Source organism: Panthera pardus, unplaced genomic scaffold (assembly GCF_024362965.1).
Source record: "Panthera pardus isolate Hobbes unplaced genomic scaffold, ASM2436296v1 HiC_scaffold_27, whole genome shotgun sequence".
Taxonomy (NCBI): domain Eukaryota; kingdom Metazoa; phylum Chordata; class Mammalia; order Carnivora; family Felidae; genus Panthera; species Panthera pardus.
This window is the reverse complement of record NW_026526843.1, coordinates 38,509,113-38,996,699: the sequence shown is the minus strand read 5'-3', so window position 1 is coordinate 38,996,699 and position 487,587 is coordinate 38,509,113. Positions and strand designations below refer to the sequence as shown.

At 36.8% G+C, this 487,587-nt stretch overlaps 2 protein-coding genes, 1 non-coding gene and 2 pseudogenes across 4 annotated transcripts; 2 read left to right on the top strand and 3 right to left on the bottom strand.

Annotated features, from left to right (window-relative positions):
• The first annotated feature begins 6,726 nt into the window (after positions 1–6,726).
• On the top strand, positions 6,727–242,604 carry COL4A5 (collagen type IV alpha 5 chain). 2 transcript variants are annotated; one of them, XM_019426823.2, is made up of 51 exons: positions 6,728–7,148; positions 101,405–101,464; positions 121,198–121,287; positions 128,540–128,584; positions 133,242–133,286; positions 133,375–133,437; positions 135,762–135,815; positions 136,153–136,179; positions 138,317–138,397; positions 140,759–140,821; positions 142,474–142,509; positions 142,599–142,640; positions 142,800–142,892; positions 144,071–144,124; positions 144,221–144,277; positions 144,541–144,585; positions 146,152–146,205; positions 148,258–148,299; positions 151,058–151,190; positions 156,135–156,308; positions 156,605–156,688; positions 162,538–162,630; positions 164,247–164,317; positions 164,617–164,808; positions 165,509–165,677; positions 168,448–168,540; positions 168,633–168,737; positions 169,747–169,844; positions 171,069–171,219; positions 182,923–183,036; positions 188,096–188,263; positions 189,205–189,294; positions 190,027–190,176; positions 191,945–192,043; positions 193,421–193,510; positions 193,932–194,071; positions 211,138–211,264; positions 214,264–214,344; positions 214,984–215,082; positions 215,905–215,955; positions 217,398–217,583; positions 227,066–227,199; positions 229,595–229,667; positions 229,803–229,874; positions 230,660–230,788; positions 231,844–231,942; positions 234,342–234,554; positions 237,770–237,947; positions 239,864–239,978; positions 240,363–240,535; positions 241,342–242,604. In XM_019426823.2, the coding sequence occupies exons 1-51, from the start codon at positions 7,068–7,070 to the stop codon at positions 241,421–241,423; spliced, it is 5,058 nt and encodes a 1,685-aa protein (XP_019282368.2). In that variant the 5' UTR covers positions 6,728–7,067; the 3' UTR covers positions 241,424–242,604. The 2 variants fall into 2 exon arrangements, with proteins under 2 accessions (XP_053747250.1, XP_019282368.2); XM_053891275.1 differs by lacking the exon at positions 234,342–234,554 and having other exon boundaries at positions 6,727–7,148.
• On the top strand, positions 49,072–49,836 carry LOC109253659 (protein BEX4-like; annotated as a pseudogene).
• An 18,817-nt stretch (positions 242,605–261,421) lies between the features above and the next one.
• On the bottom strand, positions 261,422–261,528 carry LOC128773950 (U6 spliceosomal RNA). Its single transcript, XR_008418442.1, has one exon. It is a non-coding gene; the product is annotated as a U6 spliceosomal RNA (small nuclear RNA).
• A 9,925-nt stretch (positions 261,529–271,453) lies between these two features.
• Positions 271,454–286,899, bottom strand: IRS4 (insulin receptor substrate 4). The gene is made up of 2 exons (XM_019426825.2): positions 283,122–286,899; positions 271,454–271,537 (listed from the first exon to the last, which is right to left on the bottom strand). Exon 1 carries the CDS (start codon positions 286,876–286,878, stop codon positions 283,123–283,125), a length of 3,756 nt encoding a protein of 1,251 aa, XP_019282370.2. The 5' UTR covers positions 286,879–286,899; the 3' UTR covers positions 271,454–271,537; position 283,122.
• Positions 286,900–333,881: 46,982 nt separating this feature from the next.
• On the bottom strand, positions 333,882–334,450 carry LOC128773911 (glyceraldehyde-3-phosphate dehydrogenase-like; annotated as a pseudogene).
• Between the last annotated feature and the right edge of the window lie 153,137 nt (positions 334,451–487,587).

Genomic DNA, 487,587 nt, shown 5'->3' with positions numbered 1-487,587 from the left:
TTTGCTCCTGTGATCTGGCTGGATTATAAGATTCTAGTATATAAGGGCATATTTACTGGGGACTCCATGGTATGCCTAAAATCTAACAGATTATTTGTATTCATAGTCAATACAAATGCCCTCATGCCTGAACAAGCCTTAGAAAGTGACAATTTGTTTATTCTAAAATCCAATTGCATAACCAGGATTTCTTTTTTTAATGTCATAGATTATTTTGGCAGTCTAGTGAAGCCTATGGACTCCTTTTCAGAATAATATTTTTAAATGTATTTGGGGTGCCTGGGTGGCTCAGTCGGTTAAGCATCCGACTTCAGCTCAGGTCATGATCTCACTCACGGTTTGTGGGTTCAAGTCCTGCGTGGGGCTCTGTGCTGGCAGCTCAGTGCCTGGAGCTTGCTTCAGATTCTGTGTCTCCCTCTCTCCCTGTCCTTCTTCAACTCATGCTCTGTCTCTCTCGCTCTCAAAAATGAATAAGCATTAAAAAAATTTAAATATATTCAATAAAGCACATTGGATTACAGTGGAAACCAATTATATTGAAATACAATCATCAATAAATATAATAAAACAAATTTGTGATATGTAATTATATGTTTCTTTAGTAACAAATTAAATACTAGTATCTAATTCCCCTCCTCTCTTGTCTTGAAATGTTTGTTTTTGATCTGTCAATAATATAGCCACATTATCAATTATGTGTTATCCATTCATGTAGTCATTTGAAGATTCTCTTTTTTTTTTTTTTTTAATTTTTTTTTTCAACGTTTTTTATTTATTTTTGGGACAGAGAGAGACAGAGCATGAACGGGGGAGGGGCAGAGAGAGAGGGAGACACAGAATCGGAAACAGGCTCCAGGCTCCGAGCCATCAGCCCAGAGCCCGACGCGGGGCTCGAACTCACAGACCGCGAGATCGTGACCTGGCTGAAGTCGGACGCTTAACCGACTGCGCCACCCAGGCGCCCCGAAGATTCTCTTGATGATGTACTCATACATATGTATCAGTATCCCCAGTCATCCCAAGAGATATATTCTAGGTGTACACACACAAATACATGTTATATATTGTGATTATTCATAACGATCTGATATAGGTTATTTGCTAGCAAGTATAGCAAAAGACTACTTTAAATTTTCATGCTGAGAAAATTAAAAGACCAACCATCATCCACAGATTGGGAGAAAATATTTGCAAATTATATGTATGGCAAAGGACATGTATCCAGAATATACAAAGGACCCTTACAACTTAATAATAAGAAGACAACCTAATTTGAAAATGGACAAATATTTAAATAAACATAAATATAAATTTTTCATATGACCCAGCAAATCTATTCCTACATACCTATTCAAGAAAAGTAAATTGTATGTCCACACAAAGATTTGCATGTTAATATTCATAACAGCATTATTCATAATAGCCCAAAACTGGAAAGACCCCAATGTCTATTAACTGGTGAATGCATAAGCAAAATGGGGTATATCCATAATGGAATAGCAATATTAAATGCCAATACCAATAGAGTAAAATACTGATACATGCTACAACATGAATGAGCTTCAAAAACACTATGCTAAGTGAAAGATGCCAAACAAAAGATTACATAGTATATGATTCTGTTTATATGAAAATACCCAGAAAAGAAAAATATATAGAGTTAAAAAAGTAGATTCATGCTTGCTTGGGGTTAGGGGTGGGAATGGGGATATGACTGGATATGAAGAATCTTACCAAGGTGATGAAAATGTTCTAAAACTGGATATGGTGATAGTTGCACAACTTGGCAAATTTACTAAAAATCATTGAATTGTATACATAAAATGGGTGAATTTATGGTCACAACTTTAAGGAACGAAGTTTGTATTTCAATCAGACCTTGATTTGAATGTGGCTAAAGGCATTTGCCTATGCTCTTTGCAGAAGGGAACAGCCAGACGTATATTTCCCCCCCTTTGCATCTTCACCCAAATGAGTCTCATCAGGCTTTGACTTCAAATATACTTGCTTGTATTAGAGCTACCCATGAAAGCAGATGTGGGGTAAGTGGGACGAAAAAATAAGGACCCTGACTACTTTGGGCGCATATTTTAACTGCTGGTCATGTTGGCCTATTATGGCGAGACATGAATCTTTCTAGTCTTTTCTTTAACACAATGCAGGCACATGCAGATAATAATTTATCATTAGGTATCTTATCTTTTAAGGAATGTAATGACCACCATTGTCTGAGAAAGTAAAATCCTAGAAAGTTAGAGACTATGTTTAAATAAATCTTTGTGTGCTGTGCCTCAGGCACTTAATAACCAAAACTGATTATGGATATTCTGAAACCCTAGGCTCTATCTCATTCAGATAAATTGTGCAAATATTTCACCTCAATGAAGATCATCATTCTTTTAAAAGAAGTTTACAGAAACTCATTCTTTAATCCCAGGTTTTAACATTTAGCTTTCCATCCCTTTAAATAGCACTGCTTTATAAACAAAGAGAACTCAAAAGCACCTAAAAGACCCTATCTCAAATGCTCACCAATATTCTGTTATTGGCAACTTAACTCTCACAGTGAACAAATTTTCTTATAGAGAACCACAACTTAGTTCCTTGTCAGTCTATTTGTAAGTTATTTTTCATTAATGTTAGTCAAACAAGGTACAGAGAATGCAAAGATCTAAGACCACTTGAAAGGTGAAACATCGCAAACCCAGAGGATAAACTGGACTTGAGATGAGGAGATGAGAACCATCCAATATAGATGAGAATCCGGTACAAAGAGTAAAAACAAATAAGAAATTTGCCTTCAGAAAAGTCACCTTTTGAGAACTTATCTTGAGACTCTCCTCTTCTTCTTTGCCATTTTCCACAAAATGAAAACAAAATAGCTTTACACTTCGAAAGATATTATGCAGGAGTAAACAGCAGTGAAGGAAGCAGCTCTGGACATAAGTAAGGTTAAAAAAAAATATTGTCAGTGTATCTCAAGGTTTATTTTAGTCTTACCAGGGTCACTCACACTGACATAGCAGGTGACACTGTAAAACAATGAGACAGAATCTAAAATCCACAGACCAAAGCAGTGCTTGATTTTGGAGACATGCTTAAATACTTCTAAGAATTAAGGCATAATCCTTCAGTGACTTTTAAGGAGATCAAGTGATAAGATGCAGTGTTTGGGAAGTCTCCAGCTATCTAGAATGATTTGTTAATGCCTTTTCTCCCAAAGTACACTGAATACAATCAGCTAGAGTCTGAAAATAAAGGTTTTGCTGGAGGGTATGCTGCCCAAGCATAACATTTTTACAAGTGGCAAGATTCCCAGACAAATTGTTAACTAATCAAAACGTGGCATTTTCAATAAATGTAGTATTGAGCCTCAAGGTAACACATAACTAAACTTGTGTACTGGAGGAATCAGATGGAGAAGTAGGCAGAACCCTAGATCAATACTTCTGTTTACAAAGTTTAGAATTTACTTACATAGGAGCTGATGTTCTGAGTTGGGGGTGGGGGGGGGTCACAAGATGTTAAAAGTCAAGTATTCTGGCATCATTCTCTTTTCATAAGAGAAATCATTTCACTTCATTTTAATATTTTCTTAAAGATATATGCCGGGACAAAGTAATCCTTTTTCCTCCCATAAACTATTAGCCAATTTTATTGGGTTGCATTAAGTATGGCTCTATAAATAGTATTTAAAAACATTTTAAGTATTAAAAATACAGCCAATCATTTTAAATTGTCAAAACCCACAAAGTAAATATTTGGAATATATATTAATCTGTCATCTATATAGTGCGTAACTTTGGCTATTAACAGTTTATTAAGTAGAGCAGTGATATAGTAGTCAATAGTTGAACAACTTCATATTTGAACTTAACAGCTAACTTTATTTCTGCCAGCATAAACAGCTAGTGAGGCTGGAAAACAGCAGCATCTCTGATTATTTGGGTCATTCTACCTTTGGTAAATTATCCTAGTAATTACATTTGAGGTCTCTCCACTTTCTGGGATCCATTAAACTTTTCTTGACCAGATGTCTACAGAAATTCCTCTGCCTGCAGTTCCTAGCTGATTTGATGGATGATATCTAAACAGCCTATAAAATGTTAACTTTTAGATTTTTTTTTCTATTCTAAACACTAACTTTTAACTTTCTGATGACACAGAAAACCAGTGGAAGGAAACATCAGACAGAAATTGAACATCATTAGTGGTATTAGTTAAGTTCAGGTAGTTAAAGATCCAGATGTTGTCATCTGGTACTGTCAAAGGACTCACAAGCAAATACTTAAGCTTAACTTCCATAATTTTCAGGACGCTTTCAATTCCCACTCCTTGTGCTCTCCTCCCACTCTCAAACCTGTGTGCCAATTCATGTTCTTGTAGAGCAGGGAAAATTACATTTCTTCCGCCTTGGAGATAGATGCAGAGAAAGGCATCAGATGTCAGTCCTCTTAAGCCGTCTGGGAACACGCTGGGAAATGTGTGCCTCTTGTGTCTTCTACTTTTATTTTCTCAACCCGCTACGAAGATTTTGGGACAGAAAGACGCCTGAGTCCCAAAGGCATACGTGTGACACTGCGCTATTCCTCTCTAAGAACCCCATTAACTCCCACTAGAAACGAGAGTGATGTAAACTCTGCTTCGCAGTGCAACCTTCTGTAACCCCCTAACACAAACACAAGTGGAATGGAGAGGGGGTCAAGGGAGGAGGAGGGAAAGGGGTCAGGAGAAGAGACTCACCGCTCCTGCCAGTTCTTCGGTCAGGCACAACGTAACCAGGAGCAGCCACAACCTGAAACAGGAGGGACGGTGAGTAACATGGGCTCTCTAGGCTCCGGGGTCCTACGTCTGTCCATGGGCTCTCTAGGCTCCGGGGTCCTACGTCTGTCCATAGCCCCCGACCCTTTCTTGCTGCCTGCCCCCACTTTCTCTGCAATGACATAAGTACAACTACAGTCCTGGCCCGGCAAAGTAGCTCAAAGTGGGAAAGAGGGAGGGGAGCTCGGGCAGCAACAGCTCACCCAGGGTGCATGCTTGCGGCTCCTCCGGAGCTGGGTCCTGGGAGACTGCTAAGCGGCTCCACAGCCCAGGCTCATCAGGGCTCCGCTGATGCTCGGCGGCTGCTTCCTTATTCGGGAGGACGGGCTTGGGGGGCGAACTGGCTCACTTCGGAAGAAACTAAATTCAGCTTCTAGATAAGACGTGCCCCAAAGGGAAACAGTCAGCGGTGCCCGCTACAACTTGCCGCACTCAAAAGATAGTTCCATACACCAGGAGAGGAAGGAATGGAGGGGAAAGGGGCGGGGCTGTCTGTTGTCAATCATCCCCCCTACCTTGGGCAGCCGGGCGTCTTTCTCACTTTCAGGCACCTCTGCACATAACATTCGCACGCATCTCCATAGTTTTCATGCACAGACCCATAGAGACCTATAAGACTAAGATCTAAGCAACTATGCAGCATACACTTCCATAAACCACTGTTAACTATTACACATAAATAGATTTAGGGCACAGGACTGACTTCTACAAATGGGCCCCAAACTACACTTGCACACTTGGCCCAAATGGATACAACACTCATTCTAATTGATTGTATACTAAGCTCTTGGGAGTGGCGGTGGTGGTTGTTTCTGGAATTGGAAATCTAGCCAAAGTGGAGTAGAACCTAAGGATGAGTAGGCCCCCATGAATAGGTCCAAAGCCTTGAAAGACTCCCTAGTGACAGATTCTAGGGTCTGAGATAACAGAAATGTTCTGAAGAATTCTTGGGCAAATCTCTGAAAGATCTTCCCAGGAGTCCACACAAAATATTTTCTGGGCCTGTTGGTACTTTAACCAATCTGTAGATCAGGATTACCAAAGTAATGTTCAAGTCTACTTTATTTGGGAAACATCAATGCAAATGTCATTAACTCTATATAAACGTTTCCAATTGGTGTTTGTGTTACTTTTAAAGGCAACTGCAAGAAAGTTATTTAATTCCCTGTACTAAATCCTTCTGAAACACAATCGCAATGAGAATCAATACCTTTTACGTTGGTTCAATATAAAAGGTAAAAATTATGGCATTTAGCGATGCAGTTAAATAAAAATATATGACTATATTACAATAACATCCAACCATATGATAATTACTAATATCTACTGAATGCGCCTCAATCTTAGATGTATATAACACGCATAAAGTCTTCACATACATGCGTGTTCATTTTCTTAATTCTTCGGTTATAAGAATATATTTAATTATATAGATATACTTATATAGTTCTAATATTTTCACATATTCTGTTGTATGTAGAAACTGTCTTGCGAGCAGGTGTAAGGTAAAGAGCACCAGCAGCCCTGGGAGCGGCGACCAAAATTTCTTTCTAACCATTAACAATAAAAAGCACACTTCCTCCAAGATTCATCCGCGAAAAAAAAATAGTCCCAGCTAAGGTCTACTTGTAATTGGCTTTGGGGATCTCACCAATGAGAGTGGGACTGGGCAGGGAAGAGTAATGCCAAAGGAAGGTGCAAGTGAACAAATAGAAAAGCTTCCCGGTTGGACTTTCGGTGCTCGGCCAACTGGCCTGGAAGTTTCCCTCCCCCAAATAACTGAGCGTCACTCCCTCGCAGGTTGCTGGTGCAGGCTAAAACTGGGGCGGAGTGATCCTCAAATTCCCCAGGGCTGGTGGGGTGGGGGCGGTGCGGGAGGAGAGAGGGAGGAAAGTAGAGCTGTGGGACCTGCGTGAAGAAAAAGTTTGCAAGTCCGGACAGAAGGGAAAAGTGCTCCCGAGAGATCGGCTTTGGGGAGGGGAGGGGGGAGGGAAGAAGAGCTTCTCCTTTTCCCCCCCCAATTTAAAAAAATATTTATTATTATTTATTATTATTTTTTTTTTTACCCCCGCTCAACTCTTAAAAAGCTTTCGTCTCACCTAAGCCCACGGGCACAATTGGGACACCCTTGCTGTCCCTCTCCGACTCCAGCTCTCTCCCCATAAACCCTCAAGATTATGTCAGTCGGTCCGAGCTAGCCAGGGATCTCGTGCGGGTGCTGAAGGAGCTGCGGGAGCCGGAGAAGAATGCAACTGCGTGGAATCAGCCTGGCTGCCGGCTTGTTCTTACTGGCCCTCAGTCTTTGGGGGCAGCCTGCAGAGGCTGCGGTAAGTCCTTCGATCTACCTCCCCCCCTCCATGCACTCCCCCCTCCCCCGTCACCTCACTCTCCCGCAGAAATTACTTTTTTGTCCCTTTACCTTCCTTTCTCCTCGGCCTTGGCTAGGGAATTCCAGTCTGCCCTCACTTGTTTAGGAAAACAAAAAACAAACATTATTTACAACGCTGGTAACTCCAGCCTTCTTCAGCCCAGGGGGAGAGGTTTACGTTTAAAAATGGGGCTGCTTGCTTTCCTGCAGCTAGCCGCTCGGGGGTCGGAGCGGGGCCGGGGTTGGGGGACGCCGGTGAACAGATCGCCAGGCTCTGGAGGGTATTTGAAACTTCCTCCCCACCCTACGCCCTCGGGGGTTTCCCTGTCTGCCGGCTAACCTTTACACTAGTTGTGCCCAACCCACGCACTCTTTAAACTTGGGCTGTAGTATTAATATTTAGGCTTTTCCGAATCCAGCTGCCATCAAAGTGCTGAGCGCGCCCAGGAAGTGCTTCCCTTTTGCCCCTTCCTTAAGCAGCACGAATCTGCCTTCTCTGGCCGGGAAAGCCTCTGTAGAGACCTCGTTCCCCTTTTGACATTCTTACTGTAAAAGCTCAGGTAACACACCAGAGAAGGAGATCCAGACGGATGGCCTTAGGCTTCAGGTCTTTTTTGCGTCTTTTTTTTTTTTTTTTTTTTTAATTTTAAGTTTTGGGTTTCTGTTTGTTGTTTACTTAAAAAAACAAAACAACAACAACAAAAAAAACTAAGGCACCTAAACAAATGGAGAATTTGCCCATCACCTGTTTAAAGGAAAGGAATTCTCTTTTTCCCCCCGAGAATAAGTGTTCTGGTTTAAAGGACAGTGAAGGAGGATGCTCATGTGAAATGACAGAGAGAAAAGTTCCACTTAGTTTTTAGGAATGGAGAATTAAAACCCCAATATATCTCCTAGAAGGATCTCTGGGTAGTCCCACCCACTCTCTTTCTGGGGAAGAGGCAGATGTGTAGGAATGAATGGCCTTGTTAAAGAAGTGTTCTCCAGCCTGAAGCCATCATCCTTCATTTCACTTAACCTCTAAAGAATTAAGTACGTGAAAGATTATTTAAAAGTTATATTTGAGTGATCATTAATGTGAGAGAATGGCTTAGGCCTTCACGTGGTTGAGTGACTTGGCACTTTTTTATATATGCAGCTGCTATGTTAGGGCTTATCTGGGTCCACTTTTAAGTTAGCTGTCTGGTTTCTCTATACACTCAGCATACCTTACATTACATTGTCCTTCTTTTATCCTCCAGAAAATGTGTACTCAAGGTATGAAAACTAACTTTCATATTACTCTAAGCACAGCATAATTATGATAGCAAATCTGCTGAAAAACCATGAATATCAAGTATTTGTAACTACATTTGTAATTTTGCCTCCAAAACAATTATATGATTTAAAATTGCTTTTTGGATGCAGAGCATCTCAATGGGGTAAGGTTTTGCCACTCGATAGTGCTTATAGACGTTTAGATAAAACAATTGTGTTGAAAATAGTTACCTTTAAAAACATGGTGCTTACTGCTTATGGCATTTGGCCAGGGGCAAAGATTTTGTGGATGTTTGATTAAATATTTCGAATTTTTTATGTGACATTGCTATTAGTAAATGTGTACCAGATACCAGTTGTACAGGTATGTATATCAATACTATACATCAATTTGTATTAGATCAATTTATATTAAAAGTGAGATCTCTTTTTATGGTTGACAAAACTTGGGAGCAAGCTTGTTTTCTTGGACTCTTTAATGGTTGAGTGTTCATAAAGTAGTTACAGAAGATACCGTGCAGTTTTTTCCTTTTTCTTTCTATGTAATTTTAAAAGAGCATTTTTGTATCCCATGTCTCTGTCATTAGGACACCGTGCCTGTAATAAAGCCAGGGGTTTGGTTTTTCTGCTTCACACATCAATATCCTAGTTAGATGAAATGTTTTAATCATCTCAAAGATCTGAATGGTATCTTCTCTCCATATTAGTGCAGGGATATTGGTGACCTTCTCCAGAGTAAACTGGATGGTACTGGGGCTGACTGATTATTGGCTTCAGTAGTCTAGTATTGGGACTTTTATATCAGGAAGACCATTGATAACCTAAATTGCTTTCATTTTTCATAGTTAAGTGATTTATCTCTGAAGTCATGCCAAATTGGGATATCACAAGTATGTGGAAGATTTTTTTTAAGTAGAGTGTTTATTAGGTGGAATAGAGTAACTTTTATGTTACTTACCTAGCAGTAAGAGAAAAAGGCAGGTTTAGATTGCAATGGTCATTTGTAGTGGTGAAAATAACATATTTTTATGCAAAGGTAATTATACCTGTATTTATTCACTGTCAGTAGGATACGCACTTAGATTTATGGATAGTGAGTTTTTTGTGCAGTAGAGTGGATAGGTTTCTCTAATTTAAACGGACCATCTCTCTTGTGACCAGTGGCAACAACTCATTAAGGGTGGTATTGTGGTTTGTGACCAGGAACAGTTTTTCCTGTGAAGTATGCAATGAATTAACTGCTCCATAGGAAGAATTTATTGACACTGTTTCCGTAGCGTACATTTTTGAGTGTTTACTATGTGCCAAGCACTGTGCTAATATGGTAATGTACATTATCATATTTAATCTTCACAACAGACCTATGAGGTGTATATCATTGTTATCCCCACTTTACAGATCAAGAATCTATGGATCATAGAGGTTAAGTATCTTGCAAAAAGTCACAGAGTTATTAAGTTGGGGAGCTGGAAATGTGAATTGAGACACCTTGACTCCAAATCCTTTACCCTCAATCACTGTACTATATTGCCTCTTTTGTATGTGGTGTGTAGAGATTTATTTGCTCTTCAGAGTGTTTGGATCTCTGCTACTTTTTTTCTTTTTTTTTGGTGGTGGAGACACAAGAGTTGAAATGGAAATGATAATGGGGATTACATCTCTTCCTGCTGATGTTGGGAGAAGTAGCATGGCATAATGGAAAGAGCTTTGGAGGTAGAATAAAAGATCATAATAGAGATCAGTTTGATCTCCATATGTATGTCTACATATAGAGAGATAATTTAAAAGCAATATAGAAGCAATTGCTTGATGCAGGTTGTATGATTTTATACAATCACATTTTTATATTAACTAACTTAAGTTAGATTTCTAAAACAACTATAATTTGTGGTGGATGATTATTTTGAGGAAAGATTTGCTTTATCCTTCTTTTAATTAGTTTTCCATAATTTTAAATATACTGAACTTTTCAGGAGCATGTCTATTGTGATAAAACAGGGTATGTGTATATGGTGGCACTCTGCTTAATATGCCCAATTCACATATGTTGTTTTTACCAATTTACTTACCCATCATATCCAATTGTATTTACTCAACTATCTATACAACTTTAGTCTTGTGTATATATTTATATATGTACCTGTCCTTTGTGTAAGAGTGTGTACATTTTTTTTCTGTTTTTATTTGGCTTTTGATGTTTGTATATACAACACATAAGACTCTTTACTTGAGTTAACCTTTTTTTTAACTTTTTGATGTTGTTGATACAGTATTTATTTATTTAATATAATTTATTGTCAAATTGGCTTCCATACAAAACCCAGTGCTCATCTCAACAAGTGCCCTCCTCAGTGCCCATCACCCACTTTCCCCTCTCCCTCACCCCCCATCAACCCCTCAGTTTGTTCTCTGTATTTAAGAGTCTCTTATGGTTTGCCTCCCTTCCTCTCTGTAACTTTTTTTCCCCTTCCCCTCCCCCCATGGTCTTCTGTTAAGTTTCTCAAGATCCAACCTTGATAACTTGATTCATGTTATGTCTGCCAGGTTTATATGCCATAAAGTCACTATTTTGTCCTTTTCGTAATTACAGAGTAAGCAGATCTTGTGAGACTGTTTGGGGTGATACTATGAAACAATGTAAATATCCTGTTTCTCATCATACTTTTGCCTGCTAATTTTAGCATCTATTGAGGATTCTAGCCTGAATAATTATTACTCTGACATTTGCCAAATGGTGATTTTCAGGTTTTAACATTTTCTGCATTTAATAATTGAATTCTAATGTAACAGAACTTTATGTTCTCTGCTATTTATTTATTATCTATTTATTCAGTTATTTAAGGTAGTATGGAATTATGGATATTTGTTTATTCTATGAGTTATAATGAATTTTGCTAATTTTTTTGGCTGAAATTACCCCATTTTTGGCTAACAGGAGCCTCTTCTAGTTGGCTCCTGTGTCCTTTCAGTGTGTCCCTATCGTTTTTTGAGCATTGCCTTACATTCTGGTACCATAAGATGTTCCAGCCTCATTTTTCTACTTTCTCTGCCCCAGCCTTGGAATCAGCTGTTTCTCCAAGGAGCTTTGATTCTTTTATTGGATAATGGTATTTAGAGATCAATGTCTGGGTGCTTGGTGTGCTCATTGCTATTGAGGTGTCATTGCATCTATGTCTTCTCAGCAGACAAAACATAGATACATACCCACGTCTATATCTTATTTTTTTACAACCTATCTTTGTATATATATGATTAAACAACATGAATTTGTACTTACATCACTGATTCCAGTCCAAGACCACAGAATAAAAACACATCTTTGATGTTTTGGAACCTCACTGCTTTCTGGTATCTTTCCTCAGACATGTTTGATGGGCTTTGGAGAGGTCTTGTACAGTCTTTAAAAGCTTGGCCTCTGGAGTCAAATTCCTTTATTGGCAAAAGGGTGTGAGTGGTACCTATGTCACAGATTGTTTTGAGGATAGAATGAGAAGAGGTATGTAAAGTATTTAGAATAATACTTGGCAAATAATGAATAAATTAAAGATTTCATTATTGTCATTACAAACTATTGACTTGCCATTTCTTATTGCATTAACTCTCAAATTTTCTGCCTGATTTTCAGGATCTAACATTATCTTTCTCCCCATCCAACCTTATTTTTCATTACATTTTATAATATATGTTCTCCATTGTAGCCTAGGTCAGCTTTTCTATAATCCCTTGATTACTACATACATATTTTGCCTCTCCATTTTGATTAGAGTCCTATCGATCTAAATCTTTACTCAGTTTCAGTGTGATGTTTATATTCATCCAGCAGATATTTATTCAGCAACTTACAAGTATTTAACAATTGTATTTATGTTGTTTTATTTCCACACTCTTGGATATGTACTGTTCACAAAATCAGTTTGTGCTAGACACTGTGGATAAAACTAAAGAAGATAGACAAGTTTCTGGCCTTCATGGAGTTTACATGCTAGTGAGAATAAATAGTCTTTCTCTTAAACTTTCCCTTACTATTATATACCAATGACTGATTTTACACTTCTTTGAACACTTGCAGTATTTATGCTCTTCCTGTCTAGTATCCAAATGTATTTGGTCTTACAAGTATTTTGGTTCATGGGATTTTATCTGTTCTCCCTATTAAATCATAAGCAAGAACTGTATATCTGTTCATTTGTTCAACCAGTTTCCATGTTGGTTCTGTCTTATAGCAAAAGTAATACATGTTCAGTATGGGAAACTTGAAAAATACAGAAAATTATAAACAAAATAAAAACATGTCCACAATTCTACCAATAGCATAGAAATAACCTCTATTGTTGTTTTGATGATTTTCCTTATGTATCTAATCTTTTCTTAAAAGAGTATATTGGTTAAAATTTTTAAAAGCTGGAATTACTTTATATATAGTTTTATAACTTAATGCTTTTTTCACTTATCAAGCATTTCCCCATGTTATTAAAATTCTTCCTTTAAAGATATTAGTTTTAAATGGCTGTATACAATTTATATGTATACACACCACAATTAATTTACCTATTCACTTTTATAGAATATATATGTATATTTTTAAGTTTATTTATTTATTTTGAGAGAGAGAGAGTGCAAGCAGGGGAGGGGCAGAAGGAAAGGGAGAGAGAGAATCCCAAGCAGGCTCCCTGCCCTCCGGCACAGAGCCCAACATACGGCTTTATCCCATGAACTGTGCGGTCATGACCTGAGCCAAAATCAAGAGTCTCATGCTTAACTGACTGAGCCACCCGTGTACCCCTATATAATACTTTCTAAATACTTATGTATTTATTTTGAGACAGAGGGGGAGAGTGGCTGTGTATGCACGCATGTGGGAGAGGGGCTGAGATAAAGAGTCCCAAGCAGCCTAGTGCTATCAGCACAGAGCCGGACTCTTTGGGGTATGATCTCAACAACCATGAGATCATGATCTGAGCCAAAATCAAGAGTTGGAAGCTTAACCGACTGAGCCACCCAGGCACCCCAGAATATTTTTTAAAGATTTTTTAAAAGTAATCTTGCCATTTGGAACTATGTGGATGGAACTAGAGGGTATTATGCTAAGCAAAATTAGTCAGACAAAGACAAATATCATATGACTTCACTCATATGAGGAATTTAAGATACAAAACAGATGAACATAAGGGAAGGGAAGCAAAAATAATATAAAAACAGGGAGGGGGACAAAACATAAGAGACTCTTAAATACAGAGAACAAACAGGGTTGCTGGAAGGATTGTGGGAGGGGGGATAGGCTAAATGGGTAAGGGGCATTAAGGAATCTACTCCTGAAATCATTGTTGCACTATATGCTAACTAACCTGTAAATTAAAAGGAAAAAAAAATCTCTACACCCAATGTGGGGCTCAAACTCACAACCCTGAAGATCAAGAATCGCATGTTCTACTGACTGAGCCAGACAGGTACCCGTATAGAATATATCTTTAAATATCAAGTTTTTAAAGCCATTGTAAGAAAAACTGCAGTGAACAATTCTTATTCCATATTTTGTATTATTTTTTTAGTATTTCCTCCTTTATGGGGAGTTAGTGGGTTAGAGGCCATAAGTATTTTCAGAGTCTTTGGTATATATAGTAGACTCTGACATTTAGAAAGATGACATTAACAGATAAATTATGATAGCTAACTTTTTTTTAGTAGTTCCTGTGTTATACCCTATTAGATAGGTAATACTCTTTCCATTTTTATGTACAAGGAATCTGAGGCCCACAAGGTAGTTAAATAACTTGTCTAAGGTCATGCAGTTGGTAAGTGATTGGGCCAAGATTTGAACTGGAATGGTCTGGCTCTAGAACCTGCTCATGAGATTTTCCTCAGTTCCTATTTAATACATTATAGATAATACAGAAAAGTAAAGTCATGTTGAAAAGTTGAATAATTCCCACTGCCTTGCCCATAGTCCTGTCCTGCGGTTGGTCACTTAACTTGATTTTAAAGATACACTCACCACTGACCCATCCTTTGATAACTCTTTACTATAATTGCCTAGGCCATCCATCTTCAAGGGCCTAAATTTTAATTTTGTGAACCATACATTCCTCTACATCTCTCCCCTGGACAGAAGGTGGAGCCTGCCCTCCATGAATAAATCCCCTACTGACTTCTTCCTAGCCATAGCAAGGGTATAACATACCTCAAACCCATTGATATCCCTCCTTCCCTAAGAGAATTTTGGAATGAGACTGAAATGGAAGCCCCTTCTGCTCTCCCTCCCCACCCTCTTCACCAGCCCTGACCCGTAGCTGCCAATGATGTGTGCACTTAAATGGCCGTGTCTTTGTCTAGTTCTGTCCCTTGCTTTCATCTTTCCCTTAGTGTTACTCCAGGACCTTTTCCCCCATTAATTGCTAATCTATTTTTCCCACTTTGGGTTGATGCTATTCCAGCCCCCATCTCCTCTTTTAGAAACAAACTTGTAAGTATATATGAGATCAGAGGTCCCCCATCCATTTTGTACCACTCCCACTTTACCTTCTTGTGTTTCCTCACTAGCTAAGAGACTTTATTGCCTTTATGCCAGCCTTGTAGCTTGTGCAATTCAAATGTATTCCTCTGTAAAATCACAAACTGTTATGCATTATGGCTTTTCCAGGTGGCATTTGAATAGCTAAACTTTAAGCTTCCGAATGATAGAGATCTGCTCTTGCCAAATTACTTTCCAGAATGGTTTTACCAATTATACTCCTATCAGTAGTGTGTAAGAGTGCCTATGAGACAACCTTAATCATTTTTTTTCTATCTAGTAGAGTGACTATGGAATTGATGCTCAATTGATTGCCAGTTGGTTGGTTGATTTTGTCCTATCCTCTAATGATTTTCTTTTTAAAGTGTAATGATTCCATTATCTCATCCCCTTCTGACAATAGCAACTATGGAACAGAAGTAATTTTTGAAAATATATTCTCTCTAATTAACATTATAAATGAACCACCCAGCCACTTAACTAAATCTTGATTACAAAGATTTGTTTTTAATAGCAGTATTTCTTGAGGATTTTGGAGCGGTATCTTTAGTGTGATCTCTGATACATAGGCTCCTTTAATTGTAACAAACCAGATTCTCATTTTATGCATCAGTGCTTGAGTTTATTTACCTTCATAATCTATCCAGGTCCAACTGCCCTTTGTTCCTTTAGCAGCTTCTGCTGGCCTTTAACCAAAAGTGTAGTCTGCAATGGTACTTGCTGCCCTGTTGAAACGAGAATCTTAAATCCCTTGCTATTTGCTAACCAAAGCCAACCAAAGGCAAATGTTATAAAGGAAACAAGCTTTCGCTAAATTTAATTTTTAACTTACTTTTTAATTTTACTGAATCCGATGTAAACATTACATTTACTTATTAACTTGGTGACTTAAGCACCATTTATGAGCAAGTGCTAGTCAGGTTAATGGAATTGGTTTTATGACAGTGAGTACTAAAATAGGACTGTAAGAAATTCTGTTGGCATTTATATCATCTTATAATTCAGTCAAATAACACTCTTCCTATATGTTATGAGAAATGGCTGATTTGCATCCAGAATTTCTTATAGTATATATGACATTAATGGGATAGGGAAGGAGATTTTGGAACTTTGGGAGGGAAATGGTACTAAGAATCGGACACTAGTGAGATTGTTTAGTGTATTCTGCATTTTGAGCTCTCTAGGACTTTGCTAAAGGAAGAGAGGTCCTTCTTGGTCCATAATCTCATCTTTTAATTGATGTTGTAAAACATTTCTGTATATGAAGGATAGACATAATAGTGTCTGTTTATATCAGATAAGGGTTTTTCTGTTCCAAGTGGTAGAAAACACCAGTTCAATGGTCTCAACAATAAAGACAAATTTTAGCTCACTTAACAAGAAGTTTTGAAGTAGAATATCTCCGAGGTTAATTAATTCAGCCAAATAATGACCTAGGTTCTTTCCATTTTCTGTTTTGCCATACTCTGCCTATCAGCTTACTCAATTCAGATTAGTGCCCTTCATACTAGCAGGATGGCTGCTGCAGTTCCAGAGATCACATGCAGACACCACAATGGCCAGTAAAGAAGAGTATGAACTGTTTGTTCATTTGTGTCCTTTTTTTCAGTACTGAAAACTTTCTCAAGAGTCCCATACCTCCACTCTGAAAACACCTCTTATATCTCATTGGTTAGAATTGTTTTATATGTATATATTTATACCAGTACATTGGCAAATGAAGGACCATAAAAGTAGAGTTAGACCAGTGACTTAACCACCCCCCTCCCCAAAAGCACATTGGTGCCTGGAAAAGTTGGAGAGTGGGGAAATCTGAATGAAATCAAGGTTAGTTTAGGAAGGAAGAAATAGGTCGTGTTCCATGACCTCATGAGCATGTCCTCATGAGCATGACCTCATGAGCATGTCCTTACAAATAGCAGATTTGTAAGAAATTGATTTATTTGTTAAATGTAAGATGTATCACTTAATAGAGAAACTAATGTTTTGTAGAGTTGTACAAATGGAAGATGGTGACTATTTACATAATTATAGACATTTTAGAGCTAGAGGTACATTTAAAGATCTTTCAGGTCAGTGGTTTCAAAGTGTGCCTTTTTCACTGTGTTGGCATTTGCGCTGATGGTGGGTAAAACTGCTAGTGCAGTGTACCAAATTGTCCTAGTAGTTGTATTCTTCATATTATCAGGGGATAAAAAGACAATTTTACTTAAGAATCGTCTCAGTGTAGCATTAATTTTATTAAGTCTTGACCCTTAGGTGCACATGTTTTTAACATACTGTATGACAAAATGGGAAGTACACACAACACTTCTGTATGTTGAAGTAAGGTCGTTGTTTTTAGGGAAAGCACGTGTGCAGTTGATTCAGTTGTGGCTCAAACTAGCTGATCTTTGCATGGAACACATTTTTATTGAAAGAACAACTGAGACTAACTGTTGTTATTCAGACTTGGGTATTTGGCAGGCATTTTCTCGAAAATGAGCAAAGTGACTCTATCACTTAAAGGAAAATTACTGTCAGTATTTGCTGCCAATAAACAAATTTGAACTTTTCAAGTAAGAATTGGAATTTTGGAAAACTTGAATCTGCCACTATGAGCTTGACAGCTTTCAAAATCTTAGCCTTTTCTAATGAGATTAGTAACTATATTAATGTATATGATTTTTTTTGATATTGTATAATGAAATGTGTTAACATTCGTAAGTTGTGTAAATCTCAGTGGACCAGTATTTTCCAAATGACTAATGCATGATGTTACCATATCATGCATGGATAAAAGATCCATTCAGAGGCAAGATAGATCAATGAGTTTTAGTGTAACTGAGTACAAATAGTTAATTGATAAGGATTCAGATTCTGTGTTGCAACTAACCTTAGACTCTACCACTTACAGAGCTTTGGCATTGTATCAAAGAATATCCACGATTATCTTAAAAGGCTATTAAAATACTCAAATGTATAACTTTATGAAGCCAGATTTTCTTCATATATTTCAACCAAAACAACATATTGCAATGGAATGAATGTAGAAGCAGATATGGAGATCCCAACTATTTCAACCAAAACAACATATTGAGTGAGACAGAGTGAATGCAGAAGCAGATATGAGGAAGCTGGCTTCTATCAAGGCAGACATTAAAGAGATTTGCCAAAAATATGTAAAACAATCTAAACAATCCTTCTTCATACTTTTTTTTTGTACTTTTGGAAAATGTAATTCATTTTCATAAAAATGTATAACATGTTAACATGTAATCGGTTCATTATTGTTCATTTTAAATGAATGAATAAATAATTATTTTAAATATTTCTCAGTTTTATTTAATTTTTAGTTTTTACTCAGTTTTTTTATATGGTACATATTGTTAGATATAACCCACCTAAACAAAAGCTCTTGGGGTTCTCAATGATTTTTAAGGGAGTAAGAGGGTCTTCAGACCAAAAAGTTTGAAAACCACTACAGAGACCAACTCCATCATTTTTACAGGAAAGCGAAATATTGATGAGGGATGTGGCTAGTTGCAGAAGCAGAGCAGGGATCTTATTCTCATCCTCTTTCCAGGATACCACTTTGGTTTAGGGATTGGTGAGCTGATAATATGACTTTGTAATTTTATTTATCCTAGTAGACACAATAAATCTAGCAAATACAAAATGATGATACTAGATTGGACTTGTGTCTTTCCTACCATCTTCAGTCCAATTGTCAAGTCAGAAATTTTCTCACTATATGAACCGAAGCAGAGGAGACTGATGAAGAAAGATAATCAGAGTTATTTTTAGATACTAAATTGGAAAATCCATGAAACCAGGGTCTTTGTCTTATATATCTTTGTATTCACCACAGTATATAGACTGTATTCACACAGTATATAGACAGTATATAGACTGGTTCTTTGTATATAGTTGGTTCTCAGTAGTTAGTTGTTGAATGAATTTTGAATTTGAGGGGGGTAGATTTAGATAGCACCAGAGACCAGACAAGACTGAGAATCAATGGATTAAATTACAGGAACTCTTGATACCAATAATTTTCTAACAATTAAGCTATTTAATAATGGAAATGTCCTATTACTAAAATTGCTCAAATAGGGAATGTATGCTACCTTGTCAGCAATACCTATGAAGTTTCTTTTAATTCTAAAAATCTATTTTTCTGGTTGTAAGAAGGAAAAGCTCTTTTATTGAGCTCAAATCTGCCTCTCTGTAGTTTTGAAGCAACTTTGAGGTATAACTGACATACAGTAAAGTGCACATATTTAAAGTATACAATTTCAGGAGTTGTGACCTATGTAATGCCTGTGAAATTGGCACATTAAAAATAAGGAACATATATATCACCCCAAAAGATTTCCATGCCTTCCTGTGGTCCCTTCCTCCCTTCCCAAATCCATCTTCCACCACCAAGTAACCACTGATCTGCTTTCTTACATTTGTTTCATTTTCTAGAGTTTATTTAAATGGAGTCATATGGTATGTATACTTTGTTCTATCTTCTTTCTCTCAGCATTTGAGAGTCATCCATGTTGTGATGTGTCTCCATAGCTCATTATTTTCTTGCTATGTAGTTAGTATTCCATCGTATGGAGATGCCATATTTTGTTTTTCCATTTACCTGTTAATGGACATTTGGTTTGTTTCCAGTTTGTGGCTATTACAGGTAAAGCTGCTGTGAACATTTTAATATTTGCACTTCAACTGTTACTTTATTGAAGTGTAATTTACAAAAAGTGATATTCACCCATCTTAGGTGAACAGCTCCATTGTTTTTTAACAGTTGTATACACAGTAACCACAATCAGGTCAAGATGTAGAACTGTTCCATTACCCCAAGCTCACTCATGCCCCTTTCCTTTCAGTACCTTTTGTGTCTTCTCTAAGAAATCTTAAAACTCCAAGGTTGCAATAATATTATATGTTTTCTTCTAGAATCTTTATAGTTTCAGATTTTTAGATTGATATTTTTATCCTAAGATACTACTAATTTTTTCCTTTTTTCTAGGGTTTGAGGTACATATTATAAAATTCACCTATTTTATGAGTGTATTCTGTGCGTTTTGATAGATCCATACAACAGTGTAAGTGTAATCTACGATATAGAACAGCATCGTTAAATTTATTCTTTAGTTCTAGTAGTTACTTTGTATTTTCCATGTACATGATTATACTATCTGCAAAGAAAGAGAGTTCCACTTTTTCCTTTTCAATTCCTATGCCTTTTTGTGCTGGCTGCTTTATTTGAACTGGCTAGAACCTCCAGTACAAGTTTAATAGAAGTGGTAACAGAAGACATCCATTTTGGTACTGTGTCTTTTGGGGAAGATATTCAGTATTTCGCCCTTATGTTAGCTTTAAGTTTTTCATAGTTACAGATTGAGGAGGCCCTTTTCCATTCCTATTTCCTTAGACTAAAAATATAGTGTTAAATTTCATCAAGAAATAACTGGCACCTATTTAAATGATCATATTGTCAGGAGCTCGGCTGAGCTCCTAAATCTGAGTAGCCAACTAAAACAAGCCAAAATGAAAGTAACAGTCAAGTCTTTAATTGCTTACTATGATTGTATAAGCAAGAGACTAAACCAAGGAAAGGGCTGACTCCCCGTCCCTCCTATTTACATTTTTCTCAACACAGTGATTCCAGGTCCTTTGGATAAGCACAGACTTGGGGTAGGTCATCTCACTGATGAAGAAGCCCCAAACAAAAAGCTCCCAGGGTTTTATGGACCTAGGGGCCCAGAGGCAGAAGAAGAGAAAGACTAGGAGTGGAAAAGTACCAAGTACTGAGTCAGAATGGAGAAAAGTGTCTTCAGTTTCCCCCCTCTTCCTCTGCTATGAACGTTGCAACAAATCTTTGTGTGGACATGTGCTTTTGTTTTCTTGGACAAATATCAAGTAATGGAATTGCTGGGTTATCATAACTGTATTTTTAACTTTACAAGAAACTTATAAATTGTTTTCCAAAGTGGTTGTACCATTGTACATTCCACCAGTATATGAAAGTTCTAGTTATTCCTCATCCTTGCCTGTATTTGCTATTATTATAGTAACCCTTTTTTTAATGTTTATTTTTGAGAGAGAGACAATGTGTGAACAAGGTAGGGGCAGAGAGAGAAAGGGAGACAGAGGATCTGAAGTGGGCTCCATGCTGAGAATGGAGAGCAGAGAGCCCCATGTAAGGCTGGAGCTCAAACTCATGGAACTGTGAGATCATGACCTGAGCCACCTAGGTGCCCCAGTTACTCTTTAATTGTAACCATTTTGATATCTGAGTTTTGTAATCACGTAGTAGTTTTCTTATAGTTGTCTTTTTATTTATATTTAGTAAAATTTACTATCTTTGGTGTACTATTCTATGAGTTTTGATAGAAGCATATGATCTTGTAACCACTGCCGTAATCAAGATTCAGAACAGTTTCATCATTTCAAAATATGAAATGCTTCCCTTTTATAATTAGCCCCCTCCCCCCAGCCTACCCACAGTTCCTGGCAATTACTCATCTATTTTGTCTTTGTATAATTTTACCTTTTCATAATGTCATAGATTGAATCATTCAGTATGTAACCTTTTGAGTCTAGCTTTTTTTTTCTCTTTAACATAATACATTTGTGATTCATCCATGTAATGTGCTTCAGTAGGCCATTTCTTTTTTGTTTTCTCATAGCTGAGTATTAAGAGCTTTATATATTCTGGATTCAACATTTTGTCTAATCTAATACATACATGTTTTGTAGATATGTTCTCCCTTTTGGTTGCTTGCCTTTTCAATTTTGTAACTGGTTGGGCGCCTGGGTGGCTCAGTCGGTTAAGCGTCTGACTTCGGCTCAGATGACTATCTCGTGGTCCGTGACTCCAAGCCCCGCGTCGGGCTCTGTGCTGACTGCTCAGAGCCTGGAGCCTGTTTCAGATTCTGTGTCTCCCTCTCTCTCTGACCCTCCCCCGTTCATGCTCTGTCTCTCTCTGTCTCAAAAATAAATAAACGTTAAAAAAAATTAAAAAAAAATTTTGTAACTGGTATTTTCAGAGAGGAAATGTTAAATTTTGATACAGTCCAGTTTATCACCTTTTTATGGTTATGACTTTCTGTGTCCTTTATAAAAAATCTTTGACTACCCTAAGGGCATAAAGATTTTCTTCCATGTTTGCTTCTAAAAGTTTCTTTTATAGTTTTACCTTCTTACTCATTTAGTTATTTTGTGTATGGTATTTGGTAAGAATACTGGTGCAGTTTTTTCCCCCATTATGTTTAGTTCTAGCACCATTTATTGAAAAGATGATCTCTTCCTCCATTGAATTAACTAGGTGCCTTTGTTGAAAATCAATTAACCTTATATGTGTGGGTCTATTTTTGGACTCTAATCTGTTCGGTCAACCTATATGTATGTTTTTAAGCTAATACCACATTGTCTTCATTACTGTAGTTTTATAATAAGGATTTAAATCAGGTGGTGCAAATCTCCACATTTGTTCTTTTTCGGATTTTTGGTTTTTCTCCTCATCTTCCTCTCCCTTCTCCTCTCATCCTTTTCCTCCTTATCTTTTGCATTTCTATATAACTTTTATAATTAGCTTTTCAACTCATACAAATAAAACTCATGGAATTTTGAATGAGACTGTTTAATCTGAAGATCATTTGGGAGAAAATTGATATATTAATAGCATTCAATATTCTGATAAATGAACATGATATATATTTCTGTTTATTAAGGTCTTCTTTAATTTCTGTCAGTAATGTTTCCTACTGTTTAGTGTGTAGGTGTTATACATACTTTCTAAATGTATCCCTAAGTATTCATTTGTTTGAATAGTATTATTAATGGTATTGTATTTTATTTTCTGTTTTCAGTTATTGTCATATATAGAAACACAATTGATTTTTTATTGACCTATATTCTGTGATTTTGCTAAACTGTTTTTACTATTTCTGGAAGTCTTTTGTGGATTACTTAGAATTATCTGCAAATGTCATGTCTTTTGTGAATTGAGATAGGTTTACCTCTTTTATTCTACTATGCACACTCTTTTTTTTTCCTCTTTATCTTATTGTTAGGTCATTCAAGAGAACATTTAATATAAGTGTTGAGACTACTGTCTTTTCTAACTTTTCCCAATGTCTAAAAATATTGGTTTCACATATTTTGCAGTTTTCTGAGAGTTTATGGAAGACAGCAAGTCCAATAACAATTGATCCAACATAGCCTGCTTTCATTTTTTTGATAACACTGCAGTCAACATTTTTGAATAAAATTATTTGTATTTCAGATTATTTCCTTTGAGAAGACTTTTAAAACTACATATTTTCATCTATATACCTATATCTCTACCTGTGTATCTGTCTACCTTATCTATCCATCCATCTATCCATCTGTCTAAACCAACAGTATAGAAGTTACCTCAAGAGCAGTGATCATTTTCTACTTCTATACTTCACGTCATCTAGCAGAAAGCCTTTCACATAATTAACAGAAACTAAAGTTTTTATGATTAATTAATTTTCTCATACTCGGAATCTTTCTTTAATCTTAAGATAAAGATATTTCTGATCTTGCCTGTGAAGTTTGAGGGAAGAGAAGCTAGGATTGTATGATAGTTTTTATTTTCTATTTATTTAGGGGTTTTATTTCTCTTTGATAATGTTTAGGAAACAGAATTTAACTATAATAGGTCAGATTTGGTCATAGATAAAAATATTTTAGAAAATATTTTAGAAAAAAATGTACTTCAGTTTATTTTGAAATAAGGAAGACTCTTTTTCTATCCTCCTTCATTTTGACTTTGTAGGAAAAATGCTTCAACAATGACCCTGTAGGAAATGGCCTTACCCATTTTGAGTTAATTTAGTTTCAGGAAGCCTTTTGAAATGTGAAGCATTTATTAAGCTTCAGTATCCCTTCCCTAGTAGTTTTCCTAGCTGGCTTTTAATGAGCCAATTTGCCCTACCTTTAAGGTCATGTTAATTTTCATTGTTTTGTTTCAAAATGAAGGAGTCAGTTCTTATTACATTGTGATTTGTAAAATAAACTATACATTTTCTTCAGATGTGAGTATGTTGAAAGTTTCCACTGTCTGGCAGAATTTATCTCCATAGGTTTTGGATTTCCTCATCTCCCATTCCCCTTACTCCCTGGAAATACTGGATACATTTTGGAAGAAAGAAAATAATAGTTTTTTTTCTAGTTCTTATGGTCAGTTGAGTTTCTGGGTTTTTAATTTTTAAAGATGATTTTCCTTCAGAATGAGTATACTCAGTTCATAGTAATTTGGTTAATAGTGGGTAAATTCATTTTTTGCCATCACCTCTCTTGATTCTGTTTGCTCGCTTATCTTTTACAGCCTATTTGGGCATTTCATTTTTCTCCACAGTCGCAGTAAAGACTTCTTTTTGTTATGTCACAAGCTTATTAGACCTTATCACTGCCTTCATGCCTTCATTTGTGTATACTGTATAATGGAAAAAAACCACAGAATAATGTTGTAAAATAACAAATGAGACTAAACTGAAAAAGGTCACCTTTTTTAGAGGCTGAAAAAGGGGTTCATCTCCAGGGGCTTGAATTTGTTTTCCTGACTAATTTGACTGACACATTTGAGTTTGCAGATTGACAACCCTTATATTAAAAACATGGGCTTATAAACGTATCTGTTTCCTAATAGATTTTCACACCTATAGTCTCATTTTTTTTTTTTTTTTAACGTTTATTTATTTTTGAGACAGAGAGAGACAGAGCATGAATGGGGGAGGGTCAGAGAGAGGGAGACACAGAATCTGAAACAGGCTCCAGGCTCTGAGCTGTCGGCACAGAGCCCGACGCGGGGCTCGAACTCACGGACCGCGAGATCGTGACCTGAGCCGAAGTCGGCCGCTTAACCGACTGAGCCACCCAGGTGCCCCTAGTCTCATTTTTTTTAATCCACACCATGATACACATATAGGGAAAGGGAAATATTTTTTTTTTGTTCAGATGGTTAAAATCATTATAATTTGAATTTGTCAATATGGTAAAAAACAAGGATGAGTTCAAAATCAAGTCTTTCTGATTTTCAAGAGGCATTGTGAACATTATTTACCCAGGCTTTGTTTTTATTTGAGTATAGTTGACACATGATGTTATGCTAGTTTCAGGTATACAACATAGTGGTTCAACAACTCTTATGGTTATGTTTTGCTCACCAGGAGTGTAGCCACCATCAGTTACCATGCAACGACACCACCACACTATTTACTATATTCCCTATGCTGTACCTTTTATTCCTGTGACCCATTAATTCCATAACTGGAAGCCTGTACCTCTCCAGTCCCTTTCACCCATTTTGCCCACCTCCCCTTCTCCGTTAGTAACCATCAGTTTCATCTGTATTTATAGTCTGGCTCTGCTTTTTGTTTATTAATTTGTTTTGTTTTATAGATAATACTTATAAGTGAAATTATATGGTATTTGTCTTTGACTTACTTCACTTAGCATGCCCAGGCTTCCTTTTAAAATCAAGTCTTGATTTAATCTGAAAAAACGAAAAATATTCAAGAGGCCAAAGGGATTAAATTATTTCAGATTATAATCTTTTTCTTAGTTTTGTTTACATGTTTACTTTTTCATCTGTATTTTTACCTCATGGTATTTAAAAATTCTGTAAAGATTTTTTTATTGGGTTTAAACATTAATAGAATTGTAAATTGATATAGAAAGCAAGCATATAGACATAGATAGTCTTTAAATCATAGTTAATGGAAATATGTATTTATAGGAACATTAACTTGGTTCATTTGGGTAGAATACTCTAGGGCCTAAAGTTTCATCTCCTTGATAAATGTTTATTCAAAATTAATTGGAAAAAAAAGACTTAGAGGATGATAGTGAAATTATAGGGTTTTTTTCTTATCTGTATTTCCTCAGTTATTTATAGTAAATGCTTATTACTTTTGCAATAAAAATATTAAGTAATATTGAGTATTAGTTTATGGCTGTAGATTTCAACATTTTTTGGATTTAAACAGTTTAACAACATATTTTACAGTTAACTATTTTATGCCATCATTATTTAAGGACAAGAATGCTAGATGAACTAATGAAATAACTAAAACAGGATTTTATTTTTTTAATAAACAGGTCAACTTTTGAGTTTTCTCCTATCTGCTTTTCTAAAATAGAACTTCATTGCTTTTCAGCCTTTTGGCTAAGATCAAGTGTAGTAAAATAGAACTTCAATGTTTGTTGTTGTTGTTTGTTTTGTTTTGTTTTGTTTTGTTTTAAGTAAAAAATTCCAGGGGGTGCCTGGATGGCTTAGTTGGTTAAGTGTCCAACTTCACTCAGGTCATGATCTCAGAGTTCATGAGTTTGAGCCCCGCCTCGGGCTCTGTGCTGACAGCCCAGAGCCTGGAGCCTGCTTGGGATTCTGTGTTTCCCTCTCTCTCTGCCCCTCTCCCTATGTACACACACTCTCTCTCTCTCTCTCAAAAATAAACATTTAAAAAAATTTAAAAAATTCCAGAGGCGGGGCGCCTGGGTGGCTCAGTTGGTTGAACATCCGACTTCAGCTCAGGTCATGATCTTACAGTTCATGGGTTCGAGCTCCGCATTGGGCTCTGTGCTGACAGCTCAGAGCCTGGAGCCTACTTCGGATTCTGTGTCTCCCTCTCTCTCTGCTCCTTTCCCATTCATGGTCTGTCTCTCTCTGTCTCTCAAAAATAAATAAAGGTTAAAAAGTCTTGAAAAAAATTCCAGAGGCTGCCAGAATAACCTAATGCCAGTAATAATTTTGTCATTGAACACAATGAAGAGGAGTCATTTTTAATTTGTACTCTTTCATGTAAAACATAACACATATTCTCCTTATGTTCCCCCCTGCCCCCCACTGAGTAACACACACCTTTCCACTTTTACTTTGCCAACACTTAAAAAGTGATTTTGAATGCTGGATCCAACTTTTTCACTTATATTTGGAGCAAAATATGTAATGTATGTATGAAATCTATTTTATTTTAGGTTCTTGTGAATGTATCTATAATCTTTAGATAAATTGACATAAAAGTTGCTACAAAATACAAATTCCTTCCTGGTTAAAAAAGTAATTTCAAACCTTTATGTTTTATTTGAGTGTTTTCTGGGGCACCTGGGTGGCTCAGTCCATTGAGCGTCCAACTTCAGCTCAGGTCATGATCTCGCAGTTCAAGAGTTTAAGCCCCACATTGGGCTTGCTGCTGTCAGCACAGAGCCTGCTTTGGATCCTCTGTCCCCTTCTCTCTGCCCCTGCCCTGGTTGTGCTCTCTCTGTCTCTCAAAAATAAATTAACGTGTGTTTTCTAGTTGAATTAGAAATATTCAGGATTTGTAAGATATGTCATCACTCTTTAATACTTCGAAAAGGTATCTTAGTTTTTAATTACTTGTAATTTCTATAATTTATTCCAAAGCCTTAATTAAATAACTTTTAATTAGTTTATGCTTTTTTCCCAATATTGATTGGAAATTTTGAATCATATTTCCTGTTTCTTCCCCAATACCCAACCCCAAGTTATAATTTTCCTGACGAAGAAAATTGTGTCAAACTCAGTGATTGAGATTTGGCCCTGTCTCCCAGCTGGAGCAAAGGGTGTTGTGGAAGGGAGATAACACTTTTAGGGTTTGTATTCCTGAAAGGATGTAGACTTTCTGATTTTGTCTAGAGGATGGTATAGGTGAATGCAGCTAGGTAAAGTGAGAGTGGCATGCTATTAGGCTGTTATATCCATCCTCTTGGAAGATTCTGCACATTTCTTAGCCATTCCTTTGTCAGGAATGACAAATTATTGGAATTTGGCAAACTTTTGGAAGAGTAGGATTTGGAAGTTAGGTTACACTTCAGAACTGAGGTAGAGAGAATGCTGAAATACTGTATCCTGGACACCAAAGGGCCTAGGATTAGAATGATGGACTGTTTTAGAATTTTGGTGTTTGCACTAGGTAGGACAAATTCTTCTCTTTTTATGGCAGTATGAAGTCCCTGCAATAGAAAGACAAATATCATGTGATTTCACTCATATGTGGAATTTAAGATACAAAACAGATGGACATAAGGGACGGGAAGTAAAAATAATATAGAAACAGAGAGGGAGACAAACCATAAGAGGCTCTTAAATACAGAAAATAAACTGAGGGTTGCTGGTGGAGTGTTGGGTGGGGGAAAGAGCTAAAAGGGGTGATGGGCATTAAGGGAGGCACTTGTTGGGATGAGCACTGGGTGTTGTATGTAACTGATGAATCACTAAATTCTATTCCTGAAATTATTATTACACTATATGTTAAGTAACTTGGGTTTACATTAAAAATAAACAGATTTTTTTAAAAAATAAAAATAAATAAATAGTTGGTTTTAAAGTTTCTATAGTAGAATTGAGTAATGGTTGGTTTTAGAGCATGGATGTTGACGTCAGGCTTAATTTAAGTCATGACTCTTCCACGTACTCATTAGGTCAATAATATTAGCCTGAAGTATCTTAATATGCATTACATAGTATGTGTTAAATAAATAATAACTGTGATTTTCCATGGGATCTGTAGTATCGTTTAGTATAATTCAGTGAAATCTAGTTGCCTTTCCTTAGGCATACTAATTTGTTTTTTCCTTTTTTGAGTATCTTTCTTCAGCTTTAGTCTTTACCATCAAGTGGAAAGATGACTTAAAAGAACTTTTTTGGTTTATTTCTAAAGGTATTGGTATTTCTAAAGGTATTAATACCATATTCACTGGTATATGCCAGTTAAATATGAATATACCAATATTTGATACATTAAAAAAAACAGATACAATTCCTTAAATAGTGTTATCTGATTAGAAATTAAATGGACCAAAAGAGAGACAGGAAAATGGGGGGGAGGGATGGAAGTCGTTGTAAAGAGAAAATTAAAACTAATTTGTAAACAGGAAAACAGGTTTATCTGTAGCCATAGGAAGAAACTGTTACGACTACTTTGAGCACTTTGATTTCCTAGGAAAATCCTAAGGATTTTGATTCCTAAGGTTTTTGATTATTAATTATTTATTGAGTTGAAATTAAATATTTAGATACAGTATAGGTACATATATTGTTATGCATATATGTCACATATATGCAAGTTTATTATTCCTAAACTAATTTAGGGGGTTCTTTTCCACTCAAAGGAAATTTAAATAAATACTTTGAATATTTCAGGAAATACAGCATACCGTTTAGTAAATTTAAGGGAACAAGTGAATAACTTAGCTATTCCAACAATGTTTTGCCTCCGCATTCCTTGGCTCAAACAGGGACCTCAATGAAGCGTCCCTCTTGGGAGTTGCCTGTGGAAATCTTACTGAAGATATCCAAGTCCCAATTTAGGCTTCCCTCTCTTCTATTTTTTTAAATCAACTTTCTTTGAAGTATAGTTTACATATAATAAACTACATCCATTTTAAGTGTACAGTTACTAAATTTGACAAATGTATACACCCTCAATAATTAAGATATTGAATAGTTTCATTACCCCCCAAAATTCACATATATCCCTTTCCAGTGAAATCCTGCCCTGTCTCTGTTCCCTGGGAGCCACTGATCTATCTTTCACGATGAACGTTTGTGTACAAGTCATTTTGTACACGTAATTTTCATTTCTTTTGGGTAGATACAAAGAAATGGAGTGTATAAAGTATTTAACAAGAAACTGCCGAAATATTTGTCAAACGGATGATACTATTTTACATTTCTACCAGCAGTGTATAGGATCTTTGTAATTATAGACATCCTAGTGGATATGAGAGGGTATCTTGTTTTATTTGGATTTTCCTAATGCTGAACATGGGTTCATGTAGTTATTGACTATTCAGATATCTTTTTTTACTAATTGTATTTAAATCCAAGTTAGTTAGGAGGGCACTTGTTGGCATGAGCACTGGATGTTTTATGGAAACCAATTTGACAATAAATTATATTTAATAAGAAAAAGAAAAAAAATCCAAGTTACTTAACATATAGTGTAATAATGGTTTCAGGAACAGAACCCAGTGATTAATCACTTACATATAACACCCAGTGCTCATCCCAACTGCCCTCCTTAATGCCCATCACCCATCCAGCCTGTCTCTCCACCTCCCCTCTAGCAACCCTCAATTTGTTCTCTGTATTTAAGAGTCTCTTATAGTTTGCCTCCCTCTCTGTTTTTATATTATTTTTCCTTCCCTTTGCCTATGTTCATCTGTTTTGTTTCTTAAATTCCACATGAGTTAAATCATATGATATTTATCTTTATCTGACTTATTTATTTCAAATATTTTTTGTGATCTGTATTCTATAATCTTTGCCCATTTTTTAAAAGTTTTATTGCTTATCTTCTTAAATTGAAAATTTTTGTATTCTGAGTACAAATTCTTTGTCATATGTACACTCTCACACACAGTATTTTTTCCATTCTGTGGGTTGTATTTTCTTTCCCTTAACAAATAAGTTTAGTTTATCAATTATTTTCTTTTATCATTATTGCTTTTTGTGTCATGTGCAAGAAGCCTTTACATTAAAGTTTTTAATTTTTCTTCTATTTATTTGATACTTAGAGCTTTTGAACCATTTAGAGTTATTTTGTGTACAGTATGTAAGGATCCTAGTTCAATTCTTTAAAAAATGTATTGATTTGGGGCGCCTGGGTGGCTTGGTTGGTTAAGCGTCCAACTTCGGCTCAGGTCATGATCTCACGGTCCGTGGGTTCGAGCCCCGCGTCGGGCTCTGTGCTGACAGCTCAGAGCCTGGAGCCTGTTTCAGATTCTGTGTCTCTCTCTCTCTCTCTCTCTGCCCCTCCCCTGTTCATGCTCTGTCTCTCTCTGTCTCAAAAGTAAATAAACGTTAAAAAAAATTAAAAAAAATGTATTGATTTAAATGTATTAATATAAAATTAATCATTTGACATGAATAATTCAGTGACATTTAGTGCATTCACCATGTTGTGCAGCCACCACCTCTGTTTAGTTCCAAACATTTTTATTGCTCCAAAATAAAACCTCATACTTAAGCAGTTTCTCTCTATTTCCATCCTCCCCTCAGCCCTTAGAAACCACCAATCTGCAGTTTGTCTCTGTGGATTTAACCTCTTTTGGATATTTCATACATTATGTGACCATTTGTGTCTGGCCTCTTTCACTTGGAATATTTTTGAGGTTGATCCTCATCATATCATCTAACAGTACTTCATTCATTCTTATGGTTGGGTAATATTGCATTATATGAATATATTACATTTTGTTTATCTATACATCCATTGATGGACATTTGGATTGCTTACCTTTAAGCAATTGTGAATAACACTGCTATGAACACATATGTGTGTGTGTGTGTGTATGTGTGTGTGTGTGTGTACACACACACACACACATACACACACACATTTGTTTGAGCACCTGATTTCAGTACTTTGGGGTATATAACTAAGAATAAAATTACTGGGCCATATGGTAATTCTGTCTTTTTGAGGGGCCACCAAACTGTTTTCCTCAGGGTTGAACCATTTTATATTCCTACTAGCAATGCACGAGCACAATTTCTCCACCTCTTTCAAATAGTTTTTATTTTGTTTTCTTGTTATTACTATTATTATTATGGCCATCTTAGTTTGTTAATGAAATAATTCTTCATCGTGGTTTTGATTTGCATTTTTTTAATGACTAATGATTTTGAGCATCTTTTCATGTGTATGTTCACTATTTGTGTATCCATTCTTTGGAAAAATGTCTATTCAAGGCTTTTGCCTATTTTTTAATTGGACTGTTTGTCCTTTTGTTGTTGAGTTATAAGACTTCTGTATATATTCTGGGTACTAAACTGATACACGATTTGCAAATATTTTCTCCCATTCGGTAGGTCATTTTTCATATTCTTAGTAATATCCTTTTATGCACAAAAGTTTTTAGTTTTCATGGTGTCCAATTTATTTTTTTGTTGTTGCTCATACTCTTGGTGTCATATCTAATATTCCATTGCCAAATCCAGCGTCATGAAGATTTACTCTTATGGCTTCTTTTAAGATTTTTATGGTTTTAGATTTTTTTTTTAATTTTTTTTAACCTTTATTTATCTTTTTGGCACAGACAATGGACGGGAGAGAGTCAGACAGAGCGGCAGGCACAGAATCCGAAACAGGCTCCGAGCAATGGGCACGGAGCCTGACGTGGGGCTCGAACTCGCAGACCGCGAGACTTCGACCTGAGATGCAGTCAGACGCCTAACCAACTGAGCCACCCAGGCGCCCCTGGTTTTAGATTTTATATTTAGTTCTTTGATACATTTTGAATTAGTTTTTGTAAATGACATGAGGTAGAAATCTTTTGCATGTGGATATACAGTTATCCCAGCACTATTGTTGAAGAAACTATTCTTTCCACATTGGATGGTCTAGGCACCCTTGTCAAAAATCAATTCACCATAGATGTATGGGTTTATTTCTGGACTTTTAATTCTATTCCACTGGCTATTTGTTCATCCTTATGCCAGTACCAACATTAGCTTTATAGTAAGTTTTGAAATTGGGATGTGTGGGTCCTCTAACTTTCTTTTCCTTTTTTACATTATTTTGGGTATTTGGGGACCCTTGTAATTCCACATGAATTTGAGGATCAGCTTTTCCATTTTTGCTCAAAAGGCTGGTGGAATTTTGATAAAGATTTCACTGAATCTGTTGATTGTTTTGGGTGGTATTGCCATCTTGATATTGTTGAGTCTTCCAATTCAGGAACACAAGATGTCTTTCTACTTATTTACATCTTCACTCCCCACTTTTTTAAAAAAAAAATAAGCTTTGCCCCCAAAGTGGGACTTGAACTCATGACCCTGAGATCAAGAGTTGTATGCTCTACCAACTGAGCCAGCTAGGCACCCCTATTCAGGTCTTTTTAAATTTCTTTCATCAATGTTTTCTAGTTTTCTATGTACATGTCTTTCATTTACTTGGTTAAATTTATTCCTAGATATTTTATTCTTTTGGATGGTATTGTAAATTGAATTATTTAGTTAATTTCCTTTATAGATTGCTCATTAGGATTGTATAGAGACAAAATTGATTTTTGTATTCATCTTGTACCCTAAGACTTTGTTGAACTCATTTATTGGCTTTAATATTTTATTTGTAGATTCTTTAGGACTTTCTATGTATAGAGGATAATCTCTTCTAAATAGATACAGTTTTACTTCTTCCTTTCAAATTTAGATGTCTTTTATTTCTTTTCCTTACATAATTACTTTGGCAAAGTCTTCTAGTACCATGTTGAGTAGAATTGATAAAAGCAAGCGTTCTTGTCTTACTCCTGATCTTGGAGGAAAAGCTTTCAATCTTTTGCAGTTGAGTATTGAGTTAGCTGTGAGTTTTCCATAAATAATTTTTGTCATGTTAAGAAGGTTCCCATCTACGGGCACCTGGTTGAGTGTCTGACTCTTTATTTTAGCTCAGGTCATGATCTCATGGTTCTTGGGTTTGAGCCCCGTGTTGGACTCCATGCTGATGACACAGAAAGCCTGCTTGGGATTCTCTCTCTCTCTCTCTCTCTCTCTCTCTCTCAAAAATAAATAATTAAAATTTTTAAAAAGGAAAGTTTCTATCTATTCCTAATTTCTGAGTACATTTATCATAAAAGGGTGTTGGATTTTGTCATATGTGTTTTCTGTATCAATTAAGATGATCACATGATTTTTTTTCTCCTTGTTCTATTAATGTGTCCTATTATATCAATAATTTTCTTATATTGAACCACCCTTGCAATCATGGGATAAATTTCACTAGGTCATGGTATATAATCCTTTTCGTATATTATTGGAGTTAGTTTGCTAGTATTTTGTTGAGATTTTTTAAATTTGTTTTTTATAGAGGGTGTTGGTCTCTAATTTTCTTTAGTATCTTTGTCTGGTTTTGGTATCAGGATAATATTGGCTTCACAGAATGAGTTAGGTTGTATTACCTCCTCTTCTATTTTTGGAAGAGTTTGAGAAGAACTGATGTTAAATTTTTTTTTAAATATTTGGTAGAATTCATGAGTGAAGTTATCTGTGGACTATACTTTGTTGTGAGGTTTTTCATTACTGATTCAATGACTTTACTTGTTATAAGCTTTCTTAGATTCTATGTTTCTTTTTTCTCAGATTCTCTATTTCATTTTTCTTATTTTAATTATTGAAATATAATTCACACATGATGTTATCTTTGTTTCAGGTGTACAACATAGTGATTTGACAATTCTATACATCACTCAACGCTTACTGCTATAAGTGTAGTCACTGTCACCATATATTATTACAATATTATTGACTATATTCTTTATGCTTATTTTCATTTCTGAGACTTATGTATGTTATAACTGTGAGTTTTGTACGTCTATATCCCCTTTATCTATTTTGCCTGTCCCCACACCCACATCCCTTTGGCAACTGCCAGTTGTTCTCTGTATTTAAGTGTCTTTTTCTGCTTTATTTGATCACTTGTTTTTTTTCTTAGATTCCACATGTATGTGATATCGTATGGTATTTGTCTGTCTCTGACTTAGCATAACATCCTCTAGGTCCATACATGTTGGCACAAATGGCAAGATCTCATTCTTTTTTTTATGACTGAGTAATATTTACTTCTCTCTATATGCCACTTCTTTTTTATCCATTCATCTGCTTTTTTAAGTTTTTATTTACATTCCAGTTAGTTAACACAAAGTTTCATATTAGTTTTGGCTGTACAATAGAGCGGTTCAACACTTCCATACAATACCCAATACTCAACACAACAAGTGTACTCCTTAATCCCCATCACCTATTTCACCCATCCTTCCCCCCGCCTCCCCTCTGATAACCAGAAGTTTATTCTCTATAGTTAAGAGTCTGTTTCTTGGTTTGCCTCTCTTTTTCCCTATGCTTTTTTGTTTTGTTTCTTAAATTCCACATATAAGTGAAATCATGATATTTGTATTTCTTTGACTAATTTATTTTACGTAGCATAATACATTCTAGCTCCATCTCTATTTTCTTCTTGATTTAGTTTTGATAATTTGCATGTTTGGGAGAATTTGTTCATATCATCTAAGTTGTCTAATTTTTTTGGTGTGTAAGTATTTATAGTATTCTGTTATAATCCTTTTTATTTCTGTAAAATTAGTAGTAATGTTCCATAATCTTTCATTATTTGTTTCAGTTATTTACATCTTCTCTGTTTTTCAGTCTAGGTAAAGGTTGGTTGATTTTGCTGATCTTTTCCAAAGAACCAATTTTTGGTTTAATTGACTTTTCTCTATTGTTTTTCTATTCTCTATATAACTTATCTCCACTCTAATTTTTATAATTTACTTCCTTATGCTTGCTTTGCATTTAGTTGGCTTTTATATTTCTAGTTTTTCTGAGGTACAAAAGTAGGTTACTGATTTGAAATCTTTCCTCTTTTTTAATGTAGGCATTTACTGCTATAAATTTCCCTGGCACTACTCCCTTTACCGCATCCCATAAGTTGTGGTATGTTGTGTTTTCATTTTCATTCTTCTCAAAGTGTTTTCTAATTTTCTTTGTGATTTTTTTCTTTGACCTTTGGTTCTTTAAGAGTGTATTAATTTTCACATTTTTGTGATTTTCCCGGTTTTTCCCCTTTTATTGATTTCTAAATTCATTTCTTAGTGGTTGGAGAATATACTTTATAGGACTTCAGTGTTTTTATATTTATTGAGGCTGGTTTTGCGGCCTGTATAGGTTCTGTCTTGAAGAATATTCCATGCACATTTGAGAAGACTGTATATTCTGCTGTAGAGTGAAGTGTCCTATATTTGTGTTTTAGGACTGGGTTTAAGGTGTTGTGCAAGACATCTATTTTCTTATTATTCTTCTGTCTAGATGTTTTTATCCATTTTTGAAACTTGATTATTGAAGTCTCCAACTTCAATTATTATAAAACTGTCTAATTCTGTCTTCAAGTTTATCAATATTTGCTTCATATACTGGGGCTCTACTGTTTGGTGTGTATTCTTATAATTATTATAAATTACGGATGCATTTACTTTTTAAAAATATATGTAACTTCCTTCTTTGTTTCTTGTAACAGGTTTTGGCTTAAAATATAGTTTGATATTATAGCCAGCTACTCTAGCTCTCTTTTGGTCATTATTTGCATGGAATATCTTTTTTCTTTCTTTAACTTTCAATCCATTCTGCCAGTCTCTGTCTTTTGATAGGAAAGTTTAATGCATTTACATATTAAATGATTACTTATAAAAAGGATTTACCATTGCTATTTTGCTATATTCTGTATGTCTTATAACTTTTTTGCCTTCATTTTCTCTATTCGTTTCTTCTTTTGTGTATAATTTATTATTTGTATGGTACCATTTTCATTCTCTTTTCATTTCCTTTTATGTATTTCTTTTACATAGTAGTACTACATTTTTCTTAGTAGTTACCCTAGGGATTAAAATTAATATCCTAAATTTATAACAGTCTGATTTGAATTCATATCATATTGTTGTTCTCATAAGTTACAGCTTTATATATTGTGTGCCTTGTAAAATATAACTATCTCTTTGTGTGTTTGGTTTTTAAATTATATAGGAAATAAAAAGACTTACAAATTGAAACTATAATATACTGGCTTTTATATTTACCTATATAGTTACCTTTACTAGAGATCTTTATTTCTTCATAAGGCTGTGAGTTATTATCTTGTGTCTTTTCATTTCAGCCTGAAAAAATTCCTTTAGCATTTCTTGTAAGGCAGGTCTACTGGCAATGAACGCTCTTGGGTTTTATTTATCTAAACGTGTCTTAATTTTACCTCCCATTTTTGGAGGATGGTTTTTGCTAGATAGGGAATTCTTGATTTTCAGCATTCTTTTACTGTCAGTACTTTAAATATGTCATTCCACTGCCTTTTGGCTTCCATGGTTTCTGATGAGAAATCAGCTGCTAATTTATTGAAAATCTCTTTGTGTTGAGTTGCTTCTCTCTTGCAGCTTTACAGATTCTCTCTTTGTCTTTGTCTTTGGCAGTGTTTTTTTAATGTTTTATTTATTTTTGAGAGAGAGAGAGAGAGCATGAGCGGAGGAGGGGCAGAGAAAGGGGGACACAGGATCCAAAGTGGGGTCTGCCCTGACAATAGAGAGCCTGATGTGGGGCTCAGACTCACAAACTGTGAGATCATGAGGTCAGACTCCCAATTGACTCAGTCACCCAAGTGCCCCTGTCTTTGACGGTTTGATTAGAATATTTCTTGGATATCTTTGAGGTTATCGTACCTGGAGTTCATTGAACTTCTTGAATATGTAGATTCATGTATAATTAAACTTGGGAAGGTTTCATCTGCTATTTCTTAAAATACTCTTAAAAGAATATTTAAATATTATTTTCTATTTTCTTTTGGTGCTTCTAAAATGCATACGTTGTTCAGCTTGGTGTCCCATGGGTTTCCTGGCTCTACTCATTTGTCTTCATTCTTCCACTCAGAATGGATAATTTCAATAGTTGTATCTTCAAGTTTATTGATTTTTTCCCTTCTGCCTGTGATAGCTGATGTTAAACACCTCTGTTGAAGTTCTCATTTCAAATACTGTGCTTTTTAGCTCTAGAATTTCTGTTTGGTTCCTTTTTGTACTTTCTATGTCTTTGTTGGTATTTTCCTTTTGTTCACATATTGTTTTTCTGGTTTCCGTTAGTTCTTGGTCCGTGGTTTTCTCTAGCTCTTTGAGTATGTTTAAGACAGTTGTTTTAACGTCTTTGTCTAGCTTTTTTGCAATGGGTTTTTTGCCAAAACACAGGTGTCATGAAAACCACCACTAAACCTAAACCAAAATGGGAAAGGAAAAGACTTATATCCACATCGTTGTCATTGGACACAGATTTGGGCAAATGTAATACTACTGGTCATCTGATCTATAAATGTAGTGGGATCAACAAAAGAACTATCAAAAAATGTGAGAAGGAGGCTGCTGAGATGGGAAAAGACTTCTTTAAGTATGCCTGGGTCATGGATAAACTGAAAGCTGAAAATAAATGTGATATCACCAGTGATATCTCTCTGTGTAAATTTGAGACCAGCAAGTATTATGTGACCATCATTGATGCCCCAGGACACAGAGACTTTATCAAAAACATGATTACAGGCATATCTCAGGCCGACTGTGCTGTCCTGATTGTTAGTGCTGGTGTTGGTGAATTTGAAGCAGGTATCTCCAAGAATGGGCAGACCCATGAGCTGCCCTTCTGGTTTACACACTGGGTGTAAAACAACTAATTGTTGGTGTTAACAAAATGGATTCCACTGGGTCACTCTACAGCCAGAAGAGATATGAAGAAATCATTAAGGAAGTCAGCACTTACATTAAGAAAATTGGCTACAACCCTGACACAGGTGGCATTTGTGCCAGTTTCTGATTGGAATGGTGACAACATCCTGTAGCCAAGTGCTAACATGCCTTGGTTCAAGAGATAGAAAATCACCCATAAAGTTGGCAATGCCAGTGGAATCACACTGCTTGAAGCTCTGGATTGCATTATGCCATCTCATTCAACTGACAAGCCCTTGATTCTGCACCTCCAGGATATCTACAAATTTGGTGGTATTGGTACTTTCCCTGTGGGCCAAGTAGAGACTGGTGTTCTTAAACCTGGTATAATGCTCACCTTTGCTCCAGTCAAGTCTGTTGAAGTGCACCATGAAGCTTTGAGTGAGGCTCTTCCTGGGGACACTGCGGGTCTCAATGTCAAGAACATATCTGTAAAAAATGTTCATTGTGGTGATGTGACTGGTGACAGCAAAAATGATCCTCCAATGGAAGCAGTTGGCTTCATGGCTCAGGTGATTATCCTGAACCATCCAGGCCAAATCAGTGCTGGATATGCACCTGTGCTACATTGTCCCAATCTCACATTGCACGTTTTCTGAGCCAAAGGAGAAGATTGATCATCATTCTGGAAAGAAGCTGGAAGATGGTTCCAAGTTCTTGAAATCTGGTGATGCTGCCATTGTTAATAAATGGTTCTTGGCAAGCCTATGTGTGTTGAGAGGTTCTGTGACTATCCTCCTCTGGGGTGTTTTACTGTTCATGACATGTGACAGCTGGTTGTGACAGGTGGTTGCTGTGGGTGTCATTAAAGTGGTGGACAAGAAGACAGCTGGTGCTGGCAAGGTCACCAAGTCTGCCCAGAAAACTCAGAAGGCAAAATTAATATTAACCCTGACACCTGCCACCCCAGTCTTTAAACAGTGGTGGAAGAATGGTTTCAGAACTGGTTCTGTCAATTGGCCATGTAAGTTTAATAGTAAAAGACAAGTTAATGATAATAATGCATTGTAAAACCTTCAGAAGGAAAGAAGAATGTTCTGTAGACCATTTGTTGTGTGTGTGTGTGTGTGTGTGTGTGTGTGAGAGAGAGAGAGAGAGAGAGAGAGAGACAGTTTTGTTATTAGTTTTTAAAATTAGTAATTTTTAATGGAAATAACTTGACCAAAAATCTGTCACAGAATTTTGAGACCCATTAAAACTAAAGTTTAATGAGAAAATAAATTAAAAAGGTAAAGTCCTTGTCTAATAAGGCCAGCATTTGGACTTCCTCAGTGATAATTTCTGTCAATTATGTTTTCTTAAACATGCTACACTTTCCTTTTACTTTGTAATATTTGGTTGAAAACAGAATTTGATTATTTTAAATGTGGTAACTGGAAATCAGATTTTTCCCTTTACTAGAGTTTCCTCTTTTTTATTGTTGAGGGAAGTAGCTATCTATTTGTTTAGTGACATTTGCAACTTATTTACGTAGAGACCATATACCTTGTCACGTGTGGTACTGAAAACTGTGTTGCTTTAACTATTGCTCAGATAGCTTTTTAAAAAAAAATTAATGTTTTTTTTGAGAGAGAGAGACAGACTGCAAGTGGGGCAGGGGCAGAGAGAGAGGGAGACACAGAATCCACAGCAAGCTCCAGGCTCTGAGCTGTCAGCACAGAGCCTGACACAAGGCTCGAACTCACGAACTGCAAGATTATGACCTGAGCTGAAGTCAGATGCTTAACTGGCTGAGCCACGCAGGCACCCATGAGATAACGTTTTGATGGATATTTCTTTGAATGCCAGGAACCAATAAAAGAGAGAGAGAGAAAAGGAGAACAAAAGAGAAAAAAAAAAGAGGAGGAAGAAGAAAAATCTCCCGTCTTTGTGCATTTGCTCTTTGTTGTAGCACTCCTTCAACACTTGGCCAGGACATTTGCAACTCTGCCTTAGCTTTCACTTCCTGCTTATACTGTGCTTGGAGATCAGCCATTGTGAAAGCATAAGTTTTTCTCAGGTCTTTGCTGAGCATGGGTCCTCCCCGGACATATACCTGGCTTTTTAAATTCCTCAGTAAACATGGACATTTTTCAATGCCCTTTTTTTTTTTTCCCCCAAAACTTCACTGCTTTCCTCACAGGCTTTTGGGAGTTTATCCATATGACTTACCTTCAGTCTTTTGCCCCAGGCAACTGTGAATTATCCATTCACCTTACAGTGTTTTTCACAATGACTACTGCTCTGCTGTCCTGAGTCTTTTCTAAGTTAGGTGAAACAAAGACAAATACCCTGCATCAGGTGGCCCCCAGACAGGTTAGTGCAGACAAACAATACTTTGTGAACAAAATCTTCTCTGCTGCCTCTGGTACCAAGGACAAGGGTCCCACAGTGTGAAGGTGGCTGCTCTCTTGGAAGGTGCCACCGAGCCAGGGAGGCAGCTGGGTAAGGACAAACAAAAGCACCACAGACATTTTCTACCACTTTTCATTTGTATTTTTCTTGATTCAACATTTGCTTGGTTGTTGTAAAGTTTGGATCATTTTCCAGAGTTCTGAAAAATTTAATTTTGACAGTTCCTCCTTGATTTTTTGATGTTTCTGTGGAGGGACAGGTGCTCAGAGTTTCCTACTCAACCATTTCACTGATGTCCAAAATTTTTCTAATATGAAAATCCAGTTGTTCTTTCACTATTTTTTGAAAGACAATCCTTTCCCTATTGAGTTACTTTTCACTTTTGTTGGAAGTCAGTTGCCCATATTATGTATGAATCTATTTCTGGACCATATACTCTGTTTTGTTGATCTGCTTGCCTATCTTTATACTAATATCACACTGTCTTGGTTATTCTAGCTTTATGATAAGGCTTGAAATCAGGCAGTTCAAGTTTATTTGGATTGTGTTTTTATTTATAGCCTAATTGACATTAATGATATTAAATCTCCCTTTGTATGTCTATGTTATATTTATTCTTTAGGTATTCTTTAATTTTTCTTGGCAGTGCCTTATACATTCCAGTGTACCAGTTTTATTATTTTTAGTAGTACCTTTTTGTAGATCCTTGAGGATTTTCTATATGTACAATTATGTCATTTTTGAAAAGTTTTACTTTTCCCCTTCCATTCTGTCTGCCTATTAGTTGTGTATCTTGCCTTGCTGTCTTGGGATAGGACCACCACTAAAATATTCAGTAGAGGCTGTGAGAGCAAAGTGGTGAGATTAGTCATTTCTGCCTTGTTCCAATTACTAGGGGGGTATCATTCAGTCTGTTACCATTAAATGTGATGTTAGTTCAATGGTTCTCAATGGGTTCATAAACTTTGCCCTCAGAGAACCATTGGAAATGTCTAGAGTCATTCTTGGTCGTCATGAGTGGGAGCTGTTGTTGGTGTCTAGTGGGTACAGGCCAGAGATGCTGCTCACTATCCTCCAAAACACAGTACCTATACCCATCTAGTCTGCATGACAAGGAATCATCCAGGCCAAAATGTCAATAGTTCTACTGTTGAGAAACTCTGTGTTAGCTGTGTGCCTTATGGGCTGCCTTTTATCAGATTATAGAAGTTACCTTTTATTCCTAGTTTGGTGAGAGTTTTAATCAGAAATGGCTACTATAATTCTGCATGTACAGAGATGATTATATAGTATTTTTTCCTTTATTGTACTTACAGAATGCATTACTGTCTTAGTCCATTCAGGTTGCTATAACGAAGTATCATAGTTGGGGTGAGAAATTTATTTCTTAGTTTTGGAGGCAGAAAAATCCAAGATCAGAGTGCTGGCAGAGTCAGTGTCCGGTGAAGGCACCCCTCTTGGTTCATAGACAACTGGAACAAAATCTGGATCTAGGAATGCACTTGATTTATTTGGGATTTGTGTGATTAAACTGACTCCCAGAGCCTCACATTGGGAGATGTGGAAGACAATTTTTACCCCTTTGTTGATTATCTCATTACAATCAAGCTGGAAAATACTAGGATGTTTTTAGAACCAAGATAATCCTGTTAACATTAGTTAACTATTTCATTTTACTTGGCAATGAACATATAATATTCCATGGATACCAAGGGCTGCCCTAACAAAGTACCACAAAATGGGTGGTTTAAGATAACAAAAAAATATTGCCTCACACAATTCTGAAAGCTAGAAGTCTGAAACCAAGTGTCAGAAGGGCCATTCTCATTCGGAGGGCTCTAGGAGAGGATCATTCCTTTCCTCTTCTTAGCTTTTGGTGGTTCATTTCAGTCCTTGGCTTATACATACATCATTCCAATCTCTACCTTCATCATCACATGATGTTTTCCCTCTGTGTGTGTCTCTGTATCCAAATCTCCCCTGTCTTGTAAAGACACCAAGTCATTGGATTAGGACCCACCCTAATCCAATTTGACTGCATTTTAACTTGATTACATCTGCAAAGACCCTATTTCCAAATAAGGTCACATTCTGAGGGGCTGGGTGGGCATGAATTTTGGGAGGACTATTCAAACTAGTACACTATGCATAAGAAAATTTTTTATTTATGCTTTCAAATGATACCTTGAAAAATATTTTTATTTAAAAAAAAATTTTAACGTTTATTCATTGCTGAGAGACAGAGAGAGACAGAGCTTGAGCGGGGAAGGGGCAGAGAGAGGGAGACACAGAATCTGAAGCGGGCTCCAGGCTCCGAGCTGTCAGCACAGAGCCCCACGCGGGGCTCTAACCCACGAACCGCGAGATCATGACCTGAGCTGAAGTCGGACGTTCAACTGACTGAGCCACCCAGGCGCCTCGAAAAATATTTTTATTTTAATGTCCTTTGGTTTAAATGCCAAATATAAATAGTCCTATATGCAAATGTTCAGATAGACTGTCTAAAATTAATATAGAATTTCTCAAAGTTTACAAAACAAGAAACATGTGGAAGGATATGATATTGTTATTTTTTTCTGATTTAAATTTATCAGAATAGTGTCAAATGGGTGGCTTAGTTGGCTGAGTGTTGGACTCTTGATTTCGACTCAGGTCATGATCCCAGGGTTGTGTGATCAAGCTCCGCATCTGGCTGGCTCCACACTGAATGTGGAGTTCACTGCAGATTCTCTCTGTCTCTGTCTCTCTCTCTCTTTCTCTCTCTTCCTCTGCCCATCCGCCCTCACTCACGCATGCCCCCACTCTCTCTCTCTAAAAAAAAATTATCATGATTTCAGCTTAGGTCATGATCTTGCAGTTCTCGGTTAGTGAGTTCAAACCCTGGGTCAGGCTCTGTGCTAACAGTGCAGAGCCTGCTTGAGAGACTCTCTCTCTCCCTCTCTCTCTGCCCCTCCCCTGCTCTCTCTTTCTCTCAAAAATAAACTTAAAAAATAAAAATAAAAAATAAATTATTGGAATAAAGTAAATGATCATTACATTAGAAAGTGTTTGGAGGAGGAGGTTTGTGAGACAGTCATCAAACTTTTGCATTCCGGTACATGTGCCAGGTTGACTAATACATAATCTCCTCACGCTCAAAAAACCTACAGTTCTGTTGAGAGGCAGATTACAATATAGCATGATGAGTGCAATAGTAGAATTGTACATAGGGCTGAGGACGAAATGATCTATATTGAGTTCTAAAACTGTGTGTGTGTGTGTGTGTGTGTGTGTGTGTAAGACAGAGGCAGAGAATAAGGGATGGAGGGATGGTGAAAGTGAGAGAGAGAAAAAAGAGAGTTAACTAATAGTTTTCAAAGGAAAAATAAGTAAATAAAAGTTGTTTATTCCATATACACTAATTTGAAAGTAATGATGCTCACAATGTTGTAACATAGTTCCACTCTATGTGCAAAATATTGATTTATTCCAAAATGTAGATTCTCTGACCAAGTATTTTCTTTTGGATCTCGAGGATCTACTAAAGGTAAAGCTCTCCTGTAGCTAATTGGGAAAATTCAGTGGGGTTGTCCCTACAATACTTATAATACTTAGCAATACTTATAATACATATAATAACTTGAAAAATTACAATGCCATGAAACAAACATCAGCCTGTTTAACTGCTGACTCTGTGACTGAAATAAATTGGTTCCCTTGGTTCTTCCCCTGCCCCAAGGTGTTTTTTTAAACCGAAATTAGCTGTAATTATTTGCTCTGGAAGATGTGCTGTGCTGCTTTGCATTGTTTTTCTTTTTCTCCCCACCATCCCACAGTTTACACTTATTTTTGATTAGGTGATACACTCAGGTGGTTCAAATTTTGATAGTTATTAGAATCTATACAACTAAAAGTCTTTCATTTTTTGTGCCCAGCCACATAATTCTTCCTAGAGGCATCCTGTGTTAACTAACTTCTCTTGTTTTTACTTTTAGAACTATTTCATGCATATATAACCATGGGCACTTGCAAACATGCACACACTTACTTATGTTTCCCATTTTTATACATTTTCTGTACTTTGCTTAAGATCATTCCATGTTAGTACATAAAGAGCTCTGGCTACGTAGTATTATTCAATTGTATGGATGTGCCATAATTTATTTAACCAATCCTCTGCTGAGAAATATGTAGCTTGTTTCCTGACTTTTGCTATTACCTTTCTGCAACAAATAACCTTGTAATAGGTCATTTCAGATGTGTACTATCTGTAGGATAATTTTCTAGAAATGGAATTGCTGGGTTGGATGGTATGTGCCTTTGTCATTTTGATGGATATTGCCAAATTATCCTTCATAGAGGTTGTACCAATTTATACTTATACTAGTAATAGATAAAAGTGCTTGTTTCCCCAACCCTCACCAACACATTGTGCTATCAAACACTATATCTTTGCTAATATGATACGTGAAAAATGATATCTCATTGTGGTTTTAATTTGCATTTATGTTCTGAGTAAGGTTGAGCATCTTTTCATATATTTAAGACCCTGTGATATTTATAAAAATAATTCCCTTTTTATGATGGTTGGGATGCTACTGGACTGATGGCATAATATCTTTTCTCCTTAACTTATACCAATGAACATTTTTTTTTTTTACACAAGAGAACAAGGGTAATTCCAAAGAGCACATTAAACTCTAAGTCAGAACATTTTATGTGTTTTAAAAATTCACTAGCTTTTTACAGTTAACTCATTATACAGCTAACATATCATAGTTGATAAACAACTGAACCAGTATCCCCTAGTAATTTTAAATGATTTAAATTACTTATAAGAAATTTAAATCAATATTTTGTTAGTTTTTAGTATATATCATACTTAAAATGTTTCTATCTTAAGAAAAAAGAATTATTCTTTACTAAGAAACTTATCCATGTTTTAGAATTTACACAGAATTATTTAAAATTATATGTTCTCATTTAAAATATGCATTTGCAATTTTCTTTCTCAATGCCTAAGACACATTATAGGAAGGTTAGAAGTTCAGTGTATATTTAAATGTGCTGGCTGATTCATAAATGGCTCTGGACTCCTTTGCATCATACAACAAATTGTTCTCAGAGCTTTGTCTATGGCATTGTATATCACTTCTATTATAGCACTTATTAATGTCTGCCATGTATCATCATTAGTTATTTATGTGTCTGCCTTTCTCACTAGATTGTGAACTTCTAGAGGATATAATTTGCATTCCCCTTTAGCACTAGCATAGACTCCATATTCATAAAATGTTTGTTGAATTGAATTGAAGCACATTTACATTGGGGTTCTGAGGTTGCATTTTTAAAAACACTTTTCCACCTAGTTTTTATTTCATTTTTGCATAATGTCTTATTCTAATGCTGCTCGACTTTGCTTTCTGCTGATATTATTGACTTCGTATTGAAAATAAATACTCAAAATTCTCCTCTAATAATAGCATTGAAGAGGTAGATTTTTTTTAATTGTACATATATTTCCTTACTGTTCTTCATTTTCTTCCATCAAAGTCCTACTTTACTTTTAACCAGAGGCAGTTCCAAACATTTACTGGGCAATGGTGGGTAGATTGGGCGCTGTGGTAAGGTATATTAATTGTTTCATGTCATTATGTTCCCAATTTATGTAGGCAATTTGAAATGTGCAATTAAAGTTCTGGTCATTGCTAATATTAAGTAATTTAGAAGGTTCTATAACAGAGTGAACAGCTTTTCAAATGACCTTTTTTAATTTAAAATTTTATTGAAATAATTGTGGATTCACATGCAGTTCTAAGAAATAATACAGAGAGTTCTTTTGTATACTTTACCTGTTTCCTCCAAATGGTGACACCTTGCAAAACTATTGCATAATATCACAACCAGGATATTAATGTTAACACAATCTATCAGTCTATTCAAATTTCACCATATTTACTTGTGTTCATTTGTGTGTGTGGGTTTTAGTTCTGTACAATTTTATCACATATGTAGATTTATGTATCCATCACCACAGCTAAAATACTGAACAGTTTCAACACCACAGGATATTTTATTGTGCTTTTTTTTAAAAAAACAATTTTTTTAACGTTTGTTTATTTTTGAGACAGAGAGAGACAGAGCATGAACGGGGGAGGGTCAGAGAGAGGGAGACACAGAATCTGAAACAGGCTCCAGGCTCTGAGCTGTCAGCACAGAGCCCGACGCGGGGCTCGAACTCACGGACCACGAGATCATGACCTGAGCTAAAGTCGGCCGCTTAACCGACTGAGCCACCCAGGCGCCCCTATTGTGCTTTTATAACCATACACACCTCCCGTTTTCTCCCCTCCCCCCCATCATCCTAATTCATGGCAACCCATAATCTGTTATTTATTTCCAAAATTTTGTCCTTCAAAAATGTTGCATAAATAGAATAATACAGTATGAAATTTTATGTAATTAGCATTTTTAATTTTTAATTAAATAATTTTTTGATGTTTATTTATTTTTGAGAGAAAGAGAGCATGAGCAGGAGAGGGGCACAGAGAGACAGAGACACAGAATCTGAAGCAGGCTCCAGGCTCTGAGCTATCAGCATAGAGCCAAACATGGGGCTCGAACTCATGAGCCATGGATCATGACCTGAGCTGAAGTCGGACACTCAACTGACTGAGCCACCCAGGCGCCCCTTATGTGATTAGCATTTTGATCAGTGTAATTCCCTGGAGATACATCCAAGTTTTTCTGATTATCAATAGTTTATTCCTTTTTATTACTGAGTAATATTCTATGTTATGTATGTACCACAGTTTGCTAAATCAGTCACATATTGAAGGAAATCTGGAATGATTCCACTTTTGGGCTATTACAAATAAACCTGCTATGAATATTACTGCACAGGTTTTTGTGTAAGCACAAATTTTCATTTCTTGGGCTAAATGACCAGGGTAAAATTGCTGGGTCATATGGTAGTTACATGTTTACTTTTATAAGATACTGTCAACTGTTTTACAGAGTAGCATTCTTACCCTAAATGAGTGATCCAGTGTTTTCCTCACCCTCACCAGTATATACCGTTGACACTATTTTTCATTTTAGCTATTCTTATAGGTTTGTCGTAATAGCGCAGTGTGGTTTCAGTTTGTGGTTCTCTAATAGCTAATGATGTTGAACATCTTTTGGTGTGTTTGTTTGCCATCTTTGTATCCTCTTCAGTGAAATGGCTCTTCATTGTCTTTTGCCCATTTTCTAATTGGACTGTTTGTTTTGTGTTTTTACTATTGAGCTTTTGAGTTCTTTATATATTCTAGATTTAGTTCTTTTTTGGATATGTAGTTTGTAAGTATTTTTTCCCAATCTGTAGCTTGTCTTTTCATCCTTTTAATAGGATCTTTTGCAGAGCAAATGATTTAACATTTAATGAAGTCCAATGATTCAATAATCTCTTCTTATGAGTTGTGCTTTTGGTGTCATCTAACAATACTTCACCTATCCCTGGATACTGAAGATTTTCTAAAAGTTTTATACTTTCATTTTAATCATTTAAGTCTGTGATCCATTTTTAATTTCTGGCTGTCTTTTCTTCTTTTCTCTATTGAAGTGCTCTTATAGTTTTGAAAACAAAAATCACCTGGGTTTGTTTGTGTGTATCTATTCCTGGGCTCTTTACTCTGTTCCACTGATATGGGTGTCTCTTTTTTCATTAATAACATACTGTCTTGATTACTGTAGCTATATGGTAAGCCTTAATATTAAGTAGACAGATTCGTCTTTCCACTTTATTCTTTTTTCTCAAGGTAGTTTTAGGTATTCTAGTGCCCATTTTATATACATTTTATAATTAGTTTGTGTCAACAAGTCCTTGATGGAATTTTGATTGGAATTAATCAAACCTACAGATCAATTTGGGAGAATTGACATATTTTCTATGTAGAGTCTTCCAATGCATGAGCATGGTATGGCACTCCATTATTTAGGTTTTTCTACCCAAAACAGTCTCTTTTGTGTTTTCCTTGTTTTGGTGTCAGATGAGACTACATACAATAATCTGAATTTCAAAGTTTAGGCTTGCTGAGAATGATTAAATTCATTACTGTTCATTCACTATTTATTTACTTATTCATTCATTCATTCATTCATTCATTCATTCACAATGCAGATATATTTATCTTGCTCCATTGCAATTGATAGATACTATTTTATTTGCAGCATTAATATTGATTTTAAAGGTTATAACCCTATAAACAAATGAGAAACTGTACTAAGGAAAGGACATTAATGTTGTACACTAAGGAATTTTTGTAATGATATTTACTGTAAAGATTTCTGTCTTTGGTACTAAATAAATATGATGGGATGAGGGAGGGATTCCTGACTAAAGGAATAGGATTTAGCAGAGGGAGGGTATAATCTTTGAAAATTTTCTTATTTGGCAATTTTAACCCCAGTATCAAGAGAAAGAGAGGGTATTAAGAGAGTCAACTTAGGAGGTAGGACTAAGTAATTACATATTTAGGAAAGAGTAGAAATATAAGGGCTGTACTGGAGAGATCCCATTAATGGAGTAATGCAAACCTTTAGGTAAGTTTGTAACTCTTCCTTGAAATAGGAATATCAATTTTTCTTGAGTTTTTTTGAGTCATTTATTCATTTAACAAGTATTTATGGAGCCCCTACAGTTTTCCCTGTATTTTGCTGGGGTCTGGCAACATATAGCTGTTAAAAGTCAGGATCCCAAGACCCAGCAGTTGCTCGCTCCCTTGCTCCCTTTGTGTGGTACCTGCTTCCAGTGGCCCTGAAGGTTTGTGGGCCAGGGGTGGCCCCAAATATTAGGAAGTGAAGGGGGAGCAGGTGTTCAGGTCTAACTGCTTGGCGGCACACTTGCAGTGAGCCTTGGAATGAGGAGGAAACTGCAAGGATAGACCCAGGAGCAATGGCATCCAAAGAGAAACAAGCGGTGAAAAATCTCAACATGGAAAATGCCCAGCAGGAAAATGAAAGAGAACAGGGCCCTGTGCAGAATGGAGAGGAATCACTCAATTTGAGAGGGAGTGAAAGCCAGAAGCCTGGAGGAAATGTCAGGCTGGGGCCAATGAGATGACTTGTCCCTAATTTTCAGTGGAACATACCTAACAGGCATATTGATCACAATCAAGAGGGAGATGATGTAGAAAAGTTCATAGAGCAGATGATGGAAATCTAGAGAAAGACTAAGGAGCAGCAAATGAGGCATCACAAGTGCTTCCAAACTCCTGAACCTGATAATCATTATGACTTTTGCCTTATACCTTGAATCCTAAGTTTTTCACTGAGGTTAATAATGTGGCCTCTGCTCTACAAGCTTGTAGTCTTGTGATTTCATTTTTTTGTAAACCTTTTGATGTTTCTACTTACCAATTTATAATTAAATATTGTTTTGTCTCAGTATAAAACTTTCTGTCCAGTAGGGCAATTTCACTTAATTTTAGGAAAAACTATCCTTTTCACAATATTAAATTAATAAAGCGGTTTAAAAGCAAAAAAAAAAAGTATCCTTGAGTTCATGGAATTTAAAATGTGATATGACAAGTAATATAGCAATAATAGCATCTATATAGATTTATTTCAGCAAGTAAATGGCATGATAAATTTATTATTTGAATAGGCCTATTTATGGTATTAGTAGTAAGTACAAAATGGAATACCAACCTTGTATATCAGTTTTTAAGTTACAAGGATATTTCTGGTTTTACTATTTTTTTAAGGTTTTGGATTTCTGCATATTTGAATTTATTGATTTGATTGTCAAATGAATTAATTATGACTTATATAGGTGTTTTCTGAGCCATCAATACATAGCATTTTAAGTATATTTAGTGAATTGGTAATATATGTCAAAAGGAAAGACATATACAACCTTTGATATGAGAAATCGACATTAATAAATGGCTGATAATGTTAAAAATATGAGTTGCATTGTATTTTCCTCTTTATTCAAAAAAGATCAGGGAGTCTGTAGAAACCTTTGAAATGTTCATATTTAAATAGATATCCTGGAAAGCAAAACAAGTACGCTTCCTGACATGTTACAGTTGAAACCCACTTTATCTTTTTAAAAAATTTTTAAAATGTTTATTTATTTTTGAGAGACAGGTGGGGAGGGGGAGACACAGAATCTGAAGCAGGCTCCAGGTTCTGAGCTGTTGGTTGGCACAGAGCCCTATGCAGGGCTTGAACTAGTGAACTGTGAGATCATGACCTGAGTTGAAGTCAGACGATCAACCGAGCTACCCAGGTGTTCCGAAGCCCACTTTAAAATATGTTTTAGGGGTACCTGGGTGGCTCAGTTGGTTAGGCATCTGACTTCAGCTCAGGTCATGATCTCATGGTTCATGGGTTCAAACCCCACATTGTCTCTCTGCTGAGAGCTCGGAGCCTGGAGCCTGCTTCAGATTCTGCCCCTTCTTTGTTTGCACTCTCTTTCTCAAAAATAAACAGTTTTAAAAAATTTAAAAAAAGAAAAAATATGTTTTAAATTGACATGTTTATAGGAATATTGGGAATGAGTATATATTTCAAACTGCTGATTCCTTTGTATATTTCATTTGTTAGAGCACAACCATTTATTTTTACTTTTAAAAATTCCTTTTGAATATTTTGAATTGTTGAACTTCCTCTTCCTTTTAAAACCGTTTTTTAATGTTTATTTACTTTTGAAGGAAAGAGAGACAGCATGAACGGGGGAGGGGCAGAGAGAGAAGGAGACACAGAATCCGAAGTGGGCTCCAGGCTCTCAGCTGTTAGTACAGAGCTTGACACGGAGCTTGAACTCACCATGAGATCATGACCTAAGCTGAAGTCAGAGGCTTAACCGACTGAACCACCCAGGCGCCCCTGAATTTCCTATTCTTAATGAATTCCTTATTTATGTATTTCTTTTTGAGATATTAGTGATTTTCACTATTTGCTTTCTCTACTATTCTCAGTAAACACATTTCTGGAAAATTTCCCATAAATTACTAAGGAAGATTAAAGGGATATCTAGTTTTGTAAGGAATGATATTCCCAGGGTTTTCTGTGAAGATCTGAATTTTCATGAAATAGAATTGCATAAAACACGGTATCTCATGTAGCTGCCTTTTATAAAAAGCCATATCTATTAAAATATTTATAATTTCAATCAAATTAATCAATACAATGTGATTTGTTTGAATTTTGATTAGAGAAACAGTCTTTTATTTTGGGAACTGGTAGGTATAATCTGGGTTATGAGAACTAGATATCCAGTCTAGCCCAAGATATGGGTGGAGTGGTTATTGTAGAATGGAACTGTAGAGCATTCCAAAAGTGAGGCAGCGAAAAGAAGATAAATTGTTTTTGAGCTTCAAGATTCCATATTGTCTATATGTATTTATTTTGTTCTTTTTTTCTCTACCTCATAGTTTTTATTCACTCTTATTACAGGCTTGTACCTGGCCAACATAGCCTTTGAGGCCATTCTGTATCATGACCTCTTGGCTTTGTTCCCATTGCTACCTACATTAATCTCTTGTTTCCTAGTTCAAATTCATGGGAGGAAATCTGCTCAATCTGTTTTTTTATTTTTCATGCTGGCCACCTCCTCCTAGTCTACTGGCCAGTCAATGGATTGGTTATTTTTGAGTTACATTGCTCCTTCCTGGTCTATAATTACCCATAGTCATGCATGGGAATTCTGGGTCATGTAGTATAAAACATGACTGTCTGTGGCTGACTTTGTTTAGGAACAGTGGGCAGGACCATCTCACTTAGCAAGGACTTTAGTTGTCACTGTGATTAATAATAGTAAAGGGTAATTTATGAAAATATGCTACCTTCAAGTAGGCTTATTTAGGCCTAAAAGCCAGTTTTTAGAAAGAATACCTACGCTGTGTTATACTTATCTGGGGTGTCATGTTGATTCAGAGTTGTCTTAGTTCTTGGTTTTAGAAAGTTTGGGGTGCCTGGGTGGCTCAGTCTGTTAGGTGTCTGACTTCGGCTCAGGTCATGATCTCACAGTTTGTGGGTTCGAGCCTTGCGACGGACTCTGTGCTGACAGCTCAGAGCCTGAAGCCTGCTAAGATTCTGTGTCTCCCTCTCTCTCTGCCCTTTGCCTGCTCACACTCTGTCCCTCTCTCTCTCAAAAATAAATAAACATTAAAAAAAATTTAAAAAGAAGAAGGTTGCTGGTACCCTAAAGTGTGCATTGCACATATTACTCTTGGGAAAATGGACAAATTTCAGGTCTTCATTTTACAATATTTATATGTATTGCATTAATATAATAAAGTGTAAATCGTTTGGATACTATCTACTGGTAGTTCATTATCCAGTTTGAACCTCTTTGACTTTACAGAGATAACATTGGTTTGGTTTATCTATTCAGGCCTGTGTCAGTCTTTCTGTAGACTGAGCCAAGAATACAAATGCAACTGTGCATACCATACATGTAAAACTTAAAAACATTTTAAACCAAGTTTACAAACTATTAACTAGAATAATGTATTCTCATGTTTTGACATATGCCTTTATAATGAACTGGAAGGTTAGGTTCAAGTTTAGAATTCTCAGACTCCTCACAGGTTAACACTAGAATATGATTGCACTGGGAAATCTGACTTCTAATGCTTGGCTGGCCTTCTCTTTAGATACCTGACTTTGTCTTGCATGAGGGGCCTTACTCTAATGTAGGTTTCACTCCAGCCTATCTATATAAGCTCTGTCCATGGTTCCGACTTGCTTTTACACCCCCTTGGAGCCAATAGTAGGCATATAGATAGCAAGATCCCCCCTCCGGAACAGCACTTCAAAATGGGTTCCAAGAGAGAATTAAGCCATAATACCCTAAGGCATTCATTAGATAAAAATAATAAAATTGCACCATATTTGGGAGAATGGGTAAAATGGTTACACGAATAATTTTCTTTAGGGCTTAAGAAAAGCTAGTGAGCTGAGAAAAGCTGGTGGAGAGAAGACCTGAAGAAGAGGTCCGTGTGGGCTCATGCTCATGAAAGTGGCTTAGGGATATTTGGCCAACATACAGTGTATACAGTGTGCTCCTGGTGGGGGATATTTTGGCAGGAAATTTGGGGATCTTTGGTACTCAAATTATGATCTAGAAGGGGGAGGCACAGGCTTCTGATGGTTCTTTCCCTTCGGCCCCATAGATTCCTCTCCTAGAACTAGGAGCAGCTTAGGAATGGCTAGAGTGAGGTCTGCTAAATTATGGGGCCCCTCTTGCCCATAGCAAAGTGTGGCACTTCATCTATTAATTGTTTTTCACTTTTTAACTTTTTGATGCTATGCTGATTTTTTGTGTGTTTTTTTAAAAATATAATTTATTGGGGGCACCTGGGTGGCTCAGTCGGTTAAGCCTCCGACTTCGGCTCAGGTCATGATCTCGCGGTCCGTGTGTCCGATTTTGGCTCAGGTCATGATCTCACGGTTCGTGGGTTCGAGCCCCGCGTCGGGCTCTGTGCTGACAGCTCAGAGCCTGGAGCCTGTTTCGGATTCTGTGTCTCCCTCTCTCTCAGACCCTCCCCCGTTCAGGCTCTGTCTCTCTCTGTCTCAAAAATAAAATAAACGTTAAAAAAATTAAAAAAAATAAAAATATAATTTATTGTCAAATTGGCTTCCATACAACACCCAGTGCTCATCCCAACAAGTGCCCTTCTCAATGCCCATCACCCATTTTCACTCTCCCCTAACCCCATCAACCCTCAGTTTGTTCTCCGTATTGAAGAATCTCTTATGGTTTGCCTCCGTCCCTTTCTGTTAGTAACTTTTCTTTTCACCTTCCCTTCCTCCATGGTCTTCTGTTAAGTTTCTCAAGGTCCACATATGAGTGAAAACATATGATATCTTTCTTTCTCTGACTGTCTTATTTCACTTAGCATAATACCCTCCAGTTCCATCCACGTTGCTGCAAATGGCATGATTTCATTCTTTCTCATTGCCGAGTAGTATTCCATTGTATATATAAACCACATCTTCTTTATCCATTGATCAGTTGATGGACATTTAGGCTCTTTCCATAATTTGGCTATTTTGAATGTGCTGCTATAAACATTGGGGTACATGTGCCCCTATGCATCAGCACTCTTGTATTCCTTGGGTAAATTCCTATTGCTGGGTCATAGGGTAGTTCTATTTTTAGTTTTTTAAGGAACCTATGCGTCAGCACTCCTGTATCCCTTGGGTAAATTCCTAGCAGTGCTATTGCTGGGTCATAGGGTAGTTCTATTTTTAGTTTTTTGAGGAACCTCCACACTATTTTCCAGAGCGGCTGCACCAGTTTGCATTTCCACCAACAGTGCAAGAGGGTTCCTGTTTCTCCACCTCCTCGCCAGCATCTGTAGTTTCCTGATTTGTTCATTTTAGCCCCTCTGACCAGTGTGAGGTGGTTTCTCAGTGTGGCTTTGATTTGTATTTCCCTGGGGGAAAACTGAGAACTTTCCCCCTGAGATTAGGAACATGACAGGGATGTCCACTCTCACCACTGTTGTTTAACATAGTGTTGGAAGTCCTAGCATCAGCAATCAGACAACAAAATGAAATAAAATGCATCAAAATTGACAAAGAAGAATTCAGACTTGCACTTTCCTCGGATGATGTGATACTCTACATGGAAAACCCGAAAGACTCCACCAAAAGCCTGCTAGAACTGATACATGAATTCAGCGAAGTCGCAGGGTAATTTTTTGGCTTGAAAGAATGTTTAGATGTAATCAGACTTGATTCTGATGCCATTGAACATGGCAGAGTAGGGAACCCCCAGAATTTATCTTTCTACACAAATAGAAAATTAGCAAATATTCTCAGAATCAACTTTATTGGCAATCTGGAAACTAACAAAAAAAAATATAGCAACTAGGCAAATGCTTAATCAAGGAAGAAGCAGTTGAATTCCAGTTAAAGAGCTTGGTGGTGTTTTAACTTACCTAGTCTCCATTCCCTGCTCTCTAGTTTGGCAGAAGCTTTGAAGACAACAGTCCACGTTCCTTGTACACGTTTCTAGAATTGGAGGGAGTAAAGGTGGCCTCATTCTTAAGGAACTGTGGTGGTTTATTTTGACCAGTTTGGTGGCTCCCTGAAGGACTAGCTCAAAAGACTTGCCCTTATTTTGCCTAACTCAGAACTCTCCCAAGGCTGAGGCAGCTACTTGGGAGGCACTTGTGGAAAACACTTAAAGGCAAATATATTAACCACCACCTCCCATGGCAAGGAATAACAGACAAACAAGATCAACTGAAAATAATATCTGGGTGTACAAATATCTCTTTGAGACCCTGCTTTTAATTCTTTTGTGTACTCAGAAGTGAAATTGCCGGATCATATGGCAATTCTATTTTTAATTTTTTGAGGAACTGCCATACCGTTTTCTGTAGCAGCTATACCATTTTGCATTTCCACTAACAGTGTTCAAGGACTCCGATTTCTCCACATTCCTACCAACCCAAATTATTTTTTTTATAAAAGTCATCCTAATTTTTGGAGGTGCTATCTCATTGTGGTTTTTGATTTGCATTTGCCTAATGATGTTGAGAATCTTTTCATGTACTTGGCCACTTCTATATCCTCTTTGGAGAAATACCTATTCAAATCTTTTGTCTTTTTTTTTTTTTTTTACCACGTTGTTTGTTTTTGAGTTGTAAAAGTTCTTTATATATTCTGGATATTAATCTCTTTTCAGATATGAATTGAACATGTTTCCCATCCCATAGGTTGCCTTTTCACTTTGTTGATTGTGTCCTTTAATGCACAGAAACTTTTGCATTTGATATAGTCCAGTTTATTTTTTTTACTTTTTTTGCCTGTGCTTTTGGTGTCATGTCCAAGAAATCATTGCTAAATCCAGTATGATTCATGAAGCTTTTCTTATATGTTTTTTTTCTAAGAGTTTTAGGGTTTTAACTCCTTATGTGTAGGTTTCAGCCCATTTTGAGGTTGTTTTTATTTTTTATTTTATTTTTAAATGTTTATTTATTTTATTTTTTTTTAGAGAGAAAGAGAGAGAGAGCCATGAAGGGGCAGAGAGAGAGGGAGAGGGAAATCCCAAGCAGGCTCCACACTGTCAGCACAGAGCCCAATGTGGGGCTCCAGCTCACAAACTGTGAGATCGTGACCTGAGCCAAAACCAAAAGTCAGATGTTTAACCAACTGTGAGCCAACCAGGCACCCCTATTTTTATTTTTTTATTATTTTATTTTGTTTATGTTTATTTTTGAGAGAGAGAGAGATACAGAGTGTGCGCAGGGGAGGGGCAGAGAGAGAGGGAGACACAGAATCTGAAGCAGGCTCCAGGCTCTGAGCTGTCAGCACAGAGCCTGATTTGGGGCTTGAACTCACAAACCATGAGATCATGACCTTAGCTAAAGTCGGATGCTTAACCAACTGAACCACCCAGGTGCCCTCCCTGTTTTTATTTTTCAAATGTAACATTCATCATTAAAGATGAAAAGAAAGGATGGAAATGGTAGAGTGAGAGAGATTTAACTTGCTGTATATAGCTAATTGGACAAGTAAAATGGACAAGTAAAATATTTAACACAACTGTAGGGATTCCTGCTTATTAGTAAAATTTTATTCTATAGAGATTGAAAGCTATTCCAAAAATGTCTGGCCATTTCTATTGCACTATAACCTATAATTTAAATTTTGACTATTGTTCTTTTATTATGATATGTAGAAGCTAACCCATCTCTTGTGAGCAGATGGGTTGATGAGTTTTGCACAGGTATGGAAAATCATTGAGTCTTTTATAGGATTTGTAATTCTTTGACTCTAGATAAGATAGTATATATAAACTCCTAAATAGTACCTGGTTCTGCTATATTTCTCTTTCTTCCAAGCCCAGCTCTTAAATCCTTACTGTGTCACTTGCACCTTCTGATGGGCATTTTTATTATGTTAAGTATGGGTGGTTATCATTTTCATCTTTATAGAGAAAGCATTGTAAAATGGATTTTAAATGGGTTATTTTGTAGCTATTGAGTTATTGAGTAGCTATTGAGACTTTGCAAAGAGATGGAGAATTTTTTAAAAGATATGTTTTTTTAAATTTTTTTATGTTTCATTTATTTTTGAAAGCCAGAGAGACAGAGCACGAGTGGGGGGAGAGGCAGAGAGAGAGAGGGAGACAGAATCTGAAACAGGCTCCAGGTTCCGAGCTGTCAGCACAGAATCTGATGCGGGGCTTGAGCTCACAGACTGCAAGATCATGACCTGAGCCGAAGTCGCACGCTTAACTGACTGAACCACCCAGGTGCCCCTAAAAAGATAGCAATGGTAGATGGGGCTCAGTAAGTGAGTCTCGAATTGTCCATTTATTTTAGGGATCTTATTCGTTAAAAAATAGAGAACACTAGGGGAAAAGACTCTCGATTTTATTAACTAAATGCACTTCATGCATATAAAGCAATTTGAGCAGAATGAATTCAGAGGGAAAATGAAAGAGGAAAGTAACAATTTCACTTCATAAGTTACTAACTAAAGTAGTGAGTATTTAAGAAGTGTACTGGGACAGCCTGTAGACAAGTTAAAGTTTTTTCTTAATTAAGACTTCTTTGAAGAGTTGAATTTAGTGACTGGGCTGTTTTTATGTAGTGTTTTTTTTATGTTGGTTTTTATTTACATACTTCATGTTAGTGAGTCACATCATCAGTAGAAATCATATGGCAACAGATATGCTGTTGTTTAACTCCAGTTCTGATTTTCTTAAAAAAGAAATGTATGTACAGTGTAGTTTCTCTGTTATCCAGGGATTACGGGTCTATATAGCCATCAAATAAAGTACCATATATCACTAGAATAAGCTCTCCAATTGCATGGGGGATTAACCAGCATTTATAAGGTATGTCTTGTATCTCCAACATAAAAGAACTGATGTAAAGAATGGTATCATATAAATGTTCTTTGAAATTTTAACCAATTTTCAGTTTTAATTGTATTGTAAATTAGCGTTTTGCCAGCAATAGGGTAAAGATGTAACTGAAGTACCTTATAATACAGTGTTGAGTTGTGACTATGCTTTGTTTACATTGTGGTTTATTTTGATAATTGCCTGATGCTGAGAAAATAATTTTAAAAATCTCAATAAGAAAACAGATCACAACTATTTAAGGCTACATTACTTCTTTCTTGTTTTTATAAACTAATTTTGGGGGCACCTGAGTGGCTCACTTGGTTAAACATCCGATTCTTGATTTCAGCTCAGGTCATGACCCCAGGGTCCTGGGATCCAGCCCCACATTGGGCTCCATGCTGAGAGTGGAGCCTGCTTAAGATTCTCGTTCTCTCTCTCTCTCTCTCTCCCTCACCCTTCCTCCGTTCTGCCCCTCTCCCCCAGTCATGCTCTCTCTCTCTAAAAAAAATTATAAACTAATTTTTAAGCACAAGGCTACATTTAAGGCTGTTTTTGACTAAAACAATTTTAATACTGAGCTCTGTGTGTAGTTTTGCAGAATTTCTCTGCAAATCCAAACAGATGTAGCATTATGGAGACTACATAAAAGAAGCTGCTTCAAGGTATAACAAGACCCATCATTGAATTGCTTGAAATGATTATTCTAGAAAAATGATTCACTCTAACACATGCATTTTCTCATGGGTCAGCATTTTATATAAGGGATTCTTATGGCAAATGGGTGATAGGAAGGGCAAAAAAGGAGGAAAGACCCATAAATAAAGATATAATCAGCTGCAGTTAGTACAAGGGGCAGGAGGTAAGAGAACATCTAGTTCTTCTATTTTGACATGCTAAATCTTTTATAGACAAGAACATATTTCTAGTTTCAATACGTTTATGCTATTTTCTTAATTTGTATTTCAGCATTCAATAAGCATGTACTTCCAGAAGGACTTTGGTCTGTCATTATAAATTAAACATGTTTTTTTGCAGATGTGTTGTTCAGTGCATTTATAGGATAGATAAAGTAGAGAGAGATTTATGTGGAAATAATTGTTTTTATACATACTCATCTGAGTCACCCACATGTTCTCAAAATGACTTATATGTATTAAGATATATGAGTGGCAGATTATATGCTGCAGAAATAACACTGATTTTGTAACAATTAACATAAAATTAAGCTTTTCCACTCTCTCATTTTATCAATTCCCATGACTGAAGTACTTAGATGATGAGTACTTAGACACTGAATACTTATTTAGATGTACAGTTGATGTGTTCAGACTCTGGGTTAGAGCAGGATGCTTAAAAACTCAGTTGTGAATATTTAAAAAGAAGGACAAAGGTGGAGGAATCACACTACCTGATATTAAGGCCTGCTACCTAGCTACAGTTAGTCAACATAGCTGTGGTAAAGGTAGAGGGGTGGACACATGGATTAATAAAGCAGAATAGAGAATCAGGAAATAGATCTACATAAATATTTCCATCTAATTCATGACAAAGAAATAAAAGCAGTTCAATTGAGGAAGGTAGCTTTTTCAATAAATGATGCTGAAGCAGTTGGACATCCATAGACATAAAGATGAACCTTGACCTAAACTTCACATTTTTAAAACAATTAACTCAAATGGATCATGGACGTAAATGTAGAAATAAAAGTTTAAAACTTTTAGAAAAAAAAATAAGAAAATTCTCAGTACTTAGTGCTAAGTGAAGAGTTCTTACACTTGATGCCAAAATCCCAATTCATGTGAGGAAATAGTAATACATTATACTTCATCCAATTTAAAAACATTTGTTCTGTGAAAGTCTTTGTTAAGAGTGAAAATACAAGCTATAGACTGGGAATAACTATTTGTAAAACACATATGCAACAAAGGATTAGTATCTAAAATATATAAAAAGCTCAAAGCTCATCATTAGAAGAATCTTGTTAGAAAAGGGGTAAAATATATGAATATACATTTCATATAAAAGGATACACAGATGACACTTTAGCACATGAAATTATGTTTAACATCATGAGCCATTAGGGAAATGGAAATTAAAATCACAATGAGATACTACATACCTATAAGAATGTTTAAAATGAAAAATACTAACAGCACCAAATGCTGACAAGCATGTAGAGAAACTGAATTATTCATATATTTCCTTTGTAGTGATATTTCATCATGGTTTTAGATCTCCTTTTCTTATCGTTCATGACATTGAACATGTTTTCATATGCTTATATATATACCTTATTTTGTTGTTTTGTGAAGTATCTGTTTAAGTCCTTTGCCCATTTTTAAATTGGGATGTTTATTTACTAACTTCAGATTTCTTTATATGCTTGGGATACAAGTCTGTTGTTTACTATGTGATTTAAAATGTTTTATCCCAGTCTATAGTTTTTCTTTTCATTCACTTAACAGTGTTTTTGAAAACTTAAAAGTTAAACATTTTAAATTTTGATGAAGTCCAATTAATCATTTTTTTCTTCTATTGAATGTGCCTTCTTTGTCATGTCTCTAAGAATTTGTGTGTGTGTGTGTGTTGGACAAATTTTATTGTCTAAGAATTTTTTGCCTAAGGAAGATTTTCTCCTATATTTTCTTACAAAAGCTTTATAGTTTTAAAGTTTAAATTTAGATGTGTCTTCCATTTTGTGTTAAATTTGTATAAATTTGGAATTCCATTTAAGAACCATGCTTCTGTGATTTTCCAGTTTGAATACCATTTGTTTATGACCATTCTTTCTCCATTGAATTGTTTTTGTACCTTCATTAAAAATCACTTGACCGTATTTGCATGATTTTATTCCCTGATTGTTCTTTTACACTGATCTATGTGTACATCCCTTCATCACTACAACTCTGTGTTGATTATGTAGCTTTGTCATCAAGTCTTGAAATCCTTTAATGGGTTTCTTCTTCTTACTTTGTTTTTCTTTTTTTTTAAACTTTTTTCACCTTTATTTATTTTGAGAGAGACGGGGGGGGGGGGGAGGGACAGAGAGAGAGAATCCCAAGCAGGCTTCACACTGTCAATGCAGAGCCCAATGCAGGGCTCGAACTTACCCAACTGCGAGATCACGACCTGAGCCAAAACCAAGAGGCAGACACTTAACCGACTGAGCCACCCAGGCACCCCTCTACCTTACTTTGTTTTTCTAGATAAATTTTTATACTAGCCTTTCTATGTCTACAAAAACTCCTGCTATGATTGTGATTGGAATTATACCAAATGTATATATCATTTTGGGTAGAATTGATATCTTTACTATATTGCACGTTTCAACCAACAAACACAATATGCATCTCCGTTTATATTGTCCATCAACTGATGAATGGATAAAGAAATTGTGGTTTATATACACAATGGAGTACTACGTGACAATGAGAAAGAATGAAATATGGCCCTTTGTAGCAACGTGGATGGACTGGAGAGTGTGATGCTAAGTGAAATAAGCCATACAGAGAAAGACAGATACCATATGTTTTCACTCTTATGTGGATCCTGAGAAACTTAACAGAAACCCATGGGGGAGGGGAAGGAAAAAAAAAGAGGTTAGAGGGGGAGAGAGCCAAAGCATAAGAGACTCTTAAAAACTGAGAACAAACTGAGGGTTGATGGGGGGTGGGAGGGAGGGGAGGGTAGGTGATGGGCATTGAAGAGGGCATCTTTTGGGATGAGCACTAGGTGTTGTATGGAAACCAATTTGACAATAAACTTCATATATTGAAAAAAAATTAAATGCTTATAAGAGAAATTAAAGACAATATATATATATATTTTTTTTAATATATGAAATTTATTGTCAAATTGGTTTCCATACAACACCCAGTGCTCATCCCAAAAGGTGCCCTCCTCAAATACCCATCACCTGCCCTCTTAATTTTTTTTCAAAGATGAATGATATTTTAATGTATTTAACAAAATAAATATTAGGGGCACCTGGGTGGCTCAGTCAGTTAAGTGTCTGAATCTTGATTTCGGCTCAGGTCATGATCCCAGGGTCGTGGGTTCGAGCCCCACATCAGGCTCTGTACTGAGTGTGGAGCCTGCTCGAGCTTCTCTCTCTCTCCCTTTGCCCTTCTCCTTCGCTAGTGCTGTCTCTCTCTCTCTCTCTCTCTCTCTCTCTCTCTCTATGTTTTTTTTCAATTTAATTTTTTAATTTAAATCCAAGTTAGTTAACTTATAGTGTAATAATGATTTCAGGGGTAGAATTTAGTGATCTATCACTACATACAACGCCCAGTGGTCATCCTAAGTGCCCTCCTTAATGCCCATCACCCATTTAGCCCATCCCCTGCCCTTATGAGCATTTTATTTTAAAAATGCTAAAAAATTATATAAAACTGCTTATATTTTGTTAGGATTATACTAAAATATTTTATTTGTTGGCATTGGTAATGATGTTTCCATTTTAGTTTCAGTTTTCAATTGCACATTGCTAGCATATAGAAATACAATTGATTTAAATTGATTTTTGCATGTTATTTTTATGTGTTACAACTTGATAAATTCACTTATTATCATTTTAGGAGGTGTTTTTAAGAGTCATGGGATTTTTACATAGAAAGTCATGTAATCTGTGAATTGAGACATTTTTATTTCTTCTTTTCCAATATATATGGTTTATATTTCTCTTTCTTGTCTCACTACTCTGGCCAGGACTTTCAGCCTAATTTGGGGTGAGAGAGATGCTTCTTTCCAAAACCATTCAGTCTTTCACCACTACATATGTATTTTTTATAGGTGCTTTTAATATAGGTTGAATAATTTCCCTTATATTTTTTGCTCAATGTTTTATTATGAATGAGTATTGAATTTTGTTATATGCTTTTACTGCATGATGTTTTTATTCTTCTGACTGTTAATTTGTAGGACTACATTGACTTTCAAATATTGACCTAGCCATGAATTCCTGAGACATACCCCATTTAGTTCTGATATATTATTCTTTATGTATATTGTTGATTTCAGTATGTGGATATTTTATTAAGGATTTTTGCATTTATGTTCATGAAGGATATGTTTATGTTGTTTTCCTTTTTTGGAATGTCTTAGTGTGGTTTTGGATTTAGCATAATATTGCCCTCATAAAATGAGTTGGGAAATGTTCCATCTCCTTCCATTTCCCAGAAGAGATTATATGGAATTTGTATTATTACTTCTTCAAATGTTTATGGAATTTACTAATGAAATTATTTGGGCTTAGCAATTGTTTTCAGGAGGCTTAAATAATGAATTCAGTTTCTTTAATAACTACAGGACAATTCAAGTTTTTTGTTTCATTTGGGGTGACTTTTAGGAATTGGTTCCATTTCATCTACATTGTCAAATTTATGAGCAGAGAGTTGTTGATTGTATTCCCTTATTATGTTAAGGTCTCTTGGATTAGTAATCATGTCTCCTCTTTCATTTCTGATACTGATAATTTAGGTGTGTTTCTTCTTTTAGTCACCCTGGCTAGAGGTTTATCAATTATATTGATGTTTTCAAAGAACGAGCTTTTGTTTTCACTGAGTTTCTCTATTGTTTTTCTGTTTTCAGTTTCACTGATTTCTACTCTAGTCTTTTCTTTCTGCTTCTTTTTTTTAATTTTAATTTATTTTGAGAGAGAGAAACAGCACAAGTGGGGGAGGGGCAGAGAGCGAGGGAGAGAGAGAATCCCAAACAGGCTCCATGCTTTCAGCCCAAGCTACAGGGGGGGCTTGATCTCATGAACTGTGAGATCATGACCTGAGCTGAAATCATGAGTCAAATGCTTAACCAACTGAGCCACTCAGGTGCCCCTCTCCCTGCTTTCTTTGGTTTTATTTTATATTTTCCTTTTAATTTCTTAAGTGATAGATAACCTTACATTTTTTTATTGATTTGAGACCTTTTTTTTTTTCTTTTCTTTTTAAATTTTATTTATTTAAGTAACCACTATAACCAACATGGGGCTCGAACTCACCACCCCAAGGTTAGGAGTTGGCTTGCTCTTCCGACTGAACTAGTCAGGTGACCTGAGATCTTTTTTCTAATACATGCATTTAAATGCTACAGATTTCCCTCTAAGAAGTATTTTAGCTGTATGCCACCCATTTTTGACAAGTTGTGATTTTATTTTCATTTATTCAGAATATTTGTTTTTTTTTCAAGAATTCTACTTTGACCTATTTATAAGTGTTTTGTTTTATTCCAAACATTTGGAGAGTTTAACAATATCTTTCTGTTTCTGATTTCTGTTTAATTGTGTCATGGTCAGATAACTTTTTATGATTGTTATTCTTTTAAATTTATAATTTTTAATGGTTCAGAATTGGTTTTATTTTGGTGAGTGTACTGTGTACACTGGAGAAGAATGTGTATCCTGCTGCTGTTGGATGAAATATTTTACAAATATCAAGTTTATAAATATCCTTACTGATTTCTTCATGTTTGTTTTGTCAATTACTGAGAGAGGACTAATGAAGTCTCAAAACAAAATTGTGGATTTGCCCATTTATCCTTTCAGTTCTATCAAGTTTTGCCTCATGTGTTTTGAACATCTGTTGCTAGTTGTATACACACTCAGATATTGTTATGTTCTCTTGAATAATTAATCCCCTTATTATTATACAATTCTCTTTTTTATTTATGATAATATCTCTTATTCTGGAGACTATGATGTCAAAACTTAATATTTTGGGGTGCCTGGCTGGCTCAGCCAGTTAAGTGTCTGACTCTTGATTTTGGCTCAGGTCATGATCTTACAGTGTGAGATTGAGCCCCGTGTCAGGATCTGTGGTGACAGTGTAGAGCCTGCTTGAGACTCTCTCTCTGCCTTTCTCTCTCTGTATCAGAGTAAATAAACATTAAAAATTAAAAAAAATTAATATTGCTATTGCAACTTTATTTTTTTGATATAGTCACATTTTTATTTTTTAATTTTTTTTTTTATTTTTAAAGAGAGAGAGAGAGAGTGCATGCACAAGTGGGGGAGAGGGGCAGAAGGAGATAGAGAATCCCAATGAGGCTTCATGCTCAGCACAGAGCCCAGTACAGGGCTCGATCCCAAGACCCTGGGATCATGACGTGAGCTGAAATCAGGAGTCCAACACTCAACCAACTGAGCCACCCAGACAGCCCCAGTTATTCTTTTTTTAAAATAAAAAACTTTATTGAGGTGTAATTCACTTATTTAAAACAATGCAAATCAATGTTTTTTAGTGTATTCACATATTGTTGTACAGTTATGTCTGCAGTCTAATTTTGGAACATTTTCATTGCCTCATAAAGAAACCCCGTATCAGTTAGCACTAAATCCTGTATCAGTTAGCAGTAACTCTATTCTCCCCTCATCCTCCACATGTAGGCAACCATTAAGCTACTTCTGTGTCAATACATTTGCCCATTCTGGATATTTCATATAAATGGAATCATACAATATGTGGTCTTTTGTGGCTGGATTTGTTCACTTAGCAGAATGTTTACATGGTTCCGCCATGTTGTAACATAAATCACTATTTCATTCCTTTTCATCACTGAATCATATTACATTATAAGGCTACACCCCATTTTGCTTATCAGTTCATCAGTTGATGGACATTTTGGTTATTTTCTCATTTTGGCTATTATAGATAATGCTGACATGACCATTTGTATAAAACTTTTTATGTAGTTGTATGTTTTCATTTATTTTTGACATATACCTAGAAGTAGAATTTGAGTGATATGGTAACTCTATGTTTAACTATTTAGAGGACTATCATTCTGTTTTCTAAAGTGACTACATCATTTTACATTCCCACTCATGTCTGGTGGGGTTTCTGGAGAAGGCTGTTACAGAGTGTGAGCTCCTCTAATTTGCTACCTCCCAGAGTTTTCATACTCTGTCTAGTCTATGCTTGGCCTTTAGCATTTAGTTAAAATTTCTAATTTAATCCTCCTATCTGCTTATATGGCATTCAGTATTGTCTTCCCCAGGTTAGCAAATGCTTTAAAATTGTTTCTTTCTAGAGGTTTGGGCATGTTGTTTGTCCTGTGGTCTCTGTTCTTGGTGATAGTTCCAAGAAAAGCTGTTAATCTACAAGTTGCTTAGCTTTTCTTTTCTTGCAAGTTGAGGAGTAAATGTCTTTCTAGTTTTCTATATCTCCAAGCTAAAAATGCCATTTAATGTTGAATTTCAGCTGTTCTTTATATATTGTGGATACCAGTCCTTTATTATGTATATGTTTTGCAAAAGTTTTCTTTTACTCTGCTGCTTGCCTACTCATTTTCTTAATGGTGTTTTTTGATTAACACAAGTTTTCAGTTTTGATGAAATCTAACTTATTATTTGTTCTTTTATTGTTTGTACTTTCTGTATCTTGTCTAACAAATATTTTCCTATGCTGAAGTCACAAAGATATTTATAATATTTTTCTAGAAGCTCTAAGTAACATATATTTAAGGGCATTATTGATCTTGAACTTTTCTGGTACTATTTTTGGAAATCATTTTATTTTATTTGTGTGTGTATCTAATTTTGGATACTCTATTTTGTTCCATTGATCTATCCTCTTACTAACACCACACTGTCTTGGCTACTCTAGCATTATAGTGAGTGAGTCTAAAAATTAGGTAAGGTAAGTTTTACATTTTTCTTCCTCTTTTCAATATTATTTTGGATCATTTATGTCCTTTGCATTTCCATATAAGTTTTAGAATTAGTTTGTCTATTTCTACAACAATGACTCATAGGATTTTGAGGGGGGTTAAGTTGAATCTATGGATTAATTTTGGGAAAATTGATAACAATATTTAGATTCCAATACATGAACCTAGCATATATTTCCCTTTATTTAAGGACCCTTAATTTTTCTCAGCAATATTTTATTATTTTCATTGTATGGGTCTTGTACATGTTTCATTAACTTTATCTCTAAGTAATTATGACTTTGGATTCCATTGTAAATGATATTATCTGAAAATTTTTCATTTTATAATGATTAATTGATTTAGTGTTAATTTGATGTTTGTATAAATACTTCTTATACTGTGATGTTACAAAATTCATTTGTTTAGATTTCATTGTTTTAGAATTTTCTACATTGAAAAAAATCATAGTATCTTCAAATAAACACCATTTTGTTTTTTCCTTTTGTATGACTTTGCTTTTTTATTGCTTTTTATTTTTTATTACAAAGGCTAAGCTCAATAGCACAATGTTGAATAGAAGTGATGAGAGGGGACATTTGTATCTGTCCCCAGTCATAGGAAGAAAAATCTCCTATATTTCCTTATTAACTATACTGTTAGATATGTATTTTTTACATGCATATCATCAGGTTGAGGACGTTCCCATTTATTTTTAGTTTGGAACCATTTTTATTATGAATGGTGTTGAATTTTGTCCCATAACCATATGATTTTACTCCTTTAGTCTGTTAATGAATAGGATTGTATTTATTGATTTTTGATTGCTAAGTCAATCTTGCATTTTGGGAATCAAACCCTATTTGAAAAAGATGTAATATCTTTTTATATACTACTGTATTTGATTTGGTACTATTTTATTAAATAGTTTTGCATCTGTGTTCTTGAGGAATATTTGTCTTTAATTATATTTTTTTGTAATTCATTTGTCTAGTTTTTGTATGAAGGTAATAGAGTCTTCTAAATGAGTATTTTCTCTTACTGTATTTTCTGGAATTGTTTGTAGCATCAGTATTTCTTTTTCTTAAATGTTTGATCAGATTTACTAATGAAGCTATCTGGGCCTAGATTTTTCTTTGTGTTATAACACAGTTTTATATTGTGGTTATTTAAGTAACGTTATATCATGAGAACTTTCCTTTTTCAGTAAATATTTTTCAAAAGCAAGATATTTTTTTAGCATTTATTTGAATAAATATACTGTAATGTATGTAACTAGTCCCCTACATTTGGGTATTGTTGTTAAATATATTCCCCTCATTGATCTCTTATTACCAAACAATAAAACAATCAAATTATGATGCTTTTTTCTCTAAAACATACATGTATGTGTATGAATATTTATATATAACATATATATTACATTATATGTTATATAAAGGTATATAGTAGAGTATATTATATACATTGTGTATGTATATAATAAATAAATGTGTATTATGAAAATACATATACACACACATGCATGTACATACATATGTTGAGTGACAGGCAGATTGATAGACTCTGGTATTAGATACATCAGTGCATTAATACAGTCCAATTTTAATTTTTTAATGTTTATTTATTTTTGAGAGAGAGAGAGAGACAGAGTACAAGCGGTGGAGGGCAGAGAGAGGGAGACACAGAATCTGAAATAGGTTCCAGGCTCTGAGCTGTCCGCATAGAGCCTCATGTGGGACTTGAACCCATGAACCATGAGCTCATGACCTCAGCTGAAGTCGGGCACTCAACCTACTGAGTCATCCAGGCACTCCAGTACAGTCCAACTTTAGATGTTGGGAGTTCAGGAATTTTTTTGTGCTCTTTTCATAATTTTCAGTATTTCTATATTTTTTTTTTCCAGACTGAGAATGTCACTTTATAATTAGACAGGAAAGAAAAGACCTAGACGGTTTTTATTCTTGGGAATTAAAAAATAAGAGATTTTTAAAGCTATTACAGGCAGGTTGAGAAGTTACTAAAATACTATATGGTAATTAAAATTCTGGAAATATTCACATTTGAGATTTTCCCCCCAAAAGCAAAACATTAAATGATGTCTGAGTCGGTGTAGTATTTTAGGCTACCGTGGGAATTGCCAAATGATTAAGAGGGCACTTATGCTCTTTGGGAATAGGTCCAGCTTTTAGTTTTTCTTCTTCAAAGTCTTAAAGAAATGAAAATCTTCATAGCAAAAAGCCTTTTTTGTTGTTGTTACTCTGTTTGCTTTACAACATGGAAGGCCAGCCAATATCAGGAGACACCAGAAGAATTTGGCTCGAAACTTTAAAGTTGTTTGAGAAGGGGAAGGGAGATGATAGGAATTACTTTGAAGAATTACCCAACCAAATGGGGCTAATGTGACCAATGATAGGATAAAATAAAAGTTTTAAAATATGTAATCCATTCTGATTGCTATAGTTTTTCAGGACAATTAAGAAATAAACTTTAGGGACCCCTGGGTGGCTCAGTCAGTTGGGCGTCCAACTTCGGCTCAGGTCATGATCTCACAGTCCGTGAGTTCGAGCCCTGCATCGGGCTCTTTGCTGACAGCTCAGAGCCTGGAGACTGTTTCAGATTCTGTCTCTTGCTTTCTCTCTGACCCTCCCCTGTTCATGCTCTGTCTCTCTCGGTCTCAAAAATAAATAAACGTTAAAAAATTTAAAAAAAGAAATAAACTTTATTGCTCAGTCTTAAGAAATATTGGAAAAATACATGGTTACTTCATCAAGTGACTGTAGAATGATTAAGTGGGTGAAGCTTAGAGCTGATATCTAAATGCTTTAACTTCTTATTTGGCCTTGTACAAAGGTATGTGACAGCTTACTAGTTTTAGAAGAAACGTTGAGAGAAGGGCTTTTTAAAAGGTACATGTATATAGGCAGAGATCAAGTATTAACTTTCCCTTTCAACAAAATTGGGGAAAAGAAGGTAAAATCATTAGAACTCTAAGATTACTTAGACTGTTTCAGAGCAACATTGAGGGATAGGGATAAGTATAGTAGGAGGAATGGAACCAGAGGGCCAAGGAAGGATGAGAGTTAGTCGAGGGTTTGAGAGAAAAACTGCAAACAAAATAATTGGAAAAAAATCCAAAATGTATTGGGCATATGGTGAGGAAGTTTTTTTCTTTTTTTAATTACCAAATTTGGATGACTTCTAGATGCTCTGATCAATATCTATACCTAACATCTGTTATTTTTACATCAGTCTAGGTTTAAATGATGCTAGAAACAATTAGACCTTCAAGAAGATGAAGAAAGAATGAAGGATAGGAGTAAAATCTTATTTGCCCTAATTCTCTATTTCAGTATTTCATAATGTATAGTCAGCAAACTACTCACAGCTGCATCCCCTGGGATGCTTGCTAAATAGAATCTGATTGTGTCTTGAGCCCAACTTCAAGCATAAGGAGTTTCTGAGGGCTTGAACCTGGGATCAGCATTTTTAACAAGCTTCACAGATGACTCATAGCAGAGGAAAGTTTGAGAAGCACTGTTGTCTAGTGTATAAGGCTGACTTGTTCCCATTGTGTCCTAATCTGTAACTCTCCTCTTTTTCAACCCCATTGCCCCTCCCCCTTAAACACACATGTGAATTGTTTCCTTCATCTGGAATAGGGGTCACTTCAAAATTGTTTGGTCTTATCACTCCTTTTTTCAGTACTGACTAAAATACATTGCTTATAGCTGTTTGCTGTTTTGCCGAGGTACCAAATTGAGTAATGCACCTTCAACCAGTACAGGGCATGTCACTTGAGTTGTGAGTGAGTCTAGGCAACTGCCTGCTGGACAGCTATCTCTCTTTGTGGCCTATTTCTTCTGCTCATTATTAGGTGCGCTTTAATTGTTGTGAAGTTATAAATAGTACATATGTATGTACGTATGTATATAGGTATCATTTATTTATTTTTAGTCACAATGAGCCTAACCAGAAAGCTACCTGCTAATGATTGTGGTAGAAGTGAAGTAGTGTGAGAAAGTTACCTTTAGCCCTGAAATAGTTGTGTAAATGACCCTCCAGTTACCTACTACTATAATTTGTTTGGAACATTACATACCTTAGTGCTCTTTGTAATTTGAGGGTTTTGTAGTTTGAAAATTTATGGACAGCATTTGAAAACTTATGGGAAGCATTCTACCTGTCTTCTTTTTTTTCCCACTAGGCCGTTATCAAAGTCCTGTTGGGTTATTTGTATTTCCATATTTCCCTTTGATTATTCGAAAGGGAGGAAACCATAGGAGAAGGACTTGGAGATCCTGTGGTGGGAAAAATTGAAGTATCACCTTTGATTTTTTTGCAGCCAGATGTATGTTGAACATGGACGGGGCACAGAGAGTATAGACCAGAACCAGTATATGTGGCAGGTTTCAGCAGTAGGCAGTTAGTCCAGTTATCTGTATAGACAGCCTGGATGAATGTGGTAGGTAATGTTTACAGCGGAGTTGAATACAAGAGCCAGGGGAGCTTGTAGGAGGCGATGTGCAAAGATCCAAATCAACATGATAGGTATGGCAGTAGGATTGGAGTAAAGTTGAAAGAGTTTTACAGTGACCACTCATGTAGCCACTATCTAGATTTTACCATTGAATTTTGGTACAGTTGTTCTGTCTCTGTGTCAATTTATATTCATTTTATTATCTATCCATTAATCCATATGAATTACTTGACTCATTTAACAGTAAATTGTGGAAATACATCCTATGATTATGCATCTGAAAAATTAATATCGTTAAGATGGCAATACTCCCCCAAATTGATGTAAAGATTCAGTGCAGTCTCCATAAAAATTGCTGCTGGCTTCTTTACAGAATCAAGAAGCTGACCTAAAATTCATAAGCAGGGGTGCCTGGGTGGCTCCATCAGTTAAGCGACTGACTTCGGCTCAGGTCATGATCTCACAGTTTGTGGGTTTGAGCCCTGCTTCGGGCTCTGTGCTGACAGCTCATAGCCTGGAGCCTGCTTCAGACTCTGCGTCTCCCTCTCTCTCTGTACCTCCCCCACTTATGCTCTGTCTCTCAAAAAAATGTAAAAAAAAATTCAAAATTCATAGGAAATACAAGAGACCCAGAATAACCAGAACAATCTTGAAAAAGAACACATTTGGAGGACTCACACTTCCCAATGTCAAAACTTACTGATTTACAGTAATCAAGACTATATTATATTGGCATAAGGAAAGACATACAGATCAATGGAATAGAATTGAGAGTCCAGAAATAAACCCTAAGTTTTTCAATTGATTTTTGACAGGGGTAGGAAAAGATAGGCTTTTCAATAAATCATGTTGGGTCTGCATGCAAGATAGTGAAGTTGGACCCCTACCTCCACCATACACAAAATTTAATTCAAAATGGGTCTTTTATATGAATATACAGAATAGACAAATTTTCACAGGCATAAAGTAGATTAGTGGTTGCCTAGGGCTGGGAGGGTGTTGGAGAAAATCGGGAATGACTAATGGGTACATGATTTCTTTTTGGGATGATGAAAATATTCTAAAATCAATTATGCTGATGTTTGCAAAACTCTATGAATATACTAAAAAACATTGAATTGTACAGAAACTATGGCTTAATAAGCTATTAGAGAAAAAACAAGTAAATTGCAGAAATAAGTACATTTCCTTCTAAATATTTCAACATATATTGTTAATATATATTCAATATTTGTTTATAGATTTTTGTATATAATTATATAAAGTAAATGCATAAATCTCGAGTGTGCATTCACTGAATTTTGACAGATGCATACACCTGTGTAACCGAGTCCCCTATCATGTTACAGAATATTAACATCACCTCCAGAAAGTTCTCTCTTGTCATCTTCCCAGTCAGTTTTCTCTTATGCCCTACAAGAGGCATTCTTTGTTCTTTGTTCTGATTTTTTTCTACCACAGAATCATTTTGCCTGTTTCACTATTTTATATATATATGGCATAATATAGGTACCACTTTTTGTAAGACTTTCACTCAGTGTGCTATTTTTGTGATTGATCCATGTTGCATTCCTTTAATGGCTGAGTCGTATTACATTGTATGAATTAATCAAAGATTGTTTATTCATTATCATAATGACACATACCTAACCTCTTTCCAGTGTCTGGATATTATGAATAAAGTTGCAAGAAACATTTTATTACAAGTTTTTTTTGTGGACCTATGTTTTTATTATTTCTCTTGGATAAATACCTAGGAGAGGAGTTGTTGGGTCATAGGGAAGATATATGCTTACCTTCATAAAATGCTGCCAATTTTTCCAAAATGCTTATGCCATTTTAAATTACCATCAATTATGTATGAGAGTTCTACTTATTTCACAACTCCTCTAGTATTTGATGTTGTCAATCTTTTTATTTTTAGCCATTGTGCTGATTGTATAGTGGTATCTCATTGTGCTCTAATTTCCATTTCAGTGATAACTTGATGCTGATCACTTTTTCATATCCTTATTGGCCGTTTGTATATCTTCTTTTTTAAAATTTCTGGTCAGATCTTGTGCCTGTGTTTCCATTAGGTTGTTGTGTATTTTTATTGTTTCAATGTAGGAGTTCCTTTTATATTCTAGATATCAGTTTTGTTAAATATATGTAATATCTTCTTCCATTCTCTGGCTTGTTTATTCATACTGATAATGTTGTCTTTTGATGAGTAGACATTTTCACTTTTGATGAAATCTTATTTATCAGTTTTTTCTTTTGTGGTTATTCTTTTCTTTTCCTGTCTAAAAAAAAAATGTTTGCCTAATCTAACATAATGATATGTTCCTCTAACAACAGTAGGTTTTTAGCTTTTATGTTTTTGTCTGTGATCCATTTCAAATAATTTTTGTATTTGTTATGAGGTAGGGATTGAGGCTTATTTTTTCCCATAGAGATTCTCAATTATCCCACCACCATTGTTTGAATGTTTTCCCAAATCAGATTGTTTTGACACTGTTATTGAAAATCAAATATACGGGAGCCTGGGTGGCTCAGTCAGTCGAGCATCTGACTCTTGATTTTGGCTCAGGTCATGATCTCGTGGTTTGCAGGATCAAGCCCCACATTGGGCTCTGCGCTGACAGAGTGGAGCCTACTTGGGATTCTCTTTCTCCCTCTCTTTGTCCCTTCCCAGTTTGTGTGTGTGCTCTCTTGCTTTCAAAATAAATAAATAAACTTAAAAAAAGAAAATCAAATATACTGTATTCTGTTTAATTGATTTATTTTCCAATTATTATGATGATACCACACTGTCTTAATTACTGTACAGATATAGTAGGTCTTGAAGTCAAGTTTGTGAACACCCCTATCAAGTTTAAGCAAAAGATCTAATAAAGAAAAGCAAGATTTTAACTAAGTTATGATAAATGCCTTCATCTTTCTAATACAAATAATGATTCACTTTGAGTATTTTCAACTAGGTTAAATAAGCCATTATAATTTTCAGAAAATCACTACTTTTTACTAGGGAAACTAATTATATGTATAATTTGGGGCATAATCTTTGGGAAAATTTGAACCTAGCATTAGTACCCTTTCCTGAAACTCCTGGTGGGATTCAGACATCCAGGACCACTGCTCTAGTTTTACATTGTTCACCTCCAGGGGGTGCCATTCACACTGACAATGTTGGTAGAAAAGTAAATAAAAGCAAGAAAGATTAGAAGAACAGAGAGGAAAGATGAGGAAAAAAGGTAAGAGAAATATATATGGTGTACATGGTAGGTCATAAGGTGTTTATCCTTTAGACAGACTAGAAGTTTCAGTTTCAATCATTTATTTTAAAAGTCTCAAAGAAATAAAGCAGATCAAAGTGTAGCTTCTCTAGCTAAAGGATATGTGTATAAGATCACCAGAGCTCATTCCATTCGCACCCCTTCTACCCGCCACCCCCCGAACAGTCCCTAAAGTCAAAATCAGCATATAAAGATGTTATGTTGCTTTTTGCAGTTAGGACTTTGAGAATTTATCGTGGTAAAAAAGTATTGTGCTATGTACCAAAGTGGAAACTATATGTTTATAAATCTTTGAGCTGTTTTTGATAATTAAAAAATGCTAAAAAAGTTTACATCCATGCGATCACCTCAGTCAGAAACTATGACTTTCTCCTAACAGGTTAGAAGTTTAAAAGTGTCATTTGTTCCTATTATGTAAGTGGGAGAAAGTAGAGCAATTTGCTTATTTTCATTACTGTTGTTACCTATTTTTCTCTTCATGGGTGTTCTGGCAGGTCAACTGTACCCACGGATGTTTACTGCAAATGTGTTATTCAGTGATAGCATTGCTGATGATAACATCATGCTGGTTTTCAGTACAACAGTAATGGTTTGGTTGCTTACATTGAATACCAATGAAAACGAAGAGTTCACACTCTTTGATAGTAATTATCTTGATGATACATTAAATAATGGATCTGGTATTAGAGTAAATATAAACATAATTTAAAGGAACCAGCCATCTTACTAACTTTGTTTTCAAGAAACTAGACTGAATTAAGTGGATCAATAGCACATTAGTGAAAAAGTATTTAACTCACATATACTTAGGTTTATTTATTTTCTCTAAATCATGAAAGTCTCTTTGAAATGGTAATTCACATTTTTTATGGTTTTCATTACAGTTTTTATCTGGCAGTCTTTTATAATTTTGTTTTAAAAGTCGTCATTTTTTTCTGAGCATGTTAGAACCTTCAGTAGGCAAGTCGGTTTTAGTAACTTGGCTAGTTCAAAGAGGTATCATAAACTACAAAGAAGCAATAATAGGCAGGGAGCAACTTCAGATTGCATTGAAGGTCTGACATCTGTGAAAGGACAGGGGGAAGAAAGGACTGAGTACGAAGCATGACGGACTGTATAGTACAGTTATAACAAATTTTAGCTCGGCAATGGAGAGTCCTTGAGCCAAAGTCACCTGTCAGTGGAGTCCCTTGTCCTACAGGAAAGGATTTGTGCTAGTATTCCGGCTATGCTCATTGTCTGAGAATAGCCTGGGTGAAGCATGGCCTTGTTCTTCGATGTTCTTGGGCTGTATAAAAACCATGACCTCCACATTTCCATGTGATGCACACATCCACTTCATGCAGATTTGTGGAGCAGTTTGTCAGTGCATGGTGCCTGTGGTCCTGTATTCCCAATGGGAAACTTAGAAGACAGAGGTTAGTTGGATAAACCATGGTCTCCCCCCACCACGCACACACACACGTACATACATGGACCACATAATAATAAGTATTATGAAGAAAAATAAGAAATAGAGAATTATGGTTTTGCTTTTTTAGATAGAATTATCAGAGCAGAACTCTCTGAGGAGATAATATTTGAGCTGAAACCTGAATGAGTGAGTGAGTGAGTGAGTGAGCCAGGCATGTGAATATATGGAATTTAGGACATTCCAGCCAGAGGCAGCAGCAAGAGCAAAAGCCCCAAAGCATGAACATGAACACTTTTTGAGATGTTTGAGGCAGAACGTGAGGTTAAACAATAGGACAGTGGAAGAAGTAAGGTCGGAAAGGTAGGAGGGGAATTAAGTATTGTGGCCTATGGAAAGGGCTTTAGGGAATCCATGTGACAAAATTCAGATTTCATTGTATCACATTTTGCCATTTTGTCTGTTAAGTATATTATGTTAAATGCCTTGCTGAAATTAAAATCACTATTCTATTCCATTTCCTTTATCTAAAAACTATTCTCTTACCCGTTTATGTCATATTAACTTTTCCATAGTTCCTGTAACTCTTCTCTTTTTAACAATACTGAGTCATCTAAACATCTTTACTACTTTCCATACATTTAATATTTTTCCTAACAGTGGTAATGAGAAAGCTTTCAATAGCTTAATGTATACTTTATTTGAACCTGAAAGATGAATATATGCAGCAGTTATGATGTTGCCTGCCCTTAAATAGGGTCTCAACTCCTGTTCTTTTTAGTTTGAAGACTACCTTTCTTGTTGGAGATGAAGAAAACCAAACGTTTCCCCAAAACTAGCCTAACCACTTGTCTGCTACTTTTGTTTTTCTAAGCCATTTTTCCCCATTAGCTTTGGTTTCTTCTAGGTTTTTAGTTTTCTTGTGATTGGTCTTACATGTTTACATTATTCAGTCGTGCCTGTCTTTATTTTGTTTCCCCCCTTTTTCATGTATCACATGTTTTAAAAGTCTGATTTACTTGTTCCCTTGTGTCCTACCTCTGGTTTATTCACACGTCTTTTTTCTTTCTCATTGAATTCTCATGCTTGTTTGATACAATTTTACTTTTCAAAATTGCCCATAATCACTATCCTATTAGAATCTTTGGTCATGAAATCACAGTTATAATTTTGAACTTCAAAATTGACTTTTTTAGTTTACAGGGTATGTGGTCGACTGTACTCAGCTTTCTCTTCCCTTAGTATTAACAACCCTAATTTGACATCACAGTTTTTCATCCTTAGGTTCCTTTTACTGCCAAATGTCAATCAATTCAACTCTGCTCCTCAGGCTTAAAGTACAGAGTGCTTTTGTAGGAAATAATCTGATTTCAACCATCTTCTCTCAAGGCTATCAGTCTTCCCAATTTTTTAAACACATTGGTTCTGAGCCCTAGGTGCACATTAGACTTAATTGGTCTGGATTGGGGACAAGGCAGTCAGATTTAGGACTACTGTTGTAATGGAAAAGGAAGATTACAGACCTTTTTCTATTACCCAAGTGATGAGAAGATTTATTTTTGTTTATTCATTACCATCTTCTTAATATTTCCTCCCATCATAAGATAGTTTTTTCCACCCATTCTTCATTCTTTTTTTTCCTTGGCTCTCTATCTTGTCTAAGAATGTCTTATTCTATAGAATGATAACTCTTTGCCCTTATATCTTGCAAGTAACCATTACAATTGTCATTATTTTTCCTTTCAAGATCAGCTTTATTCAATGGAAATGTCACAGTATGTCATGTATATTATTTTATATTTTCTGGAAGTAACATTAAGAAAGGAGTAAAAACAGGTGAGATGGGGGCGCCCGGGTGGCTCAGTCGGTTGAGCGTCCAACTTCGGCCCAGGTCATGATCTCACAGTTTGTGAGTTTGAGGCCCACATCGGGCTCTGTGCTGACAGGTAAGAGCCTGGAGCCTGCTTCAGATTCTGTGTCTCCCTCTCTCTGCCCCATCCCCACTCATGCCTTATCTCTCTCTGTATTAAAAATAAATAAAACATTAAAAAATTATTTTTAAAAACAGGTGAAATGAACTTTAGTTATGTGTTATTTAATACACTGTATCTAAAATGTTATCACTTCAACATGCTGTGTATAATAAATACATAATTTATTAATGGAATATTTATATTCTTTGAAAGCCGGTATTTTACATTTGTAGAAAATCTCAATTTGGACTAGCCACGTTTCAATTGTTCAATAGGCACATGTGGCTAGTGGCTAGTGTATTGGGCAGAGCAGGTCCAAATGCAAAATTGTTCATATTATTTTCCTTTAACATCTGCCTTTTGGTTGTTCTTTTGTCACAATTTCTTCTTAATTTGAATTAATCCTTTATTTTTATAGCACTTTATTTATACTTCTCTCATAGTATTTTTATTTCCTATTGTTTTTATTATATTATAATAATTGTCTTGCTTTGTGTGTTTCTCCAACTAAATTGCCGGGTCTCTGAAGGCAGATTCTCTGTACCATATACATCTTTGTGCCATCTTTTCCCATCCCCAGCAGTTCTCATTGCTTTTTGAGACACTAAAGCATGCAACAAATGTTTATGGAATTGAGTTTCATACAGCCCATCTCTTGATGTGCCAACACACTGAAGAGGGTTAGTAACTAGGAATGTGGTCAGTATTCCCTCAAAAATAAAAAGGCATTCGATTTTTCGAAAGTCTAGCCACAAATCAAAATGGCATACATTCTGTTTTGATTTTGTTTAATCACATATCTGTAGCTCTTGTTCTACCAGATGTGCCTTTGGAAGGTACTTTATGCAATATTTATTTCATTCTTTTTGTTTCAAATTCACTGTTGCCTTGAATTATGTTTGCAGATGACTAGCCTCATAGACTTTGATTTTTAAAATTGTTTTTGTGGGGTACGTGGGTGGCTCAGTTGGTTAAGTGTACAACTCTTGATTTCAGCTCAGGTCATGGTCTCATGGTTTGTGGGATTGAGCCCTGCGTCAGGCTCTGCACTGAAGGCATGGAGCCTGTTTAGGATTCTCTCTCTCCCTGTCTCTCTGCCTCTGTCTCACTTGCACTCTCTCTAAATTAATAAATAAACATTTAAAAAATAAATTGTTTTTGCTAGTTTATGTATGGTTCTTAAAGCTTTTCACCCAGCAATCTAGTATTCATTCACTGGAAATGAGCTGGTGATAGAAATCAGGTGCAAATCCATGTTAACAAATTTTATTAAATAGCACATTGCCAGGTTGTTGCTATTTTTTAAGATAAAAGCTCACTGATTGATTCTGTGTTTGTAAGGTATATTGTGGACACTTTCTGCCTGTAGAGGATTTTCTGTTTTCATCTCTTGTTAAATCATGTCTTTGTCAACTATGGTCTCCCTAAGATGAGGCTAATAAGTAAAGGACAGATTTTTGTTATGACAAGGGCATAAAGTAACAATAGATTTTGAGTAGTATATAAGTTGAAGCTGCTTTGGATATAATTGCTCTATTTGAGTGAAAAAGTGCTGCCAGCTTTAATATTAGAGGAAGTTGTTAGTTTTCTAAATATTGATGAGACTATTGCATGGAGCTGGAGCTCTTGTGATTTGGGAGGGGCCGTGGTGGTGATAGTTTACTATTTCCCACTTTTGATAAGGGATTTTATGTAATCAGTGTTCCATAATCAAGAACACTTTTAATAAGACATTGTTTTTTTTCCTAGTGATTATAAGCGAAACCACCAGAACTGAAGCATTCCTGCTTTTTGTGATTGAACTAAACTAGGGTTTTCCAGATTTCTGCCCATGTTGGAAAATACCATGGAGGCGTTCATGCAGAACACTTGCTTTACTGAAAGTGGTAGCAGGGTTTCCTGCTTTGCTGCCTGTGAAATGAAGATCATATTAGCTGATCTGCCATGAATACCAGCAGCTGAGATGATTAGCCGGTAATTCTGTTAGAAATGCACAGGAAATGTTGGTCTACTCAGTGTATGGGCAAAACACAATTTCTTCTTCTTCCCTTCCTGCCAGCAGGCAACAGGCAGGCCTGGGGCATGTTAGTACAGTTTTACACTGGCATAGAGCCCTGGAGTTGGACTCACTGAGTCTTAAATGCACTTAGAACACAGGTTTTGACTGCTTTATAGGAGACATTCCAGACATATTTATGCTCAGCACAACTCTGAAGTTTTTATTCTTATTGTCATGGTACTGTGGTCTTTTTGTTTCTTTTATCTGTGATGTTAGTACTTTTCCAAGGCCAAGTTAAAACAAATAACTACAGATAAGTTCGACTTGTGCTAATCTCTTTATATTTATGGAACTCCTTTACTGCTGAAAACTCAGGATACGTCTGTACAGGCCTGGTAGAATGGAGAGCTGCAGTGCTGTCAGTAGACAGTCCATAAAGACCTTCTTGCCACAAAATGAAGGTTTATCTTACTCTTCAGTTTTCTCTGTGAAGCCATAGCTGTGGTTAACTCATTTATCTGAAAATAAACCATTTTAAATGGTGTTGGAAGTTTTCATTATATCCAAAATTAAATTATAACTTAAAATCCAGTGACTTTATTGTGTTACTTGTGTTTATCATCCCATCATTCTGGACCACTAATTCTTAGTTGGAAGTTTGGATACTTTTCTTCTGGAGTTAGTAGAAGAAATGGCACTTAGAGACAATAGACAAAAATCTGAGCTCAAGGGTTAGCTTACTATGTGGTCCTAGATAAGCTTGTTTAAGCTCTCTAAACCTCAATTTCTGCATTTAAAACCATAAACATACCTGCATACATCACAGCATTATTACTGAGAGGACCAAATATGATATATGTGATATAATTTGTGAATTGTAAAGAGCTACATTTTTATTGTTTTGTAGCCCTTTCACCCCCGAATCATTAACACATTTATGCCATGCATGTAATCCCTTAGTTGCAGGTTAGATAAGAAATATATATCACCAGATTTTCTTGCCAAAAGTTCATATTAAAAATTAATAATCATTATGGCAGAAAACATTTATGTATAAGTCCTGCCCACCTCCCTATTCTCCCAAAGTAAAATAACTGCTTTCAGTTTAAATACAGAAATTAAATGTTTCTTCTGCTGGTTATATCATATCTTTTAAGAAGCAATATTAAGTGATTTGTTGGGTTGACCTCATTTTAAGATGATTTTAATCTATTACTCGCTTAAGTTCCCATTGTTGAATTTTCTTTGTAAAGGACTTAAGCAGGTTAAATCATACTGCAAAAGTGTCTTAAGCCTCAGCACTGTGGGCTGCCTTTTGAGTTCATCATCATTAGAGGTGTAAACTAGATGAGACTGGACGGTTAGAAATGTTTTAAGTGGATATCATAGATCATGTAGAGCTGAGGACTGGAAAGCTAATTCTGCCATGTTGTGATCCTCACTTGTGTTTATTTTCAAATTTAGATAATTAACATGTGCATATATACTTATTTTCTTCACATAGTGTTCTGCTTAAAAACTTTGGGAATTCTTGCTAGGGAAAAACCTACTAGAGTAGCATGTGAAAAAGTACATTTTATGTTTGTTACCAGTTTTCTAAACATTTTTTCTCTTTTGAATACTTAATGTTCATCTTATGTCACTTATCTCATTCTGTTTACTAAGTACTATTTGCTTATTTCTCTAATACTCCTTTTTAGGTTATAAAATTTTCTGGGGAGATAATATATTTAAGAATCTCCATATATCCCATATTAATTTGTACAGAGCCAGACTCAATAAAAACTCCTTAAATTTAATTTTTGGTTATTGGCACCTAAAATTGGGGGAAAAATTGCTTTTGATTAGAGTAGCTTATAATTGGTTTCTTTCTTATCTGCTAATCATAGAATCTACTCTTAACAAATGCCATTCTGATTTAGGATAACTTTCTAATGTAAAAATCACATTTACACAAATGCCATTAAAAGCATCTAGTAACCTAATTATTTAAAAAGCTCTCCATTTGACATATTTTCAAATGGTATCCAAAAGTACATGGAAATAAATTATTTACCCAAAATAGGTATTGCTTCCTTATCCTAAGTGTAAAATCCCTAGGGCTATGGACTTTTAAGGTTAAAGTACTTCTGATAATGACATGTTTGCTAGTTTTTCCAGATAAGATACCACTGTCTGTTAACTGATGCCTTTAAATCTTCCTGCTAACTTTGATCAATGTTAGTTTATGAGTATAAACTTATAGTCTAGAACACATCTGCTTGGTAACCTTTTATTTAGGCCTCTCACCCCCTTTCCCCAACCTTCTTCCGTTCCCATTGGAAAAAAAATAGTTTCTTGAAAACTAAATGAGTGTATCTTTATTCTTTGTTTTCTTCAAAACATTTTGCAAAATGTTTTTATTTATTTTTGAGAGAGAGAGAGAGAGAGAGAGAGCGCGCGTGCAAGTGGGGGAGGGGAAGAGAGAGGAGACACAGAATCTGAAGCAGGCTCCAGTCTCTGACATGTTAGCACAGAGCCGGATGCGGGAGGCTCAAACCCACAAACCCCAGGATCATGACCTAAGCCACCCAGGTGCCCCTATTCTTTAGTTTTCTTTAAAACTATTATGTTAAATTTTTTTTTTAATGTGTATTTGTTTTTGAGAGAGACAGAGAGACAGAGTGCAAGCAGGGAGGGGGCAGAGAGACTGAAGCAGGATCCAGGCTCTGAGCTGTCAGCTCTGAACTGTTAGCACACAGCCTGACATGGAGCTCGAACTCGTGAACTGAGAGATCATGACCTGAGCTGAAGTCAGATGCTTAACCGACTACACCACCCAGATGCCCCCAAATTATTATGTTTTTGATCAGAGAAAATCATTAACTGTTAGTGTTGGTGAATAACATGTTGTAGTCATCATATTTTAATGAGTCTCCTCTTATTTTCAGTTCTGGGTTTGTAGAAAGTGGCAGCTTTGGTTATAGGACTTTCAAATTGATTAATATGTTTGTCTACAATTTGATTTTTTAAGAAATACTTTTATGGCAGTGAGAAGAAAATGTTTCCTCTTCATACAAAATCTGGCAAAATATCTTGACTTTTGCTCAGATTTGGGAATTGAATGGGAATCAGTGTAAAGTATTGGAAAAGTCAAGAAACTCATTCTAGCTCTGGCTCTGTCATTGACTGACCCTTCATTTCTTGTATAAAACCAGGGGAATAGATTAGATAGTCTCTAAGACCTCTTTCAACTCTGCTACCATTCTTTTATTGATAGCATTTATAAGGAAGAAACAGCAAGATCTGTTTATGGACTGTGATGAGATACCAAATAAAGGATGTAAAGAAAGATATGTAAAATTTTTAGCCTTGGACTATACATACTCTCTAAAACAGAGGTTCTGTGTTAAGAGTCGCCAGGTTAAAGATGACTTCTGTTTTGAAATGTTAAATTTAAATTAATATCTTCTAAGAGTTTATGAGACTCATGAGAGTAACCATTGTATAGTAATATGACACAATATTATATTGCATGGATATGGCTTAGAAAGTACAAATTATACTGAAAAAACATGTTCCTTTCCTCATCCATTTTGACTTCCTGGATCAGTTCCTTAAGAACAAAAACTTGCAAATAATTTTTTTCTTTATTAACACATTATCTACTTGCTTTGTGTTAGGACAGATGAAGTGCTCTTTCTGCTACCACCCTTATCTCTTCTAACTCCTCCCAATAAAAGATGCTGTTTTCAGCTAAATCAGTAAGCGATGTTTATAGTATTTTGAAGATGTGAATATTATGAATATGTTGTTTATTGTAGAGCCAGATAAAAGCTCTATGATTACATTTACATTTCACCTATTCTTAACAGGCGTTTCTCATACACTTTTTGTCAAATGCTCATCATATTTGGTTCCTTTACTTTTTTTTTTCCTGGGAGACTGCACTAGGGACACCATTGTAAGTTGTGTCTTTTTTTATTGTATTTTATTTTATTTTATTTTATTTTTGTTTTCTGATAGTATATAAAAATATAGTTCACTTTAATATATTAGGGTTATACCCAGAAACTTTGCTAAACTTTATTATTTCTAATTTCTATCTATATTCTTTTAAATTTTTTTCCTATGCAATCATATTATCTGTGAATGACATTTTTGTTTCTTTTTCAAACTTTTTCTTTCCTTTCAATAATAGCTAGGGCCTAGGTTAAATCCACCTCTGTCACATTTTATTTAGAATTTTTACACCTATATTCATTGGTAAGATTGACCTCTGATTTTCTATTTACACTCAGTCTTATTTAGGTTTGGTATCATGGTTATGTTAGCTTTATTCCTCCCTTTCTGTTCTCTGGAAGAGTTTGGTTAGATTTAAACTATTTGTTCTAACTTAATTGCATTATGGTCAGAGATCATGTTCCGCATAAACTCTATCCTTTAAGATTGGCTTAGATTAACCTTGAAGACTAGTGTATGTATGGTCAATTTTTATAAATATCCAGGGTGTGCCTGATCTAAATGTGTGTGCTTCATTTGATGAGTACACTATTTTATGTATGTTCACTAGAACAAGTTTGTAATCATGTTTAAATCTTTCCACATCTTCATAGATTATTTTGTCTCCATGTGCTATCAGTAATCAGAGATCTGTTTAAAATTTGCAACTATGATTGTGGACTTGTCTGTTTCTCCTTGTAGATCTGGTACTTTCAACTGTGTATATTTTAGGATGTTACTAGTGCATACAACTTTTCTGTATTTTTAAAGTATTTCTTGTGAACAGAATCTTTTATCATTTTGAAGTGACCCTATTTTATCTTTTGTAATGAAGTCTTTTTTATGTAATGAATATCTTTTTGCCTTGAAATCTATTTTATCTGAAATTAGTATAGTGATATCAGGTTTCTTTATTATTTGTACGATACAACTTTTTTCATCTTTTATTTGAACCTTTCCATGGAAACTTATGTTTTGATGTCTCTGGGAAATAACATACGTGTCGCAATTTGTCCTTTTGTTTTTGTTTTTTTTCTTTTGCAGTTTGAGGATGCTTGCCTCTTAACACTTTTATTAGTTACTTACCTACCTAACTTTTTAGTAACAATATTTTCAAAAATTGAAAGAACATGCCATGAAAAGCACTGTATTGTCCCTGTAGATTCAATACTTGTTAGCATTTTGCCATATTTATATTTTTGTCTCTTGTTCTCCAATATCTGTGTCTGTGCAAGTTTAATGATTATATAAGTAATTTGTGTGTATATAAAGTGTGTATAAAGTGTGTAAAAAACTTTATACACAAGTATACACAAGAAGTAAAAAAACACTTATTTTTGGTAAGCCATTTAAAAGTAATTTGCACACATCATGTACATTATATACCTAAATACCCCAGCAAGCATCATGTCTCACCAAAGGAAAAAGACATTATACTACATAAACATTATCATTATCACACTTGAAAAAATTAACACTGATTTTAAAGTATAATTTAATATTCATATGTCCCTAGTGGTCCTAAAAAGTCTTTTATAGCTGTTCATGTCCTACATTTGTTTTACTTTCTTAAATTTTTTAAAAGCTGGAATATGTTGGAAGAAAATTTACTATAGCTCTCTCATGTCTCTGTATATCTTGAGAGGAGTGGAGCAGGCTCTTTGTTCCGGATTATCTTTTCAAAGGTATTTGTGTAGTGAGCAACTTGGAAAATAGAAATAGTATTTCTATTTGGAGGAAAAACCAGGTTTGTTTACTGTCTAGTATAATAAAGATAACATCTCAGAGCAAAAGTCAAACAAGCTTACTGTCCTTTATAAAATATGTGGGTTTTCTAAACATTCAGTTTCTCTACTAAACAATAATATGTATGTGAAGGCATTACCTTGTCCTTTTCATATCACCCTGTGGGAACTGTGGTTCAGGGAAGCTAGGGCCACTGCTGTGAATAATAAATTATTGTCCCTGGTTAAAGTGTCTTGTATTTTCTGCCAGTACCCATGAAACTATGGCAGGCTAACAGGTTAGCTTCCAACTAGGGAAAAATCTCAGAACCTTGATTATTCTTGATAGAATGGACTTCTCACATGACACTGATTTTTTTAACAGCTTCATTGAGATATAATTTACATATAATTCACCCACTTAATGTTCACAGTTCAATACTTTTTAGAATTTTACCAATATCCATTTTTGAACAGTTTAATCAACCCCAAAAGAAACCCTTAGCTGTCACTCGCTATGGTCCCCCAACTACTGAGCCCTAGGCAACCACAAATCTAGTTGCTGTCTTTGTAATTTTGACTTTTCCTGAAAATTTCATGTACATGGAATCATTCAACACATGGTACTTTGTCTGGTTTTTTTATACTTAGCATAATGTTTTTAAAGTTCATCCATGTTATAGAGTGAACCAGTACTTCATTTCTTTTTATTGGTGAATAATATTTAGTTGCATGCAAATACTACATTTTGGTTGTCAGTCCACCAATTGATGGACAGGTGGGTTGTTTTATACTTTTTAGGCCATTCTGGATAATGATACTATGAATATGCATGTATATATTTTTGTGTGGATATATGTTTCTATTTTGCTTATGTATATACCTAGGTGTGGAATTGTAGAATTGCTGTGGGTCATATGTTTGTTTGAGAAACTACCAGATTGTTTTCTAAAGCAATTGCATCATTTTACATCCCACCTGCAATATATGACGGTTCTAATTGTTTTGGAATCATTGTTAACACTTGATATTATATATTTTTTATTATAACAATCCTACTGTGTGTGAAGTTCTATCTCATTGTAATTTTGATCTACATTTCCCTGATTCCTAATGATCTTGATCATCTTTTTATGTATTTAATGAACATTTATATTATCTTTTTTGGAGAAATGTCTATTCGTATTCCTTTTCCCATTTTTATTTTATTTTATTTTTTTATGGAAAAAAGGCTTCCTATATTACTCTCCTGCATCCTTCTCCTGCCAGTTTCTCCCAGTTGTGTCATTATTTTGCTATCAGAGTTTATAACTTGTACATGCTGTTCTATCATAATAATTAATTCTCCTAGGATTTGCCTTCAGAGTTAATGTAAAATTTGATAAAAAATGGACAGCAATATAATTATGTAAATATCAGTTATACTTAGAACTTCATATTCTGATTGGATTATGCAGCTCAAGCTAGAGTCTTGAATTATAGTCAAATGTAGTCTTACAAATTCACTTGGTTTCTGTCCTATTTGGACCATGACTTTCTTTTATAGATCTTTTTTCTGAAGACTTTGCCTTTATTTTTCTTTTTATCATTAAAAAATACCTCCTTCCTCTCATCACTATTTTATTTTATTATGATTTTTTTAATGTTTATTTATTTTTGAGAGAGAGAGAGAAAGAGAGAGAGTGAGAGCAGGGGACAGGCAGAGAGAGAGGGAGACACAGAATCTGAAGCAGGCTCCAGGCTCTGAGGCGACAACACAGAGCCCAACGTGGGGCTCGAACCCATGAACCACGAGATCATGACCTGAGACGAAGTTGGATGCTTAAGTGACTGAACCACCCAGGTGGCCTTCATCACTAATTTTTAACCCAGTGTCTTAACTAACTTCCTCATTGAATGTAAGTATTAAAATATTTCCAAATTTACACATAGAGATATACAAAGTCATTTTCCTAAGACTAGCATGTGACATTGCTTTTTCTTTCCTACCTTACCACTAGGTATTTTTCTATCTTTGCCATTCTTCATATATATATATATATATATATATATATATATATATATATATAAAATACTTCAAAATTGAGTTGATTTAATTACCAATAATTATAAATATTTATTTTTTCACTTTTTCTGTTCTGTCTTGCTTATGTATTTATTTATTTAGAAGTATAACATATTTCTAACATACAGTGTTGTGTTGAGATGTACAACATAATGATAATTCTGTACATTATGCAGTGCTCACTGCATTAAGTATAATTATACCAAACAATATTTTTAAAATATTATTGACTATATTCCCTATGCTTTACTTTTCATTGCTGTGACATATTTATTTTGTAACTTTATCTGTTTTACCCAGCCCCCAACTCACCTCCCCTCTGGGCAGCCACCTGTTTGTTTTCTGTATTTAAGAGTCTGGGATTTTTTGGTCTGTTTTTTTCTTTGTTCATTTGTTTTGTTTCTTGAATTCCACATATAGTGAAATCATATAGTATTTGTCTTTCTCTGACTTATTTCACTTAGCATTATACCTATCCATCCATGTCATTGCAAATGACAAGATCTCATTCTTTTTCATGGCTGAGTAATACTCTATTGTGTATCTATCACATCTTCTTTTTCTATTCATCTGTTGATGGACATTTTGCTTCCTTTGCCCATTTTTAAATTTGGTTATTTGCCAGTAAGTTAATAAGAGTTATTTATATATTCTGGATACACACTCCTTATCATGTACATCATTTACAAATGTTTTCCCACTTTACGGGTTGTCTTTTCACTATCTTGATAGTGTTCTTTGAAGCACAAATTTTTTGTAACTTGATGGAAATAAAAAAAATAAATTTTTATGAAATTTAAAAATTAACTTTTTTCTTTTGTCATTTGTGCTTTTGATAATATATCTAAGAAGGCTTTGACTAACCAAAGGTCAGGAAGATTTACTCTTACATTTTCTTTTAAGAGTTTTATAGTTTTAGGGGCATCTGGGTGTCAGTTGGTTAAGGGTCCAACTCTTGATCTTGGCTCAGGTTATGATCTCACAGTTCATGAGATTCGGCCACATTTTGGGCTCTGTGCTGACAGCGTGGAGCCTGCTTGGGATTATCTCTCTCCCTCTCTCTCTGCCCCTCTCTAACTTGTGCTTGCACTCTCTCTTACAAAATAAATAAATTTTAAAAAATAAGAAAAATATTTTTATAGTTTTAGCTCTTGCATTTAATCTATGATCCGTTTTGTTTTAATTTTTATGTATGGTATGAGGAAGAGGTCCAAGTTCATTCATTTGCATACGGATATCCAGTTGTCTCAGCACTATTTGCTGAAAAAAAACTATTCTTTAGTAAATGTTCTTGACTCCCTTATAAAAAACAAATTCATCATATTTTCATGAGTTTATTTTTGGACTCTCATGTCTATTCTGTTGATTTATGTCTGTCCTGATGCTGGCACCGCACTGGTTCGATTACTGTAGATTTGTAGTAAGTTTAGAAAATGGGAGATGTGAATTCTACATTGTTCTTTTTCAAAATTGTTTTGACTTTTGAGGTACCTTGCAATTTCATATAAATTCCATATCAATTTTAGAGTCAGCTTGTCCATTTCTGCAAAAAAAAGGTAGTTGAACTTTGATAAAGATTGCTTTGAGTCTGAAAAAAGTCAGAAGCATTATTATTTTTGCAATATTATATCTTCTGATCCGTGAACATAGGTTATTTTCCATTTGTTTAGATCTTATTTAAATTCTTTCAATAATGATTTAGTTTTCATAGTAAAAGTTTTATATATCTTTAGTTAAGTTTCCCTAGTATTTTATTCTTCTTCACACTGTTGTAAATGGTTTTTACTTAATTTCGTGCTAGTGTATAGAAATACAATTGATTCTTTTGTATACTGATTTTATACCTTGTAATCTTGTGAACTTATTTATTAGCTTTAATGGAATTTTATATGTACAAGACTATGTTATATGTGAATAGAAATAGCTTTACTTCTTCCTTTTTAATATGGATGGCTCATTTTCTTATCTAATTACCCTGGTTAGAACCTCTAGAATGGTGTTTGAAAGAAGTAACAGAGTAGACATCCTTGTCTTGTTCTTGATCTTGTAGGGAAAGGATTCAATCTTTCACCAGTAAGTATAATGTTAGCCTGAGAAAGTTCCCTGTTCTTACTACTCATGTTGGTAACAATGTTCCCTCTTTCATTCATGATTTTAATAATTTGAGTCTTTCTTTCTTTCTTTCTTTCTTTCTTTCTTTCTTTCTTTCTTCTTTTTATTTTTTAATAATTTGAGTCTTTCAATTAAAAAATCCATTAACTTGAGTCTCCCTCTTTCTTTGTGCCTTGTCAATTTTGTCAATCTTTTCTAAGAACCAACTTTTGGTTTCTTTGCTTTTCTCTATTTCTCTATTTTTCTATTCTCCATTTAATTAATTTCACATATTTATTATTTTCTTCCTTGCACTTGCTTCAGGTAGTTTCCCTCTTTTCTTTAAAAAAATTTTTTTTAATATTTATTCACCTTTGAGAGACAGAGAGAGCACAAGCAGGGGCGGGTTAGAGAGAGAGGGAGACACAGGATCCAAAGCAGTCTCTGGGCTCTGAGCTGTCAGCACAGAGCCCAACTTGGGGCTTGAACCCACGAACCATGAGATCATGACCTGAGCCAAAATCAGCCACTTAACCGGATGAGCCACCCAGGCGCCCCTTTCCTCTTTTTTCTAATATCTAAAGGTAAAAGATTAGTTTATTGACCTGACATCTTTTTTAAACCTAGGCATTTACTAATATAAATTTCCTCTAAGCAATGTTTTAAATGCATCCCATATGTTTTGGTATTTTGTGGGTTTAGTTTCATTTTTTTCAAAGAATTTCTAATAATACCTTGTGATTTCTCCTTTGACCCAAAGGTTAATTAGGAATAAATTGCTTATTTTCTGCATGCTTATGAATATTCTAGGTTTCTTCCTGCTAGTGATTTTTTTTAAATTTTTTTAATGTTTATTTATTTTTGAAAGAAAGAGAGAGTGCATGTGGGAGAGAGGCAGAGACAGAGGGAGACACAGAATCTGAAGCAGGCTCCAGGCTCTGAGCTGTCAGCACAGAGCCCAATGTGGGGCTTGAACCCATGAACTGTGAGATCATGTCCTGAATCAAAGTCAGACGCTTAACCAACTAAGCCATCCAGGCTTCCCATCTTCCTGTTAGTGATTTCTAATTTCATTCCATTATCATAGGAAAACATACTTTGTATGATTTTAATCCTTCTTAAGTTTATTAAGATTTATTTTATGGCCCAACATATGATCTATCCTGCATAATGTCCTATACAATTTTGGGAAGAATGTATATTATACTGCTTTTGGGTAGAGTGTTGAATAGATGTCTTTTAGGTCTAGTTAGTTTATACTGTTGTTCAAGTCCTCTATTTCCTTATTGATCTTCTGCCTTGTTGTTCTGCTCATTATTGAAATTTGGGTATTAAAGTCACCAACTATTGTTGTTGAACTATTTCTCAATTCAATTCAGTCATTTTTTGTTTCATGTGTTTTGGGGCTCTCTTGTTAGGTGCATTCATGTTTATACTTGTTATGTCTTCTTGGTGATTTGACTCTGTTATCATTATAAAATGTCCTTCTTTATGTCCAGTAATAATTTTATATCTATTTTTTCTGTTATGAGTATATCCACTCCAACTTTCTTATGGTTGCTATCTTCATGCTGCTATCACAAAATACCACATATTTGGTACTTTATATACAATAGAAATGTATTTCTCACAATTCTGGAGGCTGAAATTCTAATATCAGGCTGCCAGCATGGTCAGTTCTGGTGGGAGCCCTCTTTTGGCTTGCAGGCTGCTGATTTCTTAGATCTTCACATGCCAGAAAGAGGGCTAGGTAACTCTTTGGCCTTTTCTCATAAGTGCACTAATCCTACTCCGAGGACAGTGCCATCGTGATCTCATTACCTCCCAAAGTCTTCTCCTTCAAATACCATAACATTGGGATTAAGATTTCAACATATGAATTTGGCAGTATTGGAGAAGTATTGGGGATAAACAGATATTTTGTCTATTGCTGATGCTCTTTGCCTGATTGTATTTCTATTTTATTTTCAGGCTTTTTGTATATTTTAATCTAATGTATTCTCCTATAGCCATCATTTGATCCTGCTTTTATTTTTTTTTTTATTTTTTTTTTATTTATTTTTTACTTTTTTTTTTTTTATTTTTTAATATATGAAATTTACTGTCAAATTGGTTTCCATACAACACCCAGTGCTCATCCCAAAAGGTGCCCTCCTCAATACCCATCACCCACCCGGCCCTCCCTCCCACCCCCCATCAACCCTCAGTTTGTTCTCAGTTTTTAACAGTCTCTTATGCTTTGGCTCTCTCCCACTCTAACCTCTTTTTTTTTTTCTTCTTTTTTTCCTTCCCCTCCCCCATGGGTTTCTGTTATGTTTCTCAGGATCCACATAAGAGTGAAACCATATGGTATCTGTCTTTCTCTGTATGGCTTATTTCACTTAGCATCACACTCTCCAGTTCCATCCATGTTGCTACAAAAGGCCATATTTCATTTTTTCTCATTGCCACGTAGTATTCCATTGTGTATATAAACCACAATTTCTTTATCCATTCATCAGTTGATGGACATTTAGGCTCTTTCCATAATTTGGCTATTGTTGAGAGTGCCGCTATAAACATTGGGGTACAGGTGCCCCTATGCATCAGTACTCCTGTATCCCTTGGATAAATTCCTAGCAGTGCTATTGCTGGGTCATAGGGTAGGTCTATTTTTAATTTTCTGAGGAACCTCCACACTGCTTTCCAGAGCGGCTGCACCAATTTGCATTCCCACCAACAGTGCAAGAGGGTTCCCGTTTCTCCACATCCTCTCCAGCATCTATAGTCTCCTGATTTCTTCATTTTGGCCACTCTGACTGGCGTGAGGTGGTATCTGAGTGTGGTTTTGATTTGTATTTCCCTGATAAGGAGCGACGTTGAACATCTTTTCATGTGCCTGTTGGCCATCCGGATGTCTTCTTTAGAGAAGTGTCTATTCATGTTTTCTGCCCATTTCTTCACTGGGTTATTTGTTTTTCGGGTGTGGAGTTTGATGAGCTCTTTATAGATTTTGGATACAAGCCCTTTGTCCGATGTGTCATTTGCAAATATCTTTTCCCATTCCGTTGGTTGCCTTTTAGTTTTGTTGGTTGTTTCCTTTGCTGTGCAGAAGCTTTTTATCTTCATAAGGTCCCAGTAATTCACTTTTGCTTTTAATTCCCTTGCCTTTGGGGATGTGCCGAGTAAGAGATTGGTACGGCTGAGGTCAGAGAGGTCTTTTCCTGCTTTCTCCTCTAGGGTTTTGATGGTTTCCTGTCTCACATTCAGGTCCTTTATCCATTTTGAGTTTATTTTTGTGAATGGTGTGAGAAAGTGGTCTAGTTTCAACCTTCTGCATGTTGCTGTCCAGTTCTCCCAGCACCATTTGTTAAAGAGACTGTCTTTTTTCCATTGGATGTTCTTTCCTGCTTTGTCAAAGATGAGTTGGCCATACGTTTGTGGGTCTAGTTCTGGGGTTTCTATTCTATTCCATTGGTCTATGTGTCTGTTTTTATGCCAATACCATGCTGTCTTGATGATGACAGCTTTGTAGTAGAGGCTAAAGTCTGGGATTGTGATGCCTCCTGCTTTGGTCTTCTTCTTCAAAATTACTTTGGCTGATCCTGCTTTTAAATATGGTCTGACAATCTCTGAATTTTGATTGGCTTGTTTAATACAGTTACATTCAGTGTTATTATTGATATAATTAGATTTTTCTCTGCCTTTTTTGTTTTTGATATTTTTCATGCTTTTTTTTTGTTCTTCTGTACCTCCTTTATAGCCTTCTTTTTTAGGAAGTGAATATCTTCTAGTTAAATATTATAATTCCTTTAATGATTTTATTCACTATATTTTTGAGTTATTTTCTTACTGGTTGCTGTAGTGCTTACCATGGGCATCATAGCCTGTCAGAATCTACTTAAGATTTACATTAACTTAATTTCAGTAAGATATAGAAATATTACTCCTCTGAAACTCTATTCCCTTTTTCTCCTTTTTATGCTATTATTATTATACATATTATGTCTATATAAGTTACAAACTCAAAAATACATTGTTATAATTAGAATGTCCCAAGTAAACTCAAGTTTCTTAGAGAGAGCTTCAGAGGTCTCTGGTTTTATGGTTCCCCCACCCCAGCCCCACCACCACCCAGGTAAAACCTCCATGATAGTGTTCCAGAGTGGGGTGCAGGAACAGTGACCTGCTTCTCTCGAAGTGACACTCTGCTTTATGAGCAGGGGCACAGGGAAGGACAGTAGCATCTGGTCTTCTCAACTTGCTTCTGCTAGTATCCACCCTGTGCTCTGTGAGTGAACTGTGGTTAGGGCAGTTGAGTACAGTACTCTCAGTTGGCCATACCTGGGGTAGAATTTTTGTCTTGTGAGTTGAGGCTATGTGGAACACAAAAGCCTTAGAATTCTCAGCTATTTCAAGTTGGAATAGAGCTTTTACAACTTCAAACTGGTCAAGGGGGAGAATGAGAAATGCTGATGGCCTGTTCTAGTGAGACACTGTAGTACTCAACTCAGAGCTGGAGGGAGGGAGAAGGAGCTCCACGTTCATGTCTGCTTCCACCTTGTGTGGAGCTTTTGTCAAGATGAATAGAGAAAGGGGAGAGGAAGGGGGTGGGTCATGGCTAAAATGCCATAGATTCTTATTCTTCATAACTAAGATGTAGTAAATTTTGTTGAATGGTGTTTCTTCATTTGCTGTAGGTTCTTAGGGTAATATCCAGAGACATAAATTTTGTTTTTCCTAAATGTCACCAGCTCTTTTCGTTTGCTAATGAGACGATCCACAGAGCTCTTCAAGCTGTCATTCACAAAGCCAAGGCATGGCATTGACTTTTTGAAGAGTCCATGGTAGTTGTCCTTCATATGTACCACATTCCAAATTTGTCTGATTATTTCCTTGTATCATGTCATTTTACAATTAATTATACTTGATGTAATTACTGATACATTTCTTTTATTTTTCCTGTTTTTTCTAAGATAGCACTTTCTCTCTTTTGCTTTTTTTTGGATTTATTAAATATTGTCCCCTCCACTCCTTTAGAATTAACACCTCACTTACCTTCTTTTAAGGTTTACCCTAGGAATTAGAATACCTAAATTGTATGCTTACCTTATCAAAGTCTAAAGTAGTCAATACCTATGCCTGTTTTCTACACAATTACAATAACCTTAGAATATTTTAAATTCAGTCATCCTCTCCTGATTTATAATGTGTTATCACTGTGTTTTTCTTTTAGGTCTGTATTTTTGAACCCTGTGGCTCTCTTTATAATTGTGTTTTATAGTTACTACTTATTTGCATTTACCCATGAATATAACACTTTTTTTCTCCATTACTTTTGGTATTTTAGACCTCCCATTTCAATTGCATTTCCTGTCATATGAAGGGAGAAGATATTAAAAGGTTTTGAATTTCATTTTGTGTAGTCCTGCTAAGTACCTACTTTCTCAGTTTTTATTTGTCTAAAAATGTCTGTATTTTCACCTTCTTCTTGAAAGATATCTTTACTGGGTAAAAAATATAAGTTGACAGTTTTCTCTCAGCATATAAAGATGACATTCTAGTCTTCTGGCTTCCATTGTACTTCTGAGAATTAATCTATAAATAATTGTCACTCCTTTGAAGGCAGTCTCCCTTGTCTTTCTTGATATTTTTAAAGCCTTGTCTTTGGTTTTATGTTCTGAAGTTACACTAATTTGTATCTAGTGTACAAATTTTTGATTTTTCTTCCATTGGATCTTTTGGACTTATTGAATTACAGATATTTTTAATTATTTCTTGAAAACCCTGCCATTATCTCTAATTCTTGTCCCTGCTCCATTCCTTCTTTCACCTCTTCTTCTGTAAACCTGATTACCTATATGCTCTCCTTCCTCACTTTGCTTCCATGCTTAACTATCATTTCACATTTTCCCTGTTTTATCTCTATAAATACATTATATCTATACATTATAGATACTTTAGATAATTATAGATATATCTATAATGTATAGAAATACATTATATATATAATACATTATAGATAATTTCTTAACTTTGTCATGTTTTAAACTGTCTCTCAGCTATATGCAGTCTGCTGTGAAGCCCATCCACTGAGTTTTAAATTACATGGTTTTTAAATTCTAAAATTTATATTTTATTTCAATTCAGCTATGTTACCTTTCTTTTTTTACAATTTCTTGGTTCATTTATTATTTTCAAGTTTTAAAATATCTATAATAATTATAAAAATAGTTATATATTTTGTGTTTAATAATTCTAATACCCGAAATTTTGCTGAGCAGCTTCTGCTGTCAGATGTTTCTCTAGGTTTTTGCTTATGGTATTTTGTTTCCTTGTGTGCTTAGTGATTTTTGAATAGGATATCTTATTTTCCTTTCAAGAAAATTTTTTGGGGGGGGGGCACCTTCAACTCAGGTCATGATCTCACAGCTCTGGGTTCGAGCCCCATATTGGGCTCTATGCTGACAACTCAAAGTCTGGAGCCTGCTTCAGATTCTGTGTCTCCCTCTCTCTCTCTCTCTGCCCCTCCCCTTCTCACACTCTGTCTCTTGCTCTCTCTCTCTCTCTCTCTCTGTCTCTCTCTCACACAAATAAATAAACATTAAAAATATAAAAAAAATTTTTGAATTCTTTGAAATTTACTATGAAGATATATTCTTCTACATAAGATTTGTATGTATTTCTGCCCAGCCTCTGGGAGATCAAAGCAATAGGAGTCTACTCTAAGCAAATTTGTAATTCGAGATTACTGGGTCACCCAGCCAAATGCTAATTTGGATTGCAGATATTTATGAGGGCCAGTTTGTGGTTATACTTTCTCAAAGATGTTTTCCCCCTGTACTTCTCTGCTGAGTGCTAAGGTATCTTTCTTAAAATTCCCTGGGGATGAAATCCATCGGGTACTTATATAATACCTTTACACTGAAGAAGTTGTGAAACAAGAATCTCAAATTCTCCAGTTTTGCTAAATGCCCTCAGGGCAAAAGTAGTTTCATTGGTCAGTTTACTGTTGTTTTTTTCTGTCTAGATTTTGGCCTGATACCTCCTTTTGTGCTTCTTTTTGATGCTTTAAGACCTATTTACATTTTAAAAGCATTTTTAGTTTCTTTCTTAAGCAGGCGTATCAGTCAGGATACTTAACTAGCCACATTATTGGACTATTTCTTATTTTTCTATGCCATTATTTTGTAGTGTATATAGCTTGAATCACTGAATCAGAATTACCTGGAGATGTTTATTAAAAGTTTGGATTCTGGTAGCCCATTTCAAGCTTATTGAAATAGCATTTGTAAGATGGGATCCTAATACCTGAATTTTTGTGAGTTTCTTTAAGAGATCTTAATACATACAGAAGTTTGCTTTCATTTACACTTTTAATTCTCATATCTGTTTCTTTTTCTTTTTTTTTTTTTTTAACCGTGGGGGCCTGAGATCTCAATTCATTGTTTTCTATACTTGTCCTAGCACCCTCTGTTGAACAATCCATTATTTTCACATTTATTGGACAAAAGCCAATTTTTATCATATTATGTGTGTGTGTTTCTGGTCTTTTTGTTACAGTTCATTGAGTTGCCTGTTCTTTGAACAACACCATACTGTTTTAATTATTGTAGCTTCATGATGTGTTTTACTATGTGATAATAAGAAATCTTCCATACTTTTTATTATTTTCTCCCCAAAAGTTTTAAAACATTACTATAGTTGCATCATTTTCTTGCTTTAACAGTGTTCAGTGACTTTGCAGAATTAGTTTTTCCAGTTTTTGAAAAGATTTTCTTTCTTTGGCCTTATTTCCTACTATACTTTTTCATATGGATTTAAGAAGTCCTTAGACTGAGGTACTTAATACTTAATCTGGCTCTTTGCCCACAAAAATTTTGTGTTTTGATTTTAGTACTTAGCATGGACATTTTCCCTCTAGATATCTTTCTGTCCATTCTTCAAAATTGAAGTTGATTTATTTACCTTCTCTACAGAGCTGTTAGTGAACACTCCACACTCAAGGGAGTCCTCTTTGTTAACTTTGATAGCAATTATTGACTATACCATTCATTTTTACTTGGTAAATCCTACTGAATCACATACTGTAAGATCTGGAAGCTTCCTAAAGAGGTTATATCATCCATCTGTCATTTTACCAAAGAGAAAATTGAGGTCTAGGATATGGGAATGACTTGTTTATAGATTCCTTTTTTTAAATATTCTTTTTTTAGAGTTTCCTAATGATTCAATTGCTGAAGTAAACTCAGAATGTATTTCTTGTATTTTAGAGCTCATTCTGTTACCATTGTCTCCTATGTCATTATTTCATTGTATTTAAATTTTATTTTTATTTATTTAGGCATAGGGTTTTTTGGTTTTTTTTTTAACTAGATTGGAAGTTTCTTAAAGACAGCACTCGTGTCTACACATTTTATGGTACAACTCATAGCCCTAAAACTGTGCTTTGTGCTTATTGGGCACCTAATTAGTATTAATGGCTGTTTGTAAAAAATATGTTGCTGCATTAACCGAATGTCAAATTGGGGCTATTTCCATGTGGGCTTCACTGTTATAACTGTATGAAAAGTGGCATCTAGTGGTCGGTGTGTGTATTACAATTGGCTTTAAAAACAAAAAAAGCCAGAGTACCAGTGTCATTGTAACGTAGGTGGAATAAATAGAATATAAATTAAATTTTAAAACTGAATTCAAACAAATATCAAATGTTTTAAGTAGCGACCTCTCTAAAGTATAGCTACATTTGAAGTAATAAGTACAAAAAGGTGAAATTACTAATTTTTAAGAAAAATTATATATAAAATTACCTTTGAATTGACATGCACACTTATTCAAAGTTATATTGTTTGTTTACAAATTATATTAGAAGTTGGAGGATATTGTTCGATACTTAGAAGTCAAAAATATTATAAGTAAAATTCATGTAGTATCTTCTCCGTATTAACAAACCCTTTCTGTCTATTGTTTTGCATTATTCTCAGGAGCTTAATTTATGTTTTAAAAAGAAGGATTTCTTAATGAAAGATGAAAATGGAAAGTTATACTATCTTTTAGTTGTAACACCAGAAGACTATGCACCAATATTTACATTTAAAGTGTAGACAGGAGCTCCTGGGTGGCTCAGTCGGTTAAGGATCCGACTTCAGCTCTGGTCATGATCTCTTGGTCCATGGGTTCGAGCCCCGCATCGGGCTGCGTGCTGACAGCTCAGAACCTGGAGCCTGCTTCGGATTCTGTGTCTCCCTCTCTCTATGCTCCTACCCCACTCATTCTCTGTCTCTCTCCATCTCTAAAAAATGAAGAAACGTTAAAAAAATTTAAAAAATAAAGTATAGACATACATTTCAAAGTCAAATGTTAATTATTTTTAAATGTATAGCCATTTTGTACACTATCCTTTATCCTCCATTAATGCTTGTAACTGATTATTGATAATATGCACAATCTAATTCAGTGAATATGACCATTGACAGTTCTCGTCTTGTGAATTGGTATCTTCTAAAATTTGTAAGTTTATATTTTGGAATCTGCAATTCATGTTTGCACAAAAAAGTTATACATCTTAAATTAGCCTCTGTTCCTGACATACTGTAATGTAATTTTTCTGTATGGAATTATCCTTTCCATTAGAGAGCAGTGATGTACGGTCTTTGCATCTCTACCTACACCTAATGTGACATAGTGGCTGGCATATAACAGGTGATCAATAAGTATTTGTTGAATTAGTTTTATATGTTGGAAAGAGCTGTGTCTTATTCGTGTTTATTGCTTAACAAGTTTTCTGGCCTCTAATAATGCTCAATTCATGTTTGATGAGTAAGTCTGTATAAGTCCATTTCACTTGTAACGTAGTTGATGTATGATACTGAAACCTAATATCAACTATGTATGATGAATAATAGCTGCATAACAGCCTTTCGATTAGAAATGTCAGGAGCATCTGTTTCAGGAACAACAACTTGCAGTGTGAGTGAGAGATTACCCCCGACATCAAACCATTGTTGTTTGCTCTTAATCAGGAAAAGGAGTTCCAGCATCTGGCTAGCTTCTAGTTGCAGCTGAGTAGATTAGGAGTTATGACTAGAAGGATGAGGTCAGTAATTTGATAAGGATTAGGGAAAGTATTCTGGTAGTGGTTGGAGTAAAGGAACACAGGGAATGTTGGAAAGGACACTTAGGTACTTTTTAAGTCACAGTTTTCCAAGGCTGAGCATTGATACACATTATTTGGTATTTACATCACATAAAAGTTTCTCTTATTTAATGAAAAGTATACCTTGGGATGAGCACTGGGTGTTGTATGGAAACCAATTTGACAATAAATTTCATATATTGAAAAAATAAATAAATAAAAATAAAAAATATCCCCAAATCAAAAAGTAAATAAATAAATAAATAAAAGAAGAAAAGTATACCACCTTATTGTCCATAAATGGTGAGCTATCTACATAGGTTAAACTAACTACTATTTGTTTTTCTAAGGAGTTCAGCTTTATGTCAGAGTATAGGGTAGATCTGGATGGCAGAAGTCATCTATTATCTTCTTCTCTTATGGGTTCTTATTTTATTTTTTAAGATTTTTATTTTTTTTAACTAATCTCTGCACCCAATGTGGAGCTCAAACTCACAACCTCGAGATCAAGGCTCCACTGACTGCTCCACTGACTGAGCTAGCCAAGTGCCTCTCTTATGGGTCCTTATTTTGGAGGAGGATATTTTTCTGGCTTCAAGACCTCAATTCTTAATATGAGTAAAAGAATTTATTAGTAGTGGCTTTTTAGAGGATCTAGGCTGTGGGAACAACATTTGTGGTAAAACTTGTTGGAGTCATTATAGACTGAACTACTAGCAAGAGAGAATGGGAGCAAAGAAAAAAAAGTTGGTAGAAGATAGCATTACATATTTTATGCTCCATGATTGCTCACGAGTGCAGGGAGTCAAGCAACTTCGGCTGTCAGACATCTTTAGCTAGTCACCAAGGTCATTGCTAATATAGATTGAAAGGTCATTTCTTGAATGTGACGTTAGGAGGAAGAAAAGTTCCTAAGAGCTTGGACAAATGGCAAATAATATTACAGGGAAATTGTTTGAATTGCTTTTTAATTTTTAGTATCTTTTTAAAAGGATATTTTTCACTTTAAAATTATGAAAGTTACATCTGCTCATTATGAAAAGATCAAATGGAAATGTGTACCATAAAAGGTGAAAGCTTCCCCAGAGGCAACCATTGTTTGCAATTTGGTATATATCTGTTCAGATATTTTTCTGTTATTAGTTTTACAAATTTGGATTGTTGAGTTTAGTTGAGGGGTAAGTCAGAGACTGATTTTCAGGTTCATATTTAATAATCTTTTTCCCTCTTTTTCTTCCTTATAGGCTTGCTATGGGTGTTCTCCAGGATCAAAATGTGACTGTAGTGGTGTAAAAGGAGAAAAGGTGAGATTTGAGATGAGCCTTTGAAACTTAGTAAAACCAGTAAAATAGTGTTTTAATATTTTTTTTAAAATCAGGGCTTCTACCTCAGCATCTAAGTAAATAAAATGAATTCTACCATACTGCTTATTTTAGATAATTATAAGGGATAATTATAAGGATTAGACTATATCTCAGGAGTTAGCAAACATTTTCTGTAAGAGACCATATAGTAAATATTTTAGGTTTTGTGGGCCACATAATATCCCTATCACACAATTTTTAACATTTTTTAAAAAAAGTCCTTTAAGAGTATAAAAAAATGTCTTAGCTCTTGGACTGTACAAAAGAGACTTCTTACTGCATTTGGTCTGAGAGCTGTAGTCTGCCAACCTATCTATGATCAATCTTGTTAAAACCACTAACTTAATAGGCAAAAGAAGAGAAAAACACTAAGAAAGAAACTAACATTTATCAGGCTACTCATCTGTGTTGAGTATCATACTAGCCAATTTCATGTATTTTTATCTAGTCCACGTAAGTTAACGATTAGTGAACCTCTATTTTTATCTCACTTTTCCAATAGCAGCACCCCTATTGTATACATACGATAATTACAAAGTAAGTATTGATGGGGCACCTGGGTGTCTCAGTCGATTAAGCATCTGACTTCGGCTCAGGTCATGATCTCAAGGTTCATGAGTTCGAGCCACATGTCGGGTTCTGTGCTGACAGCTCAGAGCCTGGAGCCTGCTTCAGATTCTGTGTCTCCCTCTCTCTCTGCTTCTCCCCTGCTCATGCTCTCTCTTTGTCTCTCAAAAATAAATAAACGTTAAAAAAATTTTTTTAAAAACAAAACAAAAAAAACTAAGTATTGGTGAGGATTAAGTAGCATAAACCTAGCCACTCTGAATCAATGACTGACAGTGAAATTAGAAGATTAAAACATGATAGCGTATTGTGCTAGGAGAAATGGGTTTATACTCTAGTCTTCACTGTCTAGGGCTTAATAAATATTTTTGAATGAATCAGTGAATATTACTAATTATATATGAAAAATTTTAGGATATTATCTCAAGAGCATATTCCATTTAGGGATATAGGATGTCTACTAGCACATTAAAGATGTTTAAAAGTCTTGATATAAAGAAACGTATTTGTTTTGCAATGCTATATTTCCAAGTTCCATTTGACCCACTTCTTTCTAACAGAACACTTATTAATAATAATTGAATTGTGTTATCTAGAACACCTATTTTTAAAATTTTTTTAAATGTTTATTTATTATTTTTTGAGAGCCAGAGAGCGTGACCAGGGGAGGGGCAGAGAGAGAGGGAGACACAGAATCCGAAGCAGGCTCCAGGCTCTGAGCTGTCAGCACAGAGCTCGATGTGGGGCTCAAACTCACAGACTGTGACATTATGACCTGAGCTGAAGTCAGACGCTTAACCGACTAAGCCTCCCAGGCACTCCTAGAACACCTATTTAAGTGACATTAGTTTGAGGGAAGTAGTTTTATTTTTTTTATTTTTTAAAAGTGTTTATTTATTTTTGAGAGAGACAGAGTGCGAGCAGTGGAAGGACAGAGAGAGGGAGACACAGAATCCGAAGCAGGCTCCAGGCTCCTAGCTATCAGCACAGAGCCCGATGCAGGGCTCAAACTCATGAGCTGTGAGATCATGACCTGAGCCAAAGTTAGACGCTCAACCGACTGAGCCACCCAGGCACCCCGGGAGTAGTTTTATAGTAAGGGTGCTTTCTGTAGTGATAAAAAGACCAAAAGAGATTCATTTCTGATATTGGCACAGTGATTTTTTATCAGACTAACTCTTCTTAAAATAAGAAGTAAATACTCTGGACAAAAATAACACCTACTTAATGGTCATATAGTGACCAAAAGTAGGAAAAAGTTAGAGAGGATTCTACTCTTGAAAGAAAGGGAGTACACTGAGCAAGTTTGCACTTAGGTGGCTTTTCTCCTGAGAGCACCCTTCAGTCTGCTTGGCAAAGGATGGCTAGAATCCAGACTACCACAGTCTTCTTGGCTTGAGAAGTTGAGGAAAGAGTTGAGGATTCCAGAATGACTGGAAAGTGATAGGAGATATGCTGCAATAGAGGGAGCCACAGAGAACGGAGCCCAAAAATTTCCTTATAAACTCCACCCAAATTCTTGATTGAGTCCTGAACTTTATATGTATAGGGGAGGATTCACACAATCCACCAAAAGGAATAGCTGGAAGGCCGCGATAACTGAACATAGATTTAACTGCTGTCCACTGAAGGGAAAATATAATTTTTAAGTTTTAGTTCACCTGAGTTTACTGTTTTCTAAAGCAAAAGTTCAATACTCTTCCAAGGAAGAAAAAAGAACCTAGGATGTCTACAATATACAATGTCTAATGTGCTATTAAAACTTATAGGCATGAGAAGTAACAGGTAATAGTGATTCATAGTCAAGAAGAAGACTCATGAATGAAAACTAACTCTGAAATGACACATATTAAAATTTGTAGATAAAGATTTAAAGCAGATAGGATAAATATATTTGTTGATTTAAAGGGAAATGTGCTCCTAGGAATGAATAAATAGAGCATCACAACAGAGCACTGGAAACTAAAAATAATGAAGAAAATCTAGATTTGAAAAGCAAAATATCAGAGAGAACAATTTACCAGATTGGCTTATAACAGCAGAATGATGACAGTGGAATAGAGGGTCAGTGAACTTAGAGATGAATCAGAGGAAAAATGCAACCTGAAGAACAAAGGGAAAGAATAGGGCCTCAGTGACCTCTGGGACAATAAAAATGGTTTAATGTAAATGTAAATGTGGTCCCCTAACAATGGGAGTGATCAAACAGGGGAGAAAAAGGAATAAAAATTAATAGGACAGTGGTAATGGCAAGAATTTTTCACATTTGGTGAGAAATATAATTTTTTTAATATGAAATTTATTGTCAAATTGGTTTCCATACAACACCCAGTGCTCATCCCAACAGGTGCCCTCCTCAATGCCCATCACCCACCCTACCCTCCCTCCCACCCCCCATCAACCCTCAGTTTATTCTCAGTTTTTAAGAGTCTCTTATGGTTTGGCTTTCTCCCTAACTTTTTTTTTTCCTTCCCCTCCCCCATGGTCTTCTGTTAAGTTTCTCAGGATCCACATAAGAGTGAAAACATATGGTATCTGTCTTTCTCTGTATGACTTTATTTCACTTAGCATAACACTTTCCAGCCTCTACTACAAAGCTGTAATCATCAAGACAGCATGGTATTGGCCCAAAAACAGACACATAGACCAATGGAATAGAATAGAGACTCCAGAATTGGACCCACAAAAGTATGGCCAACTAATCTTTGACAAAGCAGGAAAGAATATCCGATGGAAAAAAGACAGTCTCTTTAATAAATGGTGCGGGGAGAACTGGACAGCAACATGCAGAAGAATGAAGAAATATAAATTTATAGATATAAGAAATTCAGCACATCACAAGCAGAATAACAACAAAGAAAACTATACTTAGACACATCATAATGAATCTATTGAAAAATCAGATTAAAAGAAAATATTGAAGGAAGCTAGAGAGAAAAATACACATTACATAAAGAGGCACAATGATATGAATGATGACGGGCTTCTCATCAGAGAGAATGGATACTGTACAACAATGTAAAAACATCACTAGAGAATTTAAAAAATCTGCAAACACAATTGTTATATACAATTAAAATATACATAAAAATAAAGGCAAACTAAGAAACAAAAACTGGACTCTTAAATACAGAGAATGAAGTGGTGGTTGCCCGAGGGGAGAATGAGGGAGGGATGGGTTAAATAGGTGGAAGGGCTTAAGATGTACAAATTTCCACTTATAAAATAAACAAGTCATGTAGATGAAAAGTGCAGCATAGGGAGTATAGTCGACAATATTGCAATAACGTTGTATGGTGACAGGTGGAGACTACACTTAGGGTGAACCTTGAGTAATGCTGAGAATTGTGGGATGGAGTTAAAGCAGGGCTTAGTGGGAAAGAATTTTAAATACCTATGTTAAAAAAGAAGAAAGATTGACAATCAATGATCTAAGGTTTCCACTTAAGAAGCTAGAAAAGGACAAGTAAATCAAATTAAAAAATTTTAATATAATAAACAGATGTATCAATCATATTACTTTATTTAAAAATTTTTTTAATGTTTATTTATTTTTGAGAAGACAGAGCACGAGTGGGGGAGGGGCAGAGAGAGAAGGAGACACAGAATCTGAAGCAGGCTCCAGGCTCTGAGCTGTCAGCACAGAGTCGGACGCGGGGCTTGAACTCACAAATCGAACCATGAAATCATGACCTGAGCCACAATCGGACACTTAACCAACTGAGCCACCCAGGCACCCCTCAATCATTTTACTTTAATAAGTAGCAAATCATGGCCAGTTCTATTTCACTTCTACCCCATCCCCTTTGCCAAAACACGTATTAGATTATTTTGAAAGGAATCCTAGATTTCATCCATAAGTATCTCATTGTATATCTTTAATATATAAGGAGTTTTAAAACCATAACCAAAAATACCATTATTATACTGGAAGAATTAACATTTCCTTAATATTACCAAATTTATAGTCACTACTAAAATTTCCTTGACGGGGGTGCCTGGCTGCCTCAGTTGGTAGAGGCTGCAACTCTTAATCTTGGGCTTATGAGTTCAAGCCCATGTTTGCTCAATTGAGTTTCATCAAAATTAAGAACTTAGTTTTTCTGAAGACATTGTTGAGGGAATGAAAACACAATCTACAGTCTAGGAAAAAATATTTGCAAATCACATATCTCCTAAAAAGCCTTCTATGCAAAATACGTAAAGACATTTCAAAAGTCAATAATAAAACAAGTATCCCAAAATAAAATTAAATTAGAAACAAACCAGCAAAAGATTTTAAGGTACTTCACAAAATAAGATATGTATATGGCAAATAAACACATTAAAAGTTACTCAAAATTGTTAATTAAGGAAATGCATAATAAAACCATAATAAGATACCACCATAAACCTACTAGAATGTCTAAATATTAAAATACATCCATACTAAGTATAGGTGAGGATGTGAAGCAACTGGAACTATTATAGATTGCTTTTTTTTTTCTTTAAATTCAAGTTAGTTAACATACAGTGTTGTCCTGGCTTCAGGATTAGAACCCAGTGATTCATTTCTTACATATGACACCCAGTGCTCAACCCGAAAAGTGCCCTCCATAACGCCCATCACCCATTTAACCCATCCCTCCACCCACCTCCCAATCAGCAACCCTCAGTTTGTTCTCTGTATTTAAGAGTCTTTTATGGTTTGCCCTCCCTTTTGGATTTTATCTTATTTTTTCTTCCTTCCCCTATGTTCATCTGTTGTGTTTCTCAAATTCCACATCTGAGTGAAATCATATGATATTTGTCTTTCTCTGACTGACTTATTTTGCTTAGCATAATACACTCTAGTTCCATCCACGTTGTTGCAAATAGCAAGATTGCTGATGCAAATACAAAATGATGCGAACACAGGAAAAAAGTTTGACAGTTTCTTTAAAAGTAAGCATAAACCTATCAGACGACTGTCCTTTCCTAGGCATTTACTGATGAGAAGTGAAAGCATATGTCCATACAAAACTTGTACATGAGTTCATGGTAGCTTTATTTGTAATAACCAGAAACAGGAAACTCAATTGCTATTAACAGGCATGATGGGGCGACTGGGTGGCTCAGTTGGTTAAGCGTCCGACTTCAGCTCAGGTCATGATCTCATGGTTGGTTGGTTCGAGCCCCATGTCAGGCTCTGTGCTGACAGTTCAGAGCCTGGAGCCTGCTTCAGATTCTGTGTCTCCCTCTCTCTCTGACCCTCCCCCATTCATGCTCTGTCTGTCTCTGTCTCAAAAATAAATAAAACATTAAAAAAATTTAACAGGTGGATGAACCAACAAATTGTCATATTTTCATACAGTGGAATACTACTCAGCAATAAAAAGGAATGAACTATTGACATAAACCACAACATGTCTAAATATCAAAATAATTATGCTGAATGGAAAACTAGACAAAAGAGTACATTCTGTATAATTCCATGTATATAAAATTCTAGAAAATGAAAATTAATTTATAATGACTGAAAAGAAATCAGTCATCACCTGGGGTGGGGGATGAGTAGAGGCATGAGGAAAATATTATAAAAGAGAACATGGAAAATTTTTTTATATTTATGATGTTCACTTCAATATTTTTTTTTATTTAAAAAAAATTTTTTTAGTTTATTTATTTTGAGAGAGACTGAAAGAGAGAGGGAGAGAGAGACGGAGACAGAGACAGAGAGAGAGCAAGCAGGGGAGGGGCAGGGAGAGAAAGGGAGAGAGAGAATTCCAAGTAGGCTCTGAGCTGTCAGCACAGAGCCTGATGCGGGGCTCAAACCCCCGAACCCGTGAGATCATGATGTGAGCCGAAATCAAGAGTCAGAAGCTTAACTGACTGAGCCACCCAGGCGCCCCAACTTCAATATTGGTTTTAATTAAAGACTTACTTTTTTAAGAGCAGTTTTAGGTTCACAGTAAAATTGAAAGAAAGATACAGAGATTTCGCCTATACCTCTGGCTCACACATGCATACATGCATAGTTTCCCTAATGAGAGTGGTACGTTTGTTACAATTGATGAACCTACATTTGATATATCATTACCACCCCAAAGTTCAAGTTTACCTTAGAGTTCATTCTTGGTGTTGTACATTCTGTGGATTTGGGCAAGTGTATAATGACATGTATCCATCATTTTATTATCATATGAATATTTTCACTGCCTTAAAAATCGTTTGTGCTCCACCTATTCAACTTTACCATTCCCACCCCTGGAAACCACTGATCTCTTTACTGTCTCCATAATTGTATTTTCCAGAATATCATATAGTTAGAATCATACAGTGTGCAGCCTTTTCAGATTGGCCTTTTTCACTTAGTAATCTGCATTTAAAGTTCCTCCATGTCTTTTCATAGCCAAATAGTTCATTTCTTTTTAGTGCTAAATGAGAGTACATTGTCTGCATGTGGCAGTTTCTTTATCTGTTCATCTGCTGAAGGACATCTTGGTTACTTCCAAGTTTTGGCAATGATGAATAAAATTGCTCTTAAGCATACATGTGCAGTTTTGTGTGTGTGGATGTAAGTTTTAAACTCCTTTGGATAAATACCAAGAAACATCATTGCTAGATCATATGAGTATGTTTAGTTTTGTAAGTCACTGCCAAACTGTCTTGCAAAGTAGCTGTATCATTTTGCCTTCCCACCAGCAATGAATGAGAGTTCCTGTTGCTCCACATCTTTGCCAGCCTTTGGTGTTGTCAGGGTTTTAGATTGTAGCCATTTTATTGGGTGTGTGGTTGTATGTAGGTGTTTTAGTTTGCATTTCCCTGATGCCATATTGTGTGGAGCATCTTTTCATATGCTTATTTTCCATCTGTATATCTTCTTTGATGAGATATCTGTTAAAGTCTTTGGCCCATTTTAAAATCAGGTTTTTTGCTTTCTTATTGTTGACTTGTAAGAGTTGTTTGTATATTTCAGATAATTTTTCTTTATCAGATGTGTCTTTTGCAAATATTTTCTCCCAGTCTGTCTTACCTTCTCATTCTCTTAACACTATCTTTCACAGGGCAGAAGCTTTTAATGTTAATGCAGTTCAGCTTATCAGTTATTTCTTTCATGGATTATGCCTTTTTGTATCTAAAAAGTTATTACCACACCCAAGGTCACCTAGATTTTCTCTCCTGTGTTATCTTTTAGGAGTTTTATAGTTTTCTATTTGATCCATTTTGAGTTAATTTTTATTAAGTGTGAGGTCTCTGTCTAGATTTTTTTTTTTACATATGGATGTCTAGTTGTTTGAGCAACATTTGTTGAAAAGACAAGGAAATTTTTGTGAGTGATAGATATGTTCATTATTTTGATTGTCACCTATGTGAAAAAAATTTCAAATTGTATACTTTAAATATGTGCAATTTATTGTATATTAATTGTAGCTCAGTAAATCTGCTTTTAAAAAGTAAGATTAATACAGAAATAATAAAATATGTCAATTCTGGCAAAGAAATGTGTCCAAGTACACACTGCTAAAACCAAAACTTGCTAGACTCCTGATGACAACAAGAAATTACCAGCTGACAACCTAAAATTCATGTCATGTAGATTGTAACTGTGTTTATCGTGGTGAACATAGATTAATGTATAGAATTGTCAAATCACTATGTTGTACACCTGAAACTGGTATAACATTGTATGTCAACTATACTTAAATAAAAATTATAAAGTAAAATAAAAATTCATGTCACACTGACACATTATCTTAACAAGGTGTTCCCCTCTACCAGTGGCATCAGTACTTACTGGGAGCTTGTTAGAAATGCAAGTTCCTAGGTTCCATAGCAGACCTACTCAGTGTAACTCTGGGGGTAAGACCAGGCAATCTGTGTTTTAACAAGTTGTCTAAGTGGTTTTGATACAAGCTACAATTTAATCTGACCTACATTATCTCCATTTGGCAGTTGTCAAAGATCTATATTCTTGTTCTCCTAATTATATTACATCAAATATTTCTTTGTACTATATAATTATAAAAACACAATAGTAATTACTCAAAAAGAAGAGAAAATTGCCTATAACTTCATTTTTTTAAGTTAATCATTGTTTTCATTTGTTCATTAACGACATTGCCTTTCCCATGTTTATATAGTTTTTAGATTTTTGCAATATTATAATCCAAAAATAATGTAAACCTTAATGCTCATTATAGCAGTTTTCCCCACTTTTTATTTTTTCTATCCTCATAAAGCCAGTACTTTTCCTGTTAATTTTGTATCTGTCTTGAGAAAGTATTCTTAAAATATGTTTTTCATTCCCATGATCATGTAACTTTCTTATTGTGATTATAAAGTGCCCTTCCTATAAAATTGTAACATTTTAATGGGCACCTCTGACTCACAAAGCACGTTCTCCTTCTAAGTAAATCAGTCTGTTATTCTTTTTAATGCTGTCTTGTGTATATAAAAGTGCTTTATCACAAAAAGTTATCCTTTATATAATTTTTCCTAACCCTAACATTTTTTTTCTGAATTTGGGCAAAATATGTGCCATAAGTGTTATATAATCCATTAAGGAAGTTCATTCACTGAATGAATATTTACTATTTGTCCTGTTGGGCACTAAGAATGGGATGATGGACATAGCATGATTAATTAGATGAAGGTGTAATGGAGAGTGGAGTCAAGATTATTACACATTTCTGGTCTAAGTTGTCCTATTTCCTAGAATAGAGAAGAGGGTAGAAAGATAACGAACTCAATTTTTTATATGAAGTTTGCTCTGGGGAAAATTACACAATTTCTCTTTGCTCTAATTCTTCATCTGTAAAATGGAAATAATAGTAGTATTTACCCCATATTGTCATTGTCATTGGGAGAATCAAATAAGGTAAAACATGGAAAGAGTTAGAATAGTTCGATAGTTTGTTATTATTATTGTTGAGTTTTAGGTTCCTCTGTGATATTCAAGTGGAGATATTTAAGACAGTTAGCCCTATGAGCCTAGATTTTAAAAACAGTGTTGATATTTGAGATATCCCAGAGAAAGACAGAGAAGGGTCAAAAAGGGAATCCAGAGTAAAACAGTATTTAAGGGACAGGCAGAGAGAGAAAATAAGAGTAATTTTTTATCCAAATATGGACAGGCAGCATCAACCAGGTTTTTTTTTTTAAAAAGTTTGACCTTCACAAATAGATACAATTATGCCATTTTCTATGTTCGTGAGTGTTAGCAAATTACAGTAAATTTTAGGTTAGTTTTAAGGATGAAATGATTGCCTTACCACTGGTAGCAAAAGGTAGGCAAACGAGATGTCAACCCTCCCTACCATACGTAGGAATTAGGTAGAAAAACCTCCCTCACCCGTCTCATGGCAGGCTTCTATAGTTTCTACTGCGGGAAACTTTCTACCTTTAAAGGCTGGAGATGGTTGTTACAATTTTTTTTTTGCCACTGTCCAGTAGGTGCTCTTCTATCTTCCTTGGTATAATATTGCTCAGTCAGCTAGATAGGGCCACAACATCATTTGACTATTATGAGGAGATTTCAGGATATGTAATTTATGGTATATGGTTTTATTAATACAAACACAATTAAACTTTTTAGCCCTCTCTTTCAATTTCTGGTTTATTCCTCTCTTATCTAAATAGCAGTTTTGCTTCTGAGAAAATTTGCTTTCTTCAAATATTATCCTCAAGTCTTGGCAGAAAGATGCTGTAAATACCAGTGGAGATCCCAAAATGTAGCTATGTTTTCCACTTACGGAAATCTACTTAAACTAGTTTTTTTTTTCCTTCCAGCTTCCTTTTTGAGTTGCACTTGCAGTCAGATTTCTACTACCAGCTCTGCCAGAAATGAGCTATGTAATGATTTGAGACAATCCAGCTCTAAAAGTTTGAACCTTTTATTTACCCTCTTGCTCTGTTTCCTTGAAAATAATTGATGAGTTTGATTAATACTAAATTATTATAATTATATCACTAATTAAAATAACAAAGAGGAGTGCCTAGGTATCAGAGTTGCTTAATCATCCGACTCCTGATTTCAGCTCAGTCATGAGCTCACAGTTGACGAGATTGAACCCCACATTGGGCTCTTAGACCTACCATTATTTGACTGACATTTGCTTTATTGGCTTTGAAGTAATGAGTGGAAACTGGCCAGAAGTAGCTTTTTTTTTCAAAGTACTTATTTTTATTATAAAATGATTCAACATAACAATTATTTAATACAAAATTGTCTAAGCTACCTAGACTAAACTTAGTACTTACCACATACACATTCTCTCTCTCTATCTCTCTGTCTCTCTCACATACACATATACACGCACACTGGGGGTGTGTAGTAAAATTCTACTGTACCTTAACCTCTAGGGGTATGTGCCTGCAATGGCCCACTAGTCAGTTGCTTTATAGATATGGATGCTTTCTCTTTCTAGGTGCTACCTAGGCTGTCACTGTGGATAGGATCTGGTGTGAAAGGGTTCCCAGAATGAGGTCCAGAGCCTCTGGCCAGAGATTCAGCCTTCAAGCCTTAGAAAAGTAGAGGAACTCCTTGCGACCCTGCTGTTGGGAGCACATGTCATGGAGCTATGAGCCCTCACAGTTCTTAAACTTGATAGTGGTGGATTTGCTTTCTGTTATTGGATCGCCTAGGGTTGTCGGGATTCATACTCTTTCTATAATTGGCTATATGCAAGTCAACTAACCCTTAATGTGTTGATATGATGGTATATTAGTATAGATGGTGACTCTGCAACCCCCAGTTATCTATCTGTGCAGATATGCATATTGGGCAACCTTAGTGTATAGATGCTGATAAGATGTAGTGAATCCTCACTGGTGGGTTGGCAGCCCTCCTGTGTTGGTGTTGATTAAGTGCTGTGCTCAGAATTGGACTTGAGTCACAGTTCAAATAGTAACTCTGAGTAGAGGAATTACTGATGGGTTTTTCTTTTTTTCTTTTAATTTTTGGGTAGCATTTTATTATGATATAATTTAAGGTTACAAAATAATTGCAAAAGTAATACAAGGAACTCTTCTACATCCTTTACCACTTTTGCTCTATCAAAGACACTTAATATTTAAATTTTGAAATAACCTAGTGCAATTATTGAAATCAGGAAATTAACATTGATATAATGCTACTATCTAATCCACAGTCCATATCTGAATTTTGTCAGTTTTCCCTTTGATTGTTCAAAGTATGTGTATGCACGTGTGTGTGTGTGTGTGTGTGTGTGTGTGTGTGTGTGTATTTTACCCCTCAAAGTCTAGGGTCATACATTTATCTGCCACATCTCATTAGTCTCCTTTAATCTAGAACAGTCCCTCAGGTATTCTTTGTCATTTTTGAAGAATATAAGCCAGTTAATTTTAGAATGCCCTCTTTCTTTTTTTTTTTTTTAGTGATTCCTCATTATACGTATGTACGTACGTATGTATGTATTTCCCCTTTTTAAATTTAAATCCTAGTTAACACATAGTACAATATTGATTTTATGAGAATTCAGTGATTCATCACTTACATACTTGTGCTCATCACAAGTGCCCTCCTTAGTACCTACCACCCATCTATCTCCTACCCACCTCCCTTCATCAACCATCAGTTTGTTCTCTATCATTAAGAGGCTCTTGTGGTTTGTTTCCCTTTCTTCTCTCCCCCACCCCGCCCACTTCCTATATGTTTATCTGTTTTGTTTCTTAAATTCCACATATGAGTGAAATCATATGGCATTTATCTTCCTCTGATTGACTTATTTCTCTTAGCATAATACATTCTAGCTCCATCCAGGTCGTTGCAAATGGCAAGATTTCATTCTTTTTGATGGCTGAGCAATATTCCATCGTATATATGTACTACCTCTTCTTTATCCATTCATCAGTCAATGGACATTTGGGCTCTCTCCATAGTTTGGCTATTGTTGATAATTCTGCTATAAACATTGGGGTGCATGTACCCCTTCGAATCTGTGTTTGTATTCTTTGGGTAAATATCTAATAGTGCAATTGCTGCATCATAGGGTAGTTCTATTTTTAGTTTCTTGAGGAACCTCCAAGAGTGGTCTCCAGACCACTATTGGTCTCCAGAGTGGCTGCAATAGTTTGATTTCCCACCAACACTACAAGAGGATTCCCCTTTCTCTGCATCCTCGCCAACACCTGTTGTATCTTGTGTTGTTGATTTTAGCCATTCTGACAGGTGTGAGGTGGTATCTTATCGTGGTTTTGACTTACATTTCCCTGACAATGAGTGATGTTGAGCATCTTCTCATGTGTTTGTTAGCCATTTGGATGTCTTCTTTGAAAAAGTGTCTATTCATGTCTTGTGCCCGTTTCTTGACTGGGTTATTTGTTTTTTGGGTATTGAATTTGTTAAGTTCTTTATAGATTTTGGATACTAACCCTTTATCAGATATGTCACTTGCAAATATCTTCTCCCACTTCATAGGCTGCCTTTCAGTTTTGTTGATCGTTTCTTTCACTGTGCAGAAGCTTTTTATCTTGATGAAGTCCCAATAGTTCATGTTTGCTTTTGTTTCCCTTGCCTTTGGTGACATGTCTAGTAAAAAGTTGGTCCAGCGTAGGTCAAAGAGGTTGCTGCCTGTGTTCTCCTCTAGGATTTTTATAGTTTCCTGCCTGACTTTTAGGTCTTTCATCCATTTGAATTTGTTTTGTGTATGGAGAAAGAAAGTGGTCTAGTTTCATTCTTTTGCATGTAGCTGTCCAGTTTTCCCAACACCATTTGTTGAAAAGACAGTCCTTTTTCCACTGGATATTCTTTCCTGCTTTGTAGAAGATTAGTTGACCATATAGTTGTGGGTCCACTTCTGAGTTTTCTGTTTTGTTCCATTGATCTATGTGTCTGTTTTTGTGCCAGTACCATACTGTCTTGATGACTACAGCTTTGTAATATAGCTTGAAATCTGGAATCGTGGGGCCCCTGGGTGGCTCAGTCGGTTAAGCATCTGACTTTGGCTCAGGTCATGATCTCGCGGTCCGTGAGTTCGAGCCCCGCGTTGGGCTCTGTGCTGACAGCTCAGAGCCTGGAGCCTGCCTCAGATTCTGTGTTTCCCTCTCTCTCTGACCCTCCCCCATTCATGCTCTGTCTCTCTCTGTCTCAAAAATAAATAAACGTTAAAAAAAATTAAAAAAAAAAAAGAAATCTGGAATCGTAATGCCTCCAGTTTTGTTTTTCTTTTTCAGGATTGCTTTGGACATTTGGGGTCTTTTGTGATTCCATACAAATTTTAGGATTGTTTGTTATAGTTCTGTGAAAAATGCTGGTGGTATTTTGGTAGGGATTGCATTAAATGTGTAGATTGCTTTGAATATTAGAAACATTTTAGTAATATTTGTTCTTCCAATCCATGAGCATGTAATGCTTTTCCATTTTTTTGTGTCCTCTTCAATATCTTTCATAAGTCTTCTATAGTTTTCAGAGTACAGACCTTTTACCTCTTTAATTAGGTTTATTCCTATGAATCTTATTGTTCTTGGTGCAATTATAAATGGGACTGATTCCTTGATTTTTTTTTCTGCTGCTTCATTATTGGTGTATAGGAATGCAATAGATTTCTGCACGTTGATTTTATATCCTGCAACTTAGTTCTAGCAATTTTTTTGTTGGAGTCATTTGGGGTTTCTACATAGAATCTCATATCATCTCCAAATAGTGAAAGTTTGATTTTTTCCTTATTGATTTGGATGTCTTTTATTTCTTTTTGTTGTCTAATTGCTGAGGCAAAAGCTTCCAGTACTATGTTAAATAGTACTGATGCCAGTGGACATCCTTGTCTTGTTACTGACCATAGGGGAAAGGCTCTCAGTTTTTCCCCATTGAGGATGATGTTAGCTGTGGGTGTATTGTATGTGGACTTTTTGATGTTGAGGTATGTTCCAGCTATCCCTACTTTGTTGAAAATTTTTATCAAGAATGGATAAATGCTGTATTTTGTCAAATGCTTTTTCTGCATTTATTGATAGGATCATATGGTTCTTATCCTTTCTTTTATTAATGTGGTGTATCACTTTGATTGATTTGCAAATATTGAACCAGCCCCACAGCCCAGGAATAAATCCCACTTGATCATGGAGAATAATTATTTTAATGTACTGTTGAATACTGTTGAATCTTATTGAGAAGTTTTGCATCCGTGTTCATCAGGGATATTGGCCTGGATATTATTTTTACTCGGGTCTTTGGTTTTGGAATCAAGGTAATGCCTGCTTCATAGAATGAGTTTGGGAGTTTTCCTTCCATTTCTATTTTTTGGAACAGTTTGAGAAGAATAGGTGTTAGCTCTTCTTTAAATGTCTGATAGAATTCCACTGGGAAGCCATCTAGCCCAGGACTCTTGTTTGTTGGGTGATTTTCAATTACTGATTCAATTTTTTTGTTTTTTGTGGGTCTGTTCAAAATTTCTATTTCTTTCTGTTTGAGTTTGGGTAGTATGCAATTTTGTAGAATTTGTCCATTTCTTCCAGATTTCCCAGTTTGCTGGCATATAATTTTTCACGGTATTCTGTTGTAATTGTATTTCTGTGGTGTTGGTTGTGATCTCTCTTCTTTCATATGTGATTTTATGTATTTGGGTCCTTTCTTTCCTTTTTGTTAAGTCTGGCTAGGGGTTTATCAATTTCGTTAATTCTTTCAAAGAACCAGGTCTTAGTTTTGTTGATCTGTTCTACTCTTTGTTTTTTGTTTATTTGTTTTTATATCATTTATTTCTGCTTTAATCTTTATTATTTCCATTCTTCTGCTGGCTTCAGGCTTTATTTGCTGTTCCTTTTGTAGCTCCTTTAGGTGTAAGGTAAGGTTGTGTATTTGGGACCTTTTTTGTTTCCTGAGCTAGGTCTGAATTTCAATATACTTCCCTCTTAGGAGTGCCTTTGCTGCATCCCAAAGGTTTTGGACTGTCATGTTTTCATTTCCATTTGCTTCCATGTATTTTTTTATTTCTTCTTTAATTTCCTGGTTAACCCATTCATTCTTTAGTAGGATATTCCTTAACCTCCATGTATTTGAAAGCTTTCCAATTTTTTTCTTTTTCTTTTATTTTTAAAGTTTATTTATTTATTTTGAGAGCAAGAGAGAGAGAGAGAGTGGAGAAAGAAGGGGCAGAGAGAGAGGGAAAGAGAGAGAATCTCAAGCAAGCTCCATGCTGTCAACACAAAGCCCGATGTGGGGCTTTCACTTATAAACCATGAGATCATGACCTAAGCCAAAATCAAGAGTTGGACGCTTAAGCAACTGAGCCTCCCAGGCACCCATTTCCAAATTTGGTCTTATGGTTGACTTCAAGTTTCATAGCGTCGTGATCTGAAAATATGCATGGTGTGATCTTGATCTTTCTGTACTTGTTGGGGGCTGATTTGTGACCCAGTATGTGATCTATTCTGGAGAATGTTCCATGTGCACTCAAAAAGAATGTGTATTCCTCCGTTTTAGGATGAAATGCTCTGAATATATCTGCTAAGTCCATCTGGTCCAGTGTGTCATTCAAAGCCATTATTTCATGGTTTATTTTCTGCTTAGGTGATCTTTCCATTGTTGTAAGTGGGATGTTAAAGTCCCTTATTATTATTGTATTATTATCAGTGAGTTTCCTTTCGTCGTTGATTGATTTATATGTTTGGCTGCTTTCAAGTTGGAGGCGTAATATTTACAATTGTTAGATCTTCTTGATGGATAGACCCCTTAATTATGGTACAATTCCCTTCTTCATCTCTTGTTACAGTCTTTGTTTTAAAATCTAGTTTGTCTGATATAAGTATGGCTACTCTGGGTTTATTTTGGCAGCCATTAGCATGATAGATGGTTCTCTATCTCACTTTCGACATGCAGGTATGTTTAGGTCTAAAATAGGTCTTTTGTAGGCAGCATATAGATGGATCTTGTTTTTTTTTTTTTTTTCCTCCATTCTGATACCCTATGTCTTTTGATTGGAGCATTTAGTCCATTTACATTCAGAGTGATTATTTAAAGGTATGAATTTAGTGCCATTATATTACCTGTAGATTTGGCGTTTCTGGTGATGCTTTCTGGTTCTTTCTAGCCTTTGTTGCTTTTCATCTTTTTTTTACCCCCCCCCCCCCCCCTTAATATTTCGTGTAGGGTTGGTTTAGTGGTCACAAACTCCTTTAGTTTTTGTTTGGGAAACTCTTGATCTCTCCTTCTATTTTGAATGACAACCTTGTTGGAGAGTATTCTTGGCTGCATATTTTTTCCATTCAACATATTGAATATATCTTGTCTCCTTTCTCACTTGCCAAGTTTCTTTGGACAGATCTGCTGTGAACCTGATCTGTCTTCCCTTATAAGTTTAAGGACTTTCTTTCCACTTTCTGCTTTCAGGATTCTTCCCTTGTCTGTGTATTTTGTGAATTTGACTATGATATGTCTGGGTAATGTCCAGCTTTTGTTGAATTTAATGGGAGTTCTCTGTGCTTCTTGGATTTTGATGTCTGTGTCCTCCCCCAGATTAGGGAAGTTTTCAGCTGTAATTTGCTCACATAAACCTCTGCCTCTCCTTCTCCCTCTTCATCTTCTGGGACTCCTATGATATTAATGTTTTTATGTCTTAATAAAATCACTGAATTCCAAGTCTGCCTTCATGACCCCTGACATTTGTTTCCCTCTTTTCAGCTTTATTATATTTCATAATTTTGTCTTCTATATCGCTAATTCGCTCCTCTGCCTCATCCATCCTCGTTTTTATGGCCTCCATATGGGTTTGCATTTTGGTTATAGCATTTTTAATTTTGGCCTGACTAGATTTCAGTTCTTTTATCTTTGCAGAAAGGGATTCTCTTGTGTCTTCTATGCTTTTTTCAAGCCCAGCTAGTATCCTTATAATTGTTGTTTTAAATTCTGGTTCAGACATCTTACTTATATCTGCATTGACTAAATCCCTGGCTGTCATTTCTTCCTGTTCTTTCTTTTGAGGTGAATTCCTCTATCTTGTCACTTTTAAGGAAGAAAAACACAATAAAAATAATAATGAAATGAAATAAAAATTTAAAAATAAAAAAAATCAGATAAAGAAAGTTAGATGCTAAGCATGTTTTGCTCTGCTTTGATCTGTTTAAGAGAAGCTTGGTAGAAAAAAGAGAAGAGAGAAAAAAGATTTAAAATTTTAAAAGTAAAAAAAATAAAATAAATTAAAGATCAAATAAAATAAAAAATGTTGCTTGTTCTGTATCCAAAAACAAAAGAAAAGAAAAACAACAACAACAAAAAAAAAAAACAGAAGCAACAACAAAACAAATGAACAAGCAAACAAAAAAACCCACATGAAGGTAGATCCAGTTTCCCCTAGAGTCGAAACTTTGCAGCAGTCTATGGTCAGTAGAGTAAGTCCTTGGAAAGGATTTGTGCTGGTCTTATGGGGGGGAGGGACCTGCTGTTCTGATTCTCAGGCCCACTTGCCCTAGTGGAGATGTGCCTGTAGTGTGCAGGTGGTCAGGGCTTTGGTATGTTGTCTCTGTTCTCCACTTGGTGGCGCTGTTTAGCTCACTGAGGTCGATCAGTGTTGGTGGGCTAATGGTGAAAATTGTTTCACCCCTCTCTCAAGTCTCCGGAATGGGAATTTCGTGCCCTTGTAGGCACACTATCAGTCACCCCTGACAGCTCCTGTGTCCCTGGCTTCCATCAGCTCCCCACCTCCCTCTTATCTGTGTCCAAGCTGTCTGCCTACCAGGCGGTGCCCCTCTCCAGAGTTTTATCTCAGGTGTGGCTGTGTTTCAAAATCCCACACCTCACAGATCCCCGCTGTTCCAACCCACGGTCTCTGCACACTGTGGCCAGTGCACACTGTGGCCAGCTTGTCCCAGAAATGGTCGTGCTACCACACAGTGGCAGCAGCTCAGAATTTATGATAAATTGCAACACACAACCGGCTCCAGGGTTTGCTGCCCTCAGCTGGCGTCTTTGTTCCTATAGAGGTGAACATGGCATGGCAGCTTGATGACATGCCCGCTGGGTCTTTTGCCAGAGGAGAGGCCGTATCACCTCTATCAAATGCAGTCCAAGCAGGTGAACCGCTTCTCTCTGTGTCACCCAGGGGATCCTCAGACCAAGCTGTCCGCTGCCGGTGCTCTGCCCTCCTTCCTCGCTAGAGCACCACTAGGGGCTGGGCTCTGAAACTTCAGACTTTTTGCTCCACTGTTTACAAAAAACTGGCAGTATTGAAACCCTCTCCCTTTTCCCCTGTCAATGGTTTTAGGGAACTGTTTTCTTATGCGGTCTCCTGTGTGTGTCTTCACTCTTTCTCTCTAGCTGCTTTCAGGGGCAGTGCTTTCTTGTGCAAACCTGATGCCCTGCTCAATCTCCCCCTCTCTCTTTCTCCTTTCCGTGAAAACGGCTCCCTCCTCTGTGGCACCGGCCTCTTCTCTCCCCCAATTCACCTCTCCGCACCATGTACCTGCTGCATTCTCTCCCTCAAATTATGGATTGTTCTGCTAATCCCCAGATCGATTTCCTAGGTGTTCAAAATGGTTTGATGTTGCTCTAGGTATGTTCCAGGGACGAGACAAGCCCAGGGTCCCCTTACTACTCTGCCATCTTAACTCTTCCTCCTGGTTTTTTTTTTTCTTTTATGTTTTTTTGTGCTTCTACAATAACCATGCATTCCTTTTTGTATTAATCTTACAATAAGAAAAATATAAACTTTTTGGTGTTCTAGAGCCCTTTTCTGACTAATTTATCTCCAGTCAGTAATGAATTTCCCTTCTGGGTAATTCTGCAACTCTTCCACTTTGCAACAAATCTGAAAACTTCTCAGATGGTTTCGTTTTGCACTTCTTTATCCCTGCACCATATTTATTTTATGTAACCCCTACAGACCTGGTTTCCTGGATTTACTGCCATCTTCCGTGGTAAACTCTTGATGTCAGTATGTTTAAACCTCGTTTCATCTCTGATATGCTTTTTACCTTTACAGGAAAGCAATTGATTGCATTACCATATATGACAAATTCAGAATGGTTTGTGGTTTTCCACTCACATCTTACAGGTTTTCTCCTGTTTGTGGGTACTGTGAATTTAGTATCATTAAATTAAGTTAGTTTTCTCTAGATAATTTTTTGATCTTTTTGAATCTCAACCATGCCTTCGCTTGAAAATTCACTCACATTTCATTCTTGTTCAATTGCAGGGGGAGAGAGGGTTTCCAGGTTTGGAAGGCCATCCAGGTTTGCCTGGATTTCCAGGTCCAGAAGGGCCTCCAGGGCCTCGGGGACAAAAGGTATGTACCAGGTTGCCATCCAGTAATACTAGAGGCATTAAGTCATCTTAAATGTGGGACTAGGTATCAAGTCAACTAAAAATATATCTAAATAAAATAATAGGATAGCTGAGAGTCTATATTCTGTTGTTGGTTTAAAAAACTGAATATTACTGTCATATTCATATGGTTTTGGAAGATGTTGCTAATTGTATGTAGTTATTGATATCCTTAACAAAAACTGAATTTTGTCAGGAGCTCAGCTGAGCTGGAGAGAGCTAAACTGCCAGGTGTCAGAGTAGCTGATTAAGGCAACAAGCCAAAATGAAAGGAATAGTCAAACCTTTTACTGTGACAGTGTAATAAACAAAATGTTTAACTAGAAAAAGCACCAACTTTCCCACTGTCCTATTTTTCCCCATGGAACTGTACCAGTGAGGATCTTGCCTTGGATGGCCAAGAGGAAGTTGAGGGCTGTGTTGAGGCTAGTCTGTTCTGCTTCCAAAACTGAAGTAGTGTCATTGATGAGTTAAATAATGGTCAAAGACAGGTTGTACATAACTTGCTGTAATTGAATGACCCTGAGTGGGAAAAGTTGCCTGGAGCATACGCATGAATAGAATCAATACCACCACGTGACAGTTCTCCTCAGTAACCAGAACACCTGGTTTTGGAATTCCCCTCTTACTCTGTTTAGTTTGATATGCTCAATAGGAGAGACTGTCTTGAATATTTGGTAGTCTGTTATCAATGCCCTGTAGGTACGTGTTACATTGGTAGGAATGTTGAAGGCCAGGCTTTTACCAAATAATAATACCCCAAGGGAGACACACACAGTGCTGGTAGTATAAAAGCCATTGATTGCCGTGGGGATCAGCCAGCCCAAAGTTCCTTCTGGTGGGTAGGGTACTTAAGTGGAATTGGAAAATTTGTGTCAGGTGGGCACAGGTATAGGGGAGGAGGAAACCACCACTATAGAGGTCAAAATAGCCCTAGTGGCAGATCTCATTTCCCTTTTCCCAGATGCTTCAGTTAATCCCATCTCAGACAGAAGAAATTTGACACGTGAGGAGGCATTTTGTTTCTGTAGTGTCAGAGTCCAACTGTGGCAACACATCAGGTCCACTGTGATACGGTTGGGGTATCTGAGGTACTAAAATGTTTCATGTTTAGAGACATGTCTATTTGTTGTATTCAGTGGCACAGCAGTAAGGTGTTTACCTATAGGGTTGGACAGTGGGTGACATATTCAGCAGTTTGTCAAATTCAGAGTCGTGGCAACTACCTGGGATAGGTATATCAGTGACTTTGGTGAGGTAGATGTCACATAGGCTGTTCTGTGGGAGAGAAAGATGAGAGGATAGGTTCATACACCCTTTCTTTCCTATGTGCAGGCTCATGGATCCAAAGGTACTGTTTTCCTATCAGTTGGGAAGACTTTTCCCCGTTGACTGCTGCGTAGGCAATCTCTCCTATACCATAAGCAAGGATATCACCCCATGTGTATGTTATGATAGGGAATCAAAGAGATAATAGTGAATGCTAAGATTGGGAGAAGTTTCTGGGTTTTCTAAAAATAGTTCTTTTGGTTGATTGCCCTTTACCATCTATATTAGGTAGACTGGTGAACTGACCATGAAAGGGGCCAGTTCTGTTTTTTGCCTGGAAATGAAAAGTAGTTTAAAAACCTTTTTTTCCCCCTAATTTTATTTCATGTAATAGTGGTACATTATGTCATTAGAGTATTAAGGATATCAAATGGATACTCATCAAGTAGTCTTTCCAATAAAGGAGGAAATTAATTTAAATACATAAATACTCATAAACACTTAACTGTATCAGAGCATAGATTGTGGGGGTGGTGTGCTTGGGCATGATCTCTGAGGAAGTGACAGTATATCAAGGTAGTCTTGTTAGATTCAAGAGCAGAAGGGACCTGCACTAAATTTTCTGAGTAGAACTTTACACTAAGGAAAAAGCAAGACTCTAAATGACTGCCTAGAAGTTAAGTAGATGGGGCACTTAACAGAATTTCTTATGTCTAATGAAGTGCAAAAACAGCAGATTATTTCTTGTGCACCCAGAAGTGGCACAGAAGTAGCAGCTGGATCTGAAAGAGTCAAGTGGATGGAACTGAGCACTAACTCAGCAGTAATCCATGCGTCCTACTGGCGTGGGACATCTCAATGAATTCTAGCTTGGACTGGACTAACTCACCCCTCAACATCTCGGAACTCCTTAAGCTCTCCATAATTTAGACACAGCCTTATAAAAATGAGATGGGGATTTCAAGCAACTGAGATTAAATTTCAGTCATGTTAGTGAAGTGTTCAGTCATGTTAGCTTCGAAATAGAAATTACTTTGAACCATAATAAAATAAAGATACATTTCTTGCACCTGAGTTTACCCAGGTGAATTATGGGCTGAATTTCTTGTGCACCATACTTGCTGAAAGGTGGCACTTTTAATAAAGATTTGCAGCAGATTAAAAAAAGTTAACTACCTTAGAATCCCTTTGAAATAATACAGCATTAACTAGAACTATTGTACAATAGTATGACAGCTTTTAATGGTGTGATTGTATGCATTTTAGATTTAGAAATTAGTCCAGTCTTTTGCTGTGGTTCCATTTCAGTATCTGTACAATGAAAAGGTTGGACTGCTTTCTAAACTTTTGGGATTCTAAATTTGAAGAGCCTTGTACCTCTATTTCCAGTCTGATTTCGTGCTTCCCAATGTAGCTGAATTTATACTTCATAATTTTTATGTGATTGGGTGTTCTAGTACATGCATATATGTTGACATATATGCTCAGTCAAAAATTTGGTAGGATTGTTTTTTAATATGTATATTCTTTTTTAAATTTTTTAACGTTTATTAATTTTTGAGAGAAAGAGAGACAGCCCAAGTGGAAGAGGGGCAGAGAAAGAGGGAGACACAGAATCTGAAGCAGGCTTCAGGCTCTGAGCTGTCAGCACAGAGCCTGATGTGGGTGTTGAACCCACAAACTGTGAGATCATGACCTGAGCCGAAGTCAGACACTTAACCAAATGAGCCACCAAGGCTTCCCAATATATATTCTTATATATGAAAGTAAAGATATATAAAACAAATACATGTATAGATTGTATATATAAAAATTTACAAAGGATTTCTTTATTCTTAAAAATAAAATTAAATTAATTTTTGATAATATATTCATTTACACAAAATAATAAACATAGGAAAGTATATTGTGAAAAAGATTTCCTTTCCACCTGTATCCATTAGCACTGAATTCTACATATCCCTAACAGATACTAATTTCTAGTACTTTCTTGTGAATATGCTCAATAATTTTTATGGATATGCGCACAGATACAAATATATACATGCACATACATGCTTATATACACACAGACGCACTTTTACCTACGTTTGTTTATAAAGTGGTAACATATTCAACATGTTTGGCCTTTGTTTTTCACTTAATATATATTGTAGACATCTCATGTCAGTACACACAGAACTTCCTCATTATCTTTTATAACTTGATTGTATTCCACTGCATGTATAAACCATAATTTATTAAGCCAGTCCCCTATTGATGATTAGTTAAATAATTTTCAGTTTTTTGCCACTACAAACAGTGCTGCTAAGATGTATAATTTTAATAGACTTCCTTTCCCCAATAGGGGATTATCTCTGTAAGATTACCATAAGGAGGGTACATGTTTTTATGTATTTTTATGGATATTGCCAAATTGCCCCCCAAGAAGTTATATGACTTATCCTTGGTTTGGCAATATACAGGAAGATCAATTTCCCTAGTTTCACCAACCCTATTATGAGACTTGACTTTTTGTCAATCTGATAGATGAAAATGGTCTCTCAATGCTTTTAGATTGCATTTCTCTTATTAAGAGTGAGATTAAGGATCTTTTCATAGGTATAAGAATCATTTGTGTTTTCTGTGAATTGTCTTCATATCATTTGCCCATTTTTCTACTGTATTATTGGTAATTTTATATGTTAATGAGCTATTTATACATTAGGGAGATTACCCTTGGTCTGTGTTGTGAGTTGCAGTTATTTCCCCTAGGTGGTCATGTCTTTGCTGAGTATGTGCGTGTGTGTATATATATTTTTGTATATCTGTGTTTTTCAGGGGTCCTTTATGGCTTTTGAATTTTGAGTAGGAAATGCCTTCCCCACTGTAAGATTATAAAATAATTTTCCCATGTTTTATCCAAGTATATTGTTTCATTTCATGTAAATATCTATTTCTAATTCATCCTGGTGTGCGGTTTGTGATGTAAGTTCCATGTTTATTTTTTTACAAATGTCCTCACAAGTATGTCCCAGTATAAATTTCCCCATTGATTTGCAGTGCCACTTTCATTATAAACCAAATTCATGTGAATATACGCACTTGTTTTAGACCTTCCATACTCTTCCAATGATATGTTTATTCAAATGTCAGAACCAAACTATTTTAATTATTGATGTATTATGCTGTATTTTTGTATCTGACAGGGCTAGCGTCCCCTTACTGCTCTTTTTTTCCCCAGAATTTTCCTCAATGTTCTTGATTATTTATTTTTCCATATGAACGTTAGAGTCACCTTATCCAGTTGCCTTTTCAAAACTCATGTTATTTCTGTTTATTGTGTCAAATTTTAACTAAATTTATTGGGAATTGATCATTTTTTATGTTGACTCCTATTATGCAAGAACATGGAATGCCTTTCCATTTGTTCTTATTTCCCATTTTGAACTTCAGAAACGTTTTAACCTTTTCTTCTTATGAATCTTGCACATCTCTTAAGTTTATCCCAAAATATTTTATCCTACTTTTGCTACTGTAAACTGTATATTTTATTCCATTATGTTTTCTAACTGGTAGTTGGTATATAAGAAAGCTATTTATTTTCTCATATTAATTTTGTGTACAGTTATCTTCCTGAGTTACCTTATTGATTATAGTAGCTTTCATGTAATTTTCTTGGGTTTCCACTCATACAATCATTTATTTGCTTTTAGTGGTAGTTTTGCCTCATCCTTTCCAATTTTGGTACCTCTATTATCTGTCTCTTATTTAACCATGTTGGTTAGTACAACCACTACAACATTAATGAATCTTTGTCTTATACCTGCCTTTTGTGGAAAGACCCAAAAAGATGCATTAAGCAGTCTTCTCCTTGTTTTAAAATAGAATTGGGTTGAGGAGGGCACCTGTTGGGATGATCACTGGGTGTTGTATGGAAACCAATTTCACAATAAATTTAACATTTAAAAAAATAAATAAATAAAATAAAATACACTTGGATTTACTTTAATCTCCTTAGAGATGAGTCTGTTGTGGAAATAGATTATTAAACTTTTTAAGAAGTTAAGGATAGTAGACAGAATACTGCCCATACCCTAATTGATGTCCATGACCTAATCCTCAGGATTTGTGAATATGTTAGTTTATATAGACAAGCAAAATTAAGATTGCAGATGGAATTAAATTTGCTTATTAGCTGGTCTTCAACCACAGAGATTATTCTGGATTATCTAGGTGGGCCCAGTATAATCACAAGAGTCATTTAAATGGGGAAGAGGGAGGCAGAAGAATCAGTGTAGGAGTGTTGCAGTGTTAGAAAGATTCATTCAACCATAGCTGGCTTTGAAGATTGAAGAGCTGAGGAAGGCTGGCTGTTCTAGAAGCTGGAAGAAAGGAAATGGATTTATCCTCCTAGAACCTCCAGAAAGCAACAGTGTTCTGCCACTGAGACCACTGTCATACTTCTGACTTCCAGAACAGTAAGGTTGTGTTGGTTTAAGCCACTAAGTTTGTAGTAATTTATAAAAACAGCATAAGAAACTAATATACCAGGTAACCCTTTTCCCAAATGAAGCTTTTCCTGGAAGCCCCACATAAAACATAAAAACAAAGCTGCGCTGATTGAAAGAGGGTAGTGACATAGGCATCAAGGAACCCCCAGTGGAGCCTCTAAGGTTGTGAGTTGTGTGATTTAGAAACCACTTGTGTAAAGCAAGATGTCTTAGTTTAATAAAATCTGTCTAAACGCTTCAGGTGGTGGCCTACTAGCTTATATGTTCCACTGAAATTCCCATCTTTTGGAGCAGAATTGGGTTTTCTTTATTCTATTTAAAAAAACTAGTTAATAAAAACTTAGTGAGACAAAACCTCAAATTCTCAACAATGCAATTGTAACTAGAAATGGGTAAATTAACACACATGTGGTCAGCCTCTTTTGTTTACAGTCAACAGAAGAAGGTAGAAAGGAGTGTCTGGTTTGTTCTTGTTCTTTCCTAAGCTCTTCCTGTAGAAAGTGCCTTATAAAACAAAGCAAAGGTTTAGAACAGCAAACTCAAGAGCAGCACATACTTAGGCTCAGATTATGCCATTTATTACCAGCATGGCAGCAGATTGACATAATAAAGAAACTGCCTGGGGCACCTGGGTGGCTCAGTTGGTTGAGTGGTTGAGCATCTGACTTTGGCTCAGTTCATGATCTCAGGGTTCATGCGTTGGAACCCTGCATCAGGCTCTCCGCCAGCAGCACAGAGCCCACTTGGGATCCTCTGTCCTCCTCTCTCTCTCTGCCCCTTCCCCGCTTGCACTCTCTCTCTTCCAAATATAAAACATTAAAAGAAGATATAATAAAATTTTAAAAATAATGTTTAAAAAATATATAGAAAATGCCCAGATTTTCAGCTTGTATTTTCCTTATGCATAAATGATTTGAGGAGTATCACTACCACTACATTTTTGTTTTGTATGATTTTCATAATTAATTTTACAGGTCAGGTACAAAGTTTCTACTACATATCAGCAGTTTTCTTCTCAGTAAATAAAGACCTTTCTTACTTTTTTATAGATTTTTTAATGTTTTATTTTTATTTTTGAGAGAGAGACAGAATGCAAATAGGGGAGGGTCAGAAAGAGAGGAAGACACAGAATCCAAAGCAGGCTCCAGGCTCCAAGCTGTCAGCACAGAGCCCAACGCAAGGCTTGAACTCACAAGCTGTGAGATCATGACCCCAGCCGAAGTCAGAAGCACAACCAACTGATCCACCCAGACACCCCAAGACCTTTCTTATTTTCTATATGATAAAAAATAAGGTGCTTTCAGTCTCAATAATAAATGCTTCTTCCTTGGGTAAGTTTCTCACTTTCACAAAGATTCACAAAAATTTAAGTCTCTTATTGTCATAATCTAGAATTAGTTATTTGAGGGCTATTTTTGGAGGAACAAGAACTAAATCTGTTGTATCTTTCAGGGTGATGATGGAATTACAGGGCCACCAGGACCAAAAGGGATCAGAGTAAGTGATATTTGCTGTATATCAAATGTTTTGTTGGTCAAGACAGAGAAAAAGCAAACGAAGTGTTATGAGACAACTGGAAAAGATTCCTATTAAAATGAAAAAATAAATAGTTTTTAAAAAGTTAAGGGTAAGAATTGGCATATGCCTACAATTAGCCTTTCTTTATTATTTTGGCAGTTATCTATATATCCAGGTGTCTATTTAAACTAATGTACCAAAATTTTAAATTACTTTATGTGGACAAGAAATACAAAAGTGCTAAATCCTAGCAATTTGTCAATTTATTAAAAATATGTATATCTTACAACTGACTTAAACATAACTTCCCAACCTCGTGATCATCTCAGTCCTCTGGGTTCAGAGGGCCAATCACTGCAGGTTGTATATCCTTCCCAGTGTACCATGTACAAATATTATAACTTTCTTTGTGTATCTTGAAGACCGTCAGTTTGGGAAGCACTAATTTAAACCACTGTGTTAAAAAAATAACTACTTTGGGGGCACCTGGGTGGCTTGGTCAATTAAGTGTTGAACTCTTGGTTTTGGCTCAGGTCGTGATCTCACAGTTTGTGAGTTTGAGCCCCGTGTTGAGCTCTGTGCTAAGAGTGTGGAGCCTCAATATTCTCTCTCCCTCTCTCTGCCCTTCCCCTGCTTGTTTTCTCTGTCTCTCTGAAAATAAATCAATAAGCTTAAAAGAAAACTACTTTGGAAGTATACAATGTTTTCTCAATTCTAAGATGTATACTTTTTCATTTTAATGTTCTGAAAATCAGGATGTGTCTCAAAATGGAAGTACACATTTAGTGTAATTTTTCTGAAAAGCTTCTAGGTAGAAATATATCTTTCAGTGTGTTTTAGAGCTGGGAGGAAACTATAGTTCAAAAATAGTCCTGGCTTTTGGAAAATCATACTTAACTTTTCTGAGCCTCAGTTTCTCATTTGTTAAATTAGAGAGTCAAAGGTGCCTTTTAGCTCTAAAATTCTGTGTTCATAGATTGATGAGTATACTTATACAAGTATAAAGTACATGGGTGATGACATAGTATGTCTGTTTATGTGACAAAGACAGTTAAAACATTCTGATCCCTTGATCTCCAGAAATTTAGTGGATGTACAAATTTTATGTAAACATTAAAACATCCTATTTGCTTTATACTTCTTAACAATATGTAGCTTACCTTATGTGCTACTCATGCCTGGTGTTTGTAAGGACCTGGAAAAGCAGGGAAGAAACTCAAAACCCTTGGTTTTATTAGCAGATGTGTTTCTGTGTTATTGTGTAATAAGTGGATATCAATAGACTATTGAAGCTCTTCCTAAGAATCATAATATATCTCATAATAACCACAGCTACCATTAACTATGTCATAAGCCCTTCTGAGACTCAAAAAAAAAACTTGTCCATTCTCTCAATTCCCATTTGCAAGTGTCTAGGAGTGCCTGAGTAGTCCATGTCCCTCAACTAGAACTTCAGAAGTGCTTAGGAATAGGTAGCCTGATAGTTCCTGCATCCTTATGTCTCAGCTCAGAGGCAACTCTTGACATGAAAATTTTAAAAGTTTTATTATTATGGAAATTTTTAAGCATACCCAAATGTACAGAGATTATAATACAATGAACCTCTATGTACCCATCACTCAGCTTCAAAAGCTAGCAACAGTTTGACATCTATCCCACACACACACTATTTTTTTGGAATATTTTTAGGTAAATCCCTCATATCAGCCATTCCACCAATGAATACATATTTCAATATGTTACTCCAACTGATAACTACATAACCGCTATACTATTATTACACCTCAAAAGATTAGCAATAATTTTCAAATATACTTGAAAACTCAGTCCTTATTCAGATTTCCTCAGTTGTCTCAAAGATGGATATCTTTTTACAATTGGTTTGTTCAAGTTTCACATATTGCATTTGGTTTCTATGTTTCTTAAAACTCTTTTATTATGCTATTAGAGAAACTGGGTCATTTGTATTCTACTGCATTCTACATTCTTTTTTAATGTTTATTTATTATTTATCGTGTTTGAGAGGGAGAGACACAGAGTGGGAGCAGGGGAAGGGCAGAGAGAAAGAGGGCAACACAGAATCTGAAGCAGGCTTCAGACCACAAGCTGTCAGTGCAGGGCCCAACGTGGGACTTGAACCCATGAACTGTGAGATCGTGACCTGAGCCAAAGTTGGACGCTTAACCAGCTGAGCCACCCAGGCACCTACATTCTACATTCTTGATCTGACTGTTTCTTCATGATGTCATTTAAATTGTTCCTCTGTCCCCAATATTTCCTACAGACTGGAGGTTGCCTTGCAAGAGGCACCAACTAGAGAACTTTCTGGGGATATAGAAACAGCTGTGCATTTAAGATTTGTGTGTTATACTATACATAAATTATACTGCAAAAAATTAAAGAAAACAAAAAAGAATACTTTGTATATAGTGCTGTGTACTTACTATTGAATTACATCTTCTCTCACAAATATCTGTTATCCCACTTTTTTTTTATTAAGTTTGATCAGTGGTTCAGTATATGAGCCTGATTTTGCCACCAAAATTTCCCCATCAACTTTGATCCAGTGGTTTAGTAGTCATTGATGATCTTTGCCTAGATCCATTTTTTTGTTCAGAGGTGCAAAATGATGATTTTAAAAATTCCTATGAACCATTTATCAGCTAGAATTCTAATTTATCAACTGGAATTGTAATGGGGCAATGAGTTATTCTAATAGGGTAATGAATTAGTACACCAGCAATTTTGAGTGATGGTCAGGAAGGTTTACAGAATTTGTTATCATTATAAACATGTGGAATTTATGTGGTTAAATCAATTTTACTCATTATTATTTTTGAAGCCAAAATCTCCGATCTTTGGCCTGTGGGAGCCCCTTTAAGTTGGCTGGCCCCTTTCCTGTGTCCTGTTGACAAACTCTATTGACCTTTGATAATTTCCTTGCTCTCTGACACAAGATTCTTCAGGCTTATGTTGTACATTTACTCTCCAAATCTGAAAGTGACCATATATCTGATACTAGGTTCTTCTTTAGTGAAAGATGTGATTTAGATGCTACCGTCTGGTGTTAGGGGTTTTCATGGTTACTGATGGTCAGTTGATTTGATGTCTTTTCAGTTGACAAAATTAGGAAATATGTATTTTTTAAAGAGAAAAAATATCATGAGCTTATATTATTACTTCCAATTGAAATTTAAAATGAAAAGAGATTTGTATACTTACTCTCCCTCACTTCACCACCTTTCCCTCCCTGTGATGAAAATCTTGGTTCCTAATAGCATTAATATAATTTGTTATTTTCTTTATCCTACAATATACCTATGATAGCTTCAAAATAGCAATTTGCAAGTGAACAAAATAGCAATTTCAATTTTAATAGTAATAATAGGATTTTTAAATGCCATTAATTATTTCTTTGCTGTTCTTTTTTCCTCTTTGAATGGACTAATTTCACTAAGAAAGTGTAGTCAAAATATGTTTTAGAGGCACTTAAAGTAATTTTTTCTTTGTATGGTTTATGTCAACAACTTGGTTTATATTAGGTTCACCGGTTTCAGTTTGTTTTCAATTTTTAATAATATTTCTACCTCTTCTAAATTTTTACCTTTAATTATTTAAAATATTTACATTGCTGTTTAACAGTGGTATAATCAGAGATGCTTCCCACCCATTCTTGCCATCCCCTTTTTCCTCTTTCCCCCACAGGTAATCATTTTTACTATTTTTGGTATATCTTTTCATTGTTTTGTGCCACCATCCTTCTCATAAAAATGTAGCATATTCTATACACTACTTATACTTCGTTTCTTTTATTTAATATTATGTCCTGGAGATAACTACACATTTCAGTGTACATAGATTTTTCTCATTCTTTTTAAAAGCTGCATTGGTTAACATGTGGACGTACCATAATTTATTTAGTTATGTCCCTATCGTTTCTAGTGTTTAGCTATAATTATGGTTATATGGTCATTTCCGAACTTCAGTTATAACAGTGTTGCAGTCAATAACCTTTCAATTCTGATTTTTTTTCCTAATTTCTAGTGTACCTTTGGATAGGTTCTTAGAAATGGGTTGCTTCAAAGGGTAAAAATGTGTAATTTTGCTAGATACTTCAAATTTCTCTCCGTGGTGTTTGAATCCCATTAGCTGTGTATAAGAGTACCTTTTCCCAGAGCCTCACCTACAGAGAATATTGTCAAACTTGTATTTTTGCCAATTCTGTCAGGTAAATTTGATTGAAGAATTTTTGGAGTGATCACATTGATACTCTCAGGAGCAGATATATTTGCCACTTACCCATCCCCTGCTAAATTCAGTATTCATCACCAACCTGGCAGAACTGCTTTATCTTTTAGAAAAGACATTTATTCCACTAATTTGTCTGCTCCTGCTAAGTGCAATGAAGACAATGCTCCCTCAAATAGGAGTTGCTTCTATAGTTTCCTATAAAAGAGACTTTTAAACACGTGTAGGAGTTGACCTTTTTTTCTATAGCAAGAGTGAATGTTAATTATCAATGAGACACATTTGTCCATTGCTATTCTAAATGTAATTTTTATAATTCCTTTGGGTAGAATATAATTTTACTCTTACTGATTGTTGTTTGGTTCAAGGAATTTATTTCTAATTATAGGGTCCTCCTGGACTTCCTGGATTTCCAGGGACACCAGGTCTTCCTGTAAGTAGAATTTGGCTTCTTAATTGAAGATTCCTTAAAAAGTAATCTAAAAGAAATATTATACATGTGTTTATATCTCTTTTCAAAGGGAATGCCAGGCCATGATGGAGCCCCAGGACCTCAAGGTATCCCAGGATGCAATGGAACCAAGGTGAGATTTCTTCAACTTAATCTTAGGCAATATGCTTTATAAAAATAGATTTTAAAATTTGAAGAAATCAATGTGAAGAATGTTGGTGATATAGTAGCTACAGGTCTAGAACATACATACATAGGATATGTTCTGAGTTAACATTTTCAATATATTACAACATCAGTAATTCTTTAAACACGTGTATTCAGCTGTGATATTGCATTGGATTGAAAGTTATTTTATTGAATCCTGTTTTGACTTTAGTGTAAAGTAGGGTGAGAGTTAAAAAGGAATTAGGATATATATGTTTCAAATATTATATCAGTTGTTAAGAGTAATACTTGTGAATGTCATTCATTAGCTTTGCCTTTTTTAAAAACTAGGTACAATGTAAGTTCTCAAAAATTCATGTTTAAAACATTTTTTTGACCTTGCCTAATAACATCCCTAAGAAAAATCCTAAAAATCTACCTATAATACAGCACATCAGTTTTTACTATAAACTATTAGTATGAAAACAGAAATTCTTCCCTGTCGGCAAAAATGATGAATTTAACAATTTAAAAAGAAAAATAAAACTTTACATATGATAAAACATTTTTTCATGACCCATTTTTCTTTTGTTTCATCAGCTGTTTGGGTTTATCATAAAGTGATAGCAAGGAAAAACAATGAGGAAAATTTGCTTTTTTTGATAGTTTACATCTTATTCGCTCACTTTTTTCCTTTTCCTATATATTAATGCAATATGTTATTATTTTCTGTATATCCTTTCAGCATTTTCCATTCTGCACATGATACTTTATGGAACTGTTCATGAAATATCCTAGATTTTGTAGCTAATGGCATGTGTTAGATTTTATATAGGGTACATATTTAAAATAACTTGAACAAACTATTTTGTATCATGAAGGCTATATTTTGTGATAATTATTGTAGTATATACTTGAAGGCAATAAAGTTATTTTTACCTCCAACTTTTCTTCAGATCATGTGACCCTTACCAACACTACCACCAACAATTAACAACAATAACAATAATAATAGCCAATAATAATAATAATAACAACAACAATAATAAATTTTTTATTTTGGATTTGTGAGGCATACTTGTGTTCTTCATTTCAGCTGGGACAAACTTACCTGCATGGAGCTAGTTTGCATGGAACATTGCTGTTAAAATGGGCTGCATTCTTGTGTCTATTATGGTTATTTGTTTGTTTGCTTGCCAGCCTGCCTTGAGCAACAAACCACTAGCCAAAGTTGTAAATTTGAAGACCAGTGTGTCAACAATGTATATAGTATGCTATGTGATTAAAGGGATCTTTTTCTTTTTTTTGTAAAGCAGCACCTTAGCAGATCTCATGATTACTTTGTGTTTGAGGCCCCCAATTATGTGAGCAAAAAATGTTCTAGATGGATTCATTATGTATACTTTAAGATTAAATGGTTTTTTTTAAATATTCTTTACTATGTAACTAATAGAATGAGCTCTAGAGATGGAATCAGAATATATGGGTTCTTTGGTTTTCTGTCTTCTAAACTTGATAGGCAGGCCACTTCCTTTCTCTCTGGGCCGATTTTTTCCATATGTAAAAAGTGATGGAGAGAGGAGTACTGGACAATAACTCAAAGGCACAGAGCTGTAATAATTTTGCTCTTTTAAGCCTCTGACAAAGATGTCTCTAGGATTACCATGGCATGTAGGTATTAGAAAGGAGGTTGCATTGGGGTTCTTCTACAGCAATTTTAGCTTTTGTTTTCTAAACCAAATGTGTATATTAGTACTTTACAATAGCGAGTGAGAAAAATTGGATGCCTAGAAAACATAATGACCTGCAATTGCTAGAACTATTGTTATTATTGTCCTCTTGGTGATATTAATGGCATTCTCTCTTACCATCTTTTCCTCTTTACAAAAATAATTTGAAATAGTTTACAATAAAAGAATAATGCAATGGGGCAGTTAAAATAAAGATCTATATAATACATGGGCAGGAAATTGAGATAAATCATTAACTATTAAATGTGATGATGACCAGGAATCTGTGGTGTGATTGTCTCAAAATGGATTTGTCAGAAGAAAATGACTAGGGTAGAAGATCTTTTTCTTTATTTCTGATTGGGATTGATGAGTAGGGATAAAAGTATCTTAGAAGGTTGAATTGATATGGGCAGTTGATACTGAAGTAATTGGAAAGGGAAGGCTAATGAATTTTTGGCAATCTGGCATGTTTCAAAATGCCTTTTAACCGAAATCTTTTTAGTAAGACATTGTTTGTTGGTATAGTTATGTTTTGTTTCTTGTTCCTCCATTACTCTTTCTTTTTAACTCCTTCTAGGGAGAACGTGGATTTCCAGGCAGTCCCGGTTTTCCTGGTTTACAGGGTCCTCCAGTAAGTTATAAAATTTAGGATTATAATGAACACAGGAATTGACAGAAGAATCAGAAGGGTAGAAAGTGAGCTCAGTGTGTTCATGTGGAGCAAAGTTAGTACATTTTAAACTAGTAAACTATAAGAAGATTTTTAGGAAAAAAAAGTTGGTAGTATAGCTCTGTGCTGGGTAAATGTAAGGATTCCATTGTATTTCATATAAATGTCATCTCTAAGATACTTTGTACTTAGAATGACCCTACAGTAATCTACTCAACTGACTATTTGGAAAGTAGTATGTTCTTTTGCTCTATCCCCTCTCATATGTATAAAACAGTCCTTTTCTTTTTAATAATAGGGACCTCCTGGGACCCCAGGTATGAAGGTAAGCATTCCATGCTAGGAAAGTAAACATTTTGAATAAAATATATGAAAAGCCTACAACTTCAATCAGATAATGTCTCTGACTTCTGTCTTAAAATGGATGTTTCTAGAAGTTGTGCAGGTACACACAAGCTACCCTTAAGTAATCTCCTTTGTTCCCATGGCTTTAAGTATTTTCTGTGTGCTGTTATACTTGTAAACGTGTATATAAGACTCAGATTTCTTTTCTGATCTTTCAATTCCCATTACCTTTTGATACAGTTGACCATTTGCTCCCTTTAGAAATGCTCTTTTCCCCTGACTTCTGTGACACTACCTTTTTGTGATTTTGCTTCTGTGTCTCTCTGGTCATCACACAGTCTTCTATAAAAGCTCATTTTATTCTATGCAGCAGGTATCAGGACACAATTCTGACACGTTCGTCTATGCCTAGCAATATTCTTAATGTTCATGGTATTATTTACTACCCAGCTACTGGATAGTAAGTCTAAAATAGACTTTTCTTCGGAGTTGGATGCATGTATTAAACTGCATCCCTGACTTCTACTCAGATATCCCCGAGACATTCAAATTAACACATTCAATGTAGACCTAGACCCCCCCAAAACCTGAGAGTTAATATTTACGTCTCCTACAACTTCACACACCTCCTCATTCCATTCTATCACTAAATATTGTTAATGTGGCCTATAAAATATATCTTGGGGTGCCTGAGTGGCTCAGTCGGTTTAGCATCCAACTTTTGATTTCAGCTCAGGTCATGATCTCATGGATCTCATGGTTGTGAGATTGAGCCCCACGTTGGGCTCCACACTGGGCATGGGGCCTGCCTAAGATTCTCTCCCTCCCTCTCCCTCTCCCTCTCCCTCTCCCTCTCCCTCTCCCTCTCCCTCTCCCTCTCCCTCTGTCTCTTCCTTGCTTGAGCGCTCTCTCCCTCCCTCCCTCTCTCTTTCTTTCTCAATAAATAAATAAATAAATGAATGAATAAATAAATAAATAAATAAATAACATATATCTTAAATTCATCCACTTTTCTCCATCCTCACTGCCACCAGACTAACCATAATGTCTCATCTGGACTCTTGCAATAGCTTCTTCTTAATTAGTCTTTTTTTTTTTTTTTTCGCTACTATCCCGTCACCTCCCAGCCTGACTTATTCTATATATAGTAGTCAAGAATGATCTTTTAAAAACATAAATCAATAGTTTAATCTCACAGGGCTTCCCACTGTCTCTGAGATAAAGTCCACATTCCTCTCCATGGCCTGTAAGACCTGCGTATTCTGGTCCCTGCCTACATATCCAGACTTCTCTTTAAACCACTTTTCCCTGGGCTCGCTCATCACACGGGTCTGCATTAAGTTATTTGAATGTAGCAAACTCTTCACGTTTGGGGTCCTTTACACATGCTTCTTAAACTACCTAGTACTCTTACCCATTTTCACCTGGCTGACTCGTTATCCTTTACATCTCTGCCTGTATGTTGCCTTCACAGATTGCCCTTGTTTTGACTACCCAAATTGATTTCCATCACTGTTTCTTTTTTTAATTGAAATATATTTGACACATAACACTGTATACATTTAAGGTATACAACATGTTAATGTGATACCTTTATATATCATGATTGCCATTGTAACAATAATTAGCACCTCTATCAGGTCACATAATTAGCAATTCATTTTAGTCCTCCACTATTTCTTTATCATGTACCATGTTTTTTCTTCATAGCCTATAACAGAACATTTTGTCATCTTATTTGTTTACATGTTATGGTCTGCATTTCTCCAGTATATTGTTAGCAACATGAGGACAGAGGTCTTGTTTGTCTCCTTCTCTACTGAGTATCCAGAGCCTAACACAATTCTTGGCAAATGTTAATATTTAATAAACGTTTTTGTAATGAATGAGTAACTGAAGGTATCACAGGCTCTTAATAAATCGATTGTACTTCAGTGTATTTTGGCCACTTTCCCATTTGTCTTTAAAAGGTAAATTTATTCATGTTAATTACTGAGATCACCTAATCCTCAGGACATTTATGTGACAGATTTAATTCTCAGATCGTTTTTTGTGCTTTTGCCAGTTTTCATGTGTTGTAACTGTTACTTACAACTTCCATTGATAATTTCTTTCAGGGAGAACCAGGTAGTATAATTATGTCATCGCTGCCAGGACCAAAGGGTAATCCAGGATATCCAGGTCCTCCTGGAATACAAGTAAGCATCCAGTGATTTTCTTCTTTACTGATTAAATACAATCACAGCATCAGTTTTTCCTCTTCAGCCTTTAGTACCCTCTGTTTTAGTTACAGAAATCATCATCTGAAGTTTGATAGACATCGCATATACCTCATACCTGAAAATGAAAGCAATCTAGACCAGGGAGAGTTTTATAAAGGACTGTTTCGTTATTTTATCTTTCTATCCGGTTTCCATGGAAATTTTTGTTTTTGGGTTTGGCAGCGGAAATAGGCTTCTGTATTCTTATTCTTGTGCTGTGAGGATCAGTAAGTAGTAGGGGTAGTCCTGATAATTGTAAATGGCCTGATTGAAAATACAAATCATAGGTCTCCCATTTGCGATATTAAAAGACATCATTTGTAACACTATTAGTTATGCATAACACATGAACATGTTTTGAAGCCTGAAGGAATAAAATTTATGCATAGTGAACATCAAGCATAATTTTAAGAAAATAAGTTATTTTAGCCTATAGATAACACGCATAGAAATAACAATATTTTTCAAGTATTTATAGATCAGGTAGTCAATTTCTTGAGGTTTGTATTTCACAAGGATTGATCCCTTTGCCAAAATAATCAGTATTTTCTAATATTTGATTACTAAGATGTAATGTTGGGCACTTTTTTCAGTAACTGCCATCTCATTCCATGCTTGACATCACCCATCCATGTGCTGTTAAGAACTCTCAGTGTTGCCCTTTATTTCTTATAATTTTTTGTTATGTAATATTTGAAAACGCAGCAGAATACATGCAAAATATATGTATGTTATGAACCATAACTACCAAATGAACACCTATGATCCCAAAATAGCATTTGAGAGCTAGAACATTTCAAATAATTGTGAATCAGCCTGTGGTTCCCTTGGGACTCACATCCTTCTGCATTCTATTAAGACATAAGTACCATTTTGAGTTTTCTATTACTTCTTAAAGATAGTTTTATTTTATATATGTATATCTCTAAGCAAGAGTGTTTAATTTTGCTTGAAAATAATATAAAATTTATGTAGTTTTCTCCAACTTTTTCTATTTGATATGTTAAGATACATCCATATTACTGTTTGTGACTATAGTTCATTCAGTTTTACTTCCCTATAACATTCCATTGTGTGAATATACTACAGTTTGTTTCTCCAGCCTCCTATTGTTGAATATTTGGTTGTTTTGGGATTTTTTTTAATTACAGAATAATCCAGGATTTACACCTAGATATAGAATTGCTGGAGTTCACTGAAGTCAAATTTTCAGCTTTGCAAGATGCCAAATTGTGTTCCACAATAGTTACATCATTCCCTTATCTGTTGTTCCAGTTATTCTGCCTTCCTTTCTTGTATTCAATCTTATTTATTTTTAATTTAATTTAATTTAATTTTTTGCATCTTTTAAAAATCTTTAATTTTTTAAAATTTATTATTAAAAATATTTATTAACGTACAGTGTTATATTAGTTCCAGCTGTACAATATAATGATTCAACTGTACATTACTCAGTACTTATCACAATCAATAAGTGTTCTCTTAATCCCCTTCACTTATTTCGCCCATCACCCCATGTACCTCCCCTCTGGCACCACCAGTTCTCTTTATTTAAGACTCTGCCTTTTTGTTTATCTCTTTTCTTTGTTTTGTTCCTTAAATTCCACATATGACTGAAATCCTATGGTATTTATCTTTCTCTGACTGACTTATTTACTTAGCATTATACCCTGTAGATCTATCAGTGTTGTTGCAAATGGCAAGATTTCATTCCTTTTATGACTGAGGAGTATTCCTCTGTGTGTGTGTGTGTGTGTGTGTGTGTGTGTACCACATCTTCTTTATCCATTCATCTATAGATGGACAGGGGTTATTTCCATATATTGGCTATTATAAATAATGCTTCAGTAAACACGGGGGTGCATATACCTTTTCAAATTAGTGTTTTCATTTTCTTTGGGTAAATACATAGTTATTTTTTCCTTTAAAATAGAGAAGCTACCTTGAAACTGGTAGCCCTTCCTTTCCCATTTCTAGCATAAAAACCCCAGTAAATGCCCATCTTTATCACTTTATTTTGTAAAACTTCCTTACAGTGTATTTGTCCTATATTTGTTATCTACCACTGTAAAACAATTTTTCTAAAAGTTGCATCCATTCTGTTTAGTTGAATTTCTTTGTAGTTAATCCTTTTATTCTTATACATTTTAAAATTCTGCTTATAATACTGCAGAATTGTAGAATTGTATAAGCAATTTGTGGCAGTTCTTTAAGTATAAATCTCATTTAGTGTAGTTCTTTGTGTGATATAATGAGAGGTTTTTTTTTTCATCCTTTTCTTCACTTCCTTTATAACAGGGCCCAGCTGGTCCCACTGGTTTACCAGGGCCAATTGGTCCCCCAGGACCACCAGGTTTGATGGTAAGTTTGCTTCTGGAATTTCATTTCTCCTACTTTAAAAAAACTTCTTATAGGAATACTAATATTGTTTCTGTTACTTGAAAGTACAATGCATTGTCAATGCTTATAATATATATATATTTTTTATTTACAGGTTATTTTAAATGTTATGGTGAACAATATATGTGCTAAGTAATAGTTCCATTTTCTAGATGGAGAAAAATGAGGTACACAAAAGGAAAGATATAAAATAAAATATCTTGTTGGTTACCTCTTGATGTGTCAGTGCTGAAGCTGATTCTGGCCATTTCATTAAGTCTTCTCAGGCAATTCTCTAGTCACTTGATGAAACATGTTTCTTCCATCTGCAGTTTTCAGTTTAAGAGGAACAAAAAACAGGTATTCCCCCCCAAAAAATATTGGCTCTTGTTTCTAAGGGGCCTGGGACTAAACAGGATTGGTGAGGATAGTGGATCATTTTGCAGTGGGATAAGGATTTGTGCACCTCAGGAAAGAAGCAACAACTTGTAAAGACCTTGAGTATGCAACCAGTTCTCTTACTTTACTACCTCAATGGTCACTCATGTTTTTTCCTGTAATTAAATTCTGAGTATTTTTGCCCCTGCAATACTTAGATTTCATTCGAGTCAGGCTTTGGACTTAGAGCTTTGCTACTGCCCTCTTAAAAGGGCAAGAAAATTGTACTTCAGTCAAAGTTATTTCTCATGTGCCACTCTATCTCTCATGTCCCATATATTTAAGTGACAGTTTTCATTATCTCTTTATAGATTGTACAATCTTGCTTGTGACAATTGGTCCTCTATTCTTGAATGAAGGAAATAGTATTTGGTAAATACTAAGAGAATCTGCCAGAAAAGATTGTGATTTCTGCTTTGCTGGAAATATATTGGGGAGAATTAGTAAACCCTTTTGTTTAGTTTATTTTAGTTGTAGACACCCTGCAATGCATGAGACCCTGGACTATGGCACTTTTTCCTGACTCCATTGTTACAACATCAGTAAACCCTACGAGTATTATTACATCTTGAGTTTCCCCAACTCTTGTGGCTATGTAACTGATGCACTCTGCACTCCTGAATGTTCCTTCAGTTAACCCTGATTCAACAGGTGAAGCAAAGTCTTAGAAATGCCACCAGGGTCCAATATGTAAATAAATGGATCCATTGAGATCAAGAGGTGATATACTTGGGCAAACAAATGCTTATCTAACTTTTCAAGCCTTGAAACATTCTCAGATATACAAAGTCAGGTCACATAAAAATGAGACAGAACTAAAAAAGGGAAACACATGCTTTTTAGAACTAGAGAGTTAATTGCCTTGTAACACCTACATTTACCTATAATTCTGATATGAGAAATTTGATATGTTTGTTGAGATTAACTTTTGTATTGATTTTTGGCACTGGTGTTGCCCCTCTGCCTCTACTCATCCTTGCATTTCTTCCTCTGCCTACTTGTATACTGGTACAGGAAGTCTCCACATTCATCTAGATTGGTAAAATCAATTTAAATGTGAGAATAAAACAAGAAGATACTATTTTGAAGGGCATTTTAAGTCCTCACTTTTTATGAAAACAAATAATTTTTTGAAGCCAAATAATTTTTAATAAATGTATATCCTGTTTCTCTTTTTCTGTGTCTACTATTCTTAGGGCCCTCCTGGCCCACCAGGACTTCCAGGACCAAAGGTAATTTTCTTTTTCTTTACATTTTTTATTTGGTATGAATTCTTTTTGTTATTGTCAATGAGATTTTAAACTAAAATGTCTCTCTTCAGGGGAATATGGGCTTAAATTTCCAAGGACCCAAGGGTGAAAAGGTGAGTAAAGGAAAAAGTTGATTATTCAGCCCTCAGTTTTCTCCTTTCCTCATCATTTGAACTTGTCTTTTTTCTTCTTGCCACTGACTTAGCTTATGTTTTGTATTATTGTCTGTGTAAATTATGAAATATTACTTTCTTATTAAATCTTGCAAACAGGGTGAGCAAGGCCTTCAGGGCCCCCCTGGGCCACCTGGACAGATCAGTGAACAGAAAAGACCAATTGATGTAGAGTTTCAGAAAGGAGATCAGGTGAGTATGTAGACAGGAAACCAATGAACATTTTGCTATAAAAGTGGCTTTCCATTAAAATGCATTATAAGCTGGAATATAGTTATATATGTGAAGGTATTTTAAAAATAAGAATTTGAGATAATTAAAATTTTTAAAGAGCTTCATTGAGATATAATTTACATACCACACAATTCACCTATTTAAAGTGTACCGTTACATTTTTTTTGTATATTCACAGGGTAGTGAAACTGTCACTACAATATAATCCTAGAACATTCTCCTCAACCACCCCCTACAAGACCCCATTCCTATTTATTGTCACTCTTCATTTCCCCCCAAACTCTCAGCCCTAGGCAACTGCTAATCTGCTTTTTGGCTCTGTAGATTTACCTATTCTGATCACTTCACATACATGGAATCATACAATACATGATCTTGTGTCTGGCTTCTACTTTGTTTGAGGGTTCATTCTTATTGTAGCATATATCAGTACTTCATTTCTTTTTGTGACTCAATAATATTCCCTTGTGTGAATATTCCACATTTTGTTTATGCATCATCAGTTGATGGACATTTGGATCATTTGCATTTTTGGCTATTATGGGTAATGCATTTGTGTATGAAATTAGGTCATGGTAAGGTAGACCATCATTGTCTTAGATGACAAATATAGTGTTACTGTATAAACCCTTGTTGTGTTTAGAAATAATTATCTGATACCTTGTATCTACTAGTGTAGATGGGATCATACAAATCATTTATAGTATAGTGGCCAACCCTTGAACAAAGTGTGTACATTGTTGTTTCACTTAAATGCTAATAAAGAACAGATTCACTGAAACTCTGCCATCAGTATGGATCGGGTCATTTAATTCTCTGCCAAATGGATGTGTGTTATATGGCTCCTATATTGACTGGTTATGGGTATTCTTGCTTTTTATAAAATGTACCATTAATAATTTCATTTTAAGTGTTGTCTTTTTATTTACCTAAAAACTTGGCTTGTGCACACATTAGAAATTAACTGAGGTAAGCAAAGATGGCTCAGGTTCTTTTGCCTAGAAAATTTCAACTTTGAATTAGAAACATCCTGTTATCTTTGGTTATACTACATGAGTCCATTGTTCAGCTTGTTAAAAGTGTTTTTAGCTAGCTCTAGTATTAATGTTATTTTCCTTTCCCCTATTACTGCATAGGGACTTCCTGGTGACCGAGGGCCTCCTGGACCTCCAGGGATACGTGGTCCTCCAGTAAGTAGCCTAAAATTCTTTAGAGTCATTTAATGTAAATTGGTATTGATACATAGCACTCCACGAACCTGTGTAAAACTACTTTTCTGTGTACAGGGTCCTCCAGGTGGTGTGAAAGGTGAGAAGGGTGAGCAAGGAGAGCCTGGCAAACGAGTAAGTGTTACGACTATTAATACTCTTTACAAAAGATTTTAAATGTGTGTTTGTGCGTGTGTAATTTTATTCTTTCCTCGTAAATCCTACTTTCTTTGTCTCAAAATGTCACAACTGACATAGTCATTTATTTATCATAGTATTGAAATCTGAAGAGTCTACTTAATATATAGTCCAAGGCAGAAAGAAAACTTATTATGTTCTTTAATCTCATACTTCCTAAATAACAAATTTATATTATTGCATGTCTTTGACTCTTATAGGGTAAACCGGGCAAAGATGGAGAGAATGGGCAGCCAGGAATTCCAGTGAGTAGATAAAGGTCCATCCTCCCACCTGACCCCCTAAAATGGCAACATTTGTATGTGGTGGTAGAGAAGCAGGATGGCAAACAGGCTTGAGTTTGGAAATAGCAGAAATTGAGATTATACTTTCTCTTTTGAATATGAATTTAAAATTCCTTTTTTAAAAAAGGAATTTTTGTTCATATTTTAATTGAGCTATAACTTGTATACAGTAAAATGAACCATTTTCAGTGTATAGTTCTGTGTGTTTTGACAAACACATATAATTGTATAACCAGCTTTATAATAAAAAAAAACAGTTACATCACCCTCAAAAGTTCCCCCAATGTTCTTTTGTAGTCTTCTCCCATACCTACCACCAAAAGCCCCTGGCAGCAATTGATCTGTTCTCCATCCCTGTGATATTCCTTATTCCAGAATTTCATTTAAATGCAGTCATACTGTATATAGCTTTTTGAATCAGGTTTCTTTCACATAGCATTATACATGGTACTGTATATTGACAGTTCATTCCCTTTATTGCTGAGTAGTATTTCAATGTAGGGATGTATCAAGGTTTGGTTGTTTACTCACTGGAGTTTGGTTGTTTACTCACTGGAGGATATTTTGGTTGTTTCTGGTATGGGCCATTATGAATGAAGCTGCTTAAAACATTCACATACGATATTTTGTGTGAACAGAAGTTTTTTCAATAAAACTTTTTACATATCATTCTAATTACTATAAATTAAAGAGGAAAATAAAAATGTGCAAGTCCAGGAACATTATTTCAAGCGACCTCAGTATCAAGAGTATCTACAGTAATGTTAAAAGAGGTTTTCAAGGACAAAATTTGATAAAATTTTGGAGACCATTCTGAAAGAAAGGGATACTTCTTAACAAGACTGGAAGTTGGAAGTAATAAAATCAGATAAATCAGTGTCCAGATGATTCTGCTAAACAGGCAGTCCTCAATTTATAAACTCTAGATTCACAAATGAACATAAAATGGTTTAATGGGAGGTAAATTCGGGGTCTTAGTTCCTAGCTTTTGGGAACAGTTGTGGTCTTTGTTTCATGTTTTAGGCAGCCATGATTAGTAATTACCTCTGATTGATTTTCACAGATATCTTCAGGGAAAAGATGTTCTCTGTTTTCCCTGGGAGAACTCAAATCAGGTCAAATAAAGACAATCACCAGACAGGTCAAATAATGACAGTTCTTTGTCAGTGGGTCTTTGAAAGTGCTGCAACCAGTTCTGTCCCTTCCATTTGCTGCTAGGGTGCTGGTATTCACCTTGATTGTGAGCTGTTGGTTTTTAAGGCTGTGTGGAGCTGAAGAAGGGTGATGGGAATAGAGCAGGTTCAAATACCAGAAAGCTCTGTACTCTTACCAAGATTCAATCATTTTGTTTTCCCCAACAAACCTTTCTGGATTGCTGCAAGCCTTTGGCTAATTTCTAGACTTCTAAAAAAGTTGACTCTGACCATTTTTGCCTGTGTTCTTTGTTGCTTTTATGGAGGAGAGCATGTTTGGACATCCTTACTTCACCATTTTTGCTGATGTCATTCTGTCCTCTATGTTTTAAAGGGTTTACCTGGTGATCCTGGTTCCCCTGGTGAACCAGGAAGAGATGGAGAAAAGGTAAGAATTTTAATACTTTGAAGTGACTGGTTTTATTCCACTTAACATAATCCTGTTCTCTGCCAAGGTTGAGTTCATTTATTTATTTGTTTGTTTGTTTTTAATTTATGTTTTAATTTACATCCAAGTTAGTTAGCATATAGTGCTATAATGATTGCAGGAGTAGATTCCAGTGATTCATCCCCTATGTATAACCCCTAGTGCTCATCCCAGCAGGTGTCCTCCGTAATGCCCCTTACCCATTTAGCCCATCTCCCCACCCACAACCCCTCCAGCAACCCTCAGTTTGTTCTCTGTATTTAAGAGTCTCTTATGTTTTGTCCGCCTCCTTGTTTTTTGTTACCTTCCCTTATGTTCATCTGTTTTGTATCTTAAATTCCTCATGTTTGTGAAGTCATATGATACTTGTCTTTCTCTGACTGGCTAATTTCACTTAGCATAATACCCTCTAGTTCCATCCATATTGTTGCAAATGGCAACATTTCATTCTTTTTGATTGCCAAGTAATACTCCATTGTGTATATATATAAGCCAAGGTTGAGTTCTAAATGAAAAAGTTATAAATAACTAGCTTTTGTATTCAAAACATACCTTCCTTATTCATCTTTTGGTATCGCTCCTTTTTCTTTTGTACCATTTCCTCTAAATTTTTGTTCATTGCCACAAATCACAATTCATGTCGTGGAAATACATGAAGAATTGTTCAACTTTAGCATTTACATTGTGAAAAGTTGGTGCCTTTATTTTGAGCATGTATCAGCAAAACTTTTGTTCTCCAGAAAGTGGATCCAGCACTATTTTAGTGAGGTCCTCATACTAAAAAGGCTTGTAGCTGTGAATTTAGAATGTCTACACTAAACATTTCAGTTCTCTGTGCAATTATTGTCTGAAAGTCTGTGGCTAATTCTTTGTCATTTTTTCCCATTTGGCTATACAGCCTGACTGAAGTCATTTATTTAGTTATTTATTTTAAAAGTGACTTTGGAAAAAAAGTGACCTTGAAAGAATATATGAAGCACACATTTCCCTTGTTTATAGCAGATCACAAAATATCCGGTTTTCCAGTCTCTCTGGTCTCTAATTGCTTTATATGAAAACTAGTGCTGAAAAGCTTTGTTCTGCAGGCAAGGAGGAAAAAGTGTTACAAACTTGAATGTACCCAGAGGGTGCATATTTTAATGTTGGTTTATCTCTAAACTAGATCCAACTTGAAGCTTGGACTGAGAACCACAGCTAGAATAAAGGAAGATAATAAATACTCAGAGAACAAAAGTTTTTTTTTTTCAAGTAGTAAATAAAGTGATAGGAAAAAGTAACTCTTTAAACTAAAAGGAGCTTTTAGATAGATGAAAAGTTCCTATGAACAAGTCTAGAACAAGAAGAGAGGTGTGAGAGAGACATCTATCCTTGGGTTTTGGCCAGTAGAATAACAATTATATACTGTGTTTTTCATGCTGTAGTAGCTACTGGTTAAGAGTAACAGTTTTGCTTCTGAATTTGTCTTTCATTAGTTTCTAAGAGCAAACTCACAAAAGCAGTTATAATTTATTAGCTGTTCCTGATAATAGCTAAGTCCATCAGCTCTAAAATATCTGTGACTAATGGAAATGACATCTAGTTTATGCCTTCAACAAGTTTTATGAAAAGAAACAAGGCTAGATGTAAAAAAATATAATGCTTTTAACTGATTCTAGTGGTACCAATTTCTTTATTCAGTATCTTCTTCCTAAAGTATTTATAGTTGCTAGAAAATAGTAATCTTAAAATCAAAGGATGTTGCATCTAGAAAAACTTTAGAAGGCTGGTCTGTATATGTGTCAGTTAAGTTACTTGATTTGGTCAAAATTGTATAGCTAGTAAATCTGAAACAACATCACGGGTCTGACTAGGCTTATTTCAGTATTGTCTCATTACCTCAAGTAGTACTTCTCTTAGAGATATTTTATTATGGATTCCTGGGTCTTCATGAAACCTAGATATCTGTTACATTTTTAAGGAAATCAGTGTTTTCATATGACTTTTACTAACCTACTTTACACTTGTATTGAACAGGGCCAAAAAGGTGACATTGGCCCAACTGGGCCTCCTGGACTTGTAAGTTTCTTTTAAGTCTTCATTTATCAAACTTCTTAATGCATTTTCATTTTTGTGCCTTAATGTACTCTGTACCTTTTCCTCATAGAACAAAATTCTAAGTCATTATCAACTTTTACTGGCTTAAAAGTCTACATATAAAAACTTCAGTGCTGTTGACCTGAAAGTCTTTGTATTGCTCTGCCTGTATATTACTTCTCCATGGTAAAGATCCAAAATTATGGCATTGTGTTGTTTTGCCTCATGATTGCCAAAGTATTTATCAAGTAACCAGCAGGTGGTGCAAGTATGGCTTACAAAGTTTCAATAAAAGAAATTTGGGGAACTAGGGATCGGCCCTTTCCCTTACAGAGCCCTGGAAAGATGGATTTGGTCTTAATAGGTTTTCTCAATTATACAATTGCCTGATTGATACCTCTTTCTTCCCTGAGTATGTGCCTTCTAGGGGCTCTTAATCAAATGTAGGTAACTGCTCTATGAAAATACACACAGGGGGTTTATGGATTTTCTGTAATGTTTGCATTCGCTATGAAATTTAAGTCAAATACGTTTCCAATCTTACTAAGAATAAAATATCACTGATGCAATTTAATATATTGGCTTTTGTTTGTGTTGAAATTTGGTAAGACTCTTGCTTTTATATTGCATTAAATCTGCAAAGGTGCAAGTGCCATAAAGCCTGTATGTTCAGGACATTTGAGTAATATTAATTTAATTATTTCTGTCCAGAGTTAGTCTCAGATATTGATAGTTAGTACTTCACAGATCTAACAAGGATATACATAAAGAAGATCGTAGACAATTTTTTTAAAGTTTACTTATTTTGAGAGAAAGAGGGAGGGAGTAGAGAGTGAGTGTGAGTGGAGGAGGGGCAGAGAGAGGGAGGGAGAGAGAGAGAATCCCAAGCAGGTTCCATGCTGTCAGCACAGAGCCTGATGCAGTGCTCGATCCCATGAACCGCAAGATTATGACCTGAGCCAAAATCAAGAGTCAGATGCTTAACTAACTGAGCCACTCAGATGCCCTGATCTTAGACAATTTTTATTAATTTTCATTATAAAATCAGAACTTTTGTTGTCTAAGAAATAATTTCTTTATGAAATGAGATAATAACATTTTGATAAAAACCAGAAGAAATGGAAATTTGGGGACTGCAGTCCTATCCAGCAGCTCACTTTCCTTTTTGAACTACTATCTCCATTCTAAGTCCCACAACTTTCAGTCTCCTTTTGTCTGAATATTTCTTCTATCCAACAGAGCCAGGATGAAATACCATACTTTGCCAGTGGGTGTTGATTTGTACCTCAGTCCAATCTTAAAACTAAAGCTTATTTATCATTACAGCTCTATGAGATTAATTTCTTTATATTTAGATTATTTAATATGAAATTGTTTCAACACTGGGATTCTACAAAGACCAAGAGAAAAGGAATAATCAGTTAGTTGATTCAAATCAATAAAGCCCTCCCAAAAGAGAGGAGTTTGTTTTGTTTTGTTTTGTTTTGTTTTGTTTTACAGGAAGAAAAAAATGTGGGTTGATAAAGGGAAGGATTGGGAGATGGCATTACAGATGTTTGAAATGGCATATTCAGGGCGCCTGGGTAAGCGCAGTTGGTTAAGTGTCCGACTTCGGCCCAGGTCACGATCTCAGAGTTCGTGAGTACGAGCCCCACTTCAGATCCTGTGTCTCCCTCTCTCTCTGCCCCTCCCCCACTTGCACTCTCTCTCTCTCTCTCTCTCTCTCGAAAATAAATAAACATTAAACAAATGAGGAGTCCAAGCACCCTTTGTTGAATGGTAGCATCACTGAAATAAATATATGTGGTGCTACTTTAAAAAGACAATATTAGTGTGGCTAGGTAGCTCAGTCAGTTAAGCATCTGACTTCAACTTAGGTCATGATCTCACAGGTCGTGAGTTCAAGCCCCACGACAGGCTCTGTGTGGACAGCTCAGAGCCTGGAGCCTGCTTCAGATTCTGTGTCTCCCTCTCTCTCTGCAACTCCCATGGTCACCCTCTGTTGCTCGCTCACTTGCTCTCAAAAATAAACATTAAAAAAAAAAGAAATGGCATATTCAGAGGGAAAGACAAGAATGTGCAAGATGCCTGAAGTGGTTATAATGAGATAGTCCTCACTGTCCTAAAACTTTACTGCTAAAAATAACAGGAGATGTGATAGAGGAGAGAGGTACTGAAAGTGAGAAGAGACTTGACAGAGTCCAGGGTGAAAAGTGGCATCAGACATAGTAAGAAGTAGTGAATTTTGAGGCCTTACACCGCATATCTAACACAGAAAAACTGGTTTTTGAGAAAGTATCTGTTGGCAGTAGATTTGGATTTAAGGGGAGAAGTTCAGAGGTGCTTCTGTTCGTCCAAGTGTGAGATGGGGATAGTAGCTGTGGCAACAGGAAAGAAGGGGACAAATCAGAGAGACATTTTCAGTAAATAATTATCAAGCTTAGGTAATTGGAATGAATTGAATGTGATTAGAGACATAAAAAATAATTCTAGCTCTGTAATCTTGGGCTGGGTTCAGGAGGGTGGCAATATTATTACTGGTATTAAACAGTTTCTAATCAGTTGAAGGAAAGGAGTGATGACGAATGTGACCCATAATCTGTGTGGTAGTCTTAATAGTTTTGCATCCAAGAGCTCTGTGAAATGATGAGATTGTAATCATATATAGCTTCTAGGTTATTTTTAGGAGAACAAGTCTCTTCCTCTTTGAATTCCTTTATTTTTTTCTTTCATAATAAAGGTAATCCCTAGGCCTGGGACTGGCGTAACTGTGGGAGAAAAAGGAAGCATTGGGTTACCTGGCTTGCCTGGAGAAAAAGGAGAGCGAGGATTTCCTGGAATACAGGGTCCACCTGGCCTCCCTGGACCTCCAGGTAAAAGAGACTGTACTTAATGCTCTTGTGTTTACAGCACCCTTACTAATCCCCATGTCCAGTATTATCATATTAGTTCCAAGGTGAGCATGGCAGTAAAAGACATGAGTATTTTCTAATTGACAGAAACTTCTCAACTCTTACTATAACCTGTCTCACCAAATTTCTCACTTGTACTTAAAAAAGAAAAAAAACCAAGTCAGATGGATAGTTCCCTTTTACCCTAAAAATACCATTTCCACTTTTTATTATTAATAAATTACACCCAATGATTCTGTGATCCAAAAATTATTCGTTGCATTTTTTTATGCTGCTATGGAAGGGAATGCTATTCTAATAATGCCTAGTTTTATAAGATTTCCTGCATAAAAATAGTAAACTATCCACTTAGAAGGCCAGAAATATCTGCTTAGAAATCCCCATGGTGATTTGGTGTGAAATAAAATTTGGGGGCTCAATACTAACTGTTATATCATTCCCTTGTTGAAGATAAACAACATAGTACAGCATTTCTAAATTGGCCAGCCTGAGCACCACCCTTGCCTAGCATGTTTATTTGGATGTTCTCTGAAATGAAGTGATAGTATGGATTTATGTAAAATTTGAGGAAGCATCTGGTATAGTACCTGACACACATGTATGTTTAATAAATTATTATTCCCCACCCTTCAAAAATTTGGCTAATGAAATATTAACATAATGAGATGAGTGACAATCCATGATCCTCCCAAGGAAAAAGAATAAATGTGGGTCTCATTTAATTCTAAGTATACACTTTGGATTTCCAATTTCAAGATAGTGGACTAAACACATACTGTGTCTAGAAAATTCAGATAAGGAATTCTCCCAGGATGCAGCAAAAACGTTACAGAATTAGATCATATGAAAGAAAAATTAAGAGACATAGGTATAAATTTAGAAGTTCTAGAATTTACATGCAGTTGAAAGGGGAGAGAATGGGACAAGGGGTAATATTTGAAAAATTAATGACTGAGAACTTCTACTTATTTGAAAGAAAACATGAGTCTCTTTGAAACAGCTTATGAATTACCAAGCAAGAGTGAAATAAGAATAATACAAAAATACATAATGACACATTGTTTGGACACTTTAGAATTTAAGGATAAAAAGAAATCCTTAACAACTATATGAGGGAAAAGCAGATGACCAACAAAGCAATAAGAGTCAGAGGAAGATAATGGAGTCAAAGGAAGATAATTTTCAATGTTATAAAGAAAATAACTATGAGTTTGGAATTCTGTATTATATTAAACTATCATCCTAATGTGAACATGTGATACTTAGAAAGTTTACCACCTCCAGAACTTCTCTAAAATGGATATTGGACAGTTTAGTCTAAGAAGGAAGAAATTAATTCAGGATGAAGTTGGGGGTGGGGATGGGTAAGATGCAAGAACCAGTGGTTAGGAAAGATACTGGTAAAATATATGAGGTCTAAGTAAGTATTGATCAAAAAAATAATAGAGGTATTTTAAGTAACAAAATGGAACGATAACTATATACATTATTAACATAGGATGTAAGGGTGCAGAGAGAGTAAGAGGAAATCAATCATAAGGTTTTTTTGTCTTATTAGAGAAAGAGAATACTAATATTATTAACTCTGTAAGGTTTTAGAAAAATATAAGTTTAAATACATAGGCTAAAATTTTAGTAACCACTAGAGAAAATGTAAATAAAATGCATGGCTTACACATCCTTTGAGGAAAGAAAATAACCAAAAAACTTGATCTACATAATACAAGTTAGAATTGGAACAAAACAGACATGAACTGTGGTAAATAGAAAATAAAATATAAGATGACAAGAAGAAGTTAAAAATAAATCAGTAACTCCAATAAATGTGAAAGGACTAAGCATTGATTAAAAGACAAAAACTAAAATAAAATTGAAATAAAAATATATACTCTGCATAACAAGCCTATATAAATTAAAAGGACATAAAAAATTTTAAATACAGCAGTTGAAAGATATTAGGCAAGTGATATCAAAAAGAAAGGTGGTTTAACAATTCTAATATAGTATGAAATAGAATTCAAGAAATACATTAAAAAGACATTTCATATGGATAGATAGACAAATTAAACCACAATGATGTAAAAGTCATGAAACCATGCATCTGAAAATACAGCTTTGAATATATAAAGTGAAAACTGAAAAACTACAAGTGATAAGTTGGTAAATCCCTAACATACCAAGGATGTGTAAAATAAATCAGGGTATAAATGATTTGAGTAAGACAATTAAACTGTGTATGTGGGAAAGAGAAAAGCTGTGTGCAGCAGAGAATATACATTATTTTCAAACTTACATGAAACATTTATAGAAATTTATTCAATCAGAAAAAAATCTTTTAAAATTATACACAAGCCATGCTCCGTGACCACAGTGAAATGAAGTTAGAAATTAACAACAGAAAGCACCAAATTTCTTTACATTTGTATATTAAAATGCACATTTGTAAATAACTCGAGAGGTAAAGAGGAAACAGAAATGGAAATGACAGTCTACTGAATGCTAAACTAACTTATATCAAAACTTATTAAACATAGCCAAAATGGTATCCTTAATTTATCACAAAATTAAAGATACTAAAAATAAATGAGCTACTTTGAAAAAATTATAAGAAATAACATAAACATAAAAAAATTAGGAAAAACTTGATAAAGATAAAAATAAGAATAAACTGTGATCAAGAGAAAAGCAAGTGAAGGCACAAATAAAATCAGTAAAGAAAATATTATTACCATAAATACAATTATTTTTTTTAATTATAAGAAAACTGTAAAACTATATCAATATATTGGAAATTCTAAATGAAATACGCATTCCTCAGGAAACAAAAAACATAAATGGCTAAAGTTTTCCTGAGAAAGTAAAAAAACTAAGTAGATTAATTACCATGGAAAATTTGGAAATGTTAAAATTTCCACAAAAAGGCACTGGTTTTATGAGTGGTTATACAGCTTTGTGAATGAATTCTACTAAATTGTTGGGTGGGAAATTCTGATATTTTACAAACTTTTTCAGAACATATTTTTAAAAAAAGACCTTTAATTTAAAAGCATTGATGCCAAGTGACCAGGGAGATAACACTAGTAATAAATATAATTCAGTTTCATTTATGAACATAGAAGCAACAATACTAAATAAAATATTAGCAGATCAATTCAGAAGTATATTAAGATTGCAAGGATGGCTTAACATTTCTATTATTGCCTACACTGACAGATTAAAAGAGAATAGGCAATATTTGCAAAGAAAGCAGTCAATAAAATTCAGTATCCATTCATTTTTAAAGGGTAAAGAAGTTATTGAACTAAGTTTAAAAGGGAACTTGATGAAGCTATCTGCTTCATACAGGAAGTACAGGACTGTACAGGAAATGTCATATTTTTGTGGTGAAACATCAGGAACATTCTCACTCAAGTCAAAAATAAGATACACATACTCAGAGTCGCCTATACTGTTTATCCTTATACTGGAGTGCCCAGCCAATTCACTACAAGTCTGGTGTAAGGATGGAACAAAACCCACAATTTTAGTTATTTACAAACCCTATTATAATCTACCCAGAAAGCCTAAAAGAATCAAATGACAAATTACCAGAATTTAGAATGTTTGCAAGGTGGGCAGATATGCTAGTTGCATACTTAAATAATTTGTCTTCCTCTTCACCAATGAAAAGTTGAAAATGTAAGAGAAAAAAATCCAGTTAACAATAGTAATAGCAATAAAATTCACAGTACTAATCAAATTAACCCATGAATAAACTCAAGAGAAGATGCGTATGCCTTTTTTTCAGAATTCTGTAAAATTTCTTAATATAAGAACTCAATATTATAAACAGTTGATTCTCCAAAATTTAGTCTTTAAATTCAAAGTAATCTCATTCAAACTTCCGCTGTTTTTTTAAAAAATGAAACTGACAAGTTGATTCTAAAATTCATTTAGAAGATAAATTTATAAGTCTAATAAAGATTTTTTTTTAATGTTTATTTTTCAGAGAGAGACAGAGGCTCGAGTAGGGGAGGAGCAGAGAGAGAGTTAGTTCATTTAAACAGTTAAACAGTGGGGCACCTGGGTGGCTCAGCCAGTTAAGTCTCTGACTTCAGCTCAGGTCATGATCTCATGGTCCGTGGGCTCGAGACCCAAGTCAGGCTCCCTTTCTCTGTCGAAAGTCTGACACTTACCCGACAGAGCCACCCGAGTGTTCCAGGATGGTTTTTAAAAAGGACAAAGATGGGCATATTTTTCTTACCCGTTTTGAAAACAGTTTTCAAATTATTTATAATTATAATAATTACTTTCATTATTATAAAAATATGTTTGTGGTTCAGGAATAGACATTGCAACAGAAGAATGTCCAGAAATAGAGCCATGTATACATGAGAACTTTGAGATGCCTCTTTTTCTCTTGCTAATGGTTTTCTAGTATTTCTTAGATTAAAAGATCATAGCATCAAAGAGTGGGTAGAGGGTTATTAGTACATTTCCAAAAGTAGTAAAGCTACACTAAATTATTCTTTCTTACTTTCAAACTGGTACTTACATTATTTAAAACTTTTCATGTGGGGTGCCTGGGTGGCTCAGTCGGTTAAGCATCTGACTCTTTGTTTCGGCTCAGGTCGTGCTCTCATGGTTTGTGGGTTCAACCCCAACATTGGGCTCTACACTGACAGTGCAGAGCCTGCTTGGGATTCTGTCTCCCTCCCTCTCTGCCTCTCTCTATCTCAAAAATAAATAAATAAACATTAAAAAAATCTTTTCATGCTTTCTTCAGATATTGATTCTCATAGAAAAAACAACATAACTGCATTATACATTAAAGGAAGATCTTTTCATTACTTATGTCTCATTGAGAACTAAAGTAATATCTCCAAAATAAGATCATTTTATCACTTTAATTGTTTTTTATCTTAGGGACTGCAGTTATGGGTCCTCCTGGCCCCCCTGGCTTTCCTGGAGAAAGGGGCCAGAAAGGTGATGAAGGTCCACCTGGACTTTCTATTCCTGGATCTCCTGGACTTGATGGACAGCCTGGGGCTCCTGGACTTCCAGGGCCTCCTGGCCCTCCTGGCCCTCAAATCCCTCCTAGTAAGATATACTTTTCTCCTAAATTCTTTTGTTTTTGTTTTGTTTTCATTTGTAAGTGAATCCAGCTGAAGGTTGGCATTATTCTACTGCTGCCTCTACTTTTGATTTTTGGTGATTCTTTGATGTTTAAATTTTCACTTCAAATCATCACCAGTATTATATCTTCCTTTTGCTTATAGGTCCTTGCATTACCACGGAGAAGTAACTGAAAATATTTTTTTACCCTATCAGGATTTCTTTTTGTTTAGCCTTCTGAATATTTCACAAGTAGCTTGTTATCCTTCATCTTATCTCAGGTGATGAGATATGTGAAGCAGGCCCTCCAGGCCCTCCAGGATCTCCAGGTGATAGAGGACTCCAAGGAGAACAAGGAGTGAAAGGTTTGATCCCAATAGTCATTCCTTCATTCTTTCAGATCATCAGCAAAATCCCCTGTATCCTCCACTCTACCTCAGCTACTCATTCCCAGGGTCTTACCCCAAGACCATCTCCTTACCAATAGTGCACACCTCTGTAATCTTGATCTCATGAGTCCCATTTCCTGACCACTATCTCCTGGCTAGCTCACTACCTGTAATAACCTGACTCCAATATCACTTCAGCCACACTGATACCTTCCAACTTTGACTATCCCTCAACCTTTTCATGTCCTTTCTTCCCGCTTCACCTAGGTAAAATTACATGATCCATCATTGTAAAGAATCCCATGCATAAACCTTGGCCTCCATTGCCCTCCTCTCACTTCATTGTACTAACTTGGAACAAAAACCTAGTTTTGGTAATTCCAAATTACCACGTCTTCCGAGCCTACACCTTCTCTTCTCTCTTCAAATTTTTAACACTTTCTCTTCTGTTCTCATTTTAGTGTTCTGACCTTGCTTCCTTTTTCATTGACCAATTGAAGCAGTAAGAGAATTCTCGCAGATTACTACTACCACATTTACCCACCACATTACTTGCATCTGTGCACGTATATTCTTCCTTCCTGCCTATTAATTACTGTTACTGCTCCTATCTAAAGCCAGTTCTTCTATTTGTACAATAGATTCCATTCCCTCTTGTTTTCCCAAGGATTTCATTCCAGAAATTCCTGCCTCTCCCACATCATCAATTTTTCCCTTTTACTGGATCATTCTCAGCAGCACACAAATACACCTTTCTTTTCACTTATCTAAAAAATAACTTATCATAATCCTACTTCCCCTGCCAGATACTGCTCTATTCCTCTGCTCCCATTTGCAACAAAACTCCTTCAGAATTTTCTATTCGCTGTCTGTGGATACTTTTCTCTCATTTTCTTTTAAGCATACTTCAGTCAAGATTTTGCTCCCCTAATCCACTACTCCATAGATGCTGTTTTTGTCAAAGTCACCAGCAGTCTGTACCCTGTTAATCCAGATACCAAATCTCAGTCTTTTTTCCCCACCATTTTTAAATACTTTCCTCACTTGGTTTTCAGTATATTACATGTCCTGAGTTTCTTCATTCTTCATACCTCCTTGGAATATTAATAATATATATTAGATGTAGAGATAGAGAGAATATATATATATATATATATATATATATATATATATATATATATCTGTAAATGTATCTATATAATCTCCCATATAACTACCATCTAAGTCAAAAGATAGGGGTGCCTGGGTGGCTTGGTCGATTAAGCGTCCAACTTCGGCTCAGGTCATTATCTCACGGTCCATGAGTTCAAGCCCCACATCAGGCTGTGTGCTGACAGCTCAGAGCCTGGAGCCTGTCTCAGATTCTGTGTCTCCTTCTCTCTCTGACCCTCCCCCATTCATGCTCTGTCTCTCGCTGTCTCAAAAATAAATAAACGTTAAAAAAAATTTTTTTTAATCAAAATATAGAACTTTTCCAGGACTCTTGTGCCCCCTAGTCAACACTCCCAAAGGTAACCACTCTTTTTTTTTTAATTTAATTTAATTTTATTTTTTTTCAATATATGAAATTTATTGTCAAATTGGTTTCCATACAACACCCAGTGCTCATCCCAAAAGGTGCCCTCCTCAATACCCATCACCCACCCTCCCCTCCTTCCCACCCCCCATCAACCCTCAGTTTGTTCTCAGTTTTTAACAGTCTCTTATGCTTTGGCTCTCTCCCACTCTAACCTCTTTTTTTTTTTCCTTCCCCTCCCCCATGGGTTTCTGTTATCTTTCTCAGGATCCACATAAGAGTGAAACCATATGGTATCTGTCTTTCTCTGTATGGCTTATTTCACTTAGCATCACACTCTCCAGTTCCATCCACGTTGCTACAAAAGGCCATATTTCATTCTTTCTCATTGCCACGTAGTATTCCATTGTGTATATAAACCACAATTTCTTTATCCATTCATCAGTTGATGGACATTTAGGCTCTTTCCGTAATTTGGCTATTGTTGAGAGTGCTGCTATAAACATAGGGGTACAAGTGTCCCTATGCATCAGTACTCCTGTATCCCTTGGGTAAATTCCTAGCAGTGCTATTGCTGGGTCATAGGGTAGGTCTATTTTTAATTTTCTGAGGAACCTCCACACTGCTTTCCAGAGCGGCTGCACCAATTTGCATTCCCACCAACAGTGCAAGAGGGTTCCCGTTTCTCCACATCCTCGCCAGCATCTATAGTCTCCTGATTTGTTCATTTTGGCCACTCTGACTGGTGTGAGGTGATATCTGAGTGTGGTTTTGATTTGTATTTCCCTGATGAGGAGCGACGTTGAACATCTTTTCATGTGCCTGTTGGCCATCCGGATGTCTTCTTTAGAGAAGTGTCTATTCATGTTTTCTGCCCATTTCTTCACTGGGTTATTTGTTTTTCGGGTGTGGAGTTTAATGAGCTCTTTATAGATTTTGGATACGAGCCCTTTGTCCGATATGTCATTTGCAAATATCTTTTCCCATTCTGTTGGTTGCCTTTTAGTTTTGTTGGTTGTTTCCTTTGCTGTGCAGAAGCTTTTTATCTTCATAAGGTCCCAGTAATTCACTTTTGCTTTTAATTCCCTTGCCTTTGGGGATGTGTCGAGTAAGAGATTGGTACGGCTGAGGTCAGAGAGGTCTTTTCCTGCTTTCTCCTCTAGGGTTTTGATGGTTTCCTGTCTCACATTCAGGTCCTTTATCCATTTTGAATTTATTTTTGTGAATGGTGTGAGAAAGTGGTCTAGTTTCAATCTTCTGCATGTTGCTGTCCAGTTCTCCCAGCACCATTTGTTAAAGAGACTGTCTTTTTTCCATTGGATGTTCTTTCCTGCTTTGTCAAAGATGAGTTGGCCATACGTTTGTGGGTCTAGTTCTGGGGTTTCTATTCTATTCCATTGGTGTATGTGTCTGTTTTTGTGCCAATACCATGCTGTCTTGATGATGACAGCTTTGTAGTAGAGGCTAAAGTCTAGGATTGTGATGCCTCCTGCTTTGGTCTTCTTCAAAATTACTTTGGCTATTCGGGGCCTTTTGTGGTTCCATATGAATTTTAGGATTGCTTGTTCTAGCTTCGAGAAGAATGCTGGTGCAATTTTGATTGGGATTGCATTGAATGTGTAGATAGCTTTGGGTAGTATTGACATTTTGACAATATTTATTCTTCCAATCCATGAGCAGGGAATGTCTTTCCATTTCTTTATATCTTCTTCAATTACCTTCATAAGCTTTCTATAGTTTTCAGCATACAGATCTTGTACATCTTTGGTTCGATTTATTCCTAGGTATTTTATGCTTCTTGGTGCAATTGTGAATGGGATCAGTTTCTTTATTTGTCTTTCTGTTGCTTCATTATTAGTGTATAAGAATGCAACTGATTTCTGTACATTGATTTTGTATCCTACCACTCTTTTATCCTATATCACACATCAGTTTGCCTAATCTTGAACTTTGTATAAATGGAATCATATAGCATGGGCTCTTTTGTGTCTGGTTTTTTTGCTCAATATTCTATCTGTAGGATATGCCTATATTTTTGTTTGTAGCAATATTTTTTTACTGCTCTTTGGTATTCACTGTATGAAAATATCTAAATATTTATTCTACTGTTAATGAACATTTGGTCTAGGGCTATCACGAATAAAGCTGCTATGAACATTCTTATACATGTATTTTGTAGGACATAAGCATCCACTTGTGTTGCGTATTACCTGGGAATGGAATTGCTGGTTTTAGGGTAGGTGCAGGGTTTTTTTCCCATAAATGTCACCAAACCATTTTTCCAGAGTGGTTTTAGTTTCCAGTTCCCTGATGGCTTACTGATGCTGAGCCTCTTTTCTTATAGTTTGTATATTCTTTCTATAAAATGCCTGTCTTTTCCTATTTTTAATTGGGTTGTTGAATGTATGTATCACAACTATCTTCCCCCATGTTGTGACTTGCTTTTTTACTCATTGTTTTTTTTTTAGTAGAAGTTATTAAAAAAAAGAAATCCAATCATTAGTATCCTCTTTTTTGGTTAGTGTTGTTTATGTTGTTTTAGAAATCTTTGCTTATCCTAAGGACCTGATGATATTTGGTCTAGGGCTATCAGGAATAAAGCTGCTATGAACATTCTTATACATATATTTTGTAGGACATAAGCATCCACTTCTGTTGTGTGTTTTTTTCCTAGAAGCTTTATCATTTTGACTTTTATATTTTGATCTTCGACCTGTCTTCAAGTAATTTTTGTGTATAGTTTGAAGCTGGCATCAGAGTTTTTTCCCCATATAGATATCCAATTGATTCAGTACTGTAATACAAAAGACCATCATTTTCTCCACTCAAATGCATTAGCACTTGTGTTGTAAATTTTATGACAGTATACGTCATAAAATGAGTCTGTTTGTGACCTCTCTATTCGGTTCACTGTTCTATTTGTTTCTCTTTGCACCAGTGCTAGCTTAAATTATTGTAGTTTTATGGTAAGTCTTGGCTTACTTTGCATTTCCATACGTATTTTAAATTTATATACCCAACTTTTAATTTTGGAATTCCCCCAGTATTTTAGTCCTTCTTCCTCTTCTGTATTTGAACTCAGTCTCATGATTTTAAATACCACCTATTTGCCAGTGGCTTTCAGATTTGTCTCCTGTCCAGATATAAGTCTTTTCCTCTAGATTAGTATATGCAACTGTTTATTCAACATTTTGAACCAGATATCTTGATCAAGGTAAAGTCCTCATCTCTGCTAACTCCTCCCCCATAATTTTAGCACTCATATCTTCCCTTTTTTAAGTGCAGGCCACATCTTTTGCTTGGGCTAAAACCCTTGGAGTCATCTCTGATTCTCTTCTTTTTTGTATTCCATATATGTTCCATGAGAAAATCTAATTGGCTCTACTTTCAGATATACCCAGAATCTAGCCAATTCTCATCATCTTCATTGCTATCACTCTAGGATGAGCTGTCATGTCTCCTAGATCATTGCAGCAGTAGCCACTTAAATGGTTACCCTATTTTCATCATTGCACTTTGTTTCTATTCTTAATATAGCAGCCAGAGACAGACATCATTTTAAAACTTGAGTCATACCATCTTGTTTTTCTGTTTAAATTTTTCTACTAGACTTTTATTTCACTCACAGTAAAAGCCAGTCTTTATGGGGGCCTATGTGACATTTTATAATATCCACTCATTATAATCTGTAAATTGTCTGACCTGCTTCCCCTTCTTCACTGTACTCCAGCATTCTGGTCTTCTGAGTATTTCTTTTATATGCCAAACATGGCTATTCTTTCTCCCTGGAGTGCTCTGCATTCATTAGGCACATGCCAGATCCTTTAAGCTTTTTATTATATATCATCTTCTTGTTTGACCACCCAATTAAAATTGCAACCTGCCACCCATCCCTACCATGTCCAATCGCATTTACCCAGGTGTATTTTTTTCTATAAACATAACATGTTTTGATATATATGTATATGTGTTAATAATTTATTACCTTCATTGTTTATTATCCCTTTCTACTGGTAGAATGTGAGCACCATGAAGGCATGAATTTTTGTCTGTTTTTTTTTGTTTGTTTTGCCTGTTTTGTTCTGTCTGTTTTGTTTACCAGTATACCACAGACACCTAGAGCAGTACTCAGCAAATAATAGGTACTCAGCAAATATTTACCAAATGAATTGATTCTAGATATAGGCTTCTCTAAACTACACTGTTGGGTAGGAATGTTGTCCCTTGGTACAAACTTCTTTAGAACCTATCAAAGAAGGTAGATGTATCCCTTTGAGTAAAATTTGTTTTTCATTATGCTTCTCTCTAGGTGAAAAAGGTGATACCTGCTTCAACTGTATTGGAACTGGTATTTCAGGGCCTCCAGGTCAACCTGGTCTGCCAGGTCTTCCAGGTCCTCCAGGTAAACATTCTGCCTCAGGACAACCTTTTAAAAATATTACTTGGCTAGATTTTAGTGAGCTCATAGTTTTATAATGATGCCAGTTTCTCAGTTGATAGCAACTCACTCATATCCACAAATAATTGAATATGAAATGCCTCTATCTGCTATGAAGTAGATTATTCTCTTGTTTCTAATATCTGAAGCTACCAATATCTTTTATTAAAGCATTTTGACAATATTATTCCAAGAAAAATATCTTCCCTGTTTTCCATATGGTGAGGAAAATAACTCATACAGAGTCAGACTTCTCTCTTCCAAAAAGCTGGGGAAAAAGTTCATAATGCCTGGCCCCTGAGTATAGTTTCCAGTGGCATAGCTTCTAGTCTTCGCGGATGGATCACATGTTGTCATTAAGGGATGGGGCTTCTGCGGTAGTTTGGCAACCAACTGCCAATATTCCTCTTTCTATATATAACTCTTCCTTCCCTGTTTCCAATCAAAATTATATTTGATATCCATCAGACCAACAACTCTCACTCAACTGCCTCTTGGGATATCCCAATACTATAGTTTCTTGAAATTACACATTATGTTTGTGTAAGGGCTGAGAGTAGATGCCAGATCTCTTGCCTTTCTGTCTAGTATGTCTGCCAAAGAAACCAATTTATTTAGCACTTGGAAATAGATTTTGAGCAGGTCTTATAGCTGCCACTGGAAGTTAATAATCTAGGCTTGTACCTCTAGTCTAGTGTTTTTCAAACCTGGGAGGACATCAGAATCACCTGGAGGGCTTGTTAAAACCAGATTGCTGGGTCCCACACCCAAAGTTTCTGATTCAGTGGATCTGGGGTGGTGGCCCAAGAATTAGCATTTCTAAACAGTACCTAAGGGATCCTGATACAGCTGATCTAGGGACCCATTTTGGGACCACTGCTTTAGTAGTATTTCCTCTAGTCTTTGAGCACCAAATGTTCTCTTAATCCAAATTTATGAAGTGATGAAGCAAATGAAGAACTCGAAAGGAACTGGGGAAATTGTTTAGATCAGAACAAAGAAAGATATGCAGACTGTGTCCTTATCTCTTTCTCCCCTTAGCAATAAGATGGTTACAGGGGCCTTAGCATCTCTGTGCATTAGCAATTGGTAGCTGTGAGTTCTGAGAAGCTTTGTAGTTGGAAATACCTAAGGATACAATATCGTATGTAACATGAAAGATCAGATTCATGTAAAAGAAAGGATGATTTGCTCATTTTTTAATATTTATTTATTTTTGAGAGAGAAAGAGAGCGTGCATACAAATGGGGGAGGGGCACAGAGAGAGGGAGACAGAGAATCCGAAGCACGCTTCACCTTGTCAGCGCAAAGCCAGATATGGGGCTCGAACCCACAAACCATGAGATATGACCTGAGCCGAAGTCAGAAGCTCAACTGACTGAGCCAACCAGGTGCCCCTGATTTGCCCATTTTAAGAGGATAGCATAAGAAAATTAAACTGTGACTTGTTAAATGCAATTGAATGGGGTTCTTATTTTAAAATTTGATTTGCTGATTTTTATATGAGCTTTGTCAGGGGCTCAGGGTCAAATTTCACATTATTATGTGTGTGTGTGTGTGTGTGTGTGTGTGTGTATTAGGATCTCTTGGTTTCCCTGGACAGAAGGGAGAAAAAGGACATGCTGGTCCAACCGGTCCCAAAGGATTAACAGTAAGTTTTGAGTATATTATGGCACAACAACAAAAAAAGTGGAAGAAATCCAGTTACACTTTGTTTTTCACTTTTGGATATATATAATAAAAGAAATTTAGTGTTTCTATTAATTTGTGTTGTTTTTTATTCCTTGAGTCTCCCTGACTCACATGCCTCACTTTGTTCATAGCTTTGTATATACTAAATGTTACTGGGTGGGTTGATGTGATGAACTGGAGACAGAAAAGTATTAGAAAAAAAAGAAACTGATTTTTTTCTCTTCTTCTTTTCTCTTTCTTTCTTTTGTCTTCCCTCAGGGCATACCAGGAGCTCCAGGTCCTCCAGGCTTTCCTGGATCTAAAGGTGAACCTGGTGACATCCTCACTTTTCCAGGAATGAAGGGTGACAAAGGAGAGATGGGTTCCCCTGGAGTCCCCGGGCTTCCTGGTTTACCCGGTACCCCTGGACAGGATGGACTACCAGGGCTTCCTGGCCCCAAAGGAGAACCTGTGAGTTGGTTTGATAGTCTTGGTTCTGTGATGCCAAAATGTTATTTAGGGTTGTTTCCTAGGATGGTCCTGGTGCTAAGATGAACACCGAGTTAGTGCTTAAAAGAATGTGACTATATATAGTAATGGTACATTGTTATTGACTATGTAGTGTTTCTTTACCACTCTTTTCTCTCAGTTGTTTTATAAATTCCTGCTTCTTAACCCATTACTATATTGAGTAATATTGGCTACGAATAGGTGGGCAGGAGGTTAGGATGCCTGTGGGTCAATGGGAGGTTCCCCTTCTCTTATACTACAAATCTTTGTCTAGGTTTATTTGGATCTGAGAACAGAAGTCGAATTTGGTTTTATATATAGTAAGCTTAGAGATTACTGTGAGTAGATGGCCATGTGTTAGCTAGACTATAAACTTCTTGACTTATTACTAGACTGTAAGCTTTATGAAGGCAAAGATTTTTGTCTATTTTTGTTCTTTGCTGTATCACCAGCCCCTGATACATAGTATGAGTTAAAAAAAAAATTTGTTGAAGGAATTAATGACTAAGTGGAATGATCACACATACCATCCCATAATAACACACACTTTTACAACTTTTAAGAACTATTTATGGCTGTATCATTTCTCCAGTTGTATTCAGTAATACCAGCATACCAACCTATATCTGTATGTTTCTTTATTAAATTTTTCCCTTTTCAGGGTGGAATTGCTTTTAAAGGTGAAAGAGGCCCCCCTGGGAATCCAGGCTTGCCAGGTCTCCCAGGGAATAGGGGGCCTATGGGCCCTGTGGGTTTTGGCCCTCCAGGCCCAGTAGGTGAAAAAGGCAATCAAGGTGTGGCAGGAAATCCAGGCCAGCCAGGAATACCAGGTGAGTTTACTATTGTTGTTTCATTTTTAATTTGGTGCTTAAAAGCAGAAATGTATTGGGGTGCCTGGGTGGCTCAGTCAATTAAGTGTCCAACTTTAGCTCAGGTCCTCCTCTCTCAGTTTGTGGGTTCGAGCTCTGTGTCAGGCTCTGTGCTGACAGCTAAGAGCCTGGAGCCTGCTTCAGATTCTGTGTATCCCTCTCTCTCTCTGCCCCTCCCCTGCTCATGCTCTGTCTCTCTCTCTGTCACTCAAAATAAATAAACATTTAAAAAAAATTTTAAAGCAGAAATGTATTATCTTTTGGCCACTCTTGGCTTCCTTTCATGAGAGATGTGTTTCCCTGGCCATTTATATTTGGGTTTTTCAGAGCTCCTTAGCAAGGGAGCACATTGTGTGTGTTTTTTCTAAAGAGGAGGAGGTTTCCTCTTTAAAGTTCTTCTGACAGTCTTCATTGTTGTTGTTGTTTGTTGTTTTTAAATACATGGTACATAAAGTTTAACAAATAATTATAATGGAATTACATGTGTACCTACCACACATGTCAAAAAACAGAACATTGCCATCATCCTAGAAATGTCCATCCTTCTCTCTCTGTCCTTTCCTGATCATAATCCCCTTGCATTTCTCCTAAGGTAACCAGTGTCCTGACTTTTGCACAGTTTCCTTCCATTTGCCCCCTAGTTTTATCACCTAGATATGGATCCCTAAACAAAGTACTTTAATTATGCTTCTTTTTGAACTTCTTAATAATGGAATCCTAGGGTAAGTATTCTTTATATTAACTTTGTGTATAGCTGTAATACATTCATTTTCATTGCTGTATAGTATCCCATTGTGTGTGTGTGTGTGTGTGTGTGTGTGTGTGTGTGTGTGTGTGTCTCAGTTGATTTATCCATTCTGTTGTTGATGGACATTTGGATTATTTATACTTCTGGCCTACAATGAATAATGCTTCTGTGTACATCCTTGTGTGTGTGTGTGTGTGTGTGTGTGTGTGTGTATACATATACATATGTATATATATACATATACATATGTATATATATACATATACATATGTATATATATACATATACATATGTATATATACATGTACATATATATATATTCATTCTGGTAAATATGTGCATGTACTTCTATGAGGCTAGAGTCAGTAAACTACAGCACATGGTTCAAATCTGGCCCATTGCTTGTCATTAATGAGACTTTTAGTTGAGCACATCTGCACACATTCACTATTATCTGTGGTTGCTTTTGTATTACTACCATAGACTCAACATTTTGCAGAGTTGAATAGTTGCTACTGAGATCATATGGCCCACTAGCTGGCCCTTACCAGAAAAATTTTGCCAATCCCTGGGTTAGGGTATATCTTTAAGATGAGCATTCTCAAGGCATAGAATAAATCCATCTTCAGCTCTACTAGATAATTCTAAACTATGTCCAAAGCAATTGTACCAATTTCACCAGCAGTATTGGAGATTTCTTACTGTTCTACATTCTCATAAATATGTTCTATTGTCAGACTTTTTGCATGTTTTCAGTCTGCTGAGTTTGATATATCTCATGACAGTTTCATTTTACATTTCTCTGTTTACATTAAAGTTTAGCACCTTTTCATATGCTTATTGACTGTTTCAATATCCATTTGTGAAATTCCTATTCAAGTAGTTTTTTTCTTTTACCATTTTTTTCTACTGGATTGTTTCTCTTTCTTACTGATTTAGCTTTTTTTTTTATTTTTTTTTAATTTTGAAAGAGAAAGAGCACGAGCTGGAGTGGGGGCGGTAGAGAGGTAGACACAGAATCTGTAGCAGGCTCCAGGCTGTGAGCTGTCAGCACAGAGCCCGACATGGGGCTCGAACTCACCAGCCGTAAGATCAGGACCTGAACCAAAGTTGGATGCTTAACCAGTTGAGCTACCCAGGTGCCCCTAGGGTTTTTCAAATATATGTATTCTGTGTGTTAGTTGTTTGTTATCTGTTCTGCAAAATTTTTGCTCTCTGTGGCTTGCCATTTTCACTCTCTGTATGGTGTCCTTAATCAACAGAAGTAAATTTGAATGTAGTCAAATGTATCAATTTTTTCTCTCCTGGTTAGTGCTTTTTATGTCATGTTGTAGAGATCCATCGTTGTCCTGAGACTATTTCAAGTCATTATTTTAATTAATGAGAAGTAGGTGTATTTGGACTTTGCACACATAAAACCTTAATGTACCATTAATTAGCCAAAAAGCATATTTCTTGTTTACTGCAGTTCAAATTTGTTAGGCTCTTTCAACCTACATTTAAAAATATTTTTATAGATGCTGTCTTCAATCCTGGAAACTCTTAAAGCTGTCATCTACTTTTTCTTTTAGAAATTTTATACTTCTGTTTGGTATATTCCTTGAATATATGATATGTGGTTATTTTTCTTGTGGGTTTTTGTTACTGTGCATTTAAAAAAGATTATAGATACTTCTCTTTTTTGTTTTTAAATTTTTTTTTTAACGTTTATTTATTTTTGAGACAGAGAGAGACAGAGCACGAGCAGGGGAGGGGCAGAGAGAGAGGGAGACACAGAATCTGAAACAGGCTCCAGGCTCTGAGCTGTCAGCACAGAGCCCGACTTGGGGCTCGAACTCACGGACCATGAGATCATGACCTGAGCCGAAGTCGGATGCTCAACCGACCGAGCCACCCAGGCGCCCCTCTTTTTTGTTTTTAATGAAAGGAGACCTTTAGTCAAGTGAACACTTCTCATTCACATTGATTCCCTCTTGTTCTTAGGTCCTAAAGGTGATCCAGGTCAGACCATAACCCAACCTGGGAAGCCTGGTCTGCCTGGTAACCCAGGAAGAGATGGTGAAGTAGGTCTTCCAGGTATGTGAGGAATTTATTTGGTCATGTCTTTAACACTTACTGGCTTCTTTCTCTGAAAGTATCCCTTGCAAAAAACTGCTATTTATCCATAGGTGACCCTGGACTTCCCGGCCAGCCAGGCTTGCCAGGAATACCTGGTAGCAAAGGAGAACCAGGTATCCCTGGAATTGGGCTTCCTGGACCACCTGGTCCCAAAGGTATGTAGGACTGGGCAGCAGGCAGGCTATTTCAACTGGTCAGTATTACATTATTCTTTGATATAATTCCCTCAACAAGTAAAATATATTAATTGTACCTCTTTTCTATGTACCATAAGTAATGTAAATGAAAAGTCACAGCATGTATGCACTATAATTTTATTGTCTTTATCTAAAACAGTCTAGACAAGAAAATATCTAAATCATATATATACAAAAATTATATATAAGCTTCAAAAATTACAGAATTATTGTCTTTTTTTGTTCACCATTGTATTTTCAGGGCTAGAAAAGTTTCTGGAACATAGTAAGCACTCAGTAGATAATTGGTTGAATGAATGGGTTGTATTAAACGGAAAACATATTTATTACACATATGTATCCAAGTAATGTTTTATCTTAATCATGTTTTCTTGATTTACTGAAATTTTTTAGGGCTGTTGTTTCAGTTCTGCCTTATTCCTCACAGAATTTATTCTCATGAATGACAAGCATGCACATTGGTGTGAGAACGGTCTTTAAACATGTCCTTACTCATTTATTCTAAGTGACTTTGAAAGAGATTTGGCTTTATGTGTATATATTTGTGTAATATTTGTAATTGTTTTTAAATCGTTTCCAGAATAATATGGTAGGCCTTTTAGCATACTATATCCAGATATAAGCAGAATAAAAGTTTTTCTGCATTTTTGTGTGGTAGTCATTCCTTACGTTTAGTTCTATCTCATTAGTAATACCTCTCATTTTACTTTAGAAGAATGTATCTTCCACACAAATTAGCTCTGTATGAAAATGGTAGGACCATAAGGTGATTGAGAGGGAATATCCGATATTTGTAAGGCTTGATTCTGAGTAGTCATGTAGAATGTCATTGTAGTTTTAACATCTCACTGTAGTCACTAAACATGATTAGACAGGGTAAAAGTGTGGGTTTGGGAGTTTGGATATCTTTCTTAAAGTGTCTTCTCTTTGGAGATTAAAAATTAAAAAATGACTCATCATTTCACAGGTTTTCCTGGAATTCCAGGACCTCCAGGAGCACCTGGGACACCTGGAAGAATTGGTCTAGAAGGCCCTTCTGGGCCACCAGGCTTTCCAGGACCAAAGGTCTGGGACATTTAATTTATTCTTTCTCCTTTTCCTATTTCTCCTGTTAGCCTTAGCTCTCTATTTTGATATAGACATTATTATCCCAAGTCTTCACTATATAAAGTTAGCTGATTATATTTTAATTTAAAAATATTTAACCCAAAACAGTCTTTAATAGTCCAGGAGGTCATATTTAAAGCAAACAAAAAGTTTCTGTTTTAGAGTGACAGGTTATTTGATGAGATGAGATTAGATGAGAGAATACAATCATCAGCTCCCTCTGTACTTCTCTATAGTATGACCATACCATTTCATCTCTATCCATGGCTATGTGATGATTGGCTGAATATCATGTCAGGAACTTCCCATACTGTTTCCCAGTCCCAATTCCATCCCACAGAGATAATGCAAGCCACTGCTATTAGCGTAGTAATATAACAACAACAACAACAACAACAACAACTGTTTGAGTTATTTTCCATTCTTTTTATTACTATTTCTTAGCTAATCTAAAATTTTCCTTAGTCAGCCTTCAGCAAACTACTATGGTATATAATTACCCTGACTGTTCCTGAATTTTCTTTTATTTAATTAATTTAAACTTTTTGTGTTTTCATCATTACTATTTTTTTCCATGGGAAGAACAATTGACCATAACCCCAGCTCTAATGAGAAACCTCTTCTCTATTGTTTAATTGTTCTTATTTTATTACGTACCTCTCAAATGAACACAAAAATAAAAAGAGTGATACAATGAACATTCATATATCCACTTCTCAGTTTCCAAATTATCAGGATTTTATCATATTTACTTCATCTATTCTTTTTTTTTGACAAAGTATTTTAACTCCTCTCAAAATCGTGTTGTTTCACCTATAAATACTTCAGTATTCTTCTCTAAGTAAATGGACATTTCAAAAAAAAAACACAATGTCATTATCATACTTAGTCAAATTTAAAATAATTATCTAATAGTCTGTAATCCCATTTCTTCACTTGAGTTCTTTAATCTCATTCTCTCTTTATCTTTCTTGTCCTGAAACCAAATCATTTTATTTCTCATCCTTCTAGATGGTCTCTCCAATACACCAATTATTTTTCATTTAATTGTCCTCCTCCCTCCCCCCCATAGGGAAAAATGGTATTACCTTGTATTTTCTGCTTTAAATTCTCCATGGTAAACAATAAACACCAAGAAAATCATGGGAGTTTTTGTTGTGTTTTCTCATGTGTGTGCTTAAGGGAGAACCAGGACTTGGGCTACCTGGGCCACCTGGGCCCCCAGGACTCCCAGGTTTCAAAGGAACACTTGGTCCAAAAGGGGATCGTGGTTTCCCAGGACCTCCAGGTCCTCCAGGGCATGCTGGCTTGGATGGGCTTCCTGGACCAAAAGGTATAGAAGTTATTATTACTTCTCAATTTGCGTTTAACTTTTATAGAAATTGAAACTTTTGGAAAAGTTTATGGGTGATAAATCCAATTAGCTGAAAGCCTATGCTACCACTCTGTCACTGCTGTTTTTCATCTACCATTGGTGTTTTGGCGTTTTATTTCATTGAATAGGTGATACAATCATATATGCATAAAAGTGGCACTGAGAAGTCTTCCTTTTACCCCATCTCCATCCACTCTGTTTTACCCATTTTGAGTTATTTATCCTTCTAGTGTTCCTTCATACAAATACAAGCCAGTAAAAATATATATTTTTCTACCTTTCTCAAAAAGTAGAGTATATCTTTTGACTTTTTGCACGTTACTTATTTTACTTAATTTTATATCCTAGAGATCGCTTCATGTCATTGCATCGAGATCTTGATTTTTAAGAAACAGCTACCTAGTATTAAATTGCTTGGATATACCATAATTTATTCTATCAGTTGCTAGTCACTAGATTGGGTTTTTGGCAATCTTTTCTTATTAGAAATAATATCACAGTGAATTGTCTTGCATACATGTTATTTTATTATATATGTACAGGTGTAATAGTAGAACAGACTAATGAAAATAGATTTTCCGAATTAAAGGCTAAATGCATCTCTAGATATTGTCAGATTCTTCTCCATGTGCACCGTATCAGCAGTGTATGAGTGTAGTTGTTTCTCCACAGCCTTGGTAAGTTAGTATATTGACAAACTCTTTAATTTTTGCAAATTTGATAGAAGTAGTTATCAGTATAGTTTTCTAAACGTTTTATTGGTAAAAATTTTCAAACACACAGGAAATTAAAACAATGGTTCAGTGAAAACTCCTATATCCACCATCGAGATTCTACAATTAACATTTTATCTCTGCCAACATTATATGTTTTTAAAATTTCATATAAACAGCAAAGTAGGAAAAATTTTTTAGTGACTACTATATATGCATTATTGATATTCTATCATCAACGTTTTACTATACATGATTTGTCACATATTAATCCATCCCTTTATCCATTAACTTATTTTTTGATGCATTTCAAAGTCAATTTTACAATTTAGGGAGTGCACTTCTCCCTAAATAGTTTAGCATGTGTATTATAATTACAGTTCTATGGTTGCTAATCTTTTTGACATACAATTCAATGAGATGCACATATCTTAAGGAGATATTTGCTGGATTTTGACAAATGCATATACCTGAGTAACCAAACCCCTATCAAAATATAATCCCAGAAATTTCCCTTTTGCCCCTTTCCTCAGTCTCTACACCAGTATCCACAGTGACAACTATACTGTAATGGTTTTTCTTCATTGTAAATTAATTCTACCTGTTGTAGAACTCCATATGGAATAGCACAGTGGGTATCTTCTTTGTAAGGCTTCTTTCACTCTGAATATTGTTTTTGAGATCTATTTATGTTGTGTTTGGTGAGAGTTTTTATTCTTATTTTTTTATTATTAAGCATTTAATTGTACAAATATACCAAAGTTTGTTTATCCATTCTGTGTTGATGGACACCTGGACTGTGTCAAGTTTTTGACTATTATGAGTGGATCTGTTAAGAACATTCTTTTATAAGTCTTTTTTGTGGATTTGTGCTTTAATTTTTCTTTGGGAGAATACCTAAGAGTAAAATTGTTGGGTCATAAGGTAAGTATATGTTAGTTGTATGAGAAGCTACTAGACCTTTTTCCAAAACAGTTGTACCATTTTAAACTCACATCAATATGGTATGAAAGTTTTAATTTTTCCACATTCTCTCCAACATTTGGTGTTATCAGTCTTTTTAATTTTGAGTTTTGGTAAGTGTGTTGGTAACATATTTTGGTTTTAGTTTGCATCTCCCTGATGACTAATGAGGTTGAACTCTTTTACATGTACTGGTGGATTATTTACACATTCATATATTTTCCCCATTTTAAAATATGGATTGTTTCTATTTATATGTTAAATTGGAAGTGATCTTTATATATTCTGCATACTGTTCCTTTGTTCAATATATGTTTATGAGTATTTTATCCTGATCTGGTTTGCCTATCCTTTTTTTATAAGTGTATTTTAATGAATAAAAGTTTTAGTTTTATTGATGTTCCATTTATCTATTTTTATATAATTATTTTCTGTGTTTTGTCTAAGAAACCTTTCCTTTCCCAAAGTTTCAAAGATATTCTGTTTTATTTTATAAATTTTATAATTTTAGCTTTTATGTTTAAGACTATCATTCATTCCAGATAATTTTATTCAACATCATTTGTTCAAAATATCTCCCTTCCCGTTTGATTACTTGACATCTGTGTCAAAAATCAGATGGCTATATATGTGTAGGTCTGTTTTGTGCTGTTAATTCTACTTATCTATTTTACTATCCTTAAGTCATTACCAACTGTTTCTATTACAGTAGCTTTATAATAGACTTGATGTCAGGTAATGTAATCCTCCAATTTTGTTCTTTTTAAAATTTTTCTTTGAATATACTAGATCCTTTGCCTTTACTCTCAGGGTAGTTTAAATTTGTATGTCCATTATTATGAATAAAATTGAACATCTTTTCATATGCTTAAGGGTCATACATACTTTTCCTGTGAACTGGTCATGTACTTTGCTTATTTCTCCATTGATTTCCTCTACCCACTTGATTCTGATTCCCCTATTAGCCTACATGGTTTGGCAATTGCTTTTTCCTTACTGGTTTGCAAGGAATGGGGCTCTCCTGGTCAATATTTTGGCTTCCAGAGAATAATCTGAGCAACTCTATACTCCCGAAACATGTTGGATTATTTCCCATTAAAGCAATATGACAGCACAGCCCAATTTATCCAGCCTATATTCTACCAGCAAAAGCCCCAAACTAGCCCAATACTAATTCTTCTTAGATAAAGCTCTTTTAAAAATACCTATCTGTGTTCATGTAAACAGTTCTGGCCACCTGTAAACTGTAACACTCAAAGTTACACATAGTGTTCCCCACCAATTATCTACCCTAGCTGAGACATGTGACTCCAAAAATTGCAGATAGAGACATTCCAAATGATAAGCTATGTGGCAGTCTCCATATGGGATTTACTCACTCATGATACTTTTGTTTATTAAAATATCCTTGAGACGGGTTAGGAAGAAATGGGTTGAAGACTATTTTAAGCATCAGTGTCTTAACAGGCATTTATTTTCCTAATCTTTGAAAGTAAATATAGGATCCCCATATCCTAATAAGAATCATTCTGAAATATTAAAACTCCAGTACAGTTCCTATGTCGCTAGAAGAAAAAGAAGTTGGGATTTTCTGCCATATAATTCTTTCATTCCTCAAACATTATGTTTTTATTCTGTGCCAGATACTATTTGAGTCACTAGAAACACAAAAGCATAGAGTCTCCTCTGTGACTACTATAAGAAAATCTACATGGTTTCACTGTGATAGTGGTTATTTTATCTGGAACCTTTATGAATATGTATTGTTAATGTTTTGGGTCAGTAAACCACTGTCAGAACTCAATAAGCAAATCATAATAAAAGTTCACCTATCAGACACGCTTATTCCAGTAGTTGGGTATTAGAACCTAGTAATCTCTTCTAATAGGAGATTTGCACTTTCAAAGCAAAATGGTAACCAATAATAAATTAATTAGGCTAATACCCATCAGGAAAGAACTATATGAGGATGAAAATGTGCTTAAGACTCAACATTAGAAAAAGAAAGACTCAGCATTAGAATCATCTTAAAAAGGTAAAAAAAGATGACTTTGGAAACATTCAGTTTGGCTCATATGTTACTTTTGTTCAGGGCCTCATCCAAGATGCCTTGGGAGGCTTCATAAGGGAGGTGACACTTGAGCTGTATCCTTAGGAAAGGATGTTCCAGGTAGCAGGAATAACATCCAAAAGTATTGTAACAAATAGAATGGTATAGAAATGGAAATATTGAAATAAATACAAATAAAATGTAATTTGCAAAAAATATATATCATATCTAGAAATTAATAAAATAAAGTATGCCTAATGTATTTGTGGAAGAAATTAAAACTATTATTAACAAACTTGAAAAAAGGTAAAATTAGCTGGTTGATAAATCATATGTGTGCATCGGAAGGCTCAGTGATGTCAACTCTTTCCAAATTTGTCTAAATATAATGCATTTTCAATGAGAATTCAAATAGGACTTTTTTGGAAGCACTTGACATAACTAATTCTGAAACTTAACATTTACCAAACATTTACTAAAATATATTACAATATAATTGTAATTATACCATTGTGAACCAGTGCTGGAACAGACCAGTAGACCAATATGATAGAAAGAGTTTAGAAACATGTATATACGGAACACATACATACACACATACTTATGTATATATAGCAACTTGATATATCACAGAAATATCCTCAGTCAGTAGGGAAAGAATAGATTCTTTAAAGTTGGTATTGAGTAAGTGGTCTCAACTAAAGAAATTTCTGATACACAGTATGTTAAAAAAAAGAATGAAATAATAATTATGAAAAGTACAATTTTCAAAGGATGAGAAATGTGGAAGACAGAAAAAGATAGATTTCTGTGGCACCTTAAGATCATACAATTTTGGCAGCTCTTTTTAATAAAGAGAATACAAAATTACAAATAGAAAATTGGGATACTGTAATGCCCAACATCAGGTGGTCTTCAGTCCAGCTAGGCTTGTCATACTCATTCAACTACCATAGGCCATACTTTGCATCAGCTTCATGTAGAATACAAGGATAGGATGTACAGTGTTCTAAGCAGAGCAGTGTTAGGAGTTTCCCTTGTGCATAACTCCTCAACATTAACATTTATAGAATATTCCACCCCACAAGAGCACGAAACAGATTCTTTTAAAGTGCACATGGTGGGCACCGGGGTGGCTCAGTTGGTTAAATGTCTTACTCTGGTTTTGGCTCAGGTCATGATCTCAATGGTTCGTGGGTTTGAGCCCCATGTCGGGCTTCATGCCAACAGTGCAGAGCCTGCTTGGGATTATCTCTCTCCTCTCTCTGCCCCTCTTTTGCTCGCATGCTCTCTCTCTCTCTCTCTCTCTCTCTCTCTCTCTGTCTGTCTCTCAAATTAAATAGATAAATGTAAAAAAATAAAGTACACATGGAAAATTCATCATGATCAATGATAATCTAGGCCTTAAAACAAACTTTGGAAAATTCAAAATATTGAAATTATGTAGTATAGTCTTTTAGCATACTGTGTTTAACAAGAAATCAGTAATAGAAAGCTATCTGGGTAAATCTTGACATGTTTGGAAAATAACCAAAGCACTTTTAAATAACTCATAAATCAAAAGGGAAATCACTGTGAAAACTAGAAAGTATTTTAATTTAATAAAAATGAAAGTAAAACATATCAAATTCAGAGAATTCAGATAAAGAAGTAATTAAAAGAAAATTTATGTGTGAAAAGCTTTTATTAGATAAAAAGAACAACTTTTCACCTTAAGAAATTAGACAAGGAAAGTAAAATAAAAAGACAATCAGAAGATAGAGCAAAATAACAGTAAGAGCAGGTATCAGTGAAATTGAACACTGAAAAACAATAGAAAAATTCTGTGATACCAAATGGCTTTCTTTGAAAAGATTAATAAAATGGATATACCTCTAGCCAGGCCAGCCAAGAAAAGAAACAAGAAGAGACACGTGTTACCACTATTAGTAATGAAAGAGGGGGCATCGTTGTAGACCCTACAGACATTAAAAGAATAACACGGGCATATGACAGACAACTGTATGCTCATAAATTTGACAGCTTAGATGAAAAGGTTTAGTTTCTTAAAAGATACAAACCACTGAAGCTCACTGAAGAAGAAGTGGATAATACAATATTTATTAAAGAAATTTAGTTTGTAATTAAAATCCTACCAACAAACTACAGATCCAGATGGCATCGTTGGTAAATTCAAACAAACATTTAAAGAAACAGTAACACTAGTTCCACACAATCTCTCTCCAAAAATAGAAGTGGATAGATTGTTTCCCAACAATTGTATGAGGCCAGCATTACACTGAAATCAAAAACCGTCAAAGACATCATAAGAAAAGAAAGTTGTAGACCAATATCCCTCTGGAACATATTTATATATATATAAAGTCTCAGGAAAATATTAGCAGATCTAATCCAACAGTATATAAAAAAGATTATATTCTACAACCAAGTAAGATTTATCCTCAGAATACAAGGCTGATTAGAAAATCAGTGTAATTTGGGGTGCCTGGGTGGCTCATTCAGTGAAGCATCTGACTTAGCTCAGGTCATGATCTCACAGTTCATGAGTTCGAGCCCCACGTCGGGCTCTGTGCTGATAGCTCAGAGCCTGGAGCCTGCTTTGGATCTGTGTCTCCCTGTCTCTCTGCCCCTCCTCTGCTTGCACTCTGTCTCTCATTCAAAAATAAGTAAATATTAAAAAATTTAAAAAATCAGGGTAATTTGCTTCATCAGCAGTCTAAAGAAAAAACACAATATTATCATCTTAATAGATGCTGAAAATTATTTGGCAGAATTCAACATTCATTCTGCAAAGGTTGCTCTCACAAAATTAGAAATAAAAGAGAGATTCCTTAGCATGATAAAGAACATTTACAAGAAACTTGATCCATTATATTTAGTGGTGAAAGACTGATTTTACCTGAAGATATGGAACAGCATGAAGATGTCCTTTCATACCACTCCTTTTCATTATCATACTGTAAGTCCTATAAAGCAATGAAATGCTATCAGGCAAGAAATACAAATAATATGGTGACATATGATAGCTACACTTGTGGTGAACATAGCATAATATATATACTTGTTGAATCACTGTGTTGTACACCTGAAACTAATGTAACGTTGTGTGTCAACTATGCTCAAGTAAAATAAAATCTCATCATTTGAAAGACCTAAATGTGAGACAAGAAACCATCAAAATCCTAGAGGAGAACACAAGCAGCAACCTCTTTGACCTAAGCTGGACCAACTTTTTATTAGACATGTCGCCAAAGGCAAGGGAAACAAAAGCAAACATGAACTATTGGGACTTCATCAAGATAAAAAGCTTCTGCACAGTGAAGGAAACAATCAACAAAACTAGAAGGCAGCCTACGGAATGGGAGAAGGTATTAGCAAATGACATATCTGATAACTGATAAAAGGTTAGTACCCCAAATCTGTAAAGAACTTAGAAAACTCAACACCCAAAAACAAACAACCCAGTTAAGAAATGGGCAGAAGGCACAAATAGACACATTTCCAAAGAAGACATCCAGATGGCTAACAGACACATGAAAAGATGCTCAACATCACTCATCATCAGGGAAATACAATCAAAACAAAGATGAGATACCACCTCACACTATCAGAATGACTAATATTAACAACACAAGAAACAGCAGGTGTTGGTGAGGATGTGGAGAAAGGGAAACCTTCTTGCACTGCTGGTGGAAATACAAATTGGTGCAGCCACTTTGGAGAACAGTATGGAGTTTACTCAGAAAACTAAAAACAGAACTATCCTGTCATCCAGCAATTGCACTAATAGGTATTTACCCAAAGGATATAAAAATACAGATTCAAATAGGTACATGCACCCCAATATTTATTGCAGCATTATCAATAATAGCCAAACTATGGAGAGAGCCCAAATGTCCATTGACTGATAAATGGATAAAGAAGATGTTGTGTGTACACACACGCACACACACAGTGGAATATTTCTCAACCATCAAAATGAATGAAGTCTTGCCATTTGCAGTGACATGGATGGAACTAGAATGTATTATGCTAAGCGAAATAAGTCAAAGACAAATACCATATGATTTCACACATACCTGGAATTTGAGAAACAAAACAGATGAACATATAAAAAGGGGGGAGCAGAGAAGAGAGGGAAACACACAAGATCCTCTTAATGATAGAGAGCAAACTGATGGTTGATGGAGAGAGGTGGGTGGGAAATGGTCTAGATGTGTAATGAGTACTAAAGAGGGCACTTGTTATGATGAATCACTAAATTCTACTCCTGAAACTAATATTGCAATGTATTTTAACTAAGAAAATTTAAATTTAAAAAAAAACTCATCACTAAGTAACCCCCCCAAAATAGAAATAAAAGACATACAGATTGGAAAGGCAGAAAAAAAAACTTTCTTTATAGGTGACTTGATTTTCTATATGGAAAATCAAAAATCTACAAAAAAAACTCCTTGAACTAAGAATTGATGGGATACAAGGCAAATATACAAAAGTAAATTGTATTTCTACATGCTATTATGAGCAACTAGAAATGAAGATTACACAGAACAGCATTATTTGAAATAGAATAAAATAACATGAAATACTTAGGTATAGTTCTAAAAAATGTGTGCAAGGTCTGTATGTGGAAAACTAGAAAACACTTATGACAGAAATCAAACTCCAAACAAATAGAAAGATCGTTTGTGTTTATGAATTGGAAGGCTCAATATTGTTAACATAACAGTTTTCTCCAAGTTTATTCATAGATTTAACATGTTTCCTAGCAAAATTCGCGGTAGTTTCTTATTCAAAATTTTTTTTGGAAAGGGAAAGGACCTAGAATAGCCAAAATAATTTCACAAAGAAGTATAGAGTTGGAGGATTCATAGTATTTAATTTCCAAACTTAATGTAAAGCCACAGTGATTAAGATAGTGTGATATATGTGAAATGAGAGACACATACAGATCAATGGAAGGCCATAGGGAGTCCAAGAATAGACTTATAGAATTTGATTTTTGACAAATGGAAAAGGCAATTTCAATAGAAGAATAAGTTTTTTCAACAAATGGTGCTAAGTCAATTGGTCATCCATGTGTAAAACAAAACAAAAAAGATGAACCTCAACCCACGCTTCACACCGTATACAGAAATTAACTCAGAATGGATCATAGACTTAAGTATATAACCTAAAATGATAAAAAAAAATTTTGGAACAGAGGCAAACATTTTCTATAAAGGGCCCAATAATAAATATTTTAGTTTTTATGGGCCACCTATGGGTTTTGTCATATAATATTTTTTTCCTTTTTAACAACTTTAAATAATGTAGAAACCATTCTTAGCTCACAGGCAGTTCAAAATGAAACCTACAGGCCAAATTTAGCCCATGGGCAGTACTTTATTATCCTTTATTTTAGACGAAAGCATAGGAGAAACTCTTCATGATTGTAGGTTGAGCAGAGTTGTTAGATAAAATACCAAAAGAACAGTACATTTAAAAATTGATAAATTGGACTTAATTAAAACGAAAGGTACTTTCATACCATGTATCTGACAAAAAGGACTTTTAGCCAGAATATATAAAGAATTCTTCAAGGTCAGTAATTAGGAAACAACCAAATTTGAATTTGGAAATACAGGCAAATGATTTGAACGGATACTTTACCAAAGAAGGTATCTGAATAGTAAGCACATCTAAAGATTTTCAATATAATCAGTCATCTAGGACATGCAATTCAAAACTACAATGAGATACCATTTCTTATCCTGTCAGAATAGGCTTCAAAAAAGAAGGAAAACTGGCAATACCAAGTGCTGCCAAAAATGTGGGGTAACTAGAACTGATACATTACTAGTTAGAATTCAAAATGTTATAGCCACTTTGAAAAACAGTTTGGGAGAAGATATTTGCAAATGACATATCTGACAAAGGTTTAGTATCCAATATCTGTACAGAACTTAGCAAACTCAACACCCAAAAATGAATAATCCAATTAAAATGGGCAAAAGATATGAATAGGCATTTTTCCAAAGAATACATACAGATGGTCAACAGACACATGAAAGGATATTCAACATCACTCATTATCAGGGAAATACAAATCAAAACCACGGTGAGATATCACCTCACACTTGTGAGAATGGCTAAAATCAACAACACAGGAAACAACAGGTGTTGGCAAGGATGTGGAAAAGGGGAACTCTTGCACTGTTTTTGGGAATTCAAACTTGTGCAGCCACTCTGGAAAACAGTATGGAGGTTCCTCAAAAAACTAAAAATAGACCTACCCTACAATCCAGCAATTGCACTACTAGATATTTACCCAAAGAATACAAAAATACTAATTAAAAGGGACACATGCGCCCCGATGTTTATGGAAGCATTATCTACAATAGCCCAATTATGGAAACAACCAAAGTGTCCATCGACTAATGAATGAATAAAGAAAAGGTGGTACATATATAATGGAATATTACTAAACCATAAAAACAATGAAACCTTGCCATTTGCAAAGACATAGATGCAGTTAGAGAGTATTATACTAAGCGAAATAAGTCAAAGAAAAACCAATACCATATGATTTCACTCATGTGGAATTTAAGAAACAAAACAAATGAACATGGGTGGGGGGAAAGGAAAGGCAAACCAAGAAACAGACTCGTAATCATAGAGAACAAACTGATGGTTACCAGAGGGGAGGGGGCATGTGGGGATGGGGGAAATAGGTGATGGAGATTAAGGAGTGCACTTTTGATGAACACTGGATGTTGTATGGAAGTGATGAATCACTAAATTCTATACCTGAAACTAATACTACACTGTCTGTTAACCAACTGGAATTTAAAGAAAAACTTAAAAAAAGAAAAACATTTTGACAATTTCTTATAAACATACCCTTACCACATGACCCAGCAATCCCACTCCTAGTTATTTTTCCAAGAAAAAATGTGACACTTCACACAAAAATCTCTAGGTCAGTGTTCATAGCAGCTTTGTTCATAATTGCCACGAATTGGAAATAGCCCAGTTTCCTTCAGCTGGTGAATAGATGAACGAATTGTGGCATGTTTGCATAATGGAATACTATTCATCAATAAAAGGTAACAAGCTACTGATTTGTACAGCAACTTGGATGCATCATGCATTATGTTAAGGGAGAGGAGACATACTCAAAAGGCTACATACTATATGATTGCATTTATATGCTATACTGGAAAAGGAAAAACTATAAGACGTAAAACAGATCAAGCAGTTGCCAGGGAATTAGAGTGTAGAGAGGAGTTGACTACAACCAGGTACAGGAAGCCTTTTGGTTTGATGGCACTATATATGTATCTTATATATCTTGATGTTGGTGGTGATTATATGACAGTATACATTTGTCAAAACCCATCAGAGTACATTAGAGAGTTTTAGTATATGTAAAGAAAATTTTTTTAAACTAAGAGAGACAGAAGATAGAGGGACAGTGAAGTTTCTATGGTCAAAGTATTTTACTGATGATGGGACAGGCTTTAGCTTGTTTATGGGACATGGGCCCAAGTTAACAAATAAGAAGATGTTAAAGGTTACCTACCTTCAAAAAGCAACTTGAAAATATATTTTATACTTATAGATACTTACCCAAACTTATAGATACTTATAGATGAGTTGCAGGCAAAAGAAATGTGTGGTTTGTAATCTTATGTACTATTTTGTGAATTTGATTTTAGGTATTGAGGTTGAGTGCTCAGCATAGGTTAAATTATAAGTCTGTAACTTTTAATTCATTTCCTATTATCTTCTGTGAGTACTTCTGCATACTTTTCTTGCTCTATGATTGGTTAGCTTTTCAAGATCCCTGCTTACTATGATGTGCCTTTTCACATGGGTGTTGTGGTTCCTAATGACTAGTGACTCAGCTATTGTTGCTGTTTTTAATATTTAAACTATATTTATTTCTTAAAGGTGATATTGGGCCAAATGGACAACCTGGGCCAATGGGACCTCCTGGGCTTCCAGGGATAGGTGTTCAGGGACCACCAGGGCCACCAGGGATTCCTGGACCAGTAGGCCAACCTGGTAAGAGTGGAATAAATAAATGTGCATTTTGTAGCACTCATTATTAGAGGTTGGTTAGCTCATCAGTAAAGTACAACCTATGTAACAGTTTTCCAGAAAACAGATTTGAATAACATGTCTACTTGTATAATATTGTAAAACTGAAAAAGTATAGATCACAGCATAAGAGCTACTTTAATCCCATATTTTCCCTTCGTGTTCATTTAAAATTGATCTATTGACAATAATACAGTTTCACATTGCAGTATGTTGCCACAGCATACGGTCATTAAGCTAGTGGCAGTCTTGGAATCACAGTCTAGTGCTGATTATTTCAGATCTGAGTAGCTGTACAGAATTAATAGACCTTTGTGGAATCTTTTAACATTTCTTTGCACATTTAACATTCTGTTAAAAATATTTTTTAGGCATTCTCATTTCTTTTTCTTTTTTAAATTAAACAAGTGCGTTGAATTTTTCCCCCTTTGCCCCTAAATCAGCAGTTGCTTTGCAACTCATAAGCTCGCTAAACTTTTTTTAAATTGTTTTTTTTTTTTAAGTTTTTTACTGTTTGTTTATTTTTGAGAGACAGAGCGCAAGTGAGGAAGGGAAAGAGAGAGGGAGACACAGAATCTGAAGCACGCTCCAGGCTCCGAGCTATCAGCATAGAGCCTGGCATGGGGCTCAAACTCACAAACCATGAGATCAGGACCTGAGCTGAAGTCTGACACTTAACTGACTGAGCCACTCAGGCGCCCCTAAGCTTTTTTTATATACATAGGCAAAACAAGTTTTGTCAGCTGGTAACCTGATAGAGAATCATATTGTTCCTCTACGTTTGTGTGAGAGTTTACTTGAGTTTTGTGGATTCTGAGCCATCTGGTTATGCACAGTAAGGGCCACTCTTGAGCCGGTATGTTACTGTAAAGCAATGTAATAATTCCTGAAGTTAAAACAAATATGAAAAACTTAATCATTCCTTAACTTACATGAATATGTCAGATGACTTACATGTAGACTTACAGTAGAAATATATTTTCTGCCCTTAAATGACAATAGATATTTTGTTAATTATTATGCTAAAATCTAGAAACACCAATTAACAATATAAAAAGTCTGGAAGTAAAGGTTATTTTAGCTTATTTCCTGTTTAAATATTTTATTTTATGGCACATTGTACCTTTTTTTAATGGCCCCTAACATGTCACTACTACTGACTTAAAAATAAGAAAACTTACAGTGTTGCTTTGAACCAGGTTGTTCAAACCAGGTTGTTGTAGCTGCTTCAACACTTATGAAAAAACCATTCTGTTCAAGTAACGCAGCGAAAGGATCTTGAGAAAAAACAATTTTTAGGTTTGGTCATTATAGTCTTGGCCTGCTTTTCCACAAAGATGGCTAAAATGAATTTATCATTTCTGTTGTGTTTTGTCATTTCTTTTATTTCCCAAAATTGCATGAGGTTTTGTAAGCATTCTGAATTCTTAAATCACAGCTAAACAAGAGTGGAAATACTACTGTTAATAACAAGCTGAACAAAATAAGAATACATCTATTTGTGGTTTATGCTTTCTCAAATTTAGCTAATACTCTAAATATTTCATTCTTCCAATGTTCTCTGCTTTTTAACTTATGTATATATAGGTATATTAATTTATAAAGTCTAGATAGGACAGGCAGGGGAAAAATAATGTTGCTGATTTAATCTCATCTCTTTCTTCTGTAAATATATGCTTTACCATAGAAGTCAAGATCTTAACTAATATGGTTCAACAAATGAAGTTAATAGCAACTGTCATGAAAATGTATTCAATGCACTCTTATTAATATAGATATGTTATCAAATCACAGATTTTTTTACTATAGGATAGACCACATTTTATATTTAATACTAGCCACATATACTCACTTTTTATATAAATTTTTTTATATCACCAAAGCAGAAAATTATCTTAGCCCATTTCAAAAACATTGTAATTTCTGTCCATACATCTAAATGAAAGGGTGATCAGGAAGGCTGTTACTTATATTTTGATACACCTGACTTAGACTGCATGGCTAAAATTCTAGCTACTAATGTTTTCTAATAAGCTTATTTAATATACTTGCTGTGTTTCATTTTGCAGTAGAAAACGTAATGCAAAATATTCTATATTGTCATCTGCCCAGTATAAAATGTTTGCATTATGCTTTTCAAGCATTTTTGACTCCAGCGTTCTGCTGTAATTTAATTAAACTTTACTATTTGTCATTCTCCTTTCCAAGGCAGGATACACAGTTTAATGCATGTTTATAAATTAAGGAACTGTTGAATTATCAATTCCTCATTTGACAGCAGGGAAATTAAAGAAAAAAATGCCAAAGGATAAGCAAAATGCTTTTCATTCCATGCCCTACTCATCGGGGCAGAAATGGAAATTATTGATTCTTATTATTTGATTTGGCTATTAGCTAGGAGATCGCTGCTTTAGTGAATCTTTTAGAGGTCAGTTAGATATACTCAATTCCATGTTCACATATCATACCCTAACCTGAGCCAAATATATTATAATGCTTGCCTGGCCTCAGGAAAAAGTACATAACTGAATCAGTTCAACCTCATTGCTACTAACGTGAAACAAAGAAACAAGGAATTAGTCATGTCATTTCATAGATGAAGTTTCCTAACATATTTTCATCTACGAAGTTTTCTAACTTTTTTTCAGCTATCAAACCCTCAGTTAGCGTGTGTGTGTTTGTGTGTGTGTGTGTGTGTGTGTGTGTGTGTGTGTGTGTAAAGTTCTCACAGATAATATGTGTTTTTGAATTATTCCCCTTTTTTCAGTAACTGGTTCCATTTAGCTGCCAATAAATTAAGCACATCTGTATACCCCTCATGCACTTACCCTTTATAGATATAGCCATATAATTCCTATTATTATATAAGGATGAATTTATCATTTCTGTTGTGTTTTGTCATTTCTTTTATTTCATCATCTTAATTCTTGATCTTACTAGGATGCCTATTTCTGACAATATTCATGGAAAATATCTATGCTATGAAAAGTACAGCATAATATCTGTTACTACTACAAATAACAATAAAAAAAATCTTTGCTAGTACATGCGGGTTTGTTTAATCACAGTCATCCACTAATTATTATTGAATTCTCTGTACCTAAGCTGTTATAGTATAACATCAAATTCAGTTTTAAATTCTAACTTATCTTTAGGAGCTTAAGTTCCAAAAGGGTTATTCAAAGTAATATAAGGATCAGAGATAAAAATGTAAAGCTGATTTTCATCAAAGAGGATGTAAATTTAAAAAAATAAAAAATAAATAAAACAAGTAATAAAAATAAAAATAAATAAAATGATACCTTAAAAAAGACAGCATTACTTTTTGTGAATGTAAATATTTTAGTGTGTCTCTGTTGGCAAATACATCTCATTTATAGAATATGGTATATGAACACCTTAATGAATGCCTACAGTAAGTTTCTTTACTCATTACTGATATATGACAGTCATGAATCAGTATCTAATAACTTCTACTTGTAGACGTTTTTGTTCTCATCTTAACATGCTTAGTTTTGTCTCCTAACCTAATCAATCTTTTGGCAACTTGCTTCTGCCTGGGTAGTTCATCTTGCTACTAAACTGTAACTCCTGCCTCTTGAACTTCAGGCCTACCAGGTACTGTAGTTCTTTCCCAAAAGCTGGATCTTAAAGTAAAGCTTTAAACATGAAAAACAAACAAGATTTCTCCAGACTTAAGTCTTTGGTTTCTTTTCATTCTTTTGTGGAGCATATTTCAAAGGACAAATTATTTATCTCAAAACCTCAGCTGTCAAAAACTAGTTGGAATATAACAATAGGCAGCAATCCATATAGAGCTATAATAGTGCTCATTTTTAGGTATCATCATACTTCACAAATACAATAATATAAAATCTCTCTCCCCTTTTTATAGTATTTTTTTATGAAATGACAGCATTGGAACCATCACCACTGTGCCAACTAAACGGAATTCTCTAATCTTCGAAGTGAATTTTATTGGTTTAAGGACATGCTGGTATATGACACCAAACAGATCTTAAAATCCTAGCATCTTGCTCTATTATAAAAATAATTGTCTATGAAGCTTCAACAATAAAATTAGGTCTTATTGTTGAAGGGACCCTTGGAATGGTCACCTGGCTCAGCCTCTAGCTTCCAGTCAGTTGTATCCCCAGATGTAGATCAACAATATTAAGTGACTCACTAAGTCACATAGCTGATAGGTATTGGAGCGGGAACTTGCTCTGTGTTTGTAGAGTAATTCTTTTCCCTATATTCTAACCATCTTGTGTCTTGGAGTAGTTCAGTCTTACAAAACGTACTAAGGTTAAGCATTTTTTCAATGTCATATTTTTTCTGTAAAATCCTGGTTGGAATACTGGGAAACAAAATTTAACAACAAAAACTTATGGTAATGTATTATTAAAACAACATGTAAAATGAGGTTAAAATAAAGTCAAAAAGGTCCATGCAATGGGCTTATTCAGTAATTAATCATTCTTATGGATTATGGAAATATAGCCCAATAATCCATAGTACCTTAGAGCAATGCAAATCCAAATGCAGTCAACGGACCAATGTCAAATCACAAACTGCTTGTTACCAGTCTGCATTGGAATTAAAAGAAACTGAGAGTAAGCATTTAGAAACTTTTATAGCAATTTGACAGTGTAATTGTAGTTGTTGAATTTAATAGCCGAAGGTAGACATGTATTATGTATGTCTCTGGTTTTTTTATTTTAGTTCTTTTAGTCATTTTACTATATTTTATGAAAAATATTAGTCCAGGATTGACCAAGAATTAAGAAAAGATTCGTCCTTCACCAGAAATAATTTGAGAAGCACTTTCATAGAGAAATGTACCTGAAAATCCTGAAGTTTGATGGTTAGGTCATTTTATGTGCATGATACCAAAAGAATCTCTGACTCACTGTTAGGTTTGTTATAGAAAGGAGTCTGTCACTTGTTTGCTAGAAAAATGATCAGACACATCTCTTAAAACTACTTCAAAACTGGTTAATATTGGTGTTGTATTAACTAGGCTTACATGGAATACCAGGAGAGAAGGGAGATCCAGGACCTCCTGGGTTTGATGTTCCAGGACCCCCTGGTGAGAGAGGCAGTCCAGGAATTCCTGGAGCACCCGGTCCTATGGGACCCCCAGGATCACCAGGGATTCCAGGAAAAGCAGGTGCCTCTGGATTTCCAGGTAATTTATTTAAAGTTTTCTCAGGTTTTGGATTCAGTAAGTTAAAACTCTTATGATTCCATTATATTATTCCTTTGTCGTACTTTTCTGGATTGACCTAGTCCTTAAGGAAAAGTGTTAAATGTCTTTTCAAGAGACTCACTTTGTTATTTACATTATACTTTTTCTCTGGGAGATTTCTTGTTACATATTGCTGTATAGAAAATTACCCCAGAATTTAATGGTTTAAATCAACCTTTTTTATTTTGTTCAAGATTTTGTGGGTCAGGAATTAAGGCATGATTTGAATGGGGTCATTTATCTCTGATCCAGATGGCATCAACTGGAGCGGTTGGGATGAAGGATCTACTTCCAGAATGGCATTTCTCTGACACCTGAGTGTACCTTGGCCTCTTCACATGTCTCTGATTATCCATAATGTTTCTTCACATGGCTTAGGATTGTTATATTATGATAAAGTCAGGGTAGTTGCTCTCCTTCTAAAGGCAGCTGGCTTCCAAACAAGAGAATCCCCCAAACCAAAACCGAGTGTTCCAAGAACCTCAGGTGAAAGCCACAAGACTTCTTATGATCTAGCTTTGGGAATCACAGTGTCACTTAGTCAAGGACAAGGCACAGAGTCAGCCCAAATTCAAGGGGAGAAGGCTACACAAGGGTGTGTATACTGGTAAGTGTGGTGCATTGTGAGGTCATCTTTGGAGATAAGCAACCACAGTGAGTCTTCATATTCATAGGTATTGGCAATAGTGGTCACTATGGTTACAACAGTTGAAAAGGGGTAAGACTTAGTGCCTTCCCTCCCACCCTCAGGTCTTCCAATTGCCATCTTAAAACTTACCTTCCCTCCAACCCTCAGGTCTTCCAACTGCCATCTTAAAACTTACCTTTTATCTTTCCAAGGTCAAGGAAAGGTAAAAGTTAATTATTTATATTCTTCAAAGGTGCCAAAGGTGAAATGGGTATGATGGGACCTCCAGGCCCACCAGGACCTTTGGGAATTCCTGGCAGGAGTGGTGTTCCTGGTCTCAAAGGTAATATTCAGAGTTGGCGGCAGATGCATGTAAGAGAGAAAATTTAACATCTTTTATGTCAATACAAAACATTTTTATTTGACTGCTTTAAAATGAGCAATGCTTGCTTGTATATTCTTTTTTAAGTTTTTAAATGTTTATTTCTTTATTTATTTTGAGAGAGAGCGTGTGTGCATGCAAGTGGGAGAGGGGCAGAGAGGGAGAGAGAGAGAGAGAGAGAGAGAGAGAGAGAGAGAGAATCTCAAGCAGGCTCAATGCTATCATTGCAGAGCCCAATGCAGGGCTTGATCCCATGAGAACCATGAAATCATGACCTGAGCCAAAATCGAGTCAGATGCTCAACCAGCTGAGCCACCCAGGTGCCCTACTTGTGTTTGTTTGTATGTGACATGGCATTTAAATAGGTTCTGTTTTCAATGTGGTGGCATGTATTATTTGAATACCATGAAATGTGGTAAATGCTCAGCTCAAAATAACAAAATATAGGTATTAAATTTTGATTTTTTTTACAATTCCTATAATTGTCAAAGAACCCCAGAAAATATATGAAGTGTTATTTGAGTATAAAAATGTGTGTGAATTCAAGTTATTCATAGACAATAACCATGGCGCATAAGTGTTTTGGATGGTCAGTGACCTACCGAACTGTGGAACATATGAATAATGTTTATATGCATTAATCTTGGAAGGATGAATCTGATCTGTTGTCCTCCACACACATGTCGGTTTTAGGTGATAATGGTTTTCAGGGTCAGCCAGGACCTCCTGGCCCTGTAGGAGAAAAAGGTGGTAAAGGAGAGCCTGGCCTTCCAGGCCCTCCTGGACCAATGGATCCAGATCTGCTGGGCTCAAAAGGAGAGAAGGGGGACCCTGGATTACCAGGTGAGTGAATGTATTTATTCGTGAATGTGTTTACTGGTATATCTGAAGTTTAATTTTTAATATCATGAAAAGTTGACTTGTAGCATAGGAGTCACCAACAAAAGGCACTTAGATGTATCAATTTTTGGTAATGAAAATTTTCACCTGATTTGTACTATTTCAGTGATCAACTTTTATTTAAGTATTTTCTTTGTAGTTTAATCTATCACAAACTATGAAGTCTTAAAATAGACTTAAGGCAGTCATTTTCAGGCTTTCCAGAAAGTAGTACAGGATGTGGTTGAGAGAAATGGATATATGGCCAGAATCACTTGGAAAACAGATTTCAGTGCTTAGGAAATTTGCTGGTCCTTTAATTTTTTTCCCATGAAACCAGATGGGAATGAGTGGTATATTGTTGCCCTGCAGTGTTTTGATATCCATATCATACTTGGCTCTAAATGCAGTTCATTGTTATTCTGCCATGGAAGAATAACAAGTATTAGACTACGAAGAGCCAATCTCAGCCCTGGGGGAAGTTGCTGAAAGTAGGTTTAGGGAACAACTGTGTTACTATTGTTATTTTACTAGAAACAAATAAGAAGTATAACATTGATTTATTTTTATTTTTATTTTTTTTTAATGTTTATTCATTTTTGAGAAACAGAATGTGAGTTGGGGAGGGGCAGGGAGAGAGAGGGAGACACAGAATCTGAAACAGGCTCCAGGCTCTGAGCTGACAACACGGAGCCCGACGTGGGGCTCAAACTCACAGACAGCAAGATCATGACCTGAGCTGAAGTCGTATGCTTAACCAACTGAGCCACCCAGGCACCCCAACATTGATTTTTTAAATACAAAATTCTTTTTTCGTTTTACAAAACTGTAACATATAACAAGGCATCAGAACATGTAGATAAGCATGAATCAAATAAAGTACTTACAATCTAATCTATATAGAATAGCCTTTCAAAAAAAACATGGAACTTTAAAACTAGCTGTGTTTATTTGCAGCTTATAGTAAAGTTTGTGGCTCTTTTTGGTTTGTAAACGTTAATATTGTTCGTGTGTGTGTGTGTGTGTGTGTACACAGATGTTATGTTTCCCTATGAGCAGGACTTGGTGGGATTTTTTTTCTCAAAAGAGTTTAAGACATTACTATAGTTTTGTATGTTGTCAGAAAAGAGGCAGGGTTGCCCCATTTTTTGTATTGCTAAAATGAGATATCTTTCTTGAATGACTCCTTATAAGACTTCTCTTTCAAGTATGCCTTCTGTAAAATAAGAAGCAGTAAACTCTATTATAATATAATACAGCTATTAAAGATAGTTGTAGAATCTAAGAGATAGTCTAAAGATAATCTGCTCCAGTTCCTTCATTTTACAGTGTAAGAAACTGAGGCCCAAAGAGGAAAGTGACTTCAGTAATGAGTGCGTTGAATTTCTTAATGATAGCTCAATAAAAAGTGGAGGAGTTTAGTATGTGTCCAGTGCTATTTGGTTCATGCTATATCAGAATATCATGGGTTCCTGTATTTCATTCATAGTTCAGAATTTGGGTTGCTTGCCTTGTCAAATTATTTTTTTATGGTTAAGATTTTTTAAAATTTTATTATAGTTAAATTCTAGTTAGTTAACATATAGTGTAATATTGATTTCAGGAGTAGACTTTATTGATTCATCACTTACATATAACACCCGGTGCTCATCCTAACAGGTGCCTTCCTTAATACCCATCACCCATTTAGCCCATAAACCTAACTTATCTTCCCTCTACTCATCCTTGGAAGGTATTCCTGGAGTTTCGGGTCCAAAAGGTTACCAGGGTTTGCCTGGAGACCCAGGGCAACCTGGACTAAGTGGACAACCTGGATTACCAGGACCATCAGGTAAGTATGATAGACCACCTGTAGCAATATAATGACTGATCTCAAACCCTAGAAAAATTATTATGTATTTATCATATGTGATGATGTTTTGGATCTTTTCATGACAAGATGCTTGGGTAACTACTGAGATTTGGAGCTCTTTTTTTGGCAAAAATGTTGCCATTTGGCCCAAGCGTCAACTGACAAGATTTGTAGAATATTTTTTTGCTCAATTTCTTCTTTTTGACGCAGTGAGGGTGTATACAGAATCAGAAGTATATCCAAATAAGGTGCTGTGTTTTATTTACGTACGTTGAAACATATGTAAATGAGACAGTTATCTGATAGGCGCTGAGAAATTTACCTTTTTTTAGTTTTTGCCTTCAGACAAGTCAGTCATTAAACCACGTAAAGGTGGCTGCTGATTCTATTTTTTAAAGTTTCTAGGGATGAAAATTTTACAACCTACCTTGGTAGTCTGTTTCAGCATGAATCACCCTCAGAGGCCACATGGATTTTTTCCTTATTTCTAATAAAACTCTTTCTTGCTGCTTCTTAAGCCACTTTATTTAGTTAGGCTCCTAAGGAATTAAGAGAAGCTAGTCTCCATCCTCATAAGCGTCCTTCAGGTCAGTTATTCTGCTCTAGACTCTACTACGTTGCCTTAATATAGTTGGAAAGAGAAATTCTCTTCCTTTTTATCCTTCATATCTTCTGTATTCTCTTCCCTGAGTTGGAAGCCAGTGTGGAAGAAAAAAAAAGAAAAAATGTTTAAGGCAACATTGTGGTCCTTAGAAAATACCTAGGTAACACCGCACAGCTTAGGCACTTAAGCTCTAGGAAGAATGTCTGAACACAGCAGCCAGGACTGTTGGAGGTGACAGTATAGTACTTCTCCATCAATCTTCATCTATCCCTGGCCTCATGAACTGGGAATATATCATAACAGGATACCACTTTCCATTTGCCAGTTTCATAATATCAGACTTACATGGGAAAGCCATTTATGAATCTTTTAAAAGCAGACTCATTACATTGGATTTATCTGTGATAAATACAGTAAGGGTAGTTACACACATACAACAAATAGAACCTTGTTTCCAACTGGAAATGTTTTAGGGCAAGACACCAGATGTCCTGGTAAAATTTTTGCATTTTTAAAACTAATTTGAATTAGGAGACCTCTATCACCATGATTATATTGTAATATGTTCCCAAGGAGATTTCCTAGGTATCTCTTGCCTGTTTTATGCTGAGTTAGATCTGTGGAACTTAATCAGGTATTAAGATTTGATCCATCCAATCCCATGCTTGCATTATAATTACAGCCCACTCCAAGAAACCAGGCAACTTCAATATTGCTGACTTATCTTAATTTAACCAATTTGACTTTTCTAGGTCCCAAAGGTAACCCTGGTCTCCCTGGGAAGCCAGGACTTACAGGACCTCCTGGACTTAAAGGAAGCATTGGTGATATGGGTTTTCCAGGTGAGTGATGGCAGTCTCCCAAATATTTAATCCCACCAATGGAAGATGGCTTTGGAAAATTTGTTATCAAAATAGAGGCTGGTTGTGGATAAAATCAAACTGATGCAATGACTAAGGTAATCCGTGGATAGAGCTCTCCCATCACACAAATATTTGAAGTGGGAATTAATGGACAGAGTTTTAGAAACATTAAGAGTAAGAATCAACAAACATGTATCTTTTCTCTAGCTGTACCCCTTTCACCTAAACTTCCTTGAAAAGTAGGCTTTTAAATAATCCTAGTTATAAAGGATTATTTTTAACTCAGAATTTGCAGAGTTCTTTTTTAAAAAATCTTTTCCCTTGGTCATATGCATCATAGATGTGCCATAAATAAAGAATATTTTGTAAAAAAAAAATGCATGTTACATGTGTTCAACAGGCCCTCAGGGTGTGAAAGGGTCTCCTGGATCTCCTGGAGTTCCTGGACAACCTGGCTCCCCAGGATTACCTGGACAGAAAGGAGAAAAAGGTGATCCTGGTATTTCAGGCATTGGTCTTCCAGGTCTTCCTGGCCCAAAGGTAATTCTACTCCATGCATATGCCTGAGCAGATGTGATTTTTTTAAAATACTGTGCTCATTCCAAATTCTTCATTAAACAAACTATAGAATGACATGGTATATTCTAGAAATTCATTCCTTCTGTTTTCTCTTATTTTGTAAGGAGATACTTGTAGGGTTTGTAGCCAATCCAAAAAGAGGGGGGAGACATTCTGATTTCTTTGTTTTCCCTCTATCTTAATCTCTGAGTATATTTCAGTAAACCAAAGGCGTATTTTTCCGTTTTAGTGACAGAATTGTTGATCTGTATCCTAATATTATTATAAACGAATATGAAGAGACTTATATAAACAAAGTAACTTACGCAATTAATGAAAGTGCTGTAGTATTCCTAACTGCATATCGGAGGTAGTTCTCTTAAAACAGTTTTACATGCCCCTCTATGCCCCTAGTCAGTGTGAAAACTTTGGTAGTGTTTCTCCACCAATCAAATTTAGGATGTATTTTGGAATCATTAGACTCAGCAAATATTTGATACCTTCTTAATTCCATGTAAAAAGGTGATAGGTCCTACTGATTTGGGGAAGTACTTTTTAGCCAGGAGAGATGCATACATTGTCTATTATATATGTTACAGATGTTTTCTCCTAGTCAATTGTTTGTCTTATAATATTGTTTAATCATTCAGTCAGACTACAAAGCTAGGAAGTATTAGAAAAAGAATAGTGTTACTAAACTTGCATGGAATTAATGAAAATTCCCACTGAGATATGAATTTACTGAATAATGTTTTATTTCCTTTTAAGCTGTCCTTTTTATTTTTTAATTTTTAAAAAAAAATTATTATTTTTAATTTTAATTCCAGTATGATTACATACAATGTTATATTGGTTTCAGGTGTACAGTGTAGTGATTCAACACTTCCATACAACACCCCATGCTCATCACAAATGCCCTCCTTAATCCCTGTCATCTATTTAACCCATCCCCCCACCCACATCCTTTATGGTAAACATCTGGTTGTTGTCTATATTTAAAAGTCTGTTTCTTGCTTTTTTTTGTTGTTGTTGTTCAATGATTTTACTCATGTGGAATTTGATCATTTCTTTTTTTTTTTTTTTCTAAGAGTGGAAATCAATTTAATGGTTCTTTTATCTTCTATGCAAATATTCTATCAGTCCACTGCTTTATGTTTCTAATGGCACAATACTTGCTTAAAAATAGTTTTCTGTCGAAAGTTCTTATGAATATTTAAGTCATTCAGCATTAATATTACACACAGTATCATTAGAAGTAAAACAAGGTAATATCATCCTCATTAAACATCATCATTTTCTTTTTTTTTTTTTTTTTTGAAGTTGGAATTGTGTTTATTTCATGCTCAGGTGCTGGAACAGAAAGTTCCAGAACATTACACTGGCTGTTGCATCCTGTTTTCTTCTCCCAATCTGAGGGCAACAGTTTCTGTCCATTGAGCTCCTGGATGGGAGGACAGATGCTGCTGATCCACTCCCCAGTCTTCATAATTCTCCTTCTCTTTTTTTTTTTTTTTTTTTTTTAATATATGAAATTTACTGTCAAATTGGTTTCCATACAACACCCAGTGCTCATCCCAAAAGGTGCCCTCCTCAATACCCATCACCCACCCTGCCCTCCCTCCCACCCCCCATCAACCCTCAGTTTGTTCTCAGTTTTTAACAGTCTCTAATGCTTTGGCTCTCTCCCACTCTAACCTCTTTTTTTTTTTTTTTTCCTTCCCCTCCCCCATGGGTTTCTGTTATCTTTCTCAGGATCCACATAAGAGTGAAACCATATGGTATCTGTCTTTCTCTGTATGGCTTATTTCACTTAGCATCACACTCTCCAGTTCCATCCATGTTGCTACAAAAGGCCATATTTCATTTTTTCTCATTGCCACGTAGTATTCCATTGTGTATATGAACCACAATTTCTTTATCCATTCATCAGTTGATGGACATTTAGGCTCTTTCCATAATTTGGCTATTGTTGAGAGTGCTGCTATAAACATTGGGGTACAAGTGCCCCTATGCATCAGTACTCCTGTATCCCTTGGATAAATTCCTAGCAGTGCTATTGCTGGGTCATAGGGTAGGTCTATTTTTAATTTTCTGAGGAACCTCCACACTGCTTTCCAGAGCGGCTGCACCAATTTGCATTCCCACCAACAGTGCAAGAGGGTTCCCGTTTCTCCACATCCTCTCCAGCATCTATAGTCTCCTGATTTGTTCATTTTGGCCACTCTGACTGGCGTGAGGTGATATCTGAGTGTGGTTTTGATTTGTATTTCCCTGATAAGGAGCGACGTTGAACATCTTTTCATGTGCCTGTTGGCCATCTGGATGTCTTCTTTAGAGAAGTGTCTATTCATGTTTTCTGCCCATTTCTTCACTGGGTTATTTGTTTTTTGGGTGTGGAGTTTGGTGAGCTCTTTATAGATTTTGGATACGAGCCCTTTGTCTGATATGTCATTTGCAAATATCTTTTCCCATTCCGTTGGTTGCCTTTTAGTTTTGTTGGTTGTTTCCTTTGCTGTGCAGAAGCTTTTTATCTTCATAAGGTCCCAGTAATTCACTTTTGCTTTTAATTCCCTTGCCTTTGGGGATGTGTCGAGTAAGACATTGCTACAGCTGAGGTCAGAGAGGTCTTTTCCTGCTTTCTCCTCTAAGGTTTTGATGGTTTCCTGTCTCACATTCAGGTCCTTTATCCATTTTGAGTTTATGTTTGTGAATGGTGTGAGAAAGTAGTCTAGTTTCAACCTTCTGCATGTTGCTGTCCAGTTCTCCCAGCACCATTTGTTAAAGAGACTGTCTTTTTTCCATTGGATGTTCTTTCCTGCTTTGTCAAAGATGAGTTGGCCATACGTTTGTGGGTCTAGTTCTGGGATTTCTATTCTATTCCATTGGTCTATGTGTCTGTTTTTGTGCCAATACCATGCTGTCTTGATGATGACAGCTTTGTAGTAGAGGCTAAAGTCTGGGATTGTGATGCCTCCTGCTTTGGTCTTCTTCTTCAAAATTACTTTGGCTATTCGGGGCCTTTTGTGGTTCCATATGAATTTTAGGATTGCTTGTTCTAGCTTCGAGAAGAATGCTGGTGCAATTTTGATTGGGATTGCATTGAATGTGTAGATAGCTTTGGGTAGTATTGACATTTTGACAATATTTATTCTTCCAATCCATGAGCAGGGAATGTCTTTCTATTTCTTTATATCTTCTTCAATTACCTTCATAAGCTTTCTATAGTTTTCACCATACAGATCTTGTACATCTTTGGTTCGATTTATTCCTGGGTATTTTATGCTTCTTGGTGCAATTGTGAATGGGATCAGTTTCTTTATTTGTCTTTCTATTGCTTCATTGTTAGTGTATAAGAATGCAACTGATTTCTGTACATTGATTTTGTATCCTGCAACTTTGCTGAATTCATGTATCAGTTCGAGCAGACTTTTGGTGGAGTCTGTCGGGTTTTCCAAGTATAATATCATGTCATCTGCAAAAAGCGAAAGCTTGACTTCATCTTTGCCAATTTTGATGCCTTTGATTTCCTTTTGTTGTCTGATTGCTGATGCTAGAACTTCCAGCAGTATGTTAAACAACAGCGGTGAGAGTGGACATCCCTGTCGTGTTCCTGATCTCAGGGAAAAAGCTCTCAGTTTTTCCCCGTTGAGGATGATGTTAGCTATGGGCTTTTCATAAATTGCTTTTATGACCTTTAAGTATGTTCTTTCTATCCCGACTTTCTCAAGGGTTTTTATTAAGAAAGGGTGCTGGATTTTGTCAAAGGCCTTTTCTGCATCGATTGACAGGATCATATGGTTCTTCTCTTTTTTTTTGTTAATGTGATGTATCACGTTGATTGATTTGCGAATGTGGAACCAGCCCTGCATCCCAGGAATGAATCCCACTTGATCATGGTGAATAATTCTTTTTATATGCCGTTGAATTCCATTTGCTAGTATCTTATTGAGAATTTTTGCATCCATATTCATCAGGGATATTGGCCTGTCGTTCTCTTTTTTTACTGGGTCTCTGTCTGGTTTAGGAATCAAAGTAATACTGGCTTCATAGAATGAGTGGAAGTTTTCCTTCCCTTTCTATTTCTTGGAATAGCTTGAGAAGGATAGGTATTATCTCTGCTTTAAACGTCTGGTAGAACACCCCTGGGAAGCCACCTGGTCCTGGACTCTTATTTGTTGGGAGATTTTTGATAACCGATTCAATTTCTTCGCTGGTTATGGGTCTGTTCAAGCTTTCTATTTCCTCCTGATTGAGTTTTGGAAGAGTGTGGGTGTTTAGGAATTTGTCCATTTCTTCCAGGTTGTCCAATTTGTTGGCATATAATTTTTCATAGTATTCCCTGATAATTGTTTGTATCTCTGAGGGATTGGTTGTAATCATTCCATTTTCATTCATGATTTTATCTATTTGGGTCATCTCCCTTTTCTTTTTGAGAAGCCTGGCTAGAGGTTTGTCAATTTTGTTTATTTTTTCAAAAAACCAACTCTTGGTTTCGATGATCTGCTGTACCATTTTTTTAGATTCTATATTGTTTATTTCTGCTCTGATCTTTATGATTTCTCTTCTTCTGCTGGGTTTAGGCTGCCTTTGCTGTTCTGCTTCTATTTCCTTTAGGTGTGCTGTTAGATTTTGTATTTGGGATTTTTCTTGTTTCTTGAGATAGGCCTGGATTGCAATGTATTTTCCTCTCAGGACTGCCTTCGCTGCGTCCCAAAGCGTTTGGATTGTTCTATTTTCATTTTCGTTTGTTTCCATATATTTTTTAATTTCTTCTCTAATTGCCTGGTTGACCCACTCATTCGTTAGTAGGGTGTTCTTTAACCTCCATGCTTTTGGAGGTTTTCCAGACTTTTTCCTGTGGTTGATTTCAAGCTTCATAGCATTGTGGTCTGAAAGTATGCATGGTATAATTTCAATTCTTGTAAACTTATGAAGGGCTGTTTGTGACCCAGTATATGATCTATCTTGGAGAATGTTTCATGTGCACTCGAGAAGAAAGTATATTCTGTTGCTTTGGGATGCAGAGTTCTAAATATATCTGTCAAGTCCATCTGATCCAATGTATCATTCAGTGCCCTTGTTTCTTTATTGACCATGTGTCTAGATGATCTATCCATTTCTGTAAGTGGGGTGTTAAAGTCCCCTGCAATGACCACATTCTTATCAATAAGGTTGCTTATGTTTATGAGTAATTGTTTTATATATTTGGGGGCTCCGGTATTCGGCGCATAGACATTTATAATTGTTAGCTCTTCCTGATGGATAGACCCTGTAATTATTATATAATGCCCTTGTTCATCTCTTGTTCCAGCCTTTAATTTAAAGTCTAGTTTGTCTGATATAAGTATGGCTACTCCAGCTTTCTTTTGGCTTCCAGTAGCATGATAAATAGTTCTCCATCCCTTCACTCTCAATCTAAAAGTGTCCTCAGATCTCAAATGAGTCTCTTGTAGACAGCAAATAGATGGGTCTTGTTTTTTTATCCATTCTGATACCCTATGTCTTTTGGTTGGCGCATTTAATCCATATACATTCAGTGTTATTATAGAAAGATACGGGTTTAGAGTCATTGTGATGTCTGTATGTTTTATGCTTGTAGCGATGTCTCTGGTACTTTGTCTCACAGGATCCCCCTTAGGATCTCTTGTAGGGCTGGTTTAGTGATGACAAATTCCTTCAGTTTTTGTTTGTTTGGGAAGACCTTTATCTCTCCTTCTATTCTAAATGACAGACTTGCTGAATAAAGGATTCTCGGCTGCATATTTTTTCTGTTTAGCACAGTGAAGATATCGTGCCAATCCTTTCTGGCCTGCCAAGTTTCAAAAGAGAGATCAGTCACGAGTCTTATAGGTCTCCCTTTATATGTGAGGGCACGTTTATCCCTTGCTGCTTTCAGAATTTTCTCTTTATCCTTGTATTTTGCCAGTTTCACTATGATATGTCGTGCAGAAGATCGATTCAAGTGACGTCTGAAGGGAGTTCTCTGTGCCTCTTGGATTTCAATGCCTTTTTCCTTCCCCAGTTCAGGGAAGTTCTCAGCTATAATTTCTTCAAGTACCCCTTCAGCACCTTTCCCTCTCTCTTCCTCCTCTGGGATACCAATTATGCGTATATTATTTCTTTTTAGTGTATCACTTAGTTCTCTAATTTTCCCCTCATACTCCTGGATTTTTTTGTCTCTCTTTCTCTCAGCTTCCTCTTTTTCCATAACTTTATCTTCTAGTTCACCTATTCTCTCCTCTGCCTCTTCAAGCCGAGCTGTCGTCGTTTCCATTTTGTTTTGCATTTCGTTTAAAGCGCTTTTCAGCTCCTCGTGACTGTTCCTTAGTCCCTTGATCTCTGTGGCAAGAGATTCTCTGCTGTCCTCTATACTGTTTTCAAGCCCAGAGATTAATTTTATGACTATTATTCTAAATTCACTTTCTGTTATATTATTTAAATCCTTTTTGATCAGTTCATTAGCTGTTGTTATTTCCTGGAGATTCTTCTGAGGGGAATTCTTCCGTTTGGTCATTTTGGATAGTCCCTGGAGTGGTGAGGACCTGCAGGGCACTTCCCCTGTGCTGTGGTGTATAACTGGAGTTGGTGGGCGGGGCCGCAGTCCGACCTGATGTCTGCCCCCAGCCCACTGCTGGGGCCACAGTCAGACTGGTGTGTGCCTTCTCTTCCCCTCTCCTAGGGGCAGGATTCACTGTGGGGTGGCGTGGCCCGTCTGGGCTACTTGCACACTGCCAGGCTTGTGGTGCTGGGGATCTGGCGTATTAGCTTCGGTGGGTAGGCAAGGTGCACGGGGGCAGGAGGGGCAGGCTTAGCTCACTTCTCCTTAGGTGATCCACTTCAGGAGGGGCCCTGTGGCCGCGGGAGGGAGTCAGATCCGCTGCCGGAGGTTTGGCTCCACAGAAGCACAGAGTTGGGTGTTTGCGCAGAGCAAGCAAGTTCCCTGGCAGGAACTGGTTCCCTTTGGGATTTTGGCTGGGTGATGGGCGGGGGAGATGGCGCTGGCGAGCGCCTTTGTTCCCCACCAAACTGAGCTCTGTCGTCCGGGGGCTCAGCAGCTCTCCCTCCCTTTGTCCTCCAGCCTTCCCGCTTTCTGAGCAGAGCTGTTAACTTATGACCTCCCAGACGCGAAGTCGCACTTGCTGTTGGAACACAGTCCGTCAGGCCCCTCCGCTTTTGCCTGCCAGACTCGGGGGCTCTGCTTGGTCGGCGAGCCGCCCCTCCGCCCCGGCTCCTTCCCGCCAGTCCGTGGAGCGCGCACTGCCTCGCCGCCCTTCCTACCCTCTTCCATGGGCCTCTCTTCTGCGCTTGGCTCCGGAGACTCCGTTCTGCTAATTCTCTGGTGGTTTTCTGGGTTATTTAGGCAGGTGTAGGTGGAATCTAAGTGATCAGCAGGACGCGCGGTGAGCCCAGCATCCTCCTATGCTGCCATCTTCCAACTTCCATCACCAATGTGAAATTTTAAAAAGACGGTTACTCAAAGGAGAAAATTAACCAACAGAAATGAAAGTGTAGCAAAAAAAAAAAAAAAATGGAAAACGGCAACACTGGAATGTTGACACTGACACCATTGACAGATTTTAGACTTTGAGGTGAGAGACTTTAGAGGTGTAGACAAGGAAGTTTGTGAAAGAAAACTTAGCAATATATGACTTTTCTCTTTACATATATAACTTACATGAAGAGAGATTTTAAAGTTGTGAGAAAAGTTTTTAAAGGTCATGGAGCAATCGTATTTTTCTCATTAATTATGAAGACCTCTTTAGCATGGTTTCAGCTTGCATCTTCATTTTTGTTGTTCCATACTATTGTGCAAAGTGAGTAGTGCCTATGTTATAAAGAAAGAGTAGAATTAACATTTTAGGAGACATAATAGTATTATTGGGGGATGGCAAGCATAAGAAAGAATTCTATAATTCGTGAGTTGCTAAGAAACAAGGATAGTGGTAGGGCAGTAGAAGATGTAGGCATAAGAAGATCCTGAACATACCTCTTCTCATGGACAAAACAAATCTATAGCTACATAGAGAACACTTAATTCCCTCTGAAAAAGACCTGAAAACTAACTGAACAGCTTTTTTCACAACAAATAGTAAAAGGGCCACATAGTGGTTAGCAGAGGCAGAGATACTGACTCATCCAAAACCCTACCCCTGCCATGATGACCCACAATCAGAAGGGATCTCACAAATCTGGAGCTATTCCCTGAGGAGTGAGGGATTCATGCCCCACATCAAGCATGCTAACCCCTGGGGCCTGTAACAGGGAGACAATCCTGCAAAACATCTGGCTTTGAAGACCAAAGGAGCTTACATCCAAAGGGCTGTCGGGAACTGAAACACCTTTCTTAAAGAACTTGCATGCAAACTCACTCACCTTAGGAACCAGTGAAAAGACAACAGTTTGAAAAATGTCTACACTATATGTGAAGGAGATTCATTTGCTAGTATTAAAACATCTGCCAGAGCACGTTGGACCTCTCTCCAGGGTTGGAAGTGCTGGAAGCCACCATTTTTGTACTCTCCCTCTACGTTGATAGTGCTGGCAAGTGTGACCTAGCCTTGCACTCTCCCATTACCCCACTAAAGATGGCTGGCAAGCACCAGCCCTAGATTCTCCTTCATTCCTGCAAAAGTCGAGAGTGACATGCCAGTTCTGTGCTCTTCAGTGGCCCCCACAAAAACCTGCAGGTGCACGCAGTCCATACTGGGGTCACTCCGTAGTCATCTGGCTCTGGTGGCCAGGGGGCTTGAATTCCTGAATCCCACAAAACTAATAATCAGACAGACAGTTCTTGGCATGCTACCATCACCAGGGGACTACACAGACAGCAGACTAAACCAAACCCCCAGTCTGTCTGTGAAAAGGGACATGCCTTGGAGTTTCAGCCTGAGGGGCAGACTTAAAGTTTGCCATACACGTGGGGGCACCTGGGTGGCTCAGTCAGTTAGGTGTCTGACTTCAGCTCAGGTCATGATCTCGCAGTTCGTGAGTTCAAGTCCCACGTCGGGCTCTGTGCTGACAGCTCAGAGCCTGGAGCCTGCTTCAGATTCTGTGTCTCCCTCTCTTTCTGCCCTCCTCTGCCCCCCCCCAAAATAAAATAAATGTTAAAAAAAAAAGTTTGTCATACGTCTGGAGGCTACAAGGGTGCTCTCAGGGAATGTAGGCTGGAAGATACCATCTTTGCATTCTTCCTCAGCCTTGCTACAGTTTGCTGGTACCTCCCAGAAAGGAACTGATACATTTGCCTGAAGCCCTGATTTTTGCAACACCTCCAGTTCCACCTGGTCTGCAGGCCAGCAGGGTTTACTATTGTGATATCACAGGACTATATATATTTGCGTACTTTTAAAGCTTCTGCCTGAGGATATGGTTTCCAATCAGCCTGAAACTAGGTGCTGAGTTGAGATTCCTCCCTTTAGAACACTGAGAGGTCTTGGCACACCATCAGCAGCCAGTACATGTCAAGAGTAAATTTGGCTGCTTAGACAGTTACAAAGGTTTGAGAGACAACAAAGAACAAGGGCTAAGGTTGACCAATAAATTGGATCTTTTACACAAGGCTATTCCTTCAAGACCAGGAGAAGTAGCTGTTTTGCTGAAGAATACAATAACAGAATTGAAAAATATACATACAGGAGGGGTGGAAGAGCAGACTACATGAAGCACAATAAAGTGATCTAGAAGACAGGGCAATGGAACTCACCCAAACAGAACTTCAAAAGAGGAAAAAAATATATACTGAAAAGTAAAGATGGCTTAAGGGAATTATGAGACAACACAAATCTCAATAACATTTGCATTATAGGGGTCCTAGAAGAAGAGAGAGATAAAGGAGAAGGAAATTTGTTTAAAGAAATAATAGCTGAAAACCTCCCTAATCTGAGGAAGGGAACATTCAGATCAAGAAAACCCACAGAGGCCCAAATAAGATCAACCCAAAAAGATCAACACTAAGACACATTATAATAAAATTGTCAAAAGTTAAAGAGAGAATCTTAAAAGCAGCAAAAGGAAGACCCCTGCTATGTACAAGGGAACCCCAATAAGACTATAAGCAGATTTTTCAGCAGAAGTTTTGTAGGAAAGAAGAGAATGGAACAATTCAAAATCCTGAAAAGAAGAAACTTCCAAACAAGAATACCCTCCCCAGCCAAGTTATCATTCAGAGTTGAGGGGGAGATAAAGACTTTTCCAGACAATCAAAAGCTAAAAGAGTTCATTACCACTAAACTGACTTATAAGAGATATTAAAAAGGTACATCTTTAAGCTGAAAAGAAAGTGCATTAATTAGTGACAAGAAAACATGTGACTGTATAAATCTCAAAGGTGAAAATAAATACATAGTAAAGGTAGTGGATTAATTACTTACATATCTAGTATGAAAGTTAAAAGACAAAAGTAGTAAAAATAACTGTACAATAATCAGTTAAGGGATGCACAAAATTAGAAGATGTAAAATGTGATATCAAAAACATAAAATCAGGGGGGAGTAAAAATGTAGTTTTGAATTGTGTTCAAACTGAAGTTGCTGTCAACTTAAAATAGATTTTAGTATATCTAGGTTGTTACAAGTGCACCTCATGGTAACCACAAAGCAAAAACCTATAATAGAAAAACAAAAGATAATTAGAAAGCAATATAATCATAACACTAAAGAAAGTCATCAAACCACAACAGAAGAGAGCAAAAGAAGGAACAGAGAGGAACTACAAAACAGCCAGAAAACAGTTAACAAAATGTCAATAGCTGCATACCTATCAATAATTACTTTAAGTGTAAATCGACTAAATTCTTCAATCAAAAGACACTGTGTGATGATTTTTAAAAAGACCTAGTTATGGCTCCTGAGTGGCTCAGTCGATTAGGTGTCTGATTCTTGATTTCAGCTGAGGTCATGATCTTGTGGTTCATAAGATCGAGCCCCATGTCGGGCTCTGTGCTAACAGTGCAGAGCCTGCTTAGGATTCTTAATCACCTCTCTCTACCTCTCCCCCACTTGTGCTCACTCTTGCTCTCTCTCTCAAATAATAAATAAATAAACTTTTATAAATAAATAAATAAACAAACCCAGTTATATGCTGCCTACAGGAAATTCACTTCATGTGTAAGGACACACAGAGACGGAAAGTAAAGGATTGGAAAAAAGATACCCCACATAAATGGAAACCAAAAGAAAGCCAGGGTAGCTATACTTATATCACAGAAAATAGACTTTAAAAGAAAGTATTAAAAGACAGGGGCATTACATAATGATAAAGCAACCACTCTAACAAGAGGATATAATATTTGTAAATATTTATGCACCCAACATAGTGGCACCTAAATAAATAAAGCAAATATTCACAAACCTAAAGGGAGAAATTGACAGCAATATAATAATAGTATGGGAATTCAATATACCACTTGCATCAGTAGATAGTTTATCCAGACAGAAAATCAATAAGGAAACATCTACCTTAAATTACACCAAATGAACTTAATATATATAAAACTTTCCATCCCAAAGCAGCAGAATACACATTCTTTTCAAATGCACATGGAACATTATCCAAGGTAGTTCATATGTTGGGCTATGAAACAAGTCTCAGTAAGTTTAAGAAGATTCAAATCGTATCAAGCATCTTTTCTGAATGCCACATACTGGCATGAAACTGAAATCAATTACAACAAAAAATGAAAAAAAAACCCAAATAAGTGGAGATTAAACAACATGCTACTGAACAACCAGTGGGCCAATGAAGAAATCAAAGGAAAAATTAAAAAATACCTTGAGAAAAATGAAAATGGAAATACAGCCTACCAGAATATATGATGTGAAGGAAAAGCTGTTCTAAACGGAAGGTTCATAGTGATACAGGCCTACCTCAAGAAACAAGAAAAATATCAAACTAAATTTACACCTAAAGGAACTAGAAGAAGAAAAACAAACGCAGCTCAAAGTTAGAAGGAAGGAAATTAAAAAGGTCAAAGTACAAATAAATAAAATAGAGACTAAAAAGACATAAAAAAAGATCAGTGAAACTAAGAGCTGGTTCTTTGAAAAGATAAGCAAAATTGACAAACCTTTAGCTAGACTCGCCAAGAGAGGGCTCAAATAAGTAAATTAAATAAATAAAATCAGAAATGAAAGAGAAGGATTTACAACTTATACCACAGAAATACAAAAGATCATAAAAAACTATTATGAACAATTATATGTCAACACATTGGAGAGCCTAGAAGCGATGAATAAATTCCTAGAAATATACAGCCTTCCCAGACTGAATCAAGAAGGATTAGAAAATCTGAATAAACCAATTACTAGTAAAGAGATTGAATCAGTAATCAAAAAAGAAGGAAAAAAAGAAGAAAACCTCCCAGTAAAGTCCAGAGCTAGACATTTTCACAGGTGAATTCTACCAAACACTTAAAGAAGATTTAATACATATCCTTCTCAAAATTTTCCAAAAAATTGAAGAAGAGAGAACACTTTTGAAGTCATTTTATGAGCATTACACTGATACCTAAACCAGATAAGGACACCACAAAAAAAAGCAAAAATTTACAGGCCTGTATACCTAATAAACAGATGCAAAAGTCCTCAACAAAATATTAACAAAGTAAATGAAACAATACAACAGCAATTAAAAGGATCATACACCATGCTCAAGTGAAACTTATTCCAGAGATGCATGAATGGTTTACATCTACAAATCAATCAATATGATACATCACATTAACAAAATAAAGGATGAAAATCATATGATCATCTCAATAGATGTAGGAAAGATATTTGACAAAATTTAACATCCATTTATGATAAAAAACTCAACAAAGTGGGTACAGAGGAATTTACCTCAACATAATATGGGTCATATATTAGAAGCCCACAGCTACCATCATTCTCAATGGTGAAAAGTTGAAAGTTTCTCCTCTAAGATTAGAAACAAAACAAGGATGCTCACTTTTGCCACTTTCATTTAAGATAGCATTGGAAATCCTAGCTAGAGCAAGAAAGCAAGAAAAAGCAATGAAAGATATCCACATTGGAAAAGAAGGAGTAAAAGCTGTCACTATTTGCAGACAAATATATGTATACATATGTATGTATATTTATACTTTATACTTATATTTATAAAAGACCCTAAAGTCTCCAACAAAAAATGTTAGAGCTAATAAAAAAATTCAGGAAAGTCACTGAGTACATAATCAGCATTCAAAAATCTGTTGCATTTCTATATACTAACAACAAACTATCAGAAAGAGAAATTAAGGAAACACTCCCTTTACAATTGCATTAAAAAGAATAAAATACTTAGGAGTAAATTTAACCAAGGAGATGAAAAACCTACACTGTGAAAATGATGACATTGACGAACGATTGAAGACACAAATGTGAAGATATTCTATGCTCATGGATTGGAATAATTAATATTGTTAAAATTTTCATATTACCCAAAGCAATATATAGATTCATTGCAATCCTTTTCAAAATCCCAATGGTATTTTCAAAGAAATAAACAATCTTAAAATTTGTATAGAACCAGAAAAGATTTTGAATAGCCAAAGCAATCTTGACAAAGAACAAAGCTGGAAGTATCACACTCTCTGATTTCAAACTATATTACAAAGCTGTAGTAATCCAAACAATATGGTATTGGCATAAAAACAAACACAGGTCAGTGGAATAGAATAGAGAACCCAGAAATAAACCCACACAAATATAGTCAATTAATTTATGACAAAGCAAGAATATACAATGCGGAAAACAGTCATTTTAATAAATGGTGTTGGGAAAACCTACAGCCACAGGCAAAAGAATGAAACTAGACTGCTACCTTATACCATATACAAAAATTAACTGAAAATGAGTTAGATTTAAATGTAAAACCTGAAACCATAAAACTAGAAGAAAACAGGCAAGTTCCTTGACCTTCATCTTGGTGATGTTTTTCTTGCATTTTGAAAAGCAAAGGCAACAAAAGCATAATAAACAGGTGGGACTACATCAAACTGATCTGCACAGCAAAGGAAATCATCAAGTGAAAAGGCAACCTACTGAATGGGAGAAAATATTTGCAAGTCATATATCGATAAGGAGTTAATATCCAAACTGTGCAAAGAACTCATACGATCAATACTAAAAATGAAACAAAGAATACAACTAAAAATTACCAGAGCAACTGAATAAACATTTTTCCAAAGAAGGCATACTAATGACCAACAGGTACATGAAAAGGTACTTAAATCACTAATCATCAGGGAAATGCAAATCAAAACCACCATGAGGGCACCTGGGTGGCTTAGTCTGTTAAGCATCCAGCTCTTGATTTCAACTGAGGCCATGATCTCACAATTAGGTTCTTAAGATCCAGCACTGGACTGGGTCAGGCTGGTGCTGACAGCACAGAGCCTGTTTGGGATTCTCTCTCCTCTCTCTCTGCCCTTCTCTCTCTCTCTCTCTTTCTCTCAAAATAAATAAATAAAACAATGGAGATATCACTTCACACCTGTTAAAATGGCTACTATCAAAAAGACATATTTCAGCAAGTTTTGGCAAGATGGGGAGAAAAGGGAATCCTTGTGCACTGTTGGTGAGAATGTAAATTGGTGCAGCCACTATGAAAAACAGTATGGAGGTTCCTCAAAAAAATAAAAATAGAAGTACCATGGGTATTTATCTAAGAAAATGAAAACACTAACTTGAAAAGGTATATGCATCCCTCTGTTCGTGGCAGCATTATTTACAATAGCCAAGATGTGGAAGCAAACCAATTGTCCATTGGTATATGAATGGATAAAAAAAATATGGGATTAAATGAATAAAGAAAATATGGGATATATATACAATGGGATATTATTGAACCATATAAAAGAATGAAGTCTTGCCATTTGTGACAACATGGATGGACCTTGAGGCCATTATGCTAAGTGAAATAAGTTAGAGAAAGGCAAATACCCTATGATTTAACTTGTATGTGGAATCTAAAAATAGACAATTTTTTTTTTCAAAATGAGCTAATAAATACAGAGAACAAAGTTGTGGTTGCCAGAGATGGGGATGGAGCATTGGAGAGTGGGTAAAATGTATGATGGAGGTTAAAAAGTACAAACTTATAACGTACAACACAGTGACTATAGTTAATAGTGTGTCATATATTGAAAGTTGTTAAGAGAGTAAGCCTTAAAAATTTTTATCACAAGAACAAAAAACTTTGTAACTATGGTGATGGATGTTAACTAGACTTATTATGGTGATCATTTCACAATATATACAAATATCAAATTGTGTTGTACACCTGAAACTAATATAAGGTTATATGTCAATTTTGTCTAAATGAAAAAGAACTATATCAAGTAATTACATTTGAAGAAATGTAGGTATTTGTGGTTTAAGTCTATTCGAGTCATGTCTTGCTTCTGTTTTGTAATAAAATCTTCTCTTCTCAGAGTGATTTACAGGATTTTGTCCAGTATGTTTTTGAATACAAAAACAGTTTTTGAAGCTCATTGTTTTCTCTGCAAGTTTGTGAATAATAAAAATTTAGATAAAACTTAAACTAGCAACTCTTAGTCCTTTTCAAAAGCCCTGGTAAAACATTTCTTTCCTTTTAGAATTTAAAGTAGGGTCATAGAGTGGTGAAAAGAATTGTAGGGGGGATCCAAGTGCTGGTTGAAATTATAGATTGTAGAATTTCACATACTTTATCATAAATCATCAAGTGCTCATGTACTGCCTTTCAGGTTTGCCATTAGCAGATGATTGGATTATTCTTCTTGCTTTTTATTTTGATATAAAATGTCACTGGTTCATGAATAGCAAGAAGAATTATGGTAGTTTATTCAAAGTTTTTCTGTGTAAATACCTAAGATGGAACCAGTTCAATCCAAAATTTAATTGTATACTATTATGTGTGCAAAAATGTGATAGATGTTTGATTTATAAAAGTTCAGACCAAAATATATATATTTCCAGCCCAGTGGGGTTGTAAGGAGAAAAGGAATTAGTTGAAAAAGCTTTTACCATAATGCAGAATCATTTGAGTCACAAATAGATGATCTTCGTCACCTAGACAAGCATAGGCACTAAATGGAGAAGGAGGTATTCAGTAGATGATGTTGAACACTGACACTTTGTTGGAGAGGTCATGATATTCATGAGCAGAGCAGTGGACACTGGTAGACTTAGTTATAGCATGTTCTCATTGTTATTGGGAAAAACTTGTTTTAATTGTGAAAGTGGATATGAATTCTTAGATTCTATTAGAAGGAAACAGTGCAAAAGTTCACTAACCAAAAATGGTTACATATGAGTTGTCTTTAACCACAGAGAAATGTTCAGTGTTGTTGAAGAGTCAAGACATGCATATGTGAAGCCATTATTGATTTGACAGAATAAGAACATGCCATACATTCTTAGCATGAGCTTTCTTTGTTCTGGAAAGCTTCATGGAATATATGAGATTTCAGATGTTCACTGAAGAATTGATAGACGTATGTATGTGTGGACTAAGTTTACTTTTTTCAGTAGAACCTACTTGTAACCACTGTTTGACATGCTTATTGTAAGCAGTGAATTCCATTTTAGCATACTAGGGATAATGATCAAAGGTTCAAATGAGACTGTCTGGATCCAAATGCAGATTCCACAACTTATTAGTTGCAACTCTGTAAAATGGGATAATAATAGTGTATTTCTTAGGATTGTTAGGGATTAATGAGAAAATACATCTACATATTGTGGAAATAGCATGATCTCTGGAGTCTAACAGACCTTGGCTCAAATTCTAATTCTGCTACTTGCTAGAGACGTTAGGCACTTGAGTTCTCCAAGATTCAGTTTTCTCATTTATAAATGGAGATGATAAAGCCTAACTCAAAGATCTGTTGTGATGATTAAACAAAGCATTTTCAAGTTAAATTTCTACAAGTGATTAAAGAAAGCACTTTCTGTAAACCACTTAGCAGAGTGACTGACATATAATAAAAGCTCTATAAATAATGTTATGTTGTTATACAATCTAAGTCATGTAGAGACTCAGTTTTATCTTCTTATTCATGGCTTTAGGGTGAACCTGGTCTGCCTGGATACCCAGGAAACCCGGGAATCAAAGGTTCTATGGGAGATACTGGTTTGCCTGGATTACCAGGGACCCCTGGAGCAAAAGGACATCCAGGCCTTCCTGGATTCCCTGGTAATATACCTTTTCTTGAATGCTTCCTTATGTCCTTCCTTATCTAGTCTAACCTGTGTTGCAGAGCAACTTCTTATTTGGCAGATTTCTATTTCCCAATCAGACACTGACTAGCAACATAATCTTGAACTAGCTCTTTATCTTCTCTTTGCCCAAATTTCTTTCTGTATAAAATGAGAATGAGTATTACCAACTCAGCAGGACAATATCCTGTGAGCAGAGAGACTGTTTGGTAGAGCATTTTTCAACCTTTGACTGTTAGCCACAAGTCAATTAAGAAGCCTGACTATTTTTGTAGGTGATAATGTACACTACCAAACCTTAGCCTGCTGCTGATTCTCTTAGAAAGTTGTACTCGGGCACACAGTTGGGTGGCTGTTGGTAGAACAGTTGTTCAGTTCATTTATATGACAACGACTGAGTCATGTAAGCAAAGGGACTTAGCACTATAGTCAAGTAGGTAGCCTAAACTAGATTGTTATACTATCTGCTCTGTTTATGCTTGTATTTAATTTGTTCACTTGTTTGTCTTTTGGATTTCACAGTGGCATGGATGGAGTGGGCCTTTGGCTATCTTTTCCTTAACCTTCTATTGAAGTATAATGTAGAGTAAAATATACAAGACTATATGCAAGACTATAGATGAGTTTTCACCGGTGTGTGTGTGTGTGTGTGTGTGTGTGTGTGTGTGTGTATGTGTGTGTGTATACACCCACCATATCAAGATATAAAATAGTTCCCTCACCCCATAAAGTTTACCCATGCCTCTTTACAGTGAAACCACCCCTGCCAAGGTAACCACTGCTATGATTTCTATCACCATCAATTAATCTTGCCTGTTTTGGGAATTCATATAAATGGAATCATACAGTATATATCTTTGTGTCTGGCTTCTTTCACTTATGTCTGTAAGATTCATTTTTCTTGTTGCATGTGTCAGTAGTTTGTTTTTTTATAATTGCTCTGTAACCTTCCATTGAAGAAATACATAATAATCAATTACCCATTCTTCTGTTGAAGGACTTTCAGGCTGTTTCCAGTTTGGGACTATTAAAAAAAGATGCTATTAACATTCTTTGATGTGTCCTTTCATGGACATATATACTCATTTCTCTTAGTAACTTAGTAGTAGAATTACTGAATCATAGAATAGGTAGACATTTAGCTTTAATAGTTTTCCTACTACTAGGAAGGAAGTTTTAGCTTTTAGCCAGTTGTCCAAAGTGGTTTTATAAATTATAGCCCAACCTGCAACATCTGAAATGTTCCTGGGTGGCTTCTAGTGGCTTGTCGTGCTTATATTGTGGTTAGTACTTTGTGTTGTGAAATATCCAGTTGTCCATGTCCTCACCTCATTTGGTATTGTCAGTCTTTTAATTTTAGCTATTCTGGTGAGTACATAGGGGGTCTTTTTTTCAACATTAGATGTTCAAATTTATTTATTTATTTTAATATAATTTATCGTCAAGTTAGCTAACATACAAAAAGAAGCGTCTCATTGAAATTTTCATTTACAGTTTTTAAATGAATGACAGTGTTAAACACCTTTCCATATACTTATTGACCATTTGGGTAGCATCTTTTTGAAATGCCTGCTCCATATTTTTTTATCACATTTATTGGGTTGTTTGCCCTTTTCTTCTAATTGATTCACAGCCCTTCTTTATATATTCTGGATCTGAGTCTTTGTCAGATACATGTATTACAAGTATGTTCTTTCTGTCTCAAATTTGCCTTTCATTCTCAATGCTGTTGTGTGATGAACAAAAGTTGTTAATTTTAATAAAGTCCAGTTTATTAATTTTCTTTCATAGTTAGTGCTTTTTGTATCCTGAATTATTGAACAAATATTTTCCTATTCGGGTTTATGGAAATATCCTTTTATTTTTTTGTAACATTTAATGTTTAAGCTTTTATATTTAGGTTTGGTTTGTCTCAAATAAAAATATTTTTATGGTATGAAGTAGGGGTCAAGGTTCATTTTTTTCCATACAGATATTCAATTGCTCCACACGTTTTTTTTTTTCTTTTAAAGAATCTGAGATCTTCTGTTCTGCTCATCAAAAGATATCATTAAGGAAATGAATAGGGAAGCCACAGACTAGGAGAAAATACTTGCAAAACATGTATCTGACAAATGACTGATATCTGGGATATATAAAGAACCTCTACAATTCAATAATAGCAAGATAAACAGTCCACTTTTTTTAAATGGGGAAAACTTTGAAAAGACGTTTCACAAAAGAAGATATGTTGATGGCCAATAAACACATGAAAAGGTGATCAGTATTATCAGCTATTAGAGAAATGCAAACTAAAACCACAATGAAGTAGCAGTTTATTCCTATCAGCATGGTTATTATTAAAACAACTGATATCACCATATGTTGTACAAGGATCTGGAGCAACTAGAATTCCCAAACATTGTTGTGAGCGTCAAATGGTTTGGCAGGTTGTGTTTTTGTTTGTTTGTTTTTTGTTTTTTTTATAAGACACACCATACACTTACTCTGACTCAGCAGTTCCATTTCTATCTAGGTATTTACCCAAGATATATTAAGACATGTCCACAAAAATACTGGTCCAGAAATATTCATAGCAGTGTTAACTTCATAATAGCTAAAAACTGGAAGTAGACCAGGTTTCCATAAAGATAGATATTCGTAATACATAAAACCTGACAAATGTCTGACAAATACCCAAATGTCTGACAGTAGATGAATGGATTAAAAAATTGGTATATCCATACAATAGAATCCTATCAATTCTACTACTGTAATGTTGTGGTAATTATTTTTATTATGAATATATAATAATGCCATGCTTGGATAAATAAGTTTAAAACTTAAAATTATTCTTAAAAATATTACAAACATCAGCATCTTTCTTTTTTTTCCTATTCACTATTTTTTTTGCTAATACTATAAATAGTGAGTTTGAGTTGTAATTCTTAACACAATGAAGATTTCCTTTTATTATTAAATTGAACTCTACTTTAGGAACCCCAGGACTTCCTGGACCAAAAGGTATTAGTGGTCCTCCTGGGAACCCTGGCCTTCCAGGAGAACCTGGTCCTGTAGGTAAGCATGAAACCTAAGGATTTGTTGTTCTGTAAAACTAAGGCTCATATTCATTTTGAGAAAGTCAGATCATTTCTGGGAGTTGTGAACATTTTTAAGACAAGGAAACATGGTGATCATTCATTTATTTAGTACCATTCATTAGGCACAAACTGAACAACTCTTAATAAAAGTTACTTAAAATTAGTACTTTGGAACCTTATTTGGGGGGCTCTTTCCAGGGAGAGTTATTTCAAGTATCCTACAATAGTAGAAGCTCTCGTATTTTTTAGAATGGCAAGGTGTAGCACTGTTGTTTGTTTGCTGCATTCTAAAGCAAATTACTCCTCATGGCCCCATCTGAGGCCTATAATGCACCCTGTTCCACTCCCACACCTTGCTCTCCTTGATATTCTACAGCTAGATTAAAATGAGAAACTGAAAATTTTGGGTACTGAATGCATGATAAGGCTCTTATTCTCATTAGCTTTTATTCTTTTAATGCCTCTTTTTCACAAGATTTTGTGGTTTAAAGGGGTGTCTCAGAGGTACTTTGTGGTCATTTGGATAGAACTGTTTGAAGCTGGTATGAAAAGAATGGGGAATATGGAAGGAAATGGAATTGGGAAGATAGGTGAAACCTGCTGTACTCTGTTTTAGGTGGTGGCGGTCGTCCTGGGCCACCAGGGCCTCCAGGTGAAAAAGGCAATCCGGGTCAAGATGGTATCCCTGGCCCAGCTGGACAGAAGGGTGAACCAGGTGCCATATTTATTCATTGTTCCTAATTTTCTAATTTCTTCTTTGTCTTCTTTAATTTTTGCCCTTTTTTCTCCACAATCAACTTATATCTTCTTTCTTAACCTCTAAGCTACTACACACTTTTCTCTTCCTAATTACCTTCTTGCACTCTGTACTGAGAATATTACTTCACATTTATCCATCAGGTTGCCTCCTTCTTATGAAAAACTCCATATAATTTCTTTCCAAGTTTTTCATGTGAAGAAGTTACCCAGCTTTTTTCAACTTCTCTGGATGACCTCGTTTCACTATGCAATCTATTTTCCATTTATATATATTATATGTATAATATGTAAAGATGTATTTAACACTTATCACAAGTAGAATATATTTTATACAGTTTTCTCATGTTAGAATTGTGATTGCATGTTGGAAATAAATCTTCTGCATGGTTCATATATGTAGTAACACTTAGGAAAAACCTGATAAGTTTCTCAGGACCCATGGGGGAGGGGAAGGAAAAAAAAAAAAAGAGGTTAGAGTGGGAGAGAGCCAAAGCATAAGAGGCTGTTAAAAACTGAGAACAAACTGAGGGTTGATGGGGGGTGGGAGGGAGGGGAGGGTGGGTGATGGGTATTGAGGAGGGCACCTTTTGGGATGAGCACTGGGTGTTGTATGGAAACCAATTTGACAATAAATTTCATATATTGAAAAATAAATAAATAAATAAATAAATAAATAAATAAATAAATAAAAAATAAAAACCTGAATGGTCGTTAAAAAAATTGTCCTTGTTTCATTTATTATTATCTATTTGAGAGTTTTTGGTTTATTCTCTGACAGGTCAACCAGGCTTTGGAATCCCAGGACCCCCTGGACTTCCAGGACTTTCTGGTAAACTTTAATAAAACATGCTAAATCAGTCCAAATAAAGAGAATATGCTCCAGCACACTTAATTTTCCATCTTCACCATTTGCTGTTATAAAATTCACATACAATCCCAGAAAACTCAAAGCTCAAGTTCTATCTTAAAGCAGTTCTTAATTAAGAATTTAGTATAAAGAATCGTGCTATATAAAAATGCATTCTTAAAGAAATTAACATATAGACATCTCTTCATTACTTTCATCAATAACTGCTGAGGAAATGATATAAAGCACATTTGTAGGAAGAAGTAGATTTCACTAAATGTTTTCAAAATCTTTCAGCCAGGGAACACCTGGGTGGCTCAGTTGGTTAAACATCCGACTCTTGACTTTGGTTCGGGTCATGATCTCATGGTTCAGATCAAGCCCCACGTTGGACTCTGTGCAGATAGCCTGACAGCGAGGAGCCTGCTTGGGATTCTCTCTCCCTTTCCCTCTCTCTCTCTCTCTCTCTCTCTCTCTCTCTTGCAAAATAAATAAATAAATAAAATTTTAAAAAAGGTCTTTCAGTTGGAAAAAAAAAACTACCACTCTTTTATCCCCATGGAAATAAAACCAAGGTAATATAAGGAAACTTTGTAGGAATATGTACCAATAATAAAAATTGAAAACTCCATATTAATATACATCTTGCATTTTGAGTGAGTATGTGCACATACACATCTACTTTCTTGCATTTGTTCTTACTTTCATTGTAAGCACCAGATAGTTAAATGAATGACTGAATGTGTGTACAGGTATGCCTGTTCATTTTCTGAAAGGACCATTGGCTATTCTATGGGGGCTTTTTTCAAACCACAGACATACCTCATAGAAATTCCTATATCCTTCCCATGATCCCAATGTGAAAATTATTACTTTAATGTGCCACTGTTATATCACTTTCAGGCATGTTGGTGGTGTATACAAAATGTTGAGAACAGTTTGTCTAGATTGGGATTCTAAATCTTGGATAGAATGGTCTTCAGAGACACACAGCAGCTGCTGAAGATCTATGTCTTCATTGGTCTCAAAATTAGTCTCAAAATATTTGTTTAAGGAATTTCCTCCAGCCATCTCTAACTTATTCATGCCAATGCTTTAAACTGTTCTAGTTTTTTTTTTTTTTTTTCTCACAGCTACTAATCATGTGATCATTGCTTTGTGCCCTAATACAAAGGGTATCTTTCAGGATCCAAGGTGTAATTGTTTTTATATTTCTATACATACTCTAATAAATATTTCTTATAACAAATTAATATGTTTAATAAAAAGAATGCTTTAATGGGTTAGGGATTTGGCAGGAGATAGAAATGACCCTAGCACATTCTATTACTTGTTCTAATAGGAATGAATAGATTTAGCCTTACAGGCAAGCCTAATACTCAATATCATTTAATGTGTTCCCTAATGTCACTTTGCTTTCATAGGTCAAAAGGGTGATGGAGGATTACCTGGCATTCCAGGAAATCCTGGACTTCCTGGTCCAAAGGGAGAACCAGGCTTTCAGGGTTTTCCTGGTGTGCAGGGTCCCCCAGGCCCTCCTGGTTCTCCAGGTCCAGCTCTGGAAGGCCCTAAAGGCAACCCTGGGCCCCAAGGTCCTCCTGGGAGACCAGGTATGTACATGAGTGGTGGGGGAATGGTCTATTTTATTAGTTAATTTATTTCATTTTGCTGGCAGGTTATTCAGTCTTTGGGACTTTAGACTCTATAATCTAAGAACTTCTTACAAGTAAATAGCTTGGTTTATACCTAGCTCCATCTGTTTCTCTGGCATCTAATCCTTCTTTTCATTAATGCCTTTCATCATTTACATAAAGTTGAACTAAAACAAATCAACATGGAAGAAAAAAGAAAATTGTGGATTTATTAGTCTTTTTATTAAACGTAAAGCTATACCGATAACCTGGCAGCAAAATGCCTCTGCATTTTTAATGTGAGCTTCTCAGCATGTCATCACAGAAATCATTTTAGTGGTCACCCCATAGATGCTTGTGGTTCATACCAAAAGTGTTGCTGTGGTTCTGTCACATGATCAGCCAATGTCACCAAGCACAATAAAAAAATGTGATCTTCTCTAGGAACTAGGCAATCAAATTTATCCTCAACATCACAGCATGATTAAATTGAATAGCGATCTCTTCATACCAACTTCATGTCTATACCTCATTTGTCTTATGTTAACTGCTCTAGTAGCCTCAATTTTGCATCCAAAGTTCACTTTTCATTTTGTGTATGTGCTGTGTCACTTCATTTTGCTAAGTTTGGAATGCTTGTTCTCATATGGGGTTAATGTCGCTGAGCCCAATCACTGGTGATAGATTATTAACAGATTTTTGGGACTTGATATTCAATTTTTATATTTCAGGTAATTAAAAATTTGGTCTTCGTGATTTAAAATAATAAGAGAAATCTAAGGTTAAAGAAACAAAACAGTTGTCCTTTTATCCTTTGAAAGTCTGGCTCATTTTTTAATGTACTTAAAAATGAAAATTTCCATTTAAATTATGATAAACTCTGAAGTGATTGGAGTTAATTTTAATAAGATATGCTCTGAAAACATGAATCAAATGGGATCACCCACTTTGTTCAGAAGGTCATTTTGAAAACCAGATTTTATCTGATCTGACTTGATTATTTATACAAGGTGTTTAGAGTTTTACCTTGTTTTCACTATTGAAGAAAACCAGTGAAATTCTCCTTAGCCATGTTAACTCTTACATGTAAAGAATTAACACAAATATCTTGCTTGGCATGCACGCAATAATTATAAAATAAACCAAACTATTATCTTTTTTTTATATTTTAATCAGCACTCTGGTTATTTGTTCTTTACTAGTAATGAAGGTCACTCTTGAACATTACTGTCAACATAAAGACATTAGTCACAAAGGTGCTTAAAAAATTACTGTTTCTAAAGAAATAATAACAAAAATAGTAGGAAGAAGAACACCTACCTGATGAGTAGTTTGTGACTTCTCATTTGTTCATAAACTACAAATTAAAATGGAGTTTTAAACCTAATTGATCATAGAATTGGTTGTTTTTGTCTGAACTCATTGGTAATGGTTATTATAAAAATGACTTTTTTGCCTTTCAAAATATGTCACATATGCTGTTTTTATTTTAGTGCTGATGCTGACTGGTAATAATTTGGTTTGTATACAGATGCATGAATATGAACTTTCATAGTATTCTTTTATTGAATTAAAGTTTAACTTGAAAGAAGTTAGTGTGATGCTTTAGTTTCTTGATATTGCTAACAATTTTGATATTTTTCCTTTTTGTTAATGATGACATTGGGCCTTGGTGAACTTTGATCCCTATCCAGGTCCTACAGGTTAGCTCTTTAACTCCAAAGTAGTAACTGCATGAACTTTGAAACTTTTCTTATATTTTTATATATATTTATATGTATGTGTGTATATATAGTTATACATATATACATGTATGTATATATATGTATATGTGTGTATATATAATTCTCTCTCCCTCTCTATATATAGGTACAGATATATATGTGTACACACACACACACACACACATATATATATATATACACACATATAATACACATATATATCTGTACCTAATGCTTTCAAGTGTTTGGATGTATTTTAAGAGCATATATGCCAATTCAGTTCTTACATGTTGGCCTATCTCTGAAACTTGAAAGGAACTTGTAGACTCCAATGTTTCTGTCTATTGGAGTAACCCAAAATTACCTAGTTAGGAACATTAATTTAACATTTTAAATTCATAAGTTTTTGTCATTTTTAGCCAAAAATTTATAGTACCCAAAAGTGTATTTTGTATGATATTTTACTTTTACCTTCAGAGTAGAGTGTATTTCTTATTTTTGTTTTATATCTGTTAATGTAAATGAAATCAAGCCATCCTTCAAAAAGGTATTCTTTTTTTAAAGTTTTAATTTAAATTCCCATTAGTTAACATACAGTGTAATATCAGCTTCAAATACAATTTAGTGATTCAACACTTACAAACAGCACCCAGTGCTCATCACATCCAAGTACATTCCTTAATCCCCATGACCTATTTCACCCATCCACCCCACCTCCCCTCTGGTAACCATCTAATTATTTTCTATAGTTAAGAGTCTGTTTCTTGGTTTACCTCTCTCTCTTTTTTTTCTCTTTGCTTGTCTGTTTTGTTTCTTAAATTTCACATAGGAGTGAAACCATATGTTATTTGTCTTTCTTTGACTGACTTATTTTGCTTAGCATTATACTCTCTAGCTCCGTCCACATCATTGCAAATGGCAAGATTTCATTCTTTTTGATTACTGAGTAATATTCCATATTTTATACACACACACACACACACACACACACACACACACACATATGCACCACATCTTTATCCACTCATCAGTCGATAGACATTTGGGCTGTTTCCCTAATCTAGCTGTTATAGATAATGCTGCTATAAACATCAGGGTGTATGGATCCCTTTGAATTAGTATTTTTATATTTTTTAGGTAAATACTTAGTAGTTCAATTGCTGGATCATAGGGTAGTTCTATTTTTAACATTTTGAGGAACCTCCATACTGTTTTTCAGAGTGGATGCACCAATTTGCATTCCCACCAACAGTGCAGGAGGATTCCCCTTTCTCCACATCCTTGAAAAGGCATTCTTTTTTAAACAATAATATGTGTTATCAGATCCTGCAAATCCGCAGTTCTTGACTTGCCACAACTCTTGTAATTTTTCAAATCATCTCATCTTCACATTTTGGGTTGTCACAAAGTTCTAAATTCTACTGCTATGAAAATGGACTAATAGGTATGGAGTAAAAAAAATTTCCTTACAACCAGCACAGAATAGAAGCCTCTTAATCTTATTTTAACCATACATATAAAAACAGTACACACCAAAGAACAGTTAATTGCCAGAAGTTGTCCAATGGAAAATTGCTGATTCATAGTGAAAGATGTTACCCTAATAGGAGTAAAAAGAACCACAAATAACTGAATGTGTTTGTTATTTCAAGATAAATAGGCCTTTTCAAATTTCTAAGGAGGAACTACAAGGGGGAAAGTATATTCCTGAGTTCTGACTACTGGGAATGGCTAGGAGTTTAAAATTCATGATTTTCAAGTTTCTTTTTAGGAAGCCATCTATCTCTATCTGAACTGATTCCCCAGTAACTTACTCCTACATGCTACTTAATTCCTTCCGCAGACCCATAATTTCATACAGCCAGAGTATCTGATGTAGAAGAGACCTAAGTTTTACACTTTTCAAAGAGATATTATTCACCAGGCACTTGTTAAAGATAGCAATACAAGTTTTACTTAAAGACAGTTGCAGTAGGGCACCGACAGTTGCATTAGGGGAGACAGACTGAGCTCAATTCTGAATACAACAAAGAAAAATGAGGATTTATGGTCAACCAGCAGAGTGAGAGTAAGTGAATGAAAAATTACTAGAAAGAAACATCAAGGGAAGGTAGATTCTTGCTAAACTTGCCTTATAGAATCCTTACTAAAGTCAGGCCAAAGACTTAGACATCAAGGTTGGGGGATGGGGGACTTGATCAGATATCAACAGTGGGGTGACTCTCCCTAAACTGACTTAGCAGGATTCTTGCTAAAACTAGACTCAGCATACCAAGAACAGGGCCCTGGCATGAGGCCAGGTTGAGAAGAAGGCTCAGAGGAGCCTGTCTAAAGTTTAGTCAAAGAGAGAATCTTTGTCACATTTGAGAAAACAGAGGCCCAAAGATGTCAAGAAGCTTGCTCAAGGTCATATGGTTAATCGCTGGCATAGCTGGGAATCTGACTGAGAGCTTCCCAGTGCTCTTGTGTTAAGTGCCTGCTTTACTAGTAACACACATAATCCTTCTACAAAGGCAGTTATATGGCTCAATGCTTATGATCTGACTTTTTATTCTAGTTGTAATAAGTGACGAAGCAAAATGGACGCCAGGGTGGCTCAGTCGGTTTAGTGTCTGACTCTTGATTTCGGCTCAGGTCATGATCTCATGGTTCATGGGGTTGAGCCCCACATCAGACTCCATACTGATTGTGCAGAACCTGCTTGGGATTCTCTCTCTCTGCTTCTCTCTCTCTCTCCCAAAATAAGTAAATAAACTTCAAAAAATATAAGTGATGAAGCAAAGCTGCTTCTGCCATCTTAGGAGACTCTTAGTTATAGGAAACTGGAGCCTGCCTCCACTCTCTTGTTTTTGTTACCTCATAAATTCCATCAATCCCTATTAACTGCCTCGTGTGTTTTTACAAAATGGATGTCATCAAAAAGATTAAGACAAGTGCATAAGATTTAACTATCACCATGATAAAGAGAAAACTTAAAGCATACTTCGAAGTAGTTTTGAGTACGCCCCTGTCTGACTTGCATAGACGTCTGCTGCCTTGATCACTTCCAGATTTTAGTGTTGGCTAGAAGATTGCTTTCTTCTGAGGCACCAGAATATATTCAAAGAAGAAAAAGGGAAGTAGCCAAATTACTTTAAAAGCAATTTGACATCTTATTTACCAGATGTACTGTAAATTACATAGTTATTGGAACCTAGTGTCTACAGTGTTCTCTTTGCAATAGTGAAAGACTACAACCTTAAATGGAAACTGGATTTAAAATTTACTAATCAATTCATCAGCTTATCTTTAGTTATTACCACTTATGTCCAAGACTTTAAATTTTCTACTTTATTTTTTCAGTTACTTTGTTAGGTCATTTGAGAAATAATGCTTTGAGAGCTCCATGTACAAAATTGACTTGGCATATAACTCATTAAAATTTTACCTCTTGGAAATTAAGATCTTAGAAGTTTTGCTATGATACAATCTGAAGTTTTCCTTGTTACCTACTAAGACCAAAATATATATTTCAGTGACATTTTTCTAAGCATTCTTGTATTGGTCCTACTATAGCATGCAGCATGCACATAGATAAAATGTCTTTACTCAAACTCTGAATTATCTTAGGTAGGAATTCTATTTAACTAATTGTGTGGCCAGACTCTTCCCAAACTGTTGTCATAAATCAGTTTGCCTTCTGAATTCCAAATTGCCAAATGCTTTAAAAGTTTATTACCTGGCAGTAATAATAATAATGTTTTATATTTATGTGACATGCCACCATTTACATCATATAATGTACTTTTATTATAAGCTCATTAAAGACAGAGTTTGGGTCTAGCTAACCTTTGTGTTCCCTGTAGCACCTTGTACATGGAGATATCAGGTCCATATTTTCAAAATTCAATTTGATCTTTAAAACAACACTGTTCGCATTATGTGGGTGAGAAAACAAGCTCAGAGAAATTGAATTGTCCACAATCCCATCGATATAAATAGTAGAACCAAGAATAGATCCTAAGTTTTCTAATTCCTAGGATTCAGTTCTCTAGCACAATTTATTCTCTCTGCTAACCTCAGTGTTTATAAATCATAGCAAGACTTGTAAGGAAAGGAAATTGTGTTTACAGTTAATTAACATTAACCAAGAGTGGTCTTATTTGTAGGCTTTTTATCTTTTTATTTAATGATCCTTCTTTTAATAGTTAATAGACTGATTTAATATGTGCATTGAATAATAATAAAGTTAATTTGGTATTTTCTGTGGTTTGGGGTAGGATATTGCATGTCAAAATATTTTAAAGTACCCTTTCACCGATGGCCTTCACATTTTTGGAAAGTTTTGCTCTTTATATTTTAAAGTTCAGTGATGAACAAATATATATATTGGTTTTTCTCTGAATAACTTGTTACAAATAATAATGCAGAAAAGAAAGTTTCTTGATGAATTATGAAAAAAATCAGAAGGTGGCTACATGGAATGATTTTCAAAGAAGGCAAATAGAAGTACAGTTGGTAATGGCCATTGTGTACCTGTATTTTAATTTCTCTATTTAGTCACCTGTGATCTTTGTATTTTTGTCTAATGGGCCTTTTAAAGTTAACTGTACCTCTTTGAGGCAATCTGAACATATCAAGAAGTTTGCACCATGAATTTTTCCTAAGAGAAGCCAGAGGCCAAGATAAACTTAAACATTTATACAAAATTAACCCTTCGTGAAGGGAATGGAAGGCTATCAGCGAAATGGTACTGTCTTTCCAACTTTAATGTTTGAGATGCTAACTTTTGGAAAGCCATGGTAGTAGTGTTAACATGATATCTTTAGTAGAGTTTTCCATTTTTTGAATTAATGAAAACTAGCAGCTTATTTCCTATAATAAGCTCTATTTGAAAATGTTTGGCTCTCTATACTTCTGTATGGTTCTGTTTGCCTACTGATTACGCTGTAGGTATGAGATATGCTGGCAAAGAGGATTATTGTTTAACTTGTGCTATAATGTGAACCACTTCTAACTCATAATCTTATTTTGTACTGTGTGATGTCTGATACTGCTAACATCGATCTTTGAGCTTTGGTGAACTCTGATCTTCCCAGGTTTTCAAGGTTAGACTCTTCACTGGTCAATTCTTTATTTTTTTTTAAATGTTTTGCATGTGTGATAAGAGAAATGCAGTTTTTTGTTTTTGTTTTGTTTTGTTTTGTTTTTGCTATAACTCAGAAGTCATTGAAGGGGGCTGTTATTCTCAAATACTACCTGCTCTGGTATTTAACATATTGGTGAAGGTAATGTTAGTTGTTTATAATCAAGTTTGAAATGACATTAGGTTTTTGTGGCTTCAATTGTTTATAATAGGTAATTCTTACATGAAGACATGTTGAATTTTAAATGGATATACACATATTGTTATCTTTAAGACTGCGTTAAGATTTTTAGTCAGGTATCTGGTCCATTTGTAATTTCTGCATATTGATATTATTTTCTTGAAGTTTTGTTGCTTGACATTGCTCTGATTTGTGTTTATGTGGCTATTTTCAAAAATGGAAGAGCATAGCTGTTGAGGACTTTAAAAATAAAATCTATATGTCCCTTATATCATTAGCAAATCATTAATTTAAATTTGAAGGACTCCAGAATGGCAGGTATGAATTAATAACATGTAAATTTCCCAATATCTTATTTTAATTGCAGAAAGAACAATGCCCATAACATGCCTACTTTTTTTTTCAAATATTCTGATAACTTTTCAGCCTGGGGAAAAGAATCATAAAAGATTCCCCTTTTCCCCCGATCTTACTCTTACTTTGTCATTGTTGGGCTGATTAACAGTTTATTTTTTTTCCTAATAAGATGATTTGCTACCTGATTTCTAGTCCAAATTATACATTATAGATGAAAGCAAATAATTTTGCTTAGAAAACCCTATCTAAGGGGTTTGAACTCAACAATTGCTTTTCTTTGTTTATTTTAGTGTTAAGTATTCCAGCCCTTTCTTTATGATCAGGAAGGGAATTTCTAAGTGTGTCTTTCTGGTTGCTGGATTTGGGTGGCTATATAATTTAAACTGCTTAAAGATAAAACAATTGTGCTGTTGTGGACCTGCTTCCTCTTTCTTATGTGCCAGATAGAATAGTGTTATCATATGAAATAACATAGAAATAGCTGAAATATTTAAAATGGGCTCATATTTCAAAGATAGGTTCTTTCAGTTTTACTAAGAATGAAGGTAATAATAGTGCTAATAATTTTTAAAAGTCTCTTTCATAATTCTTACTAAGTGCAGGCACTGTGTTAAATAATGTATACATATTATCTTATTTAATCCTTGGTACAACCTGATAAAGTAGGTACTATTCTTATTTCCATTTTAAAAAGGAGGAAATTGAGGCCAAAGAGATTAACAAACTTGCTAAAGCCTAGCAGCTAATGATTATTGGAGCTGGGATTCCAACCTAGCATTCTAGCTCCAGAGCCCAGCGTTCTTAATCTGTAGGCCATGCTGCCTTGTTAGAATGTAGTCATTGATTCTGGGTCTTAGGAGTATTGGAAGAGAACTAAAGTCTGAATTTTATCTCAGATCAAAAAGATGACCCTTTGTCCATAGGTAAGCATGAATTCAGGTATTCTAAATTCATTTGCCTATGATATTTCCTTCCAAAGTAATCACTATATATTTTCCTTTTTTATTGAAACCAATGAAACACTAAGATAACCAGAGGAGAAAATGTGTAAGTGCTAACTTTTGCCTGTTCATTTCTTAGTGCTTCATAACTAGTTTCTTAAGGCAGAACTAGATAGTCCTAGCTTCAATCACTGTGTAGCAAGTAAGTAACAGTTATTTCCCACCTAGTGACAAAACATGTGGCCATTCACAAGATCCCCTTGGTTGCTTCATAGACCTAATATCTTTATTTAGAATGAAAAGTTAAAAATATAGTATAAGGAAAAGAGCTTAGCAAAAATCCTATTTTAAATAATTTTATTTATTCACAAGACATATGCAAAATTTTTCTTCAGAAATAATTTAAATGAATTTCTGACACTAAAATATTACCGTATATTAATAAGCATGGCACTAAAATGAAATCAAACAGTTTGCTCAAGTAACTATCTTAATTGCATAGTAATAAAAGCCGAATGAAACCACTTACAAATACTACTTACAAAATAACTACTTATAAAGCAATTTGATATTAATCGCAATGAGACAAATTGCTTGAATCCCTGATTGTCCTAAGTACCAATTCTTAAAGTGTGGTCTGAAACCAGCAGCTTTAGTTACAGGGCACTTGTTAGAATGCAGATTCCTGGACCCCTCCCCAGCCTTACTGAATCCAAAACTTTGGGGGTAAGCTCAAGAATATGTTTTATCAGAGTGTCCTGGGGATTCTGATATATGCTCCAATTTGAGAACAGTGTCCTATAGTGTTTGTTTACTTTCACTTAAGTTAAACACTTGGGGTTACAGAAGCAATCTTTATTATAATGTCCTGGGTCCTTTCTTTAACTGTGATCTTATTAGATTTAACATACAATAAAATGCAAACTAAAATGGTCTGCAAATAAGAGTTAATAACAAAAAGAACCCAGCCTAATTTATATTAGAAAGGGTTATCATAGGTCTATATATTTTAATGTAGTCTGGATTTTATTCTGCAAACTAATAGGATTTAGGTGACTGATAATTTAAAAGCCAGACTTTTATACTACTCTTATGCTATACTGAAATTTGGCCATTTGTTGTGCATTATCAAGGTCTACCAGGTCCAGAAGGTCCCCGGGGTCTCCCTGGAAAAGGAGGTATTAAAGGAGAGAGAGGAAACCCAGGCCAACCTGGGCAACCTGGTTTGCCTGGTTTGAAAGGAGATCAAGGACCACCAGGACTCCAGGTAGGAAATGGGGGTAGATATTTGATGAGAAAGGGGTGTGGGTGTTTGCATTCAAAATGAGAATTCTAAGCTGCATTATTTTTATTAGTATTTACTGGTCAAGGCTGTATATATGGCTCCCTGGTGAATTACAAAGAAAAAAAAGGCAAGTTTCCTATTTTTTCCAACTAAAGGAACTTTGTTACTGTATAGTTAAGGAGTTCCTCAGAAGATATTTTACCTGGAGTCATTGCTATGTATATTGTTTAGGTTTGAGAAACCTTCTTTTCAGTGAAAGCAAATTCATAAAAGGAGACACACATATCAGAGCATTGAATGTGGATGAGACCTTTCACAGGGAAGTAATTAGAGTTGAGTGGGGATATTTTAGACTTTGAAATTAGAATTAGGTTCAAATTTCAGCTCCACTTCACACTTCTGCTTTGTGTCTATGAGTAAAAAAAAAAGTCCTGTAAAAAAGGAATAATAACATATCCCTACATCTGTACTCCTGTACTTTTGCACATTGGTTTGAGTGACCCAGAAAGTCACATGCTTCTTTATGGATCATTAATGTTTCTTACATTCATTCAGGAGGATTGTTAGATTGCGACCAACACAGTTTGGGCTCAGTCTTTTAACTCTGGTGGCTGCTTTATAGCAGAAAAAAGAAAAAGGATCTAAAAAAGTAGTCCTTAAAGCTTTCCAGCAACTAACCTCTTTTCCTCATGTCACCACTATTCTTCTAGACACATGCTAGAATTAAATTTTAGTCTTCTCTTTATTCATTCTCTACTTACTCCCTCCTCACTCATTTCCCTCATTCTTCCAGTTCACATGTCTCTATACTTGATTCAAGACTACTACTGCCTGTTACCAAGATTTCATGAATCTAGTATTATCAAGTTCTGTTCATTTTCTTTTGTGTAAATTAGTTCTTATATTTGCATGTTTTTTAATTCTTTTATTGGAAATAATGTTAAACTTACAGAAAAACTCCAAGAATGGTAAAAAAAAAAAACTTCATGTATCACTTATTCAGATGGACTGGTTGTTAATGTTTTACCCTGTATGTTGTATGTGTGTGTATATATATAAACATTTGAGAATAAGTTGCAACTGTCATGCTTTTTTAGTACTAAATACCTGAGTGCATACTGATTTTAATATATTCTATTTTTAAAAATAGAATGTTCCTTCTTTTGTCTGCTCTTTCTTCACTCTAGTTATGCATCCCAAGCTGGAATACTACATGAGTGATGTTGTGTCCTCCATCAGATATTTAGGCCCAAAATGGTCATCTGCCCTTCATTGGTGATTTTAATTTTGATCATTCCAACAAATTGTTATCTGATTTCTCCACTGTATGGTTACTATTCTTCTCCTTGTAACTAATAAGCAAAACTATAGGAATGCACATTAAGACCATGCAAATATATTGCTCATCAGAATTTCCCCATATAGTTAAATCTATTTATGATTTTTGTCTCAACCAACCAATACTAGAATAGTGGCAAATTGATAATTTTTTAACTCTAGCACTACCTCTACATATACCAGTCAGCCCTTTGGTAAGCAAGAGCCTCCCTTCTCTTCCATGTATTGTTTATTTATTATTAGTATGGACACATAAATTCTCTTTTTTAATCATTTTTAAGTTTTTTAAACTGTAATTACCTATTTTCATGCTCAAATTATCCTGGATTTGGAAACTTCTTCAAGCTGGATCCTATGTCTTTCTAACATGCCCTGTTTTTTTAAGCTGTTTCTTACATGTTGGACTAATATGTACCATGTTTGCCCCTCTTTTATTCCTAATAATGAGAGTTTCATTTTAACACACTTACTCTTCCTTTAGGTACATTCTAGACTTCCTCTCAACTCTTCTTCTTCCCATAGTTTTCCTGTCCCTCAAACCCAATTAAGTAACAGGTCCTACTATATTTTTTGCTAAGTCTTGCAGACTATCATTTCTGCACTTGCACTTGTGATTCTAACCGAAGCACTTATCACCTCAGTGCTACACTAAAAAAAAAAAAAAAAACAAAAACAAAAACAAAAACAAAAAAAACCCTCTTTCTTAATGATGATAAAATAATAGCTGCCATTTCTTAAGTACACACTATATGGCAATCAGTTTTATAAGTACTTAATATGAGCTATCTCATTTAATCCTCACAAAACCTCCATGAAGTTAATACTATTATTTTCTCTATGTTAGAGGTGAGAAAACTGTGAATCAAAGGGGTTAAATAATCAACTCAAGGTCACACGGACTAGTAAGAGGCAAAATTGGGATTTGGATCTTGGAAGTTTGACTCTAGAGCCAGTGCTATAAATGAATATGAATACTATATAACCTCACTCTCTCCCCCTCCAATTTTCTTTTCTAAAATTAACAATTTTGTTTATTCAGGGTAATCCTGGTCGGCCAGGTCTCAATGGAATGAAAGGAGATCCTGGTCTCCCAGGTGTTCCAGGATTTCCAGGTATTTGAAGGGATATTTTGAAGTTCCCTTTTTATTTTAAACTCCTTTGGGATAAGATACCCATTTTCTGATTTGACTGGGTAAATGCTAGGCCCCTGTTGCTTTTCTGTGCCATTATATGTACCTTCTTTGCAGGCATGAAGGGACCCAGTGGAATACCTGGTTCAACTGGCCCTGAAGGGGATCCAGGACTTGTTGGCCCCCCAGGTAAGACTTACTCCAGGAGCTAGTTATACCTAATTTTTAAACACATTGAGGAATTTGAATGTTTGCATTCTGTCTTTCAACTAAAATTTTAGAGTCTCAGTCCCCAACAACTGAGGGATTGTTCCCTTTATTTACTCATCTCTCAACCTCTCTAATTACTAATGTAATATTGATACCAGATCTTTTAAGTTTAAGATGGATACAGGGCTAACAATAATGCTTCACTAAGATTTTTATTGGCTTTTATACTAACCTTCCCGTATTCAGTTGAACAAATCACAAGAGCAAGTCATTTTTAGTTGGAAGTATTTTTAATATGAGAATAGTTCTTTTTGCTGGAGACTTATAGAGGTTTCCTGTAAATTGAAATAGGACAAGCGCTAAATTCCATCACTAGTTCAGTGGAACACTTGACAAGCACAATAAACAAGAAGCTCAAATGATGTTAGAATCAGAATGGACTTGTCCGGAAATAGAATTGTCTTCTCCTGACACAGATTTGTAATGGATTAGACTTTCTAGTAACCAAGTCATGCTTCAAGGCTTGAAAATAGGGACAGTAGGCCTAATTTTTCCATTGACCCTAAGGAAATTATTTATTTTTTCAGTCTTCTGGGTGAGATGATAGTTTTCCCAGACACATTTCTTTTGGACATGGCAGTATTTCAACACCTATAACTTGTGTCTTTCATACCAATTTTTATTCTGACCTTAGGACACTTTGGCATCCATTCCTTCTGGCCTTTCTTTTTCCTACCTTCAAAATTGAATATTTTACCTCTTAGGTCCCCCTGGATTACCTGGTCCTTCAGGACAGAGTATTATAATCAAAGGAGATGTTGGTCCACCAGGGATCCCAGGCCAGCCTGGATTAAAAGGTCTACCAGGACTACCAGGACCTCAAGGCTTACCAGGTACCTTTGCAGATCATCTTTCTAAGCCTTATCTATTTGAGAACATTTCCCTAGTTCTCCTGTTACTTGCCAGAGTTCATTTCTGAGGAGTCTCAACAGCTCGTAGAATAGCAGACTGCCACAGGTCCCATCTCCCGTTTTCTTGAAAATGTTCATTTCTCATGCCCTAATCTTATCCTTTACACCAAGTCTGACCTCTCCTAGCCAGTTCCTCTGGCTATTCTAATTTGAATGATTGTGTTAATGTTGTTACAAATTTTGTGAAGAAATGAAAATGCATTCAAGATCTGGTGCTTTCTCTGTTCCAACCACCAGAAGGATACAAAGCTAAGTTGGTGGACTCACTTCCCTACTGTGAGACCTCATGATTTTTAAACTAAATCCTGTCTAGTTGGCCATTTGACTCTACGCTTGCAGCCAACTCTGATTATAAAACAAAGCTAGAAACTAACTTCAGTCTTTCTCACTTATTAAGTGATTGGTTGTCAATCTTTCCATAATCTAAATGAACCAGGCAGTAACAACTCCCACCTGTGGTGGGACAGATAACAAAGTCAGGCCTTGTACTCCTATTTTGTTCTGAGGCAAAGACACAACTGCCATATTATGGGAATCTCTACAGAGAAAAATTGATCATTTAAAACTAAAGCTAGGGGCGCCTGGGTGGCTCAGTCGGTTAAGCGTCCGACTTCGGCTCAGGTCATGATCTCGCGGTCCATGAGTTCGAGCCCCGCGTCGGGCTCTGTGCTGACAGCCCAGAGCCTGGAGCCTGTTTCAGATTCTGTGTCTCCCTCTCTCTGCCCTCCCCCGTTCATGCTCTGTCTCTCTCTGTCTCAAAAATAAATAAACGTTAAAAAAAATTTAAAAAAAAATAAAACTAAAGCTAAATCCTTGTCTGCTTCGTTTGCCCCAGGCTTGAGCTATTCCTTCATGTATCTGGATTGAAGACAAGACCAAATTATGAATTTAGTGACACTGAAGGACCTTAAGTTTCCTGTATCTGTCTGGATATGGAATTACACCCATATTTGAAGACCTGTTTTCTTCCCCTATAGGTCCAATTGGCCCTCCAGGAGATCCTGGACGCAACGGACTCCCGGGCTTTGATGGTGCAGGAGGGCGCAAAGGAGACCCAGGTCTGCCAGGCCAGCCAGGTGAGACAAGTAGAATAATGCTGCCAATAGCATTCTCAAGTCTGAGACACTTGTACATGTATGGTGTCAAATTGGAGCTGTGAGAGTTTTCTCTTGAGAGAATGTACCTACCTGCTGACTCTGTTGCTGGGGGAAAAGAGGATAGCACATACAAGGAAATTTCCCAGTATAAGAAAAGCATAGAAAGCTTATGTGTTTGTGTGTGTGTGTGTGTGTGTGTGTGTGTGTTTAGAGCACTGGAAAACCCAGCTCTTCCTCAAAAGTTTTTCCAGGCAGTCCCTGTACTTAACCTGTTCTGATCTTTTTCAGTGTATTGATTTAAATCCCATGACCATCTTGACACTATTGTGAATCCTTCCATGTTTGAAAATATGACAATACAATTTAATTTCCCCCATAAAATTCAGTAAATGTAGTTGTAGAGTTTGTAAAGTTTAAACTGATCCCCATAGAACTTTGAGAGTCATAGTGGTATACTGAGATGACAAATTAATACTCAGATTTTTTCGTTCATTGATGAATAGGTGCTCCTGATAATATTGATTCTGGTATCCACTAGATTTCCAATATGTTCTCCAGCTACTTCCTAGAAGAATTTGAATCACCTTGCAATAAAAAATCCAGGCAGAGGAACTGAATAGACACTTTTCCAAACTAGACATATAGATGGCCAACAGACACGTGAAAAGATGCTCAATATCACTACTCATCAGGGAAGTGCAAATCAGAATGACAATGATATATCATCTTATACTCATCCCATCAAAAGACAGGAAATAACGAGTGTTGACAATGACATGGATAAAAAGGAACCCTCATGCACGGTTTGTGGTAATGCAAATTGGTGCAGCCATTGTGGAAAACAGTATAGAGGTTCCTCAAAAAATTAAAAATAGAATTACCACAATGATCCAGTAAATCTACTACTGGGTATTTCTGCAAAAAAAACAAAAACACTAATTCCAAAAGATATACCCACCCCTCTTTATTGTGGCATTATTTACAATAGCCAAGATATGGAAGCAGCCCAGCTGTCCACTAATAGATGAACAGATAAAGATGTGATACACACACACACACACACACACACACACACACACAAAGGAATATTACTCAGCCATAAGAAAGAATGAGATCTTGTCATTTACAACAACATGGATGGACCTAGAGTGTATAATACTAAATGAAATAACTCAAAGAAAGAGAAATACCATGAGTTCACTCATATGTGGAATTCAATAAACAAATGAACAAACAGGAAAAAAAAGAGACAAACAAAAAACTAGACTCTTGAATACAGAGAACAAACTGGTGATTGTTAAAGGGGAGGTGGATTGGGGGTGGGTGAAATAGATAGAGGGGATTGAAAGTACTCACTTATCATGATGAACAATGATTAATGTATTGAATTGTTGGATTACTGTATTGTACACCTGAAACTAATATACTGTTTGTTAACTCTACTTCGATAAAAAAATTAAAATTAAAAAAACACACTCGGAAGATTGCTAAAACAGAAATAAATGATAATAAACTCAATAGATTTTTAATATGTGTTAGCAACTCTAGACAATATAAATATAACTCTGAATAATATAAACATAAAGAATATTTATTGGCAAAAAATATCAGTGGCAGCAAAACAGAGTGGTAATACCTATCGTCTTCCTGGAACCAATACCCTGCCATTTCATTAACTGCATACAGGAAAGAAACAAGTTAGTATCATCACATGTGGGCATTGCTGTGAAGGTTCCCCAAAGTGAAAATGTGTATACACAGTGGCAAAATGCCTGTGTATAAAGAGAAATTTAAAATAAGCTCAAATCAAGAGGCTAACTAGAGAAAGGGAATCAGTGGCAAATTGAAAATAGACATTTTGAAACGACTGCTTTAGAGTGCCCTGCCTATTCTCTAAACAAAAAGGTATGCTGGAGAATAATTCCCCAGATTCAAAGGAAAATGTTTTTCAGCACTGAAACTGGCAGACTGATGGCAACCACACCCTTCCTTTCTCATTGATGAACAAAACAGCAAACTGAAATTTCGTCCTGGATTTTGGACTCCTGTAGTAGAGCGAGAGACTAGATAACACACAGGCTTCCTGAATAATCATCACTTCTTCCCATCTGATGTTCTGTCGCCCAGTACTCATTTAATGCCTAATGTTGTCAACCAATTCCATTAGGAAAAAAAATATATATGTTTAAATCTCTTTAAGAGCAGGGACCATATTTTATTTATCTCCAAATACATGATATCTAACAATGCCCTTATAGACACTCTATAAATAGTAACTAAAATAATGAATCAAATGAGGTCATAGTGTTTTGTCAATAGCCATAATAGTGGATCAGAGCTTACTTAAATTTTGTATACTGATGATTCCATGGAAATAGGTACCCGTGGTTTGGATGGTCCCCCTGGACCAGATGGATTGCAGGGTCCCCCAGGCCCCCCAGGAACCTCCTCTATTGTCCATGGATTCCTCATCACACGTCACAGCCAGACAACAGATGCACCACAATGCCCACATGGAACTGTCCAGATTTATGAAGGATTTTCTCTCCTGTATGTTCAAGGAAATAAAAGAGCTCATGGTCAAGACTTGGGTGAGATCATTGGCATTTTAATTTTTTACTGTGCGTTGTGTTTTGTTTTGAAAATCCTGTTGGGTTCTAGAGTAGCTTTGGATAAAATGTATCTCTCTATTCTCTTGGGGCTTCCGAATTGAAGACCATGTCAAGGGCAGCTGAATATATTCACTGTAAGTTTTAAATAAGTAATATTTTACTTTAGCAGCATTAGTTAGCTAGTGTAAGGTACAATTCTTGGCCTAAAGCAGCATATTTGGGGAAGGGCCACATGTACTTTTAGCTTAGTTATTAAGGACATAGATTCTCTGGGCTCTATGCAGTCTAGCAGCTACTTGAGAGGGCAGTGTTCACAACTCAGAGGAGATAGTTTCTTTTTCTCTGACACTGGTCTTCATCCAATTGAAAGATAAATTCTGAAGAGAATCTTGGTTTTAAAATCAAAGAAAATAAGGTCATTTCTTAATGATGCTAGTTTATAGTTCCTAAAATAAGTGCTTTAGCTTTGTAAAGTATTACCAGAGTTGACTAAAACTACACAAAGCACCATATTTGTATATAAAATCCACTTCATTTCATGGGTTCCTGTGCATCTTCTCAATACTGTAATAGGCAGTTTGGTTGATGAAATGAGGCTGGACTGGATGGATGACTCTCAAGACCTTTTTAAATCCTTAATTTTGTGGAATTTTGACTTTGCATTTTGAGGCCCCATTGTTTGACCTGCAGCTACCAATTTTAGAGATCATTATCCCCTTTGCCTCCAAAGGACATCTAAGAAGATCGTCTGGGCTCCAAGTTTCTGGGGTCTCATGTTAGGAAGCCTCCTGAGGTCTCTAGCTAGACTATTCTGTGAAAACAGTTCTGTAGCAATAGAGACCTCTATTCACTCTGTTCCTAGGGCATGTGGCCACACCTGCCAGGCAGTGCTGGCCCACCAGAGCAAGCATATCCACTTACATGGAAACCAAGGTCATTTTATGAAGGTTATTTTATGAAGCCAAATAAAGTAGGAGTTTGCCCACCAACTTTATTCTCCTACTTCTACTTTTCTTGGTCTCCTTTTCATCTTTTCTCTTTTATTTGCCTTTCCTTTTTATACTTTTTTATGTAACATCTTCTTTTTCTAATTTCATAATTGAAAAATCTTCATTGTGAAAATATCCTTACCTTTTACATAAATTTCTCTAGTCTTCCTACCTTTTACATAAATTTCTCTAGTCTTCCTCCCATAAAATTCTTCTCCTTTTAGTCCATCTTTTCTTCACTATCAGCATCTTAACTTATACCCATAATTAAGCCTGTAAAGTTCACATTGCTCTCCTTTCAAGTCGAGGATACATTAGAAGGCTTTGAGAACCATGACATTCAAAAATATAATCCAAACTGAAAATGGAATCTGATATCCAGCATGTCATTGTAACTTTTCAAAATGCATGTATTGGTCAAGCAAGGGCTGTCATAATATGCATTCAGACTTGGAGACTACAGACTGGCCCTGGCTCAGGTACAGTTTAGCCCTCAGATGTGTGAAGGCCATGATATAAGGCCCAAGATGCTAAGGGTGATCCCATATTGCAGAGTCTCTTCCATGGCTCGCACAAGGATCAAACTGAAGAAAGCTTGATCCAAAGAGTGGAGGCAGCTGTAGGTTTGATTTAAAGAAACAATCACATGATCACATAAATACAGTCTATGTTGGATTAGTGAAGGGATTATGGTGTGTAAAAATAGATGGTGGAGGTAACAGATTGAATACTAAAACTGTTCTGTATGGAAGCAAACAAATACTAAGAACCATTAGTGTATTAAAGCCTTATAATTGTAAGAATATGGAGGCATTGAGAATTCATGAGATTTTTCTTCAAAATTTTCTTTGAAAATTTGGAAACTACACAGAATTCTGCATCATTTTGGGCAGCCTAAAGCACAAATGCAACCGAATATCCCTGTCTCATCATTGTGGGCCTTCCTTTTATGTACCTCTTCCTTTTCATTTCTTTCTAAGACCAGGGATATTTCCAGTTCTGTCCTCAATTAAGCAGTAATATGAGTTTTATTTTTTAAATACTTTATAAATAAAAAGCACTTGAATTTCCATTCTTCAATTTGATTTTCACAATTATGATCAAGAAAGATATAGGACAAGTATCATTTTCTTCTATTTTATATGCAAAAATAGAGTATCATATGGAAGAGATGAGTCACTGGGTTCTACTCCTGAAGCCAACACTACATTGTATGTTAATTAACTTGGATTTAAATAAATAAAAAATAATAAAGCATATTTAATTGGGAAAAAAGTTTATATACTTTAAAAAATGGTTATTGTTTGGTTTCAAAACATTATATTGGATACAGTTAAAAGCATGATAAGAAGTCTGTTTTTAAATATAAATATTCACAAAACACTATACATGACAGCTGGTAACATTTGAAATATGGTTTGCAAAGTCCCAGACTCCAGATCATAAAGTAGAGTATAAAAAAGTGGTTTTGGAGCCAAGAGACAATAACCAATATCTTAATAACTGGCATAGTATCAATTTAAAATTCTTATGAAAAAATTTATATTTAAACTTAAAAATGCATGAGGGGATACATAGTTTTTCATCATTCTTTGGTGAATAAAAGAAAAATGGTCTAATCACTGGTAGAAGTAACCTCTATTGCCCTTACCAGTTCTGAAATTTTTTCCCACTCACATCCTTCCTTTCTCTTTTATTTTTTTTCCTTTTTATTATTCACCTCCAAACCTGTTCATGGTTCATATAGGTCAGCACTACAGTTGTCCCTAGGATGAGAGAGATTGCAAAAACAAACAAGATAACATACTGGGGATGTCTTGGAGGGAGAGAGGGTGTCCTGGAGAGGAAGTACTAATAAGATATTATAGGAAATCAGTGTGTTCTTCATTTGTTTGCAATAGATTAGTCAATATTCTCCATGAGACATCATTGTTATAAATGTATCTCCAGCATAAAAATGGCGTTGGGGAATATATAATGAATTGCAACAATAAATACCTATATAAGTTATAAGATATCTCCTGATTTTAGAAATGTTACAAATGTAAGTAAGTGTGCATCCTATAATTGAAGAACTAAAGTATATTTATTATCTAAGAAGTGTGAGCAAGTTTCTCTTTGAAAGGTTGCTTGTTTGGGTTTCAAAAGAAACTAAAGTATCATCATAATATAGTCCTTCATCCTTTTCTCCCCAATTCTTCCTAGGGACGGCTGGCAGCTGCCTTCGTCGCTTTAGTACCATGCCTTTCATGTTCTGCAACATCAATAATGTTTGCAACTTTGCTTCAAGAAATGACTATTCTTACTGGCTGTCCACCCCAGAGCCCATGCCAATGAGCATGGAACCCCTGAAGGGCCAGAGAATCCAGCCATTCATTAGTCGGTGAGATACTGGTATAGCTTTGACTTTTACCAATCCCCAGTTAATGTAACTAGTCAGAAATGAATCTAAAGCTAAGAATTTCATCATATTCTTCCCAAGTTAGGTAAGACAAAGTGCCTTTATAATATTCAATTTGGTATTTAGTTTAAGCCATAGTAATTGGGGGTTCACTTTTGACCAAACCCTATGATAGAAATAGTGTAATATACAATGAAATCAGACTAATCATTAGTCAAATATATGTAAATTAATTTAATATATACCAGGCTTGGCTAAGTGCTACAGTAGATCTAATAAAATGTTATGAAAGCATAAGGAAAAGAATGTTTAATTTTAACTGAATAAATCTAGGATGACTATATGGAAGAAATGTATTTTAACCTGGTTAGTACTTGAAGAAGGATGGGAAGGACTTGAGACACAGGTAGTTATAAGGGGGAGGGGCATACTAGGCAGAGAACATGGGAATGGGTAGTAGATTGATGTATCTAGAATATAGTTTGTAAAGGCTGCATAGGAAGAAGAGATTGGAAAGTTAGCGTGGACCCAGATTGCAGAAGACTTTCATGAAACATCTGATTTTATTTTGGACTTTATCTGGTATATAATGGGGAGCCTAAAAGCTTTTGAGGTACATTTCACGGAAAATTACAGAGCCATTGGAAATGTAACATGGATTACAAAGGGGATAGTCCTAAAACAGACCAGTTAGATTGAAGGTATTGCTACAGTCCTGGTAGGAATGGAGTGGAACTGTCAGTGGGGAATATGTATCACTTTAATAGAATAGATAGGTTTTGGCAGTTGATTAGTTATGGGAGGGAGGAAGTGATAGGTGAGGTTTAGAGCATGAATAACTAACAGGAGAGTGGTACCATTAATAGAAATTTTTCTAGAGTTTTGCCACAATAGAACTCTAGTTTAACTCGATCTTCTAGGCTTATGAGATATTGCCATTTTTTATTCTGATCATGACCCAACTGACTTAGGTGTCCACTAACCATCATTAGTGCACATGACTAGTCTAGTTTCTAGAATGAATCCTTGCAAAGTATAGTTTCTTTGACATTGAATATAAAGGTTAAACCTAGTTCAGCTTCTCTTAGTAGCAAATTCACAGTGCTCTTTTTAATACAGTTGCCAAGATTTGCAGAGGAATTTATTCTTTGTGATTTTTGTCAGCCCCAACTCTTGGGAGTAAAAAGTCCTTTAAAGGTGTACCCTATTTTGTAGATAAACTTCACCAAATTGGTTCAGTCATATGTCAGAAGGTCCCTTCATGCTTTTTATTAAAGATTTGGTAGACTCAGCTATATTTACTTTGTTGCTGCTTTACTTGATTTTATAGATTTTAAGCCATGTTTCCACGTGCCTGGGTAGCTGCCCAGCATTCTGGAAATGCTGTTTTTCTCTCAATATTGCCAAATGGTTAATAAATATCTTTTGGAACAAGAATAATGGGTGGGGATTGAGAAAGTGTCTGTTTCTTGTCTTTTCCAGCTCACCAGGCATTGTTCTTACCACAGTTTCAGCATTACTAAATGTCTACCCTCAGTTGGGCACTTTGACAGCAAGTAGTGTGTGCAGTACACTAAGCCAAAGTCTTACAGCAATTACGGCATTGAGTGTAGCAAGTATGAATACAAATTTAGGGCAGAATGGAAAATGAAAGTGCTCTAACAGGGGTTGTGTAGTTTCTTGAAAAAAGCTTACAGTTTTCGTTTATAACTTTATTGTGTACATTTGGAGACAGAGCATATGCAAAAGCAGTTCTCAAAGTGCATTTTAATCCTGCTTTTGTGAGCACTGAAGACACCTTAATGGGTTTCTGTACCAGGAAGGCTTCCAAAGAAGAGGGACTGCGGTTTCCCACGTACTCACTATTTAGATGTGTTCCCCTCCCTTTCCCTTACCAGATGTGCAGTATGTGAAGCTCCCGCCATGGTGATTGCAGTTCACAGTCAGACCATCCAGATTCCCCACTGTCCTCAGGGATGGGATTCTCTCTGGATTGGCTATTCCTTCATGATGGTATGAAATACTCTTTCTTGTCTTTGTCATCACAGCTGACTGTCCATCATATCTGTGTATCTTACCAATATGAGGAATCCCTGCCGTTTTCATAGTAAGCTTGAGCCTCAAATAGCTTCTGTCCAAGTATTGTGTTCCCCTTCACATATTTTCTGGAACATATTTTCATAATCCGCCTGTTACTTTTGTTGAATACCCTTAGTGTGGGTGCCATTCTCTTGCCTCTTGCCCAGTGCTCGCTTTGGCAGCACATATACTCTTACCTCTTGCCCTAATTCCTTCACTGGATTTGAATGTTTGGCCAAATTCAGCACATGTCTTTGGGTATGCACTCAGGTATTATAGCACATGGGTATTGTGGGACATTTTCCCTTATCTTTCTAGCACACAAGCGCAGGAGCAGAGGGCTCAGGTCAAGCCCTGGCCTCCCCTGGTTCCTGCTTAGAAGAGTTTCGTTCAGCTCCTTTCATTGAATGTCATGGCCGGGGTACCTGCAATTACTATGCCAACTCCTACAGCTTTTGGCTAGCAACTGTAGATGTGTCAGACATGTTCAGGTAAGTTACTTATGGCTTTAGTTTAGTTTAGGTCCTAAGCTTCCTTCAGAGATACTGGGGAAGAGAGAAGCAATTCATGGATGGTTTATACCCAACAAATGTTAAGGATTTAGTGGACTGTGTTTTTTATTTTCACTTGTTCTTTTCATACACCTGACTCAGGTCAGAAAAACAAACGTGGCTAATATTCAGTATGTGCGGTTTCAGATGGCTTGGTATTAATCCTTCAGTAACAAAATAGACAAAGCAAGGAAAGGTCATGTGACCTGCTCAATAACTGAGCTGCTCAAACTCTACTGAGGCCACCCCAGGAATTGAAGCTGTAATATGATCCTTGCCCCAGTCCAGTGATCTCTTTTCCCAGGATGTTTTCAAGGCTGTCATCTCAGTGTTTGAATAAGACCACATATGGTATATTTGCTTCAGGATAGTTCAATCTATTAGATTTTTTTCAGTTTAAATTAATTTTTATATATTACTTCTTTTGAGTTATCATTACTTGATATTTTTGTTACAATTATCATTATGCATTTCATATGTATTATTGTTTTATCATTTATTTACCACCAGTTGCCCAGATCTGCCTCATTCTAGGGCTATTAGAGAAATGTATAAGAGAAGAAGAGGGTGAGACAAATAAAGGTAATAGTGGTAGAGAGAAGAGTCACATTGCTCAGAATTTAATCATTGAGTCAGAAGGAGAGCTACTTAAGCACAAATAGAATGTCTGAGTGTGAATTTGAACCAGTAATAGAAGTGAAATATCTGGAAAGGCTAATTTGATTGTCTTGTTTCTTGTTTTCCAGCAAACCTCAGTCAGAAACACTGAAAGCAGGAGACTTGAGGACACGAATTAGCCGATGTCAAGTGTGCATGAAGAGGACATAACATTTTGCAGAATTCCTTGTGTGTTTTTAAATGTGATATATATACATATATATATATATATAAAATTCCCAGGATGCAACGTCTCACTCTTCCCAACTTTACCAGTGCTGCCACCAATGGTGCTACTATATATATGACCAAGAGGACATGCTGACTAGTAACCATGAAGATTCAGATGTACCTCAACAATGTGCCAGAGCAAGGTCTCTATTATCTTTATATGAATGAAATAAGGAAATGAATTTACTTTTTGGGTCCAGAATGACTTTTCCCAAGGATTGTAAGATGAAGATTATATATTTTGCCCAGTAACTAAAACAGCATATTAAAAATTCAATTAAGAGAAGAATCACACTGAGTAAAATAAAAGACTGCAGTTTGGGGGAAGAATTATTTTTCATGGTGCTACTAATCCTACTGTATCCCAGGTGTTTAATATAAAAGTGTTAAGCTTATTTTGCTCTGTAAGTAAAGAATGTGTATATTGTGTAAACAGCCTTTTAGCTCAAAATGTCGAGTCATGTAGATGTGGCCTGACACGAAGCACTCTTTCCAGACAATCTAGGAAAACCTACAATATAGACAAAGGTTTGTATCCATGTTTATCAAAGTGAGAGGACTTATATTCTTGCATCAAGTTACTACCAAGAGTAAATTTATTTTGATTTCTATTCCCTAAGTCCGTATTTGACTTTTTGAAAAAAAAATAGTTCATTTTCATCACTTTAATCAGAATTTTAAATGTTCATGTTACATGCCAAAGTATAATATCTAATAGAGCAATTTCTCTTTTGCTGTATTCTTTAAGACTCTTAATACCGGATGCCCCCCACTTTTTAATGTTTCTTGCATCTTGTTTTTGCTCATCCCTTACTAGGCAAAGTTCTCCCAAATTATTTTCAGAAACAAAAATATGCAAAAAAAATGATGATTTGTTCCCTGTGCTTCTTCTGTAAGAATTATTCTCCTGTGGTCTCTGCTTGTACGAGAACTGGGAAGACCATACTTGGTTAGTCTCTCTTTAATTACGAAGCCAATTGATGTTCCTTCCTCTTTTTTATTTTAAACATTTTATTATAAATAGTCATAGAGTACCTTATTTCCCTAGCTGTCCTCTTTTCACTTCATGTTTTTTAACTTACCAATATCAACTTAATTAAAGATATCATATGTCATAAGAATGCATTGTTGTGTATCTCTTCAGGCTATGTGTAAAAACTTGTGCATTTCCAGATAGACTACATATCTGCACATCAGCAAGCAGTCTTTTCTCAAAGAATCACTTTGAGCAGCTCCCATAGAAGTTTCTGCAGACTTTGATTACTCTCATGGCTGATAGAAAACGTAGAGGAATGTAAACTTTTTTTCTAATAAACAAAACAACCCATTGGAAAGTATTTTCGAGATAATACATTTATTAACAATATTGTATTGCTGGCTGAGAAAGGAAGCAGAACTACTTTCTATTTAGGGGAGAATTCATTAATAATGTTTAAAGCAGATTAGTGAGTTAATATTCCTGATGATTAAAAATGAACACATGTAGCTCTCCAGTTGAGAACTTGCTAAAAGTAAGAGGCATTGAAAGCCTCTATAAGAAAATTTTTAGTTCAATTAAAATATGAAGCAACCAAAACAATTTTCAGAAGTATAGACCCTAATATGAACCCATGCAAAAGCTACAGCTCAGAGTCTATTGTTGTAGAAGGTAGATTCTAAACAATGATACCTACTTAATAATACTGTTGATGGCAAGCTAGCCAAGTGCAAATTCAAGCCTTATTTTTCCATGTAGCCACATGAGTGAAAACACTAATGGGTAATTGTAAATGAAAACACCACATTACATCATGTAGATTTTTCTCCATGCAGTGCACATGAAGGTTACTCCTTGAGTTATCGTCCAGAGATCTTGCTCTTTGCAGCTTTCTGTCTCATTTGTATATGGTTGAAAACCTTGCCTCCAAAAGAACCTAACATTTTAATAGTTGCATGTGCAGCTAGTCTATGTGTTTCTTAACCACCACCTCACACCCAGCTCTCGCCAGTCCTGCTTCGTTGTTTAAAGTACATGAATTCAATCCACTGCAGGACCTTGATGTTGTTGACCCCCCCCCTTACCATTGAACATTCAGAGATTATTCTGATGTAACTGCTCTAATTGTTACCTATAGTGAGTTTTGTAGTCATACATGTTTAATGGTTTTCCCATGGGAGCAAGCAATGAATGAGCTGTTCTTGCTTAATCAGATACAAGTAGTTTCTACGTCTACAAACCAAGTAATATATATATATATATATATATATATATATATATATATATATATTTTGTTGGTGTCACTCTTCACTTCCGAGCTTCTAAAAGAAGTTCTGCTGGACACTCTGTGATTGTACAGTGTATTTTCCCATTTGGCCAAATTTGAAGAACCCTTTCTATTTCTTGTGTCAGTGAAGTTCTTTGCCTCAATTGGCATGGTTAATTGAAAACTCCCTGGTTATACCAAGCCATCAGAAGTGTATTCATACGTTAATCACAAGAGGGCACTATTGCATCTAAAAATAAACAAGCGTGTGTGATAATTTGTTGAGCTCATCTTTGATGGTGGTGGTGAAGTTGTCTGAAGCTCTGCCTCCAGATTCCCTGTTTTAAGCTTCATGCATTCTTTCTTCCTCATAAAGATCGACAGCAAGTATTTTAAGAGGTGGCCCAGTTTCCCAATGTCTGCATCCAAAATAAAGGACAGCTTTGCTGTCAAAGATTTTCTTAAGAGCCTGATTAGGAATTGGCTGTGATAGTACTTCCCATGCCTCTCAACACAGAAGCAAAGAGCAATTATGTTCATTTGGTCAACACTTCAGTAGGCTTCTTTAGCAGAGCAGCTCTTGTTTTCATGGTGGACTATACAGACACCTTGATCCCTAGGCAGCTCCAAAATAAATTGAATAATATTTATAAGTCATACATCATTTATTTTAAAGCAGTGGTTTCTAGAGTATATTCAGGATGTTTGGAAGGCTTCTGTACTGAAAGTACTCATAAATTGGGACACTGAAAGAATAAATCCAGACAATCCTGTCTCCCAAGTTCCACAACGACAAACATTCATTAGATGTTCACTAGCTGTAGAGCACCATGACAGATAACAATCCAAAACCAACTCAACCAGAAAGATACGTAGTCACTATAATATATACTTCTATGAAGAGGTATGCTTTTCTATCTTGACTACCAAATCTTACTAATTCTAGGTTAGACTAGGATATATCATGAAGCTTTTTGCAGCATTAGCTGTCCAGAAGAAGCTGGCTTACCAAACTGTTCCCTAAAACATGGAAAGCTAAAATCACATTTATGTAACCTTGACTCTCTTTCTCGATGAGTGCATAGCATGCCCAACACATGGCCTAACAGGATGACAGATTGCTGACATGATACCATTTTATGTCAGATCTCTTTTTTGTTTTCCTCTTCCAGATTCTCATGGCATTCTTTGCCCTCTTCTCTGCCCCAGCGGGACCCTGTGCCCTCTGGCCTCTGGTTGAGTTCAACCAATGGGATACCCTCAGCAGGATAGAAGAGTGAAAGGCAAGACTGACGTTAGGGTAATTTATTTTCATGGGGGCACATGTAGTGAACTCGGGTTGGCTTATGCGCCTCCATTGAATGTTCCTGCTCCCCTCAAGATGATCTGTTCTTTTAACTTATTTACCATATTTAAGTAACCCGTTTCTTCTCATCTCTCCAAATCTATATTTATGGTGACAAGTCTGCTGCTGCCATGCTGCTAGCCCTGATTTTCTGCATTACCTTTTGTGGTTCCCCTACACAGCACCTATATCTTTCTAATTAAACCCTCCTCAGATGATCATAATTTAGTGTCTTGTCTTTTTGCTATTGACACCCTGACAAATGCACAACTGCTTCTAGTTTCCAAGATCTAGCGGAGGTGCTTTATCCTACATGTGGAAAAATGAGGGTGAATTGATAAGATGGACAGGCATAATTAGCATCTTCCACTTTGAACTGAGGGATAGACCAGCAGAAATGTGCATGAACATTACTTCATCTAAGACCTAGCTTACCATGCTTTATGGGAAGCTGTATTCTAAGGCTCTTAGGGTGAAATGAGGCAAAATATGTTCATCATGGTCCTAAATTATTCTACTTTTTCCAAATCTTGTACCACTGGATCTCTAAAAGAAAATACATTTTGACTTACCCCTGTGTGGTCATTTGCCTTGCCCCATCCTACTCCAAATGGAGAATCTCAGTTGCCTCAATGACAGACTAGATCCTAAGCACTGATAATCTTTGAAAGCTCCAGAAAGAAAATTCCTGGTAGTTCTACTTCCACCAGAGAAACTTGCCAAGTCAGTTGTACATGCCTGCAGTCAATAAAAAAAGAAATGCCCCAACGTGTTACTAGGCCAAGAAATAAACAATTTAAATGTCCTAAAATAAGCGGTTTTCTAGCCTCAAGAGCCTCCGTGAAAGGTGAGCCTGCAGAAGCACTTCAGACCTATTTCCCTTCTGTTTATCAGGGGTGAAAGAGTGAATACTTAACACTAGAGATTGCAGAAAATGGGACAGGCTCTAAAGCTAAAGGCAGTCTGAGACTACTTGCTGATTTCCAACCAGGGTCACATGGAACCTACCAACAGGTGACTTTAAAGGTGATACTTTCTTTTGAAGTAAAACAGTTTTCTGGTTGATTTCTTCGGGGCCAGTAAAGTGCTTGCAATTGCAAGTCTATCACAAGCCACAACAGTAAGCCAGATGTCCGATCCTTGTCTTTCTCCGACATAATAATTTGACCCTTGCTTAAACTCTAAGAAAGACTATTCCTGATGCCTCAGTAACAACAAAAAGTAACACCTTACATTTATATAATTGTCATTAAAATGTCATTCATCACACGTTATTTCGTCTGAGCCTCAACACCCCTGATGTATTCAAACAGTGCAAGGATTGGTCTCTGTTTACAGATGCCGAAAGTGAGCCTTACAAAAGTTAAGTAACTATCCCAAGGTCGCAGAACAAGTTACTAAGGTCTTTCACACTCAAAATCTAATCATCACCTTTTAGTCATGAATATGCCTGTAAAAAAAAAAATCAGAAATCTGTGTGGTGGAGATCCTCGGCACTACAGAGATCTCTGTCGCATGAGAAGTAATGAGCTGCATGTTTTGGAAACCTCAGTTCCCAGTTAGGGATGAGTGCTTCTCACAACACCTGAGGCCCTTTAGAATTAGCCCTTGGACACAGGGGACTTACAGTGAGTTCACTGCACTTCAGGATACTCTCGTCTGTCTGGTCTAAACCTCTGTAGCTAAAGAAAACCTTGTGAGGCTGGCCTGGCACCCACCTCACTTGAGTGTCTTCAGGGCTCTTGAATCCAGACAAGCTCCTGGAATTTGCATGCCCTAGTCTACACACTCTCCAGTGCTACTGCTATTCAGGTAAGGACCAGAGTGTCTTGATTGTTATGTAAATCTGAGACTATGCAGATGCCATCTATCATCTGTTCTAGAAGCTGCAGTACGTACTCTGCGGAGGGGAAGATTTCTTTAGTTCCAACAGGAAAGTTGGTTATATTTTATTTACATTAATACACATAAACACACAGAAACAACTCGAGTTCACTAACTGTAAACTCCATTGGTCATGTTTCACATGTAGTAGCTTTCTTTATTTGGCTCCCTTCAGCGGAAATTTAGGCTGGGAATCAGATGAACAAACATCAAGCCAACTGGGCCAAGCAGTATGTGGTTATTTATCAGATTAGAGAGGCAGGAAAAGTTAAAGACAAGTTGGAAAACATCTAGGCTAAAATAGGGCCCTACTTAGTTTATAGTAATCAGTATAGCAGAAAGCCAGGCTTTGAGATTACTGGGTTTAAATATGTTCTTAAGTTGACTATGTACTTTTCGATGTGCAGCTGTTGCCTACCTTAAGGCCAGCAGCACAGAAAATTCCCCCTATGGAGTGGAAAGAGATAACAGCCTAAAGCCATTTGCACAAACACATCCTTCTGGTCTGAGAAACCAGTATATTTTTTTCTGACTTCTCCGAGCAAGCAGAAGCAGCCATGGGCACAAGACAACGTGCTAAGAACTTTTTCCTAGCTACTATCAGTTTTTGCTACATCTGTTTCGAAGATCTGTTATTAGGTGCATAAATATTTATGATCGTTATGCCTTTTTGATGAAATGATCCTTTTATCCTTATGGTAATGATAATATGGTAAAGAAAACATTAGTGCTCCTTGCACTGAAATCTACAATGATAGCAATATAGCCATCCAGCTTTCTTTGTGTTAGTGTTAGCATGTATATTTTCCCCAACCACTTTACTTTTTAAAAATATATATTTTATTTTTCTAATTTTCTTTAAACTTTTAAGACAATGTTCATTTCTTTATTTTTGAGAGAGAGAGAGAGACAGGGAGAGAGAGAGGGTGCATGTACGCACACGTGCACACACAAGCTTGGAAGGGGCAGAGAGAGAGGGAGACACAGAATCTGAAGCAGGCTTCAGGCTCCGAGCTGTCAGCATAGAACCCGACGTGGGGCTCAAACTCACAAACCATGAAATCATGACCTGAGCTGAAGTTGGACGCTTAACCAACTGAGCCACCCAGGCACCCCCCAATCACTTTACTTTTAATCTTTTTCTGTCTGTATATTTGAAGTACACTTCTTCTAGGCAGCAAATATATAGTTGGATCTTGCTTTTTTATGCAATCTAAAAATCGTTGCCCTTTAGTAGATCACATGTAATGTTATTGATATGGTTAGGTTTAAATCTATCATCTTGCTATTTCTTTTCTATTTGTATCATTTTGTATTTTGCTCACTTTTTAATGCGTTATTTTGGACAAATGGAGTGTTTTTTTCTGATTCCATTTTATCTTCTTTCTGGTATAGTAACTATGGCATTCTGTTTGATTAATTTAGTGACTGCCTTAAGGTTGATCACAATCTACATTCAAGTTTTATAATACCACCTCACATATGCATTAAGAATGTTACAATAGTATTCTTGGCAATTTCTCCCCTCCTGAGCTTTGTGCTACTATTTTCATACACTGTAGTTTTAATATGTTATAAACCCCATACTACATCCATGTTATTTTTGTTTAAACAGTTCATCCTCTTTTATATTTGATATAACTTACCTACCATGAAATTTACCCTCTTAAAGTACACAATTAAATGGTTTTTAGTATATTCACAAAGCTGTGCAATCATCACTAATTCCAGAACATTTTCATCATCCCAAGAAAAAAAACCCCATACCCCATACCCGTTAGTAGTGACTCCTTATTCTCCCCAACCACCCTCACCCCTCCCCACTACCACCACCCCCGCCACTCCATTGATCCCTCCCTCTCCATCCCCAGGCAACCACTAATCTACTCTCTAAAGATTTGCCTACTCTGAACAAACTAATGGTTGCCAGAGGGGAGGTGGGTGGGAGATGGGCAAAATTGGTGGAAGGGAATGGGAAGTACAGGCTTCCAATTTTGGAATGATTAAGTCATGGGAATAAAAGGCACAACACAGGAAATATAGTCAATGATATTGTTATAGCATCGTGTGGTGACAGACGGCAGCCACACTTGTGGTAAGCACAGCACAATGTAGAGTTATTGAATCACCATGTTGTACACCTGACACTAATATAATATTGTGTTTCAACTATACTTCAATGAAAATAGAACAAAATAAAGATTTACCTACTCTGGACATTTCATATAAATAGAATCACATAATATATGGGCCTTTTGTGCCTGTTTTTTTCTTCACTTGGCATAATGTTTTCAAGGCTCATTCATGTAACGTATCAATCTTTCATTCCTTTATTTTTTTTAGTTGCGGTGAAATTCACGTAACATTAAGCTAACAATTTTAAAGCAAACAATTCAAGTGGCATTTAGTACATTCATGATGTGTGCAATGACTGCCTCTATCTGGTTCCACATTTTCATTATCCCAAAAGAAAGCATTCGCTTCCCACTCCCCAAAGACCCTGGCAGTCACACATCTACTTTCTGTCTCTGTGAATTTACTTATTCTGGATGTCTCATATAAATGGAATCACACAATATGTGGCCTTTTAAGTCTTGTTTCTTTCATTTAGCAGTGTGTTTTCAAGATTCATCCACATTATACCAGGTATGAGTACTTCAGTCTTTTTTATATTTAATAATAATTTATTGCATGGATATACCACATTTTGTTTATCGATTTGTCCATTGACATTTGGTTGCTTCCATCTTTTGGTGATTGTGAATCATGCTGTTATGAACAGTCATATACGAGTATTTGTTTCAATACCTGTTTTAAATTCCTTGAGTATATACCAGGGAATATATTTGCTTGGTCATATAGTAAGTTTATGGTTAATTTCTTGAAGGATTTGTCGGACTGTTTTCCAACAGCAGATGCACCATTTACATTCCCACCAGAAATGCATAGAGGTTCTAATTTTTCCACATCCCTTCCAAAACTTATTTTTCCATTTTTAAACTACAACCATCCCAGTGCGTATGAAGTAATATTTCATTGTGGTCTTGATTTTCATTTCCCTAATGGTTAATGATGCTGAATATCTTTGTGTGTTTGCTGGCCACTTGCATATCTTCTTTAGAGAAATGTCTATTCACATACTTGGCCAATTTTTAAATTGGGTTATTTTTTGTTTTATTGTTGAACTACAAGTGTACTTTTATATATTCTGAATATTAGTCCCTTATTAGATATTGATTTCTAAATATGTTTTCCCATTCTGAGAGTTGTCTTACAAATTTCTTGTTGGTGTGTTTTAAAGTACAAAAAGACTTTAATTTTGATGGAATTTCACTTATCTGTTTTTCCTTTTGTTGTTCTTGCTGTTGTTGTGATAGCTAAGAAACCATTGCCTAAACCAAGGTCATGAAGATCTGCCCCTGTTTTTTTCTAAGAGCTGTATAGTTGTAGCTCTTACATTCAATTCTTTAATTCACTCAAATTAATTTTTATACATGATATCTGAAATTTACTTTAATTTACTCAAATTAATTTTTATACATGATATCTGAAAAATATCAGATTTTTCAGAACCATTTGTTGGAAAGACTATTCTTTTCCCCCATTGCATTGTCTTGGCATTCTTTGAAAAATCAACTGACTATAGATGTCTAGACCTATTTTTGGACTCTCAATCCCATTGTATTGATCTATATGTCTGTCTTTATGACAGTACCACAAAATCTTGATTACTGTAAGTTTTTAGTAAGTTTTGAAATCATCAAGAGTGAGTCTTCCAGCTTTCTTCTTTTTCATGATTGAAAAAGGGTCCCTATTGTGATTCCATATGAATTTTAGGATCAGCTTGTCACTTCAAGAAAAATGTCAGCTGGGACTTTGATAGATTGCATTGAATCTGTGCATTACCAGGGTGATGTTGTATTTTAACAATGTTAAACCTTCAAACCCATAAACACTGGCTGTCTTTCCACTTATGTAGGTCTTTAATTTTTTTCAATGATGTATTATAGCTTTCAGTGTACAAGTCTTGTATTTCTTTTGTTTAATTTATTCCTAAGCATTTTTATTCTTTTTAATGCTACTGAAATAAAATTATTACCTTAATTCTCTTTTCAAATTGTTCATTGCTGGACAGAGGAAGAAGATGGCGGCGTAGGAGGACGCTGGGCTCACCGCGCGTCCTGCTGATCACTTAGATTCCACCTACACCTGCCTAAATAACCCAGAAAACCGCTAGAGGATTAGCAGAACGGAGTCTCCAGAGCCAAGCGCAGACGAGAGGCCCACGGAAGAGGGTAGGAAGGGCGGCGAGGCGGTGCGCGCTCCACGGACTGGCGGGAGGGAGCCGGGGCGGAGGGGCGGCTCGCCGGCCAAGCAGAGCCCCCGAGTCTGGCAGGCAAAAGCGGAGGGGCCGGACGGAGTGTGTTCCGACAGCAAGCGCGACTTAGCGTCTGGGAGGTCATAAGTTAACAGCTCTGCTCAGAAAGCGGGAAGGCTGGAGGACAAAGGGAGGGAGAGCTGCTGAGCCCCCGGACAACAGAGCTCAGTTTGGTGGGGAACAAAGGCGCTCGCCAGCGCCATCTCCCCCGCCCATCACCCAGCCAAAATCCCAAAGGGAACCAGTTCCTGCCAGGGAACTTGCTTGCTCTGTGCAAACACCCAACTCTGTGCTTCTGCGGAGCCAAACCTCCGGCAGCGGATCTGACTCCCTCCCGCGGCCACAGGGCCCCTCCTGAAGTGGATCACCTAAGGAGAAGTGAGCTAAGCCTGCCCCTCCTGCCCCCGTGCACCTTGCCTACCCACCGAAGCTAATACGCCAGATCCCCAGCACCACAAGCCTGGCAGTGTGCAAGTAGCCCAGACGGGCCACGCCACCCCACAGTGAATCCTGCCCCTAGGAGAGGGGAAGAGAAGGCACACACCAGTCTGACTGTGGCCCCAGCAGTGGGCTGGGGGCAGACATCAGGTCAGACTGCGGCCCCGCCCACCAACTCCAGTTATACACCACAGCACAGGGGAAGTGCCCTGCAGGTCCTCACCACTCCAGGGACTATCCAAAATGACCAAACGGAAGAATTCCCCTCAGAAGAATCTCCAGGAAATAACAACAGCTAATGAACTGATCAAAAAGGATTTAAATAATATAACAGAAAGTGAATTTAGAATAATAGTCATAAAATTAATCGCTGGGCTTGAAAACAGTATAGAGGACAGCAGAGAATCTCTTGCTACAGAGATCAAGGGACTAAGGAACAGTCACGAGGAGCTGAAAAGCGCTTTAAACGAAATGCAAAACAAAATGGAAATGACGACAGCTCGGCTTGAAGAGGCAGAGGAGAGAATAGGTGAACTAGAAGATAAAGTTATGGAAAAAGAGGAAGCTGAGAGAAAGAGAGACAAAAAAATCCAGGAGTATGAGGGGAAAATTAGAGAACTAAGTGATACACTAAAAAGAAATAATATACGCATAATTGGTATCCCAGAGGAGGAAGAGAGAGGGAAAGGTGCTGAAGGGGTACTTGAAGAAATTATAGCTGAGAACTTCCCTGAACTGGGGAAGGAAAAAGGCATTGAAATCCAAGAGGCACAGAGAACTCCCTTCAGACGTCACTTGAATCGATCTTCTGCACGACATATCATAGTGAAACTGGCAAAATACAAGGATAAAGAGAAAATTCTGAAAGCAGCAAGGGATAAACGTGCCCTCACATATAAAGGGAGACCTATAAGACTCGTGACTGATCTCTCTTTTGAAACTTGGCAGGCCAGAAAGGCTTGGCACGATATCTACAGTGTGCTAAACAGAAAAAATATGCAGCCGAGAATCCTTTATCCAGCAAGTCTGTCATTTAGAATAGAAGGAGAGATAAAGGTCTTCCCAAACAAACAAAAACTGAAGGAATTTGTCATCACTAAACCAGCCCTACAAGAGATCCTAAGGGGGATCCTGTGAGACAAAGTACCAGAGACATCGCTACAAGCATAAAACATACAGACATCACAATGACTCTAAACCCGTATCTTTCTATAATAACACTGAATGTATATGGATTAAATGCGCCAACCAAAAGACATAGGGTATCAGAATGGATAAAAAAACAAGACCCATCTATTTGCTGTCTACAAGAGACTCATTTGAGATCTGAGGACACCTTTAGATTGGGAGTGAGGGGATGGAGAACTATTTATCATGCTACTGGAAGCCAAAAGAAAGCTGGAGTAACCATACTTATATCAGACAAACTAGACTTTAAATTAAAGGCTGGAACAAGAGATGAACAAGGGCATTATATAATAATTACAGGGTCTATCCATCAGGAAGAGCTAACAATTATAAATGTCTATGCGCCAAATACCAGAGCCCCCAAATATATAAAACAATTACTCATAAACATAAGCAACCTTATTGATAAGAATGTGGTAATTGCAGGGGACTTTAGCACCCCACTTACAGAAATGGATAGATCATCTAGACACACGGTCAATAAAGAAACAAGGGCCCTGAATGATACATTGGATCAGATGGACTTGACAGATATATTTAGAACTCTGCATCCCAAAGCAACAGATATACTTTCTTCTCGAGTGCACATGGAACATTCTCCAAGATAGATCATATACTGGGTCACAAAACAGCCCTTCATAAGTTTACAAGAATTGAAATTATACCATGCATACTTTCAGACCACAATGCTATGAAGCTTGAAATCGACCACAGGAAAAAGTCTGGAAAACCTCCAAAAGCATGGAGGTTAAAGAACACCCTACTAAAGAATGAGTGGGTCAACCAGGCAATTAGAGAAGAAATTAAAACATATATGGAAACAAATGAAAATGAAAATAGAACAATCCAAACGCTTTGGGATGCAGCGAAGGCAGTCCTGAGAGGAAAATACATTGCAATCCAGGCCTATCTCAAGAAACAAGAAAAATCCCAAATACAAAATCTAACAGCACACCTAAAGGAAATAGAAGCAGAATAGCAAAGGCAGCCTAAACCCAGCAGAAGAAGAGAAATCATAAAGATCAGAGCAGAAATAAACAATATAGAATCTAAAAAAACTGTAGAGCAGATCAATGAAACCAAGAGTTGGTTTTTTGAAAAAATAAACAAAATTGACAAACCTCTAGCCAGACTTCTCAAAAAGAAAAGGGAGATGACCCAAATAGATAAAATCATGAATGAAAATGGAATTATTAAAAAAATCATTATTCACAAACAATACAGTTGCGCACATTAAAACATACAATCTACAGATGAATTATAGAATTTGCATAAATAAGATTGCCAGATACAAAGTAAATATACAAAAATCAATGATTTTTATATATATTAATTACAAGCAGTATATGAATTTTTTTTAAGACACTATTTGCAATAATACCAAAAAAAGTGCCTAGGAATCAATTTAACAAAAGATAAAATAAGACCTATAAACAAAAAAACTAAATTATATTGGGATAAATTAAAGAAACTCCAAGTAAATTGACTAATATACTATGTTCAAAATCAATATTGTTAGAATGTCATTTCTCCCAAAATTCATCCACAGGTTCAGTAAAACCCCATTCAAAATCCTAACACTTTATTTTGTGGAAAATGATAAGTTGATTTTAAAATCATATGGAAATAAAAATGGCCAATGTAACCAAAAAAAACTCTTGACATGGGAAAACTTAGTCTACCAGATGGCATATATAACTTATTGTAAAGCTATACTAATTAAGACAGGGTAGAATTGGTACAAGTATAGACATATATAGAACAGAATAGAACAGGATACAATAGAAAAAGGAATACAAAGTAGAATACTAAAATAGATCCATATATCTGTGGACACTTGAATGATACAAAATGGAATATTTATAGCAGTGGGTAAAATGAATAACTTTTCAAGAAAAATTATGCAAGATCAACTGACTATACATAGAGGAAAAAATGCAATTTGACCCCTTTGTCACACTTCACAGAAAAAAAAATTCTGTATTGGGTGGACTGAAGATCTAAATGTGAAAATAAAGAATAAAACTATGAAAAAAAAATTGTTCATTGCTAATGTATAGCAATATAACTTTTTATGTTGATCTTATATCCTACAACTATGCTGAATGCATTTGTTAGTTTTAATAGTTTTTAGTGGATTTTTTAAGGATTTTCTATATGTAAAGTCATGTCATCTACAAATAGAAATAGTTTTACTTCTTTCTTTTCAATCTTCATGCTCTTTATCGCTTTTATTTGCCTAATTTGTCAGGATAGATATCCCAGCTCAATATTTAATAGAGATGATGAGAGTGGACATCTTTTTCTTGTTTCTAATCCAAGGGGAAAGTTCCAGGCGTTCACCCTTAAGTATGATGTTAGCTATGATTTTTTTCATAGATGCCCTTTATCAGGTTGAGGAATTTTCCTTCTATTCCTAGTTGTTGAGTGTTTTTATCATGAAGGGTTGTTTGATATTGCCAAATGATTTTTATGCATCAAAATAATCATGTGGTTGGAACGCCTGGGTGGCTTAGTCAGTTGAGTGTCTGACTTCGGCTCAGGTCATGATTTCACAGCTCGTGAGTACGAGCCCCATGTCAGGCTCTGTGCTGACAGCTCGGAGCCTGGAGCCTGCTTCCAATTCTGTGTCTCCCTATCTCTCTGCCCCTAACCCACTCGTGTTCTGTCTCTGTCTCTCTCAAAAATAAGCATTAAAAATTTTTTTAAATTAAAAAAAATCATGTGTTTTTTTTTTCTTCATTCTATTAATTAAATGTATTACACTGATTTTAACATGTTGAATGAACCTCACATTCTGGTATAAATACCACTTAATTGTGGTGTATAATCCTTTTAATGTACTTTTGAATTTGTTTTGCTAGTATTTTGCTAAGGATTTTTTGCATTGATACTCATATAAGATATGGATCTGTAGTTTTCTCATGGTGTCTTTGGCTTTAGTATCAGCATATTACTGGCCTCATAGAATGACTTGAGAAGTGTTCCTTCATCTTCAATTGTTTGGAAGAGTTTGAGCAGGATTGGTGTTCATTCAATAAATGTTTGGTAGAATTCACCAGTGATGTTATCTGGTCCTGTGCTTTTTTTATTTTTTATTTTTTTAAAATTTACATCCCAGTTAGTTAGCATATTGTGCAACAATGATTTCAGGAGTAGATTCCTTAGTGCCCCTTACCCATTTAGCCCATCCCCCCTCCCACAACCCCTCCCGTAACCGTCAGTTCTCCATATTTATGAGTATCTTCTGTTTTGTCCCCCTCCCTGTTTTTATACTATTTTTGTTTCCCTTCCCTTATGTTCATCTGTTTTGTCTCTTAAAGTCCTCATATGAGTGAAGTCATATGATCTTTGTCTTTCTCTGACTGACTAATTTCACTTAGCATAATACCTTCCAGTTCCATCCGCATAGTTGCAAATGGCAAGATTTCATTCTTTTTGATTGCCGAGTAATACTCCATTGTGTGTGTGTGTGTGTGTGTGTGTGTGTGTGTGTGTGTGTGTGTATATATATATATGTATATACCACATCTTCTTTATACATTCATCCATCAATGGACATTTGGGCTCTTTCCATACTTTGGTTATTGTTGATAGTGCTACTATAAACATGGGGATGCATGTGTCCCTTCAAAACAGCACACCTGTATCCCGTGCCTAGTAGTGCACACCTGTATCCCATGCCTAGTAGTGCAATTGCTGGGGCATAGGGTAGTTCTATTTTTAGTTTTTTGAGGAACCTCCATACTGTTATCCAGAGTGGCTGCACCAACTTGCATTCCCACCAACAATGCAAAAGAGATCCTCTTTCTCCACATCCTCGCCAACATCTGTTGTTGCCTGAGTTGTTCATGTTAGCCATTCTGACACATGTAAGGTAGTATCTCATTGTGGTTTCGATTTGTATTTCCCTGATGATGAGTGATGTTGAACATTTTTTCATGTGTCGGTTGGCCATCTGGATGTCTTCTTTGGAGAAGTGTCTATTCATGTCTTTGGCCCATTTCTTCACTGGATTATTTGTTCTTTAGGTGTTGAGTTTGGTAAGTTCTTTATAGATTTTGGATACTAACCCTTTATCTGATATGTCATTTGCAAATATCTTCTCCCATTCTGTCGGTTGCCTTTTAGTTTTGCTGATTGTTTCCTTCTCTGTGCAGAAGCTTTTTATTTTGATGAGATCCCATTAATTCATTTTTGCCCTTGTTTCCCTTGTCTCCGGAGACGTGTTGAGTAAGAAGTTGCTGCGGCCAAGATCAAAGAGGTTTTTGCCTGCTTTCTCCTCGAGGATTTTGATGGCTTCCTGTCTTACATGTAGGTCTTTCACCCATTTTGAGTTTATTTTTGTGTATGGTGTAAGAAAGTGGTCCAGGTTCATTCTTCTGCATGTCGCTGTCCAGTTTTCCCAGCACCACTTGCTGAAGAGACTGTCTTTATTCCACTGGGTATTTTTTCCTGCCTTGTCAAAGATTAGTTGGCCATACATTTGTGGGTCCATTTCTGGGTTCTCTACTCTGTTCCATTGATCTGAGCGTCTGTTCTTGTGCCAGTACCATACTGTCTTGATGATTACAGCTTTGTAGTATAGCTTGAAGTCTGGGATTGTGATGCCTCCTGCTTTGGTTTTCTTTTTCAAGATCGCTTTGGCTATTCGGGGTCTTTTCTGGTTCCATACAAATTTTAGGATTATTTGTTCTAACTCTGTGAAGAATGTTGGTGTTACTTTGATAGGGATTGCATTGAATATGTAGATTGCTTTGGGTAGTATCAACATTTTAACAATATTTGTTCTTCCTATCCAGGAGCATGGAATCTTTTTCCATTGTTTTGTGTCTTCTTCAATTTCTTTCATAAGCTTTCTATAGTTTTCAGTGTATAGATTTTTCACCTCTTTGGTTAGATTTATTCCTAGGTATTTTATGTTTTTTGGTGCAACTGTAAATGGGATCAATTCCTTGATTTCTCTTTCTGTTGCTTCATGGTTGGTATGGTCCTGTGCTTTTATATGTTGCTTAATTGGATTTGCTAGTGGTTCATTGTTGAGTTTTAAAGATTTTGCATCTATATTCATAAGTAATATTGGTCTGTAGTTTCCTTTTCTTGTGATGTCTGGCTTTGGTATCAAGGTTTTGGTATCTATGAAGTATTAGCCTCATTGAATAAGTTGGGATGTTTTGCCTCCTCTTCCATTTTTGGGAAAATTTTGTACATGATCGCATCAGTTCTTCTCTGAACACTTGCTAGAATTCATCAGTTATTTGGTCCTAGGCTTTTATTTGTGGGAAAATTTTAAATAATTATTCAATCTCTTAATTTGTTATATCTATTCAATTTTTCAATTTCTTCTTGTCAGTTTTGGTGGTTTGTGTCCTTCTAGAGATCTGTCTATTCCATCCAGTATGTCTAATTTATCTATAAACAGTTGTTGATAGTATTCTTTTATAGTTATTTTCATTTCTGTAACATCAATAGTAATGTTCCTTGTTTTATACCAATCTTAATAATTTGAGTCTTCTCTCTCTCTTTTTGTCTTGGTCTGTCTAGCTAAAAGTTTGTCAATTCTGTTAATTTTTTTTCAAAGAACCAACTTTTGATTTTGTTATTTTTTCTATTGTTTTTCTATTCTCAACTTGATTGGTTTACTCTCTAATCTTTATTATTTCCTTCCTTCTGCTTGCTTTTGAATCAGTTTGTTCTTTGTGTAGTCTTTTTTTTTTTAAATTAATGTCTACACCCAGTGTGAGGCTTGAACTCATGACCCAGAGATCAAGAGTCACATGCTTCACCAACTGAGCCAGCCAGGTGCCCTTTGTGTAGTATAGTAGGTTAGGTATTGATTTGAGATCTTTTGGGTTTTTAAACTGTAGACATTTATAGCAATAAATATTTCTCTAAACACTGCTTTAGCCATACCACATAAGTTATGAAGTGTTTTGGTTTTGTTTTCATTCATTTTAAAGTATTTTCCAATTTACTTTGTTATGTCTTCACTTACCATTGGTTATTTAAGGATGTATTATTTAATTCCATACATTTATGAATTTCCCAAATTTCCTGCTGCTAACTTCATTCTGATGTGATCAGATAACAGACTTTGTATGACTTCAATCCTTTAAAATTTATTAAGACTTTTTTATAGGTTAACATATGGTCTATCCTGGATAATGTTCCATGTGCTCTTTAGAACAATGTGTATTATGCTGGGTGGAGTATTCTATAGAAGTTTATGAGATGTAGTTGATTTATAGTGTAGTGCAAGTCTTCTATTTTCTTGTTGATCTTCTGCCTAGTTGTCCTATCATTATTGAAATTAGGGTATTCAAATATCCAGATATTATTGTTGGATTGTCTATTAATCAATTCTGTCAGATTTTGCTTCATATATTTTGGGACTCTGATGGGATATGTATATATCCTTATATATATAGATCCTTTTATTCTTATAAAATGTCTTTGTCTCTAGTAAAAAGTTTTGTCTTACATGTCTATTTTGTTTGATATTATTATAGCCAGTCCATCTCTCTTTTTCTTACTCTTTACATGGTGTATTTTTTTGTACCCATTGACATTCAATCTATTTGTGTCTTTGAATCTAAAGTGTATCTCTTGTGGACAGCACATAGATAGACTATAATTTTTATATCTATTCTGCCAATCTCTTCCTTTTGGTTGTATTGTTTAATGCCTTCATATTTAATGTAATTACTGATAACGTAGGATTTGTGACTGCTATGTTGCTCCTTGTTTTTTATATCCTATGTCTTTTTTGTTCCTATATTTCTTCATAACTCCCTTCTTTTGTGTTAAATACCATTTTCATTTGCTTGACATTTTTAAAATTCTATTTATTTGGAGTTATTATTGCTTGCTTGTGGATTACAATTAACATCTTAATTTATAATGATGTAGTTAAGATAGTGGCAACTCAATTTCAAGAGTATATGGAAGTTTGCTCTTATATAACTCCATTATCTGTCCCTCTTTATGTTTTTATTATAATACAAATTACATCTTTACATATTGCATGTCCATCAACACAGATTTATAATTATTGCTTTATGCAACTGTCCTTTAAATTAGATGAAAGAAGAGTTACAAACAAATGTATATATATACATATATGTATATATGTATATATGTATATATACGTACATATATGTGTATGCATATATATACATATATGTATATATGTATGTATGTATATGTATATGTATATATGTATATATGTGTATATATACATATATACTTATATGTATATATATGTATATATGTACATATATATGTATATATATATACACATATATATGTATATATATATATATACATATATACACATATATATATATATATATATATATATACATACACTGTTTCTTTTATTCACCCATATAATTACCTGTACTATTATTCTTTAGTTTTTCATGCGGATTTGAGTTACTGTCTACTGTCCTTTCATTGCAACCAAAAGTACTCCTTTTAGTATTTCCTATATGACAGTCTGCTAATGATGAATTCTTTCAGTGATTGTGGATCTGGTGATGTCTTACTTTCTCATTCACTTTTGAAGGATAGTTAGGGTACCTGGGTGGCTCAGTCAGTTAAGTGTCCAACTCCTGATTTCAGCTCAGGTGATGATCTCACTGTTCATGGGTTCAAGCCCCACATTGGGCTATGCACTGATAGTACAGAGCCTGCTTGGGATTTTCTCTCTCTCTCTCTCTCTCTCTCTGCCCCTCTCCTGCTCATGCTCTCTCTCTCTCTTTCTCTCTCTCAAAATAAATAAAGTTTAAAAAAAGATATCTTCATTTTCGAAGGGTAGTTCTACCAGAATAAGATACTTTGTTGATAGGGTTATTTTCTTTTAGCACTTAGAATATATTATCCCAATAATTCTAGCCTCCTTGGTTTCTGATGAGAAATTGGCTAGTAATATTATAAAGGATCCCTTGTACATGACAAGTTGCTTCTGCCTTGCTGCTTTGAAGATTCTCTCTGTTTTTGACTTTTGACAGTTTGATTCTAACGTATGTTGGTGAGATTCTTATTGAGTTATTTCTATTTGGAGTTCGTTGAATTCTTTGCATGTGCAGATTAATCTATCACATCAAATTTTGGTAGCTTTTGGTTATCATTTCTTCAAATGTTCTTTCTGCCCTTTTGTCTCCCTCTTTTCCTTCTGGGATTCCTGTTATCATGTATGTTGGTTCACTTGACCATTCTCCATAGGTCTCAGATGGTTCTGTTCAGTTTTCTTCCTTCTTTTTTCTTTCTCTTCTTCATCCTGGATCATCTCATTTGACCAACTGTCACATATGCTGATTCTTCAGATATATTGTTGAGCCCCACTAATGAATTTTTCATACCAGTCTTTCTACATTTTAACTCCAGAATTTCTTATTGTTTTTTTTGGAAAGTGTTTACTTTTTTCTTCTTCTTTTTCTAGTTTTTATTTAAATTCTGACTAAAAATATGGAAGCTTCATGAATTTGCGTGTCAGCCTTGCACAGGGGCCATGCTAACCTTCTCTGTACCCTTCCAATCTTATTACATGTGCTGCCAAAGTGAACACTCTTATCGGTTGTTTTAAAATAATTTCTATCTTTGGATTAACATTTACTATTTAGTGGGACATAATTTTTGTATTTTCATGATTTCCTTTACTTTTAAGAAAACTGAAATTGCTGATTTAAAGTGATTGTCTAGTTAAGTCCAAAGTCAAGACTTCCTCAGGCTCTGTTTCTGTTGACTACTTTTCCTATACATGGGCCATATTGTCTTGCTTCTTTGAATGTCTCATAAATTTTACTTGAAATTTAGGGGCACCTGGGGGGCTCAGTCAGTTAAATATCTGACTCTTGATTCTGGCTTAAGTCATGATCTCACAGTCATTAGATCCAGCCCCATGTTGAGCTCCACACTGATTCTAGAGCCTGCCTGGGATTCTCTCTCTCCCTCTGCCCCTCTCCTGCTTGCACATGTGTGCCCTCTCTCTCTCTGTGTCTCAAAATAAACATTTGAAAAAAGAAAATTGTAAATTTAAAATAATAATGTGAGGACTCTGTATATCAAATGTCCCCCAATAAATGATTTGTTGTTGTTGCTTGTTTGTTTAATGATATTTCTGTACTAATTCTGTAAAAATTTGTATTCTTTGTCATGTGTGGCCACTAAAGTTTCTGCCCACTTACATTAGTGTCCAGATAATTACTTTACAGAGATTTATTTAAATGCCTGGAGCCATTAAATCTCCCAGTCATTGCTGAGTGGCTCTATGAGCTCGCTGGGGTACATCTTCAACATTCAGCCAGGCAGCTTACAACCGTCTTTTATCCTTTTCCTCCTGCTTGTATAGAATCCTACAGGTTAGGCAGTGGTGAGAACTTTTGAGTCTTCTCAGATCTCACATGAGCATGTGCACAACCCTGGGCATCCCCTCATCACTACACCTGTTCTTTTCCCTCTAGAAAAACATTTCAGAGTTTCTCAGAGCCTCCTATGGACATCATATCTTCTGGATTTTCTTCTTAAAATTTTTAGTAAGCTTATTATTTATCTCAACTGTTCTCCACAGCATTGCAATATTAAACAACTAATAGTGATTGGTTTTACCAAATGCTCCCGGGGAAAAGTTTGTTGTCACTGGTACACCTCTGTGTTAGGTTTAACACAGACAAGTTTTTGTGAGTATTTTCATCCTGGGAACCACCAAACAGGTCAATGGTGGCAGTCATTTGGGAATGAGTTTTTGAAGGAGCTCCTACCCTTTTCTGCCCATTCCAATAGCTGGTTGGTTTTCATAATGATTGAGGGCTATTAGTATTCCAGGCTACCACATAGCTGGGTATGAGGAGATGGCAATAGGGCAAGTCAAAACACTGCAAAGGTCATTGTTCTTACCAAGATTCAACTGGTTTTTGTTTGTTTGTTCCTGAGGAAACCATTCCTGCATTGCTGCAAGTCTTTGGTTAATTTCCAGAGTTCTAAAAAAGTTGATTCTGACCATTTTTGTCAGTCTGCTGCCTTGGGGAGAAAGAATTTTCATAGGTCCTTATATTCCCACTGATGTCCTCAAGTATCCTTTAAAGACATTTAAGTAATAAGACAAATAGTTCACAAATTTACCCATATAGTTTCCATTTTCAGTCACCTCATTCTTTTGTGTAGATCTATATTTCCATCTTGTTTAAGTTTCCATGCATAAGAAACTCCCTTTCTTAAAAGAGCAGGCTGCTGCTGACAAATTCCTTTAGCTGTTCTATATCTGAAAAAAAATATTTATTTCACTACTGATTTTGAAAGCTCTTTTCATTGGATATAGAAATCTAGTAGACTTTTTTTTTAAAAAAAATCCTACTGGAACTTTAAAGATATTGATGTAATGTCTTCTCAATTGCACAATTTCTTTTTTTTTTATTTTAATGTTTATTTATTTTTGAGGGAGAGACAGATAATGAATGGAGGAGGGGCAGATAGAGGGGCAGACACAGAATCTGAAGCAAGCTCCAGGCTCTGAGCTGTCAGCACAGAGCCTGATGTGGGGCTCAAGCCCATGAACCATCAGATCATGACCTGAGCTGAAGTCGGACGCTTCACCAACTGAGCTACCCAGGCTCCCCTAACTTGCACAATTTCTAATGAGAAAGCTTCTGTGATCTTTATCTTTGTTCCTCTGCCCATAATGTGATCACGATGTGTTTTGGTGTAGTTTCTTCATGTTCTTGTGTTTTGTATTTATAAAGCCTCTTGGGCCTGTGGATTTATAGTTTTCATCAAATTTGGAAAATTTTTGTCCCTTATTACTTAAAATATTTTTTTCTGATATTCCACCTCTCCTGCACAGACTTCACTCACATATACTAGCACACTTGAAATTGTCCCACAGTTCACTATTCACTATTGCCCTGTTGTTTTTTTTAAGTTTATTTATTTATTTGAGAGAGAGAGAGACAGAGTGAGAGAGAGAGAGAGAGAGAGAGAGAGAGAGAGAGAATCCCAAGTAGGCTTTGCGCTGTCAGTGCAGAGCCTGATGCGGGGCTCAATCTCACAAACCATGAGATCATGACCTGAGCCAAAATCAAGAGTTGGACACTCAATTGAGCCACCCAGATGTTCCTACCCTGTTAATTTTTTGTTGCTTCTCTTTTCTATTTGTTTTATGTTGAATTGACTTTATTGCTATGACTTCAAGTTGAACAATCTTTTCTTCTACAATATCTTATTTGCCATTCATGCCATCTAGTACATTTTTTCATCTCCAAAATTGTAGTTTTCATGTCTAGCTCTTCAATTTATGTCACTTATACATCCTTCCTTGTTATAATTAATATTTGTTATTTTTATATATTTTTATATAATGTTTTAATGTATGTTATAATAACTGTTTAATGGTCATGTATACTAATTCTATCATCTGTGTTATTTTTTGGATAGGTTTCCATTGATATTACTCTTCATTATGGGTCATATTTCTCTGTTGTTATTGTTGTTTTTTGCATGCCTACTAATTTTTTATTTGGTGCCAGAAATTGTGATTTTATCTTGTTGAATGTTGGATATTTTGTAATTTTATTCTTTATTGGATATTTTGTAATTTTATTCTTTAAGGTTTTCTTTTTTTTTTCTTGGAAAACACTTAAATTATTTGAAAGCTGTTCCTTTCAAATTTGTTTGTAAGATTTCTTAGGTAAGTCTGGAGCACTGCTCAGTATAAGACTAACTTTCCCCGATACTGAGGCAAGATCCTTCTGAGTATTCTATCCAATATCCCATATCCAATTCTTGAGTTTTTTCCATTCTGGCTGATAGGACACATGTCCTACTTCTGAACCTGTGTGAGAACCAAGCACTGTTACCTCTAATCCTTTCAGGTGGTTCTTTCTATGGGCTCAGATAATTTCCTCTCATGTCTGGTGTGATCAGTATACTGTTGACTACTCAAGGACAACCATCTACAAGTCTCTGGAGTTCTCTGTGAAGCTCCTTCCTCTAGGGGACTGTATGTCATGAATTGTAGCCATCTTGACTTCCTTGTTCTTAAAGGTCTATCTCATTAATTCAAGGTGTTGGTTTGGGTTTCCCAACCATACACCATTGCCTGAAACTGCTCTCAAGGTAGTAAGACAAGGCAATTGTAGGGCTTACCAAGTTTGTTCTCACCTTATAGGGATTACTGCCTTTTGTTAGTTGATACTTGGTGGCTTGAAAACCCTTGTTTCATATTTCGAAGCGTTTTTATTTTGTGTTTGTTCAGGTGGGAAAGTAAATCTGGTTTATCTTGAGCAGAAGTGGAGGTCTTATCTCTCATTACTTACAGTAATTTGGTGCCAGAATAGGGTAATTATTCATTACAAGAGTACATCAAAATCATCCTAGAGGATTTTGTTTACTATGTGGTACATAGGGATTCTAGTGTAGGGTCATCGGGTGTGTCTTTTGTAATATGACTATTTCTATAAGGAGAGGCTGGTCTTTTGTCTCAGTTGTGATTTAGCAATTAGAATTTTGGGTAATATTTTTTCTCACTAATTCTGGCAAGATAAAGTTTTACTTTATAATAACTGGGGGAAGTAGGAAATGGGTTTAAGTTTCTGAATCCACAAAGTGAAATATTATGATCACTATTGGTGTAGTGAGCATTTCTTGGCGGAGGTGGGCAAGGAGGCAGAAGAAAATATCCCCTTGTCAAGTCCTATGTGGCGAACTCTCACTTTCCATGGAGTATCAAGGGTCATAAACTCTAGACTAGGAAGAATTATTTCTAATCATTTTATCCTGTCCTCCTACCAGACTTCCTATCAGGACTTTAGTCGCTAGGAAAGGTGATTAAAATAATTTCTCCATGGGAAAGAACTGGGTGAATGGAGAAATGGTTGGAAGGGTGATAAAGCTTGGTCTACACCATGCCTAAGATCCCTTGTAGTTCTAAACCCAATTCCAGAATGACAACTATAGTTTTCTAAGGTGTTAAGGAACCAGATGAGAACCCTTGACAACTCCAGTGTTCACCAAGTGTCACTGTCACACTCCCACAAAAAGACACAGTAGTCTTGCAAAAGAGGTTTTTTGCAGTATTGTTATCTTACATGGGTTATATCTACTGTGTAATGAATGTGATATATTTAACTATAATTCTAAAGCACCACCACCAATACTGCCTGTCTTCCTAGAATGAGCATTATCCTAATATAAAGAAGAAAAAAAAAGAATAAAAAAGTAAGGTCAGACAGATTGTTCCTAAACTCCTTCTGAGAAAGTGAAAAGAAACAATAACAAAAATATGAGCATGAATATAGGCCTACATGTATTCAATTCCTTGAAAATGAGGCAGAAAGTGCAAAAAATTTTGAAAAGCTTCTTGGACTTACAGAAGGAACTATAAGTTTCACATTTTTTTTCTCTGTAGACATTTAAAAATCTGCTTTCCATTCCAGTATTTTTTTGCTCCTTTTGTTATTGAAATGCTAATTCAGATCACTGCCAGTGAAATAGACAACACTGTGATGGATATTCTGAGATTGAAAAATCAAGGAGGGGATTGCTTCTAGTTCAGTTCTATGGCCCTAAATGTTTAATATTAAGTTAGACCAGTAGTCTCCTCTTAGGTTCTTAGGACTTCATTCTAAATAAGTTTCCTCCATTTATATAGCACAGCACTGATGTTCCTGACAAATTTCAATGTAACATGCAACAGTGGTTCCTAATTGCTTTAGCATTTATCATGCACAAGAGACAGGAGGAAAGTTGTCTCATTTTGTACAGCTCAGTTGCATTTCTTATCTCTGAAGTACACTTAAGCAGCAAACTGGGACTTAAGGTAGCTGCCTGAAAACCAGCATCCATTAACATGCATGTCTTGGAGAGGAAATGAATTGGTTTTTCTAAAACAGAATACAGTTCAACTTCATTCTGTGCATTAATTTTGCATATTTCTCTTTTGCACATTTTATAAATTAGGGGTTCTGATCTCTGGCTTACCCACACAAATTCCCATGCTCACATTTTCCAGGTTCTGCCTTTGGGCAGTTTTGTTTTCAAAATATTAAAAAAAAATTAGGTGCATTTCCAAGATGCCTTTTGGGTTCAATTAGCACCTAGTAATATTTTTCTAAGTCACTGGAGGTGCTTAACTAGTGTGTACTTAGGCATGTTTAACCTGATAAGTCTTCCGAATAGGTTTTATGCTTTAAAGAAACAGTACCATTTCACATTCTCTAGTGAGCATGTGGTTAAGATGTAGGAGAACAGGGAAGTGGAGCAGCAGAGTTCTGCTCAGACACTCCACAATGTAGATCTTTCTAGGTAGTGAGTTCTGCTGATGGTTGAAGAAGCCTCACTGACTCTGTCCACTGTTCCAGGAGTTCAAGTCTCATTAAGATGTGAATCACCAAATGAATATACAGAGATCACATAGTCTTGGTAAGCACAGATGTGCCCATGTCTTTGAGGGGCTGTGTTAAGATGAACAAACTATATTTGGGCTGTGTTCTGACAAATACAGATTGCCTCTCTTACAGTGAGGACTAGGGCTAGAGTTCATATATAATCTATGATGTTGAATGAATATATATATGTATACCCCTTGATTATTAGTTTCAAATGATGAAGGCAGTCTAATTATACCTTCCCATTGTGATGTTCTTTATACACAACTCAGGTACATAAGTAAGGTCAAGTTGCACAATGAACTCAATTGTCTGCAAATATACAATATAGCTTGTGGATTATGCACATAATGTGAGAACTGACTCCCTACCCTGTTCCCCATCTGACTCCACAGATCCGTCCCCACTGCCCATTGATCCTTGGTCAAGCATTGGTCCCAAAGTCTTACTTTCACTGCCCTTCTGTGTGACAAGGGTGATTTGGTAGAGAAAAGAATCAGGGAGGCGATTATTTTTCTAGTGTTCCTTTAAATCTTTGGTTTCTGATAAGGCTGACAATATGATTTACTAATATATTCTTGATATTCAACCCATCCATCCTTCTATCTGCCGTCAATGCAAAAATGTTTTCTGTCTGTTCATTGGTGTTTTTTTTAATATATTCATAGTTGCCTTCCCAGTGGTTAAAAATAAGTACATTTGACCCTTGAACAACATAGGTTTGAATTGTGCACGTCTGCTTATACATGGATTCTTTTTAAATGTAAATACACTACAGTACCATAATGTATTTTCTCTTCTTCACAATTAAAAAAAAAACTTTTTAATGTTTATTTTTTGAGAGAGAGACAGAGCATGAGTGACAGAGGGGCAGAGAGAGACAGAGACAGAATCGGAAGCAGGCTCAAAGCTCTGAGCTGTCAGCACAGGCCCCACATGGGGCTTGAACTCAAAATCGGTGAGATCATGACCTGAGCCGAAGTCAGATGCTTAACTGACTGACCCACCCAGGCGCCCCTCTTCTTTATTATTTTCTTAATATTTTCTTTTCTCTAGCTTTCTTTATTGTAAGAATACAGTATATAATACATATACAAAATGCGTACTAGTGGACTGTTTATGTTATCAGCAAGGCTTTCAGTCAATAGTAGGCTATTAATCGTTTAGCTTTCGGGAAGTCAAAGTCGGATGTGAATTTTAGACTGTGCAGGGGTCGGTGCCCCTAAGCCCTGTGTTGTTCAAGGGTCAACTGTAAATGAAAAGGGAGTCAATTAAAAGGCAAGAGTAAGTGGCAAAGGAAGGAGACAAATGAAGACTGTAAATGATTACCTTAACCTCAGTGAGTAGTCAATTCAATATATATTTCACACATCACAGTTGACATGAAAACTCAGGTGTTCTCCACATTTGGAGAATCAAGAGTTCGTGTGCTGACACCGCTGAAAAGCCTCACGTTTCTAAGCATAGTAACTTCTCTCCAAACCCTAAATTATCCCAACAGCTTTTTCTGAAAAAATGCAGTCAGCGCTTCCATGGAGCAGAAAAACCTATTTATAACAGAGTAGAGACAAGACTATTAAGAGAAATGAGTCTCCGTACACGCAACTTCCATGAATACATTTATTGCGAGTAGCTCTATGGAAAGGCAAGTCAGATATATATATAAACACTATACAAAGTTGCAAGGTTGTCTCCCAAAACGGCAAATGAGATGTTTACAAAGAAAGGAGAGTATAAGAGTATTTACAGAGGAAGACAAAGCCAGAGCAACTGAAAGTAGATCTGTGAAGCAGAAATAGCAAATGTGTTAGTTGTTACTGACCAAATGAGTACGTCTGATACCAAATTAAATGCAGAGGTCACACACACACACCACACAAACACACACATACAGAAGACACACACACATACAGAAGACACACACACACACACACACACACACACACACACACACACACAAATCGTTCCATCATTGGTTTTTCTTAACAGCAGCATAAACTGGTAGCTGGAAGGTAAGTGATATGTTGGTACGCATATTCTACAAGGATCCTCCCAGCACAATACTGAATAAATTAGTTGTGTCTGTAAACTAAGAAGTAGTGTCAAGAAGATTGCATATTTGTTATGCTGTACCTGTGACTATTTGTACCTGTTACTATTTGGATGTACTGTTGTGTATGAGGTCTCCTGTTCATTTATTCAGCAAAGTGTTAACATCCGTGCTGTACCCTGTCTGCTGGCAGCCCCAGAACCTAATATCCAAATAAAGCAATATAGCCTTTTCCCCCTCAAAGCATTTTTTCTTTCCACGATTCTGAACGATTGTGACTGGAAACTTACTTGAAAATAAAGTGGTGACAGAAGGCGTGAAGAAAGGCTGCCTGAAGAGTGCACTGTTACCAGGATGAACAAAAGCCACACTGCACTATTTGATTAGGTGGGGAAAAGAGAAGAGTCTGAAGGAACTGAAGGAGGGGTTGGGACTGCGGTCACATCCTCACCTCAGCACCATTCACAAGGGAAAAACAGAGCCCCCCCCCATCCCTCTGGTTGGTAGGCAAGGAAAAAACACAAGTCAACTCGGTTCTTCAGCAAAGTTAGTATAGCAACATGTACTGGAAGCCTGCTTGAAAATAGAAGTACACGCTCAAAGACATCAAAACCGAGCGGCAAAAAACTTGAGGTGAATGTTACACTACTTCAAAGTTGCACATTAACTGCGAAGCAATTTTTTTTTTAAACAGTTACACACAACAGGTACATCTACAATCACATGTACACAGGTACACGAAGGTGTGCGTATACATGTGCACACACACACTAGCACTCACACAGTTAGACAGACACTCACACCCATCTGTGATATGATGAGGTTTGCCAGTGATGGCACAAGTCACGGCTGGTGTGCCACCACGTAACAAAGCTCTAAGCAAGCTTCAAGACCTTTGTACCTATCCTCTGTGATCACCACCTGTTAGTGTCATGTTCTCAAAGGTCCAGGTTCCTAAAATCTTAATTCAGTTTCCATCAGAGGCAAGCAAAAACAGGAGGAGGAAGCTTGCTCTGATTTTTTAAAATTTGATACATCTTACCTAGGTTCGTCATCCAAAGGAAAACAAGACCTTGTAAGAGGTTCCTTTTGGCTTGAGTTTTAGTTCGAATACTGATTGATACGTACACACTAGTTTCTTAAATATGGGAAACTGATATCTTTATAGGAGCCCTGGGCATAGGAGGGAGAGTGTGTGTCCCAGAGAGAGCCAGAAAGAGAGGAACAGTGCGAAGGGGGGTGGTGAAGGGGGCAGGAGAGGCCTAGAGAGGCAGAGAGGGGCTTTGTGAGGAGGCTCTAGGTAACTTTGCTTCTTCGAGGGGAAAGATGTAGGTTTCAAAATTTTTTAAAAGCAGTTTTGGAAACTCTCAATTGATTTGTGAGCAGAACATCACAGTGCTGTATGAACAAATAATCTGTTTCTCAGTTCTGCCTTTAAAAATGTTGGAAATGTTCATTCAAGACAGAAGTTTAGTTGACGTTGAATGTGGACAGAATGCTGCAGTTTTGTTACTGAGCAAAAACTGACATGATCTGTCCTTTGGTCCTGCCTTTAAAATATTAGAAATGTCTCATCAGGATTATCAGTTCAGTTAATGTGTAACTCCTTGATCAAGAAATGATTTATGTATGTAATACTCAGAAGAAAAAGATTCCAGATCATACCTACCTTCTCATTAACGTAACTTTTTTTTTCTGCTCTTGTTTGAAGGATTTTCAACTTCAAAACTAAATCTAAGTATTATACATCGGTAAAATTGGTGTTGGCCACATTTACACATCTGTAAATAACATTTTTTTAAAGAGGGAAAGGAAAGAGTTACAAGAGAGGCTTGCTTTTATAGTACTTGTTTCTTTTCAAAGAGATAGATTAGGGGTGGGGAGGGAAACCAGAAGACAAAAACAAAGTACAGTGTGAATTTCTTAATTCAAAATTACTTGATCCATAAGGCAGCAGTACGAATGACCTGTATTAGGATCATTCACCTGCCTGTATCCACTTGTCGGCTTTTATAGAAATTCAAGCTGCTTTCTATTCAGAAGCCTCTGAATTCTCTTTCTTTTAGGGAGATCTGGAGTAGACAAAGATGAAACTCCATAAGCATCACTTTTCTTCTAGAATGTGTTTTTGTGGCAATGTAATCACTCTAGAAAAACAAGACGACAAAACAGTTACTTTCAAAATTAAAACATGAAGTGCTTTCACCCCCACCCTGTTCTAAAGTAAACCAAAATCGAACTAGTAGTTTTTGTGAGCCACGCTGAGGAGATTTCCTTGGCATAGGCATGGCAAACTATTGCCGCCTGTGACAAACACTAGTGCAAGCCTGGCAAAAACGCAAGGGCAGTTCTTCCTTTTGCCCCCAGGCTGTCCCTCTGACATTTCTGGTGGAAGGCAACTTTGTATTTGCGTGCACTGTTCTACCTCTTCCCAGTGGGGCTGTCAAGTGAGCCAGGCATTGGGCAAAGAGAAATTTTTTCTTCTCCTACATGCTTGATTATGCCCTCAACAGATGACGTGGCACAAGTCAATGGATTTAAGCACAGGAGTGCCTGGGTGGCTCAGTTGGTTAAGCGTCTGACTTCGGCTCAGGTCATGATCTCACGGTTCATGAGTTTGAGCCTGGCATTGGGCTCTGTGTTGTCAGCCCAGAGCCTGCTTTGTTCCCCTCTCTCTGCCCCTCCACTGCTTGCGTTCTCTCTGTCTCTCTCAAAATAAATACATGAACTTAAAAAAAAAAAAAACACTGAAAAAAAAAAAAAAGGATTTAAGTACAGCCTTCGTGACAGTCTCCAGACTTGGTCACTGACATTTTTCCTAAAAGAGCAAAATGATACCTGTAAAGGAGATTTGGCTACAATCCTCATCTGTCTAATAAAAAGAAGCTCTGGTATTACTGTCTTGGACTTTTGCTTCTTGAGAGGATGGGTGACCAGGAGTGGGACAAGAGGAAGGAGGTCTGGTACATTGAAGAACATACTAGACTGGAGGGGGATGGATGGGGATAAATGGTTAGGAAATTGATTATGGCATGCTAGTGTTCCTTTAAGATCAGGTCATTGCAAAGTACCACACATTCTGTTTCATTATAACCAATCTAAAGGAATACATGGTAAGCATCCCTCAAAGGAGGTTTCAAAGTATAACATCTTTTTTCTAATTTAATTTTTTTAAATAATTTTTTTAACATTTATTCATTTTTGAGAGACAGAGACAGAACATGAGTGGGAAAGGGGCAGAGGGAGGGAGACACAGAATCTGAAGCAGGCTCCAGGCTCTGAGCTGTCAGCACAGAGCCCGACGTGGGGCTCGAACTCACAGACCACGAGATCATGACCTGAGCCAAAGTCAGAGGCTCAACGGACTGAGCCACCCAGGCTCCCGTCAAAGTATAACATCTTGTATTAAACCAGCAGTCAGTACACATTATAACTACTTGTTCTTTCCACAGAGATTTTAAAAATGTAACCAACTTGCAGGTGGATGAAGCATCAAAGGTCTCCATGCCCCACGTCCACCCATTTGTGGCTATTAGTCCTAACTCATTATATAGGGCTGTTCCTCCACATTAAAAGGTTTATTTAAAAAAAAATACAACCCCAGTTAGTAAAGACATTAAGTTTTTGTGTCAGCAGTGCGCTTAGGAAATTTTAAGTTCTATTGATCTATCAGGTTTACACCAAGGATGGAAGGTGTCTGTGAGAGTTATCCGTGCGAGTGCATACGAGCAGCTCAATTATCTGCTGCAAAATGAGCATCATTGAATTTTGCACCAACCATCAGCTAGATATTTTTAACAGAAATGTAAGGTTAGAAAGGCATCTCACCTAATTTACGTTGCTGCTTTGTTCTTTTTTTTTTTAATTCAAGTTAATTAACATATAGTATAGTATTGGTTTCAGGAGAAGAATTTAGTGATTAATCACTTACATATATATCCAGTGCTCATCCTGACAAGTGCCCTCCTTAATGCCCCTCCCCCATGTAGCCCATCCCTTCCACCTCCTATATTATGCTAAGGAAATAAGTCAGTCAGAGAAAAGACAAGTATCATGTGATTTCACTCATATGTGAAATTTAAGAAACAAAATAGATGAACATATGGGAAGGGAAGGAAAAATAAGATAAAAACCGAGAGGGAGGCAAACCATAAGACACTCTTAAATACAGAGAAGAAACTAAGGATTGCTGCTTTGTTTTAATATGAAAACCAAACATGTTCATATATAGCACACTGCATGTACTTTAAAAATGATTTCTTACTAACCTAAGTAATACACCACATTCCACATCTTTTCTAAAAACATACAAATTAAGCCTCATATGACTACTGCCTCAACATTATACTACATCTGAAATTAGGAGCATTTGTTACTATTTGAGCTGCTTTACTTTCTTCTTCACTTGTGTTTAAATGAGACTCTACTAAAAATTGGATTCTTATTTCTTTTTTTAAATGCTTATTTATTTTTGAGAGAGAGACAGAGTGCGAGCAGGGGACGGGCAGAGAGAGAGGGAGACACAGAATCCAAAGCAGACTCCAGGCTCTGAGCTGTCAGCACAAGCCTGATGCAGGACTTGAATTCACAAGCTGTGAGATCATGACCTGAGCTGAAGTCGGATGCTTAAATGAGCCATACAGGTGCCCCTTGGATTCATATTTCAATTGCTTCCCTATAACAATTATACCTGCATGAAATGAATGCTTGATAACCTACTAAACCCTAGAATATGATGGTGGGATTCCAAGTTTACATTACAAAATATATTTGTCAACTCAATGCTAGGAGAAATGAATACCACCATCCCAAACAAGATAATCCAAAAATCATTTAATATACTTTTGAAATGCATTGTGAGAATTCGAACCACATATTTACCTTTATAAACCTGTTTTACTTAGGCCAATATTAAAATGAGTTTACATTTTCTGAGCACATTCCAAAGGACAGGAGAAGGAAGTAACTCAGGAGCTTGCTAGGTGGCAAAGGAAAGCAATTCAGGATTAAAACTCCACAACAATGCTCTGCTCTGCACTCTGCTCTGTGCAATGAGTATCAAAGGGCTGATAATCACATCTTAGTTCTGTGTCTTGTTTATTTATTTTTTGTCCCTTGTTCATTTTGATGTCATTCCACCACCAGAAGCGTAAATGGTGATTTTTAAAAATGTGGCGAGTTTTTGACATGTTATTGCCACTCGATACTGACAGGTTATAAATGACTGCGTTATTGGATATTCTTACTTTCTAATTAATCAAAGATCTTTTGAGTGATGAGTTAATTCCACCCATTTAAGTGGGAGGTATACTCTTCAAGTTCTTTTTTCTCTAAAAAAACTCATTGGACTCTGATGGATCAAAACATTTTCCTACTCCTCCTGCCCCCCCCCCCCAAAAAAAACCTGGCAAGTATTATTTTCTTCTCAAAACAAATGAAGTAAACTTTTCTGTTTCAATTTGTATAATGCTATAAGCCTGAACATTAATCTTTAATATACTAATAAAGCACACATGACTTCAATATCCCTGGAAATTTGTACGGCGAGCCAAGAAAGCAGTTCCTCCAGGGCGTTCCAGACCTCTTTATACCAATCATAAACATGCCTCTATTGCAGTTTGAAGTCCAAAGCAGCAATAGTTCCCTTGCCCAGCGAAAGCCAAAGCTATAACAAGATATCCAGTTATTCTCTCTTTCTCTTTCCATTCGTCCCAATCTCAATGCCTTAGTTATCTTTCAACTCTAATTTTCCTATAACTCAAAAAAAAAAAAAGTTTTTCAAGTTCTTCTGAAAATTCCTCATTCCACTTATTAGTCAGTACACTACCCCTGCAATCAACTGGTGATCAGACTGGAGCAACCAAGACAAGTGTTGAAGCCAAACAGATGCAAGGAAACGAAGAGAAATAGAAGCATATACCACAACGATGAATGCACAGTAACACAATTATATTATTCAGCTTAGTGGTGCCTCTGGCTTATATATAGCTCTTTTTTTTTTTTTTTCAATAAGAACAGACCATCACACCTCACTGTACCCTGTGAACATAACAGGAGGGTGATTCTCTAGGAACTGGTAAAAATCTAAGTGCTGTCCCTCAAGGGTGAAAACTAGCTATAATTTATGCTAGTCTTTACAACACCAATCGTACCCCACTATTGTCTCCTTCCTAGATCAGAAGAGCAAACACTTCTCCCTATGGTGGCAATGGTTTGGGTACAGAAGTGTCGAAAGAATCCCTAAGGGAAATTGATGACACTTGTAAACCTCCATCTCCTCAAAGGTCAGCTCAATTGTTGCACACCTGCCCTTCGCCAGCGGGCCCCAGACGACTTATGTATGTTCATTCCAGCCTTGATTATCTGGATACAAAATATTCAGGGATCAGCTACAGGATTCTTACCCCAGGTTAGCTTTTCCCTACTTCCCAACACACACTTGGGCCACTTCGCTCTGCTGCCTAGTTACTGCAGACTTAAAGAATCCAAGTTACTAGAATTCTAACACAGGCAGTCTCTGATTTACAAAAGAGACATATTTCAAGGCTCATTGTCTAGTTGAAACTCTGAATAAATTATCCCCAGAGAAGCAATTTTGTAAATAAATGGTGGGTAGGTTCGGAGGTCCATCTACATGAGCCTATATTAATCTATGCAGTTCTTAACCTAATAGAGGAACTGCTTTGACTCTACCCAACCGTCACTTAAAATTACGACCTCATTTCTATCGGAAGATGTACTTGAGGCTTTGATTTAAGACTCCAGGGAGGTAGCTCTTTTAACCAAGGCAATGGGAAGAGTGTCCCCTCTAAACTCAAATGGCTGGAATAACTGGGGTGGTGTGGCAGTAGAAAGGAAACTATGGTAAGAGCTTCAGCCACAATAGGGTGTCCTTCATGGGGTGGGAGCGGGTGGGCTCTGGGGGTGAGGACTGTGTTGGTATGCCTCTGAAGCTGTAGGTACAACTGATGAAAAAGCAGGAGTGAAAAGTCACATTTATTGGTCAGACTTTCAAGGATACCATTGGTGCACATGGGAATAACTTTCTTTTTTTTCATTTTTTTTAATGTTTATTTATTTTTGAGAGACAGAGAGAGAGACAGAGTGCTAGCAGGGGCGGGGCAGAGAGAGAGGGAGACAGAGAATCCAAAGCAGACTCCAGGCTCTGAGCTGTCAGCACAGAGCCCAACACGGGGCTTGAACTCGTGAACCGCAAGATCATGATCTGAGCCGAAGCTGGACGCTCAACTGCCTGAGCCACCCAGGCGCACTGGGAATAACTTCCGAGATGAATGTAGAGATAGACTTCATTGATACTCTAAGGTTCAAGTCTACAAGTAGAAAATGAGTAACTGTAGAAAGGCAAATTATATAAATTGTGAAAACTAGCTAAAATGACTACAGTTTATGGGGAATCGGATATTCAGTAAACCAAGAAGGTCTAGCTAGCATCAGATGTACTGTGGCCAATCCAACCATGAAAATAGCTTTAAACACTGGCAAAGCCACCTCTGTGGCAACAAGTGATAGGACAGCGGGCAGTGCAGCCTTGGGCCTGCAGAGCAAGGAGCCCTTTGAGAAGGGCCCTTCCTGCAAGCTAAGCCCAAACTACTGTGAAACAGGAACAAGCAACACCTGGGGAATGACTCCTCCCGGAGCTCCCGAAGGACTCCCAGAGTACTCCTCATCTTTTCAGCCAGAGAGATACCAGGAAAGGACATGGTTTCCTAAACTTAGGGACACAAATTTGGCAAAAGGCACATGAGGCTAAGACTCTCATAACCCAACCAATGCACCCCTAAACCATGTGAAAGGGGTGTCAGGAAGCGAGGGGGAAAAATAGTAACTTTTTCATTTCACTAAAAAACATATAAGTACATGTTTTCCATTAATTCCACAAGGAATTAAGCTCTCAAGCAGAAATTACAAAGTACCTTCTAAAAGAACGCAAATCTATAATAGAATGTACATCTACATTTGAAAAAATCTTGAAAAATTCCTGTTTCTCAAGTGTTCAGCATACCTTCCCAAAAGAAGATGGAAATGTAAGACCTATAGCTGCACAACCAGTAATCAAGGCAGAATGGCTAGAGGACACATCTTAAGTTCAGAGAGCCAAGCACATTATCTTGGCAATTTTATCAACAGCTTTTAAATTAGCAAGCTGGTAGGTGTGGTGAAAATGGAATGTGTTGTCATGTATTCATTTTATTGTTATAAAAAGGTACCCTTTTTCATCTCTCAGTCCTCAGTCAGGACTAAGTGATATTTTCCAGTGAATGATCCTAACCATCTAAGAGCCTGGCCACACCTCTTAGACAAAACATACTGCAGGCTTTAATTAAGCATTTCACAAAAGCTATTTTCCAATACTGCCAATAAAATGCCTGGGATATTTTTATATAGTCTTAAAGCATTTAAAAAAAAGGTGCTAAAGAAAATGAATTTAATTTTAAACAAGGATTTTTATGTCCCAAGGAGAGGATTTGATTTTCAAGACTTCTAAAATCTACTTGCCTGACTGCCAAAACAAAGTTCGTTTTTTAAACAAATGAAGAGCATCTATTTCTACCACCCCTTTTCTTCCACCTGTCTCGCTTTTTCCTATTTTCTCACTGTGACAGTTGAGATTCGAATATCAGATTTGATACACACGGAAAAATGAAATTAAAAGGGCTTTTTGCTGTAACTGGCAAATGCCGATGGATTATTGGGAAAACCAAAGATGTCTAACCTCTGGTAAGGAAATGACCATTAATGGAAGTTTACTGAATGTACTCTCATCTCGCTTCCATTCCTTTCAGTGTGTCCCTGGCATCCAACTAGATACACCATTTGTGTGGAGGAGGCAAAGATTAGCAAACGCCTACCCAAACCAGATTTAAAGATGCAATTCCAGTACAGGTCAAAGTCTTTTATTCTAAGAGCCATGACAAACAGTTCAACGTAATGAAAATTACCCAAGCTCTGGCAGATGGTTCACAGCTGTAACACTCTAAATGAATTACTTCCCCCCAAATTCCTACTATCAAATTCAAGAAAACTTGTATTTTTTTTCAATCCTTGCCTATATAATAATCTGGGTTTTTTTTCTCATTTTTCTTGATATTTAATCTTTCAAATTGGTCCAAGGAAGGAAAACATGTTCACAAGGTTGTATGTTACATTATTAATCCAGAAATACAGTTTCTCCGATGTCTTATTTATTCTATAACCAGTCTAGTGTATCTGTATAATGATCTTTCATCAATAGGAAAAGAACAGATTGGGCATATGATGAAAGGGACTTGAAATCAGATGCATGGGTTTGGTTTTCAGCTCTGTCACTTACCTCTTTGACCATGAGAAAATTCTTAACAGCAGCTTCAGTTCCAGTACCTACTGTCCCCCAGTAAAATAATGAATGTGAATGAGTTTTGCAAATTATAAGGCCATATGCAACTGTTAAACATTCCCTCAGCCAGCAAGTTGAGTTTAATAACAGCCCTTTTTAACTCACATGCAGTATTTATTTCTCCTTTATACTGGTCACTCTTATCTAATCCAATGTGAAGATTTTTGTGTCATTCTAAGGAAGCCCGAGTTTGATCCCCAAACAGCTGCCTGCCAATGACTCTGAAGTATCTTAGTTCATGTTTGGTGATCTGGGAGAGGAAAGGGAAGCAAGAGGTCTTGTTGTGTTTTTAGGCACGTGTGATATTATGTGGTGCTCAATTAAAGTCCTAGTCCTTGTTTAAAGATGTTTTGCTAGTGGCCGAAATTTTTACCCTGGGAGCATCACTGTTAGAATGAATGTAAATGCGTAATGACTGCCAACAACTTTAGTGAACTTTAATTGAATGAGGTCCTCTTTAATTGTTATAGGTCAAATACCTCTACTCCAAACAACTGTCCAATTTTTTTTTTCAGGGGATGGGGGTAGATGTTGTCTAAAATAAGTGACCTGCCAATGGTGACTGAAAATCTCCGCTATCCTGAAGATTTTATTCTAGTAATTTATAATAAATAACTCCAATACAACAAAAGGAATTTGCTTTCAGCACCTATAGTTTAGAGCAAGAGGATTTGGCAGTAGTACACTGAAAAGAAGCTTACCCTTCCTTTATGCTAATAACAGTGTATAACATTTCAAAAGGTAGTTACTACAGATTTTTTCTTTCTTTTTGCTTTCTAATAACAAGTGGTATCATAACATTACTAATTTGGCTGATCAATTCTATTGCCCCTTCTAGAGCTGTCCTTATTCCTCCTATCTCTGGAATGGAAAAATCTGAGTTTTTCACCTTAAGTCATTTCAAACTATGGATTCTACCTCAGATACAGGAGAAGAGGCAAAAATGCATATATGAGTCAAGAGTCAGACTAAGCCAAATAAGAAACTACATTCTCCTCCCAAATGCTAATGCTGATAGCCCATGTGTTTAAAATGTGAAGACTCTCTGCCCTTTAAAAATTATTTAATTGATAAAAAAAGTCAAACCCAGGTTATTTTTCTGCGTGTTTCTAATTGTCTTGAATGGATAGCTTTAACACACTTACTTATATGCAATGTAACTATGGGTAAATGAGATTATCTATTAATTTTGTGTTACATGAACAAAGGTGTCACACGGCTTTATAGTCTCACTTCATTTTGTTATAAACAGACCCAAACTGTAAGGATCCCAGCCCTGAACAACCATGTAAACCATTTTAAATGAAAGTAAAGACTAACTGAAAATTGGGATTTGAGGACAGAGAACTTTAATTTAGCTTTGTGCCTCTAAAGGTAATAATAACAGTGTAACAGCAATGACAACAATGATATTAGTTATCTAATAATTCATGTACAACACATACTATGTGCCAGGCACTGCTCTAAGCACTTGCCATAAATTAAAATTACCCTTTGAGATACATAACTCCTAGTAAAGACTATGACTTTGTTCCTTTGTGAAAGAAGATTTTTTCTCTTCTAACATGATGCATATATATGATACATATACACACATATATTTAATGTAGATACAACGGTGGAGAGAGATAAAAAATGGGTGAAAATTGGGGCACCTGGGTGGCTCAGTCGGTTAAGCGTCCGACTTCGGCTCAGGTCATGATCTCACGGTCCGTGAGTTCGAGCCCTGCGTCAGGCTCTGTGCTGACAGCTCAGAGCCTGGAGCCTGTTTCGGATTCTGTGTCTCCCTCTCTCTCTGACCCTCCCCCATTCATGCTCTGTCTCTCTCTCTCTCAAAAATAAATAAAACGTTAAAAAAAATTTTTAAAAAATGGGTGAAAATTATTCTATAGGTTTATAGTAAAAAAAAAAACAAACCTATCAGAATTATCCACAGTTCTTACCACTTCACAGACAACATTCTACCATATCAATTTACATTAAAATGGTAACAAAAGTTGTTTCCTGCAATACTTTCTCTCTATATGTCTTTCCATATATATATATATATATATATATATATATATATATATATGGGAGATATCTATATCTATATCTATATCTATATCTATATCTATATCTATATCTATATCCCAGCAACTTATGTGCCTGATTCACTCTCAGGACCAATTTACTTTTGCAAGAATCTAAATCAGCAGTTTAAACAGCTGAAACTTCAGTGTTAATCCAATCACAAAATAAAACTATATTTGTAAACTGCTTTAAAGTCCCCAATGCACCCTCCTCCCTGCAAGATGCAGCCTCCTCTCTGTAGTCACTCAATAAAGTCAGGAATGTCCTCAATGGACAACACATTTAGAGAATAGCAAATCTCCAAAACAGCCATAAAGTCATTTGAAGCTATTTATAAATCAATAACTTAACCTAAAATGATGACAATTGGATGTAGATAATCCTTGGGAAGTCAGGGTTTATTTCAGGAACAAGTTTTCACTAATTGTGACCTTTGTTTAAACAGAGTATTGAAAAGTATAGACAAACCTCTATGAAAAGTTGTCCAGCCAAAGAACCACAGGGAAACAGGCAGCTAGGCACACCTACATTAACATCACAAACGGTAACTTCAGCAGCGAGGTTAAAGCCATAGCTTGAGACCAATTTCCGGATATATTTTACAGAATAAAATAGACCTGTTCCTGAAAAGCTGGTTATGGATTAAATTCTTGGAAATAGAATTCTCTATTTTAAATGAGTGGGTCTGGTAGTAGCGGGTACCGTGTGTGTGTGTGTGTGTGTGTGTGTGTGTGTGTGTGTGTGTATTGGGAGGTGGGGGTCACAATTTAAAGGAGATCTGAACTGAATCCTCTGGGAAGCCAAAGCATCCTTTTGTCGTTTTAATGATTGCTGTTTAATATGTCCATGCCACAAATGTGAGTTTTTGAACGGCAAGTTTTCCAAAGCAGGGGAAGAAAGGGGAGGGGTTACACCTGCACTAAACAGGGAGCTTGTTAGGTGACTGTTGTGATCAGTCCCCAACTTGTTCTGCCTGATCAAGCACAGTGGGCAGAGATCCAATAACAAAAGAATTCCACAAAGCAAGCAAAGCAAAAATCTTCACTAAACTGACTACTGGAATGGAAACTGCTGGGGTGCATCTCTTCCCTTCACTGGAAGAGAAGCACATTCTACTGAAAAGGGAAGGCACATGCTATGGAGACATCATCTTCCGAAATCATTTCTTGAGCGTGTGTCTAAACACGCTGATAACAACATTGCATAATGTACACGAGATTACTCAAGGTCTGCTTCTCAAATGTGACAGCTCCTACTCTTCCTTATTTCTTCCTTTGGAAAAGTAACCCTTTAAAAAACTTCCACTGTTCCAGGGTAGACTGCCCCTGGGGTCAGGTCTTCCTCCAGCCTTATTATCTTGCTTTACTGGATTTCCCAGAAGACATACCAATTAGATGTTTTCCGTGCTTTTTAAACCTTTCAAACAATATTCATACCCATTATCAAGTTGTCACAAATCCCTCTTTTGGGGGAGTTATATGAAGAAAATGAGGCACAGCGAAGGTGGCTTGCCTGTCACTACGAGTGACAGGAAAGGAACACTCAAGGTTGTTGGCAATGTATCCTGTGTAAAAACAAAACAAATCAACACAAAAACACATTCCAGAGCCAAATACTGTCTTCTTTTAATCACCTGTTTCAGATTATTTCTGTTTTGTTCCCTCCAGACATTTATGCTAACAGTGGAGATTTAACCTTCTTGGTAAATCACAGCAAACTAGCTTAGTAACAATGACCGCTTTTAAAAAGTAACAATGACTGATTTTTTTAAAATGACTTTCAAAGGAGGTCTCCCTCCCCCAAATGTCACAGTTGATCATCACTGCTGAATATTCTTGGTCTTATTAAACTTGTAATCAAATACGGGCATTTGTAGAAAAGTAGCTTTTACTTGTTGATTTGAAAATGAGTTGATGGGATCCAATTTATGGTATCCTGTTTGCAAAAAATCATTGTTAGGGAAGGATTTTGAAAGCATCCTCATGCTATATATATCCTTAAGCTTTTAATTACTCCTAAAAGGATGGAACCCATGTTTAAATGACAATCGGTTCTTTTCCAAATAAATGTATGATTGGATTAAAACTTAAAAGTTTTTGCAAAGATCACAAGGCACTGCACGAATACTGAAAACTGCATTCTACTTCTCCTGCTAAGTAGGCACCAGTTAATGAAATATTAACTCCCTTTTTCCTAACACCAGAGACATCGATTCATTAGGCGATAACCATTAACGTGGGGAAATGAATTCTAAAGTTACCAACCTCAGTGGGGAGAGTCGAACTTCTTGTTGTCAGGTCTGGCAAAGTCCATTCTCACGTATGTGTCGTCATCGTCGTCGTCGGAATCCTCTCGCTCCCGGGGAATCGGCACCCGGCGGCGGGGTGGTGGCGGTGGGGGGGCGGCCGCTGCAGCCCCGTTCTCACCTTGGGCCAGGTCTGCATCTGGGTTTGGGGCCCTCGGGTTCGAGCCACGGGCAACGCCTGGGGCCCCCCTTACCGCTTCGGCGGCAGCAGCGCTAGCAACAGGTTGGAACCGGCGGACTGAGGCGGAGTCAAGTCCAGCGGAGGCCTCCAAGCCTCTGGCGGCCGCCCCGATGCCCGGGGCCGCGGCGAGGGCGGAGGCGGCGGCCAAAGCCCGGCCCACGGCTAAGGCTGGCGCAGCTACGGAGGCTAAGGAGGCGGAGAGGTCTCTCTCAAGGCTGTCGGTGGGGAAAGCCGAGACAGCGGCTCTAGCGGAGGCAAAGAAACTTTGCGAACGGCTCTGCGGACGTCTGCGCTCCAGCCCGTCTTCCTGCAGCAGCCTAGCCACAGGTGGTGGTTCAGAGCAGCGGCTGGGGGAAAGAGAAATGTCCATACAGAACTCAGAAAATGGGTCGACCACATAGATTCGACCTGTTTCAGCATCATAGCGAATGGCACTGTCAGCAAAAGGCACGGCTGGTGTCATTGCTGGATTGAAAATCACTTCGATGTAGTCACCCTCTTCCTCATTAGCATTGCCACCTGTAGCACTGGGAGGAAGAGGCACAAATGGCCACCTAGCACCTTCCAGAAAGAGGGGGTTGGCACCTGGAAAAGCTCTTAATAGATTCGAGAGGCTGTGTGCTGGGTTCGGAAATGGCACTCTGAACTCAATATTCACATAATTAGAAAAGGCTGACGGTCTGGGGCCAGCAATGATACTCCACGAACCTGGCAGTCCTTGAATAAAGGGGGCTGGCATATTAGTATCTCTCTTAGTGAAGTCAATGTTGACGTAGTCACCAGAACTGTCAGCTTCTCTCTGCTCACGTGTGGGTTTTTGTGATTTGGGCTTGATTTTATTTCCTTTTGTAATAAAAGAAAGGCGGTTAGGTCTCTTAGCCTTGTTCTTGGGGGGGCCGTTATCTCCAGGCTTTGAGAACGACCCCTCAACTGAAGGCTTTGAAACTGCGTCTTTGGGGCCCCTGTTAGATGCAGATTCTTTGTCTAGGCCCTTCCCCAGGAATTTTCCAGGTAACATTGGTACATACTCACTGTGGTCACTCTGTCCCAATGGGGAGCCCTGAAAGGGATTTGGCAGAGAAAAGTAAGAGCTCCAACTTTTAGAGGAAGAACCACCCTGAGGGTTTGGGGGATTTTTTGGAATTGCGCCGGCTCCGGGAGCCATAAACATATAGTCACTGTCACTGTCATTGTCCCTTGCCTCGTCGTCCTTATCAGGATCAGGCTCTTTTGGAGAACTTGGGGCAGGTGGTGGGCTCACTCTGGGAAACATCATCATGTACCCTCTTGAATCTTCAAAAGGTGATCGAGAGTGGCGTTTTGAAGCAGAGAAGTTTTGAGGAGCCATCAGCATATAATCGCTGGAGCTTGCCAGAGGGGCGGCCACCCCTGGCCTCATTGGCACATATGGGTCATCTTCATCTTCATCAAAAGCTCTGGCTCTGTGGGGCCCCCGAGCTGCACCTTCTGGGGTATCTGCCTCTTTGACTTCTTTGGCTTCTTTGCGTTCTTTTGTGGCTCCTCTGTCGGCACAAAAGTAGAGTCGGAACCTTCCCCCAGACTTCCCTTTACCACCAGTTGCTCCAGGTGGAGGGGGTGGAGGTGGAGGAGGTGGAGGTGGTGGCATTTGCTGCTGCTTGCTTTGAGTTAATTTGCCAAAGTAGGATCTTTTCTTCAGAGATTTTCCACGTTCACCACTGCCATCGGGGGTCTTCCCACCTCCTGGGCCTTTGCTCCCTCCAGAGTTCTTGCCACCACCTGAGCCATGACCATCTCCAGATCCCTGCCCACTGCCTGAGCCATGTCCACCACCGGCTCCCTGGCCACTGCCTGAACCGTGCCCACCCGCAGTGCCCTGGCCATCTCCTGCACGCTGGTTTCCTCCTGCCCCCTGGCCCCCTGAGCCTTGGCCACCGCTTGAGCCCTGGCCACCACTTGAACCCTGGCCACCTCCGGAGCCCTGCCCTCCGCCTGAGCACTGACTTCCTCCTGAACTCTGGCTACTGGAGCCTTGGCCACTTGAGCCCTGGCCACCTCCGGAACCCCGGCCATTTCCTGAGCCCCAGTTGTTCATGGGCATGTAGTCACCTTCGTTTCCTTCCTGATCCTCTTTGCCCTGAGGACTGTCTTCTTCCCCAGAGTTGCCAGGGCGAGATGCTTCAGAGGACAGGCAAGATCCGTGGTTGGGGGCTTCTACAGGATGCGGGACACGCACCGGACTGGGTGTTAAGCGGCGAAAAAAGCTGGCTGGCACTGAAATCGCTCTCTTGGACCTGCGCGCTCTGGGCAGGTGCAGTCTTCCTCGCCTGGAGGGGAGCACGGGCTCGCTGGGTGTTAGGTAGCGCCTGGTGAGGAGCATCTCGTCTTCCCCGTCACCGATGGCCCTGAGGTGGCAAAACTGCTCAAAGCGGGACCTTCTCAGCCAGCCACCGGGCTCCAGTGGGAGCGTGTCCAGGTGCCTCCTAGCGGACAGCAGGGTTAACAGGTGGGCGCCGATGCTGATGCTGTAGCTGCGGCAGCGGGCTCTGTATTCGTCTGCACACAGGGCTCTCATCTTCTCCAGAAACAGCTCGTGCATGTTTTGGGCCACCACGCAGTCATCGACCTGCATCCAGAGTTCCCCCGGACCGATGACGGTGGACCTACCGACTTCCAAGAAGAAATACTGCTCTGAGTGCCCGCAGCGACGGATGCTCAGGAGCTGGACTACCACGCTGGCCACTTCGGTGTTCAACCTCACAAAGACAACCTCCTCGTCGGTAAGACAGAGCCGGAACACGCCGCTCAGCTCTTTTCTGTGCCCCAGCCCCCTGGGTTTGACTATTACCTGCCACACATCTTTATAGAAGGGTGGCTCCGCCGCCGCTGCAGCCGCCAGCGCGGCCGGCACTCCATCCGGCTGCGCGCCGGGCGTGCCGCAGCGGCGGCGCTTGCTCTCGAGGATGAGGCGGCTGAGCAGCAAGTACCAGCTCTCTTGCTCCGACTCGTTCTCGGCCACCATCGCGAAGTACTCGTCCTGGGTAAAGAGGGCGATGAGGTGTCGGTACCTTGCGTCGGCCCGCTGGCTCACCGAGAAGCACTGGTACAGGGTGATCACGCGCCGCGGTGGGATGAGCGCGGGGACCGTGGCGCCGGAGGCGGCCGCCGCCGCTGCAGCCGCCGCGGCGCGCACACTGTGCCGGAACTTCCTGGCATTTTCGTAGTATTCCAGCCGAGCTGGGGCGTCCGCGGTCTCGAGTTTGAGCACGAAGTAGCGCCTATGCCCATGCTTCTGCTTCCGCAGGTAGCCGCGTTTGCAGACTTCGTCCCCGACGGGGAGGTCCTCCTCATCGGACTCGGAGTCTGACCGGGAGCCAGTGGCCGTGGAGAGCCACATGGCTCCCGGACAAGACGACCCGGTCCCAATGAGTGCGGTCGGGGTGCCCGAGGAAGGAAGCGGGGTGGTCGCCACCGCAGCTAGCGCTGCAGCTGTTGCCGCTGCTGCAGCTCTCAGCCTCCTTGTCGCCTGGTCGCGAGCGAAGGAGCAACTCGCCATGGTGATGCACGATGGTTTTAAGGTGAGCGCGGGGGAGGGGGACTCCGGGAAGGGAGGGTTGGGGGAAGAGGCCGTCTAGCCCGACCGCCCGCCCCAGCCCCCTCCCGCTTCGGCCCCGCCCCCGCCCACACCACTCAAAGCGAGCGGCGGCGGGCAAACAACACGTGACCACCGCCTCACGCGGCGGCCGCTGCGGCTCCAGCTACCGGCGCAGCGGAGGGGCGCGAGCTGCGCCAGCAAAGGTGTACAGGGGAGGGGGCGCCGGGCCCGAGAGGCGGGGCCACCTCCTCCCCGGCCTAGATGCTTGGTGAATCTCCGGGCCTGTGGGCCTCGGGAGGACCGACGGGAGGAGGCGGGGCTCTCCGGCCACGCTGGTCCTAACCAGGAGTCCACGAAGGCACGAGGGGGCGGGAGAAGGCGGGAGGGGCGGAGGAGAGAGCGGCCCGCGGCCGGGGCCGGGCGGGGGCGCCACAGCCCGGGCTCGATTGGCTGGAGGGGGCGAGAGGAGGTGGCGGAGGCGGAGCACAGCCGTCTGGGGCCGCTCAGCGGAGGAGAGCTGGCCCGGCGGCAGGACGGTTTGTTTGTTTATTTGGGAAGCGGGAGCCAGGTGAAACTGTTGCAAGGTTCTCATTGGACGGGATAGGAGCCAATGGGAGTGTCCGGCAGGCAGGCGGCTTTGAATTAATTAGTTTGGGGAGCAGAAGGGGAACTGAGGGGTGAGGGGGGCGGGGCTTGAATCCCAGAGTGGGCCCCGCAGTCTGGTTGTCGCGCACGCAAGCGGTAAACAACCCTCCGCGAGTAGCTGCTAATGGCAGTGATCAAACTCGTGCAAATCCCTGAGCCCCCGAGACCCGGGGACCGAGCCAGGCTCCCTCCGTTTCTTCTCCCGGCCCTCACAGAAATTCTCTATTCCTGTCACAGTCGGGTGTACTCGCTGCTGCCGCGCGCCGGGAGCTGAGCGTCTCGGGAGAAAGTATGGGCACCCCCTGGAAACGTGTTAAAGACCAGGGCCCTCAGACCTGCTTCCCACCGCGCTTGCAGGCGCTCCCGAGCCGGCCTCAGCCTTGACAAAAGCCCGCGACTCTAAGGCACCCAGTAACTGCTACGCCTTTGAAACGAACACGATCTTTAATCAGAGCGCATTTCTAGTCCACGAAACGCAGGTTGGCTAAAGATGCGGTTTCTGGCATTTTGATTAGTGAGCGATGTCCGTGAAAGCACGAATTTGGGGGCCTGTAAAGTATACAGCCATGTTGAAACAAAAAACAAAACAAAACAAAAAACTCGGACTCGATTCTCACTGAAATAAGCCAGCGTTGAGCTGTCATGATATTTTCCCGTGAGAGATGGATCGAAAGGCGCCTCTAAGGGAATTTCAGAATAATATTGTTTCCCTTTCCTTGAGCGAGACTGAAAAACTTTAGAAAAAGAAAAGCTTGTACCTAGAACAAAGGATCACACCGAATACATATCCTAGAATATAGTTCACATCCCTCGCGTCAAGAAAAGATTTTTGCTGAATTTAAGTCTACAATTTGAGGCTACAAAGATAAGAACTACTGCCTCCCTTGTTTCTGGAGAAACTGCTGGAGTGTAAGTTCAACCTCTTCAAGTCTCTCTCTTTCCTCTGGCCCTGTCCTCCCCCACCTCCTCTCTCTCAGTTTGTCTTTTACTAGTATTGCAGCTTACTAAGTGTAGAGATGAGTCAATATTACATTAAAATGTCAAAGGAGTGACCGCAGTTGCAAAGAGGGATTTGGGAGCAAAAATAGGGGAGACCTATGGTATTTCTATCTGAAAGAATGGAATGTGGGTTCACCTTTGCCTTAGGGTGGATGCTGCAAAAGGGTATTAATTTATAAAATCTAACAGTAAACCAGGCAATGTATACATCATAAAAATAAGCCACATCTCTGCCCTCTTAAGAATTTGTTCTCTGTTAGAAGCATAATAAACATATTTGGATGAAGGGCTACTTTTCGATGCTCCCACTTGGGGAAAAAATAAATTGGTTTTGGCTGTCTCCAAAATATTAGAAACCTTAACCTTCCCTCCGCTGCCGCCGGTTTGTAAGCACAGCATATTCACAGGTGCTCGGAACATCCGTGGTTTCTGAAACAGGCTCTCAGAGACAGAATGAGTGTGGATGATCAGAGAGTCCTGACTCTGGAGCTGCTCCCTATATGTTTCAGCTGCCTGCTCAGACATGTAGACAGTTCCCCACACTTACAACCAAAATGACGATGAATAAAATGATTTGAGATTTTTATGGTAGGTATTATGATGTTTCATAAGTTTTCCAAGCATAAGGTTTTGCTTTTGATAGAAGTGTTCTGAAAATAAGGCAGTGCATTTGAAAGTACTGTGAGTAAAAACATGGCACTTTAAAAATGTATTGAAACACATGAAATGACATCCTGAATCAAATTTGGAGAATAGTGGAAATACTAGATTTTTAAATCCTCATGTCCTTATAGACTCTTGTCACAGAGTAGTAGGCTTATAATGTATATAATTTTGTATCTTGTTCTTTTCCCTTAACATTGGATACTAACAGTTTCCTGTATTGTTATGGATCAGCCTAAACATCATTTAAAATGCTGCAGAGTATTCTAGGGAGCTGTGTATTAATGTACTTAATAATCTCTCTGCTTTGAGCCATTTAGATTGTTTCTATTTTGTAATATTATAAATAATGCTGCAACGAACATGTTGTTCCTGCAGCTTTTTTTTTTAATGTTTGCAATTAGTCCCCTGGGGTGGAAACCAAGGAGTAGAATTACTGGGTGAAATGTATGAACACACTATGCATTATTTTTCAGAAATAATATATCAGTTTACCATGTCACCATACAGTTTGGCACAATTGGACATTCTTATTTTTAAAAAAATCACTGCTAAGATGGGTGAAATGGTATTCGACTGTTCTTTTAATTTGCATTTTTGTTTACTAGTAAGATAAAAAAAACTTTTATATATCTTTGCTGACAATAGATTATCTTCTGTAAAGTGCCCTTTGCTTTATCTCTTGGATTCTCAGTATTTTTTCCTTATTGTGTGCAACTTGCTTATATAATAAAGATATTAAAACTTTATATTTGTTGCAAGTTTTTCCCCCAGTCTATTAGTGAAAAACAGTGCATTCAAACTTGATTATATTCTATTTTGAGAGGTGTGTGAACTTGTACAGTGAGGTTTCTAGTGCAGTTTAGAAGGGAGCGATTGACACACACAAATATCACCATGATCATTTCTTCTTTTAAAAGATCTTCTGTATCTAAGCTTATATGGTCTTTTAAAGAGACAACTGAGTTTGTTCTTATACCAACAGACTATAAGAGAGCATCTAAACTTGTTACATTTTATGTAGTACTCTTAAATGATACTTTGTAATGCATTAATCTCCACTCTGGGGAAAACCCCTAGGACTAAGAATCAATGTATCAAGAAAAAAGTATGAAAAGAATGTTTAAACAATTACAGTGAAAAGATGAACAATTCTGATCATTTGTATCCAAAGTGTATTATTGGCTGCATCAAAATGGAGTTACAGATATCATAAGATATTTCAGAGAGGGATTTTACTTTGTAAGTTTCCTACAGTGAGAGAAGATGGGGCACATAATTGTGCTTGTGAACACGGAGAAAGTGTGGCTAGAAGAACATTATTTTCTTTACACAGGTCAACCAGATATCCTCACTTCTAAAAGTTGTTCCAACACTGAAGCTCTCTAGGGGAGACCGTCATTACTGAATTGTACCAGATGCTGCAGCTTGTCTGACATGTATTTAAACTTTCATCTTCCTGGACAACTTAATGATATAGGATAGTTGTTTAGTTTAGGTCAGGTTTCCATAGGCAAAATAAAGCAGAGGAGTGGTACAGACATCTAGATGGTTAACGCAAAAAGTAGAGACTTTGTATTTGGTTTGAACTCACCAGATGGTCACTTTAATGCTCTGCTTTTCTTTGGTTCTAGATTCCTGCCTCTTATATATTTTTTCTTTTTCTTTTTATATTTATGACAAGTTACCCCAGAAAGAAATTGTTTTCCATTTCCAGGTATGATTTCTGTGAAGGCTGGACTCTGAACCAAGAGTCTCAAATACAGATATTTAAAACAACAGAATAAGATGTAATAAAACCTCCAGTAGTTCTTGTTTGCCAGTTTAGCTGAGGAGGGGGAAACACAAGCATTCAGCTGGTATTTTACACCTAGATGCTAAGGTAAATGGATAAACACAGCCACAGTGCCTTTAAAACAGTTTCTGACTAATGAAGAAATATGCCTTTAATGGGCTTTGCCTTTAGAAGAAATTTCCTGTGAATCCTGTTTTAAGAAAGCAGTCGTTTGACTGAATTGAGCAGTCACTGGTAATAAAAACTCATCAGGCTTTTCCCTCACATAAATGATCATCACTATTCTAAACTCTACTTGTGCTAAAATCAAAATGGATAATAGAAATGTGGATTTACTTAGCTTAAAAATTAAACTTTTGCCTTAAATGTGGGCATCGTTCAAGAGAATGAAGCCTAAGAGGCAAAAGTAAAAAAGCATTATAAAAGCACTATTATTTTTGCCCATGTATAAATTTTTAAGTATTAACTCTATAGTCTTTGTGAGCTAATATGTATGTTGATAAAAATGTGCTGCTCTTGCTATTAAAAATGGGTGCTAGTGATGATGATTGCTGTCTCTGTGTTTGGACATAAATGAAATTATGCACAATGAATGATGCTTTCTACACTATGCAGGGATAAGGGCTGCCCTGTGATTTGTGGCTGCGGCCACCGCTTGCAGATGATGGCTTTGGTCTCAGCTTCTTTACTTCTGTGCTACTCAGAACCTCTGCCGGAGCAAACAACCATCAAATGCCTGACTGCTGCACACAGAACAGGTCTGTTTGCTGCTTTTGTTTCCTCATACTCTGCAGCTAGAGTAATTAGAGCAAATACATGGTTTAATTAGGCTCCTAAAGCCTGCCTGTTATCTTAGGAGTCAACTGAAAATTAACTCCGTTAAAAATCAAGCATTTCTCCCCACCTTTGAAACATAAAACTCATTTGGAAATGACTTGGAGTAAGTAAACTAAACATCAGAACAATGAAATCTAGCATATTTCACGTGAATTTCAAGGATTTTACACCACATACTTTTGTAATGTAAACATAAGTGACCAATATAAATTTTTGCTTAATGCTGTTCCTCGTTGGTATTGTACAGCAACCTCGTTCTTAGTGTCAAAAAGACTATTGGTTTCTATTGCCTTGACTTCAAAAGTTAGAATCTTTATTTTGTAAATTAAAGAGCATCATGGCATGACTGAATTTGCTGTTTTAAAAGGCTTATTATTAGAGACATTTTCCTTTGGATGTTTCTACATCCCATTTTATCTTATAACATGTGATTTGTATTACACTTATCACGGATTCTCCTTTCTCTAGTCCTCACACGGGCCTGCAGTTTCTATCAGATTGAACCCTTCCTTTTGTTTTCATAGCTACGGTTCTGGTCCAGGCCCTAGTCAACTCTACCAGTATTGCTGAAGTAGCCTCTTCAACTGGATTTACCCTTCTTCAGTATCCCTATGGTCAACAGAATATTTTCTGTCCTATGTCCCTTTCATCATACCATTCATTGCTTAAGGAAGTACAGAACACCCCCCTTGTTTCTTCTGCTGTGTCAGAACTAAACTCCTAGCTCTAACCTATAAATTCCCCTTTTCCCAATTGACACCACAGCCAACCGCCTTTCTCATCCCCTTGCTGCACACAACCCATGCTTCCAAAGTCAGTCCTCATCTAATACAATACATTCTCCCTGCCCACACCAACAGTTAGATTGATCTCTTTATGGCATTGCGTATATTTATCCATTTCCACTATTAGGATATCTCTCATGTCTAAATGTCTTACCCTTTCTAATTGCCAATTTATGCCAACCACCTTCCTCAAGACTAAGCTCAAGACTCACTCAGGAAAGCTTCCCTCACTCACATAATCACATAATCTTACTGCAGTCACTCCTAACTTTTCATAAGCATTGGATGTTAAGTAGAGCTAAGGATTTAGTATTGTTGGTCAATAGCTACTACCCTGGGACTACCTTCCCTTCCCAAGTGCTCTTACCCACCCAATTGTCCTGGCTGCTTCAGCCCTTCCTTCAGGACCTCCAACCTCTCCAATATCTAGCCCCTACAAAGTCAACTGGAGGCACAGTGGTAGATTCCCAAGACCCTACTCTAGAGCTTTGAACTGGCATACGTTCTGATTGGTATGCTTGTGATACCAATCAGGCTCTTAAATAGTTAAAAGTACTACCCCCAGATATAACTAATCCCTAAGTTAGGAACGCTGTTCTAGACTATAAACTCCTTGAGGAACAGGACAGGGACTGTGTCATATTCATCTTTGTATCCTTAATGCTTAGTATGGTGCCAGCAAGCCTCCAATACATGTTTGCCTCAAGGAAAGAATGAAGGCAGGAAAAGGGAGGAAGAAAAGGGACGAAGGAAGGAAGGACAGAGAGGGGAGAGGAAGCATGGTGGAAGGGAAGGTGGAAAGGGAGGGAAAGAAGAAAAGAAATATCTAGGATAGGTTTAAGTGGCCCATGTAGGGGTGCCTGTGTGGCTCTGTCGGTTAAACCTCCTTAAACCTTCCACTCTTGATTTCGGGTCAGGTCATGATCTCACCGTGAGATTAAGCCCCGAGTTGTGTTGTGCACTGACAGCAAGGAGCCTGCTGAGGATGCTCTCTCTCCCTCTCGCTTTCTCTCTCTCTGCCTCTCTCCCCCACCCTTAAAAATAAATAAATAAATAAACATTTAAAAAATGGCCAATGCAGACTACTTCCTCTTCCAGAATACTTTTTATTTTTAGTTTGACACATTATGTTACATTAGTTTCAGGTGTACAAAATAGCAATTCAAAAACTCTATACATTATGCTATGTTCACTACCATGGCAGCTACCATCTGTCACCATGCTACATTCTTACAGTTCCATTGACTATATTCCCTATACTGGACTTTTTATTCCCATGACTTATTCATTCCATAACTAGAAGCCTGTACCTCCCACTTTGCTTCACTCATTTTGACCTTTCCCCACCCTGTAGCAACCATCAGTTTGTTCTCTGTATTTATAAGTCTGATTCTGCTTTTTTTTCTGTTGATTCATTTGTTTTTAAGATCCCACATATAAATGAAATAATACAGCTTTTGTCTTTCTCTGGATGGCTTATTTTACTTAGCATTATACCCTTGAGGTCTGTTCACATTCTCACAAATGGCAAGATCTCATCCCTTTTTATCGCTACATAATATTCCTCTCTCTCTCTGTGTGTGTGTGTGTGTGTGTGTGTGTGTGTGTGTGTGTGTGTGTGTGACACATCTCATTAATCCATTCATCTATTGATGGACACTTAGGCTGCTTCCATAACTTTGCTATTGTAAATCATGCTGCAATAAACATAGAGGTACACACGTCTTTTTGAATTGATGTTTTAGTTTTCTTTGGGTAAATACCCAGTAGTGGAATTATTGGATCATATGGTAGTTCCATTTTTAACTTTTTGAGGAACCTTCATACTGTTCCCAGAGTGGCTGCACCAATGTACCTTCCCACCAACAGTTCACAAGGGTTCTGTGTTCTCCACAACATCGCCAACACTTGTTATGCCCTGTCTTTTTAACAGTGCCTAAGCTCTCCATGAGTGAGAGAAAGTCTTGGTGACTTCTGCCCCATGTAACATCTCTTCCCCCTCAAAGGAATGATGCTCATTTTTCCCTCTCATTCATCGTAGCTGAGGTAATTTTTGCTCACACATATCCCTTTCACATCTTACAGTTGTTCTCAGAAACCTCAGAAAATGTACCCTATATTTTCACCTCTGTTTTTTAGTTCTATTGGGGAACAAAGGGAAATTCCAACCCCAATCATGTAGGGCGATACATATAAAGTTCATACTGGGCATAAACATGGAGACATGGTAATCATAAATCTCTACCAAGGAAAAGTACTTATCCCTTCTTGACACCATTGTGTTTCTCCATCCCACCCCCCGCGCTACAATGTCAGCTCCGTGTGTTGCTGTGTGTTCTCTGTGTATTCCCTGTGCCTAGAACAGTGCCTGACACATAACAAAGATCCTCAATAAATATTTTTTTTTTACATTTATTTATTTTGAGAGAGACAGAGACAGCATATGTGGGGGAGGGGCAAAGAAAGAGGGAGACAGAGAATCTCAACCAGGCTCTGCACTGTCAGCACAGGGTCCAAATGTGGGGCTTGGACTCACAAAACTGTGAGATCATGACCTGAGCTGAAACCAAGAGTCGGCCACTTAAGCAACTGAGCCATCCAGGCACCCCCTTAAAAATATTGAATGAGTGAATGAAAATGAAAAATAGATGTTTTGAAGTTAAAATAGACATACCTCACGGACCACATGTGCTCTTGATAGGGATCCCTTTCAGAATCTCCAAGAAGTCTTCATCTACCTGCTTTAATTAAACATGCTTTTTCTGAAGCATTATCATTCAAAATATGCCCTGATATATTTTATAAGGGTATTTCATAATTATTTTTATCTAATGGTTTAATATTACAACACATTTGCTTTGTACTATATTTCCATAGCAAATAGGTATACAGACAGAATTTCCGTGTATTGTGAATTAAAGGAGTTTCTTTGGGCAAACCTATAAATCCAGGCAACATTTATTCATAATGCTCCTGTGGGTAAAATGTGTTCAAAGTTCAAAACAACTGCCTTACAAACCACTTTTGAAATGTAACCATTTTTAGTTTCATGAGTTTTTGCATTCAGTCTGTGCTTTACTGTCTGTCAGACAATTGTTTATGGATTGTAAGTACTTTCTAGTTGCCTCATTAGTGGATGCTTTATCTTCCGCAGTGTTTTGTAGGCCTCCCCTGAAGGCAGGGATTATGTTTTTCTACTTTTGTTCATCCCTTCATGGTGCCTAGTACTGCATTGTACTCAGGAACGACTTGTTGAATGAAGGATTTTACCTAAATGCAAAATACTACATAAGATGATAAACCCAGAAGACAATGTATTACTTTTTGAAAAAGATGAAACATCAGTCATTCAATGCAATCTTCAGTATTTAGGGCCTCTCACTTGAGAGTCCTGTTAGAGACCACATTGTGTTTAGGCTTAGCAATCATTCCTTCTCACCAAACTTTTTCACACGGAGTTTAGTAAAAATAGCAACAATCCAGGAAAGTACATCATAATTATAAAAGAAGCAGCATAGGTTTAAAATATTTCATTCTTAATTAATTACATGTTCCCTCTTCCCCTGAAATACGTCATCAGGGAGAATTATGAACTATTATGTAAATTATTTAATTTGAGTTCAGGAGTTGGGAAGGAAGATGTTTCTGATTATTTATTTCAGGATCTTTTTCCAAATTTGAGACTAAGGAGGGAAAACGTGCATTTCTGATCAAAGAACAACAAGAAAATTTAGACTCAGACTCATAGTAAACTCCCTTCCTTCTGTGAAAATGCATTGAAAACACCTGGGATCTTATTTCTTACCCTGAGTGATGGTTACATGGGTGCAGTTATTATTTAAACTGCACATTTGTATTTTTATACGCTCTTCTGTATATATATATATTTTACAATCAAAGATACCTTGAAGACAAATGTGGTCCACAAGCGAAACATCAATATTTCACCTTGATTCAAAATCAAGAACCAAATAAGTATAAATCATTCTTTCCTTTTGTTAATTAGCAGTCAGAAAGGAAAAATGTTAACATTTGAATAGAGTGTTTAAGAAATAGTTACATTTGCATCTGAAAAGAGGGGTCCCTTGGAAAATAAAATTGGTGCTTTCAGAATTAAAACCAAACCAAACCAAACAAAATAAGATAAAGTGTTTTGCCTACCCCAAAATATCTCTTTAAAGATTGCTTCCAGGTTCACCTGAAGACTTTTTGTCACATGGTTCAGTACTTCTGTGGAATCTTTGAGGTGTTAGAGAATCAAAGCTAAGTGCACTCCAAAAAGTGAGCTGTGTAAGCTGAGAAACCCTATTTGCAGTACCTAATAGTACAAACTGATTTACAGGGAAGACTCAACTTTTAAAGTTTGTTTTCTACGATTTTACCTTCTGTGTGTATGTGTGTACAATGTCAGTGTGGTTTTTAATGTAAACTTGTTTCTCATCAACCAGGTTGTAAATTTCTTGAGGACAAAGGATAATCTATTGTTTTTCATGTTCCCTGCATGACCTCCCTGTGTGTCAGTCACCTAATACTTTCGCTTGATTTGCAAATGCATACAAGTCACATTCTGATAGCTTGTGACTCCTTTGTCTCATCTGTTTTATAACCAAAAGAATGTGCTGGAGAATATAAAGCTAACAGCCGCCTCTCTTGTAATGTGGATGATCTGGAGACAGTGTAGTGGCAATTCTAACCACTGATTGTCTTAAGGTGTTTGGTGTTTTAAGGTGTCTTAAGGTGTTTGCACAATTAAAATGATTGAAATATAAATGTGAAAGCATGATGTGATCTGAAAATCTTTTAAGATATTATTCTGCAAGTCAATTTTGAAAGTTTTCAGGCATCAGGTTAAGTTGACTTTTTGGTATTGTGACCCTAAGTTTAAATAATAAAAGAAAAAAAGATCTATCAACTTACTAGAACTCTGTTATGCCTGAAACAAAAACATGGCCCAACAGTTGAGAAATATTTCTTTAAACTGCTATTATTTGACGTTGAAACTGATTTGCTATATACAATCTTTTTGTGAATTGAAAGTCTAATATGTTAAAATTTAATCATCATCTGTGACATTTTGCAATGTTACCAATTACTTTTAGCAATTGTATTGCAATACATCTCTAACTTCTATATGTCATGATTCCGCTTTGGCTGAGTGTTAGTATTTCGTGAGGCTTGTACATGTGTGGTTTATATTTGTTTTACAATTTCAAATACTCCCCCATAGCAAACCACATAGTCTTAAGTCAAACTTCTTTCTTCAGTTCATCAGTTCTCCTTACTAATTAGTATTGCCTTTTAAGTTTGGTATGCCATTATAGAACCAGTATTTGATAATGACCAAAATGTTGATTTTTAGTAATAGGACAAGTGTGGAAAGAACACTCTACTGGAGCTCCAGAGAGGTGGGTTCTAGCCCCATTTCTGCCACTTAGGATGATCATTTAATCCTATTTATCTTTGTTTACCCTTTTAAAAAATGAGAGGTTACAGGCAAGGGTTTTCTAATGTTTTGGAAACAGAGAGAAAGGACAAACACATACCTTCCAGGTTCTGTATATGCAGATTGTTCCTCATTTTGAATCATACACAGAGAGAAAGCTTTATTGTGCTCTCAGAACAAAAATCTTAGCAGTTGAACTTGAACATCTCCTTAAATTATTAAACACAAATTTGTTTTCATCTCTTTTAAAAAAATTATTTATTTATTTATTTATTTATTTATTTATTTATTTATTTATTTAAGCTCTACACCCAGCGGTGGGAGTGGGGGAGGGGTTGGAGCTTGAACTCAGGACCCTGAGATGAAAGTCACATGCTCTTCTGATTTAGCTAGCCAGGTGTCCCTCCATTCCCTTTTTAAATCACATATTTAAAAATTTTATCACAAATCAGATATGTTCCAGATAGTGTTTTAGGTATTGCAGATATGACAGTGAATAAGACACACAATGTCTTTCATAGAGTTTACACTCTAGTAGGGAGTAGCCAAATAAGGGCAGAAGAAAATATCAGCTAATGGAACGTCTGGTTTTAAAAATGAAATTGCATGATATAGAGAATATAAGTGTGTTGGGTGGTCTGAGAAGGTCTGTCTCAAAGGAGAGGACATTTTTGCTGAGATGCAAATGCCAAGAAGGCACTAGCCATGCAAAGGTCAAAGGAAGAATGCCATGTAGAGGAACAGAAAGTATAAGGCATAAAAGCAGGCATGAGCGGGGACTGTTGGAGGAACAGAAAGAAGGCAGTATACTGGAGCACAGTGAGGTCAGAGGTCAGGAGCCACATCAAGGAAGGGTTTGTAGGTCAAGGTAAGGAGTGTGGAGATTATTCTAGATGCAATGGGCAGCCATTGGAGAAGTTTAAGCTGGAGAGTGTCATGATCTGATTTACATTTTAAAGAGGATGCTCCAGCTGTCACTTGGATTGATGGTGACGCAAAGTAGAAGCTGAAAGACTGGCTAGGAGAATATCTTAGTGCTCCAGATAAAGGTGGCTTAGACAACAGTGACAGTAGTGTAATTAGAGATATGAGGACAAAGTTGGAGTATGTTTTGGAAGTAAAGCCTACAGAAGCTGCAGAAGGATTGAATTTAGGGTGTGAAGGACAGGAGTGATTCAAAGATAACTCCTAGGTGGCTGGCATGGGCAGGTTTAGTGGAGTTATGATGAAGTTAAACATTTTTACGGAAATAGAACCCATTTCTCAGGTCGTGATCTCACAGTTTATGAGATTGAGGCTTTGTGCTGACAGTGCAGAGCCTGCTTGAGATTCCCTCTGTCTCTCTTTCTCTCAAAAAAAATAAATAAAGTTTTAAAAAATAAAATATAACTCATTAACATTAAACTATATGTGACTTAATTTTTTTATCCATCTTTTAGTATAAGCTTATATGATTTTGTATAATTAGTGAAGCAGAATGTTTGAACTGTTTGATGTTATTTTTTTGTTAATTTTTTTAATGTTTATATATTTTTGAGAGACAGAGACACAGTATGAGTGGGGGAGGGGCAGAGAGATGGAGACACAGAATCTGAAGCAGGCTCCAGGCTCTGAGCTGTCAGCACAGAGCCCGATGCAGGGCCTGAACCCACGTTACCTTGGGATCTTGACCTAAGCCAAAGTCGGATGCTTAACCGACTGAGCCACCCAGGCACCCTGTTTGATGTTATCTTTAAGTTAACATTATTTCAAGCAAATGAATCTATATATCAACATAATCTGCAATCTTTGTCATTTTCAGCAAGACTATATCATTCTAATACATGCCCTTGTTATTATTCCTGTTATTACCCAAATATTAACATTTATTTTAAAAAAAACAAACACTGTCGCCTTAATTTGGGGGCAAATACTACATTGCTTTCCCCTATATTTCATCTTTATCAAATATTTATTAAGCACCTTTACCTACCAGGTAACTAACCACATCATTTAATTTTAAAATGTTTTATTTTTTAACCATGTGCCACTCTGGAGGCAAGGTTGCCAGATGTTAGCTGCACGGAGCACCTGAGAGCATTGAGGAAGTTTTGTTCTATTTAGTTTCAAATGTGGTATTAAGTCACTTTAGGACTAATGCTGTCATACATGATATGAATTAACTGTAGCCGTCCTCATGTCTGGCTAGTACTAGAAGGCTCTGTTGCACAAAACCAGTACGCATAAGAAGATCCTTGACAGCTTTATGATGACCATTTTTGTTTTTTGGATTATAGTGGTGTTATCCTGGAACCAGTCATTCAATCTCTGATAGCTACATAAACCAAACTGATGTGCCTTCTGCCGCTGTTATTTCTCAGCTGAACAGAGAATGTTACATTGTTTGCAGCTTTTTTTTTATTATTCAGAATGCCCTTGCAATGCTTCTTCTGTTCTCCTTATTTCCTCTCTGAAGATCACTATGCCTGCTTTCATCCATCTTTCTCATTTACTTTGCCAAGATTCTATCTTGCCATTTAAAGTTAAGTGGGACTCCTGGAAGACACTAATGAGAATGCCCAAAAGGCTATCAGGCTCTCCATAGTAGTCTGTGATTGATAGCTATGAGAAAGATGGTGTGCCAAATTCTAGCACTTCTGTTTCATCTGGAATTAGGTGGGGAATCCTGGCAGAGTTGTGTGTACGTTCTTCTTATCATTGCACATGGTTTAAAAAATTAAATATGCCCACAAAGCTTGTAAACACAGCCGATCTCATCCCCCATTTTCTCCTTGCCAGAGACAGCCATATTTAACCTTTATATCTTTAATTTTTGTTTTAGAGAATAAGTTTTTTTAAATTTTTTTAAGTTTACTTATTTTTGAGAGAGAGACAGAGATAGTGAGCAGGGGAGGGGCAGAGAGAGAGGGAAAGAGAGAATCCCAAGCAGGCTCTGCATTGTCAGCGCAGAGCTGGATGTGGGGCTTGAACTCATCAACTGTGAGATCATGACCTGAGCTGAAACCAATAGTCGGATGGCTTAACTGCATGAGCTACCCAGGTACCCCTATATCTTTATCATTTGATACTTACCTGTTATTTCTGAACTAAATGTCTCTGTTGCTATGTCTTGATTTTTCAGTTTTTGACATCTGTCAACCTGTCACCGTGGCATATGAGGATTTTGCTTTTCTTCACATACACAGTCGTACCCGTAGCATACACATGTGATTTGCCCACTCCTTCATTTTCCCATTAGAAGTACACTGTGTTGTGGCTCCTGGGTGGCTCAGTCAGTTAAACTTCAGACTTTGGCTCAGGTCACCATCTCATGGTTGGTGAGTTTGAGCCCCACATCGGGCTTTCTGCTTCCAGTCTGGAACCCCTTTGGATCCTCTATCTACCTCTCTCTCTGCCTCTTCCTATCTTGTACTCTTTGTCTCTCTCTCTCTCTCAAAAATAAACGTTAAAAAAATAAGTATACTGTGTTTAGTGTTTTGATGATGTAAAAGCAATTAACAGATGAGCCAGCTAGTACATTAGAATACTTTCAATTACCTCTACAACTTGATATTTTCCTTGGAATTAGTAATTATTTTTGTTGTTGAATTCTCTATGTTATTAGCAGTCTGTGTTATTGGCATCATATCTCCCATTGCCTTTTTCTTTTCAGTTGGTTTCTGCTGGATATAATGTAGTCCCAGTGATGAGTTTCTGAATAAATTCTATGAGCTAAAAAACAAACAAACAAAAAAACAAAAAACTCACTCATCTATTTTCTACCTATTTTCCAAATATGTTTTTAATTCATCTGGATGCAGGAAATCCTTGCATTTTCTATGCTGTCCCACTTTCCATATATTTTTAATTTATTATTTATTTTTATTATTTATTTATTATTTATTTTTAATATAATTTATTGTCAAATTGGCTCACATACAGTGTGTAAAGTGTGGTCTTGGTTTTTGGGGTAGATTCCCGTGGTTCATCGTTTACATACAACACCCAGTGCTCATCCCTATTTTCCATTTTTTTTACTCTTTGTCATTATTGGGTTTTCCATTTTTCATTTCATTTCAAAAACATCTTCCAGGAGCTGTCTTTTCATTCTTGAAAGTTCATTTTAAAATACCATCCTGCTACATTTACCATGGTGAGCATTTCATAATGAATAGAGTTGTTGAAACAATATGTTGCACACCTGAAACTAATATAATATTATATGTCAACTGTACTATAATTAAAAATAACATTTGGGGGCGCCTGAGTGGCTCAGTTGGTTAAGCATCTGACTTCGGCTCAGGTCTGTGAGTTCGAGCCCTGAGTCAGGCTCTGTGCTGACAGCTTAGAGCTTGAAGCCTGCTTTGGATTCTGTGTCTCCCTCTCTCTCTGCCCTCCCCTGCTCATGCTCTGTCTCTCTCTGTCTCAAAAATAAATAATAATATTAAAAAAAATAAAAAAAAGAAAGGGTCAAGCCAAAAAAACAGAGGCCAATAAATAAAATACCAAGGACAGGATTAAAAACTAAGTCTAGAAAGGCTCTCTGTATGAGTCTATGCCTTGTGGGACTGACGGGAAATAATGAGACTAGAAGACTGTCAGTTTTCTTTGTTGATTCTTATTTGTTTTCCAGCTTTATTGCAATATAGTTGGTATATAACATTGTGTACGCATAAGGTGTGTGATGTGTTTATTTGATACATTTACATATTACAGTATGATTACCACCATGGTGTTACCTAGAACCTCCATTACATTGACATAATTCCATTTCTTTTTCATGGTGAGAACACTTAAGATCTCTCCTACCAACTTTTAAGTATCTAATATAATATTGTTAAGTATATTCATCATGCTGTATATTAGATTCCAGAACTTATTCATCTCCTAACTGGAAGTTTGTATCCTTTAACTAACACCCCCTCCCCAACTCTCTATGACTTTGGATTTTGTATATTTCACGTATAAGTGATATCATACAATATTTGTCTTTCTCTACCTGACTTATTTCACTTAGCACAGTGCCCTCAAGGTCCATCCATGTTGTCTCAAATGACAGAATTTCCTTCTTTCTCATAGCTGAATAATACTCCAGTGTGTGTGTGTGTGTGTGTGTGTGTGTGTGTGTGTGTGTGTATCACATTTTCTGTGTCCACTCATCTGCTGATGGATACTTATGTTGTTTCCATATGTTAGCTATTTTGGTGCTTCAGTGAACATGGGAGTGTAGATATCTTTTCAATATCCTGTCTTCGTTTCCTTTGGGTATATACCCAGAAGTGGGATTGCTGGGATCATATGGTAGTTCTATTTTTAATTTTTTGAGGAACTTCCAGACTATTTTCCACGGTATCTGCACCAGTTTACATTCTCACCAACAGTGCACAAGGGTTCCCTTTTCTCTATAACCTCACCAACACTCACCTCTTGTCTTTTTGATGCTAGCCATTCTAACAGGTGTGAGGTGATAGTTAATTGTGGTTTTATTATTTTTTTAATTTTTAAAAAATTTTGAGCTCCCTCGTTAAACATTTCTTTTTACTTGTCCAATTTCACTCCAGAATTTCCCATTAGTTCTTTTTAAAATAGGGTGTCATATGTAAGAGATGAATTGCTGGGTTCTACTCCTGAAAGCCAAGACTACACTGTATGTTAACTAACTGGAGAAGAAAAAAATAATAAAATGAAATAAAATAAAATAAAATAAAATAAAATAAAATAAAATAAAATAAAATAAAATAAAATAAAATAAAATTGAATTAAATTGAATTAAATTAAATAAAAAAATAAGTTGAATTGACCAAAAAATAATAAAATAATTTCTATATTTGTATTAGTATTCTCTATTTGATGTGATATTGTCATCCTCACTGATTTGATCATAATTTCTTCTGGTTTAAAAAATATCTAAATTGTCTACACTGAAATATTTGTCAAATCTGATATTGGTTGCTTTTATTCCCAGTTTATTTTGCCTGTTTTCATTTCTTCATTTAGCATGGGGGGGTCACATCTTCCTGGTTTTACTTTTCTTGTAACATTTTGCTAGAAACTAAACATTGTAGATCGTATAATGTATCTGCTCGAAGTACTACCCTGGCTCCCATCCCCCACCCTTTCTGGACCAATTTCTGTTTCTTGCTTGCTTATTTGCTTAGTGATCAGTTGAAATATATTAGTGAAGTGTATTTTATTTGCCTCTATGCAGTATTAAGCCTCTGATATTGCTCCTCAGAGGGGTATAATCTTGTCATTGTGGTTTTAATTTGCATTAACCTGATGATTAGTGGTGTCAAGGATTTTTTTCATGTGTCTGGTGTCCATTTGGATGTTTTCTTGGAAAAACTGGCTACTCAACTCTTCTGCCCATTTAAAAAATCAGATCATTTGGTTTTTTCTTATTGAGTTCTAGGAGTTTCTTATGTACTTTGTTTATTAACCCCTTAGCAGATACGTGGTTTGCAAAACTCCATATTTTCTCCCATTCTGTAAATTGCCTTTTCATTTTGTTAACCATTTTTTCTTGTTTAGAAGCTTTTAGTTTGATGTAGTCACACTTATTAATTTTTTTTTGCTTTTGTTGCTTCTGCTTTTCTTTTTTTTTTTAAATTTTTTAACATTTATTTATTTTTGAGACAGGGAGAGACAGAGCATGAACGGGGGAGGGTCAGAGAGAGAGAGGGAGACACAGAATCCGAAACAGGCCCCAGGTTCTGAGCTGTCAGCACAGAGCCCGACGTGGGGCTTGAACTCACGAACCGCGAGATCATGACCTGAGCCGAAGTCGGATGCTTAACCGACTGAGCCACCCAGGCGCCCCACTTCTGCTTTTCATGTCACATCGAAGATCAGTGTCACAGAACATTTTTTCCCTATGTTTTCTCTAAGAGTTTTATGTTTTTAGGTCTTATATTTAAAACTGTAATCCATTTCTAGTCAATTTTTATGAGTCATGTAAGATGGGAATCCAATTTCATTTTTTTTGCTTGTGTTTATCCAGGTTTCCCCAAACCATTTATTGAAAAAACTATCCTTTCCCCATTGTGTATTCTTGAGTCCCTTGTGAAATATTAGTTGATTGTATATGTGGGAGTTTATTTGTGTAGAAGCCTGTAAGGTTTTTTTTTAATGTTTATTTATTTTTGAAAGAGAGACAGAGTGTGAGCAGGGCAGGGGCAGAGAGAGAGGGAGACACAGAATTAGAGCAGGCTCTAGGCTCTGAGCTGTCAGCACAGAGCCTGATGCAGGACTCGAACCCACAAAAAAAAATGTGATCATGACCTGAGCCAAAGTTGGATGCTTAACCCACTGAGCCACCCAGGCGCCCCAGAAGCCTGTAAGTTTTTGAGGGCAATGAATTGCCAAAGAAACCACAAACCAAGGTTTTGAAAGCATGTGATACAAAAAATCCCCATGAAATACTATTTATAAATCTAATAAAATATGCACAGAATCTGTATATTAGAAACTACAAAAGGAGGCACCTGGGTGGCTCAGTTGCTTGAGCAACCAACTTCAGCTCAGGTCATGATCTCATGGTTTGTGGGTTCGAGCCCCACATCGGACTCACTGCTGTCAGCTTGCCAGCACAGAGCCCGGTTCAGATCCTCTGTTCCCCTCTCTTTGCCTCTCCCCTGCTTGCACTCTCCCCCACCTCAAAATAAATATTTTTTAAAGACTACAAAAGACTGCTAAAATAAAGACCTAAAGAAATGGAGAAATATGCTATGTTCATGGATTGGAAGACTCAATATTCTTAATGTCAGTAGTCCCTAAATTAACTCTTAGATTCAGTGCAATCCCAATCAAAATTCAAGCAGGATCTTTTGCACATATCAATAAGCCAATTCTAGAATTTACATGGGAAGCAAAAGAATTAGAATAGCCAAAAAAGTTTGAAAAAATAAAGTAGGAGTACTCACAAATCCTGAATTCAGAATTTACTATAAAGGTACAGAAATCAAGGCAGTGTGGTTTTTCTGAAAAGATAGACTATAGGTTAGCGGAACCAAAGACAGAATCCGGAAACAAAGTTGCAAAGGAGAAAGAGTGATCATTTCAACAAATGGTACTGGAAATATTGGACATCCATATGCAAAAAAAAAAAAAAAAAAAGGAAAAAGAAAAAACAAAGCTTTGACCTTGACCCATACCTTGCACACTATACTATACTATACAAAATTAATTTAAAATGGACCATAGATCTAAATGTAAAACTGAAGACTGTAATATTCCTAGAAGAAAACAGAAGAAAATCTCTGTTAACTTTGTTCGGCAAAAATTTCTTGGATATGGTACCACATACTCATTAGTGAAGGAAAGAGCTGGTAAATCTGAATTCAATAAAAAGACAAGACACCGAGTGGGAGAAAATTTGTGCAAAGCATATGCTTGATCAAGCACCCGTATCCAGAATATGTAAAGGATTCTCAAAACTCAATAAAAAACAATTCAAATATAAAAGGGGTAAAAGAAATTGGACAGATACTTCACCAAAGAAGATAAACAAATGCAAAGCAACACATGAAAAACTGCTCAGCATCTTAGTCATTAGTGAAATGCAATTTTAAACCAGAATGAGATACACCCTTATCATATTGGCTAAAATAAAATAAAAATACTGGCACACAATGTGCTGGTAAAGATGAAGAGCAACTGGAAAACTCATGCTATTGCTGGTAAAATGCAAAATTGTACATTGGAAACAGCTTGTTTAGTTTCTTATAAAGTTAAGCATACACTTAAGTATACAACTCAACAATCCCACTCATAGATATTTGTTTTAAGTTTTCATTTAAATTCCAGTTAACATACAGTGTAATATTTATTTCAGGTGTACAATATAGTTCAACACTTTCATACAACACCCCGTTGTTGTTCATGGATTGTTCCATGAACATGTTCATGATCCCATCATCACAAGTACACTCCTTAATTCCCATCACCTTTAACCCATCCCCCCCATCCACCCACCTCCCCTCTGGTAACCATCAGTTTGTTCAGTATAGTTAAGAGTCTGTTTCATGGCTTGTTTCTCTCTTTTTTTCCCTTTATTTGTTTTGTTTCTTGATTTCCATATATGAGTTCAGTCATGCAATATTTGTCTTCTCTGACTGACTTCTGTAGCCCCATCTATATGTCATTGCAAACAGCAAGATTTCGTACTTTTTATGGCTGGGTGATATCCTATTATATATATATATATATATATATATATATATATATATATATATATATACACACACACACACACACACACATATACATATATACACATACATATATACATAAACATGTATATATGTATACATATGTATGCATATATGTATGTATACATATATACGTATGTATGTATATATGTGTGTGTATGTGTGTGTGTATATATATATATATACACACACACATATACACACACATACCACATCTTCCTTTTTCCCCGTCAGATCTAGGGTTAGGGTTCGTGTTAGGGCCAGGGATAGGGTTAGGGTTAGGGACAGGGTGAGGGTTATGTTTAAGGCCAGGGTGTGGCTATGAGTCTGGTATCCTGCAGTTCAGAGACCTCTTCAGAGTGTTAAATTTACAGTTAGCATTAAGGTAAGTGTTAGGGATTAGACTTTAGGTGCTATGGGTTACAGTTATGTTTAGTATTAGGGTTAGGTTTGGGATTATGGTATGTGCCTGTTATGCGTTTCAGAGACTTCTCCAAAGAATAAAATTGTAGACTTCTGCTGGGATGAGAATAGACATGGCAGCCATCTACTGAGCTGAGCAAGGAGGAAGTTTTGGCCTCTAAATACTCTTTCTTTCTTTCTTTCTTTCTTTCTTTCTTTATTTATTATTTTTTTAACATTTATTTATTTTTGAGAGAGAGACAGAGCGTGAGCAGGGGAGGGGCAGAATGAGAGGGACACACACAACTTGAAGCAAGCTCCAGGCTTCATGTTGTCAGCACAGAGCCTGACAGTTTTCAAACCCATGAAGTGATCATGACCTGAGACAAAGTCGGACGTTTAACCTACTGAGCCACCCAGGTGCCCCCCCTAAATGCTCTTTAAATAGATGTTGAATTGTTCCTTCTGGATTCTTTTTTTGTCTAAACTCTAATTGTACTTTTATTTTTTACCCAATTTTCTATTTAACTTTCAGTTACTTAACATACAGTGTAATAATTAGTTTCAGATATAAAATTGAATGATTCATCACTTACCTACAGTATCTGGTGCTCATCACAAATGCCCTCTTAGTAACTATCACCTATTTAAGTCACTCTCCGCCCACTTCTCCTCTGGTAACCATCAGTTTGTTCTCTGTAGTTAAGAGTCTACTTCTTGGTTTCCTTCTCATTTTTTGCCCCTATGTTCATTTGTTTTGTTTCTTAAATTCCACACAAGAGTGAAATTATATGGTATTTGTCTTTCTCTGACTGATTTTACTTAGCATAATACTCTCTAGGTCCATCCAGACATTGCAAATGGCAAGATTCCATTCTTTTTGATAGCTGAGTAATATTCCATCATGTATATGACGTCTTCTTTATCCATTCATCAGTCAATAGGCATTTGGGCTCTTTCCATAATTTAGCTATTGTAGATAATGCTGCTATAAACACTGGGGTGTATTAATCCTTTGAATTACTATTTTTGCATCCTTTGAGTAAATATCTAGTAGTGCAATTGCTGGATCATAGGATAGTTTTATTTTAACTTTTTGAGGAACCTCCATACTGTTTTCTACATGGCTGCAGCAGTTTAGTGTGCATCCCACCAATAGTGTAAAGAGTGCCCCTTTCTCCACATTCTTGCCAACACCTGTTGTTTCCTTTTTTGTTACTTTTAGCCATTCTGACTGGTGTGAAATGATATACCATTGTAGTTTTAATTTGTATTTTCTTGATAGTGGCTGATGTTGAGCATCTTTTAATGTGTCCATTCGCCATCTGGATGTCTTCTTTGGAAACATGTCTGTTCATGTCTTCTGACCATTTTTTAACTGGATTATTTGTTTTTTGGATATTGAGTTATATAAGTTCTTTACATATTTTGGATACTAACCCTTTATCAGGTATGTCATTTGCAAATATTTTCTCCCATTCTGTAGGTTGCCTTTTTTGATTTGTTGATTGTTTTCTCTGCTGTGTAGAAGCTTCTTATTTTGATGCAGTCCAAATAGTTTATTTTTGCTTTTGTTTCCTTTGCCTAAGGAGACTTATCTAGAAAGAAGTTGCTACGGCTGATGCTAGAGAGGTTGCCACCTGTATTCTTCTGTAGGATTTTACTGGTTTCCTATCTCACATTTGGGGCTTTCATCCATTTTAATTTATTTTTTGTATATGGTGTAAGAAAGTGGTCCAGTTTCATTTTTTGCGTGTAGCTGTCCAGTTTTCCCAACACCATTTGTTGAAGAGAGTGTCTTTTTTTCTATTGGATATTCTTTCCTGCCTTGCCAAAGATTAATTGACCATATAGTTGTGGGTCCATTTCTGTATTTTCTATTCTGTTCCATTGATCTATGTGTCTGTTTTTGTGCCAGTAACATACTGTCTTGATGATTATAGCTTTGTAATATAACTTGAAGTCTAGAATTGTGATGCCTCCCACTTTGCTTTTCTTTTTCAGGATTGCTTTGGCTATTCAGGGATCTTTTGAGGTTCCATACAAATTTTAAGATTACTTGTTCTACCTCTGTGAAAAATGCTGGTGGTATTTTGATAGGGATTGCATTAAATGTGTAGATTGTTTTGGGTAATGTAGGCATTTAAATTTTTTTAACGTTTATTCATTTTTTGAGAGACAGAGAAAGACAGAGCATGTGGGGGGGAGGGGTAGAAAGAGAGGGAGACACAGAATCCGAAGGAAGTTCCAGGCTCCAAACTGACAGCACAGAGCCTGATTCAGAGCTCAAATTCACAAACCATGAGATCATGACCTGAGCCAAAGTCAGACACTTAATTGACTGAGCCAGCCAGGCACCCTGGGTAGTGTAGACATTTTAGCAATATTTGTTCTTCCAATCCATGAAAATGGAATGTTTTTCCATTTCTGTGTGTCATCTTTAATTACTTTCATCAATGTTTTATCGTTTTCAGAGTATAAGTCTTTTATCTCTTTGGTTAGGTTTATTCCTAGGTATCTTATGGTTTCTGGTGCAATTGTAAATGGGATCGATTCCTTTATTTCTCTTTCTGCTGTTTCATTATTAGTGTATCAAAATGCAACCAATTTCTGTCCACTCCTAGGTATTTAGCCACATGAATGAAAACTTATGTTCACACAAAAACTTGCATGTGAATGTTCATAGCAGTTTATTTTTCATGATTGCCCCAAACTGGAAACAATCCAAATGTCCTTAATTTGGTGAGTAAAGAGGAAAAAAAAAACCTTTGGTTATATATACAATGGAATACATGTCAGCAGTAAAAGAGAAGTAACTACTGATGTAAACAACAGCATGAATATACTTTGCTAAGCGAACAAAGCTAGACTCAAAGTCTACATATCATATGAATCCTAGAAAGGGCAAAACATCAGGGTCAGATAACAAATCAGTAGTTTTCAGGGGCTGGGGTTGGAGAGAGGGGTTGACTACAAAGGAGCATCATAAGGCTAGATTGTGGTGGTGGTTACACAGATGTATGCTTTTTTAAAGCCATATATGAGTGTTCAACAAAAGGAGTAAATTTTACTATTTGTAGACTATTCTGCAATGAAAAAGTAGGGAAGAAATGGAACTAAATATAGCCTGTGTGTATTTAACTCCTTAGCCTCACTCCTGCACTCCCAAGTTTTCACCCACAGAAAGCAGGCTGTAAAGTTCTCCAGCCCCCAAAGAAGAGCATTCTAAGAGCCACCTGCTATATGCCCATCGAAGAAAATAGGCAAGGAGGAACCATAAAAAGACACACATGGGGAATATGAAGTAACTATATAAGAGGATTGTCATGATGGAGCAGAAGTAGAGACTTCCAAAGGGTAAACTCCTTCACGTCTAAGGTAGGGAATGAATCATTTCCATCATGCTTAGCAAGATTTGATAAATGCTACAGAGCAGTGATTACATGTTCTCATTCTTTTCTGGAATGAAGTTTTTATTGTATTTTGCCTTGTATTTTACTCCATCATTTTATTGCTGTGTGGGTGGCGTGGGGAGAGGAAGTTAACATGTCATTTACATGAACTTGAATCTATAGCCTATCTAATACACTGCATAATCTGTTTATTCCAAGTTGATCTCTTCTATTTCTTTTGGTTGCTGACTTCATAAAAGAACGTTACCAGGTTATTATTGGTTGTCTGCTCATTTAAAAAATCGTGGGACTAAAACGATGAGTGGGGACTTCTGGTAATTACAGATTTGGTAAATTGGACTAACCCTCCCACTGAGGACAACCACACACTCACACAAAACATATCTCTTAAAATAATCAGTGGACTAGACAATAAACAAGACAGTGAAGAAGCTCTGGAAGTGCCTGAGTGGCTCAGTGGGTTGAACATCCAACTTTGGCTCAGGTCATGTCATGACCTCGCAGTTCACAGTTCGTGAGTTTAAGCCCCATGTCAGGCTCACTGCTGTCAGCACAGAGCCCACTTCAGATCCTCTGTCCCCCTCTCTCTGCCCCTCCCCCACTTGCAGTCTCTCAAAAATAAAATAAACATTTAAAGAAAATAGTGAAGATGGGGCTTCTGGGTGGCTCAGTTGGTTAAGCGTCCAACTTTGGCTCAGGTCATGATCTCACAGTTTGTGGGTTTGAGCCCCACGTTGGGCTCTGTGCTGACAGCTCGGAGCCTGGAGTATGCTTTGCATTCTGTGTCTCCCTCTCTCTCTCTGCCCTTCCTCTGACTCGGTCTCTGTCTCTGTCTCTGTCTCTCTTTCTCAAAAATAAATAAACATTTAAAAAATTAAAAAATAATAGTGAAGAAGCTCTAGAAATGGATCAAAGAAGATGGAAATCCAGAAATATGGGCTGCCCTTTTGGGGTTGCTCTTCCTCTTGGATGTTGCCAATTCTACAAGACATGGCAAAGATACAAAGTTTGGAGGAGCAAAAGAATCCAAAATCTGCTAAGAGGCAGAAAGCATAGGTAATCCCGTATGTTTTGGGTTGGGGCCCTGAGGGCTCCACCATAGAAGTAAGAGTGACCTTAAATTGGAATAACTTTTGCAGGAATTATAGCCTGTCTTCAAATCATATCAATCCCTGAAATTATAATATAGTGATTCCATATTGTTATTTGCCACACATATTGGTAAAAGCTAGTATAAATTTTCTCTGGAGTATGATAACATTATTCTAAGTTTAAAATGAATTCTATAAATAAATTATAATTAAAATATTTAATATGCAATAAAATCACAGCAGAAGACAAAATAATGTGAATATTGCAATGTGAATTATTTACAATAGTCAAGATATGGAAGCAACCAAAGTGTCCATCAATAGATGAATGGATAAAGAAGATATAGGATATATACAGTGGAATATTAACCATAAAAAAGAACAGGATCTTGCCATTTGTAACAACATGGATAGACCTAGAGGATGTTATACTAAGTGAAATAAGTGAGACAGAGAAAAATAAATGCCATATGATTTCACTTATATGTGGAATCTAGAAACCAAAACAAATGAATAAAGCAGCAAAAAACAGAAGCAGACTCACAAACAGAGTAAACTGGTGGTTGCCATTTTGGGAGAGGGGTGGAGAAATGGATGAAATAGGTAAAGGGAATTAAGAGGTACAGACTTGAGTTATGAAATAAATAAGTCATGGAGATGAAAGTATAGCGTAAGGAATATAGTCAATAATATTGTAATAACATTGTATGGTAATTACACTTATTGTGGTGAACATTGCACAATACATAAATTGCCAAATCACTATGTTGTGCACCTGAAACTAATATAACATGGTATGCCAACTATACTTCGATAATGTAAATAAAAAATATTTTTAGAATCATAAAAAATCTGACATGAACAAGAACTAGTGGGAAAAAAATAGACAATAGCAACATACCCACAGGAGACCGAGAAATACGAAGAATCACACACGAATTTTAAAATAACTATGCTTACCATGCTCAAGTCAATATAAGACAAGACTGAGAATTTTGGTAGAAGACTAAAAACTATTTTTAAAAAGATGTGCGAAATTTGAAATATTATACGATGGGCATTTTAGAATTGAAAAACTGTAATAACTGAAATTAAGAATTTGGTGGGTGTGTCTTGACATCAGGTTAAACCTTACTGGAGAGTAATTTGGTTAACTGAAAGATCAGAAGAAAATAGCCAGAATGAGGCATGAACAAAAGGTAAAAATCAGGGGTGCCTGGATGGCTCAGTCGGTTAAGCATCTGACTCTTGATTTCAGCTCAGGTCATGATCTGACAGTTGTGGAATTGGGCCCCGCTTGGGGCTCCACACTGAACCTGGAGCCTGTTTGGGATTCTCTTTCTCTCTCTCTCTCTGCCCACCCATCTCTCTCTCTCTCTCTCTCTCTCTCTCTCAAAATAAACACTTTTTTTTTAAAAAAGGTAAAAATCAATGAGAATGGAACCATAGAGAATACATTGAGATCTATCATAAATGTAACTGCAATTTCAGAATGAGAGAGAGAATGGGACAGAGGTAGTATTTGTAAAGATGAGGGCTTTTATTTCAATAAATAGTTCAGGAACAGTTAGCAATTTAGAAAGAAAAAATGAATTTTTATTCTTTATACCATACATAAAAAGTTCATTCTACCAGGGGTATAGGTCTACATATGAAAGGCAAAATAATATAGCATCTAGAAGATAATATAAGAGAATAATTTATGAGCTTTGAGCAGGGAAATATTTCTTTAACATGATGAAAAGTAATAAAAGGAAAAAAATGTGATAATATAAAATTCAGTACATCTTTTCAGCAAAGGGAATAGTGAAGCCATGGAACGTATTTGCAAAGTATCTATTTGACAAAGAGCTCATAGCCAAAATGCCTACAAATTTATAGAAAAATGAGCAGGAACATACACTTCCATAAAGAGGACATCCAAATGGCCAATAAGCATATGAAAACTTCCTCATACTCTTTAGTTATGTGGAAAAAGTAAATCATAACCACAATGTGATAATACAATTGATCCAATAAAATGGCTTATACCAAGTGTTGAGAAAGATGTGGGTTAACCAAACTCTCAGTACTAAGGGGAGTATATATTGGTACAACTACTTTGCAAAACTATTTGGTTTTATCTACTAATTTAAAAATATCCTTGGGGCACCTGGGTGGTTCAGTCAGTTGAGCACTGACTCTTGACTTCAGCTCAGGTTATGATCTGAGTGTCATGGGATCAAGACCTGTCTTGGGGTCTGTGCTGATCTCTCTCTCTCTCCCTCTGCCTCTCCCCTGCTTGCACTCTATCTTCTCTCTCTAAAAATAAAAGTAAATAAAATAAATAAAAAGAGATAAAAATATCCTTACCTGCAACCTAGCAAAAGTATATTCCTAGTAGATATGTGTGCGTATGTGCATGAAGTCACATGTACAAGACTACTTAATAGCAGTATTATCTAAATAGTTCCAAGTTGGAAACAATCCAAATGTCTATTAACAGTACAATGGATAAATAAATCATAACATATTCATATAAGGGAATATTATATAGTAGTGATTCTTTTTTAAAAGTTTTATTTATTTATTTTGAGAGAGAGAGTACAAGAAGGGTAGAGAGAGAGGGAGAGAGAGAATCCCAAGCAGGCCCCACACTGTTAGCACAGAGCCGGATGTGGAGCTCAAACTCATGAACCATGAGATCATGACCTGAGCCAAAACCAACAGTGGCTACTTAACCAACTGAGCCTCCCTGGTGCCCCTCTAGTAGTGATTCTAAAAATGTGTCTCTGGACCAGCAGCCTCAACATCAGCTAGAAAGCAATTAGAAATTCAAATTTTTTTTTTAATGTTTACTTATTTATTTTGAGAGAGAGAGAGAGGCAGAGAGAGGGGGGGGAGAGAGAGAACCCCAAGCAGGCTCTGCACTCTGAGCACAGAGCCTGATGTGGGGCTCAATCTCAGGGACTGTGAGATCATGACCTGAACTGAAGTCAAGAGTCAGGCACTTAACCCACTGAGCCCCAGGTGCCCCAGAAATTCAAATTCTTGAACCTCATCTTAGACCTACCAAATCAGAAATTCTGGGGATATGGGCCTATAAATCTGTGTTTTAGCAAGGCTTCTGGATGATTCTAATATACTCTCAAGTTTGAGAATTACTGTTCTACAGTAAAAAAAATAAATGAAGCATAACAATATGCAGCAACATGGATGAGCCTCACAAATATAATTTTGAGTATAAGAAAACTATATACAATATATACTATATGATTTTATTTATATGAAATCCAAAAAATCAGGCAAAACTAAATAATAATGTTTAGGGATGGATGATCAGGTAGTAAAACTAGAAAATCAAGGAAGTTCTTACCATCAAAATAGTGTTTACTTCTGGGCGATGAATGGGCGGTTGGCTATTGGAAGGGATTCTGAATCGTATTCTGGGGCTGGTGGCAAATTTGCTTCATCTGAACAAATCTTTAAATTTCTTGTCTGGGAGGCCTGGAGCTGGTTTCCAATGTCCTGAGGACTGAGTTAGGAGAAAGGTCTTTCTTCACAGCTGTCAGTTACCACTTGTCCGTCTGTTTACCTGAAATGTTGATTTTATCTCCCCTTCCAACATTTTTTGGGGGGTCTTTGTCGGTTTTTGCAATTTACACAATTCACCTTACTTGATTTAGTGGGGTTTCAGGAGGGAGAAAAATAACTTCCCACTTTTGCTTGGAAGACCTCTATCATTAGGACATTAGTTTGCAGGCTGGAAGACTTTATAAGGAAATGCTCTTTTTCTATGCTCATCACTTCATATTATTATATGGGTAATACATTCCCATTGAAACCCACCTAAATATAACTAATAAATTCAATTTTTTTTTCACATTTTTAAGAACACATTGTAACTATAATTCTGTTTTTTAACATTTATTTTTGAGAGAGAGAGAGAGCGAACGCTGGTGGGAGAGGGAGACAGACGATCTGAAGCAAGCTCTGTGCTGATAGCAGAGAGCCCCATGTGGGGCTCAGACTCACAAACTGTGAGATCATGACCTGATCTGCCCTCAGGCGCTTAACTGACTGAGCCACCCAGGCACCCCCACTTCTGCTTTTTATTTAACTTTGTATCAATTTAGTATTTCCTCATGTTATTTAAACTATAAGAAAGTGAGAGGAAAAAGGCAGAATAGGAGGTTACCACTCTTTACACCCTTAGCAACAATTATTTGGTGGCCATCCAGAGACAAAAGTTCCTTTGTGGGAGATTTGGAATCCAGGGAGTAGACTGTGAAACCTTAGTGGAGACTAGACTGAGGAGGACCATTTTGAGAAGCCAAGCCCATGCCCAGATGGCAGACTCACCCACTGTGGTCCTGGCTATAGACTGGGCAACAACCCAGGCTCCTGTGGACTCTGGCGTAGCCCCATTTAGCCTTGTTCTATCACTAAGTAGTACCATCTGCCAAGGGACCTTGAAAGAGTAACACCTGCCCATGCCACTGGTAACAGGCTCACTAACCTTGGTCCTAGTTGTGGACCCTGGAGTTGCCAGTGACCTGATTCCACGGATCCACTGGATGGTATGCCCATCTGTGTTCCCAGAGATAGGGTTGCAGTCCTTGATCCAACTGCAGATATTGAAGCAGTACTGTAAGCAAGTTCCAGCCCCTTGCAGCCACAATCCTGCCTGGCCAGAGACCTACCAGGGGACACACTTGTCAGTGGTCACAAAGGCAGGCCCACCAACCTCAGTGCGAATGCATATCTGGAAGCAGCCCATGAACTGGCTCCAGCCTTGCTTAGCTGAACTGCAGAAGAATCCCTGTCTATCCAACGTCCCTTTGGGTCCCCTTCTGCCATGTGAGGACACAAGAAGTCAGTTGTATGCAACCCAGAAGAAGGCTTTTGCCAGAACCTCACTACGTTAGCATCCTGATATCCAAAAGACAGAAATAAATTTCTGTTGTGTATAAGCTACCTACTCTGTAGTATTTTGTTACAGCAACGTGAACTAAGGCAGATTCTGTACAGCCTATGAAACAATCAACAAAACAAAAAGGCAAGCTAGAAAATAAGAATATTTGCAAACTATACACTGATAAGAGATTGAGATCCAAAATATGTAAATAACTCATACAACTCAATAGCAAAAAGCAAATAATCTGATTAAAATGGGCAGAGAACCTGAATAGAGATTTTTCCAAATCAGACATAAAAATGGCCAACAGATATATGAAAAGATGCTCAACCTCACTAACCAATGGGAAAATGCAAATGAAAAACACGATGAGATATCATCACCTCACACATGTTGGAATGACTATTATTAAAAAGACAAGAAATAACAAGTGTTGGCAAAGGGGTAGAGAAGAGGGAACCCTTGTGCACTGTTGGTGGGAACACAAACTGGTGCAGTCATTATAGGAAACAGTATGGAGTTTCCTTGAAAATTTAAAAATAGAGCTATCATATGATCCAGCCATCCTACTACTGGGTTTAGGAAATGAAATCAGTATCTTGAAGACACATCTGCATTCCCATGTTCATTGCAGCATTATTAACAATAGCCAAGATATGGAAACAACGTTAAGCGTCTGTCTATGGATGAATGGATAAAGAAAATGTGATACACCTATTCAATGGAATATTATTCATCCTTAGAAAGAAGGAAATTCTCCCATTTGCTGCAACGTCTATGAACCTGGAGGACATTATGCCAAGTGATATAAGCCAGGCACCAAAGGAAAAATACCGCATGATCTCACTTTTATATGTGGAATCTAAAAGAGTCAAACTCATAGAGCCAGAGAACAGAATGGTGGTTAGCAGTGGTGGGGAGGTGGGTGAAATGAACAGATGTTGGTCAAAGGGTGAAAACTTTCAGTTATATGTTGAGTAAATTCTGGGGATCTAATGCACAACATGGTGGTTATAGTTACTAATACTGTATTATATATATAAAATTTGCTAAGGGAGTAGATCTTAAGTGTTCTCACCACACACAAACAAAATATGGTTATGTGAGGTGATGGTTGTGTTAGTTAACTTGATTGGGGTAATCATTTCAATGATGTATGTACATGTATTTTATAATGTATTTGTATATTAAGTGTATATGCACATGTATATTAAAATGTATATTAAATCATTTCATTGTACATGTTAAATACATACAATTTTAGTTGCCAATTATATATATTTTTATATTTTTTAATGTTTATTTATTTTTGAGAGAGAGACAGACAGAGCATGAGTGGGGGAGGGGCAGAGAGTGAGGGAGACACAGAATCCAAAGCAGCCTCCAGGCTCCGAGCTGTTCAGCACAGAGCCAGGATGTGGGGCTCAAATTCATGAACCGTGAGATCATGACCTGAACTGAAGTTGGACATTTAACCAACTGAGCCATCCAGGTGTCCTGCCAATTATATCTTAATAAAGCTGAAAAAAATAAAAGTATCAAATCATTGTATTTTATTTTTTCTCTTTTCAAGTTTTTATTTAAATTCTAGTTAACATATATGGCAAAATTGGGGCACCTGGGTGGCTACGTCCGTTAAGCATTGGACTTCTGATTTCAGCTGAGTTCATGATCTCACCATTGGTGAGTTTGAGCCCTGCATCAAGCTCCATGCTGACGGTGCGGAGCCTGCTTGGGATTCCGTTACCCTCTCTCTCTGCCCCTCCCCCGATCGTGCTGTCTCTCTCAAAATAAATAAATAAACTTATAAAAAACATATATGGCAAAATTGGTTTCAGGTTTAGATTTTAGTGATTCACCCCTTACATATAGCACCCAGTGCTCATCACAAGTGCCCTCCTTAATACCCATCACCCACTTAGCCCATCCCCCACCCACCTCCCTCCATCAACTCTCAGTTTGTTTGCAATAGTCTCTTATGGTTTGCTTCCTTCTCTCTTTTTTCCCCTTCCCTATGTTCATCTGTTTTGTTTCTTAAATTCCACATGTGACTGAAATCATATGGCATTTGTCTTTCTCTGACTCCTTTGCTTAGCATAATACATTCTAGCTCCATCCACATGGTTGCAAATGTCAAGATTTCATTCTTTTTGATGGCTGAGTAGTATTCCATTGTATATATAAACCACCTCTTCTTTATCCATTCATCAACAGATGGACATTTGGGCTCTTTCCGTAGTTTGGCTACTGTTGATGATGCTGCTCTAAACATCAGAGTGCATGTGCCCCTTCAAATAGGTATTTGTGTATATTTTGGGTGAATACCTAGTAATGCAATTGCTGGGTCGTGGGGTAGTTCTATTTTTAACTTTTTGAGGAACCTCCATACTGTTCTCCAGAGTGGCTGCACCAGTTTGCATTCCCACCAACAGTGTAAGAGGGTTCCCCTTTCTCCACATCTTCACCAACATCTGTTGTTTCCTGCATTGTTAATTTTAGCCATTCTGACAGGTGTGGTTTGGTTTGTATTTCCCTGATGAGTGATGTTGAGCACCTTTTCATGTGTCTGTTAGCCATATGGATGTCTTTTTTGGAAACATGTCTGTTCATGTCAAATAATTTTATTTTTAACAGCTTTTATAATATTTCATCATAAAAGCAAACCAGAAATTTATGTAGCTATGTTACTATTATTGGATTTATAGTGTTATTTCCACCCTAATTTTCCCTTATTATGAGTAATGTTGCAGTGTATAGCTTTGTGATTAAACTTTTGTCTGCATTCCTGATCATTCCCCTGGAACACATTTCAAGAAATATATCAAAGAGAACAAACAATTTATATATTTTCTTCCAGAAAATGGAATAATTTATTGTTCCATTAATTTATTATTCCAATAATTAATAATTTGTTGATTTTTTTCTGGTTATAGAAGTAATACATGCTTGTAGAAATTTTCAGGAAGTAGAGAAAAAGTAGGAGAAAGCAAGCAAAAATCACCCCAAATCCCACAACCTGTCCTAGAGATAACCACTTTTAATATCTTGGTATATCCTTCCACGAATGTGCACAAATACAAATAAAGATTTAAAAATGAATCTATTCTTATTACTTACACTTCTTTTTTAATAAATTGAGATATAACTGACATATAACATTGTGTAAGTTTAAGGTGTACAAGGTGTTGATTTGATACATTTATATATTTGCAATATGATTACCACTGTAACATTAGCTAACACCTCCATCATGTCACATAATTATCATTTCCTTTTTTGTGGTGAGAACATTTAAGATGTAGTCTCTTAGCAACTTTAAAATATATAATAGAGTGTTGTTAACTATAATCACAATGCTGTGCATTAGATCTTCAGAACTTACTCATTTTCTAACTGTATAACATACACTTCTTGCTTAACAACCTGCTGAAGACATCTATAAACCACTGTCCAGTAGAAGTTTTTGGAATGATGGAAATGTTACATTAGGCACTATCCAATACAGCAGCTACATACCACATGTGGTATGATAGTTTTACTAAGGAACTGGATTTTAAATTTTATTTAATTTTAATTAATTTAAATTTATGTAGCCACATATGCCTAATGACTACTATATTGGACAGCACAGGTATATAATACCTACATATTCATTTTAATAGTTTGCAGAGTACTTAATTGAATAGATGCACCACAACTTATTTAGCTTATACCTAACTTGTAGACATAAGTTGCTTGCAGTGTTTGCTATTATAAACAACACTGATGAATACTGTAAAGAAAGAGGTATGTTGAAAGGATACTAGTTCACTTTTCTGGTGTATTATCAATTCAAACTCTTTTGTCAGTGCCATACACAATTTGTTTGATTACTCTTGCAATTCAGTTATGGAAATATTTGATGTACTTGGATAAATGTTTCATAACGAATGTTCTGAGTATTTCCTTTTGGAAATGGTTTTACGTAGCCTTAGAACATGACTGAAATTCTCAGAGAACCAACTTTGTGTGATGCACTTTAACATATTTTTCCTTTGTAGGGTAATAGTTTTACATTTCAAATTTTTCTTAATTTTGAGAATTAGCCTACCTGCAGAAGAGTGTATGGAAAATTATGTGTACAGTTGATGGAAAAGGTAGAAATCAACATCTATATACGTACCGCTCAGTCTAAGAAATAGAATATTACTACACCCCAAAAGCACATGACCCTCTGTCATCATATTTCACTCCCATTTTTCAAGAGGTGAACATCTGAATTTTGTGCTAATCATTCCTTGTTTTCTTTAAAATTTTAACACTTAAATATGTATCTTGAAAAACGCATTGCTTAATTTTGCCCGTTTTTGAACTTCATATACATGAAGTCAAAAGTGTGTATTCTTTTATGTCTGCCCTTCTTCTACTTGAATCATGTTTGTTATTGATGTTTTATACTGAGACATAATATACAGTAAAGTACATAAAGTACACTAATACTTATTATACATCTATTGCTTTTTAGAAATTTATGTATACAATCACATACCCATCACCCTGACCAAAATAAAGTTTTTTTTTTCAGCACCCTGTAAGAGTCCTGTGTGAGCTTTCCCTATCATTAATAGTTAGTTTTGACTGTTTTTTGACTGTTGTTCGTATGAATGCAGTCATACAGTATGTGATCTTTTGGAATCTGGCTTGTTTTGTTTAAAGTTATATGTCTGTGAGTCATTCACGCTGTTTTGATACCATTAGTGTGTCCTTCTGTTGTTATTCAGTAGTATTGCATTGTATGAATATGCCACAATTCTTTGGCAATTTTTTCGATGATGAGTATTTGGGTTGGTTTCAGTTTGGGCTATTATAAATAAAGCTGTTATAGGCAATTTTGTACATGTCTTTTTGTGGATATATATGGATTCATGACACTGGGATTTAGGCCCAGAAGTGAAATTGCCAGGTCATGGATTATAGAGTAAGCATATGATTAGCTTTGGTAAATACTCTGTTTTCCAAAGTGGTTATATAGTTGTGCATTTCCAGAAGGAGTGAATGAGAATTCCATTTCTTTTTTTAATGTTTATTTTTGAGAGAGGTGGCAGGGGAGGGGTAGAGAGGGAGACAGAGGATCCAAAGCAGGCTCCACACTGTCAGCACAGAGCCTTATGCTGGGCTCCAACCCACAAACCGAAATCTTGATTTGAGTGGAAGTTGGACATTTAACCAACTGAGCCACCCAGGCGCCCTGAGAGTTCTCGTTTTTCCACATCTTTGCTAACAATTAGAATTATCAATATTTGTAATTAGAGCCAGTCTGGTGGGTGGTATTTCACTCTGGCATTAATTTGTATTTCACTGAGGACTACTAATGAGCACCTGTTCACATGCTAATTTTCATTTGTGTATCCTTTTTTGTAAAGTGTCTCTTCAAATTTGTTGCCATGTTTTTATTGTTTTCTTGCTTTTATTAATTTGTAGGGTTTAAAAATATACACATTCTGCATGAGTCATTTGTCAGATTTATGCATTGCAAATATCTTTTGCCATCCTCTAGCTTGCTTTTTCATTTTATTAAAGCTATATAGTTTTTAAAGTTTATTTATTTGTTTTGAGAGAGGGGGAGAGTGCAAGAAAGGGAGGGGCAGAGGGAGAGAGAAGAGAGAGAGAGAGAGAGAGAATCCCAAGCACACTCCGTGCTAGTAGCAATCTGGGGCTCGATTTCACGAACCATGAGATCATGATCTGAGCCAAAATCAGGAGTTGGATGCTTAGCTCACTGAGCCACCCAGGTGCCCCTAAAGCTGTATTTTTATTTTTATTTTTATTTTTTTAATTTTTTTAAATTTTTTATTTTTTCAATATATGAAATTTATTGTCAAATTGGTTTCCATACAACACCCAGTGTAAAGCTGTATTTTTAAATAGCATTACTGAGATATAATTAACAGACCACACAGTTTACTCATTTGAAGTATACAATTCAATAGCTTTTGGAGTTGTGCAACCATTAACACAACACATTTTAGGACATCACCCCAGAAAGAAACCTCTTACTCATTAACAGTCACTTTTCACTGTAGCCCAGTACCCCCAGCCTCTGACAACCACTAATCTGCCTTCTGTCTCTACAAGTTTTCCTATTCCGGAAATTTCATATAAATGGAATCCTATCATTTGTGGTCTTTTGTGACTGGCTCATTTCACATCGAATAATGTTTTCAAGTGCCATCCATATAGTAGGTATCAGTACTTCATTCCTTATTATGATTGAATAAATTCACTTGTATTAATATACCACTTTTGTTATACATTCATCTGTTGATGAACATTTAGGGTGTTTTTTTTTTTGTTTTTACTATTATGAAGAACACTGTTATGAACACTCACAGTACATGATTTTGCATGGACATATGTTCTAGTTTTTCTTGGGAATCTATCTAGAAGTGAAATTGCTGGGTCATAATTTAACTCTATGTTTGACTGTTTGAGGAATTGCCACACCATTTTCTAAATGGCTGCACCATTTTACATCTCTGTTAACAGTACATGTGTGTTCCAGTTTCTCTATATCCTCACTAGCACTTGTTATTGTCCAGTATTTTTTTGATGATAGCCATCCTCGTGGGTGTGAAATGAAATCTTGTGGTTTTGATTTGCACATGTCTGATAGCTAATGATGTTGAGAATCTTTTCATGTGCTTACTGGCCATTCGTATGTGTTCTTTTTTTAAATTTTTTTTAATGCTTTATTTATTTTTGAGACAGAGAGAGACAGAGCATGAGCAGGGGAGGGGCAGAGAGAGAGGGAGACCCAGAATCTGAAGCAGGCTCCAGGCTCTGAGCTCTCAGCACAGAGCCCGACGCGGGGATCGAACTCACAGACCGTGAGATCATGACCTGAGCTGAAGTCAGACGTTTAACCGATTGAGCCACCCCGGCGCCCCTTGTATGTATTCTTTTAGTATTGGTTTCAGGAGTAGAAACCAGTAATTCATCTCTTACATGTGATACCCAGTGCTCATCCCAAGAAGTGCCCTCCTTAATGCCCATCACCCTTAACCCATCCCGCCACCCACCTCCCCTCCAGCACCCCTCAGTTTGTTCTCTGTATTTAATAGTCTCTTATGGGGCACCTGGGTGGTTCAGTCGGTTAAGTGTCCGACTTCTGCTAGGTCATGATCCTGTGGTTTGTGAGTTTGAGCCCCACGTCAGGCTTTGTGCAGACACCTCGGACCCTGGAGCCTGCTTCAGATTATGTGTCTCCCAATCTCTCTGCCCCTCCCCTGCTCATACTCTATCTCTCTCTGTCTCTCAAAAATAAATAAATGTTAAAAAAATTAAAAAAGAGTCTGTTATGGTTTGTCTCCATATCTGTTTTTATCTTATTCTTCTTTCCCTTCCCCTATGTTCATCTGTTGTGTGTCTCAAATTCCACATAAGAGTGAAATCATATAATATTTGTCTTTCTCTGACTGGTTTATTTCACTTAGCATAATACCTTCTAGTTCCATCCATGTTGTTGCAAATGGCAAGAGTTCATTCTTTTTCATTGCCGAGTAGTATTCCATTGTATGTATGTACATCCATCAGTGGATGGACATTTGGGCTCTTTCCATAATTTGGCTATTGTTGATAGTGCTGCTGTAAACATTTGGGTGCATGTGCCCCTTTGAGTCAGGATTTTTTTATCCTTTGGATAAATACCTAGTAGTGCAATTTCTGGGTCATACAGTAGTTCTATTTTTATTTTTTTATTTCAGGAACCTCCATACTGTTCTCCAGAGTGGCTGCACCAGTTTGCATTTCCACCAACAGTGCAAAAGTGGTCCTCCTTCTCTGCATCCTCACCAACATCCATTGTTTCCTGAGTTGTTAATTTTAGCCACTCTTACTGGTGTGAGGTGGCATCTCATTGTGGTTTTGATTTGTATTTCTCCAGTGATGAGTGATTTGAGCATCTTTTCACGTGTCTGTTAGCCATCTGGATGTCTTCTTTGGAAAGGTGTCTATTATTGTCTTCTGCTCATTTCTTCACTGGATTATTTGTTTTTTGGGTGTTTAGTGTGATATGTTCTTTATAGATTTTGGATACTAACTCTTTATTCAGTATATCATTTGCAAATATCTTCTCCCATTCCATTGGTAATTTCTTCAATTCTGTGGATTGTCTTTTCACTTTCTTTATGGTATCCTTTCATGCACAAAGGTTTTATTTTTTGTTGATTTTAATAATAGCATTTTGGCAAACAAGACAGTTTTTGGTGTCAAGAAAATCAAGTTCATAATTCTGTAATTATTAGTGTGTTTTGTGTCCTATTTAAGATTTTTTGGGGGTGCTTGGGTGTCTTAGTCAGTTGAGGGTCCGACTCTTGATTTTGGCTCAGGTCATGATCCCAGGGTCATGGGATTGAGCCCTGCATCAGATTCTGTGCTGACGTGGAGCTTGTTTAAGATTCTTTCTTTCATTCTCCCCCTCTGCCTCTCTCCCACACTCTCTGTCTCATTAAAAAATTTGAAAAGAGAAATTTTTGTCTATCTAAATGTCATAAAGGTATTCCTTTATGTGTTCTTCTAAAGCTTTTTTGTTACATTTTATATTTAGAAATACCATCCTTTTTGAATAAATTTTTTTCTATGGTGTGAGATAGTCATCAAGGTTGTCTATTTCTGGATTCTATTCTCTTTCATTGATCTTTGTCTATCTTCCTGCCAATACCACTGTCTTAATTATTGTAGTTTTATTGTAAACCTTGAAAACTAGTAGTATAAATCCTCCAATTTTGTTCTTCTTCAAGATTGTCTCAGTTATACTAGAACCTTTGCATTTTTATACAAATTTTAAAATTAGCTTATCAATTTCCACAAAAAATTCTTCCTGGATGCTTTATTTGGATTAAAATGTATTCATAGTTCAATTTGAGGAGAATTGATATCTTAACAACGTTGAGAATTCCAATTCATGAACATCATATAACTCAATTCATTTATGTCTATTCTCAGTAATGCTTTGTAGTTTTCATCTTAAAGCTTTTATACATCTTTTATGAAATGTGATCCCAGCTATTTGAAACTTTTGTTATATAAAATAGAAATAGCATTTAAAAACATTTTTCATCAGTTGATGGACACAGGGGTGCCTGGCTGGCTCAGTCAGTAGAGCATGCGACTCTTTTTATTAAATAGTCTCCATGCCCAGCATGGGGCTTGAACTCATGACCCTGAGATCAAGACCTAAACTGAGATGGTGTCAGATGCTTAAATGACTGAGCCACCCAGGCGCCCCTGAGCATATGACTCTTGATCTTACAGTTGTGAGTTCGAGCCCCACGTTGGGTGTAGACAATACTAACAAAATAAAAATTAAAAATAAAGTTTTTTTCAATTGTTTGTTTCCAGTTATAGAAATACAATTAATTTGTGTAGATTACGTGTTCAGCTACCTTGCTCAGCTATATTCTTTATCTTAATGATCTATCTATAACTTCTTTTGCATATTTTTGGTATAGTATATTATCTGTGAATAATGACAGGTTTGTCTCTTCCATTTCAATCCTTATGCATTTTATTTAATTATTATTATTCTTTGCCTATTTATGCAGGCTAGGTTCTTCAGTACAATGGCAAATAGAAATGATAATACTGGGCAGTTTTTATCTTGTTTATGATTTTAAAGGGGATGTCTTCATTTTTTTTATGAACTAGCATCATCTTTTTGCAGGTACCCTTTATCAGGTGAAGAAGCTTTCTCCTACTTTTAATTTTCTAAGAACTTTTCTTACAAATGGGTGTTGAATTTTATCAAGTTCTCTTTACATCCATTGAGATGATCACTTGGTTTCTCTTTTTAAATCTTTGATGTGGTGAATTACATTACAGTAGTTCCCCCTTATCCCAGGGGGTTACATTCCAAGACCAGCAGTGGATGCCTGAAACTGTGGACAGTACCAAATCCTATGTATACTATGTTTTTCCTATACATATTTGCTTACAATAAAGTTGAATTTATAAATCAGGCACAGTAAGAGATTAATAATAATTAATAACAATGGACTCTAATAAAAGTTATATGAATGTGGTCTTTTTCCAAATTTCTTATTATACTGGACTCATCTTTATTCTTGTGACAATGTGAGATGATAAAATGCCTATGTGATGAGGTGAAATGAGATGAATTCTGTAGCCATTGTGGTGTAATGTTAGGCAAACAATGACCTTCTGACGATACATATGCTTCTGGAAAGTGGTTGACCACGGAGAACTGAAAATACAGAGAGTGAAACTGCAGATAAGGAGGTATTACTGTATTTGGTATAAAAATAGTAAATTGTTAATTCTTTGAATAAATACCTTCTTTCCATGATATGCTATTTTTTACACAATTCCAGATTTGATTTGGTAATTTTTAAAAATAATTTTTGTGTCTTGGTTCATGAATGAGATTGACTTTGCCTGGTTTATGTGAGATTGGAATTCTTTGTTCTTTGAATGTGAATTATTGTTCACTGATAAACCTTGTGGAACTAGACTTTTTTTGTATATATATTTTTGAATAATTACTCATTTACCTAAAGGTTATAAAACCATTCAGTTTTTCTATTTCTTTTCTTTCCAGTTCAATTTTTGCAACATATACACACACACACACACACACACACATACATACACATATAATCTTTCCAGTTCGGTTTTGGTAAGGTATATCTATCTATGGTTTATACAGATTGATACAATTTATTGGCATAATTTTATTATATATTTTATATTTTTTTGTTTCTGCGATATCTATAATTAGGTACCCCATTTCATTCCTAATATTGTTTATTTCTGTCTTTTATCTTATTTTTCCTTGTTCAATCTTGACAGTAATTTCATTAGTTCCATTGGTCTTTTCAAAGAATTGTCTTTTGTTTTCATTAATTCTTTATTGTTTGCTTTTGTCTAGTTCATTAACTTATGCTTTTGTTCATTATTATTTCTTTCTATATTATCTGGGCTTATTTTGCTGTTATTTTACGAACTTAAGAGATATATATTTGAAGCTGTTTGGAAGTACACTGTAGATATAATGACTATTTATCCTTAAATATTTGTATGTATTTTCATACATTACCACACAGCAAATATAAAAATTAGGAAATTAACATTGGCTCATTCTGTAATCTAATCTACAAACCTCTTTCAAATTTTGCCATTTATGCTAATAATGTCATTTATAGAAAAAGATTTTTGTTTTCCGGTCCAGGTTCCAACTCAGGATCACACATCACATTTATTTGTGATGTCTCTTTAGCCTCCTTTAATCTAGAATAGTTCCTTATTCTTTCTTTGTCTTTAATGACCTTGATACTTTTGGAGAGTTTAAGCTAGTTATTTTTGTAGAATACTGTCAAAATATGTTTATTTTTTTTTTCCATGACTAGATTCAGGCTACACGTTTTGGCAGGAGTACCACAGAATTAATATTGTGTCCTTCTAAGGTGAGGTGTCAACAATGCTGGTTTGTCCATTTCTGTTGATATTAATTTTGATTTATTGGATAAGGTAGAATCTACCAAATTTCTCCACTATAAGTTTCCCATTTTTCAATTTAATTTTTTTAATGCTTATTTATTTTTGAGAGAGAGGGAGACAGACAGACAGACAGACACAGAATGCGTGTAGGGGAGGGGCAGAGAGAGAGGGAAACAGAATCCAAAGCAGGATTCAGGCTTTGAGCTGTCACCACAGAGCCCAATGTGGGGCTCAAACTCATGAGCTGTGAGATCATGACCTGAGCTGAAGTTGGACGCTTAACCGACTGAGCCACCCAAGTGCCCCTAGCTTCCCATTTTTCAATTTGTAAGTAACAAATATGTTAGAGAGAGAGATTTTGAAATTATGTAAATATCCTACTCCTCCTTAAACTTTCACCCACTTGTTTTAGCATTCCCAGGAAATTCTTACCTGGCCAATTATTACCATGATAGTTTGGCTTCCAAATTTTGATTTTTAAATGCATAATTCCTTCTACATTCATTAATTGGCATTCTAATGTAAAAATATATTTTGCTCTTTATGTATTTATTTACTTATAGTAGTATGCATTCATGTATTCTTATTTTATTTGACAGGTTATAATTTATCACTCTCATTATGTATTTTGATATTTCAACAATCTTAGATTTGGCTAATGAAAGCCCTTTCATCAGACGCTTATATCCCTTTGCCATGTGCTTATTATTATTTGAGCACTTCCTTGCTTTCTGACTTTATGAGATACTCCAAAATCATTTTTTAATTACCCAGCTCCTGCTCTGGAATGAGCGAGCCATTTCTTCAAGGAGTTCTGTGTTACTATGTGTGTTCATTGCTACTGCAGGTGTCTTTGCTTCCAGGTCCTCTGTATGTATATAGGTCAAGCTACTATATATATAGAAGTACAAAGTACATAAGATGCAAATTTTTTATTTCAATTTATAATGTTATAATATATAGTGGTAAGAAATGAAATATATATGCATGTATTGTATATATAAATTAATTATCTGTATGTATATATAAATTATATGTGTGTGTGTGTGTGTGTGAAAATCCAAGACTTCACACTGAAAGCTTTAATTCTAGTCCAACACCACAGAGCTGATTCTAGCTTTCCCACTTTTCACAGTTGAAACTCCTTTTTCCAACAGTGAGATATCTGGCTCCCATTATCCATAATATAATTACTCATTTGCTCAATCCTAGAATGCAGAGGAAGCAGTTTTATGATTGCCAACCCATTTCACTGTGAAACCCCCCCCCCCATAACTTATATTCACTATTTGTTTGCAGGTTTTGTTGTTGTTGCTATTGTTGTCATTGTTTTTAGTTTGAGGACATGTAGTCAAAACACTATGTTCAAACATTATTTGAGTTTATTCTGCCCCTTCCTTCAGCTTTGTTATAAGCTAGGTTCATTTGTTTCTATTTTCATTTTATTTTCTGTTTTTCCCCATCCTTTTTTTTAATGTTTATTTTTGAGAGACAGAGTGAGAAAGAGCACAAGTGGGAGAGGGGCAGTAAAAGGGGGACACAGAATCTGGAGCAGGTTCCAGGTTCCCAGCTGTCAGCACAGAGCCCAACGCTGGGCTTTAACTCACAGATCACCAGATTGTGACCTGAGCCCAAGTCCGGTGCTTAATTGGCTGAACCACCCAGGTGCCCCCGCCCCATCCTTTTTTTTTTTTTTTTTTTTTTTTTTAGTATGTGAAACATTGATATGGTTCCCAAAGTCAGAACCATAGAGAAAAGAATACTCAGAAAAGTGTAATTACCTCCATCCTCAATTCCTCTTCCATCCCTTATCCTTTCTGCACCACCTGCACCACCACTTGGCCATAGTACAAATCTCATTATTTCTGCTTTCTATGCTCTATGCTTCCTTTTGCATATATATATATACATACGTATATATATATATGTATATATATATACGTATGTATATATATACATATATATATATATACGTATATATATATACATATATATATCCTTTTATATTTATATTTATCCTTATTTCTTACACAAAATATAATTTACAATACACTTTTACACTTTGCTTTTTCCATCTACTTAACAGTATGTCCTGGAACTAATGTTAAGAGATCTTCATTCTTTTCTTAAAATTATAATTAATAGACCTTTTAAGCAATTTTAGGTTTACAGAAAAAGTTTTAGCCAAAGGTGTAGAGAGTTCCTATATGCTCCTCATTTCCCTGCAGTTTCCTTTATCTTTAACATCTTGGATTACAAGGTCCATAGTTGACATTAAGGTTCAGTTTCTGTGTTGTAAATTCTACAGGTTTTGATAAATGTATATTAACATATATCAATTATTAATAGTATCATACAGAAAGTTCACTGCCCTGAAAGCCTCCTGTGCTTCAACTATTCATCTGCCCATCCCCTCCAAATTCCTGGCAACCACTGATCTTTTCACTCTCTCAATAGTTTTGTCTTTTCCAAAATGTCATATAGGTGGGATCACACAATGTATAGCCTTTCAGGTTGGCTTCTTTCAGTTAGCAGTATGCATTTAGGGTTCTTCCATGTCTTTTCATGTCATGATACTTCATTTCTTTTTATCACTGAATAACATTCCATTGTATGGATGCTTTGTTTATTCATTCACCTATTGTTTCCAATTTTGGCAGTTGTGAATACATCTTCTATAAACATTTGTATGCAGGGTTTTTTTCAAGATTTTATTTTTTAAAAATAATCTCTACACCCAATGTGGGACTCAGACTTACAACCCTGAGATCAAGAGTTGCATGCTCTACAGACTGAGCCAGCCAGGCACCCCTGTGTGCAGGTTTTGGTATAGAAATAAGTTTTCAACCAATTTGGGTAAAATACAAAGGAGCACAGTTGCTGGAAAATATGGTAAAATTATGTCTGATTTTGTAAGAAACTGTCAAACTATCTTCCAAAGCAGCTGTACCACTTTGCATTCCCACTAGCAATGAAAGAGAGTTCCTATTGCTCCACATCCTCTCTAGCATTTATTGTTGTCAGTGTTGTGGATTTTGGTCATTTTAATGGGTGTGTAGTGGTATCTCAGTGTTCTAATTTGCATTTCCCTAATGATATATGACTTTGAGCATCTTTTCATAGGCTTCCTGCCATCTGTATATCTTCTTTGGTGAGGTATCTTGTGAGATATTTTGCCCATCTTAAAATTCTGTTTTTTTAATGCTGTTAAATTTTAAGAGCTCTTTATATATTTCGGATACCTGTTCTTTGTCTGATATGTTTTACAGAGATTTTCTCCCAGTCTGTGGCTTGTCTGTTAACAGCAACTACTGTAGAGCAGAAGTTTTTAATTTTAATGAAGTCTAACTTATTAATTTTTTCTTTTATGGATTGCGCTTTTGGTATTGTGTTCTATGAAGTTATTGACAAATCAAAAGCCACATAGATTTTCTCTTGTTATCTTCTAGGAGTTCTATAGTTTTGCATTTTACTTTTAGGTTTATAATCCATTTGGGGTTAATTTTTGTGAAAGGCTTAAAGTTTGCATCTATATGAATATTTTTGCATGTGAGTGTCTAGTTGTTCCAGCACTATTTCTTGAAAAGATTATCTTTTTTACACTGATTGTCTTAGCTCCTTTATCAAAGATCAGTTGACTATAGTTGTGTGGGTCTATTTCTGGTCTCTCTATTCCATTGATCTATTTGTCTATTGTTTTCACCAATATTACACTGTCTTGATTAAAGTAGCTTTATAGTAAGTCTTGAAGCCAGATAGTGTCAGCCTTCTGACTTTATTCTCTTTCAATATTTTGTTCTCTTTGAGAGAGCACATGTGCATGCACACACACAAGCAGGGGAGGGGCAGAGAGAGAGAATCCCATGCTGACAGCATGGAGCCTGGTGTGGGGCTCTATCTCACAGTTTGTGAGATCATGACCTGAGCCAAAACCAAGAGTCAGACACCCAACCAACTGAGCCACTCAGGCGCCCTAACTTTTACATTTTCATATAAACTTTAGGATTAGTTTTTTTGATACACATAAAATAACTGATGGGATTTTCATTGGGATTATATATATATATATAGATCTAATCTATAGATCAAGTTGGAGAGAACTGATATCTTGATAATATTATTTCTTCCTATCTCTGTAGATGGAATATCTTTCTATTTAGATATTCTTTGATTTTTTCTATCAGAGTTTTATAGCTTTCCTCATATAAATCTTGCACATATTTTGTTAGATTTATACCTTGCACATATTTTGTTAGATTTATATCTAAGTATTTCATTTTCTTGGTGCTAAATGCATTGTGTTTAAAACACTTTTTTAGGTTTACTGAGGTTTACTACAAAAAAATTGCACATATTAAATGTATATGTCTAATGAGTTTGGGCATATAAATATATTTGTGATACTTATCACCACAACCAGGGTATTAAGCATAACCATTACCTCCAAACATTTCATTGTGTTCTTTTGCATTTTGTTTTGTTTTGTTAAGGGTACTTAACATGGGATATATCATATTCACATATTTTAAAGTGCATGATACCATATACAACAATGATATTGTTGGTTTTTTTTTTTTTTTAAGCAAGTTCTACATACAACACGGGGCTTGAACTCATGACACTGAGATGAGGAGTTGCATGCTCTTCTAACTGAGCCATCCAGGATCCCCATTATTGTTTTTAATTTCAAATTCCAATTTGTGCTTTTTGTGTTTTATCCTTGTAACCTTGCTATAGTTGCTTCTTGGTCAGGAGCCTTTTGGTTGATTCTTTGGGTTTTTCAACACAATCATATCATCTGTGAACAAAGACAGTTTTATTTCTTCCTTCCCGACCTGTATTCCTTTTCTTGCCATATTGCATTATCTAGGACTTTCAGTATGATGTTGAATAGGAATGATGTTGAATGGTGAGATGGGCAGCCTGACTTTGTTTCTGATTTTAGGGGAAAAGCATCTATTTTCTTACCATTAGAGAAGATGTCATCTATTGGCTGTTGGTAGATGTTCTTTATCAGGTCGAAGAAGTTCCTCTTGACTCATACTTTGCTAAGAGTTTCTATAATGAATCGTGTTGGATTTTATCAAATGCTTTTTCTTTTTTTGGCTGGGTACAGTGCACTTTATTGATAGTACATGACAAAGTTGGGCTCCCTAAGTTTGTCCCTTTCTACAGGGGTTCTGAGATTGAAACTTTATTGAGGTTGGGGATTCTCAGTGTGTTGAGGGATGAGTTGGGGCAAGGACTCTTCAGTAGCTGAGAGATTCTCTCTTCCTCTTGTGCTGTCACTGGGGCTGGTAGTTCAGGGGGCTCTTACTCCTTGGAGGCCATGTGGACCATAAGGTCCATCACCTGGTTGCTGTAGCCAAATTCACTGTAGTACCAGGAAATGAGCTAGACTAAGTGGTCATTGAGAGCAATACCAGCCCTAGCATCAGAGGTGTAAGAGTGGGTATCACTGTTAAGGTCACAGGAGACAACTTGGTCCTCATTGTACCTTGGATGCCCTCGAGGGGGACCTCTGGTGCCTGCTTCACCACATTTTTTATGTCATTGTATTTGGCAGCTTTCTCCAGGCAGCAGGTCGGATCTATGACTGACACACTGGGGATGGGAACATGTAAGGCCATACCAGTAAGCTTCTGATTCAGCTCAGAAATAACCTTGCTCACAGCCTTGGCAGCACCAGTAGAAGCAGGGATAATGTTGTGGGCAGCCCATCAGCCATCACACCACAGCTTTCCAGAGTGGCCATCCACAACCTTTTGGGTGGTAGTGATAGCATAGACTGTGGTCATGAGTCCCTCCATGATGCTAAAGTTGTCATGGATGACTTTGGCCAGAGGGGCCAAGTAGTTGGTGGTCCAGCTATAATAGTGGATTCATCGATTTCTCCTTGAAGTTCTATCAGTTTTTGCCTTACATATTTAGACACTGTTGTTAGTTGCACACACATTAAGGATTGCTATCTCTTTCTGGAGAGTTGAACTTTTATCATTATGTAATGCCCTTCTTTATCTGTAATAATTTTCCTTGCTCTGAAGTCTGCTTTGTCTGATATTAATAAAGCTACTCTGACTTTCTTTTGTTTACTTTTAGCATGTTGTATCTTTCTCTGTCCCTTTACTTTTAATCTATATATGTCTTCACATTTAAAGTGTCTTTTTGTAGACAATATAGTTGGGTCTTGTTTTTTGATGCATTTTGACAATTTCTGTCTTTAACTGGTATATTTAATCTATTGATTAACAGTGATTATTATTATAGTTGAATTTGCATCAACCACATTTGTTATTGTTTTCTATTACTTGCCCTTGTTCTTTGTTATTTTTTTGGTCTTTCACTCTTTTTCTGTCTTCTCTGGTTTTGAGTATTTTGACTGATTTCCTTTTTTCTCTGTTCTTAGCATATCAATTACATTTCTCTTTTACTTTTTAGTGGTTTTCCATTCTTTTGCAAGATACATTTACAACTAATTCAAGTCTACTTTCAAATAATAGTCTACTACTACATGCAGAGTACAAATACCTTATAACAAAGTATTCCCATTTTCTCCTTCCTGTCCCTCATAGTATTGTTATCATTCATTTCATTTATCTATAAGCTATATCACTGAATATATTGTTGCTAATATTTTGAACAAAGTGTTACTTGTTAGATTGATTAACCATAAGAGAAATAAAAGGTTTTATTTTACCTTTATTCCTAATGCTGCTCTAATGTTTTTCCTTTCTTCACGTAGATCTGAGTTTCTGATTTATATCATTTTTGTTCTTCCTGAAGAACTTTTAAAATCATTTCTTCCAAGGCAGATCTAGTAGCAACAAATTCCCTCAATTTTTGTCTGAGAATGTATTACTCTTTCGCTTTAAAAATTTTTTTAGTGTTTATTTATTTTTGAGAGAGAGATAGAGTGTGAATGGTGGAGGGACAGAGAGAGGGGAAAACACAGAATCTGAAGCAGGCTCCAGGCTGTGAGCTGTCAGCAGAGAGCCTGAGGTGGGGCTCAAACTCACAGACCGTGAGATCATGACCTGAGCTGAAGTCAGATGCTCAACCTACTGAACCACCCAGGCGCTCCGCTGCTGCTGCTTCTTCTTCTTCTTCTTCTTCTTCTTCTTCTTCTTCTTCTTCTTCTTTAACTGTTTATTTATTTACTTTTGAGAGACAGAGCATGAGTAGGGGAGATGCAGAGAGAGAGGGAGACACAGAATCCAAAGCAGGCTCCAGGCTCTGAGCTGTCAGCACAGAGTCCGACGTGGGGCTTGAACTCACGAACTGCGAGATCATGACCTGAGCCAAAGTCAGACACTTAACTGACTGAGCCACCCAGGTGCCCCACTCTTTTGCTTTTTTAAAAAGATTTTATTTTTAAGTAATCTTTGCACCCAACATTGGGCTCGAACTCACAACCCTGAGATCAAGAGTTGCACATTCTACCAACTGAGCCAGCCAGGTGCCGCTACTCTTTCACTTTTGATTAATCATTTCACTGGGCACAGAATCCTGGGTTGATGATTTGTTTCTTTTAGCACTTTAGTATTTAAAACATTTTTAAAAAATGTTTTATTTATTTTTGACAGAGAGAGATAGAGCATTAGCGGGAGAGGGGCAGAGAGAGAGGGAGACACAGAATCCGAAGCAGGGTCCAGGCTCTGAGGTGTCAGCACAGAGCCCAACACAGGGCTCAAACTTACAGACCGCGAGATCATGACCTGAGCCGACTGAGCCACCCAGGCGCCCCTAGCACTTTAGTATTTTAAATCACTTTCTTCTTACTGCATGGTTTCTGAAGGGGAATTTTTATCTCTTCTTATCCCTCCTTCTTTATACATGAGGTGCTTCCCCCCCTCTACATTTTCCTCTATTTTTCCATCATCATTCAGCTCCAAGGCTCCAATAATTCTTATAATTTTTATCCCTCCTTCTTTATACATAAGGTGCTTTCCCCCCCCCCCCATATTTTCTTCTATTTTTCCATCATCATTCAGCTCCAAGGCTCAAGACAGGAAATATATTCCTTTTGATTATTGAAAAGACAGATTTATTTTTAGATTACTCTTAAATGACCTCAGAAATTGGGGATTCAAGATTTGTATAAGGACCTTTTGTTTAATTCCACACCTGAGGAGGCCCTGGGCTTTGTCTTCTGTTCCCTGTGCCCTTTAAATATGCACAAAATAATGCTTAATTCCACCCAGTTTAGTATTATCAAGATGAAAGCTTCAGCGTTCTACTTAACTTTCTGGGAAGCCATATGTTTTTTAAGTTTTTAAAATTTTAATTCCAGTATAGTTAACATACAGTGCTATATTAATTTCATGTGGACAATATAGTGATTCAACAATTCTATACACAGAAACCATATTTTTTTAATACCTAGCCAAACTATTCCTCACCTTTTGCCAGAGCATAAGAGGCACTGAAAATATTTGATGAATTCTTTTTGTTGTTTTCAGATGGAGGGTCATTCTGGGCACATATTCTGTTTTGTTGCTAAAATGAAACCTTTTGAGAAAACAGAAAAGACCGTAGTTTTATATTTTCGTATATTTTGTGTACAACAAAAATACATTCTACTATTTTTTGGTCTGAACACTTAGTTTCCTTTTAGGGTAGTCATCATTAATAATACAGTTGATCCTGAAGGACTAGAAACAACATGTCAATAATTAAAAGCAAATACATTATCTTATAATCATTACTATCAACTTTATTTCCTTTCTACTTGAAAAAGAGATTACAAAAGATAATTTTTCAACCTTTTGATATTATTCATTGCTTCATTTTTAAAGAGAAAGCCTTTAAAGGCATCTTCTCTTACCACTGTGCTGGAAAATAGGTTATCAAAATCTTCAGTAATATCTTTCTTTATAGCTGTGATAAATCTGAATGAAAGCCATATTACACATCTTGGCAATTTCTATGGATTATAAGGACTCAGTCTTTCAAAAGATGAAGGTGTATTGTGATTAGTGAATGATACCTGTCATATCTTTAGAAATTTCCTTGTCTTTGTGATTAGGGGAGAACTATCTCTCTCTCTCTCTCTCTCTCTCTCTCTCTCTCTCTCTCTCTCTCTCTCTTTCTCTCTCTCTCTCTCTCTCAGAGAGACTGTAGAAATATGAAATGGCTTCTGTTTTGCAGTTATCCTGGTGGTATAATATTCTTTAGTGATATGATAATTTGAAAAGCCTGGAGTTTCTGAAGCAAAAGATTAATTTGTCATGAGCTTGTCAAACAAGGCCATAATTTGAAGTGGAAAAAGTCATCCTCAGTTCATCTTCGTAATTTCTGAATTTATGACATTTCCATGCTTTTATATTTATATTGAGTTCCCTAAATCTTAATAAAAGCTTTTATTGTGCCCTTACACTATGGAAAAGTATTTATGTACTATTACAATCTAACATTTCTGCCAATTTATGCTATAAATAAAGAGTTGTTCTCTATAGACAGGTAATAATTTTTTGACATCTGTGGCTAGCTATAATATTAAACAGAAATGGAATCTACTGCACTCACTTAAATGCTATTTTAGACATAAAAGAAATAACTTTAAAAAGAATAATTTAATGTTGTGAATGATCCAAATATCAATGTTAGGATTTCTAAATCTGAAACAGACACTATTATTATATAATATACTTTATACAATGTGAGAGATGAAATAAACTTTATATTTTGTTCTGTCAGCCTCTTTGTATGTACAGTGCTAACTGAGGCTTTTAATATTCCTGAAACCAAAAGTCTAATATTCAGTAATTATGGAATTTGCAAAATATTAGGAATTTGGGGAGAAAAGCCTTATTCAGATTAATATGATCATCTCCAATGTTAAGAATATCATTTTAAATAAACCTTGGAGTTTGAATTCTTCTGCCTCTATGCTAAACCTTTCTTTGTAAGATCTTTTTGAATATGCATGTGTTTTCTTTTCAGTAGTGGGTATAATTCTAACAAATTTCTGATCTTGATTATGACAGAACTTAAAGATGGAGTAGTTAAAAAGATCTATCCTCTATGCAACCAAAACTTAATCACCATTAGTGCCTCTAGTTACATATCTCATCTACTATCTTGATTGTTTTACTTCCCAGCTTAAAGACCTTCACTGTTTTCTCAGTACCCAAAAGATAAAGTTAAATTGTTTACATACATAAAAGACCCTTCAAAGTTAGTCCTTATCTACTCTTCAGCCTCCTTTCTTATCACTTTCTCTCTGTGTCTCTCTCATTTTCCCATGTTCCATCTATATACATCTTGCAATTCCCACATCACATTGTGCCTATAGGCACTTGGGCATGCTATTCCTTCTGCCTGGAATCTCTGTTCCCTTCATTGCCACAAAGAGAACTCATTCATTTCCCAAGGCCCAAGTAATATTCTCAAATATTACTTTGTCATTCTCAAGTAAAACTTTAAGTTTTACTTACTTCCCCAGGCACAGTTAAGGTATTTCTTCCTTTTAGTTATGATATACCAGGCTGCAGTAACAAATAGATTCCAAAATTTTATCACATTAGCACTATATAAATATTTTCTTTCTCTTCTAACAGTTGTGAGAGATTTTTCAGGTTGGTGGTATAGCTCTCCTTTATGTTGTTATTCAAGACTTAGCTGAGAAAGCACAAGAGTCTTCAACACATGGCTTCCATGTTGCCCTGAATGTTGACACCCTTTTACTATCACACATTTAACATAATTATATGTCTCAAGTATTTCCTCTACATACATTCTGGGTTCTCTGTTTTGTTCCATTGATCTATATGTCTATTTTTATATCAGTACCACACTGTTTTAATTACAGCTTTGTAATATAGTTTGAAATCAAGATGTGTGATGCCTCCAGCTTTGTTTTTTTCTTGATTGCTTTGGCTGTTCAGACTCTGTTGTGGTTTCATGTGAGTTTTAGGGTTGCTTTTTCTATTTCTGTGAAAAATGCCATTGTGATTTTTATAGGGATTGTGTTGAATCTATAGATGGCTTTGGGTAGCATGGACATTTTAACAATATCAGCTATTAACAATTCCAGTCTATGAACATAGATGTCCTTCCACTTATTTTTGTCTTCTTCGATTTCTTTCAACAAAGGATTGTAGTTTTCATTGATTTTTTATCTTTTTAAGTGATTTTAAAAGGTATTCTTGTAGGCTCTTAACTTGTAAAGGTATGTTTAAAAAACAACAGCATCTACATTTTATCATCACTCTTTCACCTAAAAGTGAATAATTAAGTGATTGATGATTCTAGTTTTCTTGCTTAAGCTAGTATGCAAAACATAATTACTGTTACGCAGTAGTTCCTTTGGATATTTCTGTCCTCTGAAAATCATATTCTTTTATTTACATTCATAGAAACTTCATTATATGAAGTAGCCATTTGTTTTATGCAAATCTCAATTCTATATTTATTCTCAATGAAATGTTTTACAAATTTATTTGTAGATAAGTAAAAACCTCCAAAATTATAACATTGCCTAATTTCTATTTTGGGGGAAAAACTGTGTTTTCTGGTCAAGTTTTCTGTAAAGTAGACATAGGCTACTAACTTGTTAACACATTTTACATTTTTTAAATGATATCTTTGCACTCACAAAAGTTTTAGTGCTCTCTCCTTCAAATATTCTGTTTATTCTATGTATGTTGGCTCTTATACGTATAACAGCATACTTACCTATGAGCCCAAGCTGGACATTTCTGTAGTCTGTGTGTAACTTGGCATTGTAAATGGTTGGTTTTCCTCCTCCTACCAAATTGGTAGTTATATATCCTTATATGCTGGCCCACATTCCAATTCAGCTATTTTCCTTTTAAAGCTTCTAGAAAATGTGTAAAAATATAGGTATGTATATTATGTTCTTGCTTAATTTTAACCACTTCCTATATATGTCAATTGCACATTTAAAAGGTTGGCATCCTAGGTTGCCGTCAATTTTCTTTATACCATTGTCACAGCCCTGACCTATTTTCACACTTGTGTTTAGTTTCTTTTACTCTAGTGAGATCTACATTGGTCTGAATATTATGCTTTTGGCATAGTTTGCCTCATGGTCTTTCCTTTTTCATACAAGATTCTGGTGACATTTTGTTTAAGAGGAGCCTAGCCCTCCTGTGAGGCCTACAACAAGAGTTGTTCTGGGTTCTGGAGAATTTTTAGAATCCACCTTTTTTTTTTTTTTAAATCTCTGCATGGAACTGATGCTTTTTAGAAAACTAACATAGAGATTTTGGTCTGGAATTTCTTGTCTTGGGCTCTAAGTTTGGCTTTCAAGACTGTATTTTTAATTTTTTAAAAATATTTTTAATGTTTATTTGTTTTTGAGAGAGAGAGAGAGACACAGAGCATGAATGGGGGAGGGGCAGAGAGAGAGGGAGCACAGAATCTGAAGCAGGTTCCAGGCTCTGAGATGTCAGCACAGAGCCTGATGAGGGGCTGGAACTCATGGACCATGAGATCATGACCCAAGCTGAAGTTGGACACTCAACTGACTGAACCACCCAGGCACCCAAGACTATATTTTCTTAAGTCTTCATATTTAGATATGCAGTGACTACAGGCTTTTCCTCCTGCCATCACCTGAAGTCGACTTGGCATAGGTTAGCCATATGGCTAAGATGGTTTTCTATTACATCACCTTCATTATTAGCATAGGCATGGCTGTACATACAGCCTGCAATCTAATCCGGCAGCACCATTTGTTACTAACCTATTTTGGAGGCATACTTTCCATATACAGGACACTGTGTCATCATATTAATGCTTGGATCTTATTGAAGAGTGTTTTCTTATTTAAGCCCACCTTCTCTAAGGCTCTTTTTCTCATGAGCACTACAATAACTGCCCTCATGGAAATGGGAATATTCTACAATAATCTAGAAGCCCATTGATGCTGTCTGTATCTGCTACTTCTCTTTTATTTACTGATAGAAATGGAGGCTGTTCTATGAGGGGCAAGAGTTATTTGAACCTAATGTGTGCCTGCCACAATTTACATGGGTACTATAGATTCCATGCTAATCTTGGCATTTTTAACTGAAGGTAGCAGGCCATACTAAGTGGTGTGGTGTTCAGAGTCCAAGGCCCTAACTTTGAGTCCCATATTCAAATGTATATTCTTGAAAAAATCATTTAAACCCTCTAAGCCTCTGTAAAATGATTCACCTCAGAGTTGTTGAAAGGATTAAATTAATTAATGCATCCAAAGTGTTATATAAATTTTTACTATATAACTGTATATAAATATTAATTTATATATAATATTGTATATAATATACTATATATAACATATAAGATATATAATACTGTATATTTTCACAACTTAGATTTTATAGACTAATAAAATGTTAGACCTGGAGATAGCTCTAGAGATCATCTACATATTTTTACATATTTTTACAGATACATAAAAATACATATTTTTACAGATGACTCATCAGTCTCCAAGGAGATTAAGAGTTACTCAGGTTCACAACGGCTAGTGTGGCAGACCTGAAGCTATAACACGAGTGTCCAAATCTTGTCCTCTTTGCTTTTTTTGTTTCTTTCAGTCAGTCACCAGGTACTATAGATCCTGGCTTGAAAAAGTGTTTGAATAATAGCTAACATTTATTGAGTATTACTGTGTGCTACCCACTCTTCCAAGTATTTTACATGTCTGTTCATATTTAATCATAATGATAACCTCAAGATGAGGGTGTTATTTTCCCATTTTTCAGAGAAAAACTGAGGAGCATACAAAACTAAATAGTTTACCAGAAGATATGTAATCTTCCTAAAATTAAAGTTTCAAACATAATGAAGTTATATGCATAGTTGGATAGAAGTGATATGACTGGTATCCAAAATAAGCTAATGTAGGTTATAAGTAGCAATAGAAGATTTCAAATTCCAACTAGGGCAATCTGCCTCCAGAACTTGTATTCTTAACCAGTATACATTATTGCCTTTCCTATAGCTGTTTCTCTATATTTCCATCATCACCAGGAATGGTGACTTCTATCCAACTATGCGTATCACTTAATTGTATTTGAAACTTTAATCTTAGGAACATTACATATATTTTGGTAAATTACTTAGACTTCTGAGCTCCTCTATTTTCTCATAGGCCAGGTCCTCAATTCCTCCTAAAGGATTTCCCTGCTTTCTTCTTGTTCTTTTTCCTGCAGTCCATTCTTCTCATCTTAGTCTAATCAATATCCCTACGCCACCATTTCATTCACATAATTATCTTTTTTAAAATTTTTAAAATATTTACTTATATTTGAGAAAGAGAGACAGAGCGTGAGTGGGGGAGGGGCAGAGGGAGAGGGAGACACAGAATCCCAAGCAGGCTCCAGGCTCTGAGCTGTCAGCACAGAGCCCGAGGCGGGGCTTGAACCCACAGACTGTGAGATCATGACCTGAGCCGAAGTCGGATGCTTAACCAACCAGGCCACCCAGGTGTTCCCACATAATTATCCTTTTTCAGGAACAAGTTATGGTTCCTAATTGCCCATCAGTAAAGTCCTAAACTGTATCCCTGTTACTTGAGTTTCTTTGGAAACTCCAATATGATTGTCCACTATTCACCAACATGAATCCTTTGCTCTAGTCAGGTGAATGGTTGGACAAAAACTGATCTCATTCAAACAAAGGGAATTTACTAGCTCATATAACTGAAAAATCTAGAGATAATTCTGGCTTCAGGCAAGGATTAATCTAGCATCTTATGATGTTACCAAGGATCCAGGTTTACTCTGAATCTCTTCTATTCTGCTTTCAATGGTGTTCATACTAACCCTCAGGGTCCAGATAGTAGATCTTTGGTAACTATGGCACCTCCCCAGTACACACATATTATTTTTTTTAAATGGCTAAGAAGCTTTGAATATTCATAATATACAATCCAGTAGAAGAGAAAATCTGTGTTCCAGCATTCCCAGACAATACACAGAAGTTTCCTCTGATAAGATCTTTCCAGTATCTATTTTAAATTGATTACTGTGCCCAGAGGAATAAGATACAGTAACTCATTTAGGCTTGGGTTACATGCCTGTTCCTAAGGCAGTCACTAGTGCCAAGAGGTTAGAATATCCTGATTGACTTAAGACAATTACGTTGCACACCTGGAACTACAGTCAACTGTGCCTAAAGCACTTGGCTAAGTGTTGCGGATGGAATGGTTTCTAAGCAAAAATTCAGTGTTGTTGCCAGGAGAAAGGAGATAAAGATTTTTTTTTTGGAAGCATTCAGCAAAAGTGTGCTACCGTTTCCCTCTCTTTCTCTTCAACAGTTCAAATCTTATCTTTCTTTAATGTTTAACTTAATTTCGTTCACTCTGCCTCATACCAATCTTGAAGCCATATAGCATGTACCATATTTTGTACTCTACATGGGCTATACTGTTTTGGTACTTTATATCTTTAGAACTTGTGACTCCAACAAAATTGTAAGTTCGTTTAGGGCCCAGACTGTGTCTTCTAACTGTAGATCCCACAGCATCTAGAACATTTCTGGGCATACAGCCAGTGTATACAAGCACTTGTTCACTTGACTTATTGACTTTTTGAGTTAGGCACAACCACTTTGTTCATTCTGGTCATCCTCGAGATTGATGCTGATTTCTCTGGTTCGCTCAATCATTTGGATCTCCACATCAATCATGAGGATAACCAAAATAAATGGATTGGCTAGGCTTCAGTTAATTCATTGTGTACTTACAGATAGATACAGCCTTGCTGATAAATAGTACTTATCTGTATGTACCCAAATTGTGCTCCATAGTTTTGTGTATGTTTTTGAAGATGTGTATCTTTTTGTTTAGCTATAGCTACTATTAAAACCATTTCTATGGAAAACATTCTCTAATAATTGGTTACATCTGAGTTACTGGTAAGTGCTTTCTATTTTGCAGTGTTTACTTGCATTAACTACTGTACCCTATTTGGTGTGCATCTGCCTTAACCTTTTCCTATTTCATTTTATTATATTTTTCATGTCTCATAATCAAACTTCTGGAAAACAGCATTAGCCATATTGAGTGCAGTTCATCTTGTACAAATAATTCACTATTAGCCGGATTTCCCCCTAAGTGGAACACTGAACTTTTTCCAGATCTATGGCACTTTTATTTTCCTATTGAAAAATTAAGAGGATACCAAATAATTATCTTGTCCTTTCTCTTTAAGATCAAAGTTCCATAAGCTACTGAAAAGATGATGAGTTTAATTAAATGCCAGTGATATGATTGGCATCCAAAACAGGGTAATAGAGGGTATAAGATTTGGAGTCAGAACACCTGAACTACAGTCTTAATTGTGATATTTAACTATATGATCTTAGTGAGTTCACTTATAATTTTGTAAACTTAGGTTCCCTCCTAAGTAAAATGGAGGGAATGATATCTACCAAACAGGATATGGAAAGATAATGTGTGTGGATAGGCCTTGGAAACTTTCAAGTACTCCCACAAAACCTAGTAGCTATAACTACAGCAAAGGAAGTTTGGGAAAGAGACTTTTTAAAAAGGTACAATTGATTATCTCATCTCCTGCAATAGTTTCTTATTGAACTTAAGAGTATTATTATGTCAGATAGGCCCTGTATGACCTGGCTGCAGTCTCTGCATCTGCATTGTCCTCCTCATTCCCTTGCTACAATCTAGCTATCTATATTATTCCTCACTCACTACTGGATCTGAAGCTTTTAACGTTTTTCTTGCTTCTAAAAATGTGCAGAAGCCAGCCATTCCTCTTAAAGTAGTGTTTCCCTCCATTCTCCATCTATTATTACTCCTTCTCATTCTTCTAGTTTCAACTGAAGTTTCACTTTTTCATCAAAGCAGAGATTAAGTCTGTTTTGTTCACTGCTGTATTAAGCATTTGGTAAACGTTATTGACTGCCTGACTGAATGAATGACATATTGTTTACTCCTGTACTTCAATTTGCAGTAAACTGATATAAGTACCATTTTCAAATCAATGCAATTGCTAATTTAGAAACAAATAAGATCATACATATTTATCTGTTAAATAATTTTAAGATTTTGGAGATACCTATTTTAAAGCAAAACACAGAAATATTCAAGTTAAATAGAGGTAAGGTCGACAATAAAGATCTACACTAAAAACTTCCTGCGCTGAAAATTTTAGGGTAAATTTTAAAACCTTAAGACTTAACTTTGAAAGATTTATATAGGTTAATAAAGAACCTGTAAACACAGAGTAGAGAACCTACTTTCAAAGCTATGACAGAGTAATCTGTTATTTGGGAAGTGTAAGTTAATTAAGAATTATATTTAGTTTTTGTTTCTCCCAAATTTCTAGAGATTTCTGCTTTCTAATTCAGTAGTTTCACCCATCAGGTATTTCTTATCAGTTTTTATTTTTACAAAATAATTTATACAAATATTGCACATTCTGAGCAGAAGACATGAGTAGACATTTTTCCAAAGAAGACATCCAGATGGCCAACTGACACATGAAAAGATGTCCTCAACATCATTCATCATCAGGTAAATACAAATCAAAACCAATACCACCTCACACCTGTCAGAATGGCTAAAATCAACAACACAAGAAACAATGGTATTGGTAAGGATGTGGACAAAAAGGAAGCCTCTTGTGCTATTGGTGGGAATGCAAACTGGTGTAGCCACTGTCAAAAAGAGTATGGAGATTCCTCAAAAATTTTAAACTAGAGTTACCCTATGATCCATCAATTTCACTATAGGTATTTACCCAAAGAATATAAAAATACTAATTCAAAGGGATACATGCACCCCAATGTTTATAGCAGCATTATCTACAATAGCCAAATTATGGAAACAGCCAAAGTGTCCGCCAACTGATGAATGGATAAAGGAGATATGGTGTGTATACACGATGGAATATGACTCAGCCATGAAAAAGAATGAAATCTTGCCATTTGCAACAACAAATGGATCAAGCTAGAGAGTATTATGCTAAGCGAGATAAGTTAGAGAAAGATATATATATAATTTCACTCATGTGGAATTTAAGAAAGCAAATAAGCAAAGGGAAAAAAGGGGGGGGGGAGAGAGAGAGAGAGAGAGAGAGAGAGAGAGAGAGAGAGAGAAGTCAAGAAACAGACTCTTAACTATAGAGAACACCCTGATGGTTACCAGAGTGGAAGTGGGTGGGGGGATGTGTGAAATAGGTGGTGGGATTAAGGAGTGCACTTGTTGTGATGAACTCTAGGTATTGTATAGAAGTGATAGAAGTGTTGCATCACTGTATTGTACACCTGAAACTAATATTACACTGTATGTTAACTAACTGGAATTTAACTTAAAAACTATAGAAATGTAGATAGAAAAGGTAAAATAATATCACCCATAATAAACTACCACCTGATAAAGCACTGATTACATGATGGTGTTTAATCAACTGGGCATTTTAGTGAATATATATGCCTATGGTAGGCACAAAATGGGATCATGTTATACATAATTATTTGCAATCTGCTTTTTAAAATTGTGGTGCAACCATCAGAGCTACTCATTTCCAGTACTCTGTCATCATCCCCAGCAGAAACCCTATACCCATTGAGCAATAGCTCCCCATTCCCCACTCTAAGGAAAATAAAAATGATGGCTTGTAAACATATGGAATTACATCAAACTCACTTATTATAAAGGAAATGCACACTAAAACCACTGTGAGATAACATTTTTCCCCTATCAGAGTGGCAAAGATCAGAAAGTTCACAAATACTCTGTATTGGGAACTGTAAGGGGAATCATGCAGTCTCGTGAATTGCTGGTATGAGTTTAACTTGGTACTCCCTCAGTGAAATAAGTCATATAGAGAAGGAGAGATACTGTATGGTCTCACATATATGTGGAATCCAAAAAAAAATCATACTTAAAGAAACAGAACATATTGGTGGTTACCAGAGGTAGGGATTGGGATAAGGGGGAAATAGGTGAAGGTGTTCAAAGGCACAAACTTCTAGTTATAAGATAAATAAGTCCTGGGGATGTGATGTATGGCATGGCGACTATAGTTAATAGCACTGTAGTGTGTATTGGAAAGTTGCCAAGATAGTAGATCTTAAAAAGTTCTCATTGCAAGAAAAACATGTAACTATGTGAGGTGATAGCATGTTGTACACTTTAAACTTATATAATGTTATATGTCAATAATATCTTTATAAAACTGGAAAAAATACATTGGAACATCATCAATGGAGGGAATTTTGAAAATAATATATCACAAATTAAAAGGGACAAACCATTTGACTTGGAAATTCCACTCCTAAGTATCCTACAAATATCATATCTGAGCGGAATAATTATTGCAGCCTTGTTTGTACTTGAAAAATTTTGGAAGCAACCATCACAGAGAACTAGTTAAATTATGGTACATCTATATAATGCAACACTATCCAGTTACTAAAAAGGATGTGGCAGCTCAATATGTAGCTATATTGAAAGATATCCGAGATATGTTTTTATTATTTTAACTTTTTAAAATGTTTATTTATTTTTGAGAGAGACAAAGAGCAGAAGCGGGGGGAGGGTCAGAGAGAGGGAGACACAGAACTGGAAGTAGGCTCCAGACTCTGCGTTGTCAGCACAGAGCCCAATGAGGGGCTCAAACTCACGAACTGTGAGATCGTGACCTGAGCTGAAGTCAGAGGCTTAACCAACTGAGCCTCCCAGGTGCCCCCAAGATATTTTTCAAATGAAAATGCAAGATGCAGAGCAGAGTGGTGTACTACCATTTATATGGGGAGAAAAGAATCAATAAATATAAAATCTTTGGAAGTACAGAGGTGATCTCTGGCAAGATTCACAAGAAACTGTTATTACTCCAGGGAGGTTGTAGTACACAGAAGAAATGGAGACCTAGTTAGTTATCTCCACATTATTGACTGAATAATCTACCTTTCACTACTGTCTGTGGTTCATGCAAGATACTGCCTTTGTCATATATTAAAGGTTTATATGTACTTGGCTCTGGTCTGGATTTTCTGTTCTATGGATTTACCACTCCAATACCTCACCAGCACAACAGTATTTTAATTATTCATTATTAGATTTTTAACATTAAAAAACACCCACTATGACAAATTTCCCTTGTTTCTTTTTTTTTCCTCAGAAGTTTCTTCACTATTCTATTATGCTTATTTTTTCCCAAAAGGCTGAATAATCTCTTTGTCAAGAACCCCTTTCTCCCATACTGCTGGGGTTTGATTGAAATGATTTAAAATTTACATATTATTTTCCCTTTATTCATCCATTCTATAAATATTTGAGCACTTACTATGTGCCAGACACTGTTACACGTTCTGGGAATCAGTGAACAAGGCAATGAACAAGTCAAACAAGATTACCGCTCTTCAGAAGCTTACATTGTAGTTAGTAGTGGTGCTGGGGACAAAGGAAATAGGTAGTAAACAAGTAAATCAATACACAAATAGGATAAGTTCTGATAGGAATGAATGCCATGAAAACATTTTAGCAGGGCAATATGATATGAATATCTGTTTCATATGGACAGGGGTTTTTTAGATCAGGTGGCCTGGGGAGTTGACACTTAAACTGAGACCTGAGTGAGGAGAAGGAGCCTTATGAAGATCTGGAGGATAAATATCCCAAGCTAAAGTTAGAAATCAAGAGTTCTGTTTTGTACTTTTGAAGTCTGATATGCCTAAGCTTGATTCATCAGTGAGACAATGTCAAGTAGGTAGGTGGAAAAAATGACTCTGGCAGTCAGAGGAGATGTCAGGGCTGACGTCATCAGTATATAAATAGTATTTGAAATAACAAGAGAGGGTGAGTCAAGATAGAAGAGAAGATGGTTAAGGACTAACTCCTTCAGAGGTTCCAGGGAGGAGAACTGAAGAAGGGAGACTGAAAAGGATCAGGCAGTAAGGTAGAAACAAAAATAGGAGAGGGTTGTGGCATAAATGCCAAGAGAAGGACGTGTCAAATGCCAAGAGAAGGATGTGTCTCAGGAGGGAAGGAATGGTCACATGTTTACACTATTAAGTCTTCCCATTGAGAAACATGATACATCTCTCCATTCAAGTCTACGTTTGTGTCTTTTCTCTTTCTCAGTAAAGTTTTATGGTTTTATTCACAAAGGTCCTTAACACAGTCAAAAAATATTTAGTTTTACCCTGACTGGAAAAACGACTCGCTTTGGATTTGGTCTGGATTTATTTTGCTAAGAAAATCCAGCTGCAACTTGATATTTACACTTTTGCCACTGATAACTTGAATATCTATGCTATACTTTTCTATATTGTATGTGTGCTTTACATTGATTTTAGCTTTATATTTCTAGTCAAACTTCATTGTGAATGATTTGCTCTTTCACTTGGAATTCAGAAGAGTTTTTCCTCATGTGAATTCTTTTAAGTGGAAAATATTTTTATTATTGATGAAAGTAATTCATGTTCATCGTACCAATACAAGCAGTACAGAAACGTATAAAGTAAAAATGAAACTCCCATGATTCACACCTTCAAAGAGAAAGTTTGTTAATTGTTTTGTGTATATCCTTCTCTATGTTTTTATGCCTACATGAATTTTTTTGAGAGAATTTTTGAGAGAATTAGAGACAGAGTGTGAGGGGCGGGGGAGGGCAGAGAGAGAGAGGGAGACACAGAATCCGAAGCAGGCTCCAGGCTCTGAGCTGTCAGCACAGAGCCCGACGTGGGGCTCAAACCCATGAGCCATGAGATCATAGGTTCTCACTGAGCTGAAGTCGGACGCTCAACCGACTGAACCACCCAGGCGCTCCTATATGTATTTTTTCTTTACATAATGGGATACTAGTTATATATTACATTCTGCTTTCCTTCCCTTAAAATATATGGTGAATGTATTTCTATGGCAATATATAGAGTTTTACCTGTTCTCTCTTTTTTTTAGCCAAATAGAAATTCACTGATTATTAACAATTTATTCCACTTACTTTATCATTTGTGCGCGCTCTATTTTTTTCTCTTCCCCTCCATCTGGTACCATTTTGGAATAAGTTGCATCATGGCCCTTTACTCCTAAAAATAATTCACTGCATGTTTCTTAAGAATAGATATAGTCTCTTACATAACAGTACGCTTCCCAACTTCAGTAAATATAACATTGAAACAATGTTTTTTACTAATGGTCCAGCCATATCATATTTGTGTTAATTGACCCCAAATACCCCTTATACCATTTACTCTTCTTCCGCTAGAGGAGCCAGTTTAGGGTCAAGTATTGCAGTTAGCTGTCATACTATTTTTGTCTTTGATGACATTGACAATTTTGAAGAATATAGTCCCCTTCTCTCTTTTTTAATAGGTGGTTTCTCTTTTCTTTTGGTGTTTTCATAGATTAGGTTTATGCATTCCTAGTCAGAATAGTACTTAAGTGATGCTATGTCCAACTTAGGGTAACATATCTGTGGGTATACCTTGTCCGTCTGTTCTTCCTTGGTGATGTCACTTGTGATCCTCTATTCAAGGTATTGTATGATTTTCCATTGTATAATTAGTAATTTTCCCTTGAAAATAATAAGCAATGCATAGGAAGACACTTTCAGAACATGAAAATATCCTCCTAATCAAACCTTTTCCCTAGATTTAGCATCCATTGATGATTCCTGCTTGGACCAATCTTTTTATCATAATGATTACAAAATCATAATTTTCCAATTCCATCACTCCTTTCACATTCACCAGTCGGCACCTAGCATTCTAAGTAATTAGAAGACCTCATTCCTCTCTTATTTATCTAATTGTTATCAGTATGGATTCATGGATTCTTACTTTTCAATGTTTTATAATTAATCACTTTTTTTTCTATCCTTAATTTATTCCAGATTTGACCAATGGTATCTCCTTCAAGTTGGCTCCCATGTACTTTTGACATGCTCCCATCATTTCTTTAAAGCTACTTCCTTACTTTATGGCATAATAATGTATCTATAAGCCTCTGTTTGTACAAAACCAGCCCTATCTCTGAAATCAGCCACTTCTGCCTGGTTCCTTTTAGTACCATTTTCTTTTCAAAGGCTGGATATTATTCAACTGTATGAAATTAGCATAATTTATTTAAATTTTTCCCTGTGATTGGACAATTTAGGTTGCTTTCAATTATCTCATTATTATAAATGTAGTTGAGTGTTCTATTTGTCCCTAAAGTGGATTGTAGTTTGTGGAACCAATGTGTGCTACAAAACCAGTGTTTGTCCATCCAAATACCTTTAAGGAGAGCTATCTGCATGAGTTAATGTATATGGGGGCATAAAGTCTTCTTTTGTTGTCTGATGAAGGTTTTGTTGTTGTTGTTGTTGTTGACTAGGGTGGAGGCAGGGAGAAAATAACGATAATGGGTAGGTGGATAAATTTGGAAAATGCTGTACATAATTACAGTGCCAAATTGAAGTTATAGTTATAAAATGGTCTGGTCTTTCCTCTTTTTCATATATTGTGTACTTTGAAAGGAAGAAATGGTTCAATAAAATCAAAGCCACTATTTCTTAACTCCATGCCTTCAAATTCTTTTCTTCTATGAACTATACCCTTGGAAGAAACTGAAACCATCCCCTAGATCATACTGTAGGATAAGCAGTTATATTCAGGGCTCACTCCTTCCATGTGCAATAAAGCAGATATTTCAGTCTCTACGCATTGGTTATTTGATGAGTTCCCCAAATCTGAAGGTAGGGAAATGGACTTTGGGAAAAACCCACCTGGCTTTGAGTCCCACCCCTGCCATTCACTAGCTGTATGACCTTTCACAAATTCATTAGCCTATCCATGATATTGTCTCCTCATCTTTGGAATATGAATGAGGATTTACAGTGTGGATAAGATGGCATAGACTTGTCTCTCCCTGATTCTCCCCACTAAGTACCACTTTAAATCCAGGAAATTATGCAAGAAGATAATTCTGATTAGTGGGAAGAGGGAGGGGAATTAGATTGGAGCCTGAGGACTAGAGAAACAACATAGGGGCAGTGCATACAAACCACCCAACAGAAGGTGACCCAGGTGCAGAATTTCCTGACTGCCAGCCTAGCAACAGAAGGCAGTCCAGGTAGGCTTATTTAGTCTCTGATTAAACGGAAGTCCCACCGACAAGACCAGGCAAGCCCAGAAGCAAAGGCAATGAGGATTAACTGATTGACAGTCCTGCTGACAATAAGCAGCCAGGTGAAGTGTTCTTCTTCTTGAGATTGGACCTGAGATTCTACTCTGCCACTGAGAAATACTGGAGTGGCAGGTATCTTCAAGAGGGGCCCACCACTAAAAGTGGACTGGCTTAGGAAGCCTTTTTGTCTCTGCAGAGCAGAGACTTCCTTCTATTACCCAGAGGCACCCGGGCAGATGGATTGCACTAGCAAGAGGGGCCATGCCACAAAATGTGTCCAGGTCTGTACCCCTTTGATCTCTGGCCTTGAGACTTCTCTATCCCTCAGGGGGAGAAAGCTTACTGGATGAGCTCATTAGTAGGGCAGAGATGATAAAAGGTAGACTTGTTGAACTTGAAGATAGATCAATAGAAATTACCTAATACAGGGGCGCCTGGGTGGCTCAGTCGGTTAAGCTTCTGATGTCGGTTCAGGTCATGATCTTGCAGTCTATAAATTTGAGCCTTGCGTCGGGCTCTGTGCTGACAGCTCAGAGCCTGGAGCCTGCTTTGGATTCTGTGTCTCCCTCTCTCTCTGCCCCTCCCCCACTCATGCTCTGTCTCTCCTTCAAAAATAAATAAACATTAAAAAAATTAAAAAATAAATTACCTAATCTGAACAACAGAAGGGAAATAGACTGAAAACAACGACAAAAAGGACAGAACCTCGGGAGCCTGTGGGGCAATAACAAAATATCCAACACTCTTATCGTCAGAGTCCCAGAAGGAGAATAGAAGAAAGGAAGGCTGAGAGAGTATTTGAAAAAATAATGGCCAAAAACTTCCCCTGTTTGGCAAAAGACACAAAACTATAGGTTCAAGAAGCTGAATAAACCCCATCCAGGATGAACCTAAATCGATCCATGTAAAAATACATGATAATTAAACTTCTGAAAACTAAAATGGAGATAATAAATATTGGATCATTATGAAGGTTAATTGGTGTAATTAGTGAAAATGAATTATGTGCCTCAGGCAAGGCCAGGGGTCGAATTATGTGAATTATCATTATATGCTTTTTTCTTTATCATTTCTATTGACATTCAGATATGTTCCTTAAATCTTTAAGAAGGGTATACATACCAATATGTCCAGAAGCAGAGGTTTCTTTCCACATCTTATAGGCTTCATAACTTCCATAATCTGGATGTCTAATTTCTGTTTTGGGGAGGAAGGGCATGGCAGGAAGAAAGCAGGGTGAATAACCTGCAGACCTAGTCAGTGTCTTTGTAGGTGAAAGATGGCGTGTATAAATGGTGTAATTGAGGAAAGTTTATTAAAGGTACTGTTAGTAGAGGTGTGAGCAGGGTTGGGGAAATCCAACAAAGGATGGTACAAGATCCTAGAACTAGGAACAATGGGGAGCCTTTAGGCCCAGAAGAACAAGAGGACTGCATTGTGGCCAGAGTGCATAAAAAGCTGTATGAAAAGGTTACCTGACAGAAGGTATGGACTTTGCTCAATTGACTTAGACAACCTTGAGAAGGAACTTGGAAAGGAACTTGGGAAATAAATATTCTGATGTCACTATGATGTCCTTCAAACATCTGCCAGTATCTCCCATTGGCCAAACCTACTGGGAAGCTAGAGGACAAAATTATTTGTTGACACAGCCCAGAAGGCCCAGTTTTCAGGCCATGGAGCAGGATGAGGGTGGGAATGGATCTGGGTGGACAACAGAAAATAGCTAGCCCAGGAATTTCAAGTCTATAAATCATTCCTACCCTAGTTAATATCAATTATTTTATTCAGTAACCAGGATTATTTCATTTTTGGCTACTCAGCTGAGAAACCAAGATCTTGAGGAGAGGGAAGAGTGAGAGATAGATTATTTTTAGTATAAATCACTTTTTTAAAAGTGTACTTATTTATTTATTTTGAGAGAGAGAGAGAGAGAAAATGGAAGTGGGGGGAGGGGCAGAGAGAGAGAGAGAGAGAATCCCAAGCAGGCTCTGCATTACCAGCGCACAGTGTCTGACACAGGACTCGATCCCACAAACCATGAAACCATGGCCTGAGCAGAGATCAAGATTCAGATGCTTGACTGAGCTATCCAGGCCCTCCTAGTATAGATCACTTCTGAGGGGAGCATCCTGGGTTGCTTTGAACTTAGACAATGGGATAATACAATGGCCCTGGAGAGTGAAAAGAGGCTAACTGGAAGTGAGAGTGGGGATCAGAAAAGATGAGAAGGGTCAAAAAGAATTTGGCCAAATCTGCAATTTTGCTGTTAGCCCTAGTGGTCATCCAAATCTCCCTGCCTCATTTCCTCTGGCACGATAACTGATATGCCATGCAAAATGAATAAGGATAGCTGTCTGAACTATGGCTCAAAGATTTCAAAGCTTAGCAGTATCTTAGGAATGACTAATGTTGGAGCCTTATGAATTTTGAAAAGATAGGTTTACATCTGCCAAAGCCACTAAAGGGAATAGATTTACGGTCAATGGTTTTAAGACAGGGATTTCCTCTATACACATATTATCAGAGCTCAGATTTCATTTAATATACCTAAATGCGTTCACTTGAGCACTGATAGTTATCTTAAAATCAAGTGATTAGAACCTTATTGTGGCTATTCAAAAGACAATTTCTCTTATGAATACAAATCATCATTATGTGATTCTGAAGCCACATTTGTAACTGTCATTTACAAAAGAGCCACATGGTTGACTGCTGTATGTCCTATAGTAATATTTGCAATCTAATATTTTAATATAGAAGCTAGAAGCTTTGAAGCATGTGAGAAGGGTACCTGAAATTCAAGGCAGCTTATGAGTTTTTGAGTATTTCTCCTCTAATAGCATATAAAAAGGCACGTTTCTAGCTACTGATAAAAAAAAAAAACATAAATTCTAAACAAATTTGGCTTTCTCCAGGTCTCAGATCTCCTCTCCTGAGAATAATCCCCTTTGGCTCTGTGTGGTTGTAAGAGCAGAGAAAATTATAATTCCACTGTCTCAATATTGATTCTAACTGGCTCATTAATGTTTTACTGAAAATTATGGATAAGGCCACATTGTTAGGTTTATAATTTTAAATAAGAAATAACTGCCCTGTGTTCACTCCCTTTTCTGGAGGTGAAAAGTAATGTCCCCCACCAGGTTCTGTTTTGTATTTTATGGTGGATGCTAGACAAAAAAAAAGACATCAAATGTTTTATGAATTTTGTTATGATAGCACTAGTCAACATGCATAAACTTATATTTCCTAATGGGTAATCAAATGAGAACAACATACCTGTAATGGACAAAAGCTGAAAAGCAGAATGATATATGGAAATTCTAATTCTATTCCTCAGAATAAATATTGACAAGCAGAATGCATTTATATTTCCCAATGTCTGTCCTTTACTGTTTATGAACACAGCTATCCAATAGGAGATAGACTTTTTTATTACTGAAATCTTCAAATCTTTATCAATGGCATACATGATGAAAAAGTCATTTTTATAGCCACTTTAGGGAGCCGTTAGTAGGCATTTACCCAAGGGAAAGGGAAACATATGTCTATACCCAAACTTGTACACAACTATGTATAGCAGCTCTGTTTGTAAGCACCCAAACTGAAAACCCCCCAAATATGCATCAACTAGTGAATGGAGAAACAAACTCTGATTCATCCATGCATACAATGGAATACAAATTCAATAATAACAGGAACAAACTATTGATATATGCAACAATATGGATGAATCTCAAATGTGTATTGCTAAGTGAAAGAAACCAGACTCAAAAGACTACATAATACTTAATTCCATTGATATTACATTATGGAAAAGGAAAAACTATAGGAGTATAAGTCAAACCAATGGCTGGGGGAGGGGGAAGGGTTGACTTCAAAGGGAACTTTTTTTTAGTTTATTCTGAGAGAGAGAGAGAGAGAGAGAGAGGCGAGAACGCAGGAGGGGTAGAGAGAGAGAATCCCAAGCAGGCTCTGCACTGTCAGCACAGAGCCTGATGCAGGGCTTGAACTCATGACCCATGAGATCATGACCTGAGCTGAAATTAAGAGCCAGATCCTTAACCAATTGAATTACCCAGGTGTCCCCAAAGGGAACATTTTTTATCATGAATGTAGTTACATGGGTGTATACATTTGTTAAAATTCATAGAATGGTACACTGTAAGGGAAATTTCACTGTATCTTAATAAATCTCCCTTTAAGAAAACACATTTCAGGGGTGCTTGTGATCTCTCTCTCCCTCTCTCTGCCCCTCCCCCTCTGAAATCCATAGCATATCCCTGACTCTCAAAATAAATAAACTTAAAAAAAAGAAAATACACTGCAAGATATGAAATTAACCATTACAGTGAACAATTATTCAAAGATGATTAACCATTTGGTGAAATTTCTAGCTCCTTTGCCCACATTTTGGTTGGTTCCTAGCAGATTCACACCTCTACCAAAGAGAGATGGAGGCTAAAATCAGAATGGGGTAAAACTTAAATCAGTTGATACATATTAATTATGGAAACAATAGAGGTAAATAGAGGAAAACCAAGGTCTAAAATTAGATTTGGGGAGCATGCTATGGACTTCAATGATCTGTCCCCAATTGTTCTGAAACAGGAGAGCCCAAAGAGCTTTTGTTCACGTGAGTTATGTCCATTAATATTTACTGTATTGGAAATTAACACTGAGAAAGTTAAAATATTTATTTCTGAATTCATTTAAAATGAACAATGGTAGACCCATTATATGTTGATATATATAATGGTACATATTTGTAAACAAAAGCCTACATTTTCAAAAACTACAAAGTAACAGTTTAAAGTGAGAAGAATGACATTATTTTACATTTTTTGAAAATCTTTAATATCTTGCTTAATAGAAGACACCTGGGGTCACCTGGGTGGCTCAGTCAGTTAAGCGTCCGATTTTGGCTCAGGTCATGATCTCGCGGTTCGTGAGTTCAAGCCCCGCATTGGGCTCTGTGCTGACAGCTCAGAGCCTGGAGTCTGCTTCAGATTCTGTGACTCCCTCTCTCTCTGCCCCTACCCTGCTCATGCTCTGTCTCTCAAAAAATAAACATTAAAAAAAAAAGACAGCTGGATTCTCACATCTACTTCTGCATTCAAACTATTGTGATACGCCACTCCACTGTAAACTTATAAGAGGATGAGTGTAAAAAAGACAAATGACATTTTAGTATTATTATGAAAATAGTTTTGATCTCATGGGCCCCTTGAAAAGTTGTTGAAGATCCACCAGAATCCCCAGACCACACTAAGAAGAGCAAATCTATGCTATTGGTGTAGGGAAAAAGACACCAGATTTGTGACATACCTACTATGAACCAGGCACTGTGTTTAATACTTTGCATACATTATTTATTATTATCCTCATTTTATAGGTGAGGAGACAGGGTTCTGGGTCATTAAGAGGTGTATAGATCACACAGGTACTGAATGGCAGCATTAGGATTGAAACCTTGGCTTTTTCTGCCTCTAAAGGAGGGACTTTCATCACTTTATCCCAAACCCATTTTACTGATAATTTAAGTGTGGCCATAAAACCTGCTTCCATCCACTGGCTGAAAGAAGTAGGAGTTTGTATTACTGGAGCGAGTAAAGATTTTATATAATTACTGTTTTATTTCATGTGTTTCTATTTTATTCCTGATACATTGAAAGGGATTAATGACTCTGAGGGAAAACATGCATTAATGCTAGTAGAAGTGCATTCCAAAATCTCCTTTCACAATTCTTCCTTTCCCTGTCTTTTCACATCCAGAACACTAGTACCCTCCAACTACCTTTTTATCCTTTAGTATCTCTTGCAGGGAAGGGATCAATAAAACTAATTCTCACTTAGGTGGTAGGGATTTAAACATACTCCTCTGAGGAGTATTTTTACTACCTGAGGGTGGAGAACGGCTCTTATCCATCTTTGTAACCCCAGAAACCTGTACACTGTCTGGAACAATCAGCGTTCAATAAATATTTGTTGCCTTTATAGACTAATGGAAAGTAAAAAGCCAAAAAGGGAGTTCTTACAACCAAAGAAAAGAGGGTAATCTTAGTCACCCATGGAGGAAATGTGTTTATTGTACCTAAGAAATCACAGCACTCAGAAAACTCCATATCTAACTGTATGGAAAATCATGTGCTTTCACACAAATGCCCTTTATATTCAGTTTTGATTTGATTGTTCTAGAAGCTCTAGAAGGTAATTAATCCTTTAAAATGTTAAGATCAGCTTTTAATTACCAACATTAAGGCTAATCATTTTTTGCTACGCTATTGTTTTTTTATGCTGTTGTTTTTCCTCATGGGTGTTGGAGGTTTGGAGTGAGAGTATAACTCCATTTCAAGTAATAGCGATGTTGTTAATTACTTCTCCCATCAACGGTTTGCCTTTATTGTAGATTCTGTAGTAATCAAAAGGCAGCTCCTAGTCATCTTTTCCATTTGTTCCATTTGGAAATTTGATGTAATCTAAGAGGCAAGAGGCCTGGTCATTGTGGAGAGGATCAAAATCAGGGCATGGCACATAATATGTGTGTTCCACTATAAACTACTCTCTCTGTCTGGTATCAATATCAGTTTTGTCTCTAGCTATGTTTACACTGCATGCAATTTTTTAAACCTACTGAGGAATAATGCAAATGATAATTGTGTGCAGTGCTTAAGAAAATATATTTTAATTTAAAGTTTGAACATAACCATGTTAAAAGTAATAGCTTCCAGCCAGAACTCATCCTAAAAATGCTGATGGAGATTGGTTCATAATTCATGCAATATTATTAAACCTTTGTTGTGTTGTTTGAAATTCTTTCTAACACCCCATTTCATAATTCTAAGCCCAATACTGAGTTTGTCCATCTATGAAAAGTGATTGATAGACAAAGTTATTAAGTTTTGTCTTGTTGGTGTGGATGCTCTCTTAGAATAATGAAAAATATTAATTTCCTATCCAGCTTTAGGATAGATGACTGTTATAAAATTCAAGGGACAACTTGCCCTACTCATGTGCTTGTCAGTAAAGGATCAGTCTCAGAGGAATTTAGCTATTAACTATACAAGTTTCTTAGATATTTGGAATCCATTATCACTGGTAGCCACTTTGTATGCATACTTATGTTTTATTTCCACTCTGGGCCTTGGATCTCTTATTAAGATGGACGAAAGTAGTCATCATGTATGTGCTAAAATTACCCTCAGCAAGGTGTATTCTATATCAAAGAGAATATTTAAATGTGATCAGGACTTTCTTTTCATTACTGTAGTGTATAATTCTGAATTACTGCACTAATTGGATTCAGATAAGTAATTGTAGGTTGAAGTGATAGCACACTGTGGATCTTACTAAGAGTGTTTCTCATACAGCACAAATGGCTAACTACTAATTTTGTACCTAAAAGCCCACTTTGGAGTAAAGGGGAATGTGAAATGCTTGTTATTTACTCCAGATGTTTCCTATCATGTAGAGAGATAGCCATCACTGTGATGTACTTGTCCTCTCTCCATTTTTTACTACTCCTCTCCATGAGAGGTGAGGTGACACAGTTGATGAGTTTGAGAGCAACAATTGGATTTGAACAGACTCTCCCCTCCTTCTTGAAAGTGAGCTACGTCCTCTTTTGTTCTTCTTTAGCTCTTATGAAAGAAGAACTCTCCACATACCCAGGTGGGCGGAGGGGAGCGGCCTAATTCCATACAGTATTGCCTGTGTCTAGGTGGCTATCTCTGTGAATTCTGGAATTCAGTATCAAGAAGCCCTCTAGACCAATATTATAAGCTACATCTTCCTGCCTATCTCTTACCAGTAATAAAAGCTCAATTGTTCTGTCTTATTTCACAATAGATACAGAATTCATGCAGGAAAAGGGTGACCTTTCTAAGATGCCAAAACTCATCTGCATCATCTACCTCTTGAACCATTGTTTCCAGTGGTAACCGTTCTTCCATTTACCTGTCCATTCATCTTCATTCTTGTTCTATTGACCTTCACACCACACCATATTCCATCTGAAACAACTGAAGTTATCACTATGTTTACTGCTAAGTGGTGTAGCCTAGAATCATAGCCGGAAAGAACTCAACATCCTAGCAACTAAATAGAAAATCAATAATGAACTTCAGTCAGGCTTGTCCTTCTAGCACTGTGAATTTAAAATTGTCTGGTCTCCTTGCACAAGGGAATAGGTAGTGAGGGAGAAGAAGTGATTCCCTTCATGAGCACTAAAATTATTTGAGACTTTTAAACAAACAAACAAACAAAAAATTAATCTCATAAAATCTTGTTACTTCCAGTGTAAAGTACTTGGGCTACTCCTCCTCACTTCCAACATATTTCCTTTTAATTTTATTTCCTTCATTGAAAGTTATCTCCAATGTACATTGGAATCTTATTTTACACTAAGTAGGTTTAAGAATATGGTGTGATTTCTTTCATGACTTCCTCCACTGTGTGACTCTGGGTTCATGCCACCCTAAAGAATGCCATGATAGAGGAGCACGTGCTTGTAAATTGCCGAGGCCACTGGATATGACCCGGCCAGAGTGTCATTACCATGTTACCATGAATTTCAGGGATGGCAGAAAGCAGGTATTCTGTGACAACTTTGGATCTGAAAATTCAGATACAGTAAGCATTCATCTGTTCTTACCATGTGCGTGAGTATACTAAATATAGTGGGGAATATGAAGATGCAGCCTGTCTAGGAGCAGTGTATTCAATTGCACAGTCCTGAAATTATCTTAACACTACCCTAGAGTTCAGAACGTGTAGCAGGGGTGCCAGGAAGACATTTGAAACATATGCAGAGGGCCTCCAGGGCCTAGGACTTTGGCTCTGGGTCATATAGCATGAGGTATACCTTTTGAGGATTGGTTTTTGAACATGAAACCTTAGAGTGGGAAGAACCTTAGAGACTAGCTAGATTAGCTTCCAACTCAGTGTAGAAATCCCCACTATAATACCCCTTATGGATAGTCATGCAGCCTCAATTTCAGTATCCCCACTATTCCCAGTAATTCCTAGCTCAGCAAGGCAGCTAGTTATGTGTGCTTATAAAACTTTTGTATACAATTGCATGTTGCTTATGTATTTATGTATGTGATTTACATATTTATTTCAAAAAAAATTTTTTGAAGGACAACTGGCTGGCTCAGTCGGTTGAGTGTCCAACTCTTGATTTCAGCTCAGGTCATGATCCCAAGGTCATGGGATTGAGCCCCACATTGGGCTCCATGCTCAGCATGGAGCCTGCTTTAAATTCTGGACCTTTCTCCCTCTGCCCATCTCCCCTGCTCATGCTCTCTAAAAGTAAAATATACATATATACTTTTTTTTTTCTCCAAAGTACTGAGCAGAAGCTCATATTACCAGGGCAACAGAAAATGTGGCATATTATGGTTGTTGAAAGAGTTGGTTACCAATGGTGCCCATAAAAGATGGCAATCAAAAAGAATGCAATCTTGCCATTTGCAACTATGTGGATGGAACTAGAAGGTATTATGCTAAGCAAAATTAGTCAGAGAAAGACAAATATCATATGACTTCACTCATATGAGGACTTTAAGACATAGAACAGATGAACACGACGGAAGGGAAGCAAAAATAGTATAAAAACAGGGAGGGGGACCAAACATAAGAGACTCTTAAATATGGAGAAAAAACAGAGGGTTACTGGAGGGGTTGTGGGATGGGGGATGGGTGAAATGGGTAAGAAGCATTAAGGAATCTACTCCTGAAATCATTGTTACACTAGTTGTCATGTTTGTGGACTAGGTGAAAGTTGTACAGAACATCCCTCTGGAGTTCATATTATCAGGGAAGGTGAAAAACATCCACAACAATTGAAGCAATATTAATAAGGGTAAACAAGGAAATTTCAGATCCTAATAACATGGAAAGAACTCAAAGCTTAGGCAAGATTGCCAGCCTTTCTAATTTTAGCAACTATTTATACCTACTGCCCCCCAAACAGTGGCCTGCTCATAGTTGAATTTTAGTTGAATGTTTCACAGATGAGGAAAAGAAGGGGGAATAACACCCCCCTGACCCAGTGAGGTATATAACATGTCCAGTAGGTATAAAGCCCTTTACCCAGAGAACAAAGATTAATTTTTTAAAGAAGCAGCAGCATCTCAGGATCCATAGGTCAAAGATGTCATGGATAAAGGTATCAAAGATTGAGTCATGGGGGAGCAGTGGGAAAAAGGTTCACAGGAACGGAAGAGAAGGAGAGGAATCTCTGTGCCGCTATAAATAGATATGGACATAAATATGTATAAAATATAATAATAGATATGTGACTGTAATCACAGTGGAGTGAACAGGACCATCTTGAAAAGCATAAATTACATGAAGGATTCCTTAGCACTATTCGAAGCAAGGGAATGTGCTTCAAACCTTCAGGGTCTTACTCATTGGGATTTTTATTGAAGGTACAGTGGAAGTTGAGAGTAACTCAAATATGGGAGAGTGAGCCATCTCCCAGGACCACTTATCTGGGATGTGCCATAGAGACTGCAAGGGAATTAGCAAAGCTGTTGATTATTACCCATTCCTGTCAATTCTTTGACAACATCAGAAGATCGGGGAGGTATCTTTAAAGATTGTGGAATTTGAGGTAGTGAATTGAAGGGCCTGGGAACCGAGGAACACAGATTCTTTTTTGTTTGTTTTTTCTATTTCTTCTTTTGAAAGGTTAGGCCTTTGGAAAAAGTGTAAACACGATCTGGAAAGCAACTGCCTGGTGATACAGATTGCGTCCAGTAACAGAAATATACCCAGAAACACTTCTAAGTCCAGGTATAGTGGAGAATGGCAGGTATGACAGGAAAGGAAAACAGATATTTAGGAGTTACCTGGTAATTAACGTGAGAAAGCAGCTGGGGAGAGGGCAAATCACGGAACTTGTGTCTACAAATGTTTGTATGCTAATGTCCAAACACAGTATGTGTAATAAAGTGAAATTTGTATTAGAAAGAATGACACCAATCATGAGATCATTAGTATCATGCAGACCTGATGGAATAGAACTTCTGGCTGGAAATTGGACCTGAAAGCTCACCAGAAGACCAACTCTGAGAGGCCACGGAGCACAGTTACATCAATACTGTGTACACCTGTCTGAAAATCTGTGCATCGTGCTGTCAAAAGGGAGAGCTTGCTGGCATTCTCTGGTCAGTTCTGGTCATTCTTTTTTTTTTTTCTCATTCTGTTTGTTTTTTAATTTTTATTTTAATTCCAGTTAGCATTCCACCAGTCATTCTTTTTTTTAATGCTTATTATTTTTGAGAGAGAGAGAGAAAGAGAGAGAGAGAGAGACAGAGAGCAAGCAGGGAAGGGGCAGAGAGAGAGGGAGACACAGAATCAGAAGCAGGCTCCAGGCTCTGAGCTGTCAGCACAGAGCCTGATGCGGGGCTCGAACTCACAGACTGCGAGATCATGACCTGAGCTGTAGTCGGCCGTCCAATCGACTGAGCCACCCACGTGCCCCCCCCACCCCAGTCATTCTTAAAATAGATACAGACCTGTGTTAGAGGAGAGTTATCAGGATGAGGGGACTTTAGATGAGTGTCTTATGAAGATCAGATGAGTGAACTAGCAATGTGGGAATAACACAAAGAACAACAGGCTTTGGCCTTGGAAGTTGAATTTCAGCTCTACCACTTACTGGCTGTGTGACTTGGGTGCTGAGCCTCACTCATTCAAATCAATGAATGTTTATTGAACTTCTGCCGTGTGTCAGGCACTAGGCTAAGCACTGGGTCTGTGACAGGAACATCAACAAGCCCAGTCCTCGCCTTTATAGAGTTTTAGTTTCTTCACCAGTAAAATGGGGTTAATAATAGCACCTGCCTTATAAAAGTATCATGAGGATTAAATAGGGTGGTGCATGATGCACGTGGGGAGTTTGGCTCAGCACACAGTGCTGGGGCTTAGTAGGTGTGGAATAAGTGGCAACTGTATGTATACATAAGGATGCACATAAGGATTTCTCTTCAAATATTCGAATGAATGTCTTGTAGAAGATGGGATGAGCTTTTCTGTATGTTAGAACTAGGGGCCAGTGGGTAGAAGCCTTGGGGCGGGGCAAGTTACTGCCTAGTAATGGAAGATGTTTCTAATAGAACTGACCAAAGATGGAATGAGTTGCCTCGGCAGCTTAAGAGTTCTCCAGTGTGGGAAGCAATAAAACAGGGTAAATAATATCCCGACAAAATGTGCCCTGTCTTAATTCTTGGTTGTGTGGTCCAAGTGTTTTGTTAAAGTTCCTTTGCTTGTGCAAGCTGCGTACTACAATCAGATGCAGGCGAGGCAATGGACCTTTTTTTTTTTTTTTTTTTTTTTTTGGTTTTTCCACTCCAGATGTGGCCTCCTGCAGTTTGCTTTTTCGACCAAAATACGGGGCCAAGAATAGGATGAGACAAGACAGGCACTCAGGGTGCAAACTTTAGGGAGGCACTCATTCGCAGAATCATGGGGGAACATGGTTGGCAACTACATGACCCCGAGAGCGAATGCCTCCTTAACTTCTTCGCCTTTGGTGTTTCTTTTGCCTCACCCTACTGCTGTGACCTGTTGAGCTATCAAGACAGTAGAGAGTGGGTTTGGTTGGGAGTTCTTTCAAACAATAGTGACATCAGCTTTCTCAGGTTCAAATGTCTTGCTGGCCAGTGATGGTCCCCCCCCAAATCTGTTTTTCCCCAGGGATTAATGAGCTAGGGGCACCTCTTACTCCCAGGTGACTCCAGCTTGTTCCTCGGCTGCTCAAATGCCAGTGCTGACAGGACATGGAGCATTCTGCACCTGGCGAAAACTCTTAGTACTGAGGAAGTCTCCAGGGGAACACTCCCTGAAATACATAACTTTAAAAAAGACATGTTTATGGCTTTTCTCTCACCCCACAAGTATGTGCACATCTGTCTCTGTCACCAGAGATGCTTCTAATCTAGGGCTTCACAGTTTTCATCTCCTCATCCATCTCTAAATGCATCTCTAAATCCATCTCCCTTCTTCCCCACCCCTTTTGCTTAACCTGAGGCTGAAGATGCAGTATTGTATTCTTGGGCTCCCTTGCCTGGCTGCCTGGGATCCGGGATAAGGGTTCTGGGGCTCTGAAAGGGCCCTACCCACAACACCTTTGTTAGCACTCAAGGCAACTAGGGAGCTAGGTTGAGGAAACTCCCCAGGAAGCAAGAATCCTGAAGATAGAGGTATTGGGGCAAAGCAGCTGGAAAACTCTATTATGTGTAGCTTGGCATACCTCAGTATCTCTGGTGTGCCACCCACACAGTTTAGAGTGCTTGGCATGTGGAAGCATGCTCCATCCTGGGAACCGAGTCTTGGGGTTACTCGGTTGTCCTATTTAGACTACCCTGCACTTCCTTATTTGCCCTGTGCCTGTTTGGAAGGTTTACAGGGATTCCCAAAAGGAATATAATGAGGGCCTGGGTTGGCATGCAGAGAGGGAGGCAGGTACTCATGTCATACCCCCATCCCTACTTCCCTCATGATGAACTGTTGTTAGCCACCTAGTAGTATCAGGAATACCAGACCTTTTTGAGGTCAATGGTGAAGAGGATTTGGGGACCAATGGTCAGGCTATAAGACAACTAAATTAATACTGCAGATCAAAGAGAGGACAAAATGGTGTCTCCTACTTACCACCTTTTGGGGAAGGGTGTGATGGTGTCAAGAGTGAGAAAGGAAGGACGCCTGGGTGGCTCAGTTAGTTAAGTATCTGACTCTTGGTTTCAGTTCAAGTCATGAACTCAGTTTGTGAGTTCAAGCCCTGCATCGGGCTCTGCACTGGTAGTGCGGAGCCTGCTTGGGATTCTCTCTCCCTCTCTCTGCCCCTTCTGCACTCATTCTCTCTCTCTCTCTCTCTCTCTCTCTCTCTCTCTCTCTCTCTCTGTCTCTCAAAATAAATAAAAAATAAACATTAAACGAAAGAGTGAGGAAGAATTTTACCCAGAGGTGGGTGAGTATTGAGAGCTCTGGAGTACATCCTGGATCAGTTTTTCGTCTTCTGGAAGAGCACTTCTGAGTAAGACATAAAGTAAGTAAATACATAAAATATGGTCCACCTCAGCTCTTGACAGCTCATCCCAAGGCATTAAGCAGAGGGGACCAGGAGCTCAAAGAACCAGATTACCCTTTAGGAGCCTGAGGAGAAGTTGCAAATATTGGTGAGGTGAGTCGCTGTCTCCACCTCAGTCCAGGAGCAAAAAGAGTAGATTCGGTTTACTGCCTAGCTCAGCTGCCTCTACATGGACCCCAAGGATAGGCCACATTTTCAAGCAGCTCCACAGCTGGGCCCTGACACACCCACAAGCTGCCTATACAGCAGCTGCTGCTGCTGTGAGGCCAGGGTGGGGTTGGGTGTCATCTGGCTACTTCAGAGGATGGAGCTCGGGAAAGAATTTGGAGGGAAGGTTGCAGGGGGGTTGTGGGAGAGAAATGAAGAGAAAACAAATCAATCAGCGGGGTTGTGCCTAAGCAATCGCTGTGATGTTGGGAAATGAAAGTGGGGCTGACAGGGTCATAGGCAACTGTGCCACGGTTTTAAGTCTCCTCGAAGCCGCGCAGTGACGGCAGACTCTCTCAAGAAGAGGTGGGGCAGTGTTTGTGTGCTGTATTTATGTGCACAGTGGGTCTAGGACAAAATTGTGAGAGAGGCACAGTTTAGCTTTGGTCTACATACAAATTTGAGTAAATGTGTGTGTGTGTGTGTGTGCATGTGCATGTGTGTGTGCATGTGTGTGTGTGTGTGTGTGTGTGTGTAAAATTCCTAGAGGCGCATAGTATTTAGCACGCAGACTGGCTTTGAATGTCCTCCATTGCTGCCTTCCCAAACCTCTCCTTGCAGCCCGTGTTCATACTTCTCCTACTGGGTTTCCCGATTGCCTCCTCCCTGCCCCCTTTCTGGTGCCCTGCTTCCCTGGGCTTCAGGCCCTCAGCACTTTCCCTCTCAGCTTCTTCCTCCCTGCTGCTCTCCCTTCTAGTGTCACGTTTTCCACACTCCCCTTCTCTGTACCCCTCTCTCCTGCTCTCCTCCCTTTCCTCTTAATCCCCCTCCTGTTTTTCTTCCTTCTGATCCATCTGCTAAGACCTCCCAGATCACTCCCCTTCGGGGCCTCAGTGTTGACGTTCTGCTCTCTCCCTCACTTCCTTCTAGTACAAGACAGAAAAGGATAAAAACCTTAAGTCTTTACATACACTGAAACCGCTCTAATTCATCCCAATTGTCAAGGGGAGACTAGGGGTGGGAGAAAGGGCAGAGTTAAGGTCAGTCGGAATTAATGAAAAATCTAAGTTAGTAGAACATTTTGAAAGAAATGGAATTGTATTACTTTCAAGTACATCCAGTAATACTGCTAACTGGAACAGAATCTAAGGGAGTCATGTAAGTGCTTTAACAAAGAGGTATGCATCATGTAAAATTAGCATTATTATGCAGCTGTTAAGGTCCTCACTCTTAAACAGGCTAGCTCCCTTATTTGTAGGAGATCTCTATTAGTAGACCTCTTTTCGTAGCTACAGGTAAAATCCTATTACAAAAGTTCTTTATAGCCCTGATTCCCATGTCACTGCAGACGGTCCATTATAACAGTGCTTTGTTGATCTGGTTACCAAAACTCACTGACAATAATGTACAACAAATGCTTTTCTTGGTCCCTATCTATTTAATAGTCATCCTCTTATAAAGATGGCGAGCTCTTTCCCATTGCAGATGCTAAACAGGAGAGGGAAGTGGAGATGAGTTGTTGTGAAGCCGAGCCATGTGGATGTGGGGATTTGTGTCTGTGTGCGCACATCCAAGACTATTCATGAGCACTTATACAAAGGAGAAGGACTTAAGAGGATGCTATGTATAGTAGCCTACGTGAGGGAGTCTGGCTATGCGTCTGTGTGGATAAAGGCATGGTGGACACCTGGATGTGTGTTTAGGTCACTAAGTATATAGGTAATCAGGATGTGCATGTCTAAGATCTGAGTTTTTTTATGGATATGGGCATGTATGAGATAATCTGTATAAACAACTGTGTGAAGGGTAGAGAGTCTGTGTAAATTGTAATTTGACTCTGTGTGTGATTTGTATGTGTGTATGTGAGGAAAAGAAAGAATATGTGCTCTGTACATTAGCAGTTCTCAAAACCACTAATGTGAAACCCTTGTTAAGCCTCACTCCTCTCCTAATACAGATCTTCGAATTCTCTCCTACCATGTTTCCCTTTCATTTTGTCTGTCCCTTCTCTTTTCTTCCTTCCTCCTCCTCCTCCTCCACCTCCTCTTCCTCCTCCTCCTCCTTCCCCTCCTCCTCCTCCTCTTTTATTTTCTTTCCAATGTCAAAGCAAAATCTCCTCCTCCCTCAGCCAGTTATTCCTATCTTTATCCTGTCTTTTGTTCTTCATCCATAGCCTTGTCCATTTTTGTCTCCAGGAATATCCACCCACGATTAAGTCAAAACACCTTTTGGAGGTGTGCCCAGCACCCTACTAGGTGCTGAAGAAGAGTCGGTGAAGGAACCTTGAGGAAAAAGCCTTGTAAGGGTGACAGTAAGAAAGAGAGTAATCTTTGGTAAGTCCACCAATTTGAGGATATAAAATTCTTCAGGTAGTTCTCAAAGTGTTTCCCCGGTGCCCCTGAAAACACCCCGACACCACAGTGACCTTGGCTTCCTTACTCCCAGTGTTCCTCCTCACTGCTACCTCAGCAACCTCAAGGAAGTCCAAACCTTTAGGATTTGTTGCCACTCACAGCTCTTCTACTTCTGTGAATTTCCTAAACTCTGAATTTTTGTCTCTCTTACTATAACCTTCTATTCATTCATGTATTCATTCACTCACGCAACAAATAGTCAGTGATGGATATTCATGTGTCAGATACTGTTTGTTCCACGCATGTGGGATATATCAGTGAACAAAAGGGACAAAAATGCCTGCCGTGAGGTCATATTCTAATGTGGGGAGACAGATAACCAGCAGCTTAAAGAAAAAAACATAAAAAGCATGTACATGACATACTATGTTAGAAGGTGATAACGTAGGACAAAGTATTAGAGACTGGGAATATATATGCTCCAGTGTCGAGATGGGTGTCAAAAATTGCAGTTTTAGGGGCACCTGGGTGGCTCAGTTGATTAAGGCTTCCAACTTCGGCTCAGGTCATGATCTCATGGCTCTTGAGTTCGAGCCCCGCATCGGGCTCCGTGCTGACAGCTCGAAGCCTGGAGCCCAGTTTGGATTCTGTGTCTCCCCCTCTCTCTGCCCCTCCCCTGCTCATGCTCTGTCTCTCTCGGTCTCTCAAAAATAAATAAACATTAAAAAAAATTGTGGTTTTAAGTGGGGTAGTCTGACTTGCCCTTACAAAGGAGGTGGCATTTGAGCCCAAACTTGAAGAATTGGAGAGAGTAAATGCAGCTTTGGGGTGGGGGGGAAGAGCTTTGTTGCACGTAGAATAGCTTAGTGCAAAGGTTCTGTGGAAGGGGCATGCCTGGCATTTTTTAAGGCCCAGGGGAGATGCCCAGGGGCTGGAACAGAGTGAGCCATTATCAGGAAATGTGATCTAGAAAGGAAATGGTGAAAGGTGGAGAGAAGATTTATCCATACACTTCTTGTCATCTACTTCATTGTGACTACCTCCTCTATAAAATTCTTAATAAATAGGGCCCTAAGGATTTAAAGAGAAAGCATGCATAAGGAGCTTGGAACATTACAGGCTCTTGTGGAATGTTTCCTCAGTTCCTTCCGACTTTCCTCTAGTACCTCCCATGCTGGACTTCTTACCAAGAGTGTAAAGAGATTCAGTGAGACTCCCATAATTTCTATTTCAAAGTCTTTTACTGCCTCCTCTCTGACTTGCTATATTCCATCTTTAAGAAAAACTTTTTTCTCAGGGTGCCTGGGTGGCTCAGTCGGTTAGGCGTCCAACTTCGGCTCGGGTCACGAACTTGTGGTTGGTGGGTTTGAGCCCCACATAGGGCTGTGTGCTGACAGCTGGGAGCCTGGAGCTTGCTTCAGATTCTGTGTCTCCATCTCTCTCTCTCTTTGCCCCTCCTCTGCTCACGCTCTGTCTTTCTCTCTCAAAAACAAATAAACATTAAAAAAAAAGGGGGCGCCTGGGTGGCTCAGTCAGTTAAATGTCTGACTTCGGCTCAGGTCATGATCTCATTGTTTGTGGGTTCTAGCTCGGCATCTGGCTCTGTGCTGACAGCTTGGAGCCTAGATCCCGCTTTGGATTCTGTGTCTCCCTCCCTCTCTGGCCCTCCCTCACTCACACTCTGTCTCTCTCTCAAAAATAAACATTGAGGGGGAGGGAAGATGGCAGCGTAGGAGGACACTGGGCTCACCGTGCGTCCTGCTGATCACTTAGATTCCACCTACACCTGCCTAAATAACCCAGAAAACCGCTAGAGGATTAGCAGAACGGAGTCTCCGGAGCCAAGCGCAGACGAGAGGCCCACGGAAGAGGGTAGGAAGGGCGGCGAGGCGGTGCGTGCTCCACGGACTGGCGGGAGGGAGCCGGGGTGGAGGGGCGGCTTGCCGGCCAAGCAGAGCCCCCAAGTCTGGCTGGCAAAAAGCGGAGGGGCCTGACGGACTGTGTTCCGACAGCAAGCGCGACTTAGCGTCTGGGAGGTCATAAGTTAACAGCTCTGCTCAGAAAGCGGGAAGGCTGGAGGACAAAGGGAGGGAGAGCTGCTGAGCCCCCAGACGGACGACAGAGCTCAGTTTGGTGGGGAACAAAGGCGCTCGCCAGCGCCATCTCCCCCACCCATCCCCCAGCCAAAATCCCAAAGGGAACCAGTTCCTGCCAGGGAACTTGCTCGCTCCACGCAAACACCCAACTCTGTGCTTCTGGGGAGCCAAACCTCCGGCAGCGGATCTGACTCCCTCCCACGGCCACAGGGCCCCTCCTGAAGTGGATCACCTAAGGAGAAGCGAGCTAAGCCTGCCCCTCCTGCCCCCGTGCACCTTGCCTACCCACCGCAGCTAATACGCCAGATTCCCAGCACCACAAGCCTGGCAGTGTGCAAGTAGCCCAGACGGGCCACGCCAACCCACAGGGAATCCCGCCCCTAGGAGAGGGGAAGAGAAGGCACACACCAGTCTGACTGTGGCCCCAGCAGTGGGCTGGGGGCAGACATCAGGTCTGACTGCGGCCCCGCCCACCAACTCCAGTTATACACCACAGCACAGGGGAAGTGCCCTGCAGGTCCTCACCACTCCAGGGACTATCCAAAATGACCAAACGGAAGAATTCCCCTCAGAAGAATCTCCAGGAAATAACAACAGCTAATGAACTGATCAAAAAGGATTTAAATAATATAACAGAAAGTGAATTTAGAATAATAGTCATAAAATTAATCGCTGGGCTTGAAAACAGTATAGAGGACAGCAGAGAATCTCTTGCCACAGAGATCAAGGGACTAAGGAACAGTCACGAGGAGCTGAAAAGCGCTTTAAACGAAATGCAAAACAAAATGGAAACGACGACAGCTCGGCTTGAAGAGGCAGAGGAGAGAATAGGTGAACTAGAAGATAAAGTTATGGAAAAAGAGGAAGCTGAGAGAAAGAGAGACAAAAAAATCCAGGAGTATGAGGGGAAAATTAGAGAACTAAGTGATACACTAAAAAGAAATAATATACGCATAATTGGTATCCCAGAGGAGGAAGAGAGAGGGAAAGGTGCTGAAGGGGTACTTGAAGAAATTATAGCTGAGAACTTCCCTGAACTGGGGAAGGAAAAAGGCATTGAAATCCAAGAGGCACAGAGAACTCCCTTCAGACGTCACTTGAATCGATCTTCTGCACGACATATCATAGTGAAACTGGCAAAATACAAGGATAAAGAGAAAATTCTGAAAGCAGCAAGGGATAAACGTGCCCTCACATATAAAGGGAGACCTATAAGACTCGTGACTGATCTCTCTTTTGAAACTTGGCAGGCCAGAAAGGCTTGGCACGAGATCTTCAGTGTGCTAAACAGAAAAAATATGCAGCCGAGAATCCTTTATCCAGCAAGTCTGTCATTTAGAATAGAAGGAGAGATAAAGGTCTTCCCAAACAAACAAAAACTGAAGGAAATTGTCACCACGAAACCAGCCCTACAAGAGATCCTAAGGGGGATCCTGTGAGACAAAGTACCAGAGACATCGCTACAAGCATAAAACATACAGACATCACAATGACTCTAAACCCGTATCTTTCTATAATAACACTGAATGTATATGGATTAAATGCGCCAACCAAAAGACATAGGGTATCAGAATGGATAAAAAAACAAGACACATCTATTTGCTGTCTACAAGAGACTCATTTGAGATCTGAGGACACTTTTAGATTGAGAGTGAGGGGATGGAGAACTATTTATCATGCTACTGGAAGCCAAAAGAAAGCTGGAGTAGCCATACTTATATCAGACAAACTAGACTTTAAATTAAAGGCTGGAACAAGAGATGAACAAGGGCATTATATAATAATTACAGGGTCTATCCATCAGGAAGAGCTAACAATTATAAATGTCTATGCGCCGAATACCGGAGCCCCCAAATATATAAAACAATTACTCATAAACATAAGCAACCTTATTGATAAGAATGTGGTCATTGCAGGGGACTTTAACACCCCACTTACAGAAATGGATAGATCATCTAGACACACGGTCAATAAAGAAACAAGGGCCCTGAATGATACATTGGATCAGATGGACTTGACAGATATATTTAGAACTCTGCATCCCAAAGCAACAGAATATACTTTCTTCTCGAGTGCACACGGAACATTCTCCAAGATAGATCATATACTGGGTCACAAAACAGCCCTTCATAAGTTTACAAGAATTGAAATTATACCATGCATACTTTCAGACCACAATGCTATGAAGCTTGAAATCAACCACAGGAAAAAGTCTGGAAAACCTCCAAAAGCATGGAGGTTAAAGAACACCCTACTAATGAATGAGTGGGTCAACCAGGCAATTAGAGAAGAAATTAAAAAATATATGGAAACAAACGAAAATGAAAATAGAACAATCCAAACGCTTTGGGACGCAGCGAAGGCAGTCCTGAGAGGAAAATACATTGCAATCCAGGCCTATCTCAAGAAACAAGAAAAATCCCAAATACAAAATCTAACAGCACACCTAAAGGAAATAGAAGCAGAACAGCAAAGGCAGCCTAAACCCAGCAGAAGAAGAGAAATAATAAAGATCAGAGCAGAAATAAACAATATAGAATGTAAAAAAAACTGTAGAGCAGATCAACGAAACGAAGAGTTGGTTTTTTGAAAAAATAAACAAAATTGACAAACCTCTAGCCAGGCTTCTCAAAAAGAAAAGGGAGATGACCCAAATAGATAAAATCATGAATGAAAATGGAATGATTACAACCAATCCCTCAGAGATACAAACAATTATCAGGGAATACTATGAAAAATTATATGCCAACAAATTGGACAACCTGGAAGAAATGGACAAATTCCTAAACACCCACACTCTTCCAAAACTCAATCAGGAGGAAATAGAAAGCTTGAACAGACCCCTAACCAGCGAAGAAATTGAATCGGTTATCAAAAATCTCCCACCAAATAAGAGTCCAGGACCAGATGGCTTCCCAGGGGTGTTCTACCAGACGTTTAAAGCAGAGATAATACCTATCCTTCTCAAGCTATTCCAAGAAATAGAAAGGGAAGGAAAACTTCCAGACTCATTCTATGAAGCCAGTATTACTTTGCTTCCTAAACCAGACAGAGACCCAGTAAAAAAAGAGAACGACAGGCCAATATCCCTGATGAATATGGATGCAAAAATTCTCAATAAGATACTAGCAAATCGAATTCAACGGCATATAAAAAGAGTTATTCATCATGATCAAGTGGGATTCATTCCTGGGGTGCAGGGCTGGTTCAACATTCGCAAATCAATCAACGTGATACATCACATTAACAAAAAAAAAGAGAAGAACCATATGATCCTGTCAATCGATGCAGAAAAGGCCTTTGACAAAATCCAGCACCCTTTCTTAATAAAAACCCTTGAGAAAGTCGGGATAGAAGGAACATACTTACACATCATAAAAGCCATTTATGGAAAGCCCACAGCTAACATCATCCTCAAAGGGGAAAAACTGAGAGCTTTTTCCCTGAGTCAGGAACACGACAGGGATGCCCACTCTCACCGCTGTTGTTTAACATAGTGTTGGAAGTTCTAGCATCAGCAATCAGACAACAAAAGGAAATCAAAGGCATCAAAATTGGCAAAGATGAAGTCAAGCTTTCGCTTTTTGCAGATGACATGATATTATACATGGAAAATCCGATAGACTCCACCAAAAGTCTGCTAGAACTGATACATGCATTCAGCAAAGTTGCAGGATACAAAATCAATGTACAGAAATCAGTTGCATTCTTATACACTAACAATGAAGCAACAGAAAGACAAATAAAGAAACTGATTCCATTCACAATTGCACCAAGAAGCATAAAATACCTAGGAATAAATCTAACCAAAGATGTAAAAGATCTGTATGCTGAAAACTATAGAAAGCTTATGAAGGTAATTGAAGAAGATATAAAGAAATGGAAAGACATTCCCTGCTCATGGATTGGAAGAATAAATATTGTCAAAATGTCAATACTACCCAAAGCTATCTACACATTCAATGCAACCCCAATCAAAATTGCACCAGCATTCTTCTCGAAACTAGAACAAGCAATCCTAAAATTCATATGGAACCACAAAAGGCCCCGAATAGCCAAAGTAATTTTGAAGAAGAAGACCAAAGCAGGAGGCATCACAATCCCAGACTTTAGCCTCTACTACAAAGCTGTCATCATCAAGACAGCATGGTATTGGCATGAAAACAGACACATAGACCAATGGAATAGAATAGAAACCCCAGAACTAGACCCACAAACGTATGGCCAACTCATCTTTGACAAAGCAGGAAAGAACATCCAATGGAAAAAAGACAGTCTCTTTCACAAATGGTGCTGGGAGAACTGGACAGCAACATGCAGAAGGTTGAAACTAGACCACTTTCTCACACCATTCACAAAAATAAACTCAAAATGGATAAAGGACCTGAATGTGAGACAGGAAACCATCAAAACCTTAGAGGAGAAAGCAGGAAAAGACCTCTCTGACCTCAGCCGTAGCAATCTCTTACTCGACACATCCCCAAAGGCAAGGGAATTAAAAGCAAAAGTGAATTACTGGGACCTTATGAAGATAAAAAGCTTCTGCACTGCAAAGGAAACAACCAACAAAACTAAAAGGCAACCAACGGAATGGGAAAAGATATTTGCAAATGACATATCGGACAAAGGGCTCGTATCCAAAATCTATAAAGAGCTGACCAAACTCCACACCCGAAAAACAAATAACCCAGTGAAGAAATGGGCAGAAAACATGAATAGACACTTCTCTAAAGAAGACATCCGGATGGCCAACAGGCACATGAAAAGATGTTCAACGTTGCTCCTTATCAGGGAAATACAAATCAAAACCACACTCAGATATCACCTCACGCCAGTCAGAGTGGCCAAAATGAACAAATCAGGAGACTATAGATGCTGGCGAGGATGTGGAGAAACGGGAACCCTCTTGCACTGTTGGTGGGAATGCAAATTGGTGCAGCCGCTCTGGAAAGCAATGTGGAGGTTCCTCAGAAAAGTAAAAATAGACCTACCCTATGACCCAGCAATAGCACTGCTAGGAATTTACCCAAAGGATACAGGAGTACTGATGCATAAGGGCACTTGTACCCCAATGTTTCTAGCAGCACTCTCAACAATAGCAAATTATGGAAAGAGTCTAAATGTCCATCAACTGATGAATGGATAAAGAAATTGTGGTTTATATACACAATGGAATACTACGTGGCAATGAGAAAGAATGAAATGTGGCCTTTTGTAGCAACGTGGATGGAACTGGAGAGTGTGATGCTAAGTGAAATAAGCCATACAGAGAAAGACAGATACCATATGGTTTCACTCTTATGTGGATCCTGAGAAATGTAACAGAAACCCATGCGGGAGGGGACGGAAAAAAAAAAAAAAAAGAGGTTAGAGTGGGAGAGAGCCAAAGCATAAGAGACTGTTGAAGACTGAGAACAAACTGAGGGTTGATGGGGGGTGGGAGGGAGGGGAGGGTGGGTGATGGGTATTGAGGAGGGCACCTTTTGGGATGAGCACTGGGTGTTTTATGGAAACCAATTTGACAGTAAATTTCATATATTAAAAAATAAATAAATAAATAAATAAATAAATAAATAAATAAATATAAAAAAAATAAACATTGAAAAATACGTAAACATTAAGTTTTTAAAAAAATTTTTAAAAAAGAAAAACTTATTTCTCTTACCTTGCCAAAGCTGACTCCTCTCTACTTGTGCTTTTTATTCCTATGTATTACCCTCCTTATCCCCTTTCTTGCATGCATTTTCAAACCCTTCCTTTCAGCTGGTTCCTTCTCTTCTGGAGACAAGTATACACAGGCCTCCCTTACCATAAAATACCTTCCTTTAACCCTACTACATACTCAAGCAACAGCTTCATGTCTCTTCCCTTTCAAATTTCATAAAAGAGCTGTGTTGCTTATTCTGTTTCAACCCATGTGCAGTTTGACTTCTAATTTCTTTCTGTGCAAAACTGAACTCAGGATGCTTGCTAATATCCTCTTTGTCACCAGATCCAAAAGCGTATTTGTAATCCTCCTAATTCTTGGCTCCTTTATAATGGGCCTTAATGAAAAGGGCACAGATTTTGGATCAAAACCAATGTGGATTTGAATTAAAACCCTCACCCTGCCACTGTGTACCTTTCTAAAAATTTGAGCCACAGTTGTTTTTATTTTTTATCTCTAAACAGAGGTTGATAATATCTACCTTTCCAGGAGTTGATGAGGTTTAGAGACAATGGATGTAAAGTATACAGTAGGGGCTAATTAAGTCATTTCCCCCCACCTTCTGTGATTGAGTTTTAAAATCACTTTTGCTGAGTTTTCCTCCCTTTGCTTTCTTAAAAAGTCTTGCTTGCCCAAGATTTTGCCTTTGAATTACTTCTCCCATCATACTGTACCTCCTTAGTGTCTTACCTACCACCATCTGTTCAACTAATACAGATATTTGGATACCTGACACCTAGATGTAGGTCCCTAGAAACCTCTCCTAAATGCCTGACATGGATTTGCATCTTAAAGATACATGTAATCACTTTCTGTGATTCTACATTGGGGAGGAATGAAAGCAGAGTTTGGAGGGACACAGACAGAGTTGAGGTAAAGTACTAAAGTCAAAGCTGAAGAGTTTAACTTGACAAAGTTACCAGGCTAAAGGGATTCTGAGAAGAGGAATAACATGATTTGAATTTAGCATCTGAGAAGGATGCACTAGAGCAAAAAGAAGCTGGGTCAGAGAAGCCATATCAGGATAATTATGATAATCCAGATATTATGTGATGTGATTCTAGAATGAAAAATGAAGCTAAAATCCAATGAATTTTGCAGAGACAGGATTAGAAAGCCTTGGCAGCATATTGGATATAGTATAAAGATTTGAGAGGAATCAAAAACATTCCACAGTTTCAAGGATGAGACACTGGAAAATGAGCCCACTGTCAGGCTCTGGGCTGACAGCTCAGAGCCTGGAGCCTGCTTTGGAGTCTGTGTCTCCCACTCTCTCTGCCCGTCCCCAGCTCGTGCTCTTTTCTCTCTCTCTGTCTCTCTGTGTCTCTCTCTCAAAAATAAACGTTAAAAATTTTTTAAAAGGGTCAGGACAGTGAGAAAGGAGAATAATTAGCATTTTTATGCATTAAGTTTCAGAGGACAGTAGGAAACCCAAGGGAAAAATATCTTTTGGGTAACTGAAACTAGAATATAAAAAAGAAAATAAGAAACTAGAATTAGTCAGTGCTGGTGCTGGACATATTACATTCATTTGTATACAAGGAGTAGCCAAAATTGGGAGAATAGATGAACTCTAAAGGAGTGAGTACAAAGGGGAATGGGTGGGGGGTAAGAATTGGATTTGGGGAGACAGCCAGAGGGAATAAGTGGGAGGAAAAAGGAAAGCTGGAGGAGCCAGAGACAGAGAATTCAAAACATAAAAGGAGAAACAGTGTGAGAGAAGCCTACTGACTTTTGTACTAATTCATAGGTCCCTAACTGACTTTTTCGTTATGTACTCACTCTTTCACTCCCCCACCTGGTCCCATGCTTTTCTTTCCATCCATTGTTTAGATGGGCCTCCTGGGCCTCAGAGCCTAATTATTATTCCTACTGTCTAAATCACTTTCAGTTCATGCTTCCCTGAATCCATCAGCTATTAATCCTTCCTTCCTAGGTAGTTAATATAGTCAAGCATACTCATTTACAAAAAGCATACCTTTCTTTGCTAATTGGGTAAGTGATGCCAAAGAGATAAGATACAATAGTTGAGAATTTTAGAAACAACAAATAAAATATCACACCAACACATTCTTACTAAGTCCCTATTGTGTATCCAGCTGTCCCACATCAATGACAATACTGTGAATAAATTAATACGTAACATGCATAATAAGGACAGTGATATCTTGTAGACTTATGCACATTCTTTTCCTACTTTTAAAAACACCTTTTCCTCAACATACATCTTGTCTCCATTTCCCCATTTTTTCTTTTGTTACGTTCAGTCATATCTCTTTCCTTTCACACACTCACATTGTACATGCATCCATACATACTCTCAAAGACTCGGGAATCATCTACATTACACTAACTTGCATTCAAAGCCTACCATTCATGTTTTTATACTATTCTCCAGCTTGAATATTCAGCCAATTCAATGAAACAGTGTAACCAACAATCTAAAATAAGAATTAAGCTATTTATATATTTCTGTCATTGTATCTTTAATAACATTTTGCTAATAGAGTGTGTAACATAGACACCTAATATTACCTTTGATTCAAAAACATGTATTTTCTCTGTGGTTTATATTTAACTTTATTATGGTTCTAAAAAACAGGGGTGCCTGGGTGGCTCAGTCAGTTAAGCGTCCAACTTCTGCTCAGGTCATGATCTCACAGCTTGTGAATTTGAGCCCCATGTCAGGCTCTGTGCTGACAGCTCAGAGCCTGGAACCTGCTTCGGATTCTGTGTCTCCCTCTCTCTCTGCCCCATCCCCGCTCACACTCTGTCTCTTTCTCTGAAAAATAAATAATAAAACATTAAAAAATGTTTAAATAAAAAAATACCTTTATTCTTTCTTCTGGTTATTGTAGCAATAATAAAATATTAAAAATTTAGAAAACTATAGGTAATAGCCGGATATCTTCTGAATCATGGTAGAGTAACTGGCAGTGGATTTGCCTTCTGCTGTAAACAGCAATGAAACTGGAAAAAATATTTGAGGACACTATTTTCAGGAATTGGACAACAGACAGTAGAGAAATATGAACTCTGAGAGAAAGAAGAAAAATGAGGTAAGCCTAACATTCTCCCATCTATCTGCCTGGAAACAATTTTCCAACAATGACACAGAGACCAAAGTTTGCTGAAGGATTTCCTTCAGTTATTTGGCTGAGGTCTGAACTGCACAGTTGCAGAATAATTTCCATGAGACCTAGCATAATGTGGCTGTTAGAGGTTGTGAGTAGAATGGAGATACTAGAGGTCACACAATGTAGGGAAATATTGGAAATCTGTTCCAGCCAGAGGGGAGAGACCTTGTTAAAATCTAGGCACACAGAATAGGCATCAGAAAGGGCATTACTTAAGAATAAAGACCATTCCCTAGAGGTAGGGCTACTCTAGACACATCCCAACAAAGCTTAAAACCAAGCCTCCACAGATTAGAGAAGAACCACTATTAAATAAACTGCATAACAGAACAAAAGTCATCACTCGAACATAAGAAAAATCCAGACTCCTTAAAATGTATCATTCACTATAACTGGCATACAAAAAAAATCACTAGACATATGAAAAATCAGGAAAATATCACCAAAATGAAGACAATATATGCTGTCAATGGAAAAAAACCTCTGTGATGATCCAGATATTATAATGATCAAAGACTTTAAATCAATACCTTAAATATATTCAAAGATACAGAAGAAAAAATCTTAAAGAACATAAAGATGAATCATAGCAGAATGGAAATTCTAGAAAAAAAGTACAAAAATATAAAAAACAACCTAGATGAACCTAACAGCAAACTGAAAATACCAGAAGGAAGAGGCAGTGAATTTGAAGACAAAGCCATAGAAGTGACACAATCTGAAGAACAGAGAGAACAAAGATTGAGAAAAAAAAGAACAGAGTTGCAGTGATTGGTTGGAATCCAAGATAGGAGAGAGAGAGAAAGAAGCAGAAAAAATATTTGAAGAAATAATGGTTGAAAATTCCTAAAATTTGTGGATATTCAGCAACCTACAGATCCATGAAGCTAAGTGAATGCAAAGAAAAAAAGTACAAAGAAATCCACACCTTGTTTCATCACAGTCAACCTGTCCAAAATAAAAAAAGAGAAATTCCATACAAAGGAAAAACAATATAAATAAGGGCTGATATATCACTAGAAACCATGCAGGCCCAAAGTATATGAGAGAAACAAACAAAAAGGCTGTCATCCAGAATTTGACATCCACTAAAAAGAATCTTCAGACATGACAGTTTAAAAAAAGACATTTTTTACAGAGGTTATTTGTCTCCAGTAGATCTTCTCTATAAGAAATATTAAAAGAAATTTTTCAGGCAGAAAGGAAATGATAAAATGTAATATTGTATTGGGCATTTGTATTTCTTCTTGCAAATTGTTCATGTCCTTGCTCATTTTTTTTTACCAAAGGGCTATCATTCTTATTTATCTTATTTATTATTTATCTTATTTATATAATAATATCATATGATAATCTAAATAGATGCAGAAAAAGCATATGAGAAAATTCAACATCCTTCCATTATAAAAACTCTCAACAAATTAGGAGCAGAAGGAAATTACCCCAGTTTCATAAAGGCCATATATGACAAACCCACAGCTAACAGCATATTCAACAGTGAAAGGTTGAAATCTTTCCCTCTATATCAGGAAAAAGATAGGTATGTCCACTCTCACCACTCTTTTTTTTAAATATTTATTTATTTTGAAAGAGAGAAAGACACCAAATCAGGGGAGGGGAAAAGAGATAGAGAGAGAGAGAATCCCAAGCAGGCTCCATGCTGTGAGTGCACAGTCCAATGCCAGGCTCAATCTCACAAACTGTTAGATGATGACCTGAGCTGAAATCAAAAGTCAGCCTCTTAAGTGACTGAGCCACCTAGGCGCCCCATCACCACTCCTATTCATCATAGTCCTGGAAATTCTAGCCAAAACAATGAGGTAAGTAAAAGACAATAAAAGGTATCCAAATCAGAAAAAAAGAATTAAAATTATCTCTATTTGTTGATGACATAATTATATATATAGAAAATCCTAAAGTTTCCACCAAAAAAACTGTTGAAACTAATTAAAAATGTAGTAACATTGCAGGATACAAATTAAATACACAAAACTTAGTTGGGTTCCTATATGCTAAAAATGAACTATCCAAAAGAGAAATAAAGAAAACAATCTCATTTACAATGCCATAACAATTATTAAGATACTTAGGAATAAATTTAACCGAGGAAGTGAAAGATATGTACACCAATACATATAATATATATATATACTGTACATACTGTACAATAATAAATACTATTTAAACCAAGAACCATAAGAAACTGATGAAAGACATTGAAGAAGGAAAAAATAAATGGAAAGTTATTCTGTGGTCATGTTATTGGAGGTATTACTATTATTAAAATATTCATACTACCCAAAGCCATATATAAATTCAGTGCAATCCCTATCAAAATTCCAATGGCATTTTCCACAGAAATAGAAAAAGTATCCTAAAATTTGTATGGAACCACAAAGGACTATAAATAGTCAAAGAAATACTGAGAAAAAACAACATTGGAGGAATCATACTTCCTGATTTCAAACTATATAAATTCCATAGTAATTAAAACAGTGTGGTACTGGCATAAAAACAGACACATAGACCAATGGAACAGAGTTAAGAACGCAGAAATAAACCCATGCATATGTAGTCAACTAATATTTGACAATATATTTGACAACTAATATTTGACTAATATTTGAACCAAGAATGCTCAGCGAAGAAAGGATAGACTGCAATAAATGGTTCTGGGAAAACTTATCATTCAAATGCAAAAGAATGAAATTAGACCCCTATTTTCTAACAGAAAAATTCACTTGAAATGGAGTAAAGACTTAACTTTAAGACATGAAACACATAAAACTCCTAGAAGAAAACATATATATATATATATATATATATATATATGAAGTTGTGATATATATATAATATGTAATATCTTATATATCAAATAATGCTGAAAAATTCAAGAAGATCTAATGTAAAGAAAGATTTAACACATCCATATTTCTTACAACACAAAAATTATGACTAAAAAATGGATAAATTTAACTTTCTCAAAATTGAAAACTTCTGTTTTTCAAAGGACATTGTTAATAGAATACAAATACAAGCCAAAGATTGGGAGAGAATATTTGCAAAACATATACCTGATAAAGGACTTGTATGTAGAGTATATAAAGAATTCTCAAAACCCCAAAATAAGAAAACAACCAGATATATAAAAAGAGCAAAGGAATTTTTTAATGACTTAGAACATTTTATTTTTCCCAGCTTTATTGAGATATAATTGACATGTCACATTGTATAAGTTTAAGGTATATAAATATAATCTATAAATTGCAAATTGATTACCACCATAGCATTAGTCATCAACTCCATTCTGTCACATAATATCCATTTCTTTTTTGTGGTGTGAATGTTTAAAATGTACTCTGTTAGCAACACTCAAGTATATAATAAAGCATTTTTAGCTATAATCACCATGCTGTACATTAGATCCCTGAACTTCTTAATCTTGTAACTGGGAGTTTATACCCTTTGAGCTATACCTCCTCATTTTCCCCACCCCTACACCCCTAGTAACCACCACTGTACCCTGTTTCTCTGAGTTTGTCCTTTTTATATTCCACATGTAAGTGATATCATATAATATTTGTCTTTCTCTGTCTGACTTATTTCACTTAGTGTACTGCCCTCAAGTTCCATCCAAGTTGTCCCAATTGGCAAGAGTTCCTTTTTCCTCATGGCTGAATAATATTCCTGTGTGTGTGTGTGTGTGTGTGTGTGTGCACGTGTGCCTGTACACGTGTGTGTATAATCAATCACATCTTTATCCATTCATCCATAGGTGGACACTCAGCTTGTTTCCATATCTTGGCAATTGTGAATAATGCTTCAATAAACACAGGAATGCACATATCTCTTTGATATCCTATTTTCATTTCCTGTGGATATATACCCAGAATTGGGATTGTTGGACTATATGATAGTTCTATATTTAATCTTTTGAGAGAACTCCTTTGTTTTCCATAGTGGCTGTGCCAATTTACGTTCCCACTAACAGTGCACAAGCATTCTCTTTGTCTCCACATCCTTGCCCACACTTGTTATTTTTTGTGTTGTTTTTTAATTTTTTTTTAATTTTTAATTTTTACTTTTTTAAAATTTACACCCAAATTAGTTAGCGTATAGTGAAACAATGATTTCAGGAGTAGATTCCTTAATGCCCCTTACCCATTTAGCCCATCCCCCCTCCCACAACCCCTCCAGCAACCCTCAGTTTGTTCTCCATATTTATGAGTCTCTTCTGTTTTGTCCCCCTCCCTGCTTTTATATTATTTTTGTTTCCTTTCCCTTATATTCATCTGTTCTGTCTCTTAAAGTCCTCATATTAGTGAAGTCATATGACTTTTGTCTTTCTCTGACTGACTAATTTCACTTAGCATAATACCCTCCAGTTCCATCCACATAGTTGCAAATGGCAAGATTTCATTCTTTTTGATTGCCGAGTAATACTCCATCCACATTTTCTTTATCCATTCATCCATCGATGGACATTTGGGCTCTTTCCATACTTTGGCTATTGTTGATAGTGCTGCTGTAAACATTGGGGTGCATGTGTCGCTTCAAAACAGCACACCTGTATCCTGTGGATAAATGCCTAGTAGTGCAATTGCCCTACTAAGCATCTTTTGTGTTTTGATGCTAGTCACTAACAGGTGTGGGGTGATAACTGTTTATGGTTTTGATTTGTATTTTCCTGATGATTAGTGATGTCGAGCATCTTTTCATGTACTTGTTGACCATTTGTATGTCTTCTTTGGAAAACTGTCTGTTCGGGGCGCCTGGTTGGCTTGGTCGGTTAAGCGTCTGACCTTGGCTCAGGTCAGGATCTTGCTGTTCGTGGGTTTGAGCTCAGACCCTGGAGCCTGCTTCCAATTCTGTGTCTCCCTCTCTCTATGTCCTTCCCCCTCTTGCACTCTGTCTCTCTCTCAAGAATAAATAAAAGTTAAATACATAGGTATATATTTAAATTTATAATATTATATAAAAATATACATATATGAAAGAAAGCTGTCTGTTCAGTTCCTCAAAATGGGCAAGGGATTTAAACAGACACTTCATCAAGAGACCTATATGGATGGTAAATAAGCCAATGAAAACATGTTCAATATCATGAGTCACTAGGAAGAATTGGAAATTAAAACCACAGTGATGTGTCACTACATATGCCCTAGGATGGCTAAAATGAAAACCACTAAGTATATCAAGTGTTAGTGAAGATGGAGGAAACTGGAAATCTCAGATATTGCTAGTGGTATTGTAAAATAGCACAAGCACTTGAAAAACAGTTTGATAGTTTCTTAAAAAGGTAAATATCTCACTTACCATATGGACCTAGCTATTCCTCTCTGAGATGTTTATCTAAGAGAAAAGAAAGGATATGTCCCTATAAATTCTCATATGCAAATATTCATAGCAGCATTATTTGTAATAGGTAAAAACTGGAAAAGACCAAATGTGCATCAACAGAGAAATGGATAAACAAATGGTAGTTTGTCTATAGAAGGAAATACTAGTCAGAAAAAATGGAATGATAGCACAATAGCATAGATGAATCTCAGATAATTATTCTTAGTCAAAGAAGGCAGACAAGAATACATTTAATATATATAAAATTCTAGAAAATCTGATCCATGGTGACATAAAGCCAGGTCATAGTTGCTGGGATGGGGGTAGCATGGTGGTAGAGGTTGGATGAGTTGATTAAAATGAAGCACTGGGGAAACTTTTGGGGGGTAATGGGTGTGATCATTATCTCGTTTGTGGTGATAGTTTCATGGGTGTATAAGTATGTCCAAACTTAACCTATACAATTTAAAAATGTGCAGTTTATTGTATATTCAGTATACCCCAGTAAAGCCGCTTTGAAAAGGAATTTAAGAACTCCTTGAACTTTTACTTAAAATCTGTATATTTTATCTTAAGAAAATTATACTTTAATTAAGTTCATTTAATTTAAAAAATAGAAAAAAAGGATGATAACCATGGCTGCCATTTTGGTATATACCTTCTTTTGTGTTTTCTGTACACATGCCTAAAGATGGACATGTATTTTACAGGCATATAATACATACTATTTTAATGTTTTCTTTTTAATTTTTTTTTGAAGGAGAGAGAGAGAGAGAGACAGAGCATGAGCGGGGGAGGAGCAGAGAGAGAGGGAGACAGAATTTGAAGCAGGCTCCAGGCTCTGTGCTGTCAGCACAGAGCCCGACGCTGGGCTTGAACTCACAAACCGTGAGATCATGACCTGAGCCGAAGTCAGATGTTCAACAGACTGAGCCACACAGGCGCCCCAATACATACTATTTTAAATTTGATTTTTGCTTCATTCATTGATAATAGCTATCTATGTCAATAAATATAATTTGACAAAATATTTTAATGGATATATAATATTCTATTGTGTATATATATATATACTATATTGTATTCAGTGGGTCCCCTATTATAGCATTTATTTATAATATTTCAGTATTACATACAAAACTGGCATGAATGTCCTTCTATATATATCCTTGCACATTTTTATATTCTTAAATTTTTTTCAATGTTTATTTATTTTTGAGAGGGAGGGAGAGAGATCACGAGCAGGGGAGGGGCAGATAGAGACACAGAATATGAAGCAGGCTCCAGGCTCCGAGTTGTCAGCACGAAGCCCGATTCGGGGCTTGAACCCACAAACTGTGAGATCATTATCTGAGCTGAAGTCATATGCTTACCCCAGGCGCCCCTATTATTTTCTTGTGATAAATTATTATAGTTGATTTCTATGTCAAGGAATTCTTTTTCTTTTTCTTTTTTTCTTTTTTGGTGCATATTGTCAAATAGCCATCCATAAAAGGTTACAGCAACTTACACTCCTGCCAAAAATATATGAGAGTGCCTATTTCTCCACACTCGGTCATCACTGAGTCTATTTTTTCTTCTTGGTAAATCTGATATGTGACAAGTGGCTATCTCATAACTATATTATATCTCTTTGAATATTATTGAGAATGTATATACTTTTAATATTTTATTAAGCCTTTGTATTTCTTCTTTTGCAAATTATCCGTGTTCTTGTCCATTTCTTCATTAAGGTATTATTTTTCTTATTTGTTTGAAAGAACTATTTTGCTTATTAAGGATATTAACCTTTGCCTGTCATGCATGTTTCAAATATTTTCCTCATTGGTTGTTCCCTTCATCTTTTAAGTTGTCTTTTACTATTTGGAATCTTTTACTTTTATATTCTATTTACAATTTATACTGTGCATGCTAAAATTTGTCTTGAAAAAACAGTAGTTATCTTTTATCATCTTGTGTACTTCACCATACATTGTGTTGTATTTATTTGACATTCATAAAATATAAGAGAACCTGACACTATACATGTAGAACGCTAGGAACAATACAGAGCATATGGTAAGTGCTCAATAAAGTTTAGTCACTACTATTGTTACCATTATTAAGTTAATAATTGAGTCTGATGATCTGGGAAAAGAAATAGTTATAATACATACAAAAATAAGACTCCATTGTGTGGCTTCCACTTAGAAAAGGATCTAAAATTGACTTCATCCAAATATCAAACTATGACTTTTTCCTTTTACTCACTTTACATGAAGATTGAATGGCTTGATCTTTGGGGCTGATTTAAATGACCCAGAAAATTGAGTTGTCCTTTCTCTATGCTTAAAAATCTACCCCACTCTGGATGTAACAGTTTCATTGGAATATTTTGATAAAGCAAAGATTTCTTAATAGTGAGTGTGAGGAGAAAACGTTCGAGCATCCTATCTTTCCAGCTCCTGTAGCTGCAGGCATCATTCAGAATGAGAGTAGACAAAGATGGTGATGCCATGAACAGGGATCTGCAGAAATTGCCAAGCAGCTGATGAAATCTGAGACTAGAGTGATGCTGGTTGGAAGGAAGTTGTCTGATATAAGGAATTACCATGTGATTGGGGTAAGTGATTGGGGTAAGTGGGGTAAGTGAAAGATGTTTATAGCTGGCCATCTCTCTCCAGAAGGCAAATGGTGGGTAGAGATAAGTCCTTATCATGGTTATATTTGTACATTAGCCAACTTATATACAGATGCTCAGGGCATCTACAGTACATGAAGTTGGAGTGTGGTATAATGAATATAACATATTAGTAGTCAATTTATTCATTCTATAAATGAAAATTGGGTAAAAGTAATGTTGATAATGGATGCCGGACCTAATATAGCATTGCAGCATTTAATTATAATCAGAAACTAAGACTCACCTGGCTCAATAAGAAAAAGAAATTGGAGCAAACCATGAAAGACTAATGAAGTTTGCATGAAAATTGAGACATGTACTTAATTGCGCCTAATAATGATGCTTTTTAGTGGGTTGTACAACGAGAGAAAAATAATCGCATAGGAATCTCTTCTAAAGATATCATCTAGTGGTCAGATACACCCTGTGGTTTATCACAAAATCCATCCTGGTGAACACTGAGTTACAATGCTCCCATACCCTCATGCCTGAAATGGTAGTGTCATGCTTTGCACATGTGGCCTCTCTTAATAGATTTTGGGGATCTCTCAGAGGTTTCTACATCTGATTTCAGCAGCAGCTGTCTCTGCTGGTTTGGTTGAGAAGCATAATAGTGCCTCACCATGAAAAGCTTGAAGAAAGTTGGATTTAGACTAAATGAAATGACCTGCAAATGATCTTTAAATCATTTTTTAATTTTCTCTGATTTCTTTTCCTTTTAGTAAAGACAAAACTGATCAGGAAGTTTGAAGAGGACACATGATACTTCAGGGGCCTCTTGGACTCTATTATCCTTGTCCTCTAGTTGCCTATAATTTTTCCTGTAGATCACTATCTCCTTTTTGAAATGTTATTCTTTTGGTTTCTATGACACCATATACTGCACTGTTCCTGTCCTACCTCTCTCACCACCACTTCCTCCTTTTTCTATCTTCCTTACTGATCTCCTTCATAATCTTATTTCCCAAATATGTATTTCAGTTCAGTCTTTGGCTCTCTGCTTTCTTCTGAATATACACAGTCTCATCCTGTTTCACATGACACCGAAATGTCCATGACTCCCAAAACTTTCTCCAGGCCCTAATATTTCTTCAAGCTCTGTTCATGTTCAAATCCCTGCTGGGTACTTACCCTTGCTTGTTTCACCTAAACTCAATATATCTTGAAATAAGTTCACTACCTTTGCTATGGGTGTGTTGCATCTGGATTCTCTATTCTATTCCACTGATCTAGATGTGTCTTCCTAAATCAATACCATATAGTCTTGATTATTGTAGCTATAGAGTCCTAAAATCAGGTAGAGTGGTTCCTCTACTTTATTCTTCTTTTCCAAAATTGTTTTAGTTTGCTAGTCCTCTTTCTTTTCCATACAAATTTTTGAATAATCTTGGCTATATCTACAAAAAAATTACTTTTTGTGAGATCTTTATGGGAATTTATCCTATGAATAAATTTGGAAAAAATTGACATCTTTACTATGCTGGGTCTTTCAACCCATTAACACAGTATTCATCTCCATTTATTTAAATGTTTACAAAAGTTCTTTCATCCATGTTTTACATTTTTTAGCATACAAATCCTGAACATGTTTTTTAATATTTATACACAAATAATTTTTTGAGTGTTATAAATGGTAGTCTATTTTTTCTTACCTTTTTTCTTAATGTTTTATTTATTTTTGAGAGAGAGAGAGACAGAGCATGAGTGGGGCAGGGGCAGAGAGAGAAGGAGACACAGAATCTGAAGCAGGCTCCAGGGTCTGATCTGTCAGCACAGAGCCCAATGCAGGGCTCAAACCCACGAACTGTGAGATCATGACCTGAGCTGAAGTCAGACACTTAACTGACTGAGTCACTCAGGTGCCCCTATTTTTTCTTACTTTTTAAAACATTTAGTTATAATTGATAAATAATATAATATTAATTTCAGATGTACAACATGATTTATTATTTCTATAAGCTATGAAAAAATCACAATAAATCCAGTTACTATCCATCAAAATGGTACTATATTTAAAATTTCAGTAACCATCTGTGTGTCCATTGCTAATATAGAAATATTATTGATTTTTTGTATGTCTATTTTGTATACTTTAACCTTGCTGTAGCTATTTATTAGAAATTGGAGATTTTTTGGGAGCAGATTTCTTGGTTATTTTCTACAAACATCGTTGTGTGATTTGCAAATAAGGACAGTTTTATTTCTTCTCTATTCTGTATTCCTTTCATTTCCATTTCTGGTCTTACTATAAACTGCCTAGAATGTAAAGTGTGGTAAGAGTGATGAGGGTGAGATTCCTAGCTTTGTTTCTTAGGGGAAGAGCATTTCACCATTAAGAATTAAAATTTTAGGGGCGCCTGGGTGGCTCAGTCAGTTGAGCATCCAACTTCGGCTCAGGTCAGGATTTCACAGTTTGTGAGTTCCAGCCCCGCGTCGAGCTCTGTGCTGACAGCTCAGAGCCTGGAGCCTGTTTCATATTCTGTGTCTCACTCTCTCTGCCCCTTCCCTGCTCATGCTCTGTCTTTCTCTGTCTCTCAAAAACGAATAAACGTTAAAAATTTTTAGAAAAAAAAAGAATTAAAATTTTAGCTTCAGTTTTTATTTGGATGGTCTTTATTAACTGGTGCAAATTCTCTTTTTTTCTGAGAGTGTTTCTTTTAATCATGAATAAATGTTCAATTTGATCAAATTATTTTTCTACATTGATTGATATGATCATAAATTTTTTAGCCTGGTAATATGGTAGATTATAAGGATTGATTTTCAATTATTGAACCAGACTTGTATCTCTGGAATAAACTCCATTTGGTCATGGTGGATAATCTTTTTATGTATTGCTAAATATTATTGCTAATATTTTGTTGATTTTTTATGGCTATATTCATAAAGACCATTAGTTGAAAATTTTCTTTTTTTGTACTGGCATTTCATTTTGATATCATGGTAATACTACCTTCATAAAATTAATTTCCTCCTATCCTCCTATTCTAATTTCTGGAAGGTTGTGGAGAATTGGCAAAAATTGTTCTTTAAAAGTTGGTAGAATTCTCCAGTGAAACCATGTGGGCCTGGAAATTTTGAGGGGGGATTTCAAAATAAGAATTTAATTTCCTAGGGTGTCTGGGTGGCTCAGTCAGTTAAGTATCTGACTCTTGATTTTGGATCAGGTCATGACCTCATGGTTCGTGGGATTGAGCCCCATGTCGGACTTTGCTCTGACGGCGCGGGGTCAGCTTGGGATTCTCTCTCTCCCTCTCGCTCTGCTCCTCCCCCACTCTTTCTCTCTCTCTCTCTCTCTCAAAATAAATAAATAAACTTTAAAAAAGAATTTAATTTCCTTAATAGATATAAGGTTATTCAAATTATTTGATTTTGGATGAGTTGTGGTAGTTTGTATTTTTTGGTGAATTGGTCTAATTTATTTAAGTAGTCAAATTGATATGTGTGGAGTTGTTTTTAGTATTCCCTTATGATCGTTTTGATGTCTTCTTTTTTCTTTTTTAATCTTCTTAGAGGTTTGTAAATTGTATTAATTTTTTAATTGTAATTGTAATGTTTTTTCATTAAACTTCTATTGTCAATTTCATTGATTTATGCTCATATCTTTATTATGTTCTTGCTTTGGCTTGTTTAGGGTTTGTTTTACTCTTGAAAATTTGCCTCTTTTCTAATGTAAGTATTTAGTGGTATAAATATCCCTTTCATCATCGCTAAAGCTGCAGCTTACAAAATTTGATATATCATTTCTATTCTTCAATGTATTTTTCTGTTTCACTTGAGACTTATTCTTTGACTTGTGAATTATTTAGAAGTGTGTTGTTTAATTTCCTAATGTCTGAGGGTTTTCTTGTTGTCATTCTGTTATTGATTTATAATGTAGATTCATTTTGTCAGAGAAAACACTTTGCATAATTTCAATTCTTTTAAATTTGATGATGTTTGTTTTATGGTCCAGGTTATTGTCTACTTTGAAACATGTTTTGTAGGCACTTGAAAAGAGGATGCATTCTGCTATTGTCAGATGGAGTGTTCTATAGTTGTCTCTAAGATCTTTTCAGCTTTAATAATGTTGTTGAGTTCTTCTATATACTTGTTTATTTTCTGTCTAGTTGTTATATCAATTGTTGAGAGAAAAATGTTTAAGTTTCTAACTATAATTGTAAATTTGACTATTTCCTCTTTCAGTGCTATCAGTATTTGCTTTGTGTATTTTGAAGCTGTGTTATTTAGTGGATATGCATTAGGATTGCTATGTCTTCTTGGTGTATTAGGCCTTTAATTATATGATGGCCCTCACTGCCTCTGGTAACTTTTTGTGCTCTGAAGTCTACTTTATCTAATATATCTACTCCTGGTTTACTTTTATTAATTTGCATGTGATATATCTTTTCTTATTATTTCATATTTCACCTGTTTATTTTTTGCATGAATTTCTTTTAAATAGCATATGGTTGGGTCATATTTTAAAATCCAGTTTGCCAATCCCTACCTTTTAATTGGTGTCATTAAACCATTTATATTTAATGCATTATTGATATTACTATCATTTGAATTATTTATCCCTCACAGGTAAACTGTCATTTTTCTCCACTGTTGTCCAGTTTTATTTTGTCATTAATTTTCAGAAGTCTTACCATGAGATTTTGGTGTGTGTTCTGTGGGATTATCCTGTTTGGGACTTGAAAATCTTGCATATGCATGTTTATGTCTTCTGTCAAATGTGGCAAGTTTTCAACCATTATTTGCTCAAATATTTTTTCAGCACTGCTCTCTTTCTTGTTTGTAGGACTCCAGGGACATGAATCATAGAAATTTTGTTATTATGTCACAGACAGAAAATTAAGACTCTGTTTAATTTAAAAATCTATTGTCTTTCTGTTGTTCAAATTGTGTAATTTATGTGGTTCTAACTTCATTTTCACTATTTTTTGCCTCCTCATCATTCCATTCTTTAGTCTATCCATTTTGTATTTTATTTTGTTTATTATATTTATTTTTAGTTCTGAAACTTCAATTTGGTTCTATCTCTTTAATTGTGATAAAATACATACAACAAAAATTTTACCCTTAGAGATATTTAGTACATTCACTACGTGTAGCCATCACTGTTATCTAGTCCCAGAACATTTTCATCACCCCAAGGGGAAATCCCTTACCTATTAAGTAATCACTTAAAATTCCTCTCTCCACCAAGTCCAAGGCAACCACTAATGTGCTTTCTGTCTCTATTTATTTGCCTAGACTTATCATGTAAATGGAATAATACAATATGTGACCTTTTGTGTCTGGCCTCTTTCACCTAGCGTAATGTTTTTGAGGTTCACACATGTTGTAACATGCATAAGTACTTTATTCCTTTTTTAAAAAATATTTATTTAAATTCAAGTTAGTTAATATACAGTGTAGTGTGTTTCAGAAGTAGAAACATGGTTTATCACTTACATATAACATCCAGTGTTCATGCCAACAAGTGCCCTCCTTAATGCCCATTACCCATTTAACCCACCCCCCACCCATCTCCTGTCCAGTTTACACTGTCACCAACAATACAAAATTGTTCCCCTTCCTCTGCATCCTCACCAAAACCTGGTGTTTCCTGTGCTATTAATTTTAGCCACTCTGACCAGTGTGAGGTGGTATCTCAATGTGGTTTGTTTTTCCCTGATGATGAGTGATGTTGAGCATCTTTTCATGTGTCTGTTAGCCATCTGGATGTCTTCTTTGGAAAAGTGTCTATTCATGTCTTTTGCCCATTTCTTCACTGGATTATTTGGTTTTTGGGTGTTGAGTTTGGTAAGTTCTTTATAGATTTCTTTTATCTTGATGAGGTAGTTCATTTTTGCTTTTATTTCCCTTGCCTGCAGATATATGTCTAGTAAGAAGTTGCTATGGCCAAGGTCAAAGACATTGCTGCCTATTTCTCCTCTGGGATTTTGATGATTTCACATTTAGGTCTTTCATACATTTTGAATTTATTTTTGTGTGTGGTGTAAGAAAGTGGTCAAGTTCCATTCTTCTGTATCTTGCTGTCCAGTTTTCCCAGCACCATTTGCTAAAGAGGCTGACTTTTTTTTCTTTGGATAATCTTTCCCGTTTTGTCAGAGATTAGTTAGCCATATACTTGTGGGTCCATTTCTGGGTTCTCTATTCTGTTCCATTGATCTACGTGTCTGTTTTTGTGCCAGTACCATATTGTCTTGATGATTACAGCTTTGTAATATAGCTTGAAGTCCGCAGTTATGATGCCTCCAGCTTTGGTTTCCTTTTTCAACATTACTTTGACTATTTGGGGTCTTTTCTGGTTCCATACAAATTTTAGGATGGTTTGTTCTAGCTCTGTGAAGAATGTTGGTGTTATTTTGAAATGTGTTGAATGTGTAAATTGCTTTGAGTACATTTTAACAATATTGTTCTTCAAATCCATGCACATGGAATGTTTTTCCATTTCTTTGCGTCTACTTCAATTTCTTTTATAAGCTTTCTATAATTTTCAGCACACAGGTCTTTGACCTCTTTGGTTAGGTCTATTCCTAGGTATCTTATGGTTTTTGGTGCAATTGTGAGTGGGATCAATTCTGTGATTTCTCTTTCTGCTGCCTCATCATGGATGCATAGAAATGCAACCGATTTCTGTACATTTCTTTTACATTCTGTGACTTTGCTGAGTTCATGTATCAGTTCTAGCAGGTTTTGGTGGAGCCTTTCAGGTTTTCCATGTAGACTATCATGTCATCTGCGAAGAGTGAAAGTTTGACTTCTTTGTCAATTTGTATGCTTTTTATTTCTTTTTGTTGTCTGATTGCTGAGGCTAGGACTTCCAGTACTATGTTGAAGAACAGTGGTTAGAGTGAACATCCTTGTCGTATTCCTGACCTTATTGGGGAAGTTCTCAGTTTTTCCCCATTGAGGATATTTGCTGTGGGCCTTTCATATATGAAAGGTATGTTTCTTCTATCCCTATTTTCTTGAAGGTTTCTATCAAGAAAGGATGCTGTATTTTGTCACATGGTTTTTCTGCATCTATTGAAAGGACCATGTTGTCCTTATCCTTTCTTTTATTAATGTGGTGTATCACATTGATTGATTTGCAAATATTGAACCAAACCTACCACCCTGGAATAAATCCCACTTGATCATGGTGAATAATTCCTTTAATGTAATATTGAATTCTATTTGCTAGTATCTTCTTGAGAATTTTTGCATCCAGGTTCATCAGGGATATTGGCCTGTAATTCTCCTTTTTTGGGGGGGGGGGTCTTTGTCTGATTTTGGAACCAAGGTAATCCTGGCTTCATAGAATGAGTTTGGAAGATTTCCTTCTGTTTCTATTGTTTGGAACCATTTTAACATCTTCTTTAATTTCCTGGTTAACCCATTCATTCTTTAGTAGGATGTTCTTTAATCTTCATGTATTTGAGGGCTTTCCAAATTTTTTCTTTTTCTTTTCTTTTCTTTTATATTTTAAGTTTATTTATTTACTTTGAAGAGAGGGAGAGAGAGAATGTTTGTGGTGGGGTAGGAGTGGAGAAAGAGGGAGAGAGAGAATCTCAAGCAGGCTCCACGCTGTCAGCACAGAGCCCAACGTGGGGCTCAAACTCATGAACCATGAGATCATGACCTGAGCCAAAATCAAGAGTTGGAAGCTTAACCAACTAAGCCACCCAGGAGCCCCTTCCCTAATTTTTTTCTTGTGGTTGACTCCAAGTTTCATAGTGTTGTGGTATGAAAATATGCATGGTATGATCTTGATCTTTTTGTATTTGTTGAGGGCTGATTTGTGATCCAATATGTAATCTATTCTGGAAAATGTTCCATGTGCACTCGAAAAGAATGTGTATTCTGCTGCTTTAGGATGAAATGTTCTGAATATATCACTTATGTCCATCTGGTCCAGTGTGTCATTAAAAGCCATTGTTTTCTGCTATTAATTTTCTGCTAAGATGATCTGTCCATTGCTTTAACTGGGGTATTAAAGTCTCCTACTATTGGGGCGCCTGGGTGGCGCAGTCGGTTAAGCCTCCGACTTCAGCCAGGTCACGATCTCGCGGTCCGTGAGTTCGAGCCCCGCGTCGGGCTCTGGGCTGATGGCTCAGAGCCTGGAGCCTGTTTCCGATTCTGTGTCTCCCTCTCTCTCTGCCCCTCCCCCTTTCATGCTCTGTCTCTCTCTGTCCCAAAAATAAATAAAAAACATTGAAAAAAAAATTAAAAAAAAAAAAGTCTCCTACTATTATGGTATTATTATCAATGAGTTTCTTTATGTTTGTGATTAATTGATTCATATATTTGGGTGCTTCAATTTGGAGGCATATTTATAATTGTTAGATCTTCTTGATGCATAGCCCCCTTAATTATTATATAATGTTCTCTTCATATCTTGTTACAGTATTTGTTTTAAAATCTAATTTGTTTGATATAAGTATGGCTACTATGGCTTTTTTTTGACCATCATTAGCATTATAAATGATTCTCCATCCCCACACTTTCAATCTACAGGCTTCTTTAGGTCTAAAATGAGTCTTTTGTAGGCAGCATATAGATAGATCTTGCTTTACTATCCATTCTGATACCCTATGTCTTTTGATTGAAGCATTTAGTCCATTTATATTCAGAGTGATTATTGAAAGATATGAATTTAGTGCCATTGTGTTATCTGTAAAGTTGGTGCTTCTGGTGATGTTCTCTAGTCCTTAGTAGTCTTTGCTTCTTTGGTCTTCTTTTTTTTCCTGCACTCAGAGAGTCCACCTAAACATTTCTTCCTTGGCTGGTTTAATGGTCACAAGCTCCTTTAGTTTTTGTTTGTCTGGGAAAACCTTTATCTCTCTTCCTATTCTTAATGACAGCGTTTCTGGATAAAGGATTCTTGGCTGCATATTCTTCCTATTCAGCACATTGAATATTTCCTGCCACTACCTTCTGGCCTTCCAAGTTTCAGTGGACAGGTCTGCTACTAACACTTTGTGTCTACCCTTGTAGGTTAAGGACACTTTTTCCTTAGCTGCTTTCAGAATTCTCTATTTATCTTTGTATTTTGCAAGATTCACATAATATTTTCTGGTGTTGATCTGGTTTTGTTGACTTTTTTTCAATATATGAAGTTTATTGTCAAATTGGTTTCCATAAAACACCCAGTGCTCATCCCAAAAGATGCCCTCCTCAATACCCATCACCCACCCTCCCCTCCCTCCCACCCCCCATCAACCCTCAGTTTGTTCTCAGTCTTCAACAGTCTCTTATGCTTTGGCTCTCTCCCACTCTAACCTCTTTTTTTTTTTTCCGTCCCCTCCCCCATGGGTTTCTGTTACGTTTCTCAGGATCCACATAAGAGTGAAACCATATGGTATCTGTCTTTCTCTGTATGGCTTATTTCACTTAGCATCACACTCTCCAGTTCCATCCATGTTGCTACAAAGGGCCATATTTCATTCCTTCTCATTGCCACGTAGTACTCCATTGTGTATATAAACCACAATTTCTTTATCCGTTCATCAGTTGATGGACATTTAGGCTCTTTCCATAATTTGGCTATTGTTGAGAGTGCTGCTATAAACATTGGGGTACAAGTGCCCCTATGCATCAGTACTCCTGTATCCGTTGGGTAAATTCCTAGCAGTGCTATTGCTGGGTCATAGGGTAGGTCTATTTTTAATTTTCTGAGGAACCTCCACACTGCTTTCCAGAGTGGCTGCACCAATTTGCATTCCCACCAACAGTGCAAGAGGGTTCCCGTTTCTCCACATCCTCTCCAGCATCTATAGTCTCCTGATTTGTTCATTTTGGCCACTCTGACTGGCGTGAGGTGATATCTGAGTGTGGTTTTGATTTGTATTTCCCTGATGAGGAGCGACGTTGAGCACCTTTTCATGTGCCTGTTGGCCATCCGGATGTCTTCTCTAGAGAAGTGTCTATTCATGTTTTCTGCCCATTTCTTCACTGGGTTATTTGTTTTTTGGGTGTGGAGTTTGGTGAGCTCTTTATAGATTTTGGATACTAGCCCTTTATCCAATATGTCATTTGCAAATATCTTTTCCCATTCCGTTGGTTGCCTTTTAGTTTTGTTGGTTGTTTCCTTTGCTGTACAGAAGCTTTTTATCTTCATAAGGTCCCAGTAGTTCATTTTTGCTTTTAATTCCCTTGCCTTTGGGGATTGTCAAGTAAGAAATTGCTACAGCTGAGGTCAGAGAGGTCTTTTCCTGCTTTCTCCTCTAGGGTTTTGATGGTTTCCTGTCTCACATTCAGGTCCTTTATCCATTTTGAGTTTATTTTTGTGAATGGTGTGAGGAAGTGGTCTAGTTTCATTCTTCTGCATGTTGCTGTCCAGTTCTCCCAGCACCATTTGTTAAAGAGACTGTCTTTTTTCCATTGGATATTCTTTCCTGCTTTGTCAAAGATGAGTTGGCCATACGTTTGTGGGTCTAGTTCTGAGGTTTCTATTCTATTCCATTGGTCTATGTGTCTGTTTTCGTGCCAATACCATGCTGTCTTGATGATGACAGCTTTGTAGTGAGGCTAAAGTCTGGGATTGTGATGCCTCCTGCTTTGGTCTTCTTCTTCAAAATTACTTTGGCTATCCGGGGCCTTTTGTGGTTCCATATGAATTTTAGGATTGCTTGTTCTAGTTTCGAGAAGAATGCTGGTGCAATTTTGATTGGGGTTGCATTGAATGTGTAGATAGCTTTGGGTACTATTGACATTTTGACAATATTTATTCTTCTAATCCATGAGCATGGAATGTTTTTCCATTTCTTTATATCTTCTTCAATTACCTTCATAAGCTTTCTATAGCTTTCAGGATACAGATCTTGTACATCTTTGGTTAGATTTATTCCTAGGTATTTTATGCTTTTTGGTGCAATTGTGAATGGGATCAGTTTCTTTATTTGTCTTTCTGTTGCTTCATTGTTAGTGTATAAGAATGCAACTGATTTCTGTACATTGATTTTGTATCCTGCAACTTTGCTGAATTCATGTCTCAGTTCTAGCAGACTTTTGGTGGAGTCTATCGGATTTTCCATGTATAATATCATGTCATCTGCAAAAAGTGAAAGCTTAACTTCATCTTTGCCAATTTTGATGCCTTTGATTTCCCTTTGTTGTCTGACTGCTGATGCTAGCGCTTCCAAAACTATGTTAAATAACAGCGGTGAGAGTGGACATCCCTGTTGTGTTCCTGATCTCAGGGAAAAAGCTCTCAGTTTTTCCCCATTGAGGATGATGTTAGCTGTGGGCTTTCCATAAATGGCTTTTATGATCTTTAAGTATGTTCCTTCTATCCTGACTTTCTCAAGGGTTTTTATTAGGAAAGTTGCTGAATTTTGTCAAAGGGCTTTTCTGCATCGATTGACAGGATCTTACGGTTCTTATCTTTTCTTTTATTAATGTGATGTATCACATTGATTGATTTGTGAATGTTGAACCAGCCCTCCATCCCAGGAATGAATCCCACTTGATCATGGTGAATAATTCTTTTTATATACTGTTGAATTCGATTTGCTAGTATCTTATTGAGAATATTTGCATCCATTTTCATCAGGGATATTGGCCTGTAGTTCTCTTTTTTTACTGGGTCTCTGTCTGGTTTAGGAAGCAAAGTAATATTGGCTTCATAGAATGAGTATGGAAGTTTTCCTTCCCTTTCTATTTTTCGGAATAGCTTGAGAAGGATAGGTATTATCTCTGCTTTAAACGTCTGGTAGAACACCCCTGGGAAGCCATCTGGTCCTGGACTCTTATTTGGTGGGAGATTTTTGATGACTGATTCAATTTCTTCGCTGGTTATGGGTCTGTTCAAGCTTTCTATTTCCTCCTGATTGAGTTTTGGAAGAGTATGGGTGTTTAGGAATTTGTCCATTTCTTCCAGGTTGTCCAGTTTGTTGGCATATAATTTTTCATAGTATTCCCTGATATTTGCTTGTATCTCTGAGGGGTTGGTTGTAATAATTCCATTTTCATTCATGATTTTATCTGTTTGGGTCATCTCCCTTTTCTTTTTGAGAAGCCTGGCTAGAGGTTTATCAATTTTGTTTATTTTTTCCAAAAACCAACTCTTGGTTTCGTTGATCTGCTCTACCATTTTTTTAGATTCTATATTGTTTATTTCTGCTCTGATCATTATTATTTCTCTTCTTCTGCTGGGTTTAGGCTGCCTTTGCTGTTCTGCTTCTATTTCCTTTAGGTGTGCTGTTAGATTTTTATTTGGGATTTTTCTTGTTTCTTGAGATAGGCCTGGATTGCAATGTATTTTCCTCTCAGGACTGCCTTCGCTGCGTCCCAAAGCGTTTTGATTGTTCTATTTTCATTTTCATTTGTTTCCATATATTTTTTAATTTCTTCTCTAATTGCCTGGTTGACCCATTCATTCTTTAGTAGGGTGTTCTTTAACCTCCATGCTTTTGGAGGTTTTCCAGACTTTTTCCTGTGGTCGATTTCAAGCTTCATAGCATTGTGGTCTGAAAGTATGCATGGTATGATTTCAATTCTTGTATACTTATGAAGGGCTGTTTTGTGACCCAGTATGTGATCTATCTTGGAGAATGTTCCATGTGCACTCGAGAAGAAAGTATATTCTGTTGCTTTGGGATGCAGAGTTCTAAATATATCTGTCAAGTCCATCTGATCCAATGTATCATCCAGGGCCCTTGTTTCTTTATTGACCGTGTGTCTAGATGATCTATCCATTTCTGTAAGTGGGGTGTTAAAGTCCCCTGCAATTACCACATTCTTATCAATAAGGTTGCTTATGTTAGTCAGTAATTGTTTTATATATTTGGGGGCTCCTGTATTCGGCGCATAGACATTTATAATTGTTAGCTCTTCCTGATGGATAGACCCTGTAATTATTATATAATGCCCTTGTTCATCTCTTGTTCCAGCCTTTAATTTAAAGTGTAGTTTGTCTGATATAAGTATGGCTACTCCAGCTTTCTTTTGGCTTCCAGTAGCATGATAAATAGTTCTCCATCCTCTCACTCTCAATCTGAAGGTGTCCTCAGGTCTAAAATGAGTCTCTTGTTGACGGCAAATATATGGATCTTGTTTTTTTATCCATTCTAATGCCCTATGTCTTTTGGTTGGCGCATTTAGTCCATTTACATTCAGTGTTATTATAGAAAGATATGGGTTTAGAGTCATTGTGATGTCCATAGGTTTCATGCTTGTAGCGATGTCTCTGGTACTTTGTCTCACAGGATCCCCCTTAGGATCTCTTGTAGGGCTGTTTTAGTGGTGACGAATTCCTTCAGTTTTGGTTTGTTTGGGAAGACCTTTATCTCTCCTTCTATTCTAAATGACAGATTTGCTGGATAGAGGATTCTTAGCTGCATATTTTTTTCTGTTCATCACATTGAAGGTCTCCTGCCATTCCTTTCTGGCCTGCCAAGTTTCAGTAGAGAGATCGGTCACGAGTCTTATAGGTCTCCCTTTATATGTTAGAGCACTTTTATCTCTAGCTGCTTTCAGAATTTTCTCTTTATCCTTGTGTTTTGCCAGTTTCACTATGATATGTCATGCAGAAGATCGATTCAAGTTACGTCTGACGGGAGTTCTCTGTGCCTCTTGGATTTCAATGCCTTTATCCTTCCCCAGATCCGGGAAGTTCTCAGCTATTATTTCTTCAAGTACACCTTCAACACCTTTCCCTCTCTCTTCCTCCTCTGGAATACCAATTATGCGTAGATTATTTCTTTTTAGTGCATCACTTAGTTCTCTGATTTTCCCCTCATACTCCGGGATTTTTTTTTTCTCTCTTTTTCTCAGCTTCTTCTTTTTCCATAATTTTATGTTCTAGTTCACCTATTCTCTCCTCTGCCTCTTCGATCTGAGCCGTAGTTGTCTCCATTTTATTTTGCAACTCATTGATAGCATTTTTTAGCTCCTCCTAGCTGTTCCTTAGTCCCTTGAGCTCTGTAGCAAGAGATTCTCTGCTGTCCTTTATACTGTTTTCAAGCCCAGAGATTAATTTTATGACTATTATTCTAAGTTCACTTTCTGTTATATTGTTTAAATCATTTTTGATCAGTTCGTTAGCTGTTGTTATTTCCTGGACGTTTTTCTGAGGGAAATTCTTCAGTTTCATCATTTTGGATAGTCCCTGGAGTGGTGAGGGCCTGTGGGGCACTTCCCCTGTGCTGTCTTGAATAACTTGCGTTGGTGGGCGGGGCTGCAGTCAGACCTGATGTCTGCCCCCAGCCCACCGCTGGGGCCACAGTCAGACTGGTGTGTGCCTTCTCTTCCCCTCTCCTAGGGGTGGGATTCACTGTGGGGTGGCATGGCCCGTCTGGGCTACTTGCACACTGCCAGGCTTGTGGTGCTGGGGATCTGGTGTATTAGCTGGGGTGGATCGGCATGGTGCACAGGGGTGGGAGGGGCAGGCTCAGCTCGCTTTTCCTTCGGAGATCCGCTTCGGGAGGGGCCCTGCGGCACCGGGAGGGAGTCAGACACACCGGAGGGATGGATCCGCAGAAGGACAGTTTTGGGTGTTTGCGTGGTGCAATCAAGTTCCCTGGCAGGAACTGGTTCCCTTTGGGATTTCGGCTGGGGGATGGGCGAGGGAGATGGCACTGGTGAGCACCTTTGTTCCCCGCCAAGCTGAGCTCTGTCGTCCAGGGCTCAACAACTCTCCCTCCCGTTGTCCTCCAGCCCTCCCGTTCTCCAAGCAGAACTGTTAGCTTATAACCTTCCAGATGTCAAGTCCCGCTTGCTGTTGGAACACACTCCGTCTGGCCCCTCCTGTTTTGTAAGCCAGAGTCAGGGGCTCTGCTTGGCCAGCGGGCCACCCCTCTGCCCTGGCTCCCTCCCGCCAGTCTGTGGAGCGTGCACCCCCTCGCTGCCCTTCCTACCCTCTTCCATGGGCCTCTCGTCTGCGCTTGGCTCCGGAGACTCTGTTCTGCTAGTGTTCTGGTGGTTTTCTGGGTTATTTAGGCAGGTGTAGGTGGAATCTAAGTGATCAGCAGGACGGGCAGTGAGCCCAGCGTCCTCCTATGCTGCCATCTTCCCAGGATCCTTGGTTTTGTTGATTTTGAAGGGAGTTCCTTGTGCCTCTTAGACTTGGATGCCCGTTTCTTTTCCCAGATTAAGGATGTTTTTGGCTATAATTTGTTGAAATAAACCTTCTGCCCTTTTTCCTTACTCTTCTTCTGGGACTCCTATGATACAGATACTGTTTCATTTCATGGCATAAATTAGTTCTCCAAGTCTCCTCTCATGCTCTAGTAATTTCTTTCCCCCCTTTTATTCAGCTTCATTATTTTCCATAGTTTTATCTTTTACTTCACCTATTCTCTCCTCTGCTTCTTCAATCCTCGCTGTGACTATATCTAGTTTATTTTGCATCTCAGATATAACATTTTTAAATTCATCCTGACTAGTTCTTACATCTTTGATCTCTGCAACAAGAGTTTCTCTGGTGTCTTCTATTCTTTTCTCAGGCCCAGGTAGTAGTCTATGACTGTTGTTCTAAATTTTTGTTCAGATATATTGCTTATATATGTTTTGAGTAAGTCCCTGGCTGTGATTTCTTCTTACCTCTCTTTTGGGAAGAATTCATCTGTCTTATCATTTTGCCTAAGTTTCTGTCTTTTGTGTGTTTTAAAAGCTTGTTATGTTTTCTGCACCTGAGAGTACTACTATATTAAAAATGAGTCATACACTGTCCAGGACCTGGCACTTCAGGAAGTGTTTCTGGTGTATGCTGTGTGCACTCTGTTGTTGTGTTTTGGCTGCTCTTTCTCCCTGATCAGTCCTCTGCAGAGCTCCTTTTTGCTTGCAGAGGTGGAGTGTTTGGACCTTTAACTAGGGGTGCTTTGATTTGTTTGTTGAAGTAACCCTGGAAAAAAGGGGGGAAACCTGATTCCATAAAAAGAAAAAAGGAAAGGGAACAAAAAAATATAATAAAAAAACTATAAGGCTGATTCCAAAGAAAAAGAAAGGGGGGTGGGGAGAGAGAAAAAAAGCAGAAGAAAAGAGAAAGGAAAAGGAAAAGAATTAAAAACCTGATCAAAAAATAAAAATGATAAAAGGAAATGACACAAAATCAAATCAGAAACTATGAGTGTGATTCCAAAAGAAAAAAAGAAGAAAGAGTAATAAAAGAAAAGAGTTGTCCTTTGGTGCCTGGGGGGTTGGTAGCTGTGCTGGTCTGGAGGAGAGGCCGGCTGCACTGGCTCAAAGTCTGTCTTGTCCCAGTAAATAGCTGCCAGGCACAGAGGGGCAGGGTTTGGTGTAAGTGGGTCCCGCCTCCACTGGGGGCTGCTGGGTTGCTCTTGAAGTCCCACCATGTTGGTGTCGGGAAGGAAATGGCACCATCCCAATTTCTCATCCCTGGACTGGGGATCTCAGTCCTCACTATTCATACAGCCCTCACAGAGTAGTGAGAGCAGTCAGCTTGCCCTGCACCACAAATCTCCTGCATCTCCTCCTTGGCACGCAGCTGGGATTCAAAACCCAAACTTTTAAAGGCCTGGAACAGCACAGATCTGCTCCCCTCCTCCAGAGTAGAGCCTTTCCACCCTGCTGAAGAAAGGCCTTTTGCTGGTGCCTGCAGGGTCTATTGTCCTTTGGGAGGCAATAAACCCTCTTCCAAAAGTACTCCAAGAAGGGGACTGTTTTCTCCCAGAACACCCCAGAGATGTCTCTATTGTGCTATGCACTCTGGGGCCAACTCTCTCCTCCCCAGGAGTGTGCAGCACAGTTCCACTCCAGAAAAAGTTGCGTACTTCCAAAACCTCAGAGTTTGAGCTCCAAAAGATGTTTGCAAAAAATAACTGTGACACTCAGTACTTCTCACTCCCCAGTCTGTGGTCAAGAGATTTTCCTCTTGTGCTAGTTCGATGCTGCACTGTCTCAAAACCTCTCTCTTTCTCTCCTTTTTGTCTCTCCATGGAAAGCGTTCCCTCTCCTCCATGGTGTCACCAGTTTTCTCTCCCCTAATTCACATCCACACACCTCACACTTTCCAAGCTGTCTCCTTCCAACGGTGGAGATCATTCTGCCATTCTGAAGATCGATTTCCTGGGTGTTCCAAGTAATCTGACCTCAATATAGCTGTTTTTGAGAGATGAGGAAAGCCCAGGGTCTCCCTACTTCTCCACCATTTTAACTCTTCTTCAGTACTTTATTTCATTTAATAGCTGAATAATATTCCATTGAATGGATATGTCAAATTTTGTCTATCCATTTTGATGATCCAAACTGATAATTTATGGACACGTGTGTTGTCTCTACCTTTTGGCTAATGTGAGTAATACTGCTGTGAACATTTGTGTATACTTTTTTTGAACACTTGTTTTCATTTCTTTTGGGAATATATGCAGGAGTGGAATTGGCAAATCATAGTAATCATTCTTTGTTTAACTATATGTAATAAACTATGCTTAACCAGGTTTGGACAGGAGCTTCACCTTTTACATTCCCAGCAGCAATGAATAAAGTTTTTATTATTCCACATTATCACAAACACTTATAATCCTCTTTTTTAAATTTAAGTATAGCTGATACACAATGTTACATTGATTTCAGGTACACAAGAGAGGGATTCCCCATTTCTATACGTTAGGCTATGCTCACCACAAGTGTACCTACCACTAGTCACCATACAGTGCTATTACAATACATACCATTGACTGAATTCCATTCCCTATACTGTGCCATTCACTTCTGTAAATTATTCATTCCATAACTGGAACCCTGTATCTCCCAGGGGGGCTCTCTGGAAGCACATCTCCATCATCTTCACCAAGACTTGTTATTACTTGACATTTTGACACTAGCCATTTTGACAGGTATAAGTTGATATTTCATTATGGTTTTGATTTTCATTTTCCCAATGATTAGTGATGCTGAGCATCTTTTCATGTGTCTATGGCCATGTGTATACCTTTTTGGGAAAAATGTCTATTCTGGTTCTCTGCTCATTTAAAAAATTTTTTTAATATTTATTTTTTGAGATAGAGAGACAGAGTGTGAGCAGGGGAGGGGCAGAGAGAGAGAGGGAGACACAGAATCTAAAGCAGGCTCCAGGCTCTGAGCTATTAGCACAGAGCCCGATGCAAGGTTCAAACTCACAAGCTGTGAGATCATGACCTGAGTCGAAGTCAGACATTTAACTGACTGAGCCACCCAGGTGCACCTCTGCTCATTTTTTAATCAGATTTTTTTTGTTGTTGAGTTGAATGAGTTCTTTATCAACTTTGGATATTAACCCTTTACTTAGATATAATTTTCCCAAATGTCTTCTTCTATTCAGTAGATTGCTTTTCTCTTTTGTTCATGGTTTCCTTCACTGTATAAAAGCTTTTCATTTTGGTGAGCCCCAATACTTAATTTTTGCTTTTGTTTCCTTTGCCTGAGGAGATGTATCTTGCAAAATTATGCTAAAGCCAAAGTCAAACAGATTACTTCCTATTTTGTTCTTCTAGGAGTTTTATAGTATCACATTTCACATTTAGATCTTTAATCCATTTCGAGTGTATTTTTTGTGAATGATATGAGAAGGTTATCTTGATTTATTCTTTTGCATATAGCTGTCAAGTTTTCCCAGAACCATTTATTGAAGAGACTGCCTTTTTCCCATTGTATATTCTTGTCTCCTTTGTTGTAGATTAATTAAATATGTAGGTTTGGGTTTATTTATGGGCTCTCTATCCTGTTTCATTGATCTAAGTATCTACTTTTATGCCAGTATCATACTGTTTTGATTATTATAGCTTTGTAGTATATTTTGAAATCTGGGATTGTGATACCTCCAGCTTTGTTTTTATTTCTCAAGAGAGATTTGACTATTCAGGGTCTTTTGTGGTTGCATACAAATTTTAGACTTATTTGTTCTAGTTCTGTGGAAAATACCACTGGTGTTTTGATAGATATTGCATTGAATCTGTAGATTGTTTTGGGTAGTATGGACATTTTAACAATGTTAATTCTTCCTATCCATGAGCATGGAATATCTTTTCGTTTGTTTGTTTAATCTTCAATTTCTTTCACCAATGTTTTATGGTTTTCAGAGGACAGGTCTTTTATCTTCTTGGATAACTTTATTCCTAGGTATTTTATTCTTTTAGGTGCAATTGTAAGTGGAATTGTTTTATTCATTTCTCTTTCTGCTATTTCATTATTATTATATACAAATCAAACAGATATTTTCATTATTATTATATACAAACCAAACAGATATCTGTATATTAATTTTGTATCTTACAACTTTACTGAATTCATGTGTTACTTCTAATAGTTTTTTTTGGTTGAATCTTTAGGGTTTGCTATGTATAGTATCATGCCATGTGCAAGTAGTGACAGTTTTACATCTTCCTTGCCAATTTAGGTGCTTTTTATTTATTTTTCTTATCTGATTGCTATGGCTAGGACTTCCAGTACTATGTTGAATAAAAGTAGTGAGAGTGGACATCCTTGTCTTACTTCTGATCTTAAAGGGAAAGCCCTCAGTTTTTCACCATTAAGTATGATGTTAACTGTGAGTTTGTCATACATGGCCTTTATTATGTTGAAGCATATTCCCTTTAAGTTCACTTTGTTGAGAGTTTTTATCATGAACTGATGTTGAAGTTTGTCAAATACCTTTTCTGCATCTACTGATAAAATCATGTGATTTTTATCTTTCATGTTGTTAATGTGACATATCGTGTTGCTTTGTGGATATTGAACCACCCTTGCATCCCTGGAATAAATCCCACTTGATTGTGGTGAATGATCCTTTTAGTGTATTGTTGAATGTGATTTGTTAATGTTTGTTGAGGATTTTTGCATCTATGTTCTTTAGGGAACCTGTAGTTGTTTTTTTTTAATAGTGTCTGTTTGGTTTTGGTATCAGGGTAATGCTGGCCTTGTAGAATGCATTTGAACAATTGTCTTCCTCTTCTATTATTTGGAATAGTTTGAGGAAAATAGGTATTAATTCTTCTTTAAATATTTTGTAGAATTTACCTGTGAATCCATCTGATCCTGGACTTCTGTTTGTTGAGTGCTGTTTTTACTTACTTAACTCCATTACTAGTAATTGCCATGTGCAGATTTTCTATTTCTTCCAGATTCAGTTTTGGAAGGTTGTACATTTCTAGGAATTTATCCATTTTTTTCTAGGTTTCCCAATTTGTTGGCATATAATTTTTTTGTAGTTGTCCCATAATCTTTGTATTTTTGTGGTGTTAGTTGTTACTTCTACTCTTTCATTTATGCTTTTATTTATTTGGGTCTTTTGTACATTTTTCTTGTTCAGTCTGGCTAAAAGTTTATCAGTTTTATTTATCTTTCCAAAGGATTAGCTCTTGGTTTTATTGATCTTTTCTATTGTTTTTAAATCTTTATTTTATTTATTTCCATTCTGATCATTATTTCCTTCCTTCTACTAACTTTAGGCTTTGTTCTTTTTCTAGTTTTTTAGATGTAAATTTAATTTGTTTACTTGAGATTTTTCTTGTTCCTTGAGTTTGGCCTGTGTTACTATATTTTCCCTCTTAGAATGGCTTTCACTGTGTCACAAAGATTTTGGACCATTGTGTTTTCATTTTCACTTGTATCATGCATTTTTTAATTTATTCTTTAATTTCCTTCTTGATCCATAGGTTGTTTAGTAGCATGTTGTTTAGCCTCCACATGTTTGTTCTTTTCCAGTTTTTTTCCCCTGTATTTGATTTCTAAAACTTGATACCATTGTGATCAGAAAAGATGCTTGATATGATTTCAATCCTAAATCTATTGAGACTTGTTTTGTGGCCTAACATGTCATCTACCCTGGAGAATGTTCCATGTGTACTTGAAAAGAATATGTATTCAGTTGTGTTTATACCTACTAATACCTATTTGTACCTATTTATTCTATTACCTACAAATGTTGTGTATATGCCTATTAAGTCCATCTGGTCTAATGTGTCATTCAAAGACACTATTTCCATATTGATTTTCTGCCTATATGATCTATTCCATTGATATAAGTAAGATGTTAATGTCCCCTACTATTATTATATTGCTATCAATTTCTCCCTAATGTACATTAATATTTGCTTTATATATTTAGGTATTTCAATATTGTATACATAGATATTTACAACTGTTATTTCCTTTTTGTTGGATTTATCCCTTTATCATTATGTAGTGCCATTCTTTATCTCTTGTTATATTGTTTGGGTTAAAGTCTATTTTGTCTGATATAAACATTGCTACCTCAGATTTTTTTTCCTTCACTTTTATTTACATGGAATATCTTTTTCCTCCCCTCGATTTCACTATGTGTGTGTCTTTAGGTCTGAAGTGAGTCCTTTGTAAGCAGCATATAGATGGGTCTTGTTTTTTATCCATTCCATTGCCCTGTGTCTTTTGATTGGTGATCTTTAGACCATTTATATATATTTTTTGAGTGAGGGAGGGACAGAAAGAGAGTGAGAGAGAGAATCTTAAGCAGGTCCATGCCAAATGCTGAGACGGATGCAGGTCTTGATCTCACAGCAGTGAGATAATGACCTGAGCTGAAATCAAGAGTCAGATGTTTGACTGAGCCACCCAGGTGCACCTAAACCATTTATATGTAAAGTAATTATTGATAGTTATGTAATTATTGCCATTTTGTTCACTGTTTTTGAATTGTTTTTGTAGTTTTTGTCTGTTCCTTTCTTCCCTTATTCTCTTTCCTTGTGATTGATGACTTTCTTTGGTGTTAGGCTTGTTTCTCTTTCTTTTCACTTTTTGTGTATTTATTATAGGTTTTGGTTTGTCATGAGGTTCATATATAACATCCTAAGTATATAGTGATTAATATTAAGTTGATGGTCACTTAAGTTTGAACACATTCTAAAAAAACTTCTTTTATCATTCCTTCACTTTTAATGCATATGTTGCCATATTTTACATCTTTTTATTTTGTGAATTATGTTAGCTAACTTTTTAGATATAATTCATTTTACTACTCTTGTCTTTTAACCTTCATACTAACCTTATAAATGATTGCTCTACTACCTTTATTGCATGTTAGCTTTTACTTGTGAAATTTTTCCCTTCATAATTTTTTTTTTTACTTCTAAGTATGGACTCTTCCTTTTAAAAAAGTCATTTTAACATTTCTTGTAAGACTGGCTTAGTGGTGACGAACTCCTTTAATTTTTGTTTGTATAGGAAACTATATCTCTCCTTCAATTCTGAATGATAACCATGCCCAGTAGAGTATTCTTAGTTGCAGGTTTGTTCCTTTCAGCACTGTGAATATATCATGCCACTCCCTTCTGGCCTGTAAAGTTTCTGCTAAAAAATCAGCTGATAGCGCTATGGTGTTTTCCTTGTATGTAAATAGTTGCTTCTCCCTTGCTGCCTTTAAAATTATTTATCTTTAATTTTTGACATTTATGTATTATGTGTCATGATGTGGACCTTTTTGAGTTCATCTTGTTTGGAACTCTTTGTGATTCCTGAACCTGGATGTGTTTTTTCTCCAGGCTAGGGAAGGTTTCACGTATTATTTCTTGAAATAAATTTTATGCTTCTCTCTCTCTCTTCCCCATCTGGATCTCCTATAATTCAAATGTGGGGTTTTTCCCCTAGTGGTTTCTAAAAGGTGCCTTAACTTATTCTCATTTTTAAATTATTATTATTATTTTTTTGCTGTTCAGCCTGGGTGTTTTCCATTACCTTGTCTTCCAGATCACTGCTCTGTTCTTCTGCACCCTCTAATCTACTATTGATTCCCTCTAGTGCGTTTTTAATTTCAGTTATTTTATTCTTCAACTCTGATTGGTTCTTTTCTTTTTTCCTTTTTTATCTCTTTTTTTAAGTTCTTACTGAGTCCATACAGTCTTCTCTCCAGTCCAGTAAGCATCTTTATGACCATTACTTGGTTCTGTTTATCAGGTAAATTGACTTTCTCCATTTAATTTAGTTCTTTTACTGGGGTTTTGTCTTGTACCTTCATTTGGAGCATATTCCTCTGTCTCCTCATTTTTCTTGACTTTCTGTGTTTGTTTCTATGAATTAAGCAGAACAGCCACTTCTGAACTTGAAAGAATAGTCTTTTGTATGTTTGTCCTCTGTGTGGACTGTGTGTGCCTTGTTTCATTGGTTGGCTGGAACTGTGGCTGGCATGGGCTCATGTTTCCAGGGCATTCTGTGCTGGGCTGCCCAGATAGAATGACCTAAGCTGAAGTGGAACCCAGGCTGGGGTGGTTGCAGGACTTTCCATGCAGAGGGAACCCTGGTAGGACCCCTGAAGCTGAAGTGGGTGCAAGGTGAGGAGTACTGGAGCTCTCCTCACAGAGGGCATCTTGGCAGGATGACTGAAGCTGAAGTGGGTGCAAGCTGGTATGTTCTGGAGTGCCCTAGCAAGGCAGCTGGAGCTGAGGCAGTATCCCAGTGTGCTCTACACATGGGATACCTGCTGGGGTGGCTGCAGTCAAAGTGTGTGTGAACCAGAAGGCAGGAGTCCTGGGGTGCTCCATGCAGTGGGTACTCTGGTGGGGCAGCTAAAGACAGGTATTCCCAGGGTGCTCTGCACCAGGGTGCCCTGACAAGTTGTTTGGATCCAAAATGGTGTGGGCCTAGATTGTTCTGGAGTGCTTTACACCTTGTGTCAGCTTGGTGAGATGGCTGGAGCTATAGTGAGCACTGAGCAGGGGTGTCTCAATGTGTGCCATGCTGGGGCTACCTTAGTGGTATGGCTGGGGCTGGTGTGGGCTAGGGTCCCTGGCTCACTGAGACAGCAAGGCCAGCTAGCATGCCTGGACCCTGATCCTGTCTACACTATCAAGGTGGAGGAGGAAAGTGATGTTAGCCATGATGCTCACCAACCCCTCTGACCTGGAGAGAATTCCATCAAGTCTAGTGCTCTTTGGGAGATCTAGGGCTGGATTTTTTATATTCTAGTTGCTGTTTTAAACTGCAGCTTTTTTTTCCTGTGCTCCAGGGTAGATGAATCTGCTCATGGTCTCTCAATACTACCCTTCCCCACTGCAGTTTGCAATGCCAGCAATGGGTGTTCCCTTTGTTACCATGTCTCTGTCTTGTTGTTCTCTATGTGACTTCTTTATCTTTTGTTGTGCAAAAGTTGCTCAGTCAGCCCTCAGTTTTTCTCCAGGAGGAATTGCTCCATAAATACGTGTAGATTTGCTACATCCATGGAGGAGGTGAGTTCAGGGTCCTCCTGTGTCACCATCTTGGACCAGAGCCCCCCCCCCCCCCATTTTTTTTAATTCTTCTGGCCATTCTAGTGGAGGTGAAGTGGTATCTCATTGCAGTTTTTCGTTGTTACTGTTGTTGTTTTTAATGTTTATTCATTTTTGAGAGAGAGAGAGAGGGAGCGTGAGTGGGGGAGGAGCAGAAAGAGGGGGAGAAAGGATCCAAAGCAGGCTCTGTGCTAATAGCAGAGAGCCTAATGTGGGGCTTGAACTCATGAACTGTAAGATCTTGACCTGAGCCAAAGTTGGACACAACCTACTGAGCCACCGAGGTGCTCCTTTCATTGAAGTTTTGATTTGCATGTCCCTAATGACTAATGATACTGGGCATCTTTTTGTGTGCTTATTGGAAATTTGTATATCTTTGGAGAAATGTCTATTCAAGTCCTTTGCCCAATTTTAACTGGATTGTCCTGTGGGTTGTCTTTTCACTTTCTTGGTTGTCCTTTGATACACAAATGCTTTTAATTTTGATGAAGTCTAACATCAATTTTTTTCTTTTGTTGCTTATGTTCTTTGTGTCATATTTTAAAAAAATAATTGACAAATCCAACATCATGAAAATTTACCCCTATGGTTTCTTCTAAGAGTTTTATATTTAGGTCTTTGATTGTGTTGACTTAATTTTTGTATATAGTGTGAAGTATATGCAACTTCATTCCTTTGTATGTGACCATCTAGTTTTCTCAGCAACATTTATTAAAGAGAATAATAGCCTTTCCCTATTGAATAGTCTTGGCACCCTTGTTGAAAATCAATTGACCATAAATTTAATGGTTAATTTCTGGACTCTACTGTATTCTATTGATCTAAGTGTCTATTTCTATACAAGTGCCACACTGCTCTGATTAATGTGGTATTGTAATATGTTTTGAAATTGGGAAGTGTGAATTCTCCAACTTTGTTCTTTCTCAAGGTTGTTTGGCTGTTTGGGTACCTTGCATTTCCATATGAATTTTAGTATAAGCTTTTGCATTTCTGTGGGAAAAAAGGCTGTTGGGATATTGATACGGATTGCATTTAATCTGTGGGTTGGTTTGAGGAGTATTTTGACAGTATTAAATCTTCCAATTCATGACTACAGGATGCTTTTCCATTTATATAGGTCTTCTTTAATTTATTTCAGCACAATATTTTATAATTTTTAGTTGTATATATCTTGTACTTATTTGGTAATAAATAAATGGAATTTGGAATTTGGTAATAATAAATGAAATTTATTCTTATGTATTTTATTTGTTTTTGATGCTATTTTATGTGGAATTTTAAAATAATTTCCTTTTTAGATTGTTCACTGGAAGTATTCAGATGTGCAAATAATGTTTGTTTTGATCTTTTACCCTACAACTTTGCTGAATTCCATTTGGGTCTTTATTAAACCTTCTATTTGCTGAGACATTTTTTTTTCTTTCCTGTGGCTTTTTATTGGTCATTTGTTTCAAATGTGTTCATAATTGCTTATTGAAACATTTTTATGATGGCTACTCTAAATCTCTTCTCAGATTATCCTGATATTTCTGTTACCTTTGTGTTGGCATCTATTCATTGTCTTATTTAGTTACTCATCTTCTTGATTCTTGTTACAAGTGATTTTTGATTGAAACATGGATTTGAGTTATTAAATTATAAGGTTGTTTCCTATTTAAATCTTCTACTTCAGTTGGTCTCCTTTAAGACAACTTCATTGGAGGAAGTTGGAATGCTACTTCATTACTACAAGGTGGAAGTAGAAGTCGTCTCCCTCCTTGGTCTTTCTTGATACTCAAGAGGGGCTCTTCATTATTGCTGTAAAAGGGTAACATTTGTCTCTCCATTAGGTGTACAGTAATACCTCCCTGAATGGGAGGATTAGGTGCTCCTCATTACTGCTTTTCCCAAGTGTGATCCACTGACACCACCAGATGATGGCCTCCTTACCACTGGGTGGTGGTGAAAATCTTGAAAATCTCTAAACCTATTCTGACATCACCCTAAGTGAGGAGGGGAAGTGGTGCCTTATTACTGTCAGATGGAGGAAGAAGTTCAGGCTCTCCACATGGTCTCTACTGACATTGAGGAGGCAAGAGACAGCCAGTGTAGGAAAGAGGAGTCTCATTACTTCCCAGCAGGGATGAAGTCCCAGCAACTTGTTTGGCCTTCTGTGACCACACTCTAGCTGGGTTTTGGGGGTACTTCATTATAGCCTGGTTAACATGGAAAACTTGGCTTTCTACTTCACTTTTGCTGCTATGTATGCGACCCAGCTTTTCGTGTGGTGTTTAGCTCGAATAGAGTGTTTATTGTCTAAAAGTTTTCTGTCTTGCTAGGTTGCCTCTTTCCTGGTCCTTTGGATAGAGAAAGCGGTACTTTTGGGGGAAACTTTTGCCTAGGCTCATTGGCATTCTGAGTTGCTGCTCCTTTAGCACCTCATCTGGGATATATGAGGCAAAAAGAAAACCTAGGGAGCTCACCATTATGATACTTTTTAGATCCTGAGGTTTCTAGTCAGTCTACCTTCTGTCTTCCTTTCCTGTGTGTGTGTGTGTGTGTACCCTATATATGTGTGTGTATGTGTGTGTGTATATATATATATGTACAGTCTAATATATATACATATGTGTACATATATATATACACATATGTATATATATTAGACTTAGTGGAAGATAGAAGAAATAGAGAAAAGTATGTCTACTACATCTCCTTAGAAAAATAAGTCTCTAAAAACATTTTAGAACAAATCTGTGTAAACTATTTCTTAATAAATTCTCATTTTATTCTCACTAAATATTCATAATGGAAAGGCAAATAATATTCATGTATTAAAGATAAATTGAGGCACAGAAGTGTTAGACTTTTCCCCATGTTAAGTAGTGACTTCTAATTGAATACAAGGAGAAAGCAGAGAAAGCCCAGTTTTTCTGACCAATAACTTAGGGTATTTCTGTTAGGTCATACTTTATAATACAGGTAAACTTCCAGTCTTTTATGTACAAAGAAAAGATTTTTAAGTGTATTTATTTATTTTGAGAGGGAAAGTGCAAGTGGGGGAGGGACAGAGAGAGAGAATCTCAAGCAAGCTCCACCCTGTCAGCACGGAACCCAACGCGGGGCTTTTTGTAGGGCTTGAACTCACAAACCAGAGATGACCTGAGCCAAAATCAGATGCTAAACTGACTGAGAAACCCAGGCGCCCTAAAAAAGAAAGGATTTAGTTGTGAGAACAGAATATACACATGCTACAGCATGCTATGACAACAACTAGAATTCTTGAAGGGCTAGAGAAACTTCAGCCACGGGGTACCTCAACCCATGGGTTTTGATCAGATGGGACATAGCTTGGGTGCAACAGCAGGGATTTCAGGGTTCCATGTTGCTGACATCAGGTAAATGACTTAAGGTAAATTCTCTGATAGGAATTCATAGTCAGTATACATTTTCCAAAAATGGTTCATGGGAAAAACACAGATCTTCAACCTCAGGTCATTTTATACATGTAAGGTTGAAAAGGGTCTCTGCTATTTTAATGAACACTGCTGCTTATTAGACCTAGAAGTCTTAAAGTTATCAATCTTTGCAGGGTGACTCTAGAGAGCAAAATGTAGGAACAATGGTAATTAGCGGCAGACAGATTGCATCTTGGTATAAAACTTTTCAAACTACCGAAGCTACCCACTATGGTATAGGCTACCTCATTGGGTAGTGAATCCTTTATCACTGAATAGCTTCAAGCCAAGGTATACTGTAGAATTGATTCTTGTACTCAGTGGACACTTGGTCTAAATGAGTTCAGAAATCTTGACTTACTCTAAGGTTTTATCATGACTTCTTGTTCAAAATCAACTTGGCAATACCCTTTCTCTCCATCTTAGTCTGCTCAAGTTGCCATAACAAAATACCATCAACTGGGTGACTTAAACAACAGAAATGTATTTTCTCACAGTTCTGGCAGTCTGAGGTCAGGGTACAAGTATAGTCAGATTCTGGTAAGGGCTCTCTTCCTGGCTTGCATATGGCCACCTTCTCACTGTGTCTGCACATGGCCTTTCTTCAGTGCATGTGCCTGGAGAGAGAGAATTTCTTTTACTTCTTCTTCTTCTTATAAGGGCAATACCATTGGATTAAGACCCCTACCTTATGACCTCTTTTAATCTCTTAAAAGCTCTATCTCCAAATACAGTCACATTGGGGATTAGGACATCAACATATGAATTTGGGGACACATAATTCAGTCCATAGTTCTCTCCCCTTTTCCTGCTCAAGGTGTGTGTGTGTGTGTGTGTGTGTGACCAAAACAATTCACTAGGATACAAGACTAGGAAGCTAGCTATTTGGCTATTCAATTCATCTTTGTAGTTCTCAAAGTGATTTGGAATGGTGCTTTTCACACAGTAGGTTCTCAATATATGTTAAATGAATGAATAAATGAATGAAGCATCTATTTCCTTCAAAGGTTTACCACTCACTAAAATGTCCCAACTCCTTAACATGGGTTCCAAAGTTCTACATAATCTAGTTCCTGCCCACATTTCCTACTTCATCTCCCACCTCTTCCATTCCCATCACCTAAAACCCAGCCACACCAAATTTCTTGCTCTTCCTTGAACACATTAATTTCTTTCATTCCACCAAACTTCTGCCTGTACACAAGTCCCTTTGCCTGAAATGGCCTTTCTTATCTTTTTACCAGGCAACTCCTTCAAAACTGTTCAAATGTCACAATCTTTATGAAGACCTTTCTGATTCCTTAAGAAAAAAAACAGTAGTTCATTCTTTTGTGATTCCACAGAATTTTATTTATGCCTCTATAATACCCTTTTTCACATAGCCTTGTAGTTATTTATTAATAACTGTTGCCCCCACTAGACAGAGAATGAACTACTCAAGGGCAGGAATGCTTTGTACTCCTAGCACTACTAAACTGTACATAGTGGGTGCTCAATAAATGTTTGTGGGAAACATATGTGCTTTTGAGCTGCACAATCTGATATTATGTTGGCTACTCTTTTTATTTAGAAGTGAAGATCAGTTTTATTTAAGATATCAATCATATGAAAATAAGATAAATAGCAGAATGAGGCATGTAATCTTGCATTTATGTTCTGCATATATAGATGGTTTACAGGAAATTTTATGACATATGGAGGTGGCTTGTTCCTGAAAAGCTAGTAAATTTGATGTCTCAAAGGTTAAATAGCCCTAAGGAATACTGTGTACATGCATACATAAGTACTCATAGTTGTAATTCTCTTTTTCTGATTCAGTATGATTTTGATTTTGGCATGTAGCCTTGTAAATTAATGGAATTAATACACACTACATCTAGAGATTCTACAGTCCAACTTTCCAGTAGGAATATTAAATCTGTGCATGTTTTCTAGATAGTCTTTATGCAGGCATATGTGACAAAGATCTGTACCTACATTTCAGATATGATCGCTTGATAAATTCAGTTTTGAAGATGTTTTTCATTAAATTTTAAATTTCTAATATCAGTCCTGTAATAGAGATTGAGAGATATGGAACATTAAGGAAGCTGTGATTAAAGAGGAATTGGCATGGTTTTATGCACAGAAAAAGAGGAAGTCCAAACAACACTTGAAAGAAATGGTTATCACTAGATCTCTACCTACATGAATTTGTCCATGTGGGCTAAATGAAAAATTGGGACAATATTTTGGCTGATACAGGCTGAAATAGGAGAATTATCTTTCTAGTTTCTATTGTCTAGATAAGTGCTTCTCAGTACAGTTCCTGTACCAGCAGCATTGATATCACCTAACAACTTATTAGAAATTCAGATTCTAGGTTCCACCAAAGACCTGCTGAATCAGAAACTCTTGGGATGGGGCTTAGCAATCTGTGTTTTGACAAACCCTGCAGGTGATTCTGATTGAATTCAAGTTTGAGAGTGAACTACTGCTCTAAATTCCTGGACTTCATGAATTCCCTGGATAATCATACATCTTCCTTCCTGATTTTTTCCTTTATCGGAATGGTGATGTATTGTTTTCTGGTGTTAACTATTATTATTATTATTATGTTATAAAGATTGTCCCAGTTCCCTTTGCCCCTGTGCTTTATAATGCTTAGATTCCTAGACCAGAGGCCCCAGGTTGTTTTTCCATCCCTTGATCTTTAACTTGGCTCCTCAGCCTTAGAATATAAGCTTTAACTTCCCAGCTTTAAAAACCCAGAAAACACACACTCAGATAATAGAAATCACAGACACTGCTTTCAGGGTGTGTGGAATATATGTGAGAATGAACTCTGCCTAAAAGTCCTGTTATCCCATTTCTAGGATTCTGTCCTAGATATAATAAAACAAGAGTGGAGGTAAATATCTACAGAGCTTTTCATTGTAACCTTGGTTGTCATAGTGAAAAATGAGGCAGTTCACATGTTCATCAACAGGGGGATGATTGTATAAATTATACTAAGTTCCTATTATTAAATATTACATATTTGGTAAAAAATTTATTAGTGCAGTATGTACTGGTATGGAAAGATGCGTGATGTATTGGTAGGTGATAGAAGTAAAACCAAGGTGCAAAACAGTATTGTTTATATGCTCTCACCACTTGGGAGAAAAAGACCATCTGAAATTACAACATGAACATATTTTACATTTACAATATAAAAGAAAACAATCTATATTTATTGACTACAAGTGATAATGAAAATATAGTTTTAACTGAAAAAAAGAGTACACTACACAATAGCATGCAGAAAGAAATTTTGAAATGACATGCTTATCTCAGTGGGGCTTGAGTTGTGTGTGTGTATGCATTTGTTAAGGCTTATTAAATGGTCCCAGCAAAATTTGCATATTTCAGTGTATGGGAGTTTTATGTAATTAAAGAGATATACAAAAGAATGAAACTGGACCCCTCATTTCACTTTACACAAAAATCAAATAAAAATGGTTTAATATCTTGAATGTAATGCCTGGAACCATAAAACTCTTAGAAGAAAACATAGGAGCATCAGCACTCCTGTGTCCCTTGGGTAAATTCCTAGCAGTGCTATTGCTGGGTTATAGAATAGTTCTATTTTTAATTTTCTGAGGAACCTCCACACTGTTTTCCAGAGTGGCTGCACCAGTTTGCATTCCCACCAACAGTGCAAGAGGGTTCCCGTTTCTCCACATCTTCGCCAGCATCTATAGTCTCCTGATTTGTTCGTTTTAACCACTCTGACTGGCATGAGGTGATATGTCAGTGTGGTTTTGATTTGTATTTCCCTGATGAGGAGTGACGCTGAGCATCTTTTCATGTGCCTGTTGGCCATCTGGATGTCTTCTTTAGAGAAGTGTCCATTCCTGTCTTCTGCCCATTTCTTCACTGGATTATTTGTTTTTCGGGTGTGGAGTTTGGTGAGCTCTTTATAGATTTTGGATACTAGTCCTTTCTCCGATATGTCATTTGCAAATATCTTTTCCCATTCCGTTGGTTGCCTTTTAGTTTTGTTGGTTGTTTCCTTTGCTGTGCAGAAGCTTTTTACCTTCATGAGGTCCCAATAGTTCATTTTTGCTTTTAATTCCGTTGCCTTTGGAGACGTGTCAAGTGAGAAATTACTGCGGCTGAGGTCAAAGAGGTTTTTTTCTGCTTTCTCCTCTAGGGTTTTGATGGTTTCCTGTCTCACATTCAGGTCATTTATCCATTTTGAGTCTATTTTTGTGAGTGGTGTAACAAAGTGGTCTAGTTTCATCATTCTGCGTGTTGCTGTCCAGTTCTCCCAGCACCATTTGTTAAAGAGACTGTCGTTTTTCCATTGGATATTCTTTCCTGCTTTGTCAAAGATGAGTTGGCCATACTTTTGTGGGTCTAGTTCTGGGGTTTCTATTCTATTCCATTGGTCTATGTGTCTGTTTTGTGCCAATACCATGCTGTCTTGATGATTACAGCTTTGTAGTAGAGGCTAAAGTCTGGGATTGTGATGCCTCCTGCTTTGGTCTTCTTCTTCAATATTACTTTGGCTATTCAGGGTCTTTTGTGGTTCCATACAAATTTTAGGATTGCTTGTTCTAGCTTTCAGAAGAATGCTGGTGCAATTTTGATTGGGATTGCATTGAATGTGTAGATTGTTTTGGGTAGTATTGACATTTTGACAATATTTATTCTTCCAAACCATGAGCACGGAATGTTTTTCCATTTCTTTGTATCTTCTTCAATTTCCTTCATAAGCTTTCTGTAGTTTTCAGCATACAGATCTTTTACAGTTTTGGTTAGGTTTATTGCTAGGTATTTTATACTTCTTGGTGCAATTGAGAATGGGATCAGTTTCTTTATTTGTCTTTCTGTTGCTTCATTACTAGTGTATAAGAATGCAACTGATTTCTGTACATTAATTTAGTATCCTGAGACTTTGCTGAATTCATGTATCAGTTCTAGCAGACTTTTGGTGGAGTCTTTCAGGTTTTCCATGTATAATATCATGTCATCTGCAAAAAGCGAAAGCTTAACTTCATCTTTGACGATTTTGATGCCTTTGATTTGCTTTTGTTTTCTGCATGGTGATGCTAGGACTTCCAACACTATGTGAAACAACAATGGTGACAGTGGGCATCCCACTCTCAGATCGTGTTCCTGATCTCAGGGAAAAAGCTCTCAGTTTTTCCCCATTGAGGATGATATTAGCTGTGGGCTTTTCATAAATGGCTTTTATGATGCTTAAGTATGTTCCTTCTATCCTGACTTTCTCGAGGGTTTTTATTAAGAAAGGATCCTGAATTTTGTCAAATACTTTTTCTGCATCAGTTGACAGGATCATAGCATTCTTATTTTTTCTTTTATTAATGTGATGTATCACGTTGATTGATTTGCGAATGTTGAACCAGCCCTGCATCCTAGGAATGAATCCCACTTGATCATGGTAAATGATTCCTTTCATATGCTGTTGAATTGAATTTGCTAGTATCTTATTGAGAATTTTTGCATCCATATTCATCAAGGATATTGGCCTGTAGTTTTATTTTTTTGCTGGGTCTCTGTCTGCTTTGGGAATCAAAGTAATGCTGGCTTCATAGAATGAGTCTGGAAGTTTTCCTTCCCTTTCTATTTTTTTGGAACAGCTTGAGAAGGATAGGTATTATCTCTGCTTTAAATGTCTGGTAGAATTCCCCAGGGAAGCCATCTGGGCCTGGACTCATATTTGTTAGGAGATTTTTGATAACTGATTCAATTTCTTTGCTGGTTGTGGTTCTGTTCAAGTTTTCTATTTCTTCCTGTTTGAGTTTTGGAAGTGTGTCGGTTCTTAGGAATTTGTCCATTTCTTCCAGGTTATCCAGTTTGTTGGCGTATAATTTTTAATAGTATTTGCTGATAATTGCTTGTATTTCTGAGGGATTTGTTGATAATTGCTTGTATTTCTGAAGGATTGGTTGTAATGATTACATTTTCATTCATGATTTTATCTATTTGGGTCCTCTCCCTTTTCTTTTTGAGAATCCTGGCTAGAGGTTTATCAATTTTGTTTGTTTTTTCACAAAACCAACTCTTGGTTTCATTGATCTGCTCTACTGTTTTTTTACATTCTATATTGTTTATTTCTGCTCTGATCTTTATTATTTCTCTTCTTCTGCTGGGTTTGGGGTGTCTTTGCTGTTCTGCCTCTACTTCGTTTAGGTGTGCTGTTAGATTTTGTATTTGGGATTTTTCTTGTTTCTTGAGATAGGCCTGGATTGCAATGTATTTTCCTCTCTGGACTGCCTTTGCTGCATCCCAAAGCATTTGGATTGTTGTATTTTCATTTGTTTCCATATATTTTTAAAATTTCTTCTCTAATTGCCTGGTTGACCCATTCATTCTTTAGTAGGGTGTTCTTTAACCTCCATGCTTTTGGAGGTTTTCCAGACTTTTTCCTGTGGTCGATTTCAAGCTTCATAGCATTGTGGTCTGAAAGTATGCATGGTATGATTTCAATTCTTGTATACTTATGAAGGGCTGTTTTGTGACCCAGTATGTGATCTATCTTGGAGAAGGTTCCATGTGCACTCGAGATGAAAGTATATTCTGGGGAGGAGAGGGAAGATGGCTTGACTTCATCTTTGATGATTTTGATGCCTTTGATTTGCTTTTGTTTTCTGCATGGTGATGCTAGGACTTCCAACACTATGTGAAACAACAATGGTGACAGTGGGCATCCCACTCTCAGATCGTGTTCCTGATCTCAGGGAAAAAGCTCTCAGTTTTTCCCCATTGAGGATGATATTAGCTGTGAGCTTTTCATAAATGGCTTTTATGATGTTTAAGTATGTTCCTTCTACCCTGACTTTCTCGAGGGTTTTTATTAAGAAAGGATCCTGAATTTTGTCAAATACTTTTTCTGCATCAATTGACAGGATCATAGCATTCTTATTTTTTCTTTTATTAATGTGATGTATCACGTTGATTGATTTGCAAATGTTGAACCAGCCCTGCATCCTAGAAATGAATCCCACTTGATCGTGGTAAATGATTCTTTTCATATGCTATTGAATTCAATTTGCTAGTATCTTATTGAGAATGTTTGCTCCGCGAAAACACCCAAATCTGTGCTTCTGCGGAGCCAAACCTCCGGCAGCGGATCTGACTCCCTTCCGCTGCCACAGGGCCCCTCCTGAAGTGGATCACCTAAGGAGAAGCGAGCTAAGCCTGCCCCTCCTGCCCCCGTGCACCTTGCCTACCCACCGCAGCTAATACGCTAGATCCCCAGCACCACAAGCCTGGCAGTGTGCAAGTAGCCCAGATGGGCCACGCCAACCCACAGTGAATCCCGCCCCTAGGAGAGGGGAAGAGAAGGCACACACCAGTCTGACTGTGGCCCCAGCGGTGGGCTGGGGGCAGACATCAGGTCGGACTGCGGCCCCGCCCACCAACTCCAGTTATACACCACAGCACAGGGGAAGTGCACTGCAGGTCCTCACCACGCCAGGGACTCTCCAAAATGACCAAACGGAAGAATTCCCCTCAGAAGAATCTCCAGGAAATAACAACAGCTAATGAACTGATCAAAAAGGATTTAAATAATATAACAGAAAGTGAATTTAGAATAATAGTCATAAAATTAATCGCTGGGCTTGAAAACAGTATAGAGGACAGCAGAGAATCTCTTGCCACAGAGATCAAGGGACTAAGGAACAGTCACGAGGAGCTGAAAAGCGCTTTAAAAGAAATGCAAAACAAAATGGAAACGACGACAGCTCGGCTTGAAGAGGCAGAGGAGAGAATAGGTGAACGAGAAGATAAAGTTATGGAAAAAGAGGAAGCTGAGAGAAAGAGAGACAAAAAAATCCAGGAGTATGAGGGGAAAATTAGAGAACTAAGTGATACACTAAAAAGAAATAATATACGCATAATTGGTATCCCAGAGGAGGAAGAGAGAGGGAAAGGTGCTGAAGGGGTACTTGAAGAAATTATAGCTGAGAACTTCCCTGAACTGGGGAAGGAAAAAGGCATTGAAATCCAAGAGGCACAGAGAACTCCCTTCAGACGTCACTTGAATCGATCTTCTGCACGACATATCATAGTGAAACTGGCAAAATACAAGGATAAAGAGAAAATTCTGAAAGCAGCAAGGGATAAATGTGCCCTCACATATGAAGGGAGACCTATAAGACTCGTGACTGACGTCTCTTTTGAAACTTGGCAGACCAGAAAGGCTTGGCACGATATCTTCAGTGTGCTAAACAGAAAAAATGTGCAGCCGAGAATCCTTTATCCAGCAAGTCTGTCATTTAGAATAGAAGGAGAGATAAAGGTCTTCCCAAACAAACAAAAACTGAAGGAATTTGTCACCACTAAACCAGCCCTACAAGGGATCCTAAGGGGGATCCTGTGAGACAAAGTACCAGAGACATCACTACAAGCATAAAACATACAGACATCACAACGACTCTAAACCCGTATCTTTCTATAATAACACTGAATGTAAATGGATTAAATGCGCCAACCAAAAGACATAGGCTATCAGAATGGATAAAAAAACAAGACCCATCTATTTGCTGTCTACAAGAGACTCATTTGAGATCTGAGGACACCTTTAGATTGAGAGTGAGGGGATGGAGAACTATTTATCATGCTACTGGAAGCCAAAAGAAAGCTGGAGTAGCCATACTTATATCAGACAAACTAGACTTTAAATTAAAGGCTGGAACAAGAGATGAACAAGGGCATTATATAATAATTACAGGGTCTATCCATCAGGAAGAGCTAACAATTATAAATGTCTATGCGCCGAATACCGGAGCCCCCAAATTTATAAAACAATTACTCATAAACATAAGCAACCTTATTGATAAGAATGTGGTCATTGCAGGGGACTTTAACACCCCACTTACAGAAATGGATAGATCATCTAGACAAACGGTCAATAAAGAAACAAAGGGCCCTGGATGATAGATTGGATCAGATGGACTTGACAGATATATTTAGAACTCTGCATCCCAAAGCAACAGAATATACTTTCTTCTTGAGTGCACATGGAACATTCTCCAGGATAGATCATATACTGGGTCACAAAACAGCCCTTCATAAGTTTACAAGAATTGAAATCATACCATGCATACTTTCAGACCATAATGCTATGAAGCTTGAAATCGACCAAGGAAAAAGTCTGGAAAACCTCCAAAAGCATGGAGGTTAAAGAACACCCTACTAAAGAATGAGTGGGTCAACCAGGCAATTAGAGAAGAAATTAAAAAATATATGGAAACAAATGAAAATGAAAATAGAACAATCCAAACGCTTTGGGACGCAGCGAAGGCAGTCCTGAGAGGAAAATACATTGCAATCCAGGCCTATCTCAAGAAACAAGAAAAATCCCAAATACAAAATCTAACAGCACACCTAAAGGAAATAGAAGCAGAACAGCAAAGGTAGCCTAAACCCAGCAGAAGAAGAGAAATAATAAAGATCAGAGCAGAAATAAACAATATAGAATCTAAAAAAATGGTAGAGCAGATCAACGAAACCAAGAGTTGGTTTTTTGAAAAAATAAACAAAATTGACAAACCTCTAGCCAGGCTTCTCAAAAAGAAAAGGGAGATGACCCAAACAGATAAAATCATGAATGAAAATGGAATGATTACAACCAATCCCTCAGAGATACAAACAATTATCAGGGAATACTATGAAAAATTATATGCCAACAAATTGGACAACCTGGAAGAAATGGACAAATTCCTAAACACCCACACTCTTCCAAAACTCAATCAGGAGGAAATAGAAAGCTTGAACAGACCCATAACCAGCGAAGAAATTGAATCGGTTATCAAAAATCTCCCAACAAATAAGAGTCCAGGACCAGATGGCTTCCCAGGGGTGTTCTACCAGACGTTTAAAGCGGAGATAATACCTATCTTTCTCAAGCTATTCCAAGAAATAGAAAGGGAAGGAAAACTTCCAGACTCATTCTATGAAGCCAGTATTACTTTGATTCCTAAACCAGACAGAGACCCAGTGAAAAAAGAGAACTACAGGCCAATATCCCTGATGAATATGGATGCAAAAATTCTCAATAAGATACTAGCAAATGGAATTCAACGACATATAAAAAGAATTATTCACCATGATCAAGTGGGATTCATTCCTGGGATGCAGGGCTGGTTCCACATTCGCAAATCAATCAACGTGATACATCACATTAACAAAAAAAAAGAGAAGAACCATATGATCCTGTCAATCGATGCGGAAAAGGCCTTTGACAAAATCCAGCACCATTTCTTAATAAAAACCCTTGAGAAAGCCTGGATAGAAGGAACATACTTAAACATCATAAAAGCCATTTATGAAAAGCCCACAGCTAACATCATCCTCAATGGGGAAAAACTGAGAGCTTTTTCCTTGAGATCAGGAACATGACAAGGATGCACACTCTCACCGCTGTTGTTTAACATAGTGTTGGAAGTTCTAGCATCAGCAATCAGACAACAAAGGGAAATCAAAGGCTTCAAAATTGGCAAAGATGAAGTCAAGCTTTCGCTTTTTGCAGATGACATGATATTATACATGGAAAACCTGAAAGACTCCACCAAAAGTCTGCTAGAACTGATACATGAATTCAGCAAAGTTGCAGGATACAAAATCAATGTACAGAAATCAGTTGCATTCTTATACACTAACAATGAAGCAACAGAAAGACAAATAAAGAAACTGATCCCATTCACAATTGCACCAAGAAGCATAAAATACCTAGGAATAAATCTAACCAAAGATGTAAAAGATCTGTATGCTGAAAACTATAGAAAGCTTATGAAGGTAATTGAAGAAGATTTAAAGAAATGGAAAGACATTCTGTGCTCATGGATTGGAAGAATAAATATTGTCAAAATGTCAATACTACCCAAAGCTATCTACACATTCAATGCAACCCCAATCAAAATTGCACCAGCATTCTTCTCGAAACTAGAGCAAGCAATTCTAAAATTCATATGGAACCACAAAAGGCCCCGAATAGCCAAAGTCATTTTGAAGAAGAAGACCAAAGCAGGAGGCATCACAATCCCAGACTTTAGCCTCTACTACAAAGCTGTCATCATCAAGACAGCATGGTATTGGCACAAAAACAGACACATAGACCAATGGAATAGAATAGAAACCCCAGAACTAGACCCACAAACGTATGGCCAACTCATCTTTGACAAAGCAGGAAAGAACATCCAATGGAAAAAAGACAGTCTCTTTAACAAATGGTGCTGGGAGAACTGGACAGCAACATGCAGAAGATTGAAACTAGACGACTTTCTCACACCATTCACAAACATAAACTCAAAATGGATAAAGGACCTGAATGTGAGACAGGAAACCATCAAAACCTTAGAGGAGAAAGCAGGAAAAGACCTCTCTGACCTCAGCCGTAGCAATCTCTTACTCGACACATCCCCAAAGGCAAGGGAATTAAAAGCAAAAGTGAATTACTGGGACCTTATGAAGATAAAAAGCTTCTGCACAGCAAAGGAAACAACCAACAAAACTAAAAGTCAACCAACGGAATGGGAAAAGATATTTGCAAATGACATATTGGAGAAAGGACTAGTATCCAAAATCTATAAAGAGCTCACCAAACTCCACACCCAAAAAACAAATAACCCAGTGAAGAAATGGGCAGAAAACATGAATAGACACTTCTCTAAAGAAGACATCCGGATGGCCAACAGGCACATGAAAAGATGTTCAACGTCGCTCCTTATCAGGGAAATACAAATCAAAACCACACTCAGATATCACCTCACGCCAGTCAGAGTGGCCAAAATGAACAAATCAGGAGACTAAAGATGCTGGAGAGGATGTGGAGAAACGGGAACCCTCTTGCACTGTTGGTGGGAATGCAAATTGGTGCAGCCACTCTGGAAAGCAGTGTGGAGGTTCCTCAGAAAATTAAAAATAGACCTACCCTATGACCCAGCAATAGCACTGCTAGGAATTTACCCAAGGGATACAGGAGTACTGATGCATAGGGGCACTTGTACCCCAATGTTTCTAGCAGCACTCTCAACAAAGCCAAATTACGGAAAGAGCCTAAATGTCCATCAACTGATGAATGGATAAAGAAATTGTGGTTTATATACACAATGGAATACTACGTGGCAATGAGAAAGAATGAAATATGGCCTTTTGTAGCAACGTGGATGGAACTGGAGAGTGTGATGCTAAGTGAAATAAGCCATGCAGAGAAAGACAGATACCATATGGTTTCACTCTTATGTGGATCCTGAGAAACGTAACAGAAACCCATTGGGGAGGGGAAGGAAAAAAAAAAAGAGGTTAGAGTGGGAGAGAGCCAAAGCATAAGAGACTGTTAAAAACTGAGAACAAACTGAGGGTTGATGGGGGGTGGGAGGGAGGGGAGGGTGGGTGATGGGTATTGAGGAGGGCACCTTTTGGGATGAGCACTGGGTGTTGTATGGAAACCAATTTGACAATAAATTTCATATATTAAAAAAAATAAAAAAATAAAATAAAATAAAGAATAAAAAAAAAGAAAGTATATTCTGTTGCTTTGGGATGCAGAGTTCTAAATATGCAGAGTTGTAAATATATCTGTCAAGTCCATCTTATCCAGTGTATCATTCAGGGCCCTTGTTTCTTTATTGATTATGTGTCTAGATGATCTATCCATTGTTGTAAGTGGAGTATTAAAGTCCCCTACAATTTACCACATTCTTATCAACAAGGTTGCTTATGTTTGTGATCAATTGTTTTACATATTTGGGGGCTTCTGTATTCGGGGCATAGGCATCTATAATTGTTAGCTCTTCCTGATGGATAGACCCTGTAATTATTATATAATACCCTTCTTCATGTCTTGTTACAGCCTTTAATTTAAAGTCTAGTTTGTCTGATATAAGTATGGCTACTCCAGCCTTCTTTTGACTTCCAGTGGCATGATAAATAGTTCTCCATCCCCTCACTTTCAATCTGAAGGTGTCCTAAGGTCTAAAATGAGTCTCTTGTAGACAGCAAATAGATGGGTCTTGTTTTTTTATCCCTTCTGATACCCTATGTCTTTTGGTTGGTGCATTTAGTCCCTTTACATTTAGTGTTATTATTGAAAGATATGGGTTTAGAGTTATTGTGATATCTGTAGGTTTCATGCTTGTAGTGATGTCTCTGGTACTTTGTGGTCCTCACAACATTTTACTCACAGAATCCCCCTTAGGATCTCTTGTAGGGCTGGTTTAGTGGTGATGAATTCCTTCAGTTTTTGTTTGGGAAGACCTTTATCTCTCCTTGTATTCTGAATGACAGACTTGCTGGATAGAGGATTCTCAGCTGCATATTTTTTTCTGTTCATGACATTGAAGATTTCCTGCCATTCTTTTCTGGCCTGCCAAATTTCAGTAGATAGGTCTGCCACTACTCTTATGTGTGTACCTTTGTAAGTTATAGCCTGTTTATCCCTAGCTGCTTTCAGAATTCTCTCTTTATCCTTGTATTTTTGCCAGTTTCACTATGATATGTGGTGCAGAAGATCTATTCAAGTTACGTCTGAAGGGAGTTTTCTGTGCCTCTTGGATTTCATTGCCTGTTTCCTTCCCTGGATCAGGGAAGTTCTCCAGCTATGATTTGTTCAAGGACACCTTCAGCCCCTTTCTCTCTCTCTTCTGCCTCTGGAATTCCTATGATACAGATATTGTTCCGTTTGATTTCATCACTTAGTTCTCTAATTTTCCCCTCATATCCCTGGATTTTTTTAATCTTCCTTTTTCTCACCTCCTCTTTTTCCATAATTTTATCTTCTAATTCACCTATTCTCTCCTCTGCCTCTTCAATCTGTGCTATGGCCGCCTCCGTTTTATTTTGCACCTCATTTATAGCATTTTTAGCTCCTCATGACTATTTCTTAGTCCCTTGATCTCTGTAGCAGTAGATTCTCTGCTGTTCTCTGTGCTTTCTTCAAGCCCAGTGATTATTTTTAAATTAATCACTGAATTTAAAGAATTTAAAAGAATTTAAAATTAAATTCTTGTTCCATTATTTTGCTTAAATCGTTTTTGATCAATTTGTTAGCTGTCGCTACTTCCTGGAGTTTCTTTTGAGGAGAATTCTTCCATTTTGTCACTTTTGGTAGTCCCTGTTGTGGCTGCTAACTTCAGGGCACTTCCCCTGTGTTGTCCAGAGTAACTTGTGTTGGTGGGCGGGACTGCAGTCAGACTCGATGTCTGCCCCCAGCCCACCACTGGGGCCACAGTCAGACTGGTGTGTACCTTATCTTCCCCTCTCCCCGGGGCAGGACTCACTGTGGAATGGTGTGGCCCCTGTCTAGGCTACTTGCACACTGCCAGGCTTGTGGTGCTGCTTTGATGGGATCTGGCATATTAGCCAGGGTGGATCCACAAGGTGCACAGGGGAGGGAGGGACAAGCTTAGTTCACTTTGCCATAGGTGATCCCCTGTGGGAGGGGCCCTGAAGCACCAGAAGGGAGGCAGGCCCGTGGGAGGGATGGATCCACAGAAGCACAGTGCTGGGCGTTTGTGAGGTGCAAGCAAGTTCAATGACGGGAACTGGTTTCCTTTGGAATTTTGGCTGGGTGATGGGAGAAGGAAATGCTGCTTGCCAGTGCTTTTGTTCCCCCACTGAGCTCTGTCCTTCCAGGACTCAACAACTCTCCGTCCCTGCGTCCTCTTGCCCTCCCCACTCTCCAAGAGCAGAGCTGTTGACTTTTAACATTCCAGATGTTAAGTCCTGCTGGCTGTCAGAACTCATGCAGTCTGGCCCCTCCTCTTTTGCAAGTCAGACTCAGGGGCTCTGCCTTGCTGGGCGGGCTGCCCCTCCACTGCCCCGGCTCCCTCCCACCAGTCCGTGTAGCGTGCTCCACGTCTCCCCCCTTCCTACCCTCTTCCCTGAGCCTCTTGTCTATGCTCGGCTCTGGAGAGTCTGTTCTGGTAGTCTTCTGGTGGTTTTCTGGGTTATTTAGGCAGATGTGGGTGGAATCTGAGCGATAGCAGGACAAGGTGAGCCCAGCATCCTTCTATGCTGCCATGTTCCTAAATAGACATTTTTCAAAAACAAAACTATACAAATGGCCAATGGGTATATGAAAAGATGCTCAACTTCACTCATCATCAGGGAAATGCAAATCAAAACCATAATGAGCAATCACCTCACACTTGTTAAGATGGCTAGTATCAAAAGACAAGAGGTAATAAGTACTGATGAAGATATGGAGATAAGGGAACGCTTGTGCACTGTTGGAGGGAATGTAAATTAGTACAACTACTATGGAAAACAGTATGGAGGTTCCTCCAGAAATTAAAAACAGAGCTACCATATGACCTAACAATTTTATGTCTGGGTATATATCCAAAGTAAACTAAATCATTATCTTGAAGCGTTATCTGTACTCTGATCTCCATAGTAGAGATTCACAATAGCCAAGGTATGGAAACAACCTAAATGCCCATCAATGGAAAAATGGATAAAGATAATGTGATATATGTATACCACAGAATATTATTAAGCCTTAAAAAAGAAGGAAATCCTGTCATTTCTAACAATATGGATGAACCAGAAGGGCATTATGTTAAGTGAAATTAGCCAAAGACAAATACTGCATGGTGTCACTTACATATGGAATCTAAAAAAAATAAAAGTCGAACTCATAAAAAACAGGGAGTAAACAAGTGGTTGCCAGGGGCTGGGAGGTGGGAGAAATAGGAAAAAATTGGTAATAGGGCACAGACTTTCACTTATAAGATGTTTAAGGTCTTAGGATCTAATGTGTAACATGGTGACTATAGTTGGTAACACTGTATTGTATAATTGAAATTTGCTAAATGGAACAAAGAGTGAGCAAGTCCCTTCCTGCTTCAGCCTTGCAGTGTCCTTCTAGCACTTTCTATTGGCAGAGCCTGATATGAATCCAGTTGTCAAGTGTAGAAATGCAGTTTTCTGACCCCCAGCCTCAGCATCACAATGCATAGTATAGAAGAGTCTGTTTGAGTTAAGACACCATAATTTGACAACTGGCACACCTCCTAAATGCTGCTCCTGAATCACCTCTTATTTTCTCCAATAGGACCTCTACCCTGCTGCAGAGTTATCTTTTCTGTACAATGTTAATGTTTTATAAGACTCATGTATATTCTGCAAAAAAGTATATATTTCCATTTTAAAATTTAATTAACTTATTTTAGTGATGACAAGTGGTATAATTTGGTGGTGGGGTGGAAATGAGAGCTTTCCAACCTCTACTTGAATGCTTTTGGGGCTCAAGAGCCACCTACTTTAAGAAACAGTCTATTCTATTGTTGGAAAGGCCCCACTTGTGTGATAATTGTTTTTGCTTATAACAAACTGAACTCTGCCTGCCTCAATTTTCATCTTACTGGAACAACACTGAACAAGATGGCATTCTAATACATAGTGATCTCATATTATAAAGGAAACTTAAGAAATTAACTGTGGAACAAAGTTTTGGTGATGACAGAGACAAGGAGCAATAGTGATGGCTATAACAAGAGTTTTTGAAAAGAAGGCATAATAATTTCTAAGCTATTTGACCCAGGTACTACCTGGAGTGAGAAATGACAAAGCCACAGAAATTCATCTGAGATCTTTCTGGGGTCCCCAGTATTCTCAGCAGCCCTGGGTGCATTATCTTATAAGGGGCACTGTATTTGTGGTGATTCTTCTTAGCAGGAACACAACTTGATGGTGAAAACTAGTACTGAAATAAATAGCCATGCTACTAGAAATCCTCAGCAATCAGAAAACAATGAAATTCTAATCAAACTGTTAGGATGACGATTGTCTTTAAGTATGTAATTTTATTATGCCTGAGAAACAGGTTTGAAGAAAAACTCATCAAGTTTGCAGATGATACTAAATTACACAGGGGCTGCTAAATATTCTCAAAGACAGAATTCAATTCAAAATGACTCTGACTGGGGCACCTGGGTAGCTCAGTCGGCTCAGCTTCTGACTCTCGATTTTGGCTCAGGTCATGATCTCATGGTTCATGAGTATGAACCCGTCAGGCTCTGCACTGTCAGTGTGGAGCCTGCTTGGGATTCTCTGTCTCCTTCTCTCTCTGTCCCTCCCCCATTCGCTCTCAAAAATAAGTAAACATTTTTAAAAATGAATTTGACTAATAAGGGAAAGTATTCATACAGAAACACGATAAAATTTAGAAGGGAAAAATACAACTTGTTACTTCTGGGATGAACTGATAGGTACCTGTGTAAAAAGAAAGAGTGAGTAGAATGAAAGGGATCAGAATTTATCAGAATCTGTAACATCGAGCTCTTGTGGGGGAAAGTATGCAACCAAATACTGGGCTAAAATTAAGATAAAACAGTTCTGGGAGATAAGCATTTATATCATAAATTTTTCAGAGCTCTCTCATTCTCTTTCTCTGCCCTTTACCCATTTATTTATACCTCTCCTCTTCCCAGAAAAATAGACATCTAATGACACATAAAAAATGTAAATTTTAACAATATATGGTAAAGAAGAGAGATAAACAAGTATGGGGATATAAAAAGACAAGGAATGGCGTTCAAAATACAAATTGAAAAGGAATATGCTCTTTCTATTGGTGGAAGGCAAATTTAGCTTTAAGCTTACTAGCTGCTAATTAAAAACAGATGAAGAAAAAAAAGAGGCAGCCCAGTTAAACAGTTTACAAGTGTATGATGTTTATAGTAGGCCACTATATTATTAAGGTGTGGACAAAGTGGAAATGTGATTAAAGAAATTGAAATATCAGTCTTGTGAGGAAAGGTTAAAGGAATTCGAACTATTTAGCCCAAAGAAGAGAAAGCTAGGAGGTGACTTTATGACTACTTTTGAATATTTCAGCAGACTTTATGTAAGAGATACAAAGCATTGTTTTCTGTGCCCATGGAGAATAATAAAAAGAAATGCACTTTAAATGACAATCTGGGAAGGAGCACCTGGGTGGCTCAGTCAGTTGAGCATTTGACTTCAGCTCAGGTCATGATCTCACGGTTTGCGAGTTTGAACCCCGCATTGGGCTCTGTGCTGACAGCTCAGAGCCTGGAGCCTGCTTCAGATTCTGTGTCTCCCTCTTCCTCTGCCCCTCCCCCACTTGTGTGCGCTCTCTCTCTCAAAAATAAATATTCATTAAAAAATTTTTTTTAATGTTTATTTTTGAGAGAGAGGTAAACAGACAGAGTGTGAGCCGGAGAGGGGCAGAGAAAGAGGGAAACAGAATCTGAAGCAGGCTCCAGGCTCTGAGTTGTCAGCACAGAGCCCGATGTGGGGCTCAAACCCACAAACTGTGAGATCATGACCTGAGCCGAAGTTGGACGCTTAACCAACTGAGCCACCCAGGCGCCCCAACATTAAAAAAATTTCAAATGACAATCTGGAAAAAAAAATTGCAACCATACATAACAGATAAGGATTCATATCCTTAATATATAAAGCACTTTTACAAACTGGTTAGAATACTTTAAAACAAGTTAATAGAAAAATGGCCAAGGATATGAACATGTAACTTACAGAAGAGGAAGCACAAATGACCAATATAAATGACAATATGCTCAACTACACTAGCAATGAGAAAAATACAAGTTATATTAGTACCATTTATTCCCCCTCATCATACTGGAAAACTTGAAAAAAAATGTTAAATAACAACTATTGAGAAGAATATGGGGAGATACATATGCTAACAGTCTGATAATGGTATCACCACTTTGGAGTATAATTTGAGAGTGGATATTAAAACAGGAAATGTGTATGTCCGTGACTCATCAGTTTTATTGATTATTAGAGTAATTAATGTTGGGGCGCCTGGGTGGCTCAGTCGGTTAAGTGTCCGACTTCAACTCAGGTCATGATCTCACACTCCGTGAGTTCGAGCCCTGTGTCAGGCTCTGTGCTGACAGCTCAGAGCCTGGAGCCCGCTTCAGATTCTGTGTGTCTCCCCCTCTCCCTGCCCCTCCCCTGTTCATGCTCAGTCTCTCTCTGTCTCAAAAATAAATAAAAACTTTTTTTTTAATTAAAAAAAAAGAGTAATTAATGTTATTCACTGTTATTCAGTTCACCTCTCCTTCTGGGCACACAGTAGGACTTCATTCAGCTCTCCTATGGTTGCTTAGGACAATATGTGTAATTTTGGTCTATGAGTTGTTGCTTCCATGACAAGTGGGAATCTCTGAAGGGTTCTCTTTCCTTACTCCATGGAAACTTTCAAGTTCAAAATGGTGACTGCTCCATCAGCCTGGGTCCCTGAGTCCAATAAGCAGAGCCCTGTAATCCTCAATGGTCATGCATCTTGAACAAGAAATAATAGTACACAGAACTCAAAAATGTATTGTTAAGTTAAAAAAAAAGATGCGAAATGATATGCGTAATATGATACCATTTATGTATAAAAATCAAACAACAAAGTAATTTATATATCCTCTATAGCTACACTTAATGTATATTATTGCCAACACACATAAAAGAATCAAAATGAATACATACAAAAACATGCACACTCAAAGTGGTGATTGCTTTGAGGATAGGACTGATTAGACTAGATTTGGGAATGATGGTAAAAGGGGATTTAACCTACTCTAAAATTTTTTAAATTTATTTTTTTAAACATTTATTTATTTATGAGAGAGAGAGAGAGAGAGAGAAGAGAGAGACACGGAGTGTGACTGGCGGAGGGGCCCAGAGACACAGAATCCAATGCAGGCTCTGGGCTCTGCGTTGTCAGCACAGAGCCTGATGTGATGCTTGAACTCAGGAACTGCAGGATCATGACGTGAGCCGAAGTCGGATGCTTAACCAACTGAGCCACTCTGGTACCCCTAAAATATTTTTAATTTTAAAGAATATATTAATTTTGAATAAAAATTTTTTAATGTTAAAATAATATAGAGGAGGGAAGATTTGTGTGTGTGTGTGTGTGTGTGTGTGTGTGTGTGTGCAAGGGAAGACATTTTTACCATTAGTTTTAAAACATCAATGGAATGTAAATTCAGTGGAGAACAATTGGCCATATATATCCATATAAAAATGCACATGTCCTGTGATATAGTATTCTCGGGGCACACATTCATATGATGTGTATATTAGAATGTTTATTGCAGCACTGTTTGTAAAGAGCAGAAAGTTTGAAGAAAAAACCCTACATCCTTCATTATGGGATTAGTTAAATTAGTTGTTTTATATTTATATAGTAGAATACCTGGCAGTTTATTTGTTTTAATGTTTGTTTATTTTTGAAAGAGAGACAGAGTGTGAGTAGGGGAGGGGCAGAGAGAGAAGGAGACACAGAATCTGAAGCAGGCTCGAAGCTCTGAGCTGTCAGCACAGAGCCCGACGTGGTGCTTGAACTCGTGAACTGTGAAATCATGACCTGAGCTAAAGTCGGATGCTTAAACGACTGATCCACTCAGGTGCCCCTACCTGGCAGTAGTTCAAAAGAAAGAGGTATCTCTATATTACTGATATGGAAAGGTGTCCAAGATACATTATTAAGTGAAATAAACAACATAGAGAATATAGTGTACAGTATATTACCATTTATAGAAAGAAATTTTTTAAGATAATCTATCCATAACTCTTCTCTCCAAACCAACAGATACAGGAGCAGAATGATAATCTCACTGGACAAATTGTTCATCTTGTACAAGATGAGGAGGTGACAAAGGGCCTCAGTATGCCCATGACTTGGAAAACATAGCCTACCCCAGTGAAGAAACAGCCAAAAGGTTTTTACTTTATCTTGAAACATTTGCAAGTATAATGATAGGAAAGGATTACTTTTGCAAGGATGTCTACTCAGGACTAAACATACCAGGTCTAAGTAAGCAATAATCACAGGGGAAACAAGGTAAAATGTAAGCAGCAGAGATAACTGGGTAGTAGTAGAAAAAGGCCTGCATACTACTAGGAGATGCTGCAGGAGCCAACTGACACTGCTTAGAAAGATTTCAAGAGTATAGGTCTTATACTAGAGGACACAGTACAGGAGAGCTCAGACCATTGTTTCCAGAAGTGTGGTCCTATGCAGGTGTAGTTGGTATGTAAGCATTGTATCTTCCTGAGGTAGAAAAATACACTACTTCATATTACTCTATAACTGAGGCTCACAAACATCCAATTCTGCTCTGGCATTAGATCCAGGTCTCGTCTGGCCGTGGATGCCCCCACTGTCGCAGAGGAGAAAGTGAATACACAGACTGTGTGCAGTATAAAGTCAGATTGTGGCCTCCATGTAAATTGGTATACTAGGATGGGCATTCACAGGGATCCAGAGTCACTATAAGTTGAAAATAGGCAGTTTGTTAATATTAAAAGGTCTCAAATAAGTTGGAAATAAAAATGTAAACAAGCTGCAATCAGGCTTTCATGTGTCCATTTTGTAAGTTTTGCTTATACTATTACCATTATTGTGCTATGATTCTTTTTCTTTTTAGAGAGAAAGAGACTGCAAGTGAGGGAGAGGCAAAGAATGAGGGGGACAGAGGATCCTAAGCAGGCTCTGTGTTGACAACAGCAATCTCAATGTGGGGCTCCAACTCAGGAAATGAGAGATTATGACCTGAGCTGAAGTCAGACACTCAACCGACTGAGCCACCCAGGTGCCCCTATGCTGTGATTCTTGATGTGCAGTTTTAGCCCTCAAGGGGCTATTTCTTCTTCATCAGGTATTTTGCCCACAATTAGATTATAGCACTATTATAATGAGACCAGTAGGTGTCTTGATTCACACAGTCTTATGATTAAATCTACAAGGCACATGCTTTATTTCAGGTTGGATTACAGACATTAGTTTCCCCTTAATATGCCCTTATGGTCAAAATACAAGCCTTTGTTAAAACAGTTGAATTCAAACATTAACAACACAGTAGATAGTTCACACAGAACAGTGTTGTACGAAGTGTCATACTTGGACCACCTGCATCAGAAACTACTAGAAACTTATTAAAAACTGCAAATCTCTGAGGGCTCCTGGTTGGCTCAGTGGATTGAACATCCGACTTTGACTTAGGTCACAATCTAAGGTCATGATCGTGGCTTTGAGCCCCGTGCTGGGATCTGTGCTGACAGCTCAGAGCCTGGAGCCTGCTTCAGATTCTGTGTCTCCCTCTCTGCCCCTCCCCTCCTCTCTCTCTCTCTTTCTTTCTCTCTCTCTCAAAAATAAAGAAACATTAAAAAAAGAAAAAAAAAAACCACTGCAAATCTATGGGCCCTACTACAGCTTTTATCGAATCAATCTCTGTGGAGGTGGAGCCCAAGAATCTGTCATTTTAATAAGCTTCCCAAGTTGTATCTGGTACACGTGTAAGGTGAGGAACCATCAGCCTTCTGAGAATTGGGGAGAATAAAGTAGTGAGAAAAAAACATTTTTTCCTCAAAAAAAAGTGACAATTTGAAAAAAATGATTAAATGTGTGCAGCAAAGGGTTAGATGAGTTGAACATTACCCTAAGTTACCTCACTCAGGATGTAAAAAAAGACCAAGTTTCCTATTTATGATAGAGAAATCTAGGCTTGAGGAAGGCACAAAGAATAAACGTATGCTCATGCTGATGGTGGCACCAATAGACATCTGCTAGATATCCTTTCGGTAAAGTAAATTTGTTAGAAGTGCAACTAAATGTGATTGAATTTTTGTATCTTTGAAAGTCTTCATATGAATAATTCACATATCAGGAAAAAACAATCCTTTGTCAGGCCATGCATGTGTCTCCTGATTTTTGGTGCAGAAAATATGGTTGCCTTAGTTATACAGGACTGAACCCAGGGATTAAGCTCAGCGCAGACAAGTAGATTTGTGTGTCATCCACAGAGACGATAATTGAATCCAGGAGACAGATGATATTGACCCTGGTACAGTAAACCACCGTGTTCAGAATTGCACAACTTGGTGGTTTGATAATTTCGGCAGAAGCCAATGCTATGGGCAATCAGCACATAACTGCTAATCCCTCTTGATAGCACTTTTAGCTTGGCTGATTTATTAATTCAGTCAAGAAAAGATCCCTCCATCTCTCTTGTTGACATCTTTCAGAATAACTAATTTCTCTCCTTTTCCCATGGTGAAGTGATTTGGGGATCTCTAACAGTTCCTCCAAGAACAGACAGGGCCTCATTTGTATAGTAATACAAAATCGCAAATGGGAGTCTTAAGGCCAGTGGGAAATGCTTTGATGTGGAAGTATGGAAACAGATAACTATAGAAGAAGCCAAAGCTATGAGATGCAAACCAGATGAAGACTAATATTCCTTAGGCCCAGATTGGGGAGTGTGTTTAGGATTACGTAGGGATTCGTGGTATCAATAGCAGCAGAGAAGTAGATGTGATAAAGAAACACTATCTTTTGATGTGGCACTGAGGTTTTCAGTGACCTTAACAAGCCAAGTTGAGGGAAGGAACATGCAAAGATTTTTAACATCCAGTGTTAACAACTCACTCCAGAAATATGGTGATGAAAAACTAGAGGTTTAAAGTTTATTCATGCCTACTATGTGCCTGGCACTTTTTTTTTAAGTTTATTTACTTATTTTGAGAGAGAGAGAAAGCATGGGCTGGACACACAGAGAGAGAATCCCAAGGAGGCTCCATGCTGCCAGCACATAGCCTGATGTGGGGCTTGAGCCCACGAACCGTGAGATCATGACCTAAGCCAAAATCAAGAGTCAGACACTTAACTAACTGAGCGACCCAGGCACCCCTATGCCCGCCACTTTATATTTGTTACCTTAGTTCTCCCTCATAACGAAGGTGTGGAAACTAAGGCTCAGAGAAGTTAAGTAACTAATGTAAGTTTAAAACAACTTATAAGTGACAGAATTTGGATTTGAACCTAGTTCTGTCTTATTCCAAATGTAGTGTGCATTCCACAAGAGGCTGACCACATGACATTTAACAGGATTTTGTGACCCACTGGCCTTTTCTCCTTCTGGTCCGTATTTTGGGCACGAGAGTAACATCAAGGTTGAGATAGCAGTTGTGGGGGGTTGGTTGGTTGTAGGTTGGAGGGGAGGACTGAAGCCTTATACTTAGGGAGTATTAATTTATTTAGGTTTTGCAACAATTTTGTGATGTAAGCACTATGATCATTTTGCAGTTGAGGAAAAATGAGGTACAGAACAATGAAGTAATGTATTCAAGACCATCTAGCTAGTGCGTAGCAGTATTCAAACCAAGTTTGTTTGGCTCTAAAGCTCCTGTGTTTGCACTATGCCATATTGCCTCCGAGAAATGAAGAAGTCAAGTGTTTGTGCTTACAGATGGAAGAAAAGGAACCAGAAGAGAAGGCTGAGAATAAAAGTTCACTTGTTTAATTTCAAACGAATATCCCTCCTGTGTTTCTGAGTTCACTCTCTATTTCTCTCTGCCAGATTGGATCTTGATCTTTACTGCATTATTCAATAAAATCCCTCCATCATCCCTCTTCTGTATGTTGCCATTCCTTTTTCAAACCTCTCATAACTGTGGTCCCTTCTTTCAAACTAATAATCATAGCATTCTTTTACTGCATCCCTAAAACCATCGTGTGTTCTCTATCATCTCTCTATTCCAATCGATTATGTAGGACAACCCCAAATCACTACCAAATCGTAAAAGCCATTTCCTCTTACCTCTCTAGTACATCTCACCAGAGTGGAACTCTGGCTCTCTCCTGCAAACACAGATTTCTTTATTAACTCACCAAGGAGGTCTTTTTCAACTCAGTGGAGATCCTTTCAACTCACTCAAATTGAGGAAGTGTACAGTGGCACACTCAAAGCTTCATCAGAACATATACCATGAAGTATCAAAGGAGAATGGGGACCCTACTAGTTATTAGTCCAACCCTCCCCACACCACATTCTGCAGAGAAAAAAATGTGAGGCCCAGAGGTTTTTACTTAAACTATGTATATCTCAAGCTTTATTCATATACTAATCATAAATATGGTAGCCTGGACCCACTTCTCTCATTTCCACCTCTTCATCACCTTCTCTTTTGTGGATAACTAGCACCTAAGAAGACCCTTTTTTCTCTCTGCTTCTTCTTTTGCCATTTCACCAGCAGCATCTATGCTGAGCAGTCTAGCAATCAATATTTATTGTTGATGACCTGTCAGATGCCACAGATAGATGAGTCATTGCTCTTCTAAACTTTGTTAATATTTGGCTTCATGCTACATTTGCCACTAACCAACAATAATAGAACTTCATTCAGCCCAGTTCTATTTCAAATCACAACACCACAATCTTGTTAACAAGCTCTCTGATTTCACTAATGCTCTGTTGCTCTGATTCCACTCACTTCACTTAGATCATTGATTCTCTTTATGACTTGCTGGGCTCCCTTGCCAGCCTGAACATCATCACTCACTCCTGTACCTTTTATAGCTCTTGAGTTCTTGATAACCCAATTTCATATTTAACTCACTAACCCTTATCTCCAGGACTTTCTGTAACAACCTCTAGCTAACTAGTATGCCCTTACCTCTTCAACTATCTTTCCTATTCGTGATGCATCTTCACCTTGCCTATCATGCTGTGTCTCTCCTTATTTGTCTGCTTTTGCCTGTTAAGCAACCCTCTTCTTAGGTTTTTACCCCTAAATTATCTGTTTGATACTTGCCTATCTACCACTGGCCCATTGTTTTCAACTGGGCAGATAAGCTGACTATCTCCTCCATAGTAAATCTTGGTAAGCATATCAATCACACCCTTTGCCAATTCAGCTACTTCTTTGGTCTTTTCATGTATTTTTTTTTTTTGTATTCTCTCCTACTACATATCTGGCTCATTCAAGAGAAGAAAAAACTTGAAATGGTTAATATGTTCTGTTTTAATATTGGCAATTTAATGGAAGAAAATGATAAATAATAACAAAGGCCCTAATTGCTACTTTCATCTTTCATTTTATCATGTAGTCCATAGAAAATGAAGAAAATACTCCAGGTGAAAAAGTTGTGCTTTATGTGAATTCAGTAGGTCATCCTAGACTACAGTGTGTTTGATTTATATATAGCCAGATGATAGTCATGGACAGGAGTTCATGTCCTCCATAGGGAGGAACAATTAGTAAATTTATGATTTGGAGTTTAGATTATACTTATAATGTAAAAATAATCATTCATTAGGTAAAGTTAGTTGTTCTGCCTTGATTACAATGATGAATATATAAAATTATTGGAATCTGTTACTCATTCTATGAAGTACAAGACACGTGAACTTCAAATATTGATATAAATTTTAAACATGCTGTTGTTTAATCGTAAGAATTAATGACTTCAATGACAGCAGATTCTCTTTCTAATATCAAACGTATGGTCTTAGTTGTAAAAAGGGAGACTGTTCCTTATTTATGAATGTAATTTTTTCCTCCAGTGTTGGTTTGCTACACTTAAATCTTCATCTCCTGTTCTTTCTGCTGGGAAGGGAAGGTTACCTTTCCTAGCTGCCACCATACCTAAAGGCTCCTGCCAAACTAAACCAATTCTTAGTTATTTCCTAAATATCTGCTTTAATGTAGGTAGAGCTTTAGAGCTTCCATAACCTCCAGTAACCCTTCAAAGTGATGTGACTTCCATGGAGAAAGTGGCTTTGTCACTTTAAGAGAAGTTGCCTAGACTTTCCTACCATTTATATTATCATCCCAACTTCCCCTTATATAAAATTTCTACATTTGTCACTGCCTTCAACAGTGCTAGTCTCTACAGTTGCACAATTACACCCCACTCCCATCACAGTTTGACCAACTTCTATCCTTCCTTCAAGAACCAGCTCAAGGGGCGCCCGGGTGGCTCAGTTGGTTAAGCATCCATCTTCAGCTCAGCTCACAGTTCATGAGTTTGAGCGCCATGTCAGGTTCTGTGCTGACAGCTAGAAGCCGGGAGCCTGCTTCAGATTCTGTGTCTCCCTCTCTCTCTGTCCCTCCCCTGCTCGCACTCTGTCTCTCTCTCAAAAATAAACAACCAAAATAAAGGTAAAAGAAAAAAAAGAATGACCTCAAATGTTGCTTTCCTTGAGAAGTCTTTTCTGATCCTGGACACAAAATAGTGGATTTTTCTTTTGTGATTTTACTATGCTTTATTAACACTATAGCATTTCTCAATTTATATTCCAATGATTTATATACATGAGTGTCCCCCACCGTAGATTGTCAGCTTTCACATGCATGAATGATGTATTTTATAACCTCAGCTCCTAGCACAGGGCCTGACATAGGTACTTAATTTGTTACTTAAAACATGAATACATTATATTGTAAATAATAACTGAAAAATATATTAATAAACATGTCCTCTTCAATGTAAATCATTTTTATTAAGTGTCCACTACACTGGATATCATACAGGATCTATTATGAACTAATCAGACATGAGTTACTTACATAATCTAGGCATTTAAAACCTCATAAACTCTGATTATACTAATTCAGAAACTGGGACAATCCAGATGAACCAGCCTCAAGATAACCCTGGTTATAAATTCCTCTCTGAAGAGGAATTATTTTTGCAAAATAATGGTATCTGTGTTCAAGGACCCTAGAATAATTTTAAAGGATTTTATAGAAAATAATTGATATCCTAATTAACAATCATTCTTGTCTATTTTCATTAAAGCAATTTCCTTAAGCACTTCTTTTAGGATACAGATTTTGTTAGCTTACAATATGAATTACAATATGTACTTGAGGGCAATGACACTTGCTGGGGAAGGAGCTGAAATTGGGAAAAGAGTATAGAATTGAACTTGGACCACAATTCACCTAGAAGGAGCATAGATGCAGAATAAGTAACATTTAAGTCAAAAGATTTGCTGAAATCTCTGCCTTCAGTTTAAGCCCCAGTATCTTAGAGGCCTTCAATAAATATGTTACTTTTCCTTTCATATTTTTCCTCATCCAAATCTATTCTCAGGAAAGTATTTGAAAGAATTTTAAAGGCTGTTCCTTATACCATGGCTCCACAAACCCAAATTTAATTTTAATAGAGGTTAAAACCTTAAAGTAGAAAATAGAGTTTTGGATGCATTTTCAACCAAATGATGGGCAAGTGCCTGGATTAGGTGGAATGGATGTTCCTTAGATCTGTGAAATTACTCCCTTAATTAGAAGGCAACGAATAATCCAACTACAACTTTTACTAGCACTGGGTGAAGAGCACGGACTGGTTGGGATATTAAGTTCACTTCCAATATGATGGTATACGTTTCATTTTCCCACTCTGTCAAAAAGTTCTGTCAAAGTTTAAAGGATTATTCTTTATTATAATGTGAGTAAATATGTCCTGCTGAAACCCTATAGCCTTCTATGGCCCCTTTGGATACAAAGCAAACCTCTCTTTGGTTCTAACATTTGATGAATATTGAGCAAGCATTTGAGAGCACATTTGTGTTCTCAAAAGTTGATCTTCTGAGTATCTTTTTCTCTCGCCTCAGCTAACCTTAAAATTCCAGTGTGAATCTTCTGTTATTAAATAAGAGTTACTGTACTTTCAATGTGTGAAGCACTTTTCAGCCAGTATTCTAGTTTAACATTATTATAAATTTCTTTAATTGGTGACTGGTTTAATGATTGTGTAATCTTTCTGGAAACATAATATGGAGTAGAGAGCCAGAAACTGAGGTTGGTTGTAGTTGACATCAAGATCAATCTTTCTCCAAGAGGAAACCAAATGGGCAGTCAAATTGGATGTAGACATGTGGTCATTGGAGAGGATGAAGGAGCTGCTGAAAACAGAGGAATCTAAAATAAAATCTGGTATTAATGAAACACCAACAGAATCAGGATAATAAGATTCCAGTTCCAGCTTTAATGTCTTAACATTGTCATTGGTGTCCCTATCTGGAAAATGGACAGAATTTCCATCCCCTGCTTATCTGAAGGGGATGGCTGAGGATAAATTAGGTATTTGGGGTGCCTTTTTAAAAAGGCACTCTTGATGTTTATCAATTAGTTGTCATTGTAAAAGCAAGCCACAGAATAAGGTTATTTGCAATTCATATATTTGACAGAGGACACATCCAGACTAAACAAAGAACACCCACAAATCAATTTTAAAAGACAGAATATACCCAATAAAAAAGTAGATAACAAGGGCACCTAGGTGGCTCAGTCCGTTAGGCATCCAGATTGCTTCAGATTCTGTGTTTCCTTCTCTCTGCCCCTCCCCTGCTTGTGCTGTGTCTCTCTCTATCTCTCAAAAATAATAAACCTTAAAAAATTAAAAAAAAAGAAAAGTAGATAACAGATTTGAACAAGCATTTCTTCAAAGAGGATATCTAAGTAGTCAATAAATATCCAAAGATGTTCGATCTCATTTGTAACCATGGAAATGCAAATTAAGACCACAGTGTCATACTACCACAAAAGTGAAAATGGCTAAAATAAGAAAGACAGCAGACAAGAGACTCATTTTAGATCTGAGGACACCTTTAGATTGAGAGTGAGGGGATGGAGAACTATTTATCATGCTACTGGAAGCCAAAAGAAAGCTGGAGTAGCCATACTTATAGACAAACTAGACTTTAAATTAAAGGCTGTAACAAGAGATGAAGAAGGGCATTATATAATAATCACAGGGTCTATGCATCAGGAAGAGCTAACAATTATAAATGTCTATGCGCCGAATACAGGAGCCCCCAAATATATAAAACAATTACTCATAAACATAAGCAACCTTATTGATAAGAATGTGGTAATTGCAGGGGACTTTAACACTCCACTTACAGAAATGGATAGATCATCTAGACACACGGTCAATAAAGAAACAAGGGCCCGGACGGACACATTGGATCAGATGGGCTTGACAGATATATTTAGAACTCTGCATCCCAAAGCAACAGAATATACTTTCTTCTCGAGTGCACATGGAACATTCTCCAGGATAGATCATATACTGGGTCACAAACAGCCCTTCAAAAGTTTACAAGAATTGAAATTATACCATGCATACTTTCAGACCACAATGCTATGAAGCTTGAAATCGACCACAGGAAAAAGTCTGGAAAACCTCCAAAAGCATGGAGGTTAAAGAACACCCTACTAAAGAATGAGTGGGTCAACCAGGCAATTAGAGAAGAAATTAAAAAATATATGGAAACAAATGAAAATGAAAATACAACAATCCAAACGCTTTGGGATGCAGCGAAGGCAGTCCTGAGAGGAAAATACATTGCAATCCAGGCCTATCTCAAGAAACAAGAAAAATCCCAAATACAAAATCTAACAGCACACCTAAAGGAAATAGAAGCAGAACAGCAAAGGCAGCCTAAACCCAGCAGAAGAAGAGAAATAATAAAGATCAGAGCAGAAATAAACAATATAGAATGTAAAAAAAACTGTAGAGCAGATCAACGAAACGAAGAGTTGGTTTTTTGAAAAAATAAACAAAATTGACAAACCTCTAGCCAGGCTTCTCAAAAAGAAAAGGGAGATGACCCAAATAGATAAAATCATGAATGAAAATGGAATGATTACAACCAATCCCTCAGAGATACAAACAATTATCAGGGAATACTATGAAAAATTATATGCCAACAAATTGGACAACCTGGAAGAAATGGACAAATTCCTAAACACCCACACTCTTCCAAAACTCAATCAGGAGGAAATAGAAAGCTTGAACAGACCCCTAACCAGCGAAGAAATTGAATCGGTTAAAAATCTCCCACCAAATAAGAGTCCAGGACCAGATGGCTTCCCAGGGGTGTTCTACCAGACGTTTAAAGCAGAGATAATACCTATCCTTCTCAAGCTATTCCAAGAAATAGAAAGGGAAGGAAAACTTCCAGACTCATTCTATGAAGCCAGTATTACTTTGATTCCTAAACCAGACAGAGACCCAGTAAAAAAAGAGAACTACAGGCCAATATCCCTGATGAATATGGATGCAAAAATTCTCAATAAGATACTAGCAAATCGAATTCAACGGCATATAAAAAGAATTATTCACCATGATCAAGTGGGATTCATTCCTGGGATGGAGGGCTGGTTCAACATTCGCAGATCAATCAACGTGATACATCACATTAATAAAAGAAAAGAGAAGAACCATATGATCCTGTCAATCAATGCGGAAAAGGCCTTTGACAAAATCCAGCACCCTTTCTTAATAAAAACCCTTGAGAAAGCCTGGATAGAAGGAACATACTTAAACATCATAAAGCCATTTATGAAAAGCCCACAGCTAACATCATCCTCAATGGGGAAAAACTGAGAGCTTTTTCCCTGAGATCTGGAACATGACAGGGATGCTCACTCTCACCGCTGTTGTTTAACATAGTGTTGGAAGTTCTAGCATCAGCAGACAACAAAGGGAAATCAAAGGCATCAAAATTGGCAAAGATGAAGTCAAGCTTTCGCTTTTTGCAGATGACATGATATTATACATGGAAAACCTGAAAGACTCCACCAAAAGTCTGCTAGAACTGATACATGAATTCAGCAAAGTCTCAGGATACTAAATTAATGTACAGAAATCAGTTGCATTCTTATACACTAGTAATGAAGCAACAGAAAGACAAATAAAGAAACTGATCCCATTCTCAATTGCACCAAGAAGTATAAAATACCTAGCAATAAACCTAACCAAAAATGTAAAAGATCTGTATGCTGAAAACTACAGAAAGCTTATGAAGGAAATTGAAGAAGATACAAAGAAATGGAAAAACATTCCATGCTCATGGTTTGGAAGAATAAATATTGTCAAAATGTCAATACTACCCAAAGCTATCTACACATTCAATGCAATCCCAATCAAAATTGCACCAGCATTCTTCTGAAAGCTAGAACAAGCAATTCTAAAATTCCTATGGAACCACAAAAGGCCCCGAATAGCCAAAGTCATTTTGAAGAAGAAGACCAAAGCAGGAGGCATCACAATCCCAGACTTTAGCCTCTACTACAAAGCTGTCATCATCAAGACAGCATGGTATTGGCACAAAAACAGACACATAGACCAATGGAATAGAATAGAAACCCCAGAACTAGACCCACAAACGTATGGCCAACTCATCTTTGACAAAGCAGGAAAGAACATCCAATGGAAAAAAGACAGTCTCTTTAACAAATGGTGCTGGGAGAACTGGACAGCAACATGCAGAAGATTGAAACTAGACGACTTTCTCACACCATTCACAAAAATAAACTCAAAATGGATAAAGGACCTGAATGTGAGACAGGAAACCATCAAAACTCTAGAGGAGAAAGCAGGAAAAGACCTCTCTGACCTCAGCTGTAGCAATCTCTTACTTGACACATCCCCAAAGGCAGGGGAATTAAAAGCAAAAATGAATTACTGGGACCTTATGAAGATAAAAAGCTTCTGCACAGCAAAGGAAACAACCAACAAAACTAAAAGGCAACCAACGGAATGGGAAAAGATATTTGCAAATGACATATCAGACAAAGGGCTAATATCCAAAATCTATAAAGAACTCACCAAACTCCACACCCGAAAAACAAATAACCCAGTGAAGAAATGGGCAGAAAACATGAATAGACACTTCTCTAAAGAAGACATCCGGATGGCCAACAGGCACATGAAAAGATGCTCAACGTCACTCCTCATCAGGGAAATACAAATCAAAACCACACTCAGATATCACCTCACGCCAGTCAGAGTGGCCAAAATGAAGAAATCAGGAGACTAAAGATGCTGGAGAGGATGTGGAGAAACGGGAACCCTCTTGCACTGTTGGTGGGAATGCAAATTGGTGCAGCCACTCTGGAAAGCAGTGTGGAGGTTCCTCAGAAAATTAAAAATAGACCTACCCTATGACCCAGCAATAGCACTGCTAGGAATTTACCCAAGGGATACAGGAGTACTGATGCATAGGGGCACTTGTACCCCAATGTTTATAGCAGCACTCTCAACAATAGCCAAATTATGGAAAGAGCCTAAATGTCCATCAACTGATGAATGGATAAAGAAATTGTGGTTTATATACACAATGGAATACTACGTGGCAATGAGAAAGAACGAAATATGGCCCATTGTAGCAATGTGGATGGAACTGGAGAGTGTGATGCTAAGTATAATAAGCCATACAGAGAAAGACAGATACCATATGGTTTCACTCTTATGTGGATCCTGAGAAACGTAACAGAAACCCATGGGGGAGGGGAAGGAAGAAAAAAAACGAGGTTAGTGTGGAAGAGAACCAAAGCATAAGAGACTGTTAAAAACTGAGAACAAACTGAGGGTTGATGGGGGGAGGGAGGGAGGGGAGGGTGGGTGATGGGTATTGAGGAGGGCACCTTTTGGGATGAGCACTGGGTGTTGTATGGAAACCAATTTGACAATAAATTTCATACATTGGAAAAAAGAAAGACAGCAGATATTAAGAGCAGCTGAAACTCATACACTCTGGTGGGAGCATAAATTGAAAACTGTTCTGGAAATTAATAAATTAATAAATTGATAATTTATTATATAATTAATTAATTAATAATATATAAATTAATAATAATAATAAAAGAACTTATCTGAAGCATGGTATTATTATTTATTGAAATGTTTTAGGAAGAAACCTTTGACAGTGCTTGGGTGGCTCAGTTGGTTAAGCGTCCCACTTCAGTTCAGGTCATGATCTCACGGTTCTTGAGTTTGAGCCCCACATCGGGCACTGTGCTGACACCTCGGAGCCTGGAGAGCTGCTTCAGATTCTGTGTCTCCCTCTCTCTCTGCCCCTCCCCCGCTTGTGCTGTCTCTCTCTCTCTCTCTCTCTCTCTCTCTCTCTCTCTCTCTCTCTCAAAAATAAATAAACTTTAAAAATATTTAAAAAAAAGAAGCAACCTCTTACCTCATGGTCCTTTCTTTCCCCATTTAATTAGGCATGTTGCCTAGAGTTCTTTCCAACTATTCTCGTTATTTTCCATGTATTTGTATTGCCATTCTTTATTGATAACAGTAGCTATGTAAAGTGTGCAAAAGAAAAACAACCTGTATAATTCTTTTAAATATGGCAACATCACTAAGTTTTTCCTAATAAGCACTTTGATCGGTTTCATAAAAAGTTCTATAGTTGTGCAGATTATCACTCTTATTTAAAATTTAGTAGGGGCACTTGGATAACTCACTCAGTTAAGCATCCAACTCTGCTAAGGTCATGATCTCATGGTTCATGAGATTGAGCCCCGTGCTCACAGCAGAGAGCCTGTTTGGGATTCTCCCTCCCTCTCTGCCCCTCCCTGACTCATGCTCACCCCCTCTCTGTCTCTCAAAAATAAATAAATAAATTAATTAATTAATAATTTGTAAAAAGCATTTAAAAAATAAAAAATTATCCTCATGATCTCACAGTTTGTGGGTTTGGGACCTGCGTCAGGCTCTGTGTTGACAGCTAGGAGCCTAGATCCTGCTTCGGATTCTGTGTCTCTCTCTTCTCTCTGCCCTTCCCCAGCTCACTCACTCTCTCTCTCTCTCTCAAAAATAAATAAACATTAAAAAAATAAATTAATTAAAAATATAAAATTTAGTAAACATGCTCTACTGTACATAAACAAGAACACCATAGCTACTCTTGGAGAAAAAAAAAGAATATGGATGGATGGAGGGGAGTGTTAAAATTGAACCAAATAAATGTGCAGTGCTTTTGACCTCCTCTCAGATAATAATGATCTTGCTTATAAAGTGCTGCTCCTGCTGATGTCCTTGGAGAAAAATGTACAGTAAAGTTCAATAAAGTCTCAATTTTATTTTATTTTTTTTTTTATTTTTTATTTTTTTTATTTTTTAATATATGAAATTTACTGTCAAATTGGTTTCCATACAACACCCAGTGCTCATCCCAAAAGGTGCCCTCCTCAATACCCATCACCCACCCTGCCCTCCCTCCCACCCCCCATCAACCCTCAGTTTGTTCTCAGTTTTTAACAGTCTCTAATGCTTTGGCTGTCTCCCACTCTAACCTCTTTTTTTTTTTTTTTTTTCCTTCCCCTCCCCCATGGGTTTCTGTTATGTTTCTCAGGATCCACATAAGAGTGAAACCATATGGTATCTGTCTTTCTCTGTATGGCTTATTTCACTTAGCATCACACTCTCCAGTTCCATCCATGTTGCTACAAAAGGCCATATTTCATTTTTTCTCATTGCCACGTAGTATTCCATTGTGTATATAAACCACAATTTCTTTATCCATTCATCAGTTGATGGACATTTAGGCTCTTTCCATAATTTGGCTATTGTTGAGAGTGCTGCTATAAACATTGGGGTACAGGTGCCCCTATGCATCAGTACTCCTGTATCCCTTGGATAAATTCCTAGCAGTGCTATTGCTGGGTCATAGGGTAGGTCTATTTTTAATTTTCTGAGGAACCTCCACACTGCTTTCCAGAGCGGCTGCACCAATTTGCATTCCCACCAACAGTGCAAGAGGGTTCCTGTTTCTCCACATCCTCTCCAGCATCTATAGTCTCCTGATTTCTTCATTTTGGCCACTCTGACTGGCGTGAGGTGGTATCTGAGTGTGGTTTTGATTTGTATTTCCCTGATAAGGAGCGACGTCGAACATCTTTTCATGTGCCTGTTGGCCATCCGGATGTCTTCTTTAGAGAAGTGTCTATTCATGTTTTCTGCCCATTTCTTCACTGGGTTATTTGTTTTTCGGGTGTGGAGTTTGATGAGCTCTTTTTGGATTTTGGATACTAGCCCTTTGTCCGATGTGTCATTTGCAAATATCTTTTCCCATTCCGTTGGTTGCCTTTTAGTTTTGTTGGTTGTTTCCTTTGCTGTGCAGAAGCTTTTTATCTTCATAAGGTCCCAGTAATTCACTTTTGCTTTTAATTCCCTTGCCTTTGGGGATGTGCCGAGTAAGAGATTGCTACGGCTGAGGTCAGAGAGGTCTTTTCCTGCTTTCTCCTCTAAGGTTTTGATGGTTTCCTGTCTCACATTCAGGTCCTTTATCCATTTTGAGTTTATGTTTGTGAATGGTGTGAGAAAGTGGTCTAGTTTCAACCTTCTGCATGTTGCTGTCCAGTTCTCCCAGCACCATTTGTTAAAGAGACTGTCTTTTTTCCATTGGATGTTCTTTCCTGCTTTGTCAAAGATGAGTTGGCCATACGTTTGTGGGTCTAGTTCTGGGGTTTCTATTCTATTCCATTGGTCTATGTGTCTGTTTTTATGCCAATACCATGCTGTCTTGATGATGACAGCTTTGTAGTAGAGGCTAAAGTCTGGGATTGTGATGCCTCCTGCTTTGGTCTTCTTCTTCAAAATTACTTTGGCTATTCGGGGCCTTTTGTGGTTCCATATGAATTTTAGGATGGCTTGTTCTAGTTTCGAGAAGAATGCTGGTGCAATTTTGATTGGGATTGCATTGAATGTGTAGATAGCTTTGGGTAGTATTGACATTTTGACAATATTTATTCTTCCAATCCATGAGCAGGGAATGTCTTTCCATTTCTTTATATCTTCTTCAATTACCTGCATAAGCTTTCTATAGTTTTCGGCATACAGATCTTTTACATCTTTGGTTAGATTTATTCCTAGGTATTTTATGCTTCTTGGTGCAATTGTGAATGGGATCAGTTTCTTCATTTGTCTTTCTGTTGCTTCATTGTTAGTGTATAAGAATGCAACTGATTTCTGCACATTGATTTTGTATCCTGCAACTTTGCTGAATTCATGTATCAGTTCTAGCAGACTTTTGGTGGAGTCTATCGGATTTTCCATGTATAATATCATGTCATCTGCAAAAAGCGAAAGCTTGACTTCATCTTTGCCAATTTGGATGCCTTTGATTTCCTTTTGTTGTCTGATTGCTGATGCTAGAACTTCCAGCACTATATTAAACAGCAGCGGTGACAGTGGGCATCCCTGTCGTGTTCCTGATCTCAGGGAAAAAGCTCTCAGTTTTTCCCCGTTGAGGATGATGTTAGCTGTGGGCTTTTCATAAATGGCCTTTATGATCTTTAAGTATGTTCCTTCTATCCCGACTTTCTCAAGGGTTTTTATTAAGAAAGGGTGCTGGATTTTGTCAAAGGCCTTTTCTGCATCGATTGACAGGATCATATGGTTCTTCTCTTTTTTTTTTGTTAATGTGATGTATCACGTTGATCGATTTGCGAATGTTGAACCAGCCCTGCATCCCAGGAATGAATCCCACTTGATCATGGTGAATAATTCTTTTTATATGCTGTTGAATTCGATTTGCTAGTATCTTATTGAGAATTTTTGCATCCATATTCATCAGGGATATTGTCCTGTAGTTCTCTTTTTTTACTGGGTCTCTGTCTGGTTTAGGAATCAAAGTAATACTGGCTTCATAGAATGAGTCTGGAAGTTTTCCTTCCCTTTCTATTTCTTGGAATAGCTTGAGAAGGATAGGTATTATCTCTGCTTTAAATGTCTGGTAGAACTCCCCTGGGAAGCCATCTGGTCCTGGACTCTTATTTGTTGGGAGATTTTTGATAACCGATTCAATTTCTTCGCTGGTTATGGGTCTGTTCAAGCTTTCTATTTCCTCCTGATTGAGTTTTGGAAGAGTGTGGGTGTTTAGAAATTTGTCCATTTCTTCCAGGTTGTCCAATTTGCTGGCATATAATTTTTCATAGTATTCCCTGATAATTGTTTGTATCTCTGAGGGATTGGTTGTAATCATTCCATTTTCATTCATGATTAATAAAGTCTCAATTTTAAAAGAATTTACTTCCAAGAGCTTTTCAAGAACCCAAACAGCAGCTGGTACAGTTGTCCTGTGTTGTTTCCTTGGAGACATCATACTCTTCATAAGAGGAGAAACTCAAAGTTTTATTGGCTGTGACCCTGTATGCACAGATGCCTAGCTGTATTTAAAACTAGTGGATATTTCAGGAAACTTAAAGCAAGAAATATCAAACTAACATTACCTAGACACAGTTAATGAAGTATGAGACTCAAACCCTATCAGAGACAGATCTGGATAAGTTATACTCTATAGCATAGAGAAATCGAATATTATCCTTGTTGATTCTGTTATTAGTTTTAACTTTCTCATAACCTCTTAACTGGCTACTTATTTATGGGATAGATGGCATTTCTTCTTTAGAGAAAATTTATTTTATCTTATTATGGAAAGATCTGCTCTCTTAACAAAATTTAAAGTGTATTATATATTATTGTTGATACAATGTTGTACAGCAGATATCTAGAGTTTATGCATCTTTTTTTTGAGAGGTTGGTAAGGGCCCAGGGAGAGGAAGAGAGAATTCTAAGCAGTCTCCATGCCCAGCACGGCCCTATGTGGGCTCGATCTCACAACCATGACATCATAGCCAGAGCCAAAATCAAGAGTCAGACGCTTAGCTGACTGAGCCACCCAGGCATCCCTAGAATTTATTCATCTTGATTGGCTGAAACTTTATGCCCATTGATTTGTAACTTCCCATTTTACTGTCTTCACAGCTCCTGGAAACCACCATTCCACTCTTTGATTCTATGAATTTGACTAATTTAAATATTTTATATAAGTAGAATCATGTAGTATTTATTTTTCTGTGACTGGTTTATTTTAGTTAGCATAATGTCCTACAGTTTCATCCATGTTGTCACATAGTGCAGAATTTCCTGGTTTTTTAAGGTTGAGTAGTATTCCATTTTATGTATATACCCCATTTTCTTTATCTACTCATCTGTCAATGAACATTTAGATTGTTTCCATACCTTGGCTATTGTGAATAATGCTACAGTGAACATAGAATTGCTAATATCTCTTCAAGACCTTTTAAAATTCTTTTGGATAAATACTCAGAAGTGGGATTGCTGTATCATATGGAGGTTTTATTTTAATTTTCTGAGGAACATTCATATTGTTTTCCATATCAGCTGGACCATTTTTCTTTCCCACCAGCAGTGTGCAAAGGGTTCCAATTTTTCCACATCTTCAATAATTGTCTTTTTTCATAAGAGCCATCCTTACAGGTGCAAAGTGATATCACACTGTGGTTTTGACTTGCATTTCCATGGTGATTAGTGATGGTGCCCATTTTTCATGTATCTGTTGGACATTTATGTGTCTTATTTGGATAAATCTCTAAATCCTTAGCCCATTTTATTTTATTTTTTTTTTCAATACATGAAATTTATTGTCAAATTGGTCTCCATACAACACCCAGTGCTCATCCCAAAAGGTGCCCTCCTCACCTCCCCCACCCTCCCCTCCCTCCCACCCCCCATCAACCCTCTGTTCTCAGTTTTTAAGAGTCTCTTATGCTTTGGCTCTCTCCCACTTTAACCTCTTTTTTTTTTCCTTCCCCTCCCCCATGGGTTTCTGTTAAGTTTCTCAGGATCCACATAAGAGTGAAACCATATGGTATCTGTCTTTCTCTGTATGGCTTATTTCACTTAGCATCACACTCTCCAGTTCCATCCACGTTGCTACAAAGAATCCTTAGCCCATTTTAAAATAAGGTTACTGGTTTTTTTTTAATATTGAGTTATAGGAGTTCCATATTTTTGGAGGTTGACCACTTTCATGTACATGGTTTGCAAATATTATCTACCATTCGATAGGTTGCCTTTTCAGTGTATTGTTTCCTTAGCTGTGCAGAAGCTTTTTAGTTTGATGTAGTCCCTACTATGGTCTGAATGTTTGTGTCTCCCCAAAATTCATATATTGAAATCCTAAACCCCAAGGTAATGATATGAGGAAGTGGGAATTTTGCGAGGTGATTAGGTCATTAGGGGAAAGCCCTCATGAATGGGATTAGTGCCCTTATAAAAAAAAAAGCACCCCAGAAAGATCCCTTGCCCTCTCCACCAAATGAAGATAAAGCATAAAAGAAAAAGAAAATTACTGTCTCTGTACTAGGAAGCTCTCACCAGACACCAAAACTGCCATGGCATTATCCTAGACTTCTTAGTCTCCAGAACTATGAGAAATATATTTCTATCTTCTATAAGCTACCCAGTATTTTATTATAGAAGCCTGAAAAGACTAATACAGTTTCACTTGCTTATTTTTTCTTTGCTTTCTGTGTTTTTTGTGTGTTATATCCATGAAATCATTTCCAAGGCCAATGTCATGAAGTTTTTCCCTGGTGTTTTTTCCTAAGAGCTTTACAGTTTCAGGTGTTAAGTTTAAGCCTTTTAACAATTTTGAGTTTATTTTTGTGTATAGTATAAGAAAGAGTTTTAATTTTATCCTTTTGCATCTGGACATCCAGTTTTCCCAGTACCATTTGTTCAAGAAAGTATTCTTTCCCCATTGTGTATTTTTGGTAGCCTAGTAGAAGACCAGTTGCCTGTATATGTGTGGATTTACTTTTAGGATTTCTATTCTGTTCCTTTGGTCCATGTGTCTGTTTTTATGCCAGTACCATACCTTTTTTGTTTACCGCAACTTTGTAATATAGTTTGAAATCAAAATTGTGATACTTCCAACTTTGTTTTTTGTTTTTTTTCTCAAAACTGATTTGACTATCTGTGGTCTTTTTCATTCCATAACAATTTTAGGATTTTTTTTCTGTATCTGTGAAAAACACCATTGGAATTTTGATCAGGATTGCATTGAATCTATGTATGGCTTTAGGTAGTGTGAACATTTTAATGATATTAATCTTCCAATTCATGAACATGAGATGTCTTTCCATTTGTGCCTTATTTAATTTCTTTCATCAGTATTTTTTATTTTTCAGTATAGAAGCCTTTCATCTCCTTAGTTAAGTTTATTCTTAGGTGTTTTATTTACTCTTTTCACCACTGGAATAAATGGTATTGATTTCCTGACTTACTTTTCATATAGCTCATTGTCAGCATTTAGAACTTTAGTGAATTTTTGTGTGTTGATTTTGCATTCTGCAACTTTACTGAATTCTTTGATTAGTTCCAGTGGTTTCTTATGGAGTTTTTAGGATTTTCTGTATATAAGATTATGTCATCTGCAGCAAGGAACAATTCTACTTCTTCCTGTCTGATTTGGATGCTTTTTGTTCATTTTTCTCACCTAATAGTTCTGGATAAGATTGCCAGTACTATGTTGAACAGAAGTGGTGAGAATGGGCATTCTTGTGTTTCTACTGATCTTAAAGGAACACATTTACTTTTTTACCTTTGAGTATGATGTTAGTTATGGGTTTGTCACATATGGTCTTTATTATGTTGAAGCAATTTCCATCTATTCCTTGTGTGTTGAGAGTTTTTATCATGAAGAGGTGTTGAATTTTGTTAAATGCTTTTTCTGCTTCTATTGATATAATATTATTTCTACCCTTTGTTTTGTTAATGTGATATATCACATTAATTGATTTAATTTTTTTAATTTTTAAAAATTTATTTATTATTTAATTTATATCCAAGTTAGTTAGCATATGGTACAACAATGATTTCAGGAGTAGATTCCTTAATGCCCCTTACCCATTTAGAACATCCCCCCTCCCACAACCTGTCCAGCAACCCTGTTTGTCCTGTATATTTAAGGGTCTTTTATGTTTTGTCCCCCTCCCTGTTTTTATATTATTTTTGCTTCCCTTCCCTTATGTTCATCTGTTTTGTATCTTAAATTCATCATATGAGTGAAATCATATGATACTTGTCTTTCTCTGACTAATTTCGCTTAGCATAATACCATCCAGTTCCATCCACATAGTTGCAGATAGAAAGGTTTCATTCTTTTTGATTGCCAAGTAATACTCCATTGTGTACACACACACACACACACACACACACACATTTATATATATATATATATATATATATATATATATATATATATATATATATATACCACATACCACATCTTTATCCATTCATCCATCGATGGACATTTGGGCTCTTTCCATACTTTGGCTGTTGTTGATAATGCTGCTCTAAACTTTGGGGTATATGTGCCCCTTCAAAACAGCACACCCATATCCCTTGGATAAATACCTAGTAGTGCAATTGCTGAGTAATAGGGTAGTTCTATTTTTAATTCTTTGAGGAACCTCCACACTGTTTTCCAGAGTGGCTGCACCATTTTACATTCCCACTAGCAGTGCAAAAGAGATCCTCTTTCTCCACATCCTTGCCAACATCTGTTGTTGCCGGAGTTGTTAATGTTAGCCATTCTGACAGGTGTGACATGGTATCTCATTGTGGTTTTGATTTGTATGAGTGGTGTTGAGCATTTTTTCATGTGTCTGTTTGCCTTCTGGATGTCTTCTTTGGAGCATTGTTTATTCATCTCTTCTGCCCATTTCTTCACTGGATTATTTATTTTTTGCGTGTTGAGTTTCATGAGTTCTTTATAGATTTTGGATCCTAACCCTTTATCTGATATATCATTTGTGAATACCTTCTCCAATTTCATTGGTTGCCTTTTAGTTTTGCTGATTGTTTCCTTCATTGTGCAGAATATTTTATTTTGATGAGGTCCCAATAGTTCTTTTTTGCTTTTGTTTCTTTGCCCCTGGAGACATGCTGAGTAATAAGTTGCTTACAGCCAGGGTCAAGGAGGTTTTTGCCTGCTTTCTCCTTGAGGATTTTGATGGCTTCCTGTCTTACATTGAGGTCTTTCATCCATTTTGAGTTTATTTTTGTGTATGGTGTAAGAAAGTGATCCAGGTTCAATTTTCTACATGTTGCTGTCCAGTTTTCCCAGCACCATTTCTGAAGAGACTGTCTTTATTCCATTGGATATTGTTTCCTGCTTTGTCAAAGATTAGTTGGCCATACATTTGTGGTCCATTTCTGGGTTCTCTATTCTGTTGCATTGATCTGAGTGTCTGTTCTTCTGCCAGTACCATACTGTCTTGATGATTACAGGTTTATAATACATCTTGAAGTCCAGGAGTGTGGTGCCTCCAGCTTTGGTTTTCTTTTTCAAGATGGTTTTGGCTATTTGGGGTCTTTTCTGGTTCCATATAAATTTTAGGATTGTTTGTTCTAGCTCTGTGAAGAATGCTGGTGTTATTTTGATGGGAATTGCATTGAATATGTAGATTGCATTGGGCAGTATTGACATTTTAACAATGTTTGTTCTTTCAAACCAGGAGCGTGGAATATTTTTCCATTTATTTTTTGTGTGTCTTCTTCAATTTCTTTCATAAGATTTCTATAGTTTTCAGTGTATAGATTTTTCATCTCTTTGGTTATGTTTATTCCCAGATATTTTATGGTTTTTGGTGCAATTACAAATGGGATCGATTCCTTGATTTCTCTTTCTGTTGCTTCATTATTAGTGTGTAGGAATGCAACCAATTTCTGTGCATTGATTTTATATCCTGTGACTTTGCTGAATTCATGGATCAGTTCTAGCAGTTTTTTTGGTGGAATCTTAGGTTTTCCATATAAGGTATCATGTCATCTGCAAAGAGTGAAAGTTTGACTTCCTTCTATCTGATTTGGATGCCTTTTATTCCTTTGTGTTGTCTGATTGCTGAGGCTAAGACTTCCAATACTATGTTGAATAACAGTGGTGAGAGTGGACAACCTGTCGTGTTCCTGACCTGAGGGAAAGCTCTAATTTTTTCCCCATTGAAGATGATAAACAGTGGTTCTTTCATATATGGCTTTTATGATCTCGAGGTATGCTCCTTCTATCCCTACTTTCTTGAGAGTTTTTATTAAGAAACCATGCTGTATTTTGTCAAATGCTTTCTCTGCATCTATTGAGAGAATCATGTGGTTCTTGTCCTTTCTTTTATTGAAGTGATGTATCACACTGATTGTTTTGCAGATATTGAGCCAGCCCTGCATCCCAGGTATAAATCCCACTTGGTCGTGGTGAATAATTTTTTTTAATGTATTGTTGGACCTGGTTGGCTAGTATCTTGTTGAGGATTTTGCATCCATGTTCTTCAGGGAAATTGGTCTATCGTCTGTCTTTTTAGTGGTGTCTTTGATTTTGGAATCATGGTAATGCTGGCTTCATAGAAAGACTTTGGAAGTTTTCCTTCCATTTCTTTTGTTTGGAACAGCTTCAAGAGAATAAGTGTTAAATCTTCTCTAAATGTTTGGTAGAATTCCCCTGTAAAGCCATCCGGCCCTGGACTCTTGTTTTTTGGGAGATTTTTGATTACTAATTTGATTTCTTTACTGGATATGGGTCTGTTCAAATTTTCTATTTTTTCCTGTTCCAACTTTGGTAGTTTATATTTTTCTAGGAATTTGTCCATTTCTTCCAGATTGCCCATTTTATTGGTGTATAATTGCTCATAATATTCTCTTATTACTGTTTTTATTTCTGCTGTGTTGGTTGTGATCTCTCCCCTTTCATTCTTGATTTTATTTATTTGGGTCCTTTCCCTTTTCTTTTTGATCACACTGGCTAGTGTTTATCAACTTTGTTAATTCTTTCAAAGAACCAGCTTCTGGTTTCATTGATCTGTTCTACTTTTTTGGGGGGGGGAATTCGATAGCATTGACTTCTGCTCTAATCTTTATTATTTCCTGTCTTCTGCTGTTTTTGGGTTTTATTTGCTGTTCTTTTTCCAGATCTTTGAGGTGTAAGATTAGGTTGTGTATCTGAGATCTTTCTTCCTTCTTTAGGAAGGCCTGGATTGCTATATACTTCCCTCTTATGACCACCTTTGCTGTGTCCCAGAGGTTTTGGCCCGTGGTGTTATCACTTTCATTGGCTTCCATGTACTTTTTAATTTCCTCTTTAACTGCATGGTTAGCCCATTCACTCTTTAGGGGGATGTTTTTTAGTCTCCAAGTATTTGTTATCTTTCCAATTTTTTTCTTGTGGTTGATTTCGAGTTTCATAGTGTTGTGGTCTGAAAATATGTATGGTATGATCTCGATCTTTTTGTACTTGTTGAGGGATGATTTGTGTTCCAGTATATGATCTATTCTGGAGAATGTTCCATGTGCACTCGAGAAGAATGTGTATTCTGCTGCTTTAGGATGAAATGTTCTGAATATATCTCTTAAGTTCCATCCAGTCCAGTGTGTCATTCAAAGCCATTGTTTCCTTGTTGATTTTCTGTTTAGATGATCTTCCCATTGCTGTAAGTGGGGTGTTGAAGTCCCCTACAATTATGGTATTGTTATCAATGAGTTTTTTTATGTTTGTGATTAACATATTTATATATTTGGGTGTTTCACATTTGGAGCATAAATGTTTACAATTATTAGGTCTTGGTGGATAGACACATGAATAATGATATAATGCCCTTCTTCATCTCTTGTTACACTCTTTATTTTAAAATCTAAATTGTCTGATATAAGTATGGATATTCCCACTTTCTTTTGGTGACCATTAACATGATAGATGATTCTCCATCACCTTATTTTCAATCTGAAAGTGTCTTTAGGTCTAAAACAGGTGTCTTATAAACAGCAGAGATGGATCTTGTTTTCTTATCCATTCTATTACCCTATGTCTTTTGATTGGAGCATTTAGTCCATTGATGTTTAAAGTGAGTACTGAAAGATATGAATTTATTGACAGTATGTCATCTGTAGATTTGGAGTTTCTGGTAGTGTTCTCTGGTCCTTTCTAATCTTTGTTTTTCTCCCCTCAGAGAGTCCCCCTTAAAATTTCTTGCAGGGTGGTTTAGTGGTCATGAACTCCTTTAACTTTTGTCTGGAAAACTTTTTATCTCTCCTTCTATTTTGAATGACAGTCTTGCTGGATAAAGAATTCTTGGCTGCATATTTTTCTGATTCAACACATTGAATATATTCTGCCCCTCTTTTCTGGCCTTCCAAGCCTGTGGATAGGCCTGCTCTGAACCTGATCTGTCTTCCCTTGTAAGTTAAGGACTTTTTTCCCCTTGCTGGTTTCATGATTCATTCCTTGCCTCAGCATTTTGTGAATTTGGCTATGACATGCCTTGTTGATGGTTGGTTTTTGTTGAATCTAATGGGAGTCCTCTGTGCTTCCAGAATTTTGATGACTGTGTCTTTCCCCAGGTTAGAAAAGTTTTCTATTATGATTTGCTCACATAAGTTTTCTACCTTTTTTTTCTCTCTTCATCTTCTGGGACCCCTATGATTCAGATGTTATTCCTTTTTAATGAGTCACTGAGTTCTCTAATTTTTATTTCGTGCTCTTTTGCCTTAGTCTCCCTCTTTATTTCTGCTTCATTATTCTCCATAAGTTTGTTCTTTGTATCGCTGATTCACTGCTCTGCCTCATCCAACCTTGCTGCTGTGGCATCCCTTCGAGATTGCAGCTCAGTTATAGCATTTTTTATTTCATCCTGACTAGCTTTTACTTCTTGTATTTCCACAGAAAGGGATTCTAATCTATTTTCAACCCCAGCTAATATTCTTATTATCTTGATTCTAAATTCTGGTACAGACATCTTGCTTGTATCTGTGTTGATTAAGTCCCTGGCTGTCATTTCTTCTTGTTCTTTCTTTTGGGGTGAATTTCTTCTTTTCATCATTTTGGGAGAAGAAAAGGAATTAATAAAGTAAAAAAAAAATTAAAAATTAAAAATAAAAAACAACACAGAGAAATCAAACAAAGGATGCTATATCCTAGGTGTGTTTTGATCTGGTTGTTGAAACAAGCTTGATAGATTAGAGAAAAAAGGGAAAGATAAGAAAAAAAAAGAAAACAGAAAAGGAAAAAAAATTTGAAAATTTGAAAAATTGAATACAATAAAATAGAATAAAATGAAATGATGAAAGTAAAATAGAATTTTAAAATTAACAAAAAAGTAAAAATTATAGTAGAAAAAATTAAAGAAAAATCTTTTTAATAAAAATGGAAAATAAAAAATAGATTTTTATCTTTCTGTGTTCAAGAATAAGAAAGAAATAAAAGAAAACATTGAATAAAAGGACCAGAAAACAGCATGAAGTACAATTGAAATTACATCTGGTTTCGCATAGAAATCAAGCTATGAAGCACTTTATAGTCCATAAACTAAGCAGGCGGAGATTTGTGTTTGTCAAGAGCGCTGTTGGCCTACTTGCACAGGGCTTAGTGTAACAGCTCCCTTCTCCACTAGATGGCGCTCCTTAACTTACTGGGGTGGATTGCTGTGGCGTGTGTAGTTGTGTATGCGCATGTGCCGGAACGGTGAAAATGGCATCACCCAGCTATCCAGTCTCTAGTATCGAAACTCTCTGCTCTCTACAACCGGCAGTCATGCGTCCCTCCTTTGTTTTTTGTTTTTTGTTTTTTTTTGTTTGTTTGTTTTTTGTTTTTTTTTAAGTTTATTTTTTTTTTATTTTTTAATATATGAAATTTACTGTCAAATTGGTTTCCATACAACACCCAGTGCTCATCCCAAAAGGTGCCCTCCTCAATACCCATCACCCACCCTGCCCTCCCTCCCACCCTGCCCTCCCTCCCACCCCCCATCAACCCTCAGTTTGTTCTCAGTTTTTAACAGTCTCTTATGCTTTGGCTCTCTCCCACTCTAACCTCTTTTTTTTTTTTTTCCTTCCCCTCCCCCATGGGTTTCTGTTATGTTTCTCAGGATCCACATAAGAGTGAAACCATATGGTATCTGTCTTTCTCTGTATGGCTTATTTCACTTAGCATCACACTCTCCAGTTCCATCCATGTTGCTACAAAAGGCCATATTTCATTTTTTCTCATTGCCACGTAGTATTCCATTGTGTATATAAACCACAATTTCTTTATCCATTCATCAGTTGATGGACATTTAGGCTCTTTCCATAATTTGGCTATTGTTGAGAGTGCCGCTATAAACATTGGGGTACAGGTGCCCCTATGCATCAGTACTCCTGTATCCCTTGGATAAATTCCTAGCAGTGCTATTGCTGGGTCATAGGGTAGGTCTATTTTTAATTTTCTGAGGAACCTCCACACTGCTTTCCAGAGCGGCTGCACCAATTTGCATTCCCACCAACAGTGCAAGAGGGTTCCTGTTTCTCCACATCCTCTCCAGCATCTATAGTCTCCTGATTTCTTCATTTTGGCCACTCTGACTGGCGTGAGGTGGTATCTGAGTGTGGTTTTGATTTGTATTTCCCTGATAAGGAGCGACGTCGAACATCTTTTCATGTGCCTGTTGGCCATCCGGATGTCTTCTTTAGAGAAGTGTCTATTCATGTTTTCTGCCCATTTCTTCACTGGGTTATTTGTTTTTCGGGTGTGGAGTTTGATGAGCTCTTTTTGGATTTTGGATACTAGCCCTTTGTCCGATGTGTCATTTGCAAATATCTTTTCCCATTCCGTTGGTTGCCTTTTAGTTTTGTTGGTTGTTTCCTTTGCTGTGCAGAAGCTTTTTATCTTCATAAGGTCCCAGTAATTCACTTTTGCTTTTAATTCCCTTGCCTTTGGGGATGTGCCGAGTAAGAGATTGCTACGGCTGAGGTCAGAGAGGTCTTTTCCTGCTTTCTCCTCTAAGGTTTTGATGGTTTCCTGTCTCACATTCAGGTCCTTTATCCATTTTGAGTTTATGTTTGTGAATGGTGTGAGAAAGTGGTCTAGTTTCAACCTTCTGCATGTTGCTGTCCAGTTCTCCCAGCACCATTTGTTAAAGAGACTGTCTTTTTTCCATTGGATGTTCTTTCCTGCTTTGTCAAAGATGAGTTGGCCATACGTTTGTGGGTCTAGTGCTGGGGTTTCTATTCTATTCCATTGGTCTATGTGTCTGTTTTTGTGCCAATACCATGCTGTCTTGATGATGACAGCTTTGTAGTAGAGGCTAAAGTCTGGGATTGTGATGCCTCCTGCTTTGGTCTTCTTCTTCAAAATTACTTTGGCTATTCGGGGCCTTTTGTGGTTCCATATGAATTTTAGGATTGCTTGTTCTAGTTTCGAGAAGAATGCTGGTGCAATTTTGATTGGCATTGCATTGAATGTGTAGATAGCTTTGGGTAGTATTGACATTTTGACAATATTTATTCTTCCAATCCATGAGCAGGGAATGTCTTTCCATTTCTTTATATCTTCTTCAATTACCTGCATAAGCTTTCTATAGTTTTCAGCATACAGATCTTTTACATCTTTGGTTAGATTTATTCCTAGATATTTTATGCTTCTTGGTCATGCGTCCCTCCTTTGTGTCCAGCTTCTGTCTACTCCCTGCTTCTCACTGTTTGCGACCAATCCATCAGGCTGTCAGAGGCACCTGTGTCCTGAGTTTTATCTCAGATGGGGCTGTGTTTTCCAACCCCTGGCTTCTGAGGCACTGCGGCTTTGACCTGCTCAGACCTTCTGGGGAAGGGTCTCACCAAGCAATGGCTGGGTGCTCAGGAATATTTGCAAGACTGGGCTGTTGGTGTTGCCCAGAGACTGTGGCTGGGTACCAGCCTGCCCCAGAAAAGTTCGCATGATCTTGTAGCAGCAGCATTTCAGGCTTTATGGAAAATCACAACACACATCTGGCACCAGGCTTCACCCTTAACATTCTTGTTCCACCAGGAGCAAATGTGATTGTTCTCTGGGGTCCACTGGGATCTTTGCCTATTGGGTGGCTGCACAGCCTCTACCAAATGTCCTCCCAGCAGGGGAACCACTATTCCCTGTGTGGCCCAAGGACCCTGAGGACCTTGCTCTCTGTTCCTGGGAATTTGCCCTTTCCACCAGAGCACCACCAGGTATCGAGCTGCAGAGTTTCAGACTCTGCATTCCCCCTATTATAGAGTATTAATGGAATTTAAACCCTCTCCTTTCTCCTTTTTCCCTTTTTTGTTCAGTCCCTGCAACTGTTTCTACTTTTCCACATTCTCTCCAGCTGCTTTTTTTTTGGGGGGGGGTGCTTTTCCCATACTCTCCCTCCATCTCTGTCCTGCTCCACAAGCAAAAACAGCTCCATGCACTCTGTGGCTTCTCTTCCCCAGTTCACCTCTCCGCACTGTGTACCTGCCAAGTTCTGTGTTTCAGGTTGTTCAGATTGTTGTGTTAATCCTCAAATCAGTTTTCTAGGTATGCAAGATGGTTTAGTGTTGATCTGGCTGCATTTCAGGCATGACAGATGCAAAAAAAAACTTCCATGCTGTTCTGCCATCTTGGATCCTCCTCTCTGATTTTATTTTTTTTTAATGTTTATTTATTTATTTTGAGAAAGAGTGAGTGAGCAGGGAGGTGCAGAGACAGGGAGAGAGAGAGAATCCCAAGCAGGCAGCATGCTGTCAGCACAGAAGCTGATGTGGGGCTCAAACCCACAAACTGTGAGATCATGACCTGAGCTGAAACCAAGAGTCAGATGCTTAACCATCTGAATCACCCAGGCACCCCTAATTGATTTTCATTTGGTGAACCATCCTTAGATACCAGGGATAAATCCCACTTGGTCATGGTATATGACCCTTTTAATGTGATGTTGAATTTTGTTTGCTAGTATATTGTTGAGGATTTTTGCATCTATCTTAATCAAGGCTATTGACTTGTAGTCTTTTCTTGTGGTGTCTTTGTCTGGCTTTGGTATCAGGATAATTCTGGTCTCACAAAATGTATAAGAAATGTTCCCTCCTGTTCAATTTTTTGGAAGAGTTTGAGAAGGGTTGGGGTTAATTCTTCTTTAAATCTTTTGTACAATTAACTCATGAAGCCATCTAGTCCTGGGCTTTTCTTTGTTAGGAGGGGCTTTAAAAAAAATTAAGTTTATTTATTTATTTTGAGAAAGGCAGAGACAGTGTGGGTGGGTGAGGACGGAGAGGGGGAGACAGAATACCAAGGAGACTCCACACTGCCAGTGCAGAGCCTGACATGGGGCTAGAACCCATGAACTGTTAGATCATGACGTGAACTGAAATCAAGAGTCGGACACATAACCGATTGATCTACCCAGCCATCCCTGTTAGGAGGTTTTTGATTATTGATTTAATCTCCATACTAGTTATAGGTTTGTTGAGACTTTCTATTTCTTCAAGATTCAGTCTGGTACAATGTATGTTTCCAGGAATTTCTCCATTTCTTTAGGGTTCGCCAGTTTGTTGGCATATAATTATACATAGTGGTCTCTTATGATACTTTTTATTTTATCAGTTTCAATGAGTCTTTTTTCACTTATGATTTTATTTGAGTTTTCTTTCTTTTTCGTTTTAGTTTTCTTTTAATTTTATTTTTTATTTTTTAAAATTTACATCCAAATTAGCATATCGTGCAACAATGATTTCAGGAGTAGATTCCTTAGTGCCCCTTACCAATTTAGCCCATCCCCCCTCCTACAATCCCTCCATTAACACTGTTTGTTCTCCACATTTATGAGTCTCTTCTATTTCGTTCCCCTCCCTGTTTTTATATTATTTTTGTTTCCCTTCCCTTATGTTCATCTGTTTTGTCTCTTAAAGTCCTCATATGAGTGAAGTCATATGATTTTTGTCTTTCTCTGTCTGACTAATTTCACTTAGCATAATACCCTCTAGTTCCATCCACAGAGTTGCAAATGGCAAGTGGTGTTGGGAAAACTGGACAGAGACATGCAGAAGAATGAACCTGGACCACTTTCTTACACCATACACAAAAATAAACTCAAAATGGATGAAAGACCTAAGTGTAAGACAGGAAGCCATCAAAATCCTCGAGGAGAAAGCAGACAAAAACCTCTTTGATCTTGGCCACAGCAACTTCTTTCTTTTTCTTAGTCTAGCTATGAGTATGTGAGTTTTGTTTACCTTTTCAACTAACTCAGTTTTCTTGACTTTTTCTTTTTTTTTCTAATTTCTATTTCTTTTATCCTCTGTTCTAACCTATTATTTTCTTTCTTATGCTAACTTTGGGCTTAGTTTGTTCTTCTTTTTCTAGTTCCTTGAGGGGTAAAGTTGTTATTTATTGAGATCTTCCTTCTATTTTAATGTAGGCATTCATCACTATGAAGATCATCACTTAGTACTGCTTCTGCTATATCAAATACATTTCGATATGTTGTATTTTCATTTTCGTTTGTCTCCAGGTATTTTCTAATTTGTCTTTTGTTCTTCTTTAACCAAATAGTTGTTCAAGAGTGTGTTGTTTAATTTATAAAGATTTGTGATTCCTCTGGTGTTCCTTCTGCTATTGATTCCCAGTTTTATCCCATTGTGATAAAAAAAGATATTTGATATGATTTCAATTTTCTGAAATTTCTTAAGATTTGTTTGTGACCTAGTTATCTATCCTGGAGAAAGAACCATGTCTTTATGGACTGAGCTCTTACAGAAGAAAACATCCACAGCACATCCCAACCAGAGATTCTAGAAGCTTCTACCAACTCTCAATCCTCAGGGAAAAGCAGGGAGCTATGGGTTTTGTCTCCTTGCTCTGTGAATAGGTGACAGAATGGAGGAGATATGGTGTCTACCAGCCCAGTATGGTGCCTCCATTCTCCCATGGGAGGCTACTTATGCCAGACCATCAGAGCTCCAAGACTAGAAAGATGAAATCAGTCCTCTGGGAATCCCTCTTAGAAAAGTTGGGATGTTGGACATCTGAACTAATCCCTTCCCTCCCTTGGGTGAAACTGGGAGCTGGGTTTCTTCCTAATTGTATCATGCTTCATTGGGGGCAGAAATTCTGGTGAAAGGATGTCTTGAATCTCTACCAGCTTCAGTGAATGTGGTTTCATATTCACCCAAGATGCAGGAGACTTTCAATTAGATTTTGGTTTGTCACAAAGATAATTTGTTCATGAATTGTTACTGAATCAGTGTGTTTGTGAGGAATTAGGATTGTCCAGGGCTTCCTACTCTACCATCTTGCTGACTTCACTTTCTAGAGAAAATTTGTCCTTATCTATAATCAAGTTACAGTTTTGAACCTCTCAACTTTGCTTTTAGTCAATAGAGAATGCTTGCAAGTGGTTCCTTTCATCATGTTCTAAATCACCTCCACAGTCTCCTATTTATCTTTCTTTTCTTTCTTATCTACCATTCAACCTTCATTCCACTTTTACCTCCTTACATATTTCCCTCTTTCTTTCTCCCTCCCTCATTCCTTCTCTTTCTCTGTTTCTTCCTTCCTTTGGCATTCTTTCTACCTTTCTTTTCTGTGATGGTAGACATTTTGTTATGTCAGTGAACAACACAGACAAAGTTCTTCCTTTATAAAGTTTAAATACTCTATTGTAATAACATATAAGAAGCTACTAATTGGTGGATAATGAGGAATCTTGAATTATCCTATCAGCAAATAACATATTATGTTATGCCTCATTTGTTGTGAGTTCACACAGCTCTGTCTACATAATTGTGCTAAAAAGTGTTGAGTGATTTCAATGATGGAATTCTTCAATTTAGGTATGAAAACTTTCCTTTTCCCTTAAAGGCATGCTTTTCCAATCAAATTACCTAAGTAGCTGTTTCAACTCTTTGTCTTTGCCTATGTAACAATCACTAAATATTTTTTTTCTTTTTGAAGTTATTTAATTAGTTGAATGGGTGAGTAACACCCTTCTCATTCATCCAAGATAAAAAACTCAATTCAACCTTTGGTCTCTTTTCCATTGCTCACCTCTAATCAGTTCCACTCCATAGTAGTACTGAGATCCATTTCCTCTTTACTATTTATTATTATCTTTCTGAAATACTTTGCTAACTGATCTGCCTCTGAATACTGCCTCTGAATACTGAGACCACTCTCATTACAACTATCATACTGATCAATCTAAAGTACAACTCCAAGTGTGTCACTCCAAACCTGAAATCTTTTGGTAGCTCCCCATTACCTACTGCATGCAGTCCAAACCCCTCAGACTGGCAATCACAATCTTTCACAATATAGCTCTAATGAAATTAATTAAAATAATTTCTCAATCCTCTAAAATCCCAAGTGTTTGACAATATCTTACAGTATTTGCCTCTTTCCAATTTTTAATAAAATATTTCACTGTGATTTATATCATTTATAATATTTTATGTGTGTAAAATAATTGTGCTTTTATCATAATTGCCAATAATAATAATAATTATAAAAATCTGCCTTCACGGATATGAAACTCATACTCAGTCCATAGAATCTACAAAAAATATTGAAAGAATGAGTGAATGGATAGAAGAATGACTGAATTTTCCCCAGAATATGAGCTGAATACCAAGAGGAATAATAAATATTGGAAAGCTCTGGGAAATTCTCAACTGAAAAATGCCTTTAAGTACAAAGTGTAAATATTTAAGAAATATAAAAATTGATCCATGAAGAATAATTTTATTTGTGGAAAGAAACACTTGAATCTAGTAAAACAAAACAAAACAAAAACAAATAAACAAAATACAGGATAGCTAATCTTATGGTTATCTAAGAGGAGAACCAAACCTCATGAATCCCTCTTTCCTTCACTCCTTTATACTCTATCCATGAAGTATCTTGTATCATGTCCCTCTTTATGCACTCCCACTACCTGGGTCCAGAATTTTATATTCTTTTATCTGTACCATTGAAAATTGCCTATTGTTCTCACTACATCCAGTTTACTAAACTTTGCAAATGCCTTTTTTAACATTTTTTAAAGTAATCTATATACCAATGCAGGGCTCAAACTCAACCCCAAGATCAAGAGTCACATGCTCTACTAACTGAGCCAACCAAGCACCCCTAAACTTTACAAATGCTTTTAAAGTAGCTGAAATGGCAATCATTTCTGTAATTAAAACCTTTGCCTATTTCCCATCACCTACCTAGATAAAGTCTAACTTTTTGATAAAGATATTCAAAGCATTTCATAGTCTATTTGCAATGATCTTTTTTGATATTTCTGGCTGCATGCCCATCATCTTCTGAATAGGTTTTCTACATTTAGAAAGATGTCAATGTAATTAGTCTTACTCTTTAACTTTACATATCAGAACTCAAATTTCTAGCCACCCTTGCAGCTAGAAAGCAGGCATTTAATTTAGGATCAGCCAAACAGGCACACTCATGTGAGACATAGATTTGCAAGTGACTAACATGAAGGAGTTGGCTCTATGTAAAGCTGTCACTTTGCTGGCACAAGAGACTTTCAACTTTCAAGAGCAACAGTAACACATAGGTGGCATTGGCACCAGCAGCACTAACAGTTGCACTCAAGTTGAGTTTCTAGCACTTAGTGTTTGGCGGTGGCAGAGACAGCAATTTCCTACTCATCAGACCAGTTCTTTGGCACAGTTTTGGGTATCATTCCTGGAAATTCAGCCTTATTCCTGTTTATTCAGCCTTCCCAATGATACTGTGAGCCATCTAATATCTGTTAATAAATGTCTTTACTGCTTTAGAGTGGGTATTGTGGTTTGCAGATAAGAACTCTAACTGATACACTCTTTGTTGGGCCTTATTTTTATTTTTATCAATTCCTATCAGGTGTGCTGCCCTGCCAGATTACTTACTCACGGCTTCATGCCTTTCCTCCTATGCTTCTCTCTTCTTAACATACACTCTATTCTCTCCACTCTCTCAACCCTAATTAATTATTATTACTCTTCAAATTCTGGCATTAAAACCCTGAGTATAGGACCCTCTTTCACCATCTTAATTTACTTCACCATAGAGCTCATGGTCTTCTTTAGCATTTCAAAATTGGCTATCATCCACTGAAGTTTATATGCTGAAGCTGTCCTTGAAGACATAGCACTTGGCTCATAGTTACCCAAAATGTTCATCCAACAACTTGACTTCATTGTTTTACCAGGAATCTTTTTCTTTAATTAAATGTATTTTTTATTATAAAAGTAATATATAAAAATATATCTATCCTCATTGTAAAAAATTCAAACACAAGAAAAACAAAGAAATCATTTATAGAGAATAAATGGCCCAAGATGGCAATGTAGGAGGACCCTGAGTTCACCTCTGACCACAGATATACCAAATCTACACCTACATAAGGAACATTTCTTCCTAAAGAACTGAGGGCTAATTGAACAGCTCTGCACAACATTTAGAGGGACTGCATAGAATTAGGGTAAAGGAGACAAAGACATGGTAATAATGGGAACTCCACCCCCAAAGCAGTGAACTGCCTTAGGGAGGGATATCACTGAGGGGTCTGCATGCAGGCTTGCCTGTCTTGGGGCATTAGAAGGGAAACTAGAATATCAGTGAAAAAAATACATTTACTAACCTTAAATCATCCACCAAAATGGGTGGGGAACTGCTGGAACTCTATCTGGGCTTGGAGATGCCAATGAGCATCGTTTTTTTACATTCCCCCTTCACCCTGATAATATGGGTGGGAGCAGGGTCTAGGTGCTTTGGCCAACCTGCTACAGCTGTCCTAGAAAGCCCCAGGCCCCTAGCCCACACCAGTTCCAACTGTACCCTCAACACAGCCCTGGAATGGCTCACTCCAGGAACCTCCCCCAAACCTGTGCCAAACCCAGTTATCCTTCCAAGGCATAGTGCACCCCAGGACCCCTTCACCTGCACTCATTCACCTCCAGCCATCCTGATGGGGCAACCCTAACATAATGTGTTGTGGTATCCTTCTTTGTGTACCTGCTCCAGATCCAGCCATCCTGTTGGGACAGCCCTGACATGGAGAGCTTCAGGGTCCCAGTCTGCACCCACTGCAACTCCAGCCATCCAGCTGGGGTGATCCTGGTATGGCATGCCTGCTCCAGTTCCAGCTGTCCTATCAAGGTGATCTAGGACTTCCCAGCCCATATTTGTCCCAGGTGTAATTGTTCTACTAAGGTGGTCCTGATGCAGCATGCCTCAGGCTCCCCAACATCCTGTACTGGCTCCAACTCCAGATGGCCTGCCAAAGCCATCAGGCATACACAGTCTACACAGGGGATATTGGTACACAAGGCCACTTTCACAAAGATGATAGAGTTAGCTCTTCCTCTTAATTCATAGAAGCAAAATAAGTAAAAAAAAAAAAAATGAGAAGGTAGAGAAATCTTTCCCAAATGAAAGAGTAAGATAAAACCCCAGGAAAATAGCCTAATGAAATGGAGAGAAGTAATTTACCTGATAAAGAATTCAAAGTAACGGTAATAAAGATTCTCACTGAACTCAGGAGAATTAATGGAGGAACACAGTGAGAATTTCAACAAAGAGAAAATACAAAACAAAGTCAATCAGTGCTGAAGAATACAATAATTGAAATGAAAAACACACTAGAGGGAATCAATAGTAGATTAGATAATACAGAAGAATAGATCAGCAATCTGAAAGACAGAATAGTGGAAATCACCCAATCAGAACAGCAAAAAGGGGAAAAAAATAGTGAAGATAGTTTAAGGGACCTCCAGGGCAACGTTAAGCATATGAACAGTATATTATAGAGATATAAGAAGGAGAGGGGGCAAAAAACTTGTTTTAAGAAATAATGATGAAAAACTTCCCTAACCTGAGTCCCCGATGATCTTCCAAAAAATGCCCTTTTTGTTTAAGTTCATTACAGCCAGTTTTTCTTGCTGGAAATAAAGAACATTAACTGATACACCTTTCTTGGTTGACCATGCCAACTTTCCTTATTTTCTTCTCCCCAGAGATTCATCCTCATGAAGATGAGGCTGGCATATAAATTCATGTCTGATGATACTCTCTGCCTTTTATTGGTCATTGCTGTTGCATAGGCAAGACTATATATTTTATAACTAGAAAAGGTCCTAAATATCATCTTGTGTTTGATTCTCTTATTTTAAAGAAAGGAGGCTGAAACCTAGAGACATGTTGAGTATCCAGGTATCTAGAATCCTGGTCTCTTGATTGCTAGTCTATATCATTATGTCACTCTACCTTTCTATGGACTCACTGAAGAATTCCTAATTAAATAGCTCCAAGATGTTTTTCAAATTTAAAAGTAAGCTTTATTTACCTACCTTTCATTTTGTCTTGGAAGGTAAGATAAAGTAAGTCTTCTCCCAGAAAATGCATTTTTCCTTTTAAATTTGCAATGCACTTTGTACTTCAGAAAAAAAATTAATAAAAAAGAATATAGCAAATTGAACAGTCATATTACCACCACTAAAAATTAATGACTGTTTCCCTTTTGTGATATTTACCTGTGATCTTTTGTCTTCTTTCTTTTTTTTTTTTTTTTTTAAATTTTTAAATTTTTTTTTTTCAACATTTATTTATTTTTGGGACAGAGAGAGACAGAGCATGAACGGGGGAGGGGCAGAGAGAGAGGGAGACACAGAATCAGAAACAGGCTCCAGGCTCTGAGCCATCAGCCCAGAGCCTGACGCGGGGCTCGAACTCACGGACCGCGAGATCGTGACCTGGCTGAAGTCGGACGCCCAACCGACTGCGCCACCCAGGCGCCCCTGTCTTCTTTAAATATATGGAAAGTTACATAGAAATTAAAATTTCCTTTAAGAACCACCTCTCCTTCTATTGCATTTATTTACCTGCCAAGGGGAAACCATCAAAATGTGGTACATTTCTTTATAGTTCTTTTTCTATACATACATATTCTATTTATAACTAATATATGATACTGTGTTATTATGTATATTTTTTAAATTTACATAAATATGAAGCATGTTATTTTATATCTTCCTAATTTAACTTAATGTTGTATATTTGAGATCTATCCACATTGATATAGCTCTAGTTTACTCTTCTTAGTTGCTAAATTCCGTCTTATCCTTAAAATACGTCTTAGTTCATTCTCTTTAGTTGCTAAATTCTGTCCCTAGAAATAACCTGAGGCAAAGGTTCTGCACTAAGACTATTGGAAAGAAAATCTCAAGACATCAAGAACAAGGAAAAAGAAAGCAAAAGATAAGGAAAAAGAAGAAAGAATTTATTTGCTGGTTCTTTTCCATATCCTTTTATAGATCTGCATTTGTTCCTAAACATGTTATCTTTATGGCCTTCTATACAAATAATTCCACATTTTGTCATCTGGATTTCCCAGCAGGTACTGGAGAAGCCAGATCCAATTCCCCATTGCATTCAAATTCACATGAATCCAAAAGTGGTGGCAAAAGCCAGAACCTCCATGAATCCAGTTGGATCATGCCTGGGTATTGAAGTTGCTATAGTTCTTACCTCAGGAGGTACAATGAGGGTCATGCCGTCACTTAGCCAGGTTCTCAATTGAGCAAATGACCGAAAGCCCAGAAGGTAGGTGAAGATTAAGTGCATCTGATGCAATGCATAATTTGGGCCCTATGTTTCATCATATGACTAAATCACATTTCATTTATACCTCCTTCTATTGATAGACATTTTACCACACAAAAGTTTGAAATCTTGATGTACTTATATTTACTCATCTTATACCCTGTGGTAATAAAAAAAAAAAGCTCTGCTAAATTTTCCTCTAATAGTTTTAGATTGTTTTCACTTTAAGTCTAATTCACCTGGAATTTATTTTTTATATTGATGAAAATGTTCCCATTTAAAAATATAAAAATAGAATCACTTGGTACATGTTAAACTTGCTTTTATGCCACTCAGGAATGTATTTGAAATCTTGTCATAATAGTACAAAGAATTCCAACTTTATCACTTCACTTGTTGCAAGGCAGTCATAATGTAACTATGCCATGGTATATTTAGTCACTCTGTTGTTGAGAAACATTTTGATTTTGCCTGTTTTCCCCCCACAATTTCAGTGTTACAATGAACATCCTTATACATGTCTTCTGTGTATGTGTATGAGTATTTTTCTATTGAGAAACAAGACTGCTGGCTTATTGGATGTTCACATTTTATTTCTTTATTGTTTGTTTGTTTTTAGTTTTTATTTAAATTCCAGTTAGTTAACGTGCAATGTAATATTAGTTTCAGCTGTACAATTTAGTGATTCAACACTTACATACAATACCCAGTGCTCATCACAAGTGCACTCCTTAATACCGATCACCTAACTAACCCATCCTCCTACCCACCTTCCCTCTGGTAACCATCAGTGTGTTCTCTATAATTAAGAGTGTGTTTCTTGGTTTGCCTCCATCACTCTCTTTTTCCCTATGCTCATTTGTTTTGTGTCTTAAATTTCACATATTAGTGAAATCATACAGTGTTTGCCTTTCTCTGACTGACTTATTTCACTTAGCAGAATACACTCTAGCTCCCTCCACGTCCTTGCAAATGTCAAAATTTCATTCTTTTTGATGGCTGAGTAATATTCATATATATATATGAGTAATATTCCTATATATATACATATATGTATATATGTATGTATATATATGAGTAATATTCCTATGTATATACATATATATGTATATGTATATGTATATGTATATGTATATATATGAGTTCATGAAGGAATGCTGAATGTTTTATATCCTTTCATCACTCAATGGACACTTGGACTATTTCCATAATTTGGCTATTGTAAATAATGCTGCTGTAAACATTGAAGTGCATGTATACCTTCAAATTAGTATTTTTATATTCTTTGGGTAAATATCTAGTAGTTCAACTGCCAGATCATAGTGTAGTTCTATTTTTAACTTTTTGAGGAACTCCATACTGTTTTTCACATTGGCTGCACCAGATTGCATTCCCACCAACAGTGTAAGAGGGTTCCCCTTTTTCCACATCCTCACCAACACCTGTTGTTTCTTGTATTGTTGATTTTAGCCATTCTACTCAATACCATGCTGTCTTCATTAAATAAACCTTCAGCTCTTCAAAAGACAAATAATTTTAAAAAGAAACTTTCAACAGGGAGAAATTATTCATAATCCACATATCTTATGAAAGACTTGTATCCAGAATATGTAAAGAGCACTAACAACTCAAAATTCATCCAATACTCCTTCATGAACTCCAAATTCATGTTTTCACAACCACAACCACAAACAAATACAGAACCTTTACAATATCCTAAAAAATTCCTTCATGCTTTGCCTTTTCACTCAGTCTCTCCCTCTAACCTCTGGCAACCACTGGTCTGTTCTCTGTCCCAAATGTTTCTTCCTTTTCTGGAATGTCATATAAATAGAATAGACTGACTTCTCTCAGCAGAATGCATTTTGAGATTCATCTGTTATTCTGTGTGTCAATAGTTCTTTTTATTGCCAAGTAATATTTTATTGTATGGATTTACTGCAGTTTGTTTATCTATTCATTCATTGAAGAACATTTGGGTTGTTTCTGGCTTTGCTACTTATATCTTTGGTATTTCTTCAGTATCTCTCAGCAATGTTTTGTTGTTTTAGTGTAAAGAACTTGCACATTTTTGTTACACTTATTCATAGCTCTTTTATATTTGCTAATGGTATTATAATGGTATTTAAAAAATTTATTTCCCAGTTTTGGTTAGTAGTATATAGACATAAAAGATTTTTGTATGTTAGCCTTGATTCCAGCAGCATATTATTTATTTGTTAAATTTAATAGTTTGTAGGTTTTTTAAATTTTCTATGTACAGAATCATATTATGAGAAAATAATGACACTTTTCTTTCTTCCTTTCCAATATTAAACATTCTAATTTTTTCCACATTACAGTATTACACTGACTAAGACCTTTACCAAAATGTTATATTTATAATCTGAGTTTAATTAATACCTCTAGCCTCAGCCCAACAGCACAGGGCTAGTCCTTTTCTTTCCCATTTTTATATATGTACATATTTTTATCTCCCTCTCCCACACTGAGAAGTTTTGCTGTGAATATTATGAATATATTAGTGTATTTACTTATTTGTTCAACCTTACAGTGCACGTACACACACAGAAAGGTTTCAGAATTCCTGGAAAAAATAGCCATATTAAATGAAGTTCAAAATTACATAGCAGTTTTTTGTCTTTATTTTTTTGAGATTGTATATTTTAAGGTAATCCGTACACCCAGTTGGGGCTCCAGCTCATGACCCCAAAATTAAGAGTCACTTGCTCTATCAACTGAGCTAGCCAGGCGTCCAGTAATTTTTTTTTTCGTCTTTAGACTGAAGATATGTACTCAAAGCATTATGTTCAAAAGTTTTATGAATTAGTTGTTCTTTTCCTTCTTTTGTGTGATTATGGTATCAACTTAATAAACAGTTAAGTTCAGTTGTTTCTGCTTGTTTTCTCTTTTAGTTTATTTGCCATCCTTGCTGATTAATTTTATTTCTGGAATATGTAAAAAACGCAATTCAGAAGTCAAAACTATACAAAAAGTTACCTTCAGAGAAGTCTCACTTTCTTCTCTATCCATTCTACGCAGTTTCCACCCACCTCCTGTAGGTAATCAAATTTCATTAGTTTCTGTTTTCATTGTTTCTGTTTTTCTTTTTGCAAAACCCAGAATATGTATGTGTGTGTATTCTTATTTTCCCTTTTTTCTCACACAAAAGACAGGGTAATATACACACTTGCTTGCACTTTGTTTTAAAATGTTTTTAAACTTAATTTATCCTGGAAAAAATTATCCAGGAAATCACTCTTTATAAGTTTATAGAGATTTTTTTGCATTTAGAGATTTTTTTTGGATTCTTTTTTATAGCTTCATAATGCTCTATTGTGAAGATGTACTATATTTTATTGAATCAATTTCATTTTTATGGGCATTTGGTTGCTTCCAATATTTTACATTTATAATTAATACCTCCAAAAAGAACTGTGTTGGATTTATTTTTATTTTTTGCATCAGAGTAAGTTTCTACAAGTGGACTTGCTGAGTAAAAAGCAATGTAATTTTGTTAAATAATATGAAATCCTTCACCACACCATAGAACTTATTCCGTTTTCTACTCAACCCAGGAAGGTATTAGAGTGACTTTTGTGAACAGCCTCTTCAAGAGTGTTTCATTAAGCCTTTGAACTTTTGCCAGTCAGATGGATCAGAACCGATATCTTGGATTAGTTTTAATTTGCATTTCTTTTATTATGAGTAAAATGTAACATCTTTTCATAGCTTCAAAGACCATTCCTATCACTTAAAATTATATGTTCATATCTTTTGCCTGTTTTATTTATTGGGTTTTGGTATTTTTTCTTCTAGTTTATGAGTTCTTTATATAGTAGAGATACTACAATATATGCTGAAAATATTTCTCTTAGTTTGTAATTTGTCTTTTGAGGTTTCTTATGTTGTGCATTTAAAAAATATGTTTAAATTTGTTCATCTTTTCTTTTATTGCATCTGGATTTTGAATCATGTAGTAAGTCTTTTCCCACATTCAACTTAAATAATTTCACTTTTTTACATTGAAATTCCCATCTGCTGGATTTTATTCTTCTCTATGGTGTGAGGTATGGATCCAATTTTTTTCTTTTTCAAATGTGTATCTATTTCTCCCAATACAATTGAATAAAAAAATCCATCTTTGTCCCTGAGACTTGAAATTCCACCTTTATCATATACAAATTTTCATATGAATTTATCTATTTTTGAACTTTTATTCTATTCTATTGGCCTGTCTCTCCATTATTTTTACATAGGTTAGTGCTGGCATGAAAGATTGATTTTTATATGTCAATATTATAGCTACCTCTTTTCTTCACTCTCTGTTTAGCTGCATTCATTTATTAATTTTTATTTCTTAGGATTTTTATGTAGATGTTATTTCTGCAAATAATGACGTTTTCCCTCTAAGAGTGTTTCATAATCATTTCCCTCTTCCTTGCCAAACTTTGTACTTTTCACTGCTTTTCACTCTCATTTCTAGTAATATGCTGAATAATAGTACTAATGGCCAGCATCCTTGTTTTGTTTTGTTTTTTATTTTAATGAAGAGAGTTTTATCTTTTCCAATTTTTTATTTAAATTCTAGTTAATTAACGTACAGTGTAATATTGGTTTCAGGAGTAGAATTTAGTGATTCATCACTTACATATAACACCCACTGTTCATCATAACAAGTGCCCTCCTTAATGCCCATCACCCATTTAGCCCATCTCCCACTCACTTCCCTTCATCAACCTTCATTTTTGTTCTCTATCATTAAGAGTCTCTTATGGTTTGCTTCCCTCTCTCTACTTTTCCCTTCCCATATGTTCATCTGTTTTGTTTTCTAAATTCCACATATGAGTGAAATTGTATGGTATTTGTCTTTCTTTGACTGACCTATTTCACTTAGCATAATACACTCTAGCTCCCTCCACTTCATTGCAAATGGCAAGGTTTCATTCTTTTTGATGGCTGAGTAATATTCCATTGTGTATATGTATCACCACTTCTTTATCCATTCATCAGTCAATGGACATTTGTGCTCTCTCCATAGCTTGGCTCTTGTTGATAATGCTGCTATAAATATTGGGTTGCATGTACCCTTTCAAATCTGTATTTTTGTATCCTTTGGGTAAATACCTAGTAGTGCAATTGCTGGGGTGTAAGGTAGTTCTATTTTTAACTTTTTGAGGAGCATCCATACTGTTTTCCATAGTGGCTACACCAGATTGCATCCCACCAACATTATAAGAGGGTTCCCCTTTCCTTGTATCCTCGCCAACATCTGTTGTTTCCTGTGTTGTTAATTTTAGCCATTCTGACAGGTGTGAGGTGGTAGCTCCTCATGGTTTTTATCTGTATTTCCCTGATGATGAGTGGTGGTGAGTATCTTTTCATGTGTCTGTTAGCCATCTGGATGTCTTGTGGAAAAAATGTCTATTCATGTCTTCTGCCTAATGGGGAGAGTTTTAATGATTCATAATTAAGTATGATGCTTGATGTAGGTTTCTGGTAAATATCCTTTCTGAAGTTAAGGAAGGTGTAATTAAATTGTCTATAATTTTTTAATGATGTGTGTATGTTGAATTTTATTTATTGCTCTCCCCCACCATTTATTGATGATTTTATGGCATTTTTTTCTTCATAATCAGTTAATGTGTAAATTTCATTGTTAGATTTTCTAGAATTTATCTACCCTTTATTAAGATATATTTCACATAACATTTTGTAAGTTTAAGGTACACAACAGAATAATTTGATATATGCATATATTATAAGGTGATTACCATAGTAAGGTTAACACATCCATCATCACATATAGTTACAATTTTACAATGGGGGTGGAGGTACTATTCTTTTTAATTTTGGTTTCTATTTGCTAATATTTTACTTGGGATTTTCCCATCTAAATTGAAAAGTGATATTAGTTTAGTGCTATCTTTTTCTCCAGGAACATAAAATGAGAAAAGTAAGTTGATAGTGTCCATCTTTTTCAGTGCTCTGGAACAGTTTGTATAAGATAGAAATTATCTTTCTTGAATGTTTTCCCATAATACCACCTGGGCTTCATGTATTTTTTGGAGAAATATATGTTTGACTACTGTTTAAATTTCTTCTGTATTTGTCTATTCATATTTTCTAATATCTTTCAGGCCAATTGAGGCTATCTTATTCATATTTCCATTTTATCTAGGCTTTAAAATTAACTTATATAAAGTAATAAATGGTATTATTTTATAATTTTATAATTTCGTCTATATTTGTAGTTTTTCTATTTTGATTTGTGATTTATATTATTTGTGTCTTCTCTTTTATTTTATTTTTCTTGATCATGCTTGTCAAAATGTAATTCATTTTATTTAGGATTTGTGCATCTGTGTTCTCAAGTATGTAGAAAACTTGCTAATAGTATGTGAAGCTTCTGAAAGAAGCAACTCACAGGGCTTATAGAGAAAATGATAGAATGGATAAACAAAAACAGTTAGGAACATCCTCCAGTGATAGAGGGGATCATTTAGGATTAGTCAGGGGGTTGCAAAATAAAAATAAGGGAAAAGTGAGTCAAGCATTTAAGAACAAAGCAAATTCTTTTGGTGCCTGGGTGTCTCAGTCAGTTAAGTGCCGAACTCTAGATCTGGGCTCAGGTCATGATCTCACAGTTCATGAGATTAAGCCCCATATCAGACTCTGCTGACAGCTTGGAGACTGCTTGGGTTATTCTCTCTCTCCCTCTGTCCCTCTGTCCCTTCCCTGCTCACACTCTCTCTCTCAAACTATTAAACATTTTTTTAAAAGAGAGAACAAGGCAAATTCTCAGTGAAAGCACACTGATTCATATGACTTAATGTCAGAGAAGACACAGGGCCACACAAAGAGCAGGTTCTGTTTCTCAGGGAACAGGGGGGACAGTGAAGAGCATGAGCTACATAAAAAGGCATTGCTGGGGGAATTAAAGATCAGAGGGTAGGATCCTGGAGATTTGTAAATTAATGGATAAATTGATAGAGGGCAGGGTGGAGGGGCAGGGTGTCAGGGAGAGAATGAGAATATAAAAGGTGCATGCAAAAGGAGGTAAGTAATGAGGATTTTGCCAGTGCTCTCCCAGAAAAGGAAAAGTAGATGTTAGTGCCATCATAAACTTGTATTTTTTCCATAGCTAGAGTGAAATCAATGATTTGGAGTGGTTGGAGAATAATATTAGAAGTTACCATTTGGTGAAGAATTAACACTGTTCTAAGGTTATACATATATGACTCATTTTGTCCTCATAGCAACTTCATAGTGTAGGTATTATTATTGTCCATATGTTATAAATTAGTAAAATGAGAGATGCCTGGCTGGCTTAGTCAGTGGAGAATGCACCTCTTGATCTTGGTGTTGTGGGTTTGAGCCCCACGTTGGGTGTAGAGTTTGCTTAAAACAAAAAAAAAGGAATTGGTAAGTGAAAATTTAGTGAAAATAAGTAATTTACCTAAGGTCATAAGCTAGTAAAGTGAAAAAGCTGGTATTTAAGCCTTTTAGACTCAGGGCGCCTGGGTGGCTCAGTTGATTGAGCAACAGACTCTTGATTTTGGCTCAGGTCATGATCCCAGGGTCGTGGGATCGAGCCCTGCACTGGGCTCCATGCTGAGCATGGAACCTGCTTAAGATTCTCTCTCTCTCTCCCTCTCATTCTTCCCTTCTGCTCCCCACTCTCAAATAAAATAAAATAACAAAAGTCAACAACAAAAAACCATGTTAGACGTGCATCTGTTTTACCTTATAGTCCATGTGCCGTGCACAGGGCTGCTTCTACTCCTTTTTTGCCTTTTTCTATGAACCCTCTTAGATGCTCAATTTTTACCCTGTAATTTGACATCAATGTTTTAGTCATTTTGTAAAATCCAAAGAATATAAAGAAAGCCATGAATTCTTGACACAGTAACTTATTTTGGTATAGGTTTCTGGTATAGTGTCTCTATGATCTATGGAGGGGATTCCCAATTTGCTATATTATTTGTCCTGTTCAGACCCCATGCAGCTTAATAAATGGGCAGAAATAATGAGTGCCATTGGATGCTAAGTGTCAGTGATGAAAAAGGGCCACGTAGGTCTATTGTGGCTATGACCAATTCTTGATTTCTGATTGTTTAATGTAGATTTATCAAGGTTGTTGTGCAGTGAGTTTGATTTAGAAGTCTTGGGTAATATAGAAATGGGATAAAAATCCTTTTGCAATTAATCTCATTCAAATATCTTTTCAGCAGATTAGGATTCTTGCACAGGAAATTTCCCATTGCATTTTCATTCATCAACATAGAGAATTTCCATTTCAAGTAGTTGCTACTGGTTGCACAGAAAGGGACGTGTACAGCTGGAGGTTCAAGCCTTTAGTCTTTAACTGTGAGGAAAAGCCCACTAGTACATTCAGGACATGGTATCCATGGCAACTTGCCCAGCAGCTTTTTAACGTTTCAACCTATCAAAAGATGATTTCTTTAGTTTTCTTTCAATTTTCTTCCTCTGCTTTTTTTGGTCTATAGTCATCACCATCCTGGTTCACATGGTATTATTTCTCACTACCCAATAAAAAGGTTGAAAGAGTATATTAGATCGCCACTAGTATTTTTGCCAGAGGTAAATACATAAATCTTCATAATCCTGACTCCACTAATGAATGATCTTTGAGCGGGGTAACTGAGAATAAACTGAGGGTTGATGGGGGTGGGAGTGAGGGGAAAGTGGGTGATGGGCATTGAGGAGGGCACCTGTTGGGATGAACACTGGGTGTTGTATGGAAACCAATTTGACAATAAATTTCATATTAAAAAATAAATAAATAAAAATGAAAAAAAAATGACCTGGGTGATAAAGCAAGACTGGACCAAATCTCATCTCTGTACTAGCTAAAGAAAACAAAGTTTGCTAAGCAGATACAATTGAGACACAGATTTTAAGTTGTGTTCATATGCATATAAACAGTTGTTAGGTACATTGCAGTAAGGTCTTGACTACTTGGACTGCTCAAGGATGGGAGATTGTAATTAATTTACTTTCCTGGTTAACCAAAAGCTAAGCAGAAAACTTTTATATTTCAACCTGTGTTACAAATTCCTCTGAAAGCTGCTAGTTTACTCTCCTGCTTTAGCAATACAGTCTCCTGGCTCTTTCTTCAATGCCAGAGGATCTGCTGTCCCTGAGGCTCATAACTCTGGAAGTCAGTGATCTTTGTTTGGAACCACATATATAGCTGCAGAGACCGGAGGATGTAGAAGAGAGGGTTCAGTGTGTGCTGATGCCAAAATATAACTCTGAAAGTTTCTTTTGTGTTGAAAATAAATCCCTGATATCATATTTTTTTTACCTGAGGCAAAAGGTTGTTTATCTGAGGCAGCACAGTAGTCTAGTTAATAGCACAGGCTCTGGAGTCAGCTTATTTGGGTTCAGATCTGGGCTCTAGTTCCTTACTAACAGTATGATTTTGAGAAAGGTCATTAATCTCCCTAAGTCTCAGTGTCCTCATCAGTAAAATGGGGATAAGCCATCAAACCTACTTTATAAAGTAATTGTGAGGAATAAATGACAGTCCATGTAAACTGTTTAGATCAGTGCTTGCCTGCTACGTAGGAAGTACTCAATAAACATTAGTTATTATTATTTCTCCAAAAGATGAACTGTCAAGGTAGCATCTGCTCCATTGAAAAACTCTCATGGCTCCACTCAAGGTAATTTCAATTATACTAAACAATACATTCTGAACGCTTTGCGGCTCTTACCCAGCAAAATTGCCTTAATGTAGTTGGAGTAACTGTTTGCACTTGAAAGTAATAAAAATTCATGTCTTTAAAAATATTGTGTATTTCAGATTTTCCACTACTTCAGCTTAGCCCTGCCTCCAGTGACTCACAATAGTGAGATTATTTTGGGCATTGATTTAGCAGTTCGTATGTGTGCCTTCGAATGTGTGCCAACACTGAAAACAATTCAAAAAGAAAAAAGGTAGGTGTTTTTTTATTCCCTTTGTCTATTTTCCGATTTTCAATGGCTAGAAGATGCTTGAGTTTACAGGGGATTTGTTTGTTTCTCAGGTAGTTGCAGTATGTTTTTGCATTTGCCTTTTTTGCCTTCTATCACCTGAAGTACGTGTTCATTTCCTTAGAAAAATATTTCCTAAAGGCTTAAATTATTTACATAAAATAAATCTACATATATATATATATATATACACTAATATGATTGTTTTGATCTTGCACAATTATGCCAGTAAGTGAATCTACTAGAGAAAGTAGTATCACTGGAAAACTCACTGGAAAAAGTGATTAGAATTTATTTTAGAGTGGGGACTGCAAAGTCTTGAGAGAAAATTCTAGCTTTGAAACACTAGTATTTGAGGAGATTTGTGTCTCATTCTGTTCTAATCCACCCTTAGGTGGAGTTTCTATGGAATCAGACTAACTCATTTATGCTCTCTCTTTCACACTTAGCTGTTAATCCAGTCTCTCACCTCCACTGCTGCCTCACTCACCACCTATGGCTTTCTTGCTCTTTCTCCCTTAACTGTCCTCTCTGCCTAACTCAATTTTTGAGGGCTTAATAAATGTGTGTTTTTCTGGATGTGGTCCCTTTGTCCCTTTGTTTCTGCCCGAGAGCATGCACGTGCCTTGATAGTTGTTAAGGTCTTTGTTTACCATTGTGTATGCATGGGTGAGTGACTGTGTGTGTCTTCCACTGAAGAATAAGGGTTTGGGTGTAATAGGCTGCCTGCACTCCACAAATGGTCCTTAAGCAGGAGGGTAAGAATATGCGTAATCCCTTGTTGCCTTCTCAGTGCTATCTTAAATTTTCTGGCAGGATTCCCACAGAAGGAGGCCCTGACTCTAACAGAAGAGTTTTCCCTCTCTTGTGTTTTGTCCTTTTTGTCTGTTTTGAGAGCAGTGGCCCCTGGTAACTCGCCCTTGAACTCCCCCTTTTCCTACCCATTTCCCTCCTCCCTTTTCTAGGCTGTGCCAAAATCTCCACAGCAACATATAAAGGGAAAGAGGGTGGTGTGGGGAGGGGGGCGCACAACCAATCATTGGTTTGGGAAAAATATACAAGTTAATGAAATGTTGGCTCAAATATTGTTCCTGGATCTGTGGATGCATGTGAGTCTTCTATGTACTAAATGGACAGATTAGCAGTATCAAGCAATAGCATATTGATAAGAGACCTTTTGATTAAGAAGCAAAATTGCTACCCAACTTAAAGCATGCTTTAAACATTTCAGAACACCAAGTTTGTTTGATTATACTGAAATCTCTCCCAAGGGTATGTTAAAATTGAACAGAACACAGATTCCTCCAACAGGCAGGCTTACCTTTCAGTAACTGCCATGAATTCCGATCACCCTGAGGAGCCACACAGAAGGCTCTTTCTTCCAACAGAGACCTTTCCCTTAATTATATGACTAAAAAGATGGAAATCCGGATTCTAGTCCCATTTCTGCCATTGATCTACTCTGTCCCAGCTTCTCCAACCATAAAGGAAAATTCTCTGTTTGCTCCTTCCATATACATTCACATAATAAGTAGGGACTATGGGGGAAAGTATGTGATTTACTTTAGATGGAATATTTTAGACTTTTATGAAGCTACCATCAAGCAAATCTGAAATAGTTATCTCCTCAAATAATTGACCTCCAGTGGCTTGACATAATGAAGGTGCCTTAAAAACATTAATTAGGAAAAAATAACTCTGCTTAATAGATTTATTTGCCATCCATATATCTCCTGTGTTGAAGTGTCTATTTAAACCTTTTGCTAATAGGATCAGTCTTACTCTTAAAAAATAAGCTTTAATTTGGAGTATAATTGACATGGAATATACTGCACATGTTTAAAGTCTGAAATTTGGTAAATTTTGATATATGTATACACCCATGAAACAACACAACCAAGATAATGAACATGTCCACCACTCCCAGGTTTCCCCGTGTCCCTTTGGGTGTTTTAAATGTTTATTTATGTATTTTGAGAGAGAGCAAAAGTGGGGGAAGGAGCAGAGAAAGAGGAGAGAGAGAATCCCAAGCAAGCTCCGAGCTGTCAGCATGGAGCTTGATGCAAGGCTTGATCTCATGACCCATGAGATCATGACCTGAACCCAAATCAAGAGTCAGGCACTTAACCAACTGAGCCACCCAGGTGCCCCTCCTTGTGCCCCTTTGTAATCTTTCCCCCATGCTCTTCCCTATCCTTCCCCATTCACAGGCAACCACTGATCTGCTTTATGCCATGACAGATTAGTTTGCATTTTCTAGAATTTTCTATAAATGAAAGCATAGCTTATGTACTCTTTTTTGGCTGGCCTCTTTCACTTGGCATAATTTCTAAGATTCATCCAAGTTGTTATGTGTGTCAATAGTTTATTCCTTTTCATTACTGAGTAGTATTCAATCATATAATTATGCCTCAATTTGTTTATCCACTTATCTGTTTATGAACATTTGGGTTGTTTCCAGTTGAAGGCTATTACAAATAATGCTGCTATGAACATTCATGTAAGAGTTTTTGTGTAGACATATGTTTTTATTTCTCTTGTGTAGATTCCTAGGACTAGACTGGCTGGGTCATATGGTAGGTATATATTTATCTTTATAAGAAGCTACCAAACTATCTTCCAAAGGGGTTGTACCATTTTTACATTCCCACCATCAATGTATGAAAATTTCAGTTGCTCCACATGTTTCCCAACACTTGGTATAGTCCATGTTTTTAATTTTATCCAGTTTAGTACATCCATAGTGGCATCTCACTGTGGTTTTAATTCCTGTCTCCCTGATGACTAATGATATTGGGCATATTTCATGGGCTTTCTTGACATCCATATACTTCTGTGGTGAAGTGTCTGTTTAAATCTTCTGTCCGTTTCATTTGTTTGGTTGTTTTCTTATTGAGTTTTGAGAGTTATTTGTGTATCTTAGATATAAACCCTTTATCAGATATGTGACTTGGAAATCTTTTCTTTAGGTCTGAGCCTTGTGTTTCCATTTTTCTAAGAGTATTTTTGAAGAATAGAAGTTCTTAATTT

Bases quoted from the DNA above. Each gene is read 5' to 3' on its own strand.
- COL4A5 (XM_019426823.2), top strand. From the start codon at position 7,068: ATGCAACTGCGTGGAATCAGCCTGGCTGCCGGCTTGTTCTTACTGGCC. The intron at 164,318-164,616 runs GTAAGTTTTGAG...GTCTTCCCTCAG, and splicing joins CCGGTCCCAAAGGATTAACA to GGCATACCAGGAGCTCCAGG. The intron at 214,345-214,983 runs GTAAGCATGAAA...ACTCTGTTTTAG, and splicing joins AGGAGAACCTGGTCCTGTAG to GTGGTGGCGGTCGTCCTGGG.
- IRS4 (XM_019426825.2), bottom strand. From the start codon at position 286,878: ATGGCGAGTTGCTCCTTCGCTCGCGACCAGGCGACAAGGAGGCTGAGA.